We start from the raw sequence: 460,655 nt of genomic DNA on the forward strand, positions 1-460,655 counted from the left end.
GTATTAATATAAGCTATGAGCAATTTCTCCATCAACACTGTCTATAGTATAACAAGAAATGTATTACATTATAGTCTTTTCCTTTGTTGCTTTACTAAAATACTCTACAGTAACTCCAGTATATTAGATGCTCTATAATCTCAATATACATGTAAGAATCTATAATAAAGTACCTTTCACAAAAAATTCATTATATTTAAAGCAGCATTTTGAACATAGTGTATGTGTATACGTAGTATACACATTACATTTAATCATTAAATTAGCCTGATGTTAAACTCCTACGACAAACGCACATTCATTATTAACTCATTCTCTAATTGACAGTTGGATATAAAAGAGGCAAAAGTCTAATTAGTTAACTTAAGCATTAAGAAAAATTTTACATCAAAAGTTTCCATGCTTCCAAACTCAGGACTCAGCCTATGCGTTCCTCTTGAACACCACCGAGCACTTTATGCCGTCCTTCTCCACTCCCTCCTTGAAGGCGAACAGGAAGTACATGACCTTTCTGACCTTGGCCAGCTCAGCGATCCTCTCTCCAAACTCCTGGATGTCGGCCTCCAGACATTTAATGGGTGCGTCTTCGGGGTCACCAGCTGTCCTCCAAAACTGGCCCGTGGGCTCCAGCAGCTGGCGCGTCATCAGGTTTGTGAGGTCAGGTGTCCACAGCTGTGAGATACCTGTAACAGAAAGGCGGCCTGGCCCGGTCAGGGTCACATTCCAGTGAGAAAAGGTGAGTTCCTGATCAGTGAAATCCAGCCGGAACACCGCCTCATGGGGCAGAAGCAAGCGCTCTCCATCTTGCCTCTTCTGCCCACGCTGCTGCAGAGACTGAACCCTTAGCCGCATGACCTCGGTCAGCTGCAGGTCCTCAGTGAACTCCAGCTCCATCTCGCTGTCTGAGGCCATGACTGATAGTTTTTCTGTGGCTGTGTGTGTGTGAGAATGTGTCTGCCTGGTACTTTTTCCTCCTCTTTCTAATCCCACACTTTTGCTACCCCGCCCATCCTCTCTGTCTGCTCCCAGAGGGCAATAAGCCCAATTTTGCTGAGGACTGCATTGATTCGGTTTCATATGCAGAGGTGGAATACAGGAGCGAATGCTGGATTCATGGTTGGTGTGTGATGTGTTGCATCACTAGGCAACAGAAGGCTAATGACGTGCAAAGCAGCAGCTTAAGGTTCTCCCTGAGGCACTTCTTGACAATTGAGAGTTCCACAACAATGATTTATCCTGCAAGTGAGGTTTAAGTGTGTTTAAATGAGTAAACACAACTTTAATGAGGTCTATCAGGTGGGGAGGAAGAATATGATCATGTGTTTGTGTTGAGTTCTATTTGAACTCCATACTCTCTGCTGAGCATCCATATGAAGCATCTCCATATTCATATATCATACTGTCTTGCATAAGTCAAGTTTATTTTTATTTATTTTTCAAGTCAAGTTTCAAGCATAACACCAGTATGTATCTGTTGTCCTCTGTTGCTTGAAACAAAGCATACAACTGTGAGAATGTTTTTATAAAGAATATACATGGTTTTTCTGTTTAGGTGATTCCAGACTGGAAGGACCAGGAATGGGAGAATGGCAAGCCAGAGGCTTACGCTGGGATCTTCCATTTTCGGTTTTGGCGTTTTGGAGAGTGGGTGGATGTGGTCATTGATGATCGGCTGCCCACCATCAACGGCCATCTGATTTACTGCCATTCTAATGACAGCAATGAGTTCTGGAGTGCACTGGTGGAAAAAGCCTACGCCAAGCAAGTGAAATTCATTATTGCATTATAGGACAGTAGTAACATGTCTGGTATTGCACTTTAGCCTGTATTGCTTCTTGTTTTATAATTTACTAGTAAGTCAAACTCTGTATAGACTGACTTGGCAATGCAGTCTAAACACTCCGTAAACACCCTTGTATTATATTCCGCACTGTGATCCTGTAGGCATCATGTTTTTCCTGAAATGTACTGTACGGATGAGGTAACAAATAAAATTGGACTTGACTTGGATAGCAATCACTAATGTCCACCTCTCTCTGACCATCCAGGCTTTATGGTTGCTATGAGGCTCTGGATGGCGGAAACACAGCTGATGCATTGGTAGATTTTACCGGAGGCGTCTCAGAACCCATTGACCTGCTGGAGGGCCACTTCGATCAGGACGAAGAAGCACGCAACCAGCTGTTTGAGCGTGTCCTCAAAGTCCACCATAGAGGAGGCCTCATTAGCTGCTCCATCAGGGTGAGTTTGTTTGTTATAGCTGACTGAGAGAAATTGAAATAATAATAATAATAATAAGTGTTTGTGTTAATATTAAAAATAAATACCAGATGTACTCATTTTGATTTGTATTAGCTAATGTTAAATGATCTCTTAATGACTACCACCTGATATCGACTTAATTTGTATATTTGTTTACGTGACGTGTACACCTGTACTGTTCGGAAATTACAATCAATGTAACTATTTATAACTGATACATTTAAAAATGATTGTAAATTGTACTTAGAATAATGTAATTTGTGTGTGTTCCCAGGCGACCTCTCAGGCTGACATGGAGGCTCGGCTGGACTGCGGTCTGGTCAAAGGTCACGCGTATGCAGTGACAGATGTGCACAAGGTGCGTCTGGGTCATGGCCTGCTCGCCTATTTCAAGTCTGAGAAGCTCACCATGATCCGTATGAGGAACCCGTGGGGGGAGAAAGAGTGGAATGGGCCTTGGAGTGACAGGTTAGTGCAAGTCTGCCCCCTGCAGGACAAAGGGCAGAAGACATTCCTCATTTACCTCTAGTTTTGTTTATTGGCCAAGTAGGATTCATTATAAACACATTTGCCTTGGCAATTGCTAGCACAGACTTTGTATACAAGCTGAGCAAGAAATAAGAGTATAATAAGAAAGAAGTTAAAATGAATAGGGTGTATTCATTTTAACTTTTATTCCACGAAATAGAATAAATAAATGAATAGAATAAAACAGTTATTCCACGAAATTGAGTCATACATGAGCTGATAGCTAACAAGGCGTGTAGTGCCGAGTTGGCTATAAGCCATGTATGACGAGATTGAGTGGAATAACACTTTTATTCTATTCACATGCACCGGACTTTGAGAAACAGACCATTTTTATTTTTATTTTTATTGTTTTATAAATTTGATAGATAAAATCTTTATACAAAACGTCCGACAAAATCATTTCCGCTTAGCATGTAAACAAACCGGCAACATGACAGTAGAAGTTTGTGAAAAATGCTAAAATAATAATTCTTGAAAAAAAACCCCATTCTTACTATAAAATACTTTCATTCCATATTTTGTTGCTTTTTTTGGGTTTTGTTTTCAAGTAGAGTTTTTATTTTGCCCTCAGTTGGTTCAGCAACACGCTCCGCCATTTTCCTTCTTCTTCTTTAGGGTTTTTTTGGGGTTGGAAAACCAACTTAAAGGTGAATTACCACCACTGACTGGGCTGGAGTGTGGAACAGGAGATATTGTGGGGGGGGGACCCTAAGTTCTTTTAGCTATTTCTGTTTCTTTTAAATACTTGATAAAGTAATATATCTGACTTGATTGTGCGCTGCCATTTTGTTTTTCTCTACTCACGGTATATGATCTGATTGGCTACGCTACTACTAGGCTATCAGAGTGCGTGATTGCTCATATCCAGTGAATATGGATAGAATAATAACAATTAGAACATCGAATAGTTTGTACAGTATGTGTAGTATAAAACTAATTACAGGACAAAGCTATTGACCCTATACTGAAATTCTAATAGATTAATTGCAAAATGCTTTCCTTCCTTCCTGTCTAGCTCGGAGGAATGGCAGAGGGTCAGTAAGAGTGAGCGGGAGAAGCTGGGAGTAACTGTGCGGGACGATGGTGAATTCTGGTAAGACACTATGTGAATGCAGACAGACTCAAATATTAAATAATGTGCTAATAATGCAAACATATTAAAGAGGTTAGTAGATTATCACTTCAGTCTAATGCAGTGCTCACAGTGACTAAACAACTGGTGTCCATTCGTTTATAGAAGTGTGTGAATCAAATCGAGAGTCACAGTTTTTTGTAAATTACTTTTGACACATTGACACAACCAATCCAGATGATGGGCTTCTGTAAAATCTGGGGGTATAAAGAAAAAAAACCCAATTCAATTTAGAAAAACAGTCCAGGCTGCATAGATTTACAATCCTAGATCCAGTTTGAAAAGGGAAATGGTTAAAAATTACTGCACACAACAATAATTGATTACTCCATGGTTGTATATGCATAAGTGTGTATGTGTGAGAGAGAGAGAGAGAGAGAGAGAGAGGGGAGCCAAAAGTTTGGAAATGCATCAGTTTCAACAAACACTGCAGGACATTTCAACAAAAGCCCAGCTATATAAAACTTGCAGCACTACAGTGGACTACACATATTATACAGGGCACTTCCTGTTATCACTTATGCTATAAACAGTTAAAACCTAGAATCCACAAAGTGCAAAGTCCTCTGTCCTGGAAAACTTGGATTTAACTGAATTGGAATGGATCGGGACTAATGTAGACCATTTTGCTAAATAACAGCTCTGCTGTTTGTTCATTTAATCTTGTTCTAACTGCTTTTTTCCCCTCTTTCTCCATTTCAGGATGACCTTTGAGGATTTCACGAAGTACTTCACAGACCTGATCCTGTGCCGCCTCATTAACACGTCATACCTGAGCATCCATAAGACCTGGGAAGAGGCTGTGAAGTTTGGTGCTTGGTCTTGCCACGATGATCCTCTGAACAACCGCTCTGGAGGTTGCATTAACAACAAAGCCACGTACCTTCAGAACCCACAGGTGTGTGTGTGTGAGCTCATGTTCATTTAATCTAAAGATATTTCTTGAGGTAGTCTGTCTACCAGATAGTAACTGAAATGTCAAGCTTTCAAACAGCACAATAGTGAGTGTGGTATTGCTTTTATACAACAGTTCTATAAACAAAAAAGTTAATAGCAGGTAACTGACATTTCAGACACAATATGCCCAAATATTTAGTTTGGAGCCACACCTCAACAGAGTTTTATGTGTTATATACAAACTAACTGACAGCCCATAATAAGTGTAGTAACAATTTCAGTGTAATGAACAATTATTAGAACTCAAATTTTATGTCTCGCATACAGAAATGTGGAGTGATAAAAACAGCAAAATATATTTAGTGCTGTTATACTAAATATCAGCACTATTCGAACATAACTTGTACAATCAAATTAGTGGACTAACTTGTATATATTTATTTTATGTTGATTCTATATTTGTTTTGAGTTGATTCATCTGATTGTGCTTTTCTCCAGTACGTGTTTGATGTGAAGAAGCCTGAGGATGAAGTTTTAATTTGCCTACAGCAGAAAGATAAAAGGTCTCAACTTAAAGAAGGCAGAGGCGAGAACTTGGCAATTGGCTTCGACATTCAAAGGGTATACACACATTTCTCTTACTATCCTTCTGAAGACATAATTATTAATTCAGCTAATTAATGCTGCATGTACGCCTAAATCTAATCTCAGTAACTCAAAGGAAACCACAGTTTTCCTTGTGGGGACCAGCCAGATGACTCAAGACAGTCAGATTTTTTGTTATTGTGGAGGAGACATTTGGTCCCTAACCAGAAAACATGTCCACACAGACAACTAAACATGAACGAGCACACACACACACACACACAGAGGGAAGGCATTCTAATAATCCTGACTGTACTTAATGACACCAAAGTATGAGTAAAACCCAACTACAACTGTTTACAAGAGCAAATTACAACATTTTTAAAAATCTACTTTATTCAACTGTTGTCTTTTTTTTCACCCGTTAGGTGGAGCTTAACAGGATCTACCGCATGCACATGCCACAACAGAAGATGTGCAGCTCTGTCTACATCAACTCTCGCAGCGTGTTCCTGCGCAAGGACCTGAAAGAAGGTCGTTATGTTATCATTCCAACAACCTTTAACCCTGGACTACAAGGAGACTTCCTGTTACGAGTCTTCACAGACATCCCTTCAGAGTGCAAGTAATAATTCACCCAGTTTTCCTCTGCTCTTTTTCCTGTTTAGGGTTATGCTTGCATCTCTCTATAACAAAAACCATAATAACACTGACTTCATGCAGATCACCTTTGTCTCATTACATTATATACTGTGTGTGTGTCAGGGAACTGACCCTGGATGAGCCTCCACAGACATGTTGGACAGGCCTGTGTGGTTATCCACAGCTGGTCACACAGGTGCATGTGATGAAGGCCGTGGGACTGGAGGGCCAGGACTCTGACGGATGTACGTTTTTACTTCTGTTTTGCTTATAGTAGTTTAAAAAATATAATAGTTGACTGACTCTATGGCTCTCTTTGCAGCATCTGACCCATATGTGATCATCAGCTGTGAAGGGGAGAAGGTGCGTTCCCCCGTACACAAGGACACACTGAGTCCTGAGTTTGATGTGAAAGCTCTCTTTTACAGGAAGAAACCCAAAGAGCGGATGCACATTCAGGTAACAGGCAGAAGCTATGTCTTATAATGCATATTTTGGGTTCCAAAATAAATGTAATCTGGACATTTTGGAGTTGTGGTTGTTCTTCTCATGGCTGTTCTGGTACAGCTCACTGATTTGATTGCTGCCTTTTTGAGAGTCATTGTACTAGTAAACTACATTGTCATAGTACATAATGCATAGTGTGCAATTTGAGACATAGCTAGAACATGTCTGACTCCAACTGAGGTTCAAAAATTCATGCCCTACTTTAGAACTCATGTTGTGTTCACATGGACACATCCATTGCACTCCCCTTGAACTTTTTCACATTTGGAGTGTTACAACCTGGAACTGAAATTGATTTAATTGAAGTATTTACCATGATTTACACAACATAATTTACAAAAAAGCAGACCTTTTGTAATTTGCATAAGTATCTTACGATTTCGCTGTATTTGGCTCCATCCATCTTGCCCTCAACCCTGAGCAGTTTTGAAATCCCTGCTGATGTAAAGCATCCCCACAACATGATGCTACCACCATCATGCTTTTACTGTTTGGGATTAAAGATTGCTTTCCATAAGTATTCATACTTATACTTAAGTAAAACATGCTTTCTTCTTATCTGCCCTTAAATCATTTATAAATGGATGTATAAATGGATGGAACGGTACCAAAATGGATGGATGAATTTGAATACATCAATGGCTACATACTTGCATACATTACATTTAAAATGATCAAAAGGATAGAAATACAACAGCTGTGAGGGATATTGATGTCCTTTATAGATAATATTTTGTGGAAAGCAAGGCAAAACAAACAGTTGATTATTGTGAATGAGAAAATTAAAAAATGATTGAAAACCTGCTAGAATTTTGTAATCGATTGTCTCATTGTCCCCAAATCCCCACAGATCTACAACAAAAACGTCCTGTCTGATTCGTTCATGGGTCAGGTGACTCTGAACGCAGATGTTTCAGACCTGCAGAAGGATCACATCCTCCATCTAAAGGGCAAGGGTAGTCGTCAGAACAGTGACCTCCCGGGCATGCTCAGTGTGAGCCTCATCACCAGCAATGTCCTCACCAATATCTGAGAACACCCAGGTCAGCTGAAATCAAGAGGTTCATGAAGATAAACTTCACCGCTGTGCAGATTTGTCTGTTATATATGAAGCTTTGGTGATGTAGAGAGCACTTTTCTTTTGTGGATGTAGTTTACATATTGCATTCTTTGCCAGAGTTTTCTAACCACTTTCGTTTGTATTGGGGCTTTATATGTTTAATAGTATGGCCTTAATGAGTTCTTTTTACATGATCTCTTGGACCAAAATCAGTGTGATATTACATTTTTAATTGATGCATTTGATTCTGACATATGTGGAATTTGTATAGACTTAATGTCACTATTCAGCCAAGGAAGGCAATTCCTGTGTGATCCTATATATTGGAAAAAGTATGTGACTCCTTCTGTTGCCAATTAATCATCCAAAGTGGTTTTATCATTAAATGTTAAGAGCTGGACAGCAATTAAGCATGTTTACACAATATTAGCACTCAGGAAACTGCACAATAGCTGAAGGCTGTATTAGCGCTGTCTTCATATAGCCTATTAGACCCAGGCTTAAATTTACATTCTGATCCTGACTGAAATCGTGCCTCAACTGTGCCTGAAATTCACACCTCAGGATGGCTTTTAAACCAGTGCTCTTTATTAATATACTTTCTTATGGTGGAAAAGCACATATAAAGTTTATCAGGAACTTTTTTTGTTTCCACCAAAGGAAATACACTATTTTAGGGAGATTTCATAAGTATTAGTCTGGTTGCTGAGTCTGAATTGGATCTACTGTTTTTCTTTCTGCAACTTTACAGCTTTATCCCTTGGCTCAGTTTATCAGCTCACATCTGTACTATAATGCTACCCCAAAGTACACAGCATGTAGGGTTCACTTTCTGCAGCTGGGTCAGTTTACGGTCGAATTGTTTTACTATAACCGGACTGAGACAGTACTCAGAGTCTTGAACCGGCTGTTTTAGTCCCTGAGTGTGACTGAGGCGTTCTCAACTGCACAACCAAACCAAAGTGGAAAACACACCAGGGTTCAGTTCAAACGGACTAATTGCACATGTGAATGCACTCTTAGTTTACTTTTCTAGGGACCAGGAAGTACAGTAAGTTTAAAAAAATGATTAAAGCTTGTTTTATATAAATTGCACAGCTGTTTCCATAATGTGCTTTTATATAAGCGGCGAGTAAGTATGAGAGTGTATTTTGTATGTTTGGATGGCAAGACATAAAGAAGAAAAGGCGACTTGTACTGATTAGAATCAAAGCAGTAGTGCTGACACTTTTTATGACTAAAATAACCACTTGGTGGCAGCACATAATCAGAAAGCCTCAAGGGTACGAAAGAGTGCTGTCCCTCTTGTAGAAGCTTCCATTCAGGGCTTTTGTTTACTCTGTTGCTATTAAGTTAAACACTTGATATGCAGTTTGTAATATTTCTTGTTCTTTAAAAATGTATTTTTTAAAGTCATTAATTTTTAAAAACACATCTGGAAAATTTCTCTTCCAAACAAGTACATTCTCTTAACAGACATTATGGTGTTGACACAAACATTAAAAAAAAAAAAAAAAATCATCTGCTCAGGCTAAATTAATGGTACATTGTCCATTTTAATATACCTTGCCTGCATAGATACTGGTAAAGCTGAGGTGTGGTGCATGCTATGAAATGTCTACCAAAGATGTGCAATGAAGTGCCATTTTGTATTTTAGTCACGAAAGAAAATTGTTTATTTCAAGTGTTGCGGCTTCAGTACTGATTATTTAGTATAATGATCAGATTATGTGGTATAACATGCAGCTTTTACCTGTTTTATATTTTATATGTGCATCCAGAGTATAAAGATAAATCTGAAATAAAGTTAACTGGAGTAGTAGATTTGCCTTGTCTTTTCATTACTTTTATAACTATTGTTACTCACTCTAACAAGTAACATGTTTCAAAACATACATTTGAGAAAGTGTTTAAACTTTTGACTGGTGTTCATATAGTGCATCCATGTAGAGTCACTTTAATAGGGACACCTGTATACCTGCTCATTTACGTGGTTAACCAATCAGCCAATCATGTGGCAGAAACACAATGCAAAAAAAAAAAAAAAAAAAAAAAGAAAAGAAGATCCAGGGGCTTCATGTACAAAGCTTGCGTACGCACAAAAAAGCTACGTACGTCACTTTCTGCACAAACATTCGTATGTACAAAGATTGACTTGACGTGGAAAAGTGCGGTACTCTACGCAAACCTCATGGCATGGTGCATTTCTGGTGCATCTTGGTACTTGGCGACACTTAGAGGCAGAGCAACGCAACTACATTTAGGCCTACTCGGTCAAGAGTCATGACATGGCGATAAGAGGCATCCAAAAATGCATCGGAACATCAGGATGCGTGAATTGAAATGTATGTCAGTCATACGACATTGTCGAGACACATAATGCGAGACTGTTGGGTAAATGCCAACAGATCCATCAACCATCCCTTCCACATTGTAATTACGGGAAATGAGAAACCCCAGCAATATCATTTCGATATTATTCCCATTGACTATTGGTTAATTAATTAAATTAAAGAATGCACATGCAGGACCATGCATTGCAGCTAGCTTAATAGATCTTCCTCGCGCATTTGCCACGAGGTGTCAGACTGAAATATTATTAGTTGATGTTGCGTGGGGTAGCCTTATCACATAATTACCAAGATCAATATATGAAACGATTTCCAAGTGCGTACAAATCAGACACAACCGCGGTGTGTGGCGTGTTACACAATGTGGCGCAGCGGCACGGCGTGCCAATAATGGAGCGAGACCTGCCGGAGGACCCAGACCCTGGGCCTCACAACGAGGTGCCACAGCGACATGGCATACAAACCCGGCAGCGCTTAATAGCCACAATGTGAAAAGGTAAGGACAGACGGGACACCATTCATTTTTTAAGATATTCTTTTAATGTGTTATTCAGTTCCTTCAATTCCTCGCGGATTCCCTCGAGGTTGTCGTTAATCGCCTCTATCCCCTTTAAAACTTCCCCCTGCGACTCAAGGACCGCGCGCGTCAGCACCCGGCCTGTGGACCCGGCGACAGGGGCAGGTGGTGGAGAAGGGGGGCAGGTGACAGTGACGCTGGATCCGCTCGGCTGGGGGTCCTCTTCCTGCTCGGGTGGGATGGACTGGGGGCCTCCTGTTGTTCCCTGGCACCCTGCTAGAATACATTTGTCATTAAAATCCTATTGTGGAAAATATGTGCACATGTTTTATTTCTGGTTACATGTGGCTAGGAATATTGGGCCTACTAAGAGAGGAAGACATTTCCTCAAATACAGGGTGTCCCCGAAAAAATGTACACATTAGAGCACTAAAGGTGTTTTTTTGTTTTCAAAACTCATGTAACTCAAATAGACACTCATTGTGGCGCAGGCACTGCGGACGATGCGAATCATACCGTTATCTTGGTATAGGCTACATTCACATTCAGTGGCATACAATCAGTGACCGTTGCATGTCTCATAGCATACACTTTGAACATCACTTTAATTGGAGGTGACAGAACAATTAAGTGATGTATGTGAATTCTATTACACTGTGCTAAAGGCAGGGATTAACGCGAATAAATGTTAATGTTAAATGTTAATAATAAATGTTAAATGTTAATTTGATTTACGCGAGATTTCTAACATTTAATTAACATTAACGCGTTAGTAAAAGTTGCCATGTCTTTTACCTAACGCGGGCCTTACTGCAGGTCTATTTATACTAATTAACATATTCAGTGTGGAATAATTGAGGGAGGAGACGGGGCGGGGAATGGGGCTCGTGCATGTGCGCCGAATTCCACGTTGATTGGGATGTACAACAGGAGAGTGCGTGGAAACCTTCGTACGCACTGATTGATACATCCGGATTTTTTTTGGTCGTACGCAAATTTCCCGATTTTGACGTGCGCACATATTTAGTGGGAAATCCACGCAGGTCTTTGTATATGAGGCCCCTGGTCACTCACTTTAGTTAATATTTACGTCAAACATCAGAATGGTGTTCAGTGTGATCTCTGTGACTTTAATTGTGGAGTGGTTGTTGCTCATTCATACGTAAGCGGAAATTGCGCGCGCAGCCTGGACCCTACACCGGATGGTGTCTAACCCGCCAGTATTTCCTGAAGAAGAAGAAGCAGCAGCCTGGACCCAAAAAAGACTCAGAAATGCCTAGTTGTTGTGTTGTCGGGTGTCAGAATCGTAGCAGTGATGGGGTTAAAATGTTCAGAATTCCAGCAGGATCTCACCCATTCCAAAAAAATCGCAGACGTCTATGACTACAAGCCATCAAATGTGTAGACTGGGATGAAAGCATTATCAAAAATGCGCGGGTTTGCAGCGCCCACTTCATCACAGGTAAGATCAGGCTATTTATTAAATCTTTCTTTTTTATTCTTTCTAGTCTTCGTTTATTGATGTAGCAAAATACTTTGGTAACGTTTGTCTGATTAGCTGGGTCATAGTTACACAATGTAATGAATATTGTTAGCATGTTAACTTAGCTTTGCATGCAATTTTTGTTTGTGGGAGAGGTCTCGCTTGACTCAAGCAGTCCAGATTTTGTGCCATCATTATTTGTGTATGCCGAAAATCACAATTTTAAAGCAAGGATGGAAAGGTAAAATTGTGTGCCCTCACTCTAAATGCCAACTTACGTTGACTGCTCTAACCTAGCTCCCGCACCGTTCAGTTTCATTTCTGGGGCCTCATGTACAAAGACCTGCGTGGATTTCCCACTAAATATGTGCGCACGTCAAAATCGGGAAATTTGCGTACGACCAAAAAAAATCCGGATGTATCAATCAGTGTGTACGAAGGTTTCCACGCACTCTCCTGTTGTACATCCCAATCAACGTGGAATTCGGCGCACATGCATGAGCCCCGTTCCCCGCCCCGTCTCCTCCCTCAATTATTCCACACTGAATATGTTAATTAGTATAAATAGACCTGCAGTAAGGCCCGCGTTAGGTAAAAGACATGGCAACTTTTACTAACATGTTAATTAAATGTTAGAAATCTCACGTTAATCAAATTAACATTTAACATTTATTATTAACATTTAACATTAATATTTATTCGCATTAATCCCTGCCTTTAGCACAGTGTAATAGAATTCACATACATCACTTAATTGTTCTGTCACCTCCAATTAAAGTGATGTTCAAAGTGTATGCTATGAGACATGCAACGGTCACTGATTGTATGCCACTGAATGTGAATGTAGCCTATACCAAGATAACGGTATGATTCGCATCGTCCGCAGTGCCTGCGCCACAATGAGTGTCTATTTGAGTTACATGAGTTTTGAAAACAAAAAAACACCTTTAGTGCTCTAATGTGTACATTTTTTCGGGGACACCCTGTATTTGAGGAAATGTCTTCCTCTCTTAGTAGGCCCAATATTCCTAGCCACATGTAACCAGAAATAAAACGTGCACATATTTTCCACAATAGGATTTTAATGACAAATGTATTCTAGCAGGGTGCCAGGGAACAACAGGAGGCCCCCAGTCCATCTCACCCGAGCAGGAAGAGGACCCCCAGCCGAGCGGATCCAGCGTCACTGTCACCTGCCCCCCTTCTCCACCGCCTGCCCCTGTCGCCGGGTCCACAGGCCGGGTGCTGACGCGCGCGGTCCTTGAGTCGCAGGGGGAAGTTTTAAAGGGGATAGAGGCGATTAACGACAACCTCGAGGGAATCCGCGAGGAATTGAAGGAACTGAATAACACATTAAAAGAATATCTTAAAAAATGAATGGTGTCCCATCTGTCCTTACCTTTTCACATTGTGGCTATTAAGCGCTGCCAGGTTTGTATGCCATGTCGCTGTGGCACCTCGTTGTGAGGCCCAGGGTCTGGGTCCTCCGGTAGGTCTCGCTCCATTATTGGCACGCCGTGCCGCTGCACCACAGTGTAACACGCCACACACCGCGGTTGTGTCTGATTTGTACGCACTTGGAAATCGTTTCATATATTGATCTTGGTAATTATGTGATAAGGCTACCCCACGCAACATCAACTAATAATATTTCAGTCTGACACCTCGCGGCAAATGCGCGAGGAAGATCTATCAAGCTAGCTGCAATGCATGGTCCTGCATGTGCATTCTTTAATTTAATTAATTAACCAATAGTCAATGGGAATAATATTGAAATGATATTGCTGGGGTTTCTCATTTCCCGTAATTACAATATGGAAGGGATGGTTGATGGATCTGTTGGCATTTACCCAACAGTCTCGCATTATGTGTCTCGACAATGTCGTATGACTGACATACATTTCAATTCACGCATCCTGATGTTCCGATGTATTTTTGGATGCCTCTTATCGCCATGTCATGACTCTTGACCGAGTAGGCCTAAATGTAGTTGCGTTGCTCTGCCTCTAAGTGTCGCCAAGTACCAAGATGCACCAGAAATGTGCGTACGCCAGCCATGAGGTTTGCGTAGAGTTCTGCACTTTTCCACGCCAAGTCAATCTTTGTACATACGAATGTTTGCACAGAAAGTGACGTACGTAGCTGTTTTGTGCGTACGCAAGCTTTGTACATGAGGCCCCTGGTCTCTGCCTCTCGCTTTTTACGCAGCTCTGATTTCTCTTAGCTGCACTCTTTACACTATCATTCCTTTCATGCCATTACCTCCTGCAAATTGCTGTTTAGTGTTGGTATTTGCTGTTGTAGCTAAAGCCACATTGCCATCACATCACTGGCATAATTTGATTAAAACAAAATGAATATGAATGTCCCATTGTTAATCAAGTCGTACATGCCCGCACATAACATAATCATATGCGTCTAAAGACTTGTAGGCACGAAGTTTTTCGTGGGTGTACACTGAAGTCTTGTCAATAAGGTACGAGTATATATCTGGCCATTGTATACCAGGGAACCTACTAACATCGTCCGTCCACTCTTTAATTAAATGCGGATCCGGTAGGCGATGTCCACTTGTTAGAGTTAACTTATTTATGTAGCATTCTCGATCTTGTAACGACAATTGTTTGGCATAATCTGACAGCTCATAATGCCGGTCTATGGGCAGCGCCATTGTTTCTGAGTCCAGGCTGCGCGTGCATCCTGGCAACGGTCGGTTTGTTTACAAACATGCGAAGGGGTCTATTTCAGAAACTGTTAATCTCCCGGGATTTTCACACACAACAGTTTCTAGAGTTCACATAGAATGGCGCAAAAAAAAAAAACATCCTGTGAGCAAAGGGTCTGCAGGGAGGTCTCTCTGTATAACCATGGTGAGCAGAAAAGCATCTCCAAATGCACAACATATTATGGGCACAGACTCACTGAACCTGGATAGTTGAAGACAGAAAAACGATCAGGTGATTTCCCCCCTAATATTCAGCTGTCCAATTTTAATGAGTCTATGCCCCGAATAGCCTCGGATTACCATGGGCAGATCTACCGGGGTGGCATAGGGTGGCAACTGCCACCCTAAAAGAAAGCCTTGCCACCCCAGTTGGTAGCGGCGAATTCAAAGAAAAATTACGGCCAATTTGACATTTACGTGCGCGAATTTCCAATGTCCGACTGCAGCGAATGCAGCACGAGATAACGCCAGAGATTGGTTGTTTTGGAAAATTGAGAGGCGCGAAGCGAGGGAGCCAGGAGTCGCGAGGAAAGGAGACACGGGAGGAAAGAGGTAAAAGCTGAATAACTATCAAGAAATGAAATTATAATGAATGAACAGTGCTAGCATAGTTGCGATGCTGATTTTGAGAGGATAAAAATCAGGTTGGAGAACGTTATTTAGCTAACTATACATGTAATGTGAAGCGTTTTGCTGAGCAACATGGAAATCGCTGCATTCAGCTGTTGTAGGCATGACAAGTTCATGTTATGCTCACTGGTGAGCCTTTACAAAGCGTGAGAAAAAAAAACTATAAAATGTGACACTGGTGTAAATGGTTTAAATCATGCTGAACTTGAAGCAGTGTTGTTGTTGTTGTTTTTTAGTCTCTGTTCTTTTGCATATACAGTATAAAACTGTCCAGAAACAGTATAGACCTCATCTGAGAATGTGTGTTCTTCGTGAACAATAAAAGCATGAGATTAAGTTTGTCTGTATGAGTTTGTAAATGGCAGCCCTTGCCCTTTTGTAGTGTGTACATACTATTTGTCATCAAACTGTGATAACTGTGATTAAATTCAGTATACAGTTAGGTCCATAAATATTTGGACAGAGGCAACATTTTTCTAATTTTGGTTCTGTACATTACCACAATGAATTTTGAACAAAACAATTCAAATGCAGTTGAAGTTCAGACTTTCAGCTTTAATTCAGAACAAAGTGATTGCATAAAAATGTGAAGAACTGAAGCATTTTTAAAACACAATCCCTTCATTTCAGGGGCTCAAAAGTAATTGGACAAATTAAATAATTGTAAATAAAATGTTCATTTCTAATACTTGGTTGAAAACCCTTTGTTGGCAATGACTGCCTGAAGTCTTGAACTCATGGACACCACCAGACGCTGTGTTTCCTCCTTTTTAATGCTCTGCCAGGCCTTTACTGCAGCGGTTTTCAGTTGCTGTTTGTTTGTGGGCCTTTCTGTCTGAAGTTTAGTCATTAACAAGTGAAATGCATGCTCAATTGGGTTGAGATCAGGTGACTGACTTGGCCATTCAAGAATATTTCACTTCTTTGCTTTAATAAACTCCTGGGTTGCTTTGGCTTTGTTTTGGGTCATTGTCCATCTGTATTATGAAACGCCGACCAATCAGTTTGGCTGGATTTGAGCACACAGTATGTCTCTGAATACCTCAGAATTCATCTGGCTGCTTCTGTCCTGTGTCACATCATCAATAAACACTAGTGACCCAGTGCCACTGGCAGCCATGCATGCCCAAGCCATCACACTGCCTCCGCTGTGTTTTACAGATGATGTGGTATGCTTTGGATCATGAGCTGTACCACGCCTTCACCATACTTTTTTCTTTCCATCATTCTGGGAGACATTCCATGTCCCAACAGCCAGCCGCTGTGTCCGGGGATCAGGTCGTCGAGGCCCCTGCCTTCGACTGCCACCCAATCCACACTGCACCAAACCCCTACTGATACCTCTGTGGGTGGTGAACCCACAGGAGGTTGGGCCCACGTCACCTCTTCGGGCTGAGCCCGGCCGGGCCCCATGGGCAAAGGCCCGGCCACCAAGCGCTCGCATACGAGCCCCAACCCCGGGCCTGGCTCCAGGGTGGGGCCCCGGCTGCGTCCTACCGGGCGACGTCACGGTCCTGGATTTTTTCTCCATAGGGGTTTTTTGGTGAACTGCTCTTGGTCTGGCCTGTCACCTAGGACCTGTCTGCCTTGGGAAACCCTAACAGGGGCATAATGCCCCCGACAACATAGCTCCTAGGATCATTCAAGCACACAAACCCCTCCACCACAATAAGGTGGCAGTTCTAGGAGGGTAAGGTGGCAGTTCTAGGAGGGTAAGGTGGCAGTTCTAGGAGGGTAAGGTGGCAGTTCTAGGAGGGGTCATGAGCTTTGGGTTCACTATGGTCATGAGCTTTGGGTAATGACAGAAAGAACAAGATCGCGGATACAAGCGGCTGAAATGAGTTTCCTTCGCAGGGTGGCTGGGCGCTCCCTTAGAGATAGGGTGAGAAGCACAGTCACTCGGGAGGAGCTCGGAGTAGAGCCGCTGCTCCTCCACATCGAGAGGAACCAGCTGAGGTGGCTCGGGCATCTTTTTCGGATGCCTCCTGGACGCCTCCCTGGGGAGGTGTTCCAGGCATGTCCCCCCGGGAGGAGGCCCCGGGGAAGACCCAGGACACGCTGGAGGGACTATGTCGCTCGGCTGGCCTGGGAACGCCTCGGTGTTCTTCCCGAGGAGCTGGCCGAGGTGTCTGGGAAAAGGGAAGTTTGGGCTTCCATGCTTAGACTGCTGCCTCCGCGACCCGGTCCCGGATAAGCGGAAGAAGACGAGACGAGACATTCTGGGAGAGGTTGATCTTGGTTTCATCTGTCCAAAGAATGTTCTTCCAGAACTGTGCTGGCTTTTTTAGATGTTTTTTTTAGCAAAGTCCAACCTAGCCTTTTTATTCTTGAGGCTTATGAGTGGCTTGTACCGTGCAGTGAACCATCTGTATTTACTTTCATACAGTCTTCTCTTTATGGTAGATTTGGATATTGATAGGCCTACCTCCTGGAGAGTGTTGTTCACTTGGTTGGCTGTTGTGAAGGGGTTTCTCTTCACCATGGACATTATTCTGCGATCATCCACTACTGTTGTCTTCTGTGAGTGTCCAGGTCTTTTTGCATTGATGAGTTCACCAGTGCTTTCTTTCTTTCTCAGGATGTACCAAACTGTAGATTTTACCACTCCTAATATTGTAGCAATTTCTCGGATGGTTTTTTTTTCTGTTTTCGCAGCTTAAGGATGGCTTGTTTCACCTGCATGGAGAGCTCCTTTGACCGCATGCTTTCTTCACAGCAAAATCTTCCAAATGCAAGCACCACACCTCAAATCAACTCCAGGCCTTTTATCTGCTTAATTGAGAATGACATAATCAAGGAATTTCCCACACCTGCCCATGAAATAGCCTTTGAGTCAATTGTCCAATTACTTTTGGTCCCTTTAAAAACAGGGTGGCACATGTTAAGGAGCTGAAACTCCTAAACCTTTCATCCAGTTTTAATGTGGATACCCTCAAATGAAAGCTGAAAGTCTGGACTTTATGTCCATGTCCATTATATAACTATAACTTGAATATGTTTCAGTAAACAGGTAAAAAAACAAAATTTGTGTCAGTGTCCAAATATATATGGACCTAACTGTATATACGTCTGTAATACGTTGCCACCCCTCAAATTCCTGGCCCCCTCTTGCCACCCCATAAATATTTTTCTAGATCCACCCCTGCGAATTACTTATTCTTGGATGACAGGAGTGGAACCCAATGTCGTCTTCTGCTGTTGTAGTCCATTGACCTCAAGGTTTGATGTGCATGTTGAGATGCTTTTCTTCTCACCACGGCTGCCAAGAGTGATTTTATATTGGGTTGCTGTATCCTTCCTGGAAGCTCGGACCAATCTGGCCATTTTCCTTTGACCTCTTTTATCAACAAGGTGTTTCCACCCACAGGACTGTTGCTTACTCAATGTTTTATGTTTTTTTTTTGCACCATTCTGTGTAAACTCTAGAGACTGTTGTGTGTAAAAAGCCCAGGAGATCAAGTAGTTTCTGAAAAACTCAAACTAGTCCATCTGGGACTGGAGACTTCCAAAAATTCTAAATAAACACTTCCTGAACAATCTCCTGTACTGGCCTGAAGACCTGTGGTGATCAAACATTTGAGATTGTAGCACCTAAACTGTGGAATGCTCAGTGATTCTGTGGACTCTTTTAAAAAGAAAGAAAGCACAACTTTACTCATCACACACTTGTGAAATTCCTCTCTGCATTTAACCCATCTAAAGCAGTGAACACACACATGCGCACACACACATGAGCAACGAGCGCACATACATACCCAGAGCAGTGGGCAGCCATGCTAACAGCGCCCGGGGAGCAGTTGGGAGTTAAGGCCAATTTATGCTGACAACCCAGTCCTCGCAGATAGCGTCGCAGACAGTGTCTGCGTAGCCCCCCCACCTTCGCAGACGCTCTGCACGCACCTCCCAAAAATTGTGACCACCGCAGAAGCCTCGCAGACAGCGTCGCAGACAAGAGGGCTCTGATTGGTTCACTCTACATCCGCTGTACACGCACTTCCGCTTCCCTACTTTCCCGGTTTGGTTTGTTTTCACGACCGCCATTTTTAAAAACGAAGAGCGGTTGATCGAGGAAGTGAGGAAGTACGTACATCTATACGACTCCAGTTCTAGTCATTATAAGTAACCGGAGGATAAACACTCCACTAACCACACCCACCAACTACTCCTAGCGATTTCACGCCCCCTTGCGTTGTGGCAGTGAATAACATCGCGCACGCCTATTACTCCCCGCTCAATGATAAATTACAACTGTCTGTGAAAAGCTATCTGCGAAAGCCTTGTCGCAAGAGCATGCAGAGGCCTTTAGATGCCTCACTCAAGGGCACCTCAGCCCAAGGCCATCCCCTATTAACTTAACCATATGTCTTTGGACTGCGGGGGAAACCGGAGCACCCAGAGGAAACCCATGCAAACTCTACACAGAAAGACCCCCGCCGGCTGCTGGGCTCAAACCCAGAACCTTCTTGCTGTGAGGCGACCACACTAACCACTTACACCACTGTGTCACCCAGCTAAAAGGCAGCTAAAGACATATATATCTGTTTAGACAGGTGTTTAGGTAATATTTTGCATTGGTCTGCATTTTATATATTTTTGGGTATTTTAGTGTTGTATGTCTCTGATGTCATTCCTTTTCCTTTTTATATTATTAATGACGCTTGTAAAGCACTTTTTGGCTTTGTCTGGGAAAAGTGCAAATATAAATAAATTTTACTTACTTTTACTTACCTTCTCACAGGAAAAAAAAAACACCTTCACCAGATTTGTTTGTTATACATATAAGTCCCTGTGTATGTTGTTACTAAAGAACTGAAAGTATGAGAACAAGTAAATGAATATATAAAAATATATAATATATAAACCTGGCGGCACGGTGGTGTAGTGGTTAGCGCTGTTGCCTCACAGCAAGAAGGTCCGGGTTCGAGCCCCGTGGCCGGTGAGGGCCTTTCTGTGCAGAGTTTGCATGTTCTCCCCATGTCCGCGTGGGTTTCCTCCGGGTGCTCTGGTTTCCCCCACAGTCCAAAGACATGCAGGTTAGGTTAACTGGTGACTCTAAATTGACTGTAGGTGTGAAGGTGAATGGTTGTCTGTGTCTGTCAGCCCTGTGATGACCTGGCGACTTGTCCAGGGTGTACTCCGCCTCTTGCCCGTAGTCAGCTGGGATAGGCTCCAGCTTGCCTGCGACCCTATAGAACAGGATAAAACGGCTAGAGATAATGAAATGAGATGAGATATAAACCTGTGATTTTGCCTGCACTACACAACAGCCATGTGTATATAATATGTATACAGTATATGCTTATACAGTATTTAAATATATAGTATGCATTGTTAAGAATGAATCAAACAAAATCAAACTTGATGTAAATCAATATAGCACTATATAAAGTTGCTATAAAGCTACATATAAAATGCTTAACTGAGAATAACCTGTGGTGTATTTCTCCATTCTCCAATTGTTAGTCATTCCATTGTATCTCCAGCCTTTGTGTCCTTTTAAAGTTGGGTCTGTTGATTTATTAATGATCTTTTACAATGAACACAATGTTTATTTGGCAGACAGATACACCCACATGGGATATACATAGCTGCTAAACATGCACGTTTATCCCAGTGGTGATATGAGAGACAGGAAAATGACCCTGTGTGTGTTTCTATGCTCGCAATAAAAGCCAGTGATGTGTATGTTAGTGAGGATATTGAATGCAAGATGGAACCTGTGACCTTGTCTATCATACAAAGATTGCCTAAGACAGATGGGTGCCTATGATATAGAGCATCTTCGTTTGTTTGGTTTATTTGTGATTTTAAATCCACATTTTGTGATGTGTGTCTATCAGCGATTCCTCTGACACAGGGGTCAGTTTACTTCCCATGCTATGCAGCACCCCTGCTGAGTCCCTCCTCCCTCTCAGAGGCTGACCTGCACCCTCCCTCCGTTAAGAGGGATCAGGGATCATATAGAATGAAACATTGGCACAGAGTCACTACTGATTCCAGTAGTAAGTGGCAGAGGAAACATCCCTTTAGAGATATAAAATGAAAGAGAAACTACAACTTTTTTCATTATTGGGCATCATCCTCACCTAACTCTTCACTCATCTGTCTGGATGTCTACTTGCACTCAAGTAACCTGAAGAGGACAGAGGACCTGACTGAACCTAAAGCTTACTCAGGTATGTTGCTTTCTCAGGATTAAGTCTCCTTATAGTGTGAAAATAATGGCTCCTTCCTGCTTATGATCGCATCTCCATTATTGATGACATGCCCAGTTTGATAGACCTCTTCATGACCCTAAAACAACTTAGTAGTGACTGGAAATATGATGTAAACATATAATGAAAAGGTGACTGGGGTGGTGGTAGCCTTCAGATAGCACGATATATTAGTATATAATAATCCACCTCCCTTATTATTGCCTTATAATTCTTAGAAGAAACGGTATTATTATTTTAATATATTTTCATAATAAGGGAGTGATCATCTTAAAGGAACAGTCCACCGTATTTCCATAATGAAATATGTTCTTCACTGAATTGAGACGAGCTGATCCGTACCTCTCCGAGCTTTGTGCGACCTCCCAGTCAGTCAGACATGCTGTCACTCCTGTTAGCAATGTAGCTAGGCTCAGCATGGCCAATGGTATTTTTTGGGGCTGTAGTTAGATGCGACCAAAGTCTTCCATGTTTTTCCTGTTTACATAGGTTTATATGACCAGTGACATGAAACAAAGTTCAGTTACATAAATTGAAACGTGGCGATTTTCTATGCTATGGAAAGTCCGCACTATAATGACAGGCGTACTAACACCTTCTGCGTGCTTCGACAGCGCATTGATACCTTCACAGGCCCATGGTAAAACTGCACTTCCAGGAGGGGCTGCCATCTGCCTCCCGAGCCGGCCGAGAGCACTCCTCGTCGGGCACGGTCAGGCGGGTGAATGCCCTGGTCCGTCCGCCCTGTCTAAAAAAAAAAAATGGTACAACTCCGAGTGAAGGTATCAATGCGCTGTTGAAGCGCGCAGAAGGTGTTAGTATGCCTGTCATTATAGTGCGGACTTTCCACAGCATAGAAAATCGCCATGTTTCAATTTATGTAACTGAACTTTGTCATGTCACTGGTCATATAAACCTATGTAAACAGGAAAAACGTGGAAGAGTTTGGTCGCATCTAACTACAGCCCCAAAAAATACCATTGGCCATGCTGAGCCTAGCTACATTGCTAACAGGAGTGACAGCACGTCTGACTGACTGGGAGGTCGCACAAAGCTCGGAGAGGTACAGATCAGCTCGTCTCAATTCAGAGAAGAACATATTTCATTATGGAAATATGGTGGACTGTTCCTTTAATTGGCCAATACATTTGAAGAAGGCATTGCAAAATCGTTCTCAACAGAATTCAACAACTGCCCTTACACTTTGACTATCACTTAGTTTCAAGTAAATAGTCCCCCCCCCCCCCCCCAGTTCTTTTTCCTGGTTCTGTTTTGTGAGAACCAGGAAATACACTGAAATTCTTTTCCAAGGTAATTTTCATGATTAGGTTGAAAAAAAAAATGCTGATGTATTCCTTTAACAAGACAGGAATACTAAAACTTAATGGGACTTAATGTCATAGTGTATAATATTAAGTTTGTTAGCTTGTTAGCAGATACTGTAATACACTGAAAACCTTAATATTGAGTTTTACCCATGACCTTATCATCACATCATTCCACAAGTACCTTTAAAGTGCATATCATGGGTAAATTCAGGAGCAAAATCAATGTAGTTCTCCTATTTTATATTAAACTTTGGTCAAATATCTGTCACACTTTGCATTTTGTGCAATTTTTTTACCTTGTGCAATGCCAGAAAAATTCAGTTGAAATCAAGCCATTTGAGGTGAATTCGTCTGCCTCTGAAAAAACTTGGCATTTGGATTTCCCGGCAAACATTGATTTTCTCCCTCTGAATCCTATGTCAGCGGTGGTTTGTTTATGAGAAAACGACCGTATTATTTACATCCCCGGTGTTGTCTCCATCGTCTTCATTACTTGAATCATCATCAAATCCAAACAGATGAAGCCCCAATTCTGACATCTCATTATATTCTTCATCCAAAGGTGAAGTAACACTGCGCTCAGGTGACAATTCCATATTTCAATGCAAAATTGCTAGCTGCTAAACTTGGTCTACACAGGCTGTACACTGAAACCATGCAAGCTCTCGCAGCCTGCTGGCGGTTCTGCAGGTGACGTCACGCATCTGGCTCCAGACTCCCTTGGGATTTTTCCAGATGTGTTTTGTTATTTTATTTTTTTTCTGCTGTAGACAGATGGCCTTGTGCAAAATTACCCTTCTGGATGAGTGTGTAAAGAGACATACTTTCATGTAAAAAACAAAATTGGTCCAGGATATGCACTTTAAGTTTTGTATTTTAAACTCATGAATGATTTTTAGAGTTTTGGGGGCTAGATTTTCTCATCTTTGTGTCTTTATTTTTTTAAACAGATTTTATTAGCCAGGTAGCTAACACGAGCCAGCCAAACATGACCTTTAAGTCTCATCTCATCTCATTATCTCTAGCCACTTTATCCTGTTCTACAGGGTCGCAGGCAAGCTGGCGCCTATCCCAGCTGACTACGGGCGAAAGGCGGGGTACACCCTGGACAAGTCGCCAGGTCATCACAGGGCTGACACACACACACAGACAACCATTCACACTCACATTCACACCTACGGTCAATTTAGAGTCACCAGTTAACCTAACCTGCATGTCTTTGGACTGTGGGGGAAAACAGAGCACCCGGAGGAAACCCACGTGGACACGGGGAGAACATGCAAACTCTGCACAGAAAGGTCCTCGTCGGCCACGGGGCTCAAACCCGGACCTTCTTGCTGTGAGGCGGCAGCGCTAACCACTACACCACCGTGCCGCCTATTATTATTATTATTATTATTATTATTATTATCATGTCAAGTCAAGTTTATTTGTATAGCGCTTTTAACAATAAACATTGTCCCAAAGCAGCTTTACAGAATTTGAACGACTTAAATTATGAGCTAATTTTATCCCTAATCTATCCCCAATGAGCACGCCTGTGGCGACGGTGGCAAGGAAAAACTCCCTCAGACGACATGAGGAAGAAACCTTGAGAGGAACCAGACTCAAAAGGGAACCGATCCTCATTTGGGCAACAGACAACATGACTATAACATTAACGGTTTAACATGAAGTCAGTTTCGTTGATGTTATAAATCCCCCACCGACGGAAACCCGAGCGCAAAACTGTTCATGACAACCGCAGTCCCCAGCCACAAAAGCACCACTGCAAGAGTCCAGAGCGTCCTCCAGGCGCGACCCTCAACTGTCCACATGGGGCCGCCCTCCACAGGAGTGATGCGATGAGACTCCAACCAGACACAGGGCACCAGGATGGATCAGGCAGGTCCAAGGAGCAAAAAAGGTCAGCATCTCGATCCTAGGACCAACATGTAACTCAGAGGGACAGAAAAAAAAAAACCACAGGTTGTTAGGTATGCCCAATGTCACCTGAATAAGTAGGAACAGCATACATATTGCACTGAGCAGAGACTCCGGCAACTAACTATGACAGCATAACTAAAAGGGGAGAGCCAGAAGGTAACACAGGCATGAGGGAGCCCTGGGACATAAAGCAGCCAGCCCCTACACCGTCAACAAACTCAAGTGAGCAAGCGAGTGGGGGACTGACAGCATCCATACATCCCAGTTTACCAAAACACTCTGTCTGAGGACCCTCCAGATCTACACCTTTACCTCATAAACACCATTAACAAAAGGCTTGACTAAACAGATATGTCTTCAGCCGAAACTTAAACACTGAGACTTAAACACTTATTCACTTCTAAGGACAACTAGCTGGTTAATGTAAGTTTCTCAGAGAATTTTTAAATCAGATAAATACATTTTTTGTAATATTCACTATGAAGGCTAGCTAGCTGGCTAATATAAGCCAACAATTTCTGAGAGGATCTTATTCATGCAATTGTCTAACATACATAAGGCGAGCTAGTTAAGGCTGGTTAATACATGCTAACAGGATTTCTGAGAGGAGTTAAAAACTGAATTCATATATTTTTGAAATAATATTCACTGCTGAGGCTAGCTAGCTGGCTTACATAAGCTAACATAATTTCTAACTGGATTTTTAAACCGGGTGGCACGGTGGTGTAGTGGTTAGTGCTGTCGCCTCACAGCAAGAAGGTCCAGGTTCAAGCCCCGTGGCCGGCGGGGGCCTTTCTGTGCGGAGTTTGCATGTTCTACCCGTGTCCGCGTGGGTTTCCTCCGGGTGCTCCGGTTTCCCCCACAGTCCAAAGACATGCAGGTTAGGTTAACTGGTGACACTAAATTGACCGTGAGTGTGAATGGTTGTCTGCCTATGTGTCAGCCCTGTGATGACCTGGCGACTTGTCCAGGGTGTACCCTGCCTTTTGCCTGTAGTCAGCTGGGATAGGCTCCAGCTTGCCTGCGACCCTATAGAACAGGATAAAGTGGCTAGAGATAATGAGATGAGAAAACATTCGCTGGCTGGATAGTATGAATGAATTGTGAGAGGTTGTGCTAAGATGTATTAACAGGTTTTCTGAGAAGATTATAAGTGATATTCATAATAGTCTCTGCTGCTAGCTAGTTAAACAGATTAACATTAACTAACATGGAGAGTAATCACAAAACTTCTTTTGAGTACCTGTGTTTGGTGTGTTTAATATGCGAGTTTAAAGGCAATCACATTTGTTCCTCAGTCTGCAGAACCGTTTTCCTTCTTTTTCACATTTCCCTTCATTCCCTAATTCTTCTCCAGTCAACAATTACTTCAGCCCGACAGTAAGTGCTGAGTTTCTGCTAAGAGTGGCCACTTTTATCAGCTCCAACCCTATGACCGGGTGAAATTTGAGCAGGTTTGATTTTATATGAAAAGGTCAGAATGTGACTGATGCAAGCTTAATTCTATACTGTCATCTCAAGGACTTTAGTACAGCTAGTGGGAGTGCAGGTTTTCCCACAATTCAACACTCTTCAGAATTGAGCTGCTCTTTCCTTTGGGTTTAAGCACCATAAACAGCATTTGCTTCTTAATTCATTGGTATGTAATGTATTGTGTCTATGCCACACTATTTTTGGGCTAACCCAATGACTTAAAAACAAAACAAACAAACAACAACAAAAAACAAAACACGACAGCGTGGCTCAATACCTTTCTGTTATATAGATATTAAGTCAAAATTCCTCCATCATGTTGCCAAACAAGAGTTGAAGTCAGGTCATTTGGTATGACCACCCCTTCTCAAAATACCAAGGTTCAGCATGTCGCCAAGGCTGTCCTTCGCCCACTTCATTCCCAAGTGATTTCTTATGACATAGCAGAATAATGCTTTAAAAGCTAATTTCTGGGAGAAAAATAAAAAATGTGCAGATATCAGCATAAGGAAAAGTAATTGTTTGAATTAGACACCATAGATGGAAATACAGTTTTAACTACAAAAGTGACATGGAAAGTAGGCTTCGTTGTCATTGAAACACATGGGGATGGGCAGACATTATACTGCAGCCAGTTCACAGGGAGACTAGACCTGTAGTTGCTTAATTTTTATTTATTTTTTTTAGAAAATGTTACATGTTCATGTCAGCCCTGTGATGACCTGGCGAATTGTCCTGGGTGTACCCCGCCTCTCGCCCATAGTCAGCTGGGATAGGCTCCAGCTTGCCTGCGACCCTGTGGGACAGGATAAGCGGCTACAGATAATAGATGGATGTATGTTACATGTTCATGATTTTTACAGTCTTTGGCCTAACATGCTTCATATTAGAGTTGATTTTTAATAGCTATTTCCACAAGAAGTTATACCATATTCAATTGTAGTTTTATTGTTATGGTGTCTCACTGCATAAGACTTTGGACTTCTGATCAGAAGCTTGTGAGTTTAAATCTCAGTACTGCCAAACTGCCCTCAACTGTTCAGTTGTGTAAAATGAGATCCAGCCCCGATTCCAAAAAAGTTGGGATGCTGTGTAAACTGCAAATAAAATCAGAATGTGATAATTTGCTAATCATGGAAACCCTATATTTCATTGAAGATCATAAAAAGACAACATATAGAATGTTGAAACTGAGAAATTTTATTGGTTTTTTGAAAAATGTATGCTCATTTTGAATTTGATGTCAGCAACACATTTCAAAAAAGTAGGGACAGAGGCATGTTTACCAGTGTGTTGCATCACCTCTACTTTTAACAACACTCTGTAAATGTTTGGGAACTGAGGAGACCAATTGCTGTAGTTTTGAAAGAGAAATGTTGTCCCATTCTTGCCTGATATACAATTTCAGTTGCTCAACAGTTTGGGGTCTCCTTTATCATATTTTGTGATTCATAATGTGCCAAATGTTTTAAATGGGAGACAGGTCTGGACTGCAAACAGGCCAGTTTAGCACCCGGACTCTTATACTACAGAGCCATGCAGTTTTAATATGTGCAGAAAGCAGTTTTGCATTGTCTTGCTGAAAGAAGGAGGGCCTTCCCTGAAAAAGATTTTGTCTGGATGGTAGCATATTGCTCTGAAACATGTATATATCATTCAGCATTAATGATGCCTTCCTAGATGTACAAGCAACCCATGTCATGTGCACTAATGCCCCCTCATACCATCACAGATGCTGGCTTTTGAACTGTGCATTGATAAGCTGGATGGTCCCTCTCCTCTTTAGCCTGGAGGACGTGGTGTCCATGATTCCAAAAAAGAATTTCAATTTTTGATTCGTTAGCCCTCAGGACAATTTTCCACTGTTCCTCAGTCCACCGTAAAAGAGCTCAGGCCCAGAGAAGGTGGTGGTGTTTCTGGATATTGTTTATAGGTTTTAACTTGCATTTGTGGATGCAATAATGAACTGTTTTCACAGGCGAAGATTTTCTGAAGTGTTTCCGAGCCCATACAGTGATTTCCACTACAGACACGTGTCTGCTTTTAATGTAGTGTCACCTAAGAGCCTGAAGATTACAGGCATCCAATGTCAGTTTTCAGCCTTGTCTCTTGCATACAGAGATTTCTCCAGATTCTCTGAATCTTTTAATGATATTATGTCCCATAAATGATGTGATCCCCAAATTCTTTGCAATTTTACATTGAGGAACGTTATTCTTAAAAGTGTTGCATTGTTTGCCCACGCAGTCTTTCACAAAGTGGTGAACCCCTCTCCATCTTTACGTCCGAGAGACTCAGCCTCTCTGGGATGCTCTTTTTATACCCAGTCATGCTACTGACCTGTCGCCAATTAACCAAATTAGGTTGTTGTTGTTGTTGTTGTTGTTGTTTTTTTTTTTTAGCATTACACAACTTTTTCAGTCTTTTGTTGCCCCGTCCCAACTTTTCTGAAATGGGTTGCTAACATCAAATTCAAAATGAGCATAAAATTTCTGTTTCAATATTTGATATGTTGTCTTTGTACTATTTTCAATGAAATATAGGGTTTCCATGATTTTGCAAATCTTCACATTCTGTTTTAATATTTTACACAGTGTCCCGGGGTGGCACGGTGGTGTAGTGGTTAGCGCTGTCGCCTCACAGCAAGAAGGTCTGGGCAGTGGTTACGTTAGACTTTTTCATTGTCCGTCATTTTGACGGACAGGGTCGTAAAAATTCCGTCATTGTCCATTATTATCTGTCATTTTATTTTAACTTTTTAAATGACTGCATATAGGCTATAAGTGCTATATATTTAATAACTTGTGTTTTCATGGACTCATTTTCATTTAAAAATTAATTCACAGAAGTTTGTATTATTTAATCATTTATTTATGTATTTATGATGCAAAAAGATGAACAGAGATTCTGACGTTCGGTCACTTGTGAACCCATTTTCCCTCCGCTAAAAACATTGCGGCTGTTGTGCCTTAACGGGCATATGAACAATGTTATTTTACAACATAGCAAGACAACTGCAGTTAAAATATGAACAGTCCACTACAACGATTTAAGTGACAATCTAATTTGACCTGTTTGCGTGAGCTCAAACCTTCCTTCTGGCCCGCATGGATTTAAATTGGGAGCTCGCTTGTGCATAATCAAAGTTGTCAATGGAGACTGCTGCTGAGGCAATTGTCATTAAATTTTGCGTCTTTGCCTCGGACAGACGACTTCTCATTGACGTTTTAATTTTATTCTGAAGGCTGAACCCGCGCTCTGCTGCGACACTGGAGACTGGAATAACCAGCGCCACTTCAGCCAAAGTTCTGAAGTCGGGAAACATTTCTCCCAGGGAAGTGATCAGAAGCCGGCAAGAGCCTCTGAAAGTTGGATTTCCCGACCCTGCTAGTACTCTCTTCATAGGGAGGAAATCCTGCAGCATGCGGTCTTTCTGCACCAGTGGTGCAGCTGCACCTCGCGTCTCGGCTCGGCGGAGCCTGGAACCTGACACGGAAGGTCTTAAATGAAACGAAGTTATGTTTAAATGTTAGTTTGTCTACCCGTGCTCTCATTAAAATGATAGTTTAGCAGATATTCGAGCAGTGATGTTCCTAAGCTTCCTAAGCTTGCTGGGGAAGAATACAATAAATCGACATTTGTTTCATTTTAAAAACAAGAAAACAACTAGCCTAAATGAGCGCTATTGTACAGGCAGGGAAACGACACAAACAACCCAATGCATCTCTTTTTTTAATAGCAAAAATGACGTGTCTTCTGCAGAGAAGGGAAACATTAATACATCTCACTGTGCTAGTGGTTAGAAAAGTCAGAGCGCGGTCAGGAGCGCGTTGGGGGGAACAGCCTTGCGCAGTGGCTACAGTGTATACATGAGTAGCCTATGCACTGAACATCAAGACTGCCGCAACGTCGGCTCAGATTGAAAGTGACGGCAGTGAAGACTATGTATACTGTATGTAAGAAAACTCTGCCACAACTTGCCAATAATTTCAATTGTGTGTTTCATTATGTTTTATTATTGTTATTATTAGGCTGTTATTGTTATTGGTAATGGTAACGGTAAACATCCGTCAAAATGACCGACGGCCTTCAGATTTTTCCGTCATAGCTAAAAAAAATCCGTCAATGACGGACAATTGTTGGTTAACGCGACCTATGGGTCTGGGTTCCAGCCCCGTGGCCGGTGAGGGCCTTTCTGTGCGGAGTTTGCATGTTCTCCCCGTGTCCGCGTGGGTTTCCTCCGGGTGCTCCGGTTTCCCCCACAGTCCAAAGACATGCAGGTTAGGTTAACTGGTGACTCTAAATTGACCGTGAATATGAGTGTGAATGGTTGTCTGTATCTATGTGTCAGCCCTGTGATGACCTGGCGACTTGTCCAGGGTGTACCCCGCCTTTCGCCTGTAGTCAGCCGGGATGGGCTCCAGCTTGCCTGCGACCCTGTAGAAGGATAAAGTGGCTAGAGATGATGAGATGAGACACCGTGTCCCAATTTTTTTTGGAATTGGGGTTGTAACGCTGAGCTCTATATAAAAATTTGGAGAGCTCATAGGTTCATCAGAGTGAAACCATCTGGCCACCATCTTACCAGTTGTACTGCGGAGCGGAACAGTCATTTAGACTACTGGAAGCTACACAAAAACTGGACAAGTTATTTATGTAGTTGGTAGGAAAAATTACAAGAAAAAGGCCAGCATGTGCAGCAGTGAACTGTACAAATTGTCAAGTCAAAGGCTGTGGACAGACATTTCACCTGTGAGTATTGATAGCGTGTGATCATTTTTACATGTGTGCACAGTGCCATTTGCGTGGGCCCCTATATTTTATGATGGTTTACAAGAGCGAGCGAGAAAAAAATAACAGAAAATCTGTCTCATCGTCTTGTCTGTTTTTGTTGAAAATTTGACATTGATATCTGGGATGAACACTGTGACTGTGTCAGATTTTCGATGGAAATGTCCCAGACTAGATCAAAGCCAAAGTCTAGACACATTTGATATTGAATGTGAAAGCTCAAGCTCAATGGCTCAAATTCAAAAAGGAAAAATTAACTGAGTAAATTAGCCTCAGTAGCCTAAATGAAAGAAGGACTTAGGCAGAAATGGCAGTGAGGGATGCAAATAAAAGATGTTATTGTTCTATGGTGGGTTTCACAAAAGCCTCTTAATGCTAAGAGCAGCTTAACTAGGAGAGAAAGTGTTCATTGTGCTGCTTGCTCTACCATTTAATGATGATCTTTGTGCTACGATGCTTTTGGGAAACTTGGCACTAGTTATTTTCATTTACCTAAGGCTAAGCGTAATTGACAATGTAGATCATCTGCAAAGGTCAAACCCACTTGCACGAATTGACAAAATGGGCATGATTGTTTTAACTGCATGATTTTAGTTCAAATTGAGTCTAAGTATATTGATAAGGTACTCTTAAATCAGGGTTGGTCATATTTCTCAGTCAACGGCTTATTTCCCAGACGGCATCCGATATATGATTTCCTGTACAAAGAAAAACTGAAATAATCTCTGTAAATAATTATAGTAGTAAAAGAACCATTCAAAAATGATCATAGATTGAACTGGAAAAGGGAAAAAATAACAATGAAGGGGAGTGCTGTAAGGAATGTGGGTAAAGTTGAGAAAATAAGAGGAGGTAATGAGAGGGAAAAAAAAACAGGAGATACTTTTCTTGGGGCAAATTTGATCGGATGTGACGGTTTAACACATAAGCCAAATATCCGCGATGTCAGTGTTAAGATGGCAGCCAGATGGCTTCACTCATCTTTACAGCGGGGAATAGGCTATGAGCCCTCCAGATTTTATATAGAGCTCAGTGGGTTGTAAATGTAAGTCACTCTGGTTAAGCTCATCTACCAAATGCCATAAATGTAAAAGGTGAATATGAGACGATAGGTCAGAATTTCAGCTTTCATTTCCTGATTTTTACATCTAGATGCGTTGAACATCTTAGAACATGGCACCTTTGGTAGTGGACCACCCAATTTTTAGGTGAGCAAAAGTATAGGAACAGATGGTCTTAAAGTAGAGAACACTTAATATTTGGTTTCATATCCCTTGCTTACAATAATAGTCCTACTGACATTACCAAACTGTTGCATTCTTCTTTTGTAATGTTTTTCTAGGTTTGTACCACAGTTTCTTTTGGGGGTTGCTGCCTTCAGTCTCCTCTTCAAGAGGTGAAATGGATGCTCAGTTGGGTTAAGGTTTGGGGATTGACTTGGGTAGTCTAAAAGCATCCATTTTTTTTTCCCTTGATGAAGTCCTTTGTTGTGTTGGCAGTGTGTTTTGGGTCATTGTCTTACTGTATAATGAAGTTCCTCCCAGTTAGATTGGATGCATTTCTCCGTAAAGTGGCAGACAGAATGTTTCTGTAGATGTCTGAATTCATTCTGCTGCTACCATCATGAGTTACATCATCTATAAAGATTAACAAGCTTATTCCAGAGGCAGACATGCAAGCAAAAGTCATGAAATGTCGTGATCGCTTAGATCCTTTCTTTTTCCACACTTTGGCCTTTTGATCACTTTGGTAGAAACTAATCTTGGTTCCAGAAAGTTTGTGGCTCATTTCTGGAGTTCATTGCAAATTCCAATCTTGCCTTCTGATACTTACTGCTGAAGTTGTGAGTGGTTAGCATCCTTTGGTGGTCTCTCTTTTTCTGCTCTTAAAGTCTTCTCCTGCTCTTAAAGTCTTCTCCAAGTGGTGGATTTTTAAATTGCACTGTAGAATGACTGATTCAGGTCAGGCAGAACTGTAGGGTTGGGACTGATGTGTATTCCTGCACACACAGCAGCATATTTCATATTTCAAACTGTAGGGTTGGGACTGATGTGTATTCCTACACACGTAGCAGCCTATTTCATATTTCAAACTGTAAGGTTGGGACTAATGTGTATTCCTACACACATAGCAGAATATTTCATATTTCAAACTGTAGGGTTGGGACTGATGTGTATTCCTACACACGTAGCAGCCTATTTCATATTTCAAACTGTAGGGTTGGGACTGATGTGTATTCCTACACACATACAGTAGCAGCCTATGTCATATAGATGAAATATGCTGCTACATGTGTAGGAATACACATCAGTCCCAACCCTACAGTTTTTGGCTAAATATCAAATTTACACAATTTACTCCAAATACAGTCCATCAATCAAGTTTATAGCTTAGAGTCTTGCACTGGAACTACAAACCTAATCTACTGAATAAGTAATAAAAGTCTATTTCAACCAAAACCTTTTATTTCAAACCATATCCAAACCTTCATTTAACTGCTTTGAACAACATGTACCGTAATCTTGTTTGTAAATAAATGACCCAGGGATTTCCTTGCACTAAGATAAAAAGTAATTCCTGTTTCCCAAGATGGCTGCTAACTTTACAGCATCCAACACAATTGTGAAGTTGTTAATTTTTATAGATAATAGGACACCATACTGTGTTCTAAACCACATCAGTGATATTGCTGAAGACCTGAGTGTGGTTTAAAGTGCATATCATGGGTAAATTCAGGAGCAAGATCAATGTAATTCTCCTATTTTTTTTTTTATTAAACTTTGGTCAAATATCTGTCACATTTTGCATTTTGTGCAATTTTTTTACCTTGTGCAATACCAGAAAAATTCAGTTGAAATCAAGCCATTTGAGGCGAATTGGTCCACCTTTGAAAAAACTTGGCATTTGGATTTCCCGGCAAACATTGATTTTCGTGACGTCACTTGCGGGACGCGTCCCTCTGAATCCTACGTCAGCGCTGGTTTGTTTATGAGAAAACGACCTGGTGGTTTTCTGCAAATTTCTTCAACTTTATCATGTAATTATTAAAATGGTTAACAGATGTATCGTAGGAGGGTGTAGCAACACCAATCATGATGGGATTAGTACTCATCGTTTCCCAAAAGACCGGACAATGAGAGAGAAATGGGAGCGCTTGGTCTACACAGGTTGTGCACTGAAACCGTGCAAAGCTCGCACAGCCTGCTGATGCTTCCGCAGGTAACGTCACGAATCTGGCTCCAGACTCCCTTGGGATTTTTCCAGACATGTTTTATTTTATTTTTTTCTGCTGTAGACAGATGGTCTTGTGCAAAATTACCCTTCTGGATGAGTGTGTAAAGGGACATACATTCATATAAAAAAACGAAATTGGTCCAGAATATGCACTTTAAGGTAGTAGTGTTGTCCTCAAGACCGATCTCAAGGCCACTTTTTGAAGGTCTCAGTCTCGTCTTGGAATCAACCGCATTTTTACTTGGTCTTGTCTTGGTCTCAGACATGGAGGACTCTGGATTTTATTTCAAGACCGGTCAAGACCACAACTGTGGGGATTTCACTAAATTGCCTGTGCTTTGTCTGATTTATTTGTTAACATCATTACAGTGATTGGATGTAAAACATACAGCTTCAAATGCAACCAATAACGTGACTCATTGCTAATTCGAAATTTTTGTTACTGTTAACGGCTGTCACCCCTCCCCATCCCCCTTCACATCCACTGGTCTGATCCTGGTCTTGACTCGGTCTCACCCTGCTTTGGTTTTGGTCTTGACTTGGTCTCAACTCGTCAAAGTCTTGGCCTTGGTACACTTTGGTCTTAGTCTTGACTTGGTCTCGGTTTAGGTGGTCTTGACTACAAAACAAATTTAAAGGTCATAGGCAATGGTCAGAGGTGAAATGTAGAATATCAACTTTATTGTCTAGAAGAACGACCCAAAAAGCGAATTCAGTCTTCCTAGTGTCTAATTTGCACCCTAAAATTGAATAAAACGGTTAAAATATACTGTTTTGCCCAATTTCCGAAGGTTTGTTTACATCTCACTTATGCGTTCTTTCACCGCCAGGGGACAGTCGTCATGACATAATTTAAGCCAAACAGACTGGGAGTAGTTCTGTGTTTACTTGCAAACCGAGCACACGTATACGGACTTTGGTTGTGAGAGGTTGTGTAAAACGTCTGATCGCGATTTTGAAGTAGGAACTCTCCAAATTGAATATGGAGAGGTGAAACCATATACAGTATGTATGAACCTATGGCCACTGCGGAGCAATCGGTGAATGTGGCTCACTGGTTTGACCATGCAGCCTCAGAATCGGACAGCGACTCGGCCGACTCTGATCGCGGTGACCCCGGACCTCAACAAGACTTGCGCCCAAACGATTTATCCTGGTAGTTATGATAAATTCCTACTTTCATTGTAATACTAAATAAGAGCCCTTTTGAAGAATAATTAAACCGCCCTCCCTAGTGGATATAGGTAACGACTACTTGACAGTGCGCCGGTAGGCCACATTAGCCTGCCATCCACGGCATTATACTATTTATAGCCTACTCTAAGCGAGGAAATATCCCTTTGTCTCATTTCCACAATGATTGTACAGGATCCCTCAGGATTCTTGACTTGTCAATTGCAAGCAAAAGTAAAAATGTTTACCTCCAATCTTCTCCTTTTTGCTTGGGCGTTGCTGGTCCGTTTCTTCTTTGACTGCTTGATTTTGTTTCACGCGCACAATCCACTCTCTCCACCCCTTCTCCTCTTCTGGAAAAAAACAACCCTCTGGCTTCATGCTCACAATCCACTCTCCGCCTTGTCTCCTCTTCCGGAAAAAGCCAACCCACTCGCTCTGCTTCTTCTCCTTTTTCGGAAAAAGCCAACCCACTCGCTCCGCCTCTTCTCCTTTTTCGGAAAAAGCCAACCCACTCGGTCCGCCTCTTCTCCTCTTTTGGAAAAAGTCAATCTTCTCGCAATGCCTCTTTTCCTCTTCTGGAAAAAGCCAACCCTCTCACTCCGCTGCTTCTCCTCTTTCGGAAAAAGCCAATCCTCTCACTCTGCCTCTTCTCCTTTTTCGGAAAACGCCAACCCACTCGGGCCGCCTCTTCTCCTCTTTCGGAAAAAGCCAACCCACTCGCTCCGCCTCTTCTCCTCTTTCGGAAAAAGTCAACCCTGCTTAAATGATGTCACGTGCCGAGTGGTCACGAAAATAGCCGAACAGAAATCCGCCACGATCCGCGCTAACTTATTTTAATTATTAATTATTAACAATACTTCTTGGGACCAGAAGAAAATTACAGAGGGTTTTTTAACATATAAAGTTTCAAATGTGCATAAAATTAAAACTGTTGCCTATGAGCTTTAAGGCATATACGTAAAGACTGTATATATTTAAGGTGAGGCATGTAGCACCCCCTTGGTTGCTAGCAACATTACTATAGCTTCAGTGAAAACCCAAAAACCATACACTTTTTGGGTGATTGAGTACATTTAAGTACAAAGTAGATTTTTGACAAAGCTTTCAGGATTTGCATCTTGAGACATCTGTTACTGTAAGGGTTTCTTCTGGGTTCTCCAGGTTCCTCCTACCTCCCAAAAACATGGTGGTATGAGGATGAGTGTATGAGAGAGTGTGTGTCCGCGCACGCGTGCATTGTGCCCCATGATGGACTGACGTCCACATCATGCCCAGTGTTTCTGGGATAGGCTCTGGATCCGCCACAATTCTGACCAAGATAAAGCAGTTACTGAAGATGAATGAATGAATGAATGAATGTTCATACATGTACAACCCCGATTCCAAAAAAGTTGGGACAAAGTACAAATTGTAAATAAAAATGGAATGCAATAATTTACAAATCTCAAAAACTGATATTGTATTCACAATAGAACATAGACAACATATCAAATGTCAAAAGTGAGACATTTTTAAATTTCATGCCAAATATTGGCTCATTTGAAATTTCATGACAGCAACACATCCCAAAAAAGTTGGGACGGGGCAATAAGAGGCTGGAAAAGTTAAAGGTACAAAAAAGGAACAGCTGGAGGACCAAATTGCAACTCATTAGGTCAATTGGCAATAGGTCATTAACATGACTGGGTATAAAAAGAGCATCTTGGAGTGGCAGCGGCTCTCAGAAGTAAAGATGGGAAGAGGATCACCAATCCCCCTAATTCTGCGCCGACAAATAGTGGAGCAATATCAGAAAGGAGTTCGACAGTGTAAAATTGCAAAGAGTTTGAACATATCATCATCTACAGTACATAATATCATCAAAAGATTCAGAGAATCTGGAAGAATCTCTGTGCATAAAGGTCAAGGCCGGAAAACCATACTGGGTGCCTGTGATCTTCGGGCCCTTAGACGGCACTGCATCACATACAGGCATGCTTCTGTATTGGAAATCACAAAATGGGCTCAGGAATATTTCCAGAGAACATTATCTGTGAACACAATTCACCGTGCCATCCGCCGTTGCCAGCTAAAACTCTATAGTTCAAAGAAGAAGCCGTATCTAAACATGATCCAGAAGCGCAGACGTCTTCTCTGGGCCAAGGCTCATTTAAAATGGACTATGGCAAAGTGGAAAACTGTTCTGTGGTCAGACGAATCAAAATTTGAAGTTCTTTATGGAAATCAGGGACGCCGTGTCATTCGGACTAAAGAGGAGAAGGACGACCCAAGTTGTTATCAGCGCTCAGTTCAGAACCCTGCATCTCTGATGGTATGGGGTTGCATTAGTGCGTGTGGCATGGGCAGTTTACACATCTGGAAAGACACCATCAATGCTGAAAGGTATATCCAGGTTCTAGAGCAACATATGCTCCCATCCAGACGTCTCTTTCAGGGAAGACCTTGCATTTTCCAACATGACAATGCCAAACCACATACTGCATCAATCACAGCATCATGGCTGCGTAGAAGAAGGGTCCGGGTACTGAACTGGCCAGCCTGCAGTCCAGATCTTTCACCCATAGAAAACATTTGGCGCATCATAAAACAGAAGATACGACAAAAAAGACCTAAGACAGTTGAGCAACTAGAATCCTACATTAGACAAGAATGGGTTAACATTCCTATCCCTAAACTTGAGCAACTTGTCTCCTCAGTCCCCAGACGTTTACAGACTGTTGTAAAGAGAAAAGGGGATGTCTCACAGTGGTAAACATGGCCTTGTCCCAACTTTTTTGAGATGTGTTGTCATCATGAAATTTAAAATCACCTAATTTTTCTCTTTAAATGATACATTTTCTCAGTTTAAACATTTTATATGTCATCTATGTTCTATTCTGAATAAAATATGGAATTTTGAAACTTCCACATCATTGCAGTCCGTTTTTATTTACAATTTGTACTTTGTCCCAACTTTTTTGGAATCGAGGTTGTACAGTAAAGTCACAGGTCTTAAGACTTTGCATATATTACTCAATGGTGTCTTGACACATTGTATGTTCTGCTATTTATGTTCTGTTTCTTATTTCTCTACAGACCAGTTTTGCTTGCCATTTAAAACAAGTCCACTTATTCTCCCATACATACTCTAAATATAAACCTGATGGTACAGTTTCACATATGTCACAGAGTGACAGGAGCAATCATAATAACAATTATTAACTACTTAAAAAATGCTTACCATTTTCAGTTTGTCAGTATTTTTAGGTCTTTCTGTTTCTTTTCCTTTTCTGCACTCAGCTGGTATATGACACACAAAGGCAAGTGCTATGTTATGTTTTAATTCAAATACTAAACCAGTGAGGGCATAAAGTCTTATGTAATCAGTAGCTTGGTTTTACATGTTGACCTGCTAAAATCTGAAATCCAAATCATTGTACCCAAATTATCGGGATGTTGGTGCAAGAGATTTAGTTGTAGGAAAGATGTGTTCTTCACTAGTTTAAGTGCAAATTAACAATATATATATTGTACTTTGCATCGCATGCAGTACAATGTGGTCTGTTTCACTCTGGTCTGCACTCTGTGGCCTTCATGTCCAACTCTCTCTTGGCTTAATTAGACCCTGAAATATTAATGACAGTGAGCATGGCTCTTCATTTAGCCTGCTCACCCCTGCGTGTCCACACCACATTAACTGCCTGGACTTTACTAGGAACCAGAAGATGGGTCATAACATTGTCTTCCCATTGAGTAAGATGTTCATTTTATATCTGTAAAATGAAAGGATGCTTAAAAAAGAGAGAGAGAGAGAGAGAGAGAGAGAATGCTCACAGTAGAGTTGTATAGGTTTTGAGTCAGAAATATGAGAATACCTTTATTTTTTTCGCGGTCTGGTTTCCATCAAATCCTGCGCTCTGATTGGCTGGTGAGCAGGTCCGTATCCTACGATACGGACCGCAGTTATGGACCTCTGGTGACTCGCTCATTCACAACAACAACAAACATAGTAGCAATTTCTGTCAACATTTATTTTTGTGGGCGGCACGGTGGTGTAGTGGTTAGCGCTGTCGCCTCACAGCAAGAAGGTCCTGGGTTTGAGCCCCGGGGCCGGCGAGGGCCTTTCTGTGCGGAGTTTGCATGTTCTCCCCGTGTCCGCGTGGGTTTCCTCCGGGTGCTCTGGTTTCCCCCACAGTCCAAAGACATGCAGGTTAGGTTAACTGGTGACTCTAAATTGACCATAGGTGTGAATGTGAGTGTGAATGGTTGTCTGTCTATGTGTCAGCCCTGTGATGACCTGGCGACTTGTCCAGGGTGTACCCCGCCTTTCGCCCGTAGTCAGCTGGGATAGGCTCCAGCTTGCCTGCGACCCTGTAGAAGGATAAAGCGGCTAGAGATAATGAGATGAGATTTATTTTTGTCAACATTTATTACCCCACCTATCGCCCATAGTCAGATGGGATACGCTCCAGCTTGCCTGCGACCCTATAGAACAGGATAAGCAGCTACAGATAATGGATGGATGGTTATTCGCTGAAGGCGAAGTGAATATCAATGATTAGTATAACTATGGAGGTGATTATAGGAAATTGTGCACACTGATTGGTCGAGAAATTCAGACACTTTCTCAATAATCACCTCAAGCGGCTCTCCAAAATGGCAGCCAATTGCTTTGTCACTGTAAGTGAAGAAGAATTATGAAAGAAAATACTGTTCCTAAAAGCACTAAAGATGCTACAAAGTTTAGTCTAAAACTATTCAAAGGTAAGGTGCAATTGTGAATTAAAATTTTTTTTTATTTCAAAACAAAGTATTTTATGTGAGTTGGCATAGATAATGGCGCCACGCCATTCTTACATTTGCATGCTGATTTTGAAGTTTGAAATAAATAATTTTTTAATATGACTTTTAAAAAATAATCACCTGTGTATTTATACTAAAACAGTTATCCACCTCAGGCTCAGTGAATATCAGTGAATAATAATCTCGATTTTGTCTCGGTTATTATTCATCGATTTCCACTTTGCCTTTGGTGAATAATTGTTAAATAATAACCAAGATGAAGTCGAGATTATTACTCACTGATATTCACTGAGTCTGAGACAGATCATTGTTTTAGTATAAATGCACAGGTGATTTATTTAAAAAAAATTATATTTAAAAATATAATTTATTTCATACTTCAAAAGCAACATTCAAATGCAAGAACAGCGTGGTGCAGACTTGCAATTTCACCTTACCTGTGAATAGTTTTAGACCAAACTTCATAGCATCTTTAATGCTTTTAGGAGCAGCATTTTCTTTCATAATTTGTAATTCTTCTTCACTTACAGTGATGAAGCTGAGTCACTCAAGGTGATTATTGAGAAATAGTCCAAATTTCTTGACCAATCAAAGTCCCTCCTGCGCCAAGATCTGGTCTTCCCAGACAGTCTCCTGTCCCAGTACTAACCAGCTCTTGAGGCACATTGGGTGGTGTTGAGCTCCATTTCAGTAGTCCTCGGCCTCTTGCCTATTACATAGCTAGAGTTACATTGGGGGACTGGTCCTCTGGTAACCGCAAGAGTTTGACTCCCTACTCGCATCTGTATTGTGGCATGCCTTGCCAGATGGCAGCAGGTACCATTTTTATGATGGTCTTTGGTATGACCCAACCGCGAGTAGAACTCATGATCTCCTGGTCGAGAGGCAGACACGCTAACCAGCTTGTGGTCTTCTTGACCAATCAGCTCTCGCAATTTTCTATAATCACCTGCGTATTTATACTAATAGTTGATAGCTAGCGTAATTATAATATAGTTATATTATTGTAATGTTATACTATAACATCGGCAAGAAAGTACATCATATTCTTCGGGCTAGAAATTAAAGTAAAACTAGCTAACTTGCATTTCTACCTTAAGCAAAAAATTCAAGAGTTTTTTATTTTAAATGATTAATTTAAAACTTCAAATTGTCTAGCCCAACTTTATTATATTTTAGTGGCCTGAAGTCTTTTTTTTTTTAAAGATTTTTTTTGGGCTTTTTCACCCCCACCGGATAGGACAGTGCAGAGACAGGAAATGAGCAGGAGAGAGATCGGGAAACGACCCCAGGTCAGAACCGAACCCAGGTCCCCGGACCCACGGCACGGCACCCCATCCACCCGAGCCACGATGCCCCAGTGGCCTGAAGTCTTTGTCTAAGACTAATGTCACATTTTTTTGCTAACATTATATAGTGATGCAGCTAGCTACAGTACTTATTCGCTAGCAATACTTGGTACCACAATTGCTAGAGTGATATCTGGACTAATATAACATTCTTTAAAAAATTACTAAGTAATGAAATAATTCTCTGGGTGTTTTGGCACCACAGTATATTTTGTTGCATGTTATGTTGGCGTGGCTTATTCAAGACCTTTTCAAAAGCCAGCTTTAAAGCCAACTCTGATGTCTTACATAAAAGCAAGTAAGTCCAGTCAAAATGAGTTTGATTCATGATTAAAGTAATAATGGATATCGTTTCTCTTTACTTAGTTGAGTGGTTCTTGACATAATATGGATTACTACAGTTGTGGAATAGAGCTATTTACTGTATTTATATTATTTACTATTTACTGTTTGATCTCTGGTGGCACGGTGGTGTAGTGGTTAGCACTGTTGCCTCACAGTGAGAATTTCCTGGGTTTGAGCCCAGTGGCCGACAGGGGCCTTTATGTGTGGAGCTTGCATGTTCTCCCCATGTCTGCGTGGGTTTCCTCTGGGTGCTCCGGTTTCCCTCACAGTCCAAAGACATGCAGGTTAGGCTAATTGGTGGCTCTAAATTGACCGTGAATGTGAGTATGAATGGTTGTTTTTTTCTGTGTCAGCCCTGCGATGACCTGGTGACTTGTCCAGGGTGTACCCCGCCTCTTGCCCATAGTCAGCTGGGATAGGCTCCAGCTCGCCCCCGACCAGCTCACACAGGATAAGCGGTTACGGATAATGGATGGATGTTTGATCTCAAACACATTAAGAAGGCAAGAAGTTGTGCTAATTACCTTTTGACAAGGCACAATTGTTAATTGAAAAGCATTCCAGGTGACTACCTCATGAAGCTGGTTAAGATAATGCCAGTAGTGTGCAAAGCGTCATCAAAGTAAACGGTGGCTACTTTGAAGAATCTAAAATATGAAACATTTGTTTTTTAAAGACTTTTTTTGTTTACCACATAATTCCACATATGTTCTACAATGTAGAAAATTGTCAAACTACAGAAAACCCTACAAAATGAGTCGATGTGTCCAAACCTTTGACTGGTACTGTAAATGCAGATGTAAATATAGATGCTTTCATAAATCTAAGATGAATCTGTGAGTTTTTGGGTATATGTCATGTGGTAATCATTTAGAGAAAGCAGTGACAGTTTGAATGTTTTTTCCAGCTGAATAGCAACGACTGAGACCTTATGAAGAAGAGCCTCAGGGGAAATGATCCAGACAGAGATGTTGGGAGGTGATGTCTGATTCTTTCAGCTCAAATGACAACCAACACACAACAATAATGCTGTGACGCCTCCTACTGAGTGCATGTGTGTCCATGGTATAAAAAGGTGTAGAAAAGCTCATGCCTTCCTCTGCCCTTCAATTAATCTGCTCTGTTTTTTTTACCATTTTCCCCTTCAGGGTCTCACATGGTAACATCTGATGTCCAGAAATAAACACACAGGCTACAGCCATGGTCATTCTGCAGCAGGTAAGAGAAATATCTTACACACTGTGTACAACATTCACTTACAATACATTACCCCAAATGTACTCAAGCAGCAAAAACATGTCTGCATTTTAACGTTGCACTGGAGCTACATTGTTAATGCAGTTAACGATTTATCAAATGTGCACATTGCATGTCTAAATCATTCAATTTTTATTTGAAACTGTGCTGAGTAATTTCAAATAGACTTGTAACATCAGTAAAAATGGACACGAGTATGTTAGATAGCTGAAGAAGCAAACATCAGACACACACACAAAGTGTCTGACGATATGTGGCGCAAAATGAAAATGGTGTACATTTAAATTTTTGGATTAAATACTCCTTTATGTTTAGGTTTGGTGATGAGTGAAGGTGTGTTTACAGGTCAGTGGTCTTCAGTGTAGATTTAAAAAGTATTTTATAATGTCACTGCTGTGGAAATACCATAGTGTTTTATCACCTGTTTTTGCATGTACACGGTATTAATTAAAGGATTTAAGAACTACTTGAAGAGAAAAGGATAAGAGATTCTGTGATGTACTGCATAATGTTCCAATCTTTACTAACATACAGAATATATGTGAATGTTTTTGGAAACACTCGGACACTAGTAATAAGTGGTCTTGCGTCAGTTGTCATCTAGCTTTGTTGTCTAGTTTGCCACCCAATTTTGTATCAAGGACATTCAAGTTTTTAGATATGTCAACTGTTAGTATGGTTCTGGTTATGTAAGCTTAGCATGCTACTGTTCTGAGTTGTGTGCAATACTGTACTTATGCAAACTTTGACTGCAGTACAGCAACAAAAAAAAAATGTCTGAGCATGCATGTTTGCTTCAAGACATAAATAGTAACCTGTCTCACAGCTAACAGGAAAACAATGAAAATCCTACAGCAGAGTGTACATCCCTGCCAGTGTTATTTATGAAACATTGTGATGTAGGCTGTAACCTTATCAGGGGCTGGGGGTGGGTGGGAGCTCATTTCTTGGCTGGAGAAATGCAACCATAAGCCTGAAATGAAGAAAATAATCACATATAATGAATAATTTTGCTAAGGTATCCTTGAATCTATATGAGTATGACACATTTAGAAACATTTAAATTGTCTCTGTGTGTATACATGCATGTGTGTGATGTTCCAAGTCCATGGTGCAGTTATGTCACAAAATAAGTCAGGGGTCAAGGTTCAAATGAAAGGTATGCTTTTTTTATTCACTGATATGCAAATGATTTACCTATTTATTTCCTGATAGTCATATTTCTATAGACATCCAAGGCATATTTATATATCTATAACTGTGCAATAACATCATAACTTCACTCCCTGAAAAAATCTGCCATAATTACTCAGGTTTATTCATGCAAATGCACAAATCTGTACACATGGATTTTGAATTGGCTCTTGTAATATGAACAGTGGAGGACATTTTTCCAGGCCATTGGCTCTGGTTGTTTCTGTATAGAATGCAGAAATTAATTTTGTCAGCTTTTCTGTAGCTCTAATAGCTTCAGACAACCTCTCCTTTTCATCACCGAGATGTCACAGCCAAATGTGGGCATTTATGGGGGGACCAAATTACAAATAGTGGCCTGAGCTGTCCCATCTATCAGCTGATTCATCCACCTCTCATGTTCTCTGAAAGAGGAAGGAAGACAGAAGAAAATACAGTGTGTAGGTGTGAAATATTCAGGGTGAGGCTCTGAGGTGAGGAAAAAGCTCTGAACACTGGTGTTTAGGATATTTAGGTTGACGTGTACAATGACCGAGTATATGTTTTTGCAAGACTGGGATAGAGGAGTGTGCAGAATGAGCTCCAGAAACCCAACTCTGGTCCAGGTAAGAATAAGCTCAGTAGGATCTGAGTCCACTACCAAGAAAAACTTTTTATTTAGTTAGTTATCAAAGACGTAAACACTAATTAACCTAAATAGTATTGATATAGCACATTTGTACTTTTTGCTGTTTTTGGAAATCCTCATATGAAACGTCTCTGTTCACTCATAATTCGTTTAAATTGTGTGATGTGAATGATTTCAGTCATAAAATCAACCAAAAATACAATATGGAATTTTCCTACTTTTTTTTGTAAACTAAATACTACTTTTTTTGTTTTAATAAATAATTTAAAAAGGAATGTTTGTAATGTTTCTCAAGTATTAAAGGGAATTTAAATGCCTAATTCATACACATATTTAACAAATGAAACAAATAAATAAAAATGTTTGTATTGTTGTAGTGTTATATTCCATTTAAAAGTGTATTTTGTCATATTTGAAAAGGATTTCCAAATTATTAATAATCATAATTTCACTCATTCCTTAGAAATTTTTTATAAAGGCCTTAATGGGGTTGAAATGAATACACTGGAGCAGTAAACATGTAAATGAAGTGGACTAATTGAATAAACTGAAAGATAACAGTAGGGGGCAACCTGTTACCTTAACAAGCTATTATCATGCACAAGGTTAAAGGATCCCATATACACTGTCAGAAATAGGGGTACAGTAGGAGTCCATTTCTGTCCCCCAAGACATAATCTTCACCAATATACGCCTAAAGCCTCATGATTGGACCTCAGGGTAACTATGTGTACCTGTTTAGGGCCAAACAGGTACATATACAGTTGTGGTCAGAAGTTTACATACAGTGACATGAATGTCATCTTGGATATGAATGTCATGTCAATATTTGGGCTTTCAGTAATTTCTTTCAACTTTTTCTGTGGCAGAATGTACAACATACATCTTTAATAAACACACACACGAATTTGGTGCACAAGTTAAAATTTTCTTTGGGTTTTCTGAAATCAATACAGGGTCAAAATTATACATACAGGGTCAAAAATGTACATACACTCACTTAGATTATTAATTCAGAGGTGCTGAGACTCCAAAAATGTCTCTTATCTTGCCAAGGCCGAGGTCTCTTAACTTCCTGTTAGTGATCGTGATTGACTACAGCTGGTAGCTTCTCTGTGCCTTCATAAAAAGAGTTTGTTTACAGCACTCATTGGATTGATCAACACACAGTAAAATGGGAAAGTCCAAGAAGCTCAGTGAAGATCTGAGAAAGAGGATCGCAGATATACACAACTCCGGAATGTGTCTTGGAGCCATTTCTAAACAACTGCAAATTCCAAGATCAGTTCAAACAATTGTATCCAAGTTATTGTGAGGTGTAGTCATTTTGCCAAGCCACTTTGCTTCAAGAAAACCTAAACTGTCACCCTCAGCTGAAAGGAAATTGATTTGGATGGTCAGCAACAACCTGGGAACCACCATGGCACAGCCCTGCCCTGAACTGGAAGCTGATGGATCACTGTCTACAGTTCAGATCACCATGGACTAAGAGGCTGCTATCCAAGAAATAACCCCCTGCTCCAAAATTGACCCCTTCAAGCTTAACTAAAGTTTGAAGCTGGCCACACGGACAAAGAAAAAAGCCTTCTGGAGGAAAGCTGTCTGGTCAGATGAGACAAAGATTGAGTTGTTTGGCCACAGTTACCACCATGTACAGAGGCACACTGTACCAACTGGTGGTAGTGGTAGGATCATCATGCTCTGGGGCCGTTTTGCTGCCAGTGGAACTGGTTCACTGCACAAAGTGGATGGAATAATGAAGAAGGAGGACTACCTCAGAATTCTTCAGCATAAACCATCAGAAACTTGAACACGACATGGGACTTGGGAGTTACAACAGGACAATGAACACAAACAGGCATCAGAGCTAGGATAAAGCAGGCTAACATTAAAGGAACAGTCCACCGTACTTCCATAATGAAACATGCTCTTATCTGAATTGAGACGAGCTGCTCCGTACCTCTCCGAGCTTTGCGCGACCTCCCAGTCAGTCAGACGCAGTCAGACGCGCTGTCACTCCTGTTAGCAATGTAGCTAGGCTCAGTATGGCCAATGGTATTTTTGGGGGCTGTAGTTAGATGCGACCAAACTCTTCCACGTTTTTCCTGTTTACATAGGTTTATATGACCAGTGATATGCAGCGCATGCGCTGCCGAAGCGCGCAGAAGGTGTTGGTACGCCTGTCATTATAGTGCGGACTTTCCATAGCATAGAAAATCGCTACGTTTCAATTTGTGTAACTGAACTTGTTTCATATCACTGGTCATATAAACCTATGTAAACAGGAAAAACGTGGAAGAGTTTGGTCGCATCTAACTACAGCCCCAAAAAATACCATTGGCCATACTGAGCCTAGCTACATTGCTAACAGGAGTGACAGCGCGTCTGACTGCGTCTGACTGACTGGGAGGTCGCGCAAAGCTCGGAGAGGTACGGAGCAGCTCGTCTCAATTCAGATAAGAGCATGTTTCATTATGGAAGTACGGTGGACTGTTCCTTTAAGCTTAAAACAAGTCCTGACTTCAACCCTATGAAAATATATGGACCGTGCTTATAAGTTGAGTCCATGTCAAGGAAAAAAAAATTTAATTGAACTCCACCAATTCTACCATGAAGAGTCATGAAATATCCAACCAGAATTCTGCCAGAAACTTGTTCATGGTAAACAAAAATGTTTGGTCAAGGTGAATCTTGCGAAGAGACATTTTACCCAAATATTAGGTATGGTGTATGTAAATTTTTGACCCTGTATGTATAATTTTGACCCTGTGTTGATTTCAGAAAACCCAAAGAAAATTAAAACTTGTGCACTTGTTTTTTTTTATTTTATTAAAGATGTATGCTGTACATTCTGCCACAGAAAAAGAAAAGTTGAAAGAAATTACTGAAAGCCCAAATATTGCCATGACATTCATATTCAAGATGACATTCATGTCACTGTATGTAAACTTCTGACCACAACTGTATGTTCCCAAGCAGTATATAAAGTGTACAAATAAGTAGGGGAGAGTGGGGAGGAGTGAGCCATGGGGAGAAGTGAACCACTTAAAATTTTTCTAAATTTAGCCAGGGTTTATCCCAGTTAACTTGTTATATGAAGTCACCAGGGAATTCCCCTGACTTCAACCCACAGTGGATGGAAGCCTGGCACCCTGCTCACAATAGGAGAACAAAAGTCTAAAATTCAAGGTAGTAAGTAAATATTTCACTTAACATGTTTTTTCATCCTATTGTCTAATAAACCAAGATAACAATCACATTGTTGTTGTTGTTGTTGTTGTTTATTAGGCATGTACTATGGTATTGTGTGATGACATAACCTGGGCCACATCCTTCCGTTCAAATGTAGGTCGACATCAGAAGCAATGGCGGGTCGTTTTGGGAGGAGTGAGCCACACAGTGCATGGGAGGAGTGAGCCTAGGCCCACTCCTCCCTTAACTAATCTTGTGTCATGGTGATACATTACCGTACTAATACTTTTACATGTAATTAAGGTATGGGGCTATAATCCACAGATTACCAATAATCCTACCAACCCTTACCATTGTTAAATCTCTTCTCTCCGGGCAACAATATTGCCTGTTAATCAAGATCAAATTTTCTCTAAACTATCACCCAAAATTGAAACGCTGTTAATTTGATTGTGATGGGATTTCCTTGCATTTCAGTCACTCCCAAAAGGTACCATGCCATTCCAGTACAAGAAAAAGAGGGAAAAGTTTGGATCAACGCCAGCTGCTGACATGTTACAGGCTACAAAACGTGTTCTTGAAGGATCTGAAAGTATCCGTGCTGTTGCAAAGCAAACCGGTATACCACGTGCTACCCTCAGACGCTATGTAGACAATGCTAGAAAAAATGGCCTGGAGGAAGCAAGAATGGCACCAAACTACAAAAATGTTAAGATTTTAGATTTTTTTGATATCTTTACTGTTTTACAAGTTTTACAGTCTGATTTGTTTTTTTTAATACGTTTCATTTGTTACAGTTCAAATAAAAGTTTGTATTTCATGACAAATGTCATTTGTTCATGATTTCAAGCCAGTGGTCCAGTCCTCCCCATGGGGTGGTTCACACCTCCCTTAGATCGGGAGGAGTGAGCCATAAAATTAACAGGCTTTTTCTCCCATCTGTAGAACTGATGGTTGCACGATTAGTTGTACAACTTGGTTCGTGTTGCAACTACTCTGAATACCTTTCATTTGCATAGGATCATTTTAACTTCGGCCCTTTTATTTTGGCTAGGGGTCCAAAAATAAAAAAAAGCGGCTCACTCCTCCCCACTCTCCCCCACCTCACAGCAAGGTTCTCAACCTTTTTTGCTTTATGGCCCACCTATTCATACTTGTCACGAGTCAAGGCCCATTAAAAAAGATCCCCAATTATTTTGGCTCATCTATTCTATTAGAGTCTAATAATCTATTGTAAAGTGTATTAATGGAATGCAGCATCACTCCCTGTTACAGATGGGAGCCCAGAAAATAAATAAATGCAACATTTTAAATTTTTTTTTTTAATGTAGGTATTGAATTTAAAACTGTATGGATGTGCCAGAAGCCAAGCCTTGCATGCAGGGTATTCTCAGGCAAAAGGGATGAAAGATTTTAAAATTTTAAGATTGTGTATATTTTTAGTAATTTTATCTAAGTATTTGTATCTGCGCATGCATGACCCCACCAGCTCTGCTGATCAACTTATTGTGTTTAAATAAAGTCATTTCATTCATTCATTCATTCATTCATTCATGAGTTGGAAAATTATCTATTATCTCGTATCTGTTGACTTCTCCAACATCTCAAACTACCTGATGTTGCAGACATTGTTCTAAATGGAAAAACAGATGAAGACCTGGAAGAGCATGGAGGTGTACAACTTTTTATATGTGGCTGGGTTAAAGATCTGGGGATCAGGACACTACAAGAGAAATCCTGTATTGTTTTTGCCTGGGTAAGGAGGAATTTCTGGGCTTTTTGTCCGTGTCTTTGTGATGGTTACAAGGACGCTACAAGTTTTAGTATCGGGTGTAAACACACCACAGCTGCTCCATTCTCCCTGCTCTTCTCTTCCAGTAGGCATCACAGATCCATATAATTTACCCACAAACCTATTTCTTTATTCTGCAAGTGTTCCCTGTGTGTGTGTGCATGCATGTGCAGGTTAAATGCAAAGGGGGAATGTGACAAAAATAAAGGCTTGTTGTTCTTAATTTACCCACTAATGTATTTATTCCACTTGAAAAGTATTCGGGAAACCAGCTTTAGGACACTACGACATCCTGAACTATTTAGTATTTGGCTTCAAACTTGAAAAAAATTCAAGTTTGAATTTAAGCCAGAGAAACACTGGCTTAGAGGGTCCTGCCCACTGAGCTCTACGTAAAAATCTGGAGAGCTCATAGTCCATTCCCTGCTGTAGAGACGAGTGAATCCATCTGGCTGCCATATTGCCACACACATCCCGTGTATTTGGTTTGTGTGTTAAACCATCATAGTATCTGATCAAATTTGCCCCAAGAAAAGTATCTCCTGATTTTTTTTCCCTTTCATTACCTCCTCTTATTTTCTCAACTTTACCCACATTCCTTACATATCTTTTATAGCACTCCTCTTCATTGTTATTGTTTTTTCCCTTTTCCAGTTCAGTCTCTGATCATTTATTTTGAACGGCTCTTTTACTACTATAATTATTTTTTTTATGGAGGTTATTTCAGTTTTTCTTTGTACAGGAAATTGTATATCAGACACCATCCAGGAAATAAGCCATTGACCGGGAAATATGACCAACCCTGATTTAAGAGTACATATCATTATACTTGCACTCAATTTAAACTAAAATCATGCAGTTAAAACAGTCATGCCCATTTTGTCAATTTGTGCAAGTGGGTGTCAATTGTGCTTAGCCTTAAGTAAATGAAAATAACTGCTGACCAAACTAGAACAATAACCATCCATCCATCCATCCATCCATCCATCTTCTACTGCTGATCCGGGTCCGGATAAGCAGAGTGGTCCTAAGCAGAGTGGCCCAGGCTTCCCTCTCCCTGGCTACCTCCACCAGCTCTTCTGGGGGAATACAGAGGCGTTCCCAGGCCAGCCGAGAGATGTAATCTCTCCAGCATGTCCTGGGTCTGCCTCGGGGTCTCCTCCTGGTGGGGCATGCCCAGAAAACCTCCCTTGGGAGGTGTCCAGGGGGCATCCTAACAAGGTGCCCGAACCACCTCAACTGACTCCTTTTGATGTGGAGGAGCAGCGGTTCTACTCAGAGTCTCTCCCGAATGACCAAGCTTCTCACCTTGTCTCTAAGGGAGAGCCCAGCCACCCTGTGGAGAAAACTCATTTCTACCGCTTGTATCCGAGATCTCATTCTTTCGGTCACTACCCATAGCTCGTGACCATAGGTGAGAGTGGGAACATAGATGGACCAGTAAATTGAGAGCTTTGCTTTTTGGCTTAGCTCTCTCTTTACCACAGCAGACCGGTTTAGCGTCCGCATCACTGCTGACGCTGCCCTGATCCATCTGGGAACAATAACATCTCTCTTTTTATTTCCATCCCTCAGTGCCATTTTTGCTTAAGGCTATGGTCCTTCTTTCATTTAGGCTACTGAGTTTACTCTGTTAATTTTTCCTTTTTGAATTTGAGTCGTTGAGCTTGAGCTCTCACATTCAATATCAAATATGTCTAGACCTTGGCTTTGATCTAGTCTGGGACATTTCCATCGAAAATCTGACACAGTCACAGTGTTCATCCCAGATATCAATGTCAGATTTTCAACAAAAATAGACAAGACAATGAGACAGATTTTCTGGGGGTTTTTTTTCTCTTGCTATTGCAAGCCATCATAAAATGCTATAGGGGGTCCATGCAAATGGCAGTGTGTACACGTGTAAAAATAATCACACGCTATCAATACTCACAGGTGAAATGTCTGTCCGCAGCTTTTGACTTGATAGTTTGTACAGTTCACTGCTGCACATGCAGGCATTTTTCTTGTAATTTTTCTCACCAACTACATAAATAACTTGTCCAGTTTTTGTGTAGCTTCCAGTAGCCTAAATGGCTGTTCTGTTCCGCAATGTGAGTAGTAAGATGGCAGCCAGATGGCTTCACTCTGACGAGCCTATGAGCGCTCCAGATTTTTGCGTAGAGCTCAGTGGTCCTGCCGCAGTGACAAGCCATTGTACCCCAAAGGTACAATAATGTACTTTATTTTCTGAGAGTGTAGAAGGTTATACTGTACTTTTACATGACCAGCAGTTTTTCACAAAATACCCTAAATATCAAAAAACCTTTATCTTTCCTTAACCACAAACTGCAGTAACTGATCCTTTTAAATGGCTATTATCACACAGATTACTGTGTGATAATATCATACTGGATAGATATCATACTGGATAGATTTACTCCAAATGATCTGTTTAGGAATATTACTGCTTTGGTTGATCATTGTAACGGTTCAGTACTGGTGGGTGGAGCACAGAGGACGGCAGGACAGAGATCAGGTTCAAATGAGCATTTATTGGTACACTTTTCAGTCTAACCATAACTCAAACAGACACACACATGACGGGTGTCTCGTTCAGGGATCTCCTCCGCTCTCTGCTCTCCCTCCTTATATAGGGCGCGGTCACTGGGAAGACACACACATACAGGTTAATTGCTCTCAGGTGTAGTGCTTCTGCCACTTACCTTCCCTGACTCCGCCCTCCTGTCACAGACCGGCACTAGACCACGCCCCTGCTGCCACATACCCCCACCGCCCGACTCAGGCCGGGCGGCCGTCCGGCCTGCAGCCGACTCCCCCCCCCCCCCCTTGACAGGAGAGGAAGTCCGCCACAACCATCTGCGCCCCCGTCCTGTGGACCACCTTGAAATTAAAGGGTTGGCGTGCCAGATACTGTACCAACGGGTGATCCGCGCGTTGGCATCCTTCATGCAGTGGAGCCACTGGAGGGGCGCGTGGTCCGAACAGAGGGTGAAAGGGCGCCCCAGCAGGTAGTCCCGGAGGGCGAGGACCGCCCACTTGATGGCCAGACACTCTTTCTCTATGGTGCTGTTGCGCCCCTCACGCACCGACAGCTTCCTGCTGATATACAGGACAGGGCGGTCCTCCCCCTCCCCCTCCTGGGACAAAACAGCCCCCAGCCCTCTGTCCGACGCATCGATCTGCAACATAAAGGGGAGAGAAAAGTCAGGGGAGTGTAGAAGTGGCCCCCCACACAGTGCAGCCTTTACCTCCCGAAAAAGCCCGCTGGCATTGCTCCGTCCACTGGACCGGATCTGGTGCCCCCTTTTTAGTGAGATCAGTCAGCGGGCTGGTGACGTCCGAATAATTAGGTATAAACCTACGATAATAGCCAGCCAGCCCCAGGAACTGCCTCACCCCCTTTTTGGTCTTGGGCCTTGGGCAGGCCGCAATTGCTGCCGTCTTATTAATTTGGGGACTCACCTGCCTGTTGCCCAAGTGGAAGCCCAGATACCGTACTTCCAATCGCACACTTCTTTGGGTTGGCTGTGAGCCCCGCCCGTCTCAGCGACCTAAGGACGGCCCTCAGATGTTCGAGGTGTCTCTGCCAGTCATTACTATAGATGATAATATCATCCAGATAGGCGGCCGCATACGTGGCGTGAGGGCGGAGGACTCTGTCCATCAGCCGCTGAAACGTAGCGGGTGCCCCAAACAGCCCAAATGGAAGGGTGACGAATTGGTGTAAACCAAACAGTGTGGAAAAGGCCGTTTTCTCTCGGGATAGTGGAGTCAAGGGGATCTGCCAATATCCCTTCGTCAAATCCAGCGTCGAATAAAAGCGAGCAGTGCCGAGTCGATCGAGCAACTCATCAATACGAGGCATCAGGTATGCATCGAATTTAGACACCGCGTTGACTTTTCTGTAGTCCACACAGAACCGGACCGACCCGTCGGCCTTGGGTACCAAGACCACCGGGCTGCTCTAGTCACTGTGGGACTCCTCGACGATGCCCATTTCGAGCATGGTCTCGAGTTCTTCCCGAACCACCTTTTTTTTGTGTTCGGGTAACCTGTAAGGGCGGCTACGCACTACTACCCCCGGGGGCGTTTCTATGTGGTGCTCTATGAGGTTGGTGCGACCGGGCAGGGGCGAAAACACATCTGAAAACTCGGTCTGCAACTGGGCGACCTCCGTGAGTTGGGTCGGGGAGAGGTGGCCTCCACAGGGGACCGGAGAGGTGCGTGATGCCAATGCCCTCTTTTGAACCTCCGGTCCCAGCTCCGCCTTCTCCGGAACCACCGACACCAACGCCACGGGGACCTCCTCATTCCAGAGTTTAAGCAGGTTGAGGTGGTAAATTTGTAGTGCCCCGCCCCTGTCCGTTCGCCTCACCTCATAGTCGACGTCCCCAACTTGCCGTGTGACCTCAAAGGGCCCTTGCCACTTGGCGATCAATTTAGAGCTCGAAGTGGGCAACAGTACGAGTACTTTATCTCCCTGGGTGAACTCTCTAAGGCGCGTACCCTTGTTGTACAGGCGGACTTGCCGTTCCTGGGCCTGCTGCAAATTCTCCTGGGTTAGGTGGGTGAGCGTGTGGAGTTTTGCGCGCAGGTCCATAACGTATTGAATTTCGTTCTTGCTTTGTGAAGGTCCCTCCTCCCAATTTTCCCGCAGCACATCTAGGATGCCGCGCAGCTTACGCCCATATAATAATTCAAGCGGGGAGAACCCCGTAGAGGCCTGGGGGACCTCTCGCACTGAGAACAAGGGCTCGAGCCACTTATCCCAATTACGTGCGTCCTCACTTACGAATTTTTTAATGATATTTTTGAGGGTGCGATTGAACCGTTCTACTAAACCGTCCATTTGTGGGTGATACACACTGGTGCAGATTGGCTTAATCCCCAATAACCCATACAGTTCGCGCAGTGTCTGTGACATAAATGTAGTGCCTTGATCAGTCAGAATCTCTTTTTCGGGATTCTGACTCGGGAGATAACGCGGAAGAGCGCCTCTGCAATACTGCGTGCTGAGATATTGTGCAGAGGCACTGCTTCCGGGTATCGCGTTGCATAGTCCACCAGAACTAATATAAAGCGGTACCCTTGTGCTGACCGATCTAATGGCCCGACGAGATCCATCCCAATTCTCTCAAACGGGGTCTCGATCAATGGAAGAGGGTGCAAAGGCGCTTTTGGAATGGCCGCTGGATTTACTAATTGGCATTCGCGGCATGCCGTACACCACCTACGAACATCACCGCGAATCCCCGGCCAATAGAATCGGGCCATTATTCAGGCTAGTGTTTTATCCTGCCCTAAGTGTCCAGCCATGGGATTAAAGTGAGCTGCCTGGAATACCAATTCCCGGCGGCTCTTTGGAATTAAAAGTTGCGTGACTCGCTCTTTAGTTTGAGTGTCCTGCGTCACTCGGTATAACCTATCCTTCATAATTGCGAAGTAGGGGAAGGACGGGGTGGCGTTCGGCTGGAGCGTTTGACCATCGATTACTCTCACTTGGTCAAACGCATGTCGCAGAGTCTCGTCTCACGATTGTTCTTATGGGAAATCCGCGAGGGATTCCCCAATAGAGAGAGGAGGAGCCGGCGGCTCCTCACTCTGACGCGGAGATGATGTTGACGGCTCTGTGACAGCTGCTCCCGCCAAAGCGACACCGGGACCTCCCCCTGTCAAATGGCAGGACCCACTCTTTACTAAGTGTGTCATTAACCCCCGAAATCCCGGCCAATCAGTCCCCAAAATTAAAGAGTGGGTAAGGCGAGGATTAACCGCCGCCTTCACTATAGATTTTTCCCCTCTGAAAAAAAATGTGGACCGACACCAAAGGGTAGCTGTGAACATCCCCGTGCACACACAACACCTTCACCCCCTGTGCTCCCCCCAATGCCTCATTTTGCACCAGGCTTTGGCGAATTGAGGTCTGATTACAACCCGAATCCACCAACGCCTGATATGTATCCCCTTGGATACTCACCGGTATGCGATACGCTCCGGCCCGATCGAGGGCGGCCTCTGGCACGTCGGGGATCCAAACCACCGCGCCCACTTCCATTGCTGTGCACTGTTGTTGAAGGTGGCCCGGCTCCCCGCAGCGCCAGCAAACCGGCCCGGGCTTTCCCTCTGCACCGGTGTTCTGGGGCTCACTCACCTGAGGGGGGGGGAGAGACAGACACAGAAGGGAGAAATGGGAGGGCACCGCGGGTGCGGCGGGCCGGCTGGGGGGGTGCCCTCCCGTTTCTCCCTTCTGTGTCTCCGCGGTGGGGGAATGGGGTGAGGATGGGACACAGAAGGAGGGGGAGAGAGAAGAGGAGAGAAGAGTAGCTGCTGTCTGCTGTCCTGCCGCCGGAACAGCCGCCAGATGATCCTCCGCCAGCTCGACTGCCTGATCCAGCGACGCCGGGCGGTGGCATTGGACCCACTCTACGGTTCCTGCTGGTAAGCGAGCGATGAACTGTTCCAGCACCACCTGGTCAATGATCCCCTCGGCGTCGCGATCGTCGGCCACCGCCAGCAGGCGTCCTGGAGCTGCTGGCCGAATGCGAACGGCCGGCCGACCTCCTCCAAGCGCAGGGCGCGGAAGCACTGGCGCTGCTGCTCTGGCGTGCGCCCCATGCGCTGGAGGACGGCCCAGCGGAGGTCCGCGTAGGCCAGCCGGCGGTCAGCGGGGAGCTGTAGCGCGGCCAGCTGTGCCTCTCCCGTTAGCAGGGGGAGGAGGCGCGCCGCGCGCTGCTCCATCGGCCACCCCGAGGCTTCTGCGACTTGTTCAAATAGCGTGATGAACGCCTCGGGGTCATCCTGGTGACGGTGAGAGGAGACGGGCCCGCGGCCGGAGTGCTGGTGGACCCCGCCGACACGAGGAGGTGCCGGAACGCCTCGCGGTCTTCCTGCTGGGCCAGCACCAGGGCTTCGAAGCGCCGCTCTTGTTCCTTCCGGAGTGTGACGAGTGCCTGGTGCTAGCTTTGCTGGGCCGTGGCGAGGGCGTGGACCAAGTCGGCGAACGGGGAGGACTCCATGGGGCTGATCGGTTGGTGCTCCACTCTGGTTCCCGGGTTTCAGCACCACTGTAACGGTTCAGTACTGGTGGGTGGAGCACAGAGGACGGCAGGACAGAAATCAGGTTCAAATGAGCGTTTATTGGTACACTTTTCAGTCTAACCATAACTTAAACAGACACACACACGACGGGTGTCTCGTTCAGGGATCTCCTCTGCTCTCTGCTCTCCCTCCTTATATAGGGCGCGGTCACTGGGAAGACACACAAACACAGGTTAATTGCTCTCAGGTGTAGTGATTCTGCCACTTACCTTCCCTGACTCCGCCCTCCTGTCACAGACCGGCACTAGACCACGCCCCCGCTGCCACAATCATAAAGGCAGCACGGTGGTGTAGTCGCTTCACAGCAAGAAGGTTCTGGGTTTGAGCCCAGTGGCCGATGGGGGCCTTTCTATGTGGAGCTTGCATGTTCTCCCCGTGTCTGCGTGGGTTTCCTCTGGGTGCTCCGGTTTCCCCCACAGTTCAAAGACATGCAGGTTAGGCTAATTAGTGGCTTTAAATTGACCACAGGTGTGAATGTGAATGGTTGTTTGTCTCTGTCACCCCACCTCTCGCCCATAGTCAGCTAGGATAGGCTCCATCTTGCATGCAACCCTGCATAGGATAAGCAGACGATGGATGGATGGTAGATCATAATGAAGAATTCTAGTGAATCAGCAGATAAGAAGTGGAAAATGGATCAATGCTTGCATACCTAATACAAAAATATTGCATAATACATACATTAATTTGTAGAAAATGGTCTAATTTTTGTTTCAATATTTTTTCATTAAATAAAACGTACTAGTATTAGTAGTTTTTACTTAAAGTTAAATTATTTAAAAATACTTTTCATTTAATTCTTAAGAGATGCAGTGAGGATTTCAGTCTATTTGGGAAGATCAGTATCAAGAAGACTTTTATTTGTCACATGTATACTCAAGGACAGTGAAATTCCTCCTCTGCATTTAACCCATCTGAAGCAGTGAACACATGCATGCACACAGTAGTGAGCAATGAGCACACACTCACATACCCAGAGCAGTGGGGAGCTATGCTGCAGCACCCAGGGAGTAGTTGGGGGTTAGGTGTCTTGCTCAAGGGCACTTCAGCCCAACCATGGCTGCCCCATGTCTTTAGACTGTGGCGGAAATTGGAGGAAACCCACGCAGACACGAGGAAAACATGCAAACTCCACACAGAAAGACCTGCGTCAGCCACTGGGCTTGAACCCAGAACCTTCTTGCTATGAGGCACCACTACACCACTGTGCCACTCCTGGGTTAAGTTATTCATGAAACTGGTTGAGAAGATGCCAGTTGAGTCCAAAGCTTCATCAGGAACACTGTTAAGAATTAAAAACTAAAATACGTTTTGATTACTTTAACAATTTTATTAGTCACTGTATAATTCCATATGTGGCATTTCCTAGTGTTAATGCTTTGATTGTTATGAATTGGTTAGTACAAATGAAGAAAACCAAGCAGATGTGTTGAAACATTAGACTAGTAGTGTACATTTACATATACTACTTGTTTGTATGTGTGTAGACTTGACAGTTAATGTGAGCAGCATCGTAAGTGTTAGTGTCACGCCATGCGAGTCTGTGATAGTGATCAACTGCACTGCCTGAATAATTTACCCTGAATCGCGAGTTCCAGAAACCGTAAGGCTTTCTTAGCGGCTTGCAAGATCTATTTCTATGTGTCGGTCTGAGTTCAGTCCTTATACTCAAGTCTGTCCTTAATTTGATAAATAGCTTTAAGAATGGGCTTATAAATATGTGGATTTATAGTTTTCTGCCTAATGCCTCCTCTATTTGGTCACAGAGAGCAGCATTCCTGACCCTAGATTGGATAAAGATGTGATGTAGTGAGAGCTAAAAAGCCGTAAAAGCACTCCTGTGCATTTTAAAGTGTGTGTGTGTGCGCGCGCGTGTGCAACCTTTAGATCCAAGTGTGGCCTATTCTCAGTCAGAACATAAATCATGAAATGGGTTTAAGATTTAGCCTAAATTTTGAAATTTTAGTTTGTATATTTATTTATTTACATTTATTTTAATAGGCTTCTTTAACTTTCTTTACCTGGGGTGTAAAGAAAGAGGAGTGATCTAACACAAAGGTTGTCTGCATGAATAATTCAGGTGCTGGTTGCTAGGATTGTGTCCACGTTGCTCCTCTCGGATGTGACAGCTGCGTCCTCATGGTGTTGGGTTCTCCCCGTGCCTGTATTGATTTGCCTAGAGTGGATTTAGTTAATTAGAAAGCTGTATATTATCAGGGGGATCCACCTCCATGCCCACCCCTCTATCTTCACCTTTTTAACAATGTCGCATTAGGACAGAGAAGGAGAAGCACTAAGCCTTTGATCAGTGGACACTTTACATGGCGGAAAGGACAAGAGACAATATAGTTAATGGAAAAAAAGAAGGAACTGTGTCACTTTAGATGAAGAGGACAAAGAAGACAAAGTTTGGCTTCTTATGATTTATGATGACTTCTTCTGATTTATGATTTATGTGTGTGTAAATGAAAAGGTCAAGTAGATCTCAATTAGGAAGCTGCATGTTGTGATTTTGTTTTATTTTTACTCCACTACAAGAGAAAGACATTGGGATTTAGTGCAGGTTTCAGCTTGGCTGCTTGCTGAGTTGAAATGGTCTTTATTCCACACAGCTGCAGCACACACACCTGCTAAGGAAGTGTGTGTAAGCGTTTTTTTTTTTTTAATACTAGGCTAAAAACTTCCAGACTTTTTGCCGCATGTATGGATGAGAGTTTGCTCAGTGAAGGATGTATAAACGACGGGATTATATTGAGCTCTACCAAAAGGACCAGGCAAAGTGGGCATTGTTGAGAAATGTCAACACAGTCTTCAAACAGACCACTCTGCTACCGGTATGACGTGTGTGTGTGTGTGTGTGTGTGTGTGTGTGTGTGTGTGTGTTTTAAGATATGTGTATATTAGGGATATTACCAAATATGAATACATTATTCAGAATGGACAGATAATGTGTTTGAAACAGATATAAATACAGATACGATTAGAAGAAATCCTGCCAAAGAAAGCCTGACAAAAATGTACATAGGGCATTTGGTAGACACTAGCAACTTGCATTAGGACTGGAATTCCATGAGGTGCAACAAAAAATTTGTGCACACAGGAGGTTTTTACTTTCATATGGGGCTGCCACATTTCTTCAATTCATTCATCCTTAGTAACTACCTGGTCAGGTCATGTTGATTTCAATTGCACTATTAGCTAGTATATACTGTATTTTGGGAAATAAATCCAAGAAAATTCATTACAAATTATAGCAGGTATGTACAAACAAAAAAAATGACTACAGAAGCAGCATTTAAAAAAAAATCCCACACACAGTTGAGCCCAATGATGAACTTCAGTAATATATCTGTGAAATGTGCAGTGCAGGTGAACCCAAAGGATACAACTGAAAACAGTTCTTACAGTCATATAGGGAGTGCTTTGGATTTTTCATACAATACAAAAGCAGAAGCTTAGTTTAAGCCTTTTAACATTTCTACTCCTTTAGATCCCCTGCAGTGCCCTGCACTTTATTACACCCATTTTAGCATAATGACAAGCAACAATTACACTAAAGATTTCATTACAGGTTTCAGCTTACTCCCAGGCAGGAGCAGGATTAAGAGACATAGTCATATTTAAAAGATACATTGTCTGTTGTTTACACTGGCAATTCCTGGAAGCCAATCAGAGCGCTAATGCCTTCTACGATAACTCAGGGGTTCCCAAACTAAGGGGTCATGACCCGATGTGGGGTTGTTTGATTTACAAATGGGGTAATGAGAGAAACTCAAACTCTTCTTTTCTTTTATTCACCTACAACCCCGATTCCAAAAAAGATGGAACGCTGTGTAAACTGCAAATAAAAACAGAATGTGATAATTTACAAATCATGGAAACCCTATATTTCATTGAAAATAGTATAAATACAACATATCAAATGTTGAAACAGAGAAATTTTATTGTTTTTTGAAAAATGTATGCTCATTTTGAATTTGATGTCAGCAACACGTTTCAAAAAACTTGGGACAGGGTCATGTTTACCAGTGTGTTGCATCACCCCTACTTTTAACAACACTCTGTAAACATTTGGGAACTGAGAAGACCAATTGCTGAAAGAGAAGTGTTATCCCATTCTTGCCTGATACACAATTTCAGTTGTTCAACAATTCGGGGTCTCCTTTGTCATATTTTGTGATTCATAATGTGCCAAATGTTTTAAATGGGAGACAGGTCTGGACTGCAGGCAGGCCAGTTTACCACCCGGACTCTTTTACTACAGAGCCATGCAGTTTTAATATGTAGAGAAAACGGTTTGCCATTGTCTCGCTGAAAGAAGAAAGGTCTTCCCTGAAAAAGATTTTGTCTGGATATTGCTCTGAAACGTGTATATATCATTCAGCATTAATGATTCCTTCCCAGATGTACAAGCTACCCATGTCATGTGCACTAATGCCCCCTCATACCATCACACATGCTGGCATTTGAACTGTGTACTGATAACAAGCCGGATGGTTCTGCTCCTCTTTAGCTTGGAGGACGTAGTGTCCATGATTCCAAAAAAGATTTTCTACTTTTGATTCATCAGTCCTCGGGACAATTTTCCACTTTGCCTCAGTCCAACGTAAAAGAGCTCAGGCCCAGAGAAGGTGGCGGTGTTTCTGAATATTGTTTATATATGGTTTTAACTCACATTTGTGGATGCAGTAATTAACTGTTTTCACAGACGATGGTTTTCTGAAGTGTTCCTGAGCCATACAGTGATTTCCACTACAAACACATGTCTGCTTTTAATGCAGTGTCGCCTGAGGGTCTGAAGATCACAGGCATCCAATGTCAGTTTTCAGCCTTGTCTCATGTATACAGAGATTTCTCCAGATTCTCGGAATTGTTTAATCATATTATGTACCATAGATGATGTGAGCTCCAAATTCTTTGCAATTTTACATTGAGGAACGTTAGTCTTAAATTGTTGCTGTGTTTGCCCACACAGTCTTTCACAGAGTGGTGAACTCCTCCCCATCTTTACTTCTGAGAGACTCAGCCTCTCTGGGATGCTCTTTTTATACCCAATCATGTTACTGACCTGTTGCCAATTAACCAAATTAGTGGGGGGTTTTTAGCATTAGAAAACTTTTTCAGTATTTTGTTGTCCCTGTCCCAACTTTTTGGAAAAATATTGCTAATATCAAATTTAAAATGAACATATATTTTTGAAAAAAAAGTAAAATTTCTCAGTTTGAACATTTGATATGTTGTCTTTGTGTTATTTTCAATGAAATATAGTGTTTCCATGATTTGCAAATTTTCATATTCTGTTTTTATTTATGTTTCACACATTGTCCCAACTTTTTTGGAATTGGGGTTGTATATTATGAATTATTGGAAATGTCACTCTCTAACTTGGAAGAACGGTCTTGTGTGCTACTATTTTAAATGTAAAGTCTATGTGCTATGTAAGTTGTTTAACTATCCGGACACACAGGAATAGAAAGGGACAAACTTCCAAGTCCATCTACCTCCACTAAACAAACTAGCATTGTGCCTCAAATCACATACTTATGCATTTTTCTGGACAGTTGCTGAGTACTAACATTAAGCAGTTTTCCTAATACAGTTTATTATTATTTTTTTTAACCTGTAATGTAGTGTAGCAGTTCGTAGGAGGGGGAGGAGCACAGAAAGACGGCAGGCCAGAATAAAGTTCAATAACTTCGTTTATTTTGCTCTTTTCAGATGCAAAAATCACTCAGCCATGCACGCACTCGCGCACACAAGTCGTCTGGCTGGGGAGAGAGCTCACTTCCTCTGCTCTCTCTCTCTTTATATAGGGTGCGGTCACTGGGAAGACACACAAACACAGGTTAACTGACATCAGGTGTAGTGATTCTGCCACTTACCTTCCCTGACTCCGCCCTCCAGTCACAGACTGGCGCTTGACCACGCCCCCGCTGCCACATACCCCCACCTCCCGACTCAGGCCGGGCAGCCACCCGGCCTGCAGCAGACTCCCCCCCCCCCCCCCCCCCGATGGGAGAGAAAGTCCGCCACAACCATCTGCGCCCCCGGCCTGTGGATCACCTTGAAGTTAAAGGGTTGGAGTGCCAGATACCAACGGGTGATCCGCGCGTTGGCATCCTTCATGCGGTGGAGTCACTGGAGGGGCGCGTGGTCCGAACAGAGGGTGAAAGGGCGTCCCAGCAGGTAGTAGCGGAGGGCGAGGACCGCCCACTTGATTGCGAAGCACTCCTTTTCGATGGTGCTGTAGCACCCCTCACGTACCGACAGCTTTCTGCTGATGTACAGCACTGGACGGTCCTCCCCCTCCACCTCCTGGGACAAAACGGCCCCCAGCCCTCTGTCCGATGCATCCGTCTGTAACATAAAAGGAAGAGAAAAGTCAGGGGAGTGTAACAGTGGCCCTCCGCACAGTGCAGCCTTCACCTCAGAGAAAGCCCGCTGGCATTGCTCCGTCTACTAGACCGGATCTGGTGCCCCCTTTTTAGTGAGATCAGTCAGCGGGCTGGTGACGTCCGAATAATTAGGTATAAACCTACGATAGTAGCCAGCCAGCCCCAGGAACTGTCTCACCCCCTTTTTGGTCTTGGGCCTCGGGCAGGCTGCAATTGCTGCTGTCTTGTTAATTTGGGGACGCATCTGCCTGTTGCCCAAGTGGAAGCCCAGATACCGTACTTCCACCCACCCAATCGCACACTTCTTTGGGTTGGCTGTGAGACCCGCTCGCCTCAGCGACCTAAGGATGGCCCTCAGGTGTTGTAGGTGCCGCGGCCAGTCATTACTATAAATAATGATGTCGTCGAGGTATGCGGCCGCATAGGTGGCGTGGGGGTGGAGGACCCTATCCATCAGCCGCTGAAACGTAGCAGGCACCCCAAACAGCCCAAAAGGAAGTGTGACAAACTGGTGTAAGCCGAACGGTGTGGAAAAGGCCGTTTTTTTCTCGGGATAATGGAGTCAAGGGGATCTGCCAGTAACCCTTTGTCAAATCCAGTGTCGAGTAAAAGTGAGCCGTGCCTAGTCGATCGAGCAACTCATCAATACGAGGGATTGGGTACGCATCAAATTTAGACACCGCGTTGATTTTTCTATAGTCTACACAGAACCGGACCGACCCGTCGGCCTTGGGTACCAAGACCACCGGGCTGCTCCAGTCACTGTGGGACTCCTCGACGATGCCCATTTCGAGCATGGCCTCGAGTTCTTCCTGAACCACTTTTTTCTTGTGTTCGGGTAGCCGGTCAAATCAAATCAAGTTTATTTGTACAGCGCTTTTAACAATAAACATTGTCGCAAAGCAGCTTTACAGAATTTGAACGACTTAAAACATGAGCTAATTTTATCCCTAATCTATCCCCAATGAGCAAGCCTGTGGCGACGGTGGCAAGGAAAAACTCCCTCAGACGACATGAGGAAGAAACCTCGAGAGGAACCAGACTCAAAAGGGAACCCATCCTCATTTGGGCAACAACAGACAGCCTGACTATAATATTAACAGTTTTAACAGGTATAACCCTCAACTGTCCTCATGGGGCCGTCCTTCACAGGAGTGGGGCGATAAAACTCCGACCAGACACAGGGCACCAGGATGGATCAAGCAGGTCCGAGGGGCAGAAGAGGCCAGCATCTCAATCCCAGGATCAATATGTAACTCAGAGGGACAGATGGGGGGGCGGGGGGGAGAGAAAGAAAACACGTTGTTAGGTATGCCCTAAAAATGACAAGTATTAAATCTGTGTGGTAGGCTCGCAGAGACGAGAGTCTTTACATCAGGCATGACGCACAATGGCATGTTAATATGGTAAAAAATATATCATGACCTGCTCTGGCTGGATGCTTGATTGGGTGATGGGGGCACACTCCTCAGCAATGATGAGATGCAGATGGGACCGTTAGGCCTGGCCAAGACAATTCAGTTACATTTAACCGGGTCTGGGACATGCGACAGAATGTCTGACGGCCGATTCCCTGCAGGCTACGATAGCCAGTCGAGGTCCCCACCGTCTCCACCAAAAGATTTCCTGTTGACTCCATGTAACTCAGAGGGACAGATTTGGGGTGGGGTGGGGGGGGGAGAAAGAAAACACAGGTGGTTAGGTATGCCCAATGTCACCTGAATAAGTAGGAACAGTATACATATTGCACCGAGTACAAGCAGGGACTCCGGCAACTAACTATGACAGCATAACTAAAAGGAGAGAGCCAGAAGGTAACACAGGCATGAGGGAGCCCCGGGACATAAAGCAGCCAGCCACTGCACCGTCAACAAACTCGAGTGAGCAAGCGAGTGGGGACTGACAGCATCCATACATCCCAGTTTACCAAAACACTCTATGTCTGAGGACCCTCCAGATCTACTCCTTTACCTCATAAACACCATTAACAAAAGGCTTGACTAAACAGATATGTTTTCAGCCTAGACTTAAATGCTGAGACTGTGTCTGATTCCCGAACATTACTTGGAAGGCTGTTCCATAACAGTGGGGCTTTGTAAGAAAAGGCTCTGCCCCCTGATGTAGCCTTCACTATACGAGGTACCAGCAGATAGCCTGCACCTTTTGATCTAAGTAGGCGTGGCGGGTCATAGAGGAGCAGAAGTTCACTCAGGTACTGTGGTGCGAGACCATTTAGTGCTTTAAAGGTCAATAGTAGTATTTTATAATCAATACGAAATTTGATTGGGAGCCAATGCAGTGTGGATAAGACAGGCGTGATGTGGTCATATTTTCTAGTTCTAGTAAGGACTCTTGCTGCGGCATTTTGAACTAACTGGAGCTTGTTTATGCACTTATTGGAACATCCAGACAGTAAGGCATTACAATAATCCAACCTGGAGGTAACGAAAGCATGGACTAGTTTTTCTGCATCATGCAATGACATTAAATTTCTTATCTTTGCAATATTTCTGAGATGAAAGAAAGCTATCCGGGTGATGTTATCAATGTGAGTTTCGAATGAAAGACTGGGGTCAATAATCACTCCGAGGTCTTTTACTGCTGCACGTGAAGAAACAGAAAGGCCATCCAGAGTTACTGTGTAATCAGAAAACTTACTTCTAGCTGTATGTGGTAAGGGCGGCTGCGCACTACCACCTCCGGGGGCGTCTCAATGTGGTGCTCTATGAGGTCGGTGCGGCCGGGCAGGGGCGAGAACACGTCCAAAAACTCGGTCTGCAACTGGGCAACCTCCGTGAGTTGGGTCGGGGAGAGGTGGTCTCCACAGGGGACCGGAGAGGTATACAATGCCAATGTTCCCTTTTGAACCTCTGGCCCCAGCTCCGCCTTCTCTGGAACCACCGACACCAACGCCATGGGGACCTCCTCGTTCCAGAGTTTGAGCAGATTGAGGTGGTAAATCTGTAGCACCACACCCCTGTCTGTTCGCCTCACCGCGTAGTTGACGTCCCTGACTCGCCGTGTGACCTCAAAGGGTCCTTGCCACTTGGCGATCAATCTGGAGCTCGATGTGGGCAACAGTATGAGTACTTTATCTCCCGGTGCGAACTCCCTAAGGCGCATACCCCTGTCGTACAGGCGGGTTTGTCATTCTTGGGCCTGCCACAAATTCTCCTGGGTTAGGTGTGTGAGTGTGTGGAGTTTTGCGCGCAGGTCAATAACGTATTGAATTTTGTTTTTACTTGGTGAAGGTCCCTCCTCCCAATTTTCTCGCAGCACATCTAGAATGCCACGCGGCTTACGCCCATAGAATAATTAGAACGGGGAGAACCCCATGGAGGCTTGGGGGACCTCTCGCACTGCAAATAACAAGGGTTTGAGCCACTTATCCCAATTACGTGCGTCCTCACTTACGAATTTTTTAATTATATTCTTGAGGGTGCGATTGAACCGTTCAACTAAACCGTCCATTTGTGGGTGATACACACTGGTGCAGATTGGCTTAATACCTAATAACCCATACAGTTCTTTCAGTGTACGTGACATAAACGATGTGCCTTGGTCAGTCAGAATCTCTTTCGGGATTCCAACTCGGGAGATGATGCGGAAGAGCGCTTCCGCAATACTGCGTGCTGAGATATTGCAAAGAGGCACTGCTTCCGAGTATCGTGTTGCATAGTCCACCAAAACTAAAATAAAACGGTACCCTCACATTGACCGATCTAATGGCCCGACGAGATCCATCCCAATTCTTTCGAACGGGGTTTGGAGTAATGGGAGGGGGTGCAAAGGCACTTTTGGAATGGCCGCTGGATTTACTAACTGGCATTCGCGGCATGCCGTGCACCACCTACGGACATCGCCGCGAATCCCTGGCCAATAGAACCAGGCCATTATTCGGGCTAGTGTATTATCCTGCCCTAAGTGTCCAGCCATGGGATTAAAGTTAGCCGCCTGGAATACCAATTCCCGGTGGCTCTTTGGAATCAAAAGGTGTGTGACTTGCTCTTTAGTCTGAGTGTCCTGCGTCACTCGGTATAATCTATCCTTCATAATAGAAAAATAGGGGAAGGACGGGGTGGCGTTTGGCTGGAGCGTTTGACCATAGATTACTCTCACTTGGTCAAACGCATGCCGCAGAGTCTCGTCTCGCGACTGCTCTAACGGGAAATCCGCGAGGGATTCCCCGAGAGAGGGAGGAGGAGCCTGCAGCTCCTCACTCTGACGCGGAGATGACTGTAGATGGCTCTGTGACAGCTGCTCCTGCCAATGCGACACCGGGACCTCCCCCCAACTATGGCAGGACCCACTCTTCACTAAATGACTCATTAACTCCCCGAATCCCAGCCAATCAGTCCCCAAAATTATCGAGTGGATGAGGCGAGGATTAACCGCCGCCTTTACTCTAAATTTTTCCCCTTGGAAAAAAATGTGGACCGACACTAAAGGGTAGCTGTGAACATCCCCGTGCACACACAACACCTTCACCCCCTGTGCTCCCCCCAGTGCCTCGTCTTGCACCAGGCTTTGGTGAATTGAGGTTTGATTACAGCCAGAGTCCACCAACGCCTGATATGTATCCCCTTGGATACTCACTGGTATGCGATACACTCCGGCCCGATTGAGGGCGGCTCCTGGCACGTCGGGGATCCGAACCACCGCGCCCACTTCCATTGCCAAGCACTGCTGTTGGAGGTGGCCCAGCTCCCCGCAGCACCAGCAAACCGGCCTGGGCTTCCTCTCTGCACCGGCGCTCTGGGGCTCACTCACCTGAGGGGGGGGGAAGAGACAGACACAGAAAGGAAAAACAGGAGGGCACCACGGGTGCGACGGGCCGGCTGGGGTGGGGCCAGCCCCCGCCTCCGCGGTGGGGGAACGGGGCGAGGACGAGACACAGGAGGAGAGAGGGGGGGAGAGAGAGAGAGGAGAGAAGAGAAGAGGATGTCTGCTGTCCTGCCGTCGGAACAGCCGTCAAATGGTCTTCCGCCAACTCGATGGTCTGATCCAGCAACGCCGGGCGGTGGCACTGGACCCACTCTGTGGTTCCCTCTGGTAGGCAGCCGATGAACTGCTCCAGCACCACCTGATCAACGATTCCCTCGGCGTCGCGGTTGTCAGCCCTCAACCACCACCAGCAGGCGTCCCGGAACTGCTTGCCAAACGCGAACGGCCGGCCGACTTCCTCCAGACGCAGAGCGTGGAAGCGCTGTCGCTGTTGTTCGGGGGTGCACCCCACCCGCTGGAGGACAGCCCGGCGAAGGTCCGCATAGGCCAGCAGGCGGTCGGCGGGGAGCTGTAGCGCGGCCAGCTGCGCCTCGCCCGTTAGCAGGGGGAGGAGGCGCGTTGCGCACTGTTCCACTGGCCAGCCCGAGACCTCTGCTGCCTGCTTGAAGAGCGTGAGGAAGGCCTCGGGGTCGTCATGCAGGCCCATCTTAGTTAGAGTGAGGGAAGAAGGGCCCGCGGCGGTGGAGATGGTGGACCCCGCCACTCTCACTGAGGGGGGGGAAGAGACAGACACAGAAAGGAAAAACAGGAGGGCACCACGGGTGCGACGGGCCGGCTGGGGTGGGGCCCAGCCCGGCGAAGGTCCGCGTAGGCCAGCAGGCGGTCGGCGGGGAGCTGTAGCGCGGCCAGCTGCGCCTCGCCCGTTAGCAGGGGGAGGAGGCGCGTTGCGCACTGTTCCACTGGCCAGCCCGAGACCTCTGCTGCCTGCTTGAAGAGCGTGAGGAAGGCCTCGGGGTCGTCATGCAGGCCCATCTTAGTTAGAGTGAGGGAAGAAGGGCCCGCGGCGGTGGAGATGGTGGACCCCGTCACTCACCTGAGGGGGGGGAAGAGACAGACACAGAAAGGAAAAACAGGAGGGCACCACGGGTGCGACGGGCCGGCTGGGGTGGGGCCAGCCCCCACCTCCGCGGTGGGGGAACGGGGCGAGGACGAGACACAGGAGGAGAGAGGGGGGGAGAGAGAGAGAGGAGAGAAGAGAAGAGGATGTCTGCTGTCCTGCCGTCGGAACAGCCGTCAAATGGTCTTCCGCCAACTCGATGGTCTGATCCAGCAACGCCGGGCGGTGGCACTGGACCCACTCTGTGGTTCCCTCTGGTAGGCAGCCGATGAAATGCTCCAGCACCACCTGATCAACGATTCCCTCGGCGTCGCGGTTGTCAGCCCTCAACCACCACCAGCAGGCGTCCCGGAACTGCTTGCCAAACGCAAACGGCCGGCCGACTTCCTCCAGACGCAGAGCGTGGAAGCGCTGTCGCTGTTGTTCGGGGGTGCACCCCACCCGCTGGAGGACAGCCCGGCGAAGGTCCGCGTAGGCCAGCAGACGGTCGGCGGGGAGCTGTAGCGCGGCCAGCTGCGCCTCGCCCGTTAGCAGGGGGAGGAGGCGCGTTGCGCACTGTTCCACTGGCCAGCCCGAGACCTCTGCTGCCTGCTTGAAGAGCGTGAGGAAGGCCTCGGGGTCGTCATGCAGGCCCATCTTAGTTAGAGTGAGGGAAGAAGGGCCCGCGGCGGTGGAGATGGTGGACCCCGCCACTCTCACTGAGGGGGGGGAAGAGACAGACACAGAAAGGAAAAACAGGAGGGCACCACGGGTGCGACGGGCCGGCTGGGGTGGGGCCCAGCCCGGCGAAGGTCCGCGTAGGCCAGCAGGCGGTCGGCGGGGAGCTGTAGCGCGGCCAGCTGCGCCTCGCCCGTTAGCAGGGGGAGGAGGCGCGTTGCGCACTGTTCCACTGGCCAGCCCGAGACCTCTGCTGCCTGCTTGAAGAGCGTGAGGAAGGCCTCGGGGTCGTCATGCAGGCCCATCTTAGTTAGAGTGAGGGAAGAAGGGCCCGCGGCGGTGGAGATGGTGGACCCCGTCACTCACCTGAGGGGGGGGAAGAGACAGACACAGAAAGGAAAAACAGGAGGGCACCACGGGTGCGACGGGCCGGCTGGGGTGGGGCCAGCCCCCGCCTCCGCGGTGGGGGAACGGGGCGAGGACGAGACACAGGAGGAGAGAGGGGGGGAGAGAGAGAGAGGAGAGAAGAGAAGAGGATGTCTGCTGTCCTGCCGTCGGAACAGCCGTCAAATGGTCTTCCGCCAACTCGATGGTCTGATCCAGCAACGCCGGGCGGTGGCACTGGACCCACTCTGTGGTTCCCTCTGGTAGGCAGCCGATGAACTGCTCCAGCACCACCTGATCAACGATTCCCTCGGCGTCGCGGTTGTCAGCCCTCAACCACCACCAGCAGGCGTCCCGCCGGGCTGGGGTGGGGCAAGGAGGTGCCGGAATGCCTGTCGATCTTCCTGCTGCGCCAGTACCAGGGCCTCGAACCGGTGCTCTTGCTCCTTCCGGAGGGTGACTAGTGCCTGGTGCTGGCTCTGCTGGGCCGTGGCAAGAGCGTGCACCAGGTCTGCGAAGGGGGAGGACTCCATGGGGCTGTTCTTTTCGTGTGCTTGGTCCCAGGTTTCAGCACCACTGTAGCAGTTCGTAGGAGGGGGAGGAGCACAGAAAGATGGCAGGCCAGAATAAAGTTCAATAACTTCGTTTATTTTGCTCTTTTCAGACACAAAAATCACTCTCTCAGCCATGCGCGCGCGCACACACACACACACACACACACACACACACACACAAGTCGTCTGGCTGGGGAGAGAGCTCACTTCCTCTGCTTTCTCTCTCTTTATATAGGGCGCGGTCACTGGGAAGACACACAAACACAGGTTAATTGACATCAGGTGTAGTGATTCTGTCACTTACCTTCCCTGACTTCGCCCTCCGGTCACAGACCGGCGCTTGACCATGCCCCCGCTGCCACATGTAGCCTTCATGCCTATCAAATAGATCCATTTTGCATACCTGTTTTCTGGGTTTTGTACATTAGTACATACTTTTCAATGTAAGGTGAGAGCTTTTGATTTTGAGCAGCTTGTGACAGCAATCAAGCTGATGGCGGAAAATTGCTGTTTGCATGAAATTGCTGTGCATGAAATTGAAATATGGCACAGTTTGATTTGGAAGATGATGGGCAGGGATGTTTTTGCTGATATGCCATTTCGTGAATGTCTCTTTTCAATCTTCCAGATGTTAAGAAATGCAGGCAGGCCAGTGAACACTGAAAATTATGCTGCCACTGCTTCTGTATGTGCACACACAGTTTACACATCAAGTATAAACCAGTCTCTACTTTATGCTGGGCCATATCGCACCATCCTGGCATGGATTATTTTACTATAACAACATGCTCCATCATGTTACAGTCCCAATTTATCCTTCTAAGTTGGACATGACAGCTAAAAGAGATGCATCCATTCAAGCACTCCTCCTGACTTTTTGTAAAATTGTGTTAAAAAAAAAGAAGTCTAAAGTCAGTCAGGAATATTATGATGTTACACACGTTACTGACAATAAAATATTCAAATACTTTATTTACAGTAAGTTACAGTAATGTGGTCAAGGCTTGGGTCACAAAGTTCATAACGTCAATTTGGGGTTGTTTGCCCAAAAGATTTATGAATCCCTGCTCTAATTGTTCCTTCTAAAGCAGTTTCTTTCAGGAACCCATTGCAAGTGGTTTCACAACTTTGTGCAATGATGTCACTGTGTTCTCATATAAATTATTAGTAAATAATCATTGACCTGTATTGCATTCAAACCAATACAGCTGCACATTATTTGATGTTCATGAATTTAATTGTTTTTTTTTTCCAAAGTAAGCACTTATTTCAATTTTGATTCTTGCAACACATTTAAAAAAAGTTGGGATGGTAAAGCATTTATCGCTTTATAATGTTTCTATTCCTTCTCACAACACTTAGAAGATGGTTAGGGACTGAAGACACCAAGTAGTGAAGCTGTTAAGGTGTTATTTTGTCCCATGCTTCCTGCAAACAGTTCTTAAAGTGCCATTCCACCACTGGATGTATTCGTCTCGTCTCGTCTTCTTCCGCTTATCCAGGACCGGGTCGCGGAGGCAGCAGTCTAAGCATGGAAGCCCAAACTTCCCTTTCCCCAGACACCTTGGCCAGCTCCTCGGGAAGAACACCGAGGCGTTCCCAGGCCAGCCGAGAGACATAGTCCCTCCAGCGTGTCCTGGGTCTTCCCCGGGGCCTCCTCCCGGGGGGACATGCCTGGAACACCTCCCCAGGGAGGCGTCCAGGAGGCATCCGAAAAAGATGCCCGAGCCACCTCAGCTGGTTCCTCTCGATGTGGAGGAGCAGCGGCTCTACTCCGAGCTCCTCCCGAGTGACTGTGCTTCTCACCCTATCTCTAAGGGAGCGCCCAGCCACCCTGCGAAGGAAACTCATTTCAGCCGCTTGTATCCGCGATCTTGTTCTTTCTGTCATTACCCAAAGCTCATGACCATAGGTGAGAGTCGGAACGTAGATCGACCGGTAAATTGAGAGCTTCGCCTTTTGGCTCAGCTCCCTCTTCACCACGACAGACCGGTAAAGCGACCGCATCACTGCGGAGGCTGCACCGATCTGCCTGTCGATCTCACGCTCCATCCTTCCCTCACTCGTGAACAAGATCCCGAGATACTTAAACTCCTCCACTTGAGGCAGGACTTCTCCACCAACCTGGAGAGGGCAAGCCACCCTTTTCCGGTCGAGAACCATGGCCTCGGACTTGGAGGTGCTGATTCTCATCCCAGCCGCTTCACACTCGACTGCAAACCGCCCCAGTGCATGCTGAAGGTCCTGGTTTGAAGAAGCCAACAGGACAACATCATCCGCAAAAAGCAGAGATGAAATCCTGTGGTTCCCAAACAGGATTCCTTCCGGCCCCTGGCTGCGCCTAGAAATTCTGTCCATAAAAATTATGAACAGAACCGGTGACAAAGGGCAGCCCTGCCGGAGTCCAACATGCACTGGGAACAGGTCTGACTTACTGCCGGCAATGCGAACCAGACTCCTGCTCCGTTCATACAGGGACCGGACAGCCCTTAGCAAAGAGCCCCGAACCCCATACTCCCGAAGCACCCCCCACAGAATACCATGGGGGACACGGTCGAATGCCTTCTCCAGATCCACAAAGCACATGTGGACTGGTTGGGCAAACTCCCATGAACCCTCGAGCACCCTATGAAGGGTATAGAGCTGGTCCAGTGTTCCGCGACCAGGACGAAAACTGCATTGTTCCTCCTGGATCCGAGGTTCGACTATTGGTCGAATTCTCCTCTCCAGTACCCTGGAGTAAACTTTCCCTGGGAGGCTGAGAAGTGTGATTCCCCTATAATTGGAGCACACTCTCCGGTCCCCTTTCTTAAATAGAGGGACCACCACCCCAGTCTGCCACTCCAGAGGCACTGTCCCCGACCGCCACGCGATGTTGCAGAGGCGTGTCAACCAAGACAGCCCCACAACATCCAGAGACTTGAGATACTCAGGGCGGATCTCATCCACCCCCGGTGCCTTGCCACTGAGGAGCTTGCAAACCACCTCAGTGACTTCGGCTTGGGTAATGGACGAGTCCACCTCTGAGTCATCAGCCTCAGTCTCCTCAGTGGAAGACATGACGGTGGGATTGAGGAGATCCTCAAAGTATTCCTTCCACCGCCCGACAATGTCCCCAGTCGAGGTCAACAGCTCCCCACCCGCACTGTAAACAGTGTTGGCAGAGTACTGCTTCCCCCTCCTGAGGCGCCGGACGGTTTGCCAGAATTTCTTCGAGGCCGACCGATAGTCCTTCTCCATGGCCTCCCCGAACTCCTCCCAGTTCCGAGTTTTTGCCTCCGCAACTGCCCGAGCTGCAGCACGCCTGGCCTGCCGATACCTGTCGGCTGCCTCAGGAGTCCCGGAGGTCAACATGGCCCGATAGGACTCCTTCTTCAGCTTGACGGCATCCCTTACTTCTGGTGTCCACCACCGGGTTCGGGGATTGCCGCCACGACAGGCACCGGAGACCTTGCGGCCACAGCTCCGAACAGCTGCGTCCACAATGGAGGTAGAGAACATGGTCCACTCAGACTCAATGTCCCCCGCCTCCCTCGGAAGCTGGGAAAAGCTCTCCCGGAGGTGGGAGTTAAAGACCTCCCCAACAGAGTGCTCGGCCAGACGTTCCCAGCAGACCCTCACCATACGTTTGGGCCTGCCAGGTCTGTCCAGCTTCCTCCTCCGCCAGCGGATCCAACTCACCACCAGGTGGTGATCAGTTGACAACTCAGCCCCTCTCTTCACCCGAGTGTCCAAGACATGTCTTGGATGTATTCTTTGGCATAAAATACAATATATTTTATGACAACATGACTAGACAGAGAAATCTTTTAGCTTCAAAATGATATATCAAACATAATTTTTTGACAACGACAAGTATATTAATTTTGCGACCAAAGTCACCTACCCTTTTAATTTCCGCGCGGTAGTGAAACGTGATGTCATCGGCAGGTTCCCCTTCTTGTGTACCACGTGTCGGTCTGTTTTTAGACCAGGAAACCCCCAAAGTGAGAGAGTCATTTCTCCTCGTATATGGGGGCCAAAAAAATTGCGAAAAATTGAGTTAATCTTTCAGTTAGCTAGATTTATTGGTATTATTTTTATCGCGTTCTATCTGCCATTGCTGATAATATGTGCCACGTCACACATCACGTGGTACACAAGAAGGGGAACCTGCCGATGACATCACGCGCGGAAATTAAAAGGGTAGGTGACTTTGGTCGCAAAATTAATATACTTGTCGTTGTCAAAAAATTATGTTTGATATATCATTTTGAAGCTAAAAGATTTCTCTATCTAGTGATACCATTTATATATGTTGTCAAAATATATTGTATTTTATGCCAAAGAATACATCCAATGGTGGAATGGCACTTTAAGGTGTGCAACAGTACGGGGTCGTCATTGTCATATTTTTCATTTGAAAATTCACCACATATTTTCTACTGGGGACAGGCACCCTCTTCTTCCACAGCCCTGCCTATGTAATGTGTGCAGAATGTGGGTTTGCATTGTCTTGTTGAAATATCCCTGGAAAAGATGTCATCTTGAAGGCAGCATATGTTGCTCCAATATCACAATGTACTTTTCTGCATAAATGCTGTCATCACAGAAGAGTAAGTTTCTTTTTCCAAGGGCACTGACACAAACCCGCACCATGACAGTTGCTGGCTTTTGGACTTGCTGATGGTAACAGTTTGGATGGTCCTTTTCATCTTTGGTCCAAAATACCTGGAATACTGATTCATCTGACGACAGTACACATTTCCACTGTGTGATGGTCCATCCCAGATGCCTCTGAGCTCAGAGAAGTCACCAGTGCTTCTGGACACAGTTAACATAAGGCTTCCTTTTTGTACAGTAGAGTTTTAACTGGCATTTGTGGATATAACTCTGTATTGTAGTGCCTGACAAAGGTTTGCCAAAGTAATTCCGAGCCCATGTGGTTATATCAGCTATAGATGAATGACGGTTCTTGATGCAGTGCTGTCTGAGCGATTGGAGATCACGTGTTCAGCTTAGGCATGTGCCCTTGCCCTTTACAATCTGAAATTCCTCCAGATTCCTTGACTTGTTTCATGATATTATACACCATAGAGGGTGAAATATCCAAATTCCTTCTGATCTTTCTTTGAGGAACATCATTATTTTTAAACATTACAATAAATTTCACGCACACATTTGTTGACAAACTGGAGATCCTTGGCCCATCTTTGCTCCTCAAACACTAGGCCTTTCCTGGATACTGATTTTATCATGATTACAATCACCTGTTGGCATCACCTGTTTTAAATCACATCATTATTTAATTGTTTTGTCTCATTACTAGCTATAAATTACCCCCATCCCAACTTTTTTTTAATGTGCTGCAGGCCTGAAAAGCAGGAATGGATGTATATTAACAAATGAAATGAAGTTGACCAGACAAAACATGAAATATCTTGGGTTCATACTGTCTGCAATGAAATACAAGTCAAAGTAAATTTAGAAATCACTGCTTTCTTTTTGCTATTTGAATTTTCCATACCATCTGAACTTTTTCTGATTTGGGGTTGTACGATCATGTTGTGAACTTTAATAACCCTTCCTGTTCCAGGGGGACTATGTGTGGTTGGACCTGAAGACAGGCCGGGAGTTCGAGGTCCCGATTGGTGCAGTGGTGAAGCTCTGTGACTCGGGGCAAATCCAGGTTCTGGATGATGAGGGCAATGTAAGTTACTGATTATCACCACACAGTATCACAGTGACTGTATTCAACTCATAACATGTCTTTTCAACTTCCTCTGAATAGTCTTTTTAACAGCCCTACAATCTTAATGAGGAAAATTTTGTGTGCTAATGAGAGAGTGCACATTCTAGAATAAAAAAACAAAAAACATTTTGTGATACATTGATACAAGGGAGAGAGACACCAATGATCCTCTCAGCTGCTCTCACGATGCGCTGCAGAGTCCTGCTGCAAGACTCTGCAGCGCATCGTGAGATCAGCTGAGAGGATCATTGGTGTCTCTCTCCCTTCTCTAATGGATATTTATAACTCCCGCCTCACCCGCAAAGCCATCAGGATTGCAGGTGACCCCACCCACCCATCTCACAGCCTCTTCAGTCTGCTGCCGTCGGGGAGGAGACTGCGGAGTCTCCGGGCCAAAACCAGCAGGCTCAAGAACAGTTTCTTTCACCAGGCTGTCAGGAGGCTCAACTCCCTCCCTGTTCTGCCTCTCCTCCCCCCTCTGCCCCCTGCCACAGATTCTGCTCGCACTCCCCCCCTGCCCCCCCTTCAGCAATTGACATGTCACCCTCACAGTCCCCCCCAAACACACACATACATACATACATACATACATACATACAACCCCGATTCCAAAAAAGTTGGGACAAAGTACAAACGGTAAATAAAAATGGAATGCAATAATTTACAAATCTCAAAAACTGATATTGTATTCACAACAAAACATAGACAACATATCAAATGTCGAAAGTGAGACATTTTGAAATTTCATGCCAAATATTGGCTCATTTGAAATTTCATGACAGCAACACATCTCAAAAAAGTTGGGACAGGGGCAATAAGAGGCTGGAAAAGTTAAAGGTACAAAAAAGGAACAGCTGGAGGACCAAATTGCAACTAATTAGGTCAGTTGGCAATAGGCCATTAACATGACTGGGTATAAAAAGAGCATCTTGGAGTGGCAGCGGCTCTCAGCAGTAAAGATGGGAAGAGGATCACCAATCCCCCTAATTCTGCGCCGACAAATAGTAGAGCGATATCAGAAAAGAGTTCAACAGTGTAAAATTGCAAAGAGTTTGAACATAATCATCATCTACAGTGCATATCATCATCAAAAGATTCAGAGAATCTGGAAGAACCTCTGTGCGTAAGGGTCAAGGCCGGAAAACCATACTGGGTGCCCGTGATCTTCGGGCCCTTAGACGGCACTGCATCACATACAGGCATGCTTCTGTATTGGAAATCACAAAATGGGCTCAGGAATATTTCCAGAGAACATTATCTGTGAACACAATTCACCGTGCCATCCGCCGTTGCCAGCTAAAACTCTATAGTTCAAAGAAGAAGCCGTATCTAAACATGATCCAGAAGCGCAGATGTCTTCTCTGGGCCAAGGCTCATTTAAAATGGACTGTGGCAAAGTGGAAAACTGTTCTGTGGTCAGATGAATCAAAATTTGAAGAAGTTCTTTATGGAAATCAGGGACGCCGTGTCATCCGGACTAAAGAGGAGAAGGACGACCCAAGTTGTTATCAGCGCTCAGTTCAGAAGCCTGCATCTCTGATGGTATGGGGTTGCATTAGTGCGTGTGGCATGGGCAGCTCACATCTGGAAAGACACCATCAATGCTGAAAGGTATATCCAGGTTCTAGAGCAACATATGCTCCCATCCAGACGACGTCTCTTTCAGGGAAGACCTTGCATTTTCCAACATGACAATGCCAAACCACATACTGCATCAATTACAGCATCATGGCTGCGTAGAAGAAGGGTCCGGGTACTGAACTGGCCAGTCTGCAGTCCAGATCTTTCACCCATAGAAAACATTTGGCGCATCATAAAACGGAAAATACGACAAAAAAGACCTAAGACAGTTGAGCAACTAGAATCCTACATTAGACAAGAATGGGTTAACATTCCTATCCCTAAACTTGAGCAACTTGTTTTCTCAGTCCCCAGACGTTTACAGACTGTTGTAAAGAGAAAAGGGGATGTCTCACAGTGGTAAACATGGCCTTGTCCCAACTTTTTTGAGATGTGGTGTTGTCATGAAATTTAAAATCACCTAATTTTTCTCTTTAAATGATACATTTTCTCAGTTTAAACATTTGATATGTCATCTATGTTCTAGTCTGAATAAAATATGGAATTTTGAAACTTCCACATCATTGCATTCCGTTTTTATTTACAATTTGTACTTTGTCCCAACTTTTTTGGAATCGGGGTTGTACATACATACATACATACATACGTACGTACTCTCAACGTTCATTAACACACTGAACTCAGGGACTGCACATTTCACTTTACTTCGCTCATTTGCACTATTCCGCACTACCTCACCTTAACAGCCATTAGTTTATTGTTTATACTGCTTATTTCATGTTTACCTGCTATATCTCAAGTGCCCTTGACTGTTTATTTGCACCAATTTACGTGTGTGTGTGTGTGTGTGTGTGTGTGTAGTCTATGTCTAGTTCTTATCTAGAGTGTTTATAGTTTATATTGTCTGTTTATGAGTGTTTAGTCTGTGTATAGTTCTTATCTAGAGTGTTTATACTGTTTGTTTGTTTTTTCAATTATCCTATTTTTATTTATTGCATTGCCTGTTTGCACCGTGGGTCAGAGAGGACTGAAATTTCATCTGTGCTCTATGTCGAGCATGTATAGCATATTTGACAATAAAGTTGACTTGACTTGACTTGAGGGATTCATTGCTGCTGATTTTGGTGAAATCCATTGAAAGGGTCAATAAATTATACAGTATATACTGAACAGGTTACTGGGTGGGAAATGACAGATGAACAAATTAGGGAGAAAATAAAATAAAACCATTTTAAAAATCAACATTCATAAACTGGACTGATCAAATAAAGTGAAAGGAAAAGTTCTATACTCTATAGATCTATCTATACATATTAAAAGATCAACATCCACAAACTGGTGATGTTGAGAATCAGTTAATTGGTTGGTAGATTTTCTGTAGATTGTTTGTTGACTGTTGTTAAAATGTGTAAGATGAACTAGTTAAATAAAATAATGGTACGATCTTCCCACTTCATGGCTGATAAAATACTTGTAGTGAATCCCTGATGTGGGTGGAGTACAGAAGCACGGCAGGTGGGAACTGAAGTTCTTACAAGCTTTATTTCTTTTATATATCTCTAGCATTTCAGCTGAGTCACTCACACACACACACACACACACACACACACACACACACACACACACACACATTCTGGTTGGGAGAGTCCCTTTTCTCTGCTCTCCCCCTTCTTTTATGCTCCGTCCCTGTAACAAACACACACGCGTGCGCACACATTAATTGACAGCAGGTGGAATGACTTAGCCACTTACCTTCCCCGACCCCACCCTCCATTCACAAACTGCTGCTTGGCCACGCCCCCGCCCAACTCAGGCCGGGGAGCCGTCCGGCCTGAAGCTGACTCCCCCCCGACGGGAAAGGAAGTCCGCCACCACCATCTGTGCTCCCGGCCTGTGGACCACCTTGAACTTAAATGGCTGGAGGGCGAGATGCCAATGAGTGATCCTCGCATTGGCATCCTTCATGCAGTGGAGCCACTGGAGGGGCGCATGATCCGAACAGAGAGTGAAAGGGCGCCCCAGCAGGTAGTATCGGAGGGCGAGGACCGCCCACTTGATGGCAAGACACTCTTTTTCAATGGCACTGTACTTGCTTTCACACATCGAGAGTTTCCGACTGATGTACAGCACGGGGCACTCCTCACCCTCCACCTTCTGGCACAAAACGGCCCCCAGCCCTCTGTCTAATGCGTCAGTCTGCAAAATAAAGGGGAGAGAGAAGTCAGGGGAGTGCAAAAGTGGCCCCCCACACAGTGCAGCTTTTACCTCAGAGAAGGCCTGTTGGCACCGCTCTGTCCACTGGACTGAATCTGGAGCCCCCTTTTTAGTGAGATCGGTTAGCGGGCTGGTGACTTCTGAATAATTAGGTATAAACCTACGATAATGGCCAGCCCCAGGAACCGTCTCCCCTCCTTTTTGGTCTTGGGCCTCGGGCAGGCCGCAATCGCTGCAGTCTTGTTAATTTGGGGACACACCTACCCATGACCCAAGTGGAACCCCAGATACCGTACTTCCACCCACCCAATTGCACACTTTTTTGGGTTAGCTGTGAGGCCCGCACGCCTCAGCGACTTTAGAACAGACCTCAGATGTTCCAAGTGCCGTGGCCAACCATGGCTGTAGATTATTATATTGTCTAGATATGCAGCCGCATAGGCAGCGTGAGGGCTGAGGACCCTGTCCATGAGCCACTGGAAAGTAGCAGGTGCCCCAAACAACCCAAAAGGGAGCGTGATAAATTGGTGTAATCCAAACGATGTGGAAAAGGCCATTTTCTCTCAGGATAGAGGAGTCATGGGGATTTGCCAATAACCCTTTGTTAGAGCCAGTGTCTAATAAAAGTGAGCAGCGCCTAACCGATCATGCAACTCATTAATTTGAGGCATTGGGTATGCGTCAAATTTAGATACTATGTTGACTTTTCTATAGTCCACACAGAACCAGACCAACCTGTCAGTCTTGGGAACCAGGACCACTGGGCTGCTCCAGTCACTGTGGGACTCCTCAATTATGCCCATTTCGAGCATGACCTTGAGTTCATCCCGAACCACCTTTTTCTTGTGTTCTGGCAAGTGGTAAGGGCGGCTATGCACTACCACCCCTGGGGGCGTTTCTATGTGGTGTTCTATGAGGTGGGTACGACTGGGAAGGGGCAAGAACACATCAGAAAATTCCTTTTGCAACTGGGCTACCTCCGTAAGTCTCCACAAGGGACTGGAGTGGTTTGAGATGTTATCTTTTTTACCTCCGGCCCCAGCTCCGCCTTCTCCAGGACTACTGATGCCACGGGGACCCCCTCATTCCAGCGTTTTAAAAGGTTGAGGTGGTAGATTTGCAATGCCCCGCCCCTATCCATTCTCCTCACCTCATAGTCGACGTCCCCCTCGCCATGTGACCTCGAAGGGCCCTTGCCACTTGGTGATTAATTTAGAACTCGACATGGGCAATAATACGAGTACTTAGTCTCTCGGCATGAACTCTCTAAGGCGTGTGCCCGTCATACAGCCGGATTTGACATTTGTGTGCCTGCTGCAAATTCTCCTGGGTTAGGTGCATGGGGATGTGGAGTTTTGCGCGCAAGACAAGAACGTACTGAATTTCATTTTTGCTAGGGGAAGGTCCCTTCTCCCAATTTTCCCATAGCACATCCTGAATGCCACGCGGCTTATGCCCATATAATAATTCAAATGGAGAAAACCCCGTGGAGGCTTACAGGACCTCTCATACTGCAAATAACAGGGGCTTGAGCCACTTATCCCAATTACGTGCATCTTCACGTACAAATTTCCGGATTATATTTGAGTGTTTGGTTAAAATGCTTTACTAAGCCATCCATTTGTGGGTGATAGACACTGGTGTGGATAGATTTAATCCCCAATAATCCATATAGTTCATGCAGTGTGTGTGACATAAATGTAGTGCCTTGGTCTGTCAGGATTTCTTTCAAAATCCCAACCTGGGAGATAATACAGAAGAGCGCTTCCGCAATACTGCATGCTGAGATATCGCAGAGAGGCATTGCTTCCGGATATTGCATTGCATAGTCCACCAGAACTAAAATAAAGTGATATCCTCATGCCGACCAATCTAATGGCCTGGCGAGATCCATCCCAATTCGCTCAAACGGGGTCTCGATTAGAGGGAGAGGGTACAAAGGTGCTTTTGGAGTGGCTGTGGGATTTACTAATTGGCATTCATGGCACGCCGCACACCACCGACGGACATCCGCGTCAATCCCTGGCCAATAGAACTGGGCCATTATTCAGGCTAGTGTTTTATCTTGCCCTAAGTGTCCAGCCATGGGATTAGTGTGAGCCACATGGAACACGAGTTCCCTATGGCTCTTTGCAATTAATAATTGGGTTATTCGTTCACCAGTTTGAGTGTCCTGTGTCACTCCGTACAATCTATCTTTAATAATAGCAAAATAAGAGAAGGCCGGTGTCGTGCTTGGCTGAAGAGTTTGAACGTCAATTAATCTCACTTGGTCAAATGCATGCCGCAGAGTCTTGTCTCATGACTGCTCTAACGGGAAATCCTCAAGGGAATCCCCGAGAGAGGGAGGAGGAGCGGGCTGCTCCTCACTCTGACGTAGTACTGACGTAGACTGCTCTGTGACAGCTTCTCCAGTCAACACCATCAGCTTTTTAAACCCTGGCCAATCAGTACCCAAAATCAACGAGTGGGTGAGATGAGGATTAACCGCTGCCTTTATTCTATGCATTTGGCCCTGGAATAGAATACAGGCAGACACTAAGGGATAATTGTGAACATCCCCGTGCGCGCACACAACACTTTCACCACTTGTGCTCTCCCCAATGCCTCACCTTGCACCAGGCATTGGTGAATTGAGGTCTGATTACAACCAGAATCCACCAAAGCGTGATATGTATCCCCTTGAGCACTTACCGATATGCGATACGTTCTGGCCCGATCGGGGGCGGTCTCTGGTGCGTCGGGGATCCGGATCACGGCTTCCACCTCCCTTGCGGAGCCCTGATTCTGGAGATGCTCCAGCTCAGCATACCGGCCCAGGCTTTCCCTCTGCACTGGTGTTAAGGGCATCACTCACCTGAGGGAGGAAGGACACAGACACAGAAGAGGGAGATGGGAGGACACCATGGGTGTGACGGGCCGGCTGGGGAGAAGTTGGCCCCTGCCTCCGTGGTGGGGGAATGGGGCGAGAGGGAGAGAGAAAGAGAGGGGGAGAGAAGAGAAACGAGGGGAGGCGCCATTGCCTTGTCCGCCTGTCATCGGAACTGCTGCCAGATGGTCCTCCGCCAACTCGATGGCTCGCTGGAACGACGCTGGGCAGTGACACTGGACCCATTCTGCCGTTCCTTCCGGAAGCCGAAAGATGAACTGTTCCAGTTACACCAGGTCGATGATCCGGTCGGCATCGCAGTCTTCCGCCCTCAGCCACCACCGGCAGGTGTCCCGGAGTTGTTGGCCAAATGTGAATGGTCAGCCGACCTCCTCCAGTGTCAGCTTCCGGAACCGCTGGCAATGTTGTTCTGGGGAGCGGCTGAACCGCTGCAAAATGGCCCTCTTGAGGTTGGCGTAGTTGAGCCGGCTGTCGGCAGGGAGCTGCTGCGCCACCAGCTGCGCCTTGCCTGTCAGGAGCGGGAGGAGGCGAGCCACGCACAGCTCAACTGGCCACCCCCACGCTTGGGCTGCTTGCTCAAACAGAGCGACAAAGGCTTCAGGCTCATCATGTGGGTCCATCTTCATTAGGGTGACATAAGGGGAGTCCATGGTGGTAAGGGTGGATGCCCCTGCCGATGCCAGCAGATGCCGGAATGCCTGGCTGCCTTCCTGCTGGGCCAGCATCAAGGCTTCAAAGCGTTGTTCCTGGTCCTTCCAGAGGCCGGTCAGCGCTTGATGCTGGTTCTGCTAAGCAGCAGCAAGGGCATGGATGAGGTCCATAATTGGCGAGGACTCCATGGGGTGGTTCCCTTCCGTACTCGCTCCTGGGTTTCGGCACCACTGTAGTGAATCCCTGATGTGGGTGGAGTACAGAAGCACAGCAGGAGGGAACTGAAGTTCCTACAAGCTTTATTTCTTTTATATATATCTCTAGCTTTTCAGCTGAGTCACTCCCACACACGCGCGCACACATGCATTCTGGTCGGGAGAGTCCCTTTTCTCTGCTCTCCCCCTCCTTTTATGCTCCATACCTGTAATAAACACACACACACACACACACACACACACGTTAATTGACAGCAGGTGGAATGACTTAGCCACTTACCTTCCCCGACCCCGCCCTCCATTCACAAACTGCTGCTTGGCCACGCCCATGCTGCCACAATACTGTATTCTTTTTTTCTTGTAATATATAATTTTCTGTCAGGCCTTGAAATGGGCTATGCCATGTTGAAGCTCTGTATCTCCTCTGTTTCAGGAACACTGGATCTCCCCTCAAAATGCCACCAACATTAAACCAATGCATCCCACCTCTATCCATGGTGTGGAGGACATGATTCGCCTTGGGGACCTGAATGAGGCTGGAATTCTCCGCAACTTGCTCATCCGCTACCGAGAACACCTCATTTATGTATGTGCACCCTTTTACTCACTGAAGCAAGTCCATATTATTCAGTAAACTGAGCTGATTTACATCCTCAGTTAGGTCTTATTTAAGGTTTCTTTTAATACTTGACTTGTATTTTGCTGTGCTGTGAAGCCTGATCTTGGCCACCTAAGAAAACAGTCATATAGTATTTGTTTGTTTTGATGTAAGGAACAATTTGGCCAATGCTAATGTAGCTAACAAGTAAATGAGACTTTTAACTAGCAGTTTAGCATAATGGGTAATGTGTTGCATTATGGTTCCTTTACCTAATAGTTACTGTATTAATTATCATTAATAAATGTTAAACTAAGCCTTAATTTACCATATTATGATACATAATATATATTATAACGTATTTTAATACTAATGAAATAACACACTATGTTAAATGAGTTTAGATTAAATGTTAACAAAATAGACCTGCATTAACTAAGGTCTTACCATGACAGAAAACAAGTCCATAAATGAGCTAAATTTTATTTCCAGCATGGTGATAAGTTAAATATTGATAAGTTACTGAACGCTAGTCTCCATGTGTAAACACTGGAGCTTTATTTAGCATCATTTTCTTTTTTTTCTTTTGATGCTTACCCCAAATATATTCATTCAGATGGTGGACATACTTTTACTTTTTGCAGTGAAGCATTTTTGCTTAATGCAGGTTTTTGGCAAAGATTTTACTTTTTTGGCTTAATATAAAATAATGAATCAAAAGCTTAGTTACTTTGTTAAAGCTACTTTAATGCTGAAATATTTGTTAAAGCTATGCTGAAGTTCATGGCTTGTTCATATTAGAGTGGGGGAAAAAGCCCCCCTTAAGGAAAATTCAGTTTTTCTCCAAGTTGAAATGAACCATGTGTTTAGTTTTAATCATAGTTTTTGACAACAGTGACATGAACAATAATGCCACCTAAAGTTTGCCTAAAGTTAATACTTAATTTTTTTTTTTTAACAAAAACAAACATTGTGCCAAGGGGGCCTTTTACCCCCCCCCAGTGGGGTAAAAGGCCCCCTGAGGTGGGGCAATAGGCTGCCTCACTCAAAAAAAAAAAACTGTTTGGATAGCAAAAGTGTTTACTTAAGCCTATAATGTGAAAGAAACAAGAAAATATCCCTGAATTAATGAATAGATGCATTATTTTATTATATTTAGCATTTTAATTTCAATTTTTTTTAATTTCAATTATTTTTAATATTAAGTTCAAATTACTTGCTTTACTCAACCAGGTAAGCGAGATGTTATTAAAAACTATGTATCTGCTATTCAGAAATGTATGAAATACAGTAATTATGATAAAAGGAAACGATGCCCCCTGGGGGCCATTTACCCCGCCATTAAGGGGGCATTTTACCCCACAGACTACACTTTTACAAAAAAGGGTCTTACTTTCAAAATGTGATTCAACTTTTTATACCTAATGTATTTTTTTTAACGTACTGACTTGTCTACTCATACCACATACACAGCTGTGATATCTGACGAAATAGCAGCTATCTAAATACAGTTTTACTAATATCTGAAAATTATATCACTTACCATGAAATTTGATTTCTCTCCGCTGCGTTGCTGATATGCGATCCACAGTGGATATTTGTATATCCCCGTTGTCAAGCCAGTCCATAGCAACAATAGAAATGTAACTTTGCGCCATCTGGTGGTTATTTTGGGTAAAACAGGCCGGGGGCGCATTACCCCACGGGGGCGTATTACCCCACTCTACTCTAACTAATGCATTAACTAATGTCAGTTAAGGGAACCTTAATGTAAAGTTAATGTAAACCTTTATGTAAGCTAAATACTTTTTTAAAAACAAAAGCTGTACAATATAACAAAAAAAAGACAATAGACAAAGACAATAGTGCATAGACAGTGAATACAAGATGTGTGTCATGAACAAAGGGAAGAGGTAGATTTTTAAAGTGCAAAATAAATCCTGAAGTGATTTATACAGTATCTGTGATTTGTAGTAGGCTACATACAATACCAGTCAAAAGTTTGTACATCCCTACTCATTCATAGTTTTTTTCTGTATTTTGGCCATTTTCTACACAACTGAACAATACGGAAGACATCAAAACTATGAAACAACATATGGAACACATATGGAATTATGTGATAAACAAAAAAGTGTTAAAAATACTAACCAGCTAAATACAGGTTTGACACTGTGACAAAACCCTAAGAATCCAGAGATATCTTTTTAAATTCTTGCAAGAGTCTGGAGCACATCTGAAGCATACCTGGAGGTTTTTTTTTTTGACAATGCCGTGATCAGAGAGTATGGATTTCCAACATGCATTTTATCATAAATGGGTCATATTTTGAAATATCTGGTTAAAATTGTCTTTCGATTCTGGTGTATTTTGCGTAGTGTAAACTATCTAAATCAGGGGTCACCAAACTTTTTGCTCTGGGGGCCACACTGTCGTTCCTGACTGTGATGGGGGGCCGGGGTCGGGTCAGCTATATAACATAGAATTGTATGACCCAGACAAATATGACCACCAGCAGGCCTCATTGTGTAGTAGAGATTACTAGCCTGGCACAGCCATCCCCACTACTATATCCACACTACTAGATCAACACTTAATTCCTGGCACATATTTGTTTATCTTTACTAGTGGTTTGCAAAAGTAGTAATCGAGATCTTCACACTTGGTTTTAATTTGAAATACCACAGATATTCCATTTATTTATTTTCTAATAAAAATAACATCAAAGCTGTCAAGGTAAGAAACATCTGCCTAGTTGAGGTGATTGACACTGGCAAAGGTGAGTGGAAAATTATAAATTGTAGGTAGGCCTGTTGATATTATTAATAATAATTGTGTGCAGCACTTAATAAAGGTCAAATAAATAGGCCTATAAAATAAATACATTGAAAAAAACAGTGAAATTATAATATGAGCAGTAGATCAATAGATCACAGCAGTTGTGCTGTGTCCTGCACGTCACTGCTCTCATCCATGGCCAAAGCAAAAAACTCGAATTCTGACGCTCTCTCATTCAGCTGGTCATACACGTCGTCCCCCAAATCTTCGGTTCGCCTGGTCATAGTAGGTGCGGAGAGACTCACTGCGTTGAGCGCATCCTACTTGTCGGGACACACCTCCTCGGCCACAGCAAGCATGCATACTTTAACAAAGTCCCCATCAGTAAACGGCTTTCCATGGGTAGCTAGTAGGTGAGCTACCTTATAGCTAGATCGGACAGCAGCCTGGTTGATCTGGGTTTGGCGAAGGAATACATTCTGTTGTGCAGCATTTCATCCTCTGAATCCTGTCTTCTCTTGTTTTCCCTCGCAAACTAGCATACTCTTTGTGGCGGGTTTCGTAGTGACGACGCAGATTATATTCTTTGAAAAGCGACACACTTTCTTTACATACAAGACAAACTGCACGGTCCTTACACTGAACGAAAAAATAATCGGTGGTCCACTGTTGTTTAAAAACTCTGCACTCTCTGTCAGCTTTTCGCTTACCACTAGCCATTTTACTGTCCTGAACACTGACAGTTCTCTGCGCATGCGCTGCCTGTCACTGCTTGATCGCGAGCATATGACGAAAATTTGGAAAATATGAATAGTTCATTTTATAACTAAATATCAATTTTAATTGATAAAATCAACAAAATACAAGATGCAGACATTATTATTTGTCAGAAAACAATAAAAAAAAAAAATAGGCCATGACCACTTTTGGGGATTGCCTCATAGGGCTGGTTCAAGTGGTGGGGGGCAGAGGGGCTGGGGGGCCGGTCAAAGGGGGGTGGCGGGCCGGAGTCGGCCCGCGGGCCGTAGTTTGGTGACCCCTGATCTAAATCCTCACACATTCACCTCAAACCACACTGAGTTGTTCATTATATGAAAGAAACATCTTTATGTGGTTTCAGACACTGTTATCTATAAAAGTGGGCAAAAAGATATTGTAGAGCTTAAAACAGTAGCAGTGTACTTTGAACTGGACTCGCTTTCTTCCTCAGCACATAAAATACAGTGGTGCTTGAAAGTTTGTGAACCCTTTAGAATTTTCGATTTTTCTGCATAAATATGACCTAAAACATCATCAGATTTTCACACAAGTCCTAAAAGTAGATAAACAAAACTCAGTTAAACAAACGAGACAAAAATATTATACTTGGTCATTTATTTATTGAGGAAAATGATCCAATATTACATATCTGTGAGTGGCAAAAGTATGTGAGCCTTTGCTTTCAGTATCTGGTGTGACCACGGGCGCAGATAGAGGGGGGGACGGGGGGGATTCGTCCCACCCAGATTTAAATTCACCTCGTTCGGTCCCCTCCACTTATAGGGAGGAAAAAACGTCTATGCTGTCTTTCTTTGCATAAGGCAAACCTCACGGAAAAATCAAAAGACTAATTACCATTCGGTTTATTGAGGTGCACAGCAGTACATACATAGTTGCAACTGCGCAGACTGCACGGGTTGCGAGCTCGAGCTTGGTTGCTATGGTTACCCACAAGTTTGACAGGCATATCGGGGACAGCTCCTCCTAGTTCAGGACCCCAACACGGCATGATGAAGGGTGCCAAAAGGCAGAAAACGATTGCATCGTTTTTTCACAAAAAAAAAAGACTGTAAGTAAACTGTGCCTTACTTTATCATATCACCTTGCAATTTTTTGATAGTCTGTTCAAAGTAATGTCGTAGTGAAAGTAAAATCGTACGGAGTAGAGATGCCTTTCTGGTAGCCTCCTTCTTTCGGTGGTAGCCTGTAGATACAGTGCTCAGAAGGCAGTTTTAATGTTTAATCTGGCGTTCCCTGCCATAATTTCAGCGAGCATATTGTTTCATAAGGAAACTTTGCGAAGAGTTGTTGACTGACTGCCGCTCATGCAACACACAGGCATAGTTAGAAAGTCAGGATGCACTGGTTTACACTTTACACACACACACGTAGCCCAGCCTCTCGCTATGTTTAACAGTTGGAACTTAGCGGTTTTAAAACTAGTTTTGCAATTTCTGTGTGTGATGATAATGTGTAAACTTTGGATTTCCATAGGCTATGTTAAAATGTTATCATTGTCCTGGCCTGCAGGTAGTTCCTGGTGATGGCAGTGAGGGAGGTGAAATAACATGTATACACACTACCGTTCAAAAGTTTGGGGTCACCCAGACAATTTTGTGTTTTCCATGAAAAGTCACACTTTTATTTACCACCATAAGTTGTAAAATGAATAGAAAATATAGTCAAGACATTTTTCTGGCCATTTTGAGCATTTAATCGACCCCACAAATGTGATGCTCCAGAAACTCAATCTGCTCAAAGGAAGGTCAGTTTTATAGCTTCTCTAAAGAGCTAAACTGTTTTCAGCTGTGCTAACATGATTGTGCAAGGGTTTTCTAATCATCCATTAGCCTTCTGAGGCAATGAGCAAACACATTGTACCATTAGAACACTGGAGTGATAGTTGCTGGAAATGGGCCTCTATACACCTATGGAGATATTGCACCAAAAACCAGACATTTGCAGCTAGAATAGTCATTTAGCACATTAGCAATGTATAGAGTGTATTTCTGATTAGTTTAAAGTGATCTTCATTGAAAAGAACAGTGCTTTTCTTTCAAAAATAAGGACATTTCAAAGTGATCCCAAACTTTTGAACGGTAGTGTGTATGTATGTATATATATATATATATATATATATATATATATATATATATATATATACACAAAATGGAATCATTTGCTGACAGCTCAGTCCCCCCCAGTTCAAAAATCCTATCTGCGCCCCTGGGTGTGACCCCTTTGTGCAGCAATAACTACAACTAAACATTTCCGGTGACTGTTGATCAGTTCTGGACACTGGCTTGGAGGAATTTTAGCCCATTTCTCCATACAGAACAGCTTCAACTCTAGGATGTTGGTGGGTTTCCTCACATGAACTGCTCACTTCAGGTCCTTCCACAACATTTCGATTGGATTAAGGTCAGAACTTTGACATGGCCATTCCAAAACATTAACTTTTATTCTTCTTTAACCATTTTTGGTAGAATGCAGGCCTAGACATTAAGCATTTACCACTGGTGGCCCAGTGGTAAATGCAGTGGAAAATGTGGTGGCCCGAATGCGCACGGTACCTGAACCACGGCTGGCACAGGCAGCCGCTGCAAGCACCACAGGTGCTTGCACAAAGAGGGGGGGTCTGGGGGCCCTCCCCCGGAAAACTTTGAATTTTCAATTCATATTCGTGCATTCTGGTGCATTTTAAGGTGAAATTAATGAAAATAAGATTATTCATATTTTGTTAACATTATTATATCTTTATTGTTTGCTCACATTGATATTTTATTGTTTGCATTTCTTGTTCTATCAATTTCGTAGTTACATTTAAAAATTCCCTTTGTTCTTGTTCTCTGTTTGTTTAACACATGCTGTTGATTACTGTTTTACATTAACAATTGTTTGTATAAGTTTTCGAATAAGCTAAGTTTTGCCTCACCATGCAACCAACTTGTTTATAGAATAAGCTTTGCCTGTAACCCACTCTGTGTGATGTAGACATATTTTCCTTTTTTGTCATGGTTTCAACTTTGGCTCATCAGGGCCGCGTTAACCCTTGCCGAGGCCCTGGGCAGACACACCCCCGAGGCCCCACCCCCGCCTGTTGTCAACTGCGCTCAGCAAATTCACTCCCTCAGACGTGCCTGTCTAACTAGACACAGAAACTTAAATAATGACAGTGGCACAATTAGAAATACTATTGAACGATAAAACTTTATATCCATCAACACCTATTTAATCGAGAAAAAGCAATGGTGAAATAGGCAATTGCATGGTGAAAAAATCCATCAGACATCACGGTTAACAAGTCTGGTTAACTAAAGTTTAGCCTCAAGAAGCCTTTGAATGAGTGAGCCAATGAACAACATGTCAAGAACATAACCTAGGCCTACGACAGTTTCTTTAGTATTCAGAACAAGAACATTCATTTGGTATATAACCATTCGTTTTCATTTTGGAATCCAAGCGACTTTTAACTTGTGAAAACAAAGAGCGATAACAAAGAAAGAAAAATATCTTGCTAGAGGTCTGCGCGGGACAGAATTTTCAGTTCTGCTCCCACATTGTGCAGTCTCGCTCCCGCAAAGAATTATGATTTTTAGTCCCGCTCCCGCCAGCTCCCGCATTGTGCAGTCCCGCTCCCGCAAAGAATTATGATTTTCAGTCCTGCTCCCGCGCGCTCCCGCATTGTGCAGTCCCGCTCCCGCAAAGAATTATGATTTTCAGTCCCGCCCGCGCCTGCCATATTTTGTCCCGCTCCCGCCCGCAAATCCCACATGATGCAGACGTTCGCGTTATTTCTCACGAAAGTTCTTGTCATTGGCTTGGGGAATTAAACATGCTGAGCTTAGCTGAGCTCTCCACTGACCGATCCTTCACCTAGCGCACGTAGCGAGAGTGCGCGTTGCCAGGCGGCATGCGCAGCTGAGGCTTTACGGAGATACCCAACACACCAGGGCCGTGCAAAGACCTTTGGAGGGGCAGGGGCTCAACATTCAAAAAAGGGCACTTGGAACAAATTTTTCACACAAGTTAACTTTATTCAAAACTAAATTTCAATTGCAACTGAACATTCTGTGTGTCTTGATAGAATATGTTGTGGACGTCGTCATTCAGCCTTAAGTTTTCGAAGCTGCTAGAATATGTTATTAACGCCGTCATTCAAACTAAAGTTTCCGAATCTGCCACGTTAATGAAATGGATGGAGCAAACGGTTTAAATATAGCCTAGGCGGCTTAATTAAATGATAAACAACCCTACGCATTTACTGTTGTGTTCTAAGCTGCACAATATTGCATGTTCAGATAAGAAATGAAAGGAGACTTTCAGTGTGACCTTACCATGCCGTTCCTCGCACTGTCTCCCACTGTCAACCGCCTGCATGCGCTTTCTGCACGGAGGTTCACTGAATGCATGACGTCACGGATTGATGCCCGCATTTACATAGAAAAATGTTATTTTATAAATCTATAATTTCATATTATTGTCAAATTGTAGAGAATATTGATGTTGGAGCTAACTTATCTTTTACAAATATTAAAAAAAAAACCAAAACAACAAAACAGTCCCTATGAAAAGGGCATTTTGGACAGCAAACAGAAAAGGGGCAGGGGCTAGAGCACCTGTAGCACCAGTTCATTGCACGTGGGTGCAACACACCTACCAAAATCTACAGTGGATATTAAGAATATTGTACATTGCACATAGCTTATATGTCACTCCTCACATTTACATTCTAGGAAATACAAGTAGGCCTATAAGAAATTAATATAATTTAAAGACACAGCGTGATGGTGCCCCGCCCCCTACATTGAGTGGATTTGGATATCTACAGCTCACGTTCAGGGGTGCGTTTCAAGCAATGTACCTCTTTTTAAAGGAGCACTTCTGAAGCACTGTGAGCTTCACTAGAGGAGCTCTGCTCTTCTGCCATGATCGGAGATCTCAAACACGGAAGAGCGGAAAGGAATCGGAAACGTACGCGAGATTAGACCACATCCGCAAATTTAGGCATCTTAAAATGTTTTTATTAATGCCAAATAAAATATCCAGCACAAATTATATATGATAGACATAAATTAATAATTTATAAATTTTATTTTAAATACGTTTTTAGTTAGCGGGACTGCAGCTTATCACCTCTCCCACCCGCTCCCGCATTGTGCACTCCCCCTCCCGCCCGCTCCCGCAATGAGCTTTCAAAATTTGTCCCACACCGCACTGCTTTGCGTCGGGTCCCGCGGGAGTGCAGGGCTCTATATCTTGCTTCTCAGAAATAAATCTCAAAATGTTAGGCTATGTGAAACATTTCATCCTTTCACACACATAATGTCCCAAACAGCAGTGGCACACAGCTTTGCGCATTCAGTTTGACAGCCATGGGTCAACTTACAAGGGCACTTTCTTACTTTTCTGGAAAGCGAAGTCATTAATTAAATCATTGAACTCAAGCTGGCGTAGCGTGTGAAGACATGGTGGACAGTGATCATATTGACAATGACGGGTGATTTATGCGACGGGACAAGGTGGGCTTCCTTATGGGTGGCGAAATGCATCAAAAATGTTATCAATATGATCAAAACTTCTGAAAATATCGTTTCATATTTTCCGATCTTGCTACCTCCAAGGTCCCCTAGTGGCCGAGGCCCTGGGCAGCTGCCCATGAAGCCCATTAGGATAACGCGTCCTTGTGGCTCATATATTCTCAACATTGTAGATATTTAATTCTCATCACTGTAGATATTCTAATAGAAATAGAGGTACAATGAGCTTTTTAAATACACCTTTATATAATAGCCACAAGACACATACAGGCCAGTCCCAAGTCTGGATGAAAGGTGAGGGTGGCATACTAACCCTTATCATGCTGGATTTAAATGGGCATTCTTATTGCCCATGAAGAAGTTTTATTTTTTAATTAATAAAATATCATGAGAATCATTGACAAACCATACATTTCCTGAAAGGGTGGACTTTGGGGAATAATCTAGTGAGATTTTTGCAAAGCCTTACCTGCTCAGGGGTGATTTATAACCCTAATTACCTGTTAATTAGCTAATTAACAGGTATGCTCAGGTGAGCCAAAAAGGGGTGAAATGTTGTATTTTTTTAATAAGACAAGATATAAACACCAAATTTTCAGGATATGCCCTTGGGGGAACTAGTAGTAAATTTTTGCAAATTCAGCTCATTTGCATAAACCGTTGCCAAGGCAACAGCAGATACCCAAGCAACTGGGGGTAAACTGGGTTTAGCATGGTCTGGTTATACCAGAGAGGGTCAGAATAGTTATTTTTGTTGTAATGAACTAATGTAGACCTAGTTTGGCTATTTTGATAGATTTCATCATCTTTGGATATTTGAATAATATAATATATGGGATCAGATCTAATTTACCACATTATTTTACCTGTTCTTCTATTTCAGTCATAGCAACCAACATTTATACTTCATTCTTTAATCACTAAAAGTTGATACAGGTGTAGCCATATTTCTTGGCAGTGTATCCTGAAATTTTGATATTAATATACAAAGTCTGAACGATTTTACACCATCTGAAGCTAAAGTGCGTGTGGTGAAATGCTGTTTTACGATTTGGCGAGTTGTAAACAGAGCGTGACGTTGCGCGCTCTGATTGGCTGCCGAGTTCAAAATGAAGCCATTCGTTAACACCCGATAGTTAATTTATGCATGATTGTATTTAAACTGTTTACCTGGCCTTTGGCCAGGTTGGGGAGCGTGGAGTTTGAACATATTTCTATTTGAATTTTACCATTCTGATGGTCTCCTTGCCGCAACCGTCTTCGCCTACAAGATGCTATTTTCCTGCCAAAATGACGCTTCCGAACAGCGCCAAACATCTCCGAAGATGCACAAAGACGACACACTCCTGCCGCGGAGCGGAGCATGACGAAAACAAAGATGGCGGACCTCGTATCGAAAAGGTGCATTCTAGAACAATTTCTTCACAATTCTGGGTAAAATATGAGTAATAAAATTTGTTAATTTGTATCGAAAACGTACTGGCCCGCCCGGGCCACTGTTTGGCCAAATTTAGTGGCCCGAACTGGCCCAAAAGACGTAAAAAACACCGCCAGGCCATCGGGCAAGTGCTAATGTCGAGCCCTGGAATGACTTGTGTGCTTAGGGTTGTTGTCTTGCTGCATGACCCACCTTCTCTTGAGACTCAGTTTATGGACAGATGTCCTGACATTTTCTTTTAGAATTCATTGGTATAATTCAGAATTCATTGTTCCATCAATGATGGCAAGCCGTCCTGGCCCAGATGCAGCAAAACAGGCCCAAACCATGATACTACCACCACCATGTTTCACAGATGGGACAAGGTTCTTATGCTGGAACGCAGTGTTTTCCTTTCTCCAAACATAATGCTTCTCATTTAAACCAAAAAGTTCTATTTTAGTCTCATCCATCCACAAAACATTTTTCCAATAGCCTTCTGGCTTGTCCACATGATCTTTAGCAAACTGCAGACGAGCAGCAGTGTTCTTTCTGGAGAGCAGTGGCTTTCTCCTTGCAACCCTGCCATGCACACTGTTGTTGTTCAGTGTTCTTTTGATGGTGAACTCATGAACATTAACATTAGCCAATGTGAGAGAGGCCTTCAGTTGCTTAGAAGTTACCCTGACCTTGCCAACTATTACACGCCTTGCTCTTGGAGTGATCTTTGTTGGTCGACCACTCCTGGGGAGGGTAACAATGGTCTTGAATTTCCTCCATTTGTACACAATCTGTCTGGCTGTGGATTGGTGGAGTCCAAACTTTTTAGAGATGGTTTTGTAACCTTTTCCAGCCTGATGAGCATCAACAATGCTTTTTCTGAGGTCCTCAGAAATCTCCTTTGTTTGTGCCATGATACACTTCCACAAACATGTGTTGTGAAGATCAGACTTTGATAGATCTCTGTTCTTTAAATAAAACAGGGTGCCCACTCGCATCTGATTGTCATCCCATTGATTGAAAACACCTGACTCTAATTTCACCTTTGAAGTTTGACCAAGTATAATATTTTTGTCTCATTTGTTTAACTAGGTTCTGTTTATCTACTTTTAGGACTTGTGTGAAAATCTGATGATGTTTTAGGTCATATTTATGCAGGAAATATTGAAAATTCTAAAGAGTTCACAAACTTTCAAGCACCACTGTAGATTGGCTGTGTACTCAGACCAAGATAGCCTTGTAAAGTTAGAATTGACTTAGATGAGTTGTAAATTTATTTTTTAAACATAGGCTTATTGTGCTCTATTATTTTATAAAACAGTTCATGTACAATATTTAACAATTATTCGCCGACGGTGAGGTGAATATCAGTGAATAATATCCGAAACGAAGTCGAGGTCATTATTCACCAATAGTCACTGAGCCTGAGGCAGATAATTGTTTTAGTATAAATACACCAGTGATTATTAAAGAAATATCATGTTTAAAAAATCATTTATTTCAAACTTCAAAAGCGGCATGCAAATATAATAAAGGTGCACAGACCTGTGTCACTTATCTATGCCAATTCACATTAAATACTTTGTTTTGAAATAGATAAAATAAATCACAATTCCACCTTACCTTTTAATAGTTTTAGACCCAACTTCGTAGCATATTTAGTGCTTTTAGGAACAGAATTTTCATAATTTCTAATTCTTCCTCACTTGCAGTGACAGTGATTGGTCACCATTTTGTCAAGTTGTTCAAGGTGATTTTCAAGAAATAGTCTGAATTTCTTGACCAATCAGTGCACGCAATTTCCTAGAATCACCTCCGTATTTATACTAAAAAACTGATTTAAACAATATGAATTGTTATCTATGTTGCTTATACATCATGAACAAGATAAATGATAAAGCCAAACAATGTCTTTTGATGATACAGACATATAGTTTTGCACAATGCTAATATGTTAGCTACAAATTTTAGTCACTTCAGACAGTTAGCTACATTAGCCTCATGTCTCCAGTACAAAATATAAATGCAAATTTTGGACAGTTACAAATGTCCAAAAAACAAACAATGGAACCACAAAATTGGAGTGATCTTAATTCTTATTTCATCTCCCTCTTAATCAGTGGGTCTTTGCCTGCCTTAATCAACTTCTCTGGCTTTGTTTTCTTTGTCCTCCCTCTCTCTCTCTCTCTGTGAAGACTAACTGTGGAGGCAGAGTAAGTATATCACTGGCCTCAAGCATGGCTGCTCTCCGTTCATGTGTTTGCATTACACTACTCAGTTTCAACACGGCTGCGGCGTCCCGCTGTAATGGGACACCCATACGCTGTCACACCGATATCTGAAATCTGAGACCACCATCCACTCTCCTCCTATTGCTCACTCTTTTCAGCTGCTGTAACTCATCCTCATGTGTAATCATCAACATGGATGTGCTCAGCATTATGCAATATTCAGTGATGTATGCATGCTTCATCTTCATGCCAAATCAAATGTGGTCTCAAAGTTATTGCAGGGAAGTAATGTCTCATGTGTAAGGTTTTTGATCTCAGAATGACATCTTTTAAGTTGAAAATATTTAGAGACCAACCTGTTTTTGAGTTATTGAGGTTTGGATTAAACCCATTCAAATTGAGTGACCAGTCAAATATGAATGTACAGTCAAATATGAATGTATCCTGAAAGATACATACATACTATATTTGGTTATTTCTACCACTGGTACAAAATAAAAATATATATATTTCATATCATTAGTCTATACATTAATTAACATTCAAATCTCCTTTATATATATAATTTATTTATGCAATATGCAGTCATATTCACACTTTATTCTCAAGCATCCCTGGCTCAGCATAGTTAATGGGTCAGCATGTGTTTATCCATTCATTATCCATAACTACTTATCACCTGTCCCAGCTGACTATGGGCGAGAGGCAGGGTACACCCTGGACAAGTCGCCAGATCATCTCAGGGTTGACACATAGAGACAAACAACCATTCACACTCACATTCACAACTACGGTCAATTTAGAGTCACCAATTAGCCTAACCTGCATGTGTTTGGACTGTGGGGAAACTGGAGCACCCGGTGGAAATCCACACAGACATGGGCAGAACATGCAAACTCCACACAGAAAGGGCCCCATCAGCCACTGGGCTCAAACCCAGGACCTTCTTGCTGTGAGGCAACAGTGCTAACCACTACACCACCATGCTGCCCAGCAAGTGTTTATCTAAATGCAAACTTGAGCATGTGATGTTATCACTACCTTTCATTTTCACTTCTTTGTTTCAATGTAGTGTTTAACATAAAACACTTACTGTTTACATACATATTACAACAACTAGATAGCTTGCTAACAAACTTGTCTGCTAATTTTAATTGCACAAATACAACTCCAGTTCCAAAAAAGTTGGGAAAGTGTGTAAAACATAAATTTGAAATGTGAAGAATTGCAAATCATGGAAACCCTATATTTTCATTGAAAATAGTACAAAGACAACATATCAAGTGTTGAAACTGATAAATTTTATTGTTTTTTGAAAAATATATGCTCATTTTGAATTTGATGTCAGCAACACGTTTCAGAAAAGTTGGGATGGCGTAACAAAAGACTGAAAACGTTTGGTAAGCTAACCCTCCCCCCCCCCCCCAATTTGCTTAATTGGCGACAGGTCAGTAACATGATTGAGTATAAAAAAGCATCCCAGAGAGACTGAGTCTCTCAGAAGATAGGGAGGGGTTCACTGCTCTGTGAAAGACTGCATGGGCAAACACGGTAGCAATTTAAGAATAACGTTCCTCAATGTAAAATTGCAAAGAATTTGTGGATCACATAATCTATGGTACATAATATCATTAAACGATTCAGAGAATCTGGAGAAATCTCTGTATGCAAGAGACAAGGCTGAAAACTGACATTGGATGCCTGTGATCTTCAGATCCTCAGGCGACACTGCATTAAAAGCAGACACATGTCTGTAGTGGAAATCACTGTGTGGCTCAGGAATACTTCAGAAAACCATCGTCTGTGAAAACAGTTAATTACTGCATCCACAAATTTAAAAACCATGCAATTTAAAACCATGTATAAACAATATCCAGAAACACCGCCACCTTCTCTGGGCCTGAGCTCTTTTACGTTGGACTGAGGCAAAGTGGAAAATTGTCCCGAGGTCTGACGAATCAAAAGTAGAAAATCTTTTTTGGAATCATGGACACCACGTCCTCCAGGCTAAAGAGGAGAGGGACCATCCGGCTTATCAGTGCACAGTTCAAAAGCTAGCATCTGTGATGGTATGAGGGGGTATTAGTGTACATGACATGGGTAGCTTGTACATCTGGGAAAGCATCATTAATGCTGAATGATATATACACGTTTCAGAGCAATATGCTGCCATCCAGAAAAAATCTTTTTCAGGGAAGGCCTTTCTTCTTTCAGCAATACAATGCCAAACCGTTTTCTGTACATATTAAAACTGCATGGCTCCATTGGAAAAGAGTCTGGGTGCTAAACTGGCCTGTCTGCAGTCCAGACCTGTCTCCCATTTAAAACATTTGGCACATTATGAAGCGCAAAATATGACAAAGGAGACCCCAAACTGTTGAGCAACTGAAATTGTATATCAGGCAAGAATGGGACAACATTTCTCTTTAAGAGCTACAGCAATTGGTGGTCTCAATTCCCAAACATTTACAGAGTGTGATGCAACACAGTGATGTTAAAAGTAGACGTGATGCAAAATATAAATCTATATATACTGTACACAGCATATATTTTTCACAAAACAATGAAATGTCTCAGTTTCAACATTTGATATTTTGTCTTTGTATTATTTTCAATGAAATATAAGGTGTCCATCATTTGCAAATTATCGCATTCTGTTTTTATTTATATTTTACACAGTAGCCCTACTTTTTTGGAATTGGGGTTATTACCTTATATCGTCTTGCTTGCTTAGCTATTGGCTTGTATTATACATTATAATAGTTTACTTAATGATACCTATAGTAGCTTGTGAGTGAACTTGCTGCTGGTTTTAGTTACCCTAACTTGCTAGTTCACTTGGCTGTCAGTTTATATTATACAGTGAAATAGAATGTATTATACATTATAATAGTTTACTTAATGATACCTAACTTGTGAGTGAATTGCTGCTAACTTTATTTACCTTACAAAGTAGTTTACTGAGTGTTAGCTAGCTTACTTAGCTGATCATAGCTACCTAATGTCAGATAACTGCTGCTAGAACTATTGATGTTTGCTAAGCTAACTTGTGCTGGCTAGCTTAGAAAATGTTTCAATACGGTACAATATTGTAACCTATTATGTAAGTAAGTGCACCAAGGTGCTGATGACACTAAAGACACCTTGAACCTTGAGTTATTATCTGTTATGCTAAGCAGGAGCGCATCAAGCTGTAGATTGCAATGCTGATGATTCCTAGGAATATTTACCTATGAATCTTTGTCACTCAGCTTCCCACCTTCATGTGTTGAAATGACAAAGTGCTGTATATTAGCAAAAAGTAAACTAAGCCTTATAATTAATATACTGAAGTAATAGAGATGACTAGAGACTGGAGGAAGGCAACATTGCATGTGCAGCATGTTCAATCAAATTCATATCCCCATCTTCTCTGATTCTCTATCTGTCTCTCTGTATTTGGCATATCACTGCAGTGATGTGGCCACTTTGATGGCTAGAAGAAAAAGCCGTCAAAGTTTTTTGGGAAGAATTACAGTTGTGATTTCCCATTGCCTTCTACTGGATAATTATAGATGTTTTCTCCTCTCAACCATTCACACACATTCACACCTATGGGCAATTTAGAGTAGCCAAGTAAGCATTTAGATGGTGGGGGAAACCAGAGCACTCGGAGGAAACCCACACAGACACAGGGAGAACATGCACACTCCACATAGGAAAGTTTGCCATTAGTAGTTGAAATAATATTTAAACACCCTGAGAAAATGAAGTCTTTGATATCAAAATAAGTTAATGAAACATAAATGAGCTACTGTAACAGTGTATGGACTTATACATGAATAAACTAACACCAATTAAACCATCCACGGGCAGCACAGTGGTGTAGTGGTTAGCACTGTCGCCTCACAGCAAGAAGGTCCTGGGTTCGAGCCCAGCAGCCGACGAGGGCCTTTCTGTGTGGAGTTGGCATGCTCTGCCCATGTCTGCATGGGTTTCCTCTGGGTGCTCCAGTTTCCCCCACAGTCCAAAGGTATGCAGGTTAAGCTAATTGGTGGCTCTAAATTGACCGTAGGTGTGAATGTGAGTATGAATGGTTGTTTGTGTCTATGTGTCAGCCCTGCAATGACCTGGCAACTTGTCCAGGGTGTACCCCGCCTCTCGCCCATAGTCAGCTGGGATAGGCTCCAGCTTGCCTGCCACCCTGTAGAACAGGATAAGCGGCTACAGATAATGGATGGATGGATGGATGGATGGATGGATGGATAAACCATCCACCTTTCAGTATCAGTCTTAATCATTCTACTTTGCTCTTGTTTAGACATACACAGGGTCAATACTGGTGGCAGTGAACCCATACCAGCTGCTGCCCATCTACACAGCTGACCAGATTCGCCTCTACACCAACAAGAAGATCGGAGAGATGCCTCCTCATATCTTTGCCATTGCTGACAACTGTTACTTTAACATGCAGAGGAATAACAAGGACCAGTGCTGCATCATTAGGTCAGATAAGTTTCAGTAGCAGTGGCTCATGGCCATCGATTTTGGTTGGGCAGAATGATGGAACAGCATAAATAATGACATAATTAATAATAATAATTCAAATAAAATTAAGTTGAGAGGCTATCATGATTGACTTATGCTATAAGCTACTATCTAGTGAATTTTTAGAGTAACCCTGTAAAAGACACTTGAGAATCAACATGATTCATCCAGCATACAGTCTAGCAATGCGTTCTCAGCGGTGCAGTAGGTGTGTTTGTCGGTTTCAGTCATATTTCCAGTCCAACTACATCTCAAATACCAAACAAAAGGCCTGTACCTAGTCCAAAACATTGACATTGGAAAAAGGAGACATTTTTCTTCTTTTCCATCCTTTGTGTTTGAAACAAGGTCACCACCACCCCCAGGTCCACACACATTTCTGATATGTGGAAATGATCTACTCCCCTTTTCCTCTATTTTTGCAACATATCTTAAAATAGAAATGGCTCTGTACATCAGAGACACGCTGTCTGCTCTTACGCTTTGCTTTTGTTTGCAGAAATTTTTAGATTTATTTCTAATTATTTGTTATATACCAAGATCTTGAGGGTCACAACGTATTTTTTCACTAGCCCAATTTGACATAAAAGTCATGACACTGCTAATCCTGCAAGTATCTCTCCCGTCTTCTGGTCCTTGCCTGAGCATGGGGTGACATTATTCCTGCCTCCATGTGCCTTTAGTGCTTATTGCAGTTCCTATTTTGACCACTAGGTGCAATATAAACTCTATGGAGCTAAATGGGTAATGTAGGCATGCTGACGATTGTGCAACAAAATTAAAGGAATGTCAGCTTTTGTCAGACATCAGCATTTTTTTTTAAATCATTAGTCACTCAAAAGAAGTAATTTGTATTTCAACAGAATTTAAAATAGAGTTGTGAAGAAAGATTTAATGGAGATTAATTTTTGCTTTGCCCCACCTACCCCTCAAAGTTTCAGATAATGAAATGAGTGAAATTTGGCGACTTCCATTTAAAGGTTTGGCCAAATGTCTTCACTTCAAATGTGGTTGATCAACGAAGACATATTTGGTGTTTGGTGTCATGTTTGGTTTTGCACTGGAGCTACTAGGGTAATCAACTCTACAAATCTCATCCAGTTCTTCAGTCATATGTGGTTTCTGTTATGTTATCAGCGCAGCCATTTTGGACACTTTTTCTAGTGTCAGTTTCCAGGTGAAACACACACATTAAAGGTACAAAGGATTAGGCTACCACCCCAGTGACAAAGCCAAAAAAAACAACAACAAGCAAACACTGTTTGCCGATCATGGCAAATGCCCTGACATGCCCTCCACACGTTTAAATTAAAAACAGAACTTTATAACAACAATTTATCCATTTTAAAAGTGATGGTTAAGAATAGGCTTACCTGGGTGCAGCCATTTGTGCTGAAACCAGATATGGTAAACTGGGATGTATGGATGCTGTCAGTCCCCACTCGCTTGCTCACTCGAGTTTGTTGACGGTGTAGTGGCTGGCTGCTTTATGTCCCGGGGCTCCCTCATGCCTGTGTTACCTTCTGGCTCTCCCCTTTTAGTTATGCTGTCATAGTTAGTTGCCGGAGTCCCTGCTTGTACTCAGTGCAATATGTACTGTACACTGTTCCTACTTATTCATGTGACATTGGGCATACCTAACAACCTGTGTTTTCTCTCTCTTTCTCTCCCCCCCCCCCCCCCCCCCCCCAAAAAAAAAATCTGTCCCTCTGAGTTACATGTCAATCCTGAGATCGAGATGCTGACCTCTTCTGCTCCTCGGACCTGCCTGATCCATCCTGGTGCCCTGTGTCTGGTTGGAGTCTCATCTCATCGCCCCTGTGAAGGACGGCCCCATGTGGACAGTTGGGGGTCGCGCCTGGAGGATGCTCTGGACTCTTACAGTGGTGCTTTTGTGGCTGGGGACTGCAGTTGACTTGCTGACTTTAGGATTGCAGTTGCCTTGCTGACTTTGGGACTACGGTTGTCGTGAACGGTTTTGCGCTCGGGTTTCCGTCAGTGGGGGGTTTATAGCATCAACGAAGCTGACTTTATGTTAGGACTGTTAATGTTATAGTCATGTTGTCTGTTGTTGCCCGGATGGGGATGGGTTCCCTTTTGAGTCTGGTTCCTCTCGAGGTTTCTTCCTCGTGTCATCTGAGGGAGTTTCCCTTGCCACCGTCGCCACAGGCATGCTCATTGGGGATAGATTAGGGATAAAATTAGCTCATATTTTAAGTCGTTCAAATTCTGTAAAGCTGCTTTGCGACAATGTTTATTGTTAAAAGCGCTATACAAATAAACTTGACTTGACTTGATATCCGCTTGTGATGTAACCAGTTGACTAGTACGCCATTTACCTTAGTAACACAGAGGCATCAAATAAAGGCTTCTACTTAAAAAAATAAATCCCCAGGTGTCACTGTGCGCTCTCTCTCTCTCTCTGCTTCAGATGGGTTGAATGCAGAGAAAACTTCATTGTGCTGTAATATGTATGTGACAAATAAAGGCTTCTTATTCTAAAACTCTACTCAGAAATTTTCTGTAACCATGTGATTTTTACTGGCAACAAAATCCGCGAATCAACAGACTTTTATGAAGTTTAAATCTCGGCTAGATAATATGCAGTACTGACACAGATACTAGTAAACAATATCCATTGTCATAGCAATGCAATTCTTGCCATCTAAAAAGACAGCCTTTCTCAGTGAATAAAAACAAACACAAGCATGTCACATAAAAATACAAGGAAAATTTTAGTTTTTGGAAAAAAAATACTACGAAATAATACAAATGAACATGAACACACACACACACACACGTAAACAGTGAGCACACACATACCCAGCCAGGAGGCTGTTTGCTGCATACCGGTATAAATGCTCCATCGCCAGCTACTGGTAAACAGTGTGTGTACTCACTGTTTACGTGTGTGTGTGTGTTCATGTTCATTTGTTCACTGCTTCAATGATCAGTCTTATTTTTACAGTCAAATGCTTGACATTCAGGCATCTTCAGAGTTGTTTACAACAAGTTAGAAGTGATGTATCCACTAGATCTCAGCCTTAATAACTCACGTGATGGGTAAGTGACACCACAATCTTGGATTCTCTCGTGTAATTTGTACTCAGGGCATGATATTTGAACCTCGGAGTGAGTAAGATATCAGTGCCCAGGGACATTTTACTTTAAAAGAAAAACAATCTGGATACAGTATACAGGTACAAATATGAACAAGTGAACACTCAGACATGTCTTGTTAGCCTTTATATTGATGATATCTGTCAGTATAAAGGAGTTTATTTTTGGTTTTGGTTTTTTTTGCCTTTAAAGGCAAAGGTTAGCATAGCCCTGCCTCCAAAAGTCTGATGGTGTAACTGTACTGGAAAGATGGATGTTATGTAGATAATAACAGAGTGAAATTTCAACCTAAATTTGTAATTTAAAAAAATAGATTGCACATCTTAACAGTGAAGTTCCAGCATTGAAGTTAGTATAGGAAGATTTGTATGTTATTTAAGGAAAATATTTTGGCTGAGATAGATTTTGATCTTTAGCCATATTAGCCTTGTAATCCCAGTGCTAAACTAAATCAGTAAACATTAGACACAGACTGATGCAAACATCTTGACTGCTCAACTACTTTTGAGATTGTGTAAATTTGATATTGTCCCTGAAGCAGTCTTTTAATGATGTTGGAGTATATGTTTAATTTCACAGTGGTGAGTCTGGAGCAGGGAAGACAGAGAGCACCAAGTTGATCCTGCAGTTTCTAGCTGCCATCAGTGGACAGCACTCCTGGATTGAACAGCAGGTGTTGGAAGCAAACCCCATCCTTGAGGGTGAGGAAAACTAAAGCTGCAATCACTTATTTCTGTTTGGCAGATTTAAATGTATTCCTCTGCTCAGACAGACCTGAAACATTTGATCCACACCTCAACAAGCCAATTATAAGGTCAAATTAGCGATATTAGAGCAGGAAACACACTAAAATATGGAATGAGGAGGAATAAAGAACTTCAGAAGAGTCAAATATTCAGAAGAGTATTACTGATAGGAATATTTAATACATTCAAGCAAGATGCAATGATTGTTGTTGTTTTTTTCAACAGCCTTTGGGAATGCCAAGACCATCCGTAATGACAACTCAAGCCGATTTGGGAAGTACATAGACATCCATTTCAACAAGAGAGGTGCAATAGAAGGAGCCAAAATTGAACAATACCTACTGGAGAAATCTCGAGTGTGTCGACAGGTACAAGAGTGAAAAAAGGGTCCATAAATGGAAATGTGGGCATATTTTTGAGTCCATATATGGAAAACAGAGCTGTTCTGAGTGGATTTGCTTCATGGGATGTAGGCTGTGCTGTCCTCAAGCAGGAAGAATGTATGGATGTGTGTGTGTATATATATAGTAGCAGTTCCTGATGTGGGTGGAGCACAGAAGCACAGCAGACAAGAGTTGATGGTCACACACAAACTTTATTTCACTTATTTTTAGCTTTTCAGCTTTCTTTTACTTACTTATTTACTCACTCTACATGCACACATGTGTTGTGGTCAGGAGGGAGCCTCTTTTCTCTGCTCTCCTCCTCCTTTTATGCTCCGTCCCTGTAACAAACACACATTAATTGAGCCACTTACCTTCCCCGACCCTGCCCTCCATTCACAGACTGCTGCTTGGCCACGGCCCCGCTGCCACACACACACACACACACACACATATATGGACACTGGTGTTTTACTAGGAAATACACCACTTGTATTTTTCAGATGAGCTACATCCATGACATGGAGATTGAAAACCATGACATAAATGTCTATATGTCCTTCGTGAGGAAATCGATGAATTGTTTTAATAAATTTGGGTACTTTTTGTTTGTGAATGTGTTTTTCATACAAACTTTGTTATAGATTTATATTTTATGACTTCTACATTATCAAGTCAGTACAAAAACACTTTAGAGATCCAAACGTTCATTGTCCAAAGCAAAGTTAAATGTTACAGAAAAAAAATTGTATCTGAGCAGCATATTCCATAAGAGACCACTTTTCAAATTAAAAAAGGAAACATAATGAAGGCTACTGGGTTTTGCTGCAAAATTAAGAAGTAAGTACGACAGTCAAGAAGAAGAAGAACAACAAGAGGAAGAACAGCAACTTTATTCATCACATACTTGTGAAATTCCTCTCTGCATTTAACCCATCTGAAGCAGTGAACACACACATGCGCACACACACACATACCCAGAGCAGTGGGTAGCCATGCTAACAGCGCCTGGGGAGCAGTTGGGAGTTAGGTGCCTCGCTCAAGGGCACCTCAGCCCAAGGCTGTCCCATATTAACCTAACCGCATGTCTTTGAACTATGGGGTAAACCGAAGCACCCGGAGGAAATCCATGCAGACACGAGGAGAACATGCAAACTCCACACAGAAAGGCGGCTGCCGGGCTTGAACCCAGAACCTTCTTGCTGTGAGGCGACCATGCTAACCACTTACACCACCGTGCCAAAATATCCAGAAGAACTGTGGCTGGTTCTGCAAGATGCTCAGTAAAACCTCATTTCCTTATAAAACTGCACTCATTATTCCCGATACTTTTTTTTTTTTAAAGCAAAGGGTCGTCTCACACCAAATATTGACTTTCTGTTTCATTTATTACGGCTTAGTGTTGTTTAAATTTATTTTTTAATGTTGAAACATTTCATTTAATTATTTTTAAGCCATTTTTGGTTTACAGCACTTCTTTACATGTGCCTAAGAGTTTTGCACAGTACTGTAGACACACACACACACACACAGGCAGGACACAGGCACTTACTGATGTACATGCAGAGGAAAGCGTGGAACAAACAGTAATGAAGCCAAATCATGAAACAGGAATTGTGGATGTGGACAGGCGAGGGTCAGTCGATTTGCAAACAGGACAACGTAGACTAGGCAGGAAGAATAGATGAGGAAGAGTAGCGAGAGTCAGAATAATGATAAGCAGTCAGGAAGATGAGGCTTGGTATGAACTGGAGAACTAAGGACAATACTTCACAATGAGTACTTGAATGCGAGTTGTTTAAGTAGCTGATTAAGTAGTTGTGCTGATTACAGATGCACTTCAGCTGTGTTCAATACACTGGTGACTGGGGGCGCTGTGGTTCATGGGCGTTGTAGTCTTGAGCGGCTATGTTTGTAGTTTGTTCAGCGCTGCTGTTCTCAACACTTATACTGACAGAGCCCCACCCCTGAGGAGCTCCCTCGGGGAGCTACATTCTTCCTGGGGCGCCCTCTCCTCCTGGGTACCAGCTTGTCTGGGTGTTGAGCGTGGAAGTCCTGCTTTAACAGGGGATCCAAGATGTCTTTGGCTGCCACCCAGCTTCATTCCTCAGGTCCATAGCCCTCCCAGTCTACCAAGTACTCGACCTGACCTCCTCTGCATTTGGAGTTGAGTAACCTGTTGACCTGGTAGATGGACTCACCCTCGACGCTTAGTGACGGGTGCTCTTGGACAGGGGAGTTTTAGGCAAGCGGCCCTGGAATGGCAGGTTTTAAACAGGAGACATGGAATGAGGGGGAGATTCAGCTGTGAGAGAAAAGTTCTAACCTGTAGGAAATTTCATTTATATATCGAAGTACCTTGAAGGAACCAATATACCATGCTTGCAGAACCAAGAGGTTCTTGGTCGATACCCAAACTCTGTCACCTGGTGAGAACTCTGGGTTGTTACCTCTATGCTTGTTGGCATATTCTTTGTACTTGGTGTTGACAGTCTCAGTACATTGATGGACCTCCTCCCAGATGGTCTGGCTGCGCGAGAACTAGTTCTCTACTGCTTGAACTTGGACTGGAGAGTTGTCCCAGGGAAACAGCGGAGGTTGGTAGCCGAGTTGCACTGAAAGGGCGTTAGCGGAGTTGCCGAGTGTTTTAAATGAGTTTTGTGCATACTCTGCCCACGGAGTGAAGCAGGACAAGTCCCCCTGGTTTGTCATGCAAAAGATCCGTAAGAAGCATCCGATTTCCTGATTGGCTCATTCCACCTGGCCATTAGATTGGGGATGGTAGCCTGACATGAGACTTACAGAAACACCAAGTCGTTCCATCAAGCATGTCCATAAGCAAGAGATAAACTGGGGATCTCTGTCACTGACTATGTCCTCAGGGATCCCATAGTAGGAAGAGTTTGTGATTTGGAGAACCTGTCCACTAACATCATGATGGTGGTGTTGTCCTGTGATGGTGGTAGGTCAGTGATGTAGTCCAGCGTTTCTCAACCTTTTTTCAGTCACGGCACCCTTCAGAAGTATGAAAATTCTCAAGGCACCCCCATATAAAATATACATAGTCACGCTGACCATACGCTGACCCCGGCAGTGATGTTGTGACATGGGAAAGGGGGCCTTGAGACAAATTTTGATGATGCATGAGGCGGCGATGATCTGCATTAGTGTAACTATCATTTTTTGGAATTTTAATTCACTTTATTTATTTCAATGTTAGAATATATAATTTTTTGACGGCACCCCTAATGAAGCCAGAAGGCACCCCAGGGTGCCGTGGCACCCCGGTTGAGAAAGGCTGACGTAATCATTAGCTAAGTGTGACCAAGGTCTCTGAGGTACTGGGAACAGGCAAAGTTTACCTGCTGAAGGAGTTTGTGGAACCTTTGCTTGTGCACACTTTGGAACATGATATGATAAATTGGTTGATCTCCGTGAGCATGTTTTCCCACCAGTACTTGTTCTTAAGCATTTGATGAGTCTGATGGCTTCCAGGGTGTCCTGTGGTGGGAAATGTATGCACCCAAGTGATGAGTCACCCACGGAGATGCTTGGGTATGTAAAGAAGGCCTGATGGAAGACTGACCGGAAGAGTCTTGGGTTTCATTTTTTACATGTTAAGGCAGCAGCAAATGCAGGACACAGAGAGTTATGGTTAAATTTTCAGTCTTTTATCTTGACTTGAAATGTAACCCATTTCCAATTCACAACACAATCATTTCACCTAGGCCTAGGTCCCCCAAACGAAGATTTCACATTCATACCAAAACAAAATTCACAATACCATGGTAAAACATCTTACTGTCCTTTAGGCATCGCAATCAGGTGCACCACATGCGTGAGAGTGTCTTTAGCATGGTCCCAAATGTCTGACCGCGGTGTAGCAGTGTCCAAGGTGCTCCAATACTTTATATAGCAATCCAACATGGTAACGTGTGTTCCAGTGCATCCAAAAGTATCTGAAGAGAGCAAGTGAACAAGAAAACATTCCTTCTGGAATCTTCTCGTGATTCACTTCCCGCGCATTTGCGGGTAATCAAGGATAGGCTAGTCGCGACGCTGCATTCTCAACTAGTTCTGATTACACTCAATTAAACTTTGGCTGAACTCTTGGCCTACTGATGAACTACTTCCTTCTAAATTCTAAACTCCGCCCTAGCCCATACTCTGTACAGGCAAAGCAGGAGAGAATGAAACTGACATTGTAACTTTACAATTTTTGCTATTCCAATGTTCTTAATGTTACACATAATATTATGCCAAAATAAAATGTACAATCATGTGAAAATGGAAAATAAGAATACAATCATGTAAAAATGAAAATTATAAATGTTTATCCATCACATGTTCTCCTGATCTAAGTCCCAAGTAATGGACTGCAAAAAGCACTTGGAGGGGAGAATTGGGTAGGTGGTGGTGGGATCCTGATGGTCTGAAGCGAAGGTGCAGGACAGGGCATCTGCCTTCGAGTTCTTGGAGCCTGGAGGAAATGAGATGGTGAAGTTGAACTGTGTGAAAAAGAGTGCCCAACTGGCCTGGTGCGGATTAAGTCTTTTAGCCTTCTTAAGATACCCCAGATTCTTGTGGTCAGTAAGCATTATGAAGAGGTGAGTGGTCCCCTCTAGCCAGTGTCTCCACTCCTCAAGACCAAGCTTGATGGCTAGTAGTTCCTGGTTCCTGACATCATAGTTTCTCTCTACAGCAGTGAGTTTCTTAGAAAAGAACACCACAGGATGGAGTTTTTGTCTCTTGCCACAATGTTGGGATAAGACTCCTCCCACTCCTGTGTCAGATGCATCAACCTCCACTGTGAAGGGCTTGGTTGGGTCGGGATGTTGTAGGACCAGAGCCGATGCGAATTTGCTCTTAAGATGATGAAGGCCTCTTATGCAGATGGGTTCCATTGAAGCTTCTTAGGTCCCTTCTTGAGCAGGGCTGTTAGGGGGGCTGTGATAGTGCTGAAGCCCCTGATGAAGCGATGATAGAAGTTAGCAAAGCCCAGAAACCTTTGAAGTTCTTTTATAGACTTGGGAACTGGCCAAGACGTGACTGCACTAACCTTGGAGGAGTCCATGCTAACTCCCTCAGGACTTATTATATATCCCAGGAAAGAAATCTGTTTACAGTGAAATTTGCACTTCTCTGCCTCGACGTAAAGGTGGTTAGCTAGGAGGCGTTGGAGAACTGCTTTGACATGTTCCATGTGGATCTTCTCATCAGGAGAGTAGATAAGGATATCATGAATATCATGCAATAACATACCTTCCTAGCATATCCCTTAATATGTTGTTGATCAGGCACTGGAATGCACTCGGCGCTGAAGCGAGGCCATACGGCATTACCCGGTACTCAAAATGGCTGGTAGTTATGCTGAATGCCGTCTTCCATTCATCGCCCTTCTTAATTCTGATTAGATTGTAGGCACTGCGTAGGTCGAGCTTGGAAAATATCCTGGTGGAATGAAGCTGTTCTAGGGCAGACAGAACAAGAGGAAGAGGATAGGGGTACTTGACTGTGACCTGATTGAGACCTCTGTAATCTATGCAGGGTCTGAGCCCACCACTTCGTTTCTCCACAAAGAAGAAGCCTGCTGAAGCCGGAGACTTGGATGGATGAATATAACCCTGATCAAGGGCCTCTTGGATGTATGGCCTCCATGGTGGCTTGAGCTTTCAGAGAGAGAGGGTAGATTCGGCCCCACAGGAGTATCATACCTGGTCGGAGGTCTATGGCACAATCATATGGTTGGTGGGGCAGTAGCCCACAAGCCTTCCCCTTGCTGAAGACTTCCTGTAGGTCTTAGTAACATTCTAGGATTTGAACCATGGAACTTGGTTGAGGATTCTCTACCGATGTAGATGAAATGCACAGGCGTGGACATGACGGACAGTTCTGAAAGCATGTGGGAGACCATTGAAGAATTTCTTTACTATGCCATGAGATCAGTCAGTCATGCAGTTGCAGCCAGGGAAAGCCAAGAATGATGTCATGAAGTACAGTATTAGTGACCTAGAGGATATGTGTTTGAAATGGAGCACCCCCACCTGGATGTTGAATGGGAGCGGTTCGGGTGGTAACGAAGCCTTCCCATATGGGTCCTCCATCGACTGCTCGGATGCTGAGTGGACTCTGCAGAGGGATTGTAGGTAAGTCGTAATTTCTCGACAATCATGCTGCTGATGAAATTCCCCTCTGCCCCTGAGTCAATAAAGGCAGATATAATGTGTGTGGCTGACTGCAACCGTAACACTGGTACTTTAAACGAATGAGCATTAAACTTTCTTTTAGGACTCCCCACTCGTGTCGGGACCTCTACTGGATTGGAATGAGGCAGGCGAAGAGGGCACTGGCAAAGTCGATGTTCCGAACTCCCACAGTAGAAGCAAAGACCTTCCTTTTGCCGCCTTTCACGTTCTGAGCACTTTAAATGCGTGTTCGAAACTTCCATTGGTGTAGCTTCCTTGGATGGCTGAACAGGCATGGAGGTCTCCTTCAGAGAGGGTCAACTGGTCAACAGGTGGTCCAGTTGGATCGCTAGATCAATGAGAGAGTCTAAGGTTAGCTTTTCATCCTTATATGCCAATTCACTCAGTACCTCAGGACGGAGACCTTGGCAAAACACAGCCTTGAGCGCTCGTGCGTTCCACCCACTTGCCGCTGCCACTGTTCTGAAGTCCAAGGCATATTCAGCAACACTCCATGAGCCCTGCTTCATGTTAAGAAGGATCTCTCCTACCTCGATTCCATCTGGTTCAAGGTCGAAAGCCTGCTTGAATAACTCAAGAAACCGCTCATAGGAAGTCGTGTGATCTCCTCCACTGATCCATATGGCACTTTCCCACTGTAGCGCTTTACCATTGAGAAAGGAGAAAAACTGCAATTTTATGCTCATCATAGAGATTCGGTAAAGATGAGAAATACATAGAGCATTGAAGCAAAAAACCTCTACAGGTGCGGGCATCACCGGCGAATCTTTCTGGGATGGGGAGCGGTGCTGTGGTACTAGGAGATGTCTCAGGGCGTGGTAGGAGGACCTGTGACATAACAGCTGCAAGCTGTGCCATCCATGTGTTGAGGTCTGCAAGCATTTGTTGATGTTCTCCCAACAAACGTCCCTGAGTGTTTAAATGCGGTTGGTTTCGCCTCCTTGGCTTCATCCATTTTAGTCGAAGTATCCTGTCAGGACGCGGGCACTTACTGATGTAAATGCAGAGGAGAGCTGGGAACAAATAGTAATGAAGCCAAATCATGAAACAGGAATAGTGGTTGTGGACAGACGAGGGTCGGTTGATTTGCGAACAGGACAACGTAGACTAGGCAGGAAGAATAGACGAGGAAGAGTAGCGAGAGTCAGAATAATGATAAACAGTCAGGAAGATAAGGCTCGATATGAACTGGAGAACTCAGGACGACATTTCGCAATGAGTGCTTGAGTGCGAGGTGTTTAAGTAGCATTGTGCTGATTACAGATGCACTTCAGCTGTGTTCAATACGCCGGTGACTGGGGGCACTGTGGTTCATGGGCATTGTAGTCTTGAGCGGCCATGTTTGTAGTTTGTTCAGCGCTGCTGTTCTCAACACTCATGCTGACGGACACACACACACGTGCGCGCACACACACACAAGCTAAAATGCACTGACCAGACAGAATTTCTGTGTGGAATTTTTTTTATAATTAAAGTCTTTATTGTTTTTTCCCATTAACAACATAACAACCAACATTAAAGCAATCTGGGCCAACAAAAAAAAGACACTACAAAAGTACATACATACAATACTTTTAAAGAAAATAACAATAAAAAGGAAACAAGATTTAAAAAATAAATAAATAAAGGAAAAGAGGAAATATGTTGGGTGGCATTTTATATCATCGGAAACTATTTAGTCTACCTATGAGCCATTAGACTGTTGAGACTGTATAAAGTGTAGAAAATGAGACCAAACCTTATGAAATTTACCCCTACCATCATTCAGTCTGGCAATGAGCTCCTCAAAGGAGGCTGTATCTGTCATTAACTTCAACCAGTCTGTAAAACTAGGCCTCACTTGGCTTTTCCAGTGTCTCAGAATTATTCTCACTGCAGTGATAAATCCAGCAATTGCCAGAGCAGACTCTGCTTTTGACACCCTTGGTGGTAAGAGAGACCTGTCTCCAAGCAAGCATAACTGGGGAGATTCTAGCAGTGGTGTATCTAACCATTTTCCAATAATATTGAGAATTTGTTTCCAAAAAGGAAAGACAAAGGGGCATTCCCACAAAAGATGGAGATATGAACCAGTGTCATTCATACATTTCCAACACTGATTTTCATTCATCAATCCCATTTTATGGAGCTTAACAGGTGTATAATAATATCTATAAATAACCTTATAGCGTGTAAATTTACTAACTGCATCCCTCACAGGCCAACCTGCATTGGAGACCATTTCTTCCCATAATTTCTCATCTATGTTTGAATTAAGATCCCTCTCCCAGATTAGCCTTAAGTTTTGGCAGCTACCATACATGCTGTCTGCCATGATTTTATAAAAGGCAGATGCAGTATGCACAAGCCCAGGCATCATAAAATAGCAGATCAGTTTGTTTGTATTTGTATTATCAAGTGGAATCTTCAAGCTTGTTATGCAGCTCCTCAGTTGTAAATACTTCCAGAAGTCTGTTTATCCACTAAATTAAATTTTTGTTTTAACTCACCATCCGCATACAGGTCACTGATTCTATTAATGTTTTTGTTTAGCCAGGTGGTCCATACAAAAGATTCCCTCCCAACCTTAATAGAGGGGTTATTCCAAATGGAGGAGTACATTTGCTCATACTGGGATATATGCAATAACTTGTGTACTTTTGCCCAGATCTCTCTGGAGCACTGCAGAATTGGGTCTGACTGATTCTTTTTCTGAAGGGTTTGTGACAGAGCTTCAATTGGCCCAGATGGAAATACCAGTTCCCTCTCTGTCTATCCATCCCAGACTTGAACTTCCATCACACCAGTGTTTAGAGAGTTTGAACACTTCAAAAGATATTTTGTATAACTCCACATTAGGTAAACCCAGTCCCCCTTTGCTTCTAGTAGTAAATAACTGATCAAGTTTTAAACGGGGTTTCTTTCCGTTCCAAAGAAAATCTCTAATTATTTGATTATACTGTTTAAAGAAAGAATCTGGAACAGTTAATGGCACCATCATAGATACGTAATTTACCTGTGGCGCAACCATCATTTTAACAGTATTAACTTTTCCCCATAGGCTAAGATTAATCAGTTTCCGCTTTTCCAAGTTAGTCTTTATACGCTGAAGCAATGGGAAAAAATTTGTTTGCACCATATCTTTAACGTCTGGAGTGAGATAAATCCCAAGATACTGCATCCCAGACTCTATCCACTTAAACTGGAGTGTACTGTTTAATACTGGGCAACAGGCCCTTGACACTGGCATTACCTCAGACTTATTTAAATTAATCTTGTAACCTGATATTTCAGAAAAAGCTTCCATAATTCTGAAGAACCTAGGAGCTGAAGCAGCAGGATCCACAGATAACCAAAGAATATCATCGGTGTAGAGAAACAGTTTATGCTCCCTTCCTCCTGCTCTTACACCCTGTATGCTTGTGTCTGATCTGATAGCTATAGCAAGTGGCTCTAGAAATAAAATAAATAACAGTGGAGAAAGGGGATTTCCCTGTTTCGCACCTCTAGATACATTGAAAAAGGGTGAGACTATGCCATTGGTCAGAACTGATGCCTTTGGTTCCGCATATATCAACTGTATCCATTGAATGAATCCTGACCTGAATCCAAAGCTCTTCAGTACATGAATCAGGAACTCCCACTCCACTCTATCAAACGCCTTCTCTGCATCTAAAGAGAAGGCGGCAATAGATTTATCAGCCTCCCTGCTTTGCCACATCAAATGGAGCAGACGTCTTAAATTGTCAGAGGAAGACCTGCCTTTTACAAATCCCACCTGATCTGGATCTATAATAAATGGAACAATATTCTCAAGGCGCATGGCCAAAACTTTAGTGAGAATTTTATGGTCTACATTAAGCAGGCTAATGGGGCGGTAGCTGGCTGGATCTGTAGAATCCTTACCCTTCTTAAGAATCACAGAAATTACTGATTCATTAAGAGTGCTAGGCAAATGACCGACTGATTCAGAATACACCTGTGCTAATACAGGAGCCAAAATATCAATATACAGCTTGTAATATTCAACAGGGAAGCCGTCTAACCCTGGAGTTTTGCCTGACTGCATTGATTGAATGGCCTTTCTCACCTCCCCTTCACTAACAGGAGTTTCCAAATGCAGCACTTGCTCTGGTGACAGACTTGGGAGTTTGGTACTGGAAAACCACCTTTTCAATTTTTCAAAGCTAATGACAGTATCTGATGTGTAAAGGGTTTTATAAAAGTCCATAAATACTTGGTTAATTTCTTTGGCTGAAGTGACCATTTTTCCATTACTAGCTTTAACACATGGTATCACAGATGCAGTCTCCTGCTTTTTTAATTGCCTTGCTAGTAGTTTGCCTGCTTTCTCTCCACTTTCGTAAAAGCTGGATTTAAGTCTAAACATGGCATACTCAGCCTTCTTACTGTAAATGTAGTTAAGACTGTACTTCAGTTCACACACCTGTTTCAATAAGTCTTCACTGTAGTTCTCTGACAGTTCTCTCTCTTTATGCATTATCTTATCCTCCAGTCCTTTTATTGTCTCCCTATCACATTTCTTCATTCTGGATGCATGAGCAATAATTTTGCCTCTGATAAAGGCCTTAGAAGCCTCCCACACTGTGCCTATTTTAGGGGTAGAACCAATATTAACATGAAAGAAGCTTTTAAGATCTTCTGAAAGTGTCTGTTTAAACACAGTGTCTTGTGTTCGTCCTTATGCTCCTTAAGCAAAACAAACTTCAGCTTTTTATGCACAAGAATTGCAACCCCTCTTTTACTACTATCAAATGAACTATGAAAGACATGTCCTACCCATCCCCTACAAAGTTTCATTGCCTCTGATTTCCTCATATGAGTCTCTTGGAGAAGCACAATATCTGCCTGCCTTGCCTTAAGATAAAGCAAGCATTTCTTCATGTATTAAGTCTCCACCTATTGCTTTTGATGTTCTCAAAGGAAGTAGAAATGTAGAGCTCAACAGTAGCATGGTCCGTTAATGCTATTACACCTATTGTAGCATCCTGTACCAATTCAATCAGGTTTTTAGAAATTAGAAAATAATCAATTCTGCTGTATGATTTATGATTGTGAGTAATAGGTATATTCCCTCTTATTAGGATTAGTTAATCTCCAAATATCAACAATCCCAATGTCTTCCTGGAGTTGATACAATGCCAGTCTGCCCTTAGATGGTGCAGGAGAATATCTAGACTTATCCAATACAGGGTCTAGGGTCTGATTAAAGTCCCCGCCAAGTATTAAGCACCCGTCCTCGAATGATCCCAAGAGCTTATTGACTTTATGAAAAAAAACTGGATTGTCCTCATTAGGCGCATAAACATTACATAGATTGATCCTGCTCCCATTAATTACAGTTTCAATACAAACAATCCTCCCTTCTTCGTCCTTATGCTCCTTAAGCAAAACAAACTTCAGCTTTTTATGCACAAGAATTGCAACCCCTCTTTTACTACTATCAAATGAACTATGAAAGACATGTCCTACCCATCCCCTACGAAGTTTCATTGCCTCCGATTTCCTCATATGAGTCTCTTGGAGAAGCACAATATCTGCCTGCCTTGCCTTAAGATAAAGCAAGCATTTCTTCAGCTTAGTAAGATTCTGTGTCCCATTTATGTTCCATGAAATTACTTTTATATAATTGGTACTGTTCCCTTGTGCGCTCATATCATCTCCCATACCAGTATAATGCCACCACCCACATGAAGATAAAGAAGGAAAATAAAAAACAAAAAAACCAAATAATAATACTTAATATAAAAACACAACAGAGGCCCATAATCTCTTGAACAACGGCACAATCACACCTGAACAAGCCCCTAAAACTGGGGTAAATAACATTACCAAACCCCCATCTTCACCCCTGATCCCCCACAAAATCTGTCCCTTCCTCTTTATGGGGGAAACCCCACCCTTTACCTGGTCCATGGGGCGCCTAAACAATGGTTACCAACCAGTCCTCCTATGTCCAATAAGACATTCAAGCCCTATACAACAGAATTCACCCATATAAAGTAGGCTAAAGTTGCCTTAAACCAAAACATTTATCATAATTATGTAAATGATGCAAGGTAAATTATGATATCAACATATTCAAGAATTACTTTGACAGATGCTAGTGGGCCAATTAAAGAGAGGCAGAGAGAATAAAGAATCCTTCCTTACATAAAACGTCCAACAAGTAGATTGCTAGTGGAATGCTATCACTTAGCTTGGAATCAGCCTACCCACAGTCAGTCTGAACCATCTGTCTCCTTCTCAAGGAACTGTAGCGCTTTCTTGTGATCTTCAAAAATCATCTTCTTCCCCTTCCAAGTGAAGAAGAGCCTTGCCGGATAAGCAAGCATAAATCGAATGTCCATTGCATGGAGTTTCTTCCGAACATCAGTAAATTTCCTCCGCTTGTCGGCCACAGCTTTTGTTACATCCGGAAAGAATGAAATCTTGGAGCCTTTCCATTCTAGCGCTGTTTTATGCTTGTATTTTGCCTTAACAGCGGCCATCACCCGATCCCTCTCTAGCAGTGAATGTAATTATAGAACAACTGGTCGTGGAGAGGACCGATCCTCCGTCAATGGTGGACCAGGTCGATAAGCGCGCTGTACCTCATTGTCGGCTAGCTTCACCTCCAAAACTTCAATAAGTTGATGAGATTGTAGTCTCAGATTTTCACCCTGACTTTCCTTTAGTCCAACTAACTGCAAATTCAGGCATCTATCCCTGTTTTCTGCCTCTTGAATAGCCCTCTGTAACTCTTCACAGTGCTTCACTCTTTTCTGTAATTCAGAGGCCAGTCGGGCATTTTCCGTCTCTATGGCCATAAATCGACCGTCTGCCTCCTCCAGCCTCTCAAATATGGTGGTAATGTCCATGCTAGTTTTAGCTTGTGCTGACTTAACACTCGACACATCCTCTTGTAACTCTTTAAGTATACTGCTAACCTGAGCCATCTTGTGCATAGTCTTTTCCAGAGTAGCCTGAAGTCCCACTATGGCATCTGTTGCAAGGCTGGCAGCGCCAGCAGTAGTCGATGTCATTCTGGATGTAGCACCACTAGCCATGTTAGCGTTTTGCTTAGCAGTTCTACTAGGTCTTGACGAAGCTGCCATGAGAGTGAAGAAAAACGCGAATATGCATGTCTAAGTACTCAGATGTGTTGCATTACACCTTGCATATCGTTATCAGACATAATAGGGCGTAAACTGCCAAATATACATTAAAATTAGGAGTTTTCTGCAGAGAGGAAATTTCTAGGCGACCATCTCCCTCAGCGGTCCCACGTGACTCCTGTGTGGAATTTTAAGTCATGTTTATAAATGATAAAGTCATAATCATTAACAAAATTGCTAAAAAATAATAAAAAAATCTAACATTACATTGTATCCAAGAAAATCTTACATTACAATCATAAATGTGCTTTGGCATGCATAGGACACTATCTCTCTTCTGGAGTCTCCCAAAAAAATAATTATTTAATTAATTTTAATAATATAAACATTTTATGGCCTTTGTGAAAGACATTGTTCTTTTGAAAGATAGTTCCCTATCTTACTCAGTCACATTAGATAGAACGCTTGTCAGACTTTTCCACAGGGCATCGGGCATAATTGAGACCAATAATGAACTTGAATGATGTAGCTGAGGTTGAGGAACTGTAGAAGTTCAGGAGTTGAATCAAATTAAGTTCTGCAAATTGAAACAAAGAAACAAGCTCAGCAGTTAGACCTTCCTGCATCAATCTGTAAAAGTTCAGGAGTTGTAGACGTTCAGGAGTTGTTCTTCTTATTTAAGTTTATTTTTCTGCTCAAACTATTCCAGTTCAGATGCTGACTGTTGTTTTTCCTCTCTCTTTACAAGGCCCAGGATGAGAGGAACTACCATATTTTTTATTGTATGCTGAAAGGCATGACTTCAGACCAGAAGAAGAAACTTGGCCTGGGCAAAGCAACAGATTACACCTACCTCACTATTGTAAGTGAAGATATTATATTGGTGCTATGACTGTACCATGACTGATTTTCTCATTCACACATGCAGAAAGATCATATCTTGACTACATTGGACATTTTTACTTTAACCTTTGAAAAATGAATGGATAGAATTTAGAGGAAGGGTCAGGGCTGGGGAAAAGGAGACAAAGGAGTTTTCAACTCTGAGTAAGTAATAATGGGCGATGGTAATAAAAAAGAAACGTCCACTTATAGAGAGTCTGTTCTCTGTTTCCCTACCCTTCCCTTCAGGGAAAATGCACTGTGTGTGATGGCCGTGATGACCAGAAGGAGTATTCCAACATCTGTTCAGCCATGAAGGTGCTCATGTTTACAGACACAGAGAACTGGGAGATCTCTAAACTGTTGGCCTCCATTCTGCATATGGGCAACCTCAAATATGAAGGTGACGTGCACACGTGCACACACACAGAGGCAGAATGATGCTAAGGATCTTGGATGCTGGGAGATATGATAATATGATAAATTGTCACTTGCAAAAGATTAATTTGTAATATTAGTTGTGTTGCAGGCGGCACGGTGGTGTAGTGGTTAGTGCTGTCGCCTCACAGCAAGAAGGTCTGGGTTCGAGCCCCGTGGCCAGCGAGGGCCTTTCTGTGTGGAGTTTGCATGTTCTCCCCGTGTCCGCGTGGGTTTCCTCCGGGTGCTCCGGTTTCCCCCACAGTCCAAAGACATGCAGGTTAGGTTAACTGGTGACTCTAAATTGACCATAGGTGTGAATGTGAGTGTGAATGGTTGTCTGGTGACTTGTCCAGGGTGTACCCCGCCTTTCGCCCGTAGTCAGCTGGGATAGGCTCCAGCTTGCCTGCGACCCTGTAGAACAGAATAAAGCGGCTAGAGATAATGAGATGAGATAAATAAAAACTTTATACAAAAAGTCAGACAAAATCATTTCCACTTAGAATGTAAACAAACCGGTGAAATGACGGTAGCAATTTGTGAAAAATGCTATAATAATAATTCTTGAAAAATTTTTAAAAATATGTTCCTACCATCAAATACCATCAAAATTCCAAATTTTGTTGCTTTTTTTTTTGTCTTTTTGGGGGTTTTCTTTTTCTTCTTCTTTAGGGTTTTTTGGCGGTTGGCAAACCAACTTAAAGGTGCATTACTGCCACCAACTGGGCTGGAGTGTGGAACAGGCGGTATTGGGTGAAAAAAAACGATATTCTTTTAGCTATTTCTGTTTCTTTTAAATACTTACAACAATTTTGGGGTTTTGTTTTCGAGTAGAGTTTTTATTTCGTCCTTGGTTGGTTCAGCAACACACGCCGTCATTTGGTTTTTTTCTACTCACGGTATATGAGCTGATAACCTAGTAGTAGAGTAGCCAATCAGAGTGTGCGATTGCTCTTTAGATTAGATTAGATTAGATTAGATTAGATTAGATTAGATTAGATTAGATTAGATTAGATTAGATTAGATAAAACTTTATTGATCCCTTTGGGAGGGTTCCCTCAGGGAAATTAAGATTCCAGCAGCATCATTACAGATAAACAGAGAAAAGAAATCGAGAAAAACTTCTAGATAAATTCAAATAAATTAAGTATTTACATATTCAAATATAAAAGAATAAGATATGGGGAAGAGAGGAAGGGGGGGAGAAGTGGGGCTAGGGTAAGTGTGTGTGTGTGGCAGGGGAAGCAGGAAAGATATTGCACTTTATATTGCACATTATATTGCACATTGTCCAGTATTGCTTATTGTTAGGCTAGGCTACTGCTCCTTCCCATCCTCTGTCCTCCTGTTACCCCTCCTCCCCCCCAGAGAGGAGTTGTACAGTCTGATGGCATGAGGGACAAAGGAGTTTTTGAGTCTGTTCGTCCTGCACTTGGGAAGGAGCATTCTGTCACTGAACAGGCTCCTCTGGTTGCTGATGACGGTGTGCAGAGGGTGACTGGCATCATCCATAATGCTCTTATCCAGTGAATGTGGATAGAATAAACAGTATTATCAGATGGGATATGAAATAATAAAATAGACAAAAACACTCCAAATGCAACTGATTATTCACTAATCCGGTATCATTATCTCTTTATCTAAAATAACTGCAACTGAATAACAATAAAAATCATCTGAACTTCTTCAAAGCTGAAACCATTTTCCTTTTTGACTATAATGATTCTTTCCCTCTTTCACTCTCTCTTTCTGTCCTGAATTGGTGTCTGCCACAGTGGAGTTAGACATCTTTGTTGGGACATGATGTTCTACATATCTGACAAGGCAAATTATGTATGCGAACACATTTTCCTGCCAAGTCCAACACAGTAAAGTAATACTGTATTAGAGCTTTATGAGGAAACATTGAAGTTCATACGTTTTATTACAATGCATCGTTACAAGTACATAGTACAGAATTATAAGCACATGTACAGTGATATCTAAATTCAAGAGATTGTTACTCAAAACAAAAGCTTATATACTAACAAATGTATTGAATATAACATTTTTTCTGTCCAGCCCGCACATATGATAACCTGGATGCCTGTGAGGTGGTGCGATCCGCTGAGCTTTCCATCGCTGCAAAGCTGTTAGCGGTAACTTTTTTATATTTATTGCATTACATATAGAAAAAAATTGGTTTTGGTTTGGACTCTTTTACCTGTATTTTGTATATTTTCTACTGTAACTCGAAGCAGGATATATTCCTTTTTTCTCAGTTGCACTCAGGTTGTTCCTATTTTCCTCTATGCTGTTTTCATTGTACTATTCACCATTTGAATGAAATGTTCAGTATATTATCTTGATAACTGAAGATATATACATATATTATACAGTAATGTGCAAAAGTCTTGGGCACCCTATTTCTTTCATACAAAGTTTGTTATAGATTTCTATTTTGACTTCTACTGTACATAATCGAGTCACTGCAAAAACATTTTAGAGTTTCAAACATTCATTTTCCAGCACAAAATTAAATGTTAGAAAAAAAAAAAGTTTGTGTCTGAGCAGCATATTACATAAGGGAGCACTTTTCAGATTAAAAAAGAAAACATAATGAAGGCTATTGGGTTTTGCTGCAAAATTAAGAAGCAAGTGTGACAGTCAAAGTATCCAGAAGAACTGTGGCTGGTTCTACAAGATGCTCAGTAAAACCTACAGCTCATTTCCTTATAAAACTGCACTCATTGTACCTGAAACTACTATTTTTTTTTTTTAAACAAAGGGTCGTCTCACACCAAATATTGACTTTGTTTCATTTATTATGGCTTACTGCTGTTTATAGTTTTTTTTTTTAACGTTGAAACATTTCATTTAATTATTTTTAAGCCATTTTTGGTGTACATATTTTAAGCCATTTTTGGTCTATTTTAGACATCTTTTATATATATATATATATATCTCATCTCATCTCATCTTCTCTAGCCGCTTTATCCTTCTACAGGGTCGCAGGCAAGCTGGAGCCTATCCCAGCTGACTACGGGCGAAAGGCGGGGTACACCCTGGACAAGTCGCCAGGTCATCACAGGGCTGACACATAGACACAGACAACCATTCACACTCACATTCACACCTACGGTCAATTTAGAGTCACCAATTAACCTAACCTGCATGTCTTTGGACTGTGGGGGAAACCGGAGCATCCGGAGGAAACCCACGCGGACACGGGGAGAACATGCAAACTCCACACAGAAAGGCCCTCGCCGGCCCCGGGGCTCGAACCCAGGACCTTCTTGCTGTGAGGCGACAGCGCTAACCACTACACCACCGTGCCGCCCCATATATATATATATATATATATATATATATATATATATATATATATATATATACACACATTATATACACACACACATGTTACAGTGGTGCTTGAAAGTTTGTGAACCCTTTAGAATTTTCTATATTTCTGCATAAATATGACCTAAAACAACATCAGATTTTCACACAAGTCCTAAAAGTAGATAAAGAGAACCCAGTTAAACAAATGAGACAAAAATATTATACTTGATCATTTATTTATTGAGGAAAATGATCCAATATTACATATTTGTGAGTGGCAAAAGTATGTGAACCTTTGCTTTCAGTATCTGGTGTGACCCCCTTGTGTAGCAGTAACCACAACTAAACGTTTCCGGTAACTGTTGATCAGTCCTGCACACCAGCTTGGAGGAATTTTAGCCCATTCCTCCATACAGAACAGCTTCAACTCTAGGATGTTGGTGGATTTCCTCACATGAACTGCTCGCTTCAGGTCCTTCCACAACATTTCGATTGGATTAAGGTCAGGACTTTGACTTGGCCATTCCAAAACATTAACTTTATTCTTCTTTAACCATTCCTTGGTAGAACGACTTGTGTGCTTAGGGTCGTTGTCTTGCTGCATGACCCACCTTCTCTTGAGATTCAGTTCATGGACAGATGTCCTGACATTTTCCTTTAGAATTTGCTGGTATAATTCAAAATTCATTGTACCATCAATGATGGCAAGCTGTCCTGGCCCAGATGCAGCAAAACAGGCCCAAACCATGATACTACCACCGCCATGTTTCACAGATGGGATAAGGTTCTTATGCTGGAATGCAGTCTTTTCCTTCCTCCAAACATAACGCTGCTAATTTAAACCAAAAAGTTCTATTTTGGTCTCATCCGTCCACAAAATGTTTTTCCAATAGCCTTCTGGCTTGTCCACGTGATCTTTAGCAAACTACAGATGAGCAGCAATGTTATTTTTGGAGAGCAGTGGCTTTCTCCTTGCAACCCTGCCATGTACACCATTGTTGTTCAGTGTTCTCCTGATGGTGGACTCATGAACATTAACATTAGCCAATGTGGGAGAGGCCTTCAGTTGCTTAGAAGTTACCCTGGGGTCCTTTGTGACCTCAGCAACTATTACATGCCTTGCTCTTGGAGTGATCTTTGTTGGTCGACCACTCCTGGAGATGGTAACAATGGTCTTGAATTTCCTCCATTTGTACATAATCTGTCTGACTGTGGATTGGTAGAGTCCAAACTCTTTAGAGATGGTTTTGTAACCTTTTCCAGCCTGATGAGCATCAACAATGCTTTTTCTGAGGTCCTCAGAAATCACCTTTGTTCGTACCATGATACAGTTCCACAAATGTGTTGTGAAGATCAGACTTTGATAGATCCCTGTTCTTTAAATAAAACAGGGTGCCCACTCATCCCATTGATTGAAAACACCTGACTCTAATTTCATCTTCAAATTAACTGCTAATCCTAGAGGTTCACATACTTTAGCCACTCACAGATATGTAATATTGGATCATTTTCCTCAATAAGTAAATGACCAAGTATAATATTTTTGTCTCATTTGTTAACTGGGTTCTGTTTATCTACTTTTAGGACTTGTGTGAAAATCTGATGATGTTTTAGGTCTTATTTATCAGCAGGCCTCTGTCAGTCATGATTGACCATGGGATCACATCCTAATCCTGGCTATCTGCTCGAATGGAACAGCGCCTCTTGTAGCTGTAGAGGCCTATGCGGGAGTGACAGTCTCTATCGCATAGGTCACATATGTAGATGGTCTCTGGTCTGTTGGAGTTGTTGCTCTCCTTACTGCATGCTCGCTTTTCTGCTGTAGCGTTCATCAGCTTTTCTTCCCCTATCTTGAGGTGTTGGTTCAGGGTGCGCCTCCACCTTGTGGAGCTGCAAGGTCCTCCCAGGTCTCAATGTTGATGTCAAGTGCTTGCGTGTCTCTCTTGCAGACATCCTTGTATTGCAGCTGTGGGCATCCTGTGCTTCGCCTTCTGACTGCCAGTTCTCCATAGAGGAGGCCTTTTGGGATGCGCCCACCTTTCATGCTGTGCACATGGCCCAGCCAATGCAGTCTGTACACCCTCCTCAGGTCTCCCACCTGAGGAGGGTGTACATGCTGGGAAGGCCAGCTAGGGACAGGACCTCGGTGTTGGGCACTTTGTCTTGCCACGATATGCCCAGGATGCGGCAGATACTTCGCAGATGGAAGACGTTGAGTCTTTTTGTCTGCCTGGCATATGTGGTCCAAATCTCGCTGTTGTACAGCAGTGTGCTGATAATGCAGCCGTTGTACACTGCCATCTTGGTCTTTTTGGTCAGCTTGGGGTTCATCCACACTCTAGTGGTGAGGCGTGCGAGTGTTGTAGCTGCTTTCCCAATCCTCTTGTTGATCTCAGTGTCCAAGGAGAGGTTGTTTGTGATGGTGGAGCCAAGGTATGTAAACTGGTGGACGGCATCAAGCTCATAGTTGTCAATGGTGATGACAGGTGGTTCCACTGTATCTTGCCCCAGGACATTAGTTTTCTTCAGACTGATGGTCAGGCCAAAGTCTTTACAAGCCTGAGAGAATCTGTCCATCAGCAACTGCAGTTCATGCTGTGTGTGGATTGCAACTGCTGTGTCATCGGAAAACAGCATGCCTCTGATAAGGGCTATACAAACCTTTGTCTTTGCTCTGAGGCAGGCGAGATTGAAGACCCTGCCATCTGATCTGGTCCCCAGGTAGATTCCCTCTGTTGCTGTGCCGAAGGCATGCTTTAGCAGAACAGCAAAGAAAATCCCAAAAAGAGTGTTGGAGTAAGGATGCAGCCTTGTTTCACTCCATTGCATATGTCAAAAGGCACTGAAAGCTGCCATTGAACTGTACTGTCCCCTTCAGGCTCTGCAGTTTTGGTGGGCAGCTGATTTTCGGAAGAATCTTGAAAAGGTCGTCTCTGCTGACCAGGTCGAAGGCTTTAGTGAGGTCGATAAAGGCAACATACTGGGGCATCCACTGTTCTCTACATTTCTTCTGGAGTTGATGGAGGGAGAAGACCATGTCCACCATTGACTTATCGGTGTGAAATCCGCACTGTGACTCTGGGTAGACACATTCGGCCAGCTTCTGCAAATGAAGCAAGATGACCTGAGTGAATATCTTGCCTACAATGCTGAGCAGGGAGATGCCTCTGTAGTTGTTGCAATCACTTCTGTTGCCTTTGTTCTTGTAGAGGGTAATGATCTTAGCGTCCCTCATGTCTTGCGGTACAGCTCCTTCTTGCCAGCACTGACATAGGACATCATGTAAAGGAAGAAGGAGGGCAGTCTTGCAATGCTTAATCAGGTCTGGGAGGGGGATCCTGTCACTGCCTGGGGCTTTGCCTATGGCCAAGTTGTCGATGGCCTTGCTGAGATCTTCTACGGTCAGCTCTGTGTCTAATTCTCCCGACTGGCAGGCACTCAACAGCATCAAGGGCTAAAGTGGTCATGTATTTCTCTCTGGAGTAGAGGTCGGAATAGTGTTCCACCCATCTCTCTATCTGTTGGCTTTTATCCGTGATTACTTCCCCAGTGGAGGACTTGAGGGGGGCCGTCTTGCTCTGGCCTGGTCTGAGGGCCTTCTTGATGCCATCGTACATTCCTCTGATGTTGCCTGTTGCAACGGCTGTCTGGATGGACTAACTGAGCGCTGTCCAGTATTCGTTGGTGCAGTGTCTAGCAGTCTGCTGGATCTTGCTCCTGGCAGCTCGTAAAATCTGCAGGTTCTTCTCAGTTGGTGACTGCTTGCACTCTGCAAGTGCAGTGCATTTGGCCTCAATGACAGGTGTCATCTCAGTTGACTTGGCTTCAAACCAGTCGTGAGTCTTCGAGGTCTTCTTCCCAAAGGTGGCCAAGGCTGTGCGGTGCATTGTGTCTCATATGGTTTCCCACTTCACTGTGGCAGAGTTTCCAGGCTGCAGCTTGCCATGCTCTTTCTCAAAGGCCATTGCAAACTGTTTTTTGTAAGGTCTGGCTGGGACATCCAGCTGACATCAATGTGTGGGTTCCCCTGTTTCTTTGAGCGGTGGAGCTTCTTCGGCAGCAGTCTGATTTTGCAGCACACCAAGGAGTGGTCTGTGTCACAGTCCACACTGTGATAAGTGCATGTGTGGAGGACGTTCTTGATGGAGGCATGTCTGACTAGGACCAGATCCAGTTGGTGCCAGTGCTTAGAGCGGGGGTGTCTCCAGGATACCTTGTGTTGAGGCTTTGTTTTGAAATAGGAGTTGGCAATGCACAGGTCGTGGTAGGTGCACTTCTCTAACAATCGTTGTCCATTCTCGTTCATCTTGCCCACTCCAAACTGGCCGAGGTACGAAGTCCATGAGTCATGGTCTGCACCCACTCTGGCATTAAAGTCGCCCAGGAGAACAAGTTGCTCATGGCTAGGGATGCTCCTGATGATGGATGCGAGATTCTCATAGAACTCATCTTTTGCATCTGGGGTGGAAGACAGTGTCGGGGCATACACGCTGACAAGGGTGACGGGGCCATCAGTGGTGTTGAGGCAGAGAGTAAAGAGTCACGCTGAGCCGTTGCTACCAGGTTCTACCATACACAGTAGGCCATTCCTCACTGCAAAGTCTACTCCGTGTTCTCTTGGTTCATCTGAGCTCTTCCCCTGCCAGAAGAAAATGTAGTTTTTTTCCTTCAGTGTGCCTGTTTCAGGTAGCCGTGTTTCTTGAAGGGCAGCTATGTCAACATTTAGTCTCTTGAGCTCGTCGTTTGACAGTAGTCTTTCTGGTGTCACTAATGTCTTGCAGATTTTCGGAGAGACTGGTCAACATTGTCCAGACATTCCAGCTTCCCAGTTTTAGAGCTGGTCTCTTTTGTCTAATTCTTCTTTTCTTGCTTGGTGCGATAATTGCAGTTTGATGTTCAGATAATTCCTAATCTCCACGCACCCATTGAAGAAACCTGACCATGGCGAGACAACACCTTACTGGCTGGGGGCTGCCCAGCTTGAGGCGGGCAGTAGCTGTCCAGTGAGATCCGAGGGTCTCTCCCACCGTCAAGAGCAACCCCTGGCACTCAGCTCTACGCCAATCAAGCAATGGCTTATAACCGGTGACCGTTGCTCCCTATGTTGTGTCGATGCCAAAGGCATAGTTGGAGTGGCCTCTCTAGGTGTGGTTGGATGGATGTTAGCCTGGGCGGTGTGATATGGAGGACAGACTGTCACCAATGTAGCATGTCCTCCCTCTCCTCATCGCTGATGGATCCAAAGGAACAGCAGAGCTGCTACAGTTTGGCACTAGCGCCATCGCAGGAGCTGCCAGAATGAGGTTGACAACAACTACAAACTGCCTTAGGGGCTCCGACTTCGGATTTTTCCTCGAGGTTTATTCCTGAAGCCTTTTCCATTACTGGATATGGCCACAAGGCAGCGTAGGTTTGAAATCTGAGTTTTCCTTCTCCTGGATGGACTGCCTACCAAGGCTGGTGAGCTTCATCTACCTGGAGCATCTGGTTTTGAGGCGCCAGAAATCCACCTTCACCACTTCTCCTGTCAGCAAAAGCAGTTCTGGCGGGCTTAGAGGCTAAGCCACACGAGCAGGCCAGAAGTTGGACTTAGTTGTCAGAGGCTGTTTGAGGCGCATGCCAGGAGGGGCACTTTGTAGGTCATGGGAGCTCATCCCCACTACCGCCCCTCGGCTATGATATATATAACAGTTATTCCACAAAATCAAGTAGTACATGAGCTGATAGCCGACAAGGCGCGTTGCGCCGAGTCAGCTATAAGCCACGTATGACGAGATTGAGCAGAATAACTGTTTTATTTTATCCACATTCACTGGATTTTGAGAAACAGAGTATTTTTATTTTTTGTAAATTCGATAAATAAAAACCTTATATAAAATGTCCAACAAAATCATTTCCACTTAGAATGTAAACAAACCAGCAAAATGGCAGTAGCAATTTGTGAAAAATGCTTCTTTTTTTGTCAGGTGGCAACCCAACTTAAAGGTGCATTAATACCATCGACTGGGCTGGCGTGTGGAACAGGAGATATTAGGGTGGAAAAACCCCCTATATTATTTTATTTAGATATTTCTGTTTCTTTTAAATACTTGATAACAAAGTGATTTATCTGACTTGATGCACTCCACCATTTTGGTTTTCTCTGCTCACAGTATATGAGCTGAGATCCTAGTAGTAGTATAGCTAATCAGAGCAAACGATTGCTCATATCCAGTGAATGTGGATAGAATGAATGAATGAATGAATGAATAGATAAAATTTTATATATATATATATATATATATATATATATATATATATGCATATATGCGCATACACACACACACACTGTACCCTTCATGATTATTGGCACCCTTGTAAAGTTTAGTGAAAAAAGGTTTGAAAAAATCCACCTTTTGGTGAAGTCGCTTCCTCTCACACTGAAAGAATGAGGAAAAAAATCCAAACTTTCATTAAAATAAATTTATTCAGATAAAAACAAATCCCTCATCAAAAAATAATTATTCTCAACAAAAGCATATGTGCCCGCTATTATTATTTCAATTAGAGTTAGGATTTTTTTTTCTTATTTTTTCAGTGTGAGATGAAGCTACTTCATCAAAAGGTGAACTTTTTTCTAACCCTTTTTACTAATCTTTACAAGGGTTACCAGTAATATATATTCATGCCCTTTCATGCTATAGTGTGGTGTTTACAATTCCAGAACCATTACAAGGTTCAGCTCTAGGCACTGGTATTTTGAATAGAATATTCCTGTGATGTATGTTTGTGCATATGCATGTGTACAATCTGGTGTTTGCCAGACTGTTGTTAGTGTAATAGCAGGTTTAAAGATCTGATGACACGTTTTTGACATCTTTGGCGATGTTTTATAACATAAAAAGTAATTCCTGATGATCCATATATTAATTCACGAAGGCGCCTATTTTACAAGTTATGAAAAAATGCGGCTATTTGGGCAAATTTGACGGGGCTGCAACACCCAGGAGATGAATGAGGAGGAGGGGCTATATGACGTCATCGAAAGAATCTTCCTCCTCACTTACCAGTTTGTTGTTGATGCGACAGGTGTTCAGTTTGTCATTATTAGTATTATTATTATTATACATTTTATATATATATATATATATATATATATATATATATATATATATATTTTTTTTTTTTTTTTTTTTTTGCTTTTGCTCCAAAACCCACAAGGATGGGGTAAGTTTATTCAAGTTTCCCAGAGATCCCGAGGTGCATTCGAAGTGGGTGAAGCAAGTCAGGCGCACTCGTGACAAGTGGGAGCCCTCACCAACATCCGTCCTGTGCTCTGAACACTTCGATTTGGATTGTTTTGACACCCTTCCCAGCTTAAAAGAATCTCTTGGGTGACAGATTTGTAGTAGCAGTTGTAGTATTTTGCCTTTGCATTGTGGTTTCTTATTGCCAAGTTGAAAGAATTTGTTTCTCAAAGCAAACACTGAGGGAAAGCTAACTTAGCCAGACAAGTAGGCTACAGATTGTCATTTGCTTACGCTGATGTAGGTTATCAAATATTTTGCTTCATTCAAGGATAAAACTAAGAAGCCATAAACTAGAAGACGTGCCTGCCAATATTATCCTAAATGTATCACGGATCAGGCATAGTCGTAAGCTTATTATGTTAGCCGTTTGCATGCTCCATTAGGAACTATGTATTCAGTGTAGCATACGGCTTACATGATATAAGCAGTGTTTACACATGCAAGACAACAATACACAATATTAAAATATTGATTCCGTAACATTTTGAACAAATACGGGTTGACCTACCAATCCTTGTTATCCAACCTTGTGGTGTTCGTCAATGCTGGGCTGTCTGCCTGTCCGCTGTCCATCTCGGAGTCGCTCTCAGATTGGTGCACAGTAACAGGTTCAAACCTGTACGGTTGGATGCACCCGTGTTCGTCATCACTAGATTCTTCCGATCTATCCCACTCACAACACAATTCTAGACTCCCAGAAGAGGAAGAGCTAGCACTAGAGAGTTCACCGGCGTTTTCATGCGCCATTTCCATTGAGTAGAACCAGAGTAGAACAGCCAGTGAACCGCAGCGTGTTCTTCCGCTGACGTCACAACATGGCCGCGAGCCACGGACCCAGTTTTCTTGCGCTGTGCAATTAAAAGTTGGATATTCGCGTAACAACAGCTTCTTTTCACGTAATTATAACAGAAATCTAACATGTTTGCCATGTTGTATAGTTTATTTAAGAAATTGCATAGAGTCATGTTCGTGTCATCAGATCTTTAAGAGAGGTTGTAAAGCTGAACTGGGTGACTGGAACAAGAGGACTGAGGGATGAGTTTAAGTGCCACCTATTGACAGGGCAATGATCACACACTTCACTCAGCCCTATCTTCTAACTGGTTAGACTTTGTTTCAGTTAAGCAGTGGAAAAAAAAAACCCATTCATAACGTTACATACCAGTTGTCTTGTGTAATTCTGATGTTTGTTTCTTGTTACAAAACACTCATTGATCTCTGAAAGGTGATTATTTTTTCTCTTTTTAACAAACAGGTTGACTCTAAGGACTTAATGAACTGCCTGACCAGTCGCACCATCATCACTCGTGGGGAGACAGTGTCCACTCCTCTGAGCATAGAGCAGGCTTTGGATGTTCGAGATGCTTTTGTGAAGGTGAACGTCCCTTCTTTCTTCTTGCCTTCTTTACACCACTCCATTGTATGTTGATGTATGAATGTCTTTTTCTCTTTTATAGGGAATATATGGACGCCTATTTGTGTGGATTGTTGAAAAGATTAATGCAGCCATCTATAAGCCTCCATCTCATGAGCCTAAAGCGGTGCGACGATCCATTGGCCTGTTGGACATCTTTGGTTTTGAGAATTTTACAGTCAACAGGTAGTTAGTTGATTAGTTCATGCACATTTCAAAAAGTATTAATAACAGAATTCAGTATTGGTTATAACAATCAGGGATAACCAAAGCAGGTCAAATGACAGACTTGTTCTTTACATTTGTTTGTTTGTTATTTTTTCCTCTGTAGCTTCGAGCAGCTTTGTATCAACTTTGCCAATGAGAACCTGCAACAGTTCTTTGTGCGACATGTCTTCAAGCTGGAGCAGGAGGAGTACAACCTGGAGAACATCAATTGGCAGCACATCGAGTTCACTGACAACCAGGATGCACTGGACATGATCGCCATCAAACCCATGAACATCATCTCACTCATTGATGAAGAGAGCAAGTTCCCCAAGGTGAGAAAGACAGAGGAAAGGAAACAAAGGAGAGTGATAGCAAGAAATACAGAAATGTGTAAGAACGAGAATGAGTGAAAGAGAGCAATGGTTCATAAGGTTTTATTAACTGTTGTACAGGGCACGGACACCACTATGCTGAACAAACTAAACTCTCAACACAAGCTCAACACCAACTACATCCCACCAAAGAACAGCTATGAGACACAATTCGGCATCCAGCACTTCGCTGGCATCGTCTACTATGAGACTCGAGGTCAGGAACAGAGGATCCAACTGCTCAGAATCCTAGACTCAAACTTGCATATCATTTTAATAACACTATAACCAAACAGAACCCTACTTCTGAGTCACATGATGCTAAACTGGTGTGTTTAATCTCCTTTATACAGTGTCTTGCAAAAGTATTCATCCCCCTTGGTGTTTGTCCTGTTTTGTTGCATTACAAGCTGGAATTAAAATGGATTTTGGGGGGTTTAGCACCATTTGATTTACACAACATGCCTACCACTTTAAAGGTGCAATTTTTTTTAATTGTGACACAAACAATAATTAAGATAAAAAAAAAAAAACAGAAATATGGAGTGTGCATAGGTATTCACCCTCTAAAATCAATACTTTGTAGAGCCACCTTTTGCTTCAATTACAGCTGCAAGTCTCTTGGGATATGTCTCTATTAGCTTAGCACATCTAGCTATTGAGGTTTTTGCTCATTCCTCAAGACAAAAGTGCCCCAACTCCTTCAAGTAAGTAAGTAAGTAAGTAAGTAAGTAAGTTTAATTTGTATAGCACATTTAAACACAGCATACACTGACCAAAGTGCTGTACAGAGTCAATATTTAAAAGACAAATGATCAAAAGAAAAATAAATAAATAAATAAATAAATAAAACTATAATAATAACAACAATAACAATAAGCTGATGGTTAAGGAAAGGCCAAGGAGTAGAGATGGGTTTTTAGCCTAGATTTAAAGGCAGAGATGGAGGGAGCAAATCTGATGTCCGGTGGGAGCTGATTCCAGAGGCGTGGAGCAGCAACAGAAAAAGCTCTGTCACCTCTCTGCTTCAGCCGCGAGCGAGGTACATGAAGAAGCCCTGCGTTAGAGGATCTTAGAGACCTTTGGACTGAGTGGGGCTGTAAAAGGTCATTGATGTAGGCTGGGGCCAGCCCACTGAGTGCTTTAAAAACAAATAATAAAACTTTAAATTGTATTCTGAAAAAGACTGGGAGCCAGTGCAAGGAGGCCAGAATGGGAGTGATGTGCTCACATCTCCTGGTGCCAGTTAAAAGACGTGCAGCTGCGTTTTGGACCAGCTGTAAACGTCTAAGTGAGGTTTGAGGGAGGCCAAGATAAAGGGAATTGCAATAATCCAGTCGTGATGTGATAAAAGCATGGATGACTATTTCAAGATCGTTATGAGATAGGAAGGATTTGAGGCGGGAAATCACTCTGAGTTGGTAAAAACTATTTTTGACCACAGTGCTAATCTGTTTGTCAAGACAGAGATCAGAGTCAAGGAAGACACCCAGGTTTCTGGCAGAGGGTGTGACATGAGGAGTGAGGTGACCTAAATCATTCACTGTAGTGCATCTTGCCTTGGAGGGACCAAAAATAATGACTTCAGTCTTGTCACCATTTAGCTGGAGGAAGTTGTTAGCCATCCAATTTCTGATGTCTTCAAGACAGACAAGGAGAGATTGGATGGAGTCCCTAGATTTTAAGGGCAAATACAATTGTGAGTCATCAGCATAAAGGTGAAAGGAAATGTTGTGCTTTCTAATGATGTCACCAAGTGGGAGCATGTAGAGACTGAAAAGCATGGGACCCAAGATGGACCCCTGGGGGACCCCATAGGAGACAGAGGCAGTTGATGAGGAGAAATGGCCAATAGAAACAGAGAAGGTCCTATGTTTAAGGTAGGACCTGAACCAGAGAAGAGCAGTGTCCCTGATGCCCACCTGCTGGTCTAGACGGCTGAGGAGGATGTTGTGGTCAACAGTATCAAATGCAGCGCTAAGGTCGAGTAAAACCAAAATGGCATTATCACCAGAATCTAAAGTGAGGAGCAGATCATTAGTTACTTTAAGCAGGGCTGTTTCAGTGCTGTGAAGGGACCTGAATCCTGACTGAAAAGGTTCAAGTATGTTATGGGTGGTCAGAAAAGGAATCAGCTGTGACAGTATAGCTTTTTCTAGAACTTTTGAAAAAAAAGGGAGCTTGGAGATGGGGCGATAATTTTGCAAACATTGGGCATCGAGGTTGGGTTTTTTAAGCAGGGGTTGGACGACTGCATGCTTAAAAAAGGTAGGGACAGTACCAGATGTGAGACATGAATTTAGAATTATTTGAATCGATGGCCCAACAGCATCAAAATCATCCTTTATGATACAGGAGGGAATGGCATCATAGGGGGATCCAGTGGTTTTCATATGTAAAACTAGTTCCCGCAATTCACTGAGAGAGATGGGCTGAAATTGGTTAAAAGTAGAAATAGCTAGTGCATGAGAGTGAACAGGTAGAGCAGTTGATAAGGAGGGCGTAAACACTGATATGATGTTCTCTATTTTATCAGTGAAAAACTTAAGAAATTTTTCACAGGTCTCAGTGGATACGTCAGCAACTGGAGAGTTAGGAGGGTTAAGAAAAGAGTTAATAGTGCTAAACAGAATATTGGGTCTGTTGGAATGTGTACTAATTAAGTCAGAGAGGTGCTTAGTTCTGGCTTTTTTAGCTGCAGTCTGGAAGGAAGCTAAAGTCGACTGGAAAATTTCAAAGGAAACAGTGAGATGGTCTTTTTTCCATTTCCTTTCAGCTTTACGGCAGGCTTGCCTGAGTGAGCGGGTGGCCTCATCCAACCAATATTGAGACTTTAGCTTGGGGTGGGTGAATGTGAGAGGAGCTACAGAGTTAAGTATGGAAGAGCAAGAAGATTGAAAAAGACTGACTAATTCGTCTGGCCCAGAAGAGGATGATGCCGCTGTTGCAATGGTAGCTGCAACAGAGTTACTGATGAAACTATCTGAGAACTGGGATGCAGTTTGAGTGTTAATGTGACGAGAGTGACGACCTTGAATTTTGGCAGTTTGCAGGGCATTTGATAAACTAACATTAAACATAATAGGTTTATGATCAGAAAAAATGGCATCCTCAATCACAATGTTATCCACAGAAAAACCATAGGATAGAACAAGGTCGAGTGTATGTCCCAAGATATGAGTAGCTTTGTTTATATGTTGAGTAAGACCAAAGGCATCTATTACACCACAGAATTCGTTAACCATGGGTCTGTCAGGACAACAGACATGGATATTAAAGTCGCCAAGTATAAGAAGGCGATCATACAATGACAGGAGGTGAGAGAGAAGGTCAGAGAATTCTGTTACAAAGTCTTTGTTGTGCTTAGGAGGCCTGTAGACGAGTACACATACCAGCGGTGACATACCACATTCTACAATTACGCATTGCAGTTCAAATGTAACAAAACTCCCCACAGAGAGTGTCCGTAAATTAAGACTGTTTTTAAAAACGAGCGCTACCCCGCCTCCTCTTCCAGCGCACCTGGGTGTGCTAATGAACGAGCACTGAGGCGGGCAGAGTTCATTAAAGACAGAAGACTGGCCAATTCCAGCGCTAATCCAGGTCTCGGTTAAAAAGAGGAAATCCAGGTTGTAACGGGAGAAAAAGTCATTTAGAACAAAAGTTTTGTTAGACACAGACCTGCTGTTGACCAGGGCGACTTTTGCAGTGAAGTGGACCGTAGCCTGAGGGCAAGGGGAATATTCCAGAGGGCGGATGTTCAAGGAATTCACCCCGCTGCGACGTATCCGCAGTCTCGGGCGAGCAGAGCAGACAGGTGTTTGAGGTTGGTCCTCCAAAGTGATGGGAACATGGCAGGAGTACCAGCAGTCCCACGAACAACGGGCCAGGAAGAGATCTGTCCGGCCTAGATGGACTGCAGAGAGCCGACGAGGCCCAGGCTGGGCGAGAGAAACACTCACGATTTTCCTCATTGCCACTCGGACGCCTCCACGCTTACCTCGGCGCCTGCGGCGCTTCTTCCGTAGAGAGCTACAACAAGGTAGGTGAAGGACACAATCCAGGGTGGGGTAGACAAACAGAGGATGACATTCGATGAATGGAATAAGAGATCCATTGGTGGTCACCAGTGCGCTTCTAAGATGAAGCAGAGTCTGACGATCATAAATCCAGGGAGGGCCAGCAGAGCAGTGGCAGCATAGCATGAGTAGCAGCATAAACAGACATAGCGCAAATCGGACAGGTAGCAGCTCACGGAGCTGACGGCAAGCCGAAAGACACACTGGCGCCATCTTGCTTCCTCAAGTTTCAAGTTAGATGGGTTGCATTGGTGTACAGCAGTCTTCAAGTTATGCCACAGATTCTCAATTGGACTGAGGTCTGGGTTTTGACTAGGCCATTCCAAGACATTTACATGTTTCCCTTTAAATCACTCCAGTGTAGCTTTAGCAGTATGTTTAGTGTCACTGGAATGGCTGGAATGTGAACCTTCATCCCAGTCTCAAACCTCTGACCGACTCAAACAGATTTTCCTCCAGAACTGCCCTGTATTTAGTGCCATCCATCTTTCCCTCAGTCCTGACCAGCTTTCCTGTCCCTGCAGATGAAAAGCATCCCCCCACAGCATGATGCTGCCAGAAAGAGGAGGACAGAGAGAACCAACAACCCATTGATCACCCCAACAACTCTCTAGGCTGTTCACACCCAGCCCCCAGTGACCCACACCAACAGGATGACTCAATGACACCTTAGGATTGCTTTTCATCCATGAGAGGATAAATACCTGATACTCCCTATTAGTCAGACAGAACTGAAGAAGCCTTTCGGATGAGAGGTGAAACGTCTTCAAGAATCTTCAAGCAAGTCCAGTTGCTCTCTTTTACCACCCACAGTTTACTATGACCTGGATGACTAAGAATCTTCACAGACTCCAGATTTCTGTTTTGTCATCTTATTGTTTGTGTCACAATAAAACAACAAATTTTTTTCACAATAAAACAAGTAGTTGCACCTTTAAAGTGGTAGGTATGTTGTGTACATCAAATAGTGCTAACCCCCAAACATCCCTTTTGATACGTAATACGACAAAACAAGACAAATACCAAGGGGGATGAATACTTTTGCAAGGCACTGTAAGTACAACACCATACACTATACACCTATAGACACATAACATTATCTCAGCTTATCAACTCTTGACTACAAGAGAAAATCTGTGCAAATGAATTTTTTGTCTAATTGTCCAAGTAACTATTTCAGATTTCACTACCACAGTGTTGTACTGATTATTAGAACTCATTTAAAATGTGTGGTGATTACTAAACATTATTCATTTGTGATAAAAAATGGGTGCAGGTTTTCTAGAGAAGAACAGAGACACCCTTCATGGTGATATCATTCAACTGGTTCACTCATCCAAGAACAAATTCATCAAGCAGATCTTTCAAGCTGACGTTGCTATGGTAATGACATCTATCTATCTCTTCTCTCTTTAAATTCCTTTCTTTTATAAATTACATAGGTTTCATTAAACGTTTGCTAAAACGAGGAACTCCTAATAAAATGGATTTTATGCAGTGGTACCTCAGTGGTAAAGAATGTGTGCAGTATGATGATATATCAATGCATTTTTTTTTTTAGATATTGCTGATATCTTAAGTATGTTTTATATCAATTACAGTTCCTGATTAGAAGCAGCTGGTTGGATATTTAAATGTGATACTGACTCTTTAAAATAGTCAAATGTTACATTTTTAGTGAAAAAAATTAAAAGTTTTTTTCCTGGCAGTTTATTAGCAAACTTGCATATTGTTATTAATGTTGTGTATCATTGTCAAGTCTTGTAACATGATATTTGTGTCTTATACCATAGTGCTATTAAATTCTCAAATCTGATTAGTCTAAACAGCAGCTATATGCCAGTAGTTCCTGATGAAACTATAGGTTTAGATTAATTCAACGGCGCGGGAAGACATTGTCGGCAGGGGGTGCTGTGCCGTGACCTGGGAAATTTTTTTGAAGGGGGGTCTGGGGGTCCTCCCCCAGAAAATTTTGTATTTCTTAGATGCAATTTCCTGCATTTTAACCAATCAGGCGTCCGAAATCCTTTTAAGCTTGCAATTGCAATATTTCGTTAAACTGCCTACTACTTACAGGCCTAATCCGTAAAAACGACGTTTTTTTTTTTTTTTTTGAGTGATGACGGAAGAATCTGAAGCCTGTCTGTCAATGACAATTCTCAGTTAACACGATTACGAAGGACAGGTTATTTTAGAAGCAGAAGCGCACAGCTGTGGTTTAACAGTCGCAGGTTTTACATCTGCTCTAGATAAACTGAAGGAGACGCGGATTCCACCCGATTACAGCCTTACATACCCAGATCCAGTCAAGCGAGTGTGCATTTCAAATACAGTAGTTAGTCGCACACATGCACACACACATGAAACAGAACAACACTCTCGCTGGAACAACACAAACACCATGGTTCTCTCAATCAACAGACCGAAATCCATGAACCCACTCATCCTATTACTATGGGTTAGTGACACTAACTTAGGCCCACTTTACACGGGGACGGTATAAAACAAAAATGCAAAAGTCCGTTTTTGTTCTCACTTTTTTCCGCGTCTACACGACCGTTTTCAAGGAGGAAATCTGCGTCTATACGGTGACGCATAAATGTCTCCGCTATGTCTGCACGCATGCGCAACGTCTTCTGTCTTGTCTGATCTGCACCGCTGTTCTGTCAAGTTATCCTACCAAGCCTACTACGCATGCGCGAAATCCAGGAGGGTAGGAAAATTTAACAGTAGTTTTGTCCCACCGATCAGCTGGGCTGATAGAAAATCGGTGAGAATTTCACGCATTTGCCGATTTTTATGTTTTGTGCGTATTGGTCGAGTCTTTGGCTGAGTCAAATAATTTGTAATGACTTATTTTGAATAATAAAACGGTCTGTATGAGAACTTGCTAGGATAACTTTACAGAACACCGGTCCGGCTGAGGTACTGTAGTGCTCGAGGGAGGAGCAGGAGCAAACCGAAACTTTTAATCTGCCTTTATTAAGTAACACTCACTCTTGTTTCGGTGAAGAAGAGAAAAGGCAGTGTCCATCTCAGCGAAATAAACCCGTTCGGCTGCTAGTTTTGTTTTCAGTCTCGGGTTTATGGTTTCACGAGCGGCTTGAATAGGCGGCGCGCGCGTGCACGCACACGCGTGTGCGCAACTTGGCGACACCAAACTGAGGAGCTCCAGCTGGGCGGGTGAACAGGAAAACACATCTACTGCATTAAAACACAGAGCAGCTTGAAGGTCTGTTGGATCGGGTGTAATCAGACATGCTCTTACTTTTTTTTTTTTGGATAGGACAGTGTAGAGAGACAGGAAATGAGTGGGAGAAAGAGACAGGGAGGGATCGGGAAATGACCTCGGGCCGGAACCGAACCTGGGTCCCTGGATTTTATGGTATGATGCCTTAGCCATCTGAGCCACGACACCCCCACTTACTTTCTTACTTCCCGGGCTGGCATGTGCAGTATATGACATATGTATGACGTAAACGCGTACCCGACGTGAGCAGATCCGAGCAGAGTTTCGCGTATTGGGTAGTTTAGACGGATACGCAATGGGGGCCGTTTTTAAACTTATCCACTTTGGAAGGCGTTTTCAATTTTATCCGTTTTTCAGCCTCGGAAACGCCGTCCTCGTGTAAACGAAAGGCACTTCTGATAAAATATTTAGTCGTTTTTACCCGACAGCGTCCTCGTGTAAACGGGCCCTTAGTGTTCTATTGCAAAAATCACTCATAAAAGTGATGCAGCGGTATTTCACACTCTCCATTAAGAAAAGTAAAAGTAAAACATGATGAGCATGGACACACCGTTTTAAACGAACATTTTTTAAGACTGTAGTTACATCTGAGTCAACTTCAAAGCACGATGCTAGCAACACCTGCACTTGTTCAAGGCATACCAAATAGGCTCAAGTGAACACGACACAGCGGGCAAAATTAATAACCAAATGGCCTTACCTTAAAACGCTGTCTTGATCATATGACTTCTCGCAATTATTCCACTTAAATCCACACGGTTCTCTTCTGAGACATAGTAACTATTAAGTATCAACTAACTAACTAACTAACTAACTAACTAACTAACTAACTAACTAACTAACTAACTAACTAACTCTTACTCTTCTCTACAGACGGTCGACTCGTACTTGCTTCCTGTTGTAATTTCGCGCGCTGAAAAGCTGAACGTCAACGTCACGACAAAAAAAATTCTGATGGTCCACTAGGCTACATATTAAGTTATAAGTTTTAATTAAATCCTTTTTTAAATAACTAAAATGTAGCCCTCATCATCCTACATCTAAAACATGACATATAAAATCAGCAGAGCCAAATGAAAACAAATAAATAAACAAATATATTTTCACGTAAGTTTTGTTTTATGTTCATGTCAGTTTTGAGGGTCCACCACCAGGGGGTGCTGCCGCACCCCCCGCGCCCCCGGTTCCCGCGCCGGTGGATTAATTTGTTTTTTTTTCCTGATACATCATCAATTCTATTGTAACAGCTCATCCACTGGGAAATGTATCAGAGATACTCCACATCTATGTGTAATAATACTGTATATTATATTGACACGAGTGCTTTACTGGGAAACACACCACTTGGATTTTTCATACGAACTACATCTGGGACATGGAGAACCAAACTCATGACATAAATCCCTACATGTCACTCGTGAGGAAATCAATGAATTGTTTTGATAAATTTGGGTACTTTTTGTTTGTGAATGTGTATATATAATGAGGCGGCACGGTGGTGTAGTGGATAGCACTGTCGCCTCACAGCAAGAAGGTTCTGGGTTCAAGCCCAGCGGCCAGTGAGGGCCTTTCTGTGTGGAGTTTGCATGTTCTCCCCATGTTTGTGTGGGTTTCCTCCAGGTGCTCCGGTTTCACCCATGGTCCAAAGACATGCATTCACACCTATGGGCAATTTAGAGTAGCCAGTTAACCTAATGTGTGTGAATGTGTAAGAATGTGTGTGTGAATGGTTGTTTCCCAAGCCCAGAAATGGGAGTGTTGCAACAGGAAGGGTATCCGGTGTAAAACCATGCTCCAATTAATATGACATGTGGATCAATAGGGTCCACATGGACCCTGACCTGGCAACAGTGCTGGACAAGGGAGAAGATGATGATGATGAATGTGTCTATATAGTAAAAGAAAAATCACACGTTGGCTTGAAGGTATGAAATTTATCTTCTCCTGTTGAAAAACTTGCATTTTTCATACAAAATACATCACAGAGCTGAGTGACATATTTAAATAATATCGACTGGCGTTGAGTGGTATATCAAATATATATGACACTGAATGAGTCCAAGACGAGCTCAGTATCAGTCTAGCTGAATGGAAGATATCTGATGAAGCCATTATCATCTCATCTCATTATCTCTAGCCACTTTATCCTGTTCTACAGGGTCGCAGGCAAGCTGGAGCTTATCCCAGCTGACTACGGGCGAAAGGCGGGGTACACCCTGGACAAGTCGCCAGGTCATCACAGGGCTGACACACACAGTGCGTTTACATGCACATCCAAATCGAGCTACTGTCGGTAATCAAGCTAAGGGTCCCAGCAGGGGTGCCAGAGAAATCCAATCCTACATGCACACAAGGAAATCGAGCTATTGTGTGAGGTACATTGTGCACCCGAGCCACAGGTGGCGCTACACGCCCCATCGTGTTGGTACACTTCCGGTTGTCATCATGAAGAAGAGCTATTCAAGAGTATAAACAAAGTTATCAGCAGTGTTGCCAGATACTGCTGATGTTTCCCAGCCCAAAACATGCTCAAATCCGCCAAAATACACTTAAAACCGCCCAATCTGGCAACACTGGCAGTTCCATGTTCACAAGTTCCGTGCTCAAGCTGTTAGGCTTGCTCTAACAGACTGTATGGCTACAAACTGTCCTGCGCAGACCACTGTTTTGTAAGACAACTTATTTTGCACAATTGTATATTTTTCTAAAGTCCATTTTTTGCTTACAAAACTTTTTTTTTTGCTTACAATTTAACTTATGTCTTAATAAACACACAAAAAGTTCAATTGTTTTGTTTTTATTGACATTCTTCAGATGTTGGAGATATATATATATATATATATATATATATATATATATATATATATATTAGTGCTGTCAAAAATGTCGCGCTATTAACGCGTTAACTTGACTCAATTTTAGCGGCAATAATTTTTTATAGCGAGATTAATGCTCTGTGACATGATGTAGGTTTTTCATAAGCTTTTGAAACTGCCAGGAACTTGGAACAGAGACTTTGCTTAGAAAAACAATAGCAGCTAGACTGTAATGCCACGCCCCGCACAGCCAGAGTCCTCTGCCCTCCTCCCCCAAAGAACCAGCGCGGGCAGGGCGCGCTAGTAGAGATGGAATTTATGGCTCTTTGATGGGATCCGCATCTTTGTGATCCGTTCTTTGAAAAGAGCCGTTCAAAAGACTGGCTCATTTGGCTCTTTTTAAATATTTATTCAGTTTTAAGAAGACAGCGTCTAAAGAAGCCAGATCCCTCTGAATTGTAAACTCAATGCTATCCCAGAAATCCTTCCTGTAATATGCAAATTTGGCCGCCTCTGATTGGACAGCGTGACGCATCAACAGGCAGAAAGTGTAAAAGTACAAAATGTGTTAAGTGAGCTGAAACAGTAAAGATCAGATTCAATGCAATATTTATCAACGAATAACTTAAACTTAATATAATAGTGTACTTTATATTATAATCAAGCATGTCAAGCCTACCATCACTGTGTAACCTATCTCTCTGATTAGAGTTGTAGACTAACTCAAGCAGTAGCTCACTTCACTCATGGTTCTCTTGCTAGCCCCGCGCCGGTGCTCGGCTTAGGTTTCACTTTGCAGTGGCTGTGTCAAGACGTGTTATGCTTTGCAATAAAAAAAAACATTGGTATAAAGCAAGCCCATTCACTTTTTTATGCTGATAAGAGAATTACAATGGTTTTTTATGTGACAAAAATGTGCGATTAAATTGCGATTAATCGTGAGTTAACTATGACAGTCGCGACATTAATCGCGATTAAATATTTTAATCGCTTGACAGCACTAATATATATATATATATATATATATATATATATATATATATATATATATACACACAAATACAATGACTTGTTTATGTACACAATTCACAGCTATGCAACAGCTGTACAGATGTATTTGGTGATACAGTAAGTGAGCTAAATTTTAACAGTGCAAACAATGCCACAAAAAGAAAAGATTCATGCCGTTGTCATGATTCGTTGTCATGCCGACCGAAGCTGTTGTGTTTCCCGCTTTTGGTCTCGTCACTCGTCACTTCCGGAAGGGGCAGTGCTGAAGTAAGTAGCTCGAATACGTAGCTCAATAGGGTATACATGCACTAAGTAGCTCGGCAGAAATCGCTTAATCTAGGTCGTGTAGCTCGATTCCGAGAAATCAAGTTCGGTTCAATTTCAACCGAATTAAGGTGTATACATGGCATTTTGAACTTCGATTTCAGTCGAGCAACAGCAGAAATTCGATTCTCTATGTGCATGTAAATGCACTGATAGACACAGACAACCATTCACACTCGCATTCACACCTACGGTCAATTTAGAGTCACCAGTTAACCTAACCTGCATGTCTTTGGGGGAAACCGGAGCACCCGGAGGAAACCCACGCGGACACGGGGAGAACATGCAAACTCTGCACAGAAAGGCCCTTGCCGGCCACGGGGCTCGAACCTGGACCTTCTTGCTGTGAGGCGACTAACCACTACACCACCGTGCCACCCGCCATTATTATTATTATTATTATTATTATACACACACAAACACACACATATACTCTTCCAGTTTTTCAGTGTCCGTTGGTATGTTTTTCTCTTGTAAATATGCATGAAGAATATCTAACTACAACCCCAATTCCAAAAAAGTTGGGACAAAGTACAAATTGTAAATAAAAACGGAATGCAATGATGTGGAAGTTTCAAAATTCCATATTTTATTCAGAACAGAACATAGATGACATATCAAATGTTTAAACTGAGAAAATGTATCATTTAAAGAGAAAAATTAGGTGATTTTAAATTTCATGACAACAACACATCTCAAAAAAGTTGGGACAAGGCCATGTTTACCACTGTGAGACATCCCCTTTTCTCTTTACAACAGTCTGTAAACGTCTGGGGACTGAGGAGACAAGTTGCTCAAGTTTAGGGATAGGAATGTTAACCCATTCTTGTCTAATGTAGGATTCTAGTTGCTCAACTGTCTTAGGTCTTTTTTGTCGTATATTCCGTTTTATGATGCGCCAAATGTTTTCTATGGGTGAAAGATCTGGACTGCAGGCTGGCCAGTTCAGTACCCGGACCCTTCTTCTACGCAGCCATGATGCTGTAATTGATGCAGTATGTGGTTTGGCATTGTCATGTTGGAAAATGCAAGCTCTTCCCTGAAAGAGACGTTGTCTGGATGGGAGCATATGTTGCTCTAGAACCTGGATATACCTTTCAGCATTGATGGTGTCTTTCCAGATGTGTAAGCTGCCCATGCCACACGCATTAATGCAACCCCATACCATCAGAGATGCAGGCTTCTGAACTGAGCGCTGATGACAACTTGGGTCATCCTTCTCCTCTTTCGTCTGAATGACACGGCGTCCCTGATTTCCATAAAGAACTTCAAATTTTGATTCGTCTGACCACAGAACCACTTTGCCACAGTCCATTTTAAATGAGCCTTGGCCCAGAGAAGACGTCTGCGCTTCTGGATCATGTTTAGATATGGCTTCTTCTTTGAACTATAGAGTTTTAGCTGGCAACGGTGGATGGCACGGTGACTTGTGTTCACAGATAACGTTCTCTGGAAATATTCCTGAGCCCATTTTGTGATTTCCAATACAGAAGCATGCCTGTATGTGATGCAGTGCCGTCTAAGGGCCCAAAGATCACGGGCACCCAGTATGGTTTTCCAGCCTTGACCCTTACGCACAGAGATTCTTCCAGATTCTCTGAATCTTTTGATGATGATATGCACAGTAGATGATGATATGTTCAAACTCTTTGCAATTTTACACTGTTGAACTCCTTTCTGATATTGCTCCACTATTTGTCGGCGCAGAATTAGGGGGATTGGTGATCCTCTTTCCATCTTTACTTCTGAGAGCCGCTGCCACTCCAAGATGCTCTTTTTATACCCAGTCATTTTAATGACCTATTGCCAATTGACCTAATGAGTTGCAAGTTGGTCCTCCAGCTGTTCCTTTTTTGTACCTTTAACTTTTCCAGCCTCTTATTGCCCCTGTTTCAACTTTTTTGAGATGTGTTGCTGTCATGAAATTTCAAATGAGCCAATATTTGGCATGAAATTTCAAAATGTCTCACTTTCGACATTTGATATGCTGTCTATGTTCTATTGTGAATACAATATCAGTTTTTGAGATTTGTAAATTATTGCATTCTGTTTTTATTTACAATTTGTACTTTGTCCCAACTTTTTTGGAATCGGGGTTGTAAGTTTTGGTAGCCTTTCGGTTGTTCAGCACGTCTTTCTTTTTCCTGATGAACAAAGAAATGCTTCTGCATATACACAGCAGAAAACTCTCATTGAATATTCGCATCAGCTCTGACGTGTGACGACATGCAACATCTGTGTGTCTTGACAACCATGCAATATCGTAAACCATATTCAACGCTCTTTTTCTTTTGGGTAGAGTGACGTAATACACGTAGGATAAGCGATATGCTAATAATATTGCATGCTATCAAACCAAATGAATGAAACCCGCTAGAAGGAAATACAATACATCTTTTTATTCCATCTAAAAAGTGTCCTGTACGTATAATAATTCCTGATATTTCACTCCGATGACGTCACTCCCAGTGTTTTCCCACTGATAAGATGTGCGTTGTCAAAATGGTGAACCAGTTCGGAATTAAAATTTTTTTTATTAACTTGCATATTTTTGTGTGTGGATGTGTCCATATCATATAAAGAACATTACACTGTGGTGCAAAGATATGAAGTTTATCTTCTCGTGTTGAAAATAGTTTCACTCGTTTGCTTCGCTCACTCGTGAATATGTTCACCACTCGAAGATACACTTCATATCTTCACGTGTAATATCCTCTACATACAGTTTAAAAACATGTTGATATTTAATCGACAAATATATAGTTGTTGAGATGGTGAAGCTTTCTGTAAGGAGACATTTGTTTAATATTTATGGAAGGAGTCTCCGGTATCAGTGCTTTGCAAGAATCAGTACTTTTTCACTATGGGAACAGAGGACTATACATTTTGCTGCTTCTCAGTAACATGATAAGTTAGGTTTTGAGGTTTTTTTAATTTATTTTTTTATCTTTTTAACTTCAAGAGATAAAAAAGAGAAGCTGGTGAGGGAATGACTGTTTATACTATAATGTATGTGATAATAGGAACTAACTTGTCTTCTATCCACAACATTAAACATAACTATAAATGGTTAAAAAGCATGGCATTAGTCATTAATAAACGAAATATTGCAATTCCGTGGTATAAGAGAAATAAAACATTGTGCAGCATGATGTTATTGGCGAAAAATCAACTATGGGGTGTTAACTGTAATTTTGCTTTGCTTTGGGCCATATGTCACTACCCCTTTTCCCTAAATATCACATATAAGAACCATGCTGGGTGACACGGTGTTGCAGTGGTTAGCACTGTTGCCTCACAGCAAGCAGGCTCTGGGTTCAAACCTGCTGGTCGACTGAGGCCTTTCTGTATGGAGTTTGCATGTTCTCCTCATGCCTGCATTGGTTTCCTCCAGGTGCTCCAGCTTCCTCCCACAGTCCAAAGACATGCAGAATTAGGTCAACTGGCTACTCTAAATTGCCCATATGTGTGAATATGAATGGCTGTTTGTCTCTGTGTTAGCTCTCTGTAATGGTTGGATATCCATTTGGATAAGCATGCTTAGATGTGCTCATTATGGACCAAATCATTTCAGATTCTTAAATGTTTCTATATTTATTGGATTGCTCTGTGTTAATACTTTCTCTGTTTGTTAAATTTGTGCCAGTTTCAATGTTGCTCCATGCACAGCGTCACGCCTCCTCTTAAGGTAACACTGGAACTGAAACGTCCAACCTCATTAGCTGCTCAGTTCTTGTGCCATTTTTTGTGGTTAATGTCCCAGTTTTTGTTTTGCAGCATCCCAACCAGAAAACTAACCTCATCTCATGCCACCATCCCATTCTACTCATCACTTACTGAAATCTCACTCCATCCCACCCTTACAGAAAAACCACATGAACTTCACATGTGATTTCTCACATGTGAAATATGTGGAAAATGTGTTTTGCACATGGGAAACATATTATTTGCACATGGGAAACGTGGTTTTGGCCCAATTTTTTGTGAATCACATGTGGGAAAGTTTTCCACGTGTGGTAACATGTTTTCCACATGTGCTCTACATGGTAACACGTTACAAAATCTGATACCATGTATTCCATATGTTACCACATGTGGTAACATGTGCTCACATGGGAAATTCATGTGTTTTTTCTGTAAGGGCACAAACGTATTGGAGCCGGAGTTCAGTGTTCTATTTACTAGATTTTAGTTTCAACCTGTGTTTTATGTTCACATCTATAAACATCTTCATTTCCTCTCTGGAATGCTAAAGTTGTGTTTTTTACAAGCTGAATAAATTCCCACAACGGCCATTCTTTATACTGTGTATCAAAACACCACTGAGAAATTTTGTTACTCTTATTGCATCCAGATATACTTTAAAATGATCTTATAATTTACTAAATCTTTGTAACTATGCACGAAAATATAAGGAAGTCTTAAGACTCCATTCACTTATACACTATATGGCCAAAAGTACAACCCCGATTCCAAAAAAGTTGGGACAAAGTACAAATTGTAAATAAAAACAGAATGCAATAATTTACAAATCTCAAAAACTGATATTGTATTCACAATAGAACATAGACAACATATCAAATGTCGAAAGTGAGACATTTTGAAATTTCATGCCAAATATTGGCTCATTTGAAATTTCATGACAGCAACACATCTCAAAAAAATTGGGACAGGGGCAATAAGAGGCTGGAAAAGTTAAAGGTACAAAAAAGGAACAGCTGGAGGACCAAATTGCAACTCATTAGGTCAATTGGCAATAGGTCATTAACATGACTGGGTATAAAAAGAGCATCTTGGAGTGGCAGCGGCTCTCAGAAGTAAAGATGGGAAGCGGATCACCAATCCCCCTAATTCTGCGCCGACAAATAGTGGAGCAATATCAGAAAGGAGTTAGTGTAAAATTGCAAAGAGTTTGAACATATGATCATCTACAGTGCATAATAGGGTGCATCAGTTGCCCCCTAAAAATGAAAAGTTCCTCCGATCATGATGCATTTTTGTTTTTATGTTCCTTTTTGTAAGAAAACACACTGGGTGAAATATTTTGACAAAATTCAAAAGTTTAATAGTGGCACCAGGAGCTCAAAGTTATGGAAAAAGCTGCTATTTTATGACTTTTATGACAAAATTTCGATCACTTTTCATGAAACATTATGGCACCTTATGGAGTATACCAAATATCTTAGATACACATTTTTAGTACATATTCTAAATATATTATCAAGCACAGTTTGAGTTTTAGCTGTTCATTGAATCATTGTTCAACTACTTTTAAACAATACAAATGTATTATGAATCACATTAATGCTTCTCAATCCCTTGCAAAGGTTCTTAACATGATCTCTGGGTCACAAGAAATCAATAAATGGAGTCCAATGTTGTGATTCAAACCTTACGCGAAAACATAAAATAAGCGTTTTTTGGCAAAAAATGAACCTCATGGTGCCACCATTAGACTTTTGAATATGGTCAAAAAATGTTTACAGGATGAATTTATTGGTGAAAAGGAACACCCAAACAAAAATGCATCAGATTTTATGAAAGTGAGGGCAACTGATGCACCCTAGTGCATAATATCATCAAAAGATTCAGAGAATCTGGAAGAATCTCTGTGCGTAAGGGTCAAGGCCAGAAAACCATACTGGGTGCCCGTGATCTTCGGGCCCTTAGACGGTACTGCATCACATACAGGCATGCTTCTGTATTGGAAATCACAAAATGGGCTCAGGAATATTTCCAGAGAACGTTATCTGTGAACACAATTCACCGTGCCATCCGCCGTTGCCAGCTAAAAAACTATAGTTCACAGAAGAAGCCATATCTAAACATGATCCAGAAGCGCAGACGTCTTCTCTGGGCCAAGGCTCATTTAAAATGGACTGTGGCAAAGTGGAAAACTGTTCTGTGGTCAGACGAATCAAAATTTGAAGTTCTTTATGGAAATCAGGGATGCCGTGTCATTCGGACTAAAGAGGAGAAGGACGACCCAAGTTGTTATCAGCACTCAGTTCAGAAGCCTGCATCTCTGATGGTATGGGGTTGCATTAGTACGTGTGGCATGGGCAGCTTACACATCTGGAAAGACACCATCAATGCTGAAAGGTATATCCAGGTTCTAGAGCAACATATGCTCCCATCCAGACAACGTCTCTTTCAGGGAAGACCTTGCATTTTCCAACATGACAATGCCAAACCACATACTGCATCAATTACAGCATCATGGCTGCGTAGAAGAAGGGTCCGGGTACTGAACTGGCCAGCCTGCAGTCCAGATCTTTCACCCATAGAAAACATTTAGCGCATCATAAAACGGAAGATACGACAAAAAAGACCTAAGACAGTTGAGCAACTAGAATCCTACATTAGACAAGAATGGGTTAACATTCCTATCCCTAAACTTGAGCAACTTGTCTCCTCAGTCCCCAGACGTTTACAGACTGTTGTAAAGAGAAAAGGGGATGTCTCACAGTGGTAAACATGGCCTTGTCCCAACTTTTTTGAGATGTGTTGTCATGAAATTTAAAATCACCTAATTTTTCTCTTTAAATGATACATTTTCTCAGTTTAAACATTTGATATGTCATCTATGTTCTGTTCTGAATAAAATATGGAATTTTGAAACTTCCACATCATTGCATTCCGTTTTTATTTACAATTTGTACTTTGTCCCAACTTTTTTAGAATCGGGGTTGTATGTGGACACCTGACCATCACACCTATATGCGATTCTTCCCCAAACTATTGTCACAAAGTTGGAAGCACACAATTGTCTAAGATGTCTTTGTATGCTGTAGCATTAAGATTTCCCTAAACTGGAACTAAGGAGCCCAAGGTCTGTTCCAGCATGACTATACCCCATGCACAAACAAGGCCCATAAAGACACAGTTTGTCAAGATTGGTGTGGAAGATTGGTGTGACACTGCATATTTATTAATAATAATAATAATAATAACAATAATAATAATAATAATATTATTATTATGGGCGACACGGTGGTGTAGTGGTTAGCGCTGTCGCCTCACCGCAAGAAGGTCCGGGTTCGAGCCCCGTGGCCAGCGAGGGCCTTTCTGTGCGGAGTTTGCATGTTCTCCCTGTGTCCGCGTGGGTTTTCTCCGGGTGCTCCGGTTTCCCCAACAGTCCAAAGACATGCAGGTTAGGTTAACTGGTGACTCTAAATTGACCGTGAGTGTGAATGGTTGTCTGTGTCTGTGTGTCAGCCCTGTGATGACCTGGCGACTTGTCCAGGGTGTACCCTGCCTTTTGCCCGTAGTCAGCTGGGATAAGCTCCAGCTTGCCTGCAACCCTGTAGAACAGGATAAAGCGGCTACAGATAATGAGATGAGAGATGAGTTCTAGAAAATAATCTTTTGCCAATGATTTTCTTTCTGTTGTAGGTTTATTCCTGCTCAGAACTGAAGTTCTCACACTGACCTCTTTTGTTCTCTGTGACCCTAAAGTAAATAAATAATACATCCTCAATTAAGCTTGATCATTTATCTCTCACAGACAATTTTCTGAACTCAAACAGCTTCCTGTTTAAGGAGAAAATAACTTTTCAGAACTAGAGATGGTGTTGTGGTAAAGGAAAAGAGAGAAGGACAGAGAGAGTCAGAGGTCAGAAAGGGGTTAAAAGATCCTGCTGATGTGCTTTCTGCCATACCCGACTTTGTTTTTTTGTGTGTCTCTTTCTGTATGCGTACGTGTGTTTCCTGGTGTTTAGGGGGCGGAGACGAGAAAGCGTTCCCCAACTCTGAGCAGTCAGTTTAAACGTTCTCTGGAGCTGCTGATGCGCACACTGAGTGTGTGTCAGCCCTTCTTTGTCCGCTGCATCAAACCCAATGAGTATAAGAAGCCCATGGTGAGTACAAAGTCAGTGGAAATGACTGGGGAATTCATGTGTGCTGAGGATATGCATTTGTGTTCCTAGCCTCCCTTTGCTCATACTCCTCCATGTAGAGTAATTAAAAGTTATTCCTGTCCTTCCAGCTCTTTGACAGGGAGCTGTGTGTGAGACAGCTCCGCTACTCAGGAATGATGGAAACCATTCGGATCCGACGGGCTGGATACCCCATCCGCTACACTTTTGTGGAATTTGTGGATCGGTATCGTGTCCTCATGCCTGGAGTGAAGCCTTCCTACAAACAGGTAAATGAGGACAAACATGAGCTGACGTAGAATAAAAGCTTTCAGTCATCCAGGCCATTTTGAATGTGTTGTAGTAGTAGTAAATAGGGAAGCACCAATCACAGTTTTTCATTTTCAATACGATATCGATGCAAGAGCTGAATCATGGGCCAAAACTCCACAGGATGTTAATTTTTTTTTCCATTTCATAATGGCAAAGAAGTTTAAAAGGTCTTGATGTATGAACAACTCAATTGCAATTTTTAATTTAATTTGAACTAATGACAACTAAGGAAGTTTGGCCAAAAATTAAATAGACAATTTTAACCCTAGATGTAATCAACCAACCAAGTATGGAAACCCATTTCCACCAAGCAGAAAAGCCAAGAATTGCACAACATTTGTTTTCTTTATTTTGGCAGCAGTATGTCAGAATGTTAAATTACTACTTAAAAATTCTGATTTACGATCTCAAATCTATCTTAATATTCAAAATATTTAATAATTGTCTAAAAAATTTCTTAATTATCTCACAAGTCTGACTTCTCAAATTTTTTAACTTATCTCAAAATTTTAAAAACTTTTTTTATGCAGTCATTAGTGCAAAATTATGTTGTCATGTCATTTGTGTTGCTTGATATACCAAAATAATATTTTATGTTGAATTTTTAGATTTTCATAATTGCCACATTTATTTTACAGAAACGTTTATGATTGGTTAATAGGAGTTAGTCCCTGACCTTTGAACCCATCGTCAAACATTGAGCACTTGGCTCTACCTTCCAGTCATACAAGAGATTGGAGTCATTTAACTAACGGAAAAGGATTTGTTTGATGGATTATATATAGTATAGTACATGTATGCTTAGCAGGACTAGCAGGTGTTGTGTACTATAAGTATGAATGCATTGTTTGAACATAATGAGCTATGTTAGCTATCAAACTAAATCTAGCCAATTAGGTTATCTTAAACAGCTTTGATACAGTTTTCACTACTTGCACAAACTGAATGCTGATTGTCAAGATTTTGAGTCAGAATTTTGAAATAAATCAAAAACCTTAGAGTTAATGCTGCTGACTAAATAAAGAAATAAATGTGCGCGCACACACACACACACACACACACACACACACACACACACATATATATAGTGGTGCTTGAAAGTTTGCGAACCCCTTAGAATTTTCTATATTTCTGTATAAATATGACCCAAAACATCATCAGATTTTCACACAAGTCCTAAAAGTAGATAAAGAGAACCCATTTAAACAAATGAGACAAAAATATTATACTTGGTCATTTATTTATTGAGGAAAATTATCCAATATTACATATCTGTGAGTGGCAAAAGTATGTGAACCTCTAGGATTAGCAGTTAATTTTAAGGTGAAATTAGAGTCTGGTGTTTTCAATCAATGGGATGATAATCAGGTGTGAGTGGGCACCCTGTTTTATTTAAAGAACAGGGATCTATCAAAGTCTGATCTTCACAACACATGTTTGTGGAAGTGTATCATGGCATGAACAAAGGAGATTTCCGAGGACCTCAGAAAAAGCGTTGTTGATGCTCATCAGGCTGGAAAAGGTTACAAAACCATCTCTAAAGAGTTTGGACTCCACCAATCCACAGTCAGACAGATTGTGTACAATTGGAGGAGATTAAAGACGACTGTTACCCTCCCCAGGAGTGGTCAACCAACAAAGATCACTCCAAGAGCAAGGTGTGTAATAGTCGGCGAGGTCACAAAGGACCCCAGGGTAACTTCTAAGCAACTGAAGGCCTCTCTCACATTGGCTAATGTTAATGTTCATGAGTCCATCATCAGGAGAACACTGAACAACAATGGTGTGCATGGCAGGGTTGCAAGGAGAAAGCCACTGCTCTCCAAAAGAACATTGCTGCTCATCTGCAGTTTGCTAAAGATCATGTGGACAAGCCAGAAGGCTATTAGAAAAATGTTTTGTGGATGGATGAGATCAAAATAGAAATTTTTGGTTTAAATGAGAAGCATTATATTTGGAGAAAGGAAAACACTGCATTCCAGCATAAGAACCTTATCCCATCTGTGAAACATGGTGGTGGTAGTATCATGGTTTGGGCCTGTTTTGCTGCATCTGGGCCAGGACGGCTTGCCATCATTGATGGAACAATGAATTCTGAATTATACCAGCGAATTCTAAAGGAAAATGTCAGGACATCTGTCCATGAACTGAATCTCAAGAGAAGGTGAGTCATGCAGCAAGACAATGACCCTAAGCACACAAGTCGTTCTACCAAAGAATGGTTAAAGAAGAACTAGACAGGGACACTCTAACGAGTGCAAACCCCGCCTTTTCCCTATTAAAATACATTGGGCGAAAATTTCGAAGCTCTGCCATGACCTTGACCTCCAAAATTTAATGGTTTCCTTCCTGGGTGATTGGCAACACGTACAAAATTTGGTCCAAATCGATCCATTGGTTCTTGAGATATCTTGCAGACACACAGACAGACAGACAGATACACACACACACACAGACTGACGCAGGTGAAAATAATAACCCCTCCGACTACTGTCGGCGGGGTTAATAAAGTTAATGTTTTGGAATGGCCAAGTCAAAGTCCTGACCTTAATCCAATGGAAATGTTGTGGAAGGACCTCAAGCGAGCAGTTCATGTGAGGAAACCCACCAACATCCCAGAGTTGAAGCTGTTCTGTACGGAGGAATGGGCTAAAATTCCTCCAAGCCGGTGTGCAGGACTGATCAACAGTTACCGGGAACATTGAGTTGCAGTTATTGCTGCACAAGAGGGTCACACCAGACACTGAAAGCAAAGGTTCACATACTTTTGCCGCTCACAGATATGTAATACTGGATCATTTTCCTCAATAAATAAATGACCAAGTATAATATTTTTGTCTCATTTGTTTAACTGGGTTCTCTTTATCTACTTTTAGGACTTGTTTGAAAATCTGATGATGTTTTAGATCATATTTATGCAGAAATATAGAAAATTCTAAAGGGTTCACAAACTTTCAAGCACCACTGTAAACGGGGTGGCACGGTGGTGTAGTGGTTAGCACTGTCGCCTCACAGTGGGTTCTGGGTTCGAGCCTAGTAGCTGATGGGGGCCTTTCTGTGTGGAGTTTGCATGTTCTTCCCGTGTCTGTGTGGGTTTCCCCCACAGTCCAAAGACATGCAGGTTAGGCTAATTGGTGACTCTAAATTGACTGTAGGTGTGAATGGTTGGTTGTCTCTATGTCAGACCCTCCAGGATTTCACGATGTTGCGATTTGCAACTTCAACGCAAATTCAACCAATCCCTGCGAATTCAAGGCGGTGTTGCAATTATATTCAGTCACCGCAACTTTCCCACAAATTTGACCAATCATTGGCATCGTCTTGAGGTGACGTCGACAAACTACCTTCCGCCTTACTTCCGTGTATACGTTCAAGAGAAGCAGCATGTGCGAGTCAGTGTTTATGTAGGCTTAAATTCTGTTACTGAAAGTGTGTTATGTTTACAGTGAAGGACTGTGTGCACTTTACATTATTTTTTTACTTAATACAAGAAATTAATGGATGCCAACATTTTTGCCAAAATGGTATTTTATTTTCCATTGTTTTGGCAGCTTCAGCATCATATTGTGAGATTCTGTTCAAATTGTTTTTTTCTTCTATGAAGCCTGAGCCATTTATTTTATTAGTTTATAATTATTGTTTAATTTAGTCTTCAGGAGAGACTGCCTGCACACAGTACTAGTATTAATAGTTTTTTTTCTTACATGAAAGCTGAGGCATTTATATTATATTTTAAGGTAACTTCATGTTGTGCTGTGAGGTTCTATGCACTTTAACTTTTGAACCAACAGGTGCATTTGGATAAGTAAAGCCTATTTTTCTGCATTTTTGTAGTCCTAGTAATCTTTTATATTGGTAAAGATGTTTATAGGACCATTTCTCAGTGTCTTTGTTTTTTTAATCAATAGTTTTTCAGGAATAACTTAATATTTAACATATCACTCAATTTTAATCACAAAAAGAGAAAATCGCAACAATTTCTCGCAACTTTCACTTCCTCCTGCAATGTAATCGCAACAAAAACCTAAAAAATACTGCAACTTTCATCGCATTTTTTTGGAAAAACCCCCGCAACACCAGACATTTTAGCCCGAAACAATCACAAAAAAGGCCTGCGGAATCCTGGGGGGACTGCTATGTGTCAGTCCTGCAATGAGCTGGCGACTTCTCCAGGATGTACCCAGCCTCTTGCCCATCGTCAGCTCCAGCTTGCCTGCAACCCTGCACAGGATAAACGGTTACAGATAATGCATGGATGGATCTCTACACACATTATATGGGCTTTCATTCCATATGACGTTTGATGTTTGCAGTGGGTGTCTTCAGTTTTGCACTGGAGTTACAAAGCTAATGCAACTGACAGATGTTCATCAAATCTTATGAAGCTACAAAATCTAATTTTATTTATTTAGTTAAATAGCACGATAAGTTCATATTTACAAATTTCCAGTAAATGTGTGGCAGATGTGGTCTAGTGGTCTCAATGGCACCAAACTGCATTATCCAGTGATTCTGGTAATTGCGTTCATCACGTTACAGTCCTGAGTATTGTTTATGTTTATAGTAAGTCACACTGTGTTCTCGTCAACAAACCTGCAGGACTGAAGACCTGGATGTGTTTTGAGGTAGATGTGTACTAAATAGACTTTAGAAGGGACAAACATTTAATTATTTGGTACACTAGCCTCAAGACTCCAGTGCAATATTAAAGAAGCAAATATTGAACGTCAAAGATGTCTTGGTTAATTCATTACTTTTGGAGGAATAGGGAAAATTATGTCTTTTTTTTTTGCCAAACCATTCCTTTAAAAAGGGAAATAATGTTCTTAATTAGACATTTAAATTTACATAATTAATATCAAATAATGAACATAATTGTATAATTAATATCAATCCATCAGTGGATTGGATCTAAACATATTTAAAATTCAATCTAAATTCAGATTTTCTAACTAACATTGATTTGATATCAGTATAGGATTGGTGCATCCCTTAGATCTAAAGTACTGGGCACTTTTAAAACTCTTGAAGACTTTTTGAACCCTTCAGATGAGTGACCCCAAGAAAATAATTAATTCTATATTTGTAACAATATAAAAAGTGAAAATCGCTTGCTACTGATAGCCTAAAGATCACCATCTGACTTCCACGAAGTTGGAGTGTCCAGGAATCTTCTTTGGAACGTCCCCATCTGTTTGGAGGTGCCTCCTCCATGGTTGGAAGCAAGGCGATTAAAATGCTCTAACGATTCCCGAGGCCAATGGACACACATAAAGGTGCCAGTTGAGTTGGCTAGGAGGTGGCCCCTATAGTACCTGGAGTATAGTACTTGGAGTACCTGGCTTGAAAGGCGGGCTCTACATTTTGGAGTATCCGGCAGCCCAGTGCAGCTTTGGACCTTGGACCTGGCACGTCTCAGCTACTGCCGAGCTGCCCCCATCTGCGAAGTGCTAGTGACACTAAAATGATGCCATGTGTGCATTCCGTTCTCGAAAAGTGGGAATCACCTGAAACAATTTACAGCAAATAGCTTTCCTTGGCTTTCCTCTTGAGGGTGTTACCACACAGACACCCTAAAAATGTCTGTAGATATTCATCTTTGGATAGGTTAAATGACTGCAAATGCTAAAAACAGTTTACACTCAAGTCTCCATAACTGCACACTTGATAACTTCAGTTTGTAACATACATAGTGTAACTTCCTGCTAACACAATTAGCACTATTTGACTCTATAGTATACAGTTATAGGTTTATAATCACACTCAGGTGTCACCCAGATGAGGATGGGTTCCCTTTAAAGTCTGGTTCCTCTCATGGCTTCGTCCTCTTGTTGTCTCAGAGTTTTTCCTTGCTGCTGTCAGCTCTGGCCTGCTCATTAGGGAAAATTTTAAATTATTTCTATTTTAATTTTACATGCAGATTGGTTTGTGATGATGTCTAGTATTAAAAGCACTAGTTGAATTGAATTGAACATATAACACTAAAATAATAACATATGACTCATACCACCTGGTCCTGGAGTTACTATTTCTACCAAGTCTAATGTGTGACCATGGCATCATTTTAGTGTCACTAGCACTTTTTAAATTCATGATGTAGAATAAGATTCAGTAATTTTCACTGAACACATGCTACAGGACACCGATCTGATGTCAGCATTATCACAACACTGTTTTTTGTTTCTTCTCATTAAGGAGGACCTGAGAGGGACCTGCCAGAGGATTGCTGAGGCTGTCCTTGGCAGAGACGATGACTGGCAGATGGGAAAGACCAAGATCTTCCTGAAGGTATGTCAATACTACACTGCATCAGAAGGTACTAGTTATGTAAGTGATTTATAAAAAGAATTGGCACAGTTTATGTGAAATTACAAGCATTTCATAACAGTGAATCCCAGAATGCTGCATTATTAAATTTTGGTAGCTCAACAGAATATTTTTTTTTAACCAAAGAGCTGGAGGCAGGTGTGGAAATGCCTGCTCATTCGTGTGGTCAGGCAACCTCGAACTGTCATGTGGCGCTTGGTTTTGGTTTTTTTGCTGTCAGGAAAGAAACCTGATTTAGAGGTCAAAGGTCAGCAGAAAGTTTGTCCATTTCTCTGGTGCCATGGACAGTTTTCCACTCAGTGTTGCTTTATCAAGGTTTTCAGCTGTCTGAATCAGGAAGTCCCTCAACGTGGGAGTAAAGAGAGGGCATTGCCAATACTTCCTAACAGGAAGTGACACCATTAGACCGGGATAAAGGAAAATGTAATACAAGTCAACTGGGAAAATGCATTAAATTGTTATTTAGATTAAACTCTAGTGCTTCATAGGAAATCCTTTTCTTTTTTGGTGAATCCTGTACTCAGAATTTCCAGTAAAATGAGAGAGCTTTATTTTTCACAGGACCATCATGATATGCTTTTGGAAATTGAGAGAGACAAAGCCATCACTGACAAAGTGATTCTTATTCAGAAAGTCGTCCGAGGATTCAAAGACAGGTATGCTGTTCAGAAAACAATTGTGCAAATTTCATAACCATGGCTCTTGATTCTGTGCAATGCCTGTTTTATGCTTTCTGTACTTTAACACATCAGGAAATGATCAAATCCTTGATGAAATGAGTAAAGCATATTAACCAAAGGAAACACACAACTATCCAGGAGGTCCTTTGGAATGGTACTGACCACTTCCTGTTTCACAACTGTTATTTTAATAGGTCTAACTTTCTGAAAATTAAGAAATCGGCTCTTATGATCCAGAAAACTTGGAGGGGTTACCTCTGTCGAAAGAACTATGGAGCGGTGAGTCTCTGTGACCTTTTTAGTTAACTGTGTAAACCCTCAGCTTGTTATTTAGTAATTCATCAACTTATTCAGTCACTAATATGAATTATTCAGTAATTACAGTGAAGCTAATGGGTAAGAGCGAGTCTGGCCCTGTAAATGGTTGTGATGTTTAAAGGGCTGATGACACGTTTTTGACATCTTTGGCGATGTTTTATAACATAAAAAGTAATTCCCGATGATCCATATATTAATTCACGAAGGCGCCTATTTTACAAGTTATGATAAAAAAACGCGGCTATTTGGGCAAATTTGACGGGGCTGCAGCACCCAGGAGACGAATGAGGAGGAGGGGCTATATGACATCAGCGAAAGAATCTTCCTCCTAACTTACCAGTTTGTTGTTGATGCGACAGGTGTTCAGTTTATCATTATTAATATTTTTATTATACATTATTATTTTATATATGAATGAATGAATTTATTTATTTCGAACATGTATAAAAATGTATGTAACTATTTGTACATACAAAAGAAAGAAAATGAAAAAAGTGACAAAAAAAAGAATAAATAAAATAACATAAAGAGCTAATACATTACAATACACCGCACATTGTTCGAAAAAGGAGTGGGAAGAAGTACAATACTTTTTTTAATTTCCCACCCCTTTTTAACTACCCCGAAATCCAAACTACATTAATACACCTATAAAAATATATACTATATATACACTTCATGATTATCCATATAAATATATAATTACAAAAATAAATATATACTACATACCATATCCATATATATACATATACACACACACACACACATATATATATATATATATATATATATATATATATATATATATATATATATATACACACACATATGTATATATATATATATATATATATATATATATATATATATATATATATATATATATATATATATATATATATATATATATATTAGGGTTGGGCGGTATCCAAATTTTGATACCTTTAAACTGTCTCTGTGTTTTCCCGGGGTATACGGTATTACCGAGAAAAAAAATATTTTGTTTCGGCCTACTGTGTAACGTGCGCCTATACCGGCGGACCTTGTCCAGACCTGCGCCTATGCCTCAAATGTACTATTTAAAAGCAGCATAGCGAATTGTGTGCATTGTGGTATGGATTAAGCAGCAAAGCGAATTTTGTGCATTGATGAATGGATTAAGAGATATTTCAAAGCATCACGCAACTCTTCATCTTGAAAATAGCATTCAACTGTCGTTTACACATGTCTGCGTTGAAACGCCATTTGCAGCACTATTTCACCTACTCCATCAAAAAAAGTACACGATGAGCAGGATCATACCCTTTCAAGCATGGGAAATAAAAAAAGAAAAAGAATCAACCAACACCCAAGTCCGTTTAGACTGCGCGATAAACCATATTCTTCAGCGCAAATGAGGCGAACCTAATTCAAATGCGTGATAGCTGCACAAGGCAAAATCATATGGGCCCACGTCATGCCATGGCGGGGAAATTAATAATCAAATGGCCTTACCTTGCTTAAAACGTTGTCTTGATCACATAACTCCTTACAATTATTCCACTTAAATCCATACGGTTTAACACACCCAACAAAGATAGCAAGCGCATTGCTAATTCCCACCAGAAACCGAACAGTTTACGCTACGATGTTTTCTTCCGTTTCTTCAGTAGATGACATTTCAAACGTTTATTACCCACATCCCAAATGTCATACGTTATATTATTTTACCTTGTTGTTACTCATGTAACCTACTCAAAACACAACTCATTGGAGAGATCTTGTGGAAGTGGAGTACCCCAGGCTATGGTGTGCCTTAGGGGACATATTAGATTTTTTTCGATTTTGCGCGGTCATTTACATTATTGCTGGCTCTTCCTTTTCGTTTGGTTTGAAACCAAAATACTGCCACACTGCCGATGTTGTATTTTTTTTTTTTGCCACTAACTCGTTATCTTGACTTGCCATCTTTCAACCGCGGTCTCAGTCTCTTGCGAAGCTTTCTGTCAGACTCCAAATGTCACGCAGGGTTGCCATGGTAACGACATAAACAACCCTGCACGCGATGAGAACTTCTTTAGGAAATTGATAGAATTAGTGAAAATACGATCACACAGTTATTCGGGATGATCTTCAATTTATTATTTTATATTATGACCTCATGTACTCCATATTTATTTAGATATTATATATTTTTTTAAAATGACGGTAATGAGACCGATACCGTTGGTACTTTTGGATACCTCGGGATACCTTCTTACCGTAATACCGCCCAACCCTAATATATATATATATATATATATATATATATATATATATATATATATATATATATATATATATATATACACACACACATACATACACACACATTATATATATATATATATATATATACATACAGTGGGGCAAAAAAGTATTTAGTCAGTCACCAATTGTGCAAGTTCTCCCACTTAAAAAGATAAGAGAGGCCTGCAATTTTCATCATAGGTATACCTCAACTATGAGAGACAAAATGAGAAAAAAAAATCCAGAAAATCACCTTGTCTGATTTTTAAAGAATTTATTTGCAAATTATGGTGGAAAAAAAGTATTTGGTCAATAACAAAAGTTCATCTCAGTACTTTGTTATATACCCTTTGTTGGCAATGACAGAGGTCAAACGTTTTCTGTAAGTCTTCACAAGGTTTTCACACACTGTTGCTGGTATTTTGGCCCATTCCTCCATGCAGATCTCCTCTAGAGCAGTGATGTTTTGGGGCTGTCGCTGGGCAACACGGACTTTCAACTCCCTCCAAAGATTTTCTATGGGGTTGAGATCTGGAGACTGGCTAGGCCACTCCAGGACCTTGAAATGCTTCTTACGAAGCCACTCCTTCGTTGCTCGGGCGGTGTGTTTGGGATCATTGTCATGCTGAAAGACCAAGCCACGTTTCATCTTCAATGCCCTTGCTGATGGAAGGAGGTTTTCACTCAAAATCTCACAATACATGGCCCCATTCATTCTTTCCTTTACACGGATCAGTCGTCCTGGTCCCTTTGCAGAAAAACAGCCCCAAAGCATGATGTTTCCACCCCCATGCTTCACAGTAGGTATGGTGTTCTTTGGATGCAACTCAGCATTCTTTCTCCTCCAAACATGACAAGTTGAGTTTTTACCAAAAAGTTCTATTTTGGTTTCATCTGACATTCTCCCAATCCTCTTCTGGATCATCCAAATGCTCTCTAGCAAACTTCAGACGGGCCTGGACATGTACTGGCTTAAGCAGGGGGACACGTCTGGCACTGCAGGATTTGAGTCCCTGGCGGCGTAGTGTGTTACTGATGGTAGCCTTTGTTACTTTGGTCCCAGCTCTCTGCAGGTCATTCACTAGGTCCCCCCGTGTGGTTCTGGGATTTTTGCTCACCGTTCTTGTGATCATTTTGACCCCACGGGGTGAGATCTTGCGTGGAGCCCCAGATCGAGGGAGATTATCAGTGGTCTTGTATGTCTTCCATTTTCTAATAATTGCTCCCACAATTGATTTCTTCACACCAAGCTGCTTACCTATTGCAGATTCAGTCTTCCCAGCCTGGTGCAGGTCTACAATTTTGTTTCTGGTGTCCTTTGACAGCTCTTTGGTCTTGGCCATAGTGGAGTTTGGATTGTGACTGTTTGAGGTTGTGGACAGGTGTCTTTTATACTGATAATGAGTTCAAACAGGTGCCATTAATACAGGTAACGAGTGGAGGACAGAGGAGCCTATTAAAGTAGAAGTTACAGGTCTGTGAGAGCCAGAAATCTTGCTTGTTTGTAGGTGACCAAATACTTATTTTACCGAGGAATTTACCAATTAATTCATTAAAAATCCTACAATGTGATTTCCTGGATTCTTTCCCCCCATTCTGTCTCTCATAGTTGAAGTGTACCTATGATGAAAATTACAGGCCTCTCTCATCTTTTTAAGTGGGAGAACTTGCACAATTGGTGGCTGACTAAATACTTTTTTGCCCCACTGTGTGTATATATATATATATATATATATATATATATATATATATATATATATATATATACAGGGTTCTCACCAGGATTTTTTTTTAGCGTAATGGGTTATGGCGAGGGAGCGTAGCGACCGAGCGGGGGGATGGTGCGGAGATTTTGAAAAATCATGCCCAAAATTGGCCATATTTGACGTCCCTGGAGGGGATAAATTGCATTTTTTATGTTGTATATCCTTGATGGAAAATTGTTACATCTTTGGATCTTGGCAATGTGTTACCTACTGTTGTATTTCACTGAACTACAAAGGGTGTTGTCAAAAGATATGTAAACTCAGACACAACCAAAGAGATAATGAATGTTTTATTGTATTAAGAAATTAAGAAATGCCTCGCCGTCTTCTGTTAACACCACGGGAGTAACTTTGATTGTAACCACTGTTAATTCTCTGATTTAAAGCCACAAGGGCGATCACGTTTGGCACATTGGAGCTGAATCCCATGACTAAAATCATATCATTAACCTCATTCTCACCTGTGAATTTCCAGCCTCTGCTCGTCTTCCTCCATCTCCTCCTCTATCTCCAACAGCGGGCTCTCCCCCACTAGGCCTACCTCCATCCTCTGCCCGTTTATCTGCTACCTCCTTTCCTCTGCCTCCTATGTCCTTTCCTTCATCTCCTCCAACCTCTCTTGTGCCTGTCTCCTTATAGAAATATAACGATGGATGGCATGCAGGCAGATTACCAGTGTGTTAATGTTAGCCACAGTGGGATCCAGTAAATTAGCGCTAATCATCCGATACGTGCGCCCTGTCATATTGCTAAACCTGCTTACAAAGTAGACGTTTTCATTCATCAAAGGGCTTTGGGTTAAGTTTTCAAGCGTGATGGAAAACCTGTAGAAGTGGTGCACTTACATTTCTAACTGTGAAGAAAGAGCGAATGTCTCTTTTTTTGCGAGGGGGTCCGTCATCCATTGTCATTCACCGAAGTCCAGCTCAAGAGAAAGTTATCGCCAGGATCTCTCTCTCTCTCTCTCTCTCTCTCTCGGAACTGATTTCCAGGCATGGGTTTCCTAACAAACGTAGGCTGATTTTGACACCTTGAAAACTGCTCAAGTGCGCAGGAAAAAAAAAACTTTTGGCGATGGTGATGAACAACTGAAAACAACCGTTACGCTATATTAAAAATTTAGCGTAGCGGGGGGAAATTACCGTTGCGGTCTGAAATTTTAGCGTAGCGGGCCGCAACCATATAAAGCGCTGGCGAGAACCCTGTATATATATATATACCTGTATATATAACCCTATATATATATATATACACACACATACATACACATATATATATATATTATATATATATATATATATATATGTGTATGTATGTGTGTGTATATATATATATATATATATATATATATATATATATATATATATATATATATATATATACACATACACACACACATATATATGTGTGTGTGTGTATGTGTGTATATATATATATATATATATATATATATATATATATATATATATATATACATACAGACACATATACATACATAAACACACACACACATATATATATATATACACACACACATACATACAAACACATACACTTCATAAATATCTATATAAATATATAATTACAAAAAAAATCTACTACATACTTATCCCTGTAAATATGAAGATATCTATCCCCATAAATAAATATATACCATATACTAAGCTAGTTCTAATATAACAATCAACCCTATTCTATTTATCCCTCATCATCCCCCATTAACATACTTCCTCTGCAATATACTTGTTTAAAAAATTTTTTGTACCTTTTTTTAAACAGATTTATATTTGCACTTTGTTTTATTTCTGTCTCCAGTCTGTTCCATAAAGTCACCCCACAGCTCGATACGCACATGCTTTTCATATTTGTTCGAACCTTTGGTTTTTTAAAATTTAGGTCTCCCCTTAGATTATATCCCCCCCCCCCCCCCCCCCCCACTAAACATTCCTTGTATATTTTTCGGCAATAGATTATTTCTTGCTTTGTACATTATTTGTGCTGTTCTGAATTTGACCAGATCCATAAATTTCAACATGTTTGATTTTATGAATAGTGGGTTTGTGTGATCTCTGTATTCTGTTTTGTTTATTGTCCTTATTGCTCTTTTCTGTATTATACATATCGGCTGCAGAGTGGTTTTGTAGGTGTTTCCCCAGACTTCGACACAATAAGTCAGATATGGCAAAAATAATGAGTAATATAGAGTATGCAAAGATTTACAATCAAGAATATATTTTGTTTTCCACAGAATTGCCAAGCACTTTGCCAGTTTTGCTCGTACGTATCCTACATGAGGTTTCCAGCAGACTTTAGGATCCAAAATCACACCAAGAAATTTAATTTCCTGTACCATTTCTATCTTAGTATTGTCTATTATCAATTCTACATTACAATCTATTTTATGTCTCCCAAACAACATAATCTTTGTTTTGCTTAGATTTAATGATAATTTATTTTTGTCAAACCATAGTTTTAGTTTATTTATTTCAGTTGTGATTATCTCTAAAGTCTGCTGCAAATTCTCACCGGAACAAAAAATATTGGTGTCATCTGCAAACAAAACAAATTTCAGTTCTTGCGAAATTGTACATATGTCATTGATGTATATTATGAATAATTTCGGACCTAATATTGACCCCTGTGGTACCCCGCATTTAATGTTCATGAAATCAGATTTATGGTCACCTATCTGCACAAACTGTTGCCTGTTTCTTAGATAGCTCGACAGCCAACTCCACCCAACTCCCCTAACACCACACTTTTCTAGTTTACTTAATAATATACTATGATCAATAGTATCGAATGCTTTTTTTAGGTCCACAAATACTCCAATTGCTATTTTTTTTATTGTCTATACATTTTGTGATTTCCTCTATTAGTTCCATTAGTGCCATCGATGTTGATCTGTCCGTTCTGAATCCATATTGACTGTCTGTAAGGAGGTTGTGTTTTTCAATGAATTTGTCCAATCTATCTGAAAAAAGTTTTTCGAGTATTTTGGAAAATTGGGGGAGTAAAGAAACAGGCCTGTAGTTTGTGAAATGGTGTCTATCTCCAGTTTTAAACAATGGTATCACTTTTGCAATTTTCATTTTGTCTGAAAATGTACCTGATTGAAAAGATAAATTGCAGATGTGGATGAGTGGTTTCACAATTCCCTCAATAACTGTCTTTACTGTTAACATGTCTATATCATTCCAGTCTGCAGAAGTTTTGTTTTTACATTTTCTTACAATTTGGATAATTTCTTCCTCATCAGTTGCAGTTAGAAAAATTGTACTTGGATTTCTGTCCCCCATATCTTCTATGTTCCCACATTGTGTTGTCTCAGGTTCCTTTATTTTTGCCGCTAAATCTGGTCCCACATTTACAAAGAATTGATTAAAACCATTCACCACATCCTCCATATTATTTATGGTCTTATCATTTTCAGTGTAGTACTCCGGGTAATTTGTAGTTTTGGATCCATTTCTCACAATACCATTTAATACAGTCCATATACCTTTAATATTGTTTTTATTTTTCTCCACTAATTTATTATAATAGTCTTTCTTACATATCCTCATAATATTAGTTAATTTATTTTTATATTTTTTATATTTTTCCTCTGCCTCTATAGTTCGATGCTTTAAGAATTGTCTGTATAATATATTTTTCTTTTTGCAGGCATTTTGTAGCCCCTTGGTGACCCACGGACTATTTGTATATTTATGTATATTACTGTATTTCTTTATAGGACAATTTTTATTATATAGTTCATTGAATATTATTAAAAATTCCTCATATGCTTTATCAACATCTTTTTCTTTATAAACTACATTCCAGTCCTGTATTATTAAGTCATTTTTTAGTGCAATCATGGTTTCTTCAGTTTTCACTCTTATATATTTATAATTTTTAGTATCCTTTTTCTTGCTATAATTACAGTAATATACATTAAAAATAGGTAGGTGGTCACTGATGTCTGTTAATAGTAGACCGCTCTCTATATTATTTTCCAGGATATTAGTAAATATATTATCTATTAAAGTGGTGCTGTGAGAAGTGATCCTGCTTGGTCTGGTAATAGTTGGGTACAGTCCCATACTGAACATTGAATTAATGAACTCTTCTGTCATTTTGTGTTTCTTATGATTTAAGAGGTCGATGTTAAAATCACCACAGATGTACATGACCTTCTGAGTTGATTTTATAAACATACTTTCCATCCAATCTATAAAAACTTCTATGCTTGTATATACAGCTCACCATTATATTTTTCATTTTTTCACAGCATATTTCTATTGTAATACACTCCATCCAATCATCAACAGCTACCGTCATTTTATTATTAATTTTATATTCCAAACTATTATCAACATATATTGCCACTCCCCCTCCTCTTTTGTTCTTTCTATTGATATAATTTAATTCATACCCGTTCAGCTCAAAATCTACTCCCATCTCATCGTTGATCCAAGTTTCTGATATGGCTATTATGTTGAATGGAGTATTGAACTGACTGAGATATTCCTTCATTTTATGGAAATTGGCATACATACTTCTGATATTGAAATGAATAATTGATATCTTATTTCCGTCTCTGATCTTTGCATTGTATTGATATTCAGTGTAATACCGGCAGCTGATATTGATGTTGCTGAAAAGATTATTTTCCGGATCAATATTATTTTCCATATCTTGTATTTTGTGCTCAGTATAAAGTGTCCAGTTCTTGTGTCCAGTGCTTGTGTCATGATTGTAAATTGCTTTATTTGGCTCCCTCAGAATTTGTCCAGTTCCCCAATATCTCGGATGACCAAGATCTTGGCCTCTTCTGGAGATCCCTTCAGCTTGATGAAAATCTTGCAGTTTTGTGTCCAAGTGTTTTGGATTTTCCCCTGTTTCCTTAGTAGTCTCGCCTTTTTTGCAATGTCTGCATTTTTTTTTTGTTAAGTGCTCATTTAAAAAAACATCTGAGCCTTTCAGTTTCTTCCCTTGTTTTAACAATTGCATCTTATGCTTTCTGTTGGCAAATCTCATTATTACAGCTGGTTTGCCTGTGTTGCTTCTCCGTGGGAGAGGGTGACATGCTTCAATGTTATTGCTTTTTACCTCAATCCCCTTGGAGTGCAGGAATGCTAACACCTGTTTCTCCACAGAGTTAGCATCCTCCTCGTTCAGTTCCTCTCCATCTCTTCTCGCCACTGCTCCAGCATATGAGCGGGGTTGAATTTGCAGTCCGGTCGCAATGATGTCATTCATCCGGGTGTACTGCTCCAGCTCCTCCACTCGGTTCTCGAGAATGGCGATCCTCTTTGCCTTCTCTGAATTCTGCAGCCTCAGAGCTTTGACCTCTTCTACCAGGTCCAGGATGGTCTTCTGCTGCCTCCTGACAGCAGAGATTTCTTCCCCCAGAAAGTCGAAGGATTTTTTTAATATCATCTATCTCCTCGACCGTAGGAGCTTTCTTCGGGGGCTTTGCGTTTGTTGTTATTACGCGGCCCGTTCCCGCGCTACCTCTCGGCCTGCTCCCGCGCAGCTTCGCTCCCGCGCAACCTCTCGGCCTGCTCTCGCGCAGCTTCGCTCCCTCGCAACCTCTCGGCCTGCTCTCGCGCAGCTTCGCTCCCGCGCAACCTCTCGGTCCGCTCTCGCGCAGCTTCGCTCCCGCGCAACCTCTCGGTCCGCTCTCGCGTAAGGATCTTTCAATCCAATAAGTAGGCAGTTCACAAAAGACTTGGCTTAAGATTCAGCGTTGACAAAGTTCATACAGCACAAGGAAGAAATGACCTGAGATGATCCAAAAGTTGAGACAGTTGCCAAACAAGAGAGTTCAGTCCATAAACATAAAGATCCAGGACTTTCAGGTTAATCCACAAACAGGGAGAGTTCAGAGAATACAGTCCATGAGAGAAATATCCACCAAGAGAGAAGTAAGTCCACTTACAAAAAGTAATCAAACCAAAGTAATCCACAAGGAGGTTTGGCTGGGTAGAATCCACCACAGGAGCTTGACAATGCACAGGAAGATCATGACTGTATGACTATATATATATATATATATATATATATATATATATATATAGTTATATATATAGTTATTATGCCTTCACGTTGTGTTGCCGGCTTTTGCTCCAAAACCCACAAGGATGGGGTAAGTTTATTCAAGTTTCCCAGAGATCCCGAGCTGCATGCGAAGTGGGTGAAGCAAGTCAGGCGCACTCGTGACAAGTGGGAACCCTCACCAACATCCGTCCTGTGCTCTGAACACTTCGATTTGGATTGTTTTGACACCCTTCCCAGCTTAAAAGAATCTCTTGGGTGTTCAGTTCAGCACAAACGTGTGTTACTACCATCAGCAGTGCCTACAGTATTCCGGAGGGGGTCTACTAGTAGCTATGCCGGATCCAGCAGTCGCCTGGGACAAGGCGACTCCTCCAAACACAGTCCTCCTGTCAGAACATGTGTTGAGAAACGACATAAGATAAAGGTACGTAGAGCTATAGAGTGCTCCGACATGATGCTAAAAATAGTAACACTGCGGTCTGCGCGGCCATCTTGGAAGTGACTCACTCCAGAGCGCTCATAGAGTACACATCATAGAGTACACATTCATGATAATCATAAATGTAATCATAAAGTCGGCGTGATATCAGTCATGTATTTGCTTGTGAAAGCTTGCGGCTTTCATGTAACTGCCGCCTGGCAATGAGAGGCAAAGGGTAAAGAGGGTAGGCTATCATAGATTCTATTCGGAAGAGATCAATACATGATTGCTTAAAAATTAGGTATTTTAACAATTTGCATCTGTTTTGTGATTATCGTGACGCTTGTGTGTTATATAGAACTGTATGTCTTATCAGCACATCGAGGATCTTCCACCAGAGGCTTTAGCAAGTACTCGTAGCAAAACTACACTTTACCCTTTGCCATGCGTTGTTAGGGAACGGTAGCAAGTACCCCGATGACCGACTTCAAGAATATGTAGAAAAAATTTAGAAATGATACTTTCCAAAAGTCATTTGAGCTTAGTGTATTGCATTTCCATTTATATTGTAGGTTCTTGCTGATGTTTTTGCGGAGTATGACGCAGCTGCTGAATCAGAAGCTGCAGAATTTGTATGTGCTAGTTGTGAACATTCACATTATTATCAATCTCAATTATTTAAAATCAGATAAAATCATGCCATCATGATCACTGCTTAAAGTACCAGTATTTGGTTGTTCTTTTGTTCAGAGGAAGAGCTAGCACTAGAGAGTTCACCGGCGTTTTCATGCGCCATTTCCATTGAGTAGAACAGCCAGTGAACCGCAGCGTGTTCTTCCGCTGACGTCACAGCATGGCCGCGAGCCACGGACCCAGTTTTCTTGCGCTGTGCAATTAAAAGTTGGATATTCGCGTAACAACAGCTTCTTTTCACGTAATTATAACAGAAATCTAACATGTTTGCCATGTTGTATAGTTTATTTAAGAAATTGCATAGAGTCATGTTCGTGTCATCAGCCCTTTAAGTTTAAAGTAGGACTCAAAATAACGTCTGGGGTGGTTTTCAGTCATCATGAAATGTCTAGTAATCAATATTTAGGCCTTCAAGACTATACTGATAAGAAAATAATTTTACATTTAATAGATCACAGTGTAGCCAAATACTAGTCAGTACCAAAATATTATATCCAGCTAGATAGTTGATTATTACTGATGATTAAATTATGTTAGCTAAAATTAAACATAAGCACCCAATTATGAAGAAAATATGAAATGCTGTGTAGCAGTGGAAAAAGTCTAGATGGCTTTAAGGGAGGTCTGATATTATTAGAAAGTCATGTAGACTCAACATCTCAACATTAACATGGGGGGGCTTCATCAAGTTCTTATTTGTTCAGTCACTTTGATATGCTCCAACTACCCGTACATGCAACCTGACTCTATGATTATATATGACATACTAACTACTTCCTGTGTTGCAGATGCGTGCTGGTTTCTCACGGCTCCAGGCCTTGTACCGCTCCAGGAAGCTCTATCAGACGTACCATGTGACACGGCAGAGGATGACCTTGTTCCAGGCCCGCTGTCGGGGCTGCATGGTGCGCCGAGCCTTCAGACACCGGCTCTGGGCTGTCATCACCATCCAGGCTTATGCTAGGGGTATGATCGCTCGGCGTTTATACCACCGACTCAAAGGAGAGGTAAGCAGAGAGCACAAAATCAGACACAGAAACTGATACATAAACCAATAATCAGGGATTTGGTGTCTCACTAGAATGAAAAATCACTTACCTCAGAACTCTGAGGATTATGGGCTCATGGGTACATAAAGTATATGTAGAGGTTGTTAATGTAATACTCACTACACCACAATTCCTGTCTCTTATTAGTGAGGTAAATTGCATTTATTTCCTAGATTTATATACAGTACAAAGTTCTGATGTCACTATAGAGAACTGTTTATCTTAGCAAAATTCTACCCTAAATTTTGTAGTTTTTAGTAAATATAATAAATAAGGAATAATTTGGAACCATATACACAAGCATATTGACTGGAAATAATCTTCCCTTCTTCTCTTCATCACTCTATATTTCTCCTCATCATTCCTCCTGTCCCTCAGTACAAGCGGCGGCTGGATGCAGAGAAAATGCGTTTGGCTGAGGAGGAGAAGCTCAGATACCAAATGAGTGCTAAACAGGCCAAAGCTGAGGCCGAGCGCAAGCACCAGGAGCGATTGGCACAGCTGGCACGAGAGGATGCAGAGCGGGAGAAGAAAGAGAAGGAGGAGGCACGCAGGAAAAAGGAAATGCTGGAGCAAATGGAGAGAGCTCGCCATGAGCCTGTCAATGACTCCGATATGGTGGATAAGATGTTCGGCTTCCTGGGAACCACATCCTCTTTCCCTGGACAGGAGGGCCAGGCACCAGCTGGGTTTGAGGTGAAGATCGCCCTCTTCTGGTCAGAATAGGTTATGATGAGAGTTGTGTGTGAGAGAGAGAGGTGATTTTTTGCTAAATTGGGAAAATATTTTCATAAATCTCATGCAGTTTATTCTGATATAAAATTGCTATTAAGTAAAATTCTCTGTCTTTCCTTTTGTCTGTTTCTATTTTTCTGTCTGTCTATCATTCCTTTTGTCTATGTTTCTATTTTTTTGTCTGTCTATTTGTCTTTTCATTTGATCCCTTGTCTATCTTTGCATCTATGTACAATATTTATCAATCTACAGTGGCATCTGTGTTTTTGTTTTTATGCACTAGGACCTGGAGCGTACTCAAAGGAATGTGGAGGAAGAGGATCTGGATGAAGCTCTTCCTCTTCCTGAGGAAGAGGAAGAGGATCTGTCTGAATACAAGTTTGCCAAATTCTCAGCCACCTACTTTCAGGGCACCAGCACGCACACGTACATGCGCCGGCCACTCAAGCAGCCCTTACTGTTTCATGAGGATGAAGGAGATCAGCTGGTATGTGCTGCTTTAACCATCTCCTTCTCTTATTTTACATCAGACATTTTTGAACACACGTGAACAACAGAACTATGATTTTAATGACAATGTGTATTACGTTTACATTTATGCCTTTTCCAACTTTATTCCAGTGCTTAGCATTTGTAGTAAATAAATTTTGTGTTTCTGCATCCTGCAGGCTGCGCTAGCTGTATGGATCACAATTCTGCGATTCATGGGTGATCTACCAGAACCAAAATACCACACAGCCATTAGTGATGGCAGTGAGAAAATCCCTGTGATGACCAAGATCTACGAGACACTTGGCAAGAAGACCTACAAGAGGGAACTCCAGGCCCTGCAGGGAGAGGGAGAGGTGAGGGAAAGGAAAACATGTTTTGTTTAGTCTGAATTCATCCCAGCAGACTGAATGTATTAAAGTGAGCTTTATAAATCATTATGATACTCATTATTTGTTTGAAATCATTCAAAACACGCTAGGATACTGTAACGATGGAGAGTCGGATGAAATATGAGGATCTATGTGCAGAAAGCTTAATAACAATCCAAACACACACAATCTAAAAAACAGTCTTAGGCCCAAATACCAATTGACATAAAAATCTCTGTTCAATTGGTAATCCAGTGATCAAGTAGAACTGCAGTGAGTCTTACAGTAATACAGTAACCATTTAACTGAAGAGAAGAAGCTGCAGGAGGAATTACATACTCATGTTGGATACTACTACACTGTCATGCAATACTAACAGCACAAGTATCTCTAGAATGCATTCTGTAATATCTACAGTTTCTCCCCAGTTCTGGTCACCTGCCAATTCCCATGATAGAAACAACAATGTATTAGAATGAGCACATTGATACTGTATAAACCTGTGATTTGAATTACAGCTGGCACTATTGTCAGAGCTGCAGTTTTAGAAAATTCATCAAAAATTCTGACCAAACATACAGCTTTGGAAAGAATTAAGAGACCACATTTAATGGTGACCACCATGAGAAGATAAATTTCATATCTTCAAGCCAACATGTGATTTTCTTTTTATTATATAAACACATTCATCATCATCTTCTCCCTTGTCCAGCACTGTTGCCAGGTTAGGGTCCATGTAGACCCTATTGATCCACATGTCTTATTAATTGGAGCATAGTTTTACGCTGGATGCCCTTCCTACTGCAACCATCCCATTTCTGGGCTTGGGAAACAACCATTCACACCTATGGGCGATTTAGAGTCGCCATTTAACCTAACTGCATGGGCTGTGGGGGAAACTGGGGCACCCGGAGGAAACCCACATAGACATGGGAAGAACATGCAAACTCCACACAGAAAGGCCCCCATCGGCCACTGGGCTCAAACCCAGAACCTTCTTGCTGTGAGGTGACAGTGCTAATCATTGCACCACCATGCCACCACCTGGCTGCATTTAATGACAAGGGAGAAAAAAATTTTTTTTGGTCTGCAACTAGTAGACTAAGCTACAACTAGAAGTAGTAGCTTAGTCTAGTAGTTGCAGTAGTGTGTTTACCTCCGTCAAGCCACATATGTGTCAGAAAACAGAATCCAGGGACACATGTCTGCCCGGGGGCATTTTGAGTTATTGACAGATTCAGAAAGTACAGTTTCTAAGCTTTCCAATGATGCCTTCCATGTGGAGATCTGACAATATTTGAAGAATGTGTGGCCTTTTGAAAGTGTATACTTCTTAAAACAGAAAAGGGAGAAAATCACCCTCAAAGTTTTCCATCTCAGCTACTCTGGGTGTAGGGCGGGCACATAATGGTGATCATTTGCATGATATTAAGGAAAGCTCTACCCCCTACGAGCTAGCACGATGCTACTTTCATGTAAACAAAGATCACCACGTCAATTTTCCTTCCATGCAAAGTATGCCCAACACAATTATGAAGTACAAAAATAAGTCCTAAAGTATACTTTAACGTTTTGTGGTTGAAAAATTACTCACACCGTAAGAAAGAAAGGTAGCACAATGATGACACAACTAACACAACACTAGTTTCATGTAAAGCCTCGGTCACAACCGGCCGTACGTGCTCCTATGGCCGGTCTACATGCAAAAAACGCAAGAAACGCACAAGAGCGCACATGAAACGCATGAGAGCGCGCGTGTGATGTGCTGATTTTCGAGCCGCAGACCGGCCGCAGAGGTTCTTTGTCATGTCAAACAAACTCTACGGGCACTTACGTGTTTTTCAGGTTGCAAGACAAACTTACGGCCAACGCGCGTCTTTCTCCGTGAACAAAAAAAAAAAATAAACTGCAGCGATTTGGGAAACGCCAAAAATCGCACGGCCAAAAAATTGTACGTCCGGTTGTGACCTAGGCTTAACCAAACCACAACACTGTCCGTTACATGCAAAAATAACCACACAGCCTTAGATTAATAAACTTACCCCATCAGAAAGAGAAACGGCACCTTGCACACACCAATGCCTCCGATGGAATGTAGTCCTAGAACGGTCCGTGTATCATCCGATCATTCAAGTATTCCATTCAATCTGGAAAACAAGGTTGCGGTTTTTTTTGCTAGAAATGGTTATCTCCGATGTAAATACTGTGTGTCTGTTTGCTTCGCGGTGTTTCAGCTCCTCTGCGCTCTGTTTAGCTTCCTCATTCCATAGTGAAATTACATGCCTGTATGCAGGTTAAGTAGCCATGCGCTCAACTTGCATCATACAGCTGATTCACGAAAAAAAAAAAAAAGACTTAAATCATCATGTGAATGGCCCATATGGTAATTTACACACACCCCAGCAGGCTACAGTCCTGACAAAAACGAGACAATTTGCAACAAAAAAATGTATGCTTTTCCAACAAAACAATCTATTATCTGAAATACTGATTGCATTCTTCAAGATCTCAACTTGCACATGATGGAAAAAAAACAAAAATCACAAATTTCGAAAAAAAAAATGCTTCTTTTGCGATTATCTCGGATTCGTTTCGGCCGACATGTGTCCCTGGATTCGGTGAGGGGTCACATATTGGGATTTGCATCAAAATCATATCAACTTTTTCCTTGGCCCATGGCCCACCTTCCATCAGAATTTCATCAAAATCTGTTCACTACTTTTTGAGTTACATTAGGGACAGACAAACAAACAAACGGAAGCAAAAACATAACTTACTCAGACAAAGTTGTTGGAGGTAATTAAGCTACACTACTAATGCTAGTCCACCATAAGGTCCATTCCTTGTCGTGGTGTGGTGGCTTGCGTGTCTCCATGACCCCTAGAGCTATGCCAGCTGGAGCGTAAGCTCCTGGTAGGGCCTCCCATGCTGGATTGGTCAAAGGGTAGAGGCCAGACTTAATGTGGACCAACTCCCCCGGAGTTCAACGGGTTTGTATAGGGCCAACACCCCTGCCTAGAAAAAACTCACGTTACAGAAACATCAACGACAGTTCAGAAGTGTCGTTGATGGCCTATGCTCCCCAGCGGGCAATGGGCTTAAGTAAGTAAGTAACTAATGCTAGTGGTGTAATTCATTCATTTTCAGAATGCTGAGCATTCTTTTTCAGAATGCATGTTGGATATCATGGTCTTAAATGTTATAAATGTACCAATATAAGTATGTGAAATTTGCTAAAACCTTGATGCACTACAGAATTATACATAACTTAAAAATTTATCTCATCTCATTATCTCTAGCCGCTTTATCCTGTTCTACAGGGTCGCAGGCAAGCTGGAGCCTATCCCAGCTGACTACGGGCAAAAGGCAGGGTACACCCTGGACAAGTCGCCAAATCATCACAGGGCTGACACATAGACACAGACAACCATTCACACTCTCATTCACACCTACGGTCAATTTAGAGTCACCAGTTAACCTAACCTGCATGTCTTTGGACTGTGGGGGAAACCGGAGCACCCGGAGGAAACCCACGCGGACACGGGGAGAACATGCAAACTCCGCACAGAAAGGCCCTCGCCGGCCACGGGGCTCGAACCCAGGACCTTCTTGCTGTGAGGCGACAGTGCTAACCACTACACCACCGTGCCGCCCAACTTAAAAATTACTTATTAAATATTATTTTTATGCTGGAAAGATTTCTTGAGAATTCTCTGAAGCCTTTTCTCATTATCGCAGGCAAAAGTGAAATTTATATTCAAGCATAGCTTGCTGAAAAATGAGTGTTTTCATTGCCCCAGTTCACTGAGCTGCAGTCTGGCTGCTTCATAATGTATAAGCTTCTCTCTGTCTGTGTCCCTCTGCCTGCAGAATGCCCACATTGAGAGTCATAAGAAGAACAGTGTGCGTCACAAGCTAGTGTCCCTCACCCTTAAGAAGAAGTCAAAGATTACTGAGGAGGTGAGGGACAACATGCTCAGCATGTTCATGGCATCTCAGTATGATGCAGATACAGTGCTTTATCATTGTGGATTTCTTTCTTTACCTTAATTAGATTTACCCTGCTTCCTAGAAGACACATTTTCAGATGCTTTCAGTATATACTGAACATGTGGACTGTTCATGGAACAGAAATTCTCATTATGCCATGATGCTTGCCTTCTTCTTTATCCTAAAATATTATAATAATTCGTAAAATTAGCATGTAAATAATATGTAGGTTCACAAGAAAAGAAAGAAGTCCAGTTTAGTACCTTAACATTCTTGCATTTGCATTCTAACATCTATGCTAGGTGACCAAACGTCTGAATGATGGAGAGTACACGGTACATGGGAACAGCATGCTTGAGGACCGACCCACATCCAACCTGGAGAAACTTCACTTTATCATCGGCAACGGCATCCTCCGACCAGGACTCAGGTCACACCTGGAACATCGTATACAGCTCATGCTGTATAAATAGCGAACACTTTCATAGACCAAAATTGCTTACCTCCTAAAGACATAACATCCTTTGTGTTATGTTCAGTACTTAGCAAGGTCATTGATTTAAATTTTATTATAATACAGTTCCATGGCATGGAGTATAAATAACACATGGAGGAAATGAGGCAGCCACTACCATCAACGTGGGCAACAACATGGGAAAAATTATTGTATAAAATAAAACACACAATTATCATCATACAGTATTTATTATTTGTTCCACCTAAAACTAGGACGAGTAAATTTATTTTTGTAGAACTTCATTAATATTAGCCCTGGGTTATTATGATCCACAGAGATGAGATCTACTGTCAGATTTGTAAGCAGCTGAACCAGAACCCATCCAAAAGCAGCCACGCCCGAGGCTGGATCCTTCTGTCCCTGTGTGTGGGCTGCTTTTCACCTACTGAGAAGTTTGTGAAGGTGAGAGCTGGCAATTTAAACTACCTTAGCGACTTGGAAATTGTTCATGTTATATATTCGGGCATTTTTAGACATGATTTAGTGAATGATTGATTTAAAGTATGAAATTATAAAATATCTTTATGTAGTATCTGAGAAATTTTATCAGTGGAGGGCCTCCAGGATATGCCCCGTACTGTGAGGAAAGGCTCAGGAGGACGTTTGTGAACGGCACGAGAACACAGCCGCCCTCCTGGCTCGAGCTGCAGGTAGGATGACGTCTTCATCTTTCTTCTCTAGCAGAACCAGAACTGTGGCACTATATAACCTTGTTCTATGTGTTTATTTATAAAGAGTATCTGTCTGAAACATCCTGTCTCTCAAGAGATGACTTTCAAAGAATTCTTTCTGCTTTAGCAATAGCCTGTGTTTCCTTTACCGAAAGAAAACGGTAAAGGAAAAAAAAACTCTTACAGGGAACAGTCCAAATAGAAAACTAATACATTATGTTGTGTTCACTATGTGATCCAACTAATAACACAGTGACTGAAACTATACCTTAAAACTTTTTAAAGATGATAGCGATTCAGTTTTTTGGAACTTAAAGGTCATAGGCAATGGTCGGAGGTGAGACGTAGAATATCAACTTTGTCTAGAAGAATGACCCAAAAAGCAAATTCAATCTTCCTAGTGTCTAACTTGCACCCTAAAATTTAATAAAAACGGTTAAAATATACTGTTTTGCCCAATTTCCGAAGGTTTGTTTACATCTCACTTATGCGCACTTTCACCGCCAGGGGACAGTCGTCGTGACGTCATTCAAACTAAACAGACTGGGAGCAGTTCTGTGTTTTACTTGCGAACCGAGCACACGTGTATGGACTTTGGTTGTGAGAGGTTGTGTAAAATGTCTGAAAGCGATAGCGATTTCGAAGTAGGAACTCTCCAAATTGAATATCGAGAGGTGAAACCCGTATAAACCTGTGGCCGTTGCGAAGCAATCGGTGAATGTGGCTAACTGGTTTGACCGTGCAGCCTCGGAATCGGACAGCGACTCGGCCGACTCTGATCACGGTGACGCCAGACCTCAACAAGACTCACACCCAAACAATTTATCCTGGTAGTTATGATAAATTCCTACTTTTGTCGTGATACTAAATAAGAGCCCTTTTGAATAATAAATAAACCGCCCTCCCTAGTGGATATAGGTAACGATTACTTGACAGTGCGCCGGTAGGCCACATTAGCCTGCCATCCGCGGCATTATACTATTTATAGCCTACTCTAAGCAAGGAAATATCTCTTTGTCTCATTTCCACAATGATTGTACAGGATCCCTCAGGATTCTTGACTTGTCAATTGCAAGCAAAGGTAAAAATGTTTACCTCCAATTACCTCCAATCTTCTTTTTGCTTGAGCATTGCTGGTCAATTTCTTCTTTGACTGATTGATTTTGTTTCATGCGCACAATCCACTCTCTCTGCCTCGTCTCCCCTTTCGGAAAAAGCCAACCCTCTGGCTTCACGCGCATAATCCACTCTCTCCGCCTCGTCTCCTCTTTTGGAAAAAGCCAACCCACTCGCTCCACCTCTTCTCCTTTTTCGGAAAAAGCCAACCCACTCGCTCCGCCTCTTCTCCTTTTTCGGAAAAAGCCAACCCACTTGCTCCGCCTCTTCTCCTTTTTCGGAAAAAGCCAACCCACTCGCTCTGCCTCTTCTCCTCTTCTGGAAAAAGCCAATCCACTCTCTCCGCCTCTTCTCCTCTTCTGGAAAAAGCCAATCACTCTCTCCGCCTCTTCTCCTCTCTAGGAAAAAGGTAAAAACTTCTTCCTGAACTGGTCCCGTTGTTACAGTTCACTGAACAACAATAAGGCATGATTTTTCTTTGGAAATTCCCACACACACGTCTGCACTCAAGCCGAATGGCAATGCAAGTAAACGGAAGTGGACTCAACTCAACCAGTTTGTTTGTCTTGAATGACGTCATGCGCCGAGTTTTCACGAAAATTGCTGAACAGAAATTCGCTGCGATCCGCGCCAACTTATTATTTTTTTTTAAATATGCGTTGTTTAAATTTAACAGGTAAAACAAAAACATATATGACAAACAAACATACATTTGGCTCACATACACACTAAAATTTGAATTTATATATAGGTGAAAAAGGTTCAGGAGTCACCTCTCACAACAAATACAAACAAATAAGTAAGCAGGTTACATGTATTGTGTGTGTGTGTGTATATATACACACACAGGAACATGCACATGATATGCGTGCGCACACATAACCCACACGCACAAGAAGTAAAATAAATTGAAAGCACACGCCCATGCATGATACAGCCACATAATCAGAGAGAGGTACATAGAAACTAAATACATCAACCAAGCGGCCAAGTGTCATTTATGAGATCGAGTGCTCGGAGCTATACAACCAACCCTCTTGCCAGAATGGTAGACACATTCAAACCAATATAAGAGAGGAAGGGTTCCCATATTTTACAGAAAACATCATCTTTGCTATTTAGTTTACAAGTTACATAGTCCAATGCAATGTATTCAAGTGTCACTCTTCGCCATTGAGCCTTGGATGGAACTTTATCCGTTATCCATTTCAGAAGAATACACTTTCTAGCACAGAAAGCAAGTGTTTGGTGAAGTTTTCTTTTAAATTTGTCAGAGATGGACAGATCAGATATGCCAAGTAGTAAATATAGGGGGTTGTTGTTTCTATTAGTAGACAGAATCTTGTTAATTTCCTGCCCTATGACCTGCCAGAGCCGCTGTACTTTCCTACATTGCCACAAACAATGTGTAAGACTACCAGTTTCAATTTTACACTTAGGCACAGTGGGGATGTATGAGGGTAGAATTTATGACGTTGAGAGGGAGATATGTGGGCCCTGTGCAGGAGCTTAAGTTGCTTAGCTCTCACTCGATTACACACACTCAACGTTTTTGCATTCTTCCACGCATCATCCCATCCTTCGTCTGATATCTCAACATCGAGTTCTCTCTCCCACAGGCCTTTCAGAGAATAGATATTTGCAGTGTTATACCCCTTAAGGATATTATAGAATAAGCTAATAGACTTGCCAGATTTCTGTAAAAAAAAAAAAGTTGTCTCTCTAAGTGTGAAATATTTTGGCACTTAAGGATTGTGGTATCCCTTATGATAAAGTTCCTTACTTGCAAATATCGAAAGAAATCCTGTTGTTGAATGCCATATTTATCTTTCAGCTAACTAAAAGACATCATGGTAGAACCTTCCAGTAGTTTGTGTAAAGCAGATATTCCCTTATCCACCCAAGCACAGAAATTATTGTCCATCACTCCAGGAGGGAAATCAGGATTATTACATATTGGAGTGAAGACAGAGGTAAATTGAAATCTACCCTCCAATTTTTTAATGGCATGCCATGCCTTAACTGTGGAAACTGTAATTGGGTTAGTACAAGCAGACTTCAAAAGATGCACTTTTTCTAATAAACAAAAGATTACTCAAAGGGTACCTGGACATTGAACTTTTTATATCCAACCAAAGAGATGTAGACTTACTACTCATCCAGTCAGCTATAGTATGCAAGTGAACACTAAGCTGGAACTTTCTAATATCCGGGAGATCAACACCTGTAGAGGAAAGACACAATGTAGCTATTTTGAGGTGTGGTTTCTTCTTAGGCCATATAAAGGAACTAAACCAGCTATTTGGCTGTTTGATGGTCTTACGGAGGAACATAACTGGGATCATTTGCATTGGGTAAAGTAACCTGGGGAGAATGTTCATTTTTAAGAGTGCGACACGGCCTAACCAGGAAATTGGAAGGGTGTTCCATCTCTCTAGGTCCAGCCTTATACGCTCAAATATAGGTGGGAAATTTGCTTTATACAATTTATCAAAGGAGGGTGTTGTATGTATTCCCAAATAGACAAAGCCTTCTGGTGACCATTTAAAAGGAAAGGGAGATGGAGTTTGGGGTATTTGTGTCAGGCTACCTAATGGCATTACTTCTGATTTACTGAAATTTATTCTGTAGCCAGAAAAAGTACTAAACATATTGATGGTCTCAATAAGGGCTGGGGTAGATACCTCAGGTTCAGTCAAAACAATCAAGACATCTTCACCATAAAGAGTAATCTTGTGTTGTCTAGTATCAATAGTGAGACCACGTATGTTTTCATTCGCCCTGATTGCCTCAGTGAGTGGCTCAATTGCCAAGGCAAAGAGCAAGGGCAATAGAGGACACCCTTGCCTTGTACCTCTTAAAATTTGGAAATTAGAAGAACGCAGCCCATTTGTTAGCACTGCTGAGAGGGGATTAGTATAAAGTAACTTTATCCAATTAATAAAATTTTCACCCAGACCAAATATGCGTAATGTATAGAACAAGTATGGCATTTCAACGCGGTCAAACGCCTTCTCTGTGTCCAGAGAAAGCACCAGACCATTTAAAGATTGCTGTTGAAAAACTTGGATTGTATTTAATAGTCTGCGCATATTATTGTATGAATTACGACCTTTAATAAATCCAGTTTGGTCATCATTTATAAGAATAGGGAGTAAGCCTTCTAGTGTTGTTGCTAATATTTTGGAGAGGAGTTTCAAATCAGCATTCAACAGGGAGATGGGCCTGTATGATGCACAGTCCTCGGGGATTTTGCCCTTTTTTAGAATTAGAGAAATGTGTGCTTCTCTCAAAGACTGCGGTAAAATGCCTTTCTTAAAAGGGTCATTAAACATATTTAGAAGAGGATCAGTCAATAAGTCGTGAAATTCTTTGTAGAATTCACTACTGAATCCATCAGGACCTGGAGCATTACCAGATTGTAACCCTTTAATGGCACTGAGCACTTCCTTCTTAGATATAGGAGCTTCCAGAGATGTTTTCTGGTTATCAGATAAACTAGGGAAGTTAAGAGAGGAGAAAAAGGTGTTCATTTTTTCAGTTGTATCAGTTAGTAGTCCAGATTTATACAAATTTTCATAGAAAGTTTTAAATGCATTGTTAATGGCTATGGTGTTAAAAACCTGCTTACCCAGACCATCTACAACTGAGGAAATAGATTGGGAATCTGCTTTTTTCTTTGTCAGGTATAATAGATATCTCCCTGCCTTATCCCCATGTTCGTACATTTTTTGTCTTGCAAGTCTGATTTTACCTTCTGCCTCCTTTGTCAGTAGCAGGTTTAGACTGCACCTAAGTGCAGAGACCTCTTTAAGCTTCTGTACAGATGAGTTTTTAATGTACTCTTTCTCAGCACGTTTCAGTTTAGACTCTAAGATTTTTCTTTGTTCAGCCTGCCTTCGCATCTTGGTGGACATATAAGATATAATAAGACCTCTAGAAAAGGCTTTAGATGTTTCCCACAGCAACAAGGGATCATTGGTAGAAGCTGAATTAACAGACAGAAACGACTGAAATTATTCTCTAAAGTAAGATATGAATTTGTGGTCTGTTAGGATAGAAGGGTTGAACCTCCAGTGTCTAGTTTGATTCACTGGATTTCTTAAATTATATTGTATGAACACAGCAGCATGACCAGAAATAGCTATATTTCCTATAGAGCTGGAGACAATTGTCTGCAACAAGCTCCTTGGGAGAAAGAAATAATCAATCCTTGTATAGGTTTTGTAGACATTTGAGAAAAAAGTATATTCTTTTTCAGCTATATGTTGGGCTCTCCACACATCTATATAATCTAGGTCCTCACAAAGTGCCGAGACCATTTTGGCTTGAGGAGAAAGTGATAATTTCCCGGGTGGGGATTTATCCATAATGGGATTCAAATGACAGTTAAAATCTCCTCCAATAAACGTGTTTTTAATATTAAAATCTTTCACTTTAGAGAAGGAAGTGGTCAGGAGATCACTGGGGTATCCAGGTGGACTATAGATACTCATTATAGCAGTTTCTTCCCCATAAAGCATACCTTCTCACAATCACATAGCAACCTGTTGTGTCTTTTATACAGTCTATAAGTTTGAATGGTACATTTCTCTGGATTAGGATGGCCACACCTCTACTCCTTGAAGTGAAAGATGAAAAATAAACCTGTCCAAAGCCCCCTTGTTGTAATATTAAATGTTCACTTTCATTTAAGTGCGTCTCTTGCAACAACGCTATATCAACACATTAAGATACCGTAAGTAAGGATCTTTTTCCGTTTAACAGGTGTACATATGAACACCGTTTACGTTCCAAGTGCATAGCTTCAAAGCCAACGTGATTATGGACTATGAAATAAAATAATGCCTGAACACATATCGCCCGCAAAGTAATCTGTAACAGAGTGAGCCAAATAGAACAAGAACATAATACTGTAACAGTTAGAACAAAAAATAGTGCATCTAAGGCACCCCTTGCCTAACATTGGCATTAAACCAAAAACGTTCGTAGACACTGTCCTTCTCCTAGACTTGGAGGAGCTCGAGTGGAAGGGTTCTCTAGCAACAGGAAAAAGATATTTATCCGGGAGGTCGGGAGGCATAGCTTATAGTGAGCCTACAAAGCTAGCAGTCTCAGTGCTCCAGGTCAAGTGTAATGCATGTCCATGCACTGTAAAGCATGATACAAGTCCGACAAATCCACTGTTCAGAATGAAAAGCAAAACTTACAGATTAATGTCCATACATTGTCATGGGGAGTATCCTTCAGTGACTCAATGTATTTCTCCACCGCAGCTGGGTCGTGGAACATTTTGGTCGATCCGTGACTGGTGACTTTCAGGCTACGTTTACATTACGTCGAATCAGCGGATCATCAGATTAATGTTCTTAAAACGATTCGCGTTTACACTAAAACCGTTAGCCGTGCACATAGCAACGCCAATACGCGGATACGCTCGGCTCTGCAGGCATCCTGCGCTCCAAATCACTCCGCCCTGAACAGCGAGTGCCCTCTGGAGGGTGCGCACTCCGGCCCTGCGCAGCTCACACAGCGCGCGAGTGAAGTGAACAAGCCACGATTCGGGACTGAGCCGCTGTGTGTGTGATCCCAGCGCAGATCACTTATTACTTGCAAGTGGAAGGATGGCAAGCCTAAAGACAATCATAACTACACAATGGGCAGTATTTGCATCAGTATTTGCAGTATTTTCATACTTTTATACTCTTTAATGAAAGGTGATACAAGGCGGAAGTCCGCGCCGTTTTTCAGCAGTCGCGTCACATGACCAACGCCAGCGAATCAGGAAGGTGGATGTCACAGTGATGTTGTCCAATGAGACGCCAGCTAGAGCTCAGCACAGCGTATTCGCGTATTCTGAATGTTTACACAGCACCGGACCAGATACGATCTAGATTGAATACGTGGACGCTGGCGGATTCCCGTTTCCTGGCTTTTCCAGGGGGTTTAATGTAAACGGACAGTGCATCCGCGAAGAAAACGAGACAGATACGGTCTAATGTAAACGTAGCCTCAGAGACACAGGGTAGATTTGCCTGTATTCGGCACCGAGTGCTCTCAGCTGTTTCTTCAACCCATTGTATCCCTTTCTTCTATGGAGAACAGATGCAGAAAAGTCCTGAAATATCATCACCATCGCATCTTCGTATTTCAGCGCTTGATTTTTCTGTTCCATCTCCCACGCCGCATTCATTACACGCTGTTTATCTAGATAGTTATGGAACCTAACCATCACTGGCCGTGGTCTCTGGGTGGAGGGAGGCTTTGGGGCCAGTGAGCGGTGTGCTCTTTCCAACTTCACTCGGCCTGACTTCGTTTTAATATGAAGGCTTTTAGGGAGCCAGGTCTCAAAGAACTGAGTCGGGTCTTCTCCCTCAGCCTCCTCAGGAAGTCCGACGACACGGATATTTTTACGTCGTCCTCTGTTCTCCAGGTCGTCAGCCCGCTCACTCAGCTCACACACCATCCTCTCTAGCGTTTTAATTTTTCCCTCGACCGGGTCTCTGGTATCCTCCAGCGCTGAGATCCTCTGTTCGGCCTCAGTTATGCGCTCTTCGTGGCTGTCGAGCTCCTCTCGGTGTGTTTTTAAGAGCTCTGACAGTGGGCATAGCTTTTCGTCGATAATTCTGGAAATATTGGCTGTAATTTTACCCACCGCTTCACGGATTGCCAGTACGCTAGCGTCTGCTCCAGTGTCGGCTGTGGTGCTAGCTCCTACGTGAGCGCTAACTTCCTGCTGGCTAGGCTCAACATCACCAAGAGCTTGGTTTTTCTTACGTGGCATGCCATCGGACTGTCTCAGAAAATAACTGTCAATGTTCATGTTAGGCTGATGAATCATTAAAAGGTAACAGCAGTGCTATTTTGCAGGGTTAAATGAAAAAAATTAGCGAATTGGCACACCAGCTCTCCCGAATGTAACCCTTCTCTCAAGCCGCCATCTTGAAAAACCGTGCTAACTTACAACCCCGATTCCAAAAAAGTTGGGACAAAGTACAAACTGTAAATTAAAACAGAATGCAATAATTTACAAATCTCAAAAACTGATATTGTATTCACAATAGAACATAGACAACATATCAAATGTTGAAAGTGAGACATTTTGAAATTTCATGCCAATTATTGGCTCATTTGAAATTTCATGACAGCAACACATCTCAAATAAGTTGGGACAGGGGCAATAAGAGGCTGGAAAAGTTAAAGGTACAAAAAAGGAACAGCTGGAGGACCAAATTGCAACTCATTAGGTCAATTGGCAATAGGCCATTAACATGACTGGGTATAAAAAGAGCATCTTGGAGTGGCAGCGGCTCTCAGAAGTAAAGATGGAAAGAGGATCACCAATCCCCCTAACTCTGTGCTGACAAATAGTGGAGCAATATCAGAAAGGATTCATCGCCACATCCACATACTTTCAGTTCAGGAATACAATCTACAGACAGAAGGAAGGTTTTGCCATGGGAGACCCACTATCAGCCATCATGTGCGGCTTTTTCATGGAGGATCTGGAGCAGAAAGCACTCACTACAATACCAGCGGAATACAGACCAACACTCTGGAAACAGTATGTGGACGACATATTGGAAAAAGTGAAGAGGGGACACACTCAACAGCTCACCGACCATCTCAACACCATAGATAATACCGGCAATATAAAATTCACGCATGAAGAAGAAACAGAGCAGTCAATAGCATTTTTGGATTTAAAAATACAACACACAGAAGATGGGGACATCAAAATAAAAGTACACAGAAAACCCACACATACCGACCAATATTTAAACTGGACTTCCGAACACCCCATAATGCACAAAATATCAGTAGTCAGAACATTACATGAACGCACAGCAATAATTACAGATCCACAGGACAAAGAACAGGAGGAACAACATATACAACACGCACTGAAGGCATGTCAATATCCACAATGGGCAATATCCAAAGGGGTGGAACAGGTTAAGAACAACAAAACACAGAAGAAAGAGAAAAAACAAACTAACAAACAAGAACACAGGGGAGTAGTTACATTACCATACATCAGGGGAATAACTGAACGCATTCAAAGAGTAATGAGGAAACACAACATTAACACACCTGTCAAACCATACACAACACTCCGTCAGATCCTGGTTCATCCCAAAGACAGAATACATCCGGACAACAGATGCAACACCATATATGAGATTCCATGTCAATTATGCAATAAAACTTATATTGGGGAGACAGGAAGGAGTTTCAACACAAGAAAAAATGAACATAAGAAAGAGTGCAAAAAGGAGACAGCTATAAGACAAACCCGAACAATAAAAGAAAAGGCACAACAGGAAAATTATAAGTCAGCTATAACAGATCATTGCAAAAGGGAAAATCACATTATGGACTGGGGGAATGCCGGAGTCATCCGCACAGAAGATAACAAACATCAGCACTGGATCAGGGAGGCCATGGAGATCCGTAAGCGAAGCCCGAGGACCATCAACCGGGATGAGGGAGCATACATGCTCTCCCATACCTGGAGTGACATCTTGCAGGGGACGAACAGACAGTATAAGGCGTGACCGACCTGTCAAACCAGACAGGAAGGCCACGCCTTCAGAAACAGCAGCTGATAAAAGATGCGTCACCAATAACATCCGGTGACACTCTGAGGAAGACGGAAGTTGTACGTCGAAACATGTCAGGTAAACAAACCCAAAAATTAGATGTCTGATAAAAAAGAAAAAAAACAAAAACTAACTATATTTAATATAAGACATAATGAACGTAATCGAAAGAATATCAGAAAGGAGTTCGACAGTTTAAAATTGCAAAGAGTTTGAACATATCATCATCTACAGTGCATAATATCATCAAAAGATTCAGAGAATCTGAAAGAATCTCTGTGCGTAAGGGTCAAGGCTGGAAAACCATACTGGGTGCCCGTGATCTTCGGGCCCTTAGACAGCACTGCATCACATACAGGCATGCTTCTGTATTGGAAATCACAAAATGGGCTCAGGAATATTTCCAGAGAACATTATCTGTGAACAAAATTCACTGTGCCATCCGCCGTTGCCAGCTAAAACTCTATAGTTCAAAGAAGCAGCCGTATCTAAACATGATCCAGAAGCGCAGGCGTCTTCTCTGGGCCAAGGCTCATTTAAAATGGACTGTGGCAAAGTGGAAAACTGTTCTGTGGTCAGACGAATCAAAATTTGAAGTTCTTTATGGAAATCAGGGACGCCGTGTCATTCGGACTAAAGAGGAGAAGGACGACCCAAGTTGTTATCAGCGCTCAGTTCAGAAGCCTGCATCTCTGATGGTATGGGGTTGCATTAGTGCATGTGGCATGGGCAGCTTACACATCTGGAAAGACACCATCAATGCTGAAAGGTATATCCAGGTTCTAGAGCAACATATGCTCCCATCCAGACGACGTCTCTTTCAGGGAAGACCTTGCATTTTCCAACATGACAATGCCAAACCACATACTGCATCAATTACAGCATCATGGCTGCGTAGAAGAAGGTCTGGGTACTGAACTGGCCAGCCTGCAGTCCAGATCTTTCACCCATAGAAAACATTTGGCGCATCATAAAACGGAATATACGACAAAAAAGACCTAAGACAGTTGAGCAACTAGAATCCTACATTAGACAAGAATGGGTTAACATTCCGGGCGGCACGGTGGTGTAGTGGTTAGCGCTGTCGCCTCACAGCAAGAAGGTCCGGGTTCGATCCCTGTGGCCGGCGAGGGCCTTTCTGTGCGGAGTTTGCATGTTCTCCCCGTGTCCGCATGGGTTTCCTCCGGGTGCTCCGGTTTTCCCCACAGTCCAAAGACATGCAGGTTAGGTTAACTGGTGACTCTAAATTGACTGTAGGTATGAATGTGAGTGTGAATGGTTGTCTGTGTCTATGTGTCAGCCCTGTGATGACCTGGCGACTTGTCCAGGGTGTACCCCGCCTTTCGTCCGTAGTCAGCTGGGATAGGCTCCAGCTTGCCTGCGACCCTGTAGAAGGATAAAGCGGCTAGAGATAATGAGATGAGATGAGATGAGATGAGATGGGTTAACATTCCTATCCCTAAACTTGAGCAACTTGTCTCCTCAGTCCCCAGACATTTACAGACTGTTGTAAAGAGAAAAGGGGATGTCTCACAGTGGTAAACATGGCCTTGTCCCAACTTTTTGGAGATGTGTTGTTGTCATGAAATTTAAAATCACCTAATTTTTCTCTTTAAATGATACATTTTCTCAATTTAAACATTTGATATGTCATCTATGTTCTATTCTGAATAAAATATGGAATTTCAAATGTGCATAAATTGAAAACCATTGCCTATGATCTTTAAGGGAGAAAAATGGGACCTCAAAGACATGTTTGTCTGGAGAGAATAAACGAGTAATTAATAACTAAAATAACTAGCATTAGTTGCCATATAAGATTCAAGGCATGGGCAAATTAAATAATAACCCAGTGTTCACCATTGAAAGTCTTTAAAGTCACCAACAAAATATATGAAATACACTGCCTGGCCAAAAAAAAAAGGATTTTTTTTTAAAAAGTCAATATTTTCATTGATATTCAATATTTCATTTTAGCAACAAGACCTTTAGCCTTGATTATGGCATGCATTCACAGTGGCATTGTTTCAACAACCTTATGCAATGTCATAACGTTTATTTCCATCCAGAGTTGCATTCATTTTTCACCAAGATTTTCTTGACGATGGAAGAGTTGACCCACTGTGTAAAGTTTTCTCCAGCACATACCACGACTTTCAATGAGGTTAAAGGAGATATGCAGAGCCTTTATTTTTAAATACATTTCTGAATGGATAGTATCTCCATCCTTGACTCTTGTATGCTGCATAAATGGGAATAAAAAAATATATTTTTGAGAGTTAAAATCCACCGCAAAGTTGGCATTCGGGCTGCCCCGCTGACCCAGCCAGCCCTGAGTGCGTGACGTTACAGCGGTAACCGGTTTTTAAGGCCGAGGCCTTTTACAGCTATAGACCAAAGTCATATAAATAAAAAATTTATGGTGAAAGTAAGAAATACCGTTACCGACTTGCTCAAGTAAGACTGATTTGACTTCATTGATTCTGGGTTGACTCTCATTAAAACAGGATACAGTAGGTGTTATAACTTATGCAACATACATGTACATGCATGCATTTTCACTGATAAAATGTAAAAGGCTAATTAAATAATCAGATGAACTGAGACAATCACATTCTGAAGCAAATTAAATAATCTTATACCGGTAACTTAAACACACAATACAACTTACATGTATTAATCTAAATGCAGGTAAACAACGTGTTTTTTTTTTTTTTTATCCAAATGAGAGTCAGAGCTTACCCGTCTGTATTCTCACTTCTTGAAGACCGATTGTTTTTGAAACAATCTGACTTTCAGTTGTTTGTTCAGTTCTCCATTCATTCACTTCTTTCATGTAAGGGAGAGATGGCAGCAATGTCCAGTTTAGAAATAAGACGGCTGCTCCACTCATTCACTTTTCTTCATACGGTGTATTCCGCCATTACTGCTGGGCTCAGGCAATTACTAAAACCCTGGACGGAGCGGGATGTCAGCGGTTTTAGCAACAACTGCAGGGAGGTCACTGCCCAAGCGATATGTCCCATCCCATTCCATCCCAGGTTTTAGCAACAACGCTCGGCTCACGCCGGGAGAACTGGTGCAACTGACCTCAAAAAAAAAAAGGGGAGTCCCATATACGATCCGTACATTGGGGGAGTGCCTGTTAGAGAGCGCACTTGTCCTGGGCCATCGGCATAGTGAGGTAGGGTGGCCAGTTCCTTTCCTCGCCGCCTTTAACTTCCCCAGTGTTTCCACCAGGTCCCCATTCACTGCTGGGTGGACAGGGAGCGAGCCCCAGATCCCCGTCGAGCCGAGGCTCGAACCAGGGACCGTTCACTTAGCGGTCAAGTGCTCTAACCACTTGGCCACCTGCGCTCCCAACTGACCTCACTTTCCTTTGAAAAAAATAAATAAAATAAATACTTTCCTTTTCTTGTAGTTTTCTTTTTCTTTAATTGTTTGTACTGCACCCTCTTTCAATACAGGCTTATAGCCAACAATCCTCAACAGATCAGAGGTTTCGTACGAGTCCTCAGTAAAATGTGCAGAGCAGAGGAGAGACCACTTCATAGGCGCCCAATGTGCCTGTGAACTTCTCGCAAAACGCGTCCAAATCTTTGCAGTTTGAACGTTCTTGGGCTATGAATGCAACATAAATCCAGCTTCTGTTGTGTTGCTGCACTGGCCAAAAACACATCTACGTGGCATGGTGATAAATTAGCTCAAAATGGAGGATCGGAGTTGCAGTCAGCTCTGTGTTTTAGTATAGCGGAAATGGTGATGAGACCGATAGACTTCCTGCTGTGACGTTACGGACGTCAAGGTCATTCACTCAGACCACTACCTATATGAATCACTTTAATCATAAAAATTACTATATTAGATTTATTGTTAACGCTTAAAACTATTCCTATGCCATTCTTGAGATCTCAAGGCATTTATAAACGAAAGTGAGGCCATGGCTCTGCGTATATGCTTTAAGGTCAGAACTCTGTGGCACCAATTCATGTGTGAGAATGATTCCTTATGCTTCCTGAACCACTCTTTCACAATTTGAGCCCTAATTTTATGCCCGTACCATCAGGGAAGAAAAAAATCCATTGATAGGATAACGTAGTCATTCAGTACATTCAGGTCATCAGCTGACTTCATTTTATTGCCACATACCTGAACGATTCCTGAGCCTTGACCTGACCAACTGAAGCAACCACAGATCATAACACTGCCTCCAGAGGCTTGTACAGTGGCTACTATGCGTGATGCACCCATCACTTCATGTGATTCCCTTCTTACCCTGATGAATCTATTGCTCTGGAATAGAGTAAATCTGGACTCATCAGACCATATGACCTTTTACCATTGCTCCAGAGTCCAATCTTTATGCTCCCTTGCAAATTGAAGCCTTTTCTCCTAATTATTCTCACTATTAAGTGGTTTTCTTATGGCCACACAGCTGTTTAGTCCCAATCCTGTGAATTGTCATCACATTGTGAATGAGGAAATGTTCTTAATTTCACTATTAATCATAGTGGTGAGTTCTACTGTCAATTATTTTTACAATTTGACTCCACCATGCATTTAAGTGATCTCTGATCACAGTCAGTCAAGGTGTTTTTTTTTAATTTTTTTAATGATGACATTTCTTCTGTGAAGTTCATGGTTCACCACTATCCTTCCATGTTTTAATAATGCGTTGGACAGTTCTTAATTCAATTCCAGTCATTTCAGCAATCTCTTTAGTTGTTTTCTTTGTTTGATGAAGCCAATAATTTGACCTTCTGAAACACAGTAACATCTTTTCCATGAGCATGGGATATGTCTTCCGACATGTTTATTTAAGAAATGAGAAGTTACTCACAGTGAGTAGCTTCTCATTTCTTAAATAAACATGTCAGAAGACATATCCCATGCTCATGGAAAAGATGTTACTGTGTTTCAGAAGGTCAAATTATTGGCTTAATTTGATCTGATTGGCTTCATTGAATTGGTGCCACAGAGTTCTGACCTTAACCTCATTGAAAGTCTTGGTATGTGCTGGAAAAGACTTTACACAATGGGTCAACTCTTCCATCTTCAAGAAAATCTTGGTGAAAAATGAATGCAACTCTGGATGGAAATAAACGTTATGAAATTGCATAAGGTTGTTGAAACAATGCCACTGTGAATGCATGCCAAAATCAAGGCTAAAGGTGGTCCAATGAAATATTGACTTAAAAAATACATTCCTTTTTTTTTTTGGCGAGGCAGTGTATTTCATATATCTTTGTTGGCGACTTTAAAGACTTTCAATGGTGAATACTGGGTTATTATTTAATCTGCCCATGCCTTGAATCTCATATACAACCCTGATTCCAAAAAAGTTGGGACAAAGTACAAATTGTAAATAAAAACGGAATGCAGTAATTTACAAATCTCAAAAACTGATATTGTATTCACAGTAGAACATAGACAACATATCAAATGTCGAAAGTGAGACATTTTGAAATTTCATGCCAAATATTGGGTCATTTGAAATTTCATGACAGCAACACATCTCAAAAAAGTTGGGACAGGGGCAATAAGAGGCTGGAAAAGTTAAAGGTACAAAAAAGGAACAGCTGGAGGACCAAATTGCAACTCATTAGGTCAACTGGCAATAGGTCATTAACATGACTGGGTATAAAAAGAGCATCTTGGAGTGGCAGCAGCTCTCAGAAGTAAAGATGGGAAGAGGATCACCAATCCCCCTAATTCTGCACCAACAAATAGTGGAGCAATATCAGAAAGGAGTTCGACAGTGTAAAATTGCAAAGAGTTTGAATATATCATCATCTACAGTGCATAATATCATCAAAAGATTCAGAGAATCTGGAAGAATCTCTGTGCGTAAGGGTCAAGGCCGGAAAACCATACTGGGTGCCCGTGATCTTCAGGCCCTTAGACGGCACTGCATCACATACAGGCATGCTTCTGTATTGGAAATCACAAAATGGGCTCAGGAATATTTCTAGAGAACATTATCTATGAACACAATTCACCGTGCCATCCGCCGTTGCCAGCTAAAACTCTATAGTTCAAAGAAGAAGCCATATCTAAACACAATCCAGAAGCGCAGACGTCTTCTCTGGGCCAAGGCTCATTTAAAATGGATTGTGGCAAAGTGGAAAACTGTTCTGTGGTCAGACGAATCAAAATTTGAAGTTCTTTATGGAAATCAGGGACGCCGTGTCATTCGGACTAAAGAGGAGAAGGACGACCCAAGTTGTTATCAGCGCTCAGTTCAGAAGCCTGCATCTCTGATGGTATGGGGTTGCATTAGTGCGTGTGGCATGGGCAGCTTACACATCTGGAAAGACACCATCAATGCTGAAAGGTATATCCAGGTTCTAGAGCAACATATGCTTCCATCCAGAGGATGTCTCTTTCAGGGAAGACCTTGCATTTTCCAACATGACAATGCCAAACCACATACTGCATCAATTACAGCATCATGGCTGCGTAGAAGAAGGGTCCGGGTACTGAACTGGCCAGTCTGCAGTCCAGATCTTTCACCCATAGAAAACATTTGGCGCATCATAAAACGGAAGATACGACAAAAAAGACCTAAGACAGTTGAGCAACTAGAATCCTACATTAGACAAGAATGGGTTAACATTCCTATCCCTAAACTTGAGCAACTTGTCTCCTCAGTCCCCAGACGTTTACAGACTGTTGTAAAGAGAAAAGGGGATGTCTCACAGTGGTAAACATGGCCTTGTCCCAACTTTTTTGAGATGTGGTGTTGTCATGAAATTTAAAATCGCCTAATTTTTCTCTCATCTCATCTCATTATCTCTAGCCGCTTTATCCTTCTACAGGGTCGCAGGCAAGCTGGAGCCTATCCCAGCTGACTACGGGCGAAAGGCGGGGTACACCCTGGACAAGTCGCCAGGTCATCACAGGGCTGACACATAGACACAGACAACCATTCACATTCACACCTACGGTCAATTTAGAGTCACCAGTTAACCTAACCTGCATGTCTTTGGACTGTGGGGGAAACCGGAGCACCCGGAGGAAACCCACGCGGACACGGGGAGAACATGCAAACTCCGCACAGAAAGGCCCTCGCCGGCCCCGGGGCTCGAACCCAGGACCTTCTTGCTGTGAGGCGACAGTGCTAACCACTACACCACCGTGCCGCCCCTAATTTTTCTCTTTAAATGATAAATTTTCTCAGTTTAAACATTTGATATGTCATCTATGTTCTATTCTGAATAAAATATGGAATTTCAAAACTTCCACATCATTGCATTCCGTTTTTATTTACAATTTGTACTTTGTCCCAACTTTTTTGGAATTGGGATTGTAGCAAATAATGCTAGTTATTTTAGTTATTAATTACTCGTTTATTCTCTCCAGACAAGCATGTCTTTGAGGTCCCATTTTTCTCCCTTAAGTTCCAAAAAAACCAATAGCTGTCTCTGGATCATCTTTAAAAAGTTTTAAGGTACAGTTTCAGCCACTGTAGTTGGATTACATAGCGAATACAACACTCTTAGTTTTCTGTTTGGACTGTTCCCTGTAAGAGATAAGTTAGGGTAAAAAAAATTTTTTTGCCTGCTGAAACACTGCAGTAATTATCCAATCAAAGGCTCTTAAGTATTTACTTATTTAAAACCAAATGGTGACACTTTTTTTTCTGGCTGGGCAGTGTACAGTGGTGCTTGAAAGTTTATGAACCCTTTAGAATTTTCTATATTTCCACATAAATTGGACCTAAAACATCATCAGATTTTCACACAAGTCCTAAAAGTAGATAAAGAGAATCCAGTTAAACAAATGAGACAAAAATATTATACATGGTCATTTATTTATTGAGGAAAATTATCCAATATTATATATCTGTGAGTGGCAAAAGTATGTGAACCTTTGCTTTCAGTATCTGGTGTGACCCCCTTGTGCAGCAATAACTGCAACTAAACGTTTCCGGTAACTGTTGATCAGTCCTGCACACCAGCTTAGAGGAATTTTAGCCCATTCCTCTGTACAGAACAACTTCAACTCTGGGATGTTGGTGGGTTTCATCACATGAACTGCTTGCTTCAGGTCCTTCCACATCATTTCGATTGGATTAAGGTCAGGACTTTGACTTGGCTATTCCAAAACATTAACTTGACTCTTCTTTAACCATTCTTTGCTAGAACAACTTGTGTGCTTAGAGGTCATTGTCTTGCTGCATTACCCACCTTCTCTTGAGATTCAGTTCATGTACAGATGTCCTGACATTTTCCTTTAGAATTCGCTGGTATAATTCAGAATTCATTGTTCCATCAATGATGGCAAGCTGTCCTGGCCCAGATGCAGCAAAACAGGCCTAAACCATGATACTACCACCACCATGTTTCACAGTTGGGATAAGGTTCTTATGCTGGAATGCAATGTTTTCCTTTCTCCAAACATAACGCTTCTCATTTAAACCAAAAAGTTCTATTTTGGTCTCATCCATCCACAAAACATTTTCCCAACAGCCTTCTGGCTTGTCCACATGATCTTTAGCAAACTGCAGACGAGCAGCAATGTTCTTTTTGGAGAGCAGTGGCTTACTCCTTGCAACCCTGCCATGCACACCATTGTTGTTCGGTGTTCTCCTGATGGTGGACTCATGAACATTAACATGTGAGAGAGGCCTTCAGTTGCTTAGAAGTTACCCTGGGGTCCTTTGTGACCTCGCCGACTATTACACGCCTTGCTGTTGGAGTGATCTTTGTTGGTCGACCACTCCTGGGGAGGGTAACAATGGTCTTGAATTTCCTCCATTTCTACAGTACACAATCTGTCTGACTGTGGATTGGTGGAGTCCAAACTCTTTAGAGATGGTTTTGTAACCTTTTCCAGCCTGATGAGCATCAACAACGCTTTTTCTGAAGTCCTCAGAAATCTCCTTTGTTCGTACCATGATACAGTTCCACAAATGTGTTGTGAAGATCAGACTTTGATAGAGCCCTGTTCTTTAAATAAAACAGGGTGCCCACTCACACCTGATTGTCATCCCATTGATTGGAAACACCTGACTCTAATTTCACCTTCAAATTAACTGCTAAGCCTAGAGGTTCACATACTTTTGCCACTCACAGATATGTAATATTGGATCATTTTCCTCAATAAATAAATGACCGAGTATAATATTTGTGTCTCATTTGTTTAACTGGGTTCTCTTTATCTACTTTTAGGACTTGTGTGAAAATCTGATGATGTTTTAGGTCCTATTTATGCAGAAATATAGAAAATTCTAAAGGGTTCACAAACTTTCAAGCACCACTGTATATTTAACAGTTATTCCACAAAACTGAGTCATATATGAGCTGATAGCTGATGAGGCGCACAGCACCGAGTTGGCGATAAGCCATGTACGACAAGATTGAGCGGAATAACTGTTTTATTCTATCCACATTCACTGGATTTTGAGAAACAGAGCATTTTTAGCAAATTTGATAAATTACTTTGAATTACTTTCATTAATCTCCACATCAAAAGCCTCAACTTGTGTACTAGATCCCTTACCTACACGTCTATTCAAACAGATAATACCTGAAGTAATTGAACCACTTCTAAAAATAATAAATTCTTCTCTTAGGATCAGCTATGTACCCAAATCCTTTAAAGGAATACACCATCCCCAAGTGAAATTGAGTCAGTCCCTGCAGTCCCTACAGCTGGATGAGTGAGCCAAAGCGTTTTGTAGCCGAACCAGCCATTGTCCTGATCTGGAAATGTCCCGGTTAGCTTTAGCTTAGCGTAGTTGCTGTAATCCGGCATGTCCATCTAGCATTGTCGTTGCAAAAGTGAATCAGATAACTCAAGATTTTTTATAATTATTTCTCATGACCTGTACATTCACATCGAGTACACATATCAATGCAAATTAACACGAAGGGATTTACTAGACCAATTTATATATGGAACTATTTTCGGCCACAGCACAGGCAAAGCACCGCTGCAGGCGCAAAGACACCACGCAGCACGTGAAAACCCTGGTTTCCCTGGTAACACTGGTGTATTGACGGAAGTTGTGGTGCTGCGTGGTGTCTTTGCGCCTGCAGCGGTGCTTTGCCTGTGCTGTGGCCGAAAATAGTTCCATATATAAATTGGTCTAGTAAATCCCTTCGTGTTAATTTGCATTGATATGTGTACTCGATGTGAATGTACAGGTCATGAGAAATAATTATAAAAAATCTTGAGTTATTTGATTCACTTTTGCAACGACAATGCTAGCTGGACACGCTGGATTACAGCAACTACGCTAAGCTAAAGCTAACCGGGACGTTTCCAGATCAGGACAATGGCTGGGTTGGCTACAAAACGCTTTGGCTCACTCATCCAGCTCTAGGGACTGCAGGGACTGACTCAATTTCACTTGGGGGTGGCGTATTCCTTTAAACTAGCTGTCATCTGATTAAAAAAACCTGACCTTGATCCCTGTCAGCTGTCCAATTATCAGCCAAAATCAAACCTCCCCTTTATCACCAAGATCCTTGAACAAGCTGTGGCACAAGCAGTTATGCTCATATTTACATAGGAATAACATCCATGAAATGTATCAGTCAGGATTTAGACCTCATCATAGCACAGAGACAGCTCTGGTTAAAGTAGTAAACGACCTACTGTTGGCGTCTGATCAGGGCTGTGTCTCACTGCTTGTGTTGCGTGACCTTAGTGCAGCATTTGATACCATTGATCATTCCATTCTTCTGGATAAACTAGAAAATGTTGTGGGAGTTAAGGGAACGGGCCTCTCCTGGCTCAGGTTTTATTTAACTGATCACTATCAGTATGTTGATGTAAATGGTGATTTTTCTAGACATACTGAGGTAAAGTTTGGTGTTCCACAAGGTTCTGTCTTGGGTCCACTGCTTTTTTCTTTATATATGTTACCTCTGGGTGATATTATTCGTAAACATTGTATTAGTTTCCACTGTTATGCTGATGACACACAGTTGTATGTTTCTGTAAAACCTGATGAGAGACAGCAGCTTAATAGAATTGAGGAATGTGTAAAGGACATTAGACACTGGATGCTTATTAACTTCTTTCTGCTTAACTCTGACAAGACTGAAGTACTTGTACTAGGACCACATACAGCTAGAAGTAAGTTTTCTGATTACACAGTAACTCTGGATGGCCTTTCTGTTTCTTCACGTGCAGCAGTAAAAGACCTCGGGGTGATTATTGACCCCAGTCTTTCATTTGAAACTCACATTGATAACATCACCTGGATAGCTTTCTTTCATCTCAGAAATATTGCTGAGATAAGAAATTTAATGTCACTACACAACACAGAAAAACTAGTTCATGCTTTCATTACCTCCAGGTTGGATTATTGTAATGCCTTACTGTCTGGATGTTCCAATAAGTGCATAAACAAGCTCCAGTTAGTTCAAAATGCAGCAGCAAGAGTCCTTACTAGAACTAGAAAATATGACCACATCACCCCTGTCTTATCCACACTGCACTGGCTCCCAATCAAATTTCGTATTGATTATAAAATACTACTATTGACCTTCAAAGCACTGAATGGTCTCTCACCACAGTACCTGAACGAACTTCTGGTCCTTTATGACCTGCCACACCGACTTAGATCAAAAGGTGCAGGCTATCTGCTGGTACCTCGTATAGTGAAGGCTACATCAGGGGACAGAGCCTTTTCTTACAAGGCCCCACAGTTATGGAACAGCCTTCCAAGTAGTGTTCGGGAATCAGACACAGTCTCAGCATTTAAGTCTAGGCTGAAAACATATCTGTTTAGTCAAGCCTTTTGTTAATGGTGTTTATGAGGTAAAGGTGTAGATCTGGAGGGTCCTCAGACAGAGTGTTTTGGTAAACTGGGCTGTATGGATGCTGTCAGTCCCCCACTCGCTTGCTCACTCGATTTTGTTGACGATGTAGTGGCTGGCTGCTTTATGTCCCAGGGCTCCCTCATGCCTGTGTTACCTTCTGGCTCTCTCCTTTTAGTTATGCTGTCATAGTTAGTTTTGCCGGAGTCCCTGCTTGTAGTCTGCGCAAAATGTACATGTTACATGTCAATCCTGGAATCGAAGTTGGTTCCATATGGACAGTTGAAAGTCATACTTGGAAGACACTCTGGACACTTACAGTAATGCTTTTGTGGCTGATGACTACAGTTGGCTTGCTAACTTTAGGACTGTGGTTGTCATGAACAGTTTTGCACTCAAGTTTCCATTAATGAAGAGTTATAACATCAACAAAAATGACTTCATGTTAAAACTGTTAATGTAATAGTCATGTTGTCTGTTATTGTCCAGGTGAGGATTGGTTCCCTTTTGGTTCTGGCTCCTCTCGAGGTTTCTTCCTCGTGTCATCTGGGGGAGTTTTTCCTTGCCACCATCGCCATGGGCTTACTCATTGGGGATAGATTAGGGATAAAATTGGCTCATGTCTTGGGTCATTCAGATTCTGTAAAGCTGCTTTGGGACAATGTCTGTTGTTAAAAGCGCTATACAAACAAACTTGACTTGATAAATAAAAACTTTGTACAAAATGTCAGACAAAATCATTTACAAGCATAAATTATTTTTGTCAGAATGTAAACAAACTGGTGAAATGACAGTAGTAATTTGTGAAAAATGCTATAATAATTCTTGAAATTTTTTTTAAAAATACGTTCTTACCGTCAAATACTTTCATTCCATATTTTGTTGATTGGTTTGCATTCTTTGGGGGTTTGGTTTTTGAGTAGAGTTTTTATTTTGTCCTTGGTTGGTTCAGTAACACGCTCCGCCATTTTCTTCTATCTTATTTATTTATTTATTTATTTATTTAATTTTTTTGGTGGTTGGCAAACCAACGTAAAGGTGCATTACCACCACCGACTGGGCTGGAGTGTGGAACAGGAGATATTGGGTGGAAAAAAATTATATTCTTTTAGCTATTTTTGTTTCTTTTAAATACTTGATAAAGTGATAGATATCTGACTTGATGTGCTCCACTATTTGGGTTTTTTTTTTCTACTCCTGGTATATGAGCTGATAGCCTAGTAGTAGAGTAGCCAATCAGAGTACGCGATTGCTCATATGCAGTGAATGTGGATAGAATAAATATAGTATATGGCTAAATCCAGAATCCATAAACACTTAGCAAATGTCTCGATTACGTTCATTGTCTTATTAGTTAGTTTCTTTTTCCTTCTTTTTTATCAGACATCTAGTTTTAGGTTTGTTTACCTGACATGTTTCGACATACGTAACTGTCGTCTTCCTCAGAAGAAGACGACAGTTACGTATGTCGAAACATGTCAGGTAAACAAACCTAAAACTAGATGTCTGATAAAAAAGAAGGAAAAAAACCCTAACCATATCTAATATAAGACATGATGAACGTAATCGAGAAATTAAGAATAAGTTACGGAGATAAAAGCATCAAGGAGTTTCGACGCCTAGAAAGACTGACGCGAAAACGGGCACGCTACAGGAACCACCTGAGGTTCAATCTGCGCTGCCGGGATGAAGAAGTCATACCGGCCAGCCTGAATATCAAGAACCCGATTCCAACCAGAAATGCGGAGAAGATGATCAGGAAAGTGCGGATGACTCCTGGTAAAAGAACAAATACGGTGCACAACTGACAAACTCAAAAATATCAACAGTGAACTACACAGGGAGACGGAAACTTTCAAACGCCGGTTTCCCCAGAACAAGGACATGGAAATAGCAATACACGGACATTTGGCAGACATACACGAGCAGGAATTCACCAAGACAAAAACCCGACAAATCCGCAAACTGGACAAACTCATCGCACAGAAAAAGAAGGCGGAACCGGAGCACGCACACATCAACGACAAATGGATCCACAACATATCAAGGTACAAACTCTCACAAGCAGAACGTAGGAAAAGGACTCAACTACGCGGTCACACGAAACAATATACCTCACGATGAATTCATTCTGGCAACTGAATTAGCATGTGAAAAAATACAGGATCAGGGACAAAAAGCAGCACTAAGAAATGCAATAGCTGGCATATTGAAAATGGCCAAACCACCACCCAGCAACATCACCAAACAGGAAGTTAAAGCCATGAGAACATTAGCAAAAAATAAAGACATCACAATCCTCCCAGCAGACAAAGGTAGAACAACAGTTATTATGGACACTGATGAATATGAAAAAAAGATGATGGAATTACTCAGTGACAACGCCTATGAGAAATTAAGAAAAGATCCAACCGAAGACAAGAAGAAGAAACTCAAGGTACTGCTCAAACCGTTACTCGATGAAAATAAAATAGATAAACAGGCATACAATCACCTAGTACCCACAGCCAACGTCATCCCCAGGATTTACGGCACACCAAAAATACACAAACCAGGAACACCATTACGCCCCATAGTAGACAGCATTGGCTCAGTGACATATAACCTATCAAAAGCACTCGCCAAAATAATCAAACCATTACTAGGACTCACAGACCAACACTGCAAAAACTCAAAACAACTGGCAGAAGAACTAAAAAACATCAAAATGCAACAAGACAAAGTTTTCATATCACACGACGTCATATCTCTTTTCACCAGAACACCCACGGAAGCCACCATACAGATAGTACAAGACAGATTAAAAACAGACAGGATGCTCAAGAAACGCACAAACCTTACAGTACAAGACATCACTCAACTCCTTCAATTCATCGCCACATCCACATACTTTCAATTCAGGAATACAATATACAGACAAAAGGAAGGTTTTGCCATGGGAGACCCACTATCGGCCATAATGTACGGCTTTTTCATGGAAGACCTGGAGCAGAAAACACTCACTACAATACCGGCAGAATATAGACCAACACTCTGGAAACATTATGTGGATGATATATTGGAAAAAGTGAAGACGGGACACACTCAACAACTCACCAACCATCTCAACACCATAGACAATACCGGCAACATAAAATTCACACATGAAGAGGAAACGGAGCAGTCAATAGCATTTTTGGACCTTAAAATACAACATGCAGAAGATGGGGACATCAAAATAAAAGTACACAGAAAACCCACACACACCGACCAATATTTAAACTGGACTTCCGAACACCCCATAATGCACAAAATATCAGTAGTTAGAACATTACATGAACGCGCAGCAATAATTACAGATCCACAGGACAAACAACAGGAGGAACAACATATACAACACACTCTGAAGGCATGTCAATATCCACAGTGGGCAATATTCAAAGGGGCAGAACAGGTCAAAAACAATAAAAAACAGAAGAAAGAGAAAAAACAAAGAAACAAACAAGAACACAGGGGAGTAGTAACATTACCATATATCAGAGGAATAATGGAACGCATTCAAAGAGCTATGAGGAAACACAACATTAACACACCTGTAAAACCATGCACAACACTCCATCAGATCCTGGTTCATCCCAAAGACAGAATAAATCCGGATAACAAATGCAACACCATATATGAGATTCCATGCAATAAAACTTGCATCAGAGAGACAGGAAGGAGCTTCACCACAAGGAAAAATGAACATAAGAAAGAGTGCAAAAAGGAGACAGCTACAAGACAAACCCGAACAATAAAAGAAAAGGCACAACAGGAAAATTACAAGTCAGCCATAACAGATCATTGTAAAAGAGAAAATCACATTATGGACTGGGGGAATGCCAGAGTCATCCGCACAGAAGATAATAAACATCAGCGCTGGATCAGGGAGGCCATGAAGATCCGAAAGCGGAGGCCGAGGACCATCAACTGGGATGAGGGAGCATACATATGCTCTCCCATACCTGGAGTGCCATTTTGCAGGGTACGAACAGACAGTAGAAGACGTGACCGACCTGTCAAACCAGACAGGAAGGTCACGCCTTCGGAAACATCAGCTGATAAGATGCGTCACCAACAACATCCAGTGACACTCTGAGGAAGACGACAGTTATGTACGTCGAAACATGTCAGGTAAACAAACCTAAAACTAGATGTCTGATAAAAAAGAAGAAAAAAAAACCTAACTTAGCAAATGGTCTTGAGCTCATCCAGTAATCTCTAAACTGACATTTTTACTGCCTACATGGAGCTTTAATCACTGAGAGTGTAATACTCATTGTTTGGTGGAACACAAAATTACATTCAATGGCTGAAGAAAGTTTATGTAGGGATCAACAAATATCTGTATTTATTTTTCTCGTGGGTCGGTTTCCATCAAATCCCGCGCTTTGATTGGCTGGCAAGCGGGTCCGTATCCAGTTACGGACCCCGGTTACGGATCTCTGGCGACTCGCTCGTTCACAACAACAACAAACGTAGTAGCAATTTTTGTCAACATTTATTTTCACATTTCTCAGGAGAATAGCATTAATTTTACATCATGGATAGCGATAACGACAGTGTTTACAGCAAAAGCGAGTTTTACTACCCTGAGGAAGAAGAAATAAAAGAAAACATTTCAGGAGAAAGCTAAAAACCTGTCACTTGCTAACGCTGAGCAAAAACATGGCTGAATTCTGAATGACTCAGTTTTGTATAAATAGGGGACTACATAGGCGGCAAAATGTAGTTTTTTTCCTGCCATGGAAGTGCACTCGTATACCGAGGAGGAAGCAATTTGCATTACAGCCGTGAATGAGGATTCAAAATGGTGGCTCGCCTCGGCTCGGTTTTCACTTTTGGGCCCTCTCGTTTTCTGTTAGAATTTGGTAAAGAAAAAAATAAATATATTATTTACCAGCTTAAGGTTGATACGTATGGTGAAATACCGTGACCTCAGCTTTGAATACTGACTTCAGCCCAGAGGGCCTCGGTCAGTACTTTCAAGACCTCGGTCATGGTATTTCACGATATGGACCTCCCAGCTGGTAAATAACATGTATTTATTTTTTTCGCGGTCCAAATCCTGCACTCTGATTGGCTGGCGAGTGGGTCAGTATCCTACAGTACCGACCCCAGTTACGGACGTCTGGCGACTCGGTTGTTCACAACAGCAACAAACATAGTAGAATTTTTTGTCAACATTTATCTTTTTTTAATAAGATTTATTTATAAGATTATCAAAAATCTTATACAATTTTGCCAGCATTTCTCAGGAGAATAGCATTAATTTTACAGCCTTGATAGCGATAACAACAGTGTTCACAGTGAAAGCAAGTTTTACTACCCTGAGGAAGAAGAAATACAACCCCAATTCCAAAAAAGTTGGGATGTTGTGTAAGCTGTAAATAAAAACAGAATGCGATAATTTGCAAATCATGGAAATCCTTTATTTCACTGAAAATAGTACAAAGACAACATATCAGATGGTGGAACTGAGAAATGTTATTGTTTTTTGAAAAATATATGCTCATTTTGAATTTAATATCAGCAACACACTTCAAAAAAATTGGGACAGGGGCATGTTTATCACTGTGTTGCATCACCTCTACTTTTAACAACACTCTGTAAACATTTGGGAACTGAGGAGACCAACTGCTGTAGTTTTGAAAGACAAATGTCCCATTCTTGCCTGATATACAGTTTCAGGCTACATCCACACGACAACGGCAACGAGATGTTTTTTTTTTTTTTAATATCGCGTCCACATGGGCAACGGATCAGTAAAATTTCAGGTACATGGCGCTTGCTGAAAACGATGCAATACACATGCCACACCTCTACGTGCGCTGTAAGACGGTCCCATCGGAGACACCAGAACAATAGAAGAAGTAGACGCATGCGCATAAACCCCTTCTTCTGTAGCATTAGCCACATAAAGTTTTGATTATTAATCAGTAGCGTAGAACGAAAGACACAGAAAGAGGAATGAATGGGGGTAGATGGAAGCCGGTACGCCAACATTCTGATATCCTCCAGAATTCTTTAATGATCCGGAATAAATTGAATGCTACATGTTGATGGATTACTTTGTTCTTCTACGCCCTTTTTGAGGAATGTATTGTCGGACTTAAACCAACATCTGAAGAGGTGAGATCGCTCCTTTTTTTTTTCCTATTTTTGCTGGCGGGATTGTTTTTGTTTTTGGAAAGCGCATGGGCGGTGCGCGGTTTGGTACTGCTTCCGCAGTGTTTGGACTAAAGACTCTGCCCTAAGGGCTATTCTCTCTCTCTCTCTCTCTCTCTCTCTCTCTCTCTCTCTCACTTTGCACCATTACACAATAAATATTCACAGTGAAAATATTTTGTAAGCGCGTTTCATGAACCAAGTTATAGAATTTGTTGACAACTCGCATCGAGTTCGTTACACTTCTACCCGGCGTGAAGCACTGACAGTCATGTGGTTGTGACGTCATCGTAAACAAATCTGTTCTACTCATCCAGACGACTTCGCAACAGGGCCGTTGCCAGATTTTTCCACTCTGGAACCCGTTCTCAAAAGATTTCGTTTTGGGGCACCCAAAACGCCGGTGCCGTGTGGACGCCAGGCCGAAACGATAAACAGTTTTATCAGATTCACCTGAATCTGTTGTCGTGTGGACAGGGCCTCAGTTGCTCAAGTTTGGGGTCTCCTTTGTCGTATTTTGCGCTTCATCTTGTGCCAAATGGGGCGGCATGGTGGTGTAGTGGTTAGCGCTGTTGCCTCACAGCAAGAAGGTCTGGGTTCGAGCCCCGTGGCCAGCGAGGGCCTTTCTGTGCAGAGTTTGCATGTTCTCCCCGTGTCCGCGTGGGTTTCCTCCGGGTGCTCCGGTTTCCCCCACAGTCCAAAGACATGCAGGTTAGGTTAACTGGTGACTCTAAATTGACCGTAGGTGTGAATGTGAGTGTGAATGGTTGTCTGTGTCTATGTGTCAGCCCTGTGATGACCTGGCGACTTGTCTAGGGTGTACCCTGCCTTTCGCCCATAGTCAGCTGGGATAGGCTCCAGCTTGCCTGCGACCCTGTAGAACAGGATAAAGCGGCTAGAGATAATGAGATGAGATATTGTGCCAAATGTTTTAAATGGGAGACAGATCTGGACTGCAGGCAGGCCAGTTTAGCACCTGGACTCTTTTACTACAGAGCCATACAGTTTTAATATGTGCAGAAAACAGTTTGGCATTGTCTTGCTGAAAGAAGGAAGGCCTTCCCTGAAAAAGATTTTGTCTGAATGGCAGCATATTGCTTTGAAACGTGTATATATCATTCAGCATTAATGAAACCTTCCCAGATGTACAAGCTACCCATGTCATGTGCACTAATGCACCTTCATACGATCACAGATGCTGGCTTTTGAACTGTGCACTGATAACAAGCCAGATGGTCTCTCTCCTCTTTAGCCTGGAGGACATGATGTCTAGGATTTCTAAAAATAATTTCTAATTTTGATTCGTCAGACCTTGGGACAATTTTCTATTTCGCCTCAGTCCATCATAAAAGAGCTTGGGCCCAGAGAAGGTGGCAGTGTTTCTGGATAGTGTGTATATATGGCTTTAACTTGCATTTGTGGATGCAGTAATGAACTGTTTTCACAGATGATGGTTTTCTGAAGTGTTCCTGAGCCCATACAGTGATTTCCACTACAGACACGTCTGCTTTTAATACAGTGTCACCTGAGGGCCTGAAGATCACAGTCATCCAATGTCAGTTTTCAGCCTTGTTTCTTGCATACAGAGATTTCTCCAGATCCTCTCAACCTTTCAGTGATATTATGTACCATAGATGATGTGATCCCCAAATTCTTTGCAATTTTACATTGAGGAACATTATTCTTAAATTGTTCCGTTAAATTGCACTGTTTGCCCATGCATCTTTCACAGAGTGGTGAACCCCTCCCCATCTTTACTTCTGAGAGACTCTGCCTCTCTGGGATGCTCTTTTTATACCCAATCATGTTACTGACCTGTTGCCAGTTAACCAAATTAGTTTTTTTTTTTTTTTAGCATTACACAATTTTGTCAGTCTTTTGTTGCCCCGTCCCAACTTTTTTGAAATATGTTGCTGACATCAAATTCAAAATGAGCATATATTTTTCAAGAAACAACATTTCTCAGTTTCAACATTTGATATATTGTCTTTATACTATTTTCAATGAAATGTAGGTTTTCCATGTCTTTCAAATCTTCACATTCTGTTATTATTTATGTTTTACACAGTGTCCCAACTTTTTTGGAATTGGGGTTGTAAAAGAAAACATTTCAGGAGAAAGCTAAAAACTGTAATTTGCTAACACTGAGCAAAAACATGGCTGAATCCTGAATGACTCAATTTTGTATAAATAGGGGACTACATAGGCGGCAAAATGTAGTTTTTTTTTCCTTCCATGGAAGTGTACTTGTATACCGAGGAGGAAGCAATTTGCATTACAGCCATGAATGAAGATTCAAAATGGTGGCTCGCCTCGGCGAGTTTTCCCTTTCGGGCGCTCTCGTTTTCTGTTAGAATTTGGTAAAGAAAAAAATAAATGTGTTATTTACCAGTTTAAGGTCGGTCCGTATTGTGAAATACTGTGACCTCGGCCTTGAATACTGGTCAGTACTTTCAAGACCTCGGTCACGGTATTTCACGATACGGACCTCCCAGCTGGTAAATGACATATGTGTAATAGGGAATGGATGATTAGCTATTGGACGTATGTAGGTAGTGTGGTTTTTTTTTAATCATTTTTAAAATTGCCAAATACCTTTTAAATAGTTAATGTATTAAAAAAAATCACAGTGACTTTCAAAAAGTAGCAAAGTACTTACATCATAGGTCCTACTATTAGTAGAGTTGTTTACTCGGTTTCATGCAAGAGATGCAATCAGCTGTACATGGAAAAATACGGGAAGATCAGATGTGCATTTTGTTATGCTCCATCATACTATTAGAATGAAAGGATCCCTCCTTTCCAGTCGTGTGAAACACTAATATTGTTGGACATCACATTCGTGAAAGGCATGCAGTAATGAAGTTAAAGAAATGTGCTGCAGTCCCTGAATATTTGAACCTCATGGATTGAAGGTTGTGCTTTAATCATCTCCTTATTCTGAAAATGAAAGAGGAATTCAATTTAGGTTTCACTTCAATTCCACATGAACATACCTTATGTTTGTCCTACAACTCTAACGTCTATCATGACATTGTTTGGATTCTTGAACCTTTCAGGCAACTAAGTCTAAAAAACCCATCATGCTGCCGGTGACGTTCATGGATGGAACCACGAAAACGCTGCTGACTGACTCAGCCACCACGGCCAAGGAGCTGTGTAACGCGCTGGCAGATAAAATCAGCCTCCGAGATCGCTTCGGCTTCTCCCTGTACATTGCTTTGTTCGACAAGGTATGCTGTTTACGTTTTAGGAGAGGAACGGTATGAAAAAATCATTTTAATGACAGATTTTAAAATAGAAATGGCCTTGTACAAATACAAATTTACTTACCACTTCCCATTTTCAAACAGGACAGCTACAATAGTTAGAATATTAAACTGAACCCTTTAGAATTTTCTATATTTCTGCATAAATATGACCTTAAACATCATCAGATTTTCACACAAGTCCTAAAAGTAGATAAAGAGATAAAGGCAATTAAACAAACGAGAGAAAAATATTATACTTGGTCATTTATTTATTGAGGAAAATGATCCAATATTACATATCTGTGAGTGGCAAAAAATATGTGAACCTCTAGGATTAGCAGTTAATTTGAAGGTGAAATTAGAGTCAGGTGTTTTCAATCAATGGGATGACAATCAGGTGTGAGTGGGCACCCTGTTTTATTTAAAGAACAGGGATCTATCAAAGTCTGATCTTCACAACACGTTTGTGGAAGTGTATCATGGCAAAAACAAAGGAGATTTCTGAGGACCTCAGAAAAAGCGTTGTTGATGCTCATCAGGCTGGAAAAGGTTACAAAACCATCTCTAAAGAGTTTGGACTCCACCAATCCACAGTCAGACAGATTTGTGTACAAATGGAGGAAATTCAAGACCATTGTTACCCTCCCCAGGAGTGGTCGACCAACAAAGATCACTCCAAGAGCAAGGCATGTAATAGTCAGTGAAGTCACAAAGGATCCCAGGGTAACTTCTAAACAACTGAAGGCCTCTCTCACATTGGCTAATGTTCATGGGTTCACCATCAGGAGAACACTGAACAACAATGGTGTGCTTGGCAGGGTTGCAAGGAGAAAGCCACTGCTCTCCAAAAATAACATTGCTGCTCATCTACAGTTTGCTAAAGATCATGTGGACAAGTCAGAAGGCTATTGGAAAAATGTTTTGTAGACGGATGAGACCAAAATAGAACTTTTTGGTTTAAATGAGAAGCGTTATGTTTGGAGAAAGGAAAAGAATGCATTCCAGCATAAGAACCTTATTCCATCTGTGAAACATGATGGTGGTAGTATCATGGTTTGGGCCTGTTTTGCTACATCTAGGCCAGGATGGCTTGTCATCATTGATGGAACAATGAATTCTGAATTATACCAGCGAATTCTAAAGGAAAATGTCAGGACATCTGTCCATGAACTGAATCTCAAGAGAAGGCAGGTCATGCAGCAAGACAACGACCCTAAGCACACAAGTCATTCTACCAAAGAATGGTTAAATAAGAATAAAGTTAATGTTTTGGAATGGCCAAGTCAAAGTCCTGATCTTAATCCAATCGAAATGTTGTGGAAGGACCTGAAGCGAGCAGTTCATGTGAGGAAACCCACCAACATCCCAGAGTTGAAGCTGTTCTGTATGGAGGAATGGGCTAAAATTCCTCCAAGCTGGTGTGCAGGACTGATCAACAGTTACCAGAAACGTTTAGTTGCAGTTATCGCTGCACAAGGGGGTCACACCAGATACTGAAAGCAAAGGTTCACATACTTTTGCCACTCACAGATATGTAATATTGGATCATTTTCCCCAATAAATAAATGACCAAGTATAATATTTTTGTCTCATTTGTTTAACTGGGTTCTCTTTATCTACTTTTAGGACTTGTCTGAAAATCTGATGATGTTTTACGTCCTATTTATGCAGAAATATAGAAAATTCTAAAGGGTTCACAAACGTTCAAGCACCACTGTACTACAGCTTCCAGTTTCCTTTAAAATTTGCAACGTGACAATAAACATTAGCAGGAGGTACAGTGCCAGTGTTTGTATCTTCTAACCCATTATGGGTGAAAATTGTGTTGCTTTCTAAAGCAAAGTACAGTGTATCACAATGATACTATTTAACTGTAATGTTTCAGAATTGTTTTTATGTATTCCCCAACAGTATTTTTTTCTTTGTGCTTATATTTAGCTTAATATTACATCTAAATGCTACATTTTTACATGACGTCAAATCCCTAATGGTCTCTTTTTCCTGATTAATGCTTATTGATTGTAATACAGTATAATGGCATCATAGAACCAAAATAGTACACCTTATAATCAGCATTTAACCTTCAGCCACAAAAAAGAGTAACTACTTACTTGTAGTTATCATGACAACTATTTTTTATATTCAATTTGAAAATCAATCATAAAAAACATTTGAAAATATAGTATGCTGTACACTGGCCACTTTAATAGGAATTTGTTCTTGACTCTAAAATTTCTGTTCTTGGCTGACAGGAGTGGAACCCAATGTGGTCTTCTGCTATTGCATGTTGAAATGCCTTTCTGCTCACCATGGTTGTAAAGAGTGATTTATGAGTTACTGTATCCTTCCTGGCAGCTCAAACCAATCTGGCCATTTTCCTCTGACCTCTCTTATCAACAAGGCGTTTCCACCCACAGAACTGTACCTCACTCAGTGTTTTTTTGTTTTTTGCACCATTCTTTGTAAACTCTAGAGACTGTTGAGTGAAAACCCCAGGAGATCAGTAGTTTCTGAAATACTCAAACAAGTCCATCTGGCACCAACACCCATGCCACAGTGAAAGTCACAGAGATCACACTTTTTCCCATTCTGAAGGTTGAAGTGAACACTAACTGAAGCTCTTGATTTGTATCTGCATGAGTTTATGCACTGTGCTGTTATCAAGGATTTGGATGATTAGATAACTGCATAAAACAGCGGGTGTATGGGTGTTCCTAATAAAGTGGCCAGTGAGTGTGTATGACATGCATTTTATATGCATTAGGCAATACAATCCTCATTATTCCCAAAACTTTAGAAAATGTATTTTAACGGACTTAGTGTAGAGACTAAAAGTTGAGCATGTAATCTATAAACATTGTCAATATGTCTGTAGGTTTCATCTTTAGGCAGTGGTAATGACCACGTGATGGATGCCGTGTCTCAGTGTGAACAGTATGCTAAAGAGCAAGGTGCTCAGGAGCGAAACGCCCCCTGGAGGCTTTTCTTTAGGAAGGAGATCTTTACACCTTGGCACGACCCCACTGAGGATGGAGTGGCTACCAACCTCATCTACCAGCAGATCGTACGCGGGGTCAAGTTCGGAGAATACCGCTGTGACAGGGTACAGACTTTAGTCTCAAATACAAACCTGTTTGAAAGTACAGAGAGGGAAATACTGGAAGTAACAGGATGGGCACTTAGTGAAGAAGAGCACACACTCAGTCTACTGTGTGCAGATGAATAGATGCTTCCTTCACTCAAACTGCCTGGCACAGAGATGTGTGAAGGGAGGAGAGAGAAAATGAATTTTATTTCAAAACTGCCTCAAAAGAAATTCATGTCAAACAAAGCGTTCACAATACCTCTGTTTATGCGAGAAACTCATTCCATGTTGAATGGAAAATGGGAAACAGCCAAAACAAACAGGGTTATAGGTCAGGGCACATTATGCTTTTGTTATCTGGGAAGGTTCGAAATGAAATACTACTGTATTTTTACACCATATTTAGCCAAATTAAGCTTAATTTATTCAATAGGCAGCTTATTAAATGCCTTAACAACCCCTGTTATCTTGTGACTTTCTCCATTATTTTTTTATTACTTCTGCCACTGATTCCCTTCATTTTTCTTCTCCTTTCACGACCCCTTCACCTCTCACTTCTCTCTTTCCTCTGCTGATTTTACAGGATGATCTAGCTGAACTTGCCTCTCAGCAGTACTATGTGGACTATGGCTCTGAGATCCTGGTTGAACGTCTCCTCAGCCTCATTCCTTCCTACGTCCCAGACCGGGAAATCAGCTCTGCCAAGTCAGTGGAGAAATGGGCCCACTTTATCATGGCGGCCCACAAAAAGGTGTGTGAGCATTCAGAAAATTAAACTCATGGCATATACTGGACTGTGCAAATGTTTTCAGCACCCGACAGTTTTTATATAGATTTTGTCCAACAAGTCTGTTTTATGACTTGTTGGACAAAATCTCTGTGTGTGTGTGTGTGTGTGTGTGTGTGTGTGTGTGTGTAATATATAAATTTTTTTTTTTTTTTTTGGGGGGGGGGGTTCTACTGAGAAAAAAACAACTAGGCTTCAGAAAAAAAAACTTGAGGTTTTGTTAAATAAATATTTAGTAAGCTTCTCATAAAATATCATAAAAGCTCTCTGGAACTTCAAGCTCTCCAAGAACCTTGGAACAGCATGTAAGCCAATTATTTTTAGAAAACTGCATAAAGGCGTACTTAAGATGCTTTATTCAGTTTTAAAGGGAATGGCAAATTATGATTTTATGTAATTTTACTGCTCAATATAGTAATTATTTTCATATGTTTGAAGGGATATATACAGTACAGTGTGTGTATGTATATGTGTGTATTATATATATATATATATATATATATATATATATATATATATATATATATATATGTATATATATATATGTGTGTGTGTGTGTGTGTGTGTGTGTGTGTGTGTGTGTGTGTGTAATAAATAAAATACAACCCTGATTCCAAAAAAGTTGGGACAAAGTACAAATTGTAAATAAAAACGGAATGCAATGATGTGCAAGTTTCAAAATTCCATATTTTATTCAGAATAGAACATAGATGATATATCAAATGTTTAAACTGAGAAAATGTATCATTTAAAGAGAAAAATTAGGTGATTTTAAATTTCATGACAACACATCTCAAAGTTGGGAGAAGGCCATGTTTACCACTGTGAGACATCCCCTTTTCTCTTTACAACAGTCTGTAAACGTCTGGGGACTGAGGAGACAAGTTGCTCAAGTTTAGGGATAGGAATGTTAACCCATTCTTGTCTAATGTAGGATTCTAGTTGCTCAACTGTCTTAGGTCTTTTTTGTTGTATCTTCCATTTTATGATGCGCCAAATGTTTTCTATGGGTGAAAGATCTGGACTGCAGGCTGGCCAGTTCAGTACCCGGACCCTTCTACGCAGCCATGATGCTGTAATTGATGCAGTATGTGGTTTGGCATTGTCATGTTGGAAAATGCAAGGTCTTCCCTGAAAGAGACGTTGTCTGGATGGGAGCATATGTTGCTCTAGAACCTGGATATACCTTTCAGCATTGATGGTGTCTTTCCAGATGTGTAAGCTGCCCATGCCACACGCACTAATGCAACCCCATACCATCAGAGATGCAGGCTTCTGAACTGAGCGCTGGTAACAACTTGGGTCGTCCTTCTCCTCTTTAGTCCGAATGACACGGCATCCCTGATTTCCATAAAGAGCTTCAAATTTTGATTCGTCTGACCACAGAACAGTTTTCCACTTTGCCACAGTCCATTTTAAATGAGCCTTGGCCCAGAGAAGACGTCTGCGCTTCTGGATCATGTTTAGATACGGCTTCTTCTTTGAACTATAGAGTTTTAGCTGGCAACGGCAGATGGCACGGTAAATTGTGTTCACAGATAATGTTCTTTGGAAATATTCCTGAGCCCATTTTGTGATTTCCAATACAGAAGCATGCCTGTATGTGATGCGGTGCCGTCTAAGGGCCCGAAGATCACAGGCACCCAGCAGGGCCGTAACTACCATTGAGGACACCGAGGTCATGTACTCGGCATTTTTTTCCTACGGTATTTTTTTTTTCACTCAGAAATGTGAAATTAATATATGATGAAAATCGTTCTGACTTTGATCGGTGGAAAATTCTAAATTCAGCTTGCATCCCCCTGTTCTCATTTGTTTGTCTAAAAATAAAGTCCACATAATCATTTTTAAACGAAGCTGAAATATCCGACATTGGAAACATTTCATATTAGGCAGCCTCGCGATAGTCAGCTAAGCACCACGGGATATACAAGAGTTGAGAAGTGTTCTCATCAAGGTCCGACTCCGCAGCCAGTCAGTTTGTCAATTAGTCGTGGAATCTGAAAATTGACATAAGATGAAGAAGTCTACTACACTAAAACAAACCAAACTCAGCTTTGGAAAGTCAGCAAGTGAGAAGAGAAAAAGAAAGAGGGAAGAAGGTGAGTTAATTTTGCCAGTCACTGACAGTTATGTGCCGGAATGCTTATGATCATTAACAGTGCAATTTTAATTAGCATTTCAAGCAACAACAGTCGAAGCCACTTAGCTAGATAGGATTTTCATTTTCCAGGCGGCACAAACTCTTTTATTCTCTCTCTCGATTTGATTTGGTGCGTTTCAGATCAGAAAAGGCTGGACAGTCGTGACCTGTTGTTTATGAAGTTATTGGGTACTGACGAGACTTGAGCTATTTTGCTAACTTACCAGACTATAGTCTAACATGAACACAAGACACTATTGTTTTGATCATTGGTTGTATTTTCGAACGGAAATGAAAACGGGTAGCAAACTTATTATGTTCACATTTTATTTACAACATGATGTACCACCTCTGACTGCTTTCTGTCAATCATGAACACCCCAGCCGCGTTCACAGCTCCTCCTCCGATCACCAGCTGGAGATGAGCCTCCTCTCGGGAAGTCTTGTCCCGCCCCTCTTATTGACTCCCATCTCCAGTGAGGCTCAGTCTCCGAATGTAGCGTTTTAGTCGGTTTTGTCCAATAACCGTCTAGTATTTTGCTATTGAAAAGGGCATATATTTTTTAAAAAGCAATTGAAGTCCATTCAGGCTCGGCTAGATTGCGTTGTCACTCACTCACTCACTCACTCACTCACTCACTCATTCTCACTCACTCAAACTCTCACACTCTCTCTCTCTCACTCACTCACACACACACACAAAATACTTTTGTGATCGTGCAGTTTTGAAATTGTTAAAATAAACATGTTCACCTACATGTTCATCTTGTTGGGCTTGTGATTTTGACTCGTTTCCAAAATGTATGAAAAGTCACCATATTAGGACATTTTTCTTTTGCCAAATAAGATGTATCGCAATGTTTGACCTCGGTATTTGAAAAATCTTGGTTACGGCCCTGGCACCCAGTATGGTTTTCTGGCCTTGACCCTTACGCACAGAGATTCTTGCAGATTCTCTGAATCTTTTGATGATATTATGCACTGTAGATGATATGTTCAAACTCTTTGCAATTTTACACTGTCAAACTCCTTTCTGATATTGCTCCACTATTTGTCGGCACAAAATTAGGGGGATTAGTGATCCTCTTCCCATCTTTACTTCTGAGAGCCGCTGCCACTCCAAGATGCTCTTTTTATACCCAGTCATGTTAATGACCTATTACCAATTGACCTAATGAGTTGCAATTTCGTCCTCCAGCTGTTCCTTTTTTGTACCTTTAACTTTTCCAGCCTCTTATTGCCCCTGTCCCAACTTTTTTGAGATGTGTTGCTGTCATGAAATTTCAAATGAGCCAATAATTGGCATGAAATTTCAAAATGTCTCACTTTCGACATTTGATATGTTGTCTATGTTCTATTGTGAATACAATATCAGTTTTTGAGATTTGTAAATGATTGCATTCCGTTTTTATTTATAATTTGTACTTTGTCCCAACTCTTTTGGAATCGTGTGTGTGTGTGTGTGTGTGTGTGTGTGTGTGTGTGTGTGTGTATATAATATATGGGTCTGTCTCAGAAACTGGGTACTGTGGGGGTACCCCACTAAATATACCCAGTCAATAAACTATATGGTTTTGAATGGTGATGTTGGTTTTAATTTGAAATAAAATGATGAAAGAAATAATGCAGATATGTTACAATGGTAGCTGGTCTTGTATGAATTTCTGAGCTATAAAATGAGTTGTGGTCTATTTTTTACCGTAGCGTGTTATTTGTGTGTGGGGAAGGACACAGATTAAGAATTTGCATGTGTAGAATGGAATTTTCCACTCCAACAGTTAGAAGTTGATCGTGCTTCCATTTGCGGTCTTTCTGTTACACGAGTGATCTATTCGGACGTTATCACTGAAAAGGTGAGTTTTGACAGTTTTATTTTGTTTTAGTCTTGCAGTATAAGGCAATAGAATGTTTCTTTTTCATCTTACTTTCATATTTCATAGTGTTTGCGTATTTTTGACCAATATTTTGCAACCATGGTCAATTTAGATCGAACTTTTGGTAGACTCTATGGCCAGTCATTTTGCCACGATGATGGATTTGAACATTTGGTCATAATGGGCCACATTATCAGCTTAGTTCTAGGCATTTCATATTGAATAACTTTATTTGACATTAATATTTGATGACCATCGGGCCTAGCTGTGAAGAATTGATATTTATGAGGAATTAGAGAATTTAAAATTTCACACTTTCGTAATACGGAAACGGCCACATGTAATCATTTATTATGACAGTGAGCTTTTAAACCATAAAATGGGAACAAGAATTATTTTATTACAATAGGGTGGCCGACCATTTCATTTCCTTTCAGAAGCGATAATAACAGACAGAGCTGAGAAAAGTTGTAATGGAATTGATCAGGATGAGAAAATGGATCGTTTTGATGGTATGCATTATTGAAAGGGTCATTTTTAATAGTATCACTGATACTGCTTATATTTCACTGTCATTTTGCAAAGTCAGCCCTGTGATGACCTGGCGACTTGTCCAGGCTGTACCCCGCCTTTCGCCCGTAGTCAGCTGGGATAGGCTCCAGCTTGCCTGCGACCCTGTAGAACAGGATAAAGCGGCTAGAGATAATGAGATGAGATGAGATTTTGCAAAGTCCTGTTTCGCCATATCAAATACCCAAAATGTATCATATATTTCATATTTAAGTGAATAATCAATTCAGTCGTCATAACTTGGCATTTTTAACCCAAGCAATCAAAAAGAGGAAATGTATTCAATATTTTTAATCATCCGTGAAGGAGGGGTGTGAAAAATGGCGAGCGGTGGTAATTACATTTTTCACAGAATGCCACTACATCTCATACATGTATTCGCCTACACTCACAGATACTGCCCAACACTCAGACACTCTCTTTCATGCGCTAACAAATGCACACACACATACGCATGCGCATGTAGCCGAGACACTGGTTAGCTTTTGCAAGCACTCATTCAGCATTCGGGGTAAGTTATTTTTTATCGCGGCCAGCGCGAAATGACACCCACACACAATATCATGTATATTCTGTCGGAACATTTTGTTTACTTACCATCTTAGTGAGCAGCGTGGTACCCGTTGTCTCAGCTCCATAATCCATACGCACTCCAACTTCACGCGACAAACAAACATTTCACTCACCTCACTTTCTGTGCATCAGCCATCGGGTCCGGGGGGAAACCAGAGCCTCTCGGAACCTAAGTTCTTATACACTGATCTGGGGCAGTGGAGAGAACGTTTCCACACGGAAGTGTAGGGTTTTGGGGAAATTGTATTGTGCAGCTTTATTTCCAACATGTAAGTCTGTCAAAGTGTTCTGTGTCATTTCTTTTATTTTTAATGTGGGTTGGGGAATATGGTGGTATTTTGTATTGGACTTTAAATGTGTGTTTTAATACTTTTTGTAACATAATTTTTCCTATTGGTTGATTACGGGACCAATCAGCAGTGATGTGGAGTCTGTGAACCCTTTAAAAAGGGCCGGTCTTTTTCATTCTGGGAAGAGAGGGATAGGTGAGCACACGCTTGCTGTGAGGCTGTGTTGCGACAAGTAAGTGCTAAGAAGTGTGTATTTAGAAAATATTGTGTTGTAGTTTGTGATTTTATTTGCCTGATTGAGGCTGGTTTTGTTTTGCGTTTATTCAGTTTTTGGTTTCCTATGTTGTATACTCACTTCTGCACTGTAAATAAATCCGCACCCGTATTCACTATATATTTTCAGTTGCCTAGTTTCATCTTTCTTCATTTTGTTATTGGTGAGGGCCAGTCCTGACGTGAGTTGGGGGGTGGAGAAGCCCCTATCTCACAAGTGGTTTCAGGAGTGGGATAGTGGCGCCTCGGAAGACTCTGAAGAAGACCATAGGCAGACGGGTTCAGCCTAGACGAGGCATGGCGTATCGGCGTCTACCCCAAGATACCCTGGAGGAGGTGACAGCCGAGGAGGAGAAGCATGATGCTGGTGAGGGGACAGAAGGAGCCATTGGTGGAGGAGATGGTGTTCCACAGACACTGGATATGAGCTCGCTGTACAGTCTGCTACAGAAGTCCATCCTGGACCAGCAACGCGAGGCGCACAAGCAGGACATGAGATGGCTCAGCGTCCAGACCCGGCTCAACACTGTGCATGATGAGCTGGAGAGAGAGCGACGAAAGGCAGCAGAGGAGTGGCATCAGCAGCCAGATGATGACGGCACCAGGGCTCCACTACAGCTAAGACCTCAATACAATCCAGCAGCACCAGCATCAGTGCCAGCAGCGCCGAGGCAGCCTCCAGCACAGCAAGCAGCGTCACCTGCAATAGGACCAGCTGCACTGACTCCAGTTGCCTGGACAAGGGCGGCAGTGCCGAAGCTGGAAGAGGGAGATGATATTGAACAATATCTCACAACATTTGAAAGACTTGCCTTGGCCTACAGGTGGCCTAGGGCAGACTGGGCCATCTACCTGGTGCCATATCCGACCCGGGCCCGAGCGGCATACTTCGCAATGGACATGAACGAGGCCATGGATTATGATCAAGTGAAGGCAGCAATCCTCTCCAAGTACGAAATTAATGGTGAGACGTACCGGCAGCATTTTCGCGATCCAGATGTGCGGAGGAGACCCCCCGGGAACTGTACAACCGCCTGATGGACCTATATAAGAATTGGGTGAGACCAGCAGGCAAAACTGTGGAGGAGGTTGGAGAAATCCTCGTGCTTGAGCAGTACCTGCACACCCTAGCTCCTGAAATCCGGGTCTAGGTTAAGGAACACAACCCAGCTACAGGCCAGCAGGCAGCTGAACTCTTGGAGGCGTTCCTGGCAGCTCGACCGGGTCCGAAGGTGTTCCGCAGCCAGAACTACAACTGACCAGCTGGAGGTGGTAAGTCTGGGGTTCCTGGTGGGGGAGTTGGTCCTAGGGGGTTAGGTCAGGTCAGGCCACCGCACCACACCTATACTTCCCCTTACACCCCATCGCCTAGGCCTCCTACACGCCCCTACACTCCACCACCTAGATACCCAGCACCCACAGCTACCACACATTGGCCACCCTTCACATGCCATCACTGTAACAAACCGGGTCACATTGCCAGAGACTGTCCGGGCAGGAAAGCTCAGGGGTCCAGTTTTTTTAATGTCCCTAGACCTGACGGCAAAGCTGATGACACTGTATCCAGAGTGCAGACTATCACTGTGATTGTAAATGACAAGCCAACATTTGCTTTACTAGACACTGGCAGCACACACACTCTAGTCCAACCACACCTAAGTCAGAGGACATAAGTCAGAGGAATTGAGGACAGAACAGCTTAAGGTGTGTTGTGTGAATGGAGAAGAGCATGTGTATCCAGTGGCAGACATTTGTCTTGAGGTTCAGGGGCAAGCCTTTTTGCTGAGGGCAGGCATTGTACAAGGTTTACGGTATCCTGTAGTGTTGGGTCAGGATGTCCTCATTTTGCCTGAGCTGGTGCAGTCAGCAGAGCCTGTGAGCATGGTGGTTACCAGGGCCAGGGCTAAGCAGTCTGCTGAGGAAGAGGCAAAGAAAGCTATTTGTGAGATGATCTATAACCAGTGTGACATTGACCCCCCTGTTGCTACTAGAATGCCTAAGACACGTAGACAAGCCAGACATGCTAAGCTGCAGGGCACAGCAGATAAGGTTGTCAGCCAGTTGCCAAAACCTGTTGAGGAAAAGGATGTGTGGAAGCCTCCCTATAATCTGAGTGACCTGCAGAAAAATGATGACTCGTTGAAGGATGCATTTGCTAAAGTGACAGAGATTGATGGTGTTGAGACTGGTGTGGTTAAGGAGCTAACTGGTGAATATTACTTTGTGAGAGATGGCCTACTGTACCACCAACCTGAAGATGGCAGTGTAGAGCAGGTGGTTGTGCCAAAATGTTTGAGAGAGTGCTCAGTTTGGGACATGATATACCCTGGGCGGGGCATTTGGGTACTGTTAAGACCCTAGAAAGAATTACACAACGCTTTCCCTGGCCAGGGCTCTACACAGACATTCAAAAATACTGTCGCATATGTTCTACCTGTCAACGCACTAGCAAACACAAGGCTAGACCCTTCCCTCTGCGACCACTCCCCATAATAGGTGTTCTGTTTCAGAGGATAGGGATGGACATTGTGGGACCCTTGGAGAGAACCAGGTCAGGGCACAGGTTCATTTTAGTTATGTGCGATTATGCCACACGTTACCCGGAAGCATTCCCCCTTCGAAAGATAACTTCAGGGTCAGTTGCAAGAGCATTGTTGCAACTGATATCACGGGTAGGCATACCACATGAAATTCTAACAGACCAGGGCACTGCATTTCTATCCAGAACACTTAGACAAGTGTATAGTTTGCTGGGGATTAAGGGGATTCGGACTACTCCCTACCACCCTCAGACTGATGGGCTGGTGGAACGTTATAATCAAACCCTCAAGTCGATGTTGAGGAAATTTGTGGCAGAGAACGGCAAAGATTGGGACCAGTGGTTGCCGTACCTCCTTTTCGCCTACAGGGAGGTACCACAGGCTTCCACTGGTTTCTCCCCATTTGAGTTGCTGTATGGGCGCCAGGTCCGGGGCCCATTGGATCTACTCCGTGACGCCTGGGTGACACCAAAGCCCCAGGAGCCAGACAGCGTGCTTTCCTATGTCCTGAAGATACAGGAGAAGATGGGGAAGATGGCCAGCTTAGTGGAGGAGAACATGACTAAGGCCCAGCAGACGCAGGTGCGGTGGTACGACCAGAGGGCGAGGCAGAGGAGCTTTACACCTGGGCAGCAGGTTCTCTTGCTGTTGCCAACCACAGAGAACAACTTGCTGGCCCGCTGGCAAGGTCCCTACACTGTGGTGCGTCAGCTGGGGCCGGTGACCTACGAGGTGGAGATGCCAGGTCGACGAAAGACAAAGCAAGCCTTTCACATCAACCTGCTTAAGGAGTAGCATGTACGGGAGACGCCGCTCAGCCAGCAGCTCCTGGTGCAGGACGTGGAGGGTGATGTGGAACCGCAGGAGCAGTTCTTCCCTGCAGCAGTCGTACCAACTGAACCGGATGTCTCCCACCTGACAGCTCGGCAAGCACAGGAGTTGCAGGCCATCATCCCTCCGGGCTTGTTCTCTGAGCAGCCTGGGCACACTTTGTTGGTGGAGCATGACCTCCAATTGAAGGACTCAAAACCAGTGCGGCAAAGGATGTACCGCATCCCAGAGCGGTTGCTTCCCACTCTGCAGGAGGAGCTGGATGTAATGAAGCAGCTGGGGGTCATTGAGCGGTCCAGACCAGTGGTGCTGGTCCCAAAGAAGGACGGCAGCATCCGCTTTTGCATTGATTTTAGGCAGTTGAACTCTGTCTACATTCGACGCCTACCCAATGCCCAGGCTGGACGACTTGATTGAGGGGCTTGGGAGGGCGTCTTACATCACAACCCTTGACCTCTGCAGGGGATATTGGCAGGTGCCGCTGGCTGAGGGGGCAAAACAGTACACTGCCTTCCGTACCCCTCAAGGCCTGTACCAGTTCATCACCATGCCCTTTGGCTTACAGGGGGCACCGGCGACCTTCCAAAGACTCATGGACCGTGTCCTGGAGGGCACGGGGGGCTTCGCCGCAGCTTATCTTGATGAAGTGGTGGTTTGGCGCGCCACCTGGGGGGAGCACCTCCAACATCTGGCTGAGGTGTTCCGGCGCATCAGCGAGGCTGGCTTGACCATCCAGCCAAAGAAGTGTTCCCTGGCCCAGCAGGAGGTTTGTTACCTAGGGCACATCATTGGCAAGGGGGTGATCAAGCCCCAGAAGGACAAGGTTGAGGCGGTCCGGGACTGTCCGCGACCCCGTACTAAGAAGGACGTCCGCTCTTTCCTGGGCCTTGCCGGGTGGTATCGGAGGTTCATTCCGAACTTCGCCACCCCTGCTGCACCCCTCACAGATCTGACTCGCAAGTCGGGGTCAACCAAGGTGGAGTGGGGGGAGGTGCAGGAGCATGCCTTCCAGGACCTGAAGGGGGCTCTGCTTTGTGAACCTGTGTTACAGAGCCCAGACTTCGCACAGATATTTACTGTACAGACAGATGCCTCTGGGGTGGGGCTGGGGGCAGTCCTACTTCAGGGAGAGGCGGAGCAGCAGAAACCGGTGGCATATATCAGCCGAAAGCTTTTCCCCTGAGAAACAAGGTACTCGGTGGTGGAGCTTGAGTGTCTTGCTGTGAAGTGGGCGCTAGAGACATTCAAGTATTACCTGTTGGGCAGAGACTTTTTACTAGAGACTGACCACAGAGCATTGCAATGGTTGGGGCGAATGAAAGACTCTAATGCTAGAATTACACGTTGGTTTCTCTCTTTGCAGCCCTACAGGTTCACGGTGAAATACAGGGCAGGGTCACAGAACCCTGTAGCGGACTTCCTGTCTCGCCACCCTGGTGGCGAGCCAACCGAAGGGGGAGGAAATGTGAAAAATGGCGAGCGGTGGTAATGACATTTTTCACAGAACGCCACTACATCTCATACATGTATTCGCCTACACTCACAGATACCGCCCGACACTCAGACACACTCTTTCATGCGCTAACAAACGCACACACGCATGCGCATGTAGCTGAGACACCAGTTAGCTTTTGCAAGCACTCATTCAGCATTCGGGGTAAGTTATTTTTTATCGCGGCCAGCGCGAAATGACACCCACACACAATATCATGTATATTCTGTCTGAACATTCGTTTACTTACCATCTTAGCGAGCAGCGTGGTACCCATTGTCTCAGCTCCATAATCCATACGCACTCCAACTTCACGTGACAAACAAACATTTCACTCACCTCACTTTCTGTGCGTCAGCCATCGGGTCCGGGGGGAAACCAGAGCCTCTCAGGACCCAAGTTCTTATACATTGATCTGGGGCAGTGGAGAGAACGTTTCCACACGGAAGTGTAGGGTTTTGGGGAAATTGTATTGTGCAGCTTTATTTCCAACATGTAAGTCTGTCAAAGTGTTCTGTGTCATTTTTTTTATTTTTAATGTGGGTTGGGGAATATAGTGATATTTTGTATTGGACTTTAAATGTGTGTTTTAATACTTTTTGTAAGATAATTTTTCCTATTGGTTGATTACGGGACCAATCAGCAGTGATGTGGAGTCTGTGAACCCTTTAAAAAGGGCCGGTCTTTTTCATTCTGGGAAGAGAGGGGTAGGTGAGCACACGCTTGCTGTGAGGCTGTGTTGGGACAAGTAAGTGCTAAGAAGTGTGTATTTAGAAAATATTGTGTTGTACTTTGTGATTTTATTTGCCTGATTGAGGCCGGTTTTGTTTTGTATTTATTCAGTTTTTGGTTTTCTATGTTGTATACTCACTTCTGCACTGTAAATAAATCTGCACCCATATTCACTATATACAACCCCGATTCCAAAAAAGTTGGGACAAAGTACAAATTGTAAATAAAAACGGAATGCAATGATGTGCAAGTTTCAAAATTCCATATTTTATTCAGAATAGAACATAGATGACATATCAAATGTTTAAACTGAGAAAATGTATCATTTAAAGAGAAAACTTAGGTGATTTTAAATTTCATGACAACAACACATCTCAAAAAAGTTGGGACAAGGCCATGTTTACCACTGTGAGACATCCCCTTTTCTCTTTACAACAGTCTGTAAACGTCTGGGGACTGAGGAGACAAGTTGCTCAAGTTTAGGGATAGGAATGTTAACCCATTCTTGTCTAATGTAGGATTCTAGTTGCTCAACTGTCTTAGGTCTTTTTTTGTCGTATCTTCCGTTTTATGATGCGCTAAATGTTTTCTATGGGTGAAAGATCTGGACTGCAGGCTGGCCAGTTCAGTACCCGGACCCTTCTTCTACGCAGCCATGATGCTGTAATTGATGCAGTATGTGGTTTGGCATTGTCATGTTGGAAAATGCAAGGTCTTCCCTGAAAGAGACGTCATCTGGATGGGAGCATATGTTGCTCTAGAACCTGGATATACCTTTCAGCATTGATGGTGTCTTTCCAGATGTGTAAGCTGCCCATGCCACACGCACTAATGCAACCCCATACCATCAGAGATGCAGGCTTCTGAACTGAGCGCTGATAACAACTTGGGTCGTCCTTCTCCTCTTTAGTCCGAATGACACGGCGTCCCTGATTTCCATAAAGAACTTCAAATTTTGATTCGTCTGACCACAGAACAGTTTTCCACTTTGCCACAGTCCATTTTAAATGAGCCTTGGCCCAGAGAAGACGTCTGCGCTTCTGGATCATGTTTAGATACGGCTTCTTCTTTGAACTATAGAGTTTTAGCTGGCAACGGCGGATGGCACGGTGAATTGTGTTCACAGATAACGTTTTCTGGAAATATTCCTGAGCCCATTTTGTGATCTCCAATACAGGAGCATGCCTGTATGTGATGCAGTGCCATCTAAGGGCCCGAAGATCACGGGCACCCAGTATGGTTTTCCGGCCTTGACCCTTACGCACAGAGATTCTTCCAGATTCTCTGAATCTTTTGATGATATTATGCACTGTAGATGATGATATGTTCAAACTCTTTGCAATTTTACACTGTTGAACTCCTTTCTGATATTGCTCCACTATTTGTCGGCGCAGAATTAGGGGGATTGGTGATCCTCTTTCCATCTTTACTTCTGAGATCCGCTGTCACTCCAAGATGCTCTTTTTATACCCAGTCATGTTAATGACCTATTGCCAATTGACCTAATGAGTTGCAATTTGATCCTCCAGCTGTTCCTTTTTTGTACCTTTAACTTTTCCAGCCTCTTATTGCCTCTGTCCCAACTTTTTTGAGATGTGTTGCTGTCATGAAATTTCAAATGAGCCAATATTTGGCATGAAATTTCAAAATGTCTCACTTTCGACATTTGATATGTTGTCTATGTTCTATTGTTAATACAATATCAGCTTTTGAGATTTGTAAATTATTGAATTCCATTTTTATTTACAATTTGTACTTTGTCCCAACTTTTTTTGGAATCGGGGTTGTATTTTCAGTTGCCTAGTTTCGTCTTTCTTCATTTTGTTATTGGTGAGGGCCAGTCCTGACGTGAGTTGGGGGATGAAGAAGCCCCTATCTCACAAGGGGCTTTAATTATTCATGATCTAGTTTATATGTAAATCAATTTTACAAAAACATTTGAATTGTAATCAAAATATAATTTAACTTTAAGTTGTGAGAATGATTACATTTTAATGCAGTGTGTAAATCTGCAACTTGTTCAGATGTGATATAAGTAATATCTTCACTGTAAAAAGAAGCTAGTAAAGAAAGAAACGTGTTTCCATGTTACGTTAGTGATGAAAAAAGCAAATAATTGAATAAATCAATGGGATATTGTGTGACAGTTTCAAACTTTTGTCTGTGTATTACTATTATGATAATTGATAATTTAGTACAAAATAAGGGGTGTCATGACATCCTGCAGGCACAACAAAGTAAAGTTTAATAAAATGTATGATAACTGATGAACATTCGAAACTAAGGAGTAAAATTTAAAAATAATGATAACAAATATGTTTTTGGTTTTCTGTCCAATAATTGCATTTAAAGAAACAAATATATGTACAGAAAAAGATTCCTTGGTTATTAAAGAGGGTTTTTAAAGTGCTGATGACACAAACATGACTCTATGCAATTTCTTAAATAAACTATACAACATGGCAAACATGTTAGGTTTCTGTTATAATTACATGAAAAGAAGCTGTTGTTACGCGAATATCCAACTTTTAATTGCACAGCGCAAGAAAACTGGGTCCATGGCTCACGGCCATGTTGTGACGTCAGCGGAAGAACACTGGCTGTCACTGGCTGTTCTACTCAATGGAAATGGCGCAAGAAAACGCCGATGAACTTTCTAGTGCTAGCTCTTCAACAACCAAATACTGGTACTTTAAGCAGTGATCATGATGGCATGATTTTATCTGATTTTAAATAAATGAGATTGATAATAATGTTAATGTTCACAACTAGTACATACAAACTCTGCAGCTTCTAATTCAGCAGCTGCGTCATACTCCGCAAAAACATCAGCAAGAACCTACAATATAAATGGAAATGCAATACACTAAGCTCAAATGACTTTTGGAAAGTATAATTTCTAAATTTTTTCTACATATTCTTGAAGTCGGTCATCGGGGTACTTGCTACCGTTCCCTAACAACGCATGGCAAAGGGTAAAGTGTAGTGTTGCTACGAGTACTTGCTAAAGTCTCCGGTGGAAGATCCTCGATGTGCTGATAAGACATACAGTTCTATATAACACACAAGTGTCACGATAATCACAAAACAGATGCAAATTGTTAAAATACCTAATTTTTAAGCAATCATGTATTGATCTCTTCCGAATAGAATCTATGATAGCCTACCCTCTTTACCCTTTGCCTCTCGTTGCTAGGCGGCAGTTACATGAAAGCCGCAAGCTTTCACAAGCAAATACATGACTGATATCACGCCGACTTTATGATTACATTTATGATTATCATGAATGTGTACTCTATGATGTGTACTCTATGAGCGCTCTGGAGCGAGTCACTTCCAAGATGGCCGCGCAGACCGCAGTGTTACTATTTTTAGCATCATGTCGGAGCACTCTATAGCTCTACGTACATTTATCTTATGTCGTTTCTCAACACATGTTCTGACAGGAGGACTGTGTTTGGAGGAGTCGCCTTGTCCCAGGCGACTGCTGGATCCGGCATAGCTACTAGTAGACCCCCTCCGGAATACTGTAGGCACTGCTGATGGTAGTAACACATGTTTGTGCTGAACTGAACACCCAAGAGATTCTTTTAAGCTGGGAAGGGTGTCAAAACAATCCAAATCGAAGTGTTCAGAGCACAGGACGGATGTTGGTGAGGGTTCCCACTTGTCACGAGTGCGCCTGACTTGCTTCACCCACTTCGCATGCAGCTCGGGATCTCTGGGTAACTTGAATAAACTTACCCCATCCTTGTGGGTTTTGGAGCAAAAGCTGGCAACACAACGCGAAGGCATAATACATATATATATATATATATATATATATATATATATATATATATATATATATATATATATATATATAAAATAATAATGTATAATAATGTATAATAAAAATCCTAATAATGATAAACTGAACACCTGCCGCATCAACAACAAACTGGTAAGTTAGGAGGAAGGTTCTTTCGCTGACGTCATATTTCCTCCTCCTCTTTCGTCTCCTGGGTGCTGCAGCCCCGTCAAATTCGCCCAAATAGTTTATCATAACTTGTAAAATAGGCGCCTTCGTGAATTAATATATGGATCATCGGGAATTACTTTTTATGTTATAAAACATCGCCAAAGATGTCAAAAACGTGTCATCAGCACTTTAAATGCATACATGTTTCCATGTTACACGAGTGAACTTCAGAACATCATTAAAATTTTCAACAGTGGAGGTCAGATAAAACAAGATGCTATCTTTATTCTTATTAAACATGACAAAAGAAACATTGAGTGTTAAGTAAATGCAAAAAAAAAGTAAAATTAGAAAATTTGTTTTTTGACCCTAATGTCCCAAATGAGAGACCAGTTTCTGAGATGGACCCATATAACAAAAAGCAAATTTTCCATCCCACACGGGGAGCTCCAGCAGAATGAGAGTGTGTACCTGAGAAGCCTTTGGTCTGCTTCCGACATCCCCTTAATTTACGTAATTTTCTGGTACGGGCGAAGCTGCCCAACCCAGACACTAATTTAGTTACACAAGGTTCTTTTGGGCCTTGTGGAAAGTCGCATTGTCAGATTTGCAGTATTCTTCCTTCACGAACTTCAATCACTAGCACAACTACTTCGGCTACTTTTGTCCTTGTCAGTCGTGGGGGCAACTGTGCCTCTACCAACTGTATCTACGTTATCACTTATACCCTGTGTAAGGCCCAGTATGTTGGCCAGACAAAAACATTTAGACTTTGTGTGAATAATCATAAAAGTGCTATTAGAAACACTAGGGTAAATTCGAGTAATGATTGTACGCAGTTGTATGAACATTTTACTCCGAATGGACATTCTCAATCTAATTTGTCCTTCACCATTGTACAGGTGTGTTCCAAAACTCAGGATCTACTGGAGGCAGAAAGAGATCTCATCTCATCTCATTATCTCTAGCCGCTTTATCCTTCTACAGGGTCGCAGGCAAGCTGGAGCCTATCCCAGCTGACTACGGGCGAAAGGCGGGGTACACCCTGGACAAGTCGCCAGGTCATCACAGGGCTGACACATAGACACAGACAACCATTCACACTCACACCTACGGTCAATTTAGAGTCACCAGTTAACCTAACCTGCATGTCTTTGGACTGTGGGGGAAACCGGAGCACCCGGAGGAAACCCACGCGGACACGGGGAGAACATGCAAACTCCGCACAGAAAGGCCCTCGCCGGCCACGGGGCTCGAACCCGGACCTTCTTGCTGTGAGGCGACAGCGCTAACCACTACACCACCATGCCGCCGCAGAAAGAGATTGGATCTGGAAACTAAAAACAGTGCACCCTTCAGGTCTAAATGTTCATGACTGTTTCTGTAGTCAGCTTAGAGGCCCACGTGCCACTCGTTCTTAACCCTTTTCTGATTGGCCTTTGGCTCGCTGTCCTTTATTGGTCTGTTTCCCGTTGTAAAATTTTTAGCTATTTTTGATTGGATGAATTTGATTTTCATAATTATTCGTTTAATTAATGTCATTTGTGCCACTTCGTTCATGTTTTGACACTAATGGCTTTCCGTTATGTGTATCCCTCATTTCCTGTCTTTTCTCATTCACTGCGTATACTGCTGTTTGTACGTCTAAATACAATGCCCGAAGAAGATCCCCGTGTGGGATGGAAAATTTGCTTTCGAAAACCGGCTTTTTGTTAGTTTATATTTAGTGCCGTTCCTGATGCTGTTTCGTGTTTTGATTTTATATATATATATATATATATATATATATATATATATATATATATATATATATAATTTTAGTTAGTACTGTGGAAAAGTCTGAGGCACCCTATTTTTTCATACAAACTTTGTTAGATTTCTATTTTATGACTTCTATATTATTGAGTCAGTACAAACATTTTAGAGTTGCAAATGTTAATTTTCCAACACAAAATTAAAGGTTACAGAAAACGTTTGTATCTGAGCAACATATTTCATGAGGCCACTTTTCACATTAAAAAAGAAAACATAATGAAGGCTACTGGGTTTTGTTGCAAAATTAAGAAGTGAGTGTGACAAAGTGTCCAGAAGAACTGTGGCTGGTTCTACAAGATGCTCAGTAAAACCTGCAGCTCATGTCGTCATAAAACTGCACTCATTGTACCTGAGACTACTATTTTTTTTAAAGCAAAGGGTCGTCTCACACCAAATATGAACTTTGTTTCATTTATTATGGCTTACTGCTGTTTATAGTTTTGTTTTGTTTTTTTTAAGCTGTTGAAACATTTCATTATTTTAAGCCATTTTTGGTCTACAGCATTTCTTTACATGTGCCTAAGACTTTTGCACAGTACTGTATATAAAACATATATATTTGAAAAAGTCTTGCGCACCCTATTTTTAGTACAAACTTTGTTATAGTTTTTTACATTATTGAGTCAGTACAAAGTGTTTACAAACATTAGTTTTCCAGCACAAAATTAACTGTTAAGGGGGAAAGAAAATGTTTGTATGTCAGTAATGAAAGCAGCATATTACATAAGAGACCACTTTCAGACAAAAACATGAAGGCTGCTGTAAGAAGTAAGTGCAACAGTCAAAGTTTCCAGAAGAACTGTTTATTGCTGTTATAGTATTTTTTTTTATGTAGAAACACTGAAGGTGTCTTTGCTTTACAGCATTTCTTTGCATGTGCCTTCGAGTTTTGCACAATATTTAATTTATGACTATCTACATTATAGTATATCGTGGAGTCTACATATCTACATTATATCTACATTATAGTATATCGTTAGTACTATTAGCTTTTTAACTACAACACAAAAACTAAATAAGCAAATTCTGGACACCAAACCTGCCATGATCAATCCATTATATCTGGAGTAAGAGAGGAAATTATTAATTTGATTATTTTGCCAAACCATTTCCATTAACCTTTGCAAGCTGATACAGTCCTAAAAGTCATACACCAAGTGGTTTGTCATGTCAGTCTGAATTACTGTATGTACAACTGCACTCCTTTTCATCCACAGGGTATTTACACACAGAAACGTGTGGATCCTCAGAAGGTCAGAGAGGAAGTGGTGGATTTTGCTCGATACAAATGGCCATTGTTATTCTCGAGATTCTATGAAGCCTTTAAATTTTCAGGTACACAAACCACACAGTAATTTCTTTATTGGTTCAGATTGATAAAGGAAACAATTTCATACCATCCAATATGAATCCAATAATGAAGATTGCCAGGTCATGTGTTGCATGTTTTTCTTGTATCTTACAGGACCCAGTTTGCCTAAAAATGATGTGATTGTAGCAGTTAACTGGACTGGAGTTTACTTTGTTGATGAACAAGAGCAGGTTCTTCTTGAACTCTCATTCTCAGAGATCACTGCTGTCTCCAGCAGCAGGTATGAAACAACTCACAATACTTTTTATCATGGCTATTTTTTAATGGATCAGTTTAATGCATTACCACCAAAATGGGACATTAGATGTTTCCCTTACACACAGCCTACTGAGAAATCATCGTTAAATAATGAGCATAATTTTCATTTAAAGTAATGGAAGATATTAAAATGAAGAAAAGTTCTGTTGTATGTATCAGTGACGTGCGGTCAGGGGCGGCAGGTGAGGCAGGGCCTCACCGGTCATCATCCAGCCATCATGAGATGTAATGAATGTAAATAATGATAACAATAAAGATTTGTCCAATCATCTGTGCTATATATGCCATTTCTGTATGATTCAAATAATTTCAATCATTTTTGCGATCAAAATCGTCGTATTTGCCTATTTCCTATTCAATTGCAGCGAATATGCAGCGACGTGAAGCAGCACCAAGCCGTGCCTCACGTCAGATTGCGCAATCCCTTGTTAACTGGGTTGAACGCGTGCCTTTTGCTTACTCTGTGTATGCTACCAACATAATGCTGTATTAAAATGTCTTTTATACATTGTAGACATGTGTATAATATGTCCTCACTTTCCTTATAAAATGTAATGTTTTCTGCGTATGTGTATCACTTATTTAGTGTTAACAATTTGACATAAAGCTGCACTGAAAAGACATGAGGTGAGGCAGGCAGTAGCTCTGCCGCAGTGCAGAGGGCATACATGAGCTCAGTTATTCTTGTTTGGTGGTTGCTTGTTTGGTGGTGGTCACATAAAGTTTAATTTGGACTGTTGTTGGCTTGTTCCGATTGACTGCAACAATGGAGGATGTAATAGCTCAACTGAAAGGTTTCTCAAAGTTGGACTTTCAAGGAAAACGGGACATGATAAAGAATGGATGGCCAACGCCAGAGCTAAAGGAATTACTTCAAAGGACTGGGCAGAAGATAACCCGATCGTTTCAAAGTGAGTGGTACAACCGAAAAGATTGGCTGTGTGGCTGTGCTACAAGAAAACCTCCTTTTCTGTTATCCCTGTCTCTTGTTCTCAACCAGTGACAATGTCTGGACTGACATGGGATTTTGTGACTTAAAAAAACCTACCAAGAAGCTTCCTGAAACATGAATGCTCAGCTACTCACATTCAAAGCCAAATTGCTTTAAAAACTTTTGGGACTTCTCGAATAGATGTGGCTTTGAATGAACAGCACCGGCTAAACATTAGCATGCACAATGCTAAGGTGAAGGAAAACCGAGAGATCTTAAAATATCTCATTTATGCAACCTGCTTCTTAGGCTACATCCACACGACAATGGCAATGAGATGTTATTTAAAAAAATATCGCCTCCAAATGGGCAATAATCAGTAAAATATCAGGTCCATATGGCAACGCAACGCTTGCTGAAAACGATGCAATACACATGCCACACCTCTAGGGGCGCTGTAAGACGGTCCCTTCGGAGACACCAGAAGAATAGAAGTAAGGACGCATGCGCATAAACTATTATGCGCGAGACTTCATATTAGCCACAAAGTCAGGAAAATCTGTTTGTAAAATTACATTATAATGACCAAATACAATGAAAAGTATTTTTCCAGTCTCACCTGTGAAAGGTAATCCCATGTGATCTCGTTTGGACGGTACAGTTAAACGCAGCTAATCTTTATTCTCCGCTTTGACCTATCCAATATGGCGGCGAGGATGACGTATGATTCTACGCGGAAGGCGGCGTCTTTAATGGTCCGGAATAAATTGAATGCTACACGTTGATGGATTAATTTGTTGTTTCTCACCTGTGAAAGGTAATCCCATATGATCTCGTTTGGACAGTAAACCTGTTGGTACAGTTAAACGTAGCACATGAATCTTTATTCTCCGCTTTGACCTATCCAATATGGCGGCGAGGATGACGTATGATTCTACGCGGAAGGCGGCGTCTTTAATGGTCCGGAATAAATTGAATGCTACACGTTGATGGATTAATTTGCTCTTCTACGCCCTTTTTGAGGAATGTATTGTAGGACTTACTGTAAACCAACATCTGAAGAGGTGAGATCGCTCCTTTTTTTCCCTATTTTTGCTGGCGGGATTGACTCTGCCCTAAGGGCAGAGTCTCTCTCTCTCTCACTTTGCACCATTACACAATAAATATTCACAGTGAAAATATTTTGTAAGCGCGTTTCATGAACCAAGTTATAGGATTTGTTGACAACTCGCATCGAGTTCGTTACACTTCTACCCGGCATGAAGCACTCACAGTCATGTGGTTGTGACGTCATCATAAACAAATCCGTTCTACTCATCCAGACGACTTCACAACGGCAATGTTGCCAGATCTTTCCACTCTGGAACCCGTTCTCAAAAAGATTGCGTTTTGGGCACCCAAAACGCCGGTGCCGTGTGGATGCCAGGCCTAAATGATAAGCAATTGTATCGGAGTCACCTGAATCCGTTGCCGTGTGGACAGGGCCTTAGCCAAACAGTAAAGGTAAGACCAGTGACCAGTGTTCGAATCCTGTGTGTGTGTGTGTGTGTGTGTGTGTGTGTGTGTGTGTGTGTGTGTGTGTGTGTGAGAGAGAGAGCATCCGCCGTGATGCTGTGCCTTGCGATGGATGTATGTGGCACCGGCCGTGGTGCTGTGTGGCCTGTTCTGTCTGTAGCACCGTGGTTTGTGTGTTTGTTCTGTGTGTGGTACCGGCTGTGTGGCCTGTGTGGTCCGCCATGGTGTTTTTTGGAGGTAGGCTACTGAACCACCATTCATTTTTCATTCTTCCTTGGCCAAATATGTACCTTCAAATGTACCTTATGTAAAGAATGCTGCTATGAGATATGAAACTAATCGGTATTTGGCAAATATTTTGGTGCATATTTGAAAATCTGATTTTGAAAAAGTCAGTGCCTCACTAGCCACAAACCTCACCGCACGTCACTGGTATGTATTCATTAATCATCTATGAAAAATTTTAAAATATAGATTAGGGACATATTCAAAATAAAAGTTTTTGGTGGTCTCTGATTGAGCAGGGGCGGGAAGCTCCAGGGCCAGAGCTTCACCTTGGCCACCATTAAAGGGGATGAATACACCTTTACCTCCAACAATGCAGAGGATATCCGAGACCTTGTGGTAACTTTCCTTGAAGGCCTCAGGAAGAGGTCAAAGTTTGTGGTAGCTATACAGGATAACCCCAGTCCAGGTAAATCACTGCATTATTTCTTCTCAGAATGAGAACGATTCTTCATTTACAGTAGTGTGACTGCACATGAAAACATTTGTAAGAAACAGAAACAAAGAGAACAATGAAATATTTCAAAATAAACAACTAGGTTACATATTTACAATCACGATCAAGTTCGTAATTCACGATTTACAATGATCTTGTGTAATAAGAGACTTCAAATCCAACCTTCTCTGAAGTTTGTGTGTGTGGAGCACTGTTTCTGTCTTTATAATAGGTCAGAAAGATCCATCAAGCACTAGTGTCTGCTTTGTTTGGCTGTCAGACACTGACATTTCAGCACAGCAGTCTTTAAATTGTAGGTGATTTATGGAGAACGCCTTTAGAAAACATAACAATGGAGGTCTGAGTAGAGGCCATGCCACTGTTCACTGCACCTCACTCTTATTATGTGCAATTCAGGTGCTTGTTCACTTCATTGTCATTTTGTTCCCTTTGTCACTGATCTGCTGGAACAGATCCCTTCTGCCCTAATTCTTATTAGTGTGAGGTTTTGATTTCAATAATATGGAGCCACCTAGATTGACATGGTGGTTATTATTTAAAGGTGACATATTATACCCTTTTTTCACAAGTTGACACAGTTCCCTGAGGTCTTAATGAAATATTTTGTGACATGCTTTGGTCAAAATATCACAAGGATAAAGCACCACAGCTCCCTTCTCACCCTGACTAAACAGCCCTGTTCAAAACCCCTGATTTGAGTGTCTTTTCCTTTAAATGATAATGAGCCACTGCTCACCCCACCCCCCTCACCCACAACCAATCAAGAAGTACTTTCCTCATTAATATTCATCCACAAAGGCAGCTTTCAAGCCATGAGTGGAGATACTCAGATGAGGGGGTGGCATAAGTCTAATGAGCTCCCCGTATGACATGGAATAGGGAGCCAAATCTGAACTGTTTGTTGAAGCACATTTTTTGAAATAAGCAGCCCAAAATAATTTGACCGGACTGTCTTATTTCAAAGTTTGTAGGTTGGAAGGCACTCCCAAATGTATGTGTACAAGCACTGAAAAAGTGAATTTTTCATAATGTGGCCATGAATTTATATTGAGACTACAAGTTAAACTTTTTGATACCTACTTCCTGGCCACAAAACATACAACTCACAGCAACTATTGTATTTTAAAATACGCACAAAATAATAAATAAAACACAGGGAAATCGGGTAAATTAGACCATTGTGGCTATACAAACCTAAGCATGGGGATTATCCATAATATGAATCTTCAGTCTTGGAATGATGCATAATGACATACTGGAGTCAGCTGAGTTCTCAAAACAAATGAACAAATGAAGCCCCTTATTATATGTCCCACACCATGTTAAGTAAAGTTTCACAATTTACGGCCATATCTTTGGTAAAAATAATTCGTGCCCATGAGACACTTAAGATAATTTTAGTTTACAGCCTTAAAATATTAAATCATGACCTCGTTATATTATCTCATGGTCTCAGTATCTTAGTTTGTGGCCTTATTTTAGACTGTTGGTACTTTTAGTCTCTGACCTAGTGAACTGGCATGAGGATATGTTTTTGATAGAGACTACAAAGCGCTTCTGTAAATCGATAAGGGTGTCTGCTAAATGCAGTACATGTAAAAACAAAAAATAACCACCATGTAATTCTCATTCTTTAGAGTTCCTAAAAAGAATCAGGAATGTTGGTGGAGTATCTACTCTAACTGAAGTGTAACACAGTCTTGTCTGTCTTTCCCCACATTATCCACATCAGTTGGAGATGACTCGACATTTCTGAGCTTTGTTAAAGGTGACCTCATCCTGCTAGACCAAGAGACTGGTGAACACGTCATGACCTCCGGCTGGGCTCATGGGACCAACGACAGGACCAAGCAGAGAGGAGATTTTCCAGCCGACTGTGTGTATGTGCTGCCCACTGTCACCAGACCTCAGCCAGACACTGTGGTTAGTGGATGCTTTTGTTCACAATCTAAAATGTAAAAAATGTAAAGTACAAGGTGTGCATTTTTAATATGTATACACTGTGTGTGTGTGTGTGTGTGTGTGTGTGTGTGTGTGTGTGTGTGTATACTGTATCTACAGTGGTGCTTGAAAGTTTGTGAACCCTTTAGAATTTTCGATATTTCTGCATAAATATGACCTAAACCATCGTCAGATTTTCACACAAGTCCTAAAAGTAGATAAAGAGAACCCAGTTAAACAAATGAGACAAAAATATTACACTTGATCATTTATTTATTGAGGAAAATGATCCAATATTACATATCTGTGAGTGGCAAAAGTATGTGAACCTCTAGGATTTGCAGTTAATTTGAAGGTGAAATTAGAGTCAGGTGTTTTCAATCAATGAGATGACAATCAGGTGTGAGTGGGCACCCTGTTTTATTTAAAGAACAGGGATCTATCAAAGTCTGATCTTCACAACACACATTTGTGGAAGTGTATCATGGCACGAACAAAGGAGATTTCTGAGGACCTCAGAAAAAGCGTTGTTGATGCTCATCAGGCTGGAAAAGGTTACAAAACCATCTCTAAAGAGTTTGGACTCCACCAATCCACACTCAGACAGATTGTGTACAAATGGAGGAAATTCAAGACCATTGTTACCCTCCCCAGGAGTGGTCGACCAACAAAGATCACTCCAAGAGCAAGGCGTGTAATAGTCGGCGAGGTCACAAAGGACCCCAGGGTAACTTCTAAGCAACTGAAGGCCTCTCTCACATTGGCTAATGTTAATGTTCATGAGTCCACCATCAGGAGAACACTGAACAGCAATGGTGTGCATGGCAGGGTTGCAAGGAGAAAGCCACTGCTCTCCAAAAAGAACATTGCTGCTCATCTGGAGTTTGTTAAAGATCACGTGGACAAGCCAGAAGGCTATTGGAAAAATGTTTTGTGGACGGATGAGACCAAAATAGAACTTTTTGGTTTAAATGAGAAGCGTTGTGTTTGGAGAAAGGAAAAAACTGCATTCCAGTATAAGAACCTTATCCCATCTGTGAAACATGGTGGTGGTAGTATCATGGTTTGGGCCTGTTTTGCTGCATCTGGGCCAGGACGGCTTGCCATCATCGATGGAACAATGAATTCTGAATTATACCAGCGAACTCTAAAGGAAAATGTCAGGACATCTGTCCATGAAGTGAATCTCAAGAGAAGGTGGGTCATGCAGCAAGACAACGACCCTAAGCACACAAGTCGTTCTACCAAAGAATGGTTAAAGAAGAATAAAGTTAATGTTTTGGAATGGCCAAGTCAAAGTCCTGACCTTAATCCAATCAAAACGTTGTGGAAGGACCTGAAGCGAGCAGTTCATATGATGAAACCCACCAACATCCCAGAGTTGAAGCTGTTCTGTACGGAGGAACGGCCTAAAATTCCTCCAAGCCGGTGTGCAGGACTGATCAACAGTTACCGCAAACGTTTAGCTACAGTTATTGCCACACAAGGGGGTCACACCAGATACTGAAAGCAAAGGTTCACATACTTTTGCCACTCACAGATATGTAATATTGGATCATTTTCCTCAATAAATAAATGACCAAGTATAATATTTTTGTCTCATTTGTTTAACTGGGTTCTCTTTGTCTACTTTTAGGACTTGTGTGAAAATCTGATGATGTTTTAGGTCCTATTTATGCAGAAATATCGAAAATTCTAAAGGGTTCACAAACTTTCAAGCACCACTGTATATCTATATATCTATATATCAGGGGCGATTTCTCAGAGACAACAAGGGAAGCCGAGCTTCCCCTAAAATTCTCTCCCCAAACTGCAGCATCTATGACGTTGAATTCTCATTAAAACAATAACTTGCATAACATAATATATGCCCAAGATTGTATTTACGTTCATAACTATCCTGTAACTTATTTGAGTGATGTCTGACGAACTTGCAGTTCGCTACAAGAATCACCTTTGCTGCCAGGCTGTAACCAGCGTTGCCAGATACTGCTGACGTTTTCCAGCCAAAATATGTTCAAAACCCGCCAAAATGCACTTAAAACCTGGCAACACGCTGTAACCTTTCCTATTTCAGTGGGCTTTATGGCTGGCAGCCGGGTTTCCGTTGCAGTCTATTGGTGCGTTCATGTGCTATGGGAATTATGGTAAATACCAAACGTCGACATGGAAAGCACACATGAACGCCCCCTATTGTGGTATTTTCCACTGGGCAACTCGTAGAAAATTTTGATACACGAGTTGCCGAGATGAGATGAACTTTAACCTTTTCAATATGGCGGCGAGCGGTACAAGACTAGCTTATGAACCAAGAAAGAAGTGGTTTTCACCTACGGAAAGCTGACTCTCTCCTTTTAAACGAGTCATGTTATGTATATTATATTATTATAATATGTATATTATAGCCTAATACAAAATATTCTGTGGCTGTCCAAAGAACGCCAACAATACTGGCTACACTCATTGTGGCTACAGCCAAATTTCCAAAAACTGCGTGGCATTCAATGTGTTAAGAAAATCTCTACTTGTCATGATCAGGAAATATTCAGCATTATTTACCTTTTGACTTTTGATAACCCATATTCCTGCTGCAGCTGATGAACAAGGCAATCTATAATTGTTTTAGCCAAATAACAGGCCTGATTCTGAATCTGGTCCACCATCTTTAATTTGTCAACAACAACAAAAGCATGTGAACACAACACACTGGTAAATACCACTTCCCAACTGGAAAATATCATCTTCCCATAGCACATGAACGCAGCATAAGAGACGGCTCTGAACAGCCAATTTCAGCTAGTTGTTATTGGTTAAAATCGACAAAATCGTCACTTCCAGGGAAGCCAGGCTTCTCTGGGACTAAACGAGACAGTGGGAGGGACAAGAAGCCGGGCTGATGAAGGATTATTGGAGGTAGTGTTTGAAAGACATGAGGAGGGCGGGCTCTGTCGGCGAGGAACACGGAAGTATGATCAGTCAGTCCCTAGCGGATGTCGAGAAAGTGTAGTCGTGTGCCAAAGTGCTGTCCGAATTTCTTTTCATATAAACGTTTCTTCTCATTGATGTCTCTGTACATTACTCTGTAAATAAATGTAAATATTACTCGTTGTGCTCCGTTAACTTTCATCCATTCTATCAGTTTGATCATTCGCGAATTCACTCGTTTATTAGGGCCCGAGCCCTATAGGGCGAAGGCCCTATTGATCTTGTTCGGTTTTTTATTATTATTATTATTAGGGCCCGAGCCCTATAGGGCGAAGGCCCTATTGATCTTGTTCGGTTTTTTATTATTATTATTATTATTCCTTAGTCGCGGTCGCTGTTCGGCCTTTTTTGGGGCACTTCCTGTGGACGAAAACGCGCATATTTTGGATCATTTTATCGGCATCCCCTACGCTACTCAGATCCAAAACCCCAGATCTGGGCGGGGCTCTGGGCCTCTATAGCGCCCCCTAACGCCTTGAAAATTTTGCCTTTTTTCGAAGGCTCCTGGTTGCCATATAGTTTGTCGTAGAGGAACGAAATTTGGTTCACATATGTATCTTACTGAGACGAACAAAAAATGTTCTATGAATGCATAGCCACGCCCAACAGGAAGTGAGGTAATTTTACTTTTGTGCGAAATGCATGGCCACGAAGACGGCGCAACTCCTCCTAGACCGTTCATGGGAATGTCACCAAAATTGATACACATCATCTACGGACATGGCTGACAAAAGTTACTAAATACGTTTCACGTAGGATAAAACGTTCAGAAGTTATACGTCAATCAATTTTCACTTCAAAATTTTACATGCTAAAAAATTCATAACAAATCTTCTAATTGCTCAAAACTGCTCATTCTTCACACGCAAATCACTCATTGGGCTTCTGACATGTTACCCAATTTCTGTGATATTTCGCCACTGGGGGCGCTATTTTTGGGCAAAAAATCCAATCTTTCCTCAAATTTGGTCAAACTTCACGGCCACCCTCTTTCTACCTCCCAGGTCATGTATACCGCATTTTGGGAATTTTCGTCCATGGGGGGCGCTGTTTTTGGCCGACGCAATTGCTCCAAAACGGGTTTTTGGTAAATAATTCCATAATGCTTTTCCTTCACACCACTACCTTGTGATAGTGCGTTCCTGTTGTAGACACTTATTTTTCCAACTCATAATCGCTCATGTACAGCATAGCGCCACCTTCTGACATGGGAAAAACCAAAAAATTTATTCTTCAAAAACCTATATCTCATCTTCTATTTACTCAATTGTCATCAAACTTCATACGCTAACTCTTCATAGCTCACCTGACATGTCCGCCAAATTTTGTGCACTTTCGCCCCTGGGGGTGCTGGTTATGGCGGATATGATATTGCAGCTTCTGATTTGTCAAACTTGGCAAGCAAACTCTTTTCAAGACCCTTATTGGGGCGCTTGCCATGGTCGACAACGCACGAAATTTGGCTCCTTTTTCTTAGACTGCCACCGCTACTGAGAACCAAAAGCCCAGATCCAGCCGGGCCTCAGGGCCTCTATAGCGCCCCCTAACTCGTTGTGATTTTGGCCTCCCGCTTTAAGGTGCCTGGTTGCCTTGTAGTTTGTAGGAGTGGCATGCCATTTGGTACGCATATGTATCTCACTAAGCCGGACAAAAATGTAATGCCAATGCATTAGCCACGCCCAACAGGAAGTGAGGTAATTTCACTTTTGTGCGAAATGCATGGCCATGAAGACGGCGCAACTCCTCCTAGACTGTTCATAGGAATGTCACCAAAATTGATACACATCATCTACAGACATGGCTGACAAAAGTTACTAAATAAGTTTCACGTAGCTTAAACCGCTCAGAAGTTATACGTCAATCAATTTTTAATGCAAAATTTTACATGCTTAAAAATTCATAACAAATCTTCTAATTGCTCAAAACTGCTCATACTTCACACGCAAATCCCTCATTGGGCTTCTGACATGTTCCCCATTTTCTGTGATATTTCGCCACTGGGGGCGCTATTTTTGGGCAAACAATCCAATCTTTCCTCAAATTTGGTCAAACTTCACGGCCACCCACTTACTACCGCCCATGTCATGTACACCACATTTTGGGAATTTTCGTCCATGGGGGGCACTGTTTTTGGCCGACGCAATTTCTCCAAAACGGGTTTTTGGTAAATAATTCCATAATGCTTTTCCTTCACACCACTACCTTGTGATAGTGCATTGCTGTTGTAGACACTTATTTCTCCAACTCATAATCGCTCATGTACAGCATAGCGCCACCTTCTGACATGGGAAAAACCAAAAAATTTATTCTTCAAAAATCTATCTCTCATCTTCTATTTACTCAATTGTCATCAAACTTCATACGCAAACTCTTCATAGCTCTCCTGACATATCCGCCAAATTTTGTGCACTTTCACCCCTGGGGGTGCTGGTTATGGCACAAATGATATTGCAGCTTCTGATTGGTCAAACTTGGCAAGCAGACTCTTTACGGTATTTCGCGGGGACGCATGCCCCCGCCCCCCCTGGCCGCTGGCGCGAGGGCCCGTCAAGGCCGCTTGCGGCTTTAATTATTATTATTATTATTCTTATTATTATTATTATTCCTTAGTCGCGGTCGCTGTTCGGCCTTTTTTGGGGCACTTCCTGTGGACGAAAACGCGCATATTTTGGATCATTTTATCGGCATCCCCTACGCTACTCAGATCCAAAACCCCAGATCTGGGCGGGGCTCTGGGCCTCTATAGCGCCCCCTAACGCCTTGAAAATTTTGCCTTTTTTCGAAGGCTCCTGGTTGCCATATAGTTTGTCGTAGAGGAACGAAATTTGGTTCACATATGTATCTTACTGAGACGAACAAAAAAAGTTCTATGAATGCATAGCCACGCCCAACAGGAAGTGAGGTAATTTTACTTTTGTGCGAAATGCATGGCCACGAAGACGGCGCAACTCCTCCTAGACCGTTCATGGGAATGTCACCAAAATTGATACACATCATCTACAGACATGGCTGACAAAAGTTACTAAATACGTTTCACGTAGGATAAAACGTTCAGAAGTTATACGTCAATCAATTTTCACTTCAAAATTTTACATGCTAAAAAATTCATAACAAATCTTCTAATTGCTCAAAACTGCTCATACTTCACACGCAAATCACTCATTGGGCTTCTGACATGTTACCCAATTTCTGTGATATTTCGCCACTGGGGGCGCTATTTTTGGGCAAAAAATCCAATCTTTCCTCAAATTTGGTCAAACTTCACGGCCACCCTCTTACTACGTCCCATGTCATGTATACCGCATTTTGGGAATTTTCGTCCATGGGGGGCGCTGTTTTTGGCCGACGCAATTGCTCCAAAACGGGTTTTTGGTAAATAATTCCATAATGCTTTTCCTTCACACCACTACCTTGTGATAGTGCGTTCCTGTTGTAGACACTTATTTTTCCAACTCATAATCGCTCATGTACAGCATAGCGCCACCTTCTGACATGGGAAAAACCAAAAAATTTATTCTTCAAAAATCTATATCTCATCTTCTATTTACTCAATTGTCATCAAACTTCATACGCAAACTCTTCATAGCTAACCTGACATGTCCGCCAAATTTTGTGCACTTTCGCCCCTGGGGGTGCTGGTTATGGCGGAAATGATATTGCAGCTTCTGATTTGTCAAACTTGGCAAGCAAACTCTTTTCAAGACCCTTATTGGGGCGCTTGCCATGGTCGACAACGCACGAAATTTGGCTCCTTTTTCTTAGACTGCCACCGCTACTGAGAACCAAAAGCCCAGATCCAGCCGGGCCTCAGGGCCTCTATAGCGCCCCCTAACTCGTTGTGATTTTGGCCTCCCGCTTTAAGGTGCCTGGTTGCCATGTAGTTTGTAGGAGTGGCATGCCATTTGGTACGCATATGTATCTCACTAAGCCGGACAAAAATGTAATGCCAATGCATTAGCCACGCCCAACAGGAAGTGAGGTAATTTCACTTTTGTGCGAAATGCATGGCCATGAAGACGGCGCAACTCCTCCTAGACTGTTCATAGGAATGTCACCAAAATTGATACACATCATCTACAGACATGGCTGACAAAAGTTACTAAATAAGTTTCACGTAGCTTAAACCGCTCAGAAGTTATACGTCAATCAATTTTTAATGCAAAATTTTACATGCTTAAAAATTCATAACAAATCTTCTAATTGCTCAAAACTGCTCATACTTCACACGCAAATCCCTCATTGGGCTTCTGACATGTTCCCCATTTTCTGTGCTATTTCGCCACTGGGGGCGCTATTTTTGGGCAAACAATCCAATCTTTCCTCAAATTTGGTCAAACTTCACGGCCACCCTCTTACTACCGCCCATGTCATGTACACCACATTTTGGGAATTTTCGTCCATGGGGGGCGCTGTTTTTGGCCGACGCAATTTCTCCAAAACGGGTTTTTGGTAAATAATTCCATAATGCTTTTCCTTCACACCACTACCTTGTGATAGTGCATTGCTGTTGTAGACACTTATTTCTCCAACTCATAATCGCTCATGTACAGCATAGCGCCACCTTCTGACATGGGAAAAACCAAAAAATTTATTCTTCAAAAATCTATCTCTCATCTTCTATTTACTCAATTGTCATCACACTTCATACGCAAACTCTTCATAGCTCTCCTGACATATCCGCCAAATTTTGTGCACTTTCACCCCTGGGGGTGCTGGTTATGGCACAAATGATATTGCAGCTTCTGATTGGTCAAACTTGGCAAGCAGACTCTTTACGGTATTTCGCGGGGACGCATGCCCCCGCCCCCCCTGGCCGCTGGCGCGAGGGCCCGTCAAGGCCGCTTGCGGCTTTAATTTCATTTGTAGTTCAATCTGGTTGTAGGCTAGCTTGAGCCTTACTGGGATCTGCAGTGCTAGCTGCTAACAGAAATTGGTGAAGTCTCTGGAAAGCACAACCAGCTAGTATGACAGGGTCACAGACCATTTTCTGGAAAAGGAGCGGAGGGCAGAATTTGTGTATAAATAGTGTGCATCATATAATGTTCATGAATCTGAAGTGTGTATATTGTTCAGTAATGTTAAGAGAATGGTGGGCTCTGTGTTATAGGTTATACCTGGGTATAATATTCAAGGTTCTGTGTGTTGCATAGCCTACCTGGTTATGAATTTCCAGACTGTGTTGCAGAAGATGTTCAAGGATGTGTTGCACAGCTGGGTGTTGTGTTAAAGACTCTGTGTTGCATATCAGGGTATGATGTTCAAGGCTCTTCGTTGAATAGCCAGTGATTTTTGGATGTTTGATATTTTTGATTAAGGATATGAGGCACTAGCCTGGCAAGCCAGACTATAACATGAAATGTACAAGCAAAAATACTTTCTGCCACTAGGTAGGGTTGTCTAGTTCACTATGCTAATGGGGCACACCTTTCTATGCTTTGATATCCGGCCTACAGGTTTTACGATGAATGCGTAAAATGGGCTTCCCCTATTTTAAAAACCAGCAGCCGCCACTGATATATATATATATATATATATATATATATATATATATATATATATATATATACACACACGTGTGTGTGTGTATATGTGCAGTTAATATAAAGGATGCACATTTGCAGTAAAAATTTACACTATATCTGTGATCAAAGAATAAAGATCTTACTGCGTAATGGTTTCTCTCTTATTCTGTCATGCTCTTGTAATAATGATGTTCTCCCACCTCTCTCTTTTTCTTTACATGGCTTTTTTGTGAAATGACTCAGGCTCTGGTTACCATGACACCCGACCAGCGTCAGGAATCACTGCGTGTGTCGCAGGTCACTCTGCCTGAGAGTGTGGAGAGGGTGAAGCCATACACACTGGAGGAGTTCTCTTATGACTACTTCAGGTTATTTAAAAAAAAAAAAAAAAGACCTCCCATTAACTTGTTTCACATTCAATTTACAGCTTTTCTCAAACACCTTTATCCAGAGCAACTTACAAAAGTGCTTTGTCGTCTCCATCAAAAGCATATCCTTATGGTAGTACAAATAGGTCAGGGTATAAGATCACCATCAAGCATTAAAGCAGTATATCCACAGGTAACATTAATCAAAACCAATATTTACCTAAATATTTACCTCCATCTCTTATCTCTTGCGGTTTTGTATGTCCCTAATATTGTGTCTTCACTTTATATTTCTAATTCTTTATATACATAACTATAATTCTAATACATATTTAATTAAATTCAATTTTATTTGTATAGAGTTTTAGATAGTAGTCACAAAGCAGCTTTACAGAAAGCTGGATGTAGGTTTAGATCCCTAATAAGTAAGCCAGAGGCAACAGTAGCAAGAAAAACTCCCTGAAATGACATGAGGAAGGAACCTTGAGAGAAACGAGACTTAAAAGAGAACCCATTCTCTTCTTTGTGAAGATAGATAATGGGATAGTGGGATCATAAATCATTACTTTTCTCCAACTCTACACTATACTAAGTGGGTTGAAAGGATGTTCAGTATATCCTGGTGAGATTATCCACTCAATGATTATGGTTATCCACTTTGAGGAACTGTAACTGTTTAGGGAAGGCTATCCATATAGGACTATTTTGATGAGGCACTCATGTTAACTGAAAAGCTTACCAGGTGACTACCTCATGAAGCTGGTTAAGATGATGCCAATAGTGTGCAAAGCGTCATCAAGGTAAACAGTGGCTACTTTGAAGAAGCTAAAATACAAAACATATTTTGTTCTACAATGTAGAAAATAGTCAAAATACATAACTTATGAATGTGTCCAAACTGTTGACTGGTATTGTATCTGGGTAGAATTCTGAGGCTTCATATGGAGTTAAAAAAAGAAGCCAAGAAGAAGCCAGGAAGCCTTTATTTGTCACATGTACATTCAAGCACAGACTTAAGCACACAGTGAAATTTAACCTCTGCAGTTAACCCATCTGAAGCAGTGAACACACACATGCACACACAAGTGGAAAAAGTGTAAATCAGGCTTGTAGTACTCGAGTCCAGGACTCGGACTTGAGTGAGTCCAATTTGTGTCCTAATTTTTAAGGACTCGTGACTTGACTTGAACTTGAGCACTGATGACTCAGACATTAACTGCATTCGGATTCATAAATTGGAGACAAGGACTCAGATTTTTTTCTTAATTTTTTGTAACATGCCATAATAACTTGGCACAAGATATTTATATCTACATTCATTTTTATACTAATTTTGTGCAAGATAATGCACATTCACCTGTTCATACATCATGTTCAGGAACAAACTAATGTTAATGGTGCTAAAATGCCTGGAAAGAATGCCCCTAGGATTGTCTGCTTTGCTATGTGTTCCATATGTCAAGTCAAGTTTATTTTTATAGTGCTTTTAACAATAGACATTGTCGCAAAGCAGTTTTACAGAATTTGAATAACTTTAAACATGAGCTAATCCCTAATCTATCCCCAATGAGCAAGCCTGTGGCGACGGTAGCAAGGAAAAACTCCCTCAGACGACATGAGGAAGAAACCTCGAGAGGAACCAGACTCAAAAGGGAACCCATCCTCATTTGGGTGATAACAGACAACGTGATTTATACAATTTTTTTAACAGTTTTAACATGAGGTCAGTTTCATTGATGATATCACTCTTCATTGATGGAAACTTGAGTGCAAAACTGTTCATGACAACTGCAGTCCTAAAATTAGCAAGTCAACTGTAGTCCTCAGCCATAAAAGCATTACTGTAAGTGTCCAGAGCGTCTTCGAAGTGTGACTTTCAACTGTCCATATGGGGCCGTCCTCCACAGGAGCGATGTGATGAGACTCCAGCCAGACATGGGGTATCAGGATGGATCAGGCAGGTCCGAGGAGCAGAAGAGGTCAGCATCTCGATCTCAGGATTGACATGCAACTCAGAGGGACAGACAGAGTGAGGGGGGAGGGGAGAAAGAGAGAAAACACAGGTTGTTTGGTATACCCAATGTCACCTGATGAGTCGGAACAGTATACATTTTGCGCTGAGTGCAAGCAGGGACTCCAGCAAAACTAACTATGACAGCATAACTAAAAGGGGGGAGCCAGAAGGTAACACAGGCATGAGGGCACCCCGGGACATGAAGCAGCCAGCCACTACACTGTCAACAAACTTGAGTGAGTAAGTGAGTCTCCACTCACTCACTCACTCACTCACTCACTCACTCACTCACTAACTAACTAGACAGACAGCATCCATACATCCCGGTTTACCAAAACACTCTATGTCCGAGGACCCTCCAGATCTACTACTTTACCTCATAAAGACTATTAACAAAAGACTCGACTAAACAGATATGTAGGTCAGGAGGCTCTCTATTACAGATTGATAAAAGTTGATCAGCAGGTGGTGAGGGAGGCGAGCTTGCTTTAACTTCCTAAGGAAGTAAAGCTTCTTTTGAGCTTTCCCCACCTGGTGAGAAATGTTTGTGGTCCAGGTGAAATCAGCCGAGATGTGGATGCCGAGGAACTTGAAGGTCTCCACCTCCTCACCGTGTATGTAGAGGGCAGAGTGTTCAGTGCGCCTCGATCTCCTAAAGTCCACTATCATTTCCTTAGTTTTTGAAGTGTTTAAGTCCAGGTTATTGTCTGAACACCATTTTGTCAAGTGCTGAACCTCCTCTCTGTAGGCTGACTCGTTGTTGTTAGTTATCCTTCCCACTATGGTGGTATCGTCAGCAAATTTGACAATGGTGTTACTGGTGTGGATGGGGGAACAGTCATGGGTGAAGAGGGAGTAGAGGAGGGGGCTGAGGACACACCCCTGTGGTGTGCCTGTGTTCAAGATGAGAGTGGACGATGTGTAAAGTCCACTCCTGACATTCTGTGGTCTGTTACTTAGGAAATCCAATATCCAAGTGCACAGTTAACTGCCTAAGCCCAGGTCACTCAGTTTTTGAACTAGCCTGTGGGGAATGACCGGCTGCTTTCCTCACGTTGACTCTCTGCAGGGTGGCTCTGACCTGGTGTTGATGCAGCCGTAGGGGGTCATCCTTCCCTGTTAGTGCTGGGTGGATGTTGGCTTCCCTGTTTCATCAATCGAAGTGAGAAAAGAAGCAGTTCAGTGTGTCTGGCAGAGTGCAGTCCGTGGGGTTTATGTTGTTGTCCTTGTAGCCAGTCAGAGTTTTTATCCCCTGCCACATATCTTTGGAGTTATTGCTGTTAAAGTGTTCCTCTATGTGCTGCTTTTACCTGCGGTTGGCCTCTCTGGTACCCCTCTTCAGGTTTCTCCGTGCTGTTTTGTAGGCCTGCAGATCCCCAGATTTAAACACAGCAGGGGCGATTTCTCAAAGACAACAAGGGAAGCCGAACTTCCCCTAAAATTCTCTCCCCAAACTGCGGTGCCTACGACGTTGAATTCTTATTAAAACAATAACTTGCATGACATAATATATGCCCAAGATTGTATTTACGTTCATAACTATCCCTATGTCATCCTGTAACTTATTTGAGTGATGTCTGACAAACTTGCAGTTCGCTACGAGAATCACCTTTACTGCTAGGCTGTAACCTTTCTTATTTCAATGGGCTCTATGGACAGTGTTGCCAGATTGGGCAGTTTTAAGTGCATTTTGGCGGATTTGAACATATTTTGGGCTGGAAAATGTCAGCATCTGGCAACACTGTCTATGGACTGGCAGCCGGGTATCCGTTGCAGTCTACGAGACAGCTCTGAACAGCCAATTTCGGCTAGTTGTTATTGGTTAAAGTCAACAAAATCGTCACTTCCAGGGAAGCCGGGTATCTCTGGGGGTAAACGAGACATGGGCGGGCCAAGAAGCCGGGCTGATAAAGGATTATTGGAGGTGGTGTTTGAAAGACATGAGGAGGGCGGTACTTCGGCGAGGAACACGGAAGCATGATCAGTCAGTCCCTAGCGGATGTCGAGAAAGTGTAGTCGTGTGCCAAAGTGCTGTCCGAATTTCTTTTCATATAAACGTTTCTTCTCATTGATGTCTCTGTACATTACTCTGTAAATAAATGTAAATATTACTCGTTGTGCTCCGTTAACTTTCATCCATTCTGTCAGTTTGATCATTTGTGAATTCACTCGTTTATTTCATTTGTAGTTCAATCAATGTGGTTGTAGGCTAGCTTGAGCCTTATTGGGATCTGCAGTGCTAGCTGCTAACAGCTGGTATCTGTCTGCTATAATAGCAAAGTACGGCCAGTCATTTTGCCCCGCCTCCGCCTCGCGCTCCGTCCGGTGCGGTAGTGATGTCCCGTTGCTCACGCGCCGCAGCAGAGACCCGCGCGACCTTCAGCCGGTACAGTCGCTGTTCTTTTACCACCTCCGTTATTCTCATCTTTCCGGTGTGTTCTTGATTTTTCCATTGTGTCCTATTTTGCCATATCAAGACCCAAAATGGTATCGTATTATTCATATTTAAGTGAATAATCAGTTCAATCATAACTTGGCATTTTTAACCCAAGCAATCAAAAAGAGGAAATTTATTCAATATTTTCAAAAAATTTTACAAAAACATTTGAATTGTAATAAAAAAAAAATCCACAGCAGAGGCCAGATAAAGCAAGACGCTATCTTTATTCTTATTAAACATGATAAAAGAAACATTGAGTGTTGGGTAAATGAAAAAAAAAAAAGTAAAATTAGAAAATTTATTTTTTGACCATAATGTCCCAAATGAGAAAGCGATTTCTGAGACAGACCCACATAACAAATTGACTCATGACAAATAACAAATAATTGAAAAATTGTATTACATAGACCTAAAACTGAGCTTCCCCTATTTCAAAGCCCACCAGCCGCCACTGAAACACAGAGTCACGTGTTTTGAGCAGGGCCCGCACCTTACTGTTGAGCCACGGTTTATGATTAGGGAACACTCTAACAGTTTTTGTCTCAGTCACATCCTCAGCACAGAACTTAATGTGCAAGAGGACAGCTGTTTTGTCTCTCTCCAGGTCTGCCTCCTCAGCAAAAATTCCCCAGTCTGTAGCTTCAAAACAGTCCTGCAGGGCTGAGGTGGCTTCCTTAGTCCATACTTTGACTGTTTTTGTGGATGGTTTCTGTCTGCAGCCGAGTGGTTTGTATGATGGAATCAGAGTCAGAGAGAGATGATCTGAGAGATCCAGATGTGGCAGAGGGCTGGCTTTGAAAGCATCTGATATGTTGCAGTAGACTTGATCTAAAATATTCTTTTCTCTTGTTGGGAAGTTTACATACTTGTGGAATTTGGGCAGAACTGACCTCAGGTTGGCGTGATTAAAGTCTCCTGCCACTATAACTTTACTGTCTGGTTGTGCTGACAGATGCTGGCTAATGGAGTGGTATAACTTCTCCATAGCTAGCCTAATGTTAGTTTGTGGTGGCACATACACAGCTGTTATGACAGCCGATGTAAACTCCCTCGGCAAGTAGAAAGGTCTACACAGCAGTATTAGATACTCTATGTCCGGCGAGCTGTAAGTGTCTTTAACTGTAGCATTTGTGCACCAGCTGTTATTTAAATAAATACAAAGTCCTCCTCCTCTACTCTTACTGGAATGAATGGTCCTGTCCGCTCTGAAGATAGTGTAGCCTGCTAACTCGATAGCAGCATCCGGGATGTTTTGATCAAGCCAAGTCTCTGTAATTATCATCACACAGTGGTTCAGACTGTGTGACATGATCCGCAGTCATAGCTCGTCCACTTTGTTGTTTAGTGACCGGGAATTAGCAAGAAAAAGACTTGGGACCAGCGGTTTGTGAGGGCTAGCTTTTAGCTTCGCCTGTAGCCCCCCTCCCCTTCCCTCTTTTCTGCTTTTTGTGTCGGTGCTGTCTTCTCCCCCTCAGCAGGGGGGTGTTGAGCCCCTCACTCTCAGGAGAGCGCTGAATCTCCAGAGGGATGGAATCCCAGTTGTCGACTTTGAACTTGCAGTGAAAATCGTTCAAAACTGAAATCAGCTCAGCTCTGCTGTACTGTACACACAGTTACAAAACCTTGCAAGACAAACACAATAAAAAACAAAGTAAAAACAAAATAGCTGCCAAAACGTGAGGAGCGCTAGGCTGCTTCATTTGGACACGCCGTCGCCATTAGTCATAAGTTCTAGTAAGGACTCTTGCTGCTGCATTTTGAACTAACTGGAGCTTGTTTATGCACTTACTGGAACAGCCAGACAGTAAGACATTACAATAATCCAACCTGGAGGTAACAAAGCCATGAACTATTTTTTCTGTATCATGTAGCAACATTAAATTTCTTATCTTAACAATATTTCTGTGATGAAAGAAAGCTACCTGGGTAATGTTATCGATATGAGTTTCAAATGAAACTCATATGGGGTCTTTCATATGTAGAAGAACTATTGAGGAGATGACCGAGACAACCTCAAACTTCAATTGTCATTTGGCAAGACTCCACCCAGAGGAGTAAGTGATGTACTTTATACTTAGCTGTGTTCATTGCCCTGTTGATAAGCGGGGCTTGCTTGCTGACCGATGAACTAGCTGGTGTTAACGCTCTCTCATGTTATTTGCCCTCTTGATAGTGGGGCTTGCTGAGCAACAAACAAGCTTTTTATTTGTACCCTATTAACTAAAATGGGGCAGTCAAGCAGTAACATTAGTCCAACACAGTTGCAGAGGTGGTTTTCAAGCAACAGCCACCATCAAATGGCGCGGCTGGAGTCTTGTTCTCTTACTTAACTTGGACTTGACTCAGATCAGTAGTGGACTTAACTTGGACTCAACTTGAAATTTTCTTTAATGACTTGGACTTGACTTGGACTTGAACACTGGGGACTCGAGACTGGACTCAGACTCAAGGTTTAGTGACTCGACTACAACACTGGTGTAAATGTTAAAAATACTCAGCTCCTCTTTTTGAAAGGGATAATTGGAGTTAGCTGCCAATAGGGCATCTCTATGTGGGAGGTGGTGTGATTTAGTCTATCTTGTTTAGGCCGTAAGGTGAACCCCGTTTTCGTTTCATCTTGCTCCGACGTCTCCGAACTACGAAATATTTATTTAAAAACTAAGAATGAGTACTAGAAAGTGTGGCGAAAAAAGTTCTCACCTTATAATCCTGTCAATTCCTCGCACCGAGCGATCGCGTGGCAAAGTATTTTCCTCTAAAAATGACGTGTCGGGACATCACGTGACCGGTCTGGACCAATCGCGTTGCCGATTTTTGACCACAGATCAGCTGACAGCTTGCGTAATTACAGTCACATTAGTAGAAAAAGTCTCCAAAACACCCTCCAAAGTGGGTGAAATGTCTTCTAAGTCCTAAATAGTGCTTTAAATACATCACTAAGACAATATTGCATATATGTGGTATATTGAAGTGTTTATATTATTATTAGAATAAAAATAATTTTTATTATCACCATTATTATAGTACAAAATATGGTGTAATGGTCTATGACTAGGACCATTCATGTATTCATTCTCTTAGGTTATTAACTATAAAGTACTGATCAACCATAAAACAATTTGCTTGAAAAACAGACCTACAATGTTACACAGGCAGTAATGGAATAGAGTATTGACTCGTCATTGTGGGCTACACTCTTAAAACACGTGTTGAAAATAACACAACTTGCGTTGTTTTTTAACACATCTCTATGTCCAGATTGGGACAACAGTACTTTTGTTCATTTTAACACATTATTTGTTATTTGTGCAATTTTGGTGTTAAACATTTCTGAAATATAACACAACTCTTGTTGAAATTAAACTTGCACAAAAGATGTGTTGATTTCCAACACATTCGTTTTAAGAGTGTATACACACCATGGATTAGCCATAAAATGGCATATATAATATATAGGCAATGCGTGTGATTTCAGATCAAGATTTAAGAAATTGTGCAGGAAGGAGAAGAGTCCATAGGAATAATAATACACAATAATAATAATAATAATAATAATAATAATAATAATACAACCTATATATAATATTGCAATTCTATTGCTCAGTTCAGAGGCACAATGGCAGGGATTCAAGTATTCACTACCTATGCAGCGGCACAGTAGAGGTAGGTAAACGCACTAGGCAGCACTATGCACCTGCAGCAGCGGCAACAAAGAAGATGCAAGACTGAGTCATCATACATCACACAACAGAACTATGTGGCAAATTGCAAACTTTAATAGAAAATGTAAACAACAAAACAGTGATATATACACATTACAAATGCAAATTTATATATACACAAAAAACCTGGAACCTGTTCTGTAGCGAAATCTTATTCCGCGGTGCCAAAATATCATTCCGCGCCGATGACATTAGTTCGCTTTTTCAAGCCTTCGTGCGAAAAATTGACAGCATTACAAGGTGAGAACTTTTTGATGACATCATTTCATAATACGTCCATTTTTAAGAATTGGATATTATGTAGTTCGGAGACGTCGGAACTTTTTTTTCGGAGACGTCACTTTTGTTTCTGAAAGACTTTTCGGGGTTCACCTTACGGCCTAGTTGTGATATCCCCTCTGTTGTCATTCTCACAAATGAACTTGAGGTTAGGGAGGTAATGCTACAGCATTTACTATTAGTGATTGTAGATAGCTAGGTAGCCAATATTTAGCTCTTTACATTTAGCTACTTCAGGCACAGTCTTTTGTGTAATGCTAGTCATAAAACTATAGTATATTAATCAAATATACCATGCACTGAGAGGTGGTTGAAATTATGGATTCTCTGAGGTGACTGGCATAGTACTATTTAGTGAAAGGCACAACCCCAAATAAAATAGTTCTATGCCAGTCACCTCAGAGAATCCATAATTACCAGACCCTTTCAGTGCATGGTATATTTGATTTATATCCCTCATTAAACATTCCAAACTAAAAGTGTTAAGATTGAATGTCAACATAAGCTGACTTGAGGCAGCCATGTTTGTTGTTTAAGTCGGAGCGACCTTCGACATGCGCATGTGCAATGTACCATGCTATTGCCTGCCTTGCTAGGCATGTGACTCGAGTTAGCCGTATAGCTTGAAATTGTGACATCGGGTTCATGGTATATCCAGAATATACTATGACTGACTCACACCATATCCATTATTTTTGTCATGAGATACATTGCTTAATCAGTGGTGGAACTATTTTATGTCATGTGAGCTATCCTTGGCCAATCCCTGCACAGGAAATTTTTTATGAGGGATATAATACCTTATATTATGGACCCGTTAGCTAGCTACCTAGCTAGCACTTTATACTTGGGTAACATACTTCACCAACAGCCCCTTGTTGGAACATTAACTGACTTACAAAGCAAATGCAAGACAGTTAGCGTCAGCCAGCAACTTTTTCAATAATTAAATGATGTTCTTCAATTAATTTTAAGCTGCATATAAATTAGATACCATGTGACCACTTGCTGTTAGTCTGTCTCAGAGATCTGCAAGTGAGAGAGATTTACTTTAAGCATCCATCAAAAAAAACCACTTATACATGTCCATATCAATGACATAATGTGTTGACAGACAGGTTGCATGAATAAAAAAAAATACACCCCATCTTCAGTTAAAAAGTTTATCAGAAAGACTTCAGTCATTGTGTCAGTGCGTGACATAAATGCATTTTTAATGGAGACCAAAATGCTCTTATGGAAGGGAACATGGTACAGTACAATAATATCTCCACAAGTGTGTTCTTTTCAATAAAAAAAAGCAAAATAATGAATTTTGTAGCCAAATAAAGGTTAGTTCTCACACTGTGTTCCTCTGACCAGGCCCCCTCCTAAACACACACTGAGTCGTGTGATGATCACTAAGAACCGTGGGAAGGATAAGCTGTGGTGCTGCACTCGGGAACCGCTTAAACAGCCGCTGCTGAAGAAGGTTCTGGCTAATGAGGACCTTTCACAGGACGCCTGCATGGCCTTCATCGATATCCTCTTATCACTATGTATTTATTTATGCAGAAAACTTATGGCCCTGAAAGGACTCAGTGGTATAGAGATTAATGTTTAAACTGCTCTCACACACAAATATACTGGTTGCATGAATTCCCTGCCCAGGAATTTTTTGATGAGGGATATAATACCTTATATTATGAACCTAGCACTTTATACTGAAGGTGCAAAATACACACACATACACAAATCAACTCACAAAGGGCTTATCGACACATGAAGGCCTGAGAGTTTTAATTCTTCTGAATAAGTCAATTTTATTAGGGAAACAAAAAGATTTTGTGGATTTTGAGAAATTGCCATGTTCACAAAATATTTAACACAATACCTCTATTTTGACAGAAAATAAACTGCATGTTTTTCAAGTTTCAAGTGCAAGTTTATTTTTGCTGAGAAGCTAAGGACCCCGTTGTGTGTTTAAATAAATAAATAAACCCTCCTCAGCTCCGATTTATTTTATGAAATATATTAAATAGTGAAATTATTATTCAGATGATTTAGGGTAATATTCTGGCATTTTAATCCTGAGCTTTCAAGTCACAGAACAGGTCAAAGTTGGTATAAGTTTTTAAAACTTATACTTTTTTTTTCAGTTATTAAGGTTTGGATTAAACCTATTTATTTATGTCCCATCAAGCAGGCTCATAACTATGATTACTTTGGTAATCATTGTAACAAGTCCCTGATGTGGGTGGAGTACAAAAGCACGGCAGGCAGGAATTGATGTTCTCACACACACACGCGCACTTTATTCCACTTATTTTGTTAGCGTTTCAGCTTTATGCACTCACACTCTCACAGTCACACATGCAACACACACGTGTTCTGGTCAGGACAGCTCCCCTCTCTCTGCTCTCTCCCTCCTTTTCTATCGTCTGTCACTGCAACACAGACACACGACATTAATTAACCACAGGTGCATTGACTTTGCCACTCACCTTCCCTGGCTCCGCCCTCCATTCACAAACTGACACTAAGCCACGCCCCCACTGCCACATACCTGCCTGCAGTGGACTCCTCACCCCCAGATACCAATGGGTGATCCATGCATTGGCATCTTTCATGTGGTGGAGCCACTGGAGGGGCACGTGGTCCGAACAGAGGGTGAAAGAGCGCCCCAGCAGGTAGTACCAGAGGGCAAGGACCACCCACTTGAAGGCCAAGCACTCTTTCTCGATGGTGCTGTACTTACTCTCGGGCATCGAGAGCTTGTGGCTGATGTACAGCACGGGGCGTTCCTTGCCCTCCACCTTCTGGGACAAAACAGCCCCCAGCCCTCTGTCCGATGCATCCGTCTGTAAAATAAAGGGGAGAGAGAAGTCAGGGGAGTGTAAGGGTGACCCCACACACACAGTGCAGCCTTTACCCTGGTGAGAGCCTGTTGGCACTGCTCCGTCCACTGGACCGGATCTGATGCTCCCTTTTTAGTGAGATCAGTCAATGGGCTGGTGACGTCCAAATAATTAGATATGAACCTATGATAGTAGCCATCCAGCCCCAGGAACTGTCTCGCCCCCTTTTTGGTCTTAAGCCTCAGGCAGGCCGCAATCGCTGCTGTCTTGTCAATTTGGGGACGCACCTGCCCAATTGCACACTTTTTTGGGTTCGCTGTGAGACCCGCCCACTTCAGTGACTCTAGGACGGCCCTAAGGTGTTCTATGTGCTGCAGCCAGTAACTGCTGTATATGATTATATCATCTAAGTAGGCTGCTGCATAGGTGGTGTGAGGGCGGAGGATCTTGTCCATGAGCCGCTGGAACATAGCGGGAGCCCCAAACGACCCAAAAGGAAGCATGACAAACTGGTGTAATCCAAACAGTGTGGAAAAAGCCATTTTCTCTCTGGAAAGTCAAGGGGATCTGCCAATCCATTTGACAATTCGGCAAATCCAGTGTCAAATAAAAGCGAGCCGCACCTAACCGATCAAGCAACTCATCAATGCGAGGCATTGGGTACATATCAAATTTAGGCACCACGTTGAATTTTCTATAGTCCACACAGAAACGGACAGACCCGTCAGCCTTGGGTACCAGGACCACCAGGCTGCTCCAGTCACTGTGTGAATCCTCGACTATGCCCATATCGAGCATGGCTTTGAGTTCGTCCCGAACCACCTTTTTTTTGTGTTTGGGTAAGCGGTAAGGGCAGCTACGCACCACCATTTCAGTGTGGTGTTCTATGAGGTGGGTGCGACCAGGAAGGGGCGAGAACACGTCAGAAAATTCCTCCTGCAACTTTGCTACCTCTGTGAGTTGGGCCAGTTTTGGTTGTTTTTACCTCCAGCCCCAGCCCCGCCTTCTCCGGAACTACTGACACCAATGCCACAGGGACCCCCTCATTCCAACGCTTTAATAGGTTGAGGTGGTATATTTGTAGAGCCCTGCCCCTATCCGTTCGCCTCATACGGCGAGTCAACGTCGCCGACTCGCTGTGTGACCTCGAAGGCCCTTGCCACTTGGCGACTAATTTGGAACTTCACGTAGGCAATAATACGAGTACTTTGTCTCCCGGCGTGAACTCTCTAAGGCGCGTGCCCCTGTCATACAACCGGGCTTGACATTCTTGTGCCTGCCGCAGATTACTCCGAGTTAAGTGTGTGAGGGTGTGGAGCTTTGCGTGCAGATCGAGAATGTATTGAATTTTGTTTCTACTAGATGAAGGTCCCTCCTCCCAATTTTCCCACAGCACGTCCGAGATGCCATGTGGCTTTCGCCTATATAATAATTCAAACAGGGAAAATCCCATGGATGTTTGCTGGACCTCTCGTACTGCAAATAACAGAGGCTCAAGCCATCTGTCCCAATTACGTGTCTTCACTTACAAACTTCCGAATTTGATTTTTAAGTGTTTTGATTAAACCTCTCTACCAAACCATCCGTTTGTGTGTGATAAACGCTGGTGCGGATAGATTTGATTCCCAACAACCCATACAGCTTGCACAGTGTGCGTGACATAAACAAAGTGCCTTGGTCTGTCAGGATTTCTTTCGGAATCCCGACCCAGGTGATAATTCTTAATTTCCCTGAGGGAACCCTCCCAAAGGGATCAATAAAGTTTTATCTAATCTAATACGGGGGCGGCACAGTGGTGTAGTGGTTAGCGCTGTCGCCTCACAGCAAGAAGGTCCTGGGTTCGAGCCCCGGGGCCGGCGAGGGCCTTTCTGTGTGGAGTTTGCATGTTCTCCCCGTGTCCGCGTGGGTTTTCTCCGGGTGCTCCGGTTTCCCCCACAGTCCAAAGACATGCAGGTTAGGTTAACTGGTGACTCTAAATTGACCGTAGGTGTGAATGTGAGTGTGAATGTTTGTCTGTGTCTATGTGTCAGCCCTGTGATGACCTGGCGACTTTTCCAGGGTGTACCCCGCCTTTTGCCCGTAGTCAGCTGGGATAGGCTCCAGCTTGCCTGCAACCCTGTAGAAGGATAAAGCGGCTAGAGATAATGAGATGAGATGAGAATCTAATACGGAAGAGTGCTTCCGCAATACTGCATGCTGAGATATTGCGGAGAGGCACCACTTCCGGATGTTGCGTTGCATAGTCCACCAGAACTAAAATAAAGTGATATCCTCATGCTGACCGATGTAATGGCCCGATGAGATCCATACCCCTTCGAAAGAATTGGGTCTCGATTAGAGGGAGAGGGCACAAAGGCGCTTTTGGAGTGGCCGCGGGATTTACTAATTGGCGTTTGCGGCACGACGCACACCACCTACGAACGTCTCCGTGAATCCCTGGCCAATAGAACCGGGCCATTATTTGGGCTAGTGTTTTATCCTGCCCCAAATGTCCGGCCATGGGATTAAAGTAAACCGCATGGAATATGAGTTCCCTACGGCTCTTAGGGATTAACAAGTGGGTTATTTGTTCACCGGTTTGAGTGTCCTGTGTCACTCTATCTTTAATAATTGCCGGAGTCCCTGCTTGCACTCGGTGCAAAATGTATACTGTTTCTACTTATTCAGGTGACATTGGGCATACCTAACAACCTGTTTTTTCTCTCTCTTCCCTCCCCCCGTCCATCCCTCTGAGTTACATGTCAATCCTGACATCGAGATGCTGACCTCTTCTGCTTCTTGAGCCTGCCTGATCCATCCTGATGCCCCATGTCTGGCTGGAGTCTCATTACATCGCTCCTGTGGAGAACGGCCTCATATGGACAGTCACACTTGGAAGATGCTCTGGAGACTTACAGTAATGCTTTTATGGCTGAGGACTACACTACGGTTGACTTGCTAACTTTAGGACTGCAGTTGTCATGAACAGTTTTGCACTCAAGTTTCCATCAATGAAGAGTTATAACATAAACGAAACTGACTTCATGTTAAAACTGTTAATGTTATAATCATGTTGTCTGTTGTCACCGAAATGGGAATGGGTTCCCTTTTGAGTCTGGCTCCTCTCGAGGTTTCTTCCTCGTGTCATCTGGGGGAGTTTTTCCTTGCCACCATCACCACAGGCTTGCTCATTGGGGATAGATTAGGGATTAAATTAGCTTACGTTTAAAGTCATTCAAATTCTGTAAAGCTGCTTTGTGACAATGTCTATTGTTAAACACGCTATAGAAATAAACTTGACTTGACTATTCAGTCATTCATCAAAAACTTATAGACGGTATAGAAATAAACTTGACTTAATAATTGCAAAGTACGGGAAGATGGGTGCCGCATTTGGCTGGAGAGTTTGACCATCGATCACTCTCACTTGGTCAAATGCACACCACAGACTCCCATCTCGTGACTGCTCAAAAGGGAAATCCTGGAGGGAATCCCCGAGAGCAGGAGGAGGGGTGGGCTGCTCCTCACTCCTCGTATCGTCCTGACGTGGTGATGACGTGGACGGCTCTGTGGCAGCTTCTCCAGTCAATGCCACACCGGGATCCCCCTGTGACGTTGCATGGCAGGACCCACTCCCTACTACGTATTCCGTTAAGGTTCAAAACCCTGGCCAATCAATTCCTAAAATCAGCAAGTGTGTGAGATGAGGATTAACTTATTAACGCCTGAATTCTATGCTTTTGGCCCCGGAATAGAATATGGACCGACACTAGCAGATAATTGTGAACATCCACGTGCACACACAACACCTTCACTGCTTGTGCTCTCCCCAATGCCTCACCTTGCATGAGGCTTTGGTGAATTGAGGTCTGATTACAACCGGAATCCACCAACGTGTGATGTGTATCCCCTTGAACGCTTACCGGTATGTGATACGTTCCGCCCCGATTGGGGGTGGTCTCTGGTGCGTTGGGGATGTGGATCACAGCTCCCACATCCGTTGCGGAGTCTTGACTCGGGAGATGCTCTGGCCTCCCGCTGCGCCAGCACACCGGCCCAGGCTTTCCCTCTGCACTGGCGTTATGAGTGTCACTCACCTGAGGGGGAGAAGACACAGACACAGAAGAGGGAGATGGGAGGACACCACGGGTGCGATGGGCTGGCTGGGGAGGAGCCGGCTGCCGCCTCCACGGTGGGGGAATGGGGTGGGGAAGAACGGAGAGAGAGAAAGGAAACGAGGAGAGGCATTTCGTCTGCCTGCCACCGGAACCGCCTCCAGATGGTCCTCCGCCAACTTGATGGCTCGTTCTAGCGATGCTGGGCAGTGACACTGGACCCATTCCGCCGTTCCTTCCGGAAGTTGAGAGGTGAACTGTTCCAGTGCCACCAGATCGATGATCCTGTCAGTGTTGTGGTCTTCTGCCCTCAGACACTGCTGGCAGGTGTCCTGGAGTTGCTGGCCGAATGCGAACAGCCGGTCGACCTCCTCCAATGTCAGCATCTGGAAGCGCTTGCGATGTTCTTCCAGGGAGTGGCCAACACGCTGCAGGATGGCTTTCTTCAGGTCGGCATACATGAGCCAGCTGTCAGCAGGGAGCTGCAGCGCTGTGAGTTGTGCCTCACCAGTCAGGAGTGGGAGGAGGCACGCCATGCACTGCTCGAGCAGCCACCCTCATGTTTCGGCTGCTTGCTCGAAGAGAGCAAAGAAAGCTTTTGGGTAATCCTGTGGGCCCATCTTCGTGAGGGTGACATGAGGGGCATCCGCCGTGGTGATGGTCAAAGCCCCTGCCGACACAAGCAGATGCCGGAATGCCTGGCGATCTTCCTCTTGGGCCAGCATCAAGGCTTCAAAACGTTGCTCTTGCGGTCATCGCTTGATGCTGGTTCTGCTGGGTGGTAGCGAGGGCATGGGTGAGTTCTTTGAATGGGGAGGACACCATGTGCTGGTTCCCTTCTGTACGTCTTAGGTTTTGGCGTCACTGTAACAAGTCTCTGATGTGGGTGGAGTACAGAAGCACGGCAGGTGGGAATTGATGTTCACGCACACACACTTTATTCCACTTATTTTCTTAGCTTTCCAGCTTTATACTCTCACAGTCACACATGCAAAACACACGTGCTCTGGTCGGGAGAGCTCCCCTCTCTCTGCTGTCTCCCTCCTTTTCTATCCTCCCTCACTGCAACACAGACATACAGCATTAATTAACCACAGGTGCATTGACTTTGCCACTCACCTTCCCTGGCCCTGCCCTCCATTCACAAGCTGATGCTAGGCCACGCCCCTGCTGCCACAATCATTTTATAAGGTCTCATATAAACATACAACATAAAGCTAGTAGTAATTATTTTAACTTCTGTAACATTCTGCATCGAAAAACTGGATTCTATGTATCCTTAACCTGCTCCTCTGTACCTATTATGAAATATATGGGTGATTATCCATCCAAACGAACTCGCTCGGTGAACGAGCTCACAGATCAGATCTTTGAGGGTGCTCTGAAGGCAGAGCCTTTAAAAGATGAGATCTACTGTCACATTCTCAAACAGCTCACTGAGAATCATGTGAAGTAAGTCATCCAGCATATCCACCTGTCTCTTCTGCATGCACTGTTATCTCCAGCCATCACAAATGCCTTGAAAGACAAAAACACAATGATTGCGCACTTTCAAAACTGCATTTTTAAACTTATGCATAAGAAACTATGCATGTGTGTGCAGGTATAGTGAGGAAAAGGGCTGGGAGCTGCTCTGGTTGTGCACTGGTCTCTTCCCTCCCAGTAATGTCCTCCTGCCTCACGTCCAGAGGTTCCTGCAATCAAAGAAACACCATTCACTCTCTCTGGACTGCATGCAAAGATTGCAGAAAGCCTTGCGGTATGGCCTTACACACACACACACACACACACACACAGAAGGTGCAGTATTTATTTTTCTTAAAAAGTAGTTTTCTTCATGGGGACCAGCCAAATGTTTTTTTCCAAATGTCTTATATTCTGTCTGATATTCCTATCCTTATGGGGTCAGTTGGTGTTCACCAAGATAAGATATAAATACGTACATTTATTTAGCATTTGTGGAAGGATTCTTCACTGTCAGCAGTTTGTATCAGTCAAAGGTGAAGCTGACACAAGACAGTCTTCCAGACAGGATGATTTTTGGTTTATCAGTGTGTATTTTTTTTTAATTAACTTCAAGAGTGAGAAAAATGAGGCTGGTGAGGGAATGACTGTTTTCGCTGCTATAACAAGTGATAACAGGGACTAACTTGGTGATAGGTTTTGATTTGTATGTACTAAAGAAAGTGGAATTGATAAAGTATGAGTGATCTAGAAATATGGTCATCTGCCACCTATGAGATTCTGCCTCAACGGATCAATTTGGGAGCGGCAATCACTAATGTAGACACAGCTGTTCAGATGTTTCTCATTTTACTGAAGGACAATGTGTGAATATATTCACTTGCAAGAAAGCAAGCACAACTTTATTCATCACACACTTGTGAAATTTCCTCTCTGCATTTAACCCATCTGAAGCAGTGAACACACACATGCACAATGAGCACACACACATACCCAGAGCAGTGGACAGCCATGCTAACAGCGCCCGGAGAGCAGTTGGGAGTTAGGTGCCTCCAAGGGCACCTCAGCCCAAGGCCGTCCCATATTAACCTAACCACATGTCTTTGGACTGTGGGAGAAACCGGAGTACCCGGAGGAAACCCATGCAGACACGGGAAGAACATGCAAACTCCACACAGAAAGGCCCTCACCGGCTGCTGGGTTCGAACCCAGAACCTTCTTGCTGTGAGGTGACCGTGCTAACCACTACACCACTGTGCCACCCTAGTGTGGTGTAGCAATATGATTGGAAAATGTGATTTCAGGAAGCAGAGTTGGCCGAGTGTGATAGGGTAGCTTGAACGGGGGATGGAAAATTACTGAGCAGGATAGCCTGATGAAAAACAGAGAGCAGATGTTCAAGCAAAGATACATTTCAAGAATTTAACTGAAACTAGACAAAACCAGTTACAAGCATGGCAAACAAATATCTCTATCACTTGGTTTGTGGATATTCTACTACATTAAATGTAGGTATAAATGGATAAACTGTTTCAAGAATTTAACTGAATGTCATATCTCAATAAACAAATGTTTTTATTATTGGTTAATTTCTGTTGTAACATGCTGTTATCGAGGCTTTGCACCATCACGTGAACCCATAGCAATGGTAACTACGCCGCTATGGGGTCACATGATGGTGACCAGATGAGTTAGTTGTTATTGATCAGTATGGGAAGGTTTTGCTGCAGTTTTGGTTGTGCAAATCATTCCGAATGAAACAAAGACATCAGATTTTTCCCCCGATAATTTACTTTTGGCAAATTAAAAAATTTGCCAAAAGTAAATTATCGGGGGAAAAATTTTGAGATTTCTAAATGTAGGCGGAAAAATGGGAAAAAAACATTCAGCGCAACTCGGTGTCAAATGGAGAGGTCAAAAACTCGATGGTGTGCTCACTTCATTTCCACAAAGGTCAGAATTTTAAAAAAATCGCAATTGCCGCAATATTCATGCACTGTATTTTTATACAGTGACGTGAACATGAACAACACTACACAGCCTAACCTTCACCGAGACTTAAAATGCATTTACATACGGGGATCCTTCAGAGCGCATTGTGTGTGCACTTGGGAGCCAGTCATTATGGGAAACACCTGATGCTGATTTGAGTGTAATCAGCATGTGCATGTAAGGACACTGCTTTCACAGAGACTTTGCAAGTATTCTGCCAGGTATGTGGCAGCAGATGGATCTAAGTGCAGGAAGAGTGTTTATTAGCAGGCATGATATTTACAAAATAAAATGCAAACAAAATCGAAAGAAGGGTCATAAACATGACTAGAAACAAACATGACAGTGAAAATGATAATACTTCCCAAAGCCTCCTTGTTCTTATATGCACGTGCTGATTGTGCTCAAATCAGCATAAGGTGTTTCCCATAATGACTGGGTCCCAAGTGCGCGCTCTTAAGGATCCCCGAATGTAAATGCACTTTTTAAGTCTCGGTGAAGGTGAGGCTGTGCCGAGCCACTGGTGGTACCGTACTTGTGTTCACTTCGCTGTATAAGAATGAGCCCCTTGGGGCTTCCGGTTTGGCAAATGGCTGACTAGTCGTGAAATCAGAAGCTCCCAGTCGTTGAAGTGATTATATTTTTCAAAGCCGAAATTCAAGTTAATAGCTAAAGGAGGGATGAATAAGACTAAGAAAGAAACAGAAAAGAAACAAAAGGAGCGAGGAAAAATGGGAGATAAAAAAGAAGACGACGTCAAAGACAGGGCAAATATTGATGACATGCTAGCTAGCATGAAGACTGGCTTCGACGGCGTGGGTAAGCAAATTGAGTCCAACAGGGAGGAAAACCGAAAAGAAATGAAGGACATTCGAGAAAGCATTCAAAACGTTGGAGGTATGCTCAGACAGGAACTCGCCACTTTTAAAGAGGAGATTGGCAAACGATTCGAAACCATTGACATAGGAATGGAAGCTCAAGGCAAAGACATTAAAGACCTACAAGATCGCGTGGTGGAAACCGAGGCGTGGAATACCGATTTGAAAGAAATTCTTGCATCCTCTTTGAAGCAGCAAAGGGAGCTACAGGAAAAAATGACAGATTTAGAGTGGAGGTCGAGAAAAAATAATATAAGAATTTGGGGAGTTCCGGAGGGCACGGAGAAAGACTCAATACATGGGTTCGTTGAACGTCTGCTCCGCGAAAAGCTTAACATCACGGAAGACACCAGTTTACAAATACAACGCGCCCATAGAGTGAGGACATCCAGGTCGGCTCAAAATAAGAATCCTAGAGCGATCATTGTCAACTTCTTGCAATTCCAACAGAAGGAGGATGTCCTCAACAGAGCATGGAAGACCAAAATCGAAATTGGGGGAAAGAGAGTGACTTTTGACCACGACTATCCAGCGGAGGTGGCTGCAAAGCGCCGCGACTACGCTGGGCTGAAGCGAGTTTTGAAGGACGGGGGAATTCGATTCCAGTCTCCACGTACGGCGCTGAAGATACACTGGCAAGAGGGCGTTCAGACATACAACACCCCGCAAGACGCAGCGAAGGCGATGAAGGAAAAGGGATTACAGGTAGACGGACTGGTAGAGGAAGAGCCGACACTGCCAGAACAGCAGCTCGAGGCAGCATCCAAGTGGCGCAGAGTAAAAGACAGGGGGACAGGCATAGCCGAAAGAGCAAGGAAGCAATTGAGGCGGTTCTCCTGGAGCACTTGAGTGGAGAAGACTGGAAAGTTCAATGGACAGTCACGAACCCTTAGTATAATGTCCGGTTTTCTAAATATTATTAGACAACCCACTCCGTCTGATTGCTGACTTATTTTTTTATTTTTTGAAAGTCATGTAAGTAGCTCTTCTATTACTACTTAGGTTAAGGATGGGTTATATGCCTACCTGCTAATTTGTTTTAAAATGAACATTGAAATAACTACATAAATAATTGTTTAGCCTTTAGAATATTTCTTATCTATAAAGCGAGGTTGAAGTATCCCATATACTATTTTGTTTGGCTTTGGAGGGGGGAAGAAATGCAGTAAGACTGGGAGCAATGGTTTCAAGAAGTTGGACACTTTTAGCGTGAACGGAGGACTTCAGTTTGGGGAGTTTTCCATCGCTAAGGGGGGCCCTCTGAGGAGAGGATTTCCCCTCACCCCACCAACAGGGGAAATGGGGAGACATAAATATCCCCAATATGCCACGGAGGCTCACTTTTCTGTTTATTGTTATATAGTTAGAACAGCTGTTGCTGATGTGTTTTTTGTTTTGGAGTTTAGCTTATGGGTAATGAGAATGTATTGGGGAACTGATGTATAATGCAACATGAGGGTGTTAAGGTGGTATCATTGAATGTGAATGGGCTGAGTAGTCCAATTAAGAGGGGAAAGGTTATGGCTAAATTTAGAAAAGAAAAATGCCAGGTGATTTTTCTTCAGGAAACACATTTGTCCACAGAAGAACATGAGAAACTGAAGAGATTTGGATATCATAATACATTTTATAGCACCTACCACAAACACCATAATAGAAGAGGAGTAGCCATATTGATAACAAATTCAACTAAATTTGAACTTGAACAGGAAAAACCTGATAAAGAGGGAAGGTATGTCATGGTAAAGGGTAAATTGGAGGGACAAAAAGTGACACTTATCAATGTATATGCACCTCCAGACAGCGAGAAAAGCTTCTTTAAGACTTTATTTGACCTCATTACAGTAGAGCTAGAGGGGCTTCTAATATGCGGAGGGGACTTTAATATGGTGTTGAACTACAACCTAGATACAACAAGCACCAAAAAGAATAAGACATGGCTCAATAGATACATGCATATGCAACTGTCTGAATTGGGACTAATAGATGTTTGGAGGGACACACATCCCTTGGAGAGGGACTACACACACTTTTCAGGCCCACACCAAATATATTCAAGGTTAGACTACTTCTTTATAACAAAGGGAGATTTATATAGGGTAGAGGACTGTGTAATAGGGGTAGCAGACTTATCAGACCATAATGCAATTTATCTGACAATAAAATTACATGCAAGAAGGAGGACTACAGTGTGGCGGATGAATGTTGGGATACTGAACGATAAAAAACTAGTAGAAAGAACAAAAGAGGATATAAAAAGGTATATAGAAGACAATGATAATGGGGAAGTAGATCCAACCATTCTTTGGGATGCACTCAAGGCAGTTATTAGGGGGAAGTTAATAGCATACACAACAACTCGCAAGGCGGCCAGATTACTATATTATGAGACACAAATTGATCGTTTAAAAGAATTAGAGAAAAAACACAATGCTAAAGGTGATCCAGAGATAGTCAGACAACTGAAAGAGACAAAGACTAAAATTGATAATGTATTATTGACAGAAGTGGAAAAGAAGGCAAGATTTATTAAACAAACTTACTATGAAGGAGGTGCTAAAGCCAGCAGATTACTGGCTAGGCGTTTAAGGAAACAACAAGCATTGAACACAATATATAAAATTAGAGACCCCCAGACGAACGACTTGATAACTGAACCAGGTGAAATAGACAGAGTATTTAGGGACTATTACCAAAGTTTATATACACAGCCATCAATGGCAGGCGAACAAGAAATAAGAAACTTTCTAGATGGGCTGGATCTACCTTTAATAGGAGAGAAACAAAATGAGCTGTTGACTGGAGAAATCACAGAAGAAGAAATGGAAGGGGCAATCTCTAGGATAAAGAACAATAAATCTCCTGGGAGTGACGGATTCCCTTCAGAATTTTATAAAACATTTAGACAAGAGTTAACCCCTATATTGCTTGCTTCATTTAGATACACAATTAAAGAAGGAAAAATCCCACCGTCATGGAAGGAGGCCATTATCACGACTATACCAAAAGAGGGAAAGGATAAAGAGCAATGCAGTAGCTATCGACCAATTTCAGTGCTAAATGTAGACTACAAGATGTACACCTCAATACTTTCTAAGAGGTTTGAGACATTCATGACCGATATTATAGATGAAGATCAGACTGGCTTTATTAAAGGACGACAGACACAGGACAATATCAGGAGGATGATTCACATTGTAGAAGAGACCCAACATACAAAAAAAGGTGCCATTTTAGTTAGTGTAGATGCGGAGAAAGCTTTTGACTGCGTAAACTGGACTTATCTATATATGGTGTTGGAAAGATTTGGTTTTAATGAAAAATCTGTCAGTTGTATTAAAGCGTTATATCAAGAACCGTCTGCTAGAGTTAAGGTGAACGGAAGTCTCACAAAACCATTTTACCTGGAAAGGTCAACAAGACAAGGGTGTAGTCTCTCCCCGACTCTCTTTGCTATATTCATAGAACCATTAGCACAGGCAATAAGGCAAAACCAGGACATCAGAGGGGTTGAGGTGAAAAATAGAGAACACAAGATAGGACTATTTGCAGATGATGTGGTGGCCTATTTGGAACAACCCAATAGATCTTTCCCTGCACTGATGAACCAATTGGAGGGATATGGATATTATTCAGGATATAAACTTAATGTTAATAAAACACATATTCTGGCCATTAATTATGCACCAACAAAAGAATTAAAAGATAGATATAAAATTAAATGGAACTCAGAAACAATTAAATATTTGGGAGTGAACATCACAAAGGGAATAGAGAAGTTATATAAAGCAAATTATACTCAGATTAACGAGGAACTCAGACAAGACATAGGTAGATGGTCAATGTTACAGTTGGATCTTAGCTCAAGGATAGAAATAATTAAGATGAATGTATTGCCAAGACTACTGTATTTGTTCCAAACTTTGCCAGTAATGATTCCACAGAAACAGTTTATAGAGTGGGATAGATGGATTGCTAGGTTCATTTGGGCGGGTAAGAGACCTCGGATTAGATATCGCACCATGCAACTCCCTAAAGACAAAGGGGGCATGGCAGTACCAAAACTGCAAGATTACTTTTATGCAGCACAACTCAGGGCAGTATATTGCTGGTGCAATGAAAAATATATAGCCAGATGGAAAGACATAGAGATGAAAGAAAGGGCCAGCCCACTTCAAATACTAATAACCAATAAGGAACTATTCAAGCAAGAAGAAGTACAGCTGAGCCCAATAAGCAAATTCACATTGGAGATTTGGCATTTGGTAATAAGAAAATATACATTGCAGGCAGAAACTAAGATCTTGAGGTGGATATCTCACGATAATAGATTTAAACCAGGGTTAAGGGACCAAGGCTTTGAGAGGTGGGCACAAAAGGGTATTACAGCTATATGCACACTTGTCGAGGGAGGGGAAATGAAGAGCTTTCAAGTCCTAAGGGATACATTTGGGTTAGAGGCAAGGGAGCTATTTAGATATTTTCAGGTAAGGGACTATTATTTAAAGGAAATTAAAGCAAAAGAACCGAGGGAGCAGAATGGGATCATTAAAATAATCATAAAAGCATATGAAGGAAGAACATGTAGAGTAATCTCAGCTCTATACCAAGCTATTGGTGCCAGTGGGGGTAACTCAACCATGTACATTAAAGAAAAATGGGAAAAAGAGCTGGGCATAGAAATAACAGAAGAGAACTGGAACGATGTATGCACATCCCAACATTCAACAACGGGTTCTAGAGTATGGCGAGAATTTGGGTGGAAGAACATTATAAGGTTTTTCATAACACCAAAGATGACTGGGAGATACACACCACACAAAAGCTTATGTTGGAGACTATGTGGACAGGCGGAAGCAGATCATGCACATGTGTTCTGGAAATGCCAAAAAATAGAGACGTACTGGAAGGGAGTGTGGTGCGAACTAAAAAAAATACTGGGATATGAGATACAAAAAACATCTTTGGTACTGTATTTGGGATATATACCACAAGACGAGGTCCAAGGAGAAGATGTATACCTGTTAAAAGTATTACTTGCAGCTAGCCAAAAAGCAATTACAAGAGCATGGTATAAGGAAGACCCCCCCAACTCTAGAACAGTGGTTTAGTATTGTGGAAGAGATTTACAGCATGGAAAAGCTATCATACATTTTGAAAATGAGGGAAGAACAATTTGAAAAGAAATGGGAGAAATGGTATTGGTACAAGGAGGAAGATGATACCACGGACTGAATGATAATGTGTCAGACTTGATTGTTTACATCTACAACAGTATAAATGAAGGGACCCATAAGCTGTTCATACCTTATTTCTTTTATTTTATATTTTAATGTTATTGTTATTACTATATCTTTTTTACATGTTATTTTTCTGTTCTTTTATTCTTGTACATTGTATTTGGATGTAAAAGATCTAATAAAAAACAAAGTTTAAAAAAAAAGAATGAGCCCCTTTCTGCAGTTGTGAAATTATTATTATTATTATTATTATTATTATTATTATTTTAATTCTTACCTTCGTGGAAATGAAGTGAGCATACCATAGGGTTTTTGGCCTCTCTGACTGAGAGTCCCACTGAATGTTTTTTCCCATTTTTCCTTCTGCGTTTAAAAATATCTCTAGTTTTTTTTTTTCCCGATGATGAATTACTTTTGGTAAATTAAAAAATCTGATGTCTTTGTTTCACTCAGAATGATTTGCCAATCCAAAAACATAGGACCCTTTTCACGTGACGTCACGACAAACGCGGCCGCCATTTTGGACGTGTACTACCAGTAGTTTACCACAGCCAGCATTGAGGAATGGCAGCAAAGAAAGTGTTTATTTTCAGCAAGACTTCCATCATGCCACTATGTTGTTGTGCACCTGGATGTAGTAACCATCAACAAACAAGGTAAGGGTTATCATTTTATCGGATCCCGGTAGATGCTGACCAACGGAGAAGATGGATAGTGGCATACCAACGCTTGTGTAGTGACCACTTTGTTGGAGGTAAGACGAATAAAATTAGCCAGAAAAGGCATTACATTGCTGTTAACATTCCATTCTAGTTTACTGTAATTATGATCTGGCAGCTATTTACACCGGATCCAGTGTAAATAGCCGCTGGAGCCAACGTCCGAGGTTCCGGCGCGCGCTCGCTCGCGGCCCGGCCAGAGCCGGCGGCCGCGGAGCCGGCGCGCGCTCGCTCGCGGCCCGGCCGGAGCCGGCGGCCGCGGAGCCGGCGCACTCGCTCGCGGCCCGGCCAGACGTTGGCTCCGGCAGCTATTTACACTGGATCCGGTGTAAATAGCTGCCAGATCATAATTACAGTAAACTAGTAAATACAGTTTTCTGCATCTCGCTCCTTTTTCTTTTGTTTGTCGCCTTCCTCGCATTCAAACCGATTTGAGCCGAAGTCCACTACATGTCCAAAATGGCGGTCGCGTTTACGAAGGTCACGTGACTGAAAAGGGTCCATACTGATCAAGAACAACTAACTCGTTTGAATGAAGCACTACAAGCGTGCCCTTTGTCATGGCGGCATAGTTACTGTTGCTATGGAGTGATGTGACAGTGCAAAGCCTCTATTGGAAATCAACTTTGTGGTGGTAGAAGTCATGCATCACACCATACTGTTCCTGATTATTTTCTGTCAAGTTTTTTTTTCCCCCATTCATAACATCATTTCACTTTTGAATAACGGTTCCTTTAAAAACTTTCTGTAAAACCTGCCACCTTGTCTTTTTGTGTCTCTTCTTTGCCATTGACAAGCCCACACTTCTGAATAAACACATCTTGTTCTGAAAAGTACTTCTCTGTGTAAACAGCACCTCATGAATATTTTATTGTGTTCTATAACAGGAATGGCTCCAGGAAGTATCCTCCTCATCTGGTTGAAGTGGAAGCAATCCAGCACAAGACCACACAGATCTTTCATAAAGTGTACTTCCCAGATGACACAGATGAGGCAAGCAAGCAAAATTGAGTAGCGATCATTTATTTTTAACAGAACTTGTGCACAGTCTAAAGGTGTACAGTACATCTGCATCCAGGGTGCTGCATGTGCTTTTTCTTCTGTACAGTACATAGTTTAGAAAAATAACAGATAAAGCTCCAGTGTGCTTGCTTAATCTCTTGTTATACTCACCCAAAAGTTCATTTTATCTACACTAAAAAAACTGCTGATATAATTTAAGTCAAATATGATGAGCTAATTTATGCATTAATGCAGAGTATGGAAGAAATGTGAGTACTTGTAGCTACAGTCTTTATTCTCAAGATAAGAATGCCTTTGGTGGTATTATCTTGAGAATAAATTATCTCATCTCATTATCTCTAGCCGCTTTATCCTGTTCTACAGGGTCGCAGGCAAGCTGGAGCCTATCCCAGCTGACTACGGGCGAAAGGCGGGGTACACCCTGGACAAGTCGCCAGGTCATCACAGGGCTGACACAGACAACCATTCACACTCACATTCACACCTATGGTCAATTTAGAGTCACCAGTTAACCTAACCTGCATGTCTTTTGGACTGTGGGGGAAACCGGAGCACCCGGAGGAAACCCACGCGGACACGGGGAGAACATGCAAACTCCGCACAGAAAGGCCCTCGCTGGCCATAGGACTCAAACACGGACCTTCTTGCTGTGAGGCGACAGCGCTAACCACTACACCACCGTGCCGCCCCAGAATAAATTATTATTATTATTATTATAAATGTGTATCCTTCCACTTGCTAGTGTTTTCATTTTCTCTTCATGAAGTGTTTGTGAGGTAACAGCGTTCTGTGCTAGCTGTGCTGTACGTGCTGCACATATACATCTGCTGTATTTTGCTCAGTTATTTTCACTGTTTCCCTTTATATTCCTGATCCTAAAAATTATTTTTATATAGTTTGAATGGATATTCAAGTTATATAATATGCCTGGTAAAGATATTTCCTAAAAACTACAAGATCATGTCCTCAGTGCATGTACTTAGTGCAGCAGCACTGCAAGAAATTGCATCTAAGCAAGTGAAAATATTTTACAAAAAAGTCGCCACTTGGATTTAAATAAGCAAATACTTAAGAGCCTTTGATTGGATAATTATTGCAGTGATTAATGTGTTTCAGCTGTTAACAATTCTTTTAACCCAAACTGATGCAGTGAGTAACATCATTTCTTGAACAAACATGTTGGAAGATGTATCCCGTGGCAGTGTTGTAGTCGAGTCACTAAACCCCTAGTCCAGTCTCGAGTCTCCAGTGTTCAAGTCCAAATCAAGTCCAAGTCATTAAAGAAAATTTCAAGTCGGGTCCGAGTCGAGTCCATTACTGAGCCGAGTTGAGTCCAAGAACAAGACTCCAACCACACCATTTGACGGTGGCTGTTGCTGCCTTTATGTGAAACCGTCTCTGCTACTGCGTTGGACTAACGTTACTGCTTGACTGCCCCATTTTAGTTAATAGGCTACAGATAAAAAGCTTGTTCATCGTTCAGCAAGCCCCGCTATCAACAGGGCAAATAACATGAGAGAAGGTTGACACTAACTAGTTCATCGGCTGGTCAGCAAGCAAGCCCCGCTTATCAACAGAGCAATGAACACAGCATGTCACTTACTTAATTTTGGTCTTGGGTTTAGTCTTGCCAAATGATGACTGAAGTTTGAGGTTGTCCCCGTCGTCTCCTTGATAGTGCTTTTTCATATGGAACACATAGCAGTGCATTTTTTTTCACTGCATGAGAAGTCTGTATAAGCAAAGCAGACAATCCTGGGGCATTCTCTCCATGCAGTTTAGCACCATTAACATTAGTTTGTTTCCTGAACACGATGTATGAACAGTTGAGTGTGCATTATCTTGCATGAAATTAGTATAAAAATTAATGTAGATATAAATATCTTATGCCAAATTATTATGGCATGTTACAAAAAAAAAAAGGAAAAATCTGAGTCCTCGTCTCCAATTTACGAGTCCGAATGCAGTTAATTTATGATTCCGAATGCAGTTAATGCACGAGTCTGAGTCCAAGTCTGAGTCATCAGTGCTCAAGTCCAAGTCAATTCACGAGTCATTAAAATTAGGGCACGAGTCAGACTCGAGTCAGAGTCCTGGACTCGAGTACTACAAGCCTGTCCCATGGTCATTGAAAAGATGTTACTGTGTTTCAGAAGGGTCAATATATTGGCCTGCATCAAGCAAAGAAAACAGCTAAGGAGATTGCTGAAATTACTGGAATTGGTTTAAGAACTGTCCAACATATTATTAAACCGTGGAAGGACAGTGGTGAACCATTAACTTCATGGAAGAAATGTGGTCAGAAAAAAAAAACAACTTGACTGTTAAACACTTGGTGAAGTCGAATAGTAAATCAACAGTAGAGCTCACGGCTATGTATAATCGTGAAAGTAAGAGCATTTCCACATGAGTAATTTAATGAGAACCCACAGGATTGAGAATAAACATCTGTGTGGCCATAAGAAAACCTCTTGTTAGTGAGACTATTTGGAATTTCCTAGAAAACATAAATATTGGACTGTGGAACAATGGGAAAAGGTCACGTGGTCTGATGAGTCCAAATTTACCCTATTCCTGAGTGATGGGTATGTCAGGGTAAGAAGGGAAGCACATGAAGTGATGCATCCATCATGCAGAGTGGCCACTGTACAAGCCTCTGGAGGCAGTGTTATGATCTGGGGTTGCTTCAGTTGGTCAGGTCAAGGCTCAGCAATGTTATATGGCAATAAAATGAAGTCAGCTGATGATCTGAATGTAGTGAATGGTTGGTTATACTATCAATGGATTTTTTCTACCCTGATGGCATGGGCTCAGGCTGTGAAAGAGTGGTTCAGGAAGCATGAGGACTCATTTTCACACATGGAGTGGCCACAACAGTCCTGACCATAATCCCATTGAAAGTCTTTGGGATGTGTTGGAGAAGACTTTTCGCAGTGGTTCAACTTTTCCGTCAAGACAAGATCTCAGCAAATAGTTAATACAATTCTGGATGGAAATAAATGTTGCGTCATTGCATAAAGTTATTGGAACAATGCCACAGTGAATGCATGCCATACTGAAAACTAAAGGCAGTCCAACGAAATATTTGTGTGTGAGGTTTTTTGGTCGGGCAGTGTAGTATGTGTAGTGTAATATGTCCTGTTAGACGTTTACAATAGGCCAAATATAAGGTTATTAATATAAGGTTATTATTTTTTATTGATAATCCGAAAAAGTCTTGAAGACAGGACTCAAACTTTCGTTGTTCAGTCGGAGATTAAAACTAAATGGCCTTTCAATTTAATAAAATCAGTGAAATTTAGTTCCTTCTGAAATTTGGTCATTGTGCTATGTTTATTTCTGTAATATCTCACAAAATATCAGGTCATTCTGTGGCTGGGAAGCTATTTAATTTGAAGGGATTCCCTAGCAAATAATGTGCATGAAATCGCTTGCTTGGCACAGTCAAGCAGACAGAGGAAGTCTGTGTGCGCATGCGCACGTTTCTTTTGGGTTTTACAGCAGCTGGCATCCACAGTGTTGCATTACTGCCATCTGCAGGTTTACCTTTACCATGCACTGACAGTTACATCATTCTGTCGCTTAACGAACAACTGATCACACCGATGAGATGTGAAAGATCGCTGACCGCTGATATTTATTAGTTTGGTCCTGTGTTTCTTTTCCTTCGCAACATAACATCTTTTCTTCTTGCTTTCTGTTACTGTAGTTGATCTTTCACGTTTCATTCGCACACTCACGTCCTCCATTTTTCTCTCCTGTTTCAAATTGTATCCCACAATGCCTTGCGCGAATGGGGGAAAGCCCACCACGTGCTGCATGACATAGTATCTTGAATTGGGTCATGGTGAAGCAGGAAAAAAATAGGGGAGAATTTAGGGCCACATTGCCCTAAATTCATTAATTGTTCTATTAAAAAAAACCTAATAAAATTGGAAGTCTGTGATTCGAATTCAGTAGCTTTCAGTCCACTAAACAAAAATAATTGGGTGTCAGGGAAAATTCTTTTTATGACCTAAACTTGAAAAATATGAAAGGCAGTCTACCTTTAATTTTTTTTTTTCTGCCTGAAATGGGATCAGGGTTGGTTTGAGTGTGAAACTCTGTGTCTCTCAGGCTTTTGAGGTGGAATCCAGCACGAAAGCAAAAGACTTTTGTCTGAACATTTCCAGCAGGCTTTTGCTGAAGACCCCAGAGGGCTTCAGTCTGTTTGTAAAGATCTCTGATAAGGTAAGATCAGCTACTCTCTAAACAAAGCTCAGTTACTGATGCACTCAGATTCCAGCTGTCATGCTACAGTGTGCAGGCCATAAAGAATTTTACCTATTATAGAATAAAAGCATGTCAAACGTTCTTAAAATGTGTGTGTATTACAGGTTATAAGTGTTCCAGAGGGTGATTTCTTCTTTGATTTTGTCCGCCATCTTACTGACTGGATCAAGAAAGCCAGACCTGCTAAAGATGGTAACAGTCAAAGCATGACTTACAAAGTTCAGGTTATTGTTTAGTATAGGATTCATCTAAATTTGGTGATATGACTGAATTTTATGAGTGGCTGAAAGGATCAAAATCTTGTCTTGTTTAAAAGGTATAGTGCCTTCACTTACCTACCAGGTGTTCTTCATGAAAAAGTTATGGACAAACACAATCCCTGGAAAAGACTCTTTTGCAGACTCTATTTTTCATTACTACCAGGTGAGTTAAATGAATACCAACAACAAGAAGTTACTATAAATGGATAAAACCTACAACATGCCATGTTTTAATAAATAAATAAACAATTGTTAGCATTGGCATTTGCTGTGGTATAAGAGGAATAAAACACTTCAGGATGTTTTTACAAGAAAGTAATCTACTTTGGTGGTCTGAATCATGTTGATTATTTTCCTGAAACAGCATGTCATAGAGTATTATTCCTTACATAATAAGCATATCACCATGTCTGATGCCAAACATTCAGTTTTGTAGGAAATGAAACTCAGTTGTATGTGTAAATTTGATTATGAATACGGCAAAATGCATCAAACTGAGAAACAAATATCTTGCAAGTACTGTATGTCTTTATCCATATAATGACCAATGAAATTATCACACTGACTTTAATATTGTTGATATGGAATTTGTTTTGTTTAATGTTTTACACATGTGCATGCATTATTCCTAACTTCCTTCTGCATCCAGGAGCTTCCTAAATACCTTCGTGGCTACCACAAGTGCTCCAGAGAGGAAGTCTTTCAGCTGGCAGCACTAATCTACAGAGTCAAATTTGAGGATGACAAATCATACTTTCCTAGCATCCCCAAAATGCTGAAAGAGCTGATCCCACAGGACCTGATTCGCCAGCTCTCTCCTGATGACTGGAAAAGAGTGAGTTTGTGCTATTTGTTGTATATCTACAACTGATCCTGATCATTTTTTTTATTCAGTCTGGAATATTTTACCTTCAATTTTGTTCTGTTTGATGCAGTCAATTGTGGCATACTTCAACAAGCAAGCAGGCAAGTCGAGGGAAGAAGCCAAGCTGATGTTTCTAAAGATCATTTATAAGTGGAGTACTTTTGGATCAGCTTTCTTTGAAGTGAAGGTAATGATAAAACGATATTCCTGACAGCTATATACAGTACATAGTGAATTGCTCATGCTTACACCCCACTGCCATTCTTTCTCCACTACAGCAAACTACTGAGCCAAATTTTCCTGAAATCCTGCTAATAGCCATCAACAAGTATGGAGTCAGTCTCATAGACCCCAAAACCAAGGTGTGTGCCAGAATTTGCATGAATTTGTTTCTTCCGCATCAGTGTTCCATTATACATGGGTTTAAGCAAATGAGCTAAACAAACCACTGGACTGATGATTTGCATTCCTGTCTTTCTTTTACCAGGATGTTTTAACCACTCACCCCTTTACAAAGATCTCCAACTGGAGCAGTGGAAACACTTACTTCCACATCACCATCGGCAACTTAGTGCGAGGAAGCAAGCTGCTCTGTGAAACATCACTGGTCAGTACAGGGATGCTTGTTTTCCACAGAAGAAATGAGGCTGAATTGCCCTGTACATTATTTTGAATCCACACTATTCTATTTCTGTTGGCTACATACTGTAACTGCTTTCATGCTTACAGTACTTGCATATTTACATACTACAATACCTGCATACCAACTTGCCAGTGGAATATCTAAATTGACCAAAGACTGTTGTGGTTGTATACTTCACCATCCAGTCTTGAGTTATTTCAGCTGTATGTATGGAGCCTTTGTCTTGCTGAAACCTCCATATCCCAGATTCAGTTTATTGGCTGATGACATACCATTTGTAGAGAAGCAGCCCCATATCATGAGACCCCCATCTCCATAACTCACTTTGTGTACTGTGCCCTCCACAGCTATTGGCACCCCTTGTAGTAAAAAGGGCTAGAAAAATACACCTTTTGTGAAGTAGTTACATCTTGCGTATAAACAATGAGAAAAATCCAACATTTAATTGAGTCTTTTGAGTCTGGTTCTTCTCGAGGTTTCTTCCTCATGTCGTCTGAGGGAGTTTTTCCTTGCCACCGTCGCCACAGGCTTGCTCATTGGGGATAGATTAGGGATAAAATTAGCTCATGTTTTAAGTCGTTCAAATTCTGTAAAGCTGCTTTGCGACAATGTTTATTGTTAAAAGCGCTGTACAAATAAACTTGATTTGATTTAATTGAAATAAATTTATTCATAGAAAAACAAATCCCTCATTAAGAAATAATTATTTTCAACAAAAACATGATACAATTACTGGCAAACACCTCTCATTTAATGCTTTGTACAACCTCCCTTTGCCAGTAAAACAGCACTGAGTCTCTCCTATAATATTTTATAAGGTTGGAGATACAGAGCAGGGCATCAGAGACCATTCCTCTTTACACAATCTCTCCAGATCATCCAGGGTCCTCGGCCCTCTCTTGTACTCTCTCCCTCTTCAGCTCACCCCACAGATTTTCACTGGGGTTCGGGTCAGGGCACTGAGATGGCCATGGCAGAAGCTTGATTCTGCGCTTAGCTAACCATTTTTGTGTTGTTTTGGACATATGCTTTGGATCACTGTCCTTCTGGAAGATCCAATGACAGCCCAGTTTTACTTTCCTGGCAAAGGCAACCAGGTTTTGATTTAAAGTGTCCTGGTATTTGGCAGCACAGTGGTGTAGCGATGTTGCCTCACAGCAAGAAGGTCCGGATTCGAGCCCCGTGGCCGACGAGGGCCTTTCTGTGTGGAGTTTGCATGTTCTCCCCGTGTCCGCGTGGGTTTCCTCCGGGTGCTCCAGTTTCCCCCACAGTCCAAAGACATGCAGGTTAGGTTAACTGGTGACTCTAAATTGACTGTAGGTGTGAATGTGAGTGTGAATGGTTGTCTGTGTCTATGTGTCAGCCCTGTAATGACCTGGCGACTTGTCCAGGGTGTACCCCGCCTTTCGCCTGTTGTCAGCTGGGATAGGCTTCAGCTTGCCTGCGACCCTGTAGAAGGATAAAGTGGCTAGAGATGATATGTCCTGGTATTTCATGGAGTCTATGATACCATGAACCCTAACACGGTTTTCAGGGCCTTTGGAGGAAAAAACAGCCCCAGAGCCTAATCTAGGGCGCGTAATACGCGATAATATGCGTTTTTTATCTGTCTGTCGCACATCCACTTTTTGGGCGCGAGAGTGATATCACGTATCTATTCATTCTGTCGTGCATTTATAAGTAGAGAGCGTGTAGTCACGTTTTACTGAATCTTGTGTGTATCAATTTGTCAGCACCCACTAGCAAGCACTGCGGTAAATATAGCATTGTTTACACACCAATCGGAAAATATCGGAAAGGACCGAAGTATTCCGAATGGTTTATTTAGCGGGTAAAACAGTTTTGTGAACTATTCTGTTACTGAAAGTGTGTTATGTTTACAGTGAAGCATTGTGTGCACTTTATTTTTTTTTTTTTACTTAATACAAGAAATTAATGGATGCCAACATTTTTGCCAAAATGGTATTTTATTTTCCATTGTTTTGGCAGCTTCAGCATCATGTGAGATTCTGTTCAAATTGTTTTTTTCTTCTATGAAGCCTGAGCCATTTATTTTATTAGTTTATAATTATTGTTTAATTTAGTCTTCAGGAGAGACTGCCTGCACACAGTACTAGTATTAATAGTTTTTTTTCTTGCATGAAAGCTGAGGCATTTATATTATATTTTAAGGTAACTTCCTGTTGTGCTGTGAGGTTCTATGCACTTTAACTTTTGAACCAACAGGTGCATTTGGATAAGTAAAGCCTATTTTTCTGCATTTTTGTAGTCCTGGTAATCTTACACATTCTACATGATTGCTAGGTGTTTTTTTTTTTTGAGTAATTTGTTTAATTTTTCTTGTTGAAAGTTCAAGTTAGTATTATGTTAATGATATTCTAAAAGTAAAGATTAATAAAATTGTTCTGTTTATAGATGTACTCTTGAAAATATCTACCAATGTATTACTTATTTTTCTGTCCCCACTAACTGGAACAAATGAGGGATATTTTTACCCATGTTAATATTTTCTGTCCCCTGTTTCTACAACTAGTGAGGGATCTGTCCCCTATTTTCAAATTCCTAGATTAGGCTCTGAGCCCCACAACATCATGGAACCTCCGCCATATTTTAGCAGTTGGGATCGGGTTCTTTTCATTATAGCCCTCCTTCTTTTTGCATCAAACCCACCTTGAGTGTTTAAAAGCTAAATGCTAAAAAGCTCCATTTTTCTTTCATCAGACCATAGAACATGGTTCCAGTCAAAGTTGTAGTAGCATTTCACAAACTTCAGGTGCTTATGTTTGTGGTTAACTGACAGAAATTTTTTTTCTGGCATATGTTCCATCTGGGTGGCATGGTGGTGTAGTAGTTAGCGCTGTCGCCTCACAGCAAGAAGGTCCTGGGTTCGAGCCCCGTGGCTGGCGAGGGTCTTTCTGTGTGGAGTTTGCATGTTGTCCGCGTGGGTTTAATTTTTCTTCTTCCTCCTCTAATTTTTCTTTTCCTCCGGGTGCTCCGGTTTCCCCCACAGTCCAAAGACATGCAGTTGTCAGGTTAACTGGTGACTCTAAATTGACCGTAGGTGTGAATGTGAGTGTGAATGGTTGTCTGTGTCTATGTGTCAGCCCTGTGATGACCTGGCGACTTGTCCAGGGTGTACCCCGCCTTTCGCCCGTAGTCAGCTGGGATAGGCTCCGGCTTGCCTGCGACCCTGTAGAACAGGATAAAGCGGCTAGAGATAATGAGATGAGATGAGATGTTCCATCTGTTGGGATGAAGGTGGCATCTGATGGTGGTTTTGGAGACTTGGTAACCCTGAGATTTTACCTTTTCTTGTAATTCACCAACAGTGATCCTTGGGGATTTTATTTTATTTACAGTGGTGCTTGAAAGTTTGTGAACCCTTTAGAATTTTCTATATTTCTGCATAAATATGACCTAAAACATCATCAGATTTTCACACAAGTCCTAAAAGTAGATCAAGAGAACCCAGTTAAACAAATGAGACAAAAATATTATACTTGGTCATTTATTTCTTGAGGAAAATGATCCAATATTACATATCTGTGAGTGGCAAAACTATGTGAACCTCTAGGATTAGCAGTTAATTTGAAGGTGAAATTAGAGTCAGGTGTTTTCAATCAATGGGATGACAATCAGGTGTGAGTTGGCACCCTGTTTTATTTAAAGAACAGGGATCTATCAAAGTCTGATCTTCACAACACATGTTTGTGGAAGTGTCTCATGGCATGAACAAAGGAGATTTCTGAGGACCTCAGAAAAAGCATTGTTGATACTCATCAGGCTGGAAAAGGTTACAAAACCATCTCTAAAGAGTTTGGACTCCACCAATCCACAGTCAGACAGATTGTGTACAAATAGAGGAAATTCAAGACCATTGTTACCCTCCCCAGGAGTGGTCGACCAACAATGATCACTCCAAGAGCAAGGCACGTAATAGTCAGCGAGGTCACAAAGGACCCCAGGGTAACTTCTAAGCGACTGAAGGCCTCTCTCACATTGGCTAATGTTAATGTTCATGAGTCCACCATCAGGAGAACACTGAACAACAATGGTGTGCATGGCAGGGTTGCAAGGGGAAAGCCACTGCTCTCCAAAAAGAACATTGCTGCTCGTCTGCAGTTTGCTAAAGATCACACGGACAAGCCAGAAGGCTATTGGAAGAATGTTTTGTGGACGGATGAGACCAAAATAGAACTTTTTGGTTTAAACGAGAAGAGTTATGTTTGGAGAAAGAAAAACACTGCATTCCAGCATAAGAACCTTATCCCATCTGTGAAGCATGGTGGTGGTAGTATCATGGTTTGGGCCTGTTTTGCTGCATCTGGGCCAGGACGGCTTGCCATCACTGATGGAACAATGAATACTGAATTATACCAGTGAATTCTAAAGGAAAATGTCAGGACATCTGTACATGAACTGAATCTCAAGAGAAGGTGGGTCATGCAGCAAGACAATGACCCTAAGGACACAAGTCGTTCTACCAAAGAATGGTTAAAGAAGAATAAAGTTAATGTTTTGGAATGGCCAAGTCAAAGTCCTGACCTTAATCCAATCAAAATGTTGTGGAAGGACCTGAAGCGAGCAGTTCATGTGAGGAAACCCACCAACATCCCAGAGTTGAAGCTGTTCTGTATGGAGGAATGGGCTAAAATTCCTCCAAGCCGGTGTGCAGGACTGATCAACAGTTACCGGAAATGTTTAGTTGCAGTTATTGCTGCACAAGGGGGTCACACCAGATACTGAAAGCAAAGGTTCACATACTTTTGCCACTCAGGGATATGTAATATTGGATCATTTTCCTCAATAAATAAATGAACAAGTATGATATTTTTGTCTCATTTGTTTAACTGGGTTCTCTTGATCTACTTTTAGGACTTGTGTGAAAATCTGATGATGTTTTAGGTCATATTTATGCAGAAATATAGAAAATTCTAAAGGGTTCACAAACTTTCAAGCACCACTGTATTTATTTATTTGCTTCTCTTACCATCCTCCTCACTGTATGTGGAAGCAAAATAAACTTCGTTTCTCTTTCAGGCAAGTTTGTAACAGTTCCAGTTGGTGTCCTCCTTTTTTTTTAATAGAAATGGATATGGGTGGTGTAGTGGTTAGCGCTGTCGCCTCACAGCAAGAAGGTCCGGGTTTGAGTCCCATGGCCAGTGAGGGCTTTTCTGTGTGGAGTTTGCATGTTCTCCCCGTGTCTGCATGGGTTTCCTCCGGGTGCTCTGGTTTCCCCCACAGTCCAAAGACATGCAGGTTAGGTTAACTGGTGACTCTAAATTGACCGTAGGTGTGAATGTGAGTGTGAATGGTTGTCTGTGTCTATGTGTCAGCCCTGTGATGACCTGGCGATTTGTCCAGAGATGAGATGAAATGAGATGAGATGAGATGAGAAATGGATATTTTCAGGCGAGTAGCTATTTCCTGACTTTTGAGGGTCAAATCACTTCTCCCTCATTTGGTTTGTGTGTTCTCTATTACTATCTCTGCTTTCATTTCCTGATATGTACACCTACTTATGTTAACCAACTTAGAACATGGCATGTTTGGTAATCAAAAGTGATGCTTTCCGAGCATGTACCACAGCTTCTTTCAGTTGTTGTTTATTTTGGGAGGTTTCCCCCTTCAATAATCTTCCTTGTTTCTGTAGACTTCTAAATTCATTCTGCTGCTATCATCATGAGTCAAGAAATCAATGAAGATTAGTGAGTCCATTCCAGAAGCAGCCATGTAAGCCCATGTTATGATACCATGCTTGACTGATGAGCTCATATGTTTTGGCTCATGAACAGATCCTTTCTTTCTCCACACTTTGGCTGTTTGGTCACTTTGGTAGAGATTGATCTTGGTTCCAGAACTTTTGTGGCTCATTTCGTACTTGCGAATTTCAACCTGGCCTTCTGATTCTTAGCAGAGCGAAGTGCCATACTTGCGGGAATATGGTAATGCATCGACATGATTTTTGATGGATTTTGCGACCATATGATGTCTGTATGGCGTACCACCACAGGGTACCCGATCGTAGTGTAGTCAAGACCACCGAGACCAAGTAATAACCAAGACCAAACTGTGTCAAAACCAAGACTTTAAGGGGTTGAGATCACGTCAAGACCAAGAGCAAGGCAGGGCGAGACTGAGTCAAGACCAGGACCAGACCAAGGTGTGTGAAGGGGAGCAGGGAAGGGCGACAGCCGTTAACAGGAAGAAAATTTTTCAAATTAGCAACGAGTCATGTTATTGGTCACATTTGAAGCAGGACATTTTACATCCAATCATAGTAACAATGTTAACAAATAAATCAGACATTGCATAGGCAATTTAAGGACATCCTCATAGTTGTGGTCTTGAAATAAAGTCCTGAGTCCTCTATGTCTAAGACATACCGTACCTCTACGTCTAAGACAAGACCATGTAAAACTGGTTGATTCTAGGGCTGTGCGATATGGGGAAAAAATGAATATCCCGATACATTTTCTCCATTTCACGATATACGATATATATCTCGATATATTTAAATCTCCTGTAAAGGACCCCATGAAATCTAACTTTTACTCTTTACTGTTTTCACTAGCCTAGTAAACTAGACCCACCCGCCTAGCGGCCAAAAATATGGCTTGCCAGGCTATGTTTTCACTACAATCCCTGCAGATTAAATAACATTCTTGGTTAACTTTACAGGTGGTTTTCAACAACACATTTTAAATTTTCATGTTCGTGATTAATCACAATTGAATTGAAATAAGACTATTTTTATTCAACAAAGATGTGGCACAAACTGCAAAAACAATCTTGAAAATTGCAACAAAGGGGCAACACAATACAGAGCTGCTCAGAGCTCAGATCAATAAAGTGCAAGCTCAACACTGAGAAAGACATTTAGCCTAAATAAGAAAAGTGCTCATTCATTAAAATATTTAAAAAAAAAATAGATCTCCAAGCTATTAACCTGACTACTGAGAACCACTGGAACATTCACAATAGAGAGAGAGAGATTGAGGGAGAGAAGAGAGAGATCTGCAAAACATAATTTTTCTCTTTGCACACTTTTGAACTGAATGTTTTCTGGCTCTGCCTCTCAGATGTGTATAATTCTGGTGTTGCCTTCTCTGTAAAATGTCTGCGACCAGGCAACTCATATTTGGGATTGAGTGTGTTTAGTAATTTTTGGAAGCCTGGTTTTTCCACTATACTAACTGGGATCATGTCTTCGGCAATGACGTTAGTGATTGCATCCGTTATAGCTCTCCATCTCTGACTCGTTTTCTCATATGGGGTGGCTTTGGAGAACGAGGCCGCTATGGTCATTTGTTTAGCTTGTGTGGGGGTTTTAGCTCGTGGGAAAATAGTTCGGAGTTTAAGAGACTCTTCATACTGTACCGGGTGAGTTTCAGGTGATGGAACATATTTGTAGTGCTGCTGCCTTTCGTGATGACAGGTTTTTTTGCACACTTTACAAATTGGCATTTGCTGTTCCACGTCCTCCTCGCGATATCAAATCAAATCAAGTTTATTTGTACAGCGCTTTTAACAATAAACATTGTCGCAAAGCAGCTTTACAGATATCCAAAAAATGCCAGATGACTGACCCCTTACTAGTTCTTTTAGGAACCAATTCATCTGCTTCCATTTTTAATTTGTCGCTAAAATTGACTGAGCTTACACAGTAGCCTGTGCAACACCAGCGATTGCACGAACTGAGTCAGCGCTGTAAACCGGAACTAGGAAATCTTCCCACCGGCAGTGTTGCCAGATACTGCTGACGTTTTCCAGCCCAAAATATGTTCAAAACCTGCCAAAATGCACTTAAAACCGCCCAATCTGGCAACACAACCGAAACTAGAAAATCTTCCCAGAAGTTCATTTCAGCACCAAGATGTCGCCCGGGATTGGTTGGCGAGCGCGGGACGTTATTGTTTTCTTTACCCTTAGGCAGCCTCTCACGTTACTGCCTGAGGGACAGGGAGAAAACCACCGGAAAAGGTTTTAAACAAACGCAACAAACACAAGTCGGAAGATAACCATAAAATACTCGATAGTTACGATATAATAATTTTATGTATCGCACACAGAATTTTCAGCGATATATCGAGTATATTCGATATATCGCACAGCCCTAGTTAATTCCAAGACGAGACTGAGACCTTCTAAAAATGGTCTTGAGACTGGTCTTAAGTACTACAACACTACCTGATTGTAAGTGTAAGGCAACGTATTTCATAAACACTTGACCAACTGACAATGAAATTGGTATCTTTATTTACATAAGATAGATGTGTTGTTATCCAGCACTTATTTTTAATTTGCTTTTTTTTAAAAATAGTGTGGGATTATTTACGAACACATTTTACACTCATTGGGAGCTCCAATTTTAGGCAGTGCCTAAATTTATATTTTATATCAGAAATGTTGAGAATATAACAAGGGACTGTACGTAACGTTTGTTGACCTCACCAATACTGTCAGCAGGAAAGGTCTCTGGCAAATCATGGAATGACTTGGCTGCCCCCCAAAGTTTCTCAACATGGTCATCCAACTCCATGAGGACCAGCATGGCCAAATTAGACACAGCAACAACTTCTCAGACCCTTTCCCCATTGTCAATGGTGTCCAACAGGGCTGCATCCTCACTTCCATTCTCTTCATCTTCTTCAGTATGATGCTCCAGCAGGCCACAGAGGATCTGGATGATGAGGACTGTGTCTACATTCGGTATCGTACTGATGGCAGTCTATTTCATCTAAGACGACTACAGGCCCACACAAAGACACTGGAACAACTGATCCGAGAGTTACTGTTTGCCAATGTACTTGTAGCCCACACTGAGGTTGCTCTGCAACGCATAATAACCTGCTTCATAGAGTCCTCACAACTCTTTGGTCTGGAAGTCAGCTTGAAAAAGACTTAAGTTCTGTACCAACCCCCACCCCAAGAAGCATACTATGCTCCACACGTCACCATTGGTCAGACAGAGCTGAAAACAGTCCACCAGTTCACCTACCTGGGGGGTACCATTTCATCAGATACAAAGCTGGACAAGGAAATTGACAGCAGACTGGCAAAAGCAAGCAGCACCTTTGGAAGACTCTACAAAAGAGTTTGAAAGAACAGACACCTGAAGAAATGCACCAAGATCAGCGTATACTGAGCAGTGGTACTGACAATACTCCTCTATGGTGCCGAGACGTGGGCCATCTACCGTCGCCACCTATGACTTCTGGAACGCTTCCACCAATGCTGCCTCCGCTGCATCCTCAACATCCACGGGAGCGACTTTGTCACCAACATCAAAGTCTTTGAAGAGGCAGAGGAAACTAGCATCAAGGCCATGCTGCTGAGGACACATCTACGCTGGGCTGGGCATGTCTCTAGAATGGAGGATCATCGCCTATCCAAGATCGTGCTGTATGGTGAACTGTCCTTCAGTCACCGAGGCATAGGGGCTCCAAAGAAGCAATACAAAGACAATCTGAAAAGAATACTGAAGGACTGTTGTATCGATCACTGCCAGTGGTCAACATTGGCTACTGACCAAGTAGCCTGGAGACATATAATTTACCAGGTTACCTCCTCCTTTGAAGAGAGGCGAAGATCTGAAGCAGCAGACAAAAGAAGAAGGAAGGACCATAACACCAAAACCAAAGAAACAAACCCTACAGTCCAGACCTTCTCCTGTAACTTCTGCAGCTGGACCGGTCATTCTTACATTGGGCTGTTGAGCCATCAGAGGAGCTGCAGTAGCTGTGGACAACCCTCCCACTGATCTTCGTTATCAAAGCCATGCCATATATATATATATAATCTCATTATCTCTAGCTGCTTTATCCTGTTCTACAGGGTCGCAGGCAATCTGGAGCCTATCCCAGCTGACTACGGGCAAAAGGCAGGGTACACCCTGGACAAGTCACCAGGTCATCACAAGGCTGACACATAGACACAGACAACCATTCACACTCACATTCACACCTACGGTCAATTTAGAATCACCAGTTAACCTAACCTGCATGTCTTTGGACTGTGGGGGAAACCAGAGCAACCGGAGGAAACCCACGCAGACACGGGGAGAACATACAAACTCCGCACAGAAAGGCCCTCGTCGGCCATGGGGCTCGAACCCGGACCTTCTTGCTGTGAGGCGACATCGCTAACCACTACACCACCCACATCCATTTCTATCCATATCCATGCCGCCTATATATGTATAAAAACCGCTAATGAGTGGTAGGCATCTTGTGGTATGGTCTCTATATTTCTGCTCTTGAAGTCGTCTTTGAACGGTGAATTGTGATACCTTCACCCCTGCCTTGTAGAGGTTATTGGTGATGTCAGTGACTGTTGTATTTGGGCTTTTCTTCACAGCTCTCACAATGTTTCAGTCATCAGCTGCTTGTTGTTTTCCATGTTCTAGGTGTCATGTTCAAAGTTGTTTAACATATTTAGATGTAAATATCAGGAAATAAAAGTTGAAATTCTGATCTATCTATATATGTATTGTATGTTTCTACATAGTATTGCAATTTCCCTTCACTGGAAATAACAGACAAACAAAATGGGCCCAAACATGTTCCAGCATGACAATGTCCCTGTGCACAAAGTGAGGTCCATGAATGGACATGGTTTGCCAAGGTTGAAAGTGGAAAAACTCACATGACCTGCACAAAAAGCCCTGAAAAGTTTTGGTGTTCTGTATAACCGTGAACGTGCACATTGGCAAATACTGTAACAAATAAATACTTCAATTTCTAAGTTGTGAATCTTGTTCCCTGATTTTCTCAATCAGGGCTACAAAATGGATGACCTGCTGACTTCCTACATCAGCCAGATGCTGACCACCATGAGCAAGCAGCGAAGCTCGCGTGGCCACAGCAGGTGAATGTCTTACTGGCAGGAGGCGGCTGAGCTGGTGCATGTGCTTCGGGGTGTAGGTCAGCCTTGCAGCTGGAGCTGGACCTTCGCCTGGCAGCTGTGGAGGATGAGCCGCAGTCCCTCTAACAGCTCGCAGGGCTCTGTTTACCCTGATGCTGCTGTTTCATCCCTCTCAAGCGAGGACAACTATCTCTGACTGGACCCGGCTGGGCTCTGTGGGTCAAATCTGCTCATCTCCTGCCTCTCATATACTGAATCTGACCCAGATTGTGATGCTGTGATGCTCCTCAGGCATTGCAAGATTGCTGTTCTCTTGTGTTTGCATGTAAATTCATGAAAGCAGTGACCTGCAGTGGCTACCAGACTTTAGTTGAATATCGTTATACGTGTTACTTTTAAGTGATACATAGTAATTATGTATTTACATGCTGACCATAGTGATAGTGGGTTGTAAAGATTGCCCAGGATACTCTTATTCATCTCATACTGTATGAACAGTTTTTGGTAATTTTAGCTGACATTACAGTAAGTACTGCTCTAAAAAATAGCCATCAGGCATAATAATATGTTCATATTGCAGCAAATATTACAATAGTCTTTGCAATAACAGAAACAAACTCAAGCCTAAACAAATAGGCATAAAAGTGAGAACTGTGAATTCTGAGTCCTCAGCAGTACCACGTTTCATGTTTTTTTGTTTGCATAGTAGTTGTACGAAATGTTACTTTGAAGAGTACTCATTCATATGACATACATCACACTTTCATATGTATATGAGTGCAGAAGTTTGTACACCCAATGGTTTTTGGGTAAATAAAGTAAAATATACTTAATCTTAAAAAGAAAAAAGGAATTGCAAGAAGTTAAACGTTTAATGCACATGTATCCAACATCAGGACAACCTTGTTCAGAGGATATGAACGACGTCGGAGCTTGTTCAAACAGGCCGGATACAAGTTATTAGAGAATTTCTACCACAGTCAGGAGGAAACACGCAAAAATTATAAACTGATGTAAGTATATAAGATGTAAGCACAGTATGTAAATGTTTTGATGTGAATTCAATTCTGGCAACATAAACTGATTGGGACTCTGGAAACATTTTTTATCAGCGATTTTGAAAGCCTTAACTTTTTTTTTTGGCTTGTTCATATTTAAGGTGTATCTATATACAATGTGTGTTTATAGATTTAAATGTTAACATTTAAAAATGTAGATTTTCTTGGTTTTAAATGTTTGGCATATGCGAGTGTAAAACAAAGAAGAAATCCTTGTGTCTATAGTACAGTCATTGCCTGAGCAAAGGTTTTCTGAGTGACTTCACAATTATATTCAATCGTGTGAAGAATCGCATTGAGTCAACGAATGAAATTCAAGTTACATCAATATTTACACAGGGAAAGTTCCTCATATTCAGTCAGGTTATGCAGCTGCTTAAATTGATTTAATGGATGTTACATTTAGATCGAAAAAAAACCCCTGTGTGTAGGTCACACCCCAGGTCTTTGTTGAGTAGAAATGTCAGAGATGGGGTTTTTCAATAGTGTCTAGACTACAAAAGCTTTTTCCCTTAAGCCTGGAAAAATCAGGGATTGAAAACACAGACTGAAGAAGTATTTTTTTCTTTGCTCTTAAATGTACTATTGTCTGTATATTGCTGCATGAATAGTACTCGTAGTAATGATCACATTAATGACTGCGAATTTGGTTTTAATTAAGAGTATGGTTTCTGGCCTCATTATTCAGCAGCTTATAAAATAGCACTTGATTCAGCACATATTTTGCTAGAAGTGCAGTGATGGAAAGCATGAAGATACAGTGAAAAATGTATCTACTGTTGAGAAAAAATACTGCTCCTCCTTTGAGTTAATATATCTCTCACACACACAAAATAAATAAAATTAAAAATAAGAGCTTAAGTCAGAATTGTGCGATACATTTTTTTCTGGTTATGTTTGATGCTCGAATACTGACGTACACAATGTCTGGATTAAATCTTCACTTTATGTGCTTACCTCAACTCTAAACACACCATTCTGAAAATATACTGCAATATACAACTACAGCCAAGTCCATAACAAGTACATTTGGACATTTTTTTGAACCATCTGTATTTAAAACTCCTGCATGTACTGTGATGAAGTCTTCTCTTGACTGTTGGCTTTGCCACAGATACACATATGTCCTGAACAGTGTTCTTGATCTAGCTATTGTTATTGTATAAAGGATTTTTCTTCACCAACTCTAGACATTTTATCTGATTCTTTGTAAGTGAAATGAAGGAATAACACAACTGGTCATGGAGCAGCCAAGTGTCTAATTTAAGGGACCAAAAGTAATTAAAGATGAAAAAAAAGTACTTTAAGCTGATATTCATTCTTTAATTTAAAATAATTTCAATATTCTGTGGGAGACAGCTAAAATAAAAAGTCAATATACAAATATTTATGGACCTGTTGTATACAGTATCCATAAAATAACCATTCTGATATTGTACTACTGCTTATGTATATTTGTCATATTCTGTGGTATTTTGTACTGGACTGTACTTCTCAGCCTCACTGCGCTGACAGAATTCACTATTTTTCTGTCTTGTATCTTTACCCATCAATGCTATAACAGCACATTACCCAGCAGGCATGGCACTAAGATGCCCAACACAAACAACCAATCCTAACCAAACCGCGAAACTAATAACATACAGGCTAATAAGCATATCAGTGTTACTAGCTAGCTTTTACTTTTTACTGAAGACAGAATTCATCTGAAGAAATATTCGACAAAATATAAGGATGTTGTTCATCACTGCTTCCCTAAAAAAGCTGTCAAAAAAATTGTATGTTTAATGTCAACTCACCACAGAAATACAACCATCACAACCTCAGGAGACTATCAGCACTACTTACTTCCTGTTGTTGTTCCCAGATTTTAAATATCTCTGGAGTAATCTGTGTCCTCCACTGTAATGGTGATTTGACTGCAAAGTCACTATTTCATAATAAAATACAAAACAATTGCCTTCCTTGCAGTAGCTAATCCTGTTCCAGAGATGACCGCAGCACTGCTTTCAACAATCTGTAAACAGATAAATCTTTTTATGTTATGTTTTATTTAATGAACACATGCACAACTAATTTTTCAATGCTTGAAACATGCTCGAAGACTTTAAACAAGCCACCCTACTTCTTGGAGATGGTGAAACCATAACCACTTTTAAGAAGATACAACTGGACAGATGCACATAGTGGTGTTATACAACTCATGGCCTTATTTCAAAATAAGCATCTTTGCAAGGGGAAAGTTGGAGCGTGGACAGGGCTGACCTACTTTCTGAAGGCCAGAACTTTTTTTTTTTTGTAGCTGGCTTAACACAGTTTCAAAACTTGAGCTTTACGTTTATATGGAAACTGAAAACAGGAGTGTTTTTGTCGTACTTGTTTTCATAGTGCTGTATCTTTATAACAAGCAGCTCTGGGTGTATTTCTTTTATTATATCATTGCCACTGATCAAAAAGGCTGACAGGTTTTTCTGTCTTGAAAGTCTTCTTATTCTTCTTCCAGCTGTTCCTGTTAGGGGTCACCACAGCGGATTTTTTCTGTAGCACAACCGTCCTCATGTCCTCCTTCACAACATCCATAAATTTCATCTTTGGTCTTCCTCTTTTCCTTCTACCTGGCAACTCCATCTCCAGCATTCTTTTCCCAATATATCCTAGATCTCTCCTCTGGATGTGTTCAAACCATCTCAATCTCACCTCTCTCACTTTGTCTCCAAGCCATCATACATCCACTGTCCCTCTAATCCTGTCCAACTTTGTCACTCCCAATGAGAATTTCAACATCTTTAACTCCACTACCTCCAGTTCAGCCTCCTGTCTTTGTCAGTGCCACTGTCTCCAAACCATACAACATAGCTGGTCTTACTACTGTCTTGTACACTTTCCCTTTCACTCTTGCTGGTACCCTTCTGTCACAAATCACTCCTGACACTCCTCCATCCATTCCAACCTGCTTGCACTCTCTTCTTCACTTCTCTTCCACACTCGCCATGACTTTGTACAGCTGACCCAAGATATTTGAACTCCTCTTCTTTGACCACCTCTATTCCTTGTAGCTGTACCATTCCACTGTCCTCAATCTCATTCACGCACATGTACTCCATCTTTCTCCTACTGACTTTCATTCCCCTTCTCTCTGACTCATGCATACCTCCACGTCTCTAAGTTTTCTTCCACTTGCTCCCTGTTCTCACTACAGATCACAATATCTCAAAAGAAAAGTAAATCCTGTCAAAACAGCTCTAAGTCAATTATAGTGAGTGGTGGAAAGAGTACAAAATTCACTGACTTGAATAAAAGTAAAGCTACAGTAGTAATAACTCACTTCAGTAAAAGTAGCAATCAAGAAAATTCCTGAAGTAAAAGTAAATAGGATGTTTGATGAGTTACTTTATGAATGACTTATGTATTATATGTCCACAACTGACATATCTAATCCAAAAATGTTAAATTTTCTATTCTGTTCTTGTGTTAACTAACCACATGAGCTACACTGAAGTAAGCACCTTGATTTTCAAGACCAAGGACTGTGAACAAAAAAAATGGACGACATGGCTCCATGTCCTTGTGTTCTTTAGAAATGAAGCCAAAATTCCTCCACCATGTCAAATTAGAGCAAGAGTTTGCGCAGTTTGGACAAGAGTCAAAGTCAGGTACATCAAGCAATTTGGTAAACCTGCCCCCTTCTCCCAACACCAAGGTCCAGCATATCACCAAGGCTGTCAATCACTTCATTTACAAGTGTATCCAAGCCTCATTACAATATAGTACAACAGAGGGGAATCGTCAGAGCCTTCAGGGAAGGCCCAAACATATCAGCATTTCAAACGTTATTTAATTTCTTTTATTCTTTAATTGCTTTCATTCTTTCATAATTTCATTATAATTATTCTCTTCTAATTTGGCCTCATTTTCTCTCAAATTCGCTTCAGAAATGAAAGAGTTACTGTCCTGAAAACATTAAAATAGAGTTATTCAATGAGACTTTTTTTGTCTCTAGGCTGAGAAGAGTTGAGAGCGGGCTCACTCATTGGTTAGGAGTGATTAGGACAGAAGGCCATAGCAGTGTATGTTTATGTAGGAAGTGACCGATTTTACCTATATTATCTATATTTATAAATATTTCTATATATCGTTTTTCTTAGGGGCGGCACGGTGGTGTAGTGGTTAGCGCTGTCGCCTCGCAGCAAGAAGGTCCTGGGTTCGAACCCCGGGTCCGGCGAGGGCCTTTCTGTGTGGAGTTTGCATGTTCTCCCCGTGTCCGCGTGGGTTTCCTCCGGGTGCTCCGGTTTCCCCCACAGTCCAAAGACATGCAGGTTAGGTTAACTGGTGACTCTAAATTGACCGTAGGTGTGAATGTGAGTGTGAATGGTTGTCTATGTGTCAGCCCTGTGATGACCTGGCGACTTGTCCAGGGTGTACCCCGCCTTTCGCCCGTAGTCAGCTGGGATAGGCTCCAGCTTGCCTGCGACCCTGTAGAAGGATAAAGCGGCTAGAGATAATGAGATGAGATGAGATCATTTTTCTTAATATAAATATTTTTTATCTGTTTTTACAAGTAAGGTGAGAGAGAAACGGCATTTCAATTCTCCTACAGTGGTGCTTGAAAGTTTGTGAACCCTTTAGAATTTTCTATATTTCTGCATAAATATAACCTAAAACAACATCAGATTTTCACACAAGTCCTAAAAGTAGATAAAGAGAACCAATGCTAGCTTAACCGTGAATCAGCGCCGTCAGCACAACAGTGAAGTAACCTTCCAGCCGGTGTAGTGTTCATCAGTAGTTAGCAAATGCTAATAAAGCAGTCAAGCCAGTACTATCGAGAGCAAGTAGCACAAGCTAATGACTGAGAAACTAAGATTTCTGTCTACAGACTCTTCTTCCACGCTCACTCTCCACAGTATTTTTCACTCATATTTAAGTATTCATTTTCCTATGTAATTTACTTAAAAATCAACATTGACAACTACACACAACAGAGCTACCTGGCAGCCTGCCACTAATCCCTTGCAAAATTCTTTGCCCTGGTTCTTTTTTGGTGTGTCTGGCTAAGCTTTGGCTGAGTCCCAGCTCTAACAGCAATGGTTTGCCACTGTAGTATAATAACTTTTTAAAAAATTTCTAGGGGGGAACAAAGTGCAGTTATCAGCCTCAGAAAAACTAACTGTTCAGATTAGACACTGTAGATGGAAAGACAGTTTTGAAAAGACGTGACACAGGAAATAGGCTATTTTGCCATTGAAACACATGGGGATGGACGCTGCTACACATTATACTGCAGCCAGCCATCAGGGGTGCTAAACCTGTAGTTGCTTCACTTTTTAGAGATGATACACTGTTCATGTTTTTTACAGTCACTGGTAAAGACTGTGGCAGCATGGTGGTTAGCGCTGTCGCCTCACAGCAAGAAGGTTCTGGGTTTGAGCCCAGTGGCCAACGGGGGCCTTTCTGTGTGGAGTTTGCATGTTCTCCCCATGTCTGCATGGGTTTCTTCTGGGTGCTCTGGTTTCCCCCACAGTCCAAAGGCATGCAGTTAGGTTAACTGGCTACTCTAAATTACCAATAGGTGTGAGTGTGTGTGAGTGTGCAGAAAGGAACCGGCCACCCTACTGCTGCAATTCTGGCCAAGTCAACCAAACATGGTTTGCCTCAAGCCCGGTTCAGCAGTGACAATGATGGTAAAGATTATATAATTGTACATGATATTGTGGCAGCGGGGGTATGGTTAAGCGTCAGTCTGTGAACGGAGGGCGGAGTCAGGGAAGTGGCAGAAATCACTGCACCTGATGTCAGTTAACCTGTGTTTGTGTGTCTTCCCCAGTGACCACGCCCTATAAAAGGAGAGAGCGAGCAGAGAAAGGGAGCTTTCTCCCCAACCAGACAACTTGTGTGTGTGCGTGCGTGCATGTGTGGCTGGGAGAGTGTAAAGTCACTGGAAAGTGCAAAAATAAAGAGTTTTGGAAACTCAGTTCTAGCCTGCCATACTTCTGTGCTCCACCCACCCGCTCAAAGTTCTACAGTGGTGCTGAAACCCAGGATTCGGAGCACAGAGGAGAACAGCCCCATGGAGTCCTCCCCCTTTGCGGACCTGATACACGCCCTCGCCATGGCCCAACAGAGCCAGCACCAGGTGCTAGTCACCCTCCGGAAGGAGCAGGAGCAAAGGTTCGAGGCCCTGGTGCTGGCGCAACAGGAAGATCATCAGGCATTCCAGCACCTCCTCGCGTCGGCGGGGTCCACCACCTCCACGGGCCCTCCCCACCTCACCCTAACGAAGATGGGCCTGCACAACGACCCCAAGGCCTTCATCACGCTCTTTGAGCAAGCAGCAGAGGCCTGGGGCTGGCTGGTGGAACAGCACGTGGCGCGCCTCCTCCCCCTGCTAACGGGCGAGGCGCAGCTGGCCGCGCTACAGCTCCCTGCCGACAGCCGGCTGGTCTACACAGACCTGCGCCAGGCCATCCTCCAGCGTGTGGGGCGCACCCCAGAACAACATCGACAGCGCTTCCGCGCTCTGCACCTAGAGGAGGTCGGCTGGCCGTTCACGTTTGGCCAGCAACTCCGGGACGCCTGCTGGCGGTGGCTGAGGGCTGACAACCGCAACGCCGAGGGAATCGTCGATCTGGTGGTACTGGAGCAGTTAATTGCCTGACTTCCCGAAGGGACCACGGAGTGGGTCCAGTGCCATTGCCCGGCGTCGCTGGATCAGGCCATTGAACTGACGGAGGACCATTTGGCGGCTGTTCCAACGGCAGGACAGCATGTCTCCTCTGTCTCCCCCTCCCCTTCTGTTCCTCGTCCTCACCCCATTCCCCCACCACGGAGGCAGGGGCCGGCGGAGGCAGGGGCTGGCCCGCCGCACCCACGGTGCCCTCCTGTTTCCCACTTCTGTGTCTGTCTCTCCCCCCCCCCCCCCCCCAGGTGAGTGAGCCCCAGAATGCCGGTGCAGAGAGAGAGAGAGAGAGAGAGAGAGAGAGAGAGACCAGGCCGGTTTGCTGGCGCTGCGGGGAGCTGGGGCACCTCCAGCATCAGTGCTCAGTAATGGAGGTGGGCGCGGTGGTCCGGATCCCCAACGCGCCAGGGATCGCCCTCGATCAGGCCGGAGCATATCGCATACCGGTGAGTATCCAAGGGGATACGTATCAGGCTTTGGTGGACTCCGGCTCTGTAATCAGCCCTCAATCCACCAAAGCCTGGTGCAAGACGAGGCATTGGGGAGAGCACAATTGGTGAAGGTGTTGTGTGTGCACGGGGATGTTCACAACTACCCTTTAGTGTCGGTCCACATTCTACTTTGAGGGGAGAAATTTAGTGTAAAGGCGGCGGTTAATCCTCGCCTTACCCACTCGATAATTTTGGGGACTGATTGGCCGGGATTTCGGGAATTAATGACTCATTTAGTGAAGAGTGGGGCCTGCCATAGTTCAGCAGGGGGAGGTCCTGGTGCGGCATTGGCGGGAGTAGCTGTCACAGAGCCATCTATGTCATCACCGCATCAGAGTGAGGAGCAGCAGGCTCCTCCTCCCTCTCTCGGGGAATCCCTCGCGGATTTCCCATTACAGCAGTCGCGAGACGAGAATCTGCGGCATGCGTTTGACCAAGTGAGAGTAATCGATGGTCAAACGCTCCAGCCAAACGCCACCCCGTCCTTCCCCCATTTTTCCATTATGAAGGATAGATTATACCGAGTGACACAGGACACTCAGACTAAGGAGCCGATCACACAACTTTTGATCCCAAAGAGCCGCCAGGAATTGGTATTCCCGGTGGCTCACTTTAATCCCATGGCTGGACACTTGGGGCAGGATAAGACACTAGCCCGAGTAATGGCCCGGTTCTACTGGCCAGGGATTCACGGCGATGTCCATAGGTGGTGTACGCAGCGCTCGAAACTAACGGTGTCCCGACGTCCTGGGGACCATAAAAAATGTCATCGGGACACAAAATTATCATATCTGGGACAATCCCGGGACAATGGAAAAAAACAGATCTAGAAAAAAAGTTCTGCATGGGGGAAATTGAGAGAGTGATGCAGTGCACGTAGCAGTCACAATTGCAGGGCCTGAGCTGCACTCTGTGAATGAATGATTTGCGTTGAGGCAACAAGCCTGTGTGTCTCTGAGAGGGAGCAGCGCGCTGTGTGTGAGAGCAAGCAGCCCCTCCCCCACCCGCACACTGCACTGAGAGACACAGAAAGGGCAGTAATTGCTCAGAGTACTCCCTCCAAACAATGGGGATTTACACGAAAACGGAAGGAAATAGTCACAAAATTCTTTCACATTGAGTGCCACAAGGCTCTCCTGAACACGATGTATTTTTTTGTCTGTAGTGTAAAAATTGAGGTCACTAGAGCGAGTTAAAAACGAGTTTTTGCATGAGAAGCCTGAAAGTGAGGAGAGGACAGGCGCTCAGCCCCATAGACTGCCATTATAAACGTGGCTGCGCTGTGACTGCAAAATCAGAAAAGTCACTGTAAATAATGTAAATGATTTCTATGACTAAAGGTTACAATAAAAAAAAACTTGCATTACATTGCTTTGTTTGCACTTATATGATATGACACGTTTATCCAAAGTGACTTTACAGTTTTTTACAGTGTTACAGTCCCTGTAGCAATGTTGGGGTAGGTGCCTTGCTCAAGGGCATTTCATCCATTGATGGTATGGCTGATGGCTTTCAAAACATCTCTGAATGGGGCAACAGGTATATTACATAAAAATGGATAACGGTAATGGTGAAAATGATAAGTTGGCCTTATATATGCCAACAGATATTCAAGGTATAAGTAGATGAAATGAACATAAAAGGGGTCTTATTTTCAGCTAAAGTGTACTGCAGATGTAGTGAGTTGAAACATTTTCTGAATGAGCTAGTTGGCCCCGTTAAATAAATGGGTATCTATTCATACAGTGAGATCGCCAAAGTTTAATAAACTGAAAATGCAATAACTGTCATTTTGAAGTAGATGATGTATAGGACGTGTCACTTGTGTTTTGTGACATATTGTAAAAATGATATAAAGGGTTCAAAATCGCATAGTTACAAATATAATAGTAACTTCATATGATAATATTAACCACTGGTTATTTCAGAGAGGAAAAAAATGGGGACACTATTGCTTCCATTCGGGACAATACAACACAGAATTCGGGACCACTGGGGGACACAAAGAAAAAAAGTTAATTTCGAGCCCTGGGTGTACGGCGTGCCACGAATGCCAGTTAGCAAATCCAGCAGCCATTCCAAAAGCGCCTTTGTGCCCTTTGCCATTAATCAAGACCCCGTTCGAAAGAATTGGGATGGATCTCGTTGGGCCATTAGATCGGTCAACACAAGGGTATCGCTTTATTTTAGTTCTGGTGGACTATGCAATGCGATACCCAGAAGCAGTGCCTCTTCACAGCATCTCAGCAAGTACTATTGTGGAAACACTCTTCCACGTCATCTCCCGAGTTGGAATCCCCAAAGAGATTCTGACTGATCAAGGCACTACGTTTGTCACGCACACTGCGCGAACTGTATGGGTTACTAGGAATTAAGCCGATCCGCACTAGCGTTTATCATCCACAAACGGACGGTTTAGTCGAACAGTTCAATTACACCCTCAAGAACATAATTAAGTTTGTACGCAAGGATGCACACAATTGGGATAAATGGCTTGAACCCCTGTTATTCGCAGTGCGAGAGGTCCCACAAGCCTCCACGGGGTTCTCCCCATTCGAATTATTATATGGGCGTAAGCCACGTGGCATCCTAGATGTACTGTGGGAAAATTGGGAGGAGGGACCTTCAGCGAGCAAAAATGAAATTCAATACATTATCGACCTGCGCGCAAAACTCCACACACACACCTAACCCAGGAGAATTTGTGGCAGGCCCAAGAATGGCAAATCCACCTGTATGACAGGGGGACGCGCCTTAGGGAGTTCGCACCGGGAGATAAAGTACTCATGCTGTCGCCTACGTCGAGCTCCAAATTGATTGCCAAGTGGCAAGGACCCTTTGAGGTCACACGGCGAGTCGGGGACGTCAACTATGAGGTGAGGCAAATGGACAGGGGTGGGGCGCTACAGATTTACCACCTCAAGCTGCTCAAACTTTGGAACGAAGAGGTCCCCATGGCGTTGGTGTAGTTGGTTCCAGAGAAGGCGGAGCTGGGGCCGGAGGTTCAAAAGGGAACATTGACATCGCTTACCTCTCCAGTCCCCTGTGGAGACCACCTCTCCCCGACCCAAATCACAGAGGTTGCCCAGTTGCAGACTGAATTTTCACACGCCTCATAGAACATCACATTGAGACGCCCCCGGGGGTGGTAGTGCGCAGTCGCCCTTACAGGCTGCCCAAACACAAGAAAAAGGTGGCTCGGGAAGAACTCGAGGCTATGCTCGACATGGGCATCGTCGAGGAGTCCCACAGTGACTGGAGCAGCCCAGTGGTCTTGGTTCCCAAGGCCGATGGGTCGGTCCGGTTCTGTGTGGACTATAGAAAAGTCAACACGGTGTCTAAATTCGATGTGTACCCAATGCCTTGTATTGACAAGTTGCTGGATCGACTAGGCACGGCTCGCTTTTATTCAACACTGGATTTGACAAAGGGTTATTCGCAGATCCCCTTGACTCCATTATCCCGAGAAAAAATGGCCTTCTCCACACCGTTTGGCTTAAACCAATTTGTCACACTTCCTTTTGGGCTGTTTGGGGCGCCCGCTACGTTCCAGCGGCTTATGGACAGGGTCCTCCGCCCCCACGCCACCTATGTGGTCGCATACTTAGATGATATAATCTATAGTAATGACTGGCCACGGCATCTGCAACACCTAAGGGCTGTCCTTGGGTCGCTGAGGCGAGCGGGCCTCACAGCCAACCCGAAGAAGTGTGCGATTGGGCGGGTGGAAGTACGGTATCTGGGCTTCCACTTGGGCAACGGGCAGGTGTGTCCCCAAATTAATAAGACAGCACTGATTGCGGCCTGCCCGAAGCCCAAGACCAAAAAGGGGGTGAGACAGTTCCTGGGGCTGGCTGGCTACTATCGTATAATTATACCTAATTATTCGGACGTCACCAGCCCGCTGACTGATCTCACTAAAAAGGGGGTACCAGATCCGGTCCAGTGGACGGAACAATGCCAACGGGCTTTCTCTGAGGTAAAGGCTGCACTGTGTGGGGGGCCACTGTTACACTCCCCTGACTTTTCTCTCCCCTTTATGTTGCAGATGGACTCGTCAGACAGAGGGCTGGGGGCTGTTCTGTCCCAGGAGGTGGAGGATCGCCCAGTGCTGTACATCAGCAGAAAGCTGTCGGTGCGTGAGGGCCGCTACAGCACGAGAGAGAAGGAGTGCCTGGCCATCAAGTGGGCGGTCCTCACCCTCCACTACTACCTGCTGGGATGCCCTTTCACCCTCTGTTCGGACCACGCGCCCCTCCAGTGGCTCCACCGCATGAAGGATGCCAACACGCGGATCACCCGTTGGTATCTGGCACTCCAGCCAGCACTCCGGGGGGAGGAGGGAGACAGCTGCAGGCTGGACGGCTGCCCGGCCCGAGTCGGGCGGTGGGGGTATGTGGCAGCGGGGGCGTGGTCAAGCGTCAGTCTGTGAACAGAGGGCGGAGTCAGGGAAGGTAAGTGGCAGAATCACTGCACCTGTTGTCAGTTAACCTGTGTTTGTGTGTCTTCCCCAGTGACCGCACCCTATAAAAGGAGAGAGCGAGCAGAGGAAGGGAGCTCTCTCCCCAACCAGACGACTTGTGTGTGTGTGCGTGCATGTGTGGCTGGGAGAGTGTAAAGGTCACTGAAAAGTGCAAAAATAGGAGAGTTTTGGAAACTCAGTTCTGGCCTGCCGTACTTCTGTGCTCCACCCACCCGCTCAAAGTTCTACAGGTATTAATTGTAGGATGTTAAGGTTTGCGATGGGAGTGACAAGGTTGGACAGGATAAGAAATGAGCACATCAGAGGGACAGCACATGTGGAGAGCTTGGTAATTAAGCTAAGAGAGATGAGACTGAGATGGTATGGGCACATCCTGAGAAGAGATGCAGAGCATGTGGGAAGGAGAATGTTGAGGATGGCACTGCCAGGCAAACATAAACGAGGAAGGCCAAAGAGGAGATACAGGGAGGTGGTGAGAGAGGACATGAAAGTGGCAGGTGTGGTAGAGAAGGATGCTGAAGACAGGGAGCAATGGAGACGAAAGATCCGCTGTGGCGACCCCTAATCGGGAGCAGCCAAAAGAAGAAGATATGGTATAAGACTATATAATGGTATTACCTGGATAGCTAAATTAGCCAAATGCTGCTGAGTTTCAATAGCTTGCTAGGTTTGTAAGCTCGCAAGCTCATTTTAATTCATACATGTTTCTAGCTACATGGTTAGCTATCTAACAAAGATTCTCCTTACACATTATCCTGACTGAATATAATGTTGGTTTATACAGTTTCTAAAAGGAACATTTTGTATGTTAAACATGTAAATAATAAAACATAATACATGCTGTTTATAGGAAAATGTCTGTGAAGTGGAGCATTTCTTCTCCACTAAATAATTTCTTATAACAGCAAGTCCTAAAGCATTTCATTCATCTTATACTGCAGCAGTGCTTACATTTTTATTTATTAAAGATCAACACATCATACTTTTTCCATTTATAGTTATATTTAATGTTGTGGAATGTCCATGAAACAAACGGGTTGAACTGAGTTGTAACCTCCCTGCTTTGCTTATGTTAAAAACAAAAAAGGCACACGTGTACAGCTATGAAAAAGCCCTTTCTTTTTCAGAACACCTTTTAAAAATTTCATTAAATGTCATATTTACAGCAAAATAATTAAAAAGTATTAAGATGTTTTAAAATTAAATAAATACAACCATGTATAGGTGCAAAGGCTGCATTATTTATTACAGTCTACTAGGAATGTTTTGAATGTAGTATGACAGAGAATGCACAGGATTTGTTCCTGACTGTTGGCCGATTTTGCTGTATGTTTACTGTAACATATGAAAGTGCATAGTGTAAACTGTTTCATTGTACCCTACAGCTACAATAATTCTACACTATGCCTACTTTACTTTTATTAAGCGATGATTTGCAGTTATACGTTTTGAAACTCCAAACTGCAAGCATCCTATAATTGCACGTTTTGCAAGACAAACTGTATTTATCTTTCTCTAAATATTTCTGTCAATAGATAGTTTTCACATGACATCACAGAGTTATTTAGTATAATTACTAAATAAGCAAATCCGTTACAGTCCATGAAACAGGAAGTATAAGGATGAGAAAAAAAAACAGTTTAAATCGGAAAGCTGCACACATTTGATATTTCATCTGTGCTGTATGTTGAGCATGTATAGCATATTTGACAATAAAGTTGACTTGACATTTGCGCGAAGCTGCGCAAATGTGCGCAGCTTTCCTATTTAAACTGTTTTTTTTTCTCATCCTTATACTTCCTGTTGCATGGACTGTAACGGATTTGCTTATTTAGTCATTTTAATACAGAATTTACTTTGAAATTATAATCAGACACTCCAACGCCCCCCCTAAAAAAAAATATATATATATATATATATATATATATATATATATATATATATATATATCGGATCTGCGCGATTCAGCCGTGAAAAAGGCGGCATCCGCCAAAAGGCGTGCTGTTTGCATCCAAGTTGTATATATCAGACAGCCTTTAAAGTTTGATGAAGTCAGTTTCAGGCTTTGGCAGCCCTGCATAGTCACTTGAAAATGTATCTTTGTCCACTTCGTAAGGGTCAATTCCCCCAATCAAGGCCAGTTTGGCTGCATACCGTTGTCGTGAGATGTCGTCTAATGTATCTATATACTTCTGTTTGCTTGATTTTGCCGACATTGATCTTTATTTTAGAAAACTGACTATATAACTTCATAAATTCGTCCGAGATAACATAGCCGGTCATGGCGATGGTCCGTTTTGTTTGCCCCACAAGATGGCGGCTGGAGGGCGTTCCCCGGAATGCCGTGACGTCAGTGAAAACCATGTATACAGATTGTCTCCTCCTTTTGTATTAGGCTGCATTCACAAGGAATTTTCGATATCAATGTGTTATACAAGCATCAAGTCATATATTTCAGAAAGTGCTGATCTCTTTGGATTTTCAAACACAACAATGTTTAGTGTTTAAACAAAAACCCTTTAATGGGCAGCAGTTCTGTGGGCAGAAATGCCTTGTTAATGAGTGTTTACAGGAGAATAACCAGGCTGGCTCAAGCTAACAGGAAGGCTACAGTAAGTCAAATGAACACTCTTTACAACCGTGGTGAGCAGAAAAGCATCTCAGAAAACAAAACATGTCAAACATTGAAGAGGATGGGCGGCAAGAGGAAAAATACCATATCAGGTCCCACTTTTGTCAGCCAAGAACAGGAATCCATGAGGAACAGTGGGAAGCCATGGTCTAAAAGGTTTGATTCCCTGGACCAGCAGAAATGGCTGAAGTGCCCTTGAGCAAGGCACCTCACCCTCAACTGCTCCCCAGGCTGCTCTGGGTATGTTGTACATCGCTCTGGATAAGAGCTTTAGCTAAATGCCTGTAAAGTAATGAATCTGAGGCAACTGTGGGCACAGACTCACCAAACTGGCCAATTTCAGTGAACCTGAACTGGAAGAATGAATATCGTTCTTCCAAAAGATATTCCCTCATTTAGTGTTTTGATAACGGTGTTGATACGTAATATACATCATTTCATACTGATTAAATGATTCAGTGAGCCCTTATGCCATGTAAATGAGGCGCCATCATCTTGGAAGAAACCACTCTGATTCGGATAGAAATGTTTTATCATAAGGTAAAGGTGATCAGTCAGGATGACTCTGAATTGATTAGCAGTGACTCTTCCCTCGAAGTGGACAAGTAGAGCCAAAGCATCCCAAACCACCCTACTTTTTGAGGAAGGGAAAATTTAAGTGGTGTTTTGATGTTGTTCTGAAAAACTCCTCAATGATGGTCAGCAATTCTAGACTCTAGAAATTTCCAAAGCTGCTGTAAAGTTTTTAAGCATGTTTCTTTGCATGTTTCTTACATGTGCTGTTTTTCCCCCCTCTTATTATACAGGGGAATTTACATTTTTAAGTCTACATGTTAGAATGAGTTTCCCCTGTTACATGGGAACAAAAACACCTACAAACACATTTACAATATGCCAGGGGAACATATTAGTGCATTTTAAGCCAAAATATCCTTGTGAAAACAGCCTCTGTCTCAAACTGTTACCGCTGATTGTCTCTGAAGGCTTTAGAAACATTTAGAAGGTTTATTCTGGCACTCCAATGTTGCCTGACTAACAAACACTAGTTACTGACAACTGAACGTTGATTAAATACATGTACTAGTTTGTCCTTTTATCTCTTGGCCACTTGAACAGCGCTACAGAAGCTCAGTGGTGTGTGTGTGTTTTTTTTTTTTTTCAATCATGCTTCTACTCAGCTTGTTGATGAAATACATTCATTGATAAGCTATTATACATTAGCATTACAATTCTAATGTAGCAAAATGTTTGATATCTATACGCGTTTATATTTATCCACATATCACACAAAGTGTATTCTTGTTTTTTTCCATCTGATGAAAACTGAATGGGTACTAAGAGAGCATTTCTTCTCAAATATGAGCATCCATACATTTCCAGAGGAGTTCGTAATGGCACAGACTGATCATAATTTCATGATTTAAAAAAGGAGCACATGATAAATCTTTCATGAATGCTGGCGTTTTTGGTTGTTTTAGTGAGAAGATGCTGGTTGCTTCATACGCAGCTGGTTCTCTATGAAGTAGTGATTCAAATCTCAGTCTGAATCTCAAAACAAAATCCTCTGGCAATATAGCTCAGAGGTTTCAGTGATGTATTAAGGATGGACGTATGGTTTGATGGAGTCGAAACAATCTTTTCTCTGATCAATCGTTTCTCTCAGACCTGCGGCTCTTCTGTGATGGTGGGCAGGTTTGGCGTGGTGGGTCCGCTCCGTCCCTCCCCTCGAACACTGAGACTGGAGATGGACCAGACGTCACTCAGTTCTGCCCATGACAGGTGAAGGAGGGTGGAGAGAAAAACCAGAGTGGGGTTATTCAGAGGACAGGAGAGATGAAAGCTCACACCATTACAAGGGGGCATGCAGGGGAGGGGTAAGTTCCTGAGCCACTGAGAACACGCTCCATGGTGAATCTTCAGAGAAGAGAGGGTTCCAGCGAATACAGTGAACTTCAGGTGAATCTACGACACAGAAAGTGATGCAGCTCATAGCAAAGCAGGCATGTGCATGCAGGCCATGGGGATCATACTTAAATCACAAAACATGAGCTGGCAACTTTGCTTTTTTTGTCTCTTGGTAAAATATATAATGTTCATGTTGGATTTCAAAAGAGTAAATGATGCTATAATATCTTCACTATGTGGCCAAAAGTTCGTGGACACCTAACTCTCACATCTACGTGTGCTTTTTGAACATAATTCCAGATTTAGTCCCTCTTTTACTGCTACAATAACCTCCATTCTTCTGGGGAGGCTTTGCACTAGATTTTTGATCATGGCTGTGGGAGTTTGTGCTCATTCAGCCACAAGAGCATTAATGAGGTCAGGCAATGATGTTGGGTGTTTCACTTTATCCTTAAAGGGTTTAGTGAGGTTGAAGTCAGGGCTCTGTAAAACGGTTCTTCTTGCCCAAACGGTTTGGGCCTTTTAATTCCAGTGAAGGGAGACTGTAATGTTTGTTTGAAGCACAACTTCATGGCAACAGTTTGGGGGAAAACCATATGTGAGTGTGATAAGGTGTCCACAAACCGTTGGCTGTATATATATATATATATATATATATATATATATATATATATATATATATATAATACAGTATATATGTCTTTATTCTATCCACATTCACTGGATAGAAGCAATCGTCTACTCTGATTCTACTACTAGGATATCAGCTCATTACCATGAGCAGAGAAAAACAAAATGGCGGCATCAAGTCAGATACATCACTTTGTTGTCAAGTATTTAAAAGACACAGAAATAGCTCAAAGAATATAGTTTTTCCCCCCCAATATCTCCTGTTCCACACTCCAACCTAGTCAGTGGCAGTAATGTACAGTGGTGCTTGAAAGTTTGTGAATCCTTTAGAATTTTCTATATTTCTGCATAAATATGACCTAAAGCATCATCAGATTTTCACACAAGTCCTTAAAGTAGATAAAGAGAACCCAGTTAAACAAATGAGACAAAAATATTATACTTGGTCATTTATTTATTGAGGAAAATGATCCAATATTACATATCTGTGAGTGGCAAAAGTATGTGAACCTCTGCTTTCAGTATCTGGTGTGACCCCCTTGTGCAGCAATAACTGCAACTAAATGTTTCCGGTAACTGTTGATCAGTCCTGCACACCAGCTTGGAGAAATTTTAGCCCATTCCTCCATACAGACCAGCTTCAACTCTGGGATGTTGGTGGGTTTCCTCACATGAACTGCTCGCTTCAGGTCCTTCCACAACATTTTGATTGGATTAAGGTCAGGATTTTGACTTGGCCATTCCAAAACATTAACTTTATTCTTCTTTAACCGTTCTTTGGTAGAACGACTTGTGTGCTTAGGGTCGTTGTCTTGCTGCATGACCCATCTTCTCTTGAGATTCAGTTCATAGACAGATGTCCTGACATTTTCCTTTAGAATTCGCTGATATAATTCAGAATTCATTGTTCCGTCAATGATGGCAAGCCATCCTGGCCCAGATGCAGCAAAACAGGCCCAAACCATGATACTACCACCACCATGTTTCACAGATGGGATAAGGTTCTTATGCTGGAATGCAGTCTTTTCCTTTCTCCAAACATAATGCTTCTCATTTAAACCACAAAGTTCTATTTTGGTCTCATCCGTCCACAAAACATTTTTTTCAGTAGCCTTCTGGCTTGTCTACATGATCTTTAGCAAACTGCAGACAAGCAGCAATGTTCTTTTTGGAGAGCAGTGGCTTTCTCCTTGCAACCCTGCCATGCACACCACTGTTGTTCAGTGTTCTCCTGATGGTGGACTCATGAACATTAGCCAATGTGAGAGAGGCCTTCAGTTGCTTAGAAGTTACCCTTGGGGTCCTTTGTGACCTCACTGACTATTACACGCCTTGCTCTTGGAGTGATCTTTGTTGGTCGACCACTCCTGCGGAGGGTAACAATGGTCTTGAATTTCCTCCATTTGTACACAATCTATCTGACTGTGGATTGGTGGAGTCCAAACTCTTTAGAGATGGTTCTGTAACCTTTTCCAGCCCGATGAGCATCAGCAACACTTTTTCTGAGGTCCTCAGAAATCTCCTTTGTTCTTGCTTTCTCCTTTATTCTAAGATCAAGTGTAGTATCTGTTCTTATCAGTTTAATATCTGACCTAGTCGCTAGTCTGAAACTTCCAGGAGTGTACGCTGGCGTGTCTGTCTGCCGCTGCTCGCTGGACGTTATCCTCTGTTGTAAACTTTGTTTGGAGTCTACTTGGATCTACTCGCTTTTTACAGACGTATACTAAATGGACATCACCTAACCTGGGATTACTATTGTTGTACCAATTTAAATAAATGTTGGATTACTACTTTCGGCTGGAACTTGCTTTCTCTCCTGTGGGTAACACCAACGATTACACCGGCCTAACTCGAGCCCTCTCAGCTGCGAACAAACTCAGACTGCTTGGCATAGGCATGTGTAAGTTTCCCCTTTTTCGTGTTTGTGCTCGGGTTTGCGCTATAGCCAGTGCTGGTAGTCACCACTGCCCTCACTGATTTGTGTCAGTCTGTGTGTTCAGGTTGATGGCCTATCGAGGTCAAAATGTGGTTGTGTATAGTTAGCTAACCTATCTTTCTATGGGGAGTTTTTCAAGATGCGTTCTGGCGCTGAAAGTTGGAGTAGCTTCAAACTTTTCTGCTGATTGCTGTGGATTTTATGTAGCATTACTATTGGGTGTTCTCTAACCTAATGTGTGGCCATGGGCTTATCGTATATCCCAGCCAAACTGCTAAAAATTAACTCGTCATCCGTCCGTCTAAATGTGGATGTCTACAGCCTGTGCGTCGACCTTTCCATCGCTCACCGGCCTCACTACATGCACAGAGGTTCTCGTCGCAAAGTCTGTTGTTATACAGAATTCTCGGGTGTCATCCCCACCCGAATATCCACAACGTCAACTTGTCCTTCGTCTACAACATTCAGAAAGGGAGGCGTAAATTATGGAAACCTTACGACATTACTGTCGAGCCCTGCTCCTCTGCCTCCCACTAACTATATCCCTGTCCACTGGTTGCCACGTTCCCTCCTTGTAAACAGAGTGTCCCATGGTGGAGCCGACGTTAAAGTCAAGTCAAGTCAAGTTTATTTGTATAGCGCTTTTCACAATAAACATTGTCGCAAAGCAGCTTTACAGAATTTGAACGACTTAAAACATGAGCTAATTTTGTCCCTAATCTATCCCCAATGGTTAAAAACCTGGGTTCCCTGACGTTCCACAGGATTTTACCGGCAGCAACTACAAAACGATCGGACTCATTTAACGCCAAATTCGCTGTTCAATGCTAGGTCTCTATCAAATAAGACATTTATTTTAAATTAAATTATGTCGTCTCGTATGCTGGACTTTTTATTTTTAACAGAGACTTGGTTAGCCGTTGGTGACATCTCTCCTTTTGGAGACCTCTGCCCCTCCCACTGCAGCTTCCTGAACTCGCCTAGATTGACTGGCCGTGGGGGTGGTATAGCCACCGTTTTTAAAACTTGCCTTAATTGTAAATCTGTGCCCACTGATACTTACTCCTCTTTTGAAGTTCAAGTTCTCAAAATCCATGTCTCAGTTCTTATATTATGTGCTCTTGTCTACAGACCTCCTAAAACCAACAGCCTGTTTATTCAAGAGTTCTCCGACCTCTTATCGACTCTGGCCTCCCAATCTGATAAACTCTTAATATTAGATGATTTTAATATACATGTTTGTTGCCCAACCAAACCCATGGTTAAAGAATTTGTAAACTTAATTGACTCTTTCAGTCTCTGTCAATCTGTCTCTGGTCCAACACATTATAAGGGCCACACTTTAGATCTTGTCCTATCCTCTGGCCTCTCTGTGTCTGGTCTTGAAATGGTTGATACGGGAGTCTCTGACCACTCCTTGATCGTGTTTGATTCCTCTTTACCCCACCTCAGTCCAAGCCCTCCACTGCCCCCCTCACTGACCAGGCGCATAAACTCTGCCACAGCCTTACATTTCTCTAACAGTTTCATGGTCTCACAAGCTCAGCACATTTCTTCTGTCCTCTCGTCCTGTAATGATACAGAGGAGCTACTCTCTCTGTTTAATGCCTCCTGCTCTGTCACGCTAGACTCTGTAGCACCCTTAAAACCTAGACGGCCCAACCTTACTTTTGTGCGCACCCCTTGGCTAAATGACTCCACCCATTCCTCAAGACAAGCCTGTAGGAGGGCGGAGCAAAAGTGGAAAAAAGACAAGCTACAAGTGTCTTACGAGTTGTTCAGGGATAATTTAAAAATGTATCAATGTACTGTTAGGAAGGCCAAAGAACAGTATTACTCAGACTTAATTTCTACAAATGCCCACCGACCTAAAGTGCTGTTCAACACCATAAATTCAATTTTAAATCCTGTTACCACTGCTGGCACATTTACCCCAAAATTGATCAGATAAAAGCCAGTATCATTCCTCCACTATCAGACCCCTCAGATTCTCATGCCATCACCTCCCATTTCCAACACTTTCAGGCTACATTTACATTAGACCATATCTGTCTCGTTTTCTTCGCGGATGCACTGTCCGTTTACATTAAACCGCCTGGAAACGCCGGGAAACGGGAATCCGCCAACGTCCACGTATTCAATCCAGATCGTGTCAGCTCCGGTGCTGTGTAAACATTCAGAATATGCGGATACGCTGTGCTGAGCTCTAGCTGGCGTCTCATTGGACAACGTCACTGTGACATCCACCTTCCTGATTCGCTGGCGTTGGTCATGTGATGCGACTGCTGTAAAACGGCGCGGACTTCCGCCTTGTATCACCTTTCATTAAAGAGTATAAAAGTATGAAAATACTGCAAATACTGATGCAAATACTGCCCATTGTGTAGTTATGATTGTCTTTAGGCTTGCCATCCTTCCACTTGCAAGTGGTAAGTGATATGCGCTGGGATCACACACACAGCGGCTCAGTCCCGAATCACAGCTTGTTCACTTCACTCGCGTGCTCTGTGAGCTGCACAAGGCCGGAGTGCGCACCCTCCAGAGGGCACTCGCTGTTCAGGGCGGAGTGATTTGGAGCGCAGGATGCCTGCGGAGCCGAGCGTATCCGTGTATTGGTATTGCTGTGTGCACGCAAATCGTGTATTGGTGTTGCTGTGTGCACACTAAACGTCAATCTGATGATCCGCTGATACGGGCTAATGTAAACATGGGCTCAGTCAGTATCATGCTCACAGCTAACAGAAGTGGTTCAAAACATGAAGCCTACTTACTGCCCTCTGGACATCCTGCCATCACGTCTCTTTAAGGAGGCTTTCTCTATCCTTTGTCCCATTGTCTTGGCCCTCATCAACAGCTCCTTAATGAGTGGCAGTGTCCCTTTGAGCTTTAAACATGCCATTGTACAGCCACTCCTCAAGAAACCCTCACTTGACTCTGACAACCTCAAAAATTATAGACCCATCTCTAAGCTGCCTTTCATGTCAAAGATTCTAGAAAAAGTTTTTTTAACCAGATTTCCTCTTATTTGAAAACATTCAATATTTATGATAAATTTCAGTCTGGCTTTAGATCTATGCACAGCACAGAATCTGTTCTTTTAAAAGTACACAATGACATCCTTCTCACTATTGACTCTGGGTCTTGTGCTATTTTAGTACTGCTTGATCTAAGTGCAGCTTTTGACACAATTGACCATGACATTCTTTTTAAAAGATTAGTGGAAGATGTTGGTTTGAAAGGGCAGGTACGGGGGCGTCGTGGCTCAGGTGGTTAAGGCGCCATACCATGAATGCGGGCGACCCGGGTTCGATTCCGGCCCGAGGTCATTTCCCGATCCCTTCCCGTCTCTCTCTCTCCCGCTCATTTCCTGTCTCTACACTGTCCTATCCAATAAAGGTGCAAAAAGCTCAAAAAAATATCTTTAAAAAAAAAAAAGAAAGGGCAGGTACTAAAATGGTTCCACTCCTACCTAACAGACACTTCTCTGTCAGGATTGGAAACTGCTCATCCTCCTCCACCCCGATCAAATGTGGAATCCCTCAAGGCTCCATCCTGGGTCCCCTTCTGTTTTCTTTATACATGCTTCTGCTTGGGTCAATTTTTAAGAGACACAATATTTCCTATCACTGCTACGCAGATGATACTCAGTTTTACCTGCCAGCTTCACCTGATCCCCACTCCACAAACAGCCTCATTAGCTGCCTGAACGACATTAAACGTTGGATGGCAGGAAACTTCCTTCAGCTGAATGACAGCAAGACTGAGGTGGTCATCTTTGGTCCCTCCAATTCAGCCGCCAGTATCACCCCCACCCTTGGTCCCTTGCCTGCATATTTGCACAGTGAGGTTAAAAACCTTGGTGTTTGTATGGACAATACTTTGAGTTTTAACAAGCAGGTGGCAAATGTGGTGAGAGGTAGTTTTTGTCATTTGAGAAACATTGGAAAGCTAAAACCAATATTAGCTCCAAAAGACCTAGAAACAGTTATTCATGCTTTTATTACTTCTAGGTTAGACTACTGCAATGCACTTTATCTGGGCTTGCCTCATTCCACCCTCACATGCTTACAGATGGTCCAAAACGCTGCAGCTAGGCTCCTTACTGGTACAAAGAAAAGGCAACACATCACTCCCATCCTAGCACAGCTACACTGGTTACCTGTGAGGTACAGAATTGATTTTAAAGTATTATTTGTTTTTAAAGCCCTAAATGGTTTGGCCCCTCAGTACATTTCTGATCTCCTCATACCTTGTTCTGCTCCCATATCCCTCAGGTCTTCATCACAACTTTTTTCAGTGCCCTGCACACACCTAAAAACCAAAGGTGACAGAGCCTTCTCTGTTGCTGCCCCTAACCTCTGGAACAGTCTTCCTATATATGTCAGATCCTCTCCCATCATTGACTGTTTTAAATCCAATTTAAAGACGCATTTTTTCTCCCTTGCTTTTGGCACAATCTGAGGTAGTAAATTCTATTTTCATTTTTAATTTTGATTTTATTTTCAATTTTAATTAGTTATGTCAAGTCTACCCCTTTTAATTATTTTAATTAATTTTATAAATTTTGTTCATTTATCCTTATATTTTACATATTTATGCTATTTTTCTACATTTTTTTTTGCTAGCTTGTGTTTTAATCTAGTCCAATTTCTTTATTTATTCTGTTTCCCTGTAAATGTTGTTCCAAATGTTGTGTTATGTTGTGAAGCACTTTGGGCCAACTTTGCTGTATTTAAATGTGCTATATAAATAAAATGACTTGACTTGCCATGATACACTTCCACAAACGTGTTGTGAAGATCAGGCTTCGATTGATCCCTGTTCTTTAAATAAAACAGGGTGCCCACTCACACCTGATTGTCATCCCATTGATTGAAAACACCTGACTCTAATTTCACCTTCAAATTAACTGCTAATCCTAGATGTTCACATACTTTTGCCACTCACAGATATGTAATATTGGATCATTTTCCTCAATAAATAAATGACCAAATATAATATTTTTGTCTCGTTTATTTAACTGGGTTCTCTTTATCTACTTTTAGGACATGTGAAAATCTAATGTTTTAGGTCATATTCATGCAGAAATAAAGAAAATTCTAAAGGGTTCACAAACTTTCAAGCACCACTGTACCTTTAAGTTGGTTTGCCAATGGCCAAAAAAAGCCTAAAGAAGAAGAATAAAATAGTGGAGCGTATTACTGAACCAACAAAGGACAACATAAAAACTCTACTCAAAAACAAAACCTCAAAAATAAAAAAAAAATAAAAAAAACACATGGAATGAAAGTATTTGATGGTAAGAATGTATCTTTTTTTAATTTTTCTATTATTATTATAGCAGGGGCGGCACGGTGGTGTAGTGGTTAGCGCTGTCGCCTCACAGCAAGAAGGTCCTGGGTTCGAGTCCTGGGTTCGAGCCCCGGGGCCGGCGAGGGCCTTTCTGTGCGGAGTTTGCATGTTCTCCCCGTGTCTGCGTGGGTTTCCTCCGGGTGCTCCGGTTTCCCCCACAGTCCAAAGACATGCAGGTTAGGTTAACTGGTGACTCTAAATTGACCATAGGTGTGAATGGTTGTCTGTGTCTATGCGTCAGCCCTGTGATGACCTGGCGACTTGTCCAGGGTGTACCCCGCCTTTCGCCCATAGTCAGCTGGGATAGGCTCCAGCTTGCCTGCAACCCTGTAGAAGGATAAAGCGGCTAGAAATGATGAGATGAGATTATTATAGCATTTTTCACAAATTGCCGAAACTGTCATTTTGCCGCTTTGTTTACATTCTAAGCAGAAATTATTTTGTTGGTTGTTTTGTATAAAGTTTTTATTTATCGAATTTGCAAACAAAACTAAAAATGCTCTGTTTCTCAAAATCAAGTGAATGTGGACAGAATAAAACAGTTATTCCACTCAATCTCATCGTACATGGCTTATAGCCAACTCGGCGCTACATGCCTCATCGGCAATCAGCTCAATGTACGACTCAATTTTGTGGAATAACTCTTAAATATATCTTCTTTCCAAATATGATATAATTATAGAGTATTTCATAATAAACTACTGTTACATATACTTAGCTACTTTTACCAGCAGCCTGATTTGAATTATAGCTAAATAGAAATTAAAAAAAAAAAAACCTTGGTGAAAACCTTTGTCTAGTTTCCTTAACATAATAAATTGGAAGTCAGTCCAATTGAAATTTCAAACCAATCAACAGTAGCTAATTACTGATCAACAGTCCATAAACAAAAGGATAACTGTCATGTGTTTTTGTGTACACTATGTATTGAACCTCACACTGCATTTGAGGTTACAGATTTTAAAAGTATAAGAAATAGTTAAAGGGGTATCCAACTAATTATGATGCAAACTGTTTTCCCCCCTTTTTTGTTTCCATTTTGGAGGATATCTACCGTAGCAGATATCATTTAAAATATGATACAAAACTGTGGCAGCGGGGGCGTGGTCAAGCGCCGGTCGGTGACAGGAGGGCGGAGTCAGGGAAGGTAAGTGGCAGAATCACGACACCTGAGAACAATTAACCTGTGTTTGTGTGTGTCTTCCCAGTGACCGCGCCCTATTTAAGGAGGGAGAGTGAGAGCAGAAGGGAGGCTCCGGACTAGACGCTGGCTGTGTGTGTGTGTTTGTCTAGTCCCCATAAACATTGTTCACTGAAAAGTGTGGCAATAAAGCCTGTTTCCAAACCTGATCTCTGTCCTGCCGTCCTCAGTGCTCCACCCACACGTAGGGAGTCTTACAGTGGTGCCGAAACCCGGGACGTGGAGCACCAAACCAGCAGCCCCATGGAATCCTCCCCGTTCGCCGATCTGGTCCACGCCCTCGCCACGGCTCAGCAAAGCCAGCACCAGGCACTCGTCACGCTCCGAAAGGAGCAGGAGCAGCGCTTCGAAGCCCTGGTGCTGGCCCAGCAGGAAGATCGCGAGGCGTTCCGGCATCTTCTCGTGTCGGCGGGGTCCACCAGCGCTCCGGCCGCGGGCCCGTCTCCCCTCATTGTCACCAAGATGGGCCCGCAGGACGACCCCGAGGCGTTCATCACGTTGTTCGAACAGGTCGCCGAAGCCTCGGGGTGGCCGATCGAGCAGCGCGCGGCGCGCCTCCTCCCCCTGCTCACGGGAGAGGCGCAGCTGGCCGCGCTACAGCTCCCCGCCGACCGCCGGCTGGCCTACGCGGACCTCCGCCGGGCCGTCCTCCAGCGCGTGGGGCGCACCCCGGAGCAACAGCGCCAGCGCTTCCGCGCGCTGCGACTGGAGGAAGTCGGCCGGCCGTTCGCGTTCGGCCAGCAGCTCCGGGACGCCTGCTGGCGGTGGCTGAGGGCCAACAATCGCGACGCCGAGGGAATCGTCGACCAGGTGGTACTGGAACAGTTCGTCGCCCGCTTACCAGCCGGAACCGCGGAGTGGGTCCAGTGCCACCGCCCGGCGTCGCTGGATCAGGCAGTCGAGCTGGCGGAGGATCATCTGGCGGCTGTCCCGGCGGCAGGACAGCAGATGGCATCGTCTCTTCTCTCCTCTTCTCTCTCTCTCTCCCCCTCTCCTCCTGTGTCCCGTCCTCGCCCCATTCCCCCACCGCGGAGGCGGGGGCCGGCTCCACCCCAGCCGGCCCGCCGCACCCGCGGTGCCCTCCCGTGTCTCCCTTCTGTGTCTGTCTCTCCCCCATCTCAGGTGAGTGAGCCCCAGATCACCGGTGCAGAGGGAAAGCCCGGGCCGGTTTGCTGGCGCTGCGGGGAGCCGGGCCACCTTCATGAGCAGTGCACAGCAATGGAAGTGGGCGCGGTGGTTCGGATCCCCGACGCGCCAGAGGCCGCCCTCGATCGGGCCGGAGCGTATCGCATACCGGTGAGTATCCAAGGGGCTACATATCAGGCGTTGGTGGATTCTGGTTGTAATCAGACCTCAATTCGCCAAAGCCTGGTTCAAAACGAGGCATTGGGGGGAGCACAGGGGGTGAAGGTTTTGTGTGTGCACGGGGATGTTCACAGCTACCCTTTGGTGTCGGTCCACATTATTTTCAGAGGGGAAAAATTTATAGTGAAGGCGGCGGTTAATCCTCGCCTTACCCACTCGTTAATTTTGGGGACTGATTGGCCGGGATTTCGGGGTTTAATGACACGCCTAGTCGAGAGTGGGTCCTGCCATTTGACAGGGGGAGGTCCCGGTGTCGCTTTGGCGGGAGCAGCTGTCACAGAGCCGTCTACGTCATCTCCGCGTCAGAGTGAGGAGCCGCCGGCTCCTCCTCTCTCTATTGGGGAATCCCTCGCGGATTTCCCATTAGAGCAGTCGCGAGACGAGACTCTGCGGCATGCGTTTGACCAAGTGAGAGTAATCGATGGTCAAACGCTCCCGCCGAACGCCACCCCGTCCTTCCCCTACTTCGCGATTATGAAGGATAGATTATACCGAGTGACGCAGGACACTCAAACTAAAGAGCGAGTCACGCAGCTTTTGATTCCAAAGAGCCGCCGGGAATTGGTATTCCAGGCGGCTCACTTTAATCCCATGGCTGGACACTTAGGGCAGGATAAAACACTAGCCCGAATAATGGCCCGATTCTATTGGCCGGGGATTCGCGGCGATGTCCGTAGGTGGTGTACGGCATGCCGCGAATGCCAGTTAGTAAATCCAGCGGCCATTCCAAAAGCGCCATTGCGCCCTCTACCGTTAATCGAGACCCCGTTTGAAAGAATTGGGATGGATCTCGTCGGGCCATTAGATCGGTCAGCACGAGGGTACCGCTTTATATTAGTTCTAGTGGACTATGCAACGCGATACCCGGAAGCAGTGCCTCTGCGCAATATCTCAGCACGCAGTATTGCAGAGGCACTCTTCCGCGTCATCTCCCGAGTTGGAATCCCGAAAGAGATTCTGACTGATCAAGGCACTACGTTTATGTCACGAACACTACGCGAACTGTATGGGTTACTGGGGATTAAGCCGATCCGCACCAGTGTATATCACCCACAAACGGACGGTTTAGTAGAACGGTTCAACCGCACCCTCAAAAATATCATTAAGAAATTCGTAAGTGAGGACGCACGTAATTGGGATAAGTGGCTCGAACCCTTGCTGTTCTCAGTGCGAGAGGTCCCTCAAGCCTCCACGGGGTTCTCCCCGTTCGAATTATTATATGGGCGTAAGCCGCGCGGCATCCTGGACGTGCTGCGGGAAAATTGGGAGGAGGGACCTTCACAAAGTAAGAATGAAATTCAGTACGTTATGGACCTGCGCGCAAAACTCCACACGCTCACCCACCTAACTCAGGAGAATTTGCGGCAGGCCCAGGAACGGCAAGCCCGCCTGTACAACAAGGGTACGCGCCTTAGAGAGTTCACACCGGGAGATAAAGTACTCGTACTCTTGCCCACGTCGAGCTCCAAATTAATCGCCAAGTGGCAAGGACCCTTTGAGGTCACACGGCGAGTCGGGGACGTCGACTATGAGGTGAGGCGAACAGACAGGGGTGGGGCGCTACAGATTTACCACCTCAATCTGCTCAAACTCTGGAACGAGGAGGTCCCCGTGGCGTTGGTGTCGGTAGTTCCGGAGAAGGCGGAGCTGGGGCCGGAGGTTCAAAAAGGGAGTTTGGCATCACGTACCTCTCCGGTCCCCTGTGGAGACCACCTCTCCCCGACCCAGCTCACGGAGGTCGCCCAGTTGCAGGCCGAGTTTTCGGATGTGTTCTCGCCCCTGCCCGGTCGCACTAACCTCATAGAACACCACATAGAGATACCCCCGGGGGTGGTAGTGCGTAGCCGCCCTTATAGACTACCCGAACACAAAAAAAAGGTGGTTCGGGAAGAACTTCAGGCCATGCTCGAAATGGGCATCGTCGAGGAGTCCCACAGCGACTGGAGCAGCCCGGTGGTCTTGGTTCCCAAGGCCGACGGCTCGGTCCGGTTCTGTGTGGACTATAGAAAAGTCAACGCGGTGTCTAAATTTGACGCGTACCCAATGCCTCGTATTGATGAGCTGCTCGATCGACTAGGCACGGCTCGCTTCTACTCGACACTGGATTTAACGAAGGGATATTGGCAGATCCCCTTGACTCCATTATCCCGGGAGAAAACGGCCTTTTCCACACCGTTTGGCTTACACCAGTTCGTCACACTTCCGTTTGGGCTGTTTGGGGCGCCCGCTACGTTTCAGCGGCTGATGGACCGGGTCCTCCGGCCCCACGCCACCTATGCGGCCGCCTACCTGGACGACATTATCGTTTATAGTAACGACTGGCAGCGGCACCTGCAACACCTGAGGGCCGTCCTTAGGTCACTGAGGCGGGCGGGGCTCACTGCCAACCCAAAGAAGTGTGCGATTGGGCGGGTGGAAGTACGGTATCTGGGCTTCCACTTGGGCAACGGGCAGGTGCGTCCCCAAATTAATAAGACAGCAGCGATTGCGGCCTGCCCGAGGCCCAAGACCAAAAAGGGGGTGAGACAGTTCCTGGGGCTGGCTGGCTACTATCGTAGGTTTATACCTAATTATTCGGACGTCACCAGCCCGCTGACTGACCTCACTAAAAAGGGGGCGCCAGATCCGGTCCAGTGGACGGAGCAGTGCCAGCGGGCTTTCTCGGAGGTAAAGGCTGCACTGTGTGGGGGGCCACTTTTACACTCCCCTGACTTCTCTCTCCCTTTTATGTTACAGACGGATGCGTCGGACAGAGGGCTGGGGGCCGTTTTGTCCCAGCAGGTGGAGGGGGAGGATCGCCCGGTCTTATACATCAGCCGGAAGCTGTCAGTGCGTGAGGGGCGCTACAGCACGATTGAAAAGGAGTGCCTGGCGATCAAATGGGCGGTCCTCGCCCTCCGGTACTACCTGCTGGGGCGCTCTTTCACCCTCTGTTCGGACCACGCGCCCCTCCAGTGGCTCCACCGCATGAAAGATGCCAACGCGCGGATCACCCGTTGGTATCTGGCGCTCCAACCCTTTAATTTCAAGGTGGTCCACAGGCCGGGGGCGCAGATGGTCGTGGCGGACTTCCTCTCCCATCAAGGGGGGGGGGAGTCGGCTGCAGGCCGGACGGCCGCCCGGCCTGAGTCGGGCGGTGGGGGTATGTGGCAGCGGGGGCGTGGTCAAGCGCCGGTCGGTGACAGGAGGGCGGAGTCAGGGAAGGTAAGTGGCAGAATCACGACACCTGAGAACAATTAACCTGTGTTTGTGTGTGTCTTCCCAGTGACCGCGCCCTATTTAAGGAGGGAGAGTGAGAGCAGAAGGGAGGCTCCGGACTAGACGCTGGCTGTGTGTGTGTGTTTGTCTAGTCCCCATAAACATTGTTCACTGAAAAGTGTGGCAATAAAGCCTGTTTCCAAACCTGATCTCTGTCCTGCCGTCCTCAGTGCTCCACCCACACGTAGGGAGTCTTACAAAAACACAAGCTGAGAATCATCGAAACCAAAATGTACTATACATTCCTCGATATATATGCCACATGCAGATGAGTGGGGGAGGTGAGTAAGGAATGCAGTAAAGCCCGAGTTATGCTGTTCTTACAGACAGGGACACTCACCAGTCCTAAATTTGCTGTATAGTCCATTCTCATGCACTTGCTTGCTGTCTGACCAGAATGGCAAGCCTCGTTCTCTCCACCTTTAACAGGGGGAAAAAAAAAAAAAACAAGATCTTTATTATTCTTTATAATGTCTACTATGAAGTACAGAGAGAACAGCGATAAAACAGACATGCTCATTCTAACACTGTTATCTGGTTTAAATATTCAGGAAAATAACTGGGAAGTAATGCATCCAAACTCACCAGTGGAATATGAAAACAGCTGTGATCAGGACAGCAGACACAATGTCTGTTAGAATCCACATCAGACTGTATTCGTGTGGGGTCTGAATTAGATAGAGAGAGAAAGTTTGAAAGTAGAAAAGGTAAACTCTGAGAAAGAGACCGACATTATGAATGACCCTTAACTACCAAAAAACAAAACCTTATTGTTCCCTTACCTCAAATGTAGTCATGTCTGGTATGAGAAGTTTGCTACTTTAGTTTTTGAGCTACAAGTTTAATGTTTGAGTTTAAAGTTTAATGAACATGTTTGGACTAAATAAATCAGGGATGCAAACAGCGCGCCTTTTGGCGGATGCCGCCTTTTTCACGGCTGAATCGCGCAGATCCGATTTTTTTTTAGGGGGGGCGCTGGAGTGTCTGATTATAATTTCAAAGTAAATTCTGTATTAAAATTACTAAATAAGCAAATCCGTTACAGTCCATGAAACAGGAAGTATAAGGATGAGGAAAAAAAACAGTTTAAATCGGAAAGCTGCGCACATTTGCGCGTGTAAATGTGCGCAGCTTTCCGATTTAAACTGTTTTTTTTCTCATCCTTATACTTCCTATGTTTCATGGACTGTAACGGATTTGCTTATTTAGTAATTTTAATACAGAATTTACTTTGAAATTATAATCAGACACTCCAACGCCCCCCCTAAAAAAAAAATCGGATCTGCGCGATTCAGCCGTGAAAAAGGCGGCATCCGCCAAAAGGCGCGCTGTTTGCATCCCTGATAATTAAGTATAACGTTATGGGGCGGGTTAGCGCTGTCGCCTCACAGCAAGAAGGTCCGGGTTCGAGCCCCGTGGCCGGCAAGGGCCTTTCTGTGCGGAGTTTGCATGTTCTCCCCGTGTCCGCGTGGGTTTCCTCCGGGTGCTCCGGTTTCCCCCAAAGTCCAAAGACATGCAGGTTAGGTTAACTGGTGACTCTAAATTGACCGTAGGTGTGAATGGTTGTCTGTGTCTATGCGTCAGCCCTGTGATGACCTGGCGACTTGTCCAGGGTGTACCCCGCCTTTCGCCCGTAGTCAGCTGGGATAGGCTCCAGCTTGCCTGCGACCCTGTAGAACAGGATAAAGCGGCTAGAGATAATGAGATGAGTATAATATTATCATCTGAATCATTTCAGACGAGTCTGCCTTCAAATCTTGGGCTGTAACTCAGTCAAGTCTGAAGCTTGTGTGTATTCTAACGAAATTCGATTTTGGCCTCAAGATTGCCGCTCCAACTTTAGCTTCATACCTCCAGTGCAAAACTAAAGAAATCATCAGACTGAAATGAACAAGTTCTTACTTTTTGACTACAAAAAGTAAGAGCCCTGCGATGACCTGGCGACTTGTCCAGGGTGTACCCCACCTATCGCCCATAATCAGCTGGGATAGACTCCAGCTTGCCTGTGATCCTGTACAGCAGGAGTGGGGAACCTTTTTCCTATCAAGGGCCATTTCAAGTTTTATAACATATGGGGGCCAAACTAAATTTAACCCATAACCTCTGCTGAAAATTTTAAGATGCAGCCCATTTATTTTAGCTTTCTTTCATGCTATTCAAATAAAGAAACTTTATTGGTGTAACTTTGTTTTATGCCTTTTTTATCTTCCCATTTTCTTTTTAAATTTTATCCACCTCATTGTTTTTTTTTCTTGGGCTTTTTTCACCTTTATTATTGGATAGGACAGTGTAGAGACAGGAAATGAGCAGGAGAGAAAGACAGGGAGGGATCGGGAAATGACCTCAGGCTGGAATCGAACCCGGGGCCCCGGATTTATGGTATGGCGCCTTATCCACCTGAGCCATGACGCCCCCCCCACCTCATTGTTTTAATGCTCTGTTTTTAATCTTGTGTTCTTATTGATTTTATATGTACTGATGTAAAGCACTTTGAGCATTTTATGTAATGAAGATGCTACAATATAATAATAATAATAATAATAATAATAATAATAGGTAAAATATTATTATTATTATTATATCTGGCCGACCTAATGTGAAGGCTGGAACTGCTTCTCTTTGGCGAGGCATCTGATGTCAGATGGTACAGATGACGATGCTACTCGCAGCTGGTTTTCCAGGTTTGGGTCAAGTCAGTCTTGAGCGGAACCGATTCTTTGCAAGGGTCAGTTTTGAGAAGAACTGCTCACAGCAGTAGGTTGTCCCAAACAGTGATGCAAACTTCAGTGCATGTCTCCTCAGAGTGGGAAAATCCTCAGAACGCACATACAGTTTGTAGAACTCAAGCAGAGGAAGGTCGTTGTACCTAGCTTTGAGCTCATCGTTGCTTTGCAGCTCAAACAAATCCTCACCTTTAGTAGTACCATGCATGGCTTGCAAAGGCAGCATTTCCTCCCGCGTATCAAACTCAGCTGTAATCCCACGCACAAAAATGGCGAGTTGGGCGGTATTTGTGATGTCTGTTGTCTCGTTGCAGGCTAAAGATAAAAACTGAAAATCCCTCGCGGTATGCTTCAGTGTTTTCTCAATGTCTTGTGCCATGTCAGTAATCCGATCGGATACAGTTCTTCGAGACAAACTGACACTTTGGAAAAGTTTCACTTTGTCCGGTGCGAGCAGTTCCGCGGCAGCGCCAAGGCACTGCTTCACAAACTCCCCTTCTGAATGTGGTTTCAGTTTCTTGGCGATTAGCTCACTTACCACAAAACTAGCCTGTGTAATGTTTTCTTGGTTACCTTGAGGTCTTGTGAATGTTGCTTGTTGGGCGCCCAAACTCCGCTGAAGAGCATTAATTTTATCCACACACACTTGTCCTTTCAGCTCGTCCAGTTTGGCGTGTTTGGTGCTGTAATGATGCTCCAGATTAGCCTTTTTCATCACTGCAAGGGTCTCCCCACAAACTAAGTATGTTTTTGCTTGCTTGCAAGGCTTGCTTTTTACTTCAACGAAAAAATTGTTTGTCCATTTTTCCTGAAAAGCACAACATTCCGCATCTACCTTTCTCTTCTTCATACTCGCCATGGTGCATTTTGGTGAAATCATTAAACAGTCTGTCTATGCCCGCTAAATGACGTGGCGTGACCGCACATGACCATGCTCTGCTCGTGTGGGGTTCAGGACCGTGACCTTAGCCCGGAAAGACAACCACTCACCTATTTTATTAATTGCGGTCTCATTTTTCTCATCTCATCTCATTATCTCTAGCCGCTTTATCCTGTTCTACAGGGTCGCAGGCAAGCTGGAGCCTATCCCAGCTGACTACGGGCGAAAGGCAGGGTACACCCTGGACAAGTCACTAGGTCATCACAGGGCTGACACAGACACAGACAACCATTCACACTCACATTCACACCTACGGTCAATTTAGGCTACATCCACACGACAACGGCAACGAGATTTTATTAAAAAAAATATCGCGTCCACATGGGCAACGGATCGGTAAAATATCAGGTACATATGGCAACGCAACGCTTGCTGAAAACGATGCAATACACATGCCACACCTCTATGTGCGCTGTAAGACGGTCCCATCGGAGACACCAGAACAATAGAAGTAGGACACGTGCATAAACCCCTTCTTCTACCCGGTGTGAAGCACTCTCAGGAACAAACACACAACAACAAGAAGAAGATGGCTGCGACTACGTGAGGAAATCGTGCCTTCTGTGTGTACAAATTAGTTTTATTAGTGTGCATAGTTTTATAGAACTTAATTTTCTTATTGTGTGTGAACATTTTGAAAAGCATTTTTATATAATTTATATAACTTTTTATATTGTGTGTGAACATTTTGAAAAGCAGTCTTATCCAATAAAAAAAAGAAATTCAAGAAATGGTTCAGTTACTTGTTTATTTAAAAGAAAAGCTGTATAAAAAAGTGAATGCAATGCAGTGGTTCATACAAAACAGCGAGAGTGCTGCTTGTTCTAGTCATGTGGTTGTGACGTCATCGTAAACAAATCCGTTCTACTCATCCAGACGACTTCGCAACGGCGCCGTTGCCAGATTTTTCCACTCTGGAACCTGTTCTCAAAAAATATCGTTTTGGGGTACCCAAAACGCCGGTGCCGTGTGGACGCCAGGCCGAAACGATAAACAATTTTATCAGATTCACCTGAATCCGTTGCCGTTTGGACAGCCTCTCTGAGTCACCAGTTAACCTAACCTGCATGTCTTTGGACTGTGGGGGAAACCGGAGCACCCGGAGGAAACCCACGCGGACACGGGGAGAACATGCAAACTCCGCACAGAAAGGCCCTCGCCGGCCACGGGGCTCGAACTCGGACCTCCTTGCTGTGAGGCGACAGCGCTAACCACTACACCACCGTGCTGCCCGCAGTCTCATTTTTTTTCCTGATTTAATTTTTTTTGTGTGTGTGTGTGTGTGTGTGTGTGAGTAATTATGAATCATCTTACGGGCCGGATCAAACGGTCTCGCAGGCCGTATACAGCCCGGAGGCCAGACGTTTCCCACCCCTGCTGTACAGGATAAGCAGCTACAGATAACGAATGGATGGATAGACTACAACCCCAATTCTTAAAAAGTTAGGACACTGTGTAAACTGTAAATGAAAACAGAATGCGATAATTTGCAAAATCATGGAAACCCTATATTTAATTGAAAATCATACAAAGACAACATATCAAATGTTGAAACTGTGAAATTTTATTGTTTTTTGAAAAATATATGCTCATTTTGAATTTGATGTCAGCAACATGTTTCAGAAAAGTTGGGACAGGGCCAACAAAAGGCTGAAAAAGATGTGTAATGAGAAAAAAACTAATTTGGTTAATTGGCAACAGGTCAGTAACATGACTGGATATAAAAAGAGCATCCCAGAGAGGCTGAGTCTCTCAGAAGTAAAGATAGGGAGGGGTTCACCACTCTGTGAAAAGACTGTGTGGGCAAACAGTGCTACAATTTAAGAATAACATTCCTCAATGTAAAATTGCAAAGAATTTGGGGATCACATCATCCATGGAACATAATATAATTAAAAGATTCAGAGAATCTGGAGAAATCAAGACTGAAAACTGACATTGGATGCCTGTGATCTTCAGGCCCTCAGGCAACACTGCATTAAAAGCAGACATGTGTCTATAGTGGAAATCACTGTATGGGCTCAGGAACACTTCAAAAAATCTTAGTCTGTGAAAACAATTCATTATTGCATTCACAAATGCAAGTTTAAAGCAGGGGCGTCACTAGGCCTTTTTTACTGGGGCATGTGCCCCAGTAAAAATCAGCTGTGCCCCAGTAAGATGAAAGATTTTCGTAACAAACTAGTTTCTTTGGGAGATCATTTATCTACTGTAAGTTGTAGGACAGAGTGTGTTTCAAACTTCTATCGCCTCTCTTTCTAACTAATTTTCTGATTGGTCTGGGAGATTCTCAGTGTAAACATAGCATGCGTGTGGCATGCCATGAGTCTATTTAGCCTACTGGAGAGATGAGTCTACTCTTTGGATGAGTCAGAGAACGGGCTCTGGATGACTTAAGGTAGCGCAAAGTTTTTGCAACAAAACTAAGCAAACCATATTCTAACAAACCCATTAAACTACATCAAATTAAATGATATTAAATTACTTTTCCAGATGGATATCAGACAATTCTTCTCACGAAGCAGAGACAGGGGCAGGGAAACAGTGACAGATGAGGAGGAGGGTGAGAGAGGTAAGATTAAGGTTGTAGGATATGTGCTAGTCAGTCATAACTAACCAGCTAAGTTCGTGAATCGTGAGAGTTGAGGTTGCATAATAGAAAACTTGAATCAAATACATAAAATTAGTTAGGTTATTCAGCTGTTTAGCTGTTCCATGAAATGTTTGGCAGGTTTACTGCATATGAAAGACAATAGAGTATGTTTAAATAAACATCTTAATGCATTCTTGAACAGACTCTCCCTTTTTAACTTTACCAGGAGATGTATATTAGGAATGTTAAGGGGTGCGGGGGGGTGTCAGTGCCCCAGTAAAGCTTAATTCCTAGTAACGCCCCTGGTTTAAAGCATATCCTGGTTTAAACAATACCCAGAAACACCACCACCTTCTCTGGGCCTGAGTCCAGTTTTACAACTCTGCAGTTTTACGATGGACTGAGGCGAAGTAGAAAATTGTCCCGAGGTCTGACGAATCAAAAGTAGAAATTCTTTTTAGAAATCATGGACACCACGTCCTCCAGGCTAAAGAGGAGAGGCACCATCCTGCTTGTCATCAGTGCACAGTTCAAAAGCCAGCATTGTGATGGTATGAGGGTCCATTAGTGCACATGACATGGGGTAGCTTCTACATCTGGAAAGGCATCATTAATGCTGAATGATATACAGTATATACGAGGGTAAGTAAAAAAATTCTAAGACAGATGTTATAATTTCAAAAGGAACTCAAAAGAATTCATAAAAGGAATACAAAGAAGGAATTCTCCGATGGAAACATCGCTTGCAGAAGTGTTTGGACTTAAATGGAGGATATGTAGAGAAATAGCTTTGTTATTTTCATAAATAAAGATTTTTTTCATTTGTCTTAGAACTTTTTGACTTACCCTCGTACACATGTTTCAGAGCAATATGCTGCCATCCAGACAAAATCTTTTCAAGGAAGGCCTTCCTTTTTTCAGCAAGACAATGCCAAACTGCTTTCTGCACATATTAAACTTGCATGGCTCTGCAGTAAGAGAGTCTGGGTGCTAAACTGGCCTGCCTGCATTTAAAACATTTGGCGCATGATGAAGCACAAAATACAACAAAGGAGACCCTGAGCTGCTGAGCAACTGAAATTATATATGAGACAAGAATGGGACATTTCTCTTTCAAAACTACAGCAACTGGTCTCCTCAGTTCCCAAACGTTTAGAGTGTTGTTAAAAGTAGAGGTGATACAGCACAGTGGTAAATATACCCCTGTCCCAACTTTTCTGAAACGTGCTGCTGACATCTAATTCAAAATAAGCATACATTTTTCAAAAAACAATAAAATTTCTCAGTTTCAACATTTGATATGTTGTCTTTGTACTAGTTTCAATAAAATATAGGGTTTGCATGATTTGCACTTCTTCACATCTATTTTTATTTGTTTTACATAGCATCCCAACTTTTTGGGAATTGGGGTTGTAATTATCCATAATTTTAAATCACATGTGCACATATCTCAGTGCAGCATCTCTCACCATGAGGAAGATGGGCTTGTGGAGGATCTTGAGGAGGTGTGGTGCGTTGGTGGTGACTGAATGAGCTCCAGCACACCAGGCCAGAGAGAACAGCCATGGCTGACTGATCACATAAAGGTTAGTGCTGATGTTGACAGAGGCATATTTACTGAGGAGAGACACACAAGTGGAAAGAAAAGCTGTCATATTAAGTTTGAGTGATGAGTTAATTGTGATCCTAAGCCTCAAAATGAGTGTTTCCATACTATAAAAATTATAAAAATGACAACACAAAATTACAGTGATCTGGATATATTTCGTAATTAATGAGGCAAAGCAAAGTAGACCGCAAAATATGCTTTGTGAAAATATCAAGAGAAGGTACTACGGCATCCTCCTACAACACACGTAACTCGATAAAACATCTTAAACATGAAACTCACTGAAAGTTCACTGCTAGCAGCACATGGCAGCAAGTAAAGGTGCACCAAATGTTAGTTATAGTCACACTAGAGGCGGAATGAGCCGGAATGCCATCGGAATGAAAATTCTTCATATATTCTGGGATATTCGAAGTGCATTCTAAAAATTCTGACTGCATTCTAAGTGCATTCCAAACATTTGGGCCCATTCTTGTGGCCAGCCCGAATGTTTTGCTCATGCTCAAAACATTCGAGGTGCACTCGAAGAGGAGAAATATCGAACGACATTCGAAGTGTATTCTAACTGCATTCTAAATATTCTTATGGCATTCCAACAGCATTCGAAACATTCTGATCGCGTTCGAGGGAAAAATTGAAATGGCAAGCCACTTCAAATCCTGCCAGAATGTCCCGAATGTGCCTTGAATGAGCCGGAATGCCGTCAGAATGAAAATTCTTCGTATATTCCGGGATATTCGAAATACATTCTAAGTATTCGAGCTGCATTCTCTTTGAATTCTCAGACGTTCAAAACATATTCAGCGGCTATTCCAGGAGTGTTCTGACTGCATTTGAGGTGAACTCGTACAGCATTCGAGGCACCTTCCGACCAGACTTTGGGTGGTATTTGGGCAGCAATCAAACCGCACTTGTACGGCATTCGAAGTGCATTCTTAATATTCTTATTGCATTCTAACAGCATTCTAGGTATTCCTACTGTGTTCCAACTACATTTGAACTGCATTTGAAAGCTAATACACCCGGAATGTGCAAGAATCATTCGAGGTGGGTTCGAAGCACATTCTAAGTATTCGAACGGCATTCTCACAAAGCTGTAAGATTGTTGGTCAGTTTGAAATTCCCGCCTGAATGTGGCACGAATTTTGAAAAAATTTTCATTCCGGCTGGTTCTGCTTGATTCCTGCTAATTCCAAATAAGTGTGACAGGGGCCTTAGGTGAGAGTAAAACATCTACAGTCAAACCTCTTTTTTTCTCCACTGCACCCCTACTTGATCCAAAGTAATTAAATGTCATTTAAAATCAACTAGTTAACATTATAAAGAATGAGCCAACTAGCATACATTCATACGTGTAGATTCACACGTGTGCTTTTTCATGAATGCTACTGAAACCAGGGAAACATAGAGGACTGCTTTAATTGGACAGATTGGGACTTATTTGAACACCAGGAGCTGGAGACACTCACAGGAACGGTACTGGACTTTATCAAGTTCTGTATCGGAAATGTGACGGTGAATTAAAACATCCGGGTCTTCCCAAACCAGAAACCCTGGATGACCAGCCAGGTCCACTCACTCCTCAGGGCTCGTGACGCTGCCTTCAGGTACAGTGCCGCTCAAGCTGATCTGAAAAGAGAAATTAAAAAAGCCAAGGCAGACCATAGGCTGCGTATAGAGTCCCACCTGTCCAGCAACAACATACGGGAGGTGTGGCGGGGCATACAAGGCATCACGAACTTCAGGGACTGTGACGCGTCAACAACTGGAGTGTCCCGCTGGCAGAGGAGCTAAATTGCTTCTTTGCTCGCTTTGAAACATCTCAGCAGCACTCATCTGCTCCAGCCCTGCCCCCAACACCACACAGTTCGTACATCACCCCATTCACTGTACAGGAGCACGATGTCAGACAGGTACTCCTGGCAGTGAACCCCAAGAAAGCTGCCGGCCCAGATGGAGTACCTGGTAAGGTGCTCAGAGCATGTGCCCACCAGCTTGCCCCTACCTTCACCAGGATCTTTAACCTCTCCCTGGCTCAGGCAGTCATCCCGCCCTGCCTAAAATCAGCTACAATAATCCCAGTGCCGAAGAAGTCTCCCGTCACCAGCCTGAATGACTACCGTCCTGTGGCCCTCACTCTGGTAATCATGAAGTGCTTCGAGAGACTAGTTCTTCAGCACATCAAAGACCACCTCCCCCCAGACTTCGACCCCTACCAATTCGCATATCGTGCGAACAGATCCACAGAGGACGCCATTGCCGTAGCTCTACACTCTGTACTGAACCACCTGGAGCAGCAGCAGAGCTACGTCCGCATACTCTTTGTGGATTACAGTTCTGCTTTCAACACAATAATCCCGGACATCCTTATCAGTAAACTGGACACTCTCGGCCTCCCCCCTCTCACATGTGCCTGGATAAAGGACTTTCTAACTAACCGGCCCCAGACCGTGAGACTTGGCCCCCACTTCTCCTCCACCCGCATGTTGAGCACTGGCTCTCCACAGGTCTGTGTGCTGAACCCCCTCCTGTACTGCCTCTACACCCACGACTGTAGTCCAACCCACAACAACAACAACCTTATCGTCAAGTTTGCTGATGACACCACAGTGGTCGGACTCATCTCAAAGGGAGACGAGGCAGCCTACAGAGAGGAGGTCCTGAAGTTGGCAGCCTGGTGTTCAGAAAATAACCTCGCTCTGAACACCAAGAAAACCAGAGCTCATTGTTGACTTCAGGAAGCACAGCACCAACCTAGCCCCCCTCTATATCAACAACGTGTATGTGGAGAGGGTCTACACCTTCCGGTTTCTCGGCGTCCTCATCTCCGCTGACATCTCCTGGTCAGCAAACACTGCAGCAGTCATTAAGAAGGCTCAGCAGCGGCTACACTTCCTGAGAGTCCTCAGGAAGTACAACCTAAACTCCAACCTGCTGCTGACCTTCTACCGCTCATCCATCGAGAGCCTGCTGACGTACTGTATTACAGTATGGTATGGCAGCTGCACTGCTGTAGACAGGGAGAGGCTTCAGAGGGTAGTTAAGGCAGCACAGAAGATCATTGGCTGCCCTCTCCCCTCCCTGATGGACATTTACAACTCCCGCTGCCTTAGCAGAGCTAAGAATATTATCAAGGACAGCTCCCACCCTGGCTTTGATCTGTTCGACCTGTTGCCCTCAGGGAGACGCTACAGGTGCATCAGGACAAAGACAAATCGATTAAAAAACAGCTTCTTTCCAAAAGCCATAACCGCCCTGAACTCGGATATGCTCTGACTTTATAGTCTATTTATTTTACTATTTTACTATTTACTAATTTATAATGTGCAGTACTTTATAAGGTGACTCTCTCTATGCAATACTTTTATAATGTGCAATACCTCACTCCATAATGTGAAACGCAACACACACACACACACACCTCAGGACTGTGCACCTTACACACACCTCAGGACTGTGCACCTTACACACAACACATACACCTCAGGACTGTGCACCTTACACACAACACATACACCTCAGGACTGTGCACCTTACCTTACCTTGCAATACTTCATAATGTGTAATATTTTATCTTATAATGTGACTCTCTCATGCAATAATTTATAATGTGACCGTCTCTGTGCAATACCTCACTCCATAATGTGTAACACAACACATACACCTTAGACTGTGCACCTTACCCCACTTACACCCCCCCTTCCCTCTCTCTCTCTACATGCTGTTTGCACTGTTATTGGAGATGCTTTGATCTCATTGTACATGTGTATAGTAACAATAAAGGCATTCTATTCTATAAATAGAGCAGGTGTTTATACGTGATTTGCTCCTGGGACATTGAGCTGTAGTGCAAGTTGAGGCGGACAATGTTGCTCTCTTGCAGCTCCTCGATAGATGCTCGGCTCCCAGAAGTCTGCTGAAGCTCCGGGTCCAGCTCCTGCACCAGGTCCCTCTGATCTGCTGGAAGCCACAGCACCTACACACAAACACGGAGGAGGGATCAATAAAAGATTCCTGATATTAATTAAGGGGCCAAAAACAGACAACAGCAAAGTGTGAAAACAAAGAAAAAAACATCAGGAACACATGTTTTAAGGAAGAAGGTTAGTGGATCATGGAAGTCATTATCTCTGCTCTAGGAAGATCTGACAGAGAGATTTGTTTCTACTACAAATACACCAACAGCCGTTTTTCATTTGTTCTCCATTCATCTGACCTTCCATAGGGTCGTCTAAAGGAGTTACATACACTCTGATGTCAAGTCTCTTTCTACAAGTGATGGTAAATGTCTGGTGCATCTTGCTTCTAAACCATCCTTCTCTCTCATTCACTATTACACACTCACCAGCCACTTTAATAGGAACTTGTTCTTGATTCTAAGATTCTTGTCCTTGGCTGGCAGGAGTGGAACCCAATGTAGTCTTCTGCTGTTGCATGCTGAGATGCTTGTCTGCTCACCATGGTTGTAAAGAGTTGCTACATCCTTCCTGACAGCTCGAACTAATCTAGCCATTTTCCTCTGACCTCTCTTATCAACCAGGCGTTTCCACCCACAGAACTTTTGCTCACTCAATGTCCCCCCCGCACCATTCTGTGTAAACTCTAGAGACTGTTGTGTGTGAAAACCCCAGATCATCAGTAGTTTCTGAAATACTCAAACCAGTCCATCTGGCACCAACACCCATGCCACAGTGAAAGTCACAGGGATCACAATTTTTCCCATTCTGATGTTTGAAGTGAACACTAACTGAAGCTCTTGATTTGTATCTGCATGATTTTATGCATTGTGCTGCTGTTATGGGATTGGCTGATTAGATAACTGCATAAAACAGCAGGTGTATGAGTGTTCCTAATAAAGTGGCTAGTGAGTGTAATACCTGTAATTCCTTTCTTCTCTTCCTTTTTGGCCTAGACAAAGTGTTAAAAGTGTACATTTCTTGCTGTACAACAGAAAAAGTTCAATACCTGGCTTGAGTTAATGGTGGATTCGTTATGAATGACCTCCAGGGTTCGGGTGATCCATGTGTTCCGGTACGGGTGACCTGGAGGTGGCCGACGGAGGTCAAAGATCACCAAACTCCTGCACTGTGCAGCTAAGTCCAAAAACTCTTTCAGTGTGGGCACTGTCTGGTTCTCCACCTGGTCTCGATCATCTGGGTCCAAAGATGAGGCTGTGCCAAACGGATCCCTCTGGAAAAAGAGAAACAGAAAAACATGATTGTGGACATTGTTACCTACAGTTACATTCCAGGAGTCGTTCTATATCCCTTCTCTAAATCAGTCAAATTCAAATGAATACCTGATACCTCATGCCCGAGACTAAATCGGACATAATTTTTTTAAATCTGTATTGACTTCCCTTGAGGGGTTTAAAAGAAAAGTGATTTTTTGGAATCGGGGTTGTAAATGAAAGCTGAAAAAGCTTCTACTTAGCTATTATTTTTGAAACAACCTCTTCTGGAAATAAAGTAGATACCCTGTATCTACTTAACTCCAGAGTATTAACTACTTAACTCCAGAGTATTAACTCCAGAGCATGTTTGATACAGGATATAATAAGCATGAACGTCATAAAATACAGTAGCTTCCAGCATGCAAATATGTTTAAGAGAGATCTTGTACACAGTGGAGGCTAAAAGTTTACATACACCCAGACTAAAGACATTCAAAATCAAGTTTTCAAAATTCATCTCATGTTACCATACACTTCCTGTGTTAAGTTAATTAGGGTATCTACTTTATTTCCAGAAGAGATTGTTTCAAAAATAATAGCTAAGTAGAAGCTTTTTCAGCTTTCATTTACAACCCCGATTCCAAAAAAGTTGGGACAAAAGTACAAATTGTAAATAAAAACGGAATGCAATAATTTACAAATTTCAAACACTGATATCATATTCACAATAGAACATAGACAACATATCAAATGTCGAAAGTGAAACATTTTTAAATTTCATGCCAAATATTGGCTCATTTGAAATTTCATGACAGCAACACGTCTCAAAAAAGTTGGGACAGGGGCAATAAGAGGCTGGAAAAGTTAAAGGTACAAAAAAGGAACAGCTGGAGGACCAAACTGCAACTCATTAGGTCAATTGGCAATACATAGTTTTCACTGACGTCACAGCATTCTGGGGAACGCCCTCCAGCCGCCATCCTGTGGGGCAAACAAAACGGACCATCACCATTACCGGCTACGTTATCTCGGACAAATTTATGAAGTCATATAGTCAGTTTTCTAAAATAAAAATCAATGTCGGCAAAATCAAGCAAACAGAAGTACCGTATTTTCCGGACTATACGTCGCTCCGGAGTTTAAGTCGCATCAGCCAAAAAATGCATTATGAAGACGAAAAAAACATATATACGTCGCACCGGACTATAAGTCGCACTTTTTTGAAGGGTTATTCTATCCATAGAATCTGTGATTGTATCTGATAAGCGGCGCGTGGTTACTGCGCGACTGCATTGTTTATTTAATAAACGAACAGCTGAGCAGTGATAACGCGCCCTTTGCCCTGTAAGTAGCCTAGTCTGATTATTTTAAATATCTACTACTATCTTTAATACTATCACTATCGTTATTACTAATAGCCTATATTATTATTATAACTAATATTAGTAGCCTATTACTGATGCATTAATCAGTTTGCTTTTAGAATATTTTTACCGGTAGGGCTTATTATCGCCCCATGGCGCTTTCATCTGTGTTATTAAAGCTGTAGTCATCATCGAGGAGAGTCATTCTTCATTTTTGTCGAATTTTATTTCATCAAATCAGAGGCCAAGTAGGCTATAGGTATATCATCTCCAAAGACAGGTACGGTAGTAAAAACAACCGTCTAGTGAAAAAAACAACAACAACCGCTTTTAAATCCCCTACTTAAATCCTTAAAATGAGTCATTTAACTCATGTCTTGTGTGATCTGATCTCCAATGGTGAAATAAACCGGTTGTGATGAGTACAGTCTGTTATTTTAGAAGATAAATGTAATATATAATTTAATCTATAGACTAATAAAAATTAATATTTTATAATATAATATCACGCCCTGTGATGACCTGGCGACTTGTCCAGAGTGTACCCCGCCTTTCGCCCGTATCAGCTGGGATAGGCTCCAGCTTGCCTGCGACCCTGTAGAAGGATAAAGCGGCTAGAGATAATGAATGAATGAATGAATGAATATAATATCACGACATATTACTGTCTGTAACTGTTTGTCACTAAAGCGTTTTCTAAGATCATAATGTCTGATATTATTATTATTATTATTATTATTATTATTATTTTACACACACAATAAGCGCATGTGCGTAAAGTTATAGTAAACCATCCCCCGCCTTTTTTTTTTTTTTTTGAGTCGCCGGACCCACCCACCTCCTGGGACCTCCCACTTCACAAATTAAGCACTGCCTAAAATCACTACATAACTTATTTAAATAACTATAGCCCTATCATTAATAATAAAACACAGGTCAATCAAGTTTATCAAGCTGATGATTTCACTCCAAATCAGCAAATCCATTGAATTCCTCATCCTCGGTGTCGCTTCTGAACAACTCTGCCTCCAGCGGCAGATAAAGCGCCGCTTCCTCTTCTTCTGCGTGGCTGTCGTCAGACTCAGCATCAGCTCCAGTTATTCCACGGTGAAAAAAAAACAAACAAACATATATACGTCGCACCGGAGTATAAGTCGCATTGCCAGCCGAACCATGAAAAAAAGTGCGACTTATAGTCCGAAAAATACGGTATATAGATACATTAGACGACATCTCACGACAACGGTATGCAGCCAAACTGGCCTTGATTGGGGGAATTGACCCCTACGAAGTGGACAAAGATGCATTTTCAAGTGACTATGCAGGGCTCCCAAAGCCTGAAACTGCCAAAGCCTGCTCCAAAGCCTGAAACTGACTTCATCAAACTTTAAAGGCTGTCTGATATATACCGTACAACTTGGATGCAAACAGCGTGCCTTTTGGCGGATGCCGCCTTTTTCACGGCTGAATCGCGCAGATCCGATTTTTTTTTTTAGGGGGGGCGTTGGAGTGTCTGATTATAATTTCAAAGTAAATTCTGTATTAAAATTACTAAATAAACAAATCCGTTACAGTCCATGCAACAGGAAGTATAAGGATGAGAAAAAAAAGTTTAAATCGGAAAGCTGCGCACATTTGCGCAGCTTCGCGCAAATGTGCGCAGCTTTCCGATTTAAACTGTTTTTTTCTCATCCTTATACTTCCTATGTTTCATGGACTGTAACGGATTTGCTTATTTAATAATTTTAAATGTACTGATGTAAAGCACTTTGAGCATTTTATGTAATGAAGATGCTACAATATAATAATAATAAGTAAAATATTATTATTATTATTATTATTATTATTATTATTATTATATCTGGCCGACCTAATGTGAAGGCTGGAACTGCTTCTCTTTGTCGAGGCATCTGATGTATTGTTTGTTTGACACGACAAAGAACCTCTGCGGCCGGTCTGCAGCCAGTCTATGGCTCGAAAATCAGCACGTCACACGTGCGCCCTCCGTGCATTTCTTGCGTTTTCTTGCACGTAGACCGGCCATAGGAGCACGTACAGCCAGTTGTGACCGAGGCATAAGGCAACACCAAGGCAACTAACAATAATGAAAAAGCATTACCCTAATTGGTGCAAAGCTTGCATGCCCTATCAGAACATTTAATTCTGCGTGGCTTCCTGAAAAAAAAAACCTCAAGTGCCCTATCGTAAAGGAAGTCACTGGGTTCGGAACCATTTATGGAGATTTGTAAGCAGGTTGCCAGGTGTTCCCCTTGGAGCCTATTCCTGAGGTCTGTTTTAATCCATGGATAAAAAAAGTACCATCATCAAAGCACTAAAAATTTCCATTACACCAAAAAAAATACAAAGGAATACTGAATTTCTATGTGCTTACCCTATTCATAGCTGAGAAATCCAGTGCAGTGATGGTTTATCTACTTCGCCAATAAAGCTAATAAAGATGTTTCTGAAAATATTCAGATTTTATGCTTCAGATAGCATCAACTAGGCATCCCCACGAGTATAACAACATTTTATTTAGGCTAGTGGGAAATCCTTATTTATTGTGAATGTCAAGCCATTATTAATAACTTGCATGAATGCTGAAACGGGATAAATGGGATAATGCAATAAGGCCGGTTTCTCGCGTCAAGCTGCTACTGTATGCATTAAAATTGGTTTATAGCCTGACTCAGGGATGTCCGTTTCCTGTAAGCCAAGAAGGCTATGATGAAGCTCATCACGAGCACGACGTAGGCTACCTTTTAAAATAAGGGGTCGGAAGGCGAATCGGGAAGGCTGCGTTATTTTTAATTCGCCTAACAGGCCTACTTGCAGTCCGGGTATATGAGCAACGGCAGGCCTGTGTACACGCTAGAGCATGACATTTGTCGGGAATTCCCGCGGGTCACATGAATCCCGTGGGATTCCCACGGGATGGGAATCAAAATTTTATTCATCCCGTGATTGGGATGGGACGGGAATAAAAATCAACGGGAGCGGACGGGAGCGGGAACGTCGTTTTTACAGCGGACGGGAGTGGGAACATCGTTTTTACAGTCCTCTTTCAATGAACCAAAAACAGTCTAAAGAACTACACTTCCAACAATGCTTTGACTTCCGCTACCGGAACTTGCATGCTGTAAAGGCGGCACGAAATCAAATGAAGAACACGAGATGCAACCAAAGTCGGTCTCTGATGCAGCGGAGAAAAAAGGAAGAGTGACCTGCAAAGTAAGGTGAAAAACAAAGACACCTCAGTACAACTCGTAGGTACAAGGCGTACCTCCCTTCACCCAGAGAATGTTAATGCACTTCTGTTTCTTCACAGCAACACGTAATGGCATTAAGTAACAGTTTTTCACACATACACTTGCACACTGTATAGTAAATACAGGGTGTTCCGAAAAAATGCATACACACTTTAAATCACTGTAATGTTGGTCTTTAATAAAATGTTGTAATGTTGGTCTTTAATAAAATGTACATAATATTCAAAGTTTAATTTACAGACATCATTTTATTGTTTTGTCACCACCTATTCTCAAACTGATGTTTAAAGTTTATGAGACCTGCAAGAGTCACTGAAGGTCAGTGCAGTAATTCCAAGAGAATTGTGATTTCACGTACTCAGCAGTGCCTTGACCAGACTGAATGTCAGTTTTTGAGAATAAGTGATGACAAAATACTAAATTAAGGTCTGTACATTCTAAACACCTACTTTACAATGATTTAAAGTGTGTATACATTTTTTGGGACACCCTGTACATAATGTGATATATATATATATATATATATATATATATATATATATATATATATATATATATATACACACACACACACACACACACACTTTTGTTGTGGTTGTACCATTTGATGTTTTCAGGGGCACAGTCAAATTCAGTTTTGTCAATTTCTTCACATGCCCTGTTCATAAAAAGGAAGTTTCTCAGTTATCCTATGCGTAGACAGACATTAAAGGGCAGGACAACATATCAATAGTGATGGGCGCTTATTTTTTTGTTTGTGACCTATCCTAGGTGTAACAACCAGTGTCTTAAAAATGGTTAAAAATCTATTTGAAATTGACTGAAAGAAATAAAAAATACACATTTTGCAAACCTGATCAGAGTTAAGTGATGTGATTCTTTAGGTTCACACATGTTAGAATTCATTGGGCAAAAAGTTGTCACTTTGCACTTTTTTATTACACCAATCTAAGATTGGTACTTCAATGTTAATGCTTTAAGGGAACCAAATAAAAATGCTACATTTTTGCAACATGTTGGGATTAATTTAATTAAGATGGACATAAATAGATACGGTGTGACCAATGTACTGTGTTGGTTTAACTGGCCTCCATCTCAAACGACTACAGGTATTTACATTGCATTATTACATTACACTAAGCTGCTTTTTTTATCCAAAGCAACTTAGTTACTACAGGGTATTGATTACAACCTGGAGCAATGTGGGGTTAAGTGCTTTGCTCAAGGGCACTTAAGGGCAGGATTTGAACCAGCAACCCTCTGATCTAAAGACCAACTCCCTAGCCCACGGCTGCCTATTTTTGTTTGGATATGTAACCATGGATTACACCCATGATAAACTGATGAAACTGGATGAAAAACATCTAAAAACAAAAACCATTAACTGTCTGAATGACTTAACTTATTTAAAAAAAAAAAAAAACGGGAGTGGGATAGGAGTGGGAGTCATTTTGAGTGGGAGCGGGATGGGATTGGGAATCATTCTACAGGAGTGGGACGGGATGGGATTTGTCTTTTTACTCCGCCACGGGATTGGGACGGGATGGGATTTTTTTTCTCTGGGAGAGGGATGGGATGGGAGTGAAAATCCACTCCCGTGTCATGCTCTAGTACACGCCTCTCCGTCTCTCTCACTCTCTCTCTGTGTGGGTGTGCGCGTGAACGAGAAGAAAGAGCACTATGAATGAACGGAACAATATGCAACGGAATTTTTTTTTTCAAAATCGCGAGTCTGATTGTGTGGCGATAGGAATCTATTGTGTGGCGCTGCATCACACAATGGTCTATGTATGGGAAACCCTGGACTGTTGTAAAGAGAAAAGGGGATGTCTCACAGTGATAAACATGGCCTTGTCCCAACTTTTTCGAGATGTGGTATTGTCATGAAATTTAAAATCACCTAATTTTTCTCTTTAAATGATACATTTTCTCAGTTTAAACATTTGATGTGTCATCTATGTTCTATTCTGAATAAAATATGGAATTTTGAAACTTCCACATCATTGCATTCCATTGTTATTTACAATTTGTACTTTGTCCCAACTTTTTTGGAATCGGGGTTGTACTATATCAGATTTTTGGTGTCAAAAGCTTGCAAAAGCTTATGTAACTCAGTCAAATTTATGGCCCTCAGACACATTGTTTTTTTTCAGTTCACTCCACAAATTTTCTATGGGATTCAGGTGATGGTGAAGAATTATTTTATACCTCAAGATTACTGTTTAGTATGCTGTAGAGCTTCAAAATATATTTAGATTTCTGTATCTGAGGCCATGATTATCTTTCAGCCAGGCAATCTGTGTTACAAGGGTGAACAAGTCAAACTGTAGAATGTATTTTTGTTAGCCAGTTTAGAAAGTTAGAACTTTCGGTATGCGCACTATTATATTATATTAGGTTAGAGCAGAGCCCTGAGACACCACGGTGCATTATTTTCCTAAGATTGGCGGGGTCCACCAGCACTCCGGCCGCGGGCCCGTCTCCCCTCACCGTTACCAAGATGGGTCCGCAGGACGACCCCGAGGCTTTCATCACGCTATTCGAACAAGTCGCAGAAGCCTCGGGGTGGCCGATGGAGCAGCGCGCCTTCTCCCCCTCCTAACGGGAGAGGCGCAGCTGGCCGCGCTACAGCTCATACACCTCTGGGCCTCGGTCAGTATTTTCAAGGCCGAGGTCACAGTATTTCACGATACGGACCGACCTTAAGCTGGTAAATAAATTTTTTTTTCTTTACCAAATTCTAAGAGAAAATGAGAGCGCCCGAAAGGGAAAACAAAGCCAAAGTGAGCCGGCATTTTGAATCTTCATTCACGGCTGTAATGCAAATGGTATACCGTACAAGTGCATTTCCATGGCAGGAAAAAAAAAAAAAAAAACTACATTTTGCCACCTATGTAGTCCTCTATTTATACAAAATTGAGTCATTCAGGATTCAGCCATGGTTTTGCTCGGCGTTAGCAACAGTTACAGGTTTTCGGCTTTCTCCTGAGATGTTTTCTTTTATTTCGTCTTCATCAGGGTAGTAAAATGCACTTTCGCTGTGAACACTGTCGTTATCGCCATCCATGCTGTAAAATTAATCCTATTATACTGAGAAATGCAAAAATAAATGTTGACAAAAAATTGCTGCTATGTTTGTTGTTGTTGTTGTGAATGAGCGAGTCGCCAAAGGTCCGTATCGTAGGATTCTGGACCGCTCGCGAGCCAATCAGAGCGCACGATTTGATGGAAACCGGACCACGAAAAAAATAAGTTGTATTACTTAGCTTGAATTCATGATATCTACTTACAGTAGGGTTTTTTCTGTCACTCAGTTACATTAGCTATGTATTGGAACAATTTAGGAGTTTAAATATTTAGAGAATCTTGTGTATAAACATGATTATGTTTTCTTTACCACTGATTGTAATCATTGTAGAAGCACTTAAAGCACTGAACCCAAACTCGCTACTGTTTAGCTAAAAGCTTGAGGTGTCACTTGATGAGAATTATGAGTTGGTCTGTTCCATTTCAAACTGAGTATGTGCCTTAGCTAATGAGAAGCCTGTACTGGGCAGCCAATCAGAAATGTGTGTTCAAACAAAGAAAGGTCCTTTTACAATGATTTTAATAGAAGCTGCCATTTTGTTTTTGGGTGTTCTGTAGAGGTGCTTTGTACTGGGACAAATTGTATATCATATATAACTACCATGTTGCCCATGGAGAATTGAGTCTGCTTCCTGAACCTCTCATTGCTTTGTGTTATAAAGGTGCTTTAAGGTGACTCCTTTCATGCAAGTGTATTTTTGGCGACTTTTGAGATTCAGATTTCTACTACAAAGGCCACTTCCATACTTACACTTTGTATAAGCTTTTGTATAAGCCACAGGGGTGACAGCGCGCCGGATTTCCGGCGCGCCGTGGCTGGGGAAAAAAAAAAAATCTAGTTCGCCCATTGTCCTGTGTCATTCTGAGATGCGTAGATAGACAGTAAAGGGAATTCGGAATTCCCTTTACTGACTATCTGCACATCTCAGAATGACACAGGACAATGGGCGAACTAGATTTTTTTTTTTCCCCAGCCACGGCGCGCCGGAAATCCGGCGCGGCGCCGGAACGCTATCACCCCTGAAGCCATTGTGGCAGCGGGGGCATGGTCAAGCGCCAGTCTGTGACAGGAGGGCGGAGTCAGGGAAGGTAAGTGGCAGAATCACTACACCTGATGGCAATTAACCTGTGTTTGTATGTCTCCCCAGTGACCGCGCCCTATTTAAGGAGAGAGAGCGAGAGCAGAGGGAGCTCTCTCCACAACCAGATGACTAGAATGTGTGTGCGTGCGTGTGTGGAGTTTTGCATGCAGGTCAATAACGTATTGGATTTCGTTTTTACTTGGTGAAGGTCCCTCCTCCCAATTTTCCCGCAGCACATCTAGGATGCCGTGCGGCTTACGCCCGTATAACAATTCGAATGGGGAGAACCCCGTGGAGGCTTGGGGGACCTCTTGCACTGCAAAGAGCAAGGGTTCGAGCCACCTATCCCAATTACGTGCATCCTCACAAATTTTTTAATTATGTCCTTGAGGGTGCAGTTGAACCATTCAACTAAACCGTCCGTTTGTGGGTGATACACGCTGGTGCGGATTGTCTTAATACCCAATAACCCATACAGTTCGTTCAGTGTATGTGACATAAACGAGGTGCCTTGATCAGTCAGAATCTCTTTCGGGATTCCAACTCGGGAGATAACGCGGAAGAGTGCCTCCGCAATACTGCGTGCTGAGATATTGCGAAGAGGCACTGCTTCCGGGTATCGCGTTGCATAGTCCACTAGAACTAATATAAAGCGGTACCCTCGTGTTGACCGATCTAATGGCCCGACGAGATCCATCCCAATTCTTTCGAACGGGGTCTCGATTAACGGCAGAGGGCGCAAAGGCGCTTTTGGAATGGCCGCTGGATTTACTAACTGGCATTCGCGGCACGCCGTACACCACCTACGGACATCGCCGCGAATCCCTGGCCAATAGAACCGGGCCATTATTCGGGCTAGTGTTTTATCCTGCCCCAAGTGTCCAGCCATGGGATTAAAGTGAGCCGCCTGGAATACCAATTCCCGGCAGCTCTTCGGAATTAAAAGCTGCATGACTCACTCTTTAGTTTGAGTGTCCTGCGTCACTCAGTATAACCTATCCTTCATAATCGTGAAGTAGGGGAAGGATGGGGTGGCGTTCGGCGGGAGCGTTCGGCGGGAGCGTTTGACCATCGATTACTCTCATTTGGTCAAACGCATGCCTCAGAGTCTCGTCTCGCGACTGTTCTAACGGGAAATCTGCAAGGGATTCCCCAATAGAGAGAGGAGGAGCCGGCGGCTCCTCACTCTGACGCGGAGATGACGTAGACGGCTCTGTGACAGCTGCTCCCGCCAAAGCGACACCGGGACCTCCCCCTGTTAAATGGCAGGACCCACTCTTCACTAAATGTGTCATTAAATCCCGAAATCCCGGCCAATCAGTTCCCAAAATTAAAGAGTGGGTAAGGCGAGGATTAACCGCCGCCTTCACTATGGCTTTTTCCCCTCTGAAAATGTGGACTGACACTAAAGGGTAGTGGTGAACATCCCCGTGCACACACAACACCTTCACCCCCTGTGCTCCCCCCAATGCCTCGTTTTGAACCAGGCTTTGGCGAATTGAGGTCTGATTACAACCAGAATCAACCAACGCCTGATATGTAGCCCCTTGGATACTCACCGGTATGCGATACGCTCCGGCCCGATCGAGGGCGGCCTCTGGCGCGTCGGGGATCCAAACCACCACGCCCACTTCCATTGCCGTGCACCACTGTTGAAGATGGCCCGGCTCCCCGCAGCGCCAGCAAACCGGCCTGGGCTTTCCCTCTGCACCGGTGTTCTGGGGCTCACTCACCTGAGGTGGGGGAGAGACAGACACAGAAGGGAGAAACGGGAGGGCACCGCGGGTGCTGCGGACCGGCTGGGGTGGCGCCGGCCCCCGTCTCCGCGGTGGGGGAATGGGGCGAGGACGGGACACAGAAGGAGGGGGAGAGAGGGAGAGAAGAGGAGAGAAGAGAAGACACCGTCTGCTGTCCTGCCACCGGAACAGCCGCCAAATGATCCTCCGCCAGCTCGACTGCCTGATCCAGCGACACCGGGCGGTGGCACCGGACCCACTCCACGGTTCCTGCTGGTAAGCGAGCGACAAATTGTTCCAGCACCACCTGGTCGATGATCCCCTCGGCGTCGCAGTTGTCGTCCCTCAACCACCGCCAGCAGGCGTCCTGGAGCTGCTGGCCAAACGCAAATGGCCAGCCAACTTCCTCCAAGCGCAAAGCGCGGAAGCGCTGGCGCTGTTGCTCTGGCGTGCGCCCCACGCGCTGGAGGATGGCCCGGCGGAGGTCCGCGTAGGCCAGCAGGCGGTCGGCAGGGAGCTGTAGCGCGGCCAGCTGCGCCTCTCCCGTTAGGAGGGGGAGAAGGCGCGCCGCGCGCTGCTCCATCGGCCACCCCGAGGCTTCTGCAACTTGTTCGAATAGCGTGATGAAAGCCTCGGGGTCATCCTGCGGACCCATCTTGGTAACGGTGAGGGGAGACGGGCCCGCGGCCGGAGCGCTGGTGGACCCCACTGACGCGAGGAGGTGCCAGAACGCCTCGCGGTCTTCCTGCTGGGCCAGCACCAGGGCTTTGAAGCGTCGCTCCTGTTCCTTCCAGAGGGTGACGAGCGCCTGGTGCTGGCTTTGCTGGGCCGTGGCGAGGGCGTGGACCAGTTCGGCGAACGGGGAGGACTCCATGGGGCTGTTCTGCTGGTGCTCCACTCTGATCCCGGGTTTCGGAACCACTGTAAGGTTCACTAGGTGTGGGTGGAGCACAGAGGACGGCAGGACAGAGACTGAGTTCGCAAAACTCTTTTATTTTCACTTTTCAGTGGAAATATCTTTCTCTCTCAGCCACACACACGCACACACACATTCCAGTCATCTGGTTGTGGAGAGAGCTCCCTCTGCTCTCGCTCTCCTTAAATAGGGCACGGTCACTGGGGAGACACACAAACACAGGTTAATTGCCGTCAGGTGTAGTGATTCTGCCACTTACCTTCCCTGACTCCGCCCTCCTGTCACAGACCGGCGCTTGACCACACCCCCGATGCCACAGCCATTTTGTTACAACTTTGGAGGTATGCTTCGGACCACTGTCCTGCTAGAAGGCCCAGTTGCAACCAAGTTTTATCTTTCTGGATGATAATTTAAGGTTTTGCTTCAGTATTTCTACAGTGGTGCTTGAAAGTTTGTGAACCCTTTAGAATTTTCGATATATTTCTGCATAAATATGACCTAAATCATCATCAGATTTTCACACAAGTCCTAAAAGTAGATAAAGAGAACCCAGTTAAACAAATGAGACAAAAATATTATACTTGGTCATTTATTTATTGAGGAAAATGATCCAATTACATATCTGTGAGTGGCAAAAGTATGTGAACATCTAGGATTAGCAATTGATTTGAAGGTGAAATTAGAGTCAGGTGTTTTCAATCAATGGGATGACAATCAGGTGTGAGTGGGCGCCCTGTTTTATTTAAAGAACAGGGATCTATCAAAGTCTGATCTTCACAACACATGCTTGTGGAATTGTATCATGGCACGAACAAAGGAGATTTCTGAGGACCTCAGAAAAAGCGTTGGTGATGCTCATCAGGCTGGAAAAGGTTACAAAACCATCTCTACAGAGTTTGGACTCCACCAATCCACAGTCAGACAGGTTGTGCACAAATGGAGGAAATTCAAGACCATTGTTACCCTCCGCAGGAGTGGTCGACCAACAAAGATCACTCCAAGAGCAAGGCGTGTAAAAGTCGGCGAGGTCACAAAGGACCCCAGGGTAACTTCTAAGCAACTGAAGGCCTCTCTCACATGTTAATGTTCATGAGTCCACCATCAGGAGAACACTGAACAACAATGGTGTTCATGGCAGGGTTGCAAGGGGAAAGCCACTGCTCTCCAAAAAGAACATTGCTGCTCATCTGCAGTTTGACAAGCCAGAAGGCTTTTGGAAAAATGTTTTGTGCACGTATGAGACCAAAATAGAACTTTGTGGTTTAAATGAGAAGCGTTATGTTTGGAGAAAGGAAAACACTGCATTTCAGCATAAGAACCTTATCCCATCTGTGAAACATGGTGGTGGTAGTATCATAGTTTGGGCCCGTTTTGCTGCATCTGGGCCAGGATGGCTAGCCATCATTGTTGGAACAATGAATTCTGAATTATACCAGCAAATTCTAAAGGAAAATGTCAGGACAGCTGTCCATGAACTGAATCTCAAGAGAAGGTGGGTCATGCAGCAAGACAATGACCCTAAGCACACAAATCATTCTACCAAAGAATGGTTAAAGAAGTTAAATGTTTTGGAATGGCCAAGTCAAAGTCCTGACCTTAATCCAATCAAAATGTTGTGGAAGGACCTGAAGCGAGCAGTTCATGTGAGGAAACCCACCAACATCCCAGAGTTGAAGCTGTTCTGTACAGAGGAATGGGCTAAAATTCCTCCAAGCTAGTGTGCAGGACTGATCAACAGTTACCGGAAACATTTAGTTGCAGCTATTGCTGCACAAGGGGGTCACACCAGATAATGAAAGCAGAGGTTCACATACTTTTGCCACTCACAGATATGTAATATTGGATCATTTTCCTCAATAAATAAATGACCAAATATAATATTTTTGTCTCATTTGTTTAACTGGGTTCTCTTTATCTACTTTTAGGACTTGTATGAAAATCTGATGTTTTAGGTCATACTTATGCAGAAATAGAAAATTCTAAAGGGCTCACAAACTTTCAAGCACTGTAGATAATTCTGCCTTCACATGATGCCATCTATTTTGGAAGTAAATTCGTCCCTCTTCCAGCAAAACACCCCCACACTGTGATGCTGCTACCCTCATTCTTCACAGCCGGGATGGTATTCTTCTGATTAAAGCCTCACCCTTTTTCCTCTATACATAGCACTGATCAAATTCAATTTTTTTTTCCAAATGGCTAGGTCTTCAATCTGGTGATCACCTGCAACCTTCAATCTGGCTTTTTATGCTGCTTTTGGAGTAGGGAATTATTCCTTGTGTAATAGCCTTTGAAGCCATGATGTAGGACTCTCTTAAAAAAGTGGATGTACATACTTTGGAACCTGATGCCTCCAACTCCTTTACTCCAGCAGTTCCTTTTTTGTTGTCTTGGGGTTCAGTTGATCCTTTCAGACCAATTCTGCTTTGCTTTCTAGTGGCTCACAGGACAGAGGTTCATGAACTGACAGGACAAGGCTCAACTACTGTAGATAGTCAGTGTGAAGCAAAAGTAACTATTTACAGAAGCAAATAGGGGGGGAAAAAGCAGTTTGTGTCTCCTTTATCACTATAGCAAGGGGTCAAAAATTGTAAATGTCACGGATAAACCAGAGATGCTGTATCTCTGGGACATACATGGTATCTTTTGCTTCTTCAATGCTACATGTTTTGTGGTTCCTGCCTCTAACCAACTGAGCTATCTAGTTTCATTTCATGTGTCAACTGGTCTTGAGTATATACTTATTTTCATATGTAGACTCATCTGTGTTGGTAAACAACATTATAGAGACTAAACTTTTGTTCCAACACATAAGGACCCGGACTCACCCAAATTTTCGACTGGCTTATTCCAGTCCTTGTCAAGGAATGACGCTCTGCTTCCGGCAAGTGACTTTATGCGATTGGAGCAGAGGATCAAAGAAAAAAAAAGTTTAGTCTCTATAATATATACTTACTTGTTTAATAATTTGTATGAATTGCAGACAGCATCAGACTACTTATCACATATACTCCCCTCTGAAAGTATTGGAACGGCAAGGCCAATTCTTTTGTTTTTGCTATGCACAGCAGTTGTTTGGGTTTGAGAACAAAAGATGAATAGGAGATCAGAATTTTAGCTTTCATTTCCTGATATTTACATCTAGATTTGTTAACCAACTTAGAACACCTTAGAGCAGGAGTTCTCAACCTTTTCTGCTTTGAGGCCCATCTATTCATACTTGTAACGAATCAGGGCCCACTAAAAAAGATCCCCAATTATTTTGGCTCATCTATTCTATTAGAATCTAATAACCTATTAGGCCACTTTTTGATTTGACAGTTTTTGATTTCTTTACCTAATTCCTGGACCTCGCCAATGCCTTTACCTCAGTCCCTCACAATCTCCTGTGGTCTGCTTTCAGTTACTTCAGTGTCCCAGAGCCCATCACAGCCCTAGTCAAATTCTATTTCCAGGGCATACAGCTTTGCCTTACAACTGATGAATTCACTATAGCATGGCAGTGTCTGGAAATTGGCATCATGGCAGGAAGCACCATCTTCCCGCTAGCTTTCACTATGGCCATGGAAGTCATCATCTACGCCTCTTGGTGGGTGGTAGGAGGAGAGCAGCTCAAACCTGGTCTCCAACTCCCTCCTATCAGGGCATGCATGGATATGACATGACCATACTTGCAACAACCAAGCCCTACACTAGGCGACTATTGAGGAAGCTCCAAGAGAACATCAAACGGGCTAGACTGAAAATAAATCAAAGCAAGTCCAGGAGCATATCAGTCATCAAAGGGAAGCTGTTTGAGCAACACTTTACATTGGCGAGGACCCCATACCAACGGTGGTAGAGAAACCTGTTAAGCGTCTTGGACGCTGGTATGACGCAACCCTCAAAAGATATAGACCAAGCAGACCAGATTAGGCAGGGCACCATCAGTAGCTTGGAGAGCATCAACAGGTCCTTCCTACCAGGCAGGTTGAAGCTCTGGTACTTTCAGTTCGGTCTCCTCCCCCGACTGATGTGGCCCTTGACCATCTATGAGATCACACTCTCCAAGGTTGAAAAACTGGAGAGGCTGGTTAGCTCATTTGTGAAAAAATGGCTTGGTCTCCCCAGGTGCATTGCCAGCACAGGCCTATATGGGAAAGGTATTCTTGAACTTCCAGTGTCCAGTCTAACAGAGGAATACAAGTATTAAAGGAGTTCCGTCTAATACGGAACTACTGAGGTGTCAATGATGGCGGGTAGTGGCTAGGCTGACGCGCTAGATGTTACCTGGATGTTAATTGCTATGCTACTCTGACTTGACTTACTGTGATCTAAAACAAAACGCCTGTAAACAGTCTTCTTGTCGAAGCAAGGTGATCCATTTATTCCACACAAGTCCAATACATTAGTTAGGCACAGTATCCACACACAAAGTCCCCAGGAGTGTAGCAAGCATAGCGCTTAGCGGTCAAAACCCTTTGCCCTTCCAGGTCAAACACCTGACAAGCAACATAGACATCCTGCCTAAATACCTAAACAGGTTAATTACCATGCGCCACCCAGTGGACAAGAAAATGAATTGCACCCAAAACAAAACCATGCATTTTGGCTCCTACACACCGGCCCCTAATTGTTGATGGCAGGCAGACACAACAATTCACAAAAATGAAAACAAAAAGGAACCAAAATGAAGCATAACACCAAGTGATAAGTACAATGTAATAACACATTCATGATCATACCCCATGTACTAAACAGAGTTTGGTCACAGGTCTTTCAATGATATTGGATTTTGTTTGCAACCTGACAGAGTGTACCAGGCCCTGCCTATCAGGAAACACCTCAAGCACCCTCGCAAGTGGCCGAGATCCTCGAGGAGCAGAGGCATCCATGATAACGACAATGTCTCCAACTTTCAAATTCCTTCTCATGCCATCTTTGTCATTCTTGGAGCAATGGCAAATACTCTCGGACCCATCTCTTCCAGAACAAATCCGCAATATATTGCACTTGTCTCCATCTTCGTCTGACATACAGGTCATGCGGCTCAAAAACTCCTGGTGGCAAGGAATCATCCCATCCACATCCTCTCCTGAATAGCTCCTGCAGCATCATCTTTACGGGCAGAGTGACTGGGGCCAGGAAACCCAGGGGGTCATACACTGAGCTGATGGTGGACAACATACCACGTCTGGTAAATGCCTGTTGCTTCATCTCGATCTTAAATCGGAATGAGTCATTTTCCATGCACCACAGTAGACCTAGGGCTCTCTCTACTGGCAGCTTGTCACAATCAAGATCCAGCTCCTTTAGATCCTTAGCTGTTATTTCTGCTGCAATAGCCTGCAAGACACCACGGCTGTTGCTGACAAACTTCTCCAGGGTGAAGCCTCCCTTCTGGCACAGTTCAGTAAGTTCCTTGATTGTCTGAATGTATTTATTCCACTTGAAAAATGTTTGGCAAACCAGCTACCAGGTTTGAGACCCTCCGACATCCTGAATTATTTAGTATTTGGCTTCAAACTTGGAAAAAATTTTGCGGCCCACTAGATGGTGCTTCGCAGCCCAGTGGTTGAGAAACACTGCTTTAGAGCACCTTTTGTTTGAACCCACCCATTTTTCAAGTTATTTAAAATAGTGGCATACAGTGAGGCAAAAAAGTATTTAGTCAGCCACCAATTGTGCAAGTTCTCCCACTTAAAAAGATGAGAGAGGCCTGTAATTTTCATCATAGGTACACTTCAACTATGAGAGACAGAATGGGGGGAAAGAATCCAGGAAATCACATTGTAGGATTTTTAATTAATTAATTGGTAAATTCCTCGGTAAAATAAGTATTTGGTCACCTACAAACAAGCAAGATTTCTGGCTCTCGCAGACCTGTAACAACTTCTTTAAGAGGCTCCTCTGTCCTCCACTCGTTACCTGTATTAATGGCACCTGTTTGAACTCGTTATCAGTATAAAAGACACCTGTCCACAACCTCAAACAGTCACACTCCAAACTCCACTATGGTTTGTACGCCCATCCCCACCAGTGTTAGCTCAGGTAGACACACTCTGCAAGGGATTGTACCAACTATTCCTAAAATAGAACTGAAATAGAACTAATGTGTATTAATGGGATGCAACATCACTCCCTGTTACAAATGCAATACAGGAATTAAATAAATGCAATAAAAACAAAACTGCTTTTAACTGTATTATGGATGTGCCAGAAGCCAACATAAAACCATGCATGCAGGTCATTCTCAGTCAAAAGGGATTAATGATCCAAAAGTGGAGTCTGGTCCATTAACACAAGAACTTATTGCCATGTTTGTGTACAGCAAACAAGCAAGTTATTAAAACCAAGAAGTACACTCAAAATAAGTGAATATAGAAACCATTCAATGGGATAGAGCCTTACACACTAACAAAAAAGGATTTTTCCTATGAAAGAAAAATTTACTAGCTAAATTTGACATTAATAGAATAAATTTTGATCCCACTGTAGCCGTAACTAAATACAAAGACAATAGTTATGTATACTATTAATTAACTTAAATGTTAAGATAGTTAACAGATAATCAAAAATTTAAGGGTTTTTTTTCCCCAAGATTGTGTACATTTTTAGCCTTTTATATTTGTAATTATTTGTATCTGTACACAACCCCACTAGCTCTGCTGATCAACTTATGTTTAAATAAAGTTATTCATTCATTCATTCATTATCAGTTGGAAAATTATCCATCCGTTGAGTTCCCCAACAGCTCAAACTATCTGGTGCTGCAAACATCGTTCTACACGGACAAACAGATGAAAACCTGGAAGAGCATGGAGGTGTACAACTTTTTAATATATGGCTGGGTTAAAGATTTTGGGATCAGGACACTACAAGATAATCCTGTATCATTTTTGCCCAGGTAAATAGGAGTTGCTGGGCTTTTTGTACGCGTCTTTGAGAAGGTTGCTAGGAGGCTACGAGTTTTAGTATCAGGTGTAAACAAACCACAGCTGCTCAATTCTCAATCCTCCCTGCTCTTCTCTTACAGCAGACATCACAGATCCATAGAATTTACCCACAAACCTATTTCTTTATTTAGCCCGCTGCACCCTCTCTCTCTTTGTGCATGCGTGGGTTAAACGTGACAAAATAAAGGCTTTGTCTTCTTAATTTACCTACTAATCTATTTATTCCACTTGAAAAATGTTTGGCAAACCAGCTACTAGGTTTGAGACCCTCCGACATCCTGAATTATTTAGTATTTGGCTTCAAACTTGGAAAAAATTTTGCGGCCCACTAGATGGTGCTTCGCAGCCCAGTGGTTGAGAAACACTGCTTTAGAGCACCTTTTGTTTGAACCCACCCATTTTTCAAGTTATTTAAAATAGTGGCATACAGTGAGGCAAAAAAGTATTTAGTCAGCCACCAATTGTGCAAGTTCTCCCACTTAAAAAGATGAGAGAGGCCTGTAATTTTCATCATAGGTACACTTCAACTATGAGAGACAGAATGGGGGGAAAGAATCCAGGAAATCACATTGTAGGATTTTTAATTAATTAATTGGTAAATTCCTCAGTAAAATAAGTATTTGGTCACCTACAAACAAGCAAGATTTCTGGCTCTCGCAGACCTGTAACAACTTCTTTAAGAGGCTCCTCTGTCCTCCACTCGTTACCTGTATTAATGGCACCTGTTTGAACTCGTTATCAGTATAAAAGACACCTGTCCACAACCTCAAACAGTCACACTCCAAACTCCACTATGGCCAAGACCAAAGAGCTGTCAAAGGACACCAGAAACAAAATTGTAGACCTGCACCAGGCTGGGAAGACTGAATCTGCAATAGGTAAGCAGCTTGGTGTGAAGAAATCAACTGTGGGAGAAATTATTAGAAAATGGAAGACATACAAGACCACTGATAATCTCCCTCGATCTGGGACTCCACGCAAGATCTCACCCCGTGGGGTCAAAATGATCACAAGAACAGTGAGCAAAAATCCCAGAGCCACACAGGGGGACCTAGTGAATGACCTGCAGAGAGCTGGGACCAAAGTAACAAAGGCTACCATCAGTCACACACTACGCCGCCAGGGACTCAAATCCTGCAGTGCCAGACGTGTCCCCTGCTTAAGCCAGTACATGTCCAGGCCCGTCTGAAGTTTGCTAGAGAGCATTTGGATGATCCAGAAGAGGATTGGGAGAATGTCAGATGAAACCAAAATAGAACTTTTTGGTAAAAACTCAACTTGTCGTGTTTGGAGGAGAAAGAATGCTGAGTTGCATCCAAAGAACACCATACCTACTGTGAAGCATGGGGGTGGAAACCTCATGCTTTGGGACTGTTTTTCTGCAAAGGGACCAGGACGACTGATCCGTGTAAAGGAAAGAATGAATGGGGCCATGTATCGTGAGATTTTGAGTGAAAACCTCCTTCCATCAGCAAGGGCATTGAAGATGAAACGTGGCTGGGTCTTTCAGCATGACAATGATCCCAAACACACCGCCCGGGCAATGAAGGAGTGGCTTCGTAAGAAGCATTTCAAGGTCCTGGAGTGGCCAAGCCAGTCTCCAGATCTCAACCCCATAGAAAATCTTTGGAGGGAGTTGAAAGTCCGTGTTGCCCAGCGACAGCCCCAAAACATCACTGCTCTAGAGGAGATCTGCATGGAGGAATGGGCCAAAATACCAGCAAGAGTGTGTGAAAACCTTGTGAAGACTTACAGAAAATGTTTGACCTCTGTCATTGCCAACAAAGGGTATATAACAGAGTATTGAGATGAACATTTGTTATTGACCAAATACTTGTTTTTCACCATAATTTGCAAATAAATTCTTTAAAAATCAGACAATGTGATTTTCTGGATTTTTTTTTCCCTCATTTTGTCTCTCATAGTTGAGGTATACCTATGATGACAATTACAGGCCTCTCTCATCTTTTTAAGTGGGAGAACTCGCACAATTGGTCTCATCTCATCTCATTATCTCTAGCCGCTTTATCCTTCTACAGGGTCGCAGGCAAGCTGGAGCCTATCCCAGCTGACTACGGGCGAAAGGCGGGGTACACCCTGGAAAAGTCGCCAGGTCATCACAGGGCTGACACGGGGAGAACATGCAAACTCCACACAGAAAGGCCCTCGCCGGCCCCGGGGCTCGAACCCAGGACCTTCTTGCTGTGAGGCGACAGCGCTAACCACTACACCACCGTGCCGCCCTGCACAATTGGTGACTGACTAAATACTTTTTTGTCCCACTGTATGTGACTGACAGAGGTTTCTTATTGCCCATGTACGCCCTATTATATTGACTGGTTAAACTATTAATACCCCTCAATGTCTACTCTTGGTTTGATCACCTGGGTTTTGCCTGGGTTTTGCCTATTTCTTGTTAAAAAGGATAAACCAACACGCAGACCAGAGCGCTGACTATGGGAGAAATGCAAGCCATTTTGAAGCTGAGAAAAGAGGGAAATTCACTCAGCCATTGCACAAGCATTGGGCACTATTTATTGTTGCAGCAGATGCTAAAAGGCAATAAAGATTACAGTATAACAGTATTTTGAGCATAAAAAGATTTAATTGCTGTATACCTGTAGCAGAAACAATTTTATTATGTCTTGATATTAGTTGTAGACTTAGGAGTTAATGTTTTTTAAGCTCTGATCATTGGGTTTAAAGCATTATTATACTACCACAATACTACCATCCCTGTCTGAGTAACAAAGAAAAAGACATGCAAAGAGTTGCTGCCCATGTCATTATTTTTGTGGTTAAACAATAAATAAGGATGTGGAAATGTCCACATTCTCACCTGCAGGAACCAGGCTCCAGCATTGAGCAGCTCCAGCTCAGCCCAGGTGAACATAGCTGCTGGAGTGTTTGTTCGGTTGGGAAATACCTTGCGTACATCAGTTGTTCTCCTCAGTGTGCTGTCGTGCATGAGGAAGGGGACACCATCATAGCTGCCAGGAGGAAACATTTGGGATTAATGTGATGCGGTTTGCTGTGAACAGTGTAAAACAGAGCAAAGCAACTACAAAAACAGAATAATGTTGACATCCCAAATGGCTTTACTAATTATGTTCACCACATTTGTGTTACAGAAACTCTGGCCAAAATCCAATATTTGTGCTTTGATTAAATTGGTGCCAACATGCCTACTCGCCTCTTGCAGGAATTTCTACAGTGAGATGCCCCTGTTTGAATACTGGAAAATATCCTCCTGGTAATTCGCCTTGGAGGTAGAAGTCAAGTTGAAAGACTAAAGCTTCTGGGGGTTTTTTTGCTAGCTGATTCACTAGTTTATGCAAGAGGAAAATTCCATAATTGGAAGCCAAAGATTGGAAACTTAGGGCAGGCTGGGAATCTGAATATGACTTGTTTAAATTGGAAAGCATGAATTTCTCTCGTGACAGAACCTGACTCCTCAGATGAGAGGCTTTTAATTTGCTAATAATTGTTTGTGTGCAGTTTGGATTTCCCAATGATTGTATTTCTATATCTGTGACAGACCACTGTATGTTGATGTAATCTTTTTTGTGCATGCAGCAGAGATCACATGGTTCACATGTGACTTTGCTGAGTAACACCATCTCCACCTACTTCCCAGCCATGCTAACAGGAGCACCACTGGGGTTCCTGCAGGCACCATGGGCCGGCCAAGAGGATTAGCTGGCAGATAATGAGCTCATTTGCTCATCATGGAAGGACCGAGGTGGAAAGCATGAATTTCTCTCATGACAGAACCTGACTCCTCAGATGAGAGGCTTTTAATTTGCTAATAATTGTTTGTGTGCAGTTTGCTACCTGCGTCTTATCTCTATTTATAGAGACCACCTGGTTGGCATGACCCTGTGTCCAATGGAAAGAGCTGATGAATGAGCAGCTAATTAAAGGCTCTGACTGGTGGCTTTGACATGTCAGGGATCAGAGAATAGACTGAATGGATGGATGTTGTGCCCTAGTGGGATGGGAGATATAATCAGGTGTAATGAGGAGGTGAAAACAGGAGGTCAGGCTGTTCACTCACATCACATTCACAGTTTGAAATAATGACAGTGATGGATAATGGAGCGAGTGGGAAGGAGTGTGTGTGTGTGTGTGTGTGTGTGTGTGTGTGTGAGAGAGACAGACACAGAGATTGCACTTACCTTATCTCAACAAAACAAGAATGAGAGATAGAATTACAGAAAGACAGGGACAAAGAGACAGAGAACTTGTCCTCAGCTAACAGTGACAGCTTAAAGCATATACACAGAACCATGGCCTCACTTTTGTTTATAAATGCCTTGAGACCTCAAGAATGGCACAGAAATAGTTTCAAGTGTTAACAATAAATCTAATATAGTAATTTTTACGATTAAAGTGATTCATATAGGTAGCGGTCTGAGTGAATGACGTTGACATCCGTAATGTCACAGCAGGACGTCACTATCGGTCTCATTGCCATTTCCGCTATACTAAAACACAGAGCTGACTGCAACTCTGATCCTCCATTTTGAGCTAATTTATCGTCATGCCACGTAGATGTGCCAGCAACATGACAGAAGGTGGATTTATGTTGCATTCATGGCCCAAGAATGTTCAAACTGCAAAGATTTGGACTCATTTTGCGAGAAGTTCATGGGCACATTAGGTGCCTACGAAGTGGTCTCTCCTCTGCACATTTTACTGAAGACTCATACGAGACCTCTGATCTGTTGAGGAGCGTTGGCTATAAGCCTGTATTGAAAGAGGGTGCAGTACGAACACTTAAATAAAACTACAAGAAAAGGAAAGCATTTATTTTATTTATTTTTTACAAGGAAAGCAAGTTGGGTGGAACGGTGGTGTAGTGGTTAGCGCTGTCGCCTCACAGCAAGAAGGTCCGGGTTCGAGCCCCGTGGCTGGCGAGGGCCTTTCTGTGCAGAGTTTGCATGTTCTCCCCGTGTCCACGTGGGTTTCCTCCGGGTGCTCCGGTTTCCCCCACAGTCCAAAGACATGCAGGTTAGGTTAACCGGTGACTCTAAATTGACCGTAGGTGTGAATGTGAGTGTGAATGGTTGTCTGTGTCAGCCCTGTGATGACCTGGCGACTTGTCCAGGTTGTACCCCACCTTTTGCCCGTAGTCAGCTGGGATAGGCTCCAGCTTGCCTGCGACCCTGTCAAACAGGATAAAGCGGCTAGAGATAATGAGATGAGATGAGGAAAGTAAGTTCAGTTGCACCAGTTCTCCCGGAGTGTGAGCCGAGGGTTGTTGGTAAAACCCGGGACAGAACATATCGCTCGGGCAATGACCTCCCTGCGGTTGTTGCTAAAACCGGTGACGTTCCATTCCGTCCTGGGTTTTAGTAATTGCCTAAGCCAAGCAGTAATGGCGGAGTACTCAGTATGGAGAAAATGGAGAATGAGTGGAGCAGCCGTCTGATTTCTTCACTGGATATTGTTGCCATCTCTTTCTTATGTGGAAGAAGCAAATGAATGGAGAACTGAACAAACAACTGAAAGTCAGACTGTTTCAAAACAATCGGCCACGAGATCAGCCTTCAAGAAGCAAGAACACAGATGGGTAAGCTCCGACTCTCATTTGGATATAAAACAACAAAAACATGTTGTTTGCCTGCATTTACATTAATACATGTAACTTTGTATTGTGTGTTTAAGTTACCGGTATAAGATTATTTAATTTGTTTCAGAATGTGATTGTCTCAGTTCATCTGATTATTTAATTAGCCTTTTACGTTTTATCAGTGAAAATGCATACATGTACATGTATGTTGCATAAGTTATAACACCTATCCTGTTTTAATGAGAGTCAACCCACAATCAGTGAAGTCAAATCAGTCTTAGTTGAGCAAGTCGGTAACGGTATTTCTTACTTTCACCATAAATTTTTATTTATATGACTTTGGTCTATAACTGTCAAAAGGCCTCGGCCTTAAAACCGATTCCTGCTGTGAGGTCATGCACTCAGGGCTGGCTGGCTCAGTGGGGCAACTCGAATGCCAACTTTGCGGTCGATTTTAACTCTCAAAAAATATATATATTTTTTTAAATTCCCATTTATGCAGCATACAAGAGCCAAGGGTGGAGATACTATCCACTCAGAAATTTTTTTTTTAAATAAAGGTTCTGCGTATCTCCTTTAAAAACAAAGACGTGAATCTCTATTCACGTCTTTGTCTGTTTTTAAAGGAGATACGCAGAACCTTTATTGTTATTATTTATTTTTTTTGGGCTTTTTTCACCTTTATTGGATAGGACAGTGTAGAGACAGGAAATGAGCTGAAGAGAGAGACGGGGAGGGATCAGGAAATGACCTCGGGTTGGAATCGAATCCGGGTCCTCGGATTTATGGTATGGCGCCTTAGTCGACTGAGCCACGGCACCCCCAGAACCTTTATTTTTAAATAAATTTAATAGTGATGCCACAAAAAGAGAAAGACCAAGAAAAATGGAGAAAGACAAAGAAACAGGTGCAGAGATTGTCCTTACTTAAAGCTAGATGGCCTTTCAATTTCATAAAATCGGTGAAATTTAGTTCCCTCTGAAAGTTGGTCATTGTGTTACATGTTTATTCCTGCAATATCTAAAAAAAAAAAAAAACCTAGGCCATTCTGTGGCTGGGAAGTTATTTAATTTGAGGAGATTCCCTAGCAAATAATATGCATGAAATCGCTCGCTTCGCGCAGTAAAGCAGATAGAGGAAGTCCGTGTACGCAGGTTTACCTTCGACGATGACTTCTTTTGGGTTTTACAGCAGCTGGCATCCACAGTGTTGCATTACTGCCATCTACAGGTTTACCTTCAGCATGCACCTCGGTTACATCATTCTGTCACTAAACGAACAGCTGATCACACCAAGGTGCTCGCTGACTGCCGATATTTATTATTAATTTGATCCTGTGTTTCCTTTCTTTCGTAAAATAACGTCTTTTTTCCTCACTTTCCGTTACTGTAGTCGATCTTTCATGTTTCATTCACACACTTGCGTCCTCCATTTTTCTCTCCTGTTTCAAATTTGTATCCCACACTGCCTTGTACAAACGGGGAAAGCCCACCACGTGATGCATGACATAGTATCTTGAATTGGGTCATGGTGAGGCAGGAAAAAAAAAATAGTGGAGAATTTAGGGCCACGTTGCCCTAAATTCATTAATTGTTCTATTTAAAAAAAAAACTAATAAAATTGGAAGTCTGTGATTCGAATTCAGTAGCTTTTGGTCCACTAAAGAAAAATAACTGGGTGTCAGGGAAAATTCTTCTTATGACCTACATTTGAAAAACCTGAAAGACCTTTAATAAAGACATTAGGAAAAGAGAAAGGGGAATAGAAACAGAGAAAGAACAGTAGAGGAGAGAATGATTATCCTAATTTAATAGTGACATGACAGGGAAAGTGGGTTCATGTAATAGTTACATGAGGTAAACAGAAATGGGGTACATGGAAGACATTAATACCAAGTCCATTTAGTAGTCTCCCTGGGCTTAGGGAAAGACAGACAAACAAACATGAAAAGAGAAAGGGGGGAAGGGGATGAGTGAACTGCAGTAAGAAAGAGACAGAGGTGAGCGACTGCAGATAGAGGTGAGTGACTGAGCCCTCTTAATACTGACTGTGGCTGTGTGACTGGCACACAATGTGTGACTGTTCTCGCAGTAACAGTGACGGAAAAAGAGAGAGAAAGTGGAAGAGAGATCCAGCTCACCTAATTGTGACATCAGTCTCTAGTCCTTCTCCTCCAGTATCCACAGCTTTCTGGAAGGACAGCTGTGTGTTCTCTGGTGCGAGCTGTATGAGCACACAATAGGACAGGATCATTAACAGACTCATTTAAACTTTTTTTTCCTTTCACAGGAACAATGGAAAAAAAATTGAGGATCTTAAATGGTTTGTAGTGAAGTCAAATAAATATCACACAATGGTTTGTGGACTGTGTACTGGTGGTGACTTTACCATGGGAGCTCCCCTGTGCCCGATGAGGATGGGTGCTGGGCCCAGTGTGCCCTCCTCTTTAATGCAGGGGGAATACATACCCAGAGGAACGAGGTACAGGGCAAAGAGAACAGCCAAGTACGAGCCCAGGATGGCCACCTGCCTCACTGCAACACAAAAGCAACAAGATTGAATCGTTTTGAAAAATCCAGGAGTGTACATGCCTGTGTATTCTCAAATGTGTATTATTCTCTCAATGTTGTAGTAGCCTGGCAACTACAACCCCAATTCCAAAAAAGTTGGGATGCTGTGTTAAATGTAAATAAAAAACAGAATGCACTGATTTGGAAATCCTTTTTGACTTGTATTCAATTGAATATGATACAAACACACAATATTTAATGTTGAAACTGATTAACTTTATTGTTTTTTGTAAATATACACTCATTCTGAATTTGATGCCTATAACATGTTCCAAAAACACTGGGACAGGGGCAACAAAAGACTGGGAAAGTTGTGAAATGCTCAAAAACCACCCGTTTGGATCATTCTACAGGTAAACGGATTAATTGGTAATTGGAAAGGCTCAGTCATTCACAAGCAAGAATGGGGCAAGGTTCACTCTGTGAAAATCTGCATGGGAAAATAGTCATAAGGTTTAAAACCACAGTTTCTCAAATGTACAATTACAAGGAATTTAGGGATTTCACTACCAACAATCCATAATATCATCAAGAGATTCAGAGAACACAGAGAAATCTCTGCACGAAAAGGGAAAGGATGAAAACCAGCATTGAACTCATGTGGCCTTCGATCCCTCAGGTGGTACTGCATTAAAAACCAACATGATTGCATAAGGGATATTACTACATGGGCCTGGGAACACTTTGGAAAACCGTGGTCAGTAAACACAGTTTGTTGCTGCATCTTCCATGCAAAGTGAAAGCCATATATCAACAACAACATTCAGAAATGCTACCGAATTGTCCGGGCCTGAGCTCATCTGGCAAAGTGGAAATGTGTGCTGTGGTCTGATGAGTCCATATTTCGAATAGTTTTTGGAAATCATAGACATTGTGTCTTCTGGGCTAATGAGGAAAAAGACCACCTAGATTGTTACCAGCGCAAAGTTCAATAGCCAGCAAAGTTCAATAGCCAATTGTGATAGTATGGAGGTGTGCTAGTGCTCATGACATGGGTAACTTGTGCATAGATGAACACATTGTTAATGCTGAAAGGTACATACAGGTTGTGGAGCATCATACACTGCCATCCAGGCGACATCTTTTTCAGGGATGTCCCTGCTTTTATCAACAAGACAATGCCAAGCCATGTTCTGCATGTGTTACAACAGCGTGACTTCATTGTAAAAGAGTACGGGTGCTAAACTAGCCTGCCTGCCTCCCATTGAAAATGCGTGGTGCATAATGAAGCACAAAATATGACAATGGCCTGTGGAGCAACTGAAAAGTTGTATATCAAGCAAGGATAGGAAAGAATTTCACTTTCAAAACTTCAGCAATTAGTGTCCCCAGTACCTAAACAATACTTTATATACCAACATACCATTAGTATATGGAACACTGCCATAGTAAACGCTTTTATCATACTCACTTACTGTAGTTTAAAAGATTATGACGGATAATGAATCTAAACAGGTAAGAGCTGCTTAGATCTAAACAACATGATTGGAGTAAATTTAACTTGAGTCATAACCAACATTTATAGTATACTTCAAAACCTGTGTTTTAGGTGTGATTTACCCAGCACCTGTTCTTGGGCTTTCTGCAGAACTCACTGTGGTCTCCACTTAAAGCATATTTAATCAGGTGGGGAAAAATGCTCATACCGTACATATAATAGGTGGATCATTGCCCAAGTCAATATAATCCTATTTCTGCAACATAATCCTTTAATAAAGTCTTAGAACTGGCACAAATTTGGTCATTATACAATAAAGAAAAACAAGATGGGAGCAATGTTTATGTCTCTGCTGTATTAGAACAGTTCAGCTGCCTATAAAGCTGCTAACAGTCAAGGCAGTGAATTTCATCACTGTTACGCTGTTGATCATGTTAACTGCATTAAAGTCTTCTGGAATGATTGCAGTGTCCTTGGCTGTAAATAACATGAGAAATATCTTTCTCCAAGTGAAAAGAACTAAATGCATCTTTTAAATTAAAGCTGACTTGATTTCTCGGGGTAGCTGAAGATGTCTGTGTGTCGTGATAGAATAAAGAGAGAGAATGCGTACAGGAGAGGCAGAGAGGGAGGGAGAGAAAGATGTCAGTGTGTTGTATGAACAATAGAGCCAGTGTATCTGGGGATGAGCGTCTGACACGGCTGGTGCGAAAGAGTGCAAGCAGAGCCGTGACCCTTACGCTGGTCATTCCTGCTTTTTCCCTCTCGCTCATTAATCATTGCCTCATCAAGACCCTGATGAGAGCCCCAGACATGACTCAGCCTCACAGTGCTCATGACAACCAGAGACAGAGGGATGAGAGAAAGAGTGAGGGGAATACAAACAAGGAGAGGGAAAAGTAAGAAAGCCACAAAAGCAAGGTTCTGCCTGTGAAGGACAGCTAATGCGTCATACCACAGTGCACTGTATAGCCACATTAAAAAAAAAAAAAAAAAAAAACAGGTAGAAAAAGCTGGAAGGAAGAACTGACGCACTACCTGTAAGTGGATTCATTAAATATTGCATTGAGATATAAAAATATGAATAAAGATCGTGTAATAACTGAGAAAAGGGTTGATATGATCTGTTTAAGGTCTGATTATTCATTCACTCCCAAAGACATTACAGTCTACTTGTATGATTATCTCATATCATCTCTAGCTGCTTTATCCTGTTCTACAGGGTCGCAGGCAAGCTGGAGCCTATCCCAGCTGACTACGGGCGAAAGGCGGGGTACACCCTGGACAAGTTGCCAGGTCATCACAGGGCTGACACACAGACAGACAATCATTCACACTCACACCTACGGTCAATTTAGAGTCACCAGTTAACCTAACCTGCATGTCTTTGGACTATGGGGGAAACCGGAGCACCCAGAGGAAACCCACACGGACACGGGGAGAACATGCAAACTCCACACAGAAAGGCCCTTGCCGGCCACGGGGCTCGAACCCGGACCTTCTTGCTGTGAGGCAACAGCGCTAACCACTACACCACCGTGCCACCCCTGTATGATTATTATATGATGATATTTTTCAGCATGGTGTCAGTAACAGCACTGAAAATCTGAGTTTGGAGCAGCCTCCAAACATGGCCGCTCCGGACTACAACTCCCAAGAGCCACAGCACCCCTCATCTCCAGAATACTAATGAGGGCACCTGTCTTCAATTATTCTTCAATAATTGAAGACAGGTGCCCAATTATTCTACAATAAATTGCAGTAGTTTGTGACTACTTCCCTATATAAGCTCAGCAGTCACAAACACTCCTTGTGAAGTATTGTCCTGTGTCTTTGTACCTGATCATACCAAGCCTTCAGAGTTCCTGACTGGCTTCTAGTGCTTAGACTTTTGTTTACGTTTATTTCCTGACTCCGTTTTCTCATTTGTTGATTGTCCGACCCTTGCGCGTCTAACTAAGACTGCTGATTTGGTTACAGTTTGTGACGCACCCACCTTCCTCTGTGCTTGCATCAGTAAGTACCTGCACCCTTACACATGGAAGTTGATGTCATGATGTAGTTCTAAAACACAACCATTTTTGGAGTCTATTTGGAATCAGTACAATCAAAGATGGAGCTACTAACACAATGGTCACACCTTTCACACATCTGGTCAACACCTCCTTCAGAAACTTATCTAAACTATTATTATTATTATTATTATTATTTATTATTATTCCTCCACCACTGAGTGGTGTTCCACTGAATATTTTCAGGTTGTCTGTCCATCCGTTCAAGATTTTCATTAGCATGATATGTCAAGAACAAGTGGCTGAATGTTTGTTGGCTTTATATGGAATCATCACTGTGCCCAGAATATGAACTGTATAGATTTTGAAATTAACCCAAACATCATCATCATAATAATAATAATAATAATAATACACAACATCCACTCAGCTGATGCTGATTTCCTTTGGAGATGTGTATAAACTTATGTTAATAATCTATATCTACATTATCCATCCATTATCTGTAACTGCTTATCCTGTGCAGGATCGCAGGCAAGCTGAAGCCTATCCCAGCTAACTATGGGCGAGAGGCAGGGTACACCCTGGGCAAGTCACCAGGTCATCACAGGTAGACAACCAACCATTCACACTTGCAGTTAATTTAGAGCCACCAATTAGCCTAACCTGCATGTCTTTGGGCTGTGGGGGAAACCAGAGCACCCAGAGGAAGCCCACGCAGACATGGGGAGAATATGCAAACCCCACACAGAAAGGTCCCTGTTGGCCACTGGGCTCGAACCCAGAACCTTCTTGCTGTGAGGCAACAGTGCTAACCACTACACCACCATACTACGCCATATACATTATTAAATTTGTAAAATATATAACCAATATAAAATTATATACAATATAGTGAGATACATTATGATTAATAATGAATAACATTTTGTAGAACTTTGCACGGGTGGGTGGAGCACAAAAGTACGGCAGGCCAGGACTGAGTTTCCAAAAACTCTTTATTTGCATTTTTCAGTAGCAAACACACTCTCCCAGCCACACACATACACACAAGTTATCTGGTTGGGGAGAGAGCTCTCTTCCTCTGCTCTCTCTCTCCTTATATTGGGCATGGTCGCTGGGAAGACACACAAACACAGGTTAATTGACATCAGGTGTAGTGATTTTGCCACTTACCTTCCCTGACTCTGCCCTCCCGTCACAGACCGATGCTTGACCACGCCCCCACTGCCACACATTTGTATTCTGTTTATAAAAATATTTAAATACCAGAAAAGTGTTTCCAATATCCATCCATCCATTTTCTGCTGCTTATTCGGGTCTGGGTCACAGGGGTAGCAGCCTAAGCGGAGCAGCCTCTCCCCGACCACCTCCACCAGCTCTTCCGAGGGAATACCAAGACGTTCCCAGGCCAGTTGAGAAATGTAACCTCTCCAGCACGTCCTGAGTCTGCACCGTGGTCTCCTCCCGGTGGAGCATGTTCAGAGAACCTCCCCTGGGAGGCATCCAGGGGGCATCCTAACAAGGTGTCCGAACCACCTCAACTGACTCCTTTTGATGTGGAGGAGCAGCGGTTCTACTCTGAGCCTCTCCCAAATGATGAAGCTTCTCACCCTGTCTCCCCCCCTACCCTCACTTGTGAACAAGACCTTGAGATACTTAAACCCCTCCATTTGAGGTAGCAACTCCCCCTGAACCGAAGTAGGCACTCCACCCATTTCCAGCTAAGCACCATGGCCACAGACTTGGAGGTGCTGATCCTCATCCCGGCCGCTTCAAACTCGGCTGCAAACTGTCCTAGCGCATGCTGTAGGTCACAGATTGATGAAGCCAACAGGACCACATCATCCACAAAAAGCAGAGACATGATCCTGATGCCACCAAACTGGACACCCTCCATTAAGGTTATGACTAATTTTAATTTTTAAGCCTGTGGGTTTAAATGATGAACTTTAGCCTAAAACTCACAAAAATAACCTTTTTTTTTTTGTTCATGCATTGAAAAAACCTCCCACACCTTAAGTGATTTACTATTTAAACAACGAAAAATGATGCCCGCAAACCCCACAAAAGCCTCACATTGCTAAAACAGCAAATTAAGTCATAGAATCATCTGTAAACCAAATATATTTTCAAAATGAACCAGTACATTGGCAGAAGTTAGAAATAATATATTATTGAAGATCTGCAGCAAAGGGTTTCAAATGTCTGAATTACTGTCGATAAATTTACTGTTCAGATATTTGTCAGTTTTGCAAGTGGTGTGGATCTGCTCCATCAGCTTTACACCTCGCTCAGCCACTATATTGGAGCGAGGCACAAGCAGTGAAGGTTCCTTTACCCAATGAGTGGTGAAGCATTTCACAGCTTTGGAACACTTAAGTTCTGAGATGGCTGAGAGCAGGTCATCGTAAACATTCTGTGAATAGTGCTGATTAGAAAACCAGACCTGTGCCCATGTGGTTGCAAGGAAATTGCAAATGAGTTTCAAGTTCTCTCCACTTGGAAAGGAGGAAAAAGGCAATTAATGCAAAAATTCCTCTTGAATTCCATCTGGCACTGTGAAGTGAAGGCAGTTTGCACCATTTGATTTGAGGCCATTTTACTTCTTTTTGGTAAAACTTGTATGCTTCACAGAGTTCAAAGAGGAACTTGAAATCATCCCTCCATCCAGGATTCTCGCGCTTGGGCAATGTATTTATCAAAAATGAGGTGATGTTGGGTGCGGGAGGTTTTTGCATGACCCAATAAAAATAACTTCAAAAAAGTATGAGTAAAAGTTCACCAAATGCAACATCAGGAAAGTAGAAATTTTGAAAACACTTTCACAGTCATAACCCTACCCTCCATCCCTTGGCTACGCCTAGAAATTCTGTCCATAAAAAGTTATGAACAGAACTGGTGACAGTTGAGGGCAGCGCTGGTGGAGTCCCACATGCACTGGGAACAAGTCTGACTTACTGCCAGCAATGCAAACCAAACTCCTACTCTGGTCATACAGAGTTCGAATGGCCCGCAGCAGTGGGCCCTGAACCCCATACTCCTGAAGCACCCCACACAGGGCACCATGGTCGTAAGCCTTCTCCAGGTCCACAAAACACATGTAGACCGGTTGGGTCCCATGCACCCTCCAGTACCCTTGCAAGGGTAAAGAGCTGGTCCATTGTTTCACGACCAGGACGAAAACCGCATTGTTCCTCCTGAATCTGAGGTTCAACTATTGACCGGACTCTCCTCTCCAGCACCCCAGCATAGGCTTTCCTGGGGAGGCTGAGAAGTGTGATCCCCCTATAGTTGAACCGCCACCTCAGTCTGCCAATCCAGAGGCACTGTCCCTGACCTCCACGCAATGTTGAAGAGGCGTGTCAGCCAAGACAGCCCAACAACATCCAGCGACTTCAGGAACTTGGGACAAATCTCAGAGCCCGGCCACTGAGGAGGTTTTTAACCACCTCGGCAACCTCAGCCCCTGTGATGGGCAAGTCCTCCCAAGCACCCTCAGGCTCTGCGTTAGAGCTCTGCACTCCCGCAGGACCCGACGCAAAACAGTGCGGTGCGGGACAAATTTTGAAAGCTCATTGCGGGCGCGGGCGGGAGGGGGAGTGCACAATGCGGGAGCAGGTGGGAGAGGTGATAAGCTGCAGTCCTGCTAACTAAAAACGTGTTTAAAATTTATAAATTATTAATTTACTGTATGTCCATCATATAATTTGTGCTGGATATTTTATTTGGCATTAATAAAAACATTTTAAGATGCCTAAATTTGCGGATGTGGTCTAATCTCGCATACGTTTCCAATTCCTTTCCGCTCTTCCATGTTTGAGATCTCTGATCATGGCAGAAGAGCAGAGCTCCTCTAGTGAAGCTCACAATGGGCATCTCTGGAAAGCCTCAGCTGTGCATGCCTCGCTGCGTGCGCCCTCGCACCGTGCGCTAGGTGAAGGATCGGTCAGTGGAGAGCTCAGCTAAGCTCAGCATGTTTAATTCCCCAAGCCAATGACAAGAACTTTCGTGAGAAATAACGCGAACGTCTGCATCATGTGGGATTTGCGGGCGGGAGCGGGACTGAAAAATCATAATTCTTTGCGGGAGCAGGACTGCACAATGCGGGAGTGGGACTGAAAATTCTGTCCCGCGCAGACCTCTACTCTGCGTCCTCCTCAGATGACATGAAGGTGGGATTGAGGAGATCCTCGAAGTATTCCTTCCACCACCGGACGATGTCCCCAGTTGAGGTCAACAGCACTCCATCCCCACCGTAAACAGTCGGGACAGAGCACTGCTTCCCCTTCCTAAGCTGCTGGATGGTTTGCCAGAATCTCTTCGAGGCTGACCGAAAGTCACTTTAATGGCCTCACCAAACTCCTCCCACATCAGAGTTTTGCTTCAGCGACCACCAGAGCTGCGTTCCACTTGGCCCATCAGTATCTGTCAGCTGCCTCTGGAGACCCACAGGCTAACCAAGTCTGATAAGACTCCTTCTTCAGCTTGATGGCTCCCCTCACTGCAGGTGTCCACCATGATAGGCACCAACAACCTTGCAGCCACAGCTCCACACAGCCACCTCATCAATGGAGGTATGGAACATGGTTCACTTGAACTCAATGTCCCCATCCTCCCCCAGTATGCAACTGAAGCTCTGCCAGAGGTGGCAGTTGAAGATCCGACGGACAGGAGCCTCCACCAGACATTTCCAGCATACCCTCACTACACGTTTGGGCCTACCAGGTCTATCCAGCCTCCTCCTCCGCCATCTGATCCAGCTTGCCACCAGGTAGTGATCAGTTGACAGCTCTGCTCCTCTTTTCACCTGAGTGTCCAAGACATACGGTCACAGATCAGATGAAATCGACTACAATCAATCTACGGCCTAGGGTGGTCCTCATGCCACGTGTACTTATGGACACCCATATGCTCAAACATGGTGTTTTGTGGCCAAACCGTGCATGGCACAGAAGTCCAACAACAGAACACCTCTTGGGTTCAGATCAGGCAGGCCGTTCCTACCAATCACACCCCTCCAGGTCTCAGTCATTGCCCACATGAGCATTGAAATCTCCCAGTAAAACAATGGAGTCCCCTTGTGGTGCACTGTCTAGTACCCCACTCAAGGACTCCAAGAAGGCTGGATACTCTGAACTACCATTTAGCGCATCAGCGCAAATGACAGGCAGAGACCGTTCCCCGACCTGAAGGCGCAGGGAAACGACCCTCTCGTTTACTGGGGAGAACTCTGAGGTTAGTGTGCCGAACTGGGGGGCTACCAATAGCCCCACCCCTGCCTGGCACCACTCACCCTTGGCAACTCCACCATGGAACAGAGTCCAACCCCTCTCCAGAAAATTGGTTCCAGAGCCCAAGCTATGTGTTGAGGTCAGCCCAACTATATTTAGTCGGTACCTCTCAACCTCATGCACAAGCTCAGGCTCCTTCCCCACCAGAGAGGTGATATTCCATGTCCCAAAAGCCAGTTTTGTCAGTCGGGGATCAGTATGCCAGGGGCTCTGCCTTTGGCTGCCACCTGAGCCACAATGCACCGGACCCTTACGGCACCTACTGTGGGTGGTGGGTCCACAAGAGAGTGGTTCTGTGTTGCTCATTTGGGCTAGGCCCAGCTGAGCCCCACGGACATAGGCCCAGCCACCAGGTGCTCGCCGACGAGCCCCTCCCCCAGGCCTGGCTCCAGGGTGGGGCCCCAGTATCCCTGGTCCAGGTGAGGGCACTCGGATCCTTGCTGTTTCTCTCATAAGGATCTTCAGAACTGCTCTTTGACCTCTCATCTAGGACCTGTTTGCCTTGGGAGACCCTACCAAGGGTAAATGCCCCCAACAACATAGCTCCTAGAATCAGTGAGGCACTCAAACCCCTCCACAATGTTAATGAATGAATGAACCCTTTATTGTCACTGTTACCAGTGAAATTGACCATCAACCTGTCCTTACAGAGGGGAAACAGGACAGGAAGACAGGGATAAAAGAAAACAAAAAACACAGTAGTAACATGAGGAAAGATGAGGAAAAAAGAACACCCCCCCCACTATGCTCCTATCAGGAGTACAGTGTGGGAGCATTTAAAAACCTCTGCACAAGCACACAATAACACAAGTACACTTTAAAACATGGGACTTGAGGGGGGGGGGGGGGAGGTAGAGGTAACCCAGCGCAAGCAAGCAGCCGTCCGCTCCTGCAGCTATGCAAGCGGCGCCGGTCACGCACCCGCTTGTCACACTGGGGGTGAAAAACGGCGACCGCGGAAAATTGGGAAAGGAATGCGAAGAATGCAAGAGAGTGTCTCCCAGCAGTGACCTTCTGGGGGAAACGCTGCCCCAGCAACGGCCTTGATCGAGGCCGGTGCTGTTCAGGGAGCCGAATGTCAATAAAATAGAGATTGTCTGGTCTTTCGAACAGACGCAGTCTTTACACGTCCACACCACTTGTCCATATCTGTCCATTTCGTCCATTCTGTTCAATTCAATTCCATTTGGTCTCCGAAATACTTATTCCTTGCAAAGCCGAAAGCGTCTCCAAGATGACAACCATGTTGTGGTTCAAGTTCTCCCACAGTCTGAGTGCCGACAGCTTTGCCCACCGCTTCAATCATATCGGGCAGCTTTGTGGGGCTTTGAACAGCTGTCACCGTTGTCTGATTTCCTTGATATCCCAGGACAATGCCTAATCCAATCAGCAAAAGTCTGGTAATCATGGTTCCGAATAGGTAGAGATCTTCAATATCCTCCACAGATGTTCCGGCAGGACAGGTGGGTTCCCCTGAACCCAGAAATTATGTCAATTTCATTAGGAGACCAGTTTATCAAATCCAAGATTTAAAGATGGGGTGTTTCCAATATTTAGTTCTAAATTTCTTAGTAGTCTCAAGAGTTTTTAACTTAAATGGGCAGAGAATTATATAACATGGCAGTTGAAAAAGCAAAAGTCCTGTGTCCTGATTTTGATTCATTTTCAAGATATGAATATTGTTCTATGTTCTTGTGTTTATAATTATGGGCATAGGAGTTTAACAAATTTTACGTAGATATTCTGGTAGAAGTCCGTTCATACATTTGTACACCATCAGACATTTTGTTAAATTTTCATCTTTCAACAACAGGAACCCAATTTAGCTTTCTGAAAAGGACTTCAGAACGTTCATCCCTAATTTTCTGCTTGAGTATCAAACATGCACCTCTTCTGCAAACGATAGAGCCTTTCCAATATAGTCACATCTGCATTCAACCAGACCACATCACAGTACTTGAAGAGAGGTGAAACCAAGGTATTAAAGATCATCTTGGTCTTAGTACCAATGTATTTTCTTAAACGTCCCAATATCCCTACCCTCTTGCTGATTTTCAAGCACATGTAGTAAATGTGATCATTCCAGCTCAAAGAGGGGTCCAAAGTAACTCCTTGGTATTTCATATTTTGTGTGCCCTCCAAATTTGACTGACTGCTTTAAAGACAATAATTCAGTCAATTTTGGACAGCATACCAAGTACGAAATCTAACAGGGTCAAGGGTAATTCTCTGGTGTGGATATAAAGGGAGGCGCACCCAACATGCGCCTCCGTGTCGTCAAAAAAAAAAAATTTTTGTTGCAGATACCGAGACATGCCCGCCATTTTTTTTTTAATTAATTAATAGGGTTTTATAAATAAATATGTGGGATTGAGCTGAAGGCTTTATGGTAGAAATTTATATTTAATAGTAGGTCTGAGCTTAGGTTTTTTGGCTTGTGACACGAAGGCAGTGGGCGAGTCGTGTTGGAGTTTAACAGGGCACAGGAACTTCGTGCATCTACATAACATACTGCATTCCCGGACTGCACTGTAGACTACATGTAGAGGGTGTGCGCCATTCTTTCATGCATTAACACGCATGTTCAAAAGTCAAAATAAGATGCTGCTGCAGGCTTACTACATACATACATACATACATACACGGGTCTGCTGTCCGGCTACTGCTCGTATTCATTCACAGGGTATCCCTGTACTTGCTACTGTGCGCATGTACCGTACATGGTACACATGCCATTTGGGGGTGAACCTCACTTTGATTTTTACGACAGTGGCTGGATAGGTCTGTGAGAGATGTTGATTTTTGCAATGGCTCTGAAGAAAATCTGCTTGAAATCCCCTGAGTCTTGGGAACTAAGACTTATTTATAAGACTTGTTCACATGCAACTCACGTAATCATTGTATAGTTATCTCTATTAGACTCAGGAGCTCAGACTGCAGTTACTGACTTTGTGTTATAGACATGCGACTCTTAGTCTTTGTTTATAGTTATCTTGGTATTAAGCTCTGTCTTAAGTGGCCACTTGCCTCAGTTTACCTGGGTACGGTATATTCACTGTCTTATACAACCCCGATTCCAAAAAAGTTGGGACAAACTACAAATTGTAAATAAAAACAGAATGCAATGATGTGGAAGTTTCAAAATTCCATATTTTATTCAGAATAGAACATAGAGGACATATCAAATGTTTAAACTGAGAAAATGTATCATTTAAAGAGAAAAATTAGCCGATTTTAAATTTCATGACAACAACACATCTCAAAGTTGGGACAAGGCCATGTGAGACATCCCCTTTTCTCTTTACAACAGTCTGTAAACGTCTGGGGACTGAGGAGACAAGTTGCTCAAGTTTAGGGATAGGAATGTTAACCCATTCTTGTCTAATGTAGGATTCTAGTTGCTCAACTGTCTTAGGTCTTTTTTGTCGTATCTTCCGTTTTATGATGCGCCAAATGTTTTCTATGGGTGAAAGATCTGGACTGCAGGCTGGCCAGTTCAGTACCCGGACCCTTCTTCTACGCAGCCATGATGTAATTGATGCAGTATGTGGTTTGGCATTGTCATGTTGGAAAATGCAAGGTCTTCCCTGAAAGAGACATCATCTGGATGGGAGCACATGTTGCTCTAGAACCTGGATATACCTTTCAGCATTGATGGTGTCTTTCCAGATGTGCAAGCTGCCCATGCCACACGCACTAATGCTAGCCGCACACTACGCCGATCCACGCGGTACCGAACCGACCCATTTCAGAGCCAACTCCCGACAGGGCACGCACATATCCCCGACTAACTCACGACTGTTGACGAGTGCAGTCGCGATTGAAACGACACCAAACGAGATTATGCGAACTAAGCATCATAAACATTGCGCTAAATATCACGTGACAACTTAATAGCTTTGTGATTGGCTATTGGATATAGTTACTGTTAAATCCAACACTTGAAGATGCTACAGGCTGAATTACAAATGACAACATGGAATATGTAGTGCACTATCTAGGCTGCATGAGCTATTATTTCCAACCTTAAATAGTGCACTTATATAGGGGAGTTAAAGCGATTTGGAATTCAGCCACACAACTTGAGCAGAGTGGCTTTCCAGCCCACTGTGTCTATGGATAAAGCTTCGGTCTATGGAATTACAGTATATACCTGCATCAGGTGCTACCAACACGTATTTCTCGCGCTAGAAATTGTGTTTAATGATGTCACGTGTTATATGCGAAAGATATGATTGGCTATTGCTAGCGACTCTCGCCGATCAGTCTGGCTCCCAATTAGTTTTTCGAATCGGCTGTGAGATGAGTCGGTACCATCGAAAACTAGTCTTTACGCCTGACTCGCGACTTCAGTTGGCTCGGTACGCTGAAAATCGGCGTAGTGTGCGGCTAGCTTAATGCAACCCCATACCATCAGAGATGCAGGCTTCTGAACTGAGCGCTGATAACAACTTGGGTTGTCCTTCTCCTCTTTAGTCCAAATGAGACGGCGTCCCTGATTTCCATAAAGAACTTCAAATTTTGATTCGTCTGACCACAGAACACTTTTCCACAGACCATTTTAAATGAGCCTTGGCCCAGAGAAGATGTCTGCGCTTCTGGATCATGTTTAGATACGGCTTCTTCTTTGAACTATAGAGTTTTAGCTGGCAACGGCGGATGGCACGGTGAATTGTGTTCACAGATAATGTTCTCTGGAAATATTCCTGAGCCCATTTTGTGATTTCCAATACAGAAGCATGCCTGTATGTGATGCAGTGCCGTCTAAGGGCCCGAAGATCACGGGCACCCAGTATGTTTTTCTGGCCTTGACCCTTACGAACAGAGATTCTTCCAGATTCTCTGAATCTTGATGATATTATGCACTGTAGATGATGATATGTTCAAACTCTTTGCAATTTTACACTGTCAAACTCCTTTCTGATATTGCTCCACTATTTGTCGGCACAGAATTAGGGGGGATTGGTGATCCTCTTCCCATCTTTACTTCTGAGAGCCGCTGCCACTCCAAGATGCTCTTTTTATACCCAGTCACGTTAATGACCTATTGCCAATTGACCTAATGAGTTGCAATTTGGTCCTCCAGCTGTTCCTTTTTTGTACCTTTAACTTTTCCAGCCTCTTATTTCCCCTGTCCCAACTTTTTTGAGATGTGTTGTCATGAAATTTCAAATGAGCCAATATTTGGCATGAAATTTCAAAATGTCTCACTTTCGACATTTGATATATTGTCCATGTTCTATTGGGAATACAATATCAGTTTTTGAGATTTGTAAGTTACTGCATTCCGTTTTTATTTACAATTTGTACTTTATCCCAACTTTTTTGGAATCGGGGTTGTATGTACATTGAATGTCCTGAGCAGGAGCTCAGATTGCAGTTGATAAAATAGTAATAATTTATTGATGTAAGGTGTTTTGTGGTTAGTGTACCACACTGTAGTGTGTAATGTGGTAATGCATTATATGACAATGCAACTTTCATAAATATTACCATATATCAGTTATTATGTTCTACGCATATACATACAACTCTATATCATTTTCAGTGACTAATAACATGGTTTTAAAAATTCCTACTTTTAAAACATTTTTGATATGGTAATTTAAGAGATTTAAATTTACAACATGTGTCTGACAACTCAAAATGCATGTCCAGGCATTTAAAAACTGCAGAGCTTCCGGGATCTTCTGGTAGCCCCTGGACCCCCAGCCTTACTGGGTTGATGCCACCCCTTCCCATTTTCCTGGATCCGCCCGATTCTGGTATACAAATTAGTAACAAGAAAGACTAGACTTGTTGGTGGCAAGAGCTTCCCTGTTGACACCACTGGCATTGAGTTTGTCGTCTTCTTCTATAACTGTTTAGTTCAGATGTTTTGTAAAGTCTATAAAAATGCACCTCTAGCTGCAGATTAACAAAACCAGCTACCAGAACTCTCTAAAGACACGGAGACTGTAAAATCAGAAGCTTTAAATTGGTAAACCACAATTAGCGAAGTTAGCAATACTCACCTCTCTTATTCATTCGAAAGAAGTGTAAGGCTATTGGCCAGGACAGGAGAGCCATGAGCGAGACTCCACCCACGTGCAGAAAAGGTGCTGTGACCTGTGGACAATTTCGATAATAAACAGCAATAGCACTAAATGGATGGTCAAAAAAAAAAAAATTATACTAGTAGAATTGCTATTTTTAAACTGCTGTGTATTTCAAATGCCATTCAAAAATAATGACAGATTAAGACTGAGCAACCTGAAAGGACAGGAGGAGGGTGTGCCACTCTTTGCTCCACAGATCCGAGAGCACAGCTGTGGCACTGACAGAGAATGTCAAGGTCACCAGAATACCAATCTGCACAGCAGAAAACAAGAGCTCAACACTGATCTCAAACAATTCAGGTCTTAAGATTTAACACTGAAGCTGATTTATTATTTTAACATGTGTTGAGGGAAATTGTTTACTTTGTGGCTCCAGTGCAGATAAAGTCTCTGTCCCTCAGAGAGAAGACACACCGCTAAGACCTATGTAAATGAGTAAAGTTAATTAAATTAAATACAACAACAACAAAAAAAACCCACCATATTTCATACACTGTAACCCCACTATAATAAACTCTTTTTTCCTACAAACTTACGCATATAACAAACTAAGTTTGTGTCTCCCGCCTTTAATAACAATGAGGTTGGAGTCTTCAAAAAAAAAAACAGTTTCACTTCCACATTAATTACAGTACTATGCACCTGTTCCAAGTTAGAGTACAATCACAGCACATGCTTATAAGAACTCTCTAAACACACAGACTTGGCAAAGTATATGCACTGTACCTAGTGTCTCACATTACCAAGTCTTGTATCTGTGTATTGCCTTTCTGGTTTTGATTTGTGTATCTGGATGCTATCTTTCATTTGTGCCTCATGTGATCATCGCCCATTTCACATCCCTGCCTTTGTCTTATGTTTTGAACTGTTTGCCTGCCTGTTTGTAAATAAACACTCTTCTTGCAATTATAGCTGTCATTCGCCTGCTTACATGACACACTGAGCCATATGTTCCTCTTCCCACCAGAGACAAACAATTAAGTAATCAAGTCCGCAAGCAAGTTAACAATACAATACGTGTTAATGCCATAAAACAAAGGCTTAACTAGCCCAGCTTAGGTGTCGATCACTAACAATTATCAAGAACGATGATCAAAGGACTGATAAAAAGGACAAAATGACTACTAATACAGTTAAACTTAACCCCTAGTGAAAGCGTACCGGCAGTGTTTTATACCCCCCACCCAGCCCTGCAGCGTGACAAATGACATCATCGGTGATTTGCAACACCTGAATTAACTGAATAGTGAAGGTTTAGAAAACATAGTAAATCAGTGTGTAGACATTGACAATGATACACCAGTAACCTCTGTCATTTCCATAACAGACTAAGAAATCATTGCCTCCATTTGTGATTCTTTAACTCAGTCAATGAATTGTGATAGTGCCTCGGAAGAAATTTGTGATGAGGAGAATATAACTAAAATTTTGCATACAACATGTTTGGTGTGACAAATGGGTCCATTTCAGTATTACAAACTTTCTGGTATAACAAACTATTTGGATGTCCCCCAAGGAGTTCGTTATAGCAGGGTATCTAGTACTGCAGTTCTACACTCTCACCAGCAGGAGGGCGATGTAGGTAAAAAGCACCGCAGCCACCACCAGCAGCACCACTGACCAGGGAAACCAGAAGCCCATATTCCCAAAGTTAAACCTGAAGGCAGAGGAAATCCTGAAGTTCATTTAGAGCAGATTGGATCACAATACTTAAAGCCCCTGCTGAATTTTCACAATTAGCTTCTTACTGTCAGCTAAAACTTTCAGTTTGCCTACTGAAAGCTTTTTCATGCTCACTTAGCCTCTTTGTATCTGCTGTAGAGTCAAGCTGGAAAGTCTGCACACCCTTTTCACCTTCTCCACATTTTATTACGTTACAGACTTATTCTACAATAAGAGTTTATTTTTTGCCTCAAACATCTACACACAATCGCCAATAATTATGAAGTGAAAACAGGTTTTTAGAAAACATGCTATTTTATTTTACTGACACAAATAGGTTATTTAGGGGTTACATATCTGTACACACCCTTAGCCTAATACTTGGTTGATGCACCTGTCGCAGCAATTACAGCTTCAAGGCATTTTGGGAAAGAAGCTACGAGCTTGGCACACTTGTTTCTGGACATTTTTGCCCATTCCTCTTGGCATATCCTTGCAAATGCATCTAATTAAAACTTTGAGCACTTTATTTTACTCAAGTAATGTACATGTAGGAATAAAGAGTAATTCTACTCTGCTTGTGTTTAATGAAATAATCATGACCTACCCCAGTAGTAATATGTTAAGCAAGCTGTATTGTTTTTTTTTTAAATGATACATCATGAACCAGTATACATTAACCAGTATATTTACTTATAACATTCATATTATTTATTCGAGCACATACACAGTTTCTGACAAAGGGACAGTGGAGTGCACACAAACCACAAAGTGCACTCTACCCTTGCCTTATTTTGCAGCTGTCTGCAAGAGCCATGCTGCTAAAAATACATCTCATCTCATTATCTCTAGCCGCTTTATCCTTCTACAGGGTTGCAGGCAAGCTGGAGCCTATCCCAACTGACTACGGGCGAAAGGCGGGGTACACCCTGGACAAGTCACCAGGTCATCACAGGGCTGACACATAGACACACAACCATTCATACCTATGGTCAATTTAGAGTCACCAGTTAACCTAACCTACATGTCTTTGGACTGTGGGGGAAACCGGAGCACCCGGAGGAAACCCACGCAGACACGGAGAGAACATGCAAACTCCACACAGAAAGGCCCTCGCCGGCCACGGGGCTCGAACCCAGGATCTTCTTGCTGTGAGGCGACAGCGCTAACCACTACACCACCGTGCCGCCCGCTAAAAATACATGTGTATAAAATACAGCAACATACCACACAATGTTCATGAGTCGCAATTTGTGTGGGGAAAAAAAAAAAAAAAAAAAGGTCTCAAAAAAGCAAAGCGCAAAGCATAACCAGAACCTGAAGGCAGCTTTAGAAACAGGAGAGACAGGAATCATGAAAATACTGTTATCGACATCCACAGCATGTGATAAGATTGCCTCTAAGAGGTACAACACTATTCCCCAGTCCAATTCTGCTCCGTCTATAAAAAAGAAATGGGAGAAGGAAGGTAATTTTAAAATCTCTGAGGAGGGTTGGAGAAGAATTTGTCAAGTACAATGTAAATCAACTAGTTCAATTACATGGCGATAATTCTGTTGGAAAAATGCAGTAAGATTTTTCATTACACCACTGCAAAAACGACATCAAAGGAAGCTGCGGAGCATGTTGGAAACTGTGTAAATGACACCAACCACTTCCAAATTTTTTGGAAGTGCCAGAATATTGTGCCTTATTGGCAGGAAATATAAACATATTAATAATATATTTTGCATAAACATTCCTTTTAGTTGTGTTTTTGTATACTTCAGGGACATACCATTTGAAGGGTAGAACATTCAAGATAGGAAACTGATACAAATTCTTCTGGCTGCAAGTAAAAAAAAAGCTGTTACAAGGAAATGGCTTAAGCCAGAGCTGCCCACCATGGATGATTTGGATAGAAACATTACACAAAATTTATATTATGGAAAGTCTGTCATTTTCTCTCAAGATCCAAAAAGAAAAATTTTATCGGCTCTGGACTAGATGGACTGAGTATAATGTCAGAGTTCAGTTGATTTTTCAGAATTGCTAAGTGAGACTATTAGGTAACCTGTTTCTCTCTCTCCCCCGTTTCCCCTTTCACCCCTTTTTTTTAATTGCATAACAGCTCACTTTTTTCTTTCTCCCCCACCCCAACCTGTAATATCAAAAGTGAAAGCTTTCCATGTTCAGTTGTAAATAATTAAACCTGTTAGAAAAGAAATGAAAAATTACAGTGAAATGGCTATCAAACATGCTGCACAGTATTTGTGTTGGATGTAAACGAGTTAAATGCCTTGCAGTAATGTTGATGTTATGTAAAATGACCACTGTGGGATTTGTGCTTTTCCAAATTAAAATAAAATTTGAAAGAGAAAAAAAAAGGGAGAAAAAGCAAGCAACCACAAGTCTACCGCCCTTGTTGGCTGGCTGCAATATAATGTGTAACCCCGCCCATCCCCATATGTTTCAATGACAAAAAACAGTCTGTTTTTGTGTCACTTTGCCTGTCTAAACTGTCTTTACATTTACAGTGTCTAATTTGAATATCTGCACTTTTTTTAATTTCCCCCAGAAATTAGAATGAATCATTATTGTCAGAAGGTGCAGTGGTTAGCACTGTTGCCTCACAGCAAGAAGGTTCTGGGTTTGAACCTCACGGCTGATGGGGGCCTTTCTGTGTGGAGTTTGCATGTTCTCCCCGTGTCTGCGTGGGTTTCCTCTGGGTGCTCTGGTTTCCCCCACAGATCAAAGACATGCAGATTAGGTAAAAATACCCAGCCACTGGGGTTGCACAAGCCCATGCCTACGTAGTGCCGGTCCCAAGCCCAGATAGATTGGGGAGGGTTACATCAGGAAGGGCATCTGGTGTAAAAACCTATGCCAAATCAAATTATATGGATCATGAAGATCTGCTAAGGTAACCCCTAATGGGAGTAGCCGAAAGATGATCGTAAGAAGGCATGGAGACACTGATTAAATGGAACGAAGAGATTGATTGTGTATATTTGTTAGTATAGAAACAATACTGCATTACAAACAGCCTGTTACAGTGTTGTGGTGTTTTTGGCAGCCATTTTTGATTGTTTTAGTCTTATGGACGAAATGCTTATTAGTTTTAGTCACATTTTATTCAATTCCATCCTTGATAGTTTTGGTCTAGTTTTAGTTGACGAAAACAAAGGGTTTAGTCCATTCATTTTAGTTGAAAAAAATTACTTTAAAACATTAAATTAGGCCAATACAGAGATAGGAAATTGTAATCGAGGTTGACAGGTTGTGCATAACATACTCTCAAACAGGGATGAGAATGGGACATTTAAAAAAAAAAAAAAACCTCTGAAATGTCTGCCAAGGGCAGACATAACGCACGCAAAGCGTGCATGGGGGGGGGATTTCAAAGGGGGGGTGCGCCTTTTATATATATAATGTTTTCAAATTCAATGATGGTTTAAAATGTTTATAAACTTTAAGATAAATATATATCGTGAGCGATAATGGAGGTAACCGTGACGATATATTAGATTCCTCCTGATTCTATCTTTGACAATTTAAGTAAAACGTACCTTTGTGCTTTTTTGTTTTGATGTGCTCCTGGATGTTTCTAGCTCCTCTGTTTCCATAATTGATCATATCTGAGCACAGAATACACAGAACCTTTCCCGGCACGTCCACTTTTCGGATATGTTCCATCAGGCATGTCGTCACAGTTTGTGTCCCTATCTGCACGGTAACGCTACTATCGAGCCATGCCCATCGGAAACAGTTCTTTATCCCGTTTGATTTATCGATTTCCCTGGCAGAGCCCCGGTAGGGGCCCAGGGGGCGGGAGCTAATGATTTTTGGCAATTTTTTTTTTTTACCCCAAAACCATTAATTTTATCAGCAAAAAGTTGCAATTTATTTGGAAATAAATTCCCCTTCTTGGTGGACTACCAGGTGAAAATGATTAATATTGGACAAGAGACTTGTTTTTAATCAATTCACATTTGATGATTTTTAAAAAAAATCAATGCACCTTTTAATATAAACGAGCTCTACAGTATTATATTTCTGCATTTTTGCTATTCATGTCTTTGAATACTCTAATCCTTTAAAATGAAGTGCAAACCAGAAAAAAGTGCTATCATATAATTCTCTTAAGCTTTCTTCTGATGTTATCATGGTAGCAGGAGGTCTTGCATATTAAGCAGGCAACATTCAACATCACTTATCACTTCCTTTTCAACTGCTGTGTGTACTAACTAGGTTTTATCTGGACAGGATGTTGTGTAATGTAATACATATACCATATGGTCAATCTGAAGATCAAGATGGTGATTTTGAATTAAAGAACAGGCATGTACAATGGGCATTACATATTGGAATTTTTTTTAAAATCAAAAACTAAGTTCATCTCGGCCTAAAAAATTTGGGCAGATGCTCCCGCGCGGCACATACCAGCAATTCCCCCCGTCCCCCTATGAAATGAGCAATAAGTGGGAGAGTTATACACGGTATCATACCTAAAATTTTATCAGAAATATAGATATGATACTATGATTCTCCCCAACATGCTACATTAGATAAGCTAACCCCATTTATAAAAGATACACACTTGTATATGACGTGTATTTGATACATGTGATATATATGATGTATATTCATACATTGTTACTTTACGGAAATCTTCAATAAGTTTGGTCTTTTCATGCCAGCCTGTTGTAGACCTAAATATAATCAGTGTTGGGCACGTTACTTTCAAAAAGTAATTAGTTATAGTTACTAGTTGCTTTTCCCAAAAAGTAACTGAGTTAGTAACGGAGTTACTTTGTCATGAAAGTAACTAATTACCAGGGAAAGTAATTATTACGTTACATTTTGTTCCCCCTCAAAAAAAATCAAATTCAATTAGTGTAATCATAATAAAAGTAAATGTTAAATGTGTTTAATGACTGAAATGGACACTTAACAGAACCAATTAGTAATGTTATCTACACTATATTAATATTTTTGTGGGACAATGTGAGATAAGACATCTATCAAATGTAATATATTTTTGTAGTTATTAAAATTGTTACTAATTACTGGCCACTGACAAGGACAAACGCTTTGTTCCTCGACATAATGTGCATTGCATGTAAACACTCTTGCCTTTTATTTCAAGTAATGAAAAGTAATGGCTGTATTTCCAATGTGAAAGCGCAGTGCTGGGCTGACCGCTCGCCATCGCTGTGTCTTCCGATTGAAAGACCACGCAGTAGTGCAGTAGGCGTGGCCTACCTACGTATGTTGTCCAAATCTACTCTGATTGGCTTACTGTGCCGTTGTCTCGTGTCTCCCCGCCCCACACGAAAGCAGAGTAAAGAAAGGCTGAACGAGCAGCGTGCCAGATGAGAACAGCTTTAATAAAGTAACGCATAGTATTTTATTGTAAGTAACGGGAACGGCGTTATAACGATGTAAAAAGTAATTAGTTAGATTACTCGTTACTAAAAAAAGTAACGCCGTTAGTAACGCCGTTATTTCTAACGCCGTTATTCGCATCACTGAATATAATGCACATGAAATGACACTCCTCATCTCAACATGTCCTTTACAATCATTTAAGCCACCATGGGCAATGCTGAAATCACTGCTGCAAACAGTACATCACGCGAAACTGTCATTATTGTTGACCCTTATCAGACAGGGAGATTATTAGACAGGGAGATTATTTTGTGTAATCTGAGGTGAAGTGGGTTTTGTATTTTGTTTTTTTGGGGCGTGCGCGCGCTCTCTGCCATGCCGATCCTGTAGGCTGCACTGACTCAACTGAAAACGTCGGTCCTCAAGAAAAGGGATAAAAGCCCGCCCATACTGAAAGCTGATTGGCTTATTTTGCTGAGTAACCCAATCAGGATGCTCTTTGTCTAGCATGCGCTACATGAACAGGCACACTCGCAGTCTCTCTCACGCTCCGTCATATGCGCGAGGTAGACAATGTTGCGCGTGCACGCTCTTGCTCGCTTGCTCTAGATTCCAGGAGATATTCTCCAATTTGCGGGCATCAGGGAGCCACTATCAATATGTGGGAGACTCCCGGAACTTCCGGGAGACTTGGGATGTCTGCGTTATAAGGTGACCACAGATCGTTAACCATAGACACACACCCCGAAACCCCCCCCCCCCGAAATTTTCTCAACGGATTTACACGTTTCACAAAAATGACATTTTTCAGCGAGAAAAACTCGGAATTCCGCGGATCCGCGAAAAATTCTCATCCCTGCTCAAAACAGTGTCTCAAAACAAACTTGTTTCACTTGAACGTAAAAAGTATGTCAAATATTTGGGTTTAATAATCGATGACAATCTTTCTTGGAAGCCTCATATTAATTTTATTTGCAACAAAATAAGCAAGGTTGTCGGCCTTTTGGCCAAGCTTAGACATTTTATTCCACTACATACCCTTATGACATTATATCGCTCTCTGATTCAACCTTATTTAACATATGGTCTTAGTTGTTGGGGACAGGCTTGTAAAACTCTTTTTTTTTTTTTTTAATGTTATTGATATATTACTGTACCTTTTTATATTAAATAACAAGTATTGTCTCCTCTTTTTCTTTTTGTTACCAAATAGTTAGTTAGTTAGTTAGTTGACTTTATTAGTACCCAAAGGTAGATTTGGTTTGCAGTCAAGTGATCTCTGCTCATACAAAACACCCAAACATCTTGGACACACATAACATACAAACATTCCACACTAAACACAAGACATAACATACAAGCATTTCACACTAAACACAAGACAACACCAAAAGTAGTGCATCCTATTTAAGAGACATGGTATCATATAGTTAAAATACCCTAGAAATGTGCCATCACAGTCCATGTTTAGAGGCTATTTTGTTAATTTCTCTAATAGCAGAGGGGACAAAGCTTCCTCTGAAGCGCTTTGTTTTACAGGCAGGTTGGCTGTATCTATAACCAGAGGGTAAGAGCTGAAATTCCTTATTTAATGGGTGGGAGCCATCTTGTAAAATGGATTCCGCTATCCTCTGCAGTTGCCTGTTGTATAAAGATTCAGGGCTAAGCTGTGGCTCTCCAATGAGTCTGCTAGACCATTTAACTATTTGATTAAGTGAGTTTTTGTTTTTCAAAGATAGGTTGTTAAACCAGCATACCAAACAGAAGGATAAAATAGATTCAATAAAAGCACGATAAAACAGAGTCAGTAGGGTTCGGTCAATGTGGAAGTAAGACAATTTCCTCAGACAATACATACGTTGGTTGGCCTTTTTAAAAACAGCTTCACAATTTGCCTCAAAAGTGAGTTTGTTATCGATGATAGTGCCAAGATATTTATATTTGTCCACTATCTCCACACTCTGACCATGTATTTCTGTGGGAATCTGAGTCTGGGGGTACTTCCTAAAATCAACAATCATGTCCTTGGTCTTCAAAACATTCATCTGTAAAAAGGACGTGTCACACCAGTCTTTGAATTCATCTACTATTGGGCCATGGCTTGTCTCACTACCATGTAACAAACTTAAAATAACTGTGTCATCAGCATATTTTATAATGGATCTGCCAGCTCTGTTGCTCTGACACATATTTGTATATAAAATGAACAGCAGAGGGGACAGAACACATCCTTGTGGTGATCCAGTGGAACAGCAAGTCTGGTCAGACATAGTCCCATTGATCCGTACTCTCTGTGTCCGATTTATTAGAAAGTCTAAAATCCACCCCAAAAGGTTTTTACTCAAATTAAATTCCTCCTCAAGCCTTCCCATCAGAACATGAGGTTGGATACAATTAAAAGCAGACATAAAATCAATAAATAAGAGCCGTGCATGAGTGTCTTTCCCTTCTAAATGTTTAAAAATCATATTCAGAAGGGTGGCGGTGGCATCTTCAACTCCCCTCTGTGGTCTATAGGCAAACTGCAATGCATCCATGTCAGGCTGTGTCCTCAGCATAACTACAGATTTAATTAGTTTTTCAAAAGTTTTCATGACTATGGATGTGAGCGCTATGGGTCTGAAGTCATTTAATACTTTAGGGCAGCTGGATTTAGGGACTGGGACCACCACAGCATCCTTCCAACATTTGGGCACACGCTGGATTTGCAGGGACTTGTTGAATATGTGGTGGAATATTGGAGCCAGTTCTTTTGAGCATGTTTTCAGCAGACGACCACAGATACCATCCGGTCCTTTACTCTTGTTTGTTTTTGTGTGTGCGAATACTCTCAAAATATCCTTTTCTCTTATTTGATGGTGATCCTGGTCCTTAAGTCTATGTCTCAGGTCATGTATTTCACTATTAAAATCAGTTCTATCAAAACGGTTATAAAAACTGTTCAGGGCATTTGCAAGGTCATAGTCAGAATCAAAGCCCTCAAGGGTGATGGTATTACTTGAGTCAGACTTGTTACCTGCAATGCTTTTCATGCATGACCATACAGAGCCCATTTTGTTTGTGGCCACGTTATGTTGTAATTTGTCCTTATAGCTCTGTTTTGCTCTTAGTTGTTAGTCAAGTATGTTTTCTTTTTCATACATATTTAAGTATTATATTAATTCATATAAAATATTTTTTTCTTTGTAAACATGAGTCTGCTTTGATTAGCAGTACGCTATTTGCAGAATCGTGTAGTCTATTATATGTTTATATGTAATTGAAATAAAAGATTGATTGAAGTGTGCATGCTCTCTACATAAACACTGTCTAGTGCAGATATCCCAAGTCTCCTAGAAGTTCCGGGAGTCTCCCGCATATTGATAGTGGCTCCCTGAGGCCCGCAAATTGGAGAATATCTCCCGGAATCTAGAGCAAAAGCATGCACGCGAAACATTAACGTCTGCATCGCGCATATGACGGAGAGTGAGAGAGAGTCTGCATGTGTGCTTGTTCATGTAGCACATGCTAGACAAAGAGCATCCTGATTGGTTTACAGACATCCAAACTCATTTCAGGAAGGTGTTGTGACGCATGACTCCCCCCAATCAGCGGGGGGGTGTCATGACACCTTCCTGAAATGAGTTTGGATGTCTGTAAACCAATCAGGATACTCTTTGTCTAGCATGCGCTACAAGAACAAGCACACACGCAGACTCTCTCTGTGCACTCCATCATATGCGCGATGTAGACATTGTTTCGCGTGCACGCTCTTGCTCGTGCATGCGCCGTTGGAGGAAACACCATGCATTTTGATAGTCCTATAGCCAACCCACTAACATTTTCGTCTCGTCAACGAAAACAGATACATCTCGTCATATTTTCGTGATCAAAGAGTTATGTTTAGCTCGTCACTGTCTCGTTTTAGTCATGAAAGAAAGGTGCAATAATCATTTCATCATCATTAACGAAAACACTGGCCTGTTAATGCAAACCTGACTGATCTGTCAAATCATATACTGCAGCTTTACTTACCAATCAAAGTCATCGTAGTCATTCTGAGCCTCACTCCAGAAATACAGGAAAACAAGCGTCAGGAAAAAAGTGATGACGAGGAGGATAAAACTAGTACACTCCAACTGAAATAATGAGGAATAACAGAGACAAACAGCTTTCAGTAATGACTTCACAGTCAGTCAATGTATATCAATGAGGCAGGAGATTTGCAGAAGCATGTCCTTCTGAGAACCTGCACTGGAGTAATTTACAGTGTGAGTCATGCAGAATGAGAGCTGGATGGAACAATACTCCAATCACTGCTCTGTCTCTATCCCTCCCTTTTTCTTTCATCATCTCTCATCATTTAGAAGATGTTATGACTCAAGAAGTAATCTGTCATTTAGATGGCTGTTTTGGTGCTGAAGTAGAGCAGAGCCGATTGTCTGTCTGGAGCGAGGAACTGCAGATTGTGTCAGCAGAGTGTGTAATCGATGCAGTGTTCATGAAATCAGCAAATACCAGGGAAGTGTCTAAATAAGCTGTTTCTGAGAGAGGAAAAAAAAAAAGTTCTGACCCTGTTACAGCAGCACTCCCCAGGTTGGGCTCTGGCCCTCTGATAGCGCCTCCACTGGCAGCCATAGAGTCCAGCCAGGCAGGAGACAAAGGGCTGGTGCTCATAGCGCTGAAGCAGCTGCCTGCGGATGACCTTTAACCTCCCCAGCTTCAGTGTGGACAGGCTGATGGGAGAGCGGCCCATGGGTCACCATGGAGCACACGTCACTTACACACTCAGTCTCTCTCTTTCTCTCTCTCTCTCTCTCACACACACACACACACTCTCTCTCTACAGCGGAAAGGGGATATACACGGCCAACAGAGCAGGGGTCAGTCCATAATGCGGAAGACCTAAGAGAGAAAGAGACCGAGAAACAGGCAGTTAGTACAGAGGAGACAGAGAGGGTTAGAGATGCAGAATTGTAATGAAAGACAGTGATGCGATACACAGAAACAGAGAGAAGACAGCGAGAGAAAGAAAAGGAGAAAAGGAGAGACGAGACAATAAGAGGCTGCGAAAATTTAAATATTTTTAATACGGTATATTTGAATACTTATTATTTCAGTACAATTTATCATTTTAATGTTCACAACAGGCGGCACGGTGGTGTAGTGGTTAGCGCTGTCGCCTCACAGCAAGAAGGTCCGGGTTCGAGCCCCGTGGCCAGCAAGGGCCTTTCTGTGCGGAGTTTGCATGTTCTCCCCATGTCGGCGTGGGTTTTCTCCGGGTGCTCCGGTTTCCCCCATAGTCCAAAGACATGCAGGCTAGGTTAACTGGTGACTCTAAATTGACCATAGGTGTGAATGGTTATCTGTGTCAGCCCTGTGATGACCTGGCAACTTGTCCAGGGTGTACCCTGCCTTTCGCCCGTAGTCAGCTGGGATAGGCTCCAGCTTGCCTGCGACCCTGTAGAACAGGATAAAGTGGCTAGAGATGATATGAGAAATTCAACATTATTCACATCTATGACATTTTTACGAGATGTTAAAATCATTCCCATGTGCTTCCCTATTGCAGCAGGTGAGAGGTATCAAATATTACTATGTAAGAACTTTCGTAATCAGGGTTATGCATGGGAACATCTTTCGTGACTACTTGACATCACATCATACCACAACGCCCCCACAATTTATGTTGGTACTGCACCACGCAAGTGAGTACTGCTAATTTCTGAGGAAGTGCAGAAACTATGCGCCAATAGGATACAGCAGAAAATCACTAATGTGAGCCAATTCATGTTTGACAAATGTTATGCACACACTTCAGAATTATAGAAACAGAATAACTGTAGTATTTGAATGTTTTCAGATAATGTACCGCAAAGACTGTCAGATGTCAAAAACCACACACTCATATCTGCAATAATAAAAATTTGACGGCACTGAATGTGGGTCAAAATTGCTACAATTTCATGGATTTTTTTTTCTCATTTTTTTTTTTTCAATGAGGAAAGTTGTACATCTTCTGTATTGTACAACCCTGATTCCAAAAAAGTTGGGACAAAGTACAAATTGTAAATAAAAACAGAATGCAATAATTTACAAATCTCAAACTGATATTGTATTCACAGTAGAACATAGACAACATATCAAATGTCGAAAGTGAGACATTTTGAAATTTCATGACAGCAACACATCTCAAAAAAGTTGGGACGGGGGAAATAAGAGGCTGGAAAAGTTAAAGGTACAAAAAAAGGAACAGCTGGAGGACCAAACTGCAACTCATTAGGTCAATTGGCAATAGGTCATTAACATGACTGGGTATAAAAAGAGCATCTTGGAGTGGCAGCGGCTCTCAGAAGTAAAGATGGGAAGAGGATCACCAATCCCCCCCAATTCTGCACCGACAAATAGTGGAGCAATATCAGAAAGGAGTTTGACAGTGTAAAATTGCAAAGAGTTTGAACATATCATCTAAAGTGCATAATATCAAAAGACTCAGAGAATCTGGAAGAATCTCTGTGCGTAAGGGTCAAGGCCGGAAAACCATACTGGGTGCCCGTGATCTTCGGGCCCTTAGACGGCACTGCATCACATACAGGCATGCTTCTGTATTGGAAATCACAAAATGGATTCAGGATATTTCTAGAGAACATTATCTGTGAACACAATTCACCGTGCCTGCTGCCGTTGCCAGCTAAATCTCCATAGTTCAAAGAAGAAGCCTTATCTAAACATGTTCTAGAAGTGCAGACGTCTTCTCTGGGCCAAGGCTCATTTAAAATGGACTGTGGCAAAGTGGAAAACCTGTTCTGTGGTCAGACGAATCAAAATTTGAAGTTCTTTATGGAAATCAGGGATGCCGTGTCATTCAGACTAGAGAGGAGAAGGACGACCCAAGTTGTTGTCAGCGCTCAGTTCAGAAGCCTGCATCTCTGATGGTATGGGGTTGCATTAGTGCGTGTGGCATGGGCAGCTTACACATCTGGAAAGACACCATCAATGCTGAAAGGTATATCCAGGTTCTAGAGCAACATATGCTCCCATCCAGACAACATCTCTTTCAGGGAAGACCTTGCATTTTCCAACATGACAATGCCAAACCACATACTGCATCAATTACAGCATCATGGCTGCATAGAAGGGTCCGGGTACTGAACTGGCCAGCCTGCAGTCCAGATCTTTCACCCATAGAAATGATTTGGCGCATCATAAAATGGAAGATGCGACAAAAAAAAAAAGACCTAAGACAGTGGAGCAACTAGAATCCTACGTTAGACAAGAATGGGTTAACATTCCTATCCCTAAACTTGAGCAACTTGTCTCCTCAGTCCCCAGACGTTTACAGAGACTGTTGTAAAGAGAAAAGGGGATGTCTCACAGTGGTAAACATGGCCTTGTCCCAACTTTGAGATGCGTTTTGTTGTCATGAAATTTAAAATCACCTAATTTTTCTCTTTAAATGATACATTTTCTCAGTTTAAACATTTGAAATGTCATCTATGTTCTATTCTGAATAAAATATGGAATTTTGAAACTTCCACATCAGTGCATTCCGTTTTTATTTACAATTTGTAGTTTGTCCCAACTTTTTTGGAATCGGGGTTGTAATATATGATTTCAACTTCTTGGATGCACTGTTTGCACTAGTGTATCATATTTCTTCATCTTTCAGGTTGAAGACAATAATAAAAGTATATTCTATTCTATATGTACACCATTTTGTTGCAAAGTATACATCTTGTTGGACCACGCATGAAATGTCTGCAGTGTGACTGATTTACTATTGAGATTTTCTGTCAAATTTATCAAGCTCATGATGTCAAATTTGCATTTAATATCTAGTTACCTCCGCCAAGGAGATTATGTTTTCGGTAGCGTTGGTTTGTTTGTTTGTTTGTTTGTCTGTCTGTCTGTTAGCAATATTACAGAAAAAGTAATGAACGGATTGCTCTGAAATTTTTTTCAGGTGTGTGACTGGGCACAAGTAACAATCCATTACATTTTGGCGGTGATCCGGATCACCTTCTGGATCCCGGATTTTTTTTAAAGGATTCTTGGCGGAGGTCTGCGCTCTGAGTGCTTTTTCTAGTTTATAATGAATTTCTCATCTACAAAGTATCCAGACGGGAAAAAAACAAACATGTTCACAATATAACTTCCTAATACTACTGAGGTATGATTCAAAATGGTATGTCAAAATGACAAAAATCTCCGTAGTGTCCATAGGCCCCCCTATGTACACGATGCTGAGAGACATACAATGAGCTCAATACAATAACTATGGAGGGTCTTTAGTAAGAACACTGTCTATATGGTACTTGGAATGTCTTGCTGAATTACAAAATACAGGACAATTAACTCACTTGTAGTGTCCGTAGGCCCCATGTTATCTCATACAAAGAGTCAATTACATACCGTAAAAAGCTATAAGCAACTACGTTTCAAGCTGTAGTGTCCGTAGGCCCTTATGTCATGCTCATATTCAGAGTTCTCAATCGTTTATTTTTTTATTCATATATGGCACTTTGGTTAGTACTGTATGACAGAGGTATGCCACCTCTCTGACAAATTGTATGAGACATTTAGATATAAGAATGATGGATGCCCTTTAATATCTTTACTATGAACATAAGTTATTTTTTTGCAAATAGTGTTGAATGTTAGAATAGCATAGGATAACTGAAGTTATACATTGTATTCCTACTTTCAAACCTTTTATAAGCTCATAAATGCTTTGAAAACAATTCAGAATAGTTGGGAGTTGTAACTGGCTACTTTGTAGTGTCCATAGTCCCTTTGCAGTAATATTCTTCAAGCCATAAAATTCAATCAATCATTCTCTAAATTCAACTAGACTGGAATATAAATTTAAATGATAAGACGTACATTTAATGACAAGTTTCAGTGGTTTACTGGCTTCTTACAAGGAAGAGTTTTTGACTTTTTTGTTTGCTTTTTTCAGTACATATTAGCAGAGAGCAGTCTTTTCAGTAATGGGGAAGATATTGTTGTTCGCACTTATGACTGATTTTACATATCAAGTCAATTTCTGTCAATAATTTTGTCCTTACAAGTATATTTATAGCATGTCTTTATCACAAATACAAAGTAATATGGCAAAATATAGTGTCTGTAGGCCCCTGATAGTGCCATAACTTGAATGTATGTAACTTTTTTTGCCGTTGAAGATTAGTGAGAAATTTTACAGGTATATATTAAACATAACTTGTGGTAGAGTCCTGCACCGGGTCGGGTACCCACGGACACGGGTGAAAAGTTGCCGAAATGGGCGGGTTTTTAACGTTCCGAAATTTTACGGGTGGGTATGCAGGCGGGCAGGTTAAAATACGGGTGGGTAGCATGGGTAGCATGTGAATCAAAATGGTAATAATTTCAGTAGGCTTTTTTATTTTTTTATTTTTTTAATCTATCGTAGGCCTATTTTCTTATCGCAGCAGTCCAGGCGATGCAGCTATTTCGTCACTTTGCCGCGACTACGTCTGTAGCAACAGCATGTCTGAGCAGATCAAAGCAAAGTTGTCTAGCGGTGCATATACAATAGTTAACAACGACTCTTCCAGGGCAAAGTCTGATATGTGGATTAAATTTGGTTTAATAGCAGACGAAGATAACAATACAGTAACTGGATATGCAGCGTGCAAAGGATGTAAAAAAATACTGGCATACGACAGGTTGACTCTTTTGTTATAGCCTGCTGCTGCTGTCGTTTTCAGCTGTGTTAATTTTCCGGTACAGCATATGTTCTGCGCGTTTTCCAGTTACTATTACTTGCCTACACGAAATTTTGAAACAAAACAAAAAAAAACGTGAACATGTAGCTATTGCCAGTTATGGCTTGACTATTTCCTAGGTCTATTGTTTGAAATCCCGTTGGCATCGCGCTTTTTTCAGTGGCGCATTTAAAAATAAAGTTCTCAGTGGGAATACTTTCGATTTGTCTGATTTTTCACAGGCATGGGTGGGTAACGGGTAGAATGTTAACGGGTCCGGGCGGGTACGGATTTAACTTTGAAATAACCACGGGTTAGTGGGTGGGTGGGTAATGCACTGTACGGATATGGGTGGGTGCAGGTCTCAAAAAATGGACCCGTGCAGGACTCTGACTTGTGGCAATACACCATAGGTTTCTGCTGGAAAGGACATGGTCGATTTTTGGCCCTCGGTGAGGCACACATTTGGTCTCATTAGTGAGACACAGTGATTTTCTGCTGATAGGATACATGCAGCAGCCATCTTACATACTCGTACAGTACCAGTCAAAAGTTTGGACCCACCTTCTAATTTAATGTCTTTTCTTTATTTTTATTAATTAAATTACACTTCATGTCTTAAAGTAAAGTAATGATGGACTGTCATTTCTCTTTACTTAGGTGAGCGGTTCTTAATATGGATTATTACAGAAGTTGAATAGGGCTATTCACTGGGTTTTTATTATTTACTATATGATGATCTCAGGGCAGCATGGTGGTGCAGTGGTTCGCATTGTCGCCTCACAGCAAGAAGGTTCTGGATTCGAACCTCATGGCTGACTGGGGCCTTTGTGTGGAGTTTGCATATTCTCCCTGCACATGTGCGGGTTTCCTCCAGGTGCTCTGGTTTCCCTCAAAGACATGAAGATTAGGTAAAATACCCAGCCACTGGGTTTGCACAAGCCAGTGCATATTTAGTGCCAGTCTGAATCACGAATAGATTGGGGAGGGTTGCATCAAGAATGGCATCCGGTGTAAAAACCTATTCCAAATCAAATATGTGGATCCAGATGATCGGCTGTGGTGACCCCTAATGGTGGCAGCCAAAAGAAGACTATTTGATTATCTCAAATGCATAAAAAAGGCAAAAGATGCCACTAATTAACTTCTGACAAGGCACATCTGTTAATTGAAAAGCAGTTAAAATGGAATTTAAATTTTAAAATGAAAAGCAACCTGTTAAGAGAACCAAGCTCATGAAGCTGGTTAAGGTAAATGCTGGCTTCTTTGAAGACTCAAACATATTGTGTTCCCTAATCTACAAAAAAAGTACAAAAAAAGGCATGTGCTGCTAATTAGTTAGAATAAACACCTAGAACATCTGTGGATACTTCAAAATGTTGTCAATTTCCCATGTACAAACAGTTATTTGAGCCATTTTAGATGTGCAAAAAGACAGGAAGAGGTACAAGAACAGATTTCAGTTCAAATACACTTATCTATTGATTGATTTCCTTTGTGTAGCATCTGATATGCACAGAGACTGATGTCTTTTATGAATGAATGTAATATGAACGTGTCTGGATAGAGGGGCATGCACACAGATACTGCACCGCTTCAGACAAAGCAAGTCAGATACATGCCTACAATTCAATTAACAAAATTAAAAATCAGGGATCAGGTGATTTTCTCTTCTCTGCCAAAATCATGATGTGTCTGGGTTTGTTCAAGACAAAGAAGATGCTGAACTGTGCTATACATTGGACACAAAGAAACAATCAATCCCTGTAGAGGAAGCACTGGAGTTCATTTATTCTCGCCTTGACACACACAATATATTCCTCTTCCAAAACACACACACACACACACACACACACACAACACCCTGTAACTGTACACACACACACACACCCACCCTTGCAATAGAATAAAGCATATACAATCATGAAATAGTTGAATCACATGTGACATTACATCGTTACATCAATTAAAAGCTTTTTTTTAATGCTTTTTTTTTATATTTTAATGACCGAGTTTGAAACAGCGTTAAAACCTGAAAGCTAACAGTTGAAACTGCACCAGTGCTACTTTAGTTCACTCCAATTCAACACAACCGACTGGACCGATGAACAAGATCATAAATAACCACAGACACACTACATGAACACATTAAAACATGTTTCACTTACTGCCTTTAATTCCGTCGTGGCCGTTTGTCCTGGGTGCTCAGAAAACCGGAAATATCTGACACCCCATCAGTGCCGGTCCGGTCGAGCACTGCTCGGCTGTCGTGTAGAGGTTCCAGAGCCTTGCGCATGCGCTTTCTGCTCCTACTTGTTGCGCAGCAAAAGCCACAGTACTGGTCGTCTCCTCCCGGTTGCAGTCCTTACATCTCCAGTTTAAATCCCAGCGTGGACGTTACTCATTCGCAGAATCCCTTAAGTAGGAAGCTGAGGATTAGGACTCTTATTCTGAGGACACGTGAACGCGCAGAAACACCATTACGCCAGCACTACACCTCTGATTTAACATTAGATCTGTGTAGGTGTGCTCTCTTGCCATGATGTTCCCTTGTGTAGGGCCTATCCCTGCTATTATTAAAACACTGGATTATTTGGACTTTGACTCCTGAGTGACTCACTGTGTATCACTCATCTCCTGCATTCAGCTACAGATCTTTCTGTTCTTCCTACAGCTACAAGATGTATTAGTCAAGTGATTGGTGCGATTGTGTAGCAAGCGCACTATTGTCATCCATCAGACCACTTTTTTGACGCATGTCTTCTCCTGAAGCTTTTGAGATATTGACCTTAAACCAACTTCATTTCGTCCGTTCTGTGCCTGTATATTGTGCTTGTATACCATTTTTGGAAAGACGCACTCATTCTCTTGTTTTTCTTTCTGCCTTTTTTTTCTTTTGCTCCATAGGAATACAGAGTTTTGGAATCTGCTCAGTCACGCTTCATCAGAAAGACAGCAAACTTAATGACACCTCAGGATAACTCACAAGAAATCAGCAATAATTTCATAGCACTTTTCTTTTTGTAGCTATTCATCCCTCTCTTTTTCTCCCATTGGCAGCAATGCATTTTTAACCCAATAGAAATACACTAGCCATCAGAAGCCAAGCTCTGCCACTTAGTCATGATTCATCCAACAGCCAACAAACGTCATTTCATGGCTCAGACCAATTCACCTAACACGCACATCTATCCATAATGAGCCACACTCATCTTTTTTGTGCTGAGCAATCACGCTCACATTTTCTTGCAAAAATGCATCTCTAGTTTTTATTATTATTATTCTATATAGCTTGTATAAATTGGAATTAAATGTTTCCCCAGGACCAACAACACATACAAGACATACACATCATTCAAGACTACACAAAGTGCAAATACACAACGTTGTGGGATGAGTGCAAATAATACAATGAATACACAGGACAACAGAAAAAAAGTGTTGACTAAAAAAAGTAGCGCAACCATTGCCTGTAAACTATGGCGTATACTAGCAGTAAACGATAGTAGTAGAGATCAAAGCATCATAATAGTAAAAGTGAGTGTTATAATAAGAAAATTTAAAATGTCCACTAGCAGCATTATAAAGTGCAGGTGTGCAGTGACAGATGTGCAGTGGTAGCTGTTTGGAGGTTTTGATTAGTCCAGGTAAGTGCTAGAGGCAGCAGGATGTCAAGTATTCTGACTGCCTCAGGGAAGATGCTGTTGTGAAGTCTGGTGGTAGTAGTATGGATGCTCCCGTTCTGTAAAGTTATCCTACCTCTTGGATTTGTCCTACCAAGCCTACTGCGCATGCGCGAAATCCAGGAGGGTAGGAAAATTCAACAGACTCATCTGCCGAGCCGTGCTGCTTGTCAGGAAAATCCTACCTCAAGCTTCCAGCTGTTTTGACGCTGTTCGCTGTTTGAATGCTGGCTGCACTGGTGATGTGTAGACAACATATTAATATGGATTGTGTTTTTGGAATTGAATATGTATAACAGTCAGTTTATTTAGTTATTGTTCACTGTATGTTTTCTGTTGTTGAACATCCATCGGTCGTATAATATGGATTAATTTTTGGCTAGGTGTTAGCATTAGTTAAGACTGATACATTTTGCGTGTTTTAACTACTGTCTATGGAGTACTTTTAATAAAGGAAAAGGTTGTAGTACTGTTTTCTATCAGCCCAGCTGATCGGTAGGACAAAACTCGGTCCCAATTCCAAGATATGATGTCATGTGTTCTGCGCATGCGCAGTAGGCTTGGTAGGACAAATCCAAGAAGTACAGTAGGATAACTTTATAATCATTAGCTGCCATCTCAGGTGCCACATATGTGCACGTTCTGGATATAGAGTTAATGACTGTCAATCCATCCATCAATGGAAACGGACCATCAGAGGACAAGTGATGAGATACTGTTTGAGTGGTGGGGCAGCACCACAGAGTGATACTGACATAGTAGTCTGTGTAGTGCTTGTACACGTCTATCAGGTACAGCAGGATTTCTAAGAAGTCGTCAAGCCAAGAGGACTTTGTCACATGTACACTCAAGCACAGGCACAGTGGTGCTTGAAAGTTTGTCAACCCTTTAGAATTTTCTATAGATTTCTGCATAAATATGACCTAAAACATCATCAGATTTTCACACAAGACCTAAAAGTAGATAAAGAGAACCCAGTTAAACAAATGAGACAAAAATATTATACTTGGTCATTTATTTATTGAGGAAAATGATCCAATATTACATATCTGTGAGTGGCAAAAGTATGTGAACCTCTAGGATTAGCAGTTAATTTGAAGGTGAAATTAGTCAGGTGTTTTCAATCAATGGGATGACAATCAGGTGTGGGTGGGCACCCTGTTTTATTTAAAGAACAGGGATCTATCAAAGTCTGATCTTCACAACACATGTTTGTGGAAGTGTATCATGGCACGAACAAAGGAGATTTCTGAGGACCTCAGAAAAAGCGTTGGTGATGCTCATCAGGCTAAAAAAGTTTACAAAACCATCTCTAAACAGTTCAGACTCCACCAATCCACAGTCAGACAGATCGTGTACAAATGGAGGAAATTCAAGACCATTGTTACCCTCCCCAGGAGTGGTCGACCAACAAAGATCACTCCAAGAGCAAGGCATGTAATAGTCGGCGAGGTCACAAAGGACCCCAGGGTAACTTTCTAAGCAACTGAAGGCCTCTCCCACATTGGCTAATGTTCATGAGTCCACCATCAGGAGAACACTGAACAACAATGGTGTGCATGGCAGGGTTGCAAGGAGAAAGCCACTGCTCTCCAAAAAGAACACTGCTGCTTGTCTGCAGTTTGCTAAAGATCACGTGGAAAAGCCAGAAGGCTATTGGAAAAATATTTTGTGGACGGATGAGACCAAAATAGAACTTTTTGGTTTAAATGAGAAGCATTATGTTTGGAGAAAGCATTCCAGCATAAGAACCTTATCCCATCTGTGAAACATGGTGGTGGTAGGATCATGATTTGGGCCCGTTTTGCTGCATCTGTGCCAGGACAGCTTGCCATCACTGATGGAACAATGAATTCTGAATTATACTGTTAGGACTGGGACTGTTTTGGCCTCTAGAGGCCGCTGTTATTTCCTGTTTTTTGTCTATGTTTGTTTTGGCCTCTAGAGGTCGCCACTGTGTCCTGTGTTTTGGGTTGGTGTTGATTGCCTGTTTTCATTAGTGTCACCTGTTTCCAATTTATACCCCCTGAGTTCAGTCCTCTTGTCACGGAGTCTTTGTGCTGTTATGTTCAAGCTCCAGTTACCTCTGTTCCGATTTCCTCGTCCATGTCCTTGTGTTCTTTGTATTTTTGCTTTCTTTTGGATTTTGTTTTTTGACTTTGTGAATCTTCTGAGCGTTTGGTATTTTTGCCTTTTCTTTTCTAGTTTTTTTGGCTTTTGTATTGACTTTGAACTTTTGGATTTTTTATTTTTTCCCTTAAGATCTTCTGAGCGTTTTGGATTATACTTTTTGGATTTTTTGTAAATATTGTAAATAAACCTTTTGATACTTTTTCTACTTCCGCCTCACACCTCTGCATTTGAGTCATCCCCCTGGTGGCCTAGTGGGGGGTTGCTGGATTATCACACCAGTGAACCAGGTTTGAATCCCAGCAAAACCCTAACATATACCAGCGAATTCTAAAGGAAAATGTCAGGACATCTGTCCATGAACTGAATCTCAAGAGAAGGTGGGTCATGCAGCAAGACAACAACCCTAAGCACACAAGTCATTCTACCAAAGAATGGTTAAAGAAGAATAAAGTTAATGTTTTGGAATGGCCAAGTCAAAGTCCTGACCTTAATCCATTTGAAATGTTGTGGAAGGACCTGAAGCGAGCAGTTCATGTGAGGAAACCCACCAACATCCCAGAGCTGAAGCTGTTCTGTACGGAGGAATGGGCTAAAATTCCTCCAAGTCGTGTGTAGGACTGATCATTACTGGAAACATTTAGTTGCAGTTATTGGTGCACAAGGGGGGTGTCACACCAGATACTGAAAGCAAAGGTTCACATACTTTTGCCACTCACAGATATGTAATATTGGATCATTTTCCTCAATAAATAAATGACCAAGTATAATATTTTTCTCATTTGTTTAACTGAGTTCTCTTTATCTACTTTTAGGACTTGTGTGAAAATCTGATGTTTTAGGTCATTTATGCAGAAATATAGAAAATTCTAAAGGGTTCACAAACTTTAAAGCACCACTGTAAGCACACAGTGAAATTTAACCCATCTGAAGCAGTGAACACACACATGCACGCGCGTGCGCGCACACATACCCAGAGCAGTTGGCAGCTATGCTACAGTGCCTGGGGAGCAGTTGTGGGTTAGGTACCTTGCTCAAGGGCACTTCAGTCCAACCTCAGGCCATGGCTGCCCCACGTTAACCTAACCACATGTCTTTTGAACTGTAGGGTAAACACCCAGAGGAAACCCACACAGACACAGGGAGAACATGCAAACTCGCACAGAAAAGCCACCTTCGGCAGCTGGGCTCGAACCCAGAACCTTCTTGCTGTGAGGTGATGGTGCTAACCGCTACACCATTGTGACACCCGATTTCTGGTCAACTTTGGTCTTATTGTGGCCTTCTTTCATGATGGATGTGGTAAGAACAGCCAGGTACTATATTGTGAATAGGACCATATAAGCTGCAGTCAGTTATTAGAGGAACCTGATACACTGGCCAGTAAGTGTAAGTACAAGGTAGCTGTAGTAATGAAGTGACCACTGAGTGTATCTTGCACTTGTTTTCTAGTCTTGTAGCACTTGTAGCAGTGACAGCTAATTTAACACCTTTATGATTAGAGTGAATTCAGCAATCCACTTTAGATAAAAGCATCTGCCAGATCAATAAATGCAAACCTTTTTTCTTAGACAAGCCACTGAAATACTCACAATCTGCTATCTGATAAAATGTATGTCTCCGCATCTCTCTGAGGAGTAATTAGAAGTGATGCAGAATTGGTATAAATAAGAATTGTCTTTCTTATTTATACCACAGCACAGTTGAATTCTCAAATCCAGTTGGTCAGAAGGTGTTGATTCATTTTCTATAACACAATTCTGACATTTATGGAAGGAGTCTCCAGTCACAGTTAGAGATCTTGGTCATCCTTCAAGTTTTCTACCACGGGAGAATCCTCATGACCAAGAGTTTAGTCCACGTTTTTTTCCTCCCAGAATAACCTCTGTTGCAACATAATCTAGGGATAGACATGTTTTAAGGTGTGTTGTTTGTGCAATACAGTACTTCTCAATGAATACATACATTTCTGGCAGTCCTGAGTACGATGCTGCTCAGCAAGGCTTTTTTTTTCTCTTTAAATCAGAGAGCTAACTAATTAAACTAACAAATATAACATAAAGCATTATAATTTTTTTTCTCATAGCTTCTTAATATACAGTGTTATCACTGGGAGTTGATATAATTTGTTTAAAAACAAATACAGCGTGTACAGCAGGAACACAGTTAACATGCAAAGCTGGCCTAACTGATTGAATCATTATTAATCGGCCACCTCTCAGGCACTTATGATGCAGTGGTACTTGGGGGGGACAACTGCTCAGGCACACAGGACATAAAATATTGTCCTGTCATTAATTGAATTATTCATTTATTCATTCCAAAGTGACTTACAAGTTCGGCAGAACCTAAAAGAGCAGAGGGCTGATGTGAGGACATGTGCAACAGTAGCTCTCGGATAGCACACTGTCAGAAATAGGGGTATAGTGGGAGTCCACTTTCTCCCCAAGGTACACTCTACACCAGCCTTTCTCAACCGGGGTGCTGTGGCACCCTGGGGTGCCGTCTGGCTTCATTAGGGGTGCTGTCAAAAAATTATATATTCTAACATTGAAATACATAAAATGAATTAAAATTCTAAAAAATGATACTTACACTAATGCAGATCATCGCCGCCTCATGCATCATCAAAATTTGGCTCACGGCCCCCTTTCCTATGTCACAACGTCACTGCCAGGGTCAGCGTATGGTCAGCATGACTGCGTATATTTTATATGGGGGTGCCTTGAGAATTTGCATACTTCTGAAGGGTGCCGTGACTGAAAAAAGGTTGAGAAACGCTGCTCTACACTAATGTACCCCCATTATTGGACTTCAAGGTAACTATGTATACCTTTTTAGGGTGAAAAAGGTATGTATGCATGCGATTTTTATATATAAAATTTATAATGTGTGTGTGTTAGAGGATATTGTCCCAGTGACAAGCTGTTGTATCCTTAAAGGTACAATGATGTACTTTGTTTTGTGAGAGTGTAGGGTTTGAACTCACAACCTTCCAGTGATTAGTACAGGAACGTCTGAAGCACTGCAATTCAGAAAAAGGGGCAAACAATGCCTCAGAAACAGCTCTTGAGAGCCTTTTGAATGAACAGTCTTAACTATGGCACTGTTACTACATACTGTACCACCATATATGAAAGGGAAATCAAGACAGGCTACTAGAAGTCAACAATAAGACACCATCATAAAAGCACTCATTTATCACTGCTAATAGACCACATCAGACTTCCAGAGAGAAATATTGTCAGGATATGCTTGCTGCATTGGAAAAGCAGGATCTACAAATGCAGAAACTGCATCATGAACATAGTTCTGCATGGAAAAAAAAAATGTTTTAATGTGGTTTACTGCATGTGTGTGCACTTACAGAAAAGTGTGTTACTTTATGAACAGACTGCACAGATTGAAGGAAAGTGCTATTTTACAGTTCTCTCTCTCTCTCTCTCTCTCTCTCTCTCATTATCCTTTTGAGGAGCTACCATTGACATACTTATTAAAGCAGCTATAATGCTAAATCTATCCCTAACCTCAGGAACTAAAAGTAAACATTCTGACACTTTGTTTTGGTATGCTGTTTAAAGGAAAGAAGGAAGGAGGGAAGGAATTAACTAACTTTCCTTGTGGGATCTATACAAATATCTCCGCAAGGTCAAAACTGTCCAATATTCTATCCTTGTAGGGACACTCAGTCCCCACTACAATACACACACACACACACACACACACACACACAGGTAAATAAGGAAAATCACATGCAATATTAACGCGAGATTAGCATTACAGTGCTTTCAGTGTACATTCAGTCCATTTTATATATATGATACATACTGGTGCACGGAGGCTAATTTTTCACATTATTGTAATCACACAAGATTTTATTTCAAAGCATTAACGTGCAATCACAGCTGTGCAAGAGGAAAAGGGGAGAAGAGTGTGTGCGTGTGTAAAAACAACAGAGCTGAATAGCCCATCTGTGCACATCATTGTGAGCATTGCCTCAATACTTTTCTCCATCAGACTGGTGCAGCTGTTTCTATCTCTGCTGCAACCTTAAACAGTAAATTAGGTGAAAGCAGCCTCTCTCTCTCTCTCTCTCTCTCTCTCAATCATCCACCTTGTCACATATCACATTTCCTCCAACACACTTGAATTCATCATGTTAGAAGACGTGCTAACATCCACACAGCTTGTTTATGTGATGTGATGTGATGTGATGTGATGGAGAGCACAAGGTCTTTGTTCCATTTAATAGTCTGTGAATAAAATAACTTGACATTTTGAGAGAGACTCACCGTCTGGATGAAAAGCTCCTTCCTTCAGTGACTTGGAGGTTTTTGTATAGCTGGCACTGGCAGCACGTTTTGCGCAGGAGAGCCTGCTTCACACACAGACGCAGGAGGTGTGTGTGTGTGTGTGTGTGTGTGAGAGAGAGAGAGAGAGAGTGAGTGAGTTTGTGCGAGTGTGTGAGTGTGTGGGGGGGGGGGTCTGAAAGAACGTCATGGAGGTGTCTGCACATCAGTGTTCCCTCTATCAAGGACCTACAGAGTGCTTTCTGTTTTCTGTTATTTTACCTGTTCATTTGCCCAGCAGCAATTTAACCTAGCTAGTCCATCTACTGCATCACAGTTCTGTTCAGACAGAAACTACAATCTTTATAGCTTTTCGTTATAATTAAACTGTAGTTATACACGACTGTATACAAGTTATAGGCATCCTAATTTTTATACTAATTTGCCCTCAGTGTTAGATTTGATGACTTCTACATTACTGGGTCAAATTTTATATTTTGAAACATTACTTAAAGGTTCTGAATGCAAAGTTGAATTATAGGGAAAAATGTTGTTTCTACTGCTGTTGGAGTTTCGAGATGTTTCGCTGTTGCACACGTCGTGTCCTGTGTGTAAATACTTTGCCAAGATAAAAAACATCCTGCATTTTACAATTCCGGAGATTGCTGAAGCAAATGAGTAACAATATCACATGACCACCGTGGGCCGTTTGACCTACTTTTAACCAAAACAAGTCGGCATGGGCAAACATAGCAGACTCTGCTCTCCCACCAGCTAAAAGCCAGCAGAAAAGAAAAGGAAAGCCTGCCTAGTGAGTGCAACTGCAAGATAGCGCAAGGTTATATGACGTAATTTTTCTGGACAGATTCTAGCTAGTGCATAGCTAGCTTAGCCTTAGAATGCATGGCCTTGACTCCATGGTAACGAGTATGGAGTTATACACTTAATGTTTTGATCTTACAGAGAAGGAAACAATAACAAAAAAGCAGTAACAGAGAACAGATATATTCATCTTTTGTTTCACGGATCTATTTGCGGATGTCAACCACAAATTACATCCCTGTGACTCAAAACTCTCTGAGGTCGATGCAGAGTGTTCATGTTTTCTGTGCGTCACCATCTTGGTGTGACAGAGGTCCATAATTATGCTAATTAATTAAAGCTCCTTGAGTTCAACTGTTTCTGTAGGGCCATACTGTTTACCTCAAGAGGTAGGAAAACAGTCCCAAAATGGAGAAAAGCGACCCTCAGCACATCAAAATGATTACATCTCATCTGCGTGATATTGTTCTTGCGGGACATAGATAAATTCCATGCACAATAAAAAAAAAAAAAGTAAAAATTTCAGCTGACATTTTACATCATACAAGCAACATACTACATCATAGCCCATATAAAAAAGGATTTTTGTAAAGATTTGCCTTCAAAACCAAACGTGTGTGACAGCCAAAGTTTCCTGAAGAACTGTGGCAGGTTCTCCACTCCTACTTATTTATTTTGAAAGGTGAAGCATTGTCACACCACATCAACTTTACTTAGTTTATTACTGTTTACTGCTCATTGTGGTAGATTATTTTATTTAGAAACATTTCATTTCATTGTTTTTGAAGGCATCTTTACTTGACAGAATTTATTTGCATGGGCACAGTACTGTATATAGGGATATACAGAGTAAATACAGAGATATTCTGAAAGTTTTTGAATTTCCATCATGTCAAAACTTTCTTTTCATTTATAAAACAAAATACCCAGCACTACCCAATCTAAAACTCCTCAAACTTTTGACTATCTACATAGGAAATTTTTTATATCATATTCTGAAGAACCATGCCTTTTTTTTCTCAAGAATTTGAGACAAATTTTCATTGGTTTCGGTTGTTACTTTCATCCTCAATGACGCGTTTTGTTGCATACTTATTCATGGTCTCATGAATTGAACAATAAAATCACCTTGGAAAAAAACACCTCCAAAGTCATCAGCATATTCTAATATTGTATGAACACAGCAGAGTTACTTAAAACTGACTATATACTAGATGTTATTCTCAGTAGCATCATCAATATTTTTCCAAATTCACAACCAATGATTCTGTAAAATAGGGTGCCATGGTGGTGTGGTGGTTTGGCCCGTCTCCTCCCAGTAAGAAGGTTCTGAGTTTGAACCTCTTGGTCAACTGGGGCCTTTCTGTGTGGAGTTTGCCTGTTCTCCTCATGCCTGTGTAGGTTTCCTCCATGTGCTATGGTTTCCTTCCACAGTCCAGAGACATGTGGATTAGGTCAACTGGCTACTCTAAATTGCCCATAGGTGTGAAGGTGAGCGTGAACAGCTGTTTATCTCTGTATTAGCCCCAAGATAGATTGATGATCTGCCCAGGGTGTACCCTGCCTCTCTAACAAAGTCAGTTGGGATTGACTCCAGCTTTCCCCGTGACCATAATGGATAAGCGATATAGATAATGGATGTTCTCTAAAATTCACCCTTTATTTACCTTACATCCCAGTATAACTACAAATTCACCTATCATTTCTTGGATCTACCATCGCTAAATGCTTATTAACATGACAGGTCTTCTGTATCAGCTCAGAATGTAGCATTGCTGCTTCATAGCTCTAGGGTCCTCGGTTTGATCCTGAGATTGGACTACTCTGTATGGAATTTTACAAGTCCTTCTTGTGTTCGTCAGTTTCCACTGCTTTCTAGTCTAACTCTAAATTATTTTGAGCATGCATTTGTATCAGTCATCCTTAATGAATTAGAACTACAAAAAGTTATAATGGGAGGAGTATGAGCAATGATTTCTACATTCCAGCTGGTGTACCAGACATGATTTTATCACATATGGTGATTTGAATGCAGACAAGATGACTGGCACATCCAGGCAAGATCTGATTGCTTTCATGAAATACTGTTCACTATGAGTCATACTACATATCTAATCTATGAAATTATGCAGTATGGGCATGCATGAATGCTGATTACTTTACATTTCTTGCCTAATGTACTGAAATGGTTACAAATGCACTACATGACCAAATGTTTGTGGAAACCTGACCATTGCACCCCTACTGTATGTGGGCCTTCCCCAAACTTGGAAGCACACAATTGTACAGGATGTCTTTTATATGCTGTAGCATTACACCTTCCCTTTACTGGAACTAAGCAGCTCAAACCTGTTCCAGCATGACAATGCGCCTGTGCACAAAGTGAAGTTTATGAAGATATGGTTTGCCAACACTAGAGTGGAAGAAGTCGAGTGTTCTGCACATCTGTCGAGTGTTTCTGACATCAACTCCATTGAACACCTTTGGGATGAACTGGACTGCTGAGTGTACCCCAGGCCTTCTCACTTGACACCAGAACCTGATCTCACTAATTTTGGATGAATTAACACACATCACCACAGCCACACTCCAAAATCTAGTGGAAAGCCTTCCCAGAAGAGTGGAGCTTATTATAACAGCAAAGAGGGATTAAATCTGGAATGGGATATTCAACAAGCACATATCGGTGTCATTGGTCAGGTGTCCATAGAATTTTGGCCATATAGTGTATTTGCAGTACAACACACCACTAAGAAGCTTATAAGATTCAGCTGTGTATTCTGTAATCAGTACTATGACAGAAAGAAAAATCTGTTTGAGGAAAGCTGCTCTGTATATACAGTCTTGTCCTATTTATTCAACTGGATATGGACACCATCATCTCTACTGAATAACTGTGTAACGTTTTATTTTGTTTCTCCTAAAAAGAATGTTCTTCCTGACAGGTTATCACACAGAGATCTAATCTTGAGCAGTGTACCTGTCCACCTTTCCCCTTAAATAAATGGATTCAGTTAAGGGTGATTTGCTTTGACCTTTACGCATAAATATATGCCATTTATAGCTGATCTTAACCATAAGATCATAACTAACAACACTTAACCTCCTTAGGGGAGGTAATGTTTTCGGTAGCGTTGGTTTGTTTGTTTTTGTTGGTTGGTTTGTCTGTTAGCAACATTACGGAAAAAGTAATGAATGGATTGGTCTGAAATTTTTTCCAGAGGTGTGACTGGGCACAAGTAATCCATTAAATCCATTCAATTTTGGCGGTGATCCGGATCACCTTCTGGATCCCAAATTTTTTTTAAAGGATTCTTGGCGGAGGTCTGCGCTCTCCGAGTGCTTTTCTAGTTTTAAAGGATTCTTGGTGGAGGTCTCCGCTCTCAGAGTGCTTTTCTAGTTAGTAATAAATAATGGATTGTGAGAAGTCTTCACTTAGGTTAACACTGAATTTCAATCATTACTTCCGCCAAGGAGGTTATGTTTTCAGTAGCGTTGGTTTGTTTGTTTTTGTTTGTTGGTTTGTCTGTTAGCAACATTACAGAAAAAGTTATGAACGGATTGCTCTGAATTTTTTTCTAAAGGTGTGACTGGGCACAAGTAACAATCCATTAAATTTTGGCGGTGATCTGGATCACTGTCTGGATCCCAGAATTTTTTAAAGGATTCTTGGCGGAGGTCTGTGCTCTCCGAGTGCTTTTCTAGTATGCCCTGAATTCATTTTAAAGGTATAAAGATGCATAGATTTTGGGACAAAAGAAGCCTTGGTGGTACTCAAACAAACAAACCATTATTTATTATTATTATTATTATTATTATTATTATTATTATTATTACCTCCGCCAAGGAGGTTATGTTTTCGGTAGCGTTTGGTTTGTTTGTTGGTTTGTCTGTTAGCAACATTACGGAAAAAGTAATGAACGGATTGCTCTGAAATTTTTTCCAGAGGTGTGACTGGGCACAAGTAACAATCGATTAAATTTTGGTGGTGATCCGGATCACCTTCTGGATCCCAGATTTTTTTAAAGGATTCTTGGCGGAGGTCTGCATTCTGAGTGCTTTTCTAGTTTAAAATACCATCACTAAGTTCTGGCTCTGATTAGGAAGTAACAAAACAAAGGAAGATGGATAATAAAGATGGAATGTGCTAGCAGATCACAAATTGTTCCTTGTATCTTACTTATTATTTACAGCCCCCCAAGGCCATATTCTGAGTTTCTTTCTGAATTTGCAGATTTTATCTCAGACCGGATTATTTCCTTAGACAAAGCTTTAGTTGTTGGAGATTTTAATATTCACTTCGATAACCCAGAAGACCCTTTGAAAACAGCGTTTGTGTCCATTTTAGATTCAGTAGGAGTTAATCAGAGTGTCATAGGACCGACCCATAATGGTGGTCACACCCTCGATCTAATACTAACATTCAGGTTAAACGTAGAAAATATAGTCATACTTCCACAGTCTGATGTTATCTCAGATCATTATCTCATCTCATTCAAACTATGTCTGAGTAATAATATATGCACCTCACCACATCCATTAAACATACATTCATGTCAACTACTGCAGGGAGCTTTATAAATGATCTCCCAGAGTTATCAACTTTGATTGGGTCACTGTTAGCTCCTGCAGAACTTGATCAGTCAACGTTCTGCCATACTTTAGACAATGTAGCTCCTCTTAAAAGAAAAATGATCAGAGAAAAAATTAGCACCTTGGTATAATGATGACACTCGCACTTTAAAACAGACCACTCGAAAATTGGAACGTACGGTAAATGGCGTCAAACAAAATTCATACATGTCAAGTTATATGGTTTCCCCGTATTTTGTATGGGAAAATGCAATTTTTTGGCTAATACGGCGTACACTGATTTTCATACGGGAAAATTATGTTTTGTATCAGAGATTTTTTCCGTTACTTCGAGAAAATTTCCTTAGCATCCACCATTTTTTTTTTCAAATACATGCCCAATGAAATGGAACTATTTTCCATTTACAGTGGTGCTTGAAAGTTTGTGAACCCTTTAGAATTTTCTATATTTCTGCATAAATATGACCTAAAACATCATCAGATTTTCACACAAGTCCTAAAAGTAGATAAAGAGAACCCATTTAAACAAATGAGACAAAAATATTATACTTGGTCATTTATTTATTGAAGAAAATGATCCAATATTACATATCTGTGAGTGGCAAAAGTATGTGAACCTTTGCTTTCAGTATCTGGTGTGACCCCTTTGTGCAGCAATAACTGCAACTAAACGTTTCCAGTAACTGTTGATCAGTCCTGCACACCGGCTTGGAGGAATTTGAGCCCATTCCTCCATACAGAACAGCTTCAACTCTGAGATGTTGGTGGGTTTCCGCACATGAACTGCTCGCTTCAGGTCCTTCCACAACATTTCCATTGGATTAAGGTCAGGACTTTGACTTGGCCATTCCAAAACATTAACTTTATTCTTCTTTAACCATTCTTTGGTAGAATGACTTTTGTGCTCAGGGTCGTTGTCTTGCTGCATGACCCACCTTCTGTTGAGATTCAGTTCATGGACAGATGTCCTGACATTTTCCTTTAGAATTCGCTGGTATAATTCAGAATTAATTGTTCCATCAATGATGGCAAGCTGTCTTGGTCCAAATACAGCAAAATGGACCCAAACCATGATACTACCACCACCATGTTTCACAGATGGGATAAGGTTCTTATGCTGGAATGTAGTGTTTTCCTTCCTCCAAACATAACACTTCTTATTTAAACCAAAAAGTTCTATTTTGATCTCATCCGCCCACAAAACATTTTTCCAATAGCCTTCTGGCTTGTCCACATGATCTTTAGCAAACTGCAGATGAGCAGCAATGTTCTTTTTGGAGAGCAGTGGCTTTCTCCTTGCAACCCTGCCATGCACACCATTGTTGTTCAGTGTTCTCCTGATGGTGGACTCATGAACATGAACATTAGCCAATGTGAGAGAGGCCTTCAGTTGCTTAGAAGTTACCCTGGGGTCCTTTGTGACCTCGCCGACTTTTACACGCCTTGCTCTTGGAGTGATCTTTGTTGGTTGACCACTCCTGGGGAGGGTAACAATGGTCTTGAATTTCCTCCATTTGTACACAGTCTGTCTGACTGCAGATTGGTGGAGTCCAAACTCTTTAGAGATGGTTTTGTAACCTTTTCCAGCCTGATGAGCATCAACAACGCTTTTTCTGAGGTCCTCAGAAATCTCCTTTGTTTGTGCCATGATACACTTCCACAAACGTGTGTTGTGAAGATCAGACTTTGATAGATCCCTGTTCTTTAAATAAAACAGGGTGCCCACTCACACCTGATTGTCATCCCATTGATTGAAAACACCTGACTCTAATTTCACCTTCAAATTAACTGCTAATCCTAGAAGTTCACATACTTTTGCCACTCACAGATATGTAATATTGGATCATTTTCCTCAATAAATAAATGACCAAGTATAATATTTTTGTCTCATTTGTTTAACTGGGTTCTCTTTATCTACTTTTCAGACTTGTGTGAAAATCTGATGATGTTTTAGGTCATATTTATGCAGAAATATAGAAAATTCTAAAGGGTTCACAAACTTTCAAGCACCACTGTATGCAGACACAGATAACCAACACTCGTTGCTACCATCAGTCGTCAGTAAACTGGAAAAGTACTGAATGAAGAGTAATGGTGGTAACGACCATTGGTAACCTGTCTCTAAAACGTGTAGTAGGGGATGGAAGCAATTTAACACCATCTACATGTTTGCCCTGCTCTGATTCTTTTACTGACCCGGAAAATAATAGATGTATATTGGGGAAATGTCTTCGATGTAAAAACTGCTCTGGGTGTTGCCAGGTTTCCAATGCTGAAACAACTTTTTACTGCTTTGCTGTGCCTCCCACATAGCAATGCAGATAGTAGAGGGCTTTCTCATTGGTTAGGAAAATTCATACTGAGTACAGAAAAAATATGGCTGCAGACACATTAACTGCATATCTGCAAATTAAAATGAACTGTGATGAGGAGTGCTACAACTGCTACCCAAACAGTGATATTATAGCTAGTGCCAAATCTGCAACATCTTTGTACAACAAAGAACACTCCAAAAAGGAATAAGATTTAAATTCTTATTATAAATTACTGGGAAGATTTTCAGTTTAGGGCGGCACGGTGGTGTAGTGGTTAGCGCTGTTGCCTCACAGCAAGGTCCGGGTTCGAGCCCCATGGCCGGCGAGGGCCTTTCTGTGCTGAGTTTGCATGTTCTCCCCGTGTCTGCATGGGTTTCCTCCAGGTGCTCCGGTTTCCCCCACAGTCCAAAGACATACAGGTTAGGTTAACTGGTGACTCTAAATTGACCATAGGTGTGAATGTGAGTGTGAATGGGTGTCTGTGTCAGCCCTGTGATGTCCAGGGTGTACCCCGCCTTTCGCCCATAGTCAGCTGGGACAGGCTCCAGCTTGCCTGCGACCCTGTAGGACAGGATAAAGCGGCTAGAAATAATGAGATGAGATTTTCAGTTTAACTTAATTTATTAATATTTTCACTTATCCTTGTTTACATAATATACTTGATGTGGTTCAGTCATCTTTAGTTGGATCTAACACTGCTTGTGGTGTCAACACTTTTTTTTTCCTCAAATGGAACTTTTACTAACCTTCATTTACTGTTTGACATGATTATATATAATTTATTACATGTAACCTACTATTTTAATTAACATACCTACTTAGTACTGCTGTTATATTTCAAGTAATTTTCTTTGGTGGAATGTAATATTGTAGGTGATGTCAACACTTGTCAAATAGAACTTTGTGTAATTTTTATGAACTATTTAATATTAATACATTTTATTTGCAAAATTTACATCAATAATTCTGGTATTACTGATAGTGTATATTAAATAATTAAGTTTATAGTTCAGTCATTCTCTTTAGTAGATAATTGTTTACTTGACTGTACATATAGTCCTTTTTAATTCAGTTGTTTTCTCTGGGATCTAAAATTTCTTTTTATTCAGTACATGCTTATTTGATCCCTTTAACTTGATGCAGTGTGATAAATATGCCTATTACAATAGGAGTGTATATTGTGGAATAAAACAATTGGCGCTTTGGATTATATATTGGAATTTTTTTCTCGTGTATAAGGGCTCATGGGTGTATGTAAGGGGAAAGTACAGATTTTGTAAGGGCATGGGTAACTAAAGGTTGACATGTATGAAAATTGGTAGCGTTCAAATTAGTGTGGAAGGAGAGCTTCCTGATGTATAGAAAAGCTCTTAGTGCTGCTAGATCAACATATCTCTCCTCCCTAATAGAAGATAACAAAAATAATCCTAGATTCCTATTTAATACTGTAGCAAAATTAACCAGGAATAAGTCCACTATAGACACATGCACACCTGCAGTATGTAGTAGCAACAACTTCATGAATTTTTTTAATGATAAAATTGAGAATATCCGACAAAAAATTCAAACTACTAATTTAAGGTCAGACAATGTAAGTGACCCTGTAGTTACCAATATAACTATCAGATCAGCAATTAGAACGTTTTACTCCCCTTAGAGAAACTGAATTACTTTCATTAATCTCCGCATCAAAAGCCTCAACTTGTGTACTAGATCCCTTACCTACATGTCTATTCAAACAGATAATACCTGAAGTAATTGAACCGCTTCTAAAAATAATAAATTCTTCTCTTAGGATCAGCTATGTACCCAAATCCTTTAAACTAGCAGTTATCAAACCCCTGATTAAAAAACCTGACCTTGATCCCTGTCAGCTGTCCAATTATCGGCCAATATCAAACCTCCCCTTTTATCTCCAAGATCCTTGAAAAAGCTGGTTATGCTCATATTTACATAGGAATAACATCCATGAAATGTATCGGTCAGGATTTAGGTTGGGTGACTGCAAGGGTCATAGCAAAACCTTCAGCTTGCACCTCTTGAGGCATTCCATTGTAGATTTTGAGGTGTTTTGGATCATCTTCTTGTTGTAGGATCCATCCTCATTTTAACTTCAACTTTTACAGATGGTGTGATTTTGCTTCCAGAATTTGCTAGTATTTATTCAAATCCATTCTTCCCAATGAAATGTTCCCTGTGCCACTTTCTGCAACACAAGACCAAAGCATGATCGAGCCACCCCCATGTGTAATAGTTGGAGAGTGTTCTTTTCCTAGAATTTGGCACCCTTTTTTCTCCAAACATGCCTTTGCCATATTGTAGCCAAAAAGTTCTAGCTTGACGTCATCAGGACTTGTTTACAAAATGCATCAGGCTTGTTTAGATGTTCATTTGCAAACTTCAGATGCTGAATTTTGTGGCTAGGATGCAGGAAAGGTTTTCTTCTGCTGACTCTACCATCTCATCTCATCTCATCATCTCTAGCGGCTTTATCCTGTTCTACAGGGTCGCAGGCAAGCTGGAGCCTATCCCAGCTGACTATGGGTGAGAGGCGGGGTACACCCTGGACAAGTCTCCAGGTCATCGCAGGGCTGACAAATAGAGACAAATAACCATTGACGGTCAATTTAGAGCCTAACCTGCATGTCTTTGGACTGTGGGGGAAACTGGAGCACCCGGAGGAGACCCACGCAGACACAGGGAGAGCATGCAAACTACACAGAAAGGCCCTCATCGGCCACTGGGACATCAAACCCAGGACCTTCTTGCTGTGAGGCGACAGTGCCACCGTGCCACCCCTGACTCTATCATGAAAATCATATTTGTTCAGGTGTTGCTGCACAGTAGTCTGCTAAATCTTCCTGAAGGTCTTTTGCAGTCTGTAGGACTCCCTAAGTGTGGGTGGAGCACAGAGGATGGCAGGACAGAGATCAGGTCTACAATTTGGCTTTATTGCCACACTTTTCAGTTTAACAATAATCACTCGTATTTGGGACACACGCAACCGGCGTCTGGTTCAGGGATGAGAGACACTTCCTCTCTTGCTCTCCCTCCTGATATAGGGCGCGGTCACTGGGAAGACACACAAACAGGTTAATTGTTCTCAGGTGTCGTGATTCTGCCACTTACCTTCCCTGACTCCGCCCTCCTGTCACAGACCGGCGCTTGACCACGCCCCCGCTGCCACATACCCCCACCACCCGACTCAGGCCGGGCGGCCGTCCGGCCTGCAGCCGACTCCCCCCCCTTGACGGGAGAGGAAGTCCGCCACGACCATCTGCGCCCCCGGCCTGTGGACCACCTTGAAATTAAAGGGTTGGAGCGCCAGATACCAACGGGTGATCCGCGCGTTGGCATCTTTCATGCGGTGGAGCCACTGGAGGGGCGCGTGGTCTGAACAGAGGGTGAAAGGGCGCCCCAGCAGGTAGTACCGGAGGGCGAGAACCGCCCACTTGATGGCCAGACACTCTTTCTCTATGGTGCTGTAGCGCCCCTCACGCACCGACAGCTTCCTGCTGATATACAGGACAGGGCGGTCCTCTCCCTCCACCTCCTGGGACAAAACCGCCCCCAGCCCTCTGTCCGACGCATCAGTCTGCAACATAAAGGGGAGAGAAAAGTCAGGGGAGTGTAGAAGTGGCCCCCCACACAGTGCAGCCTTTACCTCTGAGAAAGCCCGCTGGCACTGCTCCGTCCACTGGACCGGATCTGGTGCCCCCTTTTTAGTGAGATCAGTCAGCGGGCTGGTGACGTCCGAATAATTAGGTATAAACCTACGATAATAGCCAGCCAGCCCCAGGAACTGTCTCACCCCCTTTTTGGTCTTGGGCCTCGGGCAGGCCGCAATTGCTGCCGTCTTATTAATTTGGGGACGCACCTGCCCTTTGCCCAAGTGGAAGCCCAGATACCGTACTTCCACCCGCCCAATCGCACACTTCTTTGGGTTGGCTGTGAGCCCCGCTCGCCTCAGCGACCTAAGAACGGCCCTCAGGTGTTCGAGGTGCCGCTGCCAGTCATTGCTATAGATGATTATGTCATCTAAATACGCTGCCGCATACGTGGCGTGAGGGCGGAGGACTCTGTCCATCAGTCGCTGAAACGTCGCGGGCGCCCCAAACAGCCCAAACGGAAGGGTGACGAATTGGTGTAAACCAAAGGGTGTGGAAAAGGCCGTTTTTTCTCGGGATAGTGGAGTCAAGGGGATCTGCCAATATCCCTTCGTCAAATCCAGTGTCGAATAAAAGCGAGCAGTGCCGAGTCGATCGAGCAACTCATCAATACGAGGCATTGGGTACGCGTCGAATTTAGACACCGCGTTGACTTTTCTATAGTCCACACAGAACCGGACCGACCCGTCGGCCTTGGGTACCAAGACCACCGGGCTGCTCCAGTCACTGTGGGACTCCTCGACGATGTCCATTTCGAGCATGGTCTGAAGTTCTTACCGAACCACCTTTTTTTTGTGTTCGGGTAGCCTGTAAGGGCGGCTATGCACTACCACCCCAGGGGGCGTCTCTATGTGGTGTTCTATGAGGTTAGTGCGACCGGGCAGGGGCGAGAACACATCCGAAAACTCGGTCTGCAACTGGGCGACCTACGTGAGTTGGGTCGGGGAGAGGTGGTCTCCACAGGGGACCGGAGAGGTACGTGATGCCAATGTTCCTTTTTGAACCTCCGGCCCCAGCTCCGCCTTCTCCGGAACTACCGACACCAACGCCACGGGGACCTCCTCGTTCCAGAGTTTAAGCAGATTGAGGTGGTAAATCTGTAGCGCCCCACCCCTGTCCGTTCGCCTCACCTCATAGTCGACATCCCCGACTCGCCGTGTGACCTCAAAGGGTCCTTGCCACTTGGCGATCAATTTGGAGCTCGACGTGGGCAACAGTACGAGTACCTTATCTCCCGGAGTGAACTCTCTAAGGCGCGTACCCTTGTTGTACAGGCGGGCTTGCCGTTCCTGGGCCTGCCGCAAATTCTCCTGAGTTAGGTGGGTGAGCGTGTGGAGTTTTGCGCGCAGGTCCATAACGTACTGAATTTCGTTCTTACTTTGTGAAGGTCCCTCCTCCCAATTTTCCCGCAGCACATCCAGGATGCCGCGCGGCTTATGCCCATATAATAATTCGAACGGGGAGAACCCCGTGGAGGCTTGGGGGACCTCTCGCACTGAGAACAGCAAGGGTTCGAGCCACTTATCCCAATTACGTGCGTCCTCACTTACGAATTTCTTAATATTTTTGAGGGTGCGGTTGAATCGTTCTACTAAACCGTCCGTTTGTGGGTGATACACGCTGGTGAGGATCAGCTTAATCCCTAATAACCCATACAGTTCGCGCAGTGTTCGTGACATAAACGTAGTGCCTTGATCAGTCAGAATCTCTTTCGGGATTCCAACTCGGGAGATGACGCGGAAGAGTGCCTCTGCAATACTGCGTGCTGAGATATTGCGCAGAGGCACGGCTTCCGGGTATCGCGTTGCATAGTCCACCAGAACTAATATAAAGTGGTACCCTCGTGCTGACCGATCTAATGGCCCGACGAGATCCATCCCAATTCTCTCAAACGGGGTCTCGATTAATGGTAGAGGGCGCAAAGGCGCTTTTGGAATGGCCGCTGGGTTTACTAACTGGCATTTGCGGCATGCTGTACACCACCTACGGACATCGCCACGAATCCCCGGCCAATAGAATCGGGCCATTATTCGGGCTAGTGTTTTATCCTGCCCCAAGTGTCCAGCCATGGGATTAAAGTGAGCCGCCTGGAATACCAATTCCCGGCGGCTTTTCGGAATTAAAAGCTGCGTGACTCGCTCTTTAGTTTGAGTGTCCTGCGTCACTCGGTATAATCTATCCTTCATAATCGCGAAGTAGGGGAAGGACGGGGTGGCGTTCGGCTGGAGCGTTTGACCATCGATTACTCTCACTTGGTCAAACGCATGCCGCAGAGTCTCGTCTCGCGACTGCTCTAATGGGAAATCCACGAGGGATTCCCCAATAGAGAGAGGAGGATCCGGCGGCTCCTCACTCTGACGCGGAGATGACGTAGACGGCTCTGTGACAGCTGCTCCCGCCAAAGCGACACCGGGACCTCCCCCTGTCAAATGGCAGGACCCACTCTCGACTAGGCATGTCATTAAACCCCGAAATCCCGGCCAATCAGTCCCCAAAATTAACGAGTGGGTAAGGCGAGGATTAACCGCCGCCTTCACTATAAATTTTTCCCCTCTGAAAATAATGTGGACCGACACCAAAGGGTACCTGTGAACATCCCCGTGCACACATAACACCTTCACCCCTTGTGCTCCCCCCAATGCCTCGTTTTGAACCAGGCTTTGGCGAATTGAGGTCTGATTACAACCAGAATCCACCAACGCCTGAAACGCCTGAAACAGCCTTGGATACTCACCGGTATGCGATACGCTCCGGCCCGATCGAGGGCGGCCTCTGGCGCGTCGGGGATCCGAACCACCGCGCCCACTTCCATTGCTGTGCACTGCTGTTGAAGGTGGCCCGGCTCCCCGCAGCGCCAGCAAACCGGCCCGGGCTTTCCCTCTGCACCGGTGATCTGGGGCTCACTCACCTGAGGTGGGGGAGAGACAGACACAGAAGGGAGAAATGGGAGGGCACCGCGGGTGCGGCGGGCCGGCTGGGGTGGTGCCGGCCCCCGCCTCCGCGGTGGGGGAATGGGGCGAGGACGGGACACAGGAGGAGAGGGAGAGAGAGAGAGAGAGAAGAGGAGAGAAGAGACGATGCCATCTGCTGTCCTGCCGCCGGGACAGCCGGCAGATGATCCTCCGCCAGCTCGACTGCCTGATCCAGCGACGCCGGGCGGTGGCACTGGACCCACTCCGCGGTTCCGGCTGGTAAGCGGGCGATGAACTGTTCCAGTACCACCTGGTCGACGATTCCCTCGGCGTCGCGATTGTTGGCCCTCAGCCACCGCCAGCAGGCATCCCGGAGCTGCTGGCCGAACGCGAACGGCCGGCCGACTTCCTCCAGTCGCAGCGCGCGGAAGCGCTGGCGCTGTTGCTCCGGTGTGCGCCCCACGCGCTGGAGGACGGCCCGGCGGAGGTCCGCGTAGGCCAGCCGGCGATCGGCGGGGAGCTGTAGCGCGGCCAGCTGTGCCTCCCCCGTGAGCAGGGGGAGGAGGCGCGCCGCGCGCTGCTCCATCGGCCACCCCGAGGCTTCGGCGACCTGTTCAAACAACGTGATGAACGCCTCGGGGTCATCCTGCGGGCCCATCTTGGTGACAAAGAGGGGAGACGGGCCCGCGGCCGGAGCGCTGGTGGACCCCGCCGACGCGAGGAGATGCCGGAACGCCTCGCGATCTTCCTGCTGGGCCAGCACCAGGGCTTCAAAGCGCCGCTCCTGCTCTTTTCGGAGCGTGACGAGTGCCTGGTGCTGGCTTTGCTGAGCCGTGGCGAGGGCGTGGACCAGATCGGCGAACGGGGAGGATTCCATGGGGCTGCTGGTTTGGTGCTCCACTGTCCCGGGTTTCGGCACCACTATAGGACTCCCTAAGTGTGGGTGGAGCACAGAGGATGGCAGGACAGAGATCAGGTCTACAATTTGGCTTTATTGCCACACTTTTAAGTTTCACAATAATCACTCGTATTTGGGACACACGCAACCGGCGTCTGGTTCAGGGATGAGAGACACTTCCTCTCTCGCTCTCCCTCCTGATATAGGGCGCGGTCACTGGGAAGACACACAAACAGGTTAATTGTTCTCAGGTGTCGTGATTCTGCCACTTACCTTCCCTGACTCCGCCCTCCTGTCACAGACCGGCGCTTGACCACGCCCCCGCTGCCACACAGTCAAACAGGGGATTTTATGTGCCTTTCTATCAATCCAATGAGCAGTTCTTTTCCAGAAAGTTTTCTTGGTCTTCCAGACTTTACCTGGACCTCCACTGTTCTTGTTAACTGCCATTTCCTAATAACATTATGAACTGAGGAAACAACTACCTGAAAACACTTTGCTATCTTCTTGTATCCTTGTAGGCTAGAGATGATGAGATGAGATGAGATGAGATGGTAGAGTCAGCAGAAGAAAACCTTTCCTGCATCCTAGCCACAAAATTCAGCATCTGAAGTTTGCAAATGAACATCTAAACAAGCCTGATGCATTTTGTAAACAAGTCCTGATGACGTCAAGCTAGAACTTTTTGGCTACAATATGGCAAAGGCATGTTTGGAGAAAAAAGGGTGCCAAATTCCAGGAAAAGAACACTCTCCAACTATTACACATGGGGGTGGCTCGATCATGCTTTGGTCTTGTGTTGCAGAAAGTGGCACAGGGAACATTTCATTGGGAAGAATGGATTTGAATAAATACTAGGAAATTCTGGAAGCAAAATCACACCATCTGTAAAAGTTGAAGTTAAAATGAGGATGGATCCTACAACAAGAAAATGATCCAAAACACCTCAAAATCTACAATGGAATGCCTCAAGAGGTTTTGTGAGCATCAATTATTTTATTTTTCAGAATGCTAGGGAGTTGCTTAGAGAAGCCCATGGCTGTTGATTTTAGGGACAAGTTTGAGGAGTCAGAAAATCTATACAGCTTTGAAATCTGCATCACCTAGCCTTTCCTAACAATGAATGTGAACAAACCATAGCTCAATAAGCTAATTAAGGTCTGGAACCTTGGTAAAAGTTACCCGAGAACTCAAATGTGTTGGGGTGCCCAAACTTTTGCATGGTGGGCTTTTCCCTTTTTCATTCTACAGTCGTACAAAACAAAAATAATACACAAAGCTTGCATAAAATGCTGAAAAAAATGTCATCTTTAACTTTATGCCTTTTGGTGATCAGTTCATCTTCTGCTCATTTAACTATTCACAGTAATAGACATTTTTAGCAAGGGTGCTCAAACTTTTGCAGGGCACTGTAACTTGCAATAACCTGGTTGCATAAGTGTGTACAATGTAACACATCAACATTCAGCAGTTTTATTCCACTCTTCCTTGCAAAAGTGCTCCAGATCTATCAAATAGTAAGGGGACCTCCTGTGTGGAGCCCTCTTCAGAACATTCTCCTGATTTTCAGGATTGAGGATTTAGATCTGAACTGTGACATCAACTTTTGATCTTCTGAAGCCAATCTTTTGTTGACTTGTATTTGTGCTTTGGGTTGTTATGCTTATAAGGTTACATTTTTCTTTATCATCAGCTGCAAAGTTTTGTGCCAAAATAGACTGGTATTTGGAGCTATCCATGAATCCCTTTATCTTGATTAAAGCCCAGGTCCAAGCTGAAGAGAAGCAGCCATTTAGCCTGATGCTGCCATCACCATGCTTCACCATGTACGAGGTAGAAATGTGAATTAAATTGCATTTAATCTAAACTTTAAAGGAACCTTATATTTTAGTAGTGTATTTAAGTTACCTTTAAGACCTTTACCTTTAAGACCTTAAATTTAAATACCCTTTACTGAACTTCTTAAATTCATTAAATATACTAGTAAATTTAAAACACTTTATTGGTAGTTGTAAAAGTAATATTGACTACATTTAAATGTAGTAACTTTTAAGTGATATCTTAAGTTCTTTTAACAGCATTTCATTATCTTTAAGACGTCATGGAAAGTCACTGAAAGTTATACTATAAGAATTCTTAAAGTTAAGTAAATATACTGAAATTTAGCATTTCATAAACTTTTAGGATACTTTAAGAATATCTTAAATCTGTTAATTCGTTTAGTGATGGTATGGTGTACTTTGGATGATGAGCGCTCTTATTTTGCAAAAAGTTCTATCTTGGTCTGATGACACATTTTGCCCAATTATAATAGAGTCCATTTATATTTATTTTCCCCATTATATATTAAGTTAATGCAGGTTTTTTTTTCTTTTTTCCCCCAATAACATCTATTTTTCACTTGGTTGTGATATCACAGTTTGTTACCAAGAAACTGTAAGGCACAAATTTCTCTCTCCTGAAGACTTTGTTGTGGTGGAAAACCTAGTGACTTACAAAGCACCACCTCTGAAAAGTCCTTGCATCAATGTTAAATAAATTGCCACATTTAAATAACACCATATCTTAGGTTTTTTAATAAAATGTATTACCTTTAGATTTGGAATGTCCACAGTTCCAAGTACTACAGAAGAAAGTGTGTAAAGAAACTGTGATGTACTAGAATGAGTGCATTAATTTCCCTTTTTATAATTTCCCTTACAGATGGCACTACTATCAGAGCTACTGTTATAGAAAATTATTCAGCATGGTCTGACCAATCAGAATTAAAGATTTAACAAGGCTGTGATAATAGATAAAGCTCTATTAGTAAGAGTCTACTGCAGTATGATGGGTGCTTTTACTGTAACAGTATGTGCTTTAACAGTGTGCAAATAAGCCGGTGCAATTTGCATCACAGGCAGACATGAGAACAATTTGTGATTTGGCAGCACATTCCATCCCTGACCTTTAAGACCTCCCTCTTTCTCTCATAATCTGCTTTGTCATTCCTAATCAGATCTAGCATTTCAAAGCAACAAATTTATTGCAGCCAAACAGATTCTAATAATTGACATTCACATATTATTGCTACTAAACTGTTGTGTTTGGCCTTAACATATTAAGGCACTAAAAAAATAAATAATTCTTAGCAGTGAAAATATCTTAAATCTAGTTAAAATGATCTAATATACCTTATTAGCAGATTACAATAAAACAAATTTAAAAGATATTAATCCTGTTTTGAGACTTATAAATTTAACTAATTTCAAGCTTGAAATAGTGTTATTCTATTGGGAGATCATTTTGCGCATTTATTTCTAAAAAGAAACTGTCAGAAATGGCGAGCTGAGGTGAAGTGAGGACCCAAGAGCAGACTCAAAACAGGCAGTGTTCAGAGAAGAACTTTAATGAAGTTGAGGGCAGAGGTACAATAGGGCTCAGGCAAAAATCAGTGGTCAAAGAATGGGCCAAGAGGTCAAAACACAAGAGCAGGTAGGCATGGTCAGGGACAAAAACATCTTCACAAAAACTGAAGAAAAACAGGGACAAGAGAAACCCAGGTAGAGGAAGCAAAAAAAAAAAAAAAAACAGAAGAACAGGCAGATAAAACAGGGGCAAAAACTGGACAGAAAACTAGACCAAAAAAAAAAAAACCCCACACACACGCACACACAAGGGGAATCAAGAAGTCAAAATACCAAAGGGCTGTAGCGAGGCGAGGAAAATCTGCAAGAGACAGTCTGGCAACTGGGGTAGCTCCAAACAGCTCCCTGGCTGATGGGAGAGGAGTGGTAGCAGGTGTGGGAGTGCCGCTTCAGGGAACATGGCCTACAGCAGGGCAGGACTGAATTCCTGTCCCGGATCTGGCCTGGAAGTCCCACAAACTCCAGCGTGGATGGACAGGACTGTGACAGTACCCCCCCCCAATGAGTGCCTCCAGGCACCTTAGGAAGTGCCTCAGGGTGTTGGTGGAAGTCTGTGATGAGGGTGGGATCCATGATGAACCTGGCAGGAACCCAGCTCCTCTTCTCAGGACCATACTCCTCCCAATCAACCAGGTACTGGAGTTTTCTGCCTCGGTGTCGTACCTTCAGCAACCTCCTGACCATGAAGACCTCACCACCACCATCTATGAACCTGGGAGGAGGAGGGGGTTTGGAGGGTGGGGTTAGGGAACTGGAGACAAAGGGTTTGACTTGGGAGACATGGAAAAGTTTGGTGAATGCGGCGCATGGTTATGGGCAGAGACAGACAGACTTACAGAGCCGGGATTAATTACCTTGGAGACAGGGAAGGGCCCTATAAACCTGGAAGCCAATTCATGGGAGATCATCTTGAGGGGCAGGTGGCGAGAGCATTACCCCCTGCTCCACCTGATAGATGGGAGCTGTGTTTGTCAGCTTGCGCTTTAAACATCTTGACAGAACGTAGGAGCTTTTTCCTGGTCAACACCCACGTTCTCCTGCAGCAGCACACAAACACCTGGGCAGAGGGCACGGTGACTACTTGGACAGGGAAGAGTGGTGGCTGGTAACCCAGAGAGCGCTGGAAGGGGGAAAGACCTGTAGCAGAGGTGGGTAAGGAGTTGTGGGCGTACTCTATCCAAGGAAGGGTCTTGCTTCAGGAGGTGGCATCCTTGGACACCATGCACCTGAGGGCCACTTCCAGCTCCTGGTTGGCCTGTTCTGTCTGTCCATTGGTCTGAGGGTGGAAACCTGAAGACAGACTGCGAGAAGCACCAATGAGTTTACAGAAAGCTTTCCAGAATTGGGCAGAGAACTGGGGTCTGCAGTCTGACGCGATGTCTGAGGGGAGTCCGTGTAGATGAAAAACGTGGAGTATCAGCAATTCGGCAGTCTCTCTGATGGTGGGAAGCTTGGGCAGAGGGATAAAAACAGCTTTAGGAAAAAAAAAAAAGGGGTCGACAGTGAGGATACAAGTATTGCCACCTGAATTAGGGAGTCCTATGACAAAATCCGGGGCTGTGTGTGACCAGGGCTGGTAGGGAACAGGAAGGGGTCTCAGCAGGCCAGCAGGGGGTCTGTTGCCAGTCTTGTTCCTGGCGCAGATGTCGCAAGCTGCCACAAACCTCTGGACATCCTCCTTGATGGATGGCCACCAAAAATGTTATAAGATGAGTGCCAGAGTCCAGGCTGCTCCTGGGTGGCATGCCTTTTTGGAACCATGACCCCACTGCAACACCTGTGCCCACACAGAAACAAAAAGATATAGTTAGGAGGTGCATTACTGGGCCCTGCTCATGGGCCTTCTTGACCAGGGTTTCCACCTCTAACAGAGCGGCCCCCACCAGGCACCAGGGAGGAAGGATGATCTCAGGGGAGGTTGAGTCCTCCTGGAGGGGAGAGAACATTCTGGACAAGGCATCAGGCTTACCATTCTTAGAGCCTGGGCAGAAGGAAAGTGTGAACTTGAAGCAAGAAAAGAAGAGACCATCAGGCCTGGCGAGAATTGAGGCGCTTGGCAATCCTGAGGTATTAGAGGTTCTTGTGATCTGTCCATACAATGAAGGGAAGGTCTGACCCCTCCAACCAATGTCTCCATTCTTCCAAGGCCAGTTTCACGGCCAACAGTTCCCTATTGCCAACGTCGTAATTTATCTCAGAGGGGGAAAGCCGATGAGACAAGGAGCAAGAATGAAGCCGATCTTTGGGACAACGTGGCTCTGACCCCTGACTCCAAAGCATTGACCTCGAACTGCCGGGACGGATCTGAAATGGTGAATATGGGTGCCGACATGAACCTTTTGTTTGAGCTTGGAGAACGCCTTCTTGGCCCCTTCCCCCCAGCTGAAAGGGACCTTGGTGGAAGTTAGAGCCATGAGGGGCCCAGCTACCATGCTAAAGTTCCTGATGAATCACCTGTAGAAATTTGCAAACCCAAGAAACCGCTGGAGTTCTCGACGAGAGGATGGGGTGGGCCAGTCAGCCTTGAATTTCAGGGGGTCCATCTGAATTTACGTAGTGGAGATAATGAAACCCAGAAAGGAGACAGAGCTTCTATGGAACTCCAGATTTTTCAGCCTTAACAAAGAGTTTGTTTTCCAGGAGTCGTTGAAGGACCTGCCTGACGTGGATACGGTGTTCATCAAGGGACCGGGGGGGACGCCAATATATTGTCCAGATAAACAAAAAGGTTAAGGTAGTCCATCAGAACATCATTAACGAGGGCCTGGAAAACCACAGGAGCGTTAGTCAGGCCGAACAGGACCACGAGATATTTGGAGTGGCCCGTGGGGGTGTTGAACGCAGTCTTCCATTCGTCCCCTTCTCTGATCCTCACGAGGTGGTAAAGCATTGCACAGATCTAGCTTGGTGAAAATCTGGGCTCCCTGGAGTAACTCAAACACCATAATCATGAGGCAGGGGGTAACAGTTCTTGATGGTGAGGTCATTTAGCCCCCAGTAAGCAATCAATGCAAGGGTACAAGGATTTGTCCTTCTCCACAAAAAAAAAAATCCTGCCCCTGCAGGAGAAGAGGGATGAATAATTCTAGCTGCTAAGGACTCGGTGATGTATTTATCTGTGGCTTGCCTTTCAGAAAGAGAGAGAATAAAGTCACCCCTTAGGTGGTGCAGTGCCAGGGAGAAGGCATAGGGCCTATGGGGAAGAAGGGAAACAGCTTGAGACTTGCTGAACATAGGTTTTAAGTCATTATACTCAGGAAGCATGTTAGAGAGGTCAGGATATTCATAAATGGTGGGCTGCAGCAGCTCAGCGTGAGCAGAGCTCAGGCATGATGATAAACAGAATTGACTCCATCCTAAAATGGTGGAGTTAGTCCAGTTGACATGGGGGTTATGTAGAGTTAGCCAGGGCAGACAAAGAACTATGGGCACATGGGGATTGCTTATGATGAAAAACTGGATGGATTCAGAATGGTTGCCCAAAATTTAAGGTGACTGGGGCTGTTTTATGGGTGATAGTGGTCAGACCAATACCGTTAAAAGTTCAGGACAGTGAGGGACGGGTTCAGAGCCAGTAGTGGAATCCCCAGGCGCTTGGCAGTAGTCGAGCAGATCAGGTTTCTGTCAGCCCCTGAATCAATGAATGCCTGGAGGTCATGGGGCTGATTGCCATGGATGATCACCACTGGGAGTAGCGGTCGATCAGTAGGGGGCTGATTCTGGACATTGCCCAACAGGGTCCCTAAACTCACTGGTGGGCTCTTCCTTTTAAAGGGCAAGATTGGCAGAAATGCCCCAGCTGTCCGCAATAAAAACGTGCCCTCATATCCCAACAGCGCGATCATTCCTCAGGTGAGATGTGGACTTGGTCTACCTGCATTGGCTCAGCAGAAAGGATGAGACTGAGGGGGAGCAAGACTAGTCAGAGTTTTCTTTTACCCGCTGTCTGATCTGGGAGTCAATACAACTGGCGAGGTCCAGGAGACCGGGGAGATCAGGTGGCAGTTCTTGTGAGACCAGTTCATCCTTGGAGTCTGACAGCCCATTCAAAAATGAGTCAAACAAGGCACTCTCATTCCAGCCACAAAATGCTGCCAAAGAATGAAACTCAATTGCATAATCAAACATGGACCGGGCACCCTGCCGCAGTCCCAGGATTTCTCTTGCTGCCTCTCTGCCAGACAGAGCGATCAAAAGTTCACCTCATCTCCTCTGTGAAACCCTTGAAGCAGGTGCAGCATGGTGCATTGGCGTCCCACATAGCTGTTCCCCACTCCCTAGCTTTGCCAGTGAGGAGAGTGATGGTGTAGGCCACTTGGGAACCAGTGGTTGAAGCTCAAGGGTTAGCGAGCATTGAGAAAAATGACCAGCAGGTACCTGGTTCTCCATCGTACGGCTGTGGGGCGGGAAGTCTCAGCTCTCTGAAGAGGGCTGGAGCAGGAGCTGGAGGAGCAGTAGGTGGAGGGGGTTGTGTAGAAGCAGACATTACTTGAAGCTGTTGTAGCTGAGTGGCAAGAAGATCGAGAGTGTTAGAGATGGTGACAAGGTTTTGTTCACCTGTTGGATGTCCTGTTGGTGGGTCCCAAGGAGAGCTCCCCATTTTTGCACTGCTGCTCTTAACTAGGTGAAATCTGCTGGGTCCATGTTGGCCAGACTGTGCTGTCAGAAATGGCGAGCTGAGGTGAAGTGAGGACCCAAGAGCAGACTCAAAACAGGCAGTGTTCAGAGAAGAACTTCTTTAATGAAGTTGAGGGCAGAGGTACAATAGGGCTCAGGCAAAAATCAGTGGTCAAAGAACAGGCCAAGAGGTCAAAACACAGAAGAGCAGGCAGGCACAGTCAGGGACAAAAACAAGACAGAAAAATCTTCACAAAAACAGAAGAAAACAGGGACAAGGGAAACCCAGATAGAGGAAGCAAAAAACACAGAAGAACAGGCAGGTAAAACAGGGGCAAAAACTGGACAGAAAACTAGACAAAAAAACCCCGCAGAACAACACAGGCAGGGGGACTCAAGAAATCACAATACCAAAGGGCTGCCGTAAGGCGAGGAAAGTCTGCAAGAGACAGTCTGGCAACTGGGGTAGCTCCAAACAGCTCTTAAGAAGGTCCTGGCTGATGGGAGAGGAGTGGTAGCAGGTGTGGGAGTGCCGCTTCAGGGAACATGGCCTACAGCAGGACAGGACTGAATTCCTGTCCTGGATCCGGCCTGGAGCTGGCATGGAAGTCTCACAAACTCAGGCATGGATGGACAGGATGGACTGTGACAGAAGCAAAATTATCTTCCAATACAATAAGACAATATAAAGCTTGAAATTAGTAAAAATGACTAGGGTTTTTTTTCTGTTTAATATCTTTATTGAGTTTTTCACATAAAAACAATAAGCTGGAGAAACATGAATGGAAGGTTCTGCCATGTGTAACAAAAAAGTACAGTTTCTGTTCCTTCACATATACATATCATTATGAGTAGCCAACTATACATGCATGCTTATATACATACAAACACAAACCAACATAGACAGCCACAAAAACAAACAAACAATGCTGTCTTAGACAAAAACAACCATAACAGCAAGAACAACAGGGGGTGGGGCCATATCATGCATAAACAAAAGAATCATAGAGAAATAAGAGTGGGGGGAATCCCCCTGAAGACCAGCATCCTGTTCTTACCTGTGGTTGGTAGAAGAGAGCAACTGTTGCTCTCTTCTACCAACCACAGATTACTATGTACCTGGATGACTGAGTATCTTCACAGATATGATCCTGTTCTTACATTCCACCACAGCAGCATCATTAGCATCAAGTGCATAAAAACTCATGTAACCCGCTATGTGTTGATCCATACTGTATTCTCTCACTTATAGTCGACCAGGCCCTTCAACACAATGGTAGTTAGTCTCGTACCAATATAAGTCAGGAATGGGGACCAGATTCTATAGAAAACCTCAGTCATACATCTGGACCTGTATGTTAAGTATTCCATGGGTAACATGTCAAAAATAATCTTATTTTTGACCTCAGCTATTGTGAGGGATTTACAGTCTATCCACTTCAGCAATATGTTCTTCCTTGCACAGAAAGTGAGAATAGAGAAGAGTCTTTTGGAATGTGCACTTTTAAGTTGTGTATCCGCTAGTCCAAACAGTAGACACACCGGGTCTTTTTTAGGTTTAATGTCAAATTAAATATAGTTGATTATCTACATCTTGCCAGTATTATCAATATATCTACAAGTCCAGACACAATGAATAAAACTCCCCACCTCGACATTACACTTAGTGCACAGTTCTGATTTACTGTTATCCAGTTTGTGTCTTAACTGGGGAGTGATCTGTAAACAGTGAAGAAGTCTAAATTGGGTTTCTTTTGTCCTATTACAGACTGAGATGTTGTTTGCTGATTCCCATATCCATTCCCATACTGCCTCATCAACATCCATATTTAGATCATTAGTCCAATCTCTGCTCGTGAAAGCAGGTTTGCCTTTGTCATATTTAGTGAGTGCCTGATATGAGACCCAAAACACCTTTTTTCTTGCCAGCAGTGATTATCTTTTCCAATGGGGAGAGTTGATAACAGATCCCTGCGTCTTTTTGGCTGTTTAAGTAACTTCGAATCTGAAGATACCTAAAAAACTAATTTCATGAAAGGTTATACTTTTTACACGGCTGAATGATAGCATTACATTCTTTTCATATAAGTGTCCAATAGTAAGGATACCCTTACTTTTCCATAACTCAAAGCCCCTATCAAAGTGCCAGGACAGAAATCTATTTTACCCCACACTGGTGAAAGGAAGGAAAGCTGTCCTTCAAGACCTTCCAATTTCCTTATATCCCTCCAGGCTTTAATAGTTGCATTTATAATCATGTTACCAACAGAAGCTTTAATCTTTTTTGTTCGGATGCAAACAAGAGACCACACAAGGGATAACCAACCTGTCAGGACTCTAAGTCCAGCCATGTAGATTCATTATCATTTTTGATCCAGTCAGCAATATAACGCAGCTGTGAGGCCAGCTGGTACAGCCTAATGTCAGGGACTGAAAGGCCGCCTTTTTCTTTAGGCTTCATGAGTCTGGCTAAGCTCATACGGGGTCTTTTTCTGTTCCATATAAATGTATTAAATCGACCATTCAGTTCTTTGCTCATTTTTTAGGGAGCAAAACTGGGAGCATCTGAAATACATACAGAAGTTTAGGTAAAACATTCATCTTAAGTAATGAAATCCTGCCTAACATGGATAGTGGCAAGGAAGTCCACCTTTCAAGGTCCTCATATATGCGTTTAAGTAAAGGTGTAAAATTGGCAGCACATAATTGATGAAGGAATGGAGTTACCACAAAACCTAAATATGTAAAGAAAATGTGTGTTCATCTGAATGGGCAAGATAAAGGGGGTGAGAGATTTGTGTGGCAGAGTCCACCCAAAGGAAGTACTTCCAATTTTGAAAATTTATTTTTTAACCTGAAAATTGACTGAAGCAATCAATCAGGTCTAGCACTGCTGGTATTGAGACTTCTGGCTTGGTAAGAAACAAGAGAACATCGTCAGCATACAAAGATATTTTATGAATAATTTCACCAACTGAGATACCTGAAATAGAGGGGGAGCACCTGATAGCCTCTGCCAAAGGCTCAATAGCAATTCCGAATAGTAATGGGGACAGAGGGCGCCCCTGTCTAGTACCCCGACCCAGCCAGAAATAAGGCGATCTCTTGCCATTGGTTAGTACAGCTGACAATGGGTTGTCATATAATAGCTTCACCCAGCTAAGAAATGCTTCACCTAGGCCTAGTGTCTCCAGAGTAGAAAAAAGATATGGCCATTCGACCTGATCAAAGCCTTCTCTGCATCCAGACTAACAACTATACAGTCAAGTTTCTTAGATTGGGACAGCTGGATAACGTTGAGAAGCCTCCTCATATTACTACATGAATTCCTACCAGTAATAAATCCTGTTTGGTCATTAATAATACAAGGCAAGACTGTTTCCAGATGCAGAGCAAGGGTCTTAGACAACAACTTAAGATCTGTATTTAACAAACTATAAGATGCACATTTGTTGCCGGCCTTACCTTTCTTCAGTGCAAGACTAATATTGGTCTCTGTTAATGACCTTGGAAGAGATCTATTTTTCAACGAGCCATGAAACATATTAAGCAAGGGCTGTATACCCGTAAGTAAGTGTAGACTTCCCTAGGTGTGGGTGGAGCACAGAGGACGGCAGGACAGAGATCAGGTTCAACAAACAGTTTAATTGTTTCCACTTTTCAGGGGACACAAGAGGTTTTACCCAGACACACGCACACACACACATCAGGTGTCTGGTTCGGGAGAGATCTCCTCTGCTCTCGCTCTCCCTCCCTAAATAGGGCGCGGTCCCTGGGAAGACACACAAACACAGGTTAATTGCTCTCAGGTGAAGTGAATCTGCCACTTACCTTCCCCGACTCCGCCCTCCTGTCACAGACCGGTGCTTGACCACGCCCCCGCTGCCACATACCCCCACCGCCCGACTCAGGCCGGGCAGCCGTCCGGCCCGCAGCCGACTCCCCCCCCCCTTGACGGGAGAGGAAGTCCGCCACGACCATCTGCGCCCCCGGCCTGTGGACCACCTTGAAATTAAAGGGTTGGAGCGCCAGATACCAACGGGTGATCCGCGCGTTGGCATCTTTCATGCGGTGGAGCCACTGGAGGGGCGCGTGGTCCGAACAGAGGGTGAAAGAGCGCCCCAGCAGGTAGTACCGGAGGGCGAGGACCGCCCATTTGATCGCCAGGCACTCCTTCTCAATCGTGCTGTAGCGCCCCTCACGCACTGACAGCTTCCGGCTGATGTATAGGACCGGGCGATCCTCCCCCTCCACCTGCTGGGACAAAACGGCCCCCAGCCCTCTGTCCGACGCATCCGTCTGTAACATAAAAGGGAGAGAGAAGTCAGGGGAGTGTAAAAGTGGCCCCCCACACAGTGCAGCCTTTACCTCAGAGAAAGCCCGCTGGCACTGCTCCGTCCACTGGACCGGATCTGGCGCCCCCTTTTTAGTGAGGTCAGTCAGCGGGCTGGTGACGTCCGAATAATTAGGTATAAACCTACGATAGTAGCCAGCCAGCCCCAGGAACTGTCTCACCCCCTTTTTGGTCTTGGGCCTCGGGCAGGCCGCAATCGCTGCTGTCTTATTAATCTGGGGACGCACCTGCCCGTTGCCCAAGTGGAAGCCCAGATACCGTACTTCCACCCGCCCAATCGCACACTTCTTTGGGTTGGCCGTGAGTCCCGCCCGTCTCAGCGACCTAAGGACGGCCCTCAGGTGTTGCAGGTGCCGCTGCCAGTCGTTACTATAAACGATAATGTCGTCCAGGTAGGCGGCCGCATAGGTGGCGTGGGGCCGGAGGACCCGGTCCATCAGCCGCTGAAACGTAGCGGGCGCCCCAAACAGCCCAAACGGAAGTGTGACGAACTGGTGTAAGCCGAACGGTGTGGAAAAGGCCGTTTTCTCCCGGGATAATGGAGTCAAGGGGATCTGCCAATATCCCTTCGTTAAATCCAGTGTCGAGTAAAAGCGAGCCGTGCCTAGTCGATCGAGCAGCTCATCAATGCGAGGCATTGGGTACGCGTCGAATTTAGACACCGCGTTGACTTTTCTATAGTCCACACAGAACCGGACCGAGCCGTCGGCCTTGGGAACCAAGACCACCGGGCTGCTCCAGTCGCTGTGGGACTCCTCGACGATGCCCATTTCGAGCATGGCCTGAAGTTCTTCCCGAACCACCTTTTTTTTGTGTTCGGGTAGTCTATAAGGGCGGCTACGCACTACCACCCCCGGGGGTGTCTCTATGTGGTGTTCTATGAGGTTAGTGCGACCGGGCAGGGGCGAGAACACATCCGAAAACTCGGCCTGCAACTGGGCGACCTCCGTGAGTTGGGTCGGGGAGAGGTGGTCTCCACAGGGGACCGGAGAGGTACATGATGCCAAATTCCCTTTTTGAACCTCCGGCCCCAGCTCCGCCTTCTCCGGAACTACCGACACCAACGCCACGGGGACCTCCTCGTTCCAGAGTTTGAGCAGATTGAGGTGGTAAATCTGTAGCGCCCCACCCCTGTCTGTTCGCCTCACCTCATAGTCGACATCCCCGACTCGCCGTGTGACCTCAAAGGGTCCTTGCCACTTGGCGATTAATTTGGAGCTCGACGTGGGCAAGAGTACGAGTACTTTATCTCCCGGTGTGAACTCTCTAAGGCGCGTACCCTTGTTGTACAGGCGGGCTTGCCGTTCCTGGGCCTGCCGCAAATTCTCCTGAGTTAGGTGGGTGAGCGTGTGGAGTTTTGCGCGCAGGTCCATAACGTACTGAATTTCATTCTTACTCTGTGAAGGTCCCTCCTCCCAATTTTCCCGCAGCACGTCTAGGATGCCGCGCGGCTTACGCCCATATAATAATTCGAACGGGGAGAACCCCGTGGAGGCTTGAGGGACCTCTCGCACTGAGAACAGCAAGGGTTCGAGCCACTTATCCCAATTACGTGCGTCCTCACTTACGAATTTTTTAATGATATTTTTGAGGGTGCGGTTGAACCGTTCTACTAAACCGTCCGTTTGTGGGTGATATACACTGGTGCGGATCGGCTTAATCCCCAATAACCCATACAGTTCGCGTAGTGTTCGTGACATAAACGTAGTGCCTTGATCAGTCAGAATCTCTTTCGGGATTCCAACTCGGGAGATGACGCGGAAGAGTGCCTCTGCAATACTGCGTGCTGAGATATTGCGCAGAGGCACTGCTTCCGGGTATCGCGTTGCATAGTCCACTAGAACTAATATAAAGCGGTACCCTCGTGCTGACCGATCTAATGGCCCGACGAGATCCATCCCAATTCTTTCAAACGGGGTCTCGATTAACGGTAGAGGGCGCAACGGCGCTTTTGGAATGGCCGCTGGATTTACTAACTGGCATTCGCGGCATGCCGTACACCACCTACGGACATCGCCGCGAATCCCCGGCCAATAGAATCGGGCCATTATTCGGGCTAGTGTTTTATCCTGCCCTAAGTGTCCAGCCATGGGATTAAAGTGAGCCGCCTGGAATACTAATTCCCGGCGGCTCTTTGGAATCAAAAGCTGCGTGACTCGCTCTTTAGTTTGAGTGTCCTGCGTCACTCGGTATAATCTATCCTTCATAATCGCGAAGTAGGGGAAGGACGGGGTGGCGTTCGGCTGGAGCGTTTGACCATCGATTACTCTCACTTGGTCAAACGCATGCCGCAGAGTCTCGTCTCGCGACTGCTCCAATGGGAAATCCGCGAGGGATTCCCCAATAGAGAGAGGAGGAGCCGGTGGCTCCTCACCCTGACGCGGAGATGACGTAGACGGCTCCGCGACAGCTGCTCCCGCCAAAACGACACCGGGACCTCCCCCTGTCAACTGGCAGGACCCACTCTCTACTAGGCGCGTCATTAAACCCCGAAATCCCGGCCAATCAGTCCCCAAAATTAACGAGTGGGTAAGGCGAGGATTAACCGCCGCCTTCACTATAAATTTTTCCCCTCTGAAAATAATGTGGACCGACACCAAAGGGTAGCTGTGAACATCCCCGTGCACACACAAAACCTTCACCCCTTGTGCTCCCCCCAATGCCTCGTTTTGAACCAGGCTTTGGCGAATTGAGGTCTGATTACAACCAGAATCCACCAATGCCTGATATGTAGCCCCTTGGATACTCACCGGTATGCGATACGCTCCGGCCCGATCGAGGGCGGCCTCTGGCGCGTCGGGGATCCGAACCACCGCGCCCACTTCCATTGCTGTGCACTGCTGTTGAAGGTGGTCCGGTTCCCCGCAGCGCCAGCAAACCGGCCCGGGCTTCCCCTCTGCACCGGTGCTCTGGGGCTCACTCACCTGAGGTGGGGGAGAGACAGACACAGAAGGGAGACACGGGAGGGCACCGCGGGTGCGGCGGGCCGGCAGGGGTGGTGCCGGCCCCCGCCTCCGCGGTGGGGGAATGGGGCGAGGACGGGACACAGAAGGAGGGGAGAGAGAGAGAGAAAGAGAAGAGGAGAGAAGAGATGTCGACATCCGCTGTCCTGCCGCCGAGACAGCCGCCAGATGATCCTCCGCCAGCTCGACTGCCTGATCCAGCGACGCCGGGCGGTGGCACTGGACCCACTCCGCGGCTCCTGCTGGTAAGCGGGCGATGAACTGTTCCAGTACCACCTGATCGACGATTCCCTCGGCGTCGCGATCTTCGGCCCTCAGCCACCGCCAGCAGGCGTCCCGGAGCTGCTGGCCGAACGCGAACGGGCTGCCGACTTCCTCCATCCGCAGCGCGCGGAAGCGCTGGCGCTGCTGCTCCGGCGTGCGCCCCACGCGCTGAAGGACAGCCCGGCGAAGGTCGGCGTAGGCCAGCCGGCGATCGGCGGGGAGCTGTAGTGCAGCCAGCTGCGCCTCTCCCGTCAGGAGGGGGAGGAGGCGCGCCGCGCGCTGCTCCATCGGCCACCCCGAGGCTTCAGCGACCTGTTCGAATAACGTGAAGAAAGCCTCGGGGTCATCCTGCGGGCCCATCTTAGTTAAGGTGAGGGGAGACGGGCCCGCGGCCGGAGCGCTGGTGGGCCCCGCCGACGCGAGGAGACGCCGGAACGCCTTGCGATCTTCTTGCTGGGCCAGCACCAGGGCATCGAAGCGCCGCTCTTGTTCCTTTCGGAGTGTGATGAGCGCCTGGTGCTGGCTTTGCTGAGCCGTGGCGAGGGCGTGGACCAGGTCGGTGAACGGGGAGGATTCCATGGGGCTGCTGGGTTGGTGCTCCATTTTCCCAGGTTTCGGCACCACTGTAGACTTCCCTAGGTGTGGGTGGAGCACAGAGGACGGCAGGACAGAGATCAGGTTCAACAAACAGTTTAATTGTTTCCACTTTTCAGGGGACACAAGAGGTTTTACCCAGACACACGCACACACACACATCAGGTGTCTGGTTCGGGAGAGATCTCCTCTGCTCTCGCTCTCCCTCCCTAAATAGGGCGCGGTCCCTGGGAAGACACACAAACACAGGTTAATTGCTCTCAGGTGAAGTGAATCTGCCACTTACCTTCCCCGACTCCGCCCTCCTGTCACAGACCGGTGCTTGACCACGCCCCCGCTGCCACAGTAAGGATTCAAATTCTTTGTAAAATTCACAACCAAACCCGTCTGGGCCTGGTGCTTTACCTGCTTGAAGAGAGTTCAGAGCAACCTTAACCTCCTGTTCTGTTATTGGTCCATTTAGTGTTTCTTTCTGCAAATCTGTGAACTCAGGTCGGGCCAGATTAGACAAGAATAATTCAAAGAACTTCTGATCTGGCACAGGCTGAGTGCTCTTATATAATTGATTTATAATATGCCTCGATTACTTTGTTACTATTTTCTAAATCTGTTATTTTATCCCCACTGTCTTTAATAGCTGAGATACAATGTGAGTCAGATTTCTTATTAACCAACCTAGCCAGATATTTATTTGGTTTATTTCCGAATTCATTAAGCCTCTGTCTCGCCAGTCTGATACTCTGTTCTGCTTTATGGGCGAGTAAGGTATTTAAGGAGGCTTTGACAGCCAACATTGTTTCAAAATTGGTGTCTGAGGGATTTTTAGCGTATGTTCTTTCAGCCTCTGACAACTTAGTTTCTAACTCCCTCTGGCGCTGAAGCGCTTTACGTCTTTTAGTTTTCACGTAAGACATTATTAAACCTCTAGAGTACGCTTTGCTTGTTTCCCAAAGGATAGAGGGAGAGACATCAGACATGTCATTAATTTTATAAAATACCTTCAGTTCAGAGGTAAAATAAGAGATGAAGTTTGGGTCACCAAGCAATGAAGAATTAAATTTCCACATCTTGGTGGAAAGAATACTTCCTTTGAGGAGGAGCTGGAGGAATATAGGGCTATGGTCTGAGATTGTAATATTTCCAATAGAGCAAGAGGTTACCAGATTCAGATTAGATTTAGGAATAAAGAAATCTATTCTTGAGCTACTTTTATGGACATTTGAGTAGAAGGTAAAAGTCCTTCTCTCCTGGGTGCGTGGTCCTCCAAACATCTAAGTATCCCATCTTCTCACTCAATTCCAGTACTGCCCTGGCCTTTTTGGTGAGAGGCCGTTTCTCTGAAGATGATTTATCCATTTGAGGGTCCAAGAGACAGTTAAAGTCTCCCCCTAATATTGCCCGTTCACATTCTACCTCAGCAAACTCTGTAACAGCCTTTGTTATCAGCTCTGTTGGGTGGTTAGGGGGACAGTACATATTCATTAGAGTGATGCTCTCACCAAATAATATACCTTTAACAATTATGTACCGTCCTCCAACATCTTGGATACATTTTTCAGCCTTAAATGGTAATGATTTATGGATTAAGATAAATACTCGACTATTGGAAGTAAAGGATGAAAAGAAGACCTGTCCCACCCATTCACGCTTTAGTTTGACATGTTCTGTGTCTTTGAGGTGAGTTTCCTGTAAAAAAGCTATCTTGACCCCTTCCTTTTTTAGAGATGTTAGAATCTTCTTCCTTTTAACTGGCTGGTGTACTCCTTGCACGTTCCAAGAGCAAAATTTTATATCAGCCCCCATCAAATGTAATTATTAATATGTCTATTACTGTGGATTATGTGGATACTGTCTCTCTTATTCATCACCTTAGCCATTATCCCAATTGGGGTAAAAGCTGTTCCATAAGTAATAATCCTTAACATTCAATACAGATTCAGAACGGTATGAGACCATGACCAGACCCCTGTAAAAACTATACAACTACCTTTACTAGGTCCTGGAATAAAAAAAACAAAAGGAGGTTAAAAAATAAACTAATACCCACAGAGAATCTCTGAGGTAAATGGACCCTAAATCCTTTGAAAAATGCAAACATATCAGCTCAGAGGCGGCACACCCTTACACACATAAGAACATAAATGTGATTTTTATCCACAATCATAAGATAGAGACCACCTATATAAAACAATAAAGAAAACAATAAATAAGAATTATTATAGAACATAAGTAACAACCTTAAGTAATATTGCCAAGTGAGAGAGGACATCAGGCTTCTTCCTACACAAGTTAAATGTAAAAACACAACATCCCATCTCTCCTAGAAAACATATGAGAACATTCACATTATTAGGGCAACAGGCAAACTGCCCCACTCAGAAAAGTTGAATCTGGCGATGATAACACTCACCACAATGGATGCATCTATGACCGTTTTAGAGAGTCAATATAAGCAGACACTTCACCTGGAGTATTGAATGTTTTAGTGGAGTTGTTCACCATGATCCTGAGTGAAGCTGGATACAGCATGGCGTAGCGTGCCCTGGGGATGTTCTGCAGCTCCCTTTTAACAGCCACGAATTCCCGTCTCCATTTCAGCGTCGCTGCTGCAAAGTCTTGGAAGAAAAGTATTTTGCCTCCCTTGAAGAGAACCTCCTTTTTGCGTCGTGCAGCCTCCATGACACTCTGGCGGTCGGAAAAGTTGTGGAATCTGACGATCATAGCATGGGGCAGCTTCAATGCGGTAGGGCCGGGTGTACAGTGAGCCCGCTCCAGTTTTATCCGATCTGCTTTAGTCTCAATATCCAGGATCCGGGGGATCCACTGCTCCATAAACTTCACCGCGTCGCTGCCATCCACATTCTCACATAGTTCCAGGATCCTCAGATTCTTTCGGCGACCTCGGTTTTCCTGGTCCTGAAGACGCTCTGTTAGCTCCTTAACTGACTTGGTTAAGCTAGTGACCTGCTTCTCTGTTTCGACCGCAGTATTTTCCACTGCTAATATCCTCCCCTCGGCTTCGTCGAACCGGACACCAATCTCGTTAAGATGCTGGGATATGTTATTGTTAATACTGTGCAGCATATGGTCCAGTTTGTCGTCAATCACACTGGTGATATTAGCCGTCATTACCTCCATAACTTTTTTGCAATGGCTTGGTCTAGTTCAGGTGTGTCGCCTACGCAGGAATATCACCATCTTGGCAGGGCAGCGACTTCTCCGCCGTGGTCTTCTTGGCCTGTTTCGGAGGCATTTTGCTTGTCGAATTGCCCCCAAAATGCTCCAAAGACATTACACGGAGTCGATACTCCATATTAAGTTAGGTTGTTGAGAATGAATGATTAATATCGAAAGATAAGCGGGTGTGTGCCAGAGCTCCAGCAAAACATGGCTACTTGGCTGCTTGCATCCGGAAGTCCCCGACTAGAAATAGGTTTAATAATTTTGTAGTTGTTTTATCGTTGTAGTCTTATAATAGGAAATACAAGATACATATGACCACACAGTATTTAAGATACTTTCACTTGCTATCATTTTTGCAGTGTGAAATGATTTTGCTGATGTACAAAATACAAACCCAAATCAGAAAAAGTTGGGATGGTCTGTTGAAATTAAAACTAAAAACAATGATTTGTAAATTATCTTTGACCTGTATTACACTCAAAACATTACAACAGCACATTATTTGATGTTTTACCTCATGAATTTTTTTTTCAAAATAAACACATTTTGATTCTTGCAACAAATTTAAAAAAAAAACTTGGAATGGTAAAAGCATTTATATCACTTTGTAATGTTGCCATTCCTTCTCACACAACACTTAAAAGATGTTTAGGGACTAAAGACACCAAGCAGTGAAGTGTTTCAGGTGTTATTTTGTCCCTTTGTTATTTTGTCTTTTTACAAACAGGTCTTAAGTTATGCAACAGTACGGGGTCGTCATTCTCATATGTTTTTTTGTTTCAAAATACGCCACACATTCTCCATTTGGGACAGAGAGGACAGACACCCTCTTCTTCCATAGCCATGCCTTTGTAATGTATGCAGAATGTGGTTTTGCATGGCTTTGTTGAAATATCCCCGGAAAAGATGTTATCTTGAAGGCAGCATATGTTGCTCCAAAATATCAATGTACTTTTCTGCATTAATGCTGCCATCACAGAAGTGTAAGTTACCTTTTCCAAGAGCAGTGACACAAACCCATACCATGACAGACCCTAGCTTTTGGACTTGCTGCTGATAACAGTCTGGATGATCCTTTTCGTCTTTGGTCTGGAGCACATGCAGCCATTTCTTATAAAAACAAAACAAACAAACCCTGGAATACTGATTCGTCTAGCCACAGTACATGTTTCCACTGTGTAATGGTCCATCCCAGATGCCTCTGAGCCCAGAGAAGTCGACAGTGCTTCTGGACACAGCTAACATAGTCTCATTTTTGCACAGTAAAGTTTTAACTGCCATTTGTGGCTGTAACTCTGAATTGTAGTGCTTGACAAAGGTTTGTCAAAGTAATCTCAAGCCCATGTGGTTATATCAGCTATAGATGAATGACGGTTCTTGATGCAATGCCATCTGAGGGATCAGAGATCACGGGTGTTCAGCTTAAGCTTGTGCCCTTGCCCTTTACTCCTCAAAATTGCTCCAGATTTCTGAAATTGTTTAATGATATTATACACCATTGAGGGTAAAATATCCAAATCCCTTCATAAATTTCTTTGAGGAACACTTTTTTTTTTAAACATTTCAATAATTTTCTCATGCATTTGTTGACAAACTGGAGATCCTCATCCCATCTTTACTCCTCAAAGACTAGCCCTTTCCTGGATACTGATTTTGTACCAAATCATGATTACAATCACCTGTTGACATCACTCGTTTCACATCATTATTTAATTGTTTTACCTCATTATTAGACTTAAATTACCCCATTCCAACTTTTTTTGGAATGTGTTGTAGTCTTGAAATGCAGGAATGGATGTATATTAACAAAAGAAATGAAGTTTATGAGACAAAACATGAAATATCTTGTGTTCATACTGTCTGCAATGCAATACAAGTCAAAGTAAATTTAGAAATCACTGCTTTCTTTTTTTTTATTTGCATTTTCCTTACTGTCCCAACTTATTCTGATTTGGGGTTGTAAAATAAATAGTAAAAGAAGAGAGAAAATGGGGGCATAATAATAATTTCATTTTATACTACTATCGAAATTGGCATTGTTACAGAGCAGCCTAACAAAAATCTGCTACTAGACCCTGGATAACTAAGCAAAGGTGACAGTGGTGAAGAAAAATTCTCCTGTAAGAACATTATGACAAAACCACAAGAGAAACTAGGACTCAAAATGATGAAAAGAGTACAGTGTACAAAACAACAACAACAAACGGATTAACAGATGAACCCGGATGCCTGGCAGGGGTGTATCTGGGGGGGTCCTGGGGTGCCCGTAACCCCCCCCCCCCCCCCCCCCCCCTTTGTCGGACCATACATTTTTTCAATAGCTGCATAAGAATATTAGAAAAGCGACCACTGTAATTTTTCTAATTTTTTTTTAAACTAGATTGTCACCTCAGCCTCATTAGGGTCTCTATAACCGTGTATGGACTTCCTGTGGTTTGGGCACGAAAATCCAGTTCTGCACAAGCACAACATGATCGCATTGGAAAGCATGGTCAAGCTGCCAGTGTAGCTGCAGTCTTTTTAGTTGCGAATTACGAATATTTCCTCATGTTAATAATTCGCCATGTCAAAACAAGCGAAACTTCTTTCCACTCTTCTTTTGATGTGAAGAGAGGAAAGCAATTTCATCTCATCTCATTATCTGTAGCCGCTTTATCCTGTTCTACAGGGTCGCAGTCAAGCTGGAGACTATCCCAGCTGACTACGGGCGAAAGGCGGGGTACACCCTGGACAAGTCGCCAGGTCATCACAGGGCTGACACATAGACACAGACAACCATTCACACTCACATTCACACCTACGGTCAATTTAGAGCAGGTGTGTCCAAACTGATCCATAAAGGGCCGTGTGGCTGCAGGTTTTCATTCCAGCCATGCAGCAGCACACCTGATTTGGCTTATTCAATCAACTGACACACCCACCCTTTAATCAAGGGTGGGTGTGGCTGCAAGTATTTGACTGTGTGAAGACAGTTCAGTTGATTGAATGAGTCAAGTCAGGTGTGCTGCTGCATGGCTGGAATGAAAACCTGCAGCCACACGGCCCTTTATGGATCAGCTTGGACACCCCTGATTTAGAGTCACCAGTTAACCTAACCTGCATGTCTTTGGACTGTGGGGGAAACCGGAGCACCCGGAGGAAACCCACGCGGACACGGGGAGAACATGCAGACTCCGCACAGAAAGGCCCTTGCCGGCCATGGGGCTCGAACCCAGACCTTCTTGCTGTGAGGCGACAACGCTAACCACTACACCACCGTGCCACCCAGAAAGCAAATTTTTTTTCCATCAAAGTTGCATTTTGTGGCTTTGAAGCTAAGTTTTAGTGTGCTGTTTCTAGAACACAACATCAAGAAAACATGGAAGAAACAGCAATAATGGAAGACCCGGTTTCTAAGCTACCTAAAACTAGCAATGGTAATGATTTTTTGTTACATATTTTTCATAGTCAGGACTGGTGATGATGAACATACATGATGGTACCCTATGGGTACCTTTTTTTTTTTTTTAATTGTGCATTGCATTTTCCTATGTTTCGCAAAAACAACATCATGCGAATGAGATGTGATCATTTTGATGTGCTGAGGGTCACTTTTCTCTGTTTTGGGACCGTTTTCCTCCCTCTTGATGTAAACAGTATGGCCCTACAGAAATAGCCAAATGCAAGGAGCTTTAATAAATTAGCATAATTATGGTACTGCGTCACACCAAGATGGTGACGTGGAAAACATCGTGACTCTGCATCGACCTCGGAAAGTTTTGAGTCGCAAGGATGTAATTTCTGGTTGACATTCGCAAATAGATCTGTGAAACAAAAGACAAATATATCTGTTCTCTGTTACTACTTTTGTATTATTGTTTTTTTCTCTGCAAGATGAAAACATTAGGTGTATAACGCCATACTTGCTACCGTGGAGTCGAGCCCATGCATTCTAAGGCTAAGATAGCTAAGCACTAGCTAGAATCGTTTAGTTATCTGTCCAGAAAAATGACATATCATCTAACCTTGCTCTATCTTGCAGTTGCACTCACTAGGTAAGCTTTTCTTTTCTGCTGGCTTTTAGCTGGCGGAAGAGCGAAGTCTATTGCCCATGCTGACTTGTTTTGGTTAAAAGTAGGTCAAACGCTTCATGGTGGTCATGTGATATTGTTACTCACTTGCTTCAGCAATCTTCATAATCGTAAAATGTGGGACGCTTTTTAGCTCAGCAAAACATTTACACACAGTGTGTAAATACATGGTGTGTTCAGCAGTGAAACATCTCAAAACTCCAACAGCAGTAGAAATAGAACATTCTGACCAGAATTTAATTTTGCAGTCAGAACCTTTAAGTTTTGTACATTGTTAAATTAACTAGCTGTGTTTTGTAAATTAGCTTGTTCAAGTTGCTAGTTAGTTAAGTTTTGTCTTCATTGCTAATGTACCTTAATAAACATGATCTCACCAGCTAGCCAAATTCTAGGTTTGTCCAAATTAGCAAACTAGCTTAGGAAACTAGCTAGTCATGCAGGATTGGGTACAATGAATTATGCTCAGCTATTTTTTATCAGTTAAAAATGTTCACTTGTTCCACTTGAATACTTGCATATGTACAAATTTAGATGATTTTTGCCTTTCACTCTGGTGAATTTTTGCCTCCATACCTCTACTTTTATTTGATTAAGATATAAATGTATTTATTTATTTAATACATACATTTATTTATTTGTATTTTTATAATTAAAAAAAACAATGCAAGGTACAAAGTATGTGCTGGGGAGGGGAAGAAACCTAAATGGCTTATAATTGGCCCTCCTCCATCTAACACACACACACACACACCAATATATATATATATATATATATATATATATATATATATATATATATATAAATGGTGTGTTTTTTATATAATCAAATGTTTAAACTGAGAAAATGTACCATTTAAAGAGAAAAAATAGGTGATTTTAAATTTCATGACAACACCACATCTCAAAAAAGTTGGGACAAGGCCATGTTTACCACTGTGAGACATCCCCTTTTCTCTTTACAGCAGTCTGTAAATGTCTGGGGACTGAGGAGACAAGTTGCTCAAGTTTAGGGATAGGAATGTTAACCCATTCTTGTCTAATGTAGGATTCTAGTTGCTCAACTGTCTTTGGTCTTTTTTGTCGTATCTTCCGTTTTATGATGCGCCAAATGTTTTCTATGGGTGAAAGATCTGGACTGCAGGCTGGCCAGTTCAATACCTGGACCCTTCTTCTACGCAGCCATGATGCTGTAATTGATGCAGTATGTGGTTTGGCATTGTCATGTTGGAAAATGCAAGGTCTTCCCTGAAAGAGACGTCATCTGGATGGGAGCATATGTTGCTCTAGAACCTGGATATACCTTTCAGCATTGATGGTGTCTTTCCAGATGTGTAAGCTGCCCATGCCACACACACTAATGCAACCCCATACTATCAGAGATGCAGGCTTCTGAACTGAGTGCTGATAACAACTTGGGTCGTCCTTTTCCTCTTTAGTCCGAATGACACGGCGTCCCTGATTTCCATAAAGAACTTCAAATTTTGATTCATCTGACCACAGAACAGTTTTTCACTTTGCCACAGTCCATTTTAAATGACCCTTGGCCCAGAGAAGACGTCTGCACTTCTGCACTTCTGGATCATGTTTAGATATGGCTGCTTCTTTGAACTATAGAGTTTTAGCTGGCAACGGCGGATGGCACGGTGAATTGTTCACAGATAATGTTCTCTGGAAATATTCCTGAGCCCATTTTGTGATTTCCAATACAGAAGCATGCCTGTATGTGATGCAGTGCCGTCTAAGGGCCCGAAGATCATGGGCACCCAGTATGGTTTTCTGGCCTTGACCCTTATGCACAGAGATTCTTCCAGATTCTCTGAATCTTTTGATGATGATATGCACTTTAGATGATATGTTCAAACTCTTTGCAATTTTACACTGTCGAACTCCTTTCTGATATTGCTCCACTATTTGTCAGCGCAGAATTAGGGGGATTGGTGATCCTCTTCCCATCTTTACTTCTGAGAGCCGCTGCCACTCCAAGATGCTCTTTTTATACCCAGTCATGTTAATGACCTATTGCCAATTGACCTAATGAGTTGCAATTTGGTCTTCCAGCTGTTCCTTTTTTGTACCTTTAACTTTTCCAGCCTCTTATTGCCCCTGTCCCAACTTTTTTGAGATGTGTTGCTGTCATGAAATTTCAAATGAGCCAATATTTGGCATGAAATTTCAAAATGTCTCACTTTCGACATTTGATATGTTGTCTATGTTCTACTGTGAATACAATATCAGTTTTTGAGATTTGTAAATTATTGCATTCCGTTTTTATTTACAATTTGTACTTTTGTCCCAACTTTTTTGGAATCGGGGTTGTACACTGGATTGGGCTAAAGATGTTCTAAAGAGAGGTTGACTCCTTTGGCGGGTAGAGTAATTGTGAACCAGTGAGTTAGGGCTTATAAAGAGACGGTTTGTGAGGAACCTAAATGCAAAGAGACAAAGCTGTGGTTTGTTGATGTCATTTAAAACTTTTAGCTGCTGGAATAAAGGCATTGCATGAGTACGAAAACTAGAAGCAGTAGCTATCCGCACAAACTTCTTTTGCAAGGAAACAATAGGAGATAAGGTGGTTTGACAGGCGCTACCCCATACAATATTAGAGTAAATAAGGCTGTTATAAATAGTGACAACCGTCTTTTGAGCAAGGAGATATCTAATTTTTACCGATATCCCAATAGTTTTAGCAATCTTCTTACTTAGAATGGAAATATGGGGCTTTCAGCTCAGTCTATCATCGATAATTACTCCTAGAAAATTTGCCTGGGTTTCCTGCATAACAGCGGCATTATCAAGGACAATTTTGGCCTTCGTTCTGTCATAAGGTTTATTTTTACTGGTGAAAATTAGGAAATTTGTCTTTTTAATATGTATGGATAATTTGTTTGCTTGGAACCATGTAACAACCTTTTCTAGTTCTTGATTGGCCAATCGTATCAGAGAATTGAAGTCCTTGTGAAAGAGGAATATTGTGTCATCGGCAAATAAAATAAAGAAAAGAATTGAGGAGGCTTCAGCAAGATCATTTATGTAAATCAAGAACAACAAAGGGCCTAGAATTGATCCTTGTGGTACTCCACATTGGATTTCTTTGCAGGAAGACTTAATTTCATTCAATGTTACATATTGTTTTCTGTTACTTAGATAACTCCTGAACCAATTTAAAGCAATATTATATATGCTGTAGGCTGATAGTTTTCTGAGGAGTATAGAGTGGTCTACTGTGTCGAATGCTTTAGAAAGATCTAAAAATATTCCTATTGTGAATTATTTGTTGTCAATAGCTGTGGATATTTTGTCAATGAGTAAGGGCCAGGGAGGTAGAAAATTCTTTGCGAAATCCATACTGATGTTTGTAGAAGATATTATTAGTATTTAGGTATTGCAAAAGGTGATTGTATACGAGTCTTTCAAAAATTTTAGATAGGCTGGGTAAAACTGAAATTGGTCGATAATTGTTCATTGATGTAGGATCACCACTTTTAAAAACAGGAATTACTTCAGCAATTTTTTTTTTAAATCCCACTTGGGACCTCTCCACTTTGGAGTGACAAGGTGAGGATATGAGTGAGAGGGGTAAGAATCTGGGGAAGGGCTATCTTTAAGATTTTGGAACTAATATTATCGTGTCCGGCAGCATAATCTTTTAGGTTTAGAACAATATCAGCTATTTTTGTGGAGGTTGGGGGCTCGAAAGAGGACAAACAGATGTTGTAGGAAGTCTTAATGTAACTTAGGGGATCTTTGTGATGAGTATTAATTTTATTTGCTAAATTTGGACCAATATTGACAAACTTTTATTAAATTAATTACACATTTCATCATTATTTGTGAGGATTTTGTTGTCAACTTGCACATTTTGTGGGACTGGACTTGTACTTTTTGTACAAGTCATTACTTCATTAATAACATTCCAGGTTTTTTTTAACATTATGAGAGGCATCTGAAAACTTTTTGTGGAAATAATCTTTTTTTGCAATTCTTAATAAGTGATTTAGTTTGTTCCAGAATTTCTTATATACTATTCATCGGTATTAGAGACTTTAGGTATTTTTTATACAGTTTATTTTTCCTACTTATCGATTTGAGTAAACCCTTGCTTAGCCATGGTTTATTGCAAGCATGTGGTGAGGTTTTTGCTGTTTTGAGGGGAAAACATTTCTTGAATATAGAGGTGAGCATGTTGTGAAATAATTCATATGCTCTACTGTTGTCTGGTTCCTCAAATACTTCTCTCCATACTGTTTTGGAAAGCATGTCATTGAATTTATGTATGTTTGTTCCATTCATCTGGCAATAAGTAAGTTTCTTTGTATTCATCTTTGGATGTTCTATTCCAGTTATCAGTAATATTGGAAAGTGGTCAGATATGTCTGTAACAAGAATACCTATTTTGTGATCGTTTAGGGAGTTAGTATATATGTTATCAATTAGGGCTGCAGAAATGGGGGTAATCCTGGTGGGTTTACTTACAAGTGGGATGAAGGAGTAAGAGAATAAATTATTTATGTGTTCAGCGATGGGAAAATTAAAGGTTTTTAGAAGATCTATGTTGTAGTCACCAAGCATGTAGCAGGGGAGTCTTTCCTTATTAATTTATACAGAGAGAAAGTTGGTTATCAAATTCGCAAATGTCTGTATTAGGTGGACGATAAAGACAACTGATGATTGATTTTTTTTCCCTCCTGTTTAGGCATTGCCAATTCAATAAAAATACACTGGGTGTTTGTTTCGTCTAGTATAGCTTAAACTAGTTCTAATGTACAGTGAAACGCCCCCTCCATTCTTATTCTTTCTACAATGCTCTTATAACCTAGTAAACTATAGTTATCGGCAGTATCTTCTGACAGACAAGTTTTGCTCAATGCAATTACTGAAAAGTTGCATTGTAATGAGTACAGATAGTTATTAAGCTCATCAAAATGACATGGTAAACATTTAGGTGGTACAAAGACAAAGAATCAGCGGTATCTTTCCAAGTGGGAATTGAATTTTTAAATGAGTCAGGAGAATAATATTGAGAAGTACTTTTTGTATTCATCTCATCTCATTATCTCTAGCCGCTTTATCCTTCTACAGGGTCGCAGGCAAGCTGGAGCCTATCCCAGCTGACTACGGGCGAAAGGCGGGGTACACCCTGGACAAGTCGCCAGGTCATCACAGGGCTGACACATAGACACAGACAAGCATTCACACCTACGGTCAATTTAGAGTCACCAGTTAACCTAACCTGCATGTCTTTGGACTGTGGGGGAAACCGGAGCACCCGTAGGAAACCCACGCGGACACGGGGAGAACATGCAAACTCCGCACAGAAAGGCCCTCGCCGACCACAGGGCTCGAACCCGGACCTTCTTGCTATGAGGCGACAGCGCTAACCACTACACTACCGCGACAATGATATTTAACATATTTGAAGAGGACATTGCTGAGGTAAAAACTGCAGCAGCCATTTTGAGACTTTCTTGGCACATCTCAGGAAGGCAGTGTAGCCCAAAAATTGAAGGCATTTGTTCTGTCAGAGGTTTTCTTAATTTAAAAAAAAAACGGTATTACCTAGCTAAACTGTGTGTGAGATTAAGGTAGGCATATATTTTAGGCAATGCTAATCTGCTAGCTATGATTGTTTTGTTATTTATAACTTGTAACAACCTTAGTATTTGTAGCTTCAGTGCAAAACTAAAGGAAGCTTTGAATGCTGAACATGGCTTGAAAAGTCAATGACATTTAGTAAGAGTAAAGGTAAATAAACTTCATTTTTCAGCCAAACTGTTTCTTTAAATGTAAATCTTTTTATTTGGTGTTTGCAGTTTCTTTGATCCAGAAGCCTTCGCTCTCCGTGTTTCAGCTCAGTAACGACGGTGCTGATGTCAGTGTTGCCCAGAGTTACCTTTAAGTATTGTTTAATTTCTTGCTTGATTTCGAAAAGCAACTGGATTGACTCTGCTGATGAGTGATGTTTCTTATTGCATAGTTGGGAACGAGGGTTACATAAGTGTTAGGTTTTGCTGGGAAGCGAACCCAGGTCGCTGGTGTGGTAATCCAGCAAACCCCCACGAAGCCACCAGGGGAATGACTCAAGTGCAGAGGAGTGGGACAAAAGTAGAGTACAAAAAACAGTTTATTGCCAACGCTCAGAAGATCAGAAAAATCCAGAAAAAAAATCCACAAAAGTAAAATCCAAAAGTTCAAAGTCCAAGAATCCAAAACGAGAAAAGAAGAGGCAAAATCCCAACGCTCAGAAGGCACAAAATGGCAAATAAACAGTCCAAAAAAGCCCCAAGAAAGAAGAGGCAAAAACACAAGCACACAGGCAAAGGTACACGGAACAGAGGAGACTAGCCATAAACAAAACAAAGACTCAGTTACTAGACACCAAACTGAGGACCCAAGGTAATTAAGAAACTAGGCGGGGCAGAAAATAAAGAACAGGTGGGGCAAAAGGCAATGAAAACAAAGGAGCACATGTCTGTCAAAACAAACACAAAACAATAGCGGCCTCTAGCTGTCAAAACAAACATAACAAGACAAATAGCGGCCTCTAGAGGCCAAGATAGTCCCAAGTCCTAACAGTAAGATTCTGCAGCGCGCGCGCGCACACCAGAGCAAAGCAAGAGCAGTTCAATCTTACAGTCCAGACTCCAGACTATAGGCCCCCGTCACACTTATTCGGAATTAGCAGGAATCAAGCAGAACCAGCCGGAATGAAAAAAATTCAAAATTCGTGCCACATTCGGGCGGGAATTTCAAACTGACAAAATTTCAAACGGCATTCTTACAGCTTTGTAAGAATGCCGTTCGAATACTTAGAATGCACTTCGAACCTGCCTCGAATGATTCTTGCACATTCCGGGTGTATTAGCTTTCGAATGCAGTTCAAATGTAGTTGGAACACAGTCGGAATACCTAGAATGCAGTAAGAATATTAAGAATGCACTTCGAATGCCGTACGAGTGCGTTTCGATTGCTGCACAAATACCACCCGAAGTCGGGTTGGAAGGTGCCTCGAATGCTGTATGAATTCACCTCAAATGCAGTCAGAACGCTCCTGGAATAGTCACCGAATATGTTTCGAACGTCTAAGAATTCAAAGAGAATGCAGCTCGAATACTTAATGTACTTCGAATGTGCTTAGAATGTAACACTTGTATGTCCCGAGTATACCAATAATGCCACTGTAATGGTCCCCATTATAGAGTATAAAACGCTGCCGAATCTAGCATTTTCATCAGTCTCAGCCCAGACACCATAGAGTATGGACCCCCTGGACCATGTTGCTTTGCTCCAGATTGCTGTCCTCCAGCAAGACCTGCTTGGAGGAGATTAGGAGAAGAAAACCCAGAAGGTATCAAACCCGACCATGGCCGCAGCCAGTGGTAGAGTTCTTGACCTTGCCTCCCTTCTACCTTGGCAGCATGACGTGAGAAACTTGGGAAACTTTTAAAAACAATGGACAAAAGGTTGATGTTGAGCAGGTGACTCCTCAATGCAGACTGAAGTTCCAGCGGCAGCTAGCCGCATTTTTATGCGATTCGGTGGTGTTCTGAATCCCGTCCGGACTCATTCGAGGGCCAGTTGGGACATTGTGACTGCATTCGAGATGTATTCGAGCAGCAATCAAAATATTCAGATGGCATTCGAAGTGCATTCCAGCTGAACTATTTTAATATCGAAATAGATTCTGGCAGCAATCGAGATGCACTCGAGGTGCATTCTGGCTCATTCGAGGCACATTCGGGACATTCTGGCAGGATTTGAAGTGGCTTGCCATTTCAATTTTTCCCTCGAACGCGATCAGAATGTTTCGAATGCCGTAAGAATATTTAGAATGCAGTTAGAATACACTTCGAATGCCATTCGATATTTCTCCTCTTCGAATGCACCTCAAATGTTTTGAGCATGAGCAAAACATCAGGCTGGCCACAAGAATGGGCCCGAATGTTTGGAATGCAGAGAATGCAGTCAGAATTTTTAGAATGCACTTCGAATATCCTAGAATATACAAAGAATTTTCATTCCGACGGCATTCCGGCTCATTCCGCCTCTAGTGTGACTACCCTGCTAGTATAATGTGACCTTGGTCTTGAAAACAACTGTGCAACAAACCCAGCCCTAAGCAGCCATGAGCACAGAGATTAAGTATTTTTAAAAACTCACTTTATGTATTTTCATGAAGATCAAAATCTTACTTAATGATCACAGATGTCATCTCTTATTCATTCATCATTGTTCATTTCAGTTAAATTTTGTACAATATTTGTACAGTGGTGCTTGACAGTTTATGAACCCTTTAGAATTTTATATATTTCTGCATAAATAGGACCTAAAACATCATCAGATTTTCACACAAGTCCTAAAAGTAGATAAAGAGAACCCAGTTAAACAAATGAGACAAAAATATTATACTTGGTCATTTATTTATTGAGGAAAATGATCCAATATTACATATCTGTGAGTGGCAAAAGTATGTGAACCTTTGCTTTCAGTATCCAGTGTGACCCCCTTGTGCAGCGATAACTGCAACTAAACATTTCCGGTAACTGTTGATCAGTCCTGGACACCAGCTTGGAGGAATTTTAGCCCATTCCTCTGTACAGAACAGCTTCAACTCTGGGATGTTGGTGGGTTTCCTCACATGAACTGCTTGCTTCAGGTCCTTCCACAACATTTTCATTGGATTAAGGTCAGGACTTTGACTTGGCCATTTCAAAACATTAACTTTATTCTTCTTTAACCATTCTTTGGTAGAACGACTTTTGTCTTGCTGCATGAGATTCAGTTCATAGACAGATGTCCTGACATTTTCCTTTAGAATTCGCTGGTATAATTCAGAATTCATTGTTCCAACAATGATGGCAAGTCATCCTGGCACAGATGCAGCAAAACAGGCCCAAACCATGATACTACCCCCCACCATGTTTCACAGACGGGATAAGGTTCTTATGCTGGAATGCAGTCTTTTCCTTTCTCCAAACATAACGCTCCTCATTTAAACCAAAAAAGTTCTATTTTGGTCTTATCTGTCCACAAAACATTTTTCCAATAGCCTTCTGGCTTGTCCACATGATCTTTAGCAAACGGCAGACGAGCAGCCATGTTCTTTTTGGAGAGCAGTGGCTTTCTCCTTGCAACCCTGCCACCATTGTTGTTCAGTGTAACAGTACAATTATTTTAATTTCAATAATATTTGTCAGTACTAATGACAAGTAAATAAGTCTTGTCCTGGTCTTGGCTGATTTAAAACATTTGAGGACTACATTTAATTTCTATTAAAATGTCCTTTCAGTGCTGCTGTTCCTGATTTCAGTAACTCTACATGCACATGCATACAGGATTCCAGTGTAATCAGTGTGGAAACAGGTCACTGATCATTTTGGATAAAAATCATGGTCTCACATGATCCACACTTGCTACTTTTGATGAATTTCATGTGCTGCAGTCTTACATTGCCTCATTGCTCCCTCACTATGTGTTTATATCCAGTCACTCTGCTGTACTTCCTTTAGCACTGACACATGAACAGTGCCTCTGTTCCCATCCTGTTCCCTTCCTTTTCTCCCCCCACATTTTGCTCATATCATTTGTCCTTGTCAGTTTGGGACTTTAGCTTCCCTACAGCAGACTGGCAAACCCTTAAGACCAACTCAGCAAGATGTCTATTGCCTCAGAATTAATCAACCGGATAACAAGAGAAAGAGGAGGAATAGGCCTCATCACTGCAGTGCCACAGCATGCTACAATAAACATGTCATGATAACTGTAGGATTAACATTTACGTTAACACAGAGTAGATGGGGTGTTTAAAATGACAGGTGTAAATGGTCAACCATATGATGGACCATCTCATCTCATTATCTTTAGCCACTTTATCCTGTTCTACAGGGTCACAGGCAAGCTGGAACCTATCCCAGCTGACTACGGGCAAAAGGCAGGGTACACCCTGGACAAGTCGCCAGGTCATCACAGGGCTGACACATAGACAACCATTCACACTTACGGTCAATTTAGAGTCACCAGTTAACCTAACCTGCATGTCTTTGGACTGTGGGGGAAACCGGAGCACCTGGAGGAAACCCATGCAGACAACATGCAAACTCCGCACAGAAAGGCCCTCGCCGGCCACGGGGCTTGAACCCGGACCTTCTTGCTGTGAGGCGACAGCGCTAACCACTACACCACCGTGCCGCCCACATGATGGAACATGTCCAAAGCAATTAATTCAAGGAATGGTTCAAGGAAACATCATTTTCCCCTACACCAAAATATAGTCAATCATCCAAGTTTCAGATTTATTTCTTTAGTTTGCACTGTAGCTTTGAAGTCTATAACACAATTACAGTATCAAATACAGACCATCCTTTTTATTTCACAAAAGTGTTAACAAAGAGAAATATTTGTGTATATTATATATATTTCCAGAAAAGAGACTTGGTGAGACTTGTAAACCAGTTTTACTGTGTGAGAGGTACAGAGGTCTTTTAAGGTCATTGCTTGTCACACTGTATGAGAGCATTTTATCTATCTATCTATCTATCTATCTGTCTATCTATCTATCTATCTATCTATCTATCTATCTATCTATGCACTGCCTAAAAGTGGAGCTCCCCATGAGTGTAAAATGTGTTTGTAAGTCGGAGCCAGAGCTGTCCCTCATTATTCATGTTACAGGCGGAGCTGTCAGCCCAGGAAGCTGTATTTGTTATGCTACAGACGCTTGCTAATATGTGTTAATATTCACTATGTGCTTCCGTCAGAGGTTAACACGGCACATTATAAAGCTTTGCTGTCTGTTATCCTAATATGTAATTCATTGTGTCTGCTGCTTATCGATTGTATTTTGTTTGTGTTTGGTGCATTGGTTGAACTGTGGTTTAGCATGAGACTTTTGAGCACAGCGGCTAATAGTGCATGTTTGGTTAACTTGTACAGTTTTTGCATCCTTGGTTGAGTGGAGCAAGGTGTGTAACATCCTGAGCATAGTCTGTAAACATTACTCTGCAAAGTTGTGTATTTGTTTACAACCATGTTACATTAATTATTTTTGTTTTGTTTATTATTTTCCGCCATACTTTAGATAATGTAGCTCCTCTAAAAAGGAAAATGGTCAGAGACAAAAAATTAGCACCCTGGTATAATGATGACACTCGCACATTAAAACAGACCACTCGAAAATTGGAACGTAAATGGCGTCAAACAAAATTGGTAGTGTTCAAATTAGATTGGAAGGAGAGCTTCCTGAAGTATAGAAAAGCTCTTAGTGCTGCAAGATCAACATATTTCTCCTCCCTAATAGAAGATAACAAAAATAATCCTAGATTCCTATTTAATACTGTAGCAAAATTAACCAGGAATAAGTCCACTATCAACACATGCACATCTGCAGTATGTAGTAGCAACGACTTCATGAATTTTTTTAATGACAAAATTGAGAATATCCGACAAAAAATTCAAACTACTAATTTAAGGTTAGACAATGAAAGTGACCTTGTAGTTAACAATATAACTGTATCAGATCATCAGTTAGAATGTTTTACTCCCCTAAAAGAAACTGAATTACTTTCATTAATCTCTACATCAAAAGCCTCAACTTGCATACTAGATCCCTTACCTACACATCTATTCAAACAGATAATGCCTGGAGTAATTGAACCGCTTCTAAAAATAATAAATTCTTCTCTTATGATTGCCTATGTACCCAAATCCTTTAAACTAGCAGTTATCAAACCCCTGATTAAAAAACCTGACCTTGATCCCTGTCAGCTGTCCAATTATCGGCCAATATCAAACCTCCCCTTTATCTCCAAGATCCTTGAAAAAGCTGTGGCACAGCAGTTATGCTCATATTTACATAGGAATAACATCCATGAAATGTATCAGTCAGGATTTAGACCTCATCATAGCACAGAGACAGCTCTGGTTAAAGTAGTAAACGACCTACTGTTGGAGTCTGATCAGGGCTGTGTCTCGCTACTTGTGTTGCTTGACCTTAGTGCAGCATTTGATACCATCGATCATTCCATTCTTCTGGATAGACTAGAAAATGTTGTGGGAGTTAAGGGAATGGCCCTCTCCTGGCTCAGGTCTTATCTAACTGATCGTTATCAGTATGTTGATATAAATGGTGATATTTCTAGACGTACCGAGGTAAAGTTTGGTGTTCCACAAGGTTCTGTCTTGGGTCCACTGCTTTTTTCTCTATATATGTTACCTCTGGGTGATATTATTCGTAAACATTGTATTAGTTTCCACTGTTATGCTGATGACACACAGTTGTATGTCTCTGCAAAACCTGATGAGAGACACCAGCTTAATAGAATTGAGGAATGTGTTAAGGACATTAGACACTGGATGCTTATTAATTTCCTTCTGTTTAACTCTGACAAGACTGAAGTACTTGTACTAGGACCACATACAGCTAGAAGTAAGTTTTCTGATTACATAGTAACTCTGGATGGCCTTTCTGTTTCTTCACGTGCAGCAGTAAAAGACCTCGGAGTGATTATTGACCCCAGTCTTTCATTCGAAACTCACATTGATAACATCACCCAGATAGCTTTCTTTCATCTCAGAAATATTGCAAAGATAAGAAATTTAATGTCATTGCATGATGCAGAAAAACTAGTCCATGCTTTTGTTACCTCCAGGTTGGATTATTGTAATGCCTTACTGTCTGGATGTTCCAATAAGTGCATAAACAAGCTCCAGTTAGTTCAAAATGCAGCAGCAAGAGTCCTTACTAGAACTAGAAAATATGACCACATCACGCCTGTCTTATCCACACTGCATTGGCTCCCAATCAAATTTTGTATTGATTATAAAATACTACTATTGACCTTTAAAGCACTAAATGGTCTCGCACCACAGTACCTGAGTGAACTTCTGCTCCTCTATGACCCGCCACGCCTACTTAGATCAAAAGGTGCAGGCTATCTGCTGGTACCTCGTATAGTGAAGGCTACATCAGGGGGCAGAGCCTTTTCTTACAAAGCCCCACTGTTATGGAACAGCCTTCCAAGTAATGTTCGGGAATCAGACACAGTCTCAGCATTTAAGTCTAGGCTGAAAACATATCTGTTTAGTCAAGCCTTTTGTTAATGGTGTTTTGAGGTAAAGGAGTAGATCTGGAGGGTCCTCAGACATAGTGTTTTGGTAAACTGGGATGTATGGATGCTGTCAGTCCCCACTCACTTACTCACTTGAGTTTGTTGACTGTGTAGTGGCTGGCTGCTTTATGTCCCGGGGCTCCCTCATGCCTGTGTTACCTTCTGGCTCTCTCCTTTTAGTTATGCTGTCATAGTTAGTTGCCGGAGTCCCTGCTTGTACTCGGTGCAATATGTATACTGTTCCTACTTATTCAGGTGACATTGGGCATACCTAACCACCTGTGTTTTCTTTCCCTCCCCCCCACCCCAAATCTGTCCCTCTGAGTTACATAGAGTCAACAGGAAATCTTTTGGTGGAGAGGGTGGAGACCTCGACTGGCTATCGTAGCCTGCAGGGAATCGGCCGTCAGACATTCTGTCGCATGTCCCAGACCCGGTGAAATGTAACTGAATTGTCTTGGCCAGCCCTAAGGGTCCCATCTGCATCTCATCATTGCTGAGCAGTGTGCTCCCATCACCCAATCAAGCATCCAGCCAGAGCAGGTCATGATATATTTTACCATATTAACATGCCATTGTTGTGTGTTATGCCTGATGTAAAGACTCTCGTCTCTGCGAGCCTACCACACAGATTTAATACTTGTCATTTTTAGGGCATACCTAACAACGTGTTTCTCCCCCCCCCCCCCACTTGTCCCTCTGAGTTACATGTTGATCCTGGGATTGAGATGCTGGCCTCTTCTGCCCCTCGGACCTGCTTGATCCATCCTGGTGCCCTGTGTCTGGTCGGAGTTTTATCACACCGCCCCATGAGGACAGTTGAGGGCTATACCTGTTAAAACTGTTAATATTATAGTCAGGCTGTCTGTTGTTGCCCAAATGAGGATGGGTTCCCTTTTGAGTCTGGTTCCTCTCGAGGTTTCTTCCTCATGTCGTCTGAGGGAGTTTTTCCTTGCCACCGTCGCCACAGGCTTGCTCATTGGGATTAGGGATAAAATTAGCTCATGTTTTAAGTCGTTCAAATTCTGTAAAGCTGCTTTGCGACAATGTTTATTGTTAAAAGCGCTATACAAATAAACTTGATTTGATTTGAGGTGGCAGCTGGGACTTGACAAAGTCTAGCATGTCAAAAGTTTTTTAGTATTTTCTTGCCAAGTTTGACAACTCCTATAACGTTTTCCTTGATAGCCATGACTGAAAATTCCTTGCCCTTCCTCTTCAAGTGAAATACAAGCACATGAATGATCAGTTGGGGTCAACCTTATAGTGTTGCCAGTCTCCTGACCAAGACACAGCAAGAATGTATGGCACTACAATGGCCTAATCTGACATGGCGACCATCATGAAAGACAAAAATATTGTGTATGATCCTGGCATTAGACAAATATCACTCTGAGAATTGAATCAAACTGCCAGAATATTGTTGTCTGCCATCTTTGGTTGCAGTGGCTGTCACATTTTGCGTTCTCAACGCATGGCAAAAGAATTTTTTTACGATGTGCAATGTTTGTTTGCAACAGCAAAATCAGGTCAAATATTGTACAATGTAAAGTTAGCTTTAGAGCAAAACTAAATGTAGCACAGACATCTTGGCTGACTACATTAGGGTAAGTTAAAAGTTTTTATTTATTTAGCCAAATCATTCCTTAAAGGCGTCGTGCGGTAATTTCAGCAATCAGGCTATATCATGTGTCAAAATGTCAGGTTTGGTGGGTTATTCAAGCCCCTCGGTTTCCCGCGATCTCAGTGTCACGATGCGCCCGCTACAAGCATTTAAAGTTGACGCGCACAGCCAAATTTAGGCAGCCAGCCGTTAACTAGGTCAACTTATGTGTGACGTCATACCAGTAACCTCCCTTGGGTGATGCTGGCCTGTTCCCATGTTTTCTCTATAGCGTGCGTTTACCAGAGTTGTTTACATTGCGGATTTTGTGGATTTATTCAGTTTGTGGATAGTTTTGAACACTCAAAACACTATGAAATGATGTATTAATATTCTGTGATACAAAATGCCTAATCGGTGTATTGTGTTTGGCTGTAACAACAAACACTGAACACTATTTGTGACTGTTATCAATGGATCTGATTTCAAGGTCATGGCTAGGTATTGATAGAAAAAAATAATTTTTTTAAAAACACATTGTGGCAGCGGGGGCGTGGTCAAGCGCCGGTCTGTGACAGGATCATTACACCTGACGGTAATTAACCTGTGTTTTGTGTGTTTTCCCAGTAACCGCGCCCTATTTAAGGAGGCAGAGCAGAGAAGAGCTCATCCCGGGACAAGAACACAGTGTGTGTTTCGCTATCAGATTAAAACTGGCGGTTATACTGAAAAGTCTGGCAATAAAAAGTCTATTTGCATCTGAAGCGTTGTCCTGCCGTCCTCTGTGCTCCACCCACACTTCAGAGAGCTCTACAGTGGTGCCAAAACCCGGGACAAGGTGGAGCACCAACCTCGCAGCCCCATGGAATCCTCCCCGTTCGGGGACCTGGTCCACGCCCTCGCCACGGCTCAGCAAAGCCAGCACCAGGCGCTCGTCACGCTCCGAAAGGAGCAAGAGCGGCGCTTCGAAGCCCTGGTGCTGGCCCAGCAGGAAGATCGCGAGGCGTTCCGGCATCTCGCGTCGGCGGGGTCCACCAGCGCCCCGGCCTCGGGCCCGTCTCCCCTCATCGTGACCAAGATGGGCCCGAAGGACGACCCCGAGGCGTTTCTCACATTGTTCGAGCAGGTCGCCGAAGCCTCGGGGTGGCCGATGGAGCAGCGCGCCGCGCGCCTCCTCCCCCTCCTAACGGGAGAGGCGCAGCTGGCTGCGCTATAACTCCCCGCCGGCCGGCCTACGGGGAGTTATAGCGCAGCCAGCTGCGCCTCTCCCGTTAGGAGGGGGAGGAGGCGCGCCGCGCGCTGCTCCATCGGCCACCCCGAGGCTTCGGCGACCTGCTCGAACAATGTGAGAAACGCCTCGGGGTCGTCCTTCGGGCCCATCTTGGTCACGATGAGGGGAGACGGGCCCGAGGCCGGGGCGCTGGTGGACCCCGCCGACGCGAGATGCCGGAACGCCTCGCGATCTTCCTGCTGGGCCAGCACCAGGGCTTCGAAGCGCCGCTCTTGCTCCTTTCGGAGCGTGACGAGCGCCTGGTGCTGGCTTTGCTGAGCCGTGGCGAGGGCGTGGACCAGGTCCCCGAACGGGGAGGATTCCATGGGGCTGCGAGGTTGGTGCTCCACCTTGTCCCGGGTTTTGGCACCACTGTAGAGCTCTCTGAAGTGTGGGTAGAGCACAGAGGACGGCAGGACAACGCTTCAGATGCAAATAGGCTTTTTATTGCCAGACTTTTCAGTATAACCGCCAGTTTTAATCTGATAGCGAAACACACACTGTGTTCTTGTCCCGGGATGAGCTCTTCTCTGCTCTGCCTCCTTAAATAGGGCGTGGTTACTAGGAAAACACAGGTTAATTACCGTCAGGTGTAATGATTCTGCCACTCACCTTCCCTGGCTCCGCCCTCCTGTCACAGACCGGCGCTTGACCACGCCCCCGCTGCCATACACATGTGTTAAGTGTTTCTATGTATCAATCATTAATTGTACAAAATGATTTTCATACATTTATGTATTTGTCATATCTTTCTTTGTCACATGAAGTGTTGTCTTGATAACACATGTGGCACATAATTTTAGCAAATGGATGACAGAAGATTAATTGAAAGATTTATGCCACAGAGCTGCCTTTAACTAATAATTATCACTTATTACTGACGATTGTACGTTTACTAAACAATACAATACAAAGCTCAATACTCCCAGCCTATAACATACTGAATATCAAGTTAAAATCAACCGCAATAAAAGGAAAATGATGAAAACTGGAATATCAAGGGGTCTACTGTATCGGAAGGCCCACTACATTTCGCGAGATCGCAAGCTGTCAAGTTGCTAGAATTCAATCTTTCTAGCTATACTTTCACCCCCTACAGCTATCAGTATTACACACAATCATAGATTAATCACACAGCATTCTAATTCAAGTGAAAATGGTCTTTAAAAATACACATAAGTAGTGATTTAGTCAGAGAAACCAACCAAAACAAGTCTTCAAGTTGCCCGTCTTCGTTTCTGTCGTCGTCAGAACTGTCCTCATTTTCTTCTGAAAATGAGCGCTCAGGTTCAAATCTGTAAGGCTGGATACCACCAGGACATTCAGCTGTCAAAATCTCTACTTGTGGGCCATTTTCTTCTGTATCGGTAAAATCAAAGCTAATTTCCTCAGCATCGCTCCTATTTTCTGGTGTGTCTGCCATTGCAACTGCACCGAGTGGTTACTGGTATGACGTCACGCAGCTGTTCCATTGACCGAGAGGGGGCGCTGCGAACGCGGAAAATTTCAAGTGATGGGCATGATCAAATAAGGACCGATTACAACCGCGGGAAGCTTTTGAAAAATCGACGGTCAATTTATTTCGAATCTCGAAAGCATTCTGGTGCAGAATAATGCGACTTTTATCGCCACTGCGTGACGCCTTTAAATGCAAATATAATCGAACAGATGTACTGTACTAGTGACAATTTCCTGAGGTTTTCTGCAACATCGTAAAAAAAAAAATTTAAAATCTGATTCTTCATTTTATGTTGTCTATACAAAACAGAGACATTAGATCACCACTGTTTCTAATCATATATAACGTAACCACCAATAGAGCCAGTGTTAAATTCACTCTGTTGCACAAAAACAGAATAACACACGTCCTTATAAGAAACGCTATGATTCAGGATATGTCAAATGATTTACAGAAATGACCTATCTACAGTAGTAATAAAACCAATAGCTTGCTGCACTGCAGATCCTGAACAGATTGGTTGCCATTTAACTGAGACACTGCAGTGAGCTTTGAGCATAGCTGGATAGACGTCATAGAACCGTATTGGCCGAAAGCCTGGCAGCTTAAACATTGCAACTTTAAATTCTGCACACATGATCAAGTAAGCAATCTGCTGCATTATGTAATAGACAGTTGGCTCCTCGAGAGCCCATTTAGGCCGATTCTGTTCTTTCCTGCCGCCTTCAAACCCTTCTAAATCTTGTCCTCGGAACTCAAGGATTAGGAAGCTGTTTAGTAGTGGGAGGGACAGTGCTGATAATCAGATTACCTAAACAAAAAAATAAAATGTCTTTTCACTGAGAAGCTCGAGAGCTCACAAGAGCTCAAATTCAGAAGTACAACATGAATAAATGCCAGTTTAGAGACCAGATATTTCTTTCCATTTTTCTGGTTGTGTTAATATTTAGAGCCAATTTATCAGACATTCCAACTTAATATTTACAATCATTGCCCATTTTATCAGGTTACACATGATGTACAGTACCAGTCAAAAGTTTTGACACACCTTCTAACGCAATGGTTTTCTTTATTTTTATGAAGACAATGTCTAAAAGTAATGATGGACTGTTGTTTCTCTTTATTTAGTTGAGTGGTTCTGGACATAATATGAATTATTATATATACAGGACACTTTTTTGATGGAATTAAAACATGTATTCTATTCCCTTCTAATGGGTCTCATTCATTTGGTTTGATAGCATGCAACACTGTTAGCATATTGCTTATACTACATGTACAGTGGGGCAAAAAAGTATTTAGTCAGTCACCAATTGTGCAAGTTCTCCCACTTAAAAAGATGAGAGAGGCCTGTAACTTTCATCGTAAGTATACCTCAACTGTGAGAGACAAAATGAGAAAAAAAATCCAGAAAATCACATTGTCTGATTTTTAAATAATTTATTTGCAAATTATGGTGGAAAATAAGTATTTGGTCAATAACAAAAGTTCATCTCAATACTTTGTTATATACCCTTTGTTGGCAATGACAGAGGTCAAACGTTTTCTGTAAGTCTTCACAAGGTTTTCACACACTCTTGCTGGTATTTTGGCCCATTCCTCCATGCAGATCTCCTCTAGAGCAGTGATGTTTTGGGGCTGTCGCT

At 42.6% G+C, this 460,655-nt stretch overlaps 4 protein-coding genes and 1 pseudogene across 7 annotated transcripts in view; 3 read left to right on the plus strand and 2 right to left on the minus strand.

Annotated features, from left to right (window-relative positions):
* capn5a (calpain 5a) overlaps window positions 1-9,438 on the plus strand; it is an 84,706-nt gene extending 75,268 nt beyond the window's left edge. The window contains exons 4-13 of the mRNA XM_060923459.1: window positions 1,553-1,761; window positions 2,049-2,241; window positions 2,537-2,730; window positions 3,809-3,886; window positions 4,628-4,823; window positions 5,321-5,443; window positions 5,836-6,032; window positions 6,173-6,294; window positions 6,372-6,508; window positions 7,407-9,438. Coding sequence (XP_060779442.1) covers window positions 1,553-1,761; window positions 2,049-2,241; window positions 2,537-2,730; window positions 3,809-3,886; window positions 4,628-4,823; window positions 5,321-5,443; window positions 5,836-6,032; window positions 6,173-6,294; window positions 6,372-6,508; window positions 7,407-7,589 — 1,632 coding nt within the window. The 3' untranslated portion in view covers window positions 7,590-9,438. The remainder of the gene's footprint in view (window positions 1-1,552; window positions 1,762-2,048; window positions 2,242-2,536; window positions 2,731-3,808; window positions 3,887-4,627; window positions 4,824-5,320; window positions 5,444-5,835; window positions 6,033-6,172; window positions 6,295-6,371; window positions 6,509-7,406) is intronic.
* ompa (olfactory marker protein a) lies at window positions 424-912 on the minus strand. Its single transcript, XM_060923460.1, has one exon. The coding sequence runs from the start codon at window positions 910-912 to the stop codon at window positions 424-426; it is 489 nt and encodes a 162-aa protein (XP_060779443.1).
* A 50,396-nt stretch (window positions 9,439-59,834) lies between the features above and the next one.
* Window positions 59,835-292,990, plus strand: myo7aa (myosin VIIAa). Its single transcript, XM_060924322.1, has 47 exons — window positions 59,835-59,939; window positions 76,513-76,626; window positions 84,653-84,805; window positions 101,843-102,027; window positions 105,769-105,890; window positions 106,161-106,303; window positions 120,370-120,483; window positions 120,753-120,906; window positions 122,982-123,058; window positions 132,786-132,905; window positions 132,988-133,130; window positions 133,276-133,486; window positions 133,607-133,742; window positions 138,881-138,987; window positions 152,727-152,864; window positions 152,993-153,151; window positions 159,390-159,482; window positions 160,083-160,177; window positions 160,396-160,480; window positions 172,501-172,719; window positions 173,140-173,457; window positions 173,780-173,983; window positions 174,165-174,341; window positions 178,227-178,316; window positions 178,649-178,776; window positions 179,139-179,265; window positions 179,394-179,513; window positions 210,273-210,446; window positions 213,340-213,567; window positions 214,133-214,300; window positions 232,648-232,765; window positions 232,896-233,022; window positions 236,031-236,200; window positions 237,981-238,171; window positions 246,940-247,064; window positions 256,882-257,039; window positions 263,749-263,902; window positions 264,054-264,209; window positions 273,631-273,736; window positions 277,883-277,996; window positions 278,143-278,230; window positions 278,355-278,461; window positions 278,948-279,133; window positions 279,234-279,350; window positions 279,442-279,525; window positions 279,651-279,770; window positions 290,587-292,990. Exons 1-47 carry the CDS (start codon window positions 59,835-59,837, stop codon window positions 290,677-290,679), a joined length of 6,621 nt encoding a protein of 2,206 aa, XP_060780305.1. The 3' UTR covers window positions 290,680-292,990.
* A 12,310-nt stretch (window positions 292,991-305,300) lies between these two features.
* gdpd4a (glycerophosphodiester phosphodiesterase domain containing 4a) lies at window positions 305,301-403,005 on the minus strand. Of its 4 annotated transcripts, none has more exons than XM_060923463.1 (16): window positions 394,981-395,072; window positions 387,658-387,989; window positions 387,120-387,223; window positions 377,637-377,730; window positions 376,437-376,496; window positions 376,228-376,326; window positions 375,990-376,083; window positions 361,050-361,195; window positions 360,802-360,884; window positions 355,926-356,076; window positions 334,490-334,714; window positions 333,343-333,500; window positions 329,385-329,532; window positions 322,245-322,327; window positions 322,000-322,079; window positions 305,301-307,778 (listed from the first exon to the last, which is right to left on the minus strand). In XM_060923463.1, the coding sequence occupies exons 2-16, from the start codon at window positions 387,838-387,840 to the stop codon at window positions 307,672-307,674; spliced, it is 1,815 nt and encodes a 604-aa protein (XP_060779446.1). In that variant the 5' UTR covers window positions 387,841-387,989; window positions 394,981-395,072; the 3' UTR covers window positions 305,301-307,671. The 4 variants fall into 4 exon arrangements, with proteins under 4 accessions (XP_060779446.1, XP_060779445.1, XP_060779444.1 ...); XM_060923462.1 differs by lacking the exons at window positions 305,301-307,778; window positions 394,981-395,072 and adding exons at window positions 307,798-307,974; window positions 402,918-403,005; XM_060923461.1 differs by lacking the exon at window positions 305,301-307,778 and adding an exon at window positions 307,798-307,974.
* Window positions 310,077-310,162, plus strand: LOC132888487 (U2 spliceosomal RNA; annotated as a pseudogene).
* Window positions 403,006-460,655: the final 57,650 nt, after the last annotated feature.

Source organism: Neoarius graeffei, chromosome 6 (genome assembly GCF_027579695.1).
Source record: "Neoarius graeffei isolate fNeoGra1 chromosome 6, fNeoGra1.pri, whole genome shotgun sequence".
NCBI classification, from domain to species: Eukaryota; Metazoa; Chordata; class Actinopteri; order Siluriformes; family Ariidae; genus Neoarius; species Neoarius graeffei.

What these genes read in the sequence shown, in the direction of transcription:
- ompa (XM_060923460.1), bottom strand. Translation starts at nt 912, where the DNA reads ATGGCCTCAGACAGCGAGATGGAGCTGGAGTTCACTGAGGACCTGCAG.
- myo7aa (XM_060924322.1), top strand. Translation starts at nt 59,835, where the DNA reads ATGTATAAACGACGGGATTATATTGAGCTCTACCAAAAGGACCAGGCA. An exon ending in AGCAAACCCCATCCTTGAGG is followed by an intron (nt 105,891 to 106,160) that starts GTGAGGAAAACT and finishes TTTTTTCAACAG; the next exon opens with CCTTTGGGAATGCCAAGACC. An exon ending in CTATTTTTCATTACTACCAG is followed by an intron (nt 278,462 to 278,947) that starts GTGAGTTAAATG and finishes TTCTGCATCCAG; the next exon opens with GAGCTTCCTAAATACCTTCG.
- gdpd4a (XM_060923462.1), bottom strand. Translation starts at nt 387,840, where the DNA reads ATGGGCCGCTCTCCCATCAGCCTGTCCACACTGAAGCTGGGGAGGTTA. An exon ending in GGCACAGGGGAGCTCCCATG is followed by an intron (nt 360,885 to 361,049) that starts GTAAAGTCACCA and finishes GTGCTCATACAG; the next exon opens with CTCGCACCAGAGAACACACA. An exon ending in CTGGAGCCTGGTTCCTGCAG is followed by an intron (nt 334,715 to 355,925) that starts GTGAGAATGTGG and finishes CTCTTTTTCCAG; the next exon opens with AGGGATCCGTTTGGCACAGC.